General features: G+C 39.9%; 36 protein-coding genes and 2 long non-coding RNA genes across 63 annotated transcripts; 20 read left to right on the top strand and 18 right to left on the bottom strand.

Annotated features, from left to right (window-relative positions):
* Positions 1-10,089: 10,089 nt before the first annotated feature.
* Positions 10,090-54,340, bottom strand: esrrb (estrogen-related receptor beta). The gene is made up of 8 exons (XM_042500874.1): positions 54,275-54,340; positions 50,408-50,476; positions 38,549-38,958; positions 30,996-31,112; positions 24,409-24,519; positions 23,727-23,888; positions 13,832-14,101; positions 10,090-10,640 (listed from the first exon to the last, which is right to left on the bottom strand). The coding sequence occupies exons 1-8, from the start codon at positions 54,322-54,324 to the stop codon at positions 10,396-10,398; spliced, it is 1,434 nt and encodes a 477-aa protein (XP_042356808.1). The 5' UTR covers positions 54,325-54,340; the 3' UTR covers positions 10,090-10,395.
* A 3,895-nt stretch (positions 54,341-58,235) lies between these two features.
* Positions 58,236-128,423, top strand: LOC121954051. The gene is made up of 4 exons (XR_006106536.1): positions 58,236-58,357; positions 59,401-59,555; positions 66,537-66,605; positions 128,311-128,423. It is a non-coding gene; the product is annotated as an uncharacterized LOC121954051 (long non-coding RNA).
* LOC121954050 lies at positions 113,238-131,675 on the bottom strand. Its single transcript, XR_006106535.1, has 4 exons — positions 130,698-131,675; positions 130,472-130,509; positions 130,250-130,380; positions 113,238-113,301 (listed from the first exon to the last, which is right to left on the bottom strand). It is a non-coding gene; the product is annotated as an uncharacterized LOC121954050 (long non-coding RNA).
* A 961-nt stretch (positions 131,676-132,636) lies between these two features.
* Positions 132,637-172,026, bottom strand: LOC121953601 (G patch domain-containing protein 2-like). Of its 8 annotated transcripts, XM_042500775.1 has the most exons (15): positions 171,944-172,019; positions 171,170-171,329; positions 168,504-169,169; positions 161,651-161,712; positions 159,427-159,585; positions 159,233-159,318; positions 159,070-159,134; positions 158,938-158,977; positions 158,738-158,829; positions 153,511-153,590; positions 144,532-145,049; positions 143,756-143,821; positions 142,683-142,878; positions 140,882-141,032; positions 132,637-133,323 (listed from the first exon to the last, which is right to left on the bottom strand). In XM_042500775.1, the coding sequence occupies exons 3-11, from the start codon at positions 169,163-169,165 to the stop codon at positions 144,910-144,912; spliced, it is 1,386 nt and encodes a 461-aa protein (XP_042356709.1). In that variant the 5' UTR covers positions 169,166-169,169; positions 171,170-171,329; positions 171,944-172,019; the 3' UTR covers positions 132,637-133,323; positions 140,882-141,032; positions 142,683-142,878; positions 143,756-143,821; positions 144,532-144,909. The 8 variants fall into 8 exon arrangements, with proteins under 8 accessions (XP_042356709.1, XP_042356705.1, XP_042356708.1 ...); XM_042500771.1 differs by adding an exon at positions 135,929-136,067 and having other exon boundaries at positions 142,683-145,049; XM_042500774.1 differs by having other exon boundaries at positions 143,756-145,049.
* A 23,241-nt stretch (positions 172,027-195,267) lies between these two features.
* Positions 195,268-211,432, bottom strand: LOC121954009 (intraflagellar transport protein 43 homolog A). 2 transcript variants are annotated; one of them, XM_042501312.1, is made up of 10 exons: positions 211,372-211,432; positions 208,858-208,959; positions 208,745-208,756; positions 205,623-205,693; positions 203,020-203,055; positions 202,166-202,212; positions 197,121-197,193; positions 196,266-196,341; positions 196,066-196,128; positions 195,268-195,804 (listed from the first exon to the last, which is right to left on the bottom strand). In XM_042501312.1, the coding sequence occupies exons 1-10, from the start codon at positions 211,414-211,416 to the stop codon at positions 195,694-195,696; spliced, it is 636 nt and encodes a 211-aa protein (XP_042357246.1). In that variant the 5' UTR covers positions 211,417-211,432; the 3' UTR covers positions 195,268-195,693. The 2 variants fall into 2 exon arrangements, with proteins under 2 accessions (XP_042357246.1, XP_042357247.1); XM_042501313.1 differs by lacking the exon at positions 208,745-208,756.
* A 1,935-nt stretch (positions 211,433-213,367) lies between these two features.
* On the top strand, positions 213,368-228,671 carry tgfb3 (transforming growth factor, beta 3). The gene is made up of 7 exons (XM_042500318.1): positions 213,368-214,137; positions 220,125-220,288; positions 221,942-222,071; positions 222,212-222,319; positions 225,028-225,184; positions 226,426-226,579; positions 227,637-228,671. The coding sequence occupies exons 1-7, from the start codon at positions 213,792-213,794 to the stop codon at positions 227,793-227,795; spliced, it is 1,218 nt and encodes a 405-aa protein (XP_042356252.1). The 5' UTR covers positions 213,368-213,791; the 3' UTR covers positions 227,796-228,671.
* On the bottom strand, positions 228,514-288,088 carry ttll5 (tubulin tyrosine ligase-like family, member 5). Of its 3 annotated transcripts, none has more exons than XM_042500315.1 (31): positions 288,048-288,088; positions 287,484-287,634; positions 282,851-282,957; positions 282,657-282,739; positions 281,817-281,923; positions 281,387-281,517; positions 281,175-281,257; positions 278,677-278,746; positions 278,502-278,586; positions 276,468-276,569; positions 276,274-276,365; positions 275,984-276,091; positions 268,015-268,096; positions 267,619-267,680; positions 263,920-264,014; positions 261,413-261,520; positions 261,187-261,278; positions 260,553-260,615; positions 259,742-259,890; positions 259,207-259,462; positions 257,580-257,697; positions 256,985-257,131; positions 256,786-256,877; positions 256,509-256,657; positions 255,661-256,236; positions 254,916-255,103; positions 251,298-251,437; positions 243,824-244,022; positions 238,056-238,264; positions 234,028-234,110; positions 228,514-231,155 (listed from the first exon to the last, which is right to left on the bottom strand). In XM_042500315.1, exons 2-31 carry the CDS (start codon positions 287,540-287,542, stop codon positions 231,103-231,105), a joined length of 3,888 nt encoding a protein of 1,295 aa, XP_042356249.1. In that variant the 5' UTR covers positions 287,543-287,634; positions 288,048-288,088; the 3' UTR covers positions 228,514-231,102. The 3 variants fall into 3 exon arrangements, with proteins under 3 accessions (XP_042356249.1, XP_042356250.1, XP_042356251.1); XM_042500316.1 differs by having other exon boundaries at positions 243,824-244,016; XM_042500317.1 differs by lacking the exon at positions 234,028-234,110.
* A 1,371-nt stretch (positions 288,089-289,459) lies between these two features.
* erg28 (ergosterol biosynthesis 28 homolog) lies at positions 289,460-291,943 on the top strand. Of its 2 annotated transcripts, none has more exons than XM_042501401.1 (5): positions 289,460-289,539; positions 289,780-289,917; positions 291,105-291,195; positions 291,277-291,395; positions 291,502-291,943. In XM_042501401.1, exons 2-5 carry the CDS (start codon positions 289,785-289,787, stop codon positions 291,588-291,590), a joined length of 432 nt encoding a protein of 143 aa, XP_042357335.1. In that variant the 5' UTR covers positions 289,460-289,539; positions 289,780-289,784; the 3' UTR covers positions 291,591-291,943. The 2 variants fall into 2 exon arrangements, with proteins under 2 accessions (XP_042357335.1, XP_042357336.1); XM_042501402.1 differs by having other exon boundaries at positions 289,763-289,917.
* A 4,376-nt stretch (positions 291,944-296,319) lies between these two features.
* Positions 296,320-318,712, bottom strand: flvcr2a (FLVCR heme transporter 2a). 3 transcript variants are annotated; one of them, XM_042501374.1, is made up of 12 exons: positions 318,649-318,712; positions 313,793-314,462; positions 311,220-311,361; positions 308,067-308,207; positions 305,590-305,657; positions 305,140-305,243; positions 302,287-302,397; positions 300,452-300,557; positions 300,249-300,360; positions 299,433-299,500; positions 298,170-298,266; positions 296,320-297,143 (listed from the first exon to the last, which is right to left on the bottom strand). In XM_042501374.1, the coding sequence occupies exons 2-12, from the start codon at positions 314,444-314,446 to the stop codon at positions 297,130-297,132; spliced, it is 1,617 nt and encodes a 538-aa protein (XP_042357308.1). In that variant the 5' UTR covers positions 314,447-314,462; positions 318,649-318,712; the 3' UTR covers positions 296,320-297,129. The 3 variants fall into 3 exon arrangements, with proteins under 3 accessions (XP_042357308.1, XP_042357309.1, XP_042357307.1); XM_042501375.1 differs by lacking the exon at positions 298,170-298,266; XM_042501373.1 differs by lacking the exon at positions 296,320-297,143 and having other exon boundaries at positions 297,497-298,266.
* Positions 318,713-323,027: 4,315 nt separating this feature from the next.
* Positions 323,028-330,152, bottom strand: jdp2a (Jun dimerization protein 2a). Its single transcript, XM_042500959.1, has 4 exons — positions 329,949-330,152; positions 327,107-327,324; positions 326,028-326,132; positions 323,028-325,301 (listed from the first exon to the last, which is right to left on the bottom strand). Exons 1-4 carry the CDS (start codon positions 330,034-330,036, stop codon positions 325,098-325,100), a joined length of 615 nt encoding a protein of 204 aa, XP_042356893.1. The 5' UTR covers positions 330,037-330,152; the 3' UTR covers positions 323,028-325,097.
* A 1,121-nt stretch (positions 330,153-331,273) lies between these two features.
* On the bottom strand, positions 331,274-334,294 carry fosaa (v-fos FBJ murine osteosarcoma viral oncogene homolog Aa). The gene is made up of 4 exons (XM_042500360.1): positions 334,145-334,294; positions 333,293-333,520; positions 332,857-332,964; positions 331,274-332,756 (listed from the first exon to the last, which is right to left on the bottom strand). The coding sequence occupies exons 1-4, from the start codon at positions 334,280-334,282 to the stop codon at positions 332,088-332,090; spliced, it is 1,143 nt and encodes a 380-aa protein (XP_042356294.1). The 5' UTR covers positions 334,283-334,294; the 3' UTR covers positions 331,274-332,087.
* Positions 334,169-346,712, bottom strand: mlh3 (mutL homolog 3 (E. coli)). 4 transcript variants are annotated; one of them, XR_006106504.1, is made up of 15 exons: positions 345,850-346,712; positions 343,301-345,258; positions 343,087-343,188; positions 342,895-342,974; positions 342,357-342,461; positions 342,176-342,260; positions 342,032-342,100; positions 341,816-341,924; positions 339,971-340,124; positions 339,819-339,842; positions 339,637-339,715; positions 339,367-339,518; positions 339,190-339,261; positions 338,246-338,308; positions 334,173-334,245 (listed from the first exon to the last, which is right to left on the bottom strand). XR_006106504.1 is itself a non-coding variant. In XM_042500358.1 (14 exons), exons 1-13 carry the CDS (start codon positions 346,485-346,487, stop codon positions 339,190-339,192), a joined length of 3,627 nt encoding a protein of 1,208 aa, XP_042356292.1. In that variant the 5' UTR covers positions 346,488-346,712; the 3' UTR covers positions 334,169-334,245. The 4 variants fall into 4 exon arrangements, 3 of the variants coding, with proteins under 3 accessions (XP_042356292.1, XP_042356293.1, XP_042356290.1); XM_042500358.1 differs by lacking the exon at positions 338,246-338,308 and having other exon boundaries at positions 334,169-334,245; XM_042500356.1 differs by lacking the exons at positions 334,173-334,245; positions 338,246-338,308 and having other exon boundaries at positions 339,183-339,261.
* LOC121953331 (transmembrane emp24 domain-containing protein 10-like) lies at positions 335,286-338,787 on the top strand. The gene is made up of 5 exons (XM_042500361.1): positions 335,286-335,466; positions 337,195-337,315; positions 337,476-337,549; positions 338,223-338,349; positions 338,665-338,787. Exons 1-5 carry the CDS (start codon positions 335,296-335,298, stop codon positions 338,784-338,786), a joined length of 615 nt encoding a protein of 204 aa, XP_042356295.1. The 5' UTR covers positions 335,286-335,295; the 3' UTR covers position 338,787.
* Positions 346,713-347,608: 896 nt separating the features above from the next.
* acyp1 (acylphosphatase 1, erythrocyte (common) type) lies at positions 347,609-349,059 on the bottom strand. 2 transcript variants are annotated; one of them, XM_042501277.1, is made up of 3 exons: positions 348,947-349,022; positions 348,706-348,793; positions 347,609-348,018 (listed from the first exon to the last, which is right to left on the bottom strand). In XM_042501277.1, the coding sequence occupies exons 2-3, from the start codon at positions 348,784-348,786 to the stop codon at positions 347,803-347,805; spliced, it is 297 nt and encodes a 98-aa protein (XP_042357211.1). In that variant the 5' UTR covers positions 348,787-348,793; positions 348,947-349,022; the 3' UTR covers positions 347,609-347,802. The 2 variants fall into 2 exon arrangements, with proteins under 2 accessions (XP_042357211.1, XP_042357210.1); XM_042501276.1 differs by having other exon boundaries at positions 347,611-348,018; positions 348,991-349,059.
* Positions 349,060-350,080: 1,021 nt separating this feature from the next.
* Positions 350,081-353,412, bottom strand: LOC121953781 (zinc finger protein 239-like). Of its 2 annotated transcripts, XM_042500999.1 has the most exons (3): positions 353,175-353,231; positions 352,606-352,790; positions 350,081-352,350 (listed from the first exon to the last, which is right to left on the bottom strand). In XM_042500999.1, the coding sequence occupies exon 3, from the start codon at positions 352,283-352,285 to the stop codon at positions 351,140-351,142; it is 1,146 nt and encodes a 381-aa protein (XP_042356933.1). In that variant the 5' UTR covers positions 352,286-352,350; positions 352,606-352,790; positions 353,175-353,231; the 3' UTR covers positions 350,081-351,139. The 2 variants fall into 2 exon arrangements, with proteins under 2 accessions (XP_042356933.1, XP_042356932.1); XM_042500998.1 differs by lacking the exon at positions 352,606-352,790 and having other exon boundaries at positions 353,175-353,412.
* Positions 353,413-354,450: 1,038 nt separating this feature from the next.
* LOC121953604 (zinc finger C2HC domain-containing protein 1B-like) lies at positions 354,451-356,466 on the top strand. Its single transcript, XM_042500782.1, has 3 exons — positions 354,451-354,614; positions 355,110-355,341; positions 356,230-356,466. Exons 1-3 carry the CDS (start codon positions 354,451-354,453, stop codon positions 356,314-356,316), a joined length of 483 nt encoding a protein of 160 aa, XP_042356716.1. The 3' UTR covers positions 356,317-356,466.
* A 98-nt stretch (positions 356,467-356,564) lies between these two features.
* LOC121953728 (serine/threonine-protein kinase Nek9) lies at positions 356,565-369,830 on the bottom strand. Its single transcript, XM_042500939.1, is given in 24 exon segments — positions 356,565-358,146; positions 358,245-358,298; positions 358,389-358,493; positions 359,095-359,253; positions 359,767-359,954; positions 360,079-360,138; positions 360,220-360,387; positions 360,541-360,702; positions 360,795-360,903; positions 361,382-361,543; positions 361,670-361,716; positions 361,877-362,077; positions 362,178-362,322; positions 363,401-363,593; positions 363,679-363,729; positions 363,851-363,915; positions 364,551-364,661; positions 364,768-364,899; positions 365,019-365,124; positions 365,233-365,303; positions 365,387-365,442; positions 365,538-365,715; positions 369,419-369,585; positions 369,588-369,830. Coding segments are annotated over 24 exon segments (2,880 nt in total). The 5' UTR covers positions 369,604-369,830; the 3' UTR covers positions 356,565-357,972.
* A 1,267-nt stretch (positions 369,831-371,097) lies between these two features.
* LOC121954109 (CD209 antigen-like protein 2) lies at positions 371,098-375,154 on the top strand. The gene is made up of 6 exons (XM_042501445.1): positions 371,098-371,162; positions 371,281-371,385; positions 371,617-371,880; positions 371,969-372,132; positions 373,295-373,440; positions 373,999-375,154. Exons 1-6 carry the CDS (start codon positions 371,105-371,107, stop codon positions 374,144-374,146), a joined length of 885 nt encoding a protein of 294 aa, XP_042357379.1. The 5' UTR covers positions 371,098-371,104; the 3' UTR covers positions 374,147-375,154.
* A 2,637-nt stretch (positions 375,155-377,791) lies between these two features.
* On the top strand, positions 377,792-379,900 carry LOC121954092 (CD209 antigen-like protein B). The gene is made up of 6 exons (XM_042501421.1): positions 377,792-377,912; positions 378,099-378,188; positions 378,707-378,973; positions 379,066-379,229; positions 379,353-379,489; positions 379,578-379,900. Exons 1-6 carry the CDS (start codon positions 377,792-377,794, stop codon positions 379,729-379,731), a joined length of 933 nt encoding a protein of 310 aa, XP_042357355.1. The 3' UTR covers positions 379,732-379,900.
* A 3,410-nt stretch (positions 379,901-383,310) lies between these two features.
* LOC121953884 (C-type lectin domain family 4 member A-like) lies at positions 383,311-386,938 on the top strand. Its single transcript, XM_042501140.1, has 6 exons — positions 383,311-383,496; positions 383,787-383,882; positions 384,970-385,230; positions 385,328-385,491; positions 385,564-385,694; positions 386,140-386,938. The coding sequence occupies exons 1-6, from the start codon at positions 383,373-383,375 to the stop codon at positions 386,294-386,296; spliced, it is 933 nt and encodes a 310-aa protein (XP_042357074.1). The 5' UTR covers positions 383,311-383,372; the 3' UTR covers positions 386,297-386,938.
* A 549-nt stretch (positions 386,939-387,487) lies between these two features.
* Positions 387,488-391,612, top strand: LOC121953895 (C-type lectin domain family 4 member E-like). Of its 3 annotated transcripts, none has more exons than XM_042501165.1 (6): positions 387,488-387,870; positions 388,242-388,343; positions 389,244-389,501; positions 389,681-389,838; positions 390,585-390,721; positions 390,841-391,612. In XM_042501165.1, exons 1-6 carry the CDS (start codon positions 387,735-387,737, stop codon positions 390,989-390,991), a joined length of 942 nt encoding a protein of 313 aa, XP_042357099.1. In that variant the 5' UTR covers positions 387,488-387,734; the 3' UTR covers positions 390,992-391,612. The 3 variants fall into 3 exon arrangements, with proteins under 3 accessions (XP_042357099.1, XP_042357098.1, XP_042357100.1); XM_042501164.1 differs by having other exon boundaries at positions 388,230-388,343; XM_042501166.1 differs by lacking the exon at positions 388,242-388,343.
* A 907-nt stretch (positions 391,613-392,519) lies between these two features.
* Positions 392,520-396,222, top strand: LOC121953897 (CD209 antigen-like). Its single transcript, XM_042501167.1, has 6 exons — positions 392,520-392,670; positions 393,029-393,145; positions 394,790-395,041; positions 395,140-395,303; positions 395,490-395,626; positions 395,849-396,222. Exons 1-6 carry the CDS (start codon positions 392,553-392,555, stop codon positions 395,997-395,999), a joined length of 939 nt encoding a protein of 312 aa, XP_042357101.1. The 5' UTR covers positions 392,520-392,552; the 3' UTR covers positions 396,000-396,222.
* Positions 396,223-396,310: 88 nt separating this feature from the next.
* Positions 396,311-402,742, bottom strand: ttc8 (tetratricopeptide repeat domain 8). Its single transcript, XM_042501163.1, has 14 exons — positions 402,562-402,742; positions 401,950-402,070; positions 401,783-401,846; positions 401,528-401,687; positions 401,107-401,196; positions 400,976-401,020; positions 400,793-400,878; positions 400,611-400,698; positions 400,391-400,501; positions 400,135-400,274; positions 399,857-400,031; positions 398,830-398,952; positions 397,700-397,783; positions 396,311-397,586 (listed from the first exon to the last, which is right to left on the bottom strand). Exons 1-14 carry the CDS (start codon positions 402,673-402,675, stop codon positions 397,470-397,472), a joined length of 1,518 nt encoding a protein of 505 aa, XP_042357097.1. The 5' UTR covers positions 402,676-402,742; the 3' UTR covers positions 396,311-397,469.
* A 1,014-nt stretch (positions 402,743-403,756) lies between these two features.
* On the top strand, positions 403,757-458,356 carry eml5 (EMAP like 5). The gene is given in 45 exon segments (XM_042500575.1): positions 403,757-404,236; positions 412,570-412,729; positions 416,004-416,102; positions 417,332-417,400; positions 422,145-422,330; positions 422,895-423,030; positions 423,675-423,876; positions 425,910-426,047; positions 426,178-426,434; positions 426,569-426,781; positions 427,566-427,733; positions 429,996-430,102; positions 430,197-430,315; positions 431,351-431,537; positions 431,698-431,803; positions 432,228-432,321; positions 434,986-435,086; positions 435,196-435,389; positions 437,323-437,434; positions 437,621-437,748; positions 441,131-441,272; positions 441,367-441,519; positions 443,515-443,646; positions 443,792-443,829; positions 443,832-443,882; positions 445,150-445,326; positions 446,710-446,911; positions 446,988-447,114; positions 447,379-447,393; positions 448,826-448,834; positions 449,973-450,051; positions 450,356-450,485; positions 450,604-450,702; positions 451,133-451,153; positions 452,226-452,399; positions 452,508-452,716; positions 452,912-453,069; positions 453,960-454,074; positions 454,174-454,362; positions 455,075-455,247; positions 456,398-456,560; positions 456,640-456,743; positions 456,827-456,980; positions 458,063-458,163; positions 458,247-458,356. Coding segments are annotated over 45 exon segments (5,925 nt in total). The 5' UTR covers positions 403,757-404,039; the 3' UTR covers positions 458,284-458,356.
* A 1,620-nt stretch (positions 458,357-459,976) lies between these two features.
* Positions 459,977-461,692, bottom strand: isca2 (iron-sulfur cluster assembly 2). The gene is made up of 4 exons (XM_042501132.1): positions 461,602-461,692; positions 461,211-461,391; positions 460,653-460,768; positions 459,977-460,553 (listed from the first exon to the last, which is right to left on the bottom strand). Exons 1-4 carry the CDS (start codon positions 461,661-461,663, stop codon positions 460,379-460,381), a joined length of 534 nt encoding a protein of 177 aa, XP_042357066.1. The 5' UTR covers positions 461,664-461,692; the 3' UTR covers positions 459,977-460,378.
* Positions 461,693-462,040: 348 nt separating this feature from the next.
* On the top strand, positions 462,041-465,670 carry LOC121953542 (NPC intracellular cholesterol transporter 2-like). The gene is made up of 5 exons (XM_042500709.1): positions 462,041-462,137; positions 462,410-462,513; positions 464,597-464,704; positions 464,800-464,972; positions 465,136-465,670. The coding sequence occupies exons 2-5, from the start codon at positions 462,432-462,434 to the stop codon at positions 465,220-465,222; spliced, it is 450 nt and encodes a 149-aa protein (XP_042356643.1). The 5' UTR covers positions 462,041-462,137; positions 462,410-462,431; the 3' UTR covers positions 465,223-465,670.
* Positions 465,671-467,036: 1,366 nt separating this feature from the next.
* LOC121953265 (gsk3b interacting protein) lies at positions 467,037-471,630 on the bottom strand. Its single transcript, XM_042500255.1, has 3 exons — positions 471,379-471,630; positions 468,324-468,569; positions 467,037-468,242 (listed from the first exon to the last, which is right to left on the bottom strand). Exons 2-3 carry the CDS (start codon positions 468,564-468,566, stop codon positions 468,084-468,086), a joined length of 402 nt encoding a protein of 133 aa, XP_042356189.1. The 5' UTR covers positions 468,567-468,569; positions 471,379-471,630; the 3' UTR covers positions 467,037-468,083.
* Positions 471,631-471,653: 23 nt separating this feature from the next.
* LOC121953264 (autophagy-related protein 2 homolog B-like) lies at positions 471,654-489,828 on the top strand. 4 transcript variants are annotated; one of them, XM_042500252.1, is made up of 43 exons: positions 471,654-471,717; positions 472,336-472,732; positions 472,839-473,001; positions 473,361-473,513; positions 473,606-473,708; positions 473,985-474,147; positions 474,234-474,413; positions 474,542-474,638; positions 474,758-474,922; positions 475,057-475,208; positions 475,779-475,890; positions 476,853-477,096; positions 477,185-477,347; positions 477,483-477,575; positions 477,685-477,873; positions 478,080-478,353; positions 478,448-478,556; positions 478,638-478,839; positions 479,462-479,604; positions 480,343-480,500; positions 480,631-480,806; positions 480,905-481,055; positions 481,142-481,344; positions 483,024-483,104; positions 483,199-483,305; positions 483,389-483,481; positions 483,595-483,665; positions 483,759-483,835; positions 483,930-484,100; positions 484,195-484,327; positions 484,416-484,615; positions 484,702-484,931; positions 485,327-485,444; positions 485,564-485,755; positions 485,835-485,936; positions 486,031-486,109; positions 486,194-486,404; positions 486,493-486,562; positions 486,649-486,731; positions 486,906-487,027; positions 487,444-487,598; positions 488,311-488,460; positions 488,552-489,828. In XM_042500252.1, the coding sequence occupies exons 2-43, from the start codon at positions 472,571-472,573 to the stop codon at positions 488,780-488,782; spliced, it is 6,231 nt and encodes a 2,076-aa protein (XP_042356186.1). In that variant the 5' UTR covers positions 471,654-471,717; positions 472,336-472,570; the 3' UTR covers positions 488,783-489,828. The 4 variants fall into 4 exon arrangements, with proteins under 4 accessions (XP_042356186.1, XP_042356188.1, XP_042356187.1 ...); XM_042500254.1 differs by lacking the exon at positions 471,654-471,717 and adding an exon at positions 471,982-472,046 and having other exon boundaries at positions 475,081-475,208; XM_042500253.1 differs by lacking the exon at positions 471,654-471,717 and adding an exon at positions 471,982-472,046 and having other exon boundaries at positions 480,908-481,055.
* Positions 489,829-490,281: 453 nt separating this feature from the next.
* noxred1 (NADP-dependent oxidoreductase domain containing 1) lies at positions 490,282-493,111 on the top strand. The gene is made up of 6 exons (XM_042500781.1): positions 490,282-490,439; positions 491,384-491,565; positions 492,092-492,272; positions 492,349-492,503; positions 492,661-492,859; positions 492,955-493,111. Exons 1-6 carry the CDS (start codon positions 490,282-490,284, stop codon positions 493,109-493,111), a joined length of 1,032 nt encoding a protein of 343 aa, XP_042356715.1.
* Positions 493,112-493,795: 684 nt separating this feature from the next.
* On the top strand, positions 493,796-498,604 carry tmed8 (transmembrane p24 trafficking protein 8). The gene is made up of 6 exons (XM_042500849.1): positions 493,796-493,932; positions 495,319-495,430; positions 495,570-495,663; positions 496,221-496,314; positions 496,481-496,774; positions 497,273-498,604. Exons 2-6 carry the CDS (start codon positions 495,321-495,323, stop codon positions 497,488-497,490), a joined length of 810 nt encoding a protein of 269 aa, XP_042356783.1. The 5' UTR covers positions 493,796-493,932; positions 495,319-495,320; the 3' UTR covers positions 497,491-498,604.
* A 1,399-nt stretch (positions 498,605-500,003) lies between these two features.
* On the top strand, positions 500,004-505,995 carry zgc:163014 (uncharacterized protein LOC100038766 homolog). The gene is made up of 14 exons (XM_042501194.1): positions 500,004-500,162; positions 500,265-500,435; positions 500,521-500,626; positions 501,798-501,920; positions 502,001-502,114; positions 502,635-502,812; positions 502,885-503,013; positions 503,140-503,327; positions 503,439-503,635; positions 503,723-503,814; positions 503,895-503,949; positions 504,792-504,889; positions 505,449-505,667; positions 505,842-505,995. Exons 1-14 carry the CDS (start codon positions 500,101-500,103, stop codon positions 505,883-505,885), a joined length of 1,776 nt encoding a protein of 591 aa, XP_042357128.1. The 5' UTR covers positions 500,004-500,100; the 3' UTR covers positions 505,886-505,995.
* A 65-nt stretch (positions 505,996-506,060) lies between these two features.
* gstz1 (glutathione S-transferase zeta 1) lies at positions 506,061-509,162 on the bottom strand. Of its 2 annotated transcripts, none has more exons than XM_042501304.1 (9): positions 508,881-509,162; positions 508,504-508,555; positions 507,392-507,459; positions 507,188-507,268; positions 506,974-507,099; positions 506,742-506,817; positions 506,600-506,652; positions 506,472-506,521; positions 506,061-506,254 (listed from the first exon to the last, which is right to left on the bottom strand). In XM_042501304.1, the coding sequence occupies exons 1-9, from the start codon at positions 508,908-508,910 to the stop codon at positions 506,128-506,130; spliced, it is 663 nt and encodes a 220-aa protein (XP_042357238.1). In that variant the 5' UTR covers positions 508,911-509,162; the 3' UTR covers positions 506,061-506,127. The 2 variants fall into 2 exon arrangements, with proteins under 2 accessions (XP_042357238.1, XP_042357239.1); XM_042501305.1 differs by lacking the exon at positions 508,881-509,162 and adding an exon at positions 508,645-508,858.
* Positions 509,163-509,271: 109 nt separating this feature from the next.
* aldh6a1 (aldehyde dehydrogenase 6 family, member A1) lies at positions 509,272-517,217 on the top strand. The gene is made up of 12 exons (XM_042501301.1): positions 509,272-509,434; positions 510,178-510,219; positions 510,326-510,400; positions 510,950-511,111; positions 511,846-511,924; positions 512,414-512,716; positions 514,100-514,221; positions 514,616-514,805; positions 515,307-515,488; positions 515,594-515,773; positions 516,657-516,755; positions 516,844-517,217. Exons 1-12 carry the CDS (start codon positions 509,396-509,398, stop codon positions 516,946-516,948), a joined length of 1,578 nt encoding a protein of 525 aa, XP_042357235.1. The 5' UTR covers positions 509,272-509,395; the 3' UTR covers positions 516,949-517,217.
* Positions 517,218-517,308: 91 nt separating this feature from the next.
* On the bottom strand, positions 517,309-527,700 carry LOC121954001 (basal body-orientation factor 1-like). The gene is made up of 11 exons (XM_042501303.1): positions 527,657-527,700; positions 527,323-527,575; positions 527,183-527,248; positions 524,581-524,724; positions 524,393-524,473; positions 523,888-523,958; positions 522,094-522,238; positions 521,069-521,532; positions 519,584-519,688; positions 518,760-518,828; positions 517,309-518,569 (listed from the first exon to the last, which is right to left on the bottom strand). Exons 1-11 carry the CDS (start codon positions 527,698-527,700, stop codon positions 518,470-518,472), a joined length of 1,542 nt encoding a protein of 513 aa, XP_042357237.1. The 3' UTR covers positions 517,309-518,469.
* Positions 525,849-539,557, top strand: entpd5a (ectonucleoside triphosphate diphosphohydrolase 5a). The gene is made up of 14 exons (XM_042501302.1): positions 525,849-526,068; positions 532,537-533,059; positions 533,419-533,498; positions 533,742-533,885; positions 534,283-534,358; positions 534,870-534,905; positions 535,344-535,432; positions 535,524-535,603; positions 535,687-535,748; positions 535,849-535,950; positions 536,640-536,783; positions 536,898-536,954; positions 537,796-537,911; positions 538,101-539,557. The coding sequence occupies exons 2-14, from the start codon at positions 532,612-532,614 to the stop codon at positions 538,182-538,184; spliced, it is 1,518 nt and encodes a 505-aa protein (XP_042357236.1). The 5' UTR covers positions 525,849-526,068; positions 532,537-532,611; the 3' UTR covers positions 538,185-539,557.
* Positions 539,558-539,978: 421 nt separating this feature from the next.
* On the bottom strand, positions 539,979-549,467 carry coq6 (coenzyme Q6 monooxygenase). The gene is made up of 12 exons (XM_042501182.1): positions 549,116-549,467; positions 548,268-548,402; positions 547,554-547,612; positions 545,413-545,539; positions 544,038-544,168; positions 543,837-543,944; positions 542,563-542,625; positions 542,358-542,465; positions 541,487-541,689; positions 541,158-541,273; positions 540,649-540,815; positions 539,979-540,095 (listed from the first exon to the last, which is right to left on the bottom strand). Exons 1-12 carry the CDS (start codon positions 549,309-549,311, stop codon positions 540,066-540,068), a joined length of 1,443 nt encoding a protein of 480 aa, XP_042357116.1. The 5' UTR covers positions 549,312-549,467; the 3' UTR covers positions 539,979-540,065.
* An 87-nt stretch (positions 549,468-549,554) lies between these two features.
* On the top strand, positions 549,555-559,759 carry fam161b (FAM161 centrosomal protein B). Of its 2 annotated transcripts, none has more exons than XM_042501180.1 (9): positions 549,555-549,746; positions 551,546-551,769; positions 551,850-552,361; positions 554,991-555,301; positions 557,692-557,810; positions 558,616-558,783; positions 558,903-559,002; positions 559,077-559,243; positions 559,490-559,759. In XM_042501180.1, exons 2-9 carry the CDS (start codon positions 551,552-551,554, stop codon positions 559,569-559,571), a joined length of 1,677 nt encoding a protein of 558 aa, XP_042357114.1. In that variant the 5' UTR covers positions 549,555-549,746; positions 551,546-551,551; the 3' UTR covers positions 559,572-559,759. The 2 variants fall into 2 exon arrangements, with proteins under 2 accessions (XP_042357114.1, XP_042357115.1); XM_042501181.1 differs by having other exon boundaries at positions 551,501-551,769.
* Positions 559,760-565,102: 5,343 nt separating this feature from the next.
* ngb (neuroglobin) lies at positions 565,103-567,620 on the top strand. Its single transcript, XM_042500909.1, has 5 exons — positions 565,103-565,447; positions 565,574-565,807; positions 566,247-566,355; positions 566,454-566,573; positions 566,682-567,620. The coding sequence occupies exons 2-5, from the start codon at positions 565,710-565,712 to the stop codon at positions 566,832-566,834; spliced, it is 480 nt and encodes a 159-aa protein (XP_042356843.1). The 5' UTR covers positions 565,103-565,447; positions 565,574-565,709; the 3' UTR covers positions 566,835-567,620.
* Positions 567,621-571,647: the final 4,027 nt, after the last annotated feature.

The following is a 571,647-nucleotide window of genomic DNA, read 5'->3' as shown; positions in this document are numbered from 1 at the left end:
CGCACTTAATTTGCTCGTTTGATATTACACTGTACAGCTGGGCAATGATCATAGCCATATCACTGTAGAGAGTTATTGAGCAAATCATGGCAATTCAAACACGGCCATATGCAGTGTAACTCTGTGCTGCTGGGGCCAAGAGACAAGCTATAGAACACACACACACGCACGGTTTCTTTATTGGGATTTCTAAAATAATCCATCCTCTGACTGTGCTCATTGACAGTGTTAATTCCACTGAAAAGTGCCCTAAAATGCCTGCCGATATGTGAGCTTTTACAGCACAAAGACAATAGGAAGAGTCCTGCAGCTGTACACTGAAGGTATTGATGCCTGTCAGGCATCGACACAGGCAACCTTTGTGTCTGGCATGGACTGACAGTGGGAGAGGCACTTTGGGTGGTTGGATTTTGCACGAGTGACACTACAAAGGGAGACGTCTGGATGCTGAAATGAATAAATTTGTATGATTGTGTGAGATAAAAAAATATCTGAGAGTTTTTGTGTGTGTAAGTAGCGAGGGCTGGAAAGCAGATGTGATTTTAGTTTCTTATGGAGTCAGTATGTGTGTATGTGTGTTTGTGATGGAGTGCAAGGTCAAAGGGACACAGGGGAGAGATGAGGGACGGGGGTGGGGGGAGGGGTGGTGGTGGTGGTGGTGGTGGTGGTAAAATAAGAGGGGGGTTGCTACTGTGCCCAAGGCCATACCCACACAGACGGACACCATATTGAAATTAGCAAATGGACTGCATAGTGTCGCTTGCTGCCCCATTTGCGGTCCCCTCGTCTCCGGGTGATATACAGATGCACCCAGTGATGGGACATCACCGTTTCAAAGGGCCAGCAGGATGGGGTATAGAGGGGGTGGGGGCTGGTTAACCTCCTCCCCGTCCTAAAATGAAATGGGTCGACTCTTATTTATTTACAGCATGTTTTGCACTCATCCCATAACACTGTAAATTACCTGCGTGGTCAAGGCTCCTTTCTCAGGCAAGGAGAGAGGGGAGAGAAAAGGACATAAAACATGTGATCTGTATGATATTTAATTCAGGAATCACATATGATCTGTCAATTTCCATATATCACGCTTTATGAGTCATATTTTAAATACAAAATCACGTTTATGAATATAAATGTGTGAATTACGAGCGGTCATATGTGTTATATGATGTACAATATGTCTATAGGCCCCAGACAGAGTGTCTTGCCAATATTTATGAGATTTCTACAGTATATCTCGTAAGAGGATAAGGGATGGGTGATTTCCGTGCTGGGGTCTTAGGTGGTTGATCACAGATCTATTTCTCACATGGCGCGCATCTCATCATGCTGTTGACTGTTTGACTCCCTCTTCATCTCTTTTTTTAAATGCAAATGGCATGAAAATGGAAGCAAGGATGATCACAATAAAGAAGATGATGCAGCACATTTTATGACCTGATATATGTCACTTAATTTATTGTTTTAAAAAAAGTTTGGTTTGTTTGATACAAGAAAGCTTGACACATAGTTGAACTTAATTATACCGCAAAGCAGGCAGCAATGGAGACAGTAGTGTGTGTGTGTGTGTGTGTGTGTGTGTGGTTGAGTGTGTGCAGAGAGAATTCCATCAGAGGGAACTCTCTCGGGACCAGACCTGGTCTCTAGCTGAAAAAAGGCAGGGGCCTCCTCCATTATGGCAAACAAGTGCATTTGCTTTAAGGCCAGTGGAGATTTCTAACCTTTGCTTGACATGCCGAAAAGGTCAGGCCCATCCTTGGCTTCCCTCCGGAGTTGAGCCTGACCATTTCCTCACTGCTCCTGTGGACCTCAGGAAATCCCGGGATCCACTGTACCAACAAGCTATAGTATAGTGGAGATAGTTAGCAAAGGACTCATGGCGAAATATGTCTTTCTGCCTGAATCACAGCTGGCTGATACACCCGTTTCACTCAAATTAGGGGATTTACATGGGTTTTTTAAACACGGGAAAGTCTGCTAAAATAGGTGATAGACTCCCTAACCATTACCAGTAGATCACTGAACTGTTCTATGCACTGCATGAGTATGTACATTTGTATGTCACATTGGACTTTACGGATGGGTTGGAAAACAGGTTAGTAACAATAGAGAGCAGCATGGAGGCCAGTGAAAATGTTATGATGATTACTTCTTTTTTCTGTGCTACTCAAATGGATCTCTAGGATTTCAGGACATAAGGGGCTTAGCCTGGACCTATTTATAAATCATTCAGGGCTGAAACTTCGAACGCGTAGGCATAACGATGCCACTGCTGTTACTTTTTTAGTTTCTCTCTCAAACTTAGGTCAGAATAGTTTTGAACAAAGTACAAGTGCTGCTTGGATGGAGACAGACAGTATTTTGTGGCTACCAGTCATTACATTGTATACTCACCTGCAAAAGGAGCTACCACTCATGAGTTGGTTTTCCATCGCTGGCGATTGGCTTCAGTCAGAGCTTGAGCTGGCTCCGAGTCTTTTGATCAGGTAGTGAATGCTGATTGTAACATTTCCCATTAAGTAAAAAAAGACAGGTAGTGGGTGTTAGTGGGTTTTTTGTGCAGTGGGAAAGGGGCTTGATTTTAAAGTTCACATGTTCTAAATATTGAGGGGGGTGTGTCCCCTGCACCCCCCCCCCCCCCCGAATCTACACATATGCTTTGGTAACCAAAAATTTGTAGGGAAAAAAAAGGGAAATTAATTGGCTAAAATGACAAATATATAAATATAAGCCATTCTAATATCGTTTCCTAGTTTTTAAAATTCCAAGCAATCCCAGAAAATATCAATCACACCGGTATGCTCAGACAAAGCAAAATGTCTTAATATAATTCAAAACACAAGCGCGACCCTCAGTAATAACAGGGTAATTGTGTTAAACGCCTGTGAAGTGAGCACACACAGCACCCCATGTGAGTTTTTCTCCATTTGATGGACGTATCCATGCTTATCAATGCTCCTTATCTCCCTTCATTATTTCCAAACCAGTGGTTAAATTGGAAAAGCCCATAAGAACGCGTGAATACATGGCAGAGGCAATAAAACAGTAGGGGAGAGGAGCCCCCCACCACATCCCACACCAGTGTTTTCCTTGGGTGGAGGGAGATACATTCAGCAGATAGTTGGAAATATTTCTGCTCCCCCCCAACAGCTTCATATCAGTGAGCAGCACAGATAAAGATACAGTTGGGCAAATAAATCTCAAATGAAGGAAGAAAAGCCTTCACATGCAGTTATCTTGTGTGTGTGTGTGCGAATGTGTCTGTGTGTATGTGTGTGTGCAGTGTGTGTAGACAGTTTATTGCTTGCCCCGCTCTTGCAGCGCTTTGTGTTCCTACAATGGTCAAGTGTTGGGGAACAACTGATTTTAGCTAAAAGCAGTTTTTTCTCTGCTGCACGGAGGGTCTGTGTCATTTTTGTAATGTATGTTTTTAACCCTGTTGCAGATTTTAACATTACAAATCACAAACTTCCAAAGCTTTTATAAACAGGTGTATTATTTTTTTAACTTGTCACTCTTCCATTTTTTTAATACAAAGTTCAGTCTTATTTATTCAGTCAGTTTTAATTTAGTTGTGACACTCATGCCTTCGAAATAAAAAGACATTGCAAACAAAACCAAACTTTACATTCCAGGCTTTTCAAGGGCCTCCATGTGTGATCATACCAACTTTTCCCCCCACTACGACACCCCTGAATACAACACCTGCTTATTTCATTTCCATTTTCTTTGCTCTGATTTTTGTTTGGAGATTGTTATTAGATCAGAAAATGGGTGTTTAAACTGCACTTTAGCCTAAAGGCTCACCTTTTGCTGTATTATTGGGTCTGGTGAAAAAATGTAACTAGAGTAATTTGACAAACTGGGACAAAGGTCCGCTGATGGCCACTGGGTTTTTTAGGACAGCAGCTCAGCCATGCATTAAGTGGTGAGCGGTGCAGGCGTGTAACCTGATAAATGCACTTAAAACAGTAAAGATGGACAATGAGAGGGCGAAATCTCAGATGGCCCCGGCCTGTGTGCCTGCTAGGCACTTTGACAGCCTATTGATCAGCCAGAGTGAGTCTTGGGCAGGGTCAGAGGTGTGAGGATGCATGGCTCAGATACTGCTAGTGGGACAGGTACAGGACAGCAGTAACCAGGATCTATTAGGAAATAGATCTACTCTTACAGAGCCGGTTACGTTGTCCTTTTGTTGAAGATCAGACGTGTTGTTGACTGCTGTCGCTGGCAGTTTCCTCTGTGGATATGGGTGAAATTTCTCCTCCAATATAAAACACAACAACAATATAGCAATCTGTCTGTTGTTTGAAATTGATGTGACGTAACGTTTTCTGTCTGGGACATTGATAGCCCACGGTTGTGAAAATGCCCAGCTCCTGTTATTGAATAGTAATAGGCTTGTCGGCCGGTGCCTCCAATTTCACAAATGGAGCAATAAATACACATAACAGAATCAGTGGAACAATAAGAATGGCCATAAAGGATGGTTGTGCCTCAAAAACAAGGAGGAGAATGTGGCGAGGGGAGGAGAAAGGGAGTTGGGGGGGTCAAAAGAAAATTTGACAAAGGAAAGAGATGAAAAGAGTGTGTATGTGTGTGTGAGAGGGAAACAGAGAGAGAGAGAGAGAGATGGTGGCCCACTCTTCATTTCTGTGCCACAAGCTCTCCTGGGCATTTGCGTGCTCCGTTTTCAACCTAAGTGTAATTTGAGCCCTGGGTTGATACAAAGTGTATGCAGCAGCTCTGTTCAAACCCAATCACTCACCCTGACGTGTAATCCTTTCCCTCACCATCATCAACGTTGCTTTGGGAATAATGAAACACACTTAAGCAATACACAGCAGTCATACAGCTGCGAGCGGGGCCGCATCTTGATGAGATGTCTCGTAACTCTAATGAAAGGTGTTTTGACCTGTCAATGGAGGTAAATGATTGCCTTGCTACTGTATCTGTGGGAAACTTATTGATGGCAATATCTGGTCCAAGCGGATGATTTGCATGAGAAACGAGGAGCACATTGCTTTTAAAAATACAGCACCTGGCAAGCGTGCTCTACATTTTATTTGCGAGGGCCTCCGTTTTCTTTCCTTTCATCCCCAAGTCATCTCGTCTTGCGATGCCATTGTTTCCACGAAGAGGATTATTACAATTAATTGGTTAGCAAGACATTATTTCAAAAAGGGAAATTGGCTCTTATAATTATATAGAGAAGGGAATACTTTAACTCCCTGGAATATCAGCTTCCTGAAATAATGGAGCTGCAGCCCCGCTCTTCCCCCACCTCCATCAGCGTTAGCGTGTCTGTCTGCCTGTTTCCTGTGACGGATCCATTTTCAACAGCTCCTGGTCCTGCAGTGGCTGTGGTTGATGGCTGGATGGATGGTTGGGTGGCCTGCGTGAATCTCTGACTGGTTTGCCTCACTTACTGCCACCCATCTGCGGTCTGCTGGGAGCTCCGGTTTGCTCTTTGTTCTGTCCCATTGCTGAACTCTCAGTCAGTGTGTGTGTGTGTGTGTGTGTGTGTGTGTGTGTGTGAGAGAGAGGGACCAGTAAAATGGTTAAATACACTGAGCAGAGGGTAGGGTTAGAGTAAGGGTTGCTCTTCAGGGTGAATGACTAAGTAGACACAATATAGTGATGGTAAACACAGAAAAGAGCAAATTTGTTCAGTATGTTATTTTTTTTTCTTTGTTTTTACAACTGCTACTAAATTAATTATTGTTTTTTTTTTTACTGTGCTAACGGCTTAGCTCAAGCATAGACTGTATAAAAAATAATGGCTGTGGCTTTAATGACATCTCCCATTAGGTTTGTGGACTTCCGTTTTGAAGCCTCGAGTTTAACATTTTGGCCATCGCCACCTTAGAGCCTGAAGTGACCATATTTGGTCAAGAGGGTGGAGCTGTGAGCTGCGTTTATATGTGTAACTTTAATCTTTAATAAAGTGTAGGCCGGTGATTTATATGAAAATCATTTTATGGGGATTGACTCTGTTTCGGAGCCCGCGTCAGGTGGCCATTAATGGAACTTCAGTTTTAAAAGTGAAGCCAAAATGGGGCGCCCAGTGGCGCACCTGGTGGAGCAGGCGTCCCATGTACAGAGGTTGTGTCCTTGCTACAGCAGCCGCAGGTTCGACTCTGGCCTGTAGCCCTTTGCTGCAAGTCATTCCCTTGCTCTCCGCCTTTCACACTGAGGCTATCCTACCCAAATAAGGCAATAAGCCAAAAAAAAAAAACAACAACAAAAAACCCAAAGAAATCTAAAAACAAAGTGAAGCCAAAACGTCTCAGTTGCCCGCTGTTGGTTGACTGTAGTAAAGGCCATAAAGCCCGCCCCTTGCATGTTTGCAGATGGGCCATAGACCAAACTAAGAAATCAAAGTACAAGTCAAACATATTTTTTTCCATGAATATGGTTTTCTGTTATTTTGTTTTTTTTTTAAAACACTGATGTATGCCCAAGTGTTTGCAGTTGACAGCTGTGTGCGCCAATCGGTGTGCCCATGATCAATGGCTCTGCTCATTATTGGTCGGATGGATGTACAGCAACTCGATACTTGATACTTGATAGCGGCAGAATGAAGCACATAGATAATTTATTTGTTTTTAAGCTTAAGTAACATTATAATTTTCTAATATTTACGTAGCAAGCTAACTCTATGTTCCTGTTGTGTTTGTCAATAAGGGCTTAAGGTGTTGCAGATGTAATTGAAACAAAAACTGGCTGTTGACTTTTTCCCTGCTTCCCGCCATCTCTACTGCCCTAAAATGTCACACAAACGTCACAACTCATCAGCTTGGGTATCATCAGAAATTCCCAATTTCCCCCTCGTAATCACGACTTTGGACAGACGTTCATGTGATCGTATCTTATAAATAGCACATTTCCAAGGAGCACGTGAAGGCAGCAAATGTATCCAAATGACACAAGTGATTCCATGACTTTTCCTCTGCCGCCATCTGAGGCAGGGATTTTTGTTTCTGGTGACATGTTTCGATAGGTACTGGATAGATTGCCAGCACATTTTTTAGGTTACAACATTCATGTTCCCCTCATGATGAATTGTAACAACTTTGTTCTTTCATTTCTTCTGACTTTGGTTTATGACCAATTATATGCAAAACGAACGGCGTTTCCATCAGCCTCAGATGTATTTTGTGCCGATTAGCAAATTTTAGTGTGCAAACATGTAGAATGCCAAACAAATCATTGTATAAGGACACGTTGCGGTAAACATACCTACTAAATGTCAGCATGTTAGCATTGACACTGTGTTAGCATTCTGCCATTAGCAGCATCTTGTTTAAAAGCTGTTACCTTAAACATACTGTTTAAATATGGTTTATAAGGCTTTTCGTCTTAGAAGAGACTTAAGTTTGAACACAAAAGAATCACAGAGTTCAGGTAGTATTTAATTCATTGATCCTTTACCTTTTTGAAAATCAAAACGTAAAAGTTACACAGATATTGGTGATTCAACGATCAGAGATATCAATGTACACCATCGCCAAATGATATATTTCACACCATAAATACTCATAGCACAGAAGCAGGAAATCAGTAACCTGCCCCTGTCTGCAATTTATCATCAAGGGACCAATTCTGACACATTGATGTTCATAAAAACACATACCCGCTTAGTAACCAAAATGGGGGTCACACCCACTGATGGCCAAGTCATGTGGTCAATGTGAAGCATGCTTTAGCTTTACAAACAGGTCTATGAAGAATGAGCGGGAAGAGAAGATCGGTAACTACTTTTACAAATATTTTGGCAGGAGCACTGAGGGAAAGAGACAGTTTTTTTGATAAAAACATGGATGGCTCAGGTTTGTCACAAACATGTATGGATGATAAAGAGCAGAACATGTTGAATCAGAGAAATATTGACAATATGATAATGAGGTAGTAGTCAGCAGGGCGCTGCATACTTTATTTTCAATGGTATTTCGGCAACCTACTGTATTGACGCTGATATATTTACACAATTAGACACAGCTTGTAATGTAAGACATGTTCTCTTTTTCTTAACACAGTGCCATATTGCAAGGTAAAAAGAAAAAAAAAGGGAGATGAGAGGACTCCCATTATTATGATTCTTATGGCTGATCATCTTGGGCCACTACAAAATTCTAGTTGTAAAGATTTTCTGCAAAAGTTTTCATTTATACTGCACTTTTATTGAAACAAGCACAAAAGTGTTCTTTTTTTATCAGTGGAGCAAATCAAATATAGTTCTTCTGCTATACAGGATACATGTTTCTGATTAGAGGGATTTAGAATATGTCACTTAATAGCATAGAAATTCTCCCAAATCTAAGTAAACACATGCTTTTAGCATGGTTCCAGTCAGAATTGGTCCCTGTTGCATTGCACAACAGTAAAATAACTCAAGTTATATTGTCACCCTCTATAGTGGAGCTTGTTAACTGGACAGCGGCTAGTTCAAGTTGGGGTGATTGGGTGCTGGAGTGGGGTAGTCGTCCTCCATCACGTGGCCAATCACGCTGCTGCATAAAAGGCATGCCGGCTGCTGGATCAGTGCTAGCCATTGATATCGAAAGCATGGCGGCAACTCTACCCTACTGCAATGTCAGGGATTCCTTTGATCACAGTATCATATTATTGTGACAGCGCCACAATTTATCACATCACATAAAATCCGTCAGTAGTATAAGCATTCACCTCCGACACGTTCTCTCTCATAAGGAGACGGACGGCAGGGCTCGGCTGGGACTTGACTACAGTATAACTCGCCCCCAGCATTAATGGACATGTAGCTAAACACAGGAAGAAGGGAGCACGAGATCTCTGCCTCCCACCATGGATCACACCTTGTACTGACACACTGTTGGGTTGCTGTTACCCTTAGGAGCATGCTGACACTTTGTTTCTTGCATAGCTATTCACATGTGCACGCGTGGACATCCCTGCCTGCCTCCTGGCCAGTGGGAAGGGTGTTACTCTGCACCGGCCACTGTGTCAACATGAGGTCAAGATGAAGTGTTCCACGTGTCTACTGTACTCCTGGAGGGAGGCCGTGCAAACAACAACCTCCTGCTGGGTTAAAAATAAACCCAGTGTGAAGTGCCACCAGTCCCGCTCTGCACCTGCCATTTACCTCTGTTTGGTCGAAGCTCTATAAATGCGGGCACGGCTATTAAAAGACGAGAGGTGTCTAAAATGGTGAGAGCAGATGCTGGGCACCTTGCTCCCTGTGTGTGGGATGACTCTGCCACGGGCTTAAAGGGGCCCAAAATAGAGCGGTTGACATATGGGCCTCTGATTGTTTGAACAAGGAATCTCCTGGACTTCTGCCACTCGGCATAAATCCTTTGATACTGCCACACCAAACACGCTGATCATCTTTCGCCTAGCCCGAATCAGGTCATCTATTTGCACGCCAAGTGGCAATTTCCACGGGCTTAGACAATGACCAAATTTGGGGTTCAGTGGGTTACATGAGCAGCACCGACACAAACCACTACAAAGAGACGAGTGTGCAGCAGCGGTGCAGTGGCATGTGAGAAACACAGGCATGGTCTTCTAGCAACAGCAGCATTGAAAAGCACATGAAAGATCGGAGGTTGAGCCTGGCTTCCCCACAGCTCCATTTATTGCTGATTTACTACAGAATAAGACGACTGACTAATTGTACCTGCCTATGCTAGTTTGGTTAAACATGGGACCAGCAAGTCTTCCAGTCTGAGACGGATCCACAAAGATCACACTGCTCTGGAGAGGTATATCCAAGGACATTTAAACTGATAAGAGTTCACATTTAGGTAACAATTCTTTTTTCTTTTTTTTTTTCCGAGGAGGAGAACAAGAGAAAATGGCCACCAAGTTCACCAGACTTTGAACTGTACACTCAGTCTTCCATTAATAAATATATACATGTCCTGGTCAAGTCCAGGAGAAAAAAAAAAACACAACTGTGAGATGTGATTCTGTTCATGGTTGCTGACACCTCTGCTGTCTTCAGAACAAATTTAAGGAACTTTAAGTTCTCTGAAAAAAAAAAACAACTCTATCTTGTTATCAAGAACTGGCAAGTACTTATTCTGAAGATGCTGAGGGGCAGAGGGGTCCTTCTTCATATACAGCATGACCACTGACAATTAACAAAAACCAAAAAAATTATTACTGTACATAGTATTTCTTATATATTTTAAATTAATCTGCATCATTTTTATATTTATACTAATAACCAAGTTTTGCATTTTTTTCTTTAGTGTCCCAGGGTTCCAGGAGGAGAGAGGTCCGTCTCTCTCCTGCCTAACACAGTCAGTGAGGGTCTCCTTCTCCTGAGGACCCTCAGCCTTGGTTCAAGTCACTTTCTGTATCGCTAACGCAGCCCTCCGCTGCTGGCCTATCAGCCCCCCTTTTTGATCAGACCTTGGCCTCCAGCATCTCCAGGAAGAGTTTGTGCATGGGCACCTTTCCCTGCACCTTGATGCTGTAAAAGTGCTGCACGGCCTTGGTGGCCGTCTGCCGCAGCAGAGGCAGGGTCATGAGCAGCTTGCCTGCCCGCCGCGGGTCCTCCTGGTGCTGGCTGCTCTCGTAGTCCTGCAGGGCCTCGTGGAGAGCGTCCTGGAGCTTCTGGACTGCCTCCATGTCCTCTATGTGCATGGAGTCTGATAGGATGAGAGAAAAAGAAAGTTTGAGGATTGATGGATTTTCAAATTTGACAAGAGGAGAAAAGTAACTTGTAAGAAATGTAGGTTGCACTTTGAGACACTGGTAATATACCAGGAGTGATGGGAAATGGATTTTTAAAAAACTAAATTAAATCTCATGATTGATCTTTACTGCTCTGTCAGTAGCAGTAAGGTAGGGGAACACATTATCAGTATAACTCACGCCCTGACAAGATAAAGAATAGATCATAAAAGAGAAAAAAACAACATCTGCTTGATTCCATTTATTTATTTATTTCGTCTTTGGTGGACTGGGCGGGATATTCATGCGGCCCTTGACCAGCGAGACTGAAAATCAATGTTATCCTCCGGTAACAATGGCATGAATAGCACCCAATCTCTTCTGAGCGAGTACACATTAAACACCTCACTGTTCCAAAGGACAGATTGTTTACGGACAAAAAAAACAGGGAAAAGAAAGGGGCTCCATTAGAGAATTGGACGCCATAAACAAGCCTGAGATGAATGCAACACTTCCTTTCAATTAATTTCCTTCTTTCTCCCTCAAAGGAGTTTCTGACCATCAGAGTGGAGGCAAAAATAAATACTAAGGGGTTTAATTTCCAGATAGATGCTGCAACAAAACCAGTTTTCTAAATATAGCTGTTAAAAACTGGCAAATTTATAAGTTCTTATAAATGTTTTTATTTAAAAAAAAAAAGAAAAAGGTCTTTTTTTTTATATTGTACAGAAAAAAAACTGTGACTCTCTCAGCTTCAGTCAGCCCGGATCTCTCCCACCTCCTGGCCCGTTTTAGAGCAGTCTACAGTTTCAGTCTGGCTTTTCTCCGGTGTTCTTTGCTCCTATAATGTTTCGCTACACCGCCACCGTTTTTTTTTTTACTGATCCTACTGTACATCATGTTATAGCACTCCCCTCTCATTCTTGCCTTTTCTCTGCCTCTGTTTCTACATCCCAGCCTCTCTCAGGGACAGCTCGGGGTCGCCGTTTCTCTCACTGGTTAACCGTCGTCTGGCACTCCGGTGGCGGCATGTCATTGGCTGCCTGACTCGTCTCACCTTGGCGGTGCATATTTTACCACACGGGACAATAAAAGGCAAAACAGATTTCAGACTTCGCCCCAAATTCATTGACTGGAACAACTGTATTCCCAAGACCTTGAGACATTTCTCACCCTGACGGTTTTCAAATCCACAGTGGTAAAATGAAGTAGGTCGTTTTGTAAAGTGAATGTGGGAGGGGAGGGAGGTGAGAGGGGGGAGGATGGAAGAACAAAAGGCAAAAAAGAAAAAAAAATCTTAGATGAGGATGTGGTGTGACATAATTATCCCTTGTTCTTTTCACAGAGGTTGGATTCACAACCGAATAAGACGCTTTTTTTTTTTTTTTTTTTTTTTTTTTACAAATCAAACTCGTATTTTCCTCTATTTTTCACACCTGCAAACACGTTTTGGCAATAAACCTGATTTGAACCTGCCATAATTGAATGTTTTGCAGCGAGGGGATAAAAAGGAGGAGGAAATAAAAAGAGAGATGGAGACATCTCAACAGATGGGCAGGAAAAGAGGGCAGCAGACAGCGAGCATGCAGCTTGTAGTCCTTGGAGGAGGGGTGGACTTAAAAAAACAACTTTGAAGAAACAATTTCCTCGCAATCCATCAGTGAGCCCACGTCGATCCGATTGATAAACTGCTAATTACAAAATCAATCGCTATGAATTTTCACAGCTGTCAGACAGAGGGGCTCCCGGGAGAGCGATCTCCCCGAGACCTTGTTCTAACATTCCGGACACCCTCCTCCTCCACCTCCTCCTCTTCTTCTCTCCTCTCCCCCCCATCTTTCCTCTTTCCCACACCCCACCTCCCTACCAAAGCTCTGTTGTCTGAAAGCAAAGGCCCACCATCAGCATTTTCATTTTTCAGCCCCGGACAAAACAAGGGAGAGCGGCCCAGTGACCCAGGCGTGCATTGATCAGAGCGGGACAGGTCCTGCCTCCTCAAAAGGAGCCTGTCAATAGCGGCGTGCCATCTTCGCATCGGAACAAACCAGGCCCATCACTCCCTGATACTCATTCCATTCGACTTAACACATTTTATTGACAGCCCCTGTGCTCCTAATGAAATGCTAAATTTATCTCCCGTGGCTGCTGTGCCCTGCAGCTACTGTTATGGAGATAGAAAGAGGGAGGGGGGGAGAACGGTGCGCTGGAGAGAAATAACACAACATGGAAGGTGTTCAATTAAAAAAGCTCCCTCCTCCATCCCTCTTTTCCCGTACACTGCCCTTATCTTCTCTCCATCTCTCCATCTCACGCTCCAAACTAAAGGTTACACCAAGAAACTCCTGAAAAACTAAGAAATGTCATTTCTGAAACTGTGTCAGACGATACCTTACTGTTTCTGGATATTACGCTGGCTAGTGCGCATTATGCAGAGGTCCAGTCAGGAAAAAGTGAAAAATTCTGAATGAGGAACACACTGTTATTTTCATGTAAAGTCCTGATTTAAAAAAACAAAACAAACTAAGAGCACAATTTTAGTGTATTTCTCATATATTGTGTACATATTAATGTGTGCTAAAGGCTTTATTTAATCATTAAAAAGTGAATTTTATTTTTTATTTGCATTTATTGAGGAAAAAAATGCTTTTTTAATATATATATTTCACCTAATGGAATAATGTTTTTACAAAATTAATAGAAAAATTGAGTGGAAATATTAAGATGCTTTTAAAACAAAAATAATTTACATTTTGAAATTAAACAATAGAGGTAATATCAAGCAAACAAATGACTGCTTTGGTACACATTTGTTCCTCTAAAAGTAACTCTAAATTATAAATATTATAAAAAATAATAAAATATATGTTAAAGAGTTCTGGTAAGTTAGAGTAAAAGATACTTCTACTGCCTTAAAATTATTAAGACAAACGGTATGCCATTATTATGAATTATTCTGATATTTAAATTACTTTTCATGACAATATAGGTGTTTTCTAAATTAAATTATTTTATTTATTGAGGTTATTTTCAAATGATCCACATGCTTATTTAAAACACACTATAGTTTTCATGAAAATGCACATCAAATGTGCCTAAATTGAAAATCACGACACTTATTTATATATTATGTTATTTACAATGCGTCAGTGTGCTGGAGACACCCCACCTGAGTTGGCGAGAGCGATGGCCTTGAGGGTGACAAACTCCTCCTTTTCCACTTTGAGCTTCTTGTATTTGCGCACCAGCTGCAGGATGGAGACGTAGAGGTCGAGCAGACCCGTCAGCCGCGAGTGCTCCTCATCCATGATGTAGTCCTCGGCGTACACCAGCTCGTCCTCATACGGCAGCGAGCGGAACACAATACTGAGGATGAGGATCTCCATCCAGGCGCTTTGCAGTAAACTCATCTGGTCTCCCAGAGACAGAGAGGAGAAACCTGGAGGGACAGAGGAGGGAAAAAGTCAGTGTGTATAAATTCATGTATATTTATGCATCTTCCATGATTAAGCCAGAAGTCTTCTCTCATTAGAAAGTTTTAAAAAGTAAAAGAACAGAAGGCACTTTGACTTGATCTGTAAACCAAACACGCCTTGTCAAGCCCCGGCAGCCTGGAGGACATGCCGAGGCACATGTTAGCAAGTGCTGTTTAATTTTAAATGCACAGTGGAAGGTCCTCTTTGAAGCCGGTGTCAGAGCACTTGAGCGGGCTTTACTGTAAGTGAGGACAGTAAATCGGTGCAAAGGTCTGGGATACACAAAGCCATGTGGTTACCCCTTGTATCCTGTCACACCTCTATTGGTGTGAGGGGGGATTAGCACCGAGACACATTCTCATTGGAGGGGTTGAGGACATGACATGCACCGTGTCGCGGGGAGGATGTGACGAGGGGACGCGGCAGAGATACACAAACGTGTGTCAACCAGGAAAACAAACCGACACGTGTGTGGAGATCATGACACCCATGTGTATGCACAGATAATATAGATAAAAAGGATAATTCAAATAAAATATAAGTAGGAAAACAACGCCATCATGCCCATCGGACATATTCAGTAAGTATTTCATGTTTGAAAAGTAGCAGGAGAAAGTAAATACTTAACAAATCCTACCTTTGTTTTTTTTTTTTTTTTTCCAATCTGATTAAAAAAAACCCTTAAGTCTAAACAGGAATGTTCCTAGTTTCTACCCCAATATTCACCATAAACACCTTGATCAAATCAAACAAGAATTAGGACAAAACAAGAAAAGATCAATCTGAAAACACACACACACACACACACACACACACACACACACACACACACACACACACACACAAATTGCAAAACAAAAAAAATCATTTCAGAAAAAAAAGCACACTATCAAAAGCAACATACCTATCTTGTACCCTGGCTTTACTGTGCTGGGTTCCCTCTCTGTTCTACCATCTAATACCACTTCAACATGTTTTTTTTTATTTTAAATGTGCTTAATTTCGATAAATACTTTACATGTTTTTAAGTCCACGCTACAGCTGTTCCATATATTTTTCCCTTTGACTTTTACACAAGGAATTAGCAGTAGTCATCACTGTTTTCTGAACATACAAATTCCTCTCAAATCAAGTAAACTCAAGTATACAGACACACACACACACACACACACACACACAGCTCAGGGGTCACGTGGTTCAAGCTCAGCCTGAAGACCCGCTTAAACCCAGGGCCTCATTCTCCAACAGCTGAGCTGAAATTGGCTCGGGTGCATCAAACCGCTGTGACCCCCCCTTCAACACCTACATATGCTCAGAATAGAACATTAAATAAAACAAACCGATAGATCCCCAAAAATGAGCTGTGAGAAACTCAAACAAATTAAAAAGCGTAAAAAGAGAGAGGAAGAGAGAGTGAGGAGCAGATAACCAGATAGCCATCTCATCCCTTTTCCCTCCGTGCTACCCTTCAGCTGTCAATAAACTGCATGAACCCCCCCTCCACTCTTTCCCCTCCATCTCCCACCTCCCCCTCCTCCTGCACAGCGTGCCTGCAGGCGCCCCATTCTGACAGCATATTAGGCTCTTCAGCTCCGCCCCTGATTAATATGATTGCCTTTACAAGTTTTGCTGTTGCCACGCGACCTGCCGCCGCATGATTAAGAGGCCATAGATTACAGTATTGACCAGGGCGCTCACACCACACTTATTCGCCACATTTTCTCCTAAATATAAATGATCTCACTGGGGTGCAGCCACCAACCCTGATGTTTATCTCCTCCTGCCAGGGTGCCACACACACACACACACACACACATGTGCAGAAGAACAAGCGACATGATGAAGAAATGTGAGAGAGAGTGAAGAAGAAAGAGGACGTAGAGAGAGACGGGCAGAGAGAAAAGAAGAGCCAGGGCGAGTAGTACCTGAGTGTTCAATTTCCCTTATCGTGGTGATGACCACTGCAGGGGAAGAGCTGGAGGATACATTAATTAACAGATTGTGATCAGAATGTGAGGGCCTTCACATTTTGAAGGGGAATCAATAGTCAGTAGAATAGAGTGCTAACAGAAAGGTGCCCGGCTGGACTGGTCAGAGGTCTGAGGAGCCCAAATTAGACCCAACAAAGCAAACTGCCGAAAGCACTCAAAACACTCGGCTATTATCAGCAGAGGCAATAAACCATATTTTGTAAAGCCCTGTGCCATTACACATATCCAGACTGCATCTTAAAATCTTCTGTTGTGTTATTTCCTTGTCTGCATACGTGGCCATTAAGTTGTACAGACTGTGGACTGGCCGGAGGGAAATTGTCATGCAAGCGTGGACGCGGTCTTGATTGCCGCATCAGGTTGGCATCACAATCACAGGCGAGGCTTTGTCTAGCCTTTTAATGCCAAGGAGGACTGAAGCGGAACTAAAGCGCTGCTCCCAATGTGACAGCCCGTGTGAAGGCCTTGTTCAGGGTTTGTTGGAGAGGCTTTAGAGTTGTTCTGATACAGCGGACACCTCTCAGCCATATGCACACATGCAGCCCAGCAGCCTACAATTACCTTTGACGCTAAAAGTCCTTGAATTTAATCCAGTGTTGTGAGATGGAGAGGTGGTGTTTTTCCCCTGCTCCATCCCCTCTCTTCAGGGCCTAAATTATCGCTCCAAATGGGATCTCGTGTCGTTGCCTCGCCTTTTTCCACTCAATTTAATCGAGTAATGAAGTGACTTCCCGACTCCGCAGGTCACACGGCGCTCCGGCCGCCGCACTCTGAAGGTGGCCCGGTTAAGTGCCGTCGGAGTGGGTGATTTCCTCTAATGAAATATCAATATTTACATCTTCATTTCCAGCCCACTGCCTTGGCGGGGTTTGACCAAACATGACACAATATTGACCAAATCAGAGAGGCCTGTCTGCGCGCTTGAAGAGCCTTTTCCACTCCACTGCTGAGAGCACCGGCACATTTATGTGTGGGAGTCTTTGTGGCAGGTATACAGAGATAATAACAATGCAGCGTTTGTCTTTGTTCGCTTTGACTTAAGCACCCTGCTCATATAGCCGCCTCAAAGGGATTTTCTCTTTCAAAATGACCAGATGTGACATATTTTATCCTGCGTGGGCATGACTGAAATTTAGATCAATCTACAAAAAGGAACAAAAATAAATAAAGGTGACAGAGAAACGACACTACAGAGCAGCCCGACTGACCGCTAACTGCATCATCCATAGCTCAAAGGGTGAAAACAAGACCAACAACAGAAGCCAAAACCATCACCTCTCCCTTTATCTCCCCAAAAGCACTCGGCTGTGGGCAGGAGGGGGCAGCCCAAACCCACAGACGGCTGCTTCAAACCCCTCGCAGAGATTAATCAGAGCACCGTTTCATCTGCCAGAGCACAGGACGGTCCAAAATGAAATGCTAGAGATTTCTGTTGAGCTGGAGTTCATATTCTATTAATTTATTATTGTTTCCCTCTCCCCGAGGGCCATTAGCGCGGGTAATAAAAAGAGATGTAATTACGAGGCACGGTGGCCCCCTCCAGCTGCAGCCCCCTCGTAACTCACCCTCAATCAGACAACAGAGCAGACAGAGGGAGGGAGAGAAAAGGAAGGGGAAAAAACGGCACAGGAGAGAGAGGGAGAGAAATGGAGGATGAAAGAGAGGAAAAGATATAAGCCAGAGAGGAGGGAGATAAGAAAGAGAGAAAGAGAGCAGCAGCAGGCAGTGAAAACCGACCGAAGCATGAGGGGGGGAAAGGAAGAGGGAGACAGAAAGAGGAAAGAGAGTAATTCTGGCTGGACAGCAGCTGATCTATCATGGCGAGCTATCAGAAGGACAAGCAGGCCCTGAAGACTTCTGCCCAGCGGCAATCTCACCTCAGCCAAGTCAAGTGCTCTCCGGGCTCCAGTTGGAGTAAAACTGCCCCTAACAGGACCCCAGAGGTTCAGCACGTCTTTTTTTTTTCTAACCTCAAACTGAGCTGAATAATCACGCTGCCATAAGCTTATTCTATATCAAAGCTTTTTATTTTATATGGCAGTTTAAAAAGAAGAGGACAGGGTGAAAATGTATTCACCTCTGATTTGTATAGATTCCTCTGATCTGGCAGAGTGGCACACCGAAGCAGTAATACTCAACTTATGGCCACCGGACCAAATCTGGCCCCTGATAGGATGCTGGGTGGCCCCCTAACCATTTTCTAATGAACAAAAAAAAAATATTGATTCACACTTGGAATTGTTTTTGTGCTTTTAGTTTATACAAAGAGCCAAAATGCATAAAACAGCATCAAAGTAGAGCTTGTTTATCAAAAAAAGTGCCAGAGGAGCCCCACCTCTGCACCCCTTGACAAGAGGTCCTAGCAAAGCCTCTAATGTCCCAGAAACACCCTAAAATCTGAGAAATGTCCTAAAATCCTAGAAATATCTTAAAATTCTGGAAATGTCATTAAGTTCTAGAAATGTGCTAAAATCCTAGAAACGTGCTGAAATCCTAGAAACCTGTATGGGGCTGCTGCGACTGGCCCATGGCACTACGGTGTATAACCAATACGGGAACGAAGGGCAATTTTGCAGCTTCATATTGCTGAGTGTGTGTGCGCCCAGGCTTGTTGTGCGGATCTGTGTGTGCAGCTGCCGACCATGATTCTTCTTGAATTTACATGACAGCGTCAGGAGGACCCAATCAATAGCAGCTTGGTAATAAATTGCTGCGCTTGACATAAATAATTTGACCTGAAGTCCAGCCACATGTACAACACAAACAGCTCAGTTTGCTGCAAGCTTTCCCTGTACGCTGATTTGATGACACACACTGTTCTTATACAGGACAAAATCATGTCAATACAAACTAAATTGACTCGGTGAAAAAGAGGTTGATGAGTGGAAATTAATGTTTTTTTCAGCTCCGGGGTCGACTTTCAGGAGAGTCCGCTATCTGGCTTCTCTCAACATGATAACCAGCCCATTATCTCATTGTAAGTGGCTGGGTAATAGGTGATTTGACCAGTAGCGTGTGAACGTTATGAGGTTGGAGAACGTTAAATACAGTAATCCCCTTGTTTTAATCTGCACCCTATGACCTCCTGACCCTAACAGAGAAGTCTTTAGCCCTCCCCAGGGTCCCACTGCCCAATACTGACGTTACATATCTCTGTTAAGCCCCAAAGACCCGCACGAATCAGGCTTTAATCATTGCCATAATTACACATAATTTATCTCCGCTGCCATCAAGCAACATTGCTTAATGAGGGATGGCGCTCTGCTGACGATCACTTAAAGGCACATCAACATAGGTGATTTCCTACAAAGCATTTTATATAAAATTCAACACAGATTTTATACAGATTCAACTTGGTGACAATATGAACACATAATAGGAAGCTGGATGTACCTGCTCATGTGTCACAGTGACTAAACAAAGCCCTCCCCCACCCTGCCTGGCAGATGTCCCTTTCCTGGCCCTGCATACTCCTGACTGCCTGTCTGCCTCCAATACGCCCCCATCTCAATCTCCCTGCAGCTTTTCCGCCTTCCTCCCGCTCTCCTGCCTGGGTTCAGGCCTCAGCATCCACCTGATTGCTCAATCTATCTTTATCTCCTGTGTTGAAGCCTACGTCAGAGGGTAAATTGAATATACTAAGAGCTGTCTGTTGGTGTCTATATTTAATAAAGTGCACTGATGAGGTGCTGATTTATTGCCGGGCAGTATTCACACTCTATTACAAGGAGATTACGCAGCTTGAGTGGGATCAGGCTGGCAACACAGTAAGTAGATTTCACAATTTAATGGCAAAGAGAAAACAGGAGCCCGGAGGGGGCTGGAGGAGGGTGGGCTGATGGGTGGGTGATTATGGTGGAGGGGTTGAGCTGACACAAACACGACAACATACAAGAGGCGCGATCTCTTTTTTAACATCGCTGCCTCCATGCTAACAACTAACCCGCCAGGCGGTTGTCTGTCAAACGCGGAGCTGATGAGCTGGAATCCAATAAAGCACAGATGATGAATATTCCCAAAACACCAGTAATGAATAGAACAATGCCAACAAGACTGTTTCATTAGATCAATCTGGTCTGAATCTAGTCAGAAAAAAAATGCATGAAGAGGATGTTCATTTTTTGTAAAGCAGAATTAAAAAAAAATGCATATAAGACATGAACATGACGTTTTGAATATCTCACATTCTAGGTGTGGTATGCCAGAGCAAAAACATGTTTTATTGTGCTAGAGCAAAGCAGCAGCAGCAGCAGCAGCAGCACAGAGTCAATGTTTGCTTGGCCCTTTAGCCTTCCGAGAATTCCCAGCTGAAAACACTCAGGCCTGGAAAGATGTGAGCGGGCAAACACCAAACAACGAGTGCCTCTTGTATAAGCAGCATGCATGGCAGTTTTTACATATGAGCACATGACATTCCCACAGCGGGTGGGAAGCAATGTGGGGTGGCATGGGGCCACCGGGGTCACACTGGTATCCCGCCACTCATGAAGAAGGCAGCAATGTCAAGGTGGTAAACAGGTTCTGGTGTGCTGAAGCTGTCAGTATGCATCCCAAAACCTCCGGGACGGAGTGAAATGCAGCTTTAAGGGATGGAAGGGGGCCAGAGGGGTGGACAGTGGACTGCTATGTGTGTCAAAGGTTGTTAGCACCTTAGGAGCAACAAGCCATCTGTCAGCATCCCCCTAACACTGCTCCTAATGACCCTACCCCCCCTCAGGCAACAGCCGTGTTAGACTGTGCTTCATGGTGCTATTTGGAGCCGTGACACTAGTGTCCAAAATCTCTGCGGCGATTATCAATTAATCAAAGGCAGATTCAGAGCGAGGGCAAGGCGGTCTGGCAATGGCAAACCTGTGAAAAGGCTCTTTATATGTGACAGCAGCCTTCAGTATCTACCTCATTAAAGCAAGATAACACCTGATCTGATTAATGTTGTTTTTATTTCATCTGTATTTCGTAGAAAGCACTTTGTGCAAACTGACCTTTCATCGCATGCTAAAAAGAGCCGTGATGACAAAGTTGACATTGGACCCTGTAAGGCAAAGATACCATCTACACTAATGATAGAGCTTTGATATCCTCCAATCACCCTCCAATTAAAACTCAATAGGGCCACTCCACTCCACATTATGCCACTTTTGAAATGCGTTTTCAAATGTTAGCCGAGAATAGGGGAAATTAAAAATCAATTGGGAGAAGGTAAGTGCCAATTTTCGCGACATTTATATTGTTACATTTGGACTTCAGTTATTGGCCCATCTGTCAATGGCCTAATCAATGTGGTCTACTTCATAATGAACTGTTAATCTTTTTAATTCCATTGCCTAAGGCTGCAAAAATCTATCAGAATGCAATCAGCAGTTTTTTTCCCCCCTGTTCTTTTCTTGTCCCGCAGCGGATGGAGGGAGAAATATGGTAGGAAGCGAGCATGGTAGGCAGCCCTGGGGTACCGTTGTTGCATGGAGTGTTAGTGCATGGAGTCTCGCTCAACCAGTGAACCGTCTCTGATCAGGTTCAGCCATGTACAACTCAATTATGCAGCCATTTCATGGCCAGAGGACACCCACTGTCCTAATACAGACACCACCAAAGGGACGGACACAGACCAAGCACTCTGCTGAAGTGGAAGTCTTTATTCTGTCTTTTTAATCTAAAAAGAATATGTGTAATTTTACAATATATATAAAAAAAATCGTCAAATATAAAACAAAAGCACAAATGTAACTCTGGCAGCAGATCAGAGTAATCTACTTAAAGTCTTCCTCTGCCGGTGCTGCACATTGTTTAGCGCATCCATCCAGTTCCAGGTACTCGCTCGCGGCTGGAACAGACTCTCAGGGCTTACTGCGTCAGGTTTTGGGTTAAATCATAATCGACGCAGTTGGAATGACAAGTCCTCTGCAACAATCTGTGCGGCAAATCCCATTAACATTATGAATTTATCCACTGTACAATACGTGTTAGTGTAATCTGATTAACAAAGCTTCAACACTATGACACACAAAATCCCAGATAGTGAACACATACTAACATGATGGTGCACTTCAGAATATAACTTGAAGCCTGTAACACTGACTGCATGTGAAACGTTGTGTTGTGCAGAAAAACCACAAACGCAAGTCATAAACAAAACACACATGTATGGTGGCTGTATAGTGTGTGTAGTAGAAGTGTAGTTAACACTGGCTTCAGGGTACCCAGTGGCCTCAGATGACCTCTAAGATATTCTGTATTTTCTCTAAAGTAAAACGTAAAAAATATGATACACTCTTCTCTCTCTGCATACGTGTGTGTTAGTGCGTTCCATGCTTGCACAGCCCACACTCATCAGCCAGCACAGAGATGTTGTCGTTTTTTGTGCGCATCTGCGACGCTGGTGTAATTTTTGGGTCACAACTATGAGAGTGTGTTATCGGGTCAGTTGTGATCCGGTCCTGACTAAGCTCCTTGTTAAACTCTCAGTGTGCTGACCACGCAGGGCCCGTGGGGAGTGATCCAAACAGTTTAGACGCATAAGGGGCCGGGGCTGAGGCCATGGGCTGGGAGCATATCCATCTCTAATCTCCTTACTATCAGATCTGTACCTGATTAATACCCCTCCTTCTGAGAAGTATGCTAATACCTTTTCAGTACAAAATGCACCTGGACGAGGTCAGCTAGAGTCTACTTCACTTTACTGAAATAAATTTACCTTCTTAATGTATGAATTGGGATTGAAATGTATCTTCTGCTGTAATGTGTGTCTGTGTGCGTGCGTGCATGCGTGAGAGTGAAGCAGTGTGCATGTGTGCGTCAGTGTTGTAGTGATGTCGCACATTTCCTGCATGCTGACAGCTCTGTGCTTGTCCAAGTTATGCTGATGAGAAGAAGAGGTTAGGGAGGTGCCGCTGAGGGACACGTTCATTTAGTTTGTTTCCCCTCCATGCCTACAGCACCGTAATGTTATAGAGTTATGGGGGTCAAGCTCAAGATCAAGGAGAATCTGCCACGGTTGCAAAAAAATAGAAAAAAATAACAGCGGCTAAACAATGTGTTCTCTGTCAAAATCAGGGAAAAACTCTTGAAGGAAGCAAAATCTCTGCTGACGTGAGGTGCTGTATCCTTAATTCAACAGCCTCTTATAACCTAACACCTCGTCTATCAGAACGTCTATGGGCCGAGGAAGAAACATGATTATGCCCATCAATAATTCAATGTGTGTGCGCTTTTGTGCGCTCGCGTGTGCACGTGTGTGTGTGTGTGTGTGTGTGTATGATATGATGTCTTGAGTGGTTGGGCAGGTCCTCAACTTTGTTTTGAATCTCCCTGGTGATTACAACATACAGTGCATTTTGGCACTGGGTCTGTGTCCCCCTCTGTTCGATGCACTGTTTTTAGATGCACTCTATTGATTTGTGTCTTGCACAGCTACTGTATGTCCATTTTGCACCCCCTACGTCCTGCACGCACCCTGAGGCTGTATGAGCTGCTGTCATTAATTATCTACGGGTGTGAGTGCGCATGTTTATTCATTTAGAGTGAGTGTGTGTGTGGAGAGGAAACTGAGAAAAATACAACTGGGGGAAATAAACTGCAGCAAAAATAGTTTGTTGTGTACCTGGGATGTGCTTGGCCCAGCCGATGATGACCACCAGCTCGCGGTCAGCCAGGTCGCACAGCGTGGTCAGAGCCTTGATGTCGCTTTCCGGCATGGTGGGGTCAGGCATGGCATAGATCTTCTCTGGCTCTGCTACCAACAGGTGAGACACTATCTTTGTGACTGAGGATAGAGGAGGAAGGAGGAGGGGGGGAGGATGTCAAAGCAAAGCAGAGGTCAAAGGTCAGATCACTGCAAAGCTCAGCGAGGCATGACGATGCAGCGAGCTGATAAACATTGAGGAAATTGTAACATGTGGTGGACTGGTGGTCTTAGTATCACAGTTCTTTGTTTTGTAATGCAAGCTAATGGATGGAGCTTGAATTTATGTGAGTGAAAAGCACTAAAAGCTCTCATACCTACAGAATGCATGCAAGTGGGAAAATATATGTGTGAAAATGTGAGACACTAGTGTCCTCGAGCGCTCTCTTTAATATCGGTCATCTGCTCACGGACTTAATTCAGCTCTGACCGGAATGATACCTGCCCTATTTTTTCTGACCAATGATCTCTCAACTGCCCAAACAAGGCAGAGACAGGACGAGCATGAGGCTTGTCTGGAAATTTTTACCTGCATGCTGGCCTGGCAGAGGAGGGGCGGCGAAGGAGGGAGACAGTGGGCTAGTGATGGAGCAGTACTCACGAGGCTTTTTGGTGGGAGGGGGGAGCGTCAAGCCCAGGTACGGATTGTTTTCCGTGTCCAACCTCCGCTTGTACTTCTGTCTGCCCCCTCGCACGCGGTCCAGGCGAACTCCTGCGTGGGAAACAACAAGCAGAACATGTTATTTAGAGAGTGTATTTTTGTCTTGAATAGATTTTTAAAGGGTTAGGATTAGGCCAATATGTATATAACCCTAACCCCTAGCTAATGAATATTTTAAATAAAAGGTTATACATAATGAAGACCTGAAGAAATCCTCTATTTATTACACAAGAACAAACATATTCTGTTTTAGATCATGTGTAAAAGCAGGAGTGTAAAGCAACGGTTCCCAACTGGTCCTGCCACTGGGTGCAGATTTCTCCATAGTCATTAGTTCAAGGTCTGCACATATGAGAAATTACAACATATTCAATTTTATTTGACAAAATATAAATAACATGAAGGCTTAAAACAAAACAGAGTAAAACATATTGCAAGAATAAACTGCAATTAGTTAAAACCAGGGGCATATCCATGATTTTAGGACATTTAGGGGCTTAACCTGGACCTCTGTTGGAAAAAAAATACTGATTTTGTTTTCTTTTAATTATTTGGTGTATTTTTTTTTCATGTAAAATTATGGGTAATTTTTAAAACTTTTGGTGATTTCCTTTTTCTCTAAAATGTTTTGGCAATTTTAAAGAAAAGAAAATATGTATTTGAAACCGCAGGCCTGCTGAAAAAACTAATCACTGAAATAACATCATTGATCACAGCCAGAAACTTTTAAAACAGACATTATTGTTGGATTTTAAAATCTCCAAAAGTTCATGAACATATATGGAAAAAACACTTAATGCATCTTCCCCAAGTCAATCAGGGAGACTTAACGAAAAATATTTGCGATCTATTAAGAATAGACCCGCGACCCACTTCTGGACTGCAACCCACCAGTTGGGAAACAATGGTGTAAAAGAACTGCATAGTGGCATGAGAGTGTGTGTCTGCATGGATGAGCTTGCACCCCAGTGTGTGTGTGTGTGTGTGTCTGTGTGTGTCTGTGGATGTGTCAGAGGCACGGCTGCCTTCCCATATGTGGTCCATGCCTGGCTGGTCTACTGTGACACAGCTGAGCCCAGAGCAGGTCTAAACATATGAATATTTAACGTAGGGTCAATGATCTCACAGACTGGCCCTCTAATTATTTAGCTTTTGGGGTGAGGCGGACTGCATACTAATTAGCTGCCAGCTACATGCCTTCTTTGTTTGTGTGTGAGCTCAGGTGTGCAGTATATCCAAGCAAAAAGAAACATAACCAGCCTACAAGCAAAGACACAGACCCACACACACTGTACAAAAACATCCGCTGTCATACCGCAGATAGATAAGTAGGTATTGCTTTCCCATAAAAGACCCTTATTTCACCCCTCTTTCACTGGAGTAGCACTGAGGCCTTATCACCCCCAGCCACACCTAGGGGCCCAGGTTCCACACTGATACTGTAAATGTCAAGCCAGCCTCATCATAACATAAGTTATTTATTATCTCATTATTTGATAAGAATGTTTCCATTTGGATGTCTTTTCTATTCTATTAATTTTCAACATAGTTAAAATATTTCATCTATGCTGTTCTATTTATTTGATACCACCGGGCAGGTATTTGGTTATTTAATGCAAGTGTATGCAAACATTTACATCCTGCATCCGCATATTTGGACCAGTGTGACACTGCAGCCTAAATATCCCTGATATCTTAATCCTGTCAAGAGGGAGAATCCCTTCAATTTATGCATAATGCACCCCCCCCCCAAAACAAATTTAAGAGGAAAGGGTGGAATAGAAAAGGCTCAATGGAATGCTTGCGGTGGAGGAGGAGTTAATTTGTCAGCTGCCAGCGTCCTCTGAGCGAACAACACCCGCAGCCAGAGCACTTCCTTGATGATTTCATCACTTTATAACAGGGAGGACGGTGTCAAACCTGGGCATTGTGTGGCCACTGCAAATGAGCCTAATACAATTTGCCCATCAGCAAGTGCTCTTGGAGGGGATGAGTTTGGATGTGTCCCATACACAGTGAATGGGGGTCGCTCGGGGGATCGGGGGGGGGGGGGGGGGGGGGGGATGAGATGATGTAAGATAGAAGGTGGTCTTCATTTAACAAAGAGGAATTCAACGCAAAATATGCAAAATATCCTCTTGATTTTCAGCACTTGTCTAACATGGCCATTGCACCTTTGCCAACACGCTCAGTGGGAGGTCCAGTAAACTGTATTATCATGTAACTGTAGAATAGAGATTTCTTCTACTTATATAAATTATTTGATTCCCTAGAAACACAAATCTGATTAGGATTGTCTTTCAATTTCCTGACACTGACAACCCACTAACCTAATTACCCCCAATTCCCACTAGAGCCTCATCCTTCCCAGTAAGCACCAGGGAATCATCAGATGGCGACTACCTGTGCTTTTACACACACCATGACAATTTCGTTTTTTATGTCTAACACTTAAAGACAGATTTTTGTTTTTCTGTAAAGACATCAGACACCCTCCACTTGTCGCTTGGGTTTAAAAGTTGCAGCTGAGATGTTGCCGTTACTACTGTAGGGATGGAAAATTCCTCTCATTGTCAAATGTGATGTCACCACTTTCTACGGTTTCTTCCGGCGCTCCCGATGAGCTCGGCCTCTGCCAGTTGGCTGCGCCTCCGCTCTCCATGATCCTCTCTGAGTCATGTGGCTGTGTCAGCCAGTGTAAAGCCAGTGATGAAGGTAGATGGGTGCCTCTTTTAATTAGAACAGTCCTGGCCATAATTAACAGATGCTGACAGGAATTAAAGCTTGGCACTAACCTGTCTCATTTTACTGTCCAACAGGGCCTGATACAGGCAGAGAGGAAGAGGGAGTGATTAAGAGCAGCTAGACGGATTCACTCACTCATGCCGTCGGGCGCTACGGCCGGGACTTTATGGGGGCCTTTGTGAGGTTCATATGTCCCTTTGGTGGCACCCGAAGCTTCTGACTCTGTTGTGCTCTCTCCAAAGTAAACAGTAGGAGTGTTATAAATGTGTGAAGAGAGTCGAGTACTACCTCATCCAAAGTCATCTCACTGTTTTATGGCCCACTACACAGTGCGGGTGAGCTCGGGTATCATCTCTTCAAAGCAGGGTGCAGGGGGAGAGGGCTTTTGGCCAAGGCGGCTGGCATTTGTGCACGGATTAGCGCAGGCCTCAGGGTGGGGGCTGGGGCCAGCTGACCTAGGGCTCTTCTTTCTCTCCAAAAACAATAATAATCCCCTCCCAAGTTCACTCCTACAAAAGGGCCTGTCTTCACTCACTTTGTGTGGCCGGCCATGCTGGTAGGGGCCCTTATTTTGAGTCTCTCACCTGTTCTGGGTGTCTCTCCATGGGGGAAAGTGTCAGGATGTCTGGGATGGTTGGCAATGCCAAGGGGGGCTTAGGCGGACCCTATTTTAGCTGGGAAAATCAGAAGGCCACATGGCAAGGCATGGTGAACCTTGCCTTTCAAGGAAGCCGCCCCGCTAAACTGCCGTCAGCACTATTTCAAAGGGCCCCTGTTGCCAGCTTTGCATGCTTGTAAGTGTGTCGCAGCATTTTTAATCACGAGTGGTGATGAGCGAGGGTAGCGGAAAAATTGTCACGCATTGCCCTCCTCCCCTTCTGCTGACCCCAGGGGCTGCACCCTCGTCACATAGTCCATTTACAGGTTAGCTACAATATCCCCAGTGAGCTCACATCCCTGCATGGACTGCTAATTGAAATGACTAAATGGTATTTAAACTACTCTTTAGATTGCTCTAAATTACAGAATTGTGCTTCTTTATTACTTTAGTAATGCCATTACAGCATTTTGGACGCAGACGGATTCCTTTTACTGGTACGGACAGCCTGGAACACATGTGGACATATACGTGTCTAGTATTTCAGGCACTATACATGTGAGCGTAGTGTGGTTTATGTCCTGTATGTTGTGTATGTGGCTATGATGGGGCTATTGTGGGATGTGGTTGTCCTTTGCATGCCAGCCTGCTGAACAATGAGAGGTGTATTGTATATCAGCGCAGACACACTTTGCTCCTTTGTTCAGCAAATGATCTTGAGTCTCACACATTTTTACAGTACAATAAGACAGGATACTCTCTTCCTTAACAAAGAGCGCACTTACATGGTGAGGACAATGGAACCAAACTCTATTGTATTTGCTCAATGCTGCAGATGTGTAGATAAAATATATGTAACTTTACGGAAACATTGTTTTTCGGCACTAGTGTGTGTGTGTGCATGTGTGTTGAAGGATCTGTGTGCTAGTGAACGATGGAGAGAGGAAGTCAGTGCAGAGAGCAACTGCCACTGAATGATGTCAATGCAATCTCTCAATAGTATCTTGTCTTCTCTTTTGCTCTAAGCTCTGATCCGTTTCCTTCTATTGATCACTTCCTCCTTTATACAGTCGAGGGAAAGTACAGCGACTCAATACAGGGTTTAGGTTGGTCTCCTGGAATCAGACTGCGGATCTTCGAAGACCATTCTCCCAACATCTAATACCACGCTTTGAGATGTAAACGTTATGATTGCAACTCTTGAGTGTGCTCGGTAGATACAGATATGAATTTTACTGCTGAGAACATAAACAAATATATCCACACTTCCTCAGAAGACGTCTAATGCTATTCGTTCTGAGACAGTGATGGATTTAAACTTCTGTCTCATTGGGGGGCAGCAGTGTACTTTGTTGGAGCTGTAAAGTTATAATTAGGTGATTTTCCATTGAGACACAATGTGACCTTTCTGCAGTAATGAAAGTAAGTGGCAACCTCAGTCACATGAGCGGTGGCCATCTCCACACCCAGGGCCTGAGCATGGCGTTGAGCCGACGGCTTCATAGAGCTTACCCCGGACAGAGACCATGTGTCTCTCTTTCCATTTCGTCTTGGTGACACTTTAAAAGTGCCGGGCCTCGAGGAAGAGCTTATGCGAAAAATGCACTTCACATCTCTGTTAGTTTTCAGAAATATGTTCATTTTAATAATAATCATTTTGATTGTGACAGGAATCTGTTATTTCAGAGGGATCTATGACAACACCTGCGCAGGACTTCAATCAGCCTGTGATAATAGCTGCTGTGTGGTGATGACAGCCGCTGTGTAAAAGAGGAGGGTCATTCTTATTCTGGGAATGTGCTGAATACACAGAAGTGTGCAGTATTAGAACCTCGGGCTTAGCCGAAGTCTGCATATTTGAGTTTTACACTCTTTTTACTCTGACCTGACACTGGTCATTCATTTATAGCCACGGCTACATATTTTTGTAGTCTCTTATTCTCCAAGATGATATATTGGCATAAATTTTTCATCAGATAGTAATGCGATTACTCTGTCTTTCTGGCACTGAGGCTTTATCTGGCTGCATGCAGTCCAAGGGATTCTGTTACTGTGTGGAGATCCATACGGGCTATGACTCTGGCTTCAGGTGGCGACCGGATATATATGCATCTATAAATCCTGCTCCACAATGAATAATGGGAGGAATAATAGTGGGTCGTACTCTATATACTGCAGAGTTTGACAGAGAACTTAAAAGTGGAAGTTGAAAGTTGGAATGCAGAATTTTATTCATCAGAGCTTCCATGTAGCAGTATTTTTACCACTGTATAAACACAAGGGACGATCATACTTTGCACAACATAAGTGCTACCTGACCCACGCTCATCAGCACTCGAGGAAAAAACGTTTCCTTACAGAGTCCCTGAGCTACTCCCAGAGGAGGCTTGAATAAATATAATACTGCCACTTCACCCCCAAGCAACATATCTTTCATTATTCATTTGTCTGGCCCTTTTGGAGCAACCAACAAGTGAGAAAGAGACAGAGAGAGGCAGGTGAGATCGCATCCACTGATGCAAAGGGCTGAGGGAGAACGGATAGGTGCCTCCCCCCCGGAAGAGCAGCCAAGCCTCGGGGTCCCAGAGGACTCAGTCAAGGCAGCAGAGGGGGGAGAAACCCAGCCAGACAAATCCATCGGAAGCATGTTTAATTGTCACTGAATTCCCTGCTGGCGTGACTTTAAAAAACCATCCACAGGAAGAGAGCCGAGATGTTCGGAAAACATTTAGTGGATCAATATGCCGAGGAGAGCTGAGACTGTGCCCAGTGTGTGCTCAGGGACCCGGCCTGAGCCTTTCCAGGCGGAATACGGTTACATTTCTATTACTCAGACAGCAGGATCAACCTATTCAGCATATTTCCGTCCCCAGCTCAACTGCACATTATTTACTGCTGTGTAGGTAGGGGAAGGAAAGGAGGCCGGGAACTGGTGCCGAGGCCAGCCAGCTGCATGCGTCTCTCACACTGGGCTGGTAGATGAAACATACTTACCGCTGAGGCAGCGTGGGAAACAATTATCAATGAGTATGTGATCCTAAAATGCTCCAATAGAAGCTCCCTTATCAAAGTAAAGGTGATTTCACTATTTACATGAATGTGAAATGACAGCATAAACCAAAATACGTACAGCATATATATCTGTGGGTGCAAGAATAATAAAAAATGCTCTTACTCTTCTTACCTTCTTTGAGCATCCCCACTTTGAGGCATTTCATGAAGCGACAGGCCTGACATGATTTGCGTCTCCGTTTTGTGATCTCACACTCATTTGTGGCAGGACAGCTGTATTCTATGTTACCTGAGAAGACGAAGAAGAAGAAGACTGGGTTACCAACAAACCAGAGTTGTAAAAGCCTTTGAAACCTGGGCAAAATAGCTTGATTTCACTTAACTTAAAAACATGGAGAGAAGGAAATGAGAAACAAAAAAAGAAATGAACCAAATTAATAAGAAGTAGAAGAAAATTGCCTGAACATAAGTAAAACAAAACAGAACGGAACAAAAAACAACAACAAAGAATGACTTGGAAGAAATGCTTCAAAAAAAATAATACTTCTGTGACATATTTTTAAATATGAAATTATTAAAATTATGCATATAGTTTTTCCCTAGCTTTTTTTTCTTAGACACTTTTCCCTAGCGTTTTAAAAATAATTTTCCAAATCTGCTAATTTTTTTTTGCAATTTGTAAATCATTTTTTACCAAGTTGCTCATTGCCTGAAAGAAATTGCACCAAAGTGCTCAGGGTTCAAACATTTGTGGAAGGCATCTGAAGGCAGCACAGGAAAAGTGATGTCGCTTAAGATTTAAAAACGGTAAGATCCAAAATATTTCAATCTAAAACAAAATGATGGTGGAAATATTTCGGTAGAATACTGGAGTGGGAGCATTACATCAGCCACTAAGAAGAACCCTAGTTATAATTCAGGTCCTGCTACTGATGTAATATACACAAGTATGCACTCTCAGATTTTCTGCATTAAATGATCGTTTGCCATCCAGCCATGGGCCCTTGTTAACCATTCCTACAGAGTCCACTTCTGGCGGCTCAGGTGTTCTCCAGCCAGCACAGGGCCTTCCAGCACTGAGGGCTGCGGCAGGAGAAGGTGGGAGTAAGAGGTAGATGGTGGGGGTGGGGGGTGAAGTTAAAACTACAATAGTCCTTCAGGACCCATCAGTAGACGCCACCCAGGTCCAACACTAAATTGGCCTCATTAATTCTGTGTGTGTCCCCTCCGGGCCCCGGGCGCAGGCCGTGTCCCCCTGCGCTCAGAGGGGCCTGCCACTGCCTCAATAGCAGGCTAGAGAGCCAGACACGCTGCCCCTGACCACTTTACATAATACTCCAGCAGACCCAAACCTGTTGTTACCACTGTAGCCATTGTTGACTATTTACATTGTGTACAGGCAAGAGGCCTTATGCATTATTCAGCTGCAGCGTCTGATTCCAGGACGGAGCAATGAAAAAGAGTTTCATTGCCGCACAATAAAAGAGCCGGTTCTGCTCTACTCTAGCATTAGCAGCAGAAAGGGCAGGAGATGTGAGGCACTGCCTCCGCTTCTTCTGATTCCCTACATTTTACTGTATTCAGGGGTTTTCAATAAAGGGTTTCAATATAATGGTCGCTTCAGACCAGGAATTTGAATTATCCTCGTTTTGAATGGGCTTTCAGTTAAAAGCTTTTGACATTGGGATTTTTCCTAAACTTTTCTTTTAACCTGGGGTTTATCTCTTTGTCTGAGTGGTGAAATAGATTGTTGAGTAATGTAAAAATGTAATTTAATCATAATTACCTCAATATGTCTTCATCCACCAAAATACAACGGGACTCTGTACAACTTTGTGTCTTACCCATCTTGCTTCACACAGACTGTTGTGTGCCTGACTTGTGCTCTCATTGGTTTGCATTGGGCCATCACGGCACTTTATCAATCAGCTAGAAAAACCATTACCCAAAATGCCTTTTTTAAAAGATTATATTTTTGCCATTTTGCCTTCATTGACAAAGAGTGAAAGAAAAGGGTGGATAAGATAGAGGGGACAATGTGCAGCAAAGGGATCAAACCCAGTCTGCTGTAATAAGGACACAGCCTTAGCATGCTCAACCAGGTGAGCTATGGGACACCATGATGTTGTTTATTCACCTAATCTTTGCATTAACCTTAAGATAAAACCCACAGGAGACCTCACTCCATATTTTAACTTAAAATAGAGATTACTATTTAATGTTTTTGTGATTATTGATTGATGAAGATACACTGTTTTTTTTCTTCTTGCACTGCTGCATGGAAGCAACCAGATCTAGACTCTCCTGCAGATTTTCAACCGACTGCTGAGAAATACTCAAATTTACCTTATAACGTGTAAAATATGTACAACAAATTGCTACTAAAACATATTCACATTAAAATGGACTAAGTTATGTCTACCAACCAAAATCTGCTTAGATGGCGTCTCTGTATTCTGATATCAGTGTAGTATTTTGCATCAGTAGAGGCCCAAACAGCTTTACAGGGCAGACTATGAGTTTACATTTACATAAATGTGAGACCAAATATACCAATTATAAGAAAGCATGAATACTGTATTCTGTATACCTTCATACTTGTGTATTATTCAGACTAGTTTGCCTAATTTTCCAAGCTTTAGAAATAAAACCAGTTCATACTTTGCCACTCAGTTCAACCTCTCATTTTCATCAAACCAAAATCATTCATCGTGCAAATGTGCACGCAGGTGACCATATAAGGTATCACAAGCTGAGATGGTTGCAGAGCTCGCCAATTTGTGCACCGCTACATTCAGCAAAATCAAGCCCATCTGGGTGAAACACCAGGTTTTTAGGGAGTCAGGTAAGTAGATAATATGTCAGTAGAATATATTTTCTATTGAAACTATTAAAAAAAACATAAACTGTACAGCAACCCCTTTAACAGATAAAGCATTTTGCTCTATGTTTAAAAAAAAATCCACAAACTCATTCGGATTGCATCCCAACATGCTGTCCCTGCTCCACAGCTCTGACCCTCGCCCCATATTTTCTGTACAGAGAAACAGAGAGCTGTGTAATATTCTGCGGGCGTTCCTCCACTAGCCCTCCAACATCCTTTGACAACTTATGCAATTATGTTAACATTATTGGACAGATCAAGTGGAGGGTCCCAAGATGTTATAAATAATTAGAAATTCCTCCTTATATCTGGGTTAGAAATCATTATGCTAATTCTCTTCATCTCTTTGGGATTGGGGTAAATAAAGGTGTGAGGGAAGCGGCTGATGAGCTCTGATTGTCTTTCCTCTGTCTGTTTTCTCTGTTGTCATAGCAGAAGCAGACCATAATAATGCTATCCATTTCCCATATGCTGGGAGGAGGCAATCAGTGCCATCCTGTGCTGGAATCAATTCATGGAGGTCTTTTTGGTTTGCGTTCCCATTATACACTAACCAATCAGCAATTTGCTGCGATGTTAAGTACTAAATACATAAAAGAAACACTGATTTTGATTGCAAATCTGAAAAATCTTTACTTATCACTTTATCCACTTCATGCTGTTGCAGGTTTGCTTGCACGCCGACACAGTTGACCCTGCGTGTCCCCTGAGGACGCTGTGTTTATGGAGGTATTTTTCTCTCCTTCTCCTCCCCTCCCCTCCCCGTTCTCAGGGGTGGCGGGGACACGTGCACAAACCACACCTGATGGCTAACTAAGAGAGTTAGCCCTTTGATATCACACACTCCAGAAACAAAAACAAACTCACACGCTGCTCCGCTACTGCGTCCACCTGTCCTGTCAAGTCCTCTGTGCATCTGACGATCTGTCAGAGGGGGCTTCTCATAGCTCAATGCAGAGAGAGGGGTGGATTAACTAATTTTTCATCTCTACATTTAGGTTATATATAGGAGAGGGAGTGTTTCAGTATCACTATACATACACTAAGTCCCACTTCAAAACATGCCTAACGCCTCTCAGCTGATCTCTGTGACCTCTCGCTTTGCCTATTGTTTTTATTAATACACACTCATAGTGATAAAAGAAGAAAAATACCCAAAGAAGAATAAGAACTTGTTTTGACTTTTAATGCACCTGCAAAAACTAGACAATAAATTATAATGTCTGATGCTATGAAATGTTTTTTCAGCAACATTTGTGACCACAGTTGTAACAAGCCTTTAATTTAACTTGTGTTCAGTCAATATTTTGGAAAAAAAGTTGCACACTTTAGTTCCCTTGAGTGCAATTTAATAGCACATCCACATGTGACGTTTCAAACTAATGTTTGTTTCAAACTAATGTCTGTGGCTTTCTCTTTGTGCCTTGTCAGTTTGTTGTCTGTGTTTCCCCATTGAGAAGCATTTTTTCTGACTACGTTTGTAAAAGTTTTGAGCTCTGTTCATTCTGTTTTGAGCGTCCCAGCTAAGAGAATTTAGTCTTTTTTAGTAAATTGTGTTACTGGAATTTGGTACATCTTATTACCTTCCTGCCTTGGAACTCCTGGTTATTAAACCATCAAAGTCCTCCTGTTGCCTCCTCCATTGATTCTGTGTTTGTGTCCAAACCTGTTTATCATAAAGTGTGACAGCACTGTTATAATTCTGTAGTTGTCACTTGTCTCAAAACTGTCAACCCGAGGGATGAATCAACTATTTTTACCAGAAGATAACTAAACAGATAGAAGTAAAATAAACTGATTTAAATAAAGTTTTTACATTTAATGGAGCATTACAGTCTCCTGAGCATCAGTTAAACAAGATGTCGCATAAGTGCTGATTTGAATTGTATAATTTTAGTTACATTAGATTAAAACATTGATTTAAAGGGAGTGCACTTATTAAATGTTTTACAATAACCTTGTCATTCAGATATGATGTCTGGAAATCGCGCCTTGTAGAGTAGTAGCAAGGCCAGTTTCACTTTCCGAAATGAAGTATACTGGCGGGAACCCCTTTAACCCGAGGGCTATGCTCGGGTTTATCTGTCTTTAGAGAGGTTATGGTATGGTTACCAATAACATTACAGAGTGAAGGGAGAAGAAAAAGATTTCCCTCCTTCTCCTCTTGATAAGTATCTGTCTCAATCTATTTTATGGCTTTTCAGGACCCATGCCAGGGCACAGAGGGGAAAGTCAGGTCTTGTAAGTAAATTACAGTAAAATGGCAGGTATTTCTCATCAAAATCTAAACTGACTTTTACAGGCTTACTGTCAAGGTCTATTACTTCATATAAAAAAGGGGGGGCACTGAGTTCAGTTGGTTTTCAGTCAATTTTTGCGCTTGGGTTCAAAATGGGAAGAAAACAGGGTTCAATAAGAGATTTATGTTTTTGATTGGTGGGGCACGTGAGGTGCAGGAAAGGCGAGATGATTAGGGAGCAATGAGAATGGGGGTATTTCTGGGATGGATGGAGATCCAGGCTGACATTAATTTGGGGCCTGGACTTGACTAATGTAACTATCTCCACGTAAGAGTTCAAGGGGCTTTTCACTGGATGAATAGGTGACAGAAGATGGATTTTCCATCCGCTTTTGTTGAAAAGGAAAGGGCACTGGCTGAAGAAGGGGAGGCCGGAAAGTGAAACAAAAAGATTAAATTACTTAGTGAATAAAGGCCGAAATTTGTACTCAAAGTCTAAATATTAGTTAGACTATTATTATATTATAAATACAAAACATTCTATATTCATATCTTAAAGAACAACCACAAATTTCCTATCAAGAATTAGCTGCTGTATGACGAGAAAATACACACAAGGTGAGCACAAGGTGATAAAGAAACTGTCATGTACGTGGTTAACATTAACTTAGCATGTTGTTTGCCCTAAGTGCTATAGAACAATGTGATAAAGGCCTGGAAAAGACAGCTCCTTTGTTTTCCTCTCATTAGAGAGGGCCGTCTCACACTCCACCCTTGACTGCCTCGTTATTCCTTTAATTAATCAGTTCTCATCAACGGCACCCTCTCGTTCTTTCAAGGGCTCTACATCCCGCTATTTACTGCCTACATTTTCCTCCAGCAATCCTGCATGCGTTTCTTTCATCATTTCGGAAAAGGCTTTCACCTCCCCCAAAAAGTCCCTGCGTCCTCCTGCCTTCTCTGCCTGGGACCCCTGTCTGATTATTATGCCATTAAGCCTCTCCTCCTCTCCTCTGAAAGAGCAGCAGGGTCCCTCTCCAATCTAAAGAAGTCCTGGGTTTTTTTCCCCTCCTTTCCCTGAAATTACCCGGCGACGCGTGCCTGAGTTTCTAATTGGCATGCCCGTCCCTGGAGACGGCCCCCTCCCTTCTTCCTAATGAAAAGCCTCGGCCTTAATTACACTTTCCAAACGCTGATTGTTATTGACAAAACTCCTGTGGCTCGGACAAACGACGGCAGATTAGCTCCATTACAGGCAGCCCTCCAAGAAGAGAAAGAGAGGGATTTCAAATCGACAATGCAAAGTGAGCGAGGGAAAAAAAGAGGAGCTTTCAATTTTTTTCCATGTACCTTCCTCTTAATTGTTTGGGCCATTGCTCCACTTAAGACGTCTCTTTCTTCCCCGATGCCTTTTCTCTGTTCCATTGTGTTGCCGTCAGTGTACTTTTAGTGAGGGGACAAAAGCCCAGTTATGTTACTTGAGAAAAAATGTTCATCTTTTGTCAATAGACAGGATTGCTGATGGCAGCATGGGTAAACAGGAGGATTTGGCCTAATGCTTTTGTTTGCCTGCAAAAGGTACATAGACTGTCTAAAGCTGATAGGACTGTAGGGTCCAAAATCAACACCTAACAAGCAGACAGACAGCCTGATCTCCATATAATGCCTGCAGTCATTTGTTGATGAAAATTTACTGAGAGCAATGGATAAAACATGCCATTTAGTCCAAATATCAAATTCTTCCACTCTTAATCATCTCATCATACTCAAACCCTTTGGCTTGGTTTTAACTATTTTATCTACTTTTTTCCACTGTATTTATTGCACTGCTAAGCCGGCACAGCTTAGACCTGGGCAGCTGTGCCTGTTGTGCAGATTTTTTTTTTCCAGGCTCAACAATATCTCCGTCTTACTGATTAATCTGGAGCAGAGCCGGAGTTTCACAGTGGGGGGCCTTTCATTGCCTCTCTAATGAGAAGCTGTGATACATCATGCCTTGCAGATAGCCAATCGCACCCTAGTCCCCGCATGCACACACTCATGCACGCAAACACAAAACAGGAGACACATAATAAAGCATGTTCTCTGAGCCCCCCAAGGCATCTGGGCAAACAGCCCCTACACTCCACCAAATCTGACCTCTGAGTGATGATGTCATGGCCGGCATACACCACCAGCCATGACAGATGATGTAATCACCTACATTTGTGATCTGTCCCATGTCAAAATATTCCTCTGGTTTCTGTTTTTTTTTTTTAAAGCCAGTACAATCAGTGTTTTTAAAATGCAGTTATTTGATAATTTGAGTATAAGTTTGCAAGTCTGTCCTGTGGTACTTTGGCACTGTACATTGTAATGTAATCCAAAACAAACATTTTTTTAATGGAGGTTGCTGGTCTCAAGAGGTAGAGAAGACATTTTTCACACTCCAGTGATTTTTTTTACATAGCAAATCGCTTGGACTGAGTATGTTTCAGTGTTTTTGTAAGGCCAAAGGTGTCTTGTATGGAGGGTGTTTTCATGTCAGGTGATGCAGCAACATGGGATGAAGTAACTCGTATTGAGTGTTTGTTAGGAGGGGGAGGTGAGAGGAGAAAAATACCTTGTATTGTCCTTTTAAAAAAGGCTTTGCAGGCCTCACATGAGGCCACCCCATAGTGATACCCCGAGGCTATATCTCCACAGACCAGGCACAGCCTCTTGGGGAGGGAGTTCAACATGTATTCGCACTTTATGGACGAGTCCTCCATGATGGTGCTGGAGCAGTCGTCATATCGCTTGCGGCAGGTGCCGGCCCCGAGCCCACTGGGCGTGAACATAGGTGGAGAGTCCAGGCCGTTTGAGTGGCTGTTCATGGCGCTGACATAGCCACCGCTGGCGTCTGAGTTGCCGCTGGGGCTGTGGTGGCTGACCGTGTCGATGACCGAGGAGGGACTGGACGGCTCCGTCTTGATGTAGGACCCACAACTGGAGGGTAGGTGCCGGTCATCAGCGGCCATTCTATTCAGCAGCCTGAGGGGGAGGGTTGATGGGGAAGGGAGGAGGAGAAGAGATAGATGATTAGCAGAGGTCTTTGGAGAGTAGAAATGAATCTCATCAACCACTGGAGTGACATACATGCCTAAACAGCAAAATAGTCGATAGACATTTGATACAAATTATAATGATTCTCTTGCAATTCATGACAATTATAGCATAAATGCTCTTTTGCTACTTTACAGGAATTGTTGGTACTGTTTGTAAACAGTATCACCAATAAAAGTAAATGCTAACCTCAGATTAACTCTCGTTCAATATATATTAAATAATGTTCCGAACATAGCAAAATAAGAAGAAACATAAATGGGAAATTGCCAAATTTCAGACAGGACACAGTAAAGATGGAAGATGACACATTATGTAGGTTTCATGTGGTCAAATAGTTATACTTCATTAGCCAAAACACAATTAAATGTATTGCATATCGGGTTGCAAAAGTATAACGGTTTCGCATTATACCATGGTATGAAAATAAACTGTCATTACACTATGGACATTTATTTATGGTATTGAATCTCCTATCACCTGTTGTCCTTTTTTCTATTTATTTATTTATTTTTTATTACAAATACTACAAAAATGGTTAAAAAAAAACTTCTTAAAAAAAAGATTTCTTTTGTTTAGGGTCAGGGCAAATAACAATAATAATAACATAAAGTGATACCGTGACTTTTTCTGATACTGCTATCGTACTGTTTTAATCCTAATGGCATATCTACGTTTGTCGTGAGCCTGTTTTTTTCTTTCCAATGTTGTGTTCTTTGTACCACTATGTGTCCTAACCTTCCCTATAAACCAGTGAACCAGAGGGAGGATCCTAAGTGCTTCATTAGCCACACACCACGGCAGCTGAAAAAGCGCTTCAGTGTACAACTACACACAACTACATGCGTGCATGCCCGCACACAACTGCACACAAGCCCAAACAATACAAACACACAGAAAGAAAGTGAAAGAGAGAGACAGGGAGGGATAGAAAGAGCAGAAAGAGAGAGAGAGCACTCAAATAACTTAACACGCAAGTGCACGCACACACACACACACACACACACACACACACACACACACACACACACACACAGAGCACATCAAGTCTGGGGCATCTCCATAGTTTAGAGCACAGAGTGGACCTTGGCTTGTCTCCTTGAGTCAGCAGTCAACCAAAAGGAAACATGATGGCAAGATATTGACTTTTTCACTGTCTGCCTAATAACTGTATTTTGGAGTACATGCAATATGATGCTGTAACGTGTGCAGACTAAAGTGCAGCCTTTTGGCTGTGGCCACAAAATGCACTCTGAAGCCTTCTTTGCCCATATAAATCTATTTCAGTCTCGCTCTATAACCTTTAACTGGAAATTGCACTGGGAGAACAATGGGGGGAAAAACTTAGCCTGGATGTGTTCAACTCATTTTTTCCGTCTGCAAAGAGAGTGAACTAAAGTGGTGGACTGGTGGAGGAGATGGATAGCTCAATGTATTGGGGCTGCCGTGTAGACACAGTGACCTCTTAGGGTCAAGGCGAGGGCGCACACTTACATACACACACACCCCTTTGCATTAGGTACCATGGAAGGGGTGAAAGGTCACCTGCACTTGCCTGCATTAACAAAATTGAGCCTTGCATGGCTTATGCAAATTCAGACACGGGGGCTCCTAGTGAGTGGCAGCTAGACAGCCCGAAGTTGTGCCTTAGCACATTAGTTCCATTAGCATATTGCCAACTAATGGTAATGTTTACATATTTGACATGTGAGTTTACCATCAGCACAGGGAGAATGGGACGTTCTCTGCTGGGCTCTCTCTGGCTGATTGGACGATAGCTGTCTGTCTCAGACTGCTTCAGAGGAAACAGGAAGCGAGAGAGGCCTCCGCTGTGTCCCCTACCGGTCGGCCGGACTGCCTCTTGCTCTCTGAGGCTGATTTAATTGTGAGGGTGGGTGACGGAGGGGTTCAGGCCCAGGGGTCAGTGGGTCAACCTTATTTTCTCACCCTGGCTTCCTGGGCCCGTGGAGATGGGGGTCAGCGTGTCAAATTAAATCTCATTCCCAGGTTTCCCTTCCCACTGTCATGTATATTCATCGGAGCTCCAGGTGCCTACCACTTCTGGAAATTCACAAAAAGGTTAACTGCTAAAATAAATAATAAAAAATGCCCCCTGTTAAAACCGTTGACCTTGTGGAATAAGCCCTTTGCCTGAGCACTCCTGGAATTCTTCTTGCAATATAAAGCCTCCACTGTATAAAACTGATACACAACTACCACTGTGCTAGAGAACATGCTGCCTAATGAACACGTTCTCTTTATTAATTGAAACAATGCAAAAAAATGAAATTTACTGGCAGCATCTGTGGCGTTTATTCAAATGTGCTGTTTTAAAAATGGTCCACTTGTACTCTTAAATGTCCTTGCAGACAGAAATTGAAAAATTGACTCCATTTCATACCTTTCTAAAATAGAACTTGCTGCTCTTGATAATGAATGCAGATTGCATCCCCATAAATTAATGCACGGCTCTGTGTTCATCTGCTTTATGTTCTCTGTTTCAGATGGATATGTGCACCTGTGCGATAGGGCACCTGCACTTGGCTTATTAAAGGCTATATATTAAAACGCGGGAGCACAAGATGGCTCCATTTAGCTTTTATTTCACAAATTCAGAGTAAGCTTAACCCCGGTTCAAAGGCCATCTTCAGGGTGACACTTAGCATAATTGCATAAGTGTCTTAACTGTTTCCCCTCCAGCTCAATGTGGTCATTTATAATAAATGTGCTGGCTAGAATCCCCTTAACTCATTCGGCTATGACACATTATACCACTGCTATGCTTATGTTTTTAACAAGCCTGCATATATTGATTAATGATACTGAGGGAATACTAACCACTTGAACCTGGCGTATTAATCAAATAGTCTAAAATATTTCTATAAATATTCGTAATCTGTAATGGGACAGGTCCAATTTAAATCTATAAATACCATTGTATGGGAAAATGAATTATGAGCATTAAATAGTTTGACAGCAGCAATAGTTGTAATAAATAATTCAATATGTGGGGCAGGTGCTAATTAGCTTGGGTGCTACAGAGGCAGAGCAGACAGGAAAGGGTCTGCTGAACTAACTGAGACTTGATGCTGTAAAATCTATAGTTCTGACTTCCTTCCTTCCTCAAGGTAAGAGCATTTCAAATTCTGCTGCCTGGCTGCCCAAAGGAGCAGCGCTCGTCTAAGATACAGTATCTCTCCCTCTCGCCTTTTCTCTCTCTGTTCCTCCTCCTTTTGTTCCCTTTGTACTGATCAAAATTCATGCTGAGTAGTGGGTTATGGGCCCGCAAACGCACACTGCGCAGTTTGGTTTTAATCTGATTCCACCTGGCCCTCCTAACAGCATTTCAGATCCCTAATATCATTCCACTGGTGCTGCTGTGACCAGGATTAGCTGGCCTAATGATCTGGCAGCTCGTCTCACACTCTCTGTTCCTCCACTTACGAGAGAACCGAGGAGCTCTCACGTCTCCCTCGCCTCAGAGCGAAACTCTGAACGTTGGATGACACTGTCGTGAGAACGCAGAACGTTCAGGATCTAATTGAGCCAATTTGTAAGTATTCCTGCTGAGAGCTTTCTGCTCACTTCAGGAGGACATCCTCCACGGTTCTCTGCACTGTAAAATCCAGTTGATCTTACTTTAAATAATCTCTGAAACCAATTGCCTTGAAAAAAGAAAGTAAATATAACTATTAATCTTAATTTATGTTTACTTTGCATTGTAAAGTTTACTTAAATTTAGCTGAATTTACCTAATTTTGAAGTTGTTGCAACTTAAAGACTGATTTAGTCAAACTTAGCATTTTCAAGTTGCAACAGCTTTACAAAATCTAGTCTATATATATAATATATATACATTTTATTCAAGACAAGTGGTTTCCTAGATCTTTTTAAAAGTAAACATCAACTTGTCAGATCTTACAGTGTGGGTGATTCCAGCTCTCTCTCTGTGTTTCATGTGTAAATCACACAGAACAATCCTGTGCTAGAGACTCAAAGAATGCGTAAATTCTTGATGTCCTTTTTATTCTCAAGGCCAACAGATGCCAAAAACACCATTTTATAACATTTGCTAACCTCATCCCAGAGTGTCACATCCATGCTACCTGATCAGACTGGGCAAGTGGAGGGGACGGGGCGGGTGGTGGAGGTGGGGGTTGACATCTGCAGGCAGGGTGATGGTGATATCAGATGCCCCGGTAGGGGCAGATCTGTCTGGAGAGCCCCAGGCGATGTGGCCTGATAAGCCACTGGCCCCAGAGTCAGCGCTGGTAGGACGAACTCAATTAGCTCCTGACAGACCTCCTCTCAGCCCGGCTCAGCTTCCCCGCCACAGCAAGAGCCCACTGGCAGCTGCCACGCTGACCTCTCCTCCAGGGGCCACTGCCACCTTTTACCGCTCCAACACACAGCCAGGGATTCATTTTTAGGAGAGCGGACACCAGGCTGAAATTCTGCACAGCCCGACTAAAGTCACAGAAAAACGTGAAGTAGTGTGTGTGCCACCAAGGGTGTTCGTTGTGTGTTCTGGCAGGGGAAAATGATGAAAAAATGAAAAAGGACTCAGAGAGGGGTTTGGGGTGGTCCTTGGGGGAAAAAAAGGGGATGGAGATCCCAAAACACACCTCAATGAAATATGGAAGACGCCTCTCTGTCTAACTGGTCCCCATCAGGGGAATAAGGGGCGATGTGCATGTGTGTCTGTACCAATGTTGCATGAGCTTATGTGCTCATAGGTCTGAGTGTGTGTTTGTGTTGCAGACAGAATATGAAAGATTGAAACACAGCAGGGGGGGTTGGGATGAGGTGGGGGGGGTGACGGCTGTGGTTTGGTTGGAGGCAAGCCCGGCACTCCATAGGGACCCATTCTAATCTATAAGGGAGAGGCCCCTAATTTTGGAGTTTCTCATTCATTAGTCCTACTCTGGCAGAGAGAGGAGGGAGCGGATGGGGTTGGACCTGAAGGGAGGGGAGGGGCCTCTTTATTAACAGATATGCCAGACACTCAGGAGAAGCTGACAGAGATTTATGATGTGCAGATCTATCGAGGCAAACAAAAGGGAAGTCGAGGAGACAAAAAAAAAAACAGGAAAAGAGGGGAAGAGAAAGTAAGCGATACATGAGGGGAAGAGAGAGAGGAGATGGAGAGAGAGCGGTGTTTATGGTACCGATGGAGAGCGAGGGCCCTGGATCGATAGTCCGTAGGCTGGGGGCTCGTGCAGGGTTACCACTGGGGGGGACCGTGCTGCTCTGTGGCCTGGGCAATTAAGTTTTTCAGTCTCCAGCAGAGGATTATATTTAGCTGCTCCACAGCGATGTCACTGTAGTCTTTATAAAGCTATGAGCTCACTCCACTACGACAACATGAGCCCCATGCTCCAGCGGCACCACAAGAAAGCGCTGGCCAAGAAGCAGATCACATCTATTGATCCCCCCCTCTTGCTCCTTCCTGTTCTAGAGATGCTGCTGGCAGGAAAGAGAGAGCCTCTTGTGATACAGGCGCTGCTGTTTGTCTGACGTAAACTGTCTGGGCCGCACTGGGCAGATCTGGTTCTTATAAGAGGGCTGAGTTCAGGATGTTGAGAGAAGCAAATGGCTAATGACAGAGCGACCGTCAGTGGGGGATGTGAGGGAGTTGACTCTAAACTTCCCACTGTGGAAAGCAAAGAGTTAACAGTCTGTGCGGACCCGGTGGGGAAGCTCCCTGCAGAAATGGACAGCTCATCACACTATGTAAAAAGAAGTTCAGTGATAAGTCCAGCCTGCCGAGCAGTACATTTGGGATCAAATTTCTAATTCTGTCTTTTCATTAGAAAAGATTAGTTTCCATTACGCCCATTATGTGGCATGGCCATGGTATAATTTAACAACATGCATTTACAATGGCTCGTGATAACTAGAAAAAGTAATTATAGTCCACTACTGGCTAAAAATCACCCTTAGAAACAGCCTCTAATTATCAGTGTTTTGTACATTAAAGACTCCTTCACAGCTGGTGTGGGTAATGACATCAGACACGAGCTGGTGTTGTGTGATACGTTACTGATACACTGACGGCAATATCGCAATACGCTCTCTGGTTATACAGAAGCATACATGGATCCTTCCTTTACAACACATCGCTCAGTTAAGCTCTCTGTCCCTTTATGACTGTTGAACGTTTGAATTATGGAACATATCACAACAAAGATACAACTTCTTGCATCATCTTGTTTGGCTTTTAAAAAAGTTGTCAAACTCATATCTTAGCTTTTTGTAAATTATCTTGACATTTTAGTGAAACTGTGCTTTCTTTTGTTACACGTATGCTGATGTATTGGAAATTAATGTCTTGCAAAATGTTGTTTTATCACAAAATCTCATGCATCTTGATGCCACCATTAACATTTCATTATCATGACAGAATATCATGACTAGTGTTGTCAAATATGTTGATTTATTATCGATAGAAATCAATGAGAACACATGAATGAGTTTCAATTCTCATTTTCCGCAGCAATGATACACCGGTACCAGCTGCACTTTCTTGTTTACTTGTATTGTTTATGTTTACTACTTTTATTTTGCTGCTCTGCTGCTAACCAAGAAAATAAAAGTTGTTATCTTGTTACAGTCTTGTTATATTTATCTTTTAGTCAATAAAAAAATATGCTCTCAATGTAAATGTATCCCCATAGTATCATAAATGGTTCTGTATGTATATATAAGTGAGACATTCCAGTATCACTAATACTAATCATGAGTCACCTTGGCCAGTTGTAAAAAGTGTAATTTTCCTTAATAAACTTGTAAAATATGATAATATAATAAATCAATAAAATCAAAGGAAAAGATTCAAAATAGGGATGCCCTGATCCAAAACTGATATCAGATTTTGGGCTGATACTGCCTCAGATAGCTGGATCAGGTATCAGTGACAATGGTGTTGATGTATTCAAGTAAATTCTATGTCTGTCTATGTCTGATTACACGTGTGTACTGGATTTTCAGTACCACTGAGAAACCAATACAATTTAAAATAACTGTGGTAACCAACAATAATTCAGACTGTTTTACATTAATAAAAACAATATTATTGTGGTAGTGCAAATGTTCGAAAGCCTCTCGTCACATATAAAAAAGCAAGTAAAAAACAGAACAAAATTGTGCCGCAAAAGCCTATATACAACCGAAGTAAAGAGAGGGCGCCACTGTGAGCGAGCGAGAGGAGGCGGGGCTATGGGGGCGCTCCAGCGGTGTGTGTGCTATCTCGCTGTTGGATAGAAGAGAGAGCAAGAAAGTAATATCTATACTATCGATACTTTGAAAATGAGTATTGACACCTTTCAAATATCCAGATGTAACATGCATCAATAAATCAATATTTTTGACAACAGAGATATTTATGTATTAATGTTAAATTTTTTTCACTAAGCTAGGAAAGCAACGTTTAAGTCCAGTTGGATGTTATAAATAAATGATGATCTCAGTCACTTCCACATACAGCTTAATGGATCTGAGCTTGGTATTGGCTGATACCCAAAGACCGGGAATTACAGTTGGTATTGTGACGAATTGGTGTACCCCTAATTCAAAGATTCAATAAGACTAAAATGTCAACACTGTCAAAATAATATAATAAAAAATAAAGAGAATTTGGTAATGTGCCCCAGAATAACTGACCAGGCCAATATTGCATGAGTGAGTCATAAAAAATCTGTTTTATGCTACAAAAGCCTTTTAAAACAAGCTTTTGTTTAACTGCCATAAATTATGTGGAAAGCCAGCTGATATCAACCACAGCACACCTCTCACGTACTCCCAGTAGGGTTCCTTATGTAAAATAAAGAGGGAGGGATTATAAAATATGAATGATGGAAACTAGAGCAAAAGATCCAGACTGGTTAATTTTATCAGAGAGGCGATGGATATCCTGATTATGATGCTTTTTTTTTTTTTTTTGCATGGTGTGAGTATGTGTGTGTGTGCGTGTGTGTGTGTGTGTCATAAACAGAAAGAAATATTATTATAAAGGGTTAAGGCTATTTAACACAGTCCAGTGTAAATCACAGGTTTAGACACAGTGACTGTGCGTACAGGAGGACGGAGGCATAGAGCCATGCATGAAATTACTTCATTAATCTTCTTCTGATAGGCCGTCCTTGTTTAGGGGGGAACTCTACCTGCTTAAAACAAAGAGCCCGCCCTGCCTCCATCATAAATTGTCCTCTTCATAAGAAGAAGAGCCAAATACAAACAGACAAACACACATGCATACACAGGGCCGGCAAAATTAACAGGGCTAAATTAGCAGGTTTATCAGGTGTCCAGGATCATTTAAATGCAACCACATGTGTAAATGTTTGTACAAGTTCACAGTCAGTGAGACATCACGGGGCACGAGTTAAATTAAAATAACATGCATTACACAGCATGATTGAACATGATTTCTCACATTTCGAAACTGTAGTTTGTGGCACATGATTCAAACAGTTCCAAAATGAATTGATGCCGTTCAAAACACCACTGCTATGACTGTCTGCCTCAGCAGCAGACACAGTCATAGCAATAGCCTCTAGCTTTTTACAGGCTCATCTCTACCAGCTGCCACACATTCCCCATAAATAGTGCTGGTAATAAAAAGACGGGTGGGCCTAACTGATTTATACGCTAGTGTCCACCACCACACCATTCAGGAATAATTAAACTTTGGGGATATTTCCTGAATTAATGTCTCCTTCAGGGGGCAATCTAAACATACATTTCAACGTTCTTCCCGTCTGATGTCGGTGGATGTACTGGGAGGGAGGGACTCTCCAAGTGGCAGGTTCAACAACCAGACACTCAATGTGACCATTCGATCGCACTTAGTGCTGTAGGGGTGGTCTCACAAGGAGGCATTTTAATATGTTTTGTGACCAACAGGAAAATACACACATAGGCACACAAGCAAACAGGAATACACAATGAGATGCAAACACTCTTTTACACATAACAAATCTGCCAGATATCGGATGAAATGACCGTGTGAGTGAAGTTGTACACAAGCGGTTTTATGAGACATGAAAGAAACAAAGTTAACCTGTAACGAATAACTTTTTTGTGTAACAGAGTCAAAACCTAGCCTGATTATCAGATTAATGTTATATCAGCAACGTATCAATTATATTTAGTTTTGAAGACCCTGGATCACTTATTTCGAAAAACAGAATTTTACAGCATGTTTTGAGTAACTTGGAAATTGAAATGGAAGGAGTTTTGTTATTTATGTAACATGAGCAATGCTTATTTGACATGGGTCAAAAGAGTCAAATTCGCAGTGGCGGTCCTAGACTCTGGGGGGCCCCAGGCAAAGAAACCAAGAGCACCCCCAAAACACACATACTTAAAACTACATTAAGTCAAAAAATGCATTTTCATGTTCAATCAAATATGTCAATCATTTATATTAAAAAAAAAGAATAACAGAATGCACGCTCGTACACACATATTTGAACATTTAGCTGTAATACGCTTGTTAGAAGGGGCCTCACTTAGGACTTTTTTTTTTTTACCGCAGCCGCAGTGCATTGTAGTGCCTTTATGAGAGGTTTAAGGGATTTTATGAGTGTCATTGCAAACTGTACAAATATGAGAAGCCACTGGGGGCCTCCCAGCATTTTTTGGGGGTGGCCAAACATTTGTCTGGTTTGCTTGTCTTGATGGTGCGCCCCTGCAAACACGTCGATACAAATTCCTGTTCAGCACAGAGAAACTAGGCCTACAGTGGTTGGCTTTTTGCACACTGCCATGTTAATGGCTGGTTATTGGTCACATCTACCTCCCTGGGGCAAATCAGGGATGAGTGATAGTAGTACTCTCTCTCTCTCTAAAAGACACATCCATAACATAGCTACCATAAATGTGTACACTGCATCAGTCTTTTTATTTTCATAGTTTAGCTGTTGATGCCAGGCTGCACAGTTTTCCTCCAAACTATCGACTGCTTGTTTTTAAACATGAGCCTGAAACATTTAAATCACAGCTTTCTAAAGAGCAATGAGAAAATAAAAAGTGCTTGGTTAAAAGCTGTAATGGGTGCAAGGCTCACCCGGACTATGTAGAGGAGACTTGGGTGAAGCTGTCAGTGGGAATCAGAGCTGCTACCGTGACGGACGGTTTCAATATTGATTTCATAAATAAACAAAGCTAACCATCGATCCTAATGTTATTTTGCATTTCAATTACTGCTCCGAAACATAACCTTCAAACAACTGGCCGTTCAATACCAATAGCCTTCACTGATAAACACCCATATAGTTACCCACCTTACATCACATTTTCTCACCAAGTGTGAATTAGTGCACCTAGAATTTTATATAGTGAGGTGGAAAAGCAGCAGCGTTTCTATCTATTGCACCGCTAGAGAGAACTGTTTAATACATGGCAAATACAGAAAACTTCAGCTTAGTGTTTTCAGTTTCATGTTTTCTTGTAATTTACCGTGCCACTGTTTTAATTGTGTTATGAATATCTCCCTTCTTGACTTATTTTCCTCAACTTCTGTGTTCTAGAGTGTATGTGCGTGTGTGTGCGTACATGCATGTGTGTATAAATGAAGAGGAGCCCTTCAGTGTTGGAGCAACAGGAAGAAGTGCTGACGCACCGTGTCAGTGATAGCACTCTGCTGCCACAAGGGCATGAGAGCCCACGTAGGCTAGCATTATCCTTCTAGACTAATGGACCTAGTTATTTTTAAACAGATTCTCACACTGCAGTGAAGGTGTCCAAGGTTACCATGGATGAGAAATCAGAAGGGACGCGTGCGGTGACGGCTGGTGGTTTTCTGTGCGGGTGGATGTTGTGAAATAGCCAAAGAGGCATGATAGCTAATCACTGAGAGGTGTAAAGGCCGAACATCAGATGAGGTCTCAAGAGGTAGCATGATATAAGAACGGCAATATCAAAAGTTGTCTAATTATATCCAAAAATAAAATGTACTTTCTGCAAACTTTCTGTTATGTTTGTGATGTTGGTTGTTATGAAAAGAAAAAAGTTGACTGGTATTTTTACACCGATTTTAATGCAAAATATTAAACAGGGTGCACTGGAATTCAGAAGAAATTACAAGTCTGCATTTTGCATGCTTTTCTTATGCTTATTTTTAATTAATTACCTATGGAATAGAGCACCCAATGGTGGGGTAAAACCACTACAAATGAATGTGTGAATTTGCCAGCCTAAGCACTATCAAGTATGAACCTGAAAACATCTGAAGCTACAGAACAGTGAACATCCAGAGAGTGTCAATATACTCTGCATCCCCATTTGGCCTGGAGAGGGACAACATGCTCCACCCTCCCCCCGCTCAGCTTGAGCTGAGTGACATATTTACAGTGAAAGTAATGATACTAGATACCAGAAATGAGAGGGCTCCAGCGTGGCCAGTGGACTCAGGAATCTCTCTAATGAATTGGACAACAAAGCCCTGTTGGTACAAGGAAGAAGTATTTAGAATCGGGTGACAAACTGAATTTTAAAACATTAGGTTTTCTTTAAAAAACAGCCCTTAAAAGCTCTGGGAGATGAGGAGGGTGGGAGTGGGACAGGTGGGGCTGGCTGGTCAGCTGGGCTGGACGCTGCAGCTACAGAGGCCACCAGCTCCTGGCTCGTAGCGGGGTGGCCATTCTCGGCCAGGAGCCTCTTCTGGTAATGTATTCTGAAACCAAATTACCGTAAGCTGATCCCATCTGGATAGTGTCTGTGCACGGCTGCTTTGGTTACCCACCACTGCCTCTAGCCTGCGATAGCATCTCCATGAAGACAGCAAAAATCTGATTAACCCAATAACAATGAAACACTTGGTCAAAGAGCAAAGAGCTTTTAACTTAAGATACACTAATGCAATTCCCTCGCCTTGTTTTCTGAAACCTAATAAGAATCAAGCAGACGGACTGCTAGAGATGGGTGTTTGCAGGCTCTAATGCAGCAAGCTGGGAATGAAGTCAAATAAATTGAAATCTAATTCATCATTGTGTGCTAACTTCCTTCTGCTTCTCTAAAAAATACATTAAAAAGCTCTTATTTCATGAAGGGAAATTGGATAGCCTTGTTAGTTTATAGCAGTGGCGGTGCCAGGGCTTAAGGAAAGCAAGGGTGTTGATGGAACATTTAGAAGCAGAAAGAAGTCACATCTCAATTCACTGCCGCTCACAGCGCGTGTGTTTTCTAGCGAGCACAGAGGAACTCAAACTGACAATCCTCAGCACTGACAGACTTCTGAGTGGCGTGAACTGCCACAGCAAGATCAACAATAAGCCTGTCAGACTCATACAGCAAATGGCTCAAGTCGAGAGATATTTAGACTCGAACAAGTCGAGCAAAAGTAAATAACAGGTGGAGTCTAACCGGCTGCACGCCAGCGGCAATGTAAGACTTCTGAGGAAATACGTATGTTAGAGAATTAAACTTTCAGGAAAAACGTGTCATCAGAATTCTCAGTGAAAACTTGCACGCGCTCACATTTCTAAATATCGCCAGTGTGCAAAGAGACAAGAGGAGCGTGTCTCTATTCTGAAGGCAAAACTCTGTTTCTATCTAATTCCAAGGCAGTGGCAATGCCCTCAGGTCAATCTATAGAGAGTATACCACAGTGATTCCACCACAGTGCTGTGCTAATTACATGGAGCACATACGTCCCACTAATCCTCTCAGCCAAGCATCACGGACACATCCAGCCCACAGTGAGGGGCTGCAAATACCGCTGTACAATTAGCAGAGAAGAGCCACTGCTGAACCAAAATTAACAGCACACTCAGGCCAATGCTGGAGAGATCCCACAAATAACTAACTGTTGGTGGGGAGACAAGTAATCAGGAACATGGTAATTTACTATCAATATTTCTATACGAGTTACTATGACAGATTTTTGGCTAATGAGTTAGAAAAAAATATATGATAACATCCACATTTTACCACAATTTCTACAGACATCTATAGTAAGTCACTGATGTTATTTATACATCAAACACCTGTTCACAGCTAAGCTTTGAAAGAATAAATTCTATTTTTTCCATTATGCATCCTTATTATTCCAATATTAGGAACACGGGACACAAAAATGTTTCTTGTGTGGGGTGTCATTCAATAATAATCAGCAATTTCTTTTATAATATACAAATATCAAATCAGTGCACAGCATCACCAGATATTTCAATATGAAACTGGGGAAAAAAGAAAACAAATTAAACACACACATTAATTGAAATAATGAAACATATTTTGGATGAACAAATTGAAGGAACTTAATGTTTTGCATTTGATTAATTAATTGTAACGTTTGAGAAATTGCTTTTCTGAATTTTGTCAAATAACCTGAAAAGGGACAAAGTCAAATAAAGTCGACTGAGACTAAAAACATTATGAACAAATCATTTCCAGCATATTTCAAATGCTTTCATGTCTAATAATATTTCTCCTTGTTGCAATGAATAGGAATCAGAATGTGCTTGAAAGTGTATTTAGAGGGAAAAATAATTTGAAAATGAAAAAGCTCAGTGTCTCTTTGCACTTAAGGATATATTCAATTTTAAATGTGGTGGTGTCAAGATCTGCTTCAAAACTAAATGTTCATAATAATAGTTTTGCCTTCTAATTTAGGAAATACTTTCAGGGAATACGACAATGAAAAATTTAAATACACTTGAACATATAATATCTGAGGTGTTAAAGAAATACCCAATCTGTTTCTGCTGTTTGTGTAATTTTGTATTAAGGTGTATCAGAGAGAGAGAGAGAGGTGAACTTGTATAATCAATTTTAGAGGAAAAAAGAGGCAATTAATCTAAGCATGTCTAAAATAATATTTTTTTTCTAGAATGACTGTCTGAATTTGCAGTGATTAAAGCCTAAAGTAAAGAATATCTGTACACATGAGTCCAGTAAAGAAACACACACTTACAACATCCAACTGTCTTACTTTACATTAAATATTTTCTGTTTAGTATTTTTACTGCATGCATTGCTTCAATACCTAATGAACTAAAAAACTAAACTCCTTAATTATGATATCATTAAATAATGTTCAGTACAAGAAAAATTCAATTACAAGAACATTCAATTTTGGGAATTAATAAGAATGCACAATACACACTGGAATGATCTGAACATTTTACAAGATGTAAAATAAAATACAATTGTCTAAAAGCACTGAGTTATTAGGGAAATGTTAAAGGTAATTAAAATATCTTTAAACATCTAAATGGTCTTTCACAAATCAAAACCTTTGCATTTTGTCAGTAATATCTAAAAGGTTTTACATTATATAGAATAAGGATTGATGTAAAAAAAAATATGTATAAATTAAAACAAATCTTTATACAAGCTCGGTGTTTAAATCTGTGTTGATATATTAATAAAACTAAATACATTAAAACTGTTTCCAATAAAAAATAAAACAACAAAAAATATTTTTCACAACTTAAGATTTATTTTGTATCAAATGTAAGTTCCTGATGGATTTACGGAGTTAAAGTGTGGCAGGTGCTGTGAGCTCAGACTGTCCCAGCAGCCAGGAGCTGTTGAGACAGCAGCTTGCCTCGTGTGTGCCGCTGGCTGGGACAGACCTGCCGGCTCACTGAGGTTACAGGGTCCTTTCATTTGTCTTTCTCTGGCTACAAATATTACAGTGTGTAATTTATCCTCTCTGATTCCACGGATTCATGTTAATCTCATCTCCTTAAAATATTATTCTCCCCGGGCGGCCTGATCTAGGAACAAAGCCATCAGAGAGCAACCTCCTAACCCAACTGGACAGGTACCCCAAATTCTTTAGAAAAAAAAAAACACACACTTTGCGGAGGGGCGAGCTAAATCAATCAGCCATGCTCTGAATGAAATTTATAAAGACTGGCAAACATGATGTGCTCACACAATAAATCTACACACTGGTGCACACACACATACACAGTTGCACCTGCCCTGTTGCTCTATACTGTCAACCCTACATGATTTAAGAGCCCTTTAAACAATGAACAACAGAAAGTGCATTTTTAAGAGTTTGAGTAGGTGTGAGAGGAATATATGAAGCGAGAAGCCGGGGAAAGTACATCACTGCTAAAAACAAGAAAAAGTTCAGTGCCTAGACTAGTTCAGGAAACAAAACTAGAGCAGGCACTGTTAAAAGAGCAGAAAAAAAAGAATGACTGTGAAGAAAAAAAAACAAACTGCACCACAACAGAGGGGTTAAAAGTGGAAGAGGGAAAAGAAAGAAACAAGGTGCACCTACTGGTTATGATAGCTGAGAGGGTCTGGAAGACAAAGTTCTGAAATGTCCATCAGTCCAGTTTTAGCATTCCAGGAATGAGAGGAAGAGGAAAGAGAAAACAATTGAGACCCGCTTCTTCCCCAAATGATGGCACAGCACCCTCAGAGACAACGCTGCCGAAAGCCCCCTCCAGCACCGCTCCCCCTAGCCTGCACAGGTATGTTGGACTCGCGTGTGTGTGCGTGAGCATGTGTATTGTGTATGTGTGTGTTTATGTATATGGGGTAGAGAGAGAGAGTGTGTCTGAGTGCATGTAAGTGAAAGTGTGTGTATGTCAGAAAGAGAGAGAGAGAGAGGGAGGGAGAGTGAAGGGGGGAGGGACAGATAGACTGAGAGGTAAAGGGGGGTGAGACAGAGAGAAGCGCAGGCAGCAGCAGGATGAGCGCTAAGATGGAGAGAGCATGAGAGCGCGAGCGAGAGGAATGACTCTTTCCATGGTCGGGATAGGGCTCTTTAAGACTCAAGGGCTTGATGAATATGGAACAGCTGCTGTTGGCTGGCTCCGAGGGGCAGGACTTAAAGCGACAGAGGGGCCGGCAGAGCACCAGGGAGGAGGGATCCAAACGCTCGCTCACTCACACACTCCGCTATGCACAAACACACACACACATGGCTCACACACACACTTAGACAAAACAAGCTATCACATGAACAACAGAGATGCACCAGGAGAGCAGTCAAAGTTTCCGTCTCAGCTGAATGAAAAGACTTGTGAAAGTCTGGATACTCCAAACTCACATTGAAACATATGTGAAGATAATAAATGTTTGTATTAGTGAATGCACCTTTAATTTGTGGATTTTTTTAATTTAAAAAAAAAAAAAAGCTTGATTTATTTATTTCTGTTCTTAACTGTAGAACAGAAGAGGCAACATTTATTGTTTTTAATAGTTAAGTTTATAAAAAGAAACATTTTTATTAACATTTTGAAATTTTCATTTTCTGAATTTGCAAATGTTGTTTCTTTATCATATTTGTATGCTTACATTATGGCCATTGCCATGATATCAAACAAAGCCAAAGTAATACAACTTTACACGACAAGAGAGAACTTTGCCAAGCAGCTGACATTTCCAACATAAAAACTTCCTGTAATCCACTCTATGCATTTTTAAGATATCAAAACGAAGCCTGTACTGTTATATAACACATAATAAAGTCAAATCTGACACCAGCCTAAGCCACGCTATAGAAGCTCCAGCAAGCAGTCGAGTGCATCTGCAGCACTTCACTTTCCAAAAGCAATAGCTTTCAAAGCACTAAGGACAGTAAATGTATTTATTGAGCTGTGTCGCTAGCTCCATTTGCGGGTGTTACATGTGAGGTACCATTGTGAACCTTTCACCGCCTGTGAGAGATGATCTCAAGCTATAACTCATATTCTGGAAGCCCATCAGCTTCTAAAGCAGCGGAAAATCCAGCTCTGTCTTCTCTAACCCCAGCTTTAGAACCGCCTGTGTTTCACTGTTGATCAAGCTCAGTAAGAATGCCGAGAATGCAGATACCATTTCACAGACAGTGAGGGTCTCCATGTTACTGTATCCCCACATTATAAGGACGGAGCTTACCATGGCATCTTATTGAAGAAATGAGCAGTCCGACAATGGCCGACACCTGGCCGAGTCAAGCAGGAAGAAACAGCAGCTTTGCCTACTTCTCAGAAACTCACAAGGTGCCTAACAACGTTCTTAACTAAAAATAAGAGTGAGTGAGGAGGAGTCGAGATCTACCACCAGATTCATGAAAAAAGTGTGTGTTAGGTCGCCCTGCTGCTCTCCGGTTTTTCTCTGCTGAACAGGAACAGTGTAACCCTTGGAGAGGAATCCAGTTCCATTCATCGGCTCACGTTTCTATAATCAATGCAAAAACATCACGCAATCCCTATTGATCATCACAGGCCTATTGATGTGCAGCAAGAGTGCCTCCACAGTGGCACAGATCACACAGCATCTGCTCTCTTTTTGTGACAAAAACAAACGACTAAATAAATGAAAATCCAATTAAGATTGATGCCAAATCAAACACCTGTCAGTTTAATTCCTTAAATAGGAGTAAAATCACTATCAAACACAGTTCTCACACTTCATTTCTACACTGCACAAAATACAGTACAAAGAAGAAAATAAAACAAATGTCTGTGCACCGCACAAGGTACAAACATAACACAGAGTATGTGTATATATTTATTAATTTGAATTGCAAGGATTTAAAACCATAATTTTTAGCTTTTTAATCTAGTTGTGGCATTTCAGTCTACCTCATTTGGAAAAATTAGCAAAACTGTTTCAAGAACAACAGTTTAGCTAAAGAAACTATAACAGATAAAACAGTCAGTTTAAGTTAAATCACTGCACAAATCAAAATTATTCTGGAAATAGCTGATCTAGCATGATTTAAATCAAGAGACTTGGTTACTACTCAACAGAGAATCCAAAGAGAGGGTCCTTTCCCATGACAGACTGCAGTATAATCCTGGTATCTACCCTTTGTGCTGTCTTTCCTATTGATAAACGCCTTTACTTGATAAATCACACTTATGCATATTTTCCTTTGGCCTCCCAAGATTTTCGACTGACACCACACAGACTTTTGTCACGCAGTGTGAGCTATGAAAGCTCTGCTGCTTCTGCTATCGTTGCCTCTTATCGGCTGTTATGAAAGAAAATCACGGCATGTGACAGTTGATTTGACAGGAAGGGATCTGATACAAATAATGAATAGAGGGGCACTATGCAAACACTCGATCACACAAGGCATGACAAAGTTAGTGGAGTATGACAACCAGGAGCAGGGCTGAGCTGATTATCTAACATGTTAATTTTTTAAATTCATATTTTATTGATTTCTATGGCATCAGACTTATCTGCATTTATTCACCCTGTGCAGCTCAAGTGTGCATGTGTATCTGTTTACATGTAATGTATGTATTGGTGGTGCGATAAAATAACTGTAAATTAACTTGTCAAAGACAAGACTTTATAAAAAGGCACATTTGCAAACCAAAGTAAGTTTAAGTGGTCAGATCACCTCAAGCTGAATTAGCAAAATGACAGTGCCTTAATTTTTAATACAGCAGAACTTGATTATTATATCAGATAATGTTTTACAGTTTCTACGGTGTGGTATTTAAAGTTGCACGTGCTGAACTTTACAGAGCAAAATGATAATGGTCTGATAATGTTGCTTTAATCAACTTTGTAACTGACATGCCAATTTTATAGGCTACAAAACGCCATTAATGTCTGGTGATGTAAACAAGTTTAGCTTTTAAGCAACCTCACGTCCTTAAAACTGCACTTTTGCAAATAATTAAAAATAACTCTGCACTGATGGTGATTTGCATTTAACAATTTTACCTCTGGAAATAAACAGACAGCTAGGCCTTGTAAAGTCGCCATATTTAACCTTTTCATGCATACAGTAATGGCCAAATCAATAACGTAATTCAGTCACTATTCCCAGAGGAAAAGGTACAGTGTAGCAGGTCCGCGCGCACTGTCTCAATTAGAGCTAAACCGCGTGCACAATGATGTAATTTACAGCAGCTACAGGTGCATCAAAGCTACATTTAAAATAGCATTAACTCTTAAGATTAAAAAGAACCACACAAAACTGCTAAATGTGCCCTCAGTATGCAACAAGAGATAAAGTTAAGTTGATGGATGTATAGTGTGCCTTACTTGGACAAGTCATGTCACATCCCCGGCTGAGCACAGCGCACAGTAGACGTCTCCAGGTTGTAGTGTTGGTGGTGTGGCTCTGTGTGTCTGAGCGCGCCGTTTAACTATCGCGCACCGCAGCCACACTATCAACTCCTCCTCCGGCGCGCGCCCTGTGGCTAAACCGAACACCTCCACCGGCTGCAGGACCCTGATGAGCGCGAGGTCAAATGTGATTCAAGGAACGAGGAAATGTAACGCGTGTTTGTCTCGTGACTTTCGCCTTTTGTTTTGTGATAAGAACTACCGCAGAATTTTGAGCATTTATTCGACCTTTATTCATTTATTTCACGGCTTCGTGAATTTATGTAAGCATCCCAAGCCGGTAAGGAAACTCACTCAACATAATTTTAAGCAGCTTTAGTGCCTCGTTGTGACTGCACAGCTGTTTGACGTTCATGTCAGAGGCTCCAGTTTGGTTTTTTGAGCCTCTCAATAACCTCCGAAGTGTGGTGGGTGCATTTTCACCCGAGGAAACGGCAGGTGACAGAGAAAAGGTGCAACGCCACGGTAGTCGTTTGGTTTCCACTATTGATGAATAAATAACGGGATAATAGCAGGCGTCTGTTGCAGAGATCAAAGTGTCTGTAGCCTATCACATAACCCAGGTGTTTACAAATCTCACACACCCATGTTTTTTGTAGGGTTTATGTAAATATATGTTGTTTTTTATATGTATTTTTGTGTAGGTGAGACATAATGCAGGTGTGATACAGTGGGTGAGTAATGTGGGACAATGAGTAAAGTGGGGCAGTTAAAAAGTATAATTTTTATTTTAACGTGTACATACTTCAATTGTTAAGAGACTATACTAAGGTCATACGCAAGTGTATGATTAAATTTTTTTTTAGGTTTTTCTGGCTATGACATGACTTCCAGAGGCAAGGCGCACCATATTCAACAACCTTGCATTGCATTCTGCAGCAAGGTTGCATTGAGTTGATTAATGATAGATTATAGGAAAAAAATATATAAAATATTTTTAAATAAGAGCTTTTAAGCTGTTTAGAATAATATCATATGAAAGACTAAGACATTTGGATCATAATTAAAAATAATGCAGACGTTAAATTATCATAAAGTGTCCCACTTCACCAGTATTCACCTTACTAGTGGAATTAAACTTACTACTAGGCCCATAGTACCCCTGTGCATGAGCCCTGGTAGTCCTCTGGCCCTATTTTTGGGATCCCCCGTCAGTCTTATGGCAAAACATCCCATACTTCAGAAACATGAAACAACAGAAACAAGCATTTTCCAAGCAGTACACTTGACCCTTCAACTCCAGGAGCCTTTTTAATTTAAGAAATGTGATGAAAAGATTTGAAATTGTTTTTGTAATTTTTGTTGTATCCTGTCTTCTGAAAGGTTTTTCCTCCACACGTTTCACATTCTCCATCATTGACTGACTGCCTCAGCTGTGGACCAGAGCATGAAGCCAGCTGACAGCAGTAACCGACTCTATCATCTCCACTAGAGGGAGGGCTATCTCACAACAACGCCACCAAGGAGCTGCAGCAGAGGTACCTTTATTTATTTATTTCTCCCGGGGTGATAGTGTAATTCATAAACTGAATAAATGACAGTCAGGACAGTGCCAACAACCAGGAGCACAATGGAGACTCTGCTGCATTTACTTGTGAGCACAAAACCTATCCATTACAAACGTGTAATTATTGTCCTTAATAGATTAATTCATGCTGAAAGATAGAAATGGGTTCCAGGCTATTGATGTAATCATTTCACTGAGGAAATTAAGTGACATTAAAAGAATGATATTGTCACCGTGAAAGTATCATTGATTCTTTTCGAATGCAATTAACTGTATTTGAAAATGGGACCTGCACATTGAGCTGCGCAAGGAGCACTGAGGATCACTTCATTTGTGAGAGATATAAAGACCAAATTATCCCATCAAAGAGAAAATCTATAAATGTAATGGCACAGCGCTTCAGCACTAAGGAATGACAACAGCGGTCCTGTTCAGTTCCCTCTGTTAGGCATATTAACTACCAGCGAGTGGCTCTCAACAACCCACAGAAAGACTATCCACACTGTGAAGAATATCACTAAATTTATGAATTCACATGTGATTTTTCTTTTATTGGCTAACATAAACAATCCTCTTTTAAAAGTAGGAGCCATGAGATGGATGGCTGTAATATGTAATGTCACTGAGCTGTTGCCAGCAGCTTTCATTGCTAATAAATAGAAGAGCGATTTTATGAAGTTGTAGAATCTTTATTTTAGTTTCAGCACTTAAGCCTTTTGCTTAATGTAGTTTAAAGCAGAGCTGAAATGCTTGCGCTGTCAGTTGATTTGTTGATCAACTGAGAAACTTCATTAATAAGCGATTCAACATTAACCAAAAAGGACACCTCGTTTCAGACACCTTAGTGTGACAGTTGGTGGCCTTTCTTTACATTATATTACTCTAAACCTGGGGTTTGGACCATTAGTTGGGCAAAATAAGATATTGAAAGATGTCATTTTGGATGTCGGGAAATTGTGAACATTTTTTCACTATTTTCAAAACACTGACTGATTAATCAAGAAAATAAGTGGCTAATTAATTGATATTAAAATTCATTGTTAGTTGCAGCCCTACCTCAAACAAATCTGCATCAGTGCTGGTTTACGAACAGTAAAGGTGCACTTATGTGTTGTGGACATATTCCTGACATTTAATAAACCAAACAACTAGGGCTCGCAATATATCAATATTATATTGATATCATTTGATACTAGATATTGTCTCAGATTTTGGGTATCCTAAAATTGTTGGGGTTGTCTTATCCCTGTTTTATCCACATTACTGATGATTATTTAACAAAAATCAACAATGAAGATAATTAGTAGTAGCCCTTCTTGTCTCTGCCAGTGCAGCAACGAAAATTTCATCATACACTTAAGTATTGTTATCAACTGATGATCCACACACATTATTAAAACTCCCAGCAATTTGAACTGTGTAACATTTCAATCTAGCAGAGGCGTTGATGCAGATCTCTTAACAAAACATTGCAAAATAAAATTCTTGGGAGCTTTTAACACAGTGTGCAGATCTCTTGTCTGGTTCTTGCCTTAGATTGATTTTTTTTTTTTTGATCCAGCAGCTGTAGAAGTTTTTGGGGTGTACAAACATCCGACGGGGCTTGTTTTGACTGATTATCCCCATCAAATGTATTTTCAAGGGGTTTTCTTGTGGTTTTTTGAACATCACAATCAAATAAATTATGATAATGGAGAACGTCATTCCAGCCGATAAGAGTAAATTTGTCTTGCGTTCTCTCCTGCCTGCTACTGTACTTTAGTGGTTAAACTGAAATGCACTGAGATGGCACTTTTAACCCTTTGAATCCTGAGCAAATTGGCCTGATGTTTTGCAAAAACACCAGGAGGAGCAATGAGCAACTTTAGAAGACATTACCTTAAAATGAGCAAGAAATTAGCAAAACAAATTACAATAAATTTACCTGAAAATAAGCAAAAATAGAAGAGTAAACAAGAAAAACAAGAAAATTACCTGTGAAAAAAGGAGTACTGAAAAATGGGGAAAAATGTATACATGTTTTGTGTTAATTTTTGTTTTTGTGGAACATACTTTTAGATATATAATTATAATAAATAACTATTTTCTTTTAGTTTGCCCCTTTTTTCCTAAACTAACAATCTGTCACCCTTTACCAATTTCTTGCAATGTGGGGGGCATTTCTTGCTCAGTTACTCAATGACAGGCATCTGAACCCAGCACAAGAAAACTAATGTCAATCCAGGTTTCAAAGGGTTAATTGAGAACACACAGGTTCATATTTTTGTTTGTTGCTTTCATCTTTAGTGTCTTTAGTATCTTTAATATCACCATTAGCATAGGGGTATACAGGCATCGTATATTTTTGCTATACCAGTTTTGCATGTTGTTTTGTTGACTTTCCATAGTTCTGTGGTGAGTTTTGATGGATTCAGACAAAAGCATGCTCGAGTGGCGGTCACTGGTCCACACAGCTCCCTAACCCAATTACAGTGTTGGTAATCCAGTGAAGAGAAATTCAGTGAAGAGGCAGAGGCAGGCAGAAAGAGAAAAACATGTAACATATCTGCTCCTGATATGATGTCCAAGCATCAGATGAATCAGGCATCAATCTCCAGCCCTGGTCAAAAATGCTGCATAATTCAAACCCAAACATTTTTCTTTGCTTGATTTAAACCAAATCAGAGGGTCCAAAGCCTCTCTCCCTCCACCTGCTGTCAGCCACCCTCCATCCAACCCTCGCCTAAATTTCATTTAGGAGACATCTCTCTCCCTTTCCCCCTCTCTCTCATGCTCTCTACATCGCTGTCTCTTCTCTCTCTTTGAATTCAGTGCGCTGTGGCCCTTAGATTCACTTGCTTAACAAATATGGACAGGGGGCCTAAGTGGTTTTTGAAATCTTCGAATGGACTTTGGAGTGCCTGTGCTGTGCTGGGTGACAACAGTCTCTCTGTCTCTCTCTCTCTCTTCCCCTCTAACCCATATGTGTGTCTGGTTGTCTGTCTGTTTATGTTTATGTCTGCATGTGTGTGTGTGTGTGTGTGTGTGTGTGTGTGCACGTCTATGGCTTTCCCATGCTCTCCCAGACTCCCTGGCTGGGAGATGGCAGCGCTGGGTGGAGCGGCAGTCTGGAAATGAGATAAGGATGTCTGATTCATAGGATCTGACAGGAAATCTATACTCTGCAATGTTTATAATCCAGCCATTACTACACAGCCAAATGAAAGAACAATAATCCAATCATTTACTCCATATTTACCTGAGGCAGATTCTCGGCTTTAGAGGCAAAGTGCATTGCGCAGTGACGGAGGCTGTAAAGCGGCTGATATGGGCGAGGGCGCGGAGGGCGCTGGAGGCAGTTTCTAGCTCAGAGAGAGGAGGACATCGAGGAGTGCATGGATGGACTGCCCTCATGGATGGTTTACTGAAAGGGCCTACCGGGCACGGGCCCAGGGCCGCTTTGGCCCACACCTTGAAAAGGGGCAAAACCATCAAAGAGAGGCACAAAACAACCGAAAAAAACCACAAAATGATATAAAGAGACACAAAATTACAACAAAGAAAAACAGTAAAATCACTAAACAAGGGGCAAAACAAACACAAACAGACACAACATCACTTCAAGACACACAAATTGACCAAAAAGAAAACAAAAAATTACTTCAAAGAGACACAAAATGACAAAGGAGACACAAAATTACCTTAAACACAAAATTACGTCAAAGAGACACAAAATGACTACAAAAGGGGCAAAACATTTAGGTGGGAGACAACATTATCTCCTAGTGTCTGAAAAAAACCATAAGCAGGGGCAAAACCACCAAAAAGAGACACAAAAAGACCAAAAAAGACAAAATGACTATGAAGAGACCCAAAAGGACAACAAAGAAATCCAAAAGAACAGCAGTGAGACTCAAAATAATTACAAAGGGGCGGAACAAACACAGAGAGATACAAAATTACCACAAACACACACAAAACTACCAAAAGAAGACACAAAATAACTAACAGAAGAAAACAAAAAATTACTTTTAGGAGAAAAAAAATACAACTAAAAATGGGGCAAAATAACCCAAGAAAAAAAACACAAAATTATTTCAGAGAGCCACAACATGACTATAAAAAGGGGCAAAACAACCAAAAGAGGGGCAAAACAACCAAAAGGACACAAAATTACCCCAAAGTGACACAAAATAACTAGAAGCCCCCTTCACGTTTCCAAATAAGATAAACCTCCCCCCCCCCAAAAAAAAAAGATAATGTATGATAAATAATATGATAATGAATAGACACAAATTGACTACAACAAAAAAAGACGCAAAATCATCTTAAAGTCTGCGTGTGTACTTTCAGTCCTGTGTAGGACAGGTGGTGATGCCTTTTACATGTCTGTGCCCAGGGGCCAGTTGTTTTATAATCCACCCATGACTGTCCTCAGGGGACATGTGTGTTTACAGGAGACAGGATGCTTCACCTGTGTGCACCTGGCAGGGTTAAGGCTTACTCATTACTCATCATTAAGACCCCACTGAGTAACTTACAAAAAAGGGAGAATCTAGAGTTTGTGAAATGTGAGGTTAAAGGTTACAGAGATGAGCTCCATTATGAGTGAAAAAAAGAAATTCTGAGCGCACAAGCAGAAGACTTCTACTGTTACAAAGCACTTTAAAGGAGAGGTGTAATTTGGCTCCCTCACACTGATCCTGTGTCATCTATAACAGAGAAGTCCATAGAGGTACCGTCTCTACATAAGCATAGAGGAATTCTCTGGTGGGGGTTGACTTATCATAGAGTCTTTCATGGACAGTATGAGCTGCTCTCCATTGTGTACGAGGGGGGAGGTTTATCTTATTTGGAAAAGTGAAGGGGGCCTGCCCTTATCTGTCAATAAACAGTAATTAGATTTTGTGGCCGATAGCGTCGATTGGTTTCTAATCTAGCTGTCGCCCTAGACGTGTGTAATTAAAATCCTGATTGATAAAGGGGCACAAGCCCGCCCACGCCACCACTTTACCAGACCCTACCCCCGACCCCTTCAAAACACAAACAAGACAGAGATATGAAAGAAGGCCTGGGGAGAAAACTGCACTACTTATTGATCAGCTGTATCTGCCTTCCTATCAGTGCCCTTTTCCCACAATGGAGGGGCTAGTACAAAGGTTTCCAACGTAACACTTCATAGCTAATCTTCATTCGGCAGATTTTATCCTCCCTGAAAAATAAAAACAAAACAATCAACATTTTACACAGGAAATTTTTTTACCTGCACCCACACACACACACACACACACACAAATATTTGCATGCATTCATGTGAAATTCCCTCTCAATAATAGAAAATGAAAACATGCTTACCACTAATGAGGGAAAGCTTGCTATGATTGTAATGCAATCAAGGAAAAACACCCCGTAGGCGATACAGAGATGAAAAAAGGCATGCATTTTATCTGTTTAACTAATGGACCTGTGAACACAAGGTCCAGACAAACACATATACATGCACGCAAGCACACACACACGCACACACACACACACACACACACACACAGACAGGTGAATGTCAAATGTGCATCACGCATTAGACAAACAAGGCAGTACCTTCAAGTCAGAGGACTCCCACAGAGAGTAGCCGTGCTGAAAGATGTTCAAAAACACTGCCTCCAGACTTCACTCTCATCAGGGTCCATGCAGACAGACGAGCCAGGAAGAAAAGGTTACGTGCTGTTTAAGTTCTGGAGAAAAAGGGACAATGAAGAAAGTGAAATGGTGAGAGTGGGACAGAGAAAACACGTCAGGCAAAGAGACATCAAGCAAAGTAAGCTTGTGTGTTTAGCTGCTCCTGCTGGTGAATATCTCACCATGACCCAAACTTCATGACGGTGTGAGAGGCCGATAATCTGTTTTTTTTATAGAGTCAGATTTGGTTGTCTACAGGATTTTTTAAGCTGTGTAAACTGGGAGAGAGTGCCGACTGCAGGCCAGTGACCTTTCCTGTCTGACACTGGTCACCTGCTGTCACGTGCGAGGGCTGACCCACAGCAGTGAATGATGGATACATACTCTGCTTCACCCCCTTTGTGACACATATGCACTGGCAAATACACATTAAATGCACACACACACACACACGCATACACACACACACACACAACCGCCTCTCACTCAACGCCGTGCTCCTAACACATCAAGAACATAATAAATCACAAATTAGAAGTGTGTGTATTTAGACGGGGGTGAACTTTCTTGAAAGCACTGGTCCAGTGCTTAATTTGATTCTTAATGGAAGGCAAAATTTCCAAAGGAAAACTTTCATTGGGCACAAAATGACTTTCCTTAGGTTTCACTTTCTTACACTGTGAGAGAGATTGAGATTGATACATGCTGGCAGTGCAGTGCCAGCCCATGCATGGTGTACCTTATTTAACCGATTTTTGTAATTTCCTGACTAAACAGTGATTAATAAATGATTACCTAAACAAATGGGACATAAATGGAAATAAATATTGCTAACAAAGTTTATTTAACATTTTAAAGCTGCTTGAATTTGTTTTTAACTGGTTAAGAAACAGTTTGAATGTAATAGTGAATGCTCTATATTACCTTCACTAGCAAACAAGGCCATCAACAAGAGGATTGGCTATTTCCTTAAGTCTTCTTGATGCATGTCTCCGGATCTGAACCCTCTCAAAATTAGACAAAACAATGCATGGCACTACAGACCAGAAGAGCCTGTTTTTATATTTTCACAGGCAAAGTTTTGCAGTGAATCGTTCATTAGTCAGTTAAAAAAAGCCAGGGGGAGATTTTTCTTTACATCAATGTATTTTTAATTATATTTTTTTGTTTTGGCAGAGCCAGGATCAGCAAAGAGAAAAAGAAATAAACAACCAAGGAACAACAAAAAAAAACCCCAAAAAAGACAGTGATGGAGCGAGTGCAAAAACACAAGTTAACTTGGTCTGTCATTCAACAGATGGAGAGAATTGCTGCATGTTAAAAGGTTCAAAACCGATGCTGAACTGGACTGCTTCCTCCTACACAGGTATGTAATATGTCTATTTTATCTGTATTATTATGCCACATACTCCATAGTATAGCCTGTCGAAAAAACGACCTAAAACGCCATACTATAGTATGGCGAAAAATGTAAAATATGACATGTCCACACGAGACAAGGCATAGCATAGAATGTTGCAAAACTGGCCAAAAACACCATATTATAGCATGTCGAAAAAACGACCGAACACACCATACGGCGAAAAACGTCAAAATATTGTATATATTGTATATATAGATATACTGTAAGATGTGATTTTACATCAGTATATGAACATACGTTGGTTGCTTAAACAAAGTTTACCATAGTTTACCATAGTCATTTTTCAGTTATTAATCTTACATAGCTACAAATAGACATGTTACCTCATCACTATTAAAGCTGCAAGGAGAAAAAAAGTATCAAAAACAAGTTGCGTCTTTCTGTCACTTGCCTCCAAAACAAATGTACAGGCCAGCAGATTTGTCAAAATCAACACACAATGACAGTTTGTTGTTGTCAGTTTAGCCAAAGGTCTGATACATTATGCCATTACCGTATTAGTTGTTCTACTTAAGTTGGATATCTGAGTTATTTGGATTTGTTAGACATTTTAATGTTCTAAATTCAACCTTGGACTGTAAAAAAAAATAACGAATGTAGCTATTGTGACGTCACCGTCCATGGTTTGTGAGCTGTAGTTTTGAAACCGTGAGTTGGGCATTTTGCCCATTGTCATTTGGATTTTTTGGAGTCAGAAGTGACCATATTTAAATGAGATGGTGGAGCTGTGGAGGAGTTAGGGGAGGCTCTGACTCCTAGACTATATCAGTGCCTTGCAGACTCACTCAAGCGGCTCCACCCTTAAATGTGTAACTTTAAGCCTTGATAAAATATAAGAAAGTGAGTTATATAAAAAATCACTGTCAATACAGTTGTCATGAATGTTAAAATTAGTTTTGGGGCCAGCCTCAAATGGCTATGCAGGGAACTGCAGTTTTTGGCACGTCATTATTGGCTTCATTTTTAAGCCCCGGATTCTGCTGCTTGATTTCAACATGGGTTACATGTCTGTGTTGCATAAAACTGATTTTCCATTTGAGCCTAACTCATACAACAAAGACAAAACACAGAAGCATTTTATAATAAAAGTCTTAGAACATATACTTGGTACACACTGAGCTGTGGTGCTTACAGCAAACTTGTATAATTGTGTATATAAATATCTCACCCTTACCTTTCCATCCAAGTTATTTGTTAAAATACTGCAGGGGGTTAAAAGTAACAGCACAATATTATGTCCTAAAGGTCTTTTGCTTTGTATTTTACTGCCAAAGAGAAAAAGATTACTTTTATGTATAGGCAGTAGGCACCTTAAATGCAAGCCAATATAACAAAAATTTAAGGTCTTGCTTTTTAAAATTGTATTGTAAAACTCCCATAATGTTTAATCCATACCTCTCTGACACAGTCTCAGAAGTGAATAAACATTATAAGCTCTGGAGGGATGCATGATATTGGATTTTCGCTGACCTCTAATATGGCGTCATTTTCATTTAATTCATTTTGGCCGATTAGCGATGCCTACTGATATATGCACATATATTTTTCCTCCTAATTGCAGAAAACATTAAGTCTCTCCTACTACTTCTTTAACTTAGGTAACATGTAAAATATGCCATATTCATTCTCATGCAACTACTTAAAAAAAAAAAAGAATTTCATTCAACTTGAACAGGCTTGGATGATGCTCTTGTTAAGACTAACCCTAACCCAAAACCAGGGAAAAACTGACCTGTCTCAACTAATTAAAGTTGCATAATAAAATGTCATCTTATAGCCTGTCATATGCCAATTTTCATTTTAAAGCCATTTTCTGCCAATAAATCATGCATCTCTAAATAAACTATAAACTGAAGGGTTATTGGATTGAATTATATGCTGTCCTCTGTGTGCTGTGGTTATTTTGTCCCCCTGTATGCTATCTCAGACGAAGTTTTAACATACATTTAAGAAAATTATCTATTATGATATTAATTATATAAAAATGTAAAATATATTTGTTACGATCATAATATTCCATCACCAATTTCAAGTCTTTTATTTTAATGTTTTAACCTAGAAAGAAAGCTCCTGGATATAAAAAACCTTGTCTTGCGTGAATAAATGTGATTGGAGATCATATTCTTCTTAAGAATGTCTCCTCTCCTGATAATAAGACCAGCTCCCCCTGTGGTGCCACAACAGTGGAGTGACCTTGTCACCAGGGTGCCATGTGTCACAGTGGGGGGACCCAGAGGGAGAGGGTGGGGTGAACAGATCATCTCCCTGCATGCCTGGTACCCGTGCCCTACCCTTCCTGCTCCCACCACAGGCCCAGCACCGGAGAGGCCGGTGCAGGGAGAGGAGCAGCTCCAGGCTCTGGAGAACATGACTCCAATTAAGCTGTGGAAGCCCCGCTCACGCTCCACTGCCTCAGCCCAGTTGTCCTGCGCAGGAAGACACACAGTAAAACCAGGGAATGAACTCTGTCAGCGTAGTCAAAATAGTCACTGAGAGATTCTGCTTTACAAACTATTTGCACCAGATAAAGACTGATCTGGTCCATTAAGAGATGGCAGAACAAAACTGAGCATAAAATTATGATCGCTTCAGTTTTGATAACATGCCTAATGGTATAAATTTAAACCTATGACCGCAAGGAAAAAGCAACAACAATGACAGCTTATTTCCTGTTTTGAGAGCCCTGGAGAAAAAATGTGGCGAGTTAAGCACACAGTAATGGATGAGAGCGATTGAGAGGCCTCGTTTTCCCCTGTGATTAAAAATGTATGTTGCCACACGCAGCCTTTGGTGTGGAACTCTCCTGGAAAAGGAGCTGGTTAATATTCAAGCCCATGTCTGGCTAATGTCTTAAAGTGATAAATAGGAGGGGGTTGCTGCCGTTTGATTGTTCTTCACAGGCAGTCTGGGAGCAGCAGCACAGGGGGATTTAAGGTGGAGGAATCCTCTCAAAGCTCCTCATTCATTCACTCTCAGACGCCCCATCATTAATTGGGCCTGTCGACATGACTCCTCTGTACCCAGGGCCACTGGCAGCTACCATGGTGGATGAGCTTTTTAAGACAGTTCAAAAGAGTCCTTGCCTCATGAAAGGCATTCAAATTACATGAAATTGCATTCATGTCAAGCCTTGCAGGCATATTCATACAGTACACTGGCATAATGTCTTGTTTCGTGCCCTGCATATCTGTGTGACTATATAATCGTCCTCTTGGGAGCAAATCGCACTATAAAGAGTATATTTTAGAAACCATTAATACATAATGTTTCATTTTTCAAACAACTGTAACTTATATACAGTAAATACAGCACTGTGTGGTGTCAAGGAAGTGCAATGCAGCGTGTTATAATGTAAATATAGCAATCTTTTCCAATTAAAATTAGCAGCACAATATACCCAAGAGTCACTGACATTACAGGAGATGATATGTGGGTGGAAGCACTCAAATGCGCAGATGTATCTCCACTGTGGACAAAAAAACACTTCTGATCAAATATATAAATGGCTCTTTCACATAGGCTTTGTAACTGTAATGCATAATAGAAGATCTAAATGTGTAGCTGAATTCCAGCACAATATGTGTGTCCCTTTGGCACAGTTTCCACTTTGACAGTTATCTCCCCGCTCTGTGTAAGTATAGCTATGCAGGACAAGGTGAGTCCAGCCTTCAAAACTTTGTGATTTTCTACGGATGTCGAGTTGGAAGGTGATAGCAGAAGGTGGCCAGATTTGGTGCATGATGTCAACCATGTGATACTTTAGTATTTATAACCATTAGGGGCTGTATATATATGTCATGAGGTACGGCTGGCTCTTTTTCAGGGTGGCCATTGGCCTACTTCACTTTCATCCATGTCAGACTGTTTCTTTCACACTGCGGCCAATAACCCCTACCTCAGGAGAGGCATTTTAACTTGTACTTTAAGGGAACCCTAGCGGCTGTCGGTGATCTTCATTAGTTATTACACTTATTTGACCCATTGAAACCTGAGTAAATTGGCTTTTTTTGTTTAAACATGGGAAAAAGGCACTGAGAAAGTTGAGAAGGAATGACCCAAAATTAGCAAAATTACCTGAAAAAGTAAACAACAACAACAAACAAGGAAATGGCTGAAAAAAGTTCTTAAAAATAATAATTATGTAGAATAATTTTAATATATAATTATGATACGTCTAAGTATTTGGACATTTTTCACTAGCTTTAAAAAAAAAAAATCAAATCCACTAATTTCCTGCAATTTGCTTAACATTTCTTGCCAAGTTGTTCAATGCCTTTTTTTCCCCACGTTTTCCAAAGAAAACAAACCAGTTTGTTCATTGTTCAAAGTTTAAATACTTGTGAAGGCATCAACACAAGAAAAGTGATATCAATCCAGGTTTCAAAGGATTAAAAATGTTTCGGCTTTACAGGCAAGGATGAGTGCACAGTTGGGTCCTTGGGTTGTAGTTGTTAAAATATATCTAATACAGAGACTCAGCTACTAAAGGGAGACATTGGTTCCTGACCTGACTTTGTACAATGAACTGTCTAATGGGGGGACGCAGGGGACTTTCCCCTCAATATGTAGAACACGTGCATTTGTAAAAACAAAAAGTAAAAAAGTAATACAGGCCTTTTGTTTTGACCAAATTAAAGATATTTACACAAAATGGTGCATTAAAACTCACCAAAATGCTCAAAATCAAGTGTTTGAATCTCAAAATGTCCAATCGGATGATCCCTCAAAACCATATGTGTCCCCCTCAGTGTTGACACAAAGCCTAAGCTTGAATAAAGCCATCAAATGTTAAGCAGAGACCACATGACTGAGCTGTGATTGAATGCTCTTTCCAAAGACGCCTCACACACAGTTTTCAGTTCAGGCCACCAACGATCCCTGCTGTCCCTCTCAGTCAAACTAGCTCTTGCGTTGTCATTCTATGCATTTTTTCATGCTACTAAAACTATTCGCAGTCTCACTTTTTATCACTCTTTACAGATTTCACAATCTTTTGCAATCATTCAGTATCCTCCCATTATTTTTTCCCCCTCCTCCTCTGCCTGTCGTGGAAGTGGTTTCTGTTATGGCAGTGGGAAGGCTACCCGCAGCGGGAGAGATCCTAATTAACAGCCTATTCATTTGTGTGGAGCGGAGGGCTCCTGCTTTCTGAGCACTTGTTTTATGGTGGCGCTAGGGAGCCCTGTCCAGGGATTTGGAGGGGGATAATTGCCTTTGCCGCAGGCTGCAGTAATCTGGTCGGCTAATTCATTATTTTAATAAGTTAGCTTCTCCTCGGGGGTGTGCTAGCTGCGCTGCGCCTCAAACCTTGGTGGTGCACCTCGTTATTGTGGCGCTCTTTTACACTGCCGCCCGCACGGGGTTAATAACTGTTATTAGCCTCTCTCCTCAGCCTGCAATTTCTCGTTTAACTGGGGCGATTCAAACGAAACCTTTGCGAGCGTCTAATAATCAACCTCTCTGGAACCAGGGGGTAATCCCTATGAAGGGGTCCATATAGAGGAGAGGGGTAATGGATGCAATCGCCTGAGTGCTTCTGCCTCCACTCCTTTCATTATGGCTCCTGATGTTGTTTTTGTTGTTGATGCTGCTGTTGTTTTTACTCAGATCCTCCAAAATCATTTGAGGGGAGCAATATTTGACTTGAGCTGGGGGAATGGATCAGATTTATACATATAAATAAGATGATCACTAGGTTTGCGTAACTAATGGCTTCATTTAGGTCATAATCTTCCATCTCTCTAATGGGCTATGCAGTCAGTGGGATGTGTGCATGTCTCTGTGTAGAGGCAGGTTTAATGACTACAGTGCAGTCAGACATTTTGTGCATTGGCTGATTAAAAATCATGTCATTTCAACAGGAAGGGAATAAAGAGAGGGCTTCATGAATAGAAGTATTTGAAAAATCTAATATTGGAGATGGTGACGGCTCGATGTTTGAAGGAACCTGCAGTCAAAATCCAATTATGAATACAGCACAAAGTGGTTAAATGGTTTTGAATGCACTCATTGGATACATTATTTCACTATGAGACGAAAAGAGATATCCTAATTCACTTTTGAGAGAAAATACAATGTAGAAAAGGCAATCCTATTATGTGTCCCTAGATATCCCTGCTTTGCATTCGCCAATGACAAAGTCTGTCACTGTAACTAAGCAAGAGAAAACATTCAGACTGTCCTTAACAGTGAAGTCATACACAGAGAAACAGTGGAGGCATTTACACTTCAGAAACTGCATTCATTTTAGTAATCTGACGCATCTTCATTCAGATATGTTTAACAATTTATGTATTCGTTCACCACAAACTGAATCTTAATGGAACAGTGTGTAAGATTAAGCAGGATGTAGTGGCATCTAGAGGTGAGGACTTTAGATTGCAACCAGCTGAAACTTCTCCCAGCTAGACTTCCTTAAGTGGTCATTGTTCAGGAGATTTTTATCAGGAGCAGAATTATGCACAGAGGTCTCTTACTCTCCAAAACAAATAGATACGGTGATTTAAATTGGTAAAAACACTTAGAAAAACACTATACTTTTAGTGTAAAGCTGCTTTATTAAGTCTGCTCGTTGTGGAGTGGCTGCCAACTACAGATGCTAATCCAAGAAATGCAAATGGCCCTATCTACAGCCAGTGTTTGGTTTGTCCTTTCTGCACTATTGTAGTAACGAGGACCTACTCCTCATGTAGATATAAACAGCTCATTCTAAGGTAACGAAAATACAACTATTCTGATTTGATTATACACAAAAGAAAACATACTTATTTTATAATATTCCATCTCTGCCAGTATGTCACCCTATATCCTACACACTGGACCTTTAACAACAACCCATAATCCGTCTCCAGTGTTTAGCTTCCTCTGTACACTCAGGAGAGCGCAGACCTCAATCCACATGCTCTGTGCTCTATCCTGTAGACTGACTTGTTTAGCTGTCATCATGCTGTGACCTGCCAGCCACTGTGAAATGAGCTCCTGGATATTAAAGAGGCTATCTCTTCATCTATACTTAACCATAGTGGAGTGACACATCACATGGCCCTGGGTCCTGTAAAGAAGAGGGGGCAATAACATCTAAGGTGGAATATGTTGAAATGAGCAAGGCCATATTTTGAGCTCAGTCATTTGACTAAAAGAACAACATGTCCGCTAATATGCTTCCTCATCATCCTAACAACAAGCTACTAAATGACCTGAAGTATTGCACAATGTTTATCCAAGAATGTGACAGTGTGCAAATGGCCCTACGTGATCGTTTAGCACTTTTATCTGCATCTAAAAGTTAAACCTTCTCATGGGCAAACCCCCTTCTGCATACACTATAGGCCGTTGTGCTCCATAAAGTATGCACATGATAGTAAATGACCTGGTTCACTATTAACTATTATCCACTTAATGTCCTTCCTGGCTTGCCACATGTGGAGCTTTGGCTGAGCGCTGGCCTCTGGGGCTGCCTGGGGCTCGTTCAGGGCCATGGCTTTTCAAAGCCTGCACTGCCATCTGCTAGACCACGAGCCCTGCTCGCCTTACTCGGCTGATGTGGTGTGCAGCAGGGACAGCAGAGGCCCGTGACTGTCCCACACCCAGGTGTTTACCACAACTTCATGCATATGGATTCAGAGATTGCTATAGATCTCTGATAACATATGTGGAAGCTGACACACAACTAATAAATGCTCTGCTATGTGGACAGTATTGCTAAATGCTGTTTGTGCACAGGGAGGAGTTTGCTTATTGATTTTTTTTTCCTCTCATGGATATATCTCATTTGACACTCTTCTGTGTCAGGCAGTATTGATCAATGATATCAGCTGAGGTTTTTTTTTTTTTTTTTTTAAGAACTGCTGGAGTGGCATTGCTCAGCCCAGCAATCCTGCCCACCTTAAAGCCGCTCAGCTTAGCATGACTGGCTTCTAATGAGTGGTCCCTCCTCTCATCACACAATCCCGAGTCCCTCCCTCCCGCATTCATCAATTCTCATTAGGGAAAATCATCATGTGGAATACCAACTTTTGGCCAATATTCATCACTGTCAGCCCTCATCCATAGCGGTGCAATGACAGACGCAGGATCTGGGAGTGCCTAAGTAGCACTGACTTAGCTCTTTTATTCCCTAATCTCACCCTCTGTGCTTGTGGAGCCCGAGCAACTCTCTGCAGTGCACACTCCCTGACAGCAATTACTTTATGCAAAAAGAGTGGAGGAGTTCAGTGAGTGGCGTGAGTGAGAATAAGCCTCCTCTGAACTCTGGCTGTTGGCAGACTGCAGCATTCCAATAGGACCAGCTCACTTCCCATGGGCACTAAAGGGCAGCGAGGAGGGAGGGGAGATGGCAGAGGACAGCTTTGTTGCACTGTGACAGGGATTGCCAATATTTGCATCATTCATATACTGCTGCTGTAAAATTATTACATAATTGCATTGGTTAGTTGTTATTGCGTTCATACTGCGTGGTGCTCCCCCAAAATACAATTGAAACTTTGTAGTAATTAGCATTTGGTGGTGTGAAATTGAGCGTGATTTTGACAGAGCTGGCAGTGCAGCATGCCGAGATGCCACCAAAACATTTCAAAGTATGGCTTGGCCGCATTTAAGCAACTTATTCCCTTCATTCACATTAAGGGTATGGAATGAAGAAGGAAAAAAAATATCAAATGAAGTACTCTATTGCTATCGGAATATATTTTAAGAAATACTTTCCCAGAAAAATTAACATTTGTACTATATATCAATTACACGCCCCATTCCTCTGCATAGAAGTTCTTTAGTTTTAGCAAAAATGCATGTGTTTAGTAAGCACTAACCATACGATTGGTTAAACGAGACTTAGAACAGACTTTCGCTTCTCAGAGACTGAGATTTTTGAAATAAATGGGTGATTAGTGCTGGGCAATATATTGATATCATATCGATTTGGTGATTTGAGACTAGATGTCGTCTAAGATTTTGGATATTGTAATATCAAAAGTGTTACCTTTTCCTGGTTTGGGTGTTTGGTAAAAAAAGAATGTGATATTTTATCACCCAGCCCTACTTTGGATATACTGTAGTTTTGCTGTTGTTAAATATGGACCCTGTTTACTTCATGAATAATATTTGCCATTTTGGGATTTTCCATTCACTGTACAGGAATGCTAGGAAACAAAGTTTTCTTGATACTGGTATCATAAGCTTTTAAAATACCACCCAGCCCTATTTGGGCCCAGCTGAGACAGCATATTAACCCCTGCATACCACAGTTTTTTATTTTTACATTTAAGTTTTTAAATTGAAATAACATTGAGATGTAATGTGTTAATTTGTGAGCTTTAAAGTTACTGCAAGGTGGATGATCACCTTTAGACAGAGTCTGGCTAGCCCAGTTTCAGTTTTTAAGCTAAGCTAAGCCAAGGTAAATGGCTGCCAGCTCTAGCTACGTGTTTGCAGTGCAGAGATGAGAGTGACACTGATCTTCACTCCCTGAACAAAAACAGCAAATAAGTGCAGTTCCCAAAATGGTAAACTATTCCTTTAAATCAAGCCTGCATCTTTCTCATACCCATCTATCCTTTAGGAGCTTATCTACGTCACAGACAGATTGCCTTCGCCAGCAGTGTGTTCCCCCTCCTGTAAAAATAGCTTGTGCGTGTCATTCTCATAACGGCAGCAGGATCAATACATTCATTCCCATTTTAGCTGCTCTGCCCCTTTGCCCACCCACGCCCGAGAATAGGACAGCTTGCAAAACCCAGCCGCCATGTCAGCTAATCACAGACCTATTGCTTCAGTCATTCGTGCCCCATCGTTGGCCCACACCGGCTGCCTGCCCAGCGCAGCTAGAGATTTTACCCAGAGGTCAGTGGGCTGGCCAGCCTGTCTCAGTCCAAACTCCCCTCCTGCCAGGTGGATCAGAGGGAGGCTAGCGGTGCGCTTCACTGCTGAGAAAATTAGATCACACCACCACAATAGGGGGGCTGCCTTTGGAGGACCTTCATTCCAGGCTACAAGATAACGGCGGAAAACCATTTGCATCAACCAAGGGGACATTATAATAAATCAGACACCGTGGTACATTCTCTCAATGCTTAGCACTAACAGGTGTTAATTGACTCTAAATTATTGTCATTTACCAGCAGCTACAGAGCTTAAGAAGGCCTCTGTGCTTTGTTATGAAAGTCTACATTCGTGGGCACTCTCAGCTGTTCCAGAGATACACTACGTTGAATTTAAGCACTTTCTACTAAATTATGGACGTAAAAATGGACGTTCTTCAGCCAATGCTGGGTTCATGTTTGACCACTGTGCCTGGCAACATTGCATAATTTTATTGTTTGAACACTGCATCAGTATTTAATGCAGCGATATTCAACCTCTGTACCTTTGTAAGTTTGCTAAAAATGTCTGTGCAGATGGATAGATATACATCTGACACACACACACACACACACACACACACACACACACACAGACACACACAGACACACACTAGCGGATGAGGATTGCATCGGGGAACCTTGGAGGGCAACATATGATGGCCTGAGGCAGTGTCTCAGTGGTTGAGGCAGGAGTCACTTCCCTAAGGGCTGCCAGTGAAAACATAAACAACATTCCTCCTTTCCAGGGAAGTATTCAAGAAAACTCATTCAATATAAATTTTCACTGTGATGAAACAGATATTGATATTATTTACAGTAATACCGATGAGAGGTAGGATGTGGAGGCATTTCAGGGGATTTAATACATGAAACTTACATTACTTATGTAACTTAAGTTAAATGTCACTAACAAATAAACAAAAACATATGATGCTGATCTTGTAAACATGTCAGTCAAAAAACAAATGGACGAAGATCTTGCTATCAAATCAATATGAATATGTGACTTTGTGTCTTTAACAAGGAAATAAGAGACATATTTGATACCATTCCAAATCAGATACACTAAACATAAAGCCGAAACCAGCAGCAGTTGCTTAACTTAGCCAGGAGTCACGTCCTTACCGTTAAGCAGGATTTATACTGCCATGTTGAACTGATGCACTAGCTTACCTACAAAGTAGGCTCTGCGTAAACACGCACCCTAGCTTGAAGTGCACCCACTGTTGCCTGTTTTGCAACTGTTTCACTATATTTAGTGACTTTTCAGACCCTCTTAGCGACTTTTTTCTAAAAAAAAAAAAAAAGTGGCTAGCAACAAATTTAACTACTTATTCAGACCATCAGGGATAAAAAGAGCGAAATATATGATATTGTTATACATTACCATGCATGCTGCTCAGAGTAATCGCGCAATCCTTCACTATCAATGCGGGTTCTCTCCTCTTGTGCCGTGTAGTTGGTCTGGGACAAGCAGGAGGTAAGGAGGCACTGCTTGCTAGGACAGTTTAGTTGTGAGTATTTAGAGCTCTTGTTTTCTACTCTAAAAGAGAAAGAAAGTGGAAGAAAAGGATGCTTGAGTGCCAGCTCTCATGCTTTTCAAATGTTTCCTTGAGGATTTTTCAATTAACGCTTCCCATTAATGATGATGAGGATATGACATCATCTGGTGACCTTTGGAACTAGTACTAGCTACTTTTATTGGAAAAGAGTTGGCAATGCTGAGTGCACATCCCCAGATAAACAACTAAACATAGCAGCGACACAGATCGCCTCTTTATTTTTTAAAACTTCCCTCTGTGAAAACAAATCTTTCATTTATTTTTATTTCACAGACAAGGAACAATTAATTGTGAAGACAATAAAGCCCCCACAAAATAGCATTTTAATTCTTGTGTGAGATTTATCCTCCTGGCTTCATATGAGTAGAAGAAAGTCTGCTAGCTGCTAGGCTAACGTATGCAGTGTCAAATGTCATAGGCTTATGCTAATAACATCAGCATGCAGACACACCACTGCAAAAGTATAAATGCTCACAGTGGCGTATAGGCCAATTGTGTAGGCAATGGTGTACACTCTGCATAGACCCTGTACACAACTTAATAGCCCCACACACACATACACACCCAAAAAAAAACCCATTGTACACTTGTAAACTTTTTTTATACGTTTTTTTTACCAATACAAAGGAGATATAAAGTGTTAATTGGTGAAAGAACTGCTGGTAGTAAGACTTTATTTTACATTTGGACAGAGTCTGTAGGTGCTACCCCCTGTTTCCAGTCTTTATGCTAAACAATGATAATCTGCAAGCTGTAGGTTCAAACAAGCATGTATCCTAAGATTTATTATTTCTTTAAGTTTTGAACTGATCTATTTCTGCAGTGTCTGCCACCACAACTACGTCCAGTCATAACAACCCACTGGCCTTGTCCAGTAAAATATACTGCTAAGTGCACACACATTCACATAATTTGAAACAGTAATACTTTACACAATCTCATATGCATCTCAGAGAGACCAGTCCGGACACATTCTGTAGATACACACTTACACCTGATCCAAGCCCTTCATCTCTCAGCAATATAGAGCACCTGAACTTTTTCTTGGTGTGATAGATGGATGGCAGAAAATCCCAGAGGGAGTGGTGATTAAACAGGAAGTAGAGAGAGTCACTGAGCAGACAGGAGCTGGCTGACCCCTCCTTCTCAGGCCGCCCACTGATCTGCTGCTACAAAGACTAGAGGAGAGGAGGGAAAGAATGAAAGGGAGCCATAGATTATCAATAAAGTCAATGTGGCATTGTGTTACACATGCCCTCTGACCTAAGCAGGGTCACTAGCTCTGATATCTTTATTGTGACTGGGTTATTTTAGAACACAGTCATGATTTATCTGTATTTGACTCTGATGAGCGCTTACCACTGTTTTTTTTTCATTCAACAATCCCCTGATTAGAGTGATTGAGAATTAATATCCATGCCATATCACCATATACCATATCACATAGTGGCCATCTGATATGTAGGTCATGGGGTGATGTGTTTTTCCCACACACAGAGGGATTTATAAACTGCAAAACAGTTAAAAACATGTCGATTTTTGTTTTTAAGTGCTTGATTTTTGTTTCGTTATCTAACATATTCCATTGTGATGTCTCATTTATATGAAATTGTCACATTGGTATGCAAACTATTTGAAAATGATCCTGCAGTCACTTTATCAAAGCATTATCTCTTCATACCTAATTTGAATTCTGGTCACAGTCAATGAAAAGCTTGTTTCAACATATACGTTATCACCACCACTGCTTCTATACAGTAATGCCGCTGAGCTGAGATCTGTCTTACAGCGGCTACTTTAATTCATCTCCAGCATTCCATGTTTAATTTTTAGCCTTGGCTGCCCACAGGGGACTTTAACCCTTTCTGCTGTCTCATTTTAATCGGATGCTTTTTTGTTAAATGTTTAACTTAAATTGGGAGCCTCATAAATATTCCAAATCACTCGTCCTGTGTTTGATGAGGAAATGAGCCTCGTACCCGCCGTGATTCCCCAGGCAGGCAGGCAGAGAGAGAGGGGGGGGGACCCCTACAACTTAACTCTTGGAAGTAGACCTGTGTGCCGCTCTGACAGCCTACATTAGCAAGCAGCAAATTGTTTTAACAATGTGAGGGCCGCCTTTGTGTCGAGATAATGATGATATCTCTTTTCTGTGGCGCTACATGCTACTGAGGTAATCATAAAGGTCTCTACTGTCATCACTGCCTGAGAGCACCTTTTATGGTCTAAAGGGACAACAGCTTGTGCTGAATATGAATCTGACTGCTCTATCATAGACTTTACATGCAGCATGATGATCCCAGGTGATGTTGTAGCATGTTCTCAGGCTAGTTTTGATATCTGTTGATGTGAATTATATCTATATCATTTTTTAACACCAGTGACAGTAGTGCACGGATGTAGTTAATATCGTAGCTCTCTAGCAAAGTTCAAGCAGGTCCGACCCTTGAGTTAGTCAGATAGGCCAAGGCCTGTTTTAGAGTTTCTCCCTTTTCCTGTCCATCTTTCCCTCCCGTGGCTCTGTGGTCATTAATCTTCCACACAGGTGCTGAGGACTCCTGACCCTCTGCTCTACTTCCTCCATTAGCACCATGACAGCTCCACTGTAAGGTTCATATACCCAGCCGTATTTTCCATCCCTCTTCTCCCAAACCACTTCAACTAGGTCTGAGAGCTAAAATGCACTGCGTCCCCGTCACTCCTCAGAAGTTCAATTACACTTGTTTCAGTGCAGCTTTATCATCCACTCACAGCATTAAGACATTCAAATTTAAAAATTTGTGTTTTTTCCCACACAGTATGCTTGCATCATGAGTGTATGTACAAATGTAATTGTTGAAAGTAGCAGGAAAGGAAAATAGTCAAGTACAGTACAAATAACTCTGAAATTTTAAAACTTGACTAAATGTACTTTATGACACCAATGGTGTAGTAGAATGTACAGTGTGTGTAGTATGTGTTCAGTACATTTTTGAATGTGGTTTTCATGAACACTATTATTCTACAAAGCAAAGTAAATGAAGGAGCTAGCTGTAAAAAAGTCAATCTTTTATTTACTTACTGCAAAAACAACAGGGAGAATAATATTGTTCATACTGTGTACATTTAGTACGAAATATGAAATATGAACTTTCTTTTTTTTTTTTTAAACCACTGTCCCTCTGATTCAGATTAGCAACCAGTCACAGATTGTATCCTATGACAATCACTATCAACGTATTTAAAGTCTTGGCAGTTAAAGAGTGTGGTGTCACTATGACAGATGCAGATTCAGTGATACCAAGATAAACTTTACTTGTTCTGCACACATGCCTGCAACTCATAAATCAGAATATCACTTATCAGCTGTCCATGCACAGGTCCAAACAGTCACGTCACATCAAGGTCAGTGCACTGCAAAATATATTTGTCTCAATTTTCATTTATGAAATGTTTTCATCTTATATCTCAACTGGAAGAGTACTCAGAGAGCGCAGACCTCCACCAAGGCCAATAATCCACTCTTCTATGATATGCAGATATGGCCAAGCACTATATATCACTGGATTTATAAAAACAAAAGAGAGAGAATTATGTCAAACGAGTGCTCCATAACAACCACGTTTGATTGAAGTTTGAGCAACTACATATGTAGGGTAGCCCGGAGGGTTGCTGGTATCATTGAATGTAGTTTGTGATATGGAGTCATCTGATTTCCACAATAGCCGTTTGTCACTACCATGCATGTGATTTTAAGATGCGTGGCATAATCTTAATCATCCTAGGCCAAATGCCCTTGCAATGTTAATAAAAGTCAAAGAATGATTTGTGCATCCACCGCTGTTATTCAAATCTGTCCCAAAATGTAATGGGTTTTTACTTGAGCCGTACTAAACCCTTCCATTTAGTTTAACTTACAGTAAAATACCTGCAACTTTTGCTGCAAATATCTCCCTAAAGGATCGTCAGTTGTTTCACACTGCATAAACATTTTTAAACTAAAGATAATCCAAGACATCATGTTCTTTTCAGCGCAATCTCTCCCTGACAGTGACCATCTCCTTCTCTGCCTCTCCACCTGTCTCTCTATCAGCAGGCAGGGAGACAGTATATTGGAAAGCTGCTGATCTTCTCACATTGAGCCATGATACAAAGTATAAGCCATTGTGTTTAAAATGTTAACTCATGAGCAACATTTTCCATGACAGTGATTTGTGCAAGTGTTACGATAATGTGACAACACCATGAAAAGATTTTTCAGCCCGAGAACAACTTACCAACTCTCCTCGGAGGCTCTTGTTTTCATCAGTGTGCCTCTGGATGCGTCCCAGTCACATTGTGAATCTGTGCCATGTCCTGAGGTCCTGACCTCTTCCTCTGTTGCTGTCTCTCGCACACCGTCTCAGTTTCACAGCAGAGAAAGCCCCCCATACAACAGCTGGACCGGCTCGTACATAAACACACACCCATTTACACATTCTCTCATCACACAGACATAAGCCTACAGCAGCACATGCATGCAGTTGTGTTACATATGAAGTGTCTCTGTGCATCCTCTCACAGGCCACCATACGCCCAGGCCCAAGGCAAAGGAAAACACAAATGTCAGTCAGGATGGGGAAAGGTTACAGGGAAGCCAAGCACTCGATACTGTTAATTTGCTCCCGGGGGGGTCCAAGGAGTCAACCGGCAGAATGATTTGGCTCCACTAACTCGTGAGAACTATCCAAAATATCACTCCTTCGGCAGCCTGCAGCTATCTATGGTAAAGAAATTGGACAAAGAGCCTCTCCATGACATGATATCAGACTGTGCGTGATAATTTACGTAAAACTAGAGGTGTCGCAACTAACCTGTAGTGATTATAATCATGAAATTCAAAATTCAATATAGATATAATGTTAATGATACACATACACATATTATGCAAATGATCCAGGTCCTCTTTAGTTATTTTTCATTTCCTCCCCCAGCGCCATCTGGTTGCCTTTTTGCTCTCCATTAAGTGTATTTGTTCTTTTTTGTGCTTTTGCACTGTGATGAAGAACAGACTCCATCTCCACCTCTCAACACTCATGTTTTGATCGTAATTTGTTTTCCAAAAAAAGAGCCAAAATGCTCAGTTAACAAAGTTAAAGATTAATGTCATGGACATTTTTTTCCTCCAAATTCTCTTTTGAACTTTTATGGCCACGATAGTCAAAGCCCGACTATCTTCAGGACCAAAAGTGTTCATTCCAAAATTTTCATTGCTGATGCTTGAAATGTCTGAGTTTGCAACAGTGTAACATTTCCAGACTCTTTGGTCTTTTCTTTCTTCATCTGTTCTTGATTATATGGTAGCATGTGACAAAGAGCTGTGCAGCATGCTTTTCAGCTGTGTAATAGACAACAGGCCCCTCTGACGACTGTATTTAAAGATAGATGGTGCAATTCTACTATCTCTCACTGTACAAAAATGAATCCAAAATATCCTGAATATGGCTGCTGTCGTCTTGCACTGGTGACATCATTTGGAGTCAGAGTCCATACAACTGTCCGACCAGTGCCATTGATTGCAAGCACATCAACTGGCACACATAGCTGCCAGTCATGACATCACATCCCCTTTGCATAGCATCAAATAACTAGATAAAACTAAATTTATTAGAAAAACAAAAGAGAGGGGTATATGACCTGTACTGCAGCCAGCCATCAGGGGGCGATTAAGATGTTTTTGGCTTCATTTTTTGGGAGCTGTCCTGTCATTCATCTTTATTATATAGTCTTAGTCTATGGTTCCCTCTTGATACACTACACAGTGTCACACTTATAGTTAGAGCTGCAACAATTATTCAATTAATCAATTACGCGGTCAATAATAATAATAATAATAATAATAATAAACAATTTTGGTAATCAATTGATGGTTTTAGTCATTTTTTAGAATGTTTGTTGGTTCCAGTCTCTAAATTGTGAATTTCTTTGTCATGTATAAAAGTAAATGAAAAGTCTTTGGATGTTGGATGATTGGTTGTACAAAAAAAAGCAAATTGAAGATGTCCCTTTGGGTACTGGGGAATTTGAATGAGCATTTTTCACATTTTTTGGGAATCTATTGACTAAATATTCATTGATAAGATTGAAAAAAATCAGTATATTAATTGATAGAATAATTGTCAATTGCAGGCCTACTACTATTAAATATTTCCCTCAGATCTTGACACATTACTTCCTTGGGTTCTCAGCGATAAACACAATAAGAGTGAAGCTGCACTGATGAACGATTGTCGTGAAAATACAAGGGCAGACATAAACAGACAGAGACTTCCAACTTTAGTCAACCTAGATAGCTTTTTTACAAAATGTTACACAATTATAAAGGTTTTGATGTCCTACGTACTGTAAACTTCACATGTTAAATATGTAGACAATGTACTACACAAAAGTTTAAAGGGTATACTGTCAGTCACATGAATACTTCTACAGTCCATGCTGAGTGTCCTTTCCAGGATGCTTGCAGTGTCAATGTGTTATGTGAGGTGTGTGTATATTCCTGGTGGTCCCATCCAGACGGTGTGTCTGACTTTCAACATGTCTCTCCTCCCCATCTCACTGAGGTCACCTCGTTGGTATCGCAAGCGCAGCAGTCACATTGTGCTTCAATGCAGACAGATTGCTTATAATAACCGTTAGAGACCTTTCATTTTTCCCTGTCAGCGATTTGCAGGATAATTTTGGCACCCTTTAAGGATTCAACTCCCTTAATAAGAGGATAAAAATAAACAAGCTAGTTGTTGAAGCACTATATTGGGATGGCATAATCCCATTTACAAGTCTGAACGCACTCTAGCCAATAAAATCAAACCCCTGCAACATTGTTATATGTGGCAATTTTCACCATTTCTAAAAGAAGAAATGACTGAGTGCAAGGCTTTTAGACTGCCAGGATTTACTAAATGGATGAAACGTCACTTTCCAAATTTCATTACCAAAGACCTACAGCGAAAAATGCTCAGTCAATTCATGTACCATAATAAATATTAGATACGTTTATTTTTGGTTCAGCTATTGACCACTTTGGCAACAGATTGCATTATAAATCTATTTAAAATTTACGATATAGCTGTTAAAAAAAACTTTTAAATCCTGGAGTGAGGTGCTGGAGCTTTTACTGTCAGTTCTGTACATCCGCTGTGTCACAACTGATCTGACGACAACCTGACATCACATACCTTTACAGTCTGCTGGTTCACTCTATTTGTTTTGTTCTTCTGTCTTTCATTAAAAGTAGAGCGGAAATATGGTTTGGCTATGAAATGTGGATACTCAAAGACATTAAGCACAGCTAAGAGATTAGGTAAATTAATCAAGTGATGGAAGTTTGATAAGAGAATGGTACAAAAAGGTGATGTATGAAAACAGAATATAAAGTATTGTAAGGTGAGATAGAAAGAGTCTGGCGAATTAATCAACAGAGGCTGAAGGACAGAGGTTGGAGGAGTAAACTAATGTCGGTTCTGCCTTTAGTGAGATGGACATTTAAAAACATAGCCAGAGATCAATACACACAACGCTATCTCTGTTGATAAGATCTATCCATTACTGTCTTCAAAGTTCAACACATTTAATTCTGCTTTCTGATTAAAACAAATCATCCCACAATCAAACATATCTACATCATTTTATTATCAACAGAATATAGACACTACAGTGTCAGTAATTTGCAAAGTTAACCTATAAAACCTTGAGCGGTTCATTTAGGGGCGCCCACACTGTTAAAAAAATGGAAATGTGTGACATTAATTCCAGGCCTCTATTTATCCCATTTCCTATACTCTCTTTATGTATCTAATATTTCTAATTTACCACCGTCCAGGAAAAGTGACACAAGAAGCCATAAATTCCCTTCTAATTCCAAATAATTCCGATTACATGGACGAGTAGTTTTCAATCAGAAAGATAATCTGGATGATAGATGGTGGGATAATTGGCTGTCTCTGCCACGTAAATATTGTGTCGTTCTATTAATCTTGCCGAATGAAGTGTCAAGCTGTCACTCATTCGTCAAACTGAATTAGGAAATATAACGAATAAATAAATGCATGCGGGTGGCAGTGGCTGCGTGTGTGTTTTTGCGTATGTGAGTGTGTGTTAGAGAAAGAGAAAGAGAGAGATAAAATGAGATGAGAGGAGGCAGCTGCAGTGGCCCTGAGTCAAAGTAAGAGACAGGAATGGGAGACTTAGAGAGATGAGTGTGTGTGTTTGTGTTAAAAAGTAAGTGAAGAGGGGAATAGAAGAGTAAACAGAAATGTGATGTATTGACAGAGCATAGAGGAAGAAAAGTATCCTCAGTTTCACTTCCCCTTCAGCGAGTATAAAATCATCTGGAGTATTACACGTCTTAAAACGTTACTGTGTAACAATACACTGTGCTTAATCTTGCCACAGGCGTTTTTATCATGATGGATACCCTTCGAGTTACATTGTCTTTTCTGTCCCAGGTTCCATATCTGTCACATGTCAGAGGCGGCTGAATATTTTACCCGACTATCGGGTGAATAGCTGAGATTATTTTAGCCTCAGAGGAAGAAAGGCCATTTGTTCAAATAAACTCATAAGGATATTCATCAGTGGCGGATCTTCCTATAGGTTACATAGACAACCACTCAGAAAAATTAAAAATCAATTAAACATACGGGAAACTAGGGCTGCACAATTACGGTCGAAATGATAATCACAATTATTCGGATCAATACTGAGATCACAATTATTTATTACGATTATTTTCTGTTTTAAGGGACAACAATGTGTTATGCACTGTCACATTTAATGAACAGAGTACTGCTTTCACTTCCATGTTGTCCTACATATCTGCTAAAATCTTGGCATTTGATGGTTTGATCTCTTTTGAGCCTCTCATTGGAAAGAATGTCCTGCATTTTGCAAGAAATTTGTCATTTTAGAAGATTATGTTTTGTAAAAACTAGGGAAAATTTTCAAGAAAACTACACCAATAATTATCATAGTTATGTATTTTATTATTATTTTACAGAATTTTTATAATATTTAGAACATTTCTTCAGGTCTTAATTTTTACTTTTGTTGTTTTGTTGTTATTTTCTTGTATTTTTTTACAAATTTCTATTTGTTATTTTTTTCTTCTTAAAAATTCTTCTTGAAAATAAAGTAGCTTAGTAGCCCAAGTTTCAAAGTGTTGAATAAGGTTGTTCTTCACCTGAATTCAGTGCATCTCCTAACGAGACGTTTTCGCTGCTGTATTTTTTGTAAATTTTTTACTTTTTACAGTGGTCACCGTACTATGATGTGCTGCAGTGTTGCGGTCTGATGTCTCAGTTGACGCAGGATAAGCACAGAGATTTGATGAGGTGACGTTATACTACAGTTTGTGGTGTTTGTAAGTGGTTTAACGTGAGTTTTGTTGATTTGCAGTGCAGATTCAACCCTCATGTACTTTTTGTATAGGATTTCTTCTCTCCTAAATGCAAAATACTTCCAAACAACAGATTATGATGATTACTAAGTGACAACATTCAGAGAAGTTTTTCAGTTTTTTCAGTTTCCTCACTGCTGCAGGGTAATACATAGCAGACAGCTCTTAAAACGTGGAGGCTGGCTATTAATTTAGGAAGAATTTAGTGGAGAACACATTTTAAATGATAAAGTTGCAGTTGATGATGCTTAATTGTAAAAAATCGTGATTAAATTATGAAGATTTAGAAGACACACGATCCAAAGATAATGGTCGGTATGTAGTAGACCACCTCTAGTCCTGCCAATGCTATTTTGATGTGTATGGTGCAGGACAGGCAGAAGAGAAATGGACATGAAATTTGCACATAAAATATTCTTTTATTATTTATTATGCTGTTAGTTCTATTGTTTATTTGTGCAATAATATAGTTATAAAAGTTAGGGTTTTTTAGTTAATGGGGAGGTTAGCTTGCCTTGGGTACGGAATCTGTTTGGTCTGACACTGATCCTTGCAATGTACTCTGGTAATATGTAATAAATGTTTATGTGATAACTGACTGTAACAGAAAGCCAATTGGGAATTTGCTCCGTTTTATAATTAATATGTAGGAGATCAGTCAAGAGGTGATAAATATCTTATCTACTCTTTAACCTGTAGGACAGGAAGATAAAAAAAAATCAAGCAGTGACATCCTCTTAATTTAATTTATAAAGATCATAATTAACGACCTGCAGGCTGCGGGAGAACCCATTTCAGACTGGAGACAGAAAGGGCCTCAGCCGTAAGAATAAAGATGAAGTTTTCATTGAATTCTGAATTAAATCTCAAATATCAGTAATTTCACAGAAAAGGTCAGCTCTAATGGAGTTCCTCCCTGCTTTTTAATATCTCATATTTCTCTTGAAGTAGTCTACCTGGCGTGACGTGGGGCGCTAATTGTGGCCTGTTAATTAATGAAACCGTCAGGTGTTTGCAAAGGCAAACAAAGAGCCGGGCTCTCCTAAATCATCTGTGCCCTTCGACATGGTTATTATCCGGCGGCAGGTGAACCCTAGCCTTGACGCATGACAGATTAGATCTTCTTAGAAGATGGGCCGTCCATTTATCTGCCTGATAAACTCAGAGCCTCTCTCCATTTTCAATCATCAGAAAGGAAATGAGATTAACAATCTAATGATGCCAGCAACCCCCTGCGCGCGCACACACACACACGCACACACACACACACACAAAACAATACTCATAAGCAAATGTCCATTTATCGTAGCTTTGATTATGAGCACGGGAAAAGGCATCTTCAGTGATGTATGATCAAATTATTATTTATGATATATCAGAAAGCTCTTTTTATTTGATGCGGGGATCCCATTCTCTCAGTTTCAATTCTGCCTGCTCTGCTGTGTCCCTGTTAAATCAAACAGTGCAGCGTGGGTTCACACTGTTCCACAGAGGTCCGGGCTTGTCGTTTCACAGCTCCCATACCTCAGACCTAAATTTACAGCGCGGGGTTTGTGTGCTCCCCTTGTGGGTCAGCCCCTCCCCTGCTGTCCCTGACACGCATAGCAAGCATCCTGGCCCTCGTAAAGCTGACATCTTCACTAAACTATGCTAACAAGGCCGTAGTGATTTGTATATGCACAGCCCGGTGGCACGTGGCATTGGGGGTTGGGGACAACGTAGAGGAAGGCATGTGGGGGGGGATCCACTCATGTGGCGAGGGCAGCTAATCAAAGCGCCGCCACACGCAAAGGTTCCACACAGACAAACATACATGTGCACTAACAAAAACACATATCTGAGAGTTCACATGGTGTAAGGTGACAGAGGAGGCAGACCCAGGGTCCAGGGAGCAGCCGTGGAACATTTCAGCTCTGTGATTCCTTGCAGCGCTGGAGGATTTATAGACCTCAGGCTGAATGGTTGGTGCAGGTGCAGAGCACAGACAACTGCTCTGCGCTGCTGATGCAATATATTACTGAGCAACAAACATCAGCCTGGGTGTCAACACAAACAACTTTGATTATTTAAGGCTGTGTCTTTTAAAGGTGATGAGCTTGAGTGGTGAGGATGGTACAAGCACGTTGGGGGTTTGAATGTTTTTCGCGTTATTTTTGAGAACTGAGCGGTTGATAAATTGAATTCATTTGTTTGATTCACCTCATATTGATCTAGATTAACTAGAAAGGAAATAACTGATATATTCTGAAATATTGTTACAGTCTACCAGCGTTGGTGGTGAGGACCACATAAACTGAGACCAAGTCATGGCCAAGACCAGACCAGTGTGAGTCCCACACTGCAAAGAGTTTTGGGGGGGTCACTTTGAGATGTAAAAGGGTACAGCACAGTTGGCTAACAATATCATTAAAAGTTGATATTTGGTTGTAAATTTAACGTCATGACAATGTCTAACACTGCTGTCACTTTGATGAAGAATACTGAAGATAGACGACCTCAATATATTTTTTATTTTAAGTTGTGTGTTTAAGTAACTGTGTAAACAATGTCTGCAAAATGTTAATATCACGACAAGAAATTCTATCGTTGTTGGACATTTAAAATACCTGATTTTTATTTCAATCAAAGCTTAACGTCTTGCTAACTTATCTAGATGTCATATTTACATCTAGGGCCATCTGGTTTGATTATTAGTTACCCAAGTAGGGAAAAGTAATATGTAACTATTTTATCTACTTCATCAAATTAATGTATTTTATTATATTTTATCATATTTTTATATTTCTCTCCTAACATATTTTTTAAATTGGACAATGAAGCTCAAAAAAAATGTCCAGAAATAAGCAATGCTAAAAGAAGGCATAACTGCACGGCAAAACGATGCAAAGCAACAGAATGAATGTTACATTCCACATCTAAACTTTTAACCGAAAAAGATAAATATTTAGGTGTAACCCCTGTGCAATTATCAACATTTTAATTAGTACCTGTAATTTAATTACATATTATTTCTCATTATCTGTTACAGATTATAATTAGTTTTGTTTTGTAATTTAGTTACCTAACTCCATTAAATGTAACTAGTAAGTTCTTAACAGTGACACTGACTCTGTGCACTATGCATTAGCGCCCACCCCTTCCTCTCTTGATCCACGTCTGTCACTTGAACTAATGATTTTCTTTTTAAGTAAGTTGGCAAAGTTATTCAAAAAGAAAATCACTAGTGGCCTCAGAGACATTCCACAATTTTTACAATAAAAAGTTCAGTCTTTATATTCAGCCAATTTTATTTCAGTTATGGTACCAATTATTTAGAAATTAAAAAAACTGCAGACAAAACTTGAATTTTCATGCCAGGCTTCTTTAAGGACCCCTCCACAGGAGCCCCCCCCCCCCCCCCCAAAAAAAAAAAACCACAAATTAGTTGACAAGTATAAGTCTCTATCTGTCCTCTTTTTGTGTCTATTAATACCTGTAGTTGCAGGCTGGAGGACAGAGACCTGTCCACTGCTCACTTGCTGGTGATTGAAGGCCCTGCGTGCTCTTTTACTGCCCGTCAGGTGAGGCTTATTTGAGGGCATCAATGAGAGCAGCAGCCCAGTCATGACCCAGCTACTACTAATTCGAGAGACTCACAGTTAAAATTATATTGCACTTCATTAAAACACACTTCTTTTTTTAATCTGTGTGAAATGACATTCAGAAGGTGCTTGGTTAATAAGATCATTCTGCTGCAAGATCCTCAACTTTGAAGTGGTGCTGTGTTGTGCGTCAGAGGCAAACCTCAGTTGAGAGGTCTGAATGGCTTTAGGTAATTTTCTCTCTCGCTGCTCTTTTGTGCATATTTTAGAGCAGAACCAATGAGATGCTTTTAGCCACAATGTCTGTCTAAGACCTGAAACTAATGAGAAAATGCTAGCATGCTAACTGGCTAAAGTAAGAACAGATTCAAGCTACTCACCAGTTCTGAGCTCGTTTTTATGTTGTACACATTTTAGTAAATTGTTGGAAGAAATAGAAATTTTTAGCAGCACAACAGCTCATCAGCATGATTTGGTGACTGATGGCCTTTTTAGGTATATGATGACATTCACCTCTATGACATAGAATTTTTAGACATGTGACATTATGACTTTTTATAACATAGTAGCCTATGATTTTTTTTATGACTTACTATACTATGACTTTTTATGTCACTTTTTTGACACAGCCTTCAGATATGGGGCGCCCGGTTGACAGCATACTATATTATATGTATTTTTTTCATGATATTTTAAATGACATACTTTACTGTATTCTTTTTTAGGACAATTTAAACTTCATACTGTGATTTTTGTGATATTTTTTGGGACTCACTCTATCGACTTTTTTAAGATATATCTGAAGACATCATACACTATGACTTTTTTTTGATACTTTTAACGACATACTATAGTATGACTTACATATTTGTGAAAACATACTATACTGTCTTTTATGATTTATTAAATGACACACTATGCTATGAGTTTTTTATGTTATTGTGGTGAACATCCTTTACTATTTATTTTTTCATTATGTTTTGGACAACATTTATTCAACATGCCATATTATGGTGTTGTTGGCCGAGTTGTAACATTCTGTGCAATGGCGTGTCTCGGCATGCTATTTTCTGCTGTTTTCAGCTGTTTTTGGGACATGTAATTTTTTGATATTTTTGCCATACTATAGCCTTGCTTTTTTGGTCATTTTTTCGACGTGCCATATTATGGTGTTTTGGGCGGTTTTTGTACGTTTTAATGCTATGGTGTGTCTCAGCATGCAATTTTAAGCTGTTTTTGAGGTGTTTTTAGCTGTTCTTGGGACGTGTCATTTTTTGACATTTTTGCCATACTATATAGCCTTGCTGTTTACGTCATTTTTTCGACGTGCCATGTCATGGTGTTTTGGGCTGTTTTTGTACGTTTTAATACTATGGCGTGTCTCAGCACGCTATTTTGTGTTGATTTGAGGTGTTTTCAGCTGTTTTTGGGACATGTCATTTTTTGACATTTTTGCCATACTATAGCCTTGCTTTTTTGGTCATTTTTTTGACGTGCCATATTATGTTGTTTTGGGTGGTTTTTGTACATTTTAATGCTATGGTGTGTCTCAGCACGCTATTTTATGTTTTTTATGCTGTTTTGAGGTGTTTTTAGCTTTTCTTGGGACGTGTCATTTTTTGACATTTTTGCCATACTATAGCCCTGCTTGTTGCACATTTTTTCGAGATGCTATATTACAGTGTTTTAGGCCATTATTGCACGTTTTAATGCCATGGTGTGTCTCAGCATGCAATTTTAAGCTGTTTTGAGGTGTTTTTACCTGTTCTTGGGACGTGTCTTTTTTTTGACATTTTTTTGCCATACTATAGCCTTGCTTTTTTGGTCATTTTTTTGAGAAGCTATATCATAGTGTTTTGGGCCGTTTTTGTACATTTTAATGCTTTGGCGTGTCTCAGCACGCTATTTTATGCTGCTTTGAGGTGTGTTTTCAGCTGTTTTTGGGACATGTCATTTTTGACATTTTTGCCATACTATAGCCTTGCCTTGCTGTTTTGGTCATTTTTTTGAGATGCTATATTACAGTGTTTTGGGCCGTTTTTGTACATTTTAATGCTATGGTGTGTCTCAGCATGCAATTTTAAGCTGTTTTGAGGTGTTTTTTCAGCTGTTTTTGGGACATGTCATTTTTGACATTTTTGCCATACTATAGCCTTGCTTTTTTGGTCATTTTTTCGACATGTCATATTATGGTGTTTTAGGTCATTTTTTGCAGGTTTTAATGCCATGGCATGTCTCAGCACGCTATTTTATGCTGCTTTGAGGTGTTTTCAGCTGTTTTTGGGACATGTCATTTTTGACATTTTTGCCATACTATAGCCTTGCTGTTTTGGTCATTTTTTCGACGTGCCATATTATGGTGTTTTGGGCCGTTTTTGCAGGTTTTAATGCTATAGTGTGTCTCAGCACACTATTTTATGCTGTTTTGAGGTGTTTTCAGCTGTTTTTGGGACATGTCATTTTTGACATTTTTGCCATACTATAGCCTTGCTGTTTTGGTCATTTTTTTGAGATGCTATATTACAGCGTTTTGGGCCGTTTTTGTACATTTTAATGCCATGGCGTGTCTCAGCGTGCTATTTTATGCTGTTTTGAGGTGTTTTCAGCTGTTTTTGGGACATGTCATTTTTGACATTTTTGCCATACTATAGCCTTGCTTTTTTGGTCATTTTTTTGAGATGCTATATTACAGTGTTTTGGGCGGTTTTTGTACATTTTAATGCTATGGTGTGTCTCAGCATGCAATTTTAAGCTGTTTTGAAGTGTTTTCAGCTGTTTTTGGGACATGTCATTTTTGACATTTTTTTGCCATACTATAGCCTTGCTTTTTTGGTCATTTTTTCGACGTGCCAAATTATGGTGTTTTGGGTCATTTTTTTGCAGGTTTTAATGCCATGGTGTGTCTCAACCGCTATTTTATGCTGTTTTGAGGTGTTTTCAGCTGTTTTTGTGAAATGTCATTTTTGACATTTTTGCCATACTATAGCCTTGCTGTTTTGGTCATTTTTTTGAGATGCTATATTACAGTGTTTTTGGCCGTTTTTGTACATTTTAATGCTATGGTGTGTCTCAGCATGCAATTTTAAGCTGTTTTGAGGTGTTTTCAGCTGTTTTTGGGACATGTCATTTTTGACATTTTTGCCATACTATAGCCTTGCTGTTTTGGAAATTTTTTTGAGATGCTATATTACAGTGTTTTGGGCTGTTTTTGCAGGTTTTAATGCTATGGTGTGTCTCAGCATGCAATTTTAAGCTGTTTAGAAGTGTTTTCAGCTGTTTTTGGGACATGTCATTTTTGACACATTTTTGCCATACTATAGCCTTGCTTTTTTGGTCATTTTTTCGACATGTCATATTATGGTGTTTTTAGGTCATTTTTGCAGGTTTTAATGCTATGGCTTGTCTCAGCACGCTATTTTATGCTGCTTTGAGGTGTTTTCAGCTGTTTTTGGGACATGTCATTTTTGACATTTTTTGCCATACTATAGCCTTGCTGTTTTGGTCATTTTTTCGACGTGCCATATTATGGTGTTTTGGGCCGTTTTTGCAGGTTTTAATGCTATAGTGTGTCTCAGCACACTATTTTATGCTGTTTTGAGGTGTTTTCAGCTGTTTTTTTGGGACATGTCATTTTTGACATTTTTGCCATACTATAGCCTTGCTGTTTTGGTCATTTTTTCGACATGCCATATTATGGTGTTTTTTGTCATTTTTGTACATTTTAATGCCATGGCGTGTCTTTGCGTGCTATTTTATGCTGTTTTTAAGGTGTTTTCAGCTGTTTTTGTGAAATGTCATTTTTGACATTTTTGCCATACTATAGCCTTGCTGTTTTTTTGGTCATTTTTTTGAGATGCTATATTACAGTGTTTTTGGCCGTTTTTGTACATTTTAATGCTATGGTGTGTCTCAGCATGCAATTTTAAGCTGTTTTGAGGTGTTTTCAGCTGTTTTTGGGACATGTCATTTTTGACATTTTTGCCATACTATAGCCTTGCTGTTTTGGAAATTTTTTTTGAGATGCTATATTACAGTGTTTTGGGCTGTTTTTTGCAGGTTTTAATGCTATGGTGTGTCTCAGCATGCAATTTTAAGCTGTTTAGAAGTGTTTTCAGCTGTTTTTGGGGACATGTCATTTTTGACATTTTTGCCATACTATAGCCTTGCTTTTTTGGTCATTTTTTCGACATGTCATATTATGGTGTTTTAGGTCATTTTTTGCAGGTTTTAATGCTATGGCTTGTCTCAGCACGCTATTTTATGCTGCTTTGAGGTGTTTTCAGCTGTTTTTGGGACATGTCATTTTTGACATTTTTGCCATACTATAGCCTCGCTGTTTTGGTCATTTTTTTTCGACGTGCCATATTTATGGTGTTTTTTGGCCGTTTTTGCAGGTTTTAATGCTATAGTGTGTCTCAGCACACTATTTTATGCTGTTTTGAGGTGTTTTTTCAGCTGTTTTTGGGACATGTCATTTTTGACATTTTTGCCATACTATAGCCTTGCTTTTTTGGTCATTTTTTTGACGTGCCATATTATGGTGTTTTGGGCCGTTTTTGTACATTTTAATGCTTTGGCGTGTCTCAGCGTGCTATTTTATGCTGTTTTGAGGTGTTTTCAGCTGTTTTTGGGACATGTCATTTTTGACAATTTTGCCATACTATAGCCTTGCTGTTTTGGTCATTTTTTTTTAGATGATATATTACAGTGTTTTTTTGGGCGGTTTTTGTACATTTTAATGCTATGGTGTGTCTCAGCACGCTATTTTATGCTGCTTTGAGGTGTTTTCAGCTGTTTTTGGGACATGTCATTTTTGACATTTTTGCCATACTATAGCCTTGCTTTTTTGGTCATTTTTTTGGACATGTCATATGGTGTTTTAGGTCATTTTTGCAGGTTTTAATGCTTTGGCGTGTCTCAGCACGCTATTTTATGCTGCTTTGAGGTGTTTTCAGCTGTTTTTGGGACATGTCATTTTTGACATTTTTGCCATACTATAGCCTTGCTGTTTTGGTCATTTTTTTGAGATGCTATATTACAGCGTTTTTGGCCGTTTTTGTACATTTTAATGCCATGGCGTGTCTCAGCGTGCTATTTTATGCTGTTTTGAGGTGTTTTCAGCTGTTTTTGTGAAATGTCATTTTTTGACATTTTTGCCATACTATAGCCTTGCTTTTTTGGTCATTTTTTTGAGATGCTATATTTACAGTGTTTTTTTTGGCGGTTTTTGTACATTTTAATGCTATGGTGTGTCTCAGCATGCAATTTTAAGCTGTTTTGAAGTGTTTTCAGCTGTTTTTGGGACATGTCATTTTTGACATTTTTTGCCATACTATAGCCTTGCTTTTTTGGTCATTTTTTCGACGTGCCAAATTATGGTGTTTTTGGCCTTTTTTGTACGTTTTAATGCTCTGGTGTGTCTCAGCACGCTATTTTATGCTGCTTTGAGGTGTTTTCAGCTGTTTTTTGGACATGTCATTTTTTGACATTTTTGCCATACTATAGCCTTGCTTTTTTGGTCATTTTTTCGACATGTCATATTTATGGTGTTTTTGGTCATTTTTGCAGGTTTTAATGCCATGGTGTGTCTCAATCGCTATTTTATGCTGTTTTGAGGTGTTTTCAGCTGTTTTTGGGACATGTCATTTTTGACATTTTTGCCATACTATAGCCTTGCTGTTTCGGTCATTTTTTTGACATGCTATATTACAGCGTTTTGGGCCGTTTTTGTACATTTTAATGCCATGGCGTATCTCAGCGTGCTATTTTATGCTGCTTTTGAGGTGTTTTCAGCTGTTTTTGGGAAATGTCATTTTTGACATTTTTGCCATACTATAGCCTTGCTGTTTTGGTCATTTTTTTGAGATGCTATATTACAGTGTTTTTGGCCGTTTTTGTACATTTTAATGCTTTGGCGTGTCTCAGCACGCTATTTTATGCTGCTTTGAGGTGTTTTCAGCTGTTTTTGGGACATGTCATTTTTGACATTTTTGCCATACTATAGCCTTGCTGTTTTGGTCATTTTTTGGACATGTCATATTATGGTGTTTTAGGTCATTTTTGCAGGTTTTAATGCTATGGCGTATCTCAGCGTGCTATTTTATGCTGCTTTGAGGTGTTTTCAGCTGTTTTTGGGACATGTCATTTTTGACATTTTTGCCATACTATATAGCCTTGCTTTTTTGGTCATTTTTTCAACATGCTATATTACAGTGTTTTTGGGCGGTTTTTGTACATTTTAATGCTATGGTGTGTCTCAGCATGCAATTTTAAGCTGTTTTGAAGTGTTTTCAGCTGTTTTTGGGACATGTCATTTTTGACATTTTTTGCCATACTATAGCCTTGCTGTTTTTGGTCATTTTTTTGAGATGCTATATTACAGTGTTTTTTGGCCGTTTTTTGTACATTTTAATGCTATGGTGTGTCTCAGCATGCAATTTTTAAGCTGTTTTGAGGTGTTTTCAGCTGTTTTTGGGACATGTCATTTTTGACATTTTTGCCATACTATAGCCTTGCTGTTTTGGTCATTTTTTTGACATGCTATATTACAGTGTTTTTTTGGCTGTTTTTGCAGGTTTTAATGCTATGGTGTGTCTCAGCATGCAATTTTAAGCTGTTTTGAAGTGTTTTCAGCTGTTTTTGGGACATGTCATTTTTGACATTTTTTGCCATACTATAGCCTTGCTTTTTTGGTCATTTTTTCGACATGTCATATTATGGTGTTTTTTGGTCATTTTTTGCAGGTTTTAATGCTATGGCTTGTCTCAGCACGCTATTTTATGCTGCTTTGAGGTGTTTTCAGCTGTTTTTGGGACATGTCATTTTTGACATTTTTGCCATACTATAGCCTTGCGCTGTTTTGGTCATTTTTTCGACGTGCCATATTATGGTGTTTTTGGGCCGTTTTTGCAGGTTTTAATGCTATAGTGTGTCTCAGCAGCACACTATTTTTATGCTGTTTTGAGGTGTTTTCAGCTGTTTTTGGGACATGTCATTTTTTGACATTTTTGCCATACTATAGCCTTGCTTTTTTGGTCATTTTTTTGACGTGCCATATTATGGTGTTTTGGGCCGTTTTTGTACATTTTAATGCTTTGGCGTGTCTCAGCACGCTATTTTATGCTGTTTTGAGGTGTTTTCAGCTGTTTTTGGGACATGTCATTTTTTGACAATTTTTGCCATACTATAGCCTTGCTGTTTTGGTCATTTTTTTTCGACATGATGATATATTACAGTGTTTTTGGCGGTTTTTGTAAATTTTAAATGCTATGGTGTGTCTCAGCACGCTATTTTATGCTGCTTTTGAGGTGTTTTCAGCTGTTTTTGGGACATGTCATTTTTGACATTTTTTTGCCATACTATAGCCTTGCTTTTTTGGTCATTTTTTTGACATGTCATATTATTATGGTGTTTTTTGGTCATTTTTGCAGGTTTTAATGCTTTGGCGTGTCTCAGCACGCTATTTTATGCTGCTTTGAGGTGTTTTCAGCTGTTTTTGGGACATGTCATTTTTGACATTTTTGCCATACTATAGCCTTGCTGTTTTGGTCATTTTTTTTTTGAGATGCTATATTACAGCGTTTTTTGGGCCGTTTTTTTGTACATTTTTAATGCTATGGCGTGTGTCTCAGCACGCTATTTTATGCTGTTTTGAGGTGTGTTTTCAGCTGTTTTTGGGAAATGTCATTTTTGACATTTTTGCCATACTATAGCCTTGCTTTTTTGGTCATTTTTTTGAGATGCTATATTACAGTGTTTTTGGGCGGTTTTTGTACATTTTAATGCTATGGTGTGTCTCAGCATGCAATTTTAAGCTGTTTTGAAGTGTTTTCAGCTGTTTTTGGGACATGTCATTTTTTGACATTTTTTGCCATACTATAGCCTTGCTTTTTTGGTCATTTTTTCGACATGCCAAATTATGGTGTTTTTGGGCCTTTTTTGTACGTTTTAATGCTCTGGTGTGTCTCAGCACGCTATTTTATGCTGCTTTTTGAGGTGTTTTCAGCTGTTTTTTGGACATGTCATTTTTTGACATTTTTGCCATACTATAGCCTTGCTTTTTTGGTCATTTTTTTCGACATGTCATATTATGGTGTTTTTTGGTCATTTTTGCAGGTTTTAATGCTATGGTGTGTCTCAATCGCTATTTTATGCTGTTTTGAGGTGTTTTCAGCTGTTTTTTTGGACATGTCATTTTTTGACATTTTTGCCATACTATAGCCTTGCTGTTTTTGTCATTTTTTTGAGATGCTATATTACAGCGTTTTGGGCGTTTTTGCACATTTTAAATTTTAACATGGCGTGTCTCTCAGCGTGCTATTTTATGCTGCTTTTGAGTGTTTTCAGCTGTTTTTGTGAAATGTCATTTTTGACATTTTTGCCATACTATAGCCTTGCTTTTTGGTCATTTTTTTGAGATGCTATATTACAGTGTTTTTGGCCGTTTTTTTTGTACATTTTAATGCTTTGGCGTGTCTCAGCACGCTATTTTTATGCTGTTTTGAGGTGTTTTCAGCTGTTTTTGGGACATGTCATTTTTGACATTTTTGCCATACTATAGCCTTGCTTTTTTTGGTCATTTTTTTTGACATGTCATATTATGGTGTTTTTGGTCATTTTTGCAGGTTTTAATGCCATGGCGTATCTCAGCACGCTATTTTATGCTGCTTTTGAGGTGTTTTCAGCTGTTTTTGGGACATGTCATTTTTGACATTTTTGCCATACTATAGCCTTGCTTTTTTGGTCATTTTTTTCAAGATGCTATATTATGGTGTTTTTGGGCCGTTTTTTGTACATTTTAATGCTATGGTGTGTCTCAGCATGCAATTTTAAGCTGTTTTGAAGGTGTTTTCAGCTGTTTTTGGGACATGTCATTTTTTGACATTTTTTGCCATACTATAGCCTTGCTTTTTTGGTCATTTTTTTTTGACATGCTATGCTATATTATGGTGTTTTTTGGCCGTTTTTGCAACATTTTAATGCTATGGTGTGTCTCAGCACGCTATTTTATGCTGTTTTGAGGTGTTTTCAGCTGTTTTTTGGACATGTCATTTTTTGACATTTTTTTTTTGCCATACTATAGCCTTGCTTTTTTGGTCATTTTTTTAATGACATGCATATTATGGTGGTGTTTTTGGTCATTTTTGCAACTTTTTTTTTCGAATGCTATGGTGTGTCTCAGCACGCTATTTTTTATGCTTTTTTTGAGGTGTTTTTCAGCTGTTTTTGGGACATGTCATTTTTTGACATTTTTGCCATACTATAGCCTTGCTTTTTTGGTCATTTTTTTGACATGCTATATTATGGTTTTTTTGGCCGTTTTTGCATTTTAATGCTATGGCGTGTCTCAGCACGCTATTTTATGCTGTTTTGAGGTGTTTTCAGCTGTTTTTGGGACATGTCATTTTTTGACATTTTTGCCATACTATAGCCTTGCTTTTTTTTGGTCATTTTTTTGACATGTGCTATTTATGTGTTTTTTTGGCCATTTTTTTGTACATTTTAATGCTATGGCGTGTCTCAGCACGCTATTTTTATGCTGTTTTGAGGTGTTTTCAGCTGTTTTTGGGACATGTCATTTTTTTGACATTTTTGCCATACTATAGCCTTGCTTTTTTGGTCATTTTTTTGAGACATGCTATTTTTATGTGTTTTTGGCCGTTTTTTGCAAGTTTTAATGCTATGGCGTGTCTCAGCACACTATTTTATGCTGTTTTTTGAGGTGTTTTTCAGCTGTTTTTGGGACATGGGTCATTTTTGACATTTTTGCCATACTATAGCCTTGCTTTTTTGGTCATTTTTTTGACATGCTATATTATGGTGTTTTTGGCCATTTTTGCAAGTTTTAATGCTATGGCGTGTCTCAGCACGCTATTTTATATGCTTTTTTGAGGTGTTTTCAGCTGTTTTTGGGACATGTCATTTTTTGACATTTTTGCCATACTATAGCCTTGCTTTTTGGTCATTTTTTCGACATGCTGCCATATTTATGGTGTTTTTTGGCCGTTTTTTGCAAGTTTTTAATGCTATGGCGTGTCTCAGCACGCTATTTTATGCTGTTTTGAGGTGTTTTTTTCAGCTGTTTTTTGGGACATGTCATTTTTTGACATTTTTGCCATACTATAGCCTTGCTTTTTTGGTCATTTTTTTTGACATGCTATATTATGGTGTTTTTGGCATTTTTGCATTTTAATGCTATGGCGTGTCTCAGCACGCTATTTTATGCTGTTTTTGAGGTGTTTTCAGCTGTTTTTGGGACATGTCATTTTTGACATTTTTGCCATACTATAGCCTTGCTTTTTTGTCACATTTTTTTGTTTTTGGCCGTTTTTGCACATTTTAATGCTATGGCGTGTAGGTGCTATTTTATGCTGTTTTGAGGTGTTTTTCAGCTGTTTTTGGGACATGTCATTTTTTGACATTTTTGCCATACTATAGCCTTGCTGTTTTGGTCATTTTTTTGACATGCTATATTATGTGTTTTTTGGCGTTTTTGCAAGTTTTAATGCTATGGCGCTATATTTTATGCTGTTTTGAGGTGTTTTCAGCTGTTTTTGGGACATGTCATTTTTGACATTTTTGCCATACTATAGCCTTGCTTTTTGGTCATTTTTTTTGACATGTCATATTATGGTGTTTTTGGGCTGTTTTTTTGCAGTTTTAATGCTATGGCGTGTCTCTCAGCACGCTATTTTTTATGCTGTTTTGAGGTGTTTTCAGCTGTTTTTGGGACATGTCATTTTTGACATTTTTGCCATACTATAGCCTTGCTTTTTTGGTCATTTTTTCAAGATGCTATATTATGGTGTTTTTGGCCGGTTTTTGTACATTTTAATGCTATGGCGTGTCTCAGCATGCTATTTTATGCTGTTTTGAGGTGTTTTCAGCTGTTTTTGGGACATGTCATTTTTTGACATTTTTGCCATACTATAGCCTTGCTTTTTTGGTCATTTTTTCGACATGCTATATTATGGTGTTTTTTGTCATTTTTTTGCAGTTTTAATGCTATGGTGTGTCTCAGCACGCTATTTTATGCTGTTTTGAGGTGTTTTCAGCTGTTTTTGGGACATGTCATTTTTTGACATTTTTGCCATACTATAGCCTTGCTTTTTTGGTCATTTTTTTGACATGTGCTATATTATGGTGTTTTTGGGCCGTTTTTGCACATTTTTAATGCTATGGCGTGTCTCAGCACGCTATTTTATGCTGTTTTGAGGTGTTTTCAGCTGTTTTTGGGACATGTCATTTTTGACATTTTTGCCATACTATAGCCTTGCTTTTTTGGTCATTTTTTTTGACATGCTATATTATGTGGTGTTTTGGCCGTTTTTGTACATTTTAATGCTATGGCGTGTCTCAGCACGCTATTTTATGCTGTTTTGAGGTGAGGTTTTTCAGCTGTTTTTGGGACATGTCATTTTTGACATTTTTGCCATACTATAGCCTTGCTTTTTTGGTCATTTTTTTTGACATGCTATATTACAGTGTTTTTGGGCCGTTTTTGCAAGGTTTTAATGCTATGGTGTGTCTCAGCATGCTATTTTTTATGCTGTTTTGAAGTGTTTTCAGCTGTTTTTGGGACATGTCATTTTTGACATTTTTGCCATACTATAGCCTTGCTTTTTTGGTCATTTTTTTTGACATGCTATATTATGGTGTTTTTGGGCCGTTTTTTGCAGGTTTTTATGCTATGGCGTGTCTCAGCACGCTATTTTATGCTGTTTTGAGGTGTTTTCAGCTGTTTTTGGGACATGTCATTTTTGACATTTTTGCCATACTATAGCCTTGCTTTTTTGGTCATTTTTTCGAGATTGCTATATTATGTGTTTTTGGCCGTTTTTGCAAGTTTTAATGCTATGGTGTGTCTCAGCACATATTTTATGCTGTTTTGAGGTGTTTTCAGCTGTTTTTGGGACATGTCATTTTTTGACATTTTTGCCATACTATAGCCTTGCTTTTTTGGTCATTTTTTTGACATGCCTATATTATGGTGTTTTTTTTGGCCGTTTTTGCAAGTTTTAATGCTATGGCGTGTCTCAGCACGCTATTTTATGCTGTTTTGAGGTGTTTTCAGCTGTTTTTGGGACATGTCATTTTTTGACATTTTTGCCATACTATAGCCTTGCTTTTTTGGTCATTTTTTTGACATGCTATATTATGTGTTTTTTGGCCGTTTTTGTAATTTTAATGCTATGGCGTGTCTCAGCACGCTATTTTATGCTGTTTTGAGGTGTTTTCAGCTGTTTTTGGGACATGTCATTTTTTGACATTTTTTGCCATACTATAGCCTTGCTTTTTTGGTCATTTTTTTTTGACATGCTATATTATGGTGTTTTTTTTGGCCGTTTTTGCAAGTTTTTAATGCTATGGCGTGTCTCAGCACGCTATTTTATGCTGTTTTGAGGTGTTTTCAGCTGTTTTTGGGACATGTCATTTTTGACATTTTTGCCATACTATAGCCTTGCTTTTTTGGTCATTTTTTTGACATGCTATATTATGGTGTTTTTTGGGCATTTTTTTGCACATTTTAATGCTATGGCGTGTCTCAGCACGCTATTTTATGCTGTTTTGAGGTGTTTTCAGCTGTTTTTTGGGACATGTCATTTTTTTGACATTTTTGCCATACTATAGCCTTGCTTTTTTGGTCATTTTTTTTCGACATGCTATATTATGGTGTTTTTGGCCGTTTTTGCATTTTTAATGCTATGGCGTGTCTCAGCACGCTATTTTATGCTGTTTTGAGGTGTTTTCAGCTGTTTTTGGGACATGTCATTTTTGACATTTTTGCCATACTATAGCCTTGCTTTTTTGGTCATTTTTTTTTCGACATGCATATTATGGTGTTTTTTGGCCATTTTTTGCAGGTTTTAAATGCTATGGCGTGTCTCAGCACGCTATTTTATGCTGTTTTGAGGTGTTTTTCAGCTGTTTTTGGGACATGTCATTTTTTGACATTTTTGCCATACTATAGCCTTGCTTTTTTGGTCATTTTTTTGACATGCTATATTATGGTTTTTTTTTGTACATTTTTTGCAATTTTAATGCTATGGCGTGTCTCAGCACGCTATTTTATGCTGTTTTGAGGTGTTTCAGCTGTTTTTGGGACATGTCATTTTTGACATTTTTGCCATACTATAGCCTTGCTTTTTTGGTCATTTTTTCGACATGCTATATTGGTGTTTTTTGGCCGTTTTTGCAACATTTTAATGCTATGGCGTGTCTCAGCACGCTATTTTATGCTGTTTTGAGGTGTTTTCAGCTGTTTTTGGGACATGTCATTTTTTGACATTTTTGCCATACTATAGCCTTGCTTTTTTGGTCATTTTTTTGAGATGCTATATTATGGTGTTTTTGGCTGTTTTTGCAGGTTTTAATGCTATGGCGTGTCTCAGCACGCTATTTTATGCTGTTTTGAGGTGTTTTCAGCTGTTTTTGGGACATGTCATTTTTGACATTTTTGCCATACTATAGCCTTGCTTTTTTGGTCATTTTTTTCGACATGCTATATTATGGTGTTTTTGGCCATTTTTGCACGTTTTAATGCTATGGCGTGTCTCAGCACGCTATTTTATGCTGCTTTGAGGTGTTTTCAGCTGTTTTTGGGACATGTCATTTTTGACATTTTTGCCATACTATAGCCTTGCTTTTTTGGTCATTTTTTTCGACATGCTATATTATGGTGTTTTTTTGGCCGCATTTTTGCAGGTTTTAATGCTATGGCGTGTCTCAGCACGCTATTTTATGCTGTTTTGAGGTGTTTTCAGCTGTTTTTGGGACATGTCATTTTTGACATTTTTGCCATACTATAGCCTTGCTTTTTTGGTCATTTTTTCGACATGCTATATTACAGTGTTTTTTGGGCCGTTTTTTGCAAGTTTTAATGCTATGGCGTGTCTCAGCATGCTATTTTATGCTGTTTTGAGGTGTTTTCAGCTGTTTTTGGGACATGTCATTTTTGACATTTTTGCCATACTATAGCCTTGCTTTTTTGGTCATTTTTTCGACATGCTATATTATGGTGTTTTTGGCCGTTTTTTGCATTTTAATGCTATGGCGTGTCTCAGCACGCTATTTTATGCTGTTTTGAGGTGTTTTCAGCTGTTTTTGGGACATGTCATTTTTTGACATTTTTTGCCATACTATAGCCTTGCTTTTTTGGTCATTTTTTTGACATGCCATATTATGGTGTTTTTGGGCCGTTTTTTGCACATTTTAATGCTATGGCGTGTCTCAGCACGCTATTTTATGCTGTTTTGAGGTGTTTTCAGCTGTTTTTGGGACATGTCATTTTTTGACATTTTTGCCATACTATAGCCTTGCTTTTTGGTCATTTTTTTAGATGCTATATTATGTGTTTTTTTGGCCGTTTTTGCACATTTTAATGCTATGGCGTGTCTCAGCACGCTATTTTATGCTGTTTTGAGGTGTTTTCAGCTGTTTTTGGGACATGTCATTTTTGACATTTTTGCCATACTATAGCCTTGCTTTTTTGGTCATTTTTTGGACATGCTCATTTATGGTGTTTTTGGTCATTTTTGCAGGTTTTAATGCTATGGCGTGTCTCAGCACGCTATTTTATGCTGCTTTTTGAGGTGTTTTCAGCTGTTTTTGGGACATGTCATTTTTGACATTTTTGCCATACTATAGCCTTGCTGTTTTGGTCATTTTTTTGAGACATGCTATATTATGGTGTTTTTGGGCCGTTTTTGCACATTTTAATGCTATGGCGTGTCTCAGCACGCTATTTTATGCTGTTTTTTGAGGTGTTTTCAGCTGTTTTTGGACATGTCATTTTTGACATTTTTGCCATACTATAGCCTTGCTTTTTTGGTCATTTTTTTGACATGCTATATTATGGTGTTTTTGGCGTTTTTTGCAACATTTTAATGCTATGGCGTGTCTCAGCATGCAATTTTAAGCTGTTTTGAAGTGTTTTCAGCTGTTTTTGGGACATGTCATTTTTTTGACATTTTTTGCCATACTATAGCCTTGCTTTTTTGGTCATTTTTTCGACATGCTAAATTATGGTGTTTTTTTGGCCTTTTTTGCAACGTTTTAATGCTATGGTGTGTCTCTCAGCACGCTATTTTTATGCTGTTTTGAGGTGTTTTCAGCTGTTTTTTGGACATGTCATTTTTTGACATTTTTGCCATACTATAGCCTTGCTTTTTTGGTCATTTTTTTCGACATGTCTATATTATGGTGTTTTAGGTCATTTTTGCAACATTTTTAATGCTATGGCGTGTGTTCAGCACGCTATTTTATGCTGTTTTGAGGTGTTTTCAGCTGTTTTTGGGACATGTCATTTTTGACATTTTTGCCATACTATAGCCTTGCTTTTTTGGTCATTTTTTTGAGACATGCTATATTATGGTGTTTTTGGCCGTTTTTGCATTTTAATGCTATGGCGTGTCTCAGCACGTGCTATTTTATGCTGTTTTTTGAGGTGTTTTCAGCTGTTTTTTGGAAATGTCATTTTTGACATTTTTGCCATACTATAGCCTTGCTTTTTTGGTCATTTTTTTGACATGCTATATTATGGTGTTTTTGGCCGTTTTTGCAATTTTAATGCTATGGCGTGTCTCAGCACGCTATTTTATGCTGTTTTGAGGTGTTTTCAGCTGTTTTTGGGACATGTCATTTTTTGACATTTTTGCCATACTATAGCCTTGCTTTTTTTGGTCATTTTTTTGACATGCTCATATTATGGTGTTTTTGGTCATTTTTTTGTGCACTTTTAATGCTATGGCGTGTCTCAGCACGCTTTTTTATGCTGTTTTGAGGTGTTTTCAGCTGTTTTTTTTGGGACATGTCATTTTTTGACATTTTTGCCATACTATAGCCTTGCTTTTTTGGTCATTTTTTTGACATGCTATATTATGTTTTTTGGCGGTTTTTTTGCAACATTTTAATGCTATGGTGTGTCTCAGCACGCTATTTTATGCTGTTTTGAGTGTGTTTTCAGCTGTTTTTTTGGACATGTCATTTTTGACATTTTTTGCCATACTATAGCCTTGCTTTTTTGGTCATTTTTTCGACATGCCAAATTATGGTGTTTTTTTGGCCTTTTTGCACGTTTTAAAATGCTATGGTGTGTCTCAGCACGCTATTTTTATGCTGTTTTGAGGTGTTTTCAGCTGTTTTTTTTGGGACATGTCATTTTTTGACATTTTTGCCATACTATAGCCTTGCTTTTTTGGTCATTTTTTTGACATGCTCATATTATGGTGTTTTTTGGGCCGTTTTTGCAACATTTTAATGCTATGGTGTGTCTCAGCACGCTATTTTATGCTGTTTTGAGGTGTTTTCAGCTGTTTTTGGGACATGTCATTTTTGACATTTTTGCCATACTATAGCCTTGCTTTTTTCGGTCATTTTTTCGAGATGCTATTATTACAGCGTTTTGGGCCGTTTTTGCAACATTTTAATGCTATGGCGTGTCTCAGCACGCTATTTTATGCTGTTTTGAGGTGTTTTCAGCTGTTTTTGGGACATGTCATTTTTGACATTTTTGCCATACTATAGCCTTGCTGTTTTGGTCATTTTTTCGACATGCTATATTATGGTGTTTTTTTGTCATTTTTGCAAGTTTTAATGCTATGGCGTGTCTCAGCACGCTATTTTATGCTGTTTTGAGGTGTTTTCAGCTGTTTTTTGGGACATGTCATTTTTTGACATTTTTGCCATACTATAGCCTTGCTTTTTGGGTCATTTTTTTGACATGCTATATTACAGTGTTTTTTTGGCGTTTTTGCAAGTTTTTAATGCTATGGTGTGTCTCAGCAGCATGCTATTTTATGCTGTTTTGAAGTGTTTTCAGCTGTTTTTGGGACATGTCATTTTTTGACATTTTTTGCCATACTATAGCCTTGCTTTTTTGGTCATTTTTTTTTACATGCCAAATTATGGTGTTTTTTGCCTTTTTTTTTTTTGTACGTTTTAATGCTATGGGTGTGTCTCTCAGCACGCTATTTTATGCTGTTTGAGGTGTTTTCAGCTGTTTTTTGGGACATGTCATTTTTTGACATTTTTGCCATACTATAGCCTTGCTTTTTTTGGTCATTTTTTCGACATGTCATATTATGGTGTTTTTGGTCATTTTTTGCAAGTTTTAATGCTATGGCGTGTCTCAGCACGCTATTTTATGCTGTTTTGAGGTGTTTTCAGCTGTTTTTGGGACTATGTCATTTTTGACATTTTTGCCATACTATAGCCTTGCTTTTTTTTCGGTCATTTTTTTTTGAGATGCTATATTACAGGTGTTTTTGGGCCGTTTTTTTGCAAATTTTAATGCTATGGCGTGTCTCAGCACGCTATTTTATGCTGTTTTGAGCCTTGTGTTTTTTCAGCTGTTTTTTGGGAAATGTCATTTTTTTGACATTTTTTTTGCCATACTATAGCCTTGCTTTTTTGGTCATTTTTTTGACATGCTATATTATGGTGTTTTTGGCCGTTTTTGCACATTTTAATGCTATGGCGTGTCTCAGCATGCAATTTTTTATGCTGTTTTGAGGTGTTTTCAGCTGTTTTTGGGACATGTCATTTTTGACATTTTTGCCATACTATAGCCTTGCTTTTTTGGTCATTTTTTTGACATGCTATATTATGGTGTTTTTGGCCGTTTTTTTTGCAAGTTTTTAATGCTATGGCGTGTCTCAGCACACTATTTTATGCTGTTTTGAGGTGTTTTCAGCTGTTTTTGGGACATGTCATTTTTGACATTTTTGCCATACTATAGCCTTGCTTTTTTGGTCATTTTTTTCGACATGCTATATTATGGTGTTTTTTGGCCGTTTTTGCATTTTTAATGCTATGGCGTGTCTCAGCACGCTATTTTATGCTGTTTTGAGGTGTTTTTCAGCTGTTTTTTTTGGACATGTCATTTTTGACATTTTTGCCATACTATAGCCTTGCTTTTTTGTCATTTTTTCGACATGTGCCATATTATGGTGTTTTTTGGGCATTTTTTGCAAGTTTTAATGCTATGGCGTGTCTCAGCACGCTATTTTATGCTGTTTTGAGGTGTTTTTCAGCTGTTTTTGGGACATGTCATTTTTGACATTTTTGCCATACTATAGCCTTGCTTTTTTGGTCATTTTTTTGACATGCTATATTATGGTGTGTTTTTTGGCCGTTTTTGCAATTTTTAATGCTATGGCGTGTCTCAGCACGCTATTTTATGCTGTTTTGAGGTGTTTTCAGCTGTTTTTGGGACATGTCATTTTTGACATTTTTTTGCCATACTATAGCCTTGCTTTTTTGTCATTTTTTTTGCTGACATGCTATATTATGGTGTTTTTTTGCCGTTTTTGCATTTTAATGCTATGGGCGTGTCTCAGCACGCTATTTTATGCTGTTTTGAGGTGTTTTTCAGCTGTTTTTGGGACATGTCATTTTTTGACATTTTTTGCCATACTATAGCCTTGCTTTTTTGGTCATTTTTTGGACATGTCATATTATGGTGTTTTTGGTCATTTTTGCAGGTTTTAAATGCTATGGTGTGTCTCAGCACGCTATTTTATGCTGTTTTGAGGTGTTTTCAGCTGTTTTTGGGACATGTCATTTTTTGACATTTTTGCCATACTATAGCCTTGCTTTTTTTTTGGTCATTTTTTCAACATGCTATATTACAGTGTTTTTGGGCCGTTTTTGCACATTTTAATGCTATGGCGGTCTCAGCACGCTATTTTATATGCTGTTTTGAGGTGTTTTCAGCTGTTTTTGGGACATGTCATTTTTTGACATTTTTGCCATACTATAGCCTTGCTGTTTTGGTCATTTTTTTTTCGACATGCTATATTATGGTGTTTTTGGCATTTTTGCAAGTTTTGCTATAATGCTATGGCGTGTCTCAGCACGCTATTTTATGCTGTTTTGAGGTGTTTTTTCAGCTGTTTTTTGGGACATGTCATTTTTTTTTTGGGCATTTTTTTGCCATACTATAGCCTTGCTGTTTTGGTCATTTTTTCGACATGCCATATTTATGGTTTTTTTGGCATTTTTGCAGGTTTTTTTAATGCCATGGCGTGTGTCTCAGCACGCTATTTTATACTGTTTTGAGGTGTTTTCAGCTTTTTTTTTTGGACATGTCATTTTTTGACATTTTTTTTTGCCATACTATAGCCTTGCTTTTTTGGTCATTTTTTTGACATGCTATATTACAGCGTTTTGGCCGTTTTTTGCACATTTAATGCTATGGCGTGTCTCTCAGCACGCTATTTTATGCTGTTTTGAGGTGTTTTTCAGCTGTTTTTGGGACATGTCATTTTTGACATTTTTTGCCATACTATAGCCTTGCTTTTTTGGTCATTTTTTTGACATGCTAATTATTATGGTGTTTTTGGCCGTTTTTTGCAATTTTAATGCTATGGCGTGTCTCAGCACGCTATTTTATGCTGTTTTGAGGTGTTTTTCAGCTGTTTTTTGGGACATGTCATTTTTGACATTTTTGCCATACTATAGCCTTGCTGTTTTGGTCAAATTTTTTTGACATGCTATATTATGTGTTTTTGGGCTGTTTTTGCAGTTTTAATGCTATGGTGTGTCTCAGCATGCTATTTTAAGCTGTTTTGAGAAGTGTTTTCAGCTGTTTTTTTGGGACATGTCATTTTTGACATTTTTGCCATACTATAGCCTTGCTTTTTTGGTCATTTTTTCGACATGTCATATTATGGTGTTTTTGGGCCATTTTTGCAGGTTTTAAATGCTATGGCTTGTCTCAGCACGCTATTTTATGCTGCTTTGAGGTGTTTTCAGCTGTTTTTGGGACATGTCATTTTTTGACATTTTTGCCATACTATAGCCTTGCCTTGTTTTGGTCATTTTTTCGACATGCCATATTATGGTGTTTTGGGCCGTTTTTGCAGGTTTTAATGCTATAGTGGCGTGTGGTCTCAGCACACTATTTTATGCTGTTTTGAGGTGTTTTCAGCTGTTTTTGGGACATGTCATTTTTGACATTTTTGCCATACTATAGCCTTGCTGTTTTGGAAATTTTTTTTGAGATGCTATATTACAGCGTTTTGGGCCGTTTTTGTACATTTTAAATGCCATGGCGTGTCTCAGCATGCTATTTTTATGGTGTTTTGAGGTGTTTTCAGCTGTTTTTGGGACATGTCATTTTTTGACATTTTTGCCATACTATAGCCTTGCTGTTTTGGTCATTTTTTTGAGATGCTATATTACAGTGTTTTTGGGCTGTTTTTGTACATTTTTAATGCTATGGTGTGTCTCAGCATGCATTTTAAGCTGTTTAGAAGTGTTTTCAGCTGTTTTTGGGACATGTCATTTTTTGAGATTTTTGCCATACTATAGCCTTGCTTTTTTGGTCATTTTTTCGACATGTCATATTATGGTGTTTTAGGTCATTTTTGCAGGTTTTAATGCCATGGCGTGTCTCAGCACGCTATTTTATGCTGCTTTTGAGGTATTTTCAGCTGTTTTTGGGACATGTCATTTTTGACATTTTTGCCATACTATAGCCTTGCTGTTTTGGTCATTTTTTTGAGATGCTATATTACAGTGTTTTGGGCGGTTTTTTGTACATTTTTAATGCCATGGCGTGTCTCAGCACGCTATTTTTATGCTGTTTTGAGGTGTTTTCAGCTGTTTTTTTTGGGGACATGTCATTTTTGACATTTTTTGCCATACTATAGCCTTGCTTTTTTGGTCATTTTTTTTGACGTGCCATATTATGGTGTTTTGGGCCGTTTTTGAACATTTTAATGCTTTGGCGTGTCTCAGCACGCTATTTTATGCTGCTGCTTTGAGGTGTTTTCAGCTGTTTTTGGGACATGTCATTTTTGACATTTTTGCCATACTATAGCCTTGCTGTTTTGGTCATTTTTTTTAGATGATATATTACAGTGTTTTTGGCGTTTTTGTACATTTTAATGCTTTGGCGTGTCTCAGCACGCTATTTTATGCTGCTTTGAGGTGTTTTCAGCTGTTTTTGGGACATGTCATTTTTGACATTTTTGCCATACTATAGCCTTGCTTTTTTGGTCATTTTTTGGACATGTCATATTATGGTGTTTTTGGTCATTTTTGCAGGTTTTAATGCCATGGTGTGTGTCTCAGCACGCTATTTTATACTGATTTGAGGTGTTTTTTCAGCTGTTTTTTTGGGACATGTCATTTTTGACATTTTTGCCATACTATAGCCTTGCTGTTTTGGTCATTTTTTCGACGTGCCATATTATGGTGTTTTTTGTCATTTTTGCAGGTTTTAATGCCATGGTGTGTCTCAGCACGCTATTTTATGCTGCTTTGAGGTGTTTTTACAGCTGTTTTTGGGACATGTCATTTTTTGACATTTTTGCCATACTATAGCCTTGCTTTTTTGGTCATTTTTTTGAGATGCTATATTACAGCGTTTTGGGCCGTTTTTTGTACATTTTAATGCCATGGCGTGTCTTTGCGTGCTATTTTATGCTGTTTTGAGGTGTTTTCAGCTGTTTTTGTGAAATGTCATTTTTGACATTTTTGCCATACTATAGCCTTGCTGTTTTGGTCATTTTTTTGAGATGCTATATTACAGTGTTTTTGGCGGTTTTTGTACATTTTAATGCTATGGTGTGTCTCAGCATGCAATTTTAAGCTGTTTGAGGTGTTTTTCAGCTGTTTTTGGGACATGTCATTTTTGAGATTTTTGCCATACTATAGCCTTGCTTTTTTTGGTCATTTTTTTTGAGATGCTATATTAGGTTCTTTTTTGTCTCTTTGTGTTTTGTGAGTATTTATTCACTCTAGGTCAAAGGCAGGCAGCAACTTGTTTTTCAGCTTTTTTAATATTTTTTGCTCTTTTTTCGCCACTCACCAGCAGGATGAAATGCAAATACCCAAGGATGGTTAAAAAGGGTTTTGCTCGAGGCAGGCTTTATTCTTAGACAAAAAAAAAATCAGATGTGTAAATCAAAAACAACAGTTACCTCACTCCCTTTTACAGGAGCTACATATACAATCTAAAACAAGGTAAAGATAAAAGCAGAAAACACAAACACAGAAAGTCAACAAAACTTGCACACAATGGTCTGCTGTTTTTACTCCTCTTTATCTTGAGGTCCGTTGCGTCATCACTCTCTCCACACTTCGTCTCTCTTATTGGCTGGCCTTGGGGTGGATTTTTTGAGAAGAAACTTCTCCCGGCTGCTTGGAGTGTCATGTTGTTGAAAAACCATCCACTCCTCCAGCATTGGGCGTCATGTTTGGATTGACAAATCCAAAGACCTGCAAAAACAGCCAAAAACACACGGAATAATTCATGTAAAAAAATGACGAAAAAAGCAAGCAAAAATGGCAAAAAAAAAATGACATGTCACAAAAAAACAGCTGAAATTAACTCAAAACAGCTTAGAATTGCATGCTGAGACATGCCAGAGCAGTAACACGGGCAAAAACGGCCCAAAACACCATAATATGGCACGTCGAAAAAATGACCAAAAAAGCAAGGCTATAGTATGGCAAAAATGTCAAAAAATGACATGTGTCCCAAAAACAACTGAAGACATTTCAAAACAGCACAAAATAACATGCTGAAACACGCCATGGAATTAAAACCTGCAAATATGATCAAAAACACCATAATATGGCACGGCACGTCAAAAAAATGACCAAAAAAGCAAGGCTATAGTATGGCAAAAAACGTCAATAAATGACCTGTTCCAAAATCAGCTGAAAACACCTCAAAACAAGATAAAATATAGCGTGCTGAGATACCCCATAGCATTAAAACCTTTGGCAAAAATGGCTAAAAAACACCATAATATGGCACGTCGAAAAAATGACCAAAAAGGCAAGGCTATAGTATGGCAAAAATTTCAAAAAATGACATGTCCCAAAAACCAGCTGAAAAACACTTCAAGTCAGCATAAAAAAGCGTGCCCGCTGAGACACACCATGGCATTAAAACCTGCAAAAACGGCCCAAAACACCGTAATATGGCACGTCGAAAAAATGAGCAAAACAACAAGGCTATAGTATGGCAAAAATGTCAAAAATGACATGTCCCAAAAACAGCTGAAAACACCTCAAAACAGCATTAAAATAGCGTGCTGAGACACACCATAGCATTAAAACCTGCAAAAATGGCCAAAAACGGTGTAATATAGCATGTCGAAAAAAATGACCAAAAAGCAAGGCTATAGGCTATAGTATGGCAAAAATGTCAAAAAATGACATGTCCCAAAAACAGCTGAAAACACCTCAAAACAGCATAAAATACCGTGCTGAGACACACCATAGCATTAAAAACTGCAAAAACGGCCCAAAACACCATAATATGGCACGTCGAAAAAATGACCAAAAAAAGCAAGGCTATAGTATGGCAAAAATGTCAACAAATGACATGTCCAAAAAATAACTGAAGACATTTCAAAACAGCACAAAATAACATGCTGAAACACGCCATGGAATTAAAACCTGCAAAAATGATCAAAAACACCACAATAAGGCACGTCAAAAAAATGACCAAAAAAGCAAGGCTATAGTATGGCAAAAACGTCAATAAATGACCTGTTCCAAAATCAGCTGAAAACACCTCAAAACAAGATAAAATAGCGTGCTGAGACACCCCATAGCATTAAAACCTGCAAAAACGGCCCAAAACACCATAATATAGCATCTCGAAAAAATGACCAAAAAGCAAGGCTATAGTATGGCAAAAATGTCAAAAATGACATGTCCCAAAAACAGCTGAAAACACCTGAAAACAGCATAAAATAACGCGCTGAGACACGCCATGGCATTAAAACCTGCAATTATGGCTAAAAACACCATAATATGGCACGTCGAAAAAATGATCAAAAAAAAGCAAGGCTATAGTATGGCAAAAATGTCAAAAAATGACATGTCCCAAAAACAGCTGAAAACACTTCAAATCAGCATGAAATAGCTTGCTGAGACACCCCCATAGCATTTAAAACGTGCAAAAATGGCCCAAACACTATAATATACCATCTCAAAAAATGACCATAAAAGCAAGGCTATAGTATGGCAAACATGTCAAAAATGACATGTCCCAAAAACAGCTGAAAACACCTCTAAACAGCATAAAATAGCGTTGCTGAGACACACCATAGCATTAAAACTGCAAAAAATGGCTAAAAAACACCATAATATGGCACATCTAAAAAAATGACCAAAAAGCAAGGCTATAGTATGGCAAAAATGTCAAAAAATGACATGTCCCAAAAACAGCTGAAAACACCTCAAAACAGCATAAAAAATAGCGTGCTGAGACACGCCATGGCATTAAAAAACCTGCAAATATGGCCAAAAACACCATAATATGGCATGTCAAAAAAAATGACCAAAAAGCAAGGCTATAGTATGGCAAAAATGTCAAAAAATGACATGTCCCAAAAACAGCTGAAAACACTTCAAAACAGCATAAAATAGCTTGTTGAGACACCCATAGCATTAAAAACGTGCAAAAACGGCTCAAAACACGATAATACAGCATGTCTCGAAAAAATGACCAAAAAAGCAAGGCTATAGTATGGCAAAAATGTCAAAAATGACATGTCCCAAAAACAGCTGAAAACACCTGAAAACAGCATAAAATAGCGTGCTGAGACACGCCATGGCATTAAAACCTGCAAAAATGGCTAAAAACACCATAATATGGCACGTCGAAAAAAAAATGACCAAAAAAAAGCAAGGCTATAGTATGGCAAAAATGTCAACAAATGACATGTCCCAAAACAAGATGAAAACACGTCAAAAAACAGCATAAAATAGCTTGCTGAGACACCCCATAGCATTAAAACATGCAAAAACAGCTCAAAACACGATAATGTAGCATCTCGAAAAAATGACCAAAAAAGCAAGGCTATAGTATGGCAAAAATGTCAAAAAATGACATGTCCCAAAAACAAGCTGAAAACACTTCAAAACAGCATAAAAATAGCATGCTGAGACACCCCATAGCATTAAAACGTGCAAAAACGGCTCAAAACACGATAATATAGCATGTCCGAAAAAATGACCAAAAAAGCAAGGCTATAGTATGGCAAAAATGTCAAAAAATGACATGTCCCAAAAACAGCTGAAAACACCTGAAAACAGCATAAAATAACGCGCTGAGACACGCCATGGCATTAAAACCTGCAAAAAAACGGCTAAAAACACCATAATATGGCATGTCGAAAAAAAATGACCCAAAAAAGCAAGGCTATAGTATGGCAAAAATGTCAAAAAATGACATGTCCCAAAAAAGCTGAAAACACCTCAAAACAGCATGAAAAATAACGTGCTGAGACACGCCATGGCATTAAAACCTGCAAAAATGGCTAAAAACACCAAAAATATAAATAGCATGTCGAAAAAAATGACCAAAAAAGCAAGGCTATAGTATGGCAAAAATGTCAAAAATGACATGTCCCAAAAAACACCTGAAAATACTTCAAATCAGCATAAAATAGCTTGCTGAGACACCCCATAGCATTAAAAACGTGCAAAAAAAACGGCCAAAACACGATAATACAGCATGTCGAAAAAATGACCCAAAAAAGCAAGGCTATAGTATGGCAAAAATGTCAAAAATGACATGTCCCAAAAAAGATGAAAACACTCAAAACAGCATAAAATAGCTTGCTGAGACACCCCATAGCATTAAAACATGCAAAAAAAACAGCTCAAAAACACAACATAATATAGCATGTCGAAAAAATGACCAAAAAGCAAGGCTATAGTATGGCAAAAATTTCAAAAATGACATATCCCAAAAACAGCTGAAAACACCTCAAAACAGCATTAAAATAGCGTGCTGAGACACCCCATAGCATTAAAACCTGCAAAAACGGCCCAAAACACCATAATATGGCATGTTGAAAAAATGACCAAAAAAGCAAGGCTATAGTATGGCAAAAATGTCAAAAAATGACATGTCCCAAAAACAGCTGAAAACACTTCAAAACAGCATAAAATAGCTTGCTGAGACACCCATAGCATTAAAACGTGCAAAAACGGCTCAAAAACACGATAAATATAGCATCCCGAAAAATGACCAAAAAAGCAAGGCTATAGTATGGCAAAAATGTCAAAAATGACATGTCCCAAAAACAGCTGAAAACACCTCAAAACAGCATAAAATAACGCGCTGAGACACGCCATAGCATTAAAACCTGCAATTATGGCTAAAAACACCATAATATGGCACGTCGAAAAAATGACCAAAAAAGCAAGGCTATAGTATGGCAAAAATGTCAAAAAATGACATGTCCCAAAAAAGCTGAAAAACACCTCAAAACAGCATGAAAATATCGTGCTGAGACACGCCATGGCATTAAAACCTGCAAAAATGGCTAAAAACACCATAATATGGCACGTCGAAAAAAATGACCAAAAAAGCAAGGCTATAGTATGGCAAAAATGTCAAAAATGACATATCCCAAAAAAAACACCTGAAAATACTTCAAAACAGCATAAAATAGCTTGCTGAGACACACCATAGCATTAAAACGTGCAAAAACGGCTCAAAACACGATAATACAGCATCTCGAAAAAATGACCAAAAAAGCAAGGCTATAGTATGGCAAAAATGTCAAAAATGACATATCCCAAAAACCAGCTGAAAACACCTCAAAACAGCATAAAATAGCATGCTGAGACACCCCATAGCATTAAAACCTGCAAAAACGGCCCAAAAACATGATAATATAGCATCATCGAAAAAATGACCAAAAAGCAAGGCTATAGTATGGCAAAAATGTCAAAAAATGACATGTCCCAAAAACAGCTGAAAAACACTTCAAATCAGCATAAAATAGCTTGCTGAGACACCCCATAGCATTAAAACGTGCAAAAAACGGCTCAAAACACATAATATAGCATGTCGAAAAAAATGACCAAAAAAAGCAAGGCTATAGTATGGCAAAAATGTCAAAAATGACATGTCCCAAAAACAGCTGAAAATACTTCAAATCAGCATGAAATAGCTTGCTGAGACACGCCATAGCATTAAAAACGTGCAAAAAAACGGCGGCAAAAACCCATAATATAGCATCCCGAAAAAATGACCAAAAAAGCAAGGCTATAGTATGGCAAAAATGTCAAAAATGACATGTCCCAAAACAAGCTGAAAACACCTCAAAACAGCATAAAACATACGTGCTGAGACACGCCATGCATTAAAAACCTGCAATTATGGCTAAAAACACCATAATATGGCACGTCGAAAAAATGACCAAAAAAGCAAGGCTATAGTATGGCAAAAATGTCAAAAAATGACATGTCCCAAAACAGCTGAAAACACCTCAAAACAGCATAAAATAGCTTGCTGAGACACCCCATAGCATTAAAACGTGCAAAAAAACGGCTCAAAAACACGATAATACAGCATCTCGAAAAAATGACCAAAAAAGCAAGGCTATAGTATGGCAAAAATGTCAAAAAATGACATGTCCCAAAAACAGCTGAAAAACACCTCAAAACAGCATAAAATAACACGTGCTGAGACACGCCATGGCATTAAAACCTGCAATTATGGCTAAAAAAACACCATAATATGGCACGTCGAAAAAATGACCAAAAAAGCAAGGCTATAGTATGGCAAAAATGTCAAAAATGACATGTCCCAAAAACAGCTGAAAACACTTCAAATCAGCATAAAATAGCTTGCTGAGACACACCCATAGCATTAAAACATGCAAAAAAAACGGCTCAAAAACACGATAATATATCATGTCGAAAAAAAATGACCAAAAAAGCAAGGCTATAGTATGGCAAAAATGTCAAAAAATGACATGTCCCAAAAACAGCTGAAAACACCTCAAAACAGCATAAAAAAGCGTGCTGAGACACGCCATAGCATTAAAACCTGCAAAAATGGCTAAAAAACACCATAATATGGCACGTCGAAAAAAAATGACCAAAAAAGCAAGGCTATAGTATGGCAAAAATGTCAAAAAATGACATGTCCCAAAACAGCTGAAAACACTTCAAAACAGCATAAAATAGCTTGCGAGACACCCATAGCATTAAAACGTGCAAAAAAACAGGCTCAAAAACACGATAATATAGCATCTCGAAAAAATGACCAAAAAAGCAAGGCTATAGTATGGCAAAAATGTCAAAAAATGACATGTCCCAAAAACAGCTGAAAACACCTCAAAAACAGCATAAAATAGCTGCTGAGACACGCCATAGCATTAAAACGTGCAAAAATGGCCCAAAAAAACATAATATAGCATGTCGAAAAAATGACCAAAAAAGCAAGGCTATAGTATGGCAAAAATGTCAAAAATGACATGTCCCAAAAACAGCTGAAAACACCTCAAAACAGCATAAAATAGCGTGCTGAGACACACCATAGCATTAAAACATGCAAAAAATGGCTAAAAACACCATAAATGTAGCATGTCGAAAAAAATGACCAAAAAAGCAAGGCTATAGTATGGCAAAAATGTCAAAAAATGACATGTCCCAAAAACAGCTGAAAACACCTCAAAACAGCATAAAATAGCGTGCTGAGACACGCCATAGCATTAAAACCTGCAAAAATGGCCAAAAACACATATATATGGCATGTCAAAAAAATGACCAAAAAAGCAAGGCTATAGTATGGCAAAAATGTCAAAAAATGACATGTCCCAAAAACAGCTGAAAACACCTCAAAAAACAGCATAAAATAGCGTGCTTGAGACACCCATAGCATTAAAACGTGCAAAAAAAAGGCTCAAAAACACCATAATATGCATGTCGAAAAAAATGACCAAAAAAGCAAGGCTATAGTATGGCAAAAATGTCAAAAATGACATGTCCCAAAAAACAGCTGAAAACACCTCAAAACAGCATAAAATAACGTGCTGAGACACGCCATGGCATTAAAACCTGCAAAAATGGCTAAAAACACCATAATATGGCACGTCGAAAAAATGACCAAAAAAGCAAGGCTATAGTATGGCAAAAATGTCAAAAAAATGACATGTCCCAAAAAAAAAACAGCTGAAAACACCTCAAATCAGCATAAAATAGCTTGCTGAGACACCCCATAGCATTAAAACATGCAAAAAAGCTGGCAAAAAACACAGATAATGTAGCATGTCGAAAAAATGACCAAAAAAGCAAGGCTATAGTATGGCAAAAATGTCAAAAAAATGACATGTCCCAAAAAAAGCTGAAAAACACTTCAAATCAGCATAAAATAGCATGCTGAGACACCCCATAGCATTAAAACGTGCAAAAACGGCTCAAAAACACGATAATATAGCATCATGTCGAAAAAATGACCAAAAAAGCAAGGCTATAGTATGGCAAAAATCAAAAAATGACATGTCCCAAAAACAGCTGAAAACACCTTCAAACAGCATAAAAAAGCGCTGAGACACGCCATAGCATTAAAACCTGCAAAAAACGGCTAAAAACACCATAATATATAGCATGTCGAAAAAATGACCAAAAAAGCAAGGCTATAGTATGGCAAAAATGTCAAAAAATGACATGTCCCAAAAAAGCTGAAAACACCTCAAAAACAGCATGAAATAGCGTGCTGAGACACGCCATGGCATTAAAACCTGCAAAAATGGCTAAAAAAAACACCATAATATGGCACGTCGAAAAAATGACCAAAAAAGCAAGGCTATAGTATGGCAAAAATGTCAAAAAATGACATGTCCCAAAAACAGCTGAAAACACTCAAAACAGCATAAAATAGCGTGCTGAGACACCCCATAGCATTAAAACGTGCAAAAATGGCTAAAAACACCATAATATAGCATGTCGAAAAAATGACCAAAAAAAGCAAGGCTATAGTATGGCAAAAATGTCAAAAATGACATGTCCCAAAACAAGCTGAAAACACTCAAAACAGCAGTATAAAATAGCTTGCTGAGACACCCCATAGCATTAAAACATGCAAAAACAGCTCAAAAAACACGATAATAGCATCTCGAAAAAATGACCAAAAAAGCAAGGCTATAGTATGGCAAAAATGTCAAAAATGACATGTCCCAAAACAGCTGAAAACACACTCAAAACAGCATAAAATAGCGTGCTGAGACACCCCATAGCATTAAAACCTGCAAAAACGGCCAAAAACACCATAATATGGCAAGTCGAAAAAAATGACCAAAAAAGCAAGGCTATAGTATGGCAAAAATGTCAAAAAATGACATATCCCAAAAACAGCTGAAAACACACTCAAAACAGCATAAAATAGCGTGCTGAGACACCCCATAGCATTAAAACGTGCAAAAAAAACGGCCAAAAACACACATAATATAGCATGGCAATGTCGAAAAAATGACCAAAAAAGCAAGGCTATAGTATGGCAAAAATGTCAAAAATGACATGTCCCAAAAACAGCTGAAAACACCTCAAAACAGCATAAAATAGCGCTGCTGAGACACGCCATAGCATTAAAACGTGCAAAAAACGGCTAAAAACACCATAATATATAGCATCTCGAAAAAATGACCAAAAAAGCAAGGCTATAGTATGGCAAAAATGTCAAAAATGACATGTCCCAAAAACAGCTGAAAACACCTCAAAAAAACAGCATAAAATAGCGTGCTGAGACACGCCATGCATTAAAACCTGCAAAAAAACGGCCAAAAAACCATAATAATATGGCACGTCGAAAAAATGACCAAAAAAGCAAGGCTATAGTATGGCAAAAATGTCAAAAATGACATATCCCAAAAACAGCTGAAAATACTTCAAATCAGTATAAAATAGCTTGCTGAGACACACCATAGCATTAAAACGTGCAAAAACGGCTCAAAAACACGATAATACAGCATCTCGAAAAAATGACCAAAAAAGCAAGGCTATAGTATGGCAAAAATGTCAAAAATGACATATCCCAAAACCAGCTGAAAAACCACCTCAAAACAAGATAAAATAGCATGCTGAGACACCCCATAGCATTAAAACCTGCAAGAACGGCCCAAAACATGATAATATAGCATCTCGAAAAAAATGACCAAAAAGCAAGGCTATAGTATGGCAAAAATGTCAAAAAATGACATGTCCCAAAAACAGCTGAAAACACTTCAAAAAAGCATAAAAAAGCTTGCTGAGACACCCATAGCATTAAAACGTGCAAAAACGGCTCAAAAACACGATAATATAGCATCCCGAAAAAATGACCAAAAAAGCAAGGCTATAGTATGGCAAAAATGTGTCAAAAATGACATGTCCCAAAAACAGCTGAAAATACTTCAAATCAGCATGAAATAGCTTGCTGACACGCCATAGCCATAGCATTAAAATTGCAAAAACGGCTCAAAACACCATAATATAGCATCCCGAAAAAATGACCAAAAAAGCAAGGCTATAGCATGGCAAAAATGTCAACAAATGACATGTCCCAAAACAAGCTGAAAACACCTCAAAACAGCATAAAAATAGCGTGCTGAGACACGCCCATGGCATTAAAACCTGCAATTATGGCTAAAAACACACATAATATGGCACGTCGAAAAAAATGACCAAAAAAGCAAGGCTATAGTATGGCAAAAATGTCAAAAATGACATATCCCAAAAACCAGCTGAAAAACACCTCAAAACAAGATAAAATAGCTTGCTGAGACACCCCATAGCATTAAAACGTGCAAAAAAAAAAGGCTCAAAACACGATAATACAGCATCTCGAAAAAATGACCAAAAAAGCAAGGCTATAGTATGGCAAAAATGTCAAAAATGACATGTCCCAAAAACAGCTGAAAACACCTGAAAACAGCATAAAATAACACGCTGCTGAGACACGCCATGGCATTAAAACCTGCAATTATGGCTAAAAACACCATAAATATGGCACGTCGAAAAAATGACCAAAAAAGCAAGGCTATAGTATGGCAAAAATGTCAAAAATGACATGTCCCAAAAACAAGATGAAAACACGTCAAATCAGCATAAAATAGCTTGCTGAGACACCCCATAGCATTAAAACATGCAAAAACAGCTCAAAACACACGATAATGTAGCATCTCGAAAAAATGACCAAAAAAGCAAGGCTATAGTATGGCAAAAATGTCAAAAAATGACATATCCCAAAAAAGCTGAAAACACCTCAAAACAGCATAAAACAACGTGCTGAGACACGCCATGGCATTAAAACCTGCAATTATGGCTAAAAAAACACCGTAATATGGCACGTCGAAAAAAAAATGACCAAAAAGCAAGGCTATAGTATGGCAAAAATGTCAAAAAATGACATATCCCAAAACCACCTGAAAATACTTCAAAACAGCATAAAATAGCTTGCTGAGACACCCCATAGCATTAAAAACGTGCAAAAACGGCTCAAAAACACGATAATACAGCATCTCGAAAAAATGACCAAAAAAGCAAGGCTATAGTATGGCAAAAAATGTCAAAAATGACATGTCCCAAAAACAGCTGAAAACACCACCTGAAAACAGCATAAAATAACACGCTGAGACACACCCATGGCATTAAAACCTGCATTTATGGCTAAAAAAACACCATAATATGGCACGTCGAAAAAATGACCAAAAAAGCAAGGCTATAGTATGGCAAAAATGTCAACAAATGACATGTCCCAAAAACAGATGAAAACACGTCAAATCAGCATAAAATAGCTTGCTGAGACACACCATAGCATTAAAACCTGCAAAAACGGCCCAAAACACTATGATATACCATCTCGAAAAAATGACGAAAAAAGCAAGGCTATAGTATGGCAAAAATGTCAAAAATGACATGTCCCAAAAACAGCTGAAAACACCTCAAATCAGTATAAAATAGCGTGCTGAGACACGCCATGGCATTAAAACCTGCAAAAAAGACCTAAAAAAACACCATAATATGACATGTCCAAAAAAATGACCAAAAAAGCAAGGCTATAGTATGGCAAAAATGTCAAAAATGACATGTGTCCAAAAAACAGCTGAAAACACCTCAAAACAGCATAAAATAGCGTGCTGAGACACGCCATGGCATTAAAATGTACAAAAAAAGGCCCAAAACACCATAATATGGCACGTCAAAAAAATGACCAAAACAGCAAGGCTATAGTATGGCAAAAATGTCAAAAATGACATGTCCCAAAAACAGCTGAAAACACCTCAAAACAGCTTAAAATTGCATGCTGAGACACACCATAGCATTAAAATGTTCAAAAAACGGCCCAAAACACTGTAATATAGCATATCAAAAAAAAAATGACCAAAAAAAGCAAGGCTATAGTATGGCAAAAATGTCAAAAATGACATGTCCCAAAAACAGCTGAAAACACCTCAAAACAGCATAAAATAGCGTGCTGAGACACACTGTGGCATTAACACCTGCAATTATGGCTAAAAACACCATAATATGGCACGTCAAAAAAATGACCAAAAAAGCAAGGCTATAGTATGGGCAAAAAAATGTCAAAAAATGACATGTCCCAAAAACAGCTGAAAAAACACTTCAAATCAGTATAAAATAGCTTGCTGAGACATGCCATAGCATTAAAACGTGCAAAAATGGCCCAACACATAATATAGCATCTCGAAAAAAATGACCAAAAAAGCAAGGCTATAGTATGGCAAAAATGTCAAAAAAATGACATATCCCAAAAAACCAGCTGCAAAACACCTCAAAACAGCATAAAATAGCTTGCTGAGACACACCATAGCATTAAAACCTGCAAAAAACGGCCCAAAACACCATAATATGGCACGTTGAAAAAATGACCAAAAAAGCGAGGCTATAGTATGGCAAAAATGTCAACAAAGGACATGTCCCAAAAACAGCTGAAAACACCTCAAAACAGCATAAAATAGCGTGCTGAGACACACCATAGCATTAAAACCTGCAAAAAAACGGCCCAAAAAACACCATAATATGGCAAGTTGAAAAAATGACCAAAAAAGCAAGGCTATAGTATGGCAAAAATGTCAAAAAAATGACATATCCCAAAAACAGCTGAAAACACTTCAAATCAGCATAAAATAGCTTGCTGAGACACACCATAGCATTAAAACGTGCAAAAATGGCCCAAAACACTATAATATACCATCTCGAAAAATGACGAAAAAAGCAAGGCTATAGTATGGCAAAAATGTCAACAAAGGACATATCCCAAAACCAGCTGAAAACACTTCAAATCGGCATAAAATAGCTTGCTGAGACACGCCATAGCATTAAAATTTGCAAAAACGGCTCAAAACATGATAATATAGCATCTCGAAAAAATGACCATAAAAGCAAGGCTATAGTATGGCAAAAATGTCAAAAATGACATGTCCCAAAAACAGCTGAAAACACTTCAAATCAGCATAAAGTAGCGCGCTGAGACACACCATGGCATTAAAACCTGCAAAAAACGGCCCAAAACACTGTAATATGGCACGTCGAAAAAATGACCAAAAAAGCAAGGCTATAGTATGGCAAAAATGTCAACAAATGACATATCCCAAAACCAGCTGAAAATACTTCAAATCAGCATGAAATAGCTTGCTGAGACAACCCATATAGCATTAAAACGTGCAAAAACGGCTCAAAACACGATAATATAGCATCTCGAAAAAATGACCAAAAAAGCAAGGCTATAGTATGGCAAAAATGTCAAAAATGACATGTCCCAAAAAAACAGCTGAAAACACCTGAAAACAGCATAAAATAACGCGCTGAGACACGCCATGGCATTATGGCTAAAAACACCATAATATGGCACGTCGAAAAAATGACCAAAAAAGCAAGGCTATAGTATGGCAAAAATGTCAACAAATGACATGTCCCAAAACAAGCTGAAAACACGTCAAATCAGCATAAAATAGCTTGCTGAGACATCCCATAGCATTAAAACATGCAAAAACGGCTCAAAACACGATAATATAGCATCTCGAAAAAATGACCAAAAAGGCAAGGCTATGGTATGGCAAAAATGTCAAAAATGACATGTCCCAAAAGCTGAAAACAGCTGAAAACACCTCAAAACAGCATAAAATAACGCGCTGAGACACGCCATAGCATTAAAACGTGCAAAAATGGCCCAGAACACTATAATATAGCATCTCGAAAAATGACCAAAAAAGCAAGGCTATAGTATGGCAAAAATGTCAACAAATGACATATCCCAAAACCAGCTGAAAACACCTCAAAACAGCATAAAATAGCTTGCTGAGACACACCATAGCATTAAAACCTGCAAAAACGGCCCAAAACACCATAATATGGCACGTTGAAAAAATGACCAAAAAAGCAAGGCTATAGTATGGCAAAAATGTCAACAAAGGACATATCCCCAAAACAGCTGAAAACACCTCAAAACAACATAAAATAGCGCGCTGAGACACGCTATGGCATTAAAACTTGCAATTATGGCCAAAAACACCATAATATGGCATGTCGAAAAATGACAAAAAAAGCAAGGCTATAGTATGGCAAAAATGTCAACAAATGACCTATCCCAAAACCAGCTGAAAATACTTCAAATCAGCATAAAATAGCTTGCTGAGACACGCCATAGCATTAAAAAACGTGCAAAAAATGGCCCAAAACACGATAATATAGCATCTCGAAAAATGACCAAAAAAGCAAGGCTATAGTATGGCAAACATGTCAAAAATGACATGTCCCAAAAACAGCTGAAAACACTTCAAATCAGCATAAAGTAGCGCGCTGAGACACACCATGGCATTAAAACCTGCAAAAACGGCCCAAAACACTGTAATATGGCACGTCGAAAAAATGACCAAAAAAGCAAGGCTATAGTATGGCAAAAATGTCAACAAATGACATGTCCCAAAACCAGCTGAAAATACTTCAAATCAGCATGAAATTAGCTTGCTGAGACACGCCATAGCATTAAAATTTGCAAAAAAACGGCTCAAAACACCATAATATAGCATCCCGAAAAAATGACCAAAAAAGCAAGGCTATAGCATGGCAAAAATGTCAACAAATGACATGTCCCAAAACAAGCTGAAAACACCTCAAAACAGCATAAAACAACGTGCTGAGACACGCCATGGCATTAAAACTTGCAATTATGGCCAAAAACACCATAATATGGCATGTCGAAAAATGACAAAAAAAGCAAGGCTATAGTATGGCAAAAATGTCAACAAATGACCTATCCCAAAACCAGCTGAAAATACTTCAAATCAGCATAAAATAGCTTGCTGAGACACGCCATAGCATTAAAACGTGCAAAAATGGCCCAAAACACGATAATATAGCATCTCGAAAAATGACCAAAAAAGCAAGGCTATAGTATGGCAAACATGTCAAAAATGACATGTCCCAAAAACAGCTGAAAACACTTCAAATCAGCATAAAGTAGCGCGCTGAGACACACCATGGCATTAAAACCTGCAAAAACGGCCCAAAACACTGTAATATGGCACGTCGAAAAAATGACCAAAAAAGCAAGGCTATAGTATGGCAAAAATGTCAACAAATGACATATCCCAAAACCAGCTGAAAATACTTCAAATCAGCATGAAATAGCTTGCTGAGACACGCCATAGCATTAAAATTTGCAAAAACGGCTCAAAACACGATAATATAGCATCCCGAAAAAATGACCAAAAAAGCAAGGCTATAGCATGGCAAAAATGTCAACAAATGACATGTCCCAAAACAAGCTGAAAACACCTCAAAACAGCATAAAACAACGTGCTGAGACACGCCATGGCATTAAAACCTGCAATTATGGCCAAAAACACCATAATATGGCACGTCGAAAAAATGACCAAAATAGCAAGGCTATAGTATGGCAAAAATGTCAACAAATGACATATCCCAAAACCAGCTGAAAACACTTCAAATCAGCATAAAATAGCGTGCTGAGACACCCCATAGCATTAAAACATGCAAAAACGGCTCAAAACATGATCATATAGCATCTCGAAAAAATGACCAAAAAAGCAAGGCTATAGTATGGCAAAAATGTCAAAAATGACATGTCCCAAAAACAGCTTAAAACACCTCAAAACAGCATAAAATAGCACGCTGAGACACACTATAGCATTAAAATGTGCAAAAACGGCCCAAAACACCATAATATGGCACGTCAAAAAATGACCAAAAAAGCAAGGCTATGGTATGGCAAAAATGTCAAAAAATGACACGTCCCAAAAACAGCTGAAAACACGTCAAAATAGCTTAAAATTGCATGGTGAGACACACCATAGCATTGAAACCTGCAAAAACGGCCCAAAACACCATAGCCCGTGTTGCACTCCTGCTATTAACATTTTAGGGTTGTGTTACGTGGGGCTATGGCGCGCATACCCTGACTAATGTGTTTTTGCCCCCCCCTCCCTTTTTGTTTCTGGTTTCCAGGTGGATGTAATCAATGGAGGGATAAAAGGCGGGGAATGGAAAGGCTGAGCTCTTTCTCTTACACACTACCGACTGCAGTTCCCGCAGCAGCAACAGCACTGTCCCAGTGGAGCGGGGCGATGGTCTGATTTTGAGTTTTTGTTTTTTCGTTTGTTTTTTTTGGTTTGGGTTGGAGATCACCAGCAGCCTTGGTTTCGGTGATTGTTTTCTAAGGTCTTTTGTTTAGGGGGGGTGAGCTGCTTCCGATGGGTCACTGCATCATTGGCCCAGCAATTCCCAATTTTATATTTGTTTTGGTTGGGATCTTCAACCCCTCTTTGGTTACGCTTTTTGGTTAAGTTTTATTAATAAACTTGTATTGTTTTTTCCCCCGCGATCCTGGTTGGGCATCCTTCATGTCGGCCGTGCCACAAGCCATTGTTTGTTTGTGTGGCCACAACACTACTGTAGTATGGTGTTTTGGTTGTTTTTCAACATGCTATATTATGTTTTTGGCCGTTTTTTCTACATTCTATACTATGATGTGTCTCGAAATGCTATTTTATGTGGTTTTCAGTTGAGTTGAGAGAGAGGAAGTTGAGTGAAGCAGAAGATGGAGGTAGGGGATGACAGTAGTAAGAGGTGAAAACAGGAATAAGAACAGGGTAAGTAGAAGGGTCAAAAAGTAGGAAGTAAGGGACTGGAATAGGAAAGTCAGGAAAGTGGCAGAGTAGTTGCGTAGGAAGGTCAGGAAGATGTCCCGAGACAGGTGAAACCAGTATCGGCAGATGCGTCTGTCGAAATCAAGGATTATCAGTGAAGAAATGTCAAAGTAAAATCTGAGGTAATTTAGAAACTGTGATGTAATAACATACTTTGTCCATTAAAGAATACTGACATGTTTTAATATTCAAGTGTATGGTATTTTGTTTGTTTGTGTTACAATTGTCTCCTTGTCTCCTGAATTTTCATATACTCAATACAGAATTTTCCCTGCCAAAAATATAGCTGATAATCGGCCTGACTCATATATAAGTCGAGTTTTCGACAGACGTCACTGCTGATACAGAATTTTCCCTTTCAACACCATGTGACCCTTATATCAGCAGATCGGACAGATATATCAGCAGATATTTTATTTTATTTTATATATGCCATAAAATATAATTTAGCTGTACATTCATACAGTTTAGACACTGATTATGATTTTGCAGAGCAAATTAAGGCAAGTACAGTCGAGATGTATCATTTTGGCCGCTTAATCAGGTGAAGTTGTCCCAAAACAGGTAAAACCAGTATCGGCAGATGCGTCTGTCTAAAAATCAAGAAATATCGGCCTGACTCATATATCAGTCGAGTTTTGGCACTCGTCACTGCTGATACTGAATTTTCCCTTTCAACACCATATGACCCTTAAATCAGCAGAGCTGATAGATATATCAGCCTTTATTTTATTTTATTTATGCCATAAAATATCATTTGGCTATAGATTCATGCAGTTTAGACACTGATTGTGATATTGCAGAACAAATTAAGGCAAGTTAAGCATGTAATAACATACTTTGTCCATTAGAGAGTACCAACATGTTTTAATATTCAGGTGTATGGTATTTTGCTTGTTTGTTTGTGACACTATTGTCTCCTTGTCTCCTGAATTTTCATATATTGAATACTGAATTTTCCCTGCCAAGAACGTCACTATTATTATTATTATTGTTATTATTGTTTATCTGCCTGAGTTTTCGACGGACGGCACTGCCGATACTGAATTTTCTGTTTCATATGACCCTTATATGTGTTAGTGACCCCCTAAAGTGTCCAGATCTTCACTAAAAAAATGTTTTAATTAATTCCAACAAACAAAACAATTCTCAAAAATAGTATTTATTTTTACTTTTAAACCTTATAGTCGTTTATATGGATAATTAAAACATTGTGAATTAAGGTATAGTGTACACACCTTTATCTGAAACATTGTATGACTTTTGCCTGGCATGAGAGAGAGATGCATATGCTAGTGACAGCCGACAGTTAGTAGGTATGCTGCAGACCCTGCTGGTTGTAGAGATGCTCCTCCAAACTGTAGCATGACTAGAGTTGAGATAAGGAAATTCAAATGAGACACAAGCAATATGCAGTCAGAGAAAATTAAAATGAAGTGATAACTCAAACATCTTCTTACCAGCCAGTGCAAGATGGGGATGCTGATCCTCCTCTGGACTGTTTTCAGATGCCAAGAAAATAAAAAATAAAAAAATTAAATGCTTTGTCATCTTAAAATCATAAGAAATTTAAGAGAATTCAAATATCAATGTTATACACAGTTATACACATAGCATCAGGTCACAACATGTTAGTATGACATGAAAGCCATAAAACAAAAAAATAAAACAACAATGTAAACGTACTTTTCAGAGTATGTCAGTGACCTGATGAGGCCTCTGTTTGAGATGTTGGAGGAGCCCTGCAGATACACAGATGAATTCTTTATTTTTCTGATTGAAAAAAAATAAATAGAAAATTTTCCACATGTGCACCTGGTAACAAGGGAGTATATTAGAAACTAAGTAAAAGCGAAGCGCGAGTAAAAGAAAAAATCCAACATGTGATTCAACAGTAACTGATAAATGTTTACTCACCATGCAAAGACAGTTTGCTGAAGTCTCTGATACTGCCGAGGTTCGCGCTGTAAACTTTCATTATCCGGTCGGATTCAGGATCTAACACGGCTGTGTGTCAAAGGTCGCCATGTCTGAGCAACAACAACAAACTACGTCAGTTTGTCGGTTTGCAAATCTCCTCCTCTTCTCAGCTACTTCTCTGATCATGTCAGGAAAGAAGGAAATCTTGCAGTCATTCCAGATAATTCCCCTCGTCTCCATATCTTCATCTGGCGGCCGCGAGCACCCTCCCCATCTCTAAAAAACTGTGGAAAGGCATGATGACCGGCCTCGCTGGCTGACCCTTGGCTGACCCTGGTCTGGCATCGGAACAAGGGAGCGATGTGCCTGCTGCAACTCGGTTTCTGACAGGTCAGCGCCGAGTGTCTCGGAAATGATGGATCTCACAAATTCTCTTGTTTTTCGATTTTCAGAGGCTAACCATGCTAGCATTGTTAGCGATGTGTTTCGAGAGTCTCGTTTTGGAGCTTGATGCGGCCATTTTCTAGTCTTGTGGTTGAATTCAGTGTCGGGATGCGTCCAAGCCTCAGCTGACTTCTGATATGTAGCAAACAGTAAAGGTTTACTCGAACTGCCAAGCGGGAAAGTGCGCGATATGGCGGGAGGTTTATCCTAAGCGGTTATCTTGGTCAGAGGTCCCACGTGACTCCCGTACTGTGACTTTTTTGTGATTTTTTTTGGACTGCATACTTTACTTTTACAGTTTTGTTCATTTTTATTGTATGTTTTTGTTTTTTTCATATTTTTGATGACATACTATACTCTCACTTTGATGTGATATTTTGGAAGACATATTATAGTATGACTTTTTGTGTCATATTTTGACCAACATACTTGTTTTTTTACATACTTTTTTTTTTACATTTTTGTTAACATTTTTTAATTGACCCAGATCAGTTATTTTGAGCACGCCCCCACCCGATCCTTTGTTTATGTCAGCTGTCACACAGGTGTTGTGAAAGGAGAGCAGACTTTGCAGCAGATATTCAAGTTTGATTGTAATGCATCTACTCCATTGAGTAGAGACTGATTTTCTTTTTTTATGTTCAGCTTAAGCTGCTACACTTCTTCAAGTGGAATAAATTTGTTTTTCTTTTTGTGTATAGGCTATCTAGTTTTACTAGCGCTGTAATGAGCATAATTGTAAGCAATTTATTTGATGTTACTTGCAATGTCAAAGTTCAGCAGTACAGAAAATTCTACACCAAGTGGATTTGAGAGCAATTTCTAAAGACACATTTTAGTTTGTTTACTGTTAGTTACTGTTAGTTTGTTAAAAAACAAATGCAGGACTAAGTGGATTTGTGATAAGAGCCATATATAAACATTTTCAGTTTGTTTACTTTGTTATTTGGTAAAAAACAAAATTAAAAAAACCCTTAGGATCTGTTTGGATGCAGACATGTTTTCTTGTATTGCATCGTAGAACCATTAAACTGTCAAGCAAACACTGGAATAATTTTAATAACTTAAAGAACCTGTGGTCACTGTGCAGCTGTGTTATCCAGGTTACTGCAAGTATCAGATCAGGACTTGGTATCTGCAAAAACTCAATATCAAATGACTTGGATCGGGATTGGGGGGAAAAAACTTGATCAGGACATCTCTAGTGATCACAGTTGTTTAACTATCTCTACCACAGTATTCATAGTTTTGGCAGAAGATGTTCGGAGGCCATTATGACACACGTAGTGTAGATTCAATGAGTGGCACCCAGTTTAACTTTGTTTGTCCAGCACACATACCCACAATTTTCATGTCAGTCACGAATCAAAACATCATTCATCAGATAACCTTGCACAGATCAAAAGTCATGTCACATCAAGGTCAGCACACTGCAGTAGTAATGTAGTAATGGTAGCTTTGTAAAATATTCGGATCTCTTTTTTTTTGGTTGTTTTTTTATTTTGCTGCAAATATCTAACTGGATTATAATTTTTTCATGGAAGATAAACAACATATTAAAACTTAAGATAGTCTATGTCACATGTTCGTTCAGCTCAATCTCTCTCTGACTGTAAACATCTCACTCTCTCTCTCTGTGTCTCTCTAACGGTGTCTCTGCCCGGGTCAGCAGGTAGTGAGCCAGTAGCAGTGAATGAGAACATGCCTGATCTCCTGCGAGCGATGCTGTCAGCGTGGCCCTGAGTGGGCTGTATGGAGCTTCTGTCAGAGGGTGTCAAATTTCCACGGCCCACACTGTGGCCCTCTGTCCTGCTCGTGGCTGGATCTCAATGGGCTCTTTGATGGGCCACCCGAGGCCTTTCATCGTGCACCTCACCATGGAGCACGGGATCCAGGCGGGGGGGGGGTTGAGACGCACAACACCTGGCAGGTATGCAAAACCACGTGCCTAAGACAAAACAAAAGCCACTCTGTCAAGCGTTTATTGGAAATTAATTTCCTCTCCCTCGTCTTTTTACATTCATAAAATGCAGGATGAACAGAAGAACAGAATGATGTGAGGCAGCACGGGAGAAATGACTGGTTGTATAATGAGGTTTGTTTGTTTGTTTTTTTGATTATAATCGGACACAAGATTCTGATATGGAAAAGCTTTTTTCTTGTGTTTGATAAGATTGGTTTCCATGTAATTATTCAATCAGCGCAGGAGGTGACGATGATGTAATAATGGAATGCTACATGAAAAGAAAAGTATTACGAAGGAGGACAAAAGGGCACGCAAATCAGCATCGGTTTTAAACCACATAAAACTAAGAGTGTACTGTAAATTGGACAGTTGCATCTGTCACAGCTCTTATCTCACTTGGCCCTCTCCAGTTCCCATACACCTGCCCCTGCTTCCCTCTGCCTGCACTGCCCTCCTGCTCCTTCACCCCTGCCCCATGTACAGCAGGCCCATCCCCGGGATCATCCTCTTCCTCTCTTATCTGCAGTTCAAAGCCCGTTGACTGAATTATCTCCGGACGGTAAGAGAGAAAGGAAACAACTGTCGGCAGCCTTCAGTCAGCCGGAGAGAAACTCTTCCCCGACAGCTGCTTGGTTAACTGGTCTTTACTGCCTAATCCCGAAGGTGGAGGGATGGGAGCAGGGAGAGAACGCGCAGTGTAAGGACACATCAGCGTCTGCACACGAAGCTCTGCACAGACAAACGGGTTCAGTGTTTCCTCTCGGAGGGAGCAGTGTCATGAGATAGTGGACGTTGGTAGTAAGAGCGGAAGCCGAGGTCTCAGGTTTGAGTGGCCACAGAGAGCGCTTGACTGAGGTGTTGAGAGGAAAGGTGTGGTGGCCAGGCCCACAGGAGGACGGAGGGTAGCTGTAACTGCTGCACTGAGGGGAAGAAAGAACAAGCGCTGCACTACAGGAAGAGTGTAGCCTACTGAACCCAGAACACCTGTGGTCTCTGATCAAAGGCAATGAGGGTACCGGGCGACTTTAGCCATATTGTATCCCTTATCACAGTCACTCAAGAAACTCTGAGCTGGTAAATAGAAAGTAAATAGTTTACTTTCACCATCATGTCAGTTGTGTCTCCACTGAAGTTTGCAGTCAGCAACTGTGAAAATACAAGTTTTAGAGGTTCACATACAAAATCTCTGGTGTTACAGATTAATTTGTGGATTGTGTTCTCAAATAATCAAGTAGTTGTTTGGTCTTGTACGTTTAAAACTGGAGCTTTTTGGCTTAATTTTCTTCAAAAACAAGGGGGGAAAGGCAATGAGCAACTTCAGAAGAAATGACTGTAAAAAGTACAAGAAAATAACCTAAAAAGACAGAAAAAGTAAAAACAAAGAAAGAATGAGAAAATGACCTAAACAATTGTCAGAATTCTAACTTTAAATATTTAATTATGATAATTATAAAAATATTTCAAATTTCAAAAATCTACTAATTTCCTGCAATTTCCAGAAGAGTTCTTGCTAAATTGCTCATTGCCTTTTCCCCCATGTTTTGTAAAGATAACAAAACAATTCTCTTGAATTTTGAAGGTTTAAATACTTGTGATTCCATCTGAATACAGCAGAAAAGTAATATCAGTCCAAGTTTCAAAGGGTTAAAATGTCAGAAAATGGTGAAAAATGTTTTGTGGCGTAATATCGTAATATTTTTTAACGTCGTTAATTAACTTACTACTAATACTTTGACAAGATATAAGATTTTCTATGCAATAGTTTATTCTTGGGGTTCCCAGGCGATATTTCCATATTTTACTGCAGTAAGGCCACCCCCACCATTCAACACTTGCTAAATATGTTACAAGGCTTACGCACACTGGTTTTGTGCTTCACTAAGGTAGAATGGTCAGTCAACTTGTTCATAAATATTTGGTATTCACTCTCAACAACAGCTTTACAAACTGACGCTAGTGGCTGAAGGGTGACGAGTGTTGTGATACTAAGGTGTTGCTCAGAGGTGGATTGGTAAATAATTAGATATATATTGGCCCTCTGGATCCAGAGACACTTGGATTGTCCTGCTTCAGGTCTTTTAGGAAACATTTATGGACATGCATGCTGCTCTGCTGTACAAACATTACTGTTTTAACTTGATATAACTACAACTTTTTGAACAAATATCAGCGAGTATCAATTATCAATTTTTTTCTGCGTGATTATCATTTTCGGCTCCGCTGTTCCTTTAAGTCCTAACTATTAGCGTTTGGCCTGAAGCATATTCATATGCATTTGAAAACCCTACACATTTACACTGACGACATCAACACGACCAGTCAGCATAAACGTTTTACCGCCATATGGCCCGACCCTTAACTACAGTATGGCCTGTTAGATACAGTTGATTTAAAGAAGCCCAAGTCCTCCACATCCACATAGATCTCCCCCCTGGCCCCCTCGTCTGTCTTGGCTCTCTGGCACACAAGGTCATCCCCTAGCCAGTCACGACACTCCAATTAAGGCGACTGATGGACGCAGCTAATTGGTAGGATTTATAACCTCCTTTTATTATGCTTTATGAGGAAGGCAAGTGGAGGGCATTACCATTTATAGGCCCCAGGCTCCATGCTGGATCACTGTCATCCACTACTGTCCGGCCTGACTACTGAATATCGTAGCAGCCTAAGCAGCTGGAGCTGGGACGTCCAAGCATCCTCTCACCCCGTCTCTCCTTTTGATATAACTTGAGAGAAAAACAATACTGTATGAACTCAAAAGTGATACACTGAGGAAAAAGAAGAGGACTTTAAACACAGGACAGTTGAAACAGAGAGTGAAAGAGCGAGTTAAAGATAGGGTGAGGCATGGAGGGAGGCTCCACGGGGCAGGAAGGCAGGAGAAGGCAGGCAGGGCTCCCATAATGAGTGTGTGGTTATTGATTGTATTGTCAGGGTGGCTGACCAGGGTCCCGTGTGCTATGGGCCCCAGTCCATCTGTGGACAATGCAGTCAGTTACACCTCACTGCTCCGTCTAATAAAGAGCAGGCAGATTGATGTCACCAGTATGGTTGAACTCTACCTAACACTCACCAGCACCAGTCAGCGCAAACACATGAAAGCACACGTTTGCAGCGGGACATTTGGGAAGCAGGGAAATTGTTTTAATTTCCTCTCTTGGCAGACAAAAGTAAAGGGATTGTGGTTTACAGCTGATTATATGCTTAAATATATAATGTAAGGCCACAGATAACAATTATTGTCAATTAACTCTGTGAAACCTGAGCAAATTGGCTTGATTCCTTTCAAAACCACAGGAAGAAAGCAATGAGCAATGCCAGCAGAAACAAGCCAAAAATTAGCAATTTGGCAATAAGTAGAAAAATTGGTTTAAAAAAGAAAGAAAAAAGAAAAGAAAAAAAAACAACAGGAAATGACCTAGAAAAAAAGGTGCTTAAAAACTGTATAATAATTTTAAATATTCCATTATGATAATTATAAATAAAAAAAAGTTTTCCCCCTAGCTTTTTCTTATTTTAACCTAGACATCCCTTGCTGTTTTAAAATCATTTTATCCAATTTGTGGAACACATTTCTCATTTCCTTTTTTCCTATTTTTTGAAAGAAAGTGCACCAATTTGCAAGGGCCTCAAAGCTTTACATGCAAAAGTTTTAAAGGGTTAATTTGCCAAATCATACGCTTTCCTTGCAACCACTTTGTGTAAACAAAAACAGGAAAGCGCAGTCTGCTAAAAGATCTGTATATCTTATATGAACAGTATGCCACACTATCAGTCAAGCACGCTGAGAACAACCGACTCTCTCAATCTGCTAATACATCAGCAATACACACCAGGAATCATTACATGTGACAGTGGTTGGTATTCTCAGCTAACGGATGGACAGCTTATATGGGTCAGAACTCTTATATAAATGATGAAACAACTGCAGTCGTAATGGCGTCTCCTTGTTCTGCTAGTTAAAGGTGCCTCCTTTAAGAGGAAGTCAGCGCCTACACCTGAACATTTGGCTGCACTCGAGCCCCCATTGCCTCCACGTGGCAGCAGCACGAGCGATTACTCCTGCGCAGCCAGCCAAAACACAAAAATCAATAAACAATCTCAACGTTTCTGAGGGCCTTTCGTCTGACTTAATAAATGTCTCAATCCACTGTTATGACTTCATTTTGCTTTAACGTCTTCTTCATGTGCATCTTTTGCTGATCAATTAGAGAATGGAGTGCCCCTTCTGTCACGACACCTGCCCTCCATCCGCTGCTGCTGCCGCCACACACACACACGCACACACACGCACACGCCATGCCGAAGCACAAGGTGAACTGCTATTTTAATCCTTGAAATGAGAAACCTTTTGAAAGCACTCACTTAAATGGCTCATTAGAGGCACTGTCATCCACTGCTTTCAGGTTATTCCACATCTTGTGTTCTTTTGTTTTGTCATTTTATCTTGTCTCAATTTGACGTATGGTTTTTCTCATCTTTAGGCAAAAAATGTTAGATACAACTCCCTAGGAGCAGTGTGGTGCTCGGGCGTAGCCTTGTAATGAGACGTATATGCAGTCTAAGTGTGCAGGAGAGGCACCATTTCCTGGCTGTCAGTGGCGATGCCGACCACAGCATCTTTCTCTTCAAGCTGCTCCTGCTGTCAAAGGCCCTAATCCTGGTGCTGCGGGGATGACAGGTGAGTGGTGCCAGAGCCCATGGTCTGTGACTGGAAGCTCCAGGAGAATTTCACGTGCACCCCTCTCTTGTCTCCCATCGATTCTGCCACTTCCCATTATTGTCAATCAGAGCGGCACAGTCTCCACGGGAGGAGCTGTGCAGCGGGCGATTGCCAAGGCAGCGGGGTTCGGAGAGCAGCAGGCTGCACGCCTGCCAGCTACTCCACCAGCACGGGGGCCACCAGGGGCCCCCTCTCAAGAGGCTGCCTGGGCAGGATGCCACAGCTAAAACTGAAACCTTTTGCTTTACAACGCATAATGCACATGGCTGAGGAGCGCAGAGGGGTGAAACCTCTGGAGCAGCTTTGTGTCGACAAAAGGAGCAGCTGAGGCCCTCGATGCAAACATAGTTTCACAGGGCTGTCAGCGGGAAAGCAATGCTGCTCTCTCAGACGTGACTGCCTTGTTAGAAAAATGACATAATAACAATGACAGGAATAATGGAACACAAGTGAAGCACTGTTCTGCAGGTTAAGGAGGGTTTGGGAGGTGGCTGCTCCATAAGTGAGCTTTCAGTGTGGCCATGTCGCCCGGTGGCTCCTGACCCTGAGTGGGCTGCCGGCGTGGTGCCGTGCAGGCTTTCTGGTCAGGTGAGGCAACCATGCGGCTGCTATAAGCCCTGGAGATTGATGGGAGTGGTGCCCTCCCTCCCTGCGCTGTAAAAGATTATCCGCTCACCCGCTGGAAACAAAGCTGTGATGGAAATTCGTCTCGCATCATCAGCAACAAAATATCTACACGGCGAAGCGGGAGTCTCTCATTTTTCATGGGCTATATATTAAATAAAAAAAGGGCATTAAAGAAAAAGGGAAGGGGGTGGTCTGAGTGATAGCACTAGTTAGTTTTTTTTTTTTAAATGGGCCACTTGAATCAGTGAGATTATACGGTTTTTATTGGCTGTCAGGAAACACAACTTTCTGCGTACTTCACCCGCTGAAGCTCGTAACGCTCTGATTAGAATGCCAGCAGAAATGAAAAGGGATGGTGCTGGTGTAAAGACATGAGAGAGGCAGCAGGACAAGCACAGATGCCCTGGAATCTGCTCTCCCTCAAATACACAAGAGGACCAACACATGCACGCCAATAAAGCACACGGAGCGAATGAACGGGCCGCACACACAGCTTCAGACAGAATTTATACACCAAGTTTCACAGTCAGATCTGGTGTCAGAGCCTGAGCCGTGCCTATTCTGAACCGGATACATGAGACACATCAAGCAGAGTGTTATCTCTCGCTAAGTGAATATTGCATTCAGCTGATATGTGATATTTGAATTTCCCATTAGGGGGGGAATATGTGTCGGAGTGGAAAAGCTCGGCGATGCTTGCTCATTTCAGAGCAGGCAGTGAATGGAAACCTTGCTTCACAGTTGCAGTGTGTCATGGTGTTGATAAGGATGAAGTGATGGAGGGGGACTCCAGAGGGGCTGACTAGTAAGAAAACTGACTGCTGTTACTCACAGGGTCACCTACACAGGAGCTCTCGAGTCAGTTTGAAGACTAACTATCATTTACCAGAAACTCAACCTGATCACTGTGATCTTCTCCAGCAGATTGAAATCGGTCATTATATCGACTCGAGACACTCCAGTCTATTCACGTCTGTCAATTTGTTCAAACTCTGCTTTCAATTTCCCATTGCCCAGAGAGAGTAAGAGGGGGTAACGTCAAACTCCCAAACATGACAGAGCTGGCTCTTTCTGACGAGAGGAAGCCATTGATTTTTCCTCCATTTCACCATCAATCTGGTGGAGAAGAGGTGGCTGTGGGTGCTCAGACAGCTGATGATGTGATTTGTAACTGCTGGACCACCAGTGAGCGCAGAGAATTGCTCCCACTCTCAACACGTGGCAAAGTGACTACTACCATCTTCAGCATTCAGCCGCAAGATTAACAGTGGGGGATCTACTGATAATCCCCATCGGCTGAGGGAGTATTTTCTCTGTCAGCCACACTAACATTTGTATTCACAGGGACCACTGTCAAATCTTGTGGGGCCTGTGTCACTCCATTGTGAAAAGTATTCTACAGCAGCGAGAAACAATTAGTGTTATTATTGGTTAACCTGTTTATTTTTCTCAATTAATAATTTAGTCTATAAAATAGTGAAAAATACCAATCACAGGTAAATTGCTCGTTTCGTCCTACCAAAAGTCAAAAGCCCATAACCAGTTAACAATGGGGCTGTCAAACAATAGATTTTTTAAATTGCAATTAATCACAGAATTACAATAATTAATCACAATTAATCAAAAAATTTTTAATCACGTTTTCAGTTCAATTATTTTGCATGACAAAACAGTTTTGAAGTCCATATTGACATGGTAAAGGGATTCTTACCAGATTGTCTTAATAAGAGATCAAATGTCAACAAAAAATTGCATGGGAATAGTATAAAGTGGGTATGTCTGTGAAGCAGAGACTAATCGGTACCCATAGAACCCATTTTCATTCAGATATCGTGAGGTCAGAGGTTAAGGGACTCCTTTGAAATGACCATGCCATTTCTCCATTGCCAAAATTTAGCCTGACTTTGGAGCGTTGTTTATCCCCCTCCCTGATAAGATAGTATTCTTTTAGTTTCATATGATACCAGTATCATCACTGCAGCTTTAAAGCTCAGCCCAGTACAGCCTCTTAAAGACGGGAATGTCGGCCAGTGATAAAAAAAAAAAAAAAAAAAAAAAAACTTAATTACATTGCCTTTTTGTTTAGTACAAAATAACAAATGTTTGCATATTAACATGCTGAAATAAGATGGCAAACATTGTGAAATATACTTGCTTAAAATTAGCATGTTGGGGTGACCTCTAGCTCACCTGGTAGATTGTGTGCCTCACGTGAGCAAAGTCCTTTGCAGCGGCCCGAGTTCATTTCCAACCTGCAGCCCTTTGCTGACTGTTAACCCCATTCACTCGCTGTCAGTCTCCAGCTATCCTGTATAAAAGCAAAACACCTTGCAAGATTTTTCTAAAAAAAAAAAAAAAGAAACAGCATGTTAGCATTGTTACATTAAACATATTAGCATGCTGACGTTAGCATTGAGCTCAAAGCACCGCTGTGTCTGAGCCTCACAGAGCTGCTAGCATGGACTTAGTCTTGTTTCTTAATAAATTACTTGAAAAAATAGCATAATGTTTAATTTTGTCAATCGACCTTTAGAGAATCAACTATTGTTCCAACACAAATGCATTCAATATCTATGCCAGGGCCATAGCATGTATAAGAAAATGTTTTTTATATTAAAATGAACTTTTAGGCACCCTGTTGCTCCACTAGTTACAATGAATACCATGCACCGTAACCACGACGTTCACAGTTCAATACCAGTCAGTATACGTAATCACCCCATCTCTCCATGTGTTCCCTCTCTATACTGCAATACTGCCAAAGGAAGACAATATGGGCACAGAGTAAGTCAGTAAATATGTACAATCTTAATCTCAAGCCATATCTACACATTTCACATAATAATAATCACTCATTTATTGCACACAAATTCAGTATTGGAAATAAATAGACATTGCAGTTTTTTTCTATGAATACTCATGAAATAGAGGAATGATAATAACATCACATATGACATAAAGGCCTGACATTATATCATCTTTAAAAAAAATCCCATTTATATCAATTTGAAAATGCACAAATGACATATAAATAAATAGAAGTACATCTAAAAAGAGTTTGTCATTCTTAACAGTACATATTCATGTTCATACAGAGTTTATTTAAAAGCAGAGTATCCACCTCATACTGATAATAATTTTGACATAACACCATCATAGAAAACAGCTTCTGCATAAACACTGCACTGCAGGTTTGATTGAATTTTACCATTGTAATGCCTCTTTAACATCTAGTGACACCGTGCAGGCTTTCTAAGGGAGGAGTAATCCTCTTTAGATCATTTGCAAAGCAATTAGGCATGCCTCCACTGCTATTAAATATAAAGATAACAGCCTATGAGATAAGATGCTATTTGTACTACGTATCAAATGTGGATAGCTGCCTAAGAGCCCTGATATCAGGGAGATATATTTAAATCCTTGTAAATGAAATTAAAAAATATGACAGTAAAAAATTAGAGAGACATATCTACTCAACTATCTATCATGAAATTGAATTTATGAATTTAATGTCCTAAGACCTAAATCCTCAATTAATGGTCCTATAATTATGCATCACATCATAAATACTACACATTTTATACAGTGCAATCACTTTAAAATGCATGGCTTCATGGATAATATCAAGTCTGACATTCCATTGAACAAGGCAAATATATAAATACTCTTAGCTGCCAAAAAAACACGAGATAATGTAAAGTATATTGATCATTGCTGGTGCAGCATCGCCTCACTGACAATCACAGGAAACCCCCGACCACACAAGGTTGGATCTCAATGCGAGAAGAGTGCCCGGATCAAACCGGATCACTTTTGAAACCCAAAGTGAGTTGAACTACGGTGACTCGCAACATGCATTTGTCAGCAGGAACCAGAGAGCCTCTTTTGCATGTGTTTCTATCATCACTACACACGACACAGCGAGAACAAACGCCACTGACAAGAAAGGAGCAAAAAAAAAAAAAAAAAAAAAAAGCAATTCCCCACTGACCTGTGACCCCGGGGGAACCAAGGGGCTGCCCTGCATGCATACAGAGGAGGTTCAAACAGAGTTTATGACTGCATTATCTCTCCTCTTCCTCATCACCTCTCCACCCATCAGTGGACACTAGAAGCCACTATGCTGGAGCAGACAGACCAGGCATCACTCATTCACTCGCCTCCTAGGTGCCTTTGTCAGGTGATTGCTGGCGGAAAAAGGAAAACAGATCAATACATCTCCCATGGGTCTGACAGGTAATCTTTACCTGGGATGAAATATGAGTGGTACCAGCCTGCCTGATTCCTTAACTGTAACAGGGCAATTGACTGGCTGCACGGAAGCCATTCCCCCACTTCCTGGCCATTGGAAATACATTTTGGGGCATATGGTCTGGCTGAGATGTCATTATGGTGACTGCTAATTACCAGCGAGGCAGGAAAGGTGTTTCCCCTTCAACTACTGATGGAACTGTATCCGAACTGATGCGTCTTCCTTTCCTGTCAATGCCTTGGCACCAAAACACAGACTGACGGATTGGGCAACGGCGAGAAGCTCTCCTTAAAACACTACACAGTCAATACTTGTCAACACATCCAGGGGCATATGTCTTAAAGAAGCCACCAATGTATTTATCAAATATTTTTTTTCTAATTATGAATGTATTCAGTCTGGATTATATATTACTGGTGAGAAAAGAGCCCGCAGTGCTCCTGGTCAAGCTGCAGCGGTGGTAGCAAGGAGTGGGGGGAGGTGTGTGTGTGTGTGTGTGGGGGGCTCTCTGTCGCAACACTGACTGATTCCCGTGGCAGGATGTCTTGTGTGAGGCATCCATTTAGACGAGTGTGCACACACAGCATTTATAAATGTCATCCCTGGCCAACATGATCACATAAAGCCTTCTCAGACAGATTATTGCAGACATATAACTCACGTTAATTGGCAAATCTCATTCTACTAAATGCGATTCTTCTCTTAAATACGGCTTTAAAGTGTCTGAGAAAGACATGCAGAATGTAGCTGATGATAATGCAGTCCATTTCACACAAAAAAGGTATCTTGTAATCATTGTAGAAAGTGCATACCTGTGCCTTTTGTTGCTGGGAAGATTTCAGAAAAAAAACTCAGTTTCTCTTCACGGCAACATTTTGCTGTAAAAGACACCAGTAGAGATTAGGCATGCGACTGTGTTTTTAAAGATAGTTATCACCTACATTGTTGGGGTCAAGCAGAATGTATTTCACTTGACTCTTATATTAGAATGCATTTTTCTGAAAATACTGCGTGTTTACCAGCTCGGTGAGAAGTGTTGTGTTTGATCTCACTGTATGCTGCCATTGATCTTTTAATGCATCTGATGCCGAGGGAGCCGGGGAAATGTATACCCCAAGGGTAGGTGAAAATACAGTGTACGACTCTCCTCTCCTGTCTCCAAATGCTCCTCCGACTCCTTTCTGCACAGCCCCAAAAGCAACTAATCCACAACTGCTGAAAAACAGGCTGTTCAAACAGATTTGCAGCTGGCCTTGAACTTAAATACATTTGGACGAATTTGAATATGGAAGGTAAGCTTAAGAGAACAGAGGCGGCCCTCCGAGGATGGCGACTACGCTCCCCCTGTGTTGTGCTAATGAGCACCTTTGTACAAACTGTAGCTTTTCAAATCCATGCTAATAGGAGGCCTGTACTTTGTGTGGCTCTCTACCGGTGGTCGCCTCTCTGAACCCTGTAGCAGCATGTGGTTGCTAAACATTCTGATGCTCGCCTGTCTCGGAGCTAGCTACGTGCTTCCTGCACAGCCGCTGGTGTCTGTCGTAAAGTGGAGCAGACTCCCCGCCCCCTCCCGGCCATCCAGCCTCACCTGACTATCCCGCTCCCGCTGACAAACGCTGCGCTACTAGAGTGGACATAATTGTTGGATTGTGTGGTAGCAGGTGGCCTGGAGACTGTGTGTGGAAACAGGAGGAGCCGTTCCAGTCTTGAGTCAAACAAGGAGCCTCTTGAAGCTGCTTTGAGGAGATGGCAGAGTGCTTAACAAGGCTTGATTGCATTAACATTTGTCATGCTTTAATACACTACCTGGAAAGACTGGATCTAGCAGTAACATGCTGATTTGAGAAGTAACGATGTGCTTTGTGTTTTTTTTTTCTTTGTCATGAAGTTTGTGCAGCATTGGCCTTTTCATTCTCTGGCACAATAGTTTTTCCTTTGTCACTTAGGCATCCATGTCCAGCCCCGTTCAGGTCTCCTCACTGTCCCCCAGGAGGAAAGATAAACTCTGTGAACTTGGTGCACTTGGTCCCACATCGTCTGGGGTTGAGGTGTTACTGGCTCCCTGTGCCTCTTCTCTCTGATGATCCTCATGAAATGGGTTGCTAGCTGCAGAGAGAGTAAAAAAAACCCAGATATCATATTCTGGACATGTAACACAACACTGAAGCAAACAGTAAATGATACTCACATAAATCACATTTTCCTCCAATGTTTCAATGGAGAGCCCCTCGAATAAAAATTAAATTTAGTCCACGACTCATGGATCGCTTGCTGTTTTAGGTATATTAAAATAAAACTTTGAAGCAATCCTCTTCTAATAGGTTAAATATTAATGAGGTTTTGGTCAAGTGAGCCAAATCCAATTTGGCCCCATATGACTTGTGGACATGGTTATTAAAAGGCCAATCTGTGCTGCTCCTATGGCTTAACCCACCCCGCCCTCTCCAGTTATGCAGTGTAAGAAGCTGTATGTTTTTAACTCCATTCATCAGACGTTCACATCTCACTGACTACCTTCCTTTTTAAAGATCCTCTTTCTCTTAATCTCGCTCACCTTTATAGCGTTTTGTTTCTGCGAGTGAGGGGAAATATCTGAAAGAGAAAAGGGGCCAATTTTTGCAGAAGACAGAGGAACACTGAAACAATTGTGCTCCCTAACATGCTTGATAAATAAATCTTTCCAATCTCGCCCAAAAAAAGTTAGCGGCGGTCACACAAGACATCTGCGAGGCAGTCCCAGAGCAGAGGACAAGGGAACTAGAAGTGACATTGTGGCTCTGGGCTGTCTCAAAGGATTAGGCATTACAGCATTCACTGGCATGTGCTTTTGCTCCTTCCCATTATATCTGCTTGTGCCTCTTTCCAGATGACTTCTTTCCCAAACTGATCCGGCGGGCAAGATAATTGATTAATATTTCTTGAGGGAATGATGACTAACCGTTGCTGAGTTTCAACCCAAACACTCGGGTTAAACATGGTCAAAGGCTTGGATCAAAATTCAGGGGTTTCCATATTTGACAGATACACAGAAATGGCTGGGAACATTTAGTTTGTGAGTGTGTTAACATGCACTGGGCAAACCAGATACAAGCCTCTATCCAGGTCAAGGTCACAGTCAGGATAAGCTGTTTATACACATTTTTACAGTGGGATCAAAAGAGCAGCTATTTATATGAACTAAACATTTACTAATTTAAGGAAAACTGACATTATTCCAGCTAATCACTGAACCAGTAATCAAGTTCTCATGAGCCTACTGTATGGTGGATGAAGTATTTAAATCCTTTACTTACAGTATGTAAAACTACCAATGCAACAATTTTAAAATCTTCTTTTACAAGGCAAGAATTCTGCAAACAAAATCCTATTTCAGAGACCTGACATTAACTTGCATTCACAATCACAAGTAGACAGCTCTAAATACAAGTGTAAACAACCACCAAGACCAAATGTGATCCGATCACTTGCTACTAACGTGACTGGCAAGCAAGCAACAGAGCAGCTAGTAAAAGTATGGACAAAATAACTGTGTGGAGCATAGAAGTACTCATTCTGCAGAAAAATTCCCCCTGTGACTGATATTTTGAATATATATTGTATTATTATGTTGTTAGTGCTGAGGCGTCAATGCTTAAAGTGATAGTTCTAGATTTTTGAAGTGGGGCTGTATGAGATACTTATGTATAGTCAGTTATATTAGTACATACAGTAGCTGGCGGTTGGCGTGCTCCCAGTTTGTAAAAACACACAGGGTGCACACCCTGTGAACCCTGTGAATTTTAACCACTTTAAAAAAAGGCCTACCTAAAAAATATCAATATCAGTCTAAGTGGATGCTACATTTAGAGTATTTTGACTGCTTTACCTCACCATCACACAGCCTTTTTCTTAGGAACTACATTTCTCATCCACCGCCGGTCAGCTGTTTGGGTCAGAAAGTGCTGACGGCTGTTACGCGACTGACACAAAACTTCACATTGAAAACACTCTCAATACAGTGTCCACTTAGACTAAATACTGTATTTTTATAAATGGTTAAAACACATTTTGATATCCACCCCTCCGTACAGCAGGGCAATACTGAGTTGTGTGGTGCATACCTCGTCTGCTTCTGCAGACTGAGGGCACACCAGCCGCCAGCTACTGTATGTAATACACTGACTATACATAAGTATCTCATACAGCCCTACTTCATGAATCCCAAACTATCCTTTTAAGTAGCATTTTCTTGTTTTTTAACCAACCTACAGTTTCAGTGGGGCTCCTGTCAAAGGATCACAGCATAAATCTGAGAAGCTGTGAAATGACATGGGGTTGTGAAATTACTGATGGGTACTTTTTTCAGACTTTTCCCTAATCTTTGCTTTTTTGTAAAATTTTGTGCCTCAAACAGTTATTAGCATTAAAGCATCAGAGACCTTTTTGAATGAAAATCTAACACTGGTTTTAAATGAGGAGTCACAAGCCAAAAAGCTTGGGAACACTGGTGTAATATTTAACAAGACATTATTTTTTTTATAATATTAGTAAAGTTGCAAAAAATTGAAACACTCAAGTGATGTAAAAGTACCTCAAATTTGAATTTAAGCACAGTACTTAGTGCTTTTCTTTGCACGACTGTAAATAACATAAGCATTCACAAGCAAAAACGAATTTAAATTAAAGTATCTTTGTACATTAACGTGTACAATACAAGTTAATTTAAAAATGATGAATGTGAATAATCAACAGCTTTAATAAAAGGTACTTTAATTTGGCCAGAACACCTACACTCAACTGGTTTTACATCAAGGTCGATAAAGACATTATAACGCAAAGGTTTTCTGTCAATGGGAGAATTACAGTACACGCATTTATTGTGGGTGATAATGGGAGGTTGAATGGAACCATCTTACCATCTTAATAAGCTCTCATGTGATGCTCTCTAAAAACAATCATTACAGGCCTTCCTGGAGCACTCCCCTTCCTCGTGTTTATTAATCAGCTAATTACACATTGACAGTAATGGGCCTGCTGATTCCCACACTTAAACGAACAGGGCTGAATAGCTCTTTAATGATTAGCCTTTGTGTTTCTCTCTCCTGCTCACTCTGCTTCTCTCTCTCTCTCTCTCTCTCTGTCTCACACACACACACACACACACACATACACACACTGTTCTTTTCACAACAGACCAAAATAGGACGTTTAAATCAGACCTCCCGCTGAGAAGGTTTGCGCACAAGTGAGTCAAGAAGCCCCTGACAGACTGAGCCGCTAAAAACAAATCTGTCTCCACAAACAGAAAACAATTAGAGTGGTTACAAAGGCAGCAGGTTCATGGTTACACTATGTCAACTTGTGTGGGTTTCAGTGTTAAGCTCAGCCTCCAGCAACAGCAAGAAACCACCGTGAAAGTTTGGTGGAGCAGCACAGGCAGGTGCAGGTGGGGACGGAGGAGATATGGGAGAGGGAGAGAGAGAAGCAGGGTTTGAAGGCGCGAGCAGGGTGCGGAGTGGAGCCGGAGAGGGCGAAATAGTGCGGTGGGCTGCATTTCTGTCAGCAGAAGTGATGGCTGAGTGGTAGCGTTATTTGTCTTGTGCTGCCATACGGCCCTCGCACCAGCCTGGGCATTAATGAGAGGGGGCCGGACCGCCGGGCAGGAACACGGCGGGCCTCAGACGCAGGTGATCTGTCACGCAGCCGTCTTGCTCGGGCAAGGAGACACATGAAGACAGAGGGGAGAGGATAGGAGGCAGGGCTGACCGAGGGGCTGGCCTCCACATGGGCACCCACATGTGGCACTTTGCAACATAGAGAGATAACGCGCCGACGAGGTTAATCAAACTAACTGCACGTGCTGCCTATTTACTCCAAACCCTTTCTGAAATATAGCACACTGAATAAGTTCAACTTTTGGGTTTATTACCATCATCCCTTTATAGAGATAAAGATGAAGGGCATTATACCATGGGAGACAGCAGGGGAGGAGTAAAATTGCGATAATTAATTAGTCTGTGTGTGAGACCAGCCAAGGCTATTAAAATCCATCAGGATCTTTACACATACTGATTCATCTTTGCCTTACAAATAATTTTCCCAAAATTGTAGAGCGTGAAAAATGTATTCATTTTCATTCTCTGTGATTTTTGATTTACAAATATTTTAGTAAAATATCTATATTTGTATTTGGAAAAAGGCCAAGTAAATGACATTTTCAAGTGGTATTTATGAATCTAGATTGCATTGGTGTGAGTTGAGTTGAGGTGAGGTGTTGGAGATATCAGCTTTAGAGATGTCTGCCTTCTCTCAAATATAATGAAACTAGAAGATACTTGGCTTGTGGTGTTAAAAGCGCGCGCAAAAAAAAAAAAAAAAGAATTTACTGAAAACAAGCCCTGTGGATTATCTTGAGTAACTGGGTCACGATTTCTGGAAAAAGACATTGCTGTTGAGTTTTCAAATATATTTTTTGCTGTTTTGAGCACCACAAACTGATCTCTACAGCCGATATCACCAACACTTAGCAAATCACAACAAAACACTCTAGATTGTTAAATAGCAGTATAAGTAAGAAGAGAAATATGTTGTTTTTTTATTTAGGAGTGTACTGTTCCTTTAAGAGACCACTTCAATCTGTATTTTTTTTTAAAAAAAAAAACAGTAACATATAACAGAAAACTGGCACACTTTGTTCTTTAGGACTTGTTTGGATTGAGTTGGATTGTTGGATTGATGGTGGTAAGAAAAGTAGAAAATGGCCAATTTAAGGCTGAGAAATGGAGTGGTCATCTAATCCAAACAGATAGTTGGATAGATAGAAGTTGTTTTGTGTTGAGGTTTTTTTTTTCACAACCGGCTTCAGCACTTCCTCAACAGTGCTAAAAGGGAAAAGAAAGAAGACAAAGCAACAGCTGGGTACCGCCTCAGTAATTCCCCATGGAGACTTGGAAGACACCTCCAGCCGCAGACCATTTTCACTCCTGATTACAGAGTTTCAAATCAACCACTAACACATACAACAATCCACTTCCTCTGGCCAACTCAAACACAGACTTGGCTGTCGTGTTCACTGAGAGCAACACGCTGTTCGTTCAACTAAATGCGGCAAACAGTCTTTCCATGCAAACAAGATGTTAACCAGAAAACAACTCCACTCGGCGAATCACTGAATCTGATTTTGCCTCTGAACACATTGATGTCAGAGTGGCAACAAACCAAAATTTGTACACAGGGAGTGTGAAAGCTTGTCAGAGTGAATGTGCATCTCCTGGCTCCAGTGGTGAGATTACTGAGGAGAGACATGGTGCAGCAGGCTGCCAAAGTAAAGATTTATACAGAGCAGTTGCAGCTGCAGAAACTGACATTGGACGACATGGGATGCATGATAAATCATGGTGGACAGGGGGCACTAGACTCAAGAAGCAGGAAAACACTCTGAACAGGGCTGAGGGGGGATGTGCCAATCAGGGACTCCTTTTTTCATTTTAGGAAACAGATTGTCTTTTGGTTACTTAATCCAGAACACACAGAGTAAAATATCTAACAGCACATTATCTAACTTGCACAAATTGCGCAGATGACTCTAACAATTTATTTAATTTGAGGAAAAAGAATGCATCGGGTATCATGTATGTTTAAGATGTATTCCCTCTTTTTCACCGTTTACAACAGACTGTGAGTCTGTTAACTGTCGAGAAACTGAGGGATGCCCCTCGTTCCGCATGTTGAATATGAAGGGTCCTTAAGGGCCAGAGGTGAATCCTTTTTTACTTTTATGGGAAGTGGTTCAGCGCTGGGGAGGTGAAGGACAGAGTTGCCGGCCGTTCCATCACTCAGTGCAATAAATGGATGCAATCTGTATCCAAGTAAAGCATTGGCTGTTTTTAAATTCCACCTCTTTTATCCAAATGAATGATGGACCCTGGTACAGTGCACTGTGCGACAATATTAATATACATCAGAAGCCTGCACCCCTCACTAAATCAGGGAACCACCAGCATTTGTTATTTAAATGACAAACAGCAGCTGCAGGAGCAGAGCACGGAGAGGGGACGCAGAAGAAAAGGTGGACAGACCAATTCAGATTTCAATCCGGCAAAGACACAAGGCCCCGAGCCATGGCTCTAATGAAAAAAGGCAGCTCCACTGGGCCAAACAGACACAACGGCTGCTACTCGGGGGCCACCTCCAATTGGGTGAACTCCACATTACATTTCTATTCTTTTGCTTTTAACAGGAAGCTCTAAATGTGACACAGCTAACTGTACACTTCCCTCTACTGTTAACTCCCCAAAAGTTTCACACTCTGTCATTTTTGTGGAATTACAGAAAGACTAAGAGTCTACAGCAGGGATACTCAACTTGCTTTGCCAAGGGGCCACTTTTGCAAAATGACAGGAGATGAGGGGCCAGTTGATACACAAACATTGATAATATTTATCAGTGTATATACAGAGGCAAATCCAGTCACAGCAGCTAAAAATCTAGAAAAAAAGGGAAAAAAAGAAGATGTATTTCTGTTGTTGGAGTTCAATTTTTGGAAAGATTAAATTTAAGAACGTGTACCTTGCTATTGATTTTAAAACAAATGTCTTATAAGGCTATTTTTGAGAGTTTCACATTGAAATAGGTTTTTTTGGGGGGGGTTACTGGTGGGTAGCTTAATTTAATGCAGGATTTTATGTAGGGTATGCATATATAAGCATTGTGCTTCTGCCTTTACCTTTTCAGTCGTTATCACCATACATTATTTACTTTATGTTGTTATCAAAAATGTATATACTTACTGTACATTGTTTTGTCTTTGCTGTATTGTGTGTGATGACTGAATACAAATACTACTACTACTACTACTACTACTACTACTACTACTACTACTAGCACTACAGCCCTGAGGAGGACAGGTGCATGCAGGGACGTCTTGTGGATCTGAGGACATTCGGGGGTCAGCGAGTGTAGGATCTCCCCCTTGACCGCCTGGGAAATTTACCTTTTTTTAAAAAAAAATAAAAAAGCCTTATTTTGATTCATTTAATGCACGGGGGCGCTTTTTTACATTCAGAAAAAAAAATAATAATAATTAACAGTGTGATATAATTTATCTTCATTGTGAATTAAATGGACGGTGGGCCGCCCAGCTCCCTGTCGTAGGCCATATGTTGAGCAGCACTTTCCTATATAGACATGCTAGCTCTGCCAACAAAGCACTGGGAGGCTACATTTGCACAGAGTGGTGTTTTGAGCTGAATGCTAACATCAGTATGCTAGCATGCCCTATGAAGATGCTTGTGGTGATTTTACGCAGATTTAATATATTATGTTCACCATCTTGGTAAAGCGATTCTCAGCTGTTTTTTCTCATGTCCCCACCATTATTTCTTTGGGCCATGGTTTTGAACTATTTGAAATTCCAAGCAGATGGTGGCCCTAAATTTAACTGTTACAGCCAAAATGATTACAGTGAATGTTGAGGGGGGGCAGGAACATCTGCAACAAAATTCATGGCAATTCTTTCAACAGTTATTGAGATATTAGGCCTGTCATGATAGTAAGATTTCAGACTTATCGAGGTCAGCAAAAGTGATGGTGGTCATGTCCATGTACTGTGCAATATTGCCCTTGTGTTCACGTGTGTTGTTTATAAAGGAATGTGATCAAAATTTTTACCAACACAATTTTTACCGACATAGCAGCTCAGTTTTTTTCACAGCACTAAGGCCAAATGAACATAAAAATATCTATGCTAAGAAATGCTTTGGCTTTCTGGTCAGATTAAAAGTTCATTGGTCTTTGATGGGGTGTACTCGCATTATGATGCTGTTATATTATCATTATATTGGTGGCATAAAATGGTCTTAAGACAAAACCACGTCAACCTCCTGTTGGCACTAGAGGAATAGTAGTGGGATCACAAAAGGCAACATGATGGTCTGTACAAAATTCCCTTGCAAACTATTTAATAGTTGTTCAATTTATATTGTGGGGAAAAAAATAAATAAATAATAAATAAACAATGTAAAGAATCATACAAAAATAATCAATTAGAAAGCTTAGGGGGGCACAAAAATTCCGAAAGATCCTGTACTTTTTGTAATTATTTCTTCCTATTTTGCTAGGCACAGTCTGCAAGTGAGGTAGGGTTTTTTTTTTTACAAATGTAGCGACCAGGTGCCAGACCAAAAGTAGTATGCATCCATGAGCAAGCTACGAAAATCACAGGGACAGTGACAAAAAAATGCAAATATAGTGAGGCGAAGAGCTTGCTCAAAAACAAGTGTAAATCTGAGGCTGAATTTCACTTACTGGTGAAACAAACAATAGCCACATTTTTTTCTGCATAGTGTACCTGCAAGACATTTCAGTCTGGGCCAAAGAAGCCATCCTTAACTGCTAAATCACATAGAAACACAAAGCTACACAAGATTTTACACAACAAAAATGATACCCAAAGCTCTTTCTTTTTGATATATAAAATAATCTTAATCTGCAGGTTTATTTATGTTTGTGCCAATATAACATCCTTCATAATAATTTAAGTGAGTGGTGAGGAGGGCAGAGATTCATTCATATGTGCAGAGGTTGATACCTATTGTTGTGACAGACACAGCTTTCCTCCTCCTCCTGATGTTATTCCAGGACTGGTATGCACAGGAGACATTAGTCTGCCTGGTGGGGAAACACAGAGAAACAACAAACATTACTCAAAATATGACGATGTAGCTCCCACCCACACAAAAACACGTAGAAATTTAACAATTTCACAAAAGTCGATAAACGCAAGCACCACAAATTTGCAAATACTGCAGCTTACATTTAGCCTCAGTACGGTGCATATTTTGCCACATCCTAATTTTTCTTCATTAATACGTATTTTCACTGGGAGAATATTCAATGAGGAGAGGTGCTGGGGTGCACAGGGCTGAGTCACTGCAGAGTTCACATAAACAAATTACACCTGCTCTATGCCTCCTGTGTCATATGTCAGGAGCCCTGAAATAGGAAAAGCCCCCCCACCAGCTTAATAGCCCTGACTTCGGAGATGTAAAGTTGGGGTCAAGGTCCGTTCCATCAGTGGGGGGGGGGGGGGGGGGCCGCTGATGTGTGTTTGTGCATGGGAGGAGGGGGACAGCTTGAGTGAAAGAAAGAGGAGTGTGTAAGGGAGCGACGATGAGATATGATAACGTGAAAAAATTGTAAAAATCTTGCACATTCTAAACTGCATCTCAGAGAGGATTTAAAGAACAACGCGGCATGCTGTTTGAAAATGCCAATAAACACAACCTGTAAAAATGAATTCATGACAGATTGCAAAACAACAGAGGAGAGCTCCTTGTTAACCAGCGCAGCTCATCTCAGACTGCAGGCTACATAAAGCTCACAGCCCTAACAGGCACATGCTACAATAAGGCCCCGTCAGGGCAGCCTTTTAACAGGCAGCATGTTCCATGACCTCAACACCCATAAATCACATGACGGGTGCGCAGACTCGGGGTGTCGAGAGCTGTGCGGGGCATGCTTTGAGCGAAGTCTCTATGTTGTATAATCAATAGATATAAAAATAAATGGCCTGACCGTTATTCTCTCCCTGCTACCCCTCTCTAATAAAATCCCAGTAATGCATATTTCATTTACTTTTATACTTATTGATTACCTGTACTCCAGTTAGTAAATCACGCGCCTATCGATCCCTCAATCGTACCTCTGTCGGACAGCACATAACCAGCCATTTGCGCCCCTGATAAAGAGCTCAGGCATTGAACTCCCCACAGTAAATCTTTGCAAACTAACTTTTTAATTCCAAAATCGATCCCCGTTTAAACGTCGCATTATTTCACGAGGCACGCCCGCGGTATTAAAAGTAATACCCTGATGCATTTGGTCTTAATGTGTGGAGGTCCATCCCTCCATCTCTTCACTCATTACACTGAGGCCGAGGCACTCCAGGGGCCCCTGCAGCCTGGAGGGAGGCGAGGGCCCTCCCCTGCTGCTGAGAGCCGAGAGGCAGAGCCGCACCGGGGCCACCAGGAGCCCACTGAGACACTCAGCACAATGCTAATCAAACATGAGAACACCATCAGCTGGCTCATTAACTGAGGCAAAACACCACCATTCATCTCGGAGCAGAACCCAAAGGCTTTTTATAAGAACGTTACGTGGCTCAGTGTAAAACTGAGAGAAAGTGGTAAAAAATGCACAACACTGTTTTTATTATTTAACATCTGTTACTTCATCAGTTTTAACAGCGTGGCAGATGTTGCCCAGTTGTTCTGTCCCTAAATATATAGAAACAGTGATGAGAAAACAAAGATTGACTTAGAGGCAATGAGCAATGAAAAAACAAGCGATATGTGATGAAGACAGCCACTAACAACTCAATTCTATCAAAGACGCAAGGACACTGAGGAAAAAGTCTCCCAGATGGATTTTTCAGGTCATATGAGACACTTTTAAATGCAGCGCAGTCCCTTAGGGTGCAGAGTAAAACAGCACTGACACAGGGTCAATTGTAATTTTGGCGCCCACATCCAAAAGCAAATATATCAATTAAAAATAATAAATCAAAAAAGGAGTGAGGAGCTGCAGTTACAAAATGGCCATCTATTTTCATTAGGGTACACAGCGCTTCAGGTGTGAGCAGGATCTCAAGATTAATAGAGGTATTCAAATGAATCAGAAAGGATTAGGGTCTCCAGGGAACATAATCAATAGCTCCAAATCAATAATCAATAGGCCACTCACACCAATATACTAACTGCTGACACCGAGATCTCACAATTAAAATGAAAACTGGGAAGGGAGTGGCGTAAGACTATGATTTATCTCACAGCGCAAGTGTCATTTAGAAATAAATAAGTCAATGGATAAAAGCTGCGGCCGCCAGGCTCAGGTGGGAGGCGGTTATGCATTTTAACGTGGCCGCCGGCCCCGAGCATTACAGCCAAATCCCACAAAGCACCGCGCCTGTTCACGAGCCCCGATACGAGGATAAACAGCATGCAACCTCATACAGCCTTTATCACTTAACATCAAATCTCTGATTGTCGCCGTCAACTGGCGGCAAACAGGAGATGACAGCTTTTATTAATACAGTATCATTTCAACCTGGCCGCGGTACAAGATTAATGCTTACACTCTGCCCACAGAGAAAACACTTTTCTCTCAAGGGTGTTTGGAAACAAAGAAAAGTCAGATGTATGGGAGCTCGGCGCTAGAAATCGATCTGTGGGTTAAGATGCTTGATAGAAATGAAAATGTAGTGAAGTGAAATCAGGAGTGGACGTTTTTTTAAAGTTTGTTAAGAGCAGGGACGAGCAATTATAGCGTATCTCATTGTCATGCAAAACAATAACTGGTGTTGGTGTTTGCATGTGGAGGAAGTTAAGGGAAGTAAATGGGTGCCATGTGTGCAGAGCTGGGTTGTGAGGACAGAGCAGCCGTCTCACTGGAGAGTGGATTTGAGCAGCTTGGGGAGATGGATTCAGCTCGTGCCGTCCAACGGGACACATCAGAAGCCCCTCTCGTCAATCCCCCCTCTCTCCCTCATTCATTTGGGAGTATGATTTATACTTTTTGAAGTGAAGGGTCTTGAATCCCACTATAAAGGAATTAAGAGGTCTCCCCTGAGTCCGCCATTCAAATGAGAGCATGGCAGGGATATGAGGGCTTTTTAATAGAGAGAAATTAGTATTCACAATGCCTCAAACTGGAATCTGAAGGAACCTTTCAGGTGGAGAAGAAAGGGCCAGTTTAGAAAAGAAAGCCCTAAGAAGTCGGGGGCTTTTCATAGCAGTCGTGTTTTTGCCCCTCATCAAGGAGTGCTGGAGCGCTCTGTGAAATAACCCAAGAGAGAGGGAGGAGAAAGAGTGTGTGTGAAACAAAAATTAAGAATGCACCATAAATAGGCAGAGTGGAAACAATACAATGAGGAGTCCCACAGTCTCGAGGCCAAGGGGGCTAAGCGGCTTCTCAACAGTCCCCCATGCAGATCCAACAGTTCCAGGGATGACTGGGAGCGATCTCATGCTTTGACAAACATCTTTTGGATATACCTTTGTTTTTTTGCAGTCCTAGAAATGCAGGGATTTGAATCTGCATTACAACTATGTCAACACATAGTATTTCTCTATTTGGGAACGCTGACCTTGAAAACTATTGAACTGAAGTATTGCTGCATCCAACTGGAGCCGTCTATTGTCAGTTTAACTCAGACTTCGGACCAGGATTGACAGCAATGCTATTCTTCTGTTTTGTCCCTTTAAAAGCTCACAGTTCATCTCCAAAACACATATTTTTCCTGTAGTGCTGTTTATCAATCGAGATTGTTTTGGTGCGAGTTGCCATGTGTTGGAAATATTGGCAATAGAGATGTCCGCCTTCTTTCAGATATAATTGAACTACATGGTACTGACAGCTGTGGTGCTCAAAGCAACAAAAAATACATTTAAAAACTCAAAAACAATGTCTCTTATCTTGTTCTGAGTAGTTTCATGTATTCACTTTCTACTGAGCTTCAGCTTCATCCAGCCGTACCACTGCAGAGAAGGAAGTGTGCATCTACTCATGGATGAGAGGCTCGTCACAACACAAGACGGAAACATTAATGACATCAACCTCAGCTGAGCTGTAACGGTAGTTAGCTCGTTGGTGCTAGGTCAGCCAGCAGTAGATACATGCTTTCCTCTGTGCTCTGATATTGTTGGCAGTTGTAGTAAAATAAAAAAAAAAATGTTCCTACATGAACCTGCTCACAATAAGGTCTGTAGAGTATGTGGGTCATAATTTCTGGAAAGGGACATTGCTGATGATTTTTTCAAATGTATTTTTTGGCTCTTTGAGCGCCACAAGCTAAGAAACCTCTGGTTCCAATGTATTTGAGAGAGGGTCGATATCTCCCATACTCAGCAATTCACACCAAAACAATCTAGATTGATAAATAACACTACATGTAAGAGGAAAAATATGTATTTTTGTTTTGGGGGTGAACTGTCCATTTGACTAATGATATGACATGCTTATGAAAAGGATTTATAACAGATGACATGTTTTCAAAGCCTGGAACAGAAAATAACACATTACACATCTCTGATCTCTCACTGACCCCATAGATAAGTAACATCACTGTGAAGGAGAGAAATCTGTAGATTTATGTCTGTGAATGACTTTTTGGCAATCAAAAGGACTATATGTCATGCAGAGCACAGGTACAACATGAAATACTGTCTTTTTGGTTTGATAATAATAATTTATTATTATGATATCCATATTTTGCCACCTTAACCAAATTTGCATGCTCAGTTTGTGTCAAAATTTGGGTTTAATAAGGTCAAAAGAAAAAAAATGATGACGATGAATAAAAAAATGGTTGATTTTGCTGTTATTATTTTTAAACATGCAGCATTTGAGTCTGTGAGAGCCCAAGCAATGTGGGTTATGACGGATCTGGACACAGATATTAAAATATGAGTGCATGTGTGTTTATTATATACCACTGTAAGGTACATGCATACTGTATAAAATTAAGATTTAATCCTCTAAAAGTGCATTTGCAACATGAAAGATGTTTGAATTCACTAATTTTGTGGCAAAACAGGGCTATCAATTAACTCCTGTAAAGTGAATCCTCTAAGGCATCGTCTTAATAAAGATTACTCTGGTTAACAGCAACCTATGCTCCGTAACTGATTCTTCTAAATGAGTCAGCCATAGACAGACTTGTCCATCAATATATTGAGTTTTGATGGAAAACACTAAATGTTGTCTCCAATAGGCCCATGAAAAGCTGCTTTATTTAACTAACATGTGGCATCAACTACCTGTTTCTGCAGATTGAGGAGGAACATCTGAGGCGGGAGCTCTCTGACACCATGTCAATAGGACACACTGGAAATGGGCACAAAGGGTTCAACTGGAAATTGAAAGTATCAATAACATTTAGATTTTGCATCTTCAACATAAGGGTGTGAATAAAGTGGGCCAAAGAGATAGCAAAGCTGGGAAAAGTCTTTAAACATACCTGGCATCGGTCTCTTTTTCCAACAGGAGGCAGCCAAAAGCTAAAAGGAGATAAAGTATAATCACTAGATGCAAAATGATGATGGAAATAGGTGCACTTTAATCTATATAATTTTAAAAGAGTGTATCTTACTCTCTCTGGTAAGGATCTTGGGAGAAGTGTCTCAGTCTCTCTACAAACATTGGCATGCTGTTGCCCTGTAAATCATAAATCAAAGATACACAGTGAGAAACAAAGACTATAAAAACAGTATAACCTTTTTCCATCAGAGAGGAAGATGCCAGTTTGCTTTAACCTTGCTGGGAAGCCGCCTCCTGTCCTTCCTGATGCAGCAGGCAGCAGAGCCAGGCACTCGCTTCAGACGAGAATGATACCGATACCCTGCAACAGTAACAAAGTACATGTACCTTCACGTGTTGCAAAATGGTCAAAAAAAGACCATTAATGTAAATAATTTTGGACTAAAGTGCAAAAATCATCATCCACTACCTCTTTTAGAGGGTCGTGCAGGTTGCAGGAAGGTGGGCGGGGGACGGCTGTCCTCGATGGAAAGCTGGGTGTCTGAGTCCCAGCCAGGTAGCAGGCCAGCCACACCTGTCCCGACTCCACAGTCCCCCTCGAAAAACCAGTCGCTCTGCTCGTCATCACCTGCACACAAGGACAGAAAGATGATGCATCTGTTAGCATGTCATTGTATATTTTTTACCAAGTTAGTACCCTTGCAGCTGCCGTTAAAATACTGCAGTCAAAAGCACCACTGCCATAGAATTGCTTTAACCAAAAATAGAGTAGCGTTGCAAGATGTTCAATTTTATCCACAGTACACAGAGAATAATGTTGGAAAAAGGAGGTTAATATTGGAACCTTAAACTCACAATGCAATGGATGCCACTGAGAGGTTACACAACACTTGTATAATGCTCAATAAGCTGTTTGGAGAAATTTTATTTAATATAAACTGAGTTGGTGTATGTTTAGTGGTCTTAAAAACTCCAGTGGAGCTTTGACTGACACTTGAGTTTGTCAATAATGACAGAAATGGCTCCATTGTCAACTGCTGCTGTTAACCACACAAAGTATCCGCATTAATGGTTTGCATATCGTACAAAAAGTTATGAACATGGTTGGGAGTTGTTATGTTACTTTAACTACATAATGTGATGTGACAGTGTGATGTTATTTACGTACGCAACTAAAGCTGCTTTTACACTGCCTGTTATGACCCCTCACAGTTTTGTGTACAAGTATAATTCCAGAAAGGGGGGACAGAGTAGTTTCGCGTCTGAGCCGGAAACAAAGGTAGTAACGGCCCCAAAATGATGTCTGTGTAAAACATAAAGCCAGAAAGACGTGACCACGGGTTGGGCGAGTGTGACATTCTGATAAAGTGTGACGCATGCGACCAACCACAGGAGATTTATAAAGTAGCTGTTGGCTGTTAGTGGCTAATTTCAAGAGGAACAGCAATTATAAATGTCAGCAAAAACTGGAAAAAACTGAGATTCGGGAGCTCTTTATCCTCCAGAGGACGAGATCAGCCACCATAAAACATGACCGGTAAATGATTGTTATTGACACGTTAATGCCATTGTTGTTGTTTAGAAAGCACAGCCAACACTTACGTTTTATGTCAAACTGGAGGCCTCTTTTGATTCCGCAAGACTGCAATGCACTGAATAATCACACACTGGAGTGTAATGATGCAAATGTTTTTTGGATCTGTGTAAAAATTCAAAGAGGCATAAAGAAGGGACCTCGTGGCAGCTCTATAGCACAATCTCTGTGTAGAAAAGGTTTGAGATTGACTCTTGTTTTCACACAGGGCACAAATCCCAGCTCCAAACATTTTTTTTTAAGATAATGCTGGCATGGCCCAACCTTGTCTGCCTCTGACTGGCTTACCTGAAATTCTTAACCCAGCCAGTTTAACTCCTCTTGTCTACACTTAACCCATCCAACTAACAAAGTCAATGAGTACTAGCCAATTAGAGGGAGAATCATGATGTGTCATGCCTTTGCTATCCTAGGAAAAACGCAAATTCACACCCCAACCACATTCCTAACTGGACTTTGTGCCTCTTTATGCTGCGCCACCTGGCTTTTTCCTTTGCTTCCGACACAACGGACAACAGCCTGCGGCACACAGGGCACATGATCACAGCCTCCTCGCTCATGGAGTGAGTTATACACGAATTATAGTGCATCACTTTTTGTAGGAATAAGTACAAACAGTGAATGAGAACAGCCTGAACTACACACAACCAGACAACCAAACAACACCAGTCTCGTCCCCAGACGGCGAGCTCTTCTCAGACCTGTCAGTCAGCAAAGAACACGCAGGAACCATGCCTCTCACAGTCAAGGTGTAGTGACAACTGTTAAATCAGAGGCCGCCTGGCCCCACCACGGCTAATGAGATTAGCAAAGGCTTCAGCGCTCATTAACACGACATGACAACGTCTTATTAGAGTCGCCTGGGTGCCCAGCAACCAGTCCATTGTATCGAAACCTCCCTCTCTAGCCCCAGCATTCCCTCAGAGTCGAGCGGGGTGTCCAAATCTGAAAACTCATCTTCTTCCTCTCCACGATCAAGAGTGCTTCATCTTTTAACTCTAAACACTCAAATTCAAATAACTTTCCAGTGTGAACCACATTAAGTGATGAAGCTGTTAAATAGTTCCCAATTTTTGTGAAAATTATTAATTTTTAATACCTTGTCTTCCCTCATCGTTGGTGAAGAGGCCGGGGTCACTGCTGCACGTGCTGCTGGTTTCCCTGCAACGAAAAAAAGAGAAACATCAAATGTAAACAATCGCTGCTGACCAGCTTCTTTAAGATCAATGACATCTGAGAATGAAGAACTCTGTTTTGATTTGACATCTCAGACCTGATTGGTTTTTTAGGTCAGACGATGTTATAGCATCTGAAAAGTGAACAATGTGAATCAAAAATTTACATGCCTCTGTAATGTCAATATTTAACATGTAACATTCAATAATAAAAATAATAGAGAAGTCCGGAGCTAGAGGTCGACATAAATGGAAATGACACAAAAAGACAGAGCGTGCCGTGTTCTCCCTTGTTGCGATAGCAAACACAAAGGCACGAGGAGAGGCTCTGATCGAAGCCACTGAGTGACATGCACAATCTAATTGAATATCCTCCGCTGTCAGCTCCAATCTAATCTGGCCTGCGCTGTGGAGGATGACAGGAGAGCGAAACACATTCCCCTGCCTGCCCCTCCCTCTGGGTGTGCCCCACACACAGAGCGACCCACAGACGTGCCGCTTCCACACAACAACTGGCCAACATCTGCTATGTGGGCTGCCACTGCCTACTGCCTAGACTGCTCCATCACTGCTCCTCTCCACGCCCCCAGGGCCACCCCGGTTACTCTCCCTCCACACCCTCTGCTACCCCAGACCACCCTGAGTTTTTCTGGCTTTCTCACACCTCAGCCACCTTGAACCAGGACCTCCAGACACTCCAAGGTCACGGAGAGGGGTCGGGGGAGGGGTGGAGGTGGCAAAGATAGAGTGATAAAAAAAAAAGGATTTCCTCTCTGTGAAAGTAAACTGTCACAATGCTGTCATTGCTCAACTGTTACAAGCAAATGAAAAATATTTTTCTATTTTTCTGAATACCAGTTAGCTTAAAGAACAAGTCACATTATTGCACAGGGTGAAACTGGGGTCTTTCAGTCATTCTCATATAATATATACGTGGTACTCTTGTTCACTAATGTGTATTAATCTGCAGATGAAAATAGTCCCCAACAAATGCACTATTTACTCCTGTTTGAGTAACATTTGCTAGGAACTACACTGCCTAGCTGTTTTTGGAAATCCCTTACATTTTATTGTCTTTATTTAAGGCCAGGTAACTTTCAGCAACATTTCTTTATATGTGCCAGAGTTAGCCAGCCAGCTAATGGTCAACTTTTAGTAGGATTAAGGTTACTCCCTAGCATACACTCAAAGACAGGGCTCCTACAGCTAGAGGCAAGTTCAATTAAATACTTTTTAAGATATTTTAAATGCCTCTCAGAATTAAATCAAAGACCAATTTTACAATTAACAAAACTTAAAAAAGTATTACCAATTATTTTGTTTTTATAACATTTTAAGGACTTTTAATAGATTGATTTTAGACATTTTAATACCAATTAAGGCCTTATTTTCACATTAATTAGTTCAATAACATTATAGACTTATTAGTATGTGTGTGTACCTTGCCTGAAAAGACTGGTAAGACTAAATATGACATATTAACAATTTGTTACATGTCAGCAAAAACAGAAACACGAGGTTAGAGGCTTCATATGTCAACGGGATTCTTGTCAACTGGGCATCGATGTAATCTATTAAAGCTGTACTTATGTCCAAACTTTATATTTTGGATTTTGTCATCTCTATTTGCTATAGAGAGGTGGACTGAGGTGTTTTTGTTTTTATTTTATTTTTTTGTTATACTTTTTAAGGATAAAAAGATACTAATGCCAAAAAGCTGATTTCCATTCAAACTACTTTATGAAAGAGGGGTGGCTGACGCTCTTGATTGCCTTGCATTCTGCTTTCTGTTTTCCATCGCTGACCTTGCTTACAGGAGAAAGCTGGAGGGTCAGATATGCGCTGATACCGTGCTTTGCCATATTGCAGAGGCCTGCAAGTGACGGCAGGATCAGAAAAACGTCCATGCAGCGTGCGTGTCTTCCTGGCCAGATGGTCCTGCATCATCTCCCCTCACATCCACAAGAAGCAGATGTGAGAGGGAGCAGGCCTCTCCAGGGAATCTGGAGGATGTCTGGCCACGCCAAGCAGTCCTGGACCATCGCTCCACCCCCCGTCCCAACCCCTCAGCCCTCTCTCCAGACTGACTCCCCAGGCCTCTGCTCAGCTGTACCCCACCTCTGGACACATTGGCTGGCATCTGGAGCACACAACACTCCCAACGTCAGTAGAGGACACAGCCAAAAGCTCTATAAAAACAACCTTTTTGGATTTCATGCTTCAATTCACATCCTTTCTTAGAAATTAGGAGCAAGTGGTGATTAACTCTTTTCAGCAGCATAGAATCTTCGCTTATTTTCTAAGTTAAAAAAAATGTGCTTGCTTCTTATTGGAGAGATTTTGTTAAAAGTTTTAAAAGAATCACAGGTATAAACAATTAATTAGAGACACCCATTAAGTATTTATCCGTATTAAAGGTGTAATGTGATGTCGCTTGGAGCAGCACAGGGCCGATGTGAGACCGTTTCCATTAAGTACTGCCTAATTAATGCCATGAATAATTGAGACCTCCATTTTTCTTGAGACCTAAAGAAACACCTCTTCTTTCTTCAGCAGTGACCTTTGTCAAGAAAAGTTGACAAACATTTCGGGCGAACTTTGGCTCACACACTAAACAGCACTTCCCCCAAGTCATAAGATATTCTATTGTGGATTAGGTGCTACAAAAACAAATAAGTCTTAATTACATAAAATACCATATGTCCATGGTGAAACAAAGGCAAGGGCAAAAACAAAAACTGCACTCCAGTGTTTTAGAAACTTAAGTCCCCACATGGCCCTATTGTCTCTATACAAGCCAACGGGGTGAAGCAAAACACAGTATCCAGATGAGCACTAATCATTAGGATATAATCCTCAGCTCCTGGGAGAGGCAGACCAGTTTGCACAGAGATTACAGGCTAGCCGCCATTTATTGAGCCCGGGCTCATTCTGCAGAGGAATAAAGAAGAGGCAGAGACGGAGGGGGCAAAGCGCTGATAACAATGGATCTGTGGGCTCTTCAAACAAGCGGCCCCAACCCAAATCCATGCCCTCTTCCATGGGTGTCTGATTATAAGGTTATCCCACCATCCCTGAGCTGCAGTAATTGGATTAGTCTCAGAGATTTATGAAAATTAACTTCGGCAAATGCTGCACTGCTTTCCCAAAAACTCCTCATAGAGTTTTCAAAATATAAATTACAGCATGATAAAGCCGAGTGTGAGAAAAGCACGCACAACGGCTTTGTTTTTTTTTTTTCTGGTGGCAAGTCAGAATTACCAGTAGCAGCTCACAGCTGGAGACAGAGACTGAGCCTGAGACGGCGTCTACCCACAGGTGAGGCCTGCTTGCTGGGCCAGCCTGGGTGCCAGGTGGCCTCACTGCCAGCAGGCTGGGCCAGGTCTAATCAAGGATGTGGAGCCCAACTGGAGCTGCCAACATCTGCTCCCCTTGAACTTGGGTGGCTGAAGGCAAAGCTCTGCTCAGCGTATGTAAGAGGAGTGACCTTGAGGAGAGGCACGTTTTTAAGAGACCAGACACTCCATATGAAAAAGGTTAATGGAATGAATGGAGACCAAAGAAATCCAAGTGCTTCAAAAGACATTTCAACAATGGCATCTGTGTCTGACATTAAATGGAGCATACACTCGGAGTATAAATATTGCTGTTGTACCACTGTCAACCCCTCATCACGGCTGCCATTTGTTCGTATCCTTTGCCTCCGCCACAGCTTAACCATTAGATTGTTCAGCCCTCAGTGCAGCGTGGCAGTCTACTGAGCAGCAATCAAGAGCGTTGGCGTTGTGTAAGTGAGAAATGATTGACAGCGTGCCATGGTGTTCCCATTTATTTCTTCTCCGGAGCTGTTTTCTGTCAGAACGGCTATTGATTTTTCCATAAAGTAAGAAAACAAGTACCGTTTAGGGGCTAGGGAGGTCAGCACAAATTAAACCAGAAGATGTAAAGCCTTCTGTCTGTCCCATTTCCGCCGCTTACCTCAAATGTCTTCTTCTCACATGTTTTATATGATCAACAGATAATGAGAGCTGCAAAGGAAATATATTGTGCAGGAGCACTGAGAATGGAAACTCCCAGGCTGAATGTTAAAATGGCAAACAACTGAACTGCACTGCCCACCATTTCTGTCTAATGCCAAAATACTATTCTGCAATCAGAAAGAATATATATATTTTTAAGGTTTTGCAAGGAAAAATCCTTGTTATTCTATGATAATGAGCAGGATAGCACAATTGATTTTAATATTATCTAAATCACAATATGGCCCAATGCAATATCCAAACTGCAGAAGCTCTAATTTTTAAATCTGAGGTAAAATTAGTTACAACATGCCATTATTGATGAAGCCATGTGGTATTACAGAGATGTGCTGGGCAACAAATCATATTTCATATGTAAGAGAACATGCTTGTTTGGTAACAAAAATCTCATCATCATTTTAATGTTTTTTTAGTAACAATGAAATGCAAAACTAAAATCAAAATCATTCCTACTAAAATCCCCCTTTTTTCTTTATTTGGGCTTATCGTGCAGCCTTAATAATGATATATACCGGTAATACTGAAACAATCTGTCAATAAGTCAGTAAATCCATTTACAGAAACTTAATCTGCAACTACGTTAACTATTGACTGATAGTTGGTGTCATTTTTCATGCAGACATGACAAACATTTTCTGATTTCAGCTTCTCAAATATGTGGGGTTTTTTGTAGCCACTGCAGCAGCATGGCTCTCCAAATGGCAATGGTTGTCAGTCAGTCAGTCAGTAGGTTCATCACTTTGAGCCAGATTAAAATATCTTAACAAATATTAAATGGATTGCCTTGACATCTTGTACAGACGTTCATGGTCCCCATAGGATGAATTCTAATAACTCTGGTGAGTCACTGTCCCTTCCTCTTGCACCATCAACTAGGGTTGGGCAATATATAAATATTATAATGCTAATGTGATATGAGACTAGATAATGTCTTAGATTTTGGATATCGTAATTTTGTATGAGTTGTCTTTTCCTGGTTTTAAAGGCTGTATTACAGTAAAGTGATAACTGTAATTTTCTTAACAGTCTCTTCTAGCTGTTTTATTATTTGCCTTTACACACTTAGTCTTTATATCCATGTTACCAATGAATAATCATCAAAAATCTCAGAGTGAGAGCACCAGCAGTCAATCCTTCAATGCTGTTGCCATTTTTGATATTGAATTTCAGTAAAAAAATGTTGTGATATTTGATTTTTTTCCGTATCGAGATAGGTTTGCACCAGACTCAGTGATTTTCGGGGCACCAATTGAATTACATCCATACTAGGGAGTGCTAATTCACATTAAATCAATCCATGACAATTTTTGGTACCAAAGAGCACACCTGGGTAAGAACGCCTAGTTAAAACAGGTAGTGGAGGTACTGCATAGCTCTAAAAAAAGCCAGGAAGTCTTTCAAATTACATGCTTATTCAACATATTTGTCAGACAAGCAGACGCATGTACACACGGAAGCAGACAGACACACCTAGACTTGGCTGAGTGTGATTAAAAAAACACAGGAGCACAATCGATTGCTGACTGTAGCTTGTTCGGAAAATACCTTTTTGGTATTCACCTACAGAAAGTACTGGGGAAAAAAAGGTATCATTGAGTACTGGTAACAAATTAGAGGTACCGGGACTGCTACTGTTAACAGTCGAAAGAGTCACTGCATTTAGTATTATAACACTGGAACCTTTTTATGGGTTACGTAATCCACTTAAGAGTAGAATGACCTTATTGTTGACAGGTGCTACACAAATAAACTTGATTTGCTTTGTACATTTAATATTGGGGTTTTGGACCGACGTTTTGACATTTAAAGACATCAACTTTAGCTCAACAATTTTCTGATGTTCAGAAGACCAAATGATTCATAAATAGATATTGTTCAAATTAATTAATACAGAAAATAAGTGTAACTTGCAGCTCTTCGTATCAGAAAACACTAGGACAAGCTGAAAAAGTAATACAATTGTCAGTCACATTTAGTAATTTTGATTCCACAGTGTGCTGTAATCTTTGCCGCGCTGTAATAATAAAATGCCCCTCTCTGCTGCCAGTTACAGCCACACTTAGTTTTGCTAAATAAAATGCACACAAGAGGCTGCACTCTGGGACACCGGGACAGGCTGAGCTTTAATTACCCAGCCCAAGAAAGGAATTCATTTCAAAACAAATCAATACCACACCAAGTCACTTATTTATTTGTGACAATATTTCTCGAAAGGAAATAATGAGCTGGCGGATGCCCGGAGGCAAAACTATCAAAGATCCCTCCCTGGTGATCATTTTAGCTATAGGAGATGAGGATGAAGAGACTCTATCATTCATTTTTAATGTCAACTCAATACTTTAAAGTGGTGCGGTATGATTGTGATACTTTTTTTTTTGGTTTAGTTGAGGACATGCTGAATATTGACAAGTGGCTCGATGAAGACAGGCAGTATAGATCATTTTAAATGTCGCCTTGTTTAATTGCTCCTGTCTGATAGTAGTTATGCCCATGACTTTTATGTTATGGGTTTAACTGCCTTGGTAACTTTCCATTTAAAGGGTAAAAAGGGCTTTTAGAGTTTTGAGCTCCTTTTTCAGTATGGTTTTAATCCTGACTTTTTAAGCAATGGCACGGTTAACATTTGGATTTTGCGATGTGTAATAACTGTGTAATGAATGAAGGGATAGGTTTGAATCTCACATAAAAATAAAAAGAGGAAGAAAATACAAATTGCCTTCCTTGAATCCAACATTACCCCTCAGACATGTTCTCCTCTGCAGCATCTCGGTGTTCCTTGGCCATCTTTCTCTTCCAGCACTCCTTTCCCATCAGCCTGGCTCCTTCCAACTGTCGGTCTGCTCCCACCCAACCGCCAGACCTCTTCTTCGATCCTGACAGATGCTGCATCTTAGACGGCCTGTGTCTCCGTCTTCTGTCCACACCAGAAACCTTTAACTTCTGCTGCAGCCCAACTGCAACATCTGAGGTCATGCGTTTGACCTTCCTCCGCCTCCTGAGTTGCCGACCTGGATTATTCTCCGTGAAGGAGTCAGACTCTGGCCAGGAGGGTTGCCTAGTCCTGACCGGGCCTCTCATGACAGAACGCCATCGGTTGGTTGAAGTCATGTCGTCAGAGTCACTGCAGTTGGCCACGGAGGCAGTGATGGTTGAGGAGGAGTTGTTCCTATATCCTTTAGTCTCGTCCAAGCTGGACTCAGAGGCCTCAATCCAGCATCGTCTGTGTTCTAGCGGATAGAGGGAAGATTCGCGATAGCGCTTGCGGCCTCTGCGGCGGCGGATCTGCCGGCGCTGGTGCAGGGGACTCAGGACCATTTCCTCCCACAGCTCCCCCAGCTTACTTTGCTCTGAGGTCTGCTCCAGAGCAGACACAAGGTCCTGCACCAGCTCATCCATCATGGTGCTGCAAATCAAAGACACAGCAGAGTAAACTTAAGGGATGACAAGACAAAGAGTTAAACACGATGGATGATGCTTCATCAAAATAAAAGCTTAGTCTACAGCAATGACGGTAAACAAACACTTAACGCGAAGCCAATGCTGAAGGGCCTTAAGACGCAGCTCCTCTGATGACCACTATATTCTAGTGATGTCAGAAATAACTATTTACTGATGAATATTGATTCAAAATATTTGAAACCGTTTCAATACTAATTTCCTGCGGTATCGATACACCAGTACCAGCTGCGGTTTCTCAATATCTCTTATGGTTAATGTTAATGGCTTACGACTATGTTTTTCTTGCATACCCCCAAAGTGAACGAAGAGTTCATAAATGAGGAAAACTCCAGATAAATTAAAGTCATAGGGAACCATATTTAACAACAGCAAAACACTTCTAAAACATCTGTTTACAAACTCGCACACAACTACTGCAGTATAATCCAAGTGTCATTTATCCAGTCGTATGCTCAAGCACATGCATTTTCACTGAAACCTTGCTATTTAAAACACTGCATAAACAGTCATATGCACGGATGAGTCACATGCCAGGGCAAACACATGTGCTTTTACTCTGCTCAGTGGCATGCACATGCAGAGTGGCAACACATGTGGCTACTTGGACATGGAGGTGTTTTGAATGGTTAAGTTCTCGCAAAAATACAGGCGTTAGGGAAGTACTGAGCATACGACTGGATAAATGAGACTTGGATTATTTTGCATGAGTTGTGTGAGAGTTTGTAAACAGATGTTTTGTTATGGTTCATTCGCAGTGGAGACATGGGAGAAAAACAAAATTTTCTTCACAAATTCAACATGACACAAGACGAGTAATTGATAATGAACAATCATTTTGTGGGTAACACGTTATAATGGTTATATGTGCTGGTGAGCAAGCAGTAATAATAGCAGAGGTTGAAAAAGTAAATATATAGGATATGGCATTATATATGATAACATAATATACTGTCTGTCCTTTCTAATGTGATTGCTGTCATTTTAATATTTCTTATGTTGGTCAACAAACAATATTGCAGTAGTTGGTTTTATATTGATTTTGCATCAATGTGATCAACTAAATTTGATTTGTCATAACATTGTATATGCTGGATTAGCCAAAAACTCATGATCATATCTGGTTATTTTAGCCATAAACTGTTTCTTATTTGATTTTCCAGAAAATGTTATTACTATATCTCAACCTTAAGTCTATGATCTCAACATAACATCATACAGCCTCCCTGCTATTGAAAGCTATCTGTAACTGTGGTTATTATCAAAGAAGTGTGTTATCTCGGCTTCTTTCAGAGTGTTTTTCTCAATATGTAACTGTCGAGCACTGATATGAAACGGTACATCTAACAAGGAGCTCTTGACAGTGAAATCTAATCTGACCACTGGAGTTGACACATTCCCTGATATCATCTGAAGCTGTGCGTGTAATCTCTCAGCTAAAAATGGAGCAAGACATGCTAGCATGCATCTCCAATCGCGTTTTGAACGGGTAAAAATATTCCCAGGCTAATGTTTTTTGCTTTAGCTTTGACATCATAACATTGTGGATGCTCATCCACACTGTGAAACTTTCACTGGTTTGATTGCACCGACGTTAAAATGGCATCTTGTTTGATCGTCAGATCACCAGCAGCTACAAAAACACTCACAGCATCTTCACAGTTAGCTGAGAAAGCTGCAACATCAGTGCAGCTAAACAACAGCAGAGGCTGAGCTGCCTGCATGCACTGTGTTACATAACATCCAACACGTGAGCTGAGCACAAGGACAGCCTGAACACACACACACACACACACCATACACACATATCCCCTCTGTTAACTATCAGCGAAACACACCACTGAACAGCGTTTAGCAGCGTTTAGCAGAGTCACCGTGTCATAATAGCAGTTATCACGATGTTGGGTAATAATAGGCAGCAGAGGGTCCATGAGTTTGAGCACTCACCAGTCGCAGCTTGTCTTGTTTTGTTTTCAGCAGCACAGCTGGGATACCAGACGCACTTCCGCCCTGCCGTCCAGCCAATCAGGTGTCTCCGGGTCGCTGACAGCACGCCATACCGCCACAGTGTTCATGCAGATAAGCGCCAAAAACTCAGTCTGCAGTGCTGCAGATAATGCAATTGACTTTACCACCGATCGCATAATTATTTATATAAAAACTGAACAAATTACTGGTGTTAACTATGATTTTAATCAGCTGTGTTATTGCGGTTTTTCTGTAATGTGTCTGTGATAACTAATAGAAATCATGTTGATACTACATTGTAGTGTATTATTACTTTATTCCCTATAATGTGCACTTAAGGGAAAACGAATCTAAAAATGTCCTGTAGGCTAAATTTAAATTATCAGGGTTAGGAGCTAGAATTGTAGAAATACTTGGCTAGTCACAGTACCTCACTCAAACCAACAAATAAAAAAGAAAAACTCTCAAGACTTTGAATTTAGCTCTCTATTGTACATATTTATGTTATAATGGGCTATTTTTTAAAGTATCTGTCATGTTTTTATTGTAACTTTTCTATTCCATGATTATGCGAATTAGTGTTGCAGTATTTTGCCTTAATTTGATTATTCATAACATGTTTATTGTATATTTGATGCATGCTCAAAAAACCCAAGCAAATTAAAGTAAGTGGGGGGAGGTTGTAAAATTTGATGTACTATAGGCCTATGGAATATTTTTTGAACAGTTCAAAGCATTTTTTTTTTTTTTTACCAAAAATAACTTGGTTCAAAACCTAAAAAAGCAGGTTTTTCTCGATCTGAGGTGCAAACCATGAGGACATCAGTGGATGCGTCATGTTCTACCTGTAGGAAAATCAGGATGGAGAGCGCAACAATAGAGGTCAAGTTAGAAGTTGTCAAACAAAAAAAAGAGCATGCAGTCATCTCTTCAAGCAAAAAATACAGTATATTTATGTATTATAACACATTTACTTTAGTTGTGCATTTTGCAACACTCTGTTGGTGACACATCCTTGGTTACTATGATTGTGTACAAAACTGGTGGAAATGCTGCAGGTTTGTTGAACAGTGCCAAGGTTCCAAGAATCCTTGAACACAATCTGTTCAGGAACCAGAGCAACTTTGGTGGAATATGGAATATTTTAGTTGGGTGTCGTTACAATCTTACAGTGATTTTTAAAGGATGAGTTTATGGTGTTGTATTGTATTGCATTATACTGTCAGGTGAAGCACCTAAAATACTCATTACAATATAACAGAGTGCCAGAGGGATGATATTTTTCTGTAGGCCAACCCGGAGGGGCTAACGTTGCCCTGGTTCTCTCGTCAAAAAGCCTTTCCATTGGATTTTGGATCGTTACAGAAAATAAGCTCTGTGGAAAAAAAAGCCTGTTTATTATACTTGTTCAGCAAGACAATCTTCACAAATGAACACTCTTTTCAGGATTTTTAACAGCTAAATGCAATCGCCAGAGGTAAAAAGCTATTATTAGGCTATTAACGAACCACACTATGAGGCTGTAAAGCTGTGTGCGGCTTGATGATGATCTGTAGCCTCAATTAGTCACATGTAAGCAACCGTCTTTTTTGAGACACATAAAAGCTTCAAAGTTTGCGAGTCAGGTATTTACTGACGAATTTTATGTAACGGAACAAAACAAAAAACCCTTTCAAAAAACCCACTGACTTTGAGACGAGGGAACTGGAGGAGCTGAAATACTGACAGATATCTGGATTTTATTACTCATTACTGGGATTACTGGGTTGCATTGCAAGATAATATCAATCCCAGGGTTAGGTGAGTCCTTAAGCAGGACACTGAACCCTAACTGTTCCTGAAGGTCAGGCCATAGCCTTGCACCGTACCTCCACTGCTATCTACAATATGTGTGCATGTGTGTTAAAGGGTGAATTAGAAGCATGTGCAATCAAAGTGTTGCAGTCCATTAACCATTTACCACAGTAATTGCCATATAGTTGAATCAAACCTTCGATGATACTTACTCAGTGTAAATCTGAGTAAGATATACTTCATCTTGATAAATCTAAATGTAACATTTTGTTAATTTCTTCAAACAAAATCCCAAACCATGTTCCATTTGTGATTAGTTGTAGATTACTGTAATTCTATTACTTCTGCACCTTTTAAAACAATAGTGCACTAATAAGTGTTTTATGATGTGTGACAGCTCTCAGTAATGAAGAATTGTCTCTCAAAGCCAGTGTGTTTCTGAATGAAGCCGAAAAAAAAGTCATTTACCACTTCTTTCATCTCTCAGATGAAGGCAGGCCAAATAATAAAAAAAAATAAAAGTCTGTGAAAATGAGTACAAAAGCCATTTAATCTCTCTCATCTTCCTCTTAATAACTGCAAATTTCCCCTTGGGCCCATGGGAGAGGGCCTCTCTGTGCCGCTGCCACCTTATCTGTCGCCTCCATATTTCAGCGTGCTGAGCGGCTCCCTCAGTACCCAGCCCCCGGCCTCCTCTTGCCGGGGCCTGTGGGGAAGCTGGGCTCCTGGGCCCACCATTGTTCTGGCCTGGGAGGAAAGTCCGGAGAGAGCCCTGAAAGCTGGAGAGTGGGAATATAAAAAAAAAAAAACTTGAGCCACTACTTCATTAAGCGACAGCCTTTCACAAGCAAACATATCAGAAACAGTCCCCTTTCAGGCAGTAATTAGCAATTTGGAAACCTTGCCCCCTCAGGATATACAGTTTCAATTTAGTCAGCAGCTTTAGATTCTTAGGCACTTAATATTCATTGTTTCTGCCATCTTCCCAATTTCTCGATGTACATTGTCTAGTCTTTCACTGGTGATAAAGTGTTTTATCTTTCATGTAATTCTTCTTTTCAATGAGCCCTCTGCAAGAGAAGTTAATTTTTATAAATAATTTTCAAAAGGATTTGCAAAGAATGTGAGGGATATGATAGCAAAGTGCTCTTCAGGAAGTGCCAGGCTGAATATCATATGGAGCTTGTGCCTGATTGATTAAGTCAGGCTGTAAATAGTGTCCGTGAAAAGTTCCCGCAACTTACTGGGAAGTTACACTGCAGAGAAAAGTGATGACACAGATCATAAAGTAAAGAATACTTAAGTTTAAATGATTTGATAAAAGGACCCATAATAAGAATGTTTGGCATCTTTTCAGGGGTCTGTGATGTTTTTTGTGTCTCTTGGGGGTCATCTTTGTGGTTGTTTTTGCATCTTTTTGTAGTCATTTTGCATCTCTGTGGTTCTTTTGCATCTCTTTGTTGTCATTTTGCATCTCTGGTCGTTTTGTGTCCCTGTGTGGTCATTTTGTGTCTCCTTGGGGTCATTTTGTATCTCTTTGGTGTTGTTTTGCATCTCTCTGGAGTTATCCACATACAACAAAAATTTCCATGATTTTTACTCATTTCAGGCCTGGAAAATGCGATTGTAAAATTCAATGACTTTTCCAGGCATTTCATGACTGCGGGAACCCTGTACCTTATTTACCTGTATTCCACAATTATAGACTTATAAGTTTTATCATGAATTATTTGCCCATAATTATATTGCCATGGTAAACCCTCTGCATGGATTTAACAGCAAATGTTTGCTAACTGCTTATTAAGCCAAACCACATATCTTACCTCGGGGGGCCAAGACTGACACTTATCTTTGCCACTACAGAGCCTTTGTTTCAAACTGCTACCACCTCCATTCATTTTCAATCAGCATTGTCTAATAGAAATAATTGATTTTTGCCTCTTCTCCACAAATGAAAAACGCTTTTGATTAAACATTTTGTCTCCAAATCTAAATTCCAAGATCCTCATCAACACTTGAGAAAAATAGGCAACTCATTAAAGCAAAAAAAAAAAAAGAAAAAAAGAAGTAGCTAAGACGTGAAAAGAGGAGGCAGGGAATGAAATAATGAATGGAGTCCGAGTGAGCTATCTTTCCCAGGCAGAGCGCCACTAGGGATGCAAACTCTCAGCCACCAGAAATGAGCTACCTATCTGTGAAAAGAGTGACTGCTCCATCCTATTTGATTTGGCCCTCCTATCATCTCTTAAGAAGATGTCAGCCTTGCTTCTTCTATTGCTCTGAGCCTTTATCAACCCGGAGACGATTTCCCTGCAAAAAAAAAAGGGGGGAGGGGGAGACGCATTTCAGTGCCTTTCAGGGAGCAACACTAAAGAATAAGTGTTATGCGATAAAAAGGGGGTTGTTAAATAGATCTGTCTATTTGTATGGTAATAATGATCGCTTAAAGACTCCGGGCTCCGTGACTTGTAGAACAAGGAAACAAATCTGTATTCAGGTATTGTGTTAACACGACTCTCCAAACGACCTTGTGAAACTTTCATACAGTAAAAAATGAGTTGAATTTTCGAGTTTTTTTTTCTTTCCTCTTTGTTTGTATCATTCTTTTCCTCGTCCTTTTAGGGTGGGGGAGCCCCTGCCACTGAGCAAAGCTGCTACTGGAGCGCTTTGCATTTTAAATGACTGTTTTTACTGACAGATTTTAAATAGTAAATTTTGTATTCAACATTACGTTTAGTGTATCAGTAATGAATTCATGACAAAGTGTCAGATAGTTCAATAATGTCTGGATACTTGTGATGTTGTGGGTCTGAATTCTTGACCTTTGCTACAGGTGATACTGGTCCATATGAAAATACTATTGGCAGTTGTGGAAGAAGTACTTCGATCTTTTACCTGAGCAAAATAAGCAATACCAGAACTTAAAATATTGTAATAAAAAAGTGTAAAAAAAAAAAAAAAAAAAAACAAAGCTTGTATTTAAAATTCAGTTTGAGCAGAAAGTGCAAAGGTATTGGCAGCAAAACATACTAAAAGTATCAAAAGTAAAAGTACCCATTATGCACAATGGTCCTTTACAGTATAATACTATTGATTGTTAATATTGTATAGGCTACATGAAGGTAGGGTTCATCTTCTAAGTAAATAATAATCACAGGTGAGACTAAGTAATGGTCTTGCAGGTCACAAATAAGTCTCAAGTCTTGGCACTCAAGTCCCAGGTAAAGACAGGCAAGTCCCAAGTCCCAAACTGTGAGTTTCAAGTCCTAAAGAAGTCATAATGTGCTCTTCACCAAATGCAACGATTTTTAGCCAACAGAGTTATTTTATATTAAATGTAGAAAATCATGAATGCTTTTTAAAATGTGTATTTTTTTTTTTTAAAGAAGTTTGTTGGAAGTTGTTGCGTCTCAGTCTGTAAATTTTCTGTACTGCAATTCCGATTCAGATTTTGTTTACTATTGCATAGTTTGACATAAACAAAATCATCTTTGGTATTACTTTTTTTCAACTGACGCAACTGAGCAGCCAGACTATACATGTGGCATAGAAAGTAACATATTTTTCTCACAGATATAGCAGAAGTAGCAAATGTAAATACTCAAAAGTAAAGTGCAAGCACCTCAAAACTGTACCTTCAGTTGTGGGGTAAAAGTACACATTACAGAACTGAATATTGGCTACTTTTTATGAGAATCCTCTACCCTCAGGCTACAAGGATCTTCAATGAAGACCCTGCCTAATTCTGGAGCCAACCCTGAGATCTCTCATTAGGATTCAAAGGCTCCAGCTCTCTGTCCCCGCGTGAGCTGAGCCATTAACAAAATTATCTGGAAAGCTGGCCCATAAATCTCAGGTGATTTTTTTTGTTGTTGTCAAGCAAATCAAATAGTAAACAGGGGTTTGCTTGTTGTTCTACGCACCTAGAGACCCTCCTGTACAATGTTTCAGAAGCGTCACTGTCATGGGTGGACATGTCAATCTGCCCCACCAAGGTTTGACGTGTCAATTTTGCAGGTGACGGGTTGAAGCTCAGCCTGCTTGGTTGATCCCATATCTGCTCTTTTAATATCCCCAAGGCATGTCTGTAAACAACAACAAACAATTCAGTCAAAAAATGTGTGATTCTGCAAGCACAGCGCCAGAAGGTTAGAAGTTTATGTGACTGAAAAGCCTCCATGTCACACACTCTGACTGCAGACTGTTCCCCGTCCATGAGAGCATGGAGACACAACACTCAGGCAGTTTAAAAAATTAAAACAAATTCCGTGTGGGGTTGCAATAATGTGTGAAAATACTGAAAATATGAAATGTCAGCGTTCATTTTTATGTGAAATTAACAGGACAATCTATTGCAAGATGCAGCCTATTACAAAACAACACTGAAAGTTAGGCAGAAAACCAACGTGCAGAGTAACAGAAATTATTATTAACTGGTGTATATGAGGCATGAGGAAACTTTTTCATCATGGATCTTTACTAGTTATGAAACTACAGGCTAAATTTGAGGGAAACATAAAGATCCATGAATATACATTTCTGAGACAGTATCAGAGCTAATATAATCAAATTTTTGAGAAAGAAGAAAAGAAAAAGAAAAACAGTCAATATTTTATTTAAAGTCACCTTTATGGGTGCTATGCCAAGTCAACTACATACAGTGCATAGTCAAAATGTCCCTGTTACAAATCCAGCTGGGTACCTCTGTTTGATGTCATACTTCTTGTTCTCTCCTCACATTTCTTATTCTACTGTCAGACTATAACATAATAGGGAGATTTCCCCAGAAATACAAAAAAAGTATGCAGCCATTAGAAATATTTTGTCTTTTGTTTAGTTTAAATCAAGCAATCTGTATAATATCTTTCTTATGTATTTCAATGGCTCGTTATGTTTTGGAGGTCCATCAATGCTACAGAAAGGTCAAATATAAGCAGAATCAATAACATGCAGAATTTTTAAGACACATTAGCATTATTTAGGATTTAGAAACAGTTCTAAACCTCTTATTGCTTTTGTGTTCATTCATTGCTCTTCTACTGCTAAATAGAGGAGGAGGATGCAGACAACAAAAAGCTCTCCATGCCCGGTGTGGAAAGCACGAGAGGTAGATTGATTAGCCTGCTTAGTTTGGCTGATTAATCAGTGCCTGTGAGGTGGAAACGAGCACCATTTATGGCTGATTATCTTCCCAGAAGGCAAACTCTTAAGGTACAGTACAATCCACAATGGAAATTTTCAGCCTCCATTTAAACCTGGCACATTCCAGCTCCTTATTTTAGTGATGAAACTGCTGCTCACATTTGGTTTCATGAAGTTTCACATTACTGCTGTAGGAGTGTTGGGCTTAGTGTTTTTCCACTTGAATTTGATAATGGCCAACAAGTCAAAGTAGCTGAAAAAAATATGTCTCTCCATCAATGCATGCATTCAATTTAGCTGCAAAAGTGAACATTTTACCACATGTACTTATTTAGTGGCAGCTAAATAACTTATGGCTATAGGCAGGGACCTTTTGATCACCCAAAGATTTAGGCTGATGTCTATGATTTGAACATGAAATTTAAAATTTTTATTTTTTTCTGATTGTCAGTTTTTAGGAGAAATGATGCTCTCCAGTGTAAAACAAATACCATTAATGCAATGTGGAGGACAAGAATGACTCAAGTGCTCAAATGTAGGGGGAAATCTTATTCTGGCTTTATACACTGAAATATTAATTCTACACTTCTACATAAAGTCACAATAAAACATAAAAACATGCTTTGAATGAACAGTCATTTCAGTCATTTTAAAGGCAAAAATGCCAATTTGCATGCTCTAGCTTCTCAAATATGAGGATTTGTGGCTTTTCTCTGTTTATTGTGATTGTAAAAAGAAAATATTTGAGTTTAAGACTGTTGGTTGACATTTTAAAACATCTCCTTGTGCACTACGAAACTGTGATTATAAATCAAGCAACTTGACACATAGTTCATAAAATAATCAACAGATAAATAAAAAATGAAAACAATCTTTAGATTCAGCCGTAGTGCTAATTAAACGCTCCATAACTTGTTTCACACAGATTGTTCGTAGCTCTTTGACAAGTAAAAACAACTTCCATCTTTTACTAGACTTACTAAACTAACAACTACACGCTTTTCTCCAGTAACAGTGAAAGAAAGACTTCATGCAAAGTGTCTGTGACCTTTTACATTGAAGTGAGCTTGATATTATAGTAATGCTGACACTCCAAATTGGAAAGTGAACACCTATCACCCTGAAGACAGTTGCAATCACCCTTTTAGTCTCATTCAGTTCATTCTCAATGGAGCCAGACCACAGTGTAACACGGGACTTTAACTTTCCTCTCTGTCACTACCACTACCTATGAGGGACAGAAGAAAAGGTTTAGTAACATAAAACCAAATTAAATTGCTGGGTGTTTTAATTTTTGTTCATCTGTGTAAAAGCTGTGTTTTAGTAGTAGCCACAATTTCTCAAAGGTTTCTCTCTAAATAGGAAAGGACATCTCTCTAGTGGTATCAGAGCCCTCGTCTGTGTGGTCAAACCCTTAATGTCCACACCGCACCTCATGCTATTGTCCAGCCATGCAGCCAACGGTTCCATAGTGGCCTTCCCCAGCCTGGTCACCCGTTTCCATTTATCTGCTGGGATAACTATAAAAATCTGTCAGGAGCAGGGTGCTTTTTTTTGTTGTTTTTTTTCCCCTCAGCTCAACCCAGCTGGCAGATTGAGAGCCCCCTGTAATGCACAAGTCTGTTTTTATTATTCTTGCTGGGGGAACACTATTTCATCAAGTGCATGATTCCACAGAAGAGAGGAGATAGCCCCAGCCCGGCTATATTTCTTCCAATCAAACATTCCAAGGGGAAAAAATGAGTGGGTGCCATCAAATCCCAGAATAATGCTGCCAGATTTTATGTAAAAAGAAGGACTGATGGACAAATACAGGAAGGCAAGACAAGTTTAATGACGTGTGTTCAGGAGCTGAGATTGGAAAACTGACAGAGAAAAGCAGCCTCTTTGCTGGAATATAAATTGTTGTGCGCTGTAAAAAGGCTTTTATCTGAAGTGAATATGGGACGAAATACACAGGTCAGGGTTAAGTCATTTTCTCCGGCAAGTTAAGCGAATAATGAAGGCAAGCCCGCACGGAGAGGAGCACTGCTACTGCCAGTTTGTCTTCATTTATTATGCCAAATCTCATGATTTTGGCGTTGGCGCAGTGAGTGCTCTGGCGCGCACCGGTGGACGACATATCGCTTAATTTACACAAGGTAATGAAAGCAGGGAATGGGAGGACAAAACAATTTACCTGCTGACACGGGAAGAAGTGATTTGCGAACATGGGGGGTGAGCGAAAGAGCAGGCAGAGGGCCAGGGCCAAGGGGTGGAAGAGGAGCAGAGATAGGGATGAGGGGAGGAAAAAAGGGAAAGAGGGGGAGGCATGGAAGAATAAAAGACAGGGAGGTGGAGGAAAAAAATAAAAGGATGAGGACGGCTTCAGCCTGTGCTCGTCAGATGAAGATGATGGCTTCGATGAGGCAACCGTAAACTCTCACCCCATCTCTCCCTCCCCCATGGATGCACAAAAATACACGCAATCAGGGGGCGAAATTGACCTCAAATCTGGAGGGTCTGCACTGACAAGGCCCTTGTTTTACTCCTCCTTTCATCCCCAATTGTAATCACTTCTCAGAGAGCCACTTGTGTGGCAGGAATGGGCGGCTTGAACATCACTCTGGAGCCGCAACAGGTATTTTTACCCAAAGACCAAATGTGTGACTGCTGTTTGAATTTTGTTGACCAGCTATCATGTATTATCAATGTATGTTTAAACATTTCTCACAGAGTTAAAGGTCCAGTGTGTAGGATTTAGGGGGGCATACTGGCCTAGATATAGGTATGTTTCCTCAAGTGTATAATAATATGAAAAACAAGAATTGTTGTGTTTTTGTTACGTTCAGGCCAATTCATAGTTTATGTGTCGGTCATCCGCGTGCAACCATTTTTTGTGACTGGACTGTAGGCATGGCAAGCAGACAAACTGCGCAAAACTCATAATTCCAGTCCAGTCAAAAAAACTTAAGTCAAGGCAGCTGCTGCCGCCTCTCTGAAGTGAAGTTAGTTTTGAGTTGATTATTTGACAGACATTCGCATGAGACTTGGAAGAAACATCTTGTGTCACTTTCACCCGGTGTCTGCCGTAGGAAGATGGTAAGCTCACCTCCCCACCCTCCCATTTTCCGCCAGGGGCTGACGTGGACCAACAACTGTACTATGAATAGTGACTGAAACTGTCCGCGGCTGTTCAATGTGAAAAGTACGTCCAAGCCTTTAAAATAATCTGTTTATATCTACATAGGGAGCAGGTCCTCCTCCACAATATCCATCATGTTGCAGTGCCCAGTTTTTGTATCAGCCATCAGAGTCAGCAGCCCCTCTGGGAAAAGCAAAACAGAGTCAGAAAACGCTGATTTTTAAAGTAGAACTGGTTAATTCAGTGCTTATAGGTTTAAATCTTCTGGTCCATTTATTTTGTAACGGAAGAGTCATCTGTGAATAATTCAGCTCTCAATAAATAATAAAGAGAATAAAGAGCACTGAATGAGTCCTAACTGGAAGTTTATGCTTGGCAAATGGGAGATGCTTCAATCCTCACCGCAAGATGCCACTAAATCCTAAAAACTGCTCCTTTACATGTTACATTTTAAAAACGAGGTTAATCAGCCTTGCAAAGACAATATCTACCACCGTAATTTGCTCTGTATTCACATATATTGTAATCAGAGTTGAAGAAGTTACCCAAATTGGGATAACAACACTAATGATCCAGGTCTAAATTAGCGCCATCAACAGCCAATCACTCCATAGTATTGATGGATGCGTTACAAGTGCACAATTGGCCATTCAGCTGATGGCCTTTCACACAAAGAGAAAAGAGTCTGGCCGAGACTCCCTGACAATATGGCTGGAGCAGGACTGTAATTTTCCAATCACTAGCCCTTCAGGCCAGGCCACTCCTTAGGGCAGTAAGATCAGATGAGCTCCGGCATTTTCTTTTGTAAGAGGCCAAACTCTATTTGTCTGCTCACAGGAACAAAAACAATCAGGGAGCCGAGAGAGAACGGCCCTTTGGTCTCTCTGGAGAAGGGCCAAAGACAGAGCTGGAGGAGGAGGAGGGGGATGGAGGTGGTGGTGGGGGGGCAGGGGGGGGACACAGAAAACCGGGCCCCCCCCCCCCCCAAACAAACCCTCCTGCCTGCTGTGGGTGGTTGGTTCTGGTGATGATGAACGGGGACGCGGCTCAGCACCAGGTCCCTGCTGTCAGGGCTCTCCGCAGGACGAGACAGAGAGAGGAAGTGTCACTCTCGGCAGGCCTGCTGGGCCAACCTGGACTCTGCTGAGTCCTGCTGCTCGAGTCTTCACAACAAATCAAACACCATAACACTCACCCCTCCCCGAACACGGCCACACACACACAGTTAGGCCTCCGCCACTGTCTGGAAGAATGTGTTAGAAAACATAACCAGGCTACTGAGCACGCTGCATCTGAATATCTGCTCCTGTCTGTCAAGTGTTTGTTCAGATGTGGACTTATATTTAGGAAGATTGAGCCTTGGAAGAGAAACAAATCCTTGGGCTGCGGTTGTAAGAGGCGAGGGGCTCCCTGCAGCCTCTCCTCTGTCCTCCACCCTCCCCTGGCCACAGCTCTCTCCACAGGCTTATTTCCCCTCACAATGAGAGGTGACAGTGAACAGTGGAACTCGTCAGTGTGAATAACACGCAGTCATGCTTGGTGAGACCCTCTGGTGGAGCGCGACACACACTCTCGCACACACAGGCGCACACACCGAGGCTCAAGGGCCCAGCGGTAGGCATGCTGTCAACCTCGGTGCACTGCCTTCCATTACAGCTTAACTGGGGACAAATTGAGCAATCTGATGGGTTAAATTTGACACGTTTGCCCGTCTGACCCGTGTTTGCTGTACAGTACAATCTCTTTCCATAGCTCCACGGGGGAAAAACAGTGAGTTCTTAATGAATGCAATCAGCATAACGTTCAGTCGGGGATCATAACGAAGGTCAGAGTGACATTTTTCAAGTTTACGAACTCAGCTGAGCTCATATTACCGTGCCATCAGGTCTATGTACTGTTCTCTTAAGTCTTGCCGTGTCCTTCAGTGGCACCTTATAAGAGCAGTCCATAACACAACCAGTGGTCAGGCTTAATTTACCCACTTTCTCTGTCCACTGCCCCATCAGCATATAGTATCACATAACTGCTAATGGGCTAATGGAGGGAGGAGGGAGGGAGCAGGAGCGAGAGGAAGACAGCGGTAGTTAGGGAAATGGAGCTCAGGTTCATCCAAACATTTAATAACTTATCCAATCTGGAGCGTTCACCTCTTACTGGGCTAATTATATCATTTAACTTGCCTGGAAGAAGGGGCCAGCGTGGACACTGCTTCTTACAGTGTCATCACATAATTATGACTTATGCCAGCGCGGCCTAGCAAGCCGGATGAAGTCAGCTCGCCATAAATTTTAATGATCACTTAGACAATACGAACATTCGCAGGAGCTTTGGCTGGGAAATATGGACACGCGGAAAAGCTGAAGTGTGGAAACAGATGGAGAAGAGAGAGGTAAAAGGAGAGGAGAGGCGTGCTACAGGAAGCAGAGGGAGGAGATATTTGTGTGACATGTTCTGGGGAAGGTGAGTTTAGACTGGGCAGACGCTTGACTGTGTGGGATCAGGTTCTGCGGTCGCCGGGCTGCTAAGAGGCCAACGTCAGGCTGTCAGAGGGCTAAACACCCGAGTGTAGTCTGTTTCAATGGAAAAACAGCAGCTGACACTCAACACTTGTGGGCCAACAGCTGACCTCATTCTGCAAGCAAAAGGCACTGGACGGAGGGGAAGAAAGCCTGGCACGTCCAGTGTGGAAAGCTTTATTCCTCTGTGCAGCAGAAGTTTCTAATAACTTTCAAAAGTTGAAAAAAAAAAGAGAAAAGGCCATAATGGTGGGAAAATAGATGGGGCATAATGAAAAGGGCTGAGTGTCTTTTTTTTAATAGCTGTAAAATGGCTAATTAGCGCTCTATGATTGATCATTGTGGGAGCACGCATTGGGAGGTTTGAGTCTCCTGGGCTTTAATAGTTTTCTGGTAAAATAATTTTACATTTCTGGTGTAATTAAGAAATGTTCTGTGACCTCTGTGACCTTTTGCATGTGGAAGTATATTTTTTACAAAGGGCTAATTTTATGTTGTGTCAGTAAATAAGTGATTTATTGTGAGATAGCATTAAACCTAGGTAAACCTATACTGCAGAATAAGAGGTATTGATTTCAAGATGCAGGTAGCATACACAGATATTCTCCACTTATGAAAAAAGGAGAAGCAGGTGAAGCTGATCCGTCTTGCACTTAATATTAATGTCTGTTTTGTGACTATCCCGTTTCAGGAGGACCCAGGTTCTGCGGTCAAGCGATTGAATGACAGAGATTACCTGTTTGGAAAGCCCCACGAGACAGCTGATTCATAATGCATGACACAAAAATGTTTTTGTTTACCCACAGATGTAGCTTTGAGCCGGGTTCCAGTTTCTTGTTTTTTCTTCAGAAACCTGATTCACTGGACTGAAGTGGATTGAGGTGGGAATCATGGGTCAGGAGGTCTCGACTGAGAGTCGACTGCGGCGTCTGGCTCCATAGGTACCTTCTCGACCAGGGGTCGTCCACATCATATTCATCCCATTCAGCTCGTGTTGTCCTAGAGGGGATATAACATGAAAACATAATCTCACACCACAATTTCATTCCTTCAGCAGCATTAGATTAGATTGAAACTTCCCTGCACACTTTCCTGGGGCTGTCAAATGAGCTGTCAGTCATGTGTCAGAGCCAGCCCCTGCTCATCTGCTCTAATACATCACACAGCCTTTTATATGGATCAGTATGAGAGGGACTCTCTACACAAACGCCAGCAGCTCCTCCACTGGGACGCGGGGTGATTGATAACATTTCCCCAGCTCTTCACACTCATGCCCATTTGTATAGTTGGTTGGAGAAGGGCCCCTGGTGTCCACTGACATCTACAGTGCCCATCATCGCCTCGCCGAGAACATGACATCAGCCACGGAAACATAGCAACCCGCTCTGATACATGCCAGGAACGGGCAGCTTTCCATTCATAAAGTACAGTGTGACAGCCGTTGACAGATCACTTGTACTGGATGCTGATATTTGTATTTCCTGAACATTGAAAGCAATACGGGAATCCGTCTCAGGTGCCATTTAGAATTAAAGACCTTAGCTCTTAAATCAACTATTTAACCTTCGTATTATCACAGTTGATAAATGTTTATTGCTCATTAGTATGTCAGTACAGTTTTAATGCTTTAGAAATCCTCAGCTGCTGACTCCAGTCTGAGTGTTGAGATCACTGAGGGGAATCCTGAACCTGTTTTTGTGTACAGTTATATTGGCATATTGGCCGGGCTAATGGCCACTTGGCACATAGACAGCTATCCATCCCAATCTCAGCCTCGCTAATCCAATTGAGGCAACCTGCTTGGCATGAGAGAGACTCATCTGTCTTTACCGTTCATTAATAGGGCTCCTCCTCGAGCTCGGAGCCCATTCACATTCCTTTGGACCGGTCCGAAAGCAACCGGACTGATACATTGGATCTGTGCTTAGGGTTCAGCAGGGAGGGGAGGGCGGATATATAATCACTTCTGAGATACATAATCACTCCTGTGTGGGGTAAAGTATCAGAAAATATGAAACCTCCCTAAGGAATGAGCTACATATTTTCACAGACAGTATAAAAAACACTTGCCTGTGTTTTTTTTTTCAAATCTGTCTCACTCTGTCCTGAGTAAAGAGCCTTCTTGAGATTGTTTTTTTTTTCTTTTCATGGCAGGGTTTTATGTCTCGCGGTGGAATGATAATAATGTTTCTAATCTTGTTACATAGCACACAGAATTGTCTTCTATGTTAATGATGGGCCAACCCCCTCCCTGCTCCACTGAGATGCTTACTTTCAATTTGTGTACTGTCATCTCCCCGCCACGCGCTTGAAATTGATGCACCCTCTTCCTTTTAATTAAATCAAAAAACAGTCGGGGGTCCAGGCAGGTGGGGGACCTGCTCCCATATACAGCCATTGCAAAGACCTGGCTGACTCCAGGATGAATTGGGTTGCTCCTGTTTGTCTTTCTGTGTGGGACTGTGTGTTGTTTGTGCAACTAAGATACTGTATGTATGAATAAAGATATCAGATTTAAAGTAGATGCACAAAAAGGATGTAAATTAAGTTAAATTAACTGATTTTAAAATTTTAATCTAATGGTTTTGTAAAGATTTTTTTTTTTTTGGTTCCACTATATTCTAACTTTCTTCAAATATTGATTTCAGTCAAAAAGCCAGTGGACATTTTCCAGGTTAATAAATTGATAAATAACAATCCTAGGAATCTGTCTCAGGTAGGTTTGCCCTCAAGCAGAGCTGGAGCCAAAGTCTAAGAAATGAGAGCGTAAAATTCCCACACATTAGAAGGCGGATAATTGGATTTCCTGTGTCCTGTACGGTGGGCGGTGTGGTTCCTGCAGCTGTGACATTATCAAGGTAACATAACCTGAAGGCTGCGGTGTAGCAGCACAGGCCCCGCAAGGCCTGTCCTCCAGTTCCACATCACTGCCTGCTTGGCTATTCATCCTGTGGACCCTGCAAATGAAATTATGGGAGGAAGAGCAAAGGACATTCTTTGGGAATTAATCCCATTTATGCCTAAACCCACTTCAGATTTTTATAGTGAGGCCCTCTTTAGATGTAAGGCGCATTTACAATTAGACAAGGCCTTGGGTGGATTGAAAGAAATACTGTGTGTGTTGGTTTGTTTGGGGGCTAATTTGTGGACACAGATAGAAAATAGGAGAGCTCAGAGAAAAAAAATGATGTACTTAAAAAAAATAAAAGTTATTCTCAAAATCAGTTCTCACTGAAACACATGATACAGATGTCATTGGACTCAAGTGTCTCACTGATCCCTTCACTTTAATATTAGAGCATGGATAAACAGCTGGAAAATGCATTAGTTATGAGGAAAAATGAAAAATATAAATATCTTATATACTTCTAACGACTGTCTGAAATAATTATATCTGAATACATGAATCTACAGCAGCCAAAATTAACATGAGTGTTTTGTTTTTTAAATTAATTTCCAGTTAAATGATAGTGGACATGTTTCAGACACTTACTGTGCTTTTTGCACTCAAATCCCATGAAGCAATGACTCAAGCAGACCTGCACATATACAGTCCTCCAGCTTGTTTTCTGTAATGAGGGGAAAAAAACACAAAATTATAAAAAATATCTATAGTGGTTAAAATTACAACTATAATGTTTGAAAATGGTATTGTAGAGCTATACTTACTTTTTTCCCTGTAAATATTATGAAAACCATTAACCTACATTAATCTTACCATAAAGTCAGTATTGAGAAAGCTGTAACTTCTGACAGTGATATTATGGAAATGTATATAAATTTGTAGAGAGACACCAAAGTGGCCTTAAAATGCGTCCAAGAAGTTGGAACAACACAGGCCACCATGTTAAAAAAACATTTAACACAATAAAGTTGCAAAAAGAAAAGAAGAAAAACATTTTTCTTTAAAAAGTGATTTTTCCATCTTACCTGTAATTCAGAGCCTTTACTTGGATTGCATTTTTATTGTAATACTGCTTTGCAACTCTGTTTTAACCGCAGATCCAGAGGTAGCACCTGACATCAATTAGCCTCGTGTGTTTGCTCTCGCGATGCATTGCAGATAAACACTGCCCCCTAGTGACGTCACAGGAATACAACGGTTCAACTGAAATAAATTCCCAACATTGTTTTGGAGAAACTGAAGCCTTCCGTTTAATTTGGGATTTTTAAAACCTCCTTCTTTATTTATTATTTCAAGAGCTGTGGCACTTCATTAGCATGTGCTAATAATGGAGGAAACTTGTATTTTTATTTTTATTTTAAAGATGACTTGTCATTTTCTTTTCAATCATGTTTAACCAAAAGGACTAACATATTGTTGTTCATTTTCACTTTTCAAATGAGTATAAATACCTGTTAATATATAAATATATAAAATATTCCAAGTCTTTGCTATTACAGTAACAATTTTTGAAAATGATATATTATTTTGAATAATCTCTACAACATATTAGTTTACAGTTACTTTTGGATTAGATTATATTTCTCAATTCTGCCTTTATTAAAAAACAAACAAATATATATATATTTTTTTTAACCTGCAGATTAAGCTACACACACACACACGCACACACACACACACACCATAGAAGTATTAGCGTAAGGGCTGGGCTGATTACAGCTCCTTCACTGTCCTCATCAAGACCAGCACAGAGCACAGTCAGAGATGAGAGCCCCCCACACACACATGCACAAACACACACAGCATTTACAATAATCTGTTTTATCCACTACACACATACATACTGTACTTATAAACACACACAAACAAGTGCACAAACACATGTGCACCGTAACAGCCTCCTCAGGCAGCCTCAGAGCTCAGACAGGTCCCTGCCATTATCCCGTCCTCTACCCTAAACACGCAGTTTTAATTTCAAAGCTCTGATTAGCTGATGATTGCATGACAGCCGCCGACCAGGTTCCCTTTTCGCCCGGCTCCCAGACTGCAACTCAATCATGCCCAATTAGTGGGTCCCCAAACACTCTCTCTTATTAGAGGACTCATAATCGACTCATTGTGTCCTGATTTGGCAAATAAATCACTCTGGAGGCTGCTGACTCCCCCACCTTCCCCCCTTTTTTCTCTCCCCCACTACTCTCACCCTGTCTTTCACTGCCCACTCCCCGTCTTTTCCTTGTCCAGGGGTTCAGTGACAACGTTTTCAGGCGTGCTTTTCATTGGAGCTGACAGTTTGAGCAACGCCGGACTCCTTTTTTTTTTTTTTTTTTTTTTTATTCCCCCTGAAGAATGAAGAATAATTTAGCAGCTAAGGCAAGGCAGGCAGCATGCGAGTGTCCTTGTCCTACAAGGTTAAGAATTCATTCCATCTGAGCAAGAAAGGAGTGAATTAAAATAAATGATGGCCAGATATTTATTGCGAGTTTGTAGATGAAGCCAAGTCACTCCAGTGGACCAGCGGGGCCTGGGCTGCCAGTGGCTCAGTGTAGCCGAGTGACCTCCCTACCTCTACCTGACTAACTGGGGAATAACACTCAATGTCACATTACTCCTATCCTGCATTTGATATATTTATTTATATCCCCATATATATTTATATCTATAAATGCATGTGTTGGGGACATCAGGGTAAAACGTCAAATGAGATAGCAAGACGTATATGAAATTATCTGGTTGGGGGGATGCTAAAAATAATTGTAATTTGATTGCAGGAGGAAAATTCTTGAGAAAACTGAGCTTTGGAGACATGGACAAGGAGATCCTGAATGAGACGGGACAGGAAACACGAAGAGACAAATGTCCTTCAGTCTGTACACACAAAACTCAAGGCCACTTTGACACATGGGCAGATTATGAGACAGTGGCATAGATGTGCAAAGGGCCACACCACCTCTTCAACACAGGAGCAAGACACACAGTTTGCGGTGGTTTGCCTCTTTTTTGTTTGTTTGTTTGTTTGTTTTGTGTCTCTTCGTTGTCTTTATACATCTTTGAGTTGTTTTGTATCTCTTTATAGTCATTTTGTGTCTTTTTGAGGTTGTTTTGTATTTTTTGAGGTAATTAATTGTGCATTTTGTCTAATCTTGCATCTCTTTGTTTTTCTTTGAGGTCTTATTGTATCTCTAAAGTAAATCTTTGTATTTTTTGGTTTTGTGTCTCTTTGAGGTCATCATTTCTCTCTGTGTGGTCTCTTTGTGTTTCTTTGAGGTATTTGTAAATTTTAGATAATCTTGTCTCTCTGTAACTCTTTGCGGTCATTTTGTATTTCCATGTGATTGTTGTCTGTCTCCTTGTGGTCTTTTTGTGTCTCTTGGAGGTTATTTATCATTGTTTTGTGTCTCTCTGAGGTCATTATGGGTCTCTTTGAGATAATCTGGTGTGTAATTGGGGTCATTTAAGGGGTCTTTGTGTTTCTTGTGACTCTTTGAGGCAATTCTTTATATGTTTTTGTTTTTTTGAATCTCTTTGAGGTAATTCTGTGTATATTTGAGATTAATTTGCGGGGTTTTTTTGGTGGTTTTGCATGTTTTTGTAATCATTTAGTGTGTATTTGATATTTTAAAAAAACGTGTCTATTTAGATATTTCTTTGTAATTTTTTGGTCATTTTGCACCTCTTCCAAGTCAGTATGTTTTCATTCATGTGACATTTTACAGATGAAGGCCAAGGGGGCCCTTACATTTTGGGTCCCTGGGCTTGTGCCTTCAGTAATCCATCCATTCTCTGACATACAGTAAATATGTTATGGTTAAAGTAAAGGCGCAGCCCACTGATGGATGTTCATTATTACATTTTGAATTCTTTATGAAAATTTCTTAATGCAGCACATCAACAGTTGCTAATGTTCCAAAGATTATAGGGGCCCACAAGCTGAAAGGGCCATTTTTTAGCAGGGCCTTGTGCACTATTCCTTCCCAGAGTTCATAGCAACATACAGTTCCTCAGGACAGATATCCAACATGAGAGCTTTACTGGCTCAGCGGGTGGACCAGCTTGAGCCTGGGGGCTTGTGGAGCACTGAGAGGCCTGTGATGTTGCATGCATGCAAGAAACCAGTGGACTGTGATGTAGTGGACTCAGAGTCAGAGCCAAAGAGTAGCTTTAGCAATGTCCCACTGTGACGGTGAGCTCCCTCTCCAGGCTCAAACAGCTTCTCCTACAGCAGCAGATCCTGTGAAGTAACCTCAGGATGCTGCTTTCCTTTATCCAAACCAAACCAAGCCTTTTCTCTTACATTTACTCCCCTTCCTCCACTCTACTGAGAGCTATGTGTTTGGTGTGTGTGTGTTGAGTGGTCATTAGTCTCTGTTTACAGTGGAGAGAGCCTGGCCAGCTGGCATGTGACGTGTGATGTGCCGCGCTGTGGTCTACCACTGTGAGACCCCCGTAGCAGAGTCGTGGAGGCCTAGCAACCCCCTTCCCCAGGCGGGCCGCAGAGACCGCAGCGAGCCCTCGGCAGATGGAGCCTCCAGCGTTTCTCGTCTCTCCTCTACAAGCAAAAGAAGAGGTGGAGCGAGCGCTGGAGGTGGGACTGGCCCTGGCCCCCATCACAGATGCCAGGAGAAGGCTGAGGCTCTGGCGAGACCCTGCTGGGAGGGTGCTGGGCCGGAACAGGTGCAATCTCAGCCCCTCGGTCCCCTCTGTCAGCACCTCAGTGGTGGAGCCCACGCTCTCTTCCTGTCCTCGCTCCTTCTCATTCACACACTCCAAAGGTGTTGTGGGGCTCCATCCAGCCCCTCCCTCGCCCAGCGACAAATCCAGACACCAAAAATCACGAGCAGACACTCTTGCTGCCTTGTGTCTTCGCCTCAAAAGGACCAAAAAGTTCAAAACAGCAGCAGTGTGTTTGTGACCCTCAGAGGGCAAACAGCAGAATTGTGTTGACTCAGGCGTTTTCCTCTGCTGGCTATGATAAGCTCCTCGGCTGACCTCGCCACTGCCGGGGGGCCAACACAACCATCAGCCCTTGCTTTATCGCCAGTGGCTACAAGACAAAGAGCTCCTGCTGTATACCCGGCTGCGGACAGCATACTGCATGATGGAAAGAGTTTATGACAGAGGGGGCTGTGTGGGGCGAGGCCCAACAGGCCACCTTGACCTGTCCCTGCTCAGAGGACCTTGGTGGACCCCGTCCCATTGCCCCCAGCCCCCCACAAGCGACCTGGCCACTCCGACCGCCACTGAGTTATTATCATAATTTCCCGGAGAGGCATTGCAGGGCCTCCGCGATCAGAGAGGCATCCGTGTTTTACAGAATGTTTTGTGTTTTATTGCCTTTAAGTCACTCATAGGCCAGCAGAGAGGGCCCACAATGATAAGAAAACCAGTCATGTGAAAAATGAAGGACCTCGCGTACAGGACTGAGAGGTGAGGAAGGGAAATAATAAAATACATGACAAATGTGGAGCTGGACTGTATTTCATGTTCAAACCCCTGTCTCGCCTTCCAACCATCGGCCGCACTAAAAACATATGAGGGGAAAGCGGGAAATAATAATAATGAATTCAGCCAATCTCGCTGTTACAAAAAGAACAGAAGCTTTTTTTCTCCACCACCTCATGGTTTACACTTGAAAAAAACTCCCGGCCTCTCATTTCCCCTCCCGGGTCCTTTGACAACATGACGGCCGTAAGATGCCCAGGGGCATTCAAAGCTGCCACTGTCCCAGCCATTTCATGTCCGAGCCCACCTGGGGTAAACAAAAAAGGACTTGGAGCGATAGAATATTAACTAAAGAAGAGAGGGGAAAAATGGCACTGACAAAACTGAAAATACTTTTCAACCCGTCAAACTTTCTGTCTTAAAAAATACCCTCTTTCATTGTCTCTTTTGTGGAGTAATTCCCCCTCCTCTCACACAACCCCCTGCGGGTTTTTAAAGGTGCAAAATAAAACATCTGTTTAATCTAGCTATTTCAAAAGCAAATCCCCTTTTGATCAAAAAATGATATTGATCTGACTGCCTTAGTTGTGTGGCGAGGATCTCTCCTTTATACTTGAAATATCATGGAGTCTTTGTGGCAAATCAATACTGCGGCTGCTTTTTGAGGCTTGTTTCAAAGGGCGCAAGAGCCATTTGAATATGGTTGATATAGTCGAGCTAGTTAGAAATTAATGTGTAAAACATGATCTCGTCCCTGGCTTTAAAAAGGGGGGACGTCTTTATTTTCTTGCCTTTTTAAACAGATAATAATCCTCTCATGACCGCTTCATGGCACCTGACTGATGCAGTGCCGGCTGGGTCAGCGACGGGGAACCTGTGACAGGCACGCAGCCCCTGGTGGAATCAACTGGTCCTAATATTTCTTGAGCTTTAGCTCGTCTGTCCTCACCCCTCACTCTGTGTCTACGGGGCCCCGGCATTGGGCCCCAGCTATCTCCACATCTCCCCATTTTCTTTAATTACACCTCTGCATATTGCTTTTGGGCCATATGGAAGGCAGATATTGAGACCAGATAAGATGTATAAACTTCTGTCAACACCACAGCATATTAGGTAGACCTGGAAGCATATTATCTCTATTCTATCCTTCCAATTAGCGCCCAATATCAAAATACATTAAGACAAGCCTGTCGACGAGGAGCAGGAAAAAACATTACATTAATGGGGCCTTCGTCCGCTTTTTTTTAATTAAACTGTATTACTTCCTTTGCGTTTGTTTGCTTTGCCACAAGATGAAAAGTCATTTCCACCAAGGGACTCACTAAAAGCACAGATAAATGACCCATTTAAACTCAGCAGCCTGAGAGCTACCTGTGCTCAGCTGGTCCATACTGGCCTAAACGTTTTACAGTGGCTCTTCACTAACAAACTGCTGCTTTCAAAATAAGCAGCGCAGATTCACACGAGAAAAATTCTTTTCCTGCATAAACTCTGAGTTTTGGTGTGCTGTGGTATTGCATGCACCCCATCAAATCAAAAGATGTTAAACACTGTGTCATTACTGGAGGATTTTGAATGAAATATCGGATTGCTATGGCACACATTGGTTCAACGTGGATTGTTACAGCAGTAATGGCTCCATTATTTTAATAGAAAAATGTCAAGGAAAAACAAATTACACCCTCAACTTGTGTGAAGCCTGTATCATTTGATCTGATATACACAGCGTTGGCGTGGCCTCAGACTCAGCTCACCTCCCAGTGACACCATGTTCATCTGAAAGCAACCGCCATAACCAAAAAGCTCTCTGAGAACACAACTGTCTTCCTTACTAGAAATAATGTACATATTGTAGCTGTTCTGATGTGATTGAATTCACTGCACCCAGACAGTGAGAGGTCATTCTGAGGATATACTGTACACACGGAGAGACACGGAGAGAATAAAGGAGAAGCGAGCGGCAGGATGAGGGAGTAGAGAGAGGTCACTTTGAGAAGCTTGGATGCAAGCATATGCCAAACAGCGTCTCTGGATCCCTCTCTCTTTCTCTAATCCCCTCTCTGATCCACCGATGCTCGGGCCAATCATTTGAGGCCGGCCACAACCCGTGATCACTGGGCCCTAATCTGAGTCCTCGGCCCGTCCGCAGTCCACCTCAGACAGCACCGGCCGGCTGCCAGCAGAGGAGTGGCAGGCTTAGGCTTCTCCAGAGAGACAGCTAGAGGTTGTCTCTACATGGATGGGCACTTCGCAGCTCGGCGGGGGCGGGAGGAAGGGGCAACATAGCAGCTGCTCGGGGCATATGGGCAGAATTCATTAAGTCTGGCTAAATAAGCCAATTGTGGAGGCGGCAAAAAAGTGTGTGTTTGTATGTCTGATAGAGAAACAAACAGATCACTCACAGGGTTTGAGCTCAAATATTCTCCCACACACAAATATTCCGAGCACAAATATCCCGTGTGATAGCTTCGTCCTAAGGTATTACACTTGATGAAGTTGATTCAAGGCCCACCAAATGAAAAAATCTGGATCTATTTGTGATGGGCAGTGATTGAGCTGTTAGATGCATAGATTATGTGTCCTTGAGGACTTTGCTGTGCATCTCCAAATGTCCTGAGACCGCTCCCTGCCTCAGAAATAAACCTAATCACAATCTGTAAATGTTACAGCTGTTTCTCTAATAGACCTGGCCTGACTTTGGAGGCCTGCATTTATATTCACACACATGAACCAAAGACAAAACTGAATGCTGATACATGCGGCCAGCACACGTTGAAGGCACGGTTTACAAAGCACTTCCTGAAATCAGCTCTGTGAAAATGTGTCAGATGTTAATTTAAATTCAGAGCTGAAAACGTGTGTATCCTGTCCTGTGGCCTGTTTTGTGGGCTCTTTATTAAGTGTTATCACATTGTTGTGAGGATTTTGTTCTTTCACTTAAAGAGTACACACCTGACACCAGCTGCCGTCTTGTTCCCGACTTACATCCATTCTTCTTTATCCAGTAAAAGGTATAATGTATGCTAATCCCCCAGGTGTCAATAGGAACTCTGTTCAATGCTTTTGAGATAATAGTGAAGAAGGGGTTGCTCCTATCGAAGACCTGGAAGATAAAGTCAATGGCACAGTCAATAACAATAAGGTTGTAGGCTTTAATGAGGAATGTTAATTTGAACACAATCAACTGGATTTCAGCTTAGCTGATTATCAACCTTGGACTTGTATGAGGGTGTTGATAATGCTGGCAGTACAAGGAGGGCATTTTTATCTGTGTCAGAAGAGCTTTTCAAACAAAATCAGTTTGCCTTTTGGCTGTTTAAGTTGGAAACTAACAAAAAAACAAGGGTGAAATTCCAAAAAGCTAAACAAAGACAGGGTAAGACAGCACTGCACTGTGCACTCTGCAGTGAAGTTTATTTATAAAATACAAGAAACGCTGTATATACACTCTAGAAATATAAATTCTTGATAACAAACAGTAATTAAAGTTACGATAAGCAAAGTCAGCGGCCCTTCTGTGTAATGGACATTCACCCAGCTCCCACTAGAGCCATTTAGAGTCCCAGTCCAAACCTCCTCCTCATGTTACAGGCAGCGCGGCCGGCTCCTCACTCTCTCCTTGATCCCATTCCATCAGTAGCTCTGAGGACACCTCTGTAAACAAATGATCCCAGTCCCAGCTCACATCATCCTGCAGAGCAAAAGAGAGACAAGAGGAGGAGAGGAGAAGAATTAGAGGCAGAGGGAGACATACCAAGAAAAGAGAGCACGGGGGAACAGAGGGGGCAAAGAGAGGAGAACTGGGGGGAAGGAGAGTGGAGGGTGTTAATGTACACATCATAAATCTTGATTACCTGGGAGACAGAGTGGCAACCTCCCCTGATGCTCTAGAAACAGCTGGACGGGCATTTGCTGGGAGCTCACAAGCTATATTTACTAAAAACTCACTCACCTCTTTCACCTCCTGCTCCGGTGCTAAAACCTTAGTGAGGAGCTTCAAGTCGATCTCTCCATCCTGAAGGAAGATCGTGGAAAAATTCACTTAGCTTGCACAAACAGAGGTGATGTTGGTTGCAAAATGAAACGGACAACCTTGACGAGAAGAGAGTTAGAAATATCAAAGAGATATAAAAATAAATGTACTTGACTTACTAAGGTCTGGAACGCAGAGTAATACTTCAGATCATTGTCCAGATCTCTGTAGGTCATTACCCGATTCACCTGGATGCTGACGGGGCAACAGACAGTCAGAACTGACATCTGATACAGTAACAGATATGTGTTTCAATCACGACAACATGTCACAGAAAATAGCAGCCATCCTGACTGCAGTGCTTTCACACTACATGCATCCAGAGTCTGAGAAGTGGCTTTGCAGAAGTTTGAAGTTTGTGCACAATGAAGCTCCAAGATTTGATGCAAAGACCACAGAGAGCAGGAGATGGTTGCCAAGTGGTAAACGCTTCAAATTGAAACCCAGCTGCTTATCTGTGGGTTGGAATTAAGTGGGGGGGCTCTCAAAGTGGCCGGGGCCTAGCAGTGCATGCCAGTCCTACTTACTGCACATTACACGCTACATTGCCCCCGCAATGAGTTCAATGTGGATATTATCTCGCACAGAGAGCAAGCCCCAGCCTAATAACCTCCACCGCTGTCATAGCCTTGCTACATATTCGACACATGTCGGCGTGTCTCTCACTGCCCTGTAAATCAAAGGGCCCGGTTAGTAGAGACCCTGGTAACAGAGTTGCATAAATCACACCCAACTGTTATTTCTCCATTTCAGCCCAATAAAGCAAGACACTCTGCAATGGCACGAGCGGAGGACAGGTAACCATCAAAGTCACCAGAGCAGGCTACTGATCTAGTGTCCTGTGCACGGACAGAGGTTAACTGTCATACACAGGTTTGGAGACATACTGTGTGTGTGTGTGTGTGTGTGTGTGTGTGTGTGTGTGTGTGTGTGTAAAGATGAACTACTAAAAGTTTAAGGCGTCACAACCATACCTTGGTGGAGCAGCAACTTGCATGGTGAGATCTTCTTCTTGTACTTCTTCAAGGTCTGGAATCACAGGAATATCTAAAAAACAAAAAACAGAGATAACATCAAAAAACTGTTAAAAAAAGAAAAAAATGACTTGAATGTAGAATGTTTATCAAAATAATTACCAAAGTACCCAATTCAGAAAAATAAAAAATAATAACACCTAAAAAAACTCTTTAAAATCTGTAAGAAAACACCATATTTTATAAACTCTCCTTATATTGTTTTCTTTTTGCAAAAGTCTTAATTTGTAAAGTAACGAGTAACTAAAGCTTTTAGATAAATTTAGCAAAGTAGAGTTACAATATTCCCCTCTGAAATTTAGTAGAGTGAAAGTATAAAGTGGGGAAAAAAAGACTCAAGTACAAGAATCTAGAAGTTGTACTTAAATACAGAGCTTGAGTAAATCTACTTAACTACTTTCCACCACTGCTGATTACATTTCAAAAAGTGTTGAAATCTGAGAAAATCTGAGTCTCGTCTAATTTTTGAAAGGTACAGTAAATCCCCTGTGTATGGCTGCTAGAAGTGCACAGATCTGTGAGAATATGTGTATGTGTGACCATGTCTGTGTGGCACTTCCTCCCCTCCCTCTCTCCTGCTACATCCTCATAAGAGCTGCCCTGTCACAATAGCCATGCGGCCATGAATATTCAGGAGGCGAGGCGGCAGCTCTTCCTGCTGTGAGAGGGGCGCTGGCCAGGGGCTCCCCAGAAAGCACCCCCTGCTACCTTAGCATTTGGGCCCTGTCAGCGCCGCCCACCCCCAGGACCCACAGTGGCCGGTAGGCCGACCTCCATGTCCACTCTGCCACTCCGACTGGGGCGGCATCCAGCCATGTGCAAGAGTATTTGCTTGCGGGCCCATCTGTGTGGGGTCGGAAGTCACAGTGCGGCCTGGCAGGGGCTGTGGTGCCAGGAGCCGCCAACCCGCTGCTCAAACAGTAGGAACCCACTTTAATTGGCAAAACGCAACAGGACAGAGGATGGCTCCACTCCCAAGAAGGACAGGGCAAACTTTCACAGCATTTTTTAGATGGACATTTGTTGGAGCAGGGAAATAAAAGAGGCATAATAGGGGAAATAAAAAGATTTGATGGAAAAAGGATAAATAGTTAATAATGAACAAAGAGACTGTTTGAATTGAACTCTAAGACTTCATAATAGGTCCCTTATTGTGTGATGACATTCTAAGGCAGTGGTTCCCAACTGCTGGATCGAGGTCCAAATTTGGGTCGCTGTTTCATTCTGACTGCAAGTGACTCATGAATGTTTCAAGTTTGTAAAAATTACACTTTATATTAAAGTACAGTGAATTTCTGGCACAGAGCTTTTATTTTGAAGTGCCATATTCGGTATATTCTTGTAACATGTTTTATATCTTGGTGTTCTAAGCCGACGTGTCATTTACATTTTGTGGGAAAAAAAGGAAAATGTGGTATTTTATCTAATGTGTGGACTAAGGAGAAATATGGAGCCGTGGCTGGACCAGTTCAGTCGGGAATCGCTGATCTAAAAGTTACAGTACTGCTTAAGAAGAGAGCTTAAAAGAAAAACAAAAATGAGGAAGAATTGTTTCCCAAAAACATTTCATCGTGTCAGCAGGATACATTTTTGATTACAGACAGTTGTCAAAAACTTCTCTGGCTTTCCATCTGCCCTCACAGAAAATGTGTCAACTTTGGGCGTGATGTGGATTTCCTGAACAATGTTTTCTGGGGAAGGTGGTGGGGGGCGGCAGACTGCACATCCTTATTAGCTCTACAGCTGAGTGTTGACAGTGAGAGAGGAGGCAAAGAGAGAGAGGAACAGACAGATAGTGAGAGGAAAAGAGAGAGCTGGACTGCATGAAGAGGGTTGTCAGTAATCTCTAACCACAGTACTGCACCCTGAGGGGAAAGTCAATAGAGGAGCTAAATAGAGGTGAGGAGATAGAAGTGTGCATCTGATGTGAGGAAATATCTCGGCATCTGTGTCACCATTCCTTCAAAATAACTCCTGAAAATAAAACCGCAGTTGAAGAAACATCGATCTCTGATGGAACACTAAATTTCAGTTCTCCAGAAAAGTTACAGACTGTTGAGAATTTTTTTTTTTTTTTAAATTCTGGACACATTTCTCAGAAGACAACTTGGTCAAAACCTAACCTATCAACTTTCAGCGGATAACAAAAGCTCACCCTCTGTTGATAACTTATTTCTTTCTCTTTTTTAATTAAACCAAATTAAAAATGCCATGCTCGTTTAGCCGCTGACAAGATTCATCTGTGTTTCTGATATCCAAATAAATGCGGGCGCGGGTATTTCATATTCATGAGGCCCCGGTGACACTTTGTCCTCTCATTTACAAAGCACAGCGTTCAGCAGAATCCGTCCCCCCTGGACCCCCAATCAAATTTAATGGTCTTAGTGCAATGACATCAAAAAGCCTTGCCGTCCGGCTCTTTGCAAACAGCTTCCTGGGTTGTCTATGTGTCCACACGCACGTCTTTTCATTTCAGCCAGTAATGCACTATTAACACACTCCATGAGAGTTCAATGTGAAGCACAGAGGCATATGTTGTCTATATGCAAAGTCTATTATTAAGTGAAAAAAGGAACAACATTTTTAAATGAGCTTTAAATTCAACCCATTACTGGAGGTCAAGCAGGGCATCAAAGCAGCCGCAAACAAGCCAGTGTTTTCTCCGGACGCAAAGGGCAGCTCCGTCAGGAGGAGCTGTCTGTATTACCTATACTCCCTTGGCTGGACATGTATCAAGGTGGCTTTTGTCTGGCAGCGAGCAGGCCACGCGTATCCTTATTACACGCTCGCGTCCGGCTTCCTCGCTGAAGCATGTAAATATCAAAAGGGGATAATTTGCTGTGAATGTAGACATACTCCCGGCAGGCAAACGCCAGTCAGTGACTTTGGCGAACAGGACGTCTCCCCACATCACTTGGCCTCCTATAATCTACGCAGGGGTCCAGTCAAATGATTACCTAGGCTGCTGCTTCCATTTGAAAAGCTTATGGGACGATATTCAACACATAGCCAGCTAATAGTAAGACATGAAGTAGATGGGTGTTTTGGTGATACTGGTGCTATTTTAAGTGACCAGCAGGAGGCTGTGGGGGCAGCTGATGGGAAGATGGGAGCAGGGGATGGGGCTAGCCCTCTCTCTCTCTCTCTCTGTCTCTCTCTCTGTCTGTGCTTGTAGCCAGTGGACATAAGGGATAAGGGTAGGGGACATAATCAAGATCGCAGGGGCTATCTCACTAACCCTCAGCACTGTAATTTCCAATGCCCCTGCCTCCGGCTCTGTATTAAGAGGTCTCCCTCCACAGAGTAATAATCTTTCCGGCGGCATTAACTGCAAGAGAACCAAACCTCTGCTGGACTCTTCATTCAACTGGCCGTTTGAGCCACTGCATGCTGGACAGTGACAGACAAAATGTGTGTGTGTGTGTGTGTGTGTGTGTGTGTGTGTGTGTGTATGTACATTACATGTAATTGAGACAAACACTATTATAACATTTTTACAGTAACAGAGTTTTATCAATAGATTTGAATTTGAGAGTTTTGTGCTTTTTGAAATGTTCCCATTTTTAACAAAAAAAAAAAACGTAATGAAATATTGCAAAAAATATATTTGAAGTGATAAATAAATATTAGGGCCTCCTTGTTACTTATGAGAGGAGAGGAAATGGTGCATGTAGTTTTTAAGCACTGGGAAGGGATTTATGTTTTTTGATTTGGGTTAAGGGAGCGATATTCAACTTTAAATGGCTGTATTTTGTATTTATTTTAAATACCCTCAGAACCACAAAACCCAAAAGGGGGTTTAAAAATCTCCAAAACTCACACAATTCATCATGGCCAGAAACTGTGAAATATTGTTATAAAAGGCGGAGGGACGTTTATGCATTTTCTTCTTGTCACTCACGGAGGCTCAAGGAAAAGTATCTGTAGCTCTGGGGAGGCTCATGATATATTTAGGAAAAACAAAGTCAGTCCCCACCCACCACTCTACACTGATAAATAAAGTACTGTCCCTTACTGCTTGCTCTATCTCCATATTACAATCATTTCACAAACTTAATCATGGATCACAGTTTTTATGAGAAAATTATTAAGTTAAATATTTGAATTAAACACTAAAAAAGACATTTGACTCAATAGGATTAACTTTTTTTTACATATTGGTAGCTTTGTTTTGAGTTCTATAAATTAATTTTCTAATAATTATTATGTATTGCAACATAGAATTGAAAAACATGATGATTTTGACATGACAGTTTTAAAACAGTTTAGAGTTGTGACCTGTAGTTGACTGTAGATAAAAGGGTTCAAACATTATGCCTTTTGTTTATTTGCTCATAAATTGCAACACTATCTGAGATATGTATAAGTTCTTTAGTGTTGTCAACTGAACATTTCATTCTGCTAACCTATCTTTACTAAAGCAGTTTGACCCTATATCCCCAGCTGACTTGCGCCACAAAATAGAACAATTATTCTCGGCATGGTTTAGCTGAAATCTCCCCCCTCAGTCCTGACACTGTTTGTGGTGCGCAGACTTGGGCCCTCAGGTGACTCACTTACTCCTAGATCTGTATTCAACAGCACCTGCCTGACACGCTGTGTGCACGTGTGTGTGTTTGTGACCAACTGTGTTGTTGTGGGAGGTTAGGGGAACACTGAAATCCTGCCACAGTATTCTCCATCACTTATAGATCTAACCTCATTTAATGAGCATATTCACCTGTCATTTTCATCAAAGGGGCCACGCTGATACGTTGTGACACGCTGGTCAAAAGGAGGAACGCAGAGGCAGAGTTCTAACACGTGAATCCACGCTGGATTCAAGGAGAAATATGGTGTGAGCATCAGTGAAAAGCGATGATCTGACTGCCTGCTTATCTGCTCTGCTTCCAGAGGATGAATGTGCCGGGCGGGGAGGCACTGGAGGGCTCCTCTTTGCCCGTGAGGAGAGACACAGAGTGGGGGGATAGTGAGGGTGCTCTTACCTCCTTCATCATCTGATCCCTGGGGAGTTTGTGGTCGCAGGCGGCGGCTGTAGAAACAGGAAGTGTGAGAGAATGAATTATTTAATGCTTTCAAAATGCAGCCCGACGGTGAGGTCATCATAGGGAGTGAGTGTGTTGGCTCCTGGGCTACTTTGCTTTGATGATGGGCCTGTTTCTTGTCTCGACTTTTTCTCATGGCAGTCAGGACACTTGCTCGGTCTGCTACAGTCTGACTGGACTTCTGAACAGTTGTCAACACTGATGAGACGCTGCTGTGCTGTCTGGGTGACCAGCCTCAGACAAGATCACCTCTAGGATTAAAAAAAAAAAACCCAGCTGGAGCAGCAGACTGAATAAGTATAGCTGAGACAAGACAGTTGTGACAGAAGTACAACATGAGGGATTTTTCTGCAGGGTAACAACTTTACACACAAAGCCTCCATGTTACTACAGTCATTCAGGCACTGGGCTCCAGCTGCGATGATGAGTAAAACACAAGACAACTTCGTCCTCTACCTGTGTCTCCTCATGATGTCTATTCAAGTCACAGAATGATGTGCGGGAGGGTGAGGGGAAAAACTAGAATAACAGGAAAACTTGGCTCCTAACAGCAATAAAAGTGATGACAACTCAGTGACGCTGTTTTTTAATCATGTTAAGTGATTGTTCTTGGAAGTCAAGGATTAGCAACCAAGGACAATCTGAAAGTACGGCACTATTTCCACTTTACTGCAAAGCAAACAAACATTTAAACCAACCTATTTTTTTTTGCACAAAAATGTAACTGGCACTGAAGTCAATCAACAACTGCAGGAGTAAAGTGAAATATGGATTTGGTAGCTGAGTGAACTTACTCTTCCAGGTCTTCAGCTGCAGGTCTTCTTGAAGATCTGTTTAACAGCAGAGAGAACGAATGTTAGATTAAATAACGCCCCTCTTAGATTACATTTTTACTTCTGTCAAAATAACGGTAAGCGCAAAACTCAAAGATGTATACCCTGGCACAGTCCTCAGAGGTATTTTTGATATATCCTATTCATCTGAATCTAATGATAGTAATTCTGCCATATCAGACACAGCGGGGTCTCCAGTAGTTGTGTCTTCTCCTCTCTGTTTTCTCAGCCTCGTCTCCTGCTGGATCATGCAGCTATTTTCAGACTTCTCTCCATTTACACAGCTCAGCTTGAACAGAGCATGCCAGACACCAAAACACTGTGTTTTAACACTTCTCTGACTCAACACAGTATTTTTAGAAACCACTATCTGTTTTAAGAAAGGTAGCAATCACACCGCACATCAAACAAAAACAATATTATTATTACATCGGAAGTTATTACTTCATATCAATCATGATATAACATAAGGCAGGAATCAGGGCAGAGTAAGTTTCATTTAGTAGCCTGAAAATGTGTATACCAGATTTTAATATAATTTTCATGAAGCAAAATGCTTTTGCTAGTTCTCCTGGTTGAGTAGTGCCCCCTACTGGTTTTAAAAGTAACACATCCAGTATAGCAAGTCTTTTTCTTGCTGACATTTTTATCTTTTAGCTGCCAAAACAATCAAGCAGATCTACAGTATTCATTGAAAAGAAATAAAATCATATATTTAAGTAAATATATATAATTACATATGTAAAAAAAATAATACTATAAAAGAAGTTTATATCATAATGTGCCAATGTTGGTATTAAAACTGCATAAGAATGTCAGTGTTCAGTATGAAGCAGTAGAAACATTACTAGAAAGGCAAGCCCCCTGTGAACAAGCATGAAAAATAAATTAAAGCCTCTATATCAAAAGTAGCATCTGAACACCAACTCCTGCCTCTACCTTTAGGTTTTTTTTCTGAGGAGAGTTTGCTGTACTGTTTGCTGTACAAACTGTAAAGCCTTTTAGGCTAACTTGATTCAGGATTTATATATATAATAACTGACTTGACAATCAGAGCAGACAACATTTCAATTCAAGATTCAGTTCAAGAGGAATAAAGCTTGCACAAAAATCCAGATATCAAGCCTTATCGTCGAGTCCCCTTGAGCAAACAGGGAAACCTGAACACCGTTTTACATCAAACATCAACTGTCATTAATCTGGATACATGCAGACTATTAATTTATGTCAATTATGTGTATCAGGGAAAAAAATAATAATTAAGAGGAGGAAACCCAAAAGAAAAGGGAAGACATAAAAACACAATGAGCTAACCAGATCTCAGCCAAAAAAGTTAACTCCTGTTTTGTCTGTCTCATTTATGCTGTCTGACTGAAGTCTCACAGACATGAAGGTACTGCAGTCCACCCAGGCAGGGCAGAGAGGAGCTGAGGGAGCCTACCTGCCTGCCCTTGGACTGTGTCCTGTCTGGGGGGCGGGGGTGGCGACACTTAAGACACATTACAGGCCCCTTGATTAAGACTCATGTAAGGCAAAGCGATAGACATGGTAAAACTGTCTGGAAAAAGTTGTTAGGGATAAAATATATTGTGACAACCTGGTTTCAAAGGTTCATCAATAAACTGACAGATCATTTAGTGTCAATTAGAAGTGATAGATCGACAAATCCCGGGATTTCTGCGCTGGGATTAGTGGGAGGAGGGCGGCGGTGATTGAGCATGAGGGGTGACATTGAAGGGAAAAGTCCTTGCCGGTTCCAGGGGGGACCATTACTTACTTTGTTTCAGAAAGGATCAATGCGCACGCAAACCCCTTTTACACCTCCTGTATTTCAATCGCTTTGAGACTGGGAATCAAGCTGGGTTTCACAAAAGCAGAGAAGCGACACGCTGACCTTCTGTGAGAAGGGAAAGATCTATTGAGTTTGCTGTTTTCCCTGCTTGCACTAACGGTGCAGTAAACTACGCAAATAAGCACAATTGACTCAGTCTGTTCACTTCGATGCATCTCCTATGCTCTCACCTCTACCGAGACTGAAAAAACAGAAGCACAGTGGCAGGTGGAAAAGAAAACAAGAGAGGCAGTTACACACTGCAATAAAAAAAGTATCGTGTTGATTTAGTCATGTACAGTATTCAGATTTAGATTTGTTAGTTGTGGGCGAAAGCTTTTGGCAAACACCTTCCATCTGTTCCAAATATTTCATGAATTCTCCATGTTGTGCTCCCCGTGTAAAGAGCAGACTGCAGTGGTAAGGGGTGATTAAGTGGCTTGAACCCCTGTGATGAAGTGGCTAGCTGACTAACAGTGCCCTCCTGTGGCTGATGCATTAACCATGTCAATTACCGCCTTGCTCACAGATGAAGACGAATGGAGAGTTGCCTGCTCAGACAGGCTCCCTCTAACCTTGTTGATTCACAGCCTGAGTGCCAAATATGCACTGATAAATAAGCTCATTCAACAGCATGAGAGTTCATTAATAACACATAACCCAAGACCACAGCGCACAGTCTCCGCCTTCAGCGTAGCCACAGGAGATGGGGGAAAAAGGTGAAGATACGTACTTGGCAGAACCAGACCCAGAGCTTTCTTCAGCCCAGCCGCCCTGCCGTCGGGCCGGTTTGGGAGGAGGGCCCTGGAAGAGGAGAGGAATTTAATAGCAAAGAGCTTCATTGAATGCGTACTCACTCACATAGAAGATAAATAAAACACATTTGTAGGCATTGTAACTATTATTACGCAGTACTCTTGGAAAATAAAACACAAAAATATGTTTATGTTACATTAATCACCTTAAGGGTCCAGTGTGTAGGATTTAGTGGGATATATTGGCGGAAATGGAATAGACATGTTTTCTTTAGTGTTTAAGCACCTGGAAAAAAATTGATGTTTATATCTCCATAGGCAGCGGGTACTCCTCTTTATAGATTGCCATGTTGCCACAATAGCCTAGAACGGAGAAACCATGCACTTGCTCTAGAGAGTGCCATTTGAGTTTTCCCATCAGCCACCATAGGTAGAAGCCCGACAAGAGTCACAAAAACAGTTTTTTATCTATGGTGAAACTGCGTCATTCAGTGTATACACCAGGTCAAACTACAGGGTCCATTTGTCTTTTTGTCTTATTAGCAGGTGCTGGGCGAGAAGCCGGTCTGCGATGTGCCAAACAGTGCAGGAGAAACACTGATTTGTAACTTGAAACTGCTTTTTTGAAACTGTTTTAATCAGTTTTAATCACCTGGTTCATCTGTTTTGGAAAGGAAGGGATCTGGAATAAACCACCTGAACTAAAAACACTGAAATAATTTCAACTGGGAGAAGTTTTCAAACTTCAATCTTCACCACTAGATGCTGTTCCTTTAAATTTTGTTATAATTAAAGGGCTTACATTAATACATGTTTGACAAAGTGGTGACTATAATGTGTGAGTACAAAATCTGTTTTTAAAGTGGAAATGTGCCAGTGGGTGGCCCTCTTGTCTACAACAGCAGGAAAAGTAGGCCCCTTAACTTTAATTTAAAAGATAATAAAATTCATGTTTAAATGTCCTGCTACAATTCTTGGGACCATTTAAACCAAAGTTAACCTCTAATCATTGATTCCAATATTTAAGTTCTAAGCTACCAAAAAGCTCCTGTGCAGTAAACAACATGCCTGGCAAGTGCAACACAGAGCCATCTACATGCACTCCATTGTTCGGTTTATTATTATAGTTTTCAATACTGTCCATTTCCAGTGCCAGGACATATGGAGCCGAGTGTGGGAACTGCCAGGACCCATAAGTCTGACCCTAAAATAGATTGGTAGGAAAAAAAGACCTTCTCCCTCTCATTCTTTGATTCTGAAAATAGTAAACCGAGTATGCATCTCGATCCTGAGACCGGGACCCTGAGACCAGCACTTGAATGAATGAATTCCTCAGAGTACTCGAGGGTGGGCACTAGACAAATGAATTAGGGAAAAAAAAGGCACAACATTTCTCATTACTAAATTGGGTCTGCAGAGGACAAAGTGCTCGTGAAGAATTTCTTTCGTTTATGATGAAAGAGGAAATAATCTTTCATGGCTGGTTCCTTCACCGAAGCCATTTATAAATCTGAATGTCACCATTAAGCAGGGCAGAGGGAGGGGGAGCCACTCTGCTCCGCTGTATATTACCATTAATCGAGAGAGCCCAGGCTGAACAAGCTCCCTTAACTTTGTGTAATTACTAACTGTCTCTATATTAAGAACAAAGGGAATTACAATAATGACAACTGAGTCATTTTAAGCAACATCTAAAAAATCCCTTCAAGTGATGTGAAATTCCTCTGATGTCTAATGTTTGGTATTCCTGACAATGAAGAATTTTCATGAGAGACAAGATAGTGAGGTCAAGTGTCTTTGAGTGCGATAAATTCATCCTGTGACAGTTATTTCACTCTGCAAAAATGGAGAGGACCATAAGTGTCCTGAGAAACAAAACAAATCTGCGCCTCAAACTCTCCATGACCAAATATGAACCTCACAGTCGTAGTAAAATAGTTATGGCTGTTAAGGCAATTAGCTCAGCTCTCGTAGTTTTCTAATTTAGGATCCTCTGATGGTCTCTAGGGCAAGGGACTTGTGGTGGCCAAACCCTCTGAGCCCATAAAAGCAAATGAGTCTTTGTTTAAAAGGATGTCAGGAATGCGACCAATCAGTTGGGTATTTTCGGCAGAAGAGGCCAGGGTTGATAAACGAAGACTGCAAATAAACCCATCCAGTCGCACGACACTCTGGAAAAATGTATTGCATGTGCACAGCAGGTCAGAGAGGGCGCGAGAATATTGGTTCATACATTGGGGAAGTTGGCCTGATTTGGGAAGATTAGCCTAAAGCAAAAGCATCGCTGGAATGTTTTGCTTTGGGAATGTTGGCTGGTTTACAGTTTGCCAATCCAGGATACGTGACTGATTCCAGAAATGCCAGCGATAGTGGAGTGAAATTATTTGCTTTGTTTCAACTGTCACTTCTGATTTAACTTCTCTCATATATTTTTTTGCCCTATATGTAGTCTAAATTTGGCAACACAGGCGCCAACATGTTTTAAGAGAAAGACGTCACCAAGAAAACTTTATGACAACATTTCTGCTAGGGCTTAAAGTGATTCATGTAACATCAAGCAGTATATGAAGAGGATTTTGGAAAATTTATGGGAGAGTCATCGGGGACTTTAGTGATGTAATCTGCTTGTTTTTCAATTAGACAATTTACTAGAGAACAATTACACAGCTTCTAAAGTTTAAAAAGGGGGGTTAGAGCTTGTGTGAAGTAACACTTCAAAACACTTCAAGCAAGCAAATCAGATCCAGTACACACAGGACAATAAATGAAGAGCAGCACTTTTGGAATAGTGACTGCTTTAAAAACCTGTTGTCATAGGAAAATGGCAACTCAAATGTCTCTGCATAAATGAACACCCCATTAAAACTTTATACCATGTGTGTCAAGCTGGTGTTACTGTGTGTGGCGTAATATGAGAGGTGGTGAATCTCAACAGGCCTGGATATCAAATCCAACCAGCTGAACTGAAGCAAACAATTATGGTAACTCATAGCAGACCAGAGTTTACACAATAAAAACTACTGTAAATGGTATAAAGTTGATGTCTGGAGCATTAGCAGCAGAAGCCATGCAAAGTCACCGCTTTTTTCATGCTACCTACCTCGTCATCCTCCTGTGATTCATGTGAGATAAAACCAAAATGCATATCAATGAAGATTATTGTGAGGTGAAATTATAACATGCAACTAACCATCGATTATACCGTTCACTTACTTCTGCCATCGAAGCCGATGTGGAGGACTTCCTCACGTAACGAGAATCTTCAAATGAGGATTGGTCTGCTGCAAGGCGAGCTCTTCGTCCAGACTTTGCAACCTGGGAAATGTGCAAAATTTTAAAATGGAAAAAGATTTTGATATCATAATGCCAGAAACTGGCACTCTAAACGATTACCAACAACTATGTGGTTTCACTTTACTTCAACTGCGCCATCTAATGAGCCAACCAAATGTTGTCTGGATAGACTTCAGAATACAATAGATCAGGTTATACCATCTTCATAAACCAATCAAGTTTGATGCTTTGTGCACCTTTGCTTCTTAATTTTTGTGCAACTTCCAATGCTGTGAAGTCACCTAGTGCGATGTGGCAATTTTTTGTGTAGATATGATAGAAGTATTATTTGACAAGCGAACATCATTTGTGTGATATTCCTGGAAAAATTGAGCGATTGCTCTACTGAAGGACCACCATGGCACTTTCAGGGTACTATCTGAATACTGTTGCATAATTTTAATGTGCTTTTACCCAACAACATAACATATAAAATATACACAACTTTTGCTGAAATTAATACCATAGTAATTCGAAGAAATTCTGGGAAGACCGCTGCAATTTGTAGTCAATTGTTTTCTCAAGTGCTGTAGATTAAAATTTGAATACCACGTAAGGACTAGGAGTGAAATATACCAACTCATTCAGAAATAACCATTGCAGTAAGTGGCACCTATGTGCCTGTTGATGCTGACTTGGGATCAGTAGGGTGTTTGATGTTGGTCATGGAGAGAAAATGAATAGGAAAGTTTAATTTAAAGATCTAAGGACAATAGACAGTACCGCAGATTAGAGGAACAGCTAACAAGGCAGGACAAGATGGATTAAGTGCATTAATCCTTATCAGTGATCATGCTAATGTATACCTCTACCATAAAGGGAAACCACGCCAATTTTTAAAATTCATACATGTTATTTCTATTGTCTAAGACAGTCCAAAAATATCAGTTAAAATGAAAAACTCCAAAAACTAGAGCACCAAAATTCAAATTTGTGAATAAATTTGTGATAGCCCATGTTCAAAAATATTAACTGAACTTCTCTAAGTCATGGAAATAACACAATGGAATTCTTAATTTGGTGGTGTTCCCCTTTGAAAGTGTGATTTTTCTACTGGAGGTGTTAAATGTAGATGAAATAGAAGTTGAGCATTCATCCTGAATTGTAGCACTGTCTCAATATTATACTTATGGAAACAATACTGAAGCAGTGTTTCTCTGTTTTCTTTTCATTCACATTGTTAAAGAGATCAGAAAGAGTTGTGAAATTACAAATACCATTGCAACTGTAAATGGAGTTGGGTGTACTGCAAATATTTTAAAGTGAGGATTTTGTTTTCATCAAAAATATTTTAGCACAAAAAAAAACTTAAAAAAAAACCCTAAGCACCCCGAGCACAGCAACAAACTGGATGATAAATGAACCTCCCAAACAACGGCATCCTATCTAGCTGCAACAAGTATTTCCAGCACTGGGTCAGAGCAGGACAGAGTCTCAAAGATAATTGCTTTTTATGGATAAGACTGCAGTAGCAGCTGTACCAATGAACCAGTGGTGGAATGAAACTAAGTACATTTACTCAAGTACTTATCTACAACTATGAGGTACTTGTACTTTCCTTGAGTATTTTCTTTTTATGCCCCTCGTATTTTTACCTCACTACATCTCACATATTTCAGAAATCTCACGGAAATATTGTACTTTTTGCTTCATTACATTTATCTGACATATCTAGTTAAGTTTAAAAATTAAGATTTTTAAATCAGAGTAAAGTGCAAAATAGCTTATGTACAAGTACAGTTAAAACAATTTATCACTTAACTAATTATCCGATTGACATAAAAGTATTACACATATACACGGGCAGACAGACCGATCAATCGATATGATTTTTCTACATTATGTATTTATAGTGTACTCTTCATACTTAAATTACATTTTCCTGATTATACTTACCTAGTTTTTCTTAAGTAGGAGTATTTTCACAGTTTGTTATAACTACTTTTACAAAGTAAAAGAATACTTCCACCGCCACTGAAATTAAGGTATAGGCAGCCTACAGTGTATATGCACGTTTCGTGGAAGTTTTCCACTGAATAATTGCAAACCACCAACTTTGCACAGCATCTGCAAAACATTGAGCTGTGCAAATTTTGGCTAGCAGGGCTAACCTCGATGTTAGCTAATATTATAGCCTCACAGGCGAACCTTACTGCTGCTGTTGCTCAGACGTGGTCTGTCAAATTGTCTCATAGCTGGTAACAGATCAGTTAGAGTTTTATATAATTTATTGAGAGGCTAATACCGATGTTTGCGTTAGCTCAATAGCTAAGTAGCTAGCCTAGTTGCACCGTTTCAGCATGCTCTCCACTCCGATATACAGCACACAAGCTTCACCTTACGTCTGCCAACATTTCCTTACTGCATTCTCTGCAAATCAAACGAGTCACTCACACTTTTTATCGCCCCAGCCTCTCCGAGCTGAAAGTTGTCCTCCATTTCTCTTCTTCTTGTTACCAGTGTGGTAACAGCGTCTTCCTGGTTTTCAAAGCGTCACGTAGCAACGCTCTCCATGGTAGCCAATCAGGTGGACGGTTCGCGTCCCAGTCAGTCGCCGTGAAGTGGAGTAAGTAAGGAAGTACACAAACACAGAAAGTAGACTAAATTCAGTCTTCTCCACCGCGGGATAAGTAGGAGGGGTTTCTCCTAAAACAGGACACCAGTTTAGATATGTTTCAGGTGTTGTCAGAGGACTAGTTGCGAGAGATTGGATTATGAGAGATTGGCCCCTTAGCACAGACATGTAAAAGACCCCCACACCTTTCCTACAAGGCAGCAAGACACACAGACTTTGAGGTTATTCTGTGTCCCTATGGAGTCATTGTGCATGTATGTTGATTTGTGTCTTTGTGGTTGAATGTCTTTTTCTAGTTGTTTGGGTCTCTTCAAGGTAATTTTGTGTCTAATTGAGATAATTTTGTTTTTGTTTTTTCAGGGATGGGTTTTGGCTGTTTTGTGTTGTTTGTAGGCATCTGTGTCTTTATGTTATTGTTTTGTTTCTTTTTGAAGTCACTTGGGTCTCTGAGGAATTTCTGTGTCTGTTTTGGTTGTTTTGTAGACATTTTGTGTGGTTGTTTTGCATCTTTTTGTCATTTTGAGATAGCTTTGTGTCTATGTTAGTTAATTTTGTTTCTTATTGTGATGCTTTGTGATGGTTTGTAGTCATTTTGTGTCTCCTTGTGGTTGTTTTGTGTCCCCTTGTGTTTGTTTTGTGTTGCTTTGTAGTTGTATTGTGTTTATTTGTGGTTGTTTTGCCAATTTTTGTGGTTAACTTTTGTCTCTTTGCAGTTCCTTTGCATCTCTTTGTAGTAATTTTGAGTCCCTTTCTGTCCGGTAAGGTGTTACTTTGAGTGACATTTTGCAGACCAGGGCCCCCAGTGACACCTTAAGCCCAGAAGATCTGTTCAGTTATCCATCTACAATTATGTAGCCAAAATGCAATTCTCAGTGACAGTATTAGGCATACTGCTAAAGACATAAGGTAAAGACAAAGATATCTGACTAAATTATGTTTGGCGTGACTACATTTAAGAATCAAGTGACAGTTTACTTGGATCAGTAAAAACAAGAGAGAAAAGGGATCATTGAAAAAGAAAAAAATATGGGAGGGATAGTAGAACAATGACATCATCTAAACAATCAGAGTCAGTGTTTGCCTTTTACCAAACAATCAGCATATTTCCCACAACTCCCACGCCTTTGCAATTTTTTCTCCCTCAACCTCAATAAACCAGAGCCCCATCACATTATCTCCTGTCCTGCAGTGGCTTGTTTCAGTCAAAATGGGACCTGAAGTCTGCTCTTATGTCCGCTAGATGTCGCTGTTATGCACGTTTTATGTTTCTGGGGAGTGAGCAGCTGAACGGTAGCAGCATCCAGCGGATCAGAGCAGCTGGCTGGGCTCCCTGTGCACCTCCAAGATCTCCTATGTTAGCTTTGGCCTTCCATCTGCATTTGAGTTTCCTCCAGAACTTTATTTTGGATGTGGTCAATATTACCCAAGGACTGAATAAAGTCCACTCGCTGACCCCAGAGTGCTGCTAAGAGTCCTTAATTGATAGAGATTTATGAGCACAAAGCAACACATTGATTAACTATCGTCTTATTCGAAAAATACAAATGAAATTGGTCATCCTCGTGCACAGAGAGGATAGAAAACAAACATATCCCATCGAAAAATCTGTGTTTCCTTTTTCGGGAGCTCTTGCGTAATCTCACATTGCCCAATATAACGCACATTTTCGAAAGTTTGAGAACATAACATCTAAAGTCTCATTAGGTGCGTTTCAGAATAGAACAGATCTAATTGTCCGGACAGAGGCTATAACTCGCTGCCCCTCCCTCGAAAACGTCACATCTTGTGACTATAAAGCATGAGTGAGCGTAGAGAGCGTTTGAGTGTGTTTGAGGCCGGACTGCAGCGAGCGAGCAGAGAGGCGCACTGACTCCACAAGCACAAGTGGATGGAAAGAGCCCAATGCAATGGAGAAACTGAGCCGCGGTGCAGAGATCGGTGCCCTATAAACTCAGGACGAAGAGAAGCGGTGCTTGCATGAGATAAGGGGGAATGAAGAGTAGAATAAAGAGTTTTAATGAAGAGTTGAGATTCTCCAAAATGGCACGGATTTGCTCCCATGCAAATGCGCATTTTGCAAAGATGACATAGCACTTGAGAAAATGGGATTCCTCCAGGAACAGAACTCACTCACGACTTGAATGAAAAGAGAAAAGGGATTCTATGCAAATCGGAATTTAGTTTATTTTTTCTTCTTTTACTTGACAAGCCTCGGTTGTGAGTGAACGCAGAGTGAAATATGAATCTGGGAAAGGCAATTTTGTTTTTCCTCCTCTCAAACTGTGTAACAATGACTTTGTCGCTATCCACTTGCACCACTGTGGACATCGACCACATAAAGAAAAAGCGAGTAGAGGCGGTGCGGGGACAGATTCTCAGTAAACTCCGGCTGACCAGTCCGCCTCAAACAACAGGTCCAAGTCAAGTACCGTTTCAGGTCCTGGCCCTTTATAACAGCACCAAGGAGCTCATTGAGGAGCTGGGGAGAGACAGACAGCAGAGTTGTGGACAGGATAACACGGAGACTGAGTACTATGCCAAAGAAATTTACAAGTTCAACATGATCAATGGTCCGCCAGAAAACAGTAAGTCTTTGATCGTGATTCTTTTTTGCAACTTCTCATCCAATAAACGCTTGTGTTAGATGTGGGTGATTGAAAAAATATAGGGTGGAGTAATTATTTGTTATTGCCACGATTTTTTTTTTTTGTTTTGCCAGTGCGCCAACATTTTTTAGGTGATCCAAAAGTATCACTTGTGCAAACACCCATAAGACTAAAAACAAAAATTCATCTGACTTCGATATAACATTATTAAAGGTGAGTTAACAATGTAAAAATCAGGGATCAGATTTTTCCAGCTGGCGTTTGGTCCACTCGTGTCTGTGCAGCCTTTACGCACAGACGCGCCTGTGAGCAGTGGAGCGGCGCGCAAAGGAGAGGGCAAAGTAAACAGTCTAATTGGAATGAGCACCATTCCTCATACATACCTCACACCAAAGCCATGGGAACTCCAGCCTAAGTCTGACACATTCCTAAGCGGGGAAAATTCTCAGGCAGTTAAGTCTAGTATTTATTGCCAACTCCAATACCTCATTTCCATTTTCTGGCTGTGAGTTTCCCAATATTTTTCATCCAGTGTTACGACTCTTTCACTTCTATTTCCCCCACTATTTCTTTCTAGTAGCAAGGAGCTGAGCTCTGTGTTATGATCTAATTCCCTTGTTCATCCATATTGGTATTTCCTGTATAAACTATGGTCCATTGATTGTTCCAGAAACCAGAAACAGAAGCTCGCTGAGCAGCCGATTCTCCAGAGAAAGTCGCTTTTTAAGTAGAAGAGTTGGCTTTGTGCCTGTTCATGGTCAGAGGCCGGTTAGTGCATTTTGAAATCAACAGGTGTTTATGCTGTGCTGTGACACTAAGCAGAGCCTCTGCCGCTTCCAGCATAAGTCCTGAATCAAATCCATTTCACAGGTCCCACAAAGTGCTTCTGACACTCAAAATACACAACTCAGGGTTTATCCACTGGTCAGGGGTAGCCAGAGCTCCCAAAACAAACAGAGGTCTAAGGAGTGGGATCAGTGATGGCCAGGTGCCCGGGACACATCACGCTGCTCTCATACTGTAGGCCATACTGTAGGTGATAATACAAGACGTGAACTTGACTTGACTACTGGCAGCACTTTCCACTCCGAATCCAAGAGGAGTATTAGGAAATTAGCCAAGGTGCCAACATACATTAATTAGCACTTTCCTCTCCTTTTCCATTCTGTAATTTTAAAGAGAAAGTGTATAGGAACATAACGTCTGTCACCTTGATAATTTTGCAGCGTAGTTCATTTTCATTCCTGCTGGATATAATGAGTTTTACATTCACTGTTTTTTGGAAGGTGGGAGTGTTTGGGAATAAGGTCAAGTTTTGCTTTTTTCATGCCCAGTTAAAAAGTTAAACAGAAACTTTTCTGTCATACTTTCATGCGCCACTTACTCCAGACTACTTTTCCTCGCCACAACTACTACTAATGCAAATCAAGGTATTTGCCATAGATGAAGCATAATTAAGACTGGGCAGCAATAGATCTTCCATTTCTGGTGCAACAGAAGGCCAGTGTGACTCATTATATCATTGCAAACCAAATACTGACATAACTGAACTGAGCATTGACCTTTGGCACAATAACATTCTGCGAATCCACTGACTCTTGAATTAGAAAGACCGTGCCTTGCACGCTGAAGCATGCAGTTTCAGTGAAATTTCAAGCCAATCATTGACTCAGTGTTGGGTCAGTAAAAAATGAGATCTAGCGCTGAGGACAGCAGGGTATCTGATATATGGGATAGTAGAAAGATGATGTCATCTGAATAAACAGAGACAGAGGTCTTTGGCCTGTTCCCAAAGAAACAGCATCTCTCTCCCCCCACAACTCCCACGCCTTTACCATTTTTGCTTCCTCATCCTTAATCAAGTGGAAAAAAAGTTGTTTTTCAGCTTCAGAGCAGAGCTGCATCACATTATCTCATCTGCTGCAGTGGGACATAGAGAAATAGGACTCTTCTCTGATACACAAGAAGCTTTTTTAAGTGTCATGGGTTAGTAAAACCATGGCAGCATAATGCAAACATATTTCAGATAGTGCTATTTTACTAGATAATAGAGCCAATGTACTCCATTTCCAAAGAAATTTCTGTTGTCCTCAATGAGACCGAGACACCTCAGCAGCTGGCTAGCACCTGCTGCCTTATGCTTCCTATTTCCTTTGTTTACCTCAACAAAGCTCTGGAGAGACTGACATCACGGACAATCCTTGGGGCAAAAGGGCAAAGAGAGGTGATCCCTGAGAGGGTTTTTTTTCTTCCATCAGAATGCCTCTGTGTCATGAGAGGATCCCAGACACTGAAGGGTGAGCGTGTGTCAGGGTGCCAGGCGTGGTCGATAGCGTCTGGGCGAGGCACTTTATGTGGAGCTTTACAACAGAGCTATTCAAACGTCTGTCCCTCAGGCCTTCCTGCACAACTTCACCACTAAATCCCTCATTTAAAGCCCATTTATTTTCAGATTCACAGAGTGATAATATGAGCATGAAATCAACAGCCTTATTTTGTTACCAGGGCTTTTATATGTGCCATTTGAAAGCATGTTAATGAGAATGTTTTGCAGTGACTAAATTATCTAACTATAATCTGATCTTAGAACAGTTTGGGGTTTTAAGGACCTATATTATGCCCATGTTCAGGTTCCTACTTGTATTCTTGGTTTCTACTAGAACATGTTTACATCCTTTAATGTTAGAAAAAAAACAGACTGTTTCTCTCATACTGTCTGCCTGAATATACCTGTATTCGCCCTCTGAAACAGTCTGTGTTAGTGCCTGTCTCTTTAAACCCCCACCTACTGAAAAAGTCCATTCTGCTCTGATTGGTCAGTGTTTCATCAGTGTCTCCCTCATCCACGCCAAGGCTGAGTCACACTCTTTGACCCCATGGAAGCTTGGAGTACGATACATGCGCAATGTAACTAGAGCTGTGATGTTGGAGGGTTACAGTAGAGGGTGCTAGAAATAAAGGGATGATGTCTGCTCAGGTGCTTTTCAGGCTATTTTTAGACTCCTTAGGGGCGATCAGCCCGAAAAAACGTTTAGGTAGACTGAAATTGATAGTGTATACAATAGAGTATTTGCATACAGAAAATGTTTGTGTATGGTCTTTGACTTGGACGTTTGTGTTTTATGATAGTGCGACAGCTATTGAGCCTTTGGGCAACTGCAGACCAGATTTCACTGTGCGTGTGCGGTACCCCAATTGTGTGATGTCATTTGAAAAATCAAATACAACATGCTCACTCACAATGTAACTTGTTGAAAGTGGGTGCTGAATCCTCAATATGGATATCAAAGCAGTCAAAATAGGACGTTTCGGGCCAGACAGGTCTGGCCCGAAACGTCCTATTTTGACATCCATGTGGTGATAATAAAAGACGCTATAATTGGAGTGCTGTCCTATTTTGACTGCTGTGACGTAATGTGAAAGCACTACCTCTCCTATTTCCACCCTCCTTGATCCACGCCAGGCCTCAAGGAAGAGTGCTGTGCTTTTAAGACAATTTTCGTAATAGCAAAACAGTTATATTGAAATTTCCACAGTCCATCACACAATGCCATTAGGCCCAGGAATACTTTTTCCCCATTAACTTGCATCGGGAAAGAGTCTTTGATAAATCAGTGAAAACATTTTTTTGAGCGTTGCAACTCCGAAAAATGACTCGCTTTACTATCAAGATGTAATCCATTTGTTCGGATAACATAAAAGAGCGACAAGATTAAATCATTTTATCCCCTTTCATGTTAGCAGATTGCTAATCCGGAAGTCGGCTACTCAGCCGGTGGAAGTTGGCCACTGAGCTTGGTCTGGCAAGTCTCCGGTGGGCCTGCTCTAGGGGCCCAATAATGCAGAAGCAGAGTTGATCATCCTGGTAATTATATACCGTGGAAATAACACCAATGCTGTGTCCAGGTCTTTTAATACATCTGTGATAAGCATTCTGGGCATATCTGCACAGTCATTGCAGGTGGGGGAATGACTGTAATGGCACCATAGCACCACCACCATCTTTACCATACTCTTTTTCTTATTGGGACTGTTTCTCTGTAATTGCATTGCTAGGCAACAGCTTGGGTCCATGTTTACTTCCTGTCAGCTGATGTCATTCACATACATTGCAAAAAAATCCAGCAGGTAGTACAAAGGAACCCACTTAGATTGTTTATGTTTCAAGTTTTGTCGATGTAGTGTAATTGTGACATCACAACTTCACAGAAATCCTGACAGTTCATTTAGGGGACAGTTTCAGAATACAGACTGTGTGCATTTCTCTGTGGATTGAGTGTTTTGATACATTCATAGTATTTAGATATATATATGTAACACCTGTACCCGCCTTTAAAAGACATGGAAAGCTGAGTTGTTACTATATGGGACCTTTAACTAGTTACGTAGTTGTATCAGTAGATCTAGTTTGTTTACCTGCATCATGTTTAGAGCTTACCTGCATAAGTCTTTGCTAAATCAAAGAGTTTACAGGTGAAACTCATGTCAGCTTCCTGACACTTTGAGAGCTACCATCTAAAAATTGTGGGGGTCAGAAAGTTGGTGTATGTATTGCATTTTAATTATGCAAGCAATCCCCTCCACTTACCAACATGGAACAAATTACCTTTCAGACCCTTGGCAAAAATAAGCCATAATGTGAAATCCACCTAAAACCATTGCAATGGGAAAAATGAGGTCATCCAAAAGGAAACCAAAGACTTGATTAGAATTTCAAATCTCCCCTTCGAAGTGGGGCTTTCCACCTTCTGTGGGGGAGGCAGAGGGGTGAGGGAGAGAGACGGAGCAGTGAGTGAGGGGAGGAAAAGGCTACTGAGGTTTCCTCCTTATAGATTGTGTGGAAACACTGGACAGATATCTGGCTGGGGATGAATGCTGAAAAGGTCACCTATAAATAGGGAAAGTTGAAAAAAAAACTTTGTGGAAATATCAGATAATGACTGGGAGGACACTGAAATAGGATTATGGGTCAAATGAAGTACAGATACTTGGAGATGTGCGAGTTCCTTTTGCATGACACAGAAACGATTGAACTTCTGAGTTTCCATTTGAAACAGCTTGGAGGTGCAAATCAGCTAAAGGTGCAATGCCCCTTTCAACCACCAGCAAATCTGAGGCTTGGTAATAAAGTTAAAGCTTGGGGTAATAAATTAGCCATGGCTTGGCTGTAAATGACTGTTTCCATTTGGCCCATAAAAAGTTTGCTATGCGCTTGTTTTGCTCAACACTGCATGTGCTTGGCCTGTTAAAATGATAAACTGTTCAATGGTATTATGGTATAAGAAGAGGAAACAGGAAGCTTTTTACATAGAATGACAATGTGCCAATTTACTTAGCTGATTCCACCAAAGGTCAATGTGCAATCACATGCACACACCTTGTATACAACAAGCTGTCAAGCATGTACTCACTATCATGATGGAGTCCTCAATGGCTTCTCAGGTATTGTTCTGCTCCAGCACGTGAGCCCACATGTTCCCGGCCAAACCTCCTGGTTCCAGGGAATACTTGGCTCCTGGCCAAGCCCCTTGGAGCACCTGTTGGGCTGAAGAGCTAGTGGGAGGAGGAGGAGGAGTACGCTGCCGTCCCACTGCAGCCTGCTCCACCACCACCACATGGGACATTTGGTTTTCATTTCATGACTTCAACTTGTTGCTAACTCGGACCGCACAAAGTATAAGCAGATGGTTCGCGGTAATGGCCCACGTCTCTCTGGAATTGAGTAGAAATAGTTAAAAAAAATAAAAGCTTTGTTTTCATCTGCAATGTGTAGAAGGGAATCCTCTGCAACAAGCTTATCAATAATAATCAGAGGGTGGAAAATTAGCATTGATAACATGTATACAGTGAGGTAACAGATGGATAAAAGGGATTCTGATGAAAAAAACAATGAGCACTCTGATCTGATCTTTTTTTAGATAGACATTTAATACTATCTGACGCAGCATTTCCACTTTTGCCTGCAGATGACCTCCCCTACTGCCCTAAGGGTATCACCTCCAAGGTATTCCGCTTCAACGTCTCCACCATGGAGAAGAACTCCACCAACTTGTTCCGGGCCGAGTTCAGAGCCCTGCGGATCCCCAACGCCGGTGCCAAGAGAAACGAACAGAGGATTGAGCTCTACCAGGTGGGTGTGTGTGTGTGTGTGAGAGAGAGAGATCTGACTGTTCATTTCCACTGTTAGCAGAGCACAGGAGGGTAATGTGCTCTACTGCGTAGGTCAGTGAGAAAGATGAAAACATTTATATTAGGGTGTCCCACCTCCCTCCCTCCTCTTTTCATGCGCTGATCATTATTCCATGTGCTTACAGTCAAATGGATTCTACGTTAGGACAAATTTAAGAGCTTGCACAGCCATCTTTAAGAAACCTGAGATCACCATTCAACAGTTTCTTCTTTCTTAGCTGTCAATCTCAAAGAAGTTGTCCATCTTTGTTGGGTAAGGTGTTGTGCTCTTGTTAAAATCTCAAGTTGATAAAATCTTCTCTAAGATCACAGTCGTGACACAAAGGGAAGTGACTACTTTTTGCAATCAACAAATCCTCCAGAGAGCAACAAGTAATTTAGCATTGTTTGGTGAATTGCAGGTGAATTTTCCCTGTTTCTGTCAGGGTGTCGTTGCGTTTTACCTGCTTGTTAGATCGCCATTCAACATCTTGCAATTTGTCCTTAGAATGCTCTGTAAATGTTATTTTTAATTGTTTTATTTTTTTTTAAATTGATAGTCAAACTTAACTTTATTCTATTTATATATTCCTTTATTCCAATGAACCTCTTGGCATATTTTTATTTATTTTTATTACTAATCTAATTTGTCTGAATCTGAATCTGACTGGGGGGTTTATAGATCTGCACCTGCATTTGCGTGTTTATGAGCTTTTTTATGTGTGTTAAAGCACAGATCTGTTAGATGTCTGTGTGTGGGGGGTGGCAAGGATGGATTTTTTTTTTTTTTCGGTTTCCTCATTAATCTCCCGTGAGAGACTAGGAGTAATGATCAGGTTCCAACATTTCCTGCCAGGGAGACAAGCGTCTCCGGACTGCATACCGCCTCTGAGGCAACGCTCTGGCCAGAGCTGAATACAGACTGTCAGGCCCTCAGATTGTTTCCAGGGGCCTAGGAGGAGATAGAGGCAGGGTCACCCACCGGGGGAGTAAATGGAGCTGCTCGCTCGCCCCCACACTTTTCAGGCTGGAGTTGATTGGCAGAGGGCTGACGCTGGCCCCTCATTCCCACAGGAAGACAGATTAGATGCTGACAATGTTCAGGAACCTGGTTATCCATAGCAGTGCTGTGGGGCTCGGCGCTCGTACCAGCCACCCAAACACACACATTTCTCACTGCGGATAAACACCTTTGTTCGGAGAAGTGTTGATGGAGATAGGAATGTCTGAACCACACGGTTGCAGTTTCCTCAGTTTTGTCAATTTGGGGCCTCGGACATGAATGCCCGCAGAGATACCTATGTTTTTTTCTGAACTGTGTGACACTGTGGCCCAGCTTAAGTCAAAGTTTGAACTGCTGACGTGAAGGACAGCCAGGTTCTCATTGGCAGGAGGGTAACACGCAGGCATTAACTTGCAAAATGGGGATATCAACACAGGGAGTCACTTTTTCCATGAAGAGTAGACATTTGGCCCAAGGCATCCTGGAGAGTCTGGCTCAGAGAGACAGCTCTGGTTCTGTGTGTGTGTGTGAGAGAGAGAGAGAGAAAGAGTGTGTGTGTAAGAAAGAAAGAGAGTTTATGCAGCTGGGTCACATTTTCATCTTTCCTCACAGATCCTCCAGAAAGACGACCCCAAAGCCAAACAGCGCTACATTGGGGGCAAGAACGTCCTGACCAAGGGGACGCCAGAGTGGGTTTCCTTTGATGTGACAGAGACAGTGAGAGAGTGGTTGATGTACCGACGTGAGTTGGACACCTCAGATTTTCCTTGCACCTTCTTACATATCCTGCCAAATAGCACTGGTTCATTCAAAATGAAGCATAACTGCCTCAGGGGAAAATGTCAGCTCCTTACGTCCCTCTGCTCTCGTTTCGCTCCTCAGAGACAAATCTGGGCCTGGAGATCAGCGTGCACTGCCCCTGCCACACTTTCAGGCCAAATGGTGACATTATCGAGAACGCCAATGAGGTGTTAGAGGTCAAGTTCAAAGGTGAGACTGTGTTAAACCCTTTGAGACCAGGAGAGACATGACTTTTCTTGTGTTGCTTTCAGATGCCTTTCACAAGTATTTAAACCTTTGAGCAAATTGTTGCGATTTCTTTCAAAAACATGAAAAAAAGCAATGAGCAACACGGTAAGAAATGTTCCACAAGTGGTAAGAAATTAATATATTTAGGACATTTTTTTTTTTTAAAAAAAAAAGGTAGGGCAAATTGTTAACGGAAAAAAAGCTAGGGAAAACCCGTATTTATTATTATACACATTTACAATTGTGTTATAGAATTGTTATCATTATTATAGGTCATTTCCCTGTTGTTTTATTTAAAAAAAAAATATTTTTCTTTTTTTAAAAACCAAGTTCTTGCTGATTTTTTGGGTCATCTTTCATTGTTCATTGCCTTCTTCCCATGTTTTTTTAAAAAAGGAAAACAAGCCAGTTTGTGCCGGTTTCAAAAGGCTAATACCTCAGAGGTGTTTCATTGTTTTTACTAAAGCTTGTTGAATTTAAGGTATTTTGAAGGTGTCGAGAATGATATTGTCAAAGTTTCAAATTGGCAATCAGCCAAACACATTTATTCAAACCTATGTGAGGAATATTGTAATTGGAGGAGAAGTAAGGAAAGGGATTTTCTTTCTGTTTGTTCCTCAGTTTAAGGCACAAACTACATAATATGAAGTTAAAAGAACAGTTTACCAGACATTTTGGGACATATACTTACTTGTTTTCTTGCCAATAAACAGACATGAGACTGGAGTCTGTCTTCTCATCTAACTTGCAGTAAGAAAGCAAATCGTAAAAAAAAAAACGTATTTCCCAAAATGTCAAATTGTTACTTCAGATGTCTTGCATGTTTCTTTCCTACATTCATCAGATTTCTGCTTTCATCATGTTTTGTAAAATTAGGAAACAATACTGTCTTCACGTATTCTACTCTGATTAATTTCTTCCCATCTCAGTCTCAGGCTCGCGTGTTGTGCAGGTTTTGAGGCGTTTTTTTGGGGGGGGGCGGGTGGGGGGGGGGGGAGGGGGGTCTATGGCCAGACTGTGGTCGCTAAGTCTGTATTTGGTCTGGATTTTTCTTTGTTTTTGATCTCTCACAGTGAAAAGATGTTCTGCCAGTTTGTAGTCACGATCAAAAGCCAGATAACATTTAAGTCTGTTTGATTTGTTTGATTTGTCTAATGTTCCATATAGGAGAGATAGGATCTTGTGTTTGTTGAAAAAGTTTTGTTTGATTCTGATTAGCGCTATTGAGGCCGTGCCTGTTTTAGGATGATTTGCATCAGTGGCTCTTCTGTTCATGTTTAATGTAGTCCAAAAAAAAAGACTTCTAAAAGTCTAAAAAGTCTTTATTCAGGGCTGCTATAGGATGCCCCAACCGGTGCTGCCATGTTGGCAGAGTGAACTCTCTACTTGACTTTTAGCAAATGCAGAGCATTTGTATAAAGTACAAAGTTTATATTGTAGATTAAACTCTATTTTGCAGATTTTTTTTTCTTAATAGCTCCAACAACTCAACAGGCCTTTTGCTTCATTGCATACTCGGGGTGGGAATTATTGCAACATTTTAGTCGCCACATAACACAATTGCGATTTTAAACATTAAGCAATATGCTGAATATTGTGATGATATTATATATTGCAATACATTTTGATTCATGACATTTTTTCAAATGTAAATTATGTCAACAAAAGAAAAAAACTGTTGATATCTGTTTTATTTAAAAATTAAATTTGGGAGATAAAGTTTCACGTTTCATTAATTCTCATTGCAGCGAAATGTAACTTGTGGACTGAAAAGGCAATAGATCAAGTAAGCTACTAAATGTTTAATTTGTATTTGAGTTATTAATTTGAAAAGTTTTAGAATAAAAGAAAAACGTTCTTTGGGGTCCATGTATTGATACAATATTGCCACATAAAATATCGCGCTATATTGCTGTATTGATGACACACACATACCTTTTGCGTACTGCCAAATTAAAGACACCAGAGCTGCTGATTTAGTCTGTTATTGTGCACAGTCTATTCAAATGCAGTGTTTCCTCAGATGAAAGAGAATCTCTTTATGATACAATAACACTCACAATACTCTTTTTGTCAGACCAGTCTAAAAAAAAGTACCTTTTGATCCAGTCATCAACATGTTCCTCAAACCTACTGAGGTCTTTTTGGTAAGATAATGGGTTTCCTCTCAAAGAGGAAGAGAGAGACACAGAGCATGGGAATACAATTGATCTGGTATCTCACTTAGCACTGGGGCCCCCGGGCCCTCGGCCCTGGGAACACTCCCGACTGGCTTGGCCACAAGGAATGTGCTGCCACGGCGCTCAGACGCTTGGCCCCGAATTAAAGAGGGGCGTACATATCCAACAGCAGCATCTCTCCTGAGATATCCACTGCTTTAGCTATCAGGGGCAGATTGGATGAGCAGACGCAGGCCCAGGGGGGAGAACGGAGGAAAGAAGGAAGTTAGGGAACAGCATTGAATAAGGATGAAAAGTGAGCCAAAACTGAGAGAAACCCTTCCTGGATATTACAGTATCCTTCTGTAAAAGTTACAGTTGACGACACTGATTAGAGTTAAAGTTGTGGTTCCTCTGAAGTCAGCTCTTGAAGACATCTTTACAGTTCTCAGAGAGTCTCCTGTATTTCTGTGCAGTTTTCCCTCCAGACTAACTGACTGTCTCCTGCAGGTATGGAAGCGGACTATGATGATCTGAGCCGTGTGAAAAAGCAAAAGGAGCAGCTCTACCCCCACCTCATCCTCATGATGCTCCCTCCCCACAGGCTGGATGCCCATACCTCCTCCCGCAGGCGCAAGCGGGCACTTGACACCAATTACTGCTTCAAGTAAGGCACATTTCCTCACCCTGGAAAATGTAATGCACTGCTTTGACTATTGTCTTTAACTGTAATATAATTTGCCTGGCTGCACCTGCACTGTAAGTTTTGGTGATTTAAACACTGAGATAGTTAAACTATTGCAAAATATATTGCAAATATTTTTCCATGACTTTTTTTAGGGCTATAGGTGACTCAGAATTATTGCCAGTTGAATCAGATTTGACTGTTCAATATGAATATTCAATAATTCATTTTGTTTTACAACAAAGTTTCGAAGGTTAGAAGGAGCTTAGCAGATGGTTCAGTATGACAGTGGCATTCACAGCATAGTAAACCAGCTAACAGCGCAAACAACAGATAGCAAATGCGCAACAATATTTTTTGTTGACACTAAACATCAACAAAAGCCAGAGTGTAATGCATTAACTTGCTGCGAGCTGGAAATTCAATACTTCTTCACCTTACAGTGTGGTCTCTCTCTCCTTCTGTGCCGCTGCCTGCATGTCCGCAGCTGCCGAGAGTAGCATGAAAGTCACAAGCACTCACAGACAGCCCAGGCACAGGCAGCCCTAGACTTTTCAAGGACCCATTATTGTAATTTTTCTGGCTTGCCTGGCATTTTTGAAGGGAGAGAAGTAAAGCAGGGATAAAAGTTACCGCTACAGAAAATACATTTGCAGCTATGTTACAACACACAGGCATTATCCATGGAATTTTTTTGACTAATTCCATGACTTTTCCAGGCCTGGAAAATGTGATTGTGAAATTGCATGATTTTTCCAGGTTTTCCATGACTGTGGGAATCCTGTACTACTGTCTTGCAGAGATATGAGGAGGGGTTGTATTGTCAAGCAATACACAAGCCGAGACAACTTGAAATGAAAATATCAGCTGTCACGTCTCAGAAAGATGGCAGGAAAGAGGAGTACGTGGGCACAGAAAAAGTTTGTTAATCACCTAGACGAGCATGACAGAGGTATTAGCCAATACAAGTCGGGATCTGTCCCAGTGCCACCTCCTCTTACACCACGTCTCCTTGGCCCTGGATTTCCTCTGACAGGCAGCACCAGAGACACCTGGGCTGACTCCAAGAGGGAAAATAAGGGCACACCTAAGAGTGGAATTTCTGATCTTCACTCTCATCTCTGGCTGTGAGCCCACAGGCAGGAAAATGTATACAACTCTTAAAATTGCTTGTTACCCATGAAATGGAGTGAGTGTAATCCTCTGTCCTCTCCTGTCTGCAGCAATTATGAGGAGAACTGCTGTGTGCGACCACTATATATTAATTTCCGGCAAGATTTGGGCTGGAGGTGGATCCATCAGCCTGAAGGGTACTACGCTAACTTCTGCTCTGGTCCCTGTCCTTACCTACGCAGTGCAGACACCACCCACAGCTCGGTGAGACAAAGTGCCACAACACATTAAAGGGACAGTTTGAAGGTTTTGAAGTGAAGTTCTATGGAGGATTTGTCCATAGTCAGCGTATGACACACAGTAGATGGCGGTCAGCTCGCCCCCCAGTTTGGAGAATCAGAAGGGAGTACAGCCACAGAAGCTAATCAATGTACTGCTGTGGATAACATATTTTAGTCACCTAAGTCAATATCAGTTAAACCCTTTGAAACTGGGGTGGACATCAGTTATTCTTGTACTTCATCCAGACGCCTTTCACAAGTATTTAAACCTTTGAAACCTGAGCAAAAAGTTTGAATTTTCTTAAAAACACATGGGAAAAGGCAATAAGCCACTTGCAAGAAATTTGTAAAAGGTAACAACAAAACAAAATTATTCAAAAATGTCTTGAAATTGTATTAATGATTATTAGAAATATAGATTTAAAATTTGATACAGAATATATAAGATGTTTTACTTTTAAGCACTTTTTTCCAGGTAATTTCCTGTTGGGTTTTTTGGCTAATTTTCAGGTCATTTCCTTTTAAGGTTTCACTAATTTGTTGCTAATTTGAGGGGAATTTATTGTTAAGTTACTCATTGCCTTCCTGCCTTCATGAATATATTCACAGCTTTAACCTACAGTCAGACAGTCATTTCTGGGGGGAATTGATATTAATAATAATAATGCATTATTTATTTTATTATATATTTTGTAACATAAGTTTACATATACAATTTTTTATAATTTTAAATATAATTTCTTGGACATTTTTCCCTATTTTTTGGATAATTTTTAATAATCATCCCCTCTTATTTTTTTTTTTTTTTAATTTAATTTGTAGGACATTTCTTGCAAAGCTGGTCAGTGACTTTTCCCCAATGTTTTAGAAAGAGATCAAACCAAACTACTTATATTTCAAAGGGTAAATCAGCTTGTGAAAGGCATCTGAACACAGCCCAAGAAAACTGATGTTGATCCAGGTTTCAAAGGGTTAAAGTTGTAAATCTGTGGGAAAAGACGATTGCTGATTTCTATCTCCTTCTGCTCTGTCTTCCACAGCTGCTGAGCCTGTATAACACCTTGAACCCCGAAGCATCCGCCTCCCCATGCTGTGTTCCTCAGGACCTGGAGCCCCTCACCATCCTTTACTACGTGGGTCGCTCCCCTAAAGTCGAGCAACTCTCCAATATGGTCGTAAAGTCCTGCAAGTGCAGCTAAACTCAAGGGCGAGAGACGTGGGGACGTGACGGCTCCCAGCACTACTCAGGAGCGGGTATGAGGGGTTAGAGGGGGTACGGTACACTTTGCCCTCCACGAGTACCTCCAACCCCTGCTTCAGCCTAACCCGAGCTCTCTCTCTCAAAAAAGACGCAGTCCACCACTCTGCTCACAATCATTGGCAGCATTTACCAAGAAGACTTGTCAAACACCACTTCACTAACGGCACTCAAACCCATCAGACCTCTTCAGCAATCTCCTTTGACATCAGTGTTTCTCATATTTTGTTTTCTTTCATATTCCAGCGTTTTGAACAGCATGTACCTCAGTGTTACATAACAGGAGGAACAGAACAATAATTGTCTTTCAATGATCGCTGCATTCCTACGGACATTAAATGATTGCAGTCGAAAAAGAGAAAATGACTGAGAATGCAGACTGAACTCATAATGGGAAAACGTCAAAGAGGGTGAAACTAAAATGTTTGTTGAGAGCAAACACATCCCTCGGCTCTGACGCACAGGACACCTTCAAATGTCCGAGCTGGAAACCGATGCTGTGCACGCCACAGTTCCCTACACTGTTTGTTTAGGATTAAAATGCTGTTGAATTAAAAATGACCGTAGGAAGAAAAAAAAAGAAAAAAATGCTGGAAACCAACCTTTATTTCAAAGTAGTATTTCCATGGTTATGTTTACCTCTGTAATACAACAGGATGGTGATTCCAGGGATTGTTTTGTTTTAAAGTGAAGCCTTTCTGTTGTATGAGACGACGTATGTCACTAAGTGAACACTTAACTAGATCACGAACTGTAAATGTTTTTTCTTATTACTCTTGGAAACACCTTTTTTTTTAATTAAAAATGGACAGTTGGATAGAATTGTTCTAATTTCATTATTGCTGGAGTTTTTCTGTTTGCGTTAAGTATTTTAGAGCACTTTATTTTTAAGGGTGATAGAGTGCTACAGGGATGAGTCCTTAAACCTGGATATGAGTTAGCATTTTAGCACTCCCAGTTCCCTCATCTAGGGTCGATGGGTTTTTTGAATGGTTTTTTGATTAGATGTCTGAAGTAAGGTCTGTGGTTAACACAAGCTTGAGACTTTCAAGATTTGTTCGAAAACATAAATATGTCACCCCACTTGTGCATTTTTAAGCTTTTACGTGTCTTAAAAAAGACAGTTGCAAGCAAGTGGCTAAATGAGACTGCAGAACATTATCACATTGAACCGCGCCTATCACAGCTTTACAGCCTCGTTTATAGCCTAAAGCTGTTTGTTTACACCCTCTGAATAATATGAATGAATGAATCATACAATTGGTGTTCATTTGTGAAGATTAGCTTGGTGGACAACAAAATGTGTAGGTATCACACTTTAGTTTGCTACAGACCTTATTTTCTGTGATAATCCAAAATCCAATGGAAAAATCCAACCGTCTTTTTGTCAAGAGAACCAGGGTACTCCTAACTTCTGCGTTGGCCTACAGAAAAACATCATCCCTGCAGCACTCTATAGGGTAAATTTTGATGGCCAAAGTAAAGAAATCAAAGTCCAGCCAGTTACAACTTCCAGTGTACAGTATGTGTGGTGAACAAATACATTTCCTTACATGATCAGCATGTTTTAATGTTTTCTAGATATTCATTTCAATGTTGTTGGATACAGACTGCCTGGACGATTCGTAAAATATTACATTTCCATGCATGTGTGTGTTGTAAACAATCAGCGACAAAACAGATTAAATGATCAAACTGTAAACAACTTTGTATCGCCACAAGAGAATTGGATTCCACTGTTGGATTTTTGTAACACAGCATGCACTGGCATAGTTAAGTAGCAGTAAATCCACAACATTAACATCAATCACTACAGAAAAAACATTAAAACCAGTTCTGCTGTACTGCACTGAAAACTACAATCTGTGCAAAATCCCTCTGATGATAATCATCAATTGATATGATAAAAACATGCATGACATTCAAGTATTTTTTGACAAAGTCATCATAAACATATGCTAAATCTATGGATATATAACAGAGATATTTTTATTCTATTAACACGCCCTGAGTAAACTCGCTATATGGTCCCAAGGAACAGAATATCCACATGGATATTGGTCAGCTGGTGCAGCATTAACCTTCATTGTAGGCGAGGCTGTGCATAACCATAATTCCTCTTTGTGTTATGGTTTGAGCTACACAAACCAGGGTTGGAAATCAGCACTATCCACCAGCCAAATGCAGGTGAATTATGCAAGTGAATGCTGGATTTGCCTCCACTCACCAGCCCAAAATGCTATGGAACTCTATTGAGTGGCATGCAAATTTCTGGATCCACCAGCCATAGTGGCACATGGACAAAACAGTTAATTTCCAACCCTGCAGAAATGGCCAAAAAAACCTTTTGGTGGATAATTTACAGTAAATAAATACTGATGCAATAGCAATAATTTACTTATTAAACCACAAATATTAAATTTGGTCCATTCAAGGAAACAACACCAACATCTCCACAGTTTACAACTAATCACACTGTATTCTTGATATAAAGCTTCCCAGTAACAGTGTTGCATCATCCTTGTAAGCAGGGAACAAGGCAGCAACCAATCATATTAAAGCTCCTTTTATAAAGCCTACAAGCAAAGGATGCCATACTTTTAACACATCCTTAGGCAATGACCAGAGAGTATGATTTGGCAACAACTTGGCTTCCAACAGGGATCAAGAGTTGGAGTGTTAAATGCCAGAAGCCACTCCCAAAAGGCAGCAAGATGAGAAGCTGCTCAGGTAATCAAACCCCCATCTCACCTGTTTGTATAACTTTCTAAGAAGAAAAAAATGCGGCGCACATTCTACTGTAAAGAATAAAAGGTTGAATTTTATAGTTAAAATGCCACCGGGGCATTGAAGAACCATCTGCTGAAGGCTATCTGTCAGTGAAATCTTTCTGTGGCATCAGTAGCATGAAGAGAATGAGGGCGGACAACTGTTGGGATGTGTGAGTGCAGCCAAGTGGGGCGAGGGGGAGAGGAGGGGAAGGAGCTGAAAAGGCCAACTGATGTTGAGCTGAGCAAACAAAATCCCAACCTGCGTCAAAGCTGGGCATTCCTGGCCTCTCAGACTACCCTCTCGCATGTCTGCGGCTGTATCAGAAGGAAATTAATAGGACCCTGTTCGATGTCTGGCATGCTTTCATCTGTTGCTGTTGTCCTTTCCCAGAATACACCTCTGTGAGGATGTAGTTACATGCAGAGACACCTGTCAGGCCGGCAGAGGGGCAGGGCGTGCCTCTGGTCGCTTTCATGTCATCTGTGACCAGGTTCCTGGCCCTGGAGCAGCTTGCGGTACACAGAGAGACCTGGGAAGCAACGATGAAAGTTAAATTAATTTAAAATAAGAGGGAGAAGGGCAGCTCAAGGTTTTCCCCACATCAACAATGTGCGCACAAACAGAAATGCTGTCCTTCAAAAGAGAAGGGGGGGGGGGGGGGGGGGGGGGCTAGTAGCGGCCCTACAGCAATAGAGAATAGAGAATTTTGACTTTTCTTAAAGAAATTCTCAAACAAATCAATAGATTATATCAGTTGGTGATTCATTTAAAAGCTGACAATTATTTAATTAATCATAGCTCTAAGTGATATTGAGGCATTCATGCAAATATATCGTGATATTTGATTTTTTTTCCATATTGCCCAGCCCTAAATAAAACACTCATTGTGAATGTTATGTTGCTCTTTTTAAATTTCTGTTCAAGGTTACCAGCAGATCTGCTTGGTCATCTCAGTGCTTTGCCTTTTGTCTGGCTGTCCCCTCTCTCTCTCAGCCCCGCTCGCTCCTCGTCCTATCGGCTGGCTCACAGCCAGGCATCCAGTAGAAAAGGCATACCAAGTACAGTTAGAGCTGCCGTGTTTGTGCTCCCAAACACTATTCCCTTTCATTCCCTCTCTGCACACTCTGTTTATTTTGGTGCTCTTTTACACTGTGGGGCCTGACGAAGCTGGAAAACGAAAACATCTCGTCGACTTCCAATCCGATGACATGACCGCTGGAAGCAGCTTCCTCCAGATCAGCAAAAGAAAGATAAAGGGACAATATTGTCTCACTCCAAATCACACTTGGAGCTAATGATGTCAATAGTTTGCTCAACAGTAAATCAACCCACAAAAAAATGAACAGAATAACAGATGAATAGGTTATCTACTATAATTACTCAACAGTTTTGATCTTTGTGGATCGGTGATGGCTATGAATTAAACATCCAATAACTCACATAATAAATCTGAAAAGGGGATGACAGCCAACAAATACCTTCCTCTGACAACATGGCACCACAAAACTCTTATTTTGATAGAGGGAGGCCTAAGCTATTCGTCCTGACATGATTAGACGCCCATTAAAATGGCACAAGTGCAGCATTCATTTCCTTCTCAAACTAAAAGCTATAAATCTCCTCAGTCACCAGCTGTGGAGCCCTGAGAACTTCAAGAGAGCTTCAAGGAAAACATTGTAAAACATGTGGTCAATATAATCTAGGTTTGTAAGCTTTGATAGGTCCTCATCGAAACGCGCCCTTCATCTCGTGTCAAAAATGAACACAAGAAGTAGGGAAGGAAAAAGAGGGGAATAGCGGTGAGTGAGCAGGAAAAGTTTTCAGGGGATAAAGGGAGAGTTGTATGAGCAAAGAGAGGAAGAGATTAAGAGAGCGCACAAGAGAGAGATAAAGGGAGAGTGTGATTAATGACGGCTGACAGCTGATCATAGAGAATGCTCTCCATTTGGACTCGCTCTAACTCCCTGTCAGAGTCAATCAGTGGAGCTCAGTCATCTCGCTACAAAGGTACACTGGGCAGGCAGAAAGACCTGACGCACTCCTAAGCTCTACAAAGGCCGTCCCCCCACTGTCAACGCCCCCCCCCCCCTCCCTCTGAAACACCACACTGAGTCTCTGTTCAACTCCCAGTCCCATTCTAAATGCATGGTTAAACCTGCCTTACTAACTGGTTTTAGTACTGGGATTTTTTTTCCGCTTTGGTTCAGACATTTTTTTCAAGTCAAGAGTGGAGCACCCCCCCCCCCCCCCCCTCCCCTTGCGCCCTGAACGACGGAAAAAATGCATTCATGAAATTCAGAAGCTTCTCCCAACGGATCCAGTTACAGTAATTGATGAGTTTATAAGATGTTTGTTAACTTAAGCCAGCCTTCATAGTTTGGGGGAAAAGAGGGAGAATATAAAGAAATGTTCTGGTCACAGACACACGCACTCATTTTAGGCGGGGGAGGGGGCTGGGTGGTGTGCAGCTACTGTGTTTTTCCGACGCTGATTTCTGCTTGACGTGACACTCACGTGATGTGATGAATGGTATGATCTGCTAATGCTAATGTGTAGTAGGTCTACGGAAAAAAAGGCTCCTGATCAGGCAAACAGATGTGTGCATCGGCAGCAAACTGCTTAATATCACCGTTACTGCAGTAAGCTCAACACTTCACTCGGGGATGGAAAGAGTTGTGGAAATAGGGCAGCATGACAGGGGCACACGTGAGTGCATGCACCCGCAATTGCAGTGTATTACTCATAATAAACTTTGCAAAGGCTGAGCTATATTTTTCATTCTCTTAGTGTGATTTCTGGGGTACAACTGGACGGCTCTTTTGGCGGAGAGACAGTAATTACAACTGTGTAGGAATGACCAACAGATGGGAATGCCCGAACTGTTCCCATCACTGGATCTCATTTCAAAAGAAAGATGTCATCGCTGTTATGTCTCTTTATCCTTCAGCAGAAATCCGACCTCTAGTCCTGGACACAGATATTGTGATCAAATAGCAAATTACAGCGCTGGAGAGTGTTTATCTGGCTGCTTCAACTGTACTTGGCATAAGAAGGTTGTGACACCAGTCATCATAATAAAATAACCAATAAAACCTCACTTGTACAAGATTATGATTAAAGTTTGTACACTGTTTATCATTATGACAATGTAGTTATCTTCATTGGTTTGCAAAATACATTTACACATCCTGCACACCACCACGCGAGCAGGAGCAGGCTAAAAATATCCTGTGGTGTTTATCAGTCCTCCATGGGGAATGTCCACTATGCCTGGCTGTAATCACGGACACTGGCATAGAGAGGGTATAACCCCCGCCTCCCACTGCTCGAGGACTACAGCACCAACAGGCCAAGTTACAGCGTGGTACTAAGCGTGTGTAGAAGTGTAGCATCAGACCCACCTGTTTTACCACAGATGGCTTTGTAGACCGCATGTTGGCCGCTGGACACACTTCCACTGGCTGAACTCTCTGCGGAGGTTTGCCTGTTGATCAAGATAAGTGTCACTGATAACCACCATTCACAGTTTTTCACCTCTTTTTTTGTATTTTGGTCATTTAATTATAACAAGTTTGGCTTCCATTTCTATGCCTCATAGTGCTACATTCAATAGTGAAAAACTATTTCCTTGGAGGTGGAGCTTCTACAACCATAGTTGTGCACAGGTGTGTCGTAGACTGAGATTGGTTGCGTTTGCTTGCTTTGCAATTGTTGTAGACTGAAAGCTCAGAATAAAGGGGAACATTTCTTACGTGTGCATAAATCTTTTCTACAAGTTCAGACAAACTATATCGGCAAAGGAATTCTTATCTCCACAGTTAGGGTACAAGCTTTTGATTTATTGATTTGATTTATATTTAAGGCTGCACAATTAATACAAATTTTGCCTAAACTGAAATATGGCAAAGTGCAATATCCAAATCACAGGAGCTGCATGTTTTTGATGAAGGTAAAATGTGTCACAACATAGCCATTACACAACTAAATCTCAAAAATGATCCATTATGAAGCTTAATTTTCACTGTGGACATCTGACGATGGTTTTTAGGGAAGGTTTTACTTTCAGTGTCCTTTGTATTTTCACATTTATGTATGTCACTGTTTCTTATGGCTGACTCTATGTGATTGTTTTATTCTGTGTCTTGTTTTACCTGGCTGCAAAATAAATTTCCCTTAGGGGACAATAAAGTTGAAAGCTGAAAGTTGAAATAAATGTAAGCATTGTGGTGGTACAGAGATGCCCTAGCCTAAAAATCCAATCTCAGACGTAAGTGAACATGCTTGTGTGGTATAGACATTGGCAAGAATTGCATCATCATCATTTTTGCCTTTTTTGAGTGAAAATAAAACTCAAAAATGACCATTCCAACTAAAATTGCATCGCATATTGCATTGCCAATATCTTGCAATGTGACTTTTTTCGCACTGACATTTACATAAATGAATAGCTGAAAACCGTTTTTGTCAACTTGTGATTGTTTAAGCTTCTGGTGAATCATCTTCCGACAACAAAAAAGTGGAGTCAGTTTCAAATACTGTGTGTGTGTGTGCAGTCAGTGGAGGCTAGTGGGGGTTAAGTGTTTGCTGAGTGCCTCTCGTGAGCCATTGTGACAAGAAGGGGGCAAATTCCTGCTGCTTGTCCGGGGTGATGTGATTTTCACAAGATTATTATTGTGGTGATTACTGACTATGAGGACCTGCGGGCACTGGCTTCAGACACAGAAGGCATAGTCTCTCTGAATAGTCAGTACAGTAGTGTATACTTATCTCACCAGGCTTCATAGAGGAGACTGCAGATCATAGACAGGGAATTACATAGCCCTATTCACATAATCATACAGCAAATACAGTGTTTTCAGAGAGTAAACCATTATGAGAGCTGGTGAAGCGTGGAGCAGGAGCAGACACGTCTGTAACCTTATACATTAAATCTGTTAAGCATTTTTTAGGGGGAACAATAAATAAAGCTTAGCTGGCATTAACCTCTCGCCCCATAACAGCAGCTTGCCAAAGGAGCATTAACAAGGTAATGAGGGTACACACTGCCTCCTTGTAAGGGGCTGCACAGTTGTTCTTTCATACCATTACACAACCACAAATAGAACGGGCCCACTTTAAGCGTGGCATACCTCGACAGGAAGCAACCCCTTTCATATTGAAAGGTGGGGGGAAAAAAACCTGACCTCTGGGTTCTTCACATCACTTTCTTTGTCAACAGTCCTCACTCTGTCACTTCAAGAATCAGGCAGCAGCCAGAGACAAAATCTGAACTTGCAGTTTACATGCATGGATGAAATATAAGCCTAAAGTTGAACATTTCACACCACTCTCAGTAAGCTGAATGTAAACATAGCTGATTTTTTTGAGCGTACAGGTAATGTTATTCAGATTGACCAAAGGGGATAAAGTTTAACCATAAACACACTTTTGGCAGCTTCTGTGTGTGTACAGTATCCCGTGAAAATAACTACTGTTGTGGCTGATTAATAGGGAGTGAAAGCAGCAGCGAGGCTGACATTAATGGTGCTGCTGTAATTGTCACCCTATTAGTAATGCCACACGACAGCCCGGGTTTCCGTAGTTACAGCTGCGTCTCGCCAAACCATGCAAACAAAATACCAAACAGGCTCATTTATTTGTGTTACAAATTGCTCCTTTCAAAGCCTTCACTGAAGTCATACCACTTTGAGTCCTTGCAGCCCCTCAAGTTGGCAGCTGTGGTATGTTGATAGACCAGAAAGAGCCCTGCCCTGCTGAGTAGATACCAACACGAGGCACATTTGCTTCGAGCAAGTGTACCGCATGTTAGCTCGGCTTAAAAATCAAAGCCACTCTTTGCCAAGGTCTATTCAGCATCTTTTAATCTTCAATTAAAACTGAATGCTGACGAGTCACTCAGTCCAAGTCAGCAGATCCGGTCAAAGCTGACTGGGTAGCACTCTTGTCGGATTTTGTCTCCAAACAGAGGAAATCGTTTGGCTGCATCGACAGAAATCTTTACTTCCTTTCCTAAACAACACCAAAATGTCATTCTGATAAATAGACTCAGCTAACAACTGTCAGTGATCATCAGTGGTGTATTACTCATGGGTGAACCACGCGAGGCCAGAGCTGGTAAATTTGTATCAAACACAACAGTTTTACAATGCAACAGCTGGCTACAGGAAGGTGTTTGGAGGGCTGGATAACCTTGAACTGTTTGATCATACCCAGCACAGTGATTCTATTATGAGTTGGAGGAGCTCAGGCCTACACTGGGATGCATTTCAGATGTGCCTCAATAACAGAGGTATTGAGTTGCCCCTAAAATGAGCCCTGGAAATAAAGGGAAGCAACTTATTATCCCCCCATTTTCTGCAAACAATCATCTCCTTTCTCCTGGACGGGGTTCACTTTTCTCTGTCATTCTTTCTTTTCCCCTCGCTTTATTCTTTCTTTTCATTGTTTCCATCGGTGCATTTTTTGGTCCTGAAGCTTCCGTTTTTCCCACACTCTCCCCTGTCACACTGGTCGACCACAAAAATGCAGGACAGAGGAGAGTGCGAGGGGGCTCTGGAATTCCACATGCAGAGGGTAAACACGGCAACTGCCAGGAAGACACACACACACAGGAGCAAACACAGCACCTACCCGGCTGCCCTAACCTATTCTACAACCCCAGTGCTGCACCCCTGCCCTCTTAACTCTTCAGTCGCTGGCTACAGTTTGTTCAGCCGAGTAGGACGACTGAATGTAACACGTCAGCAGAGCAAGGGCTTCGCTCAGTGCTACCTGCTACTCTCAACTCAACTTTACTTCTGTCAGCAGGACTGAAACACTATAGACTTCACTCTCTTAGGCAGTGTGAAGAGCCCTTCACCACTGCAACAGCGTGCTTTAAACAAACAATCAGCCCAGGTCACAACGGTTTGCTGTTGTTGTGTAATTTGGCCAGATGTTGCAGTAATAAAGTCATAAAGCAAGTGAGGGAAATAGCTGGCAGTTCAGCCCTGTTTCACTCCTTTCCTTTTATTTTCCCTTCTGTGCTCTTCAGCTTATCTCCAAAACCAAACAGGAATTAAATGGCGCTCGGAGCCCGGGGCCCTTCCACTGAACCACGCTCTGTTTACGGTTCAGGCAGAAATCAGGCCTGTGATGAGGTTGTTTACTGTACAGGCAGATACACCCTGCGGCCAAAAGACTAGGAGCACTCCACTGCACACATATTCTCACTCTCGTTAGCATTAGCCGTGTCCTCTTGAACTCACCGATCCCATGCAGTTTGTCTTACTCCACAACTAGCGGCCAACCAATGCCATCTGCACTGCAATCGCTTAATGTGCCATAAATTACATAGTTAAACTCTCAGCTATACTGGATTTAAGCAGCATCAAGAGTTTGAAAGAAGTAAATCAAGAGTAAATGCACTTAGTGAGAAGGCTGGTCTTACTTGATGAGGCGCTTTGTTGCTGTTTTTCTGACCTGTCCCTCTCTGGAGCTGCTGGGCGGCTTTGGGGCGAGAGCAGGACTAACACAGGTTTGGATGTGGCTGTGGGCATGACTGTGATTAGGCCGAACATGAAAACTGGATGGAGGGCAGCTGGATGAGTTTGTGGGAGCCTGGGCGTGTGGAGTACTTGTCTGGTCTGGAAAGTGAGCCTAAGAAACAAGGAAGACAACTGTTATTTAAGGCCAGTATCATTGAGACATTAAAATACTTACTGACACTTTTAAACACAAAAATATTGTTGGCATACAACAGAATTATTTATGGCAACTTTTAGTGACCAGCAGCAGTATAGAACAAGATAGAAAACAAGATAATAAATCATGAAAAGGTATTGCACAACAAGTCTGATAGCATATATAATTAAATGTTTTATTATCGCTTTGCAATACTAATCTTGATTGTACTTTAACCTCAATGGACAGGCAGTATAAAGACTACAAGAGCAGCTATTAACAATGACTTCTTACTGATCAAACATTAGGAATCACAATGGGACAAAGCATTGCATACAACAGCTAACTTCCTGCTCATGTGTCTTTGCTGCCAGATTTATTTACATGTAACAATGAAACACCTCTGGGTATCAGACATCTGTTAAATAACATTTAATCATACATTAAAGAGAAACTTCAGATGTTACGTGTTGTACAAAGATTAAGTAAACGGCAGCAGTGGAATTATGGAGGTTGTTGGTGGAATTGTGCATAGTGGTCAATTTTTTTGAGACCGTGATGAGCACATTTTAATCTTGTTTGGGTATAGTTCACTTACAACTTTGCAGAACTGCTCTGTTATAGACAAAACTCAAAATGGAGGTCAAACTGATTGTTTGTAGCTGACCCATGTACATTACTTGGACTCATCCTAACTAACTCAACTTAGAGGATAAAAAAAACTTGTTGATAATTGAAGAGTCATAGGCCAGAAGATTATTTACTGAGATGCCATAAACGGCCATTACAGAAAAAAAAGTCTACGATAGCAGCACTCTCAAAGTACTTTTCTTTGTCCCTTAAAGATTGTCTTAATAAGCCTGTTTACAACAAACTCTACATAGATATCTGTTAAACATGTTGACATTATAGGTAAGATACAAAAGATTGAGGAGCTGTCGCTTGTGTTGTTCCACAGGGATCAATACTAGGACCATTACACCTTCCAAAATATATGGAAATAATATGAAATCTGCGACTGATTGTAAACTGATCTCTATGCTGATGATAGGTTCAATACTTTGAAATTTCTGTGGTCATTAAACGTCAAAAATTAGGTTTTAGTTACAGTTTTAGTTTCATCTTAATGTATTATTGTCCTTCCAATTAAGTCATGAACTGTTTAACATTGGTTAAATGACCGCTGTGTGCAACTGCTCTGGCTACTCATTCAGGAAGATAGTCTTTGAGTTGTTGATGGGATTAGGGCACCAAGAGCTGATTAGAATTGTATTGTATCAAATTTTATTATTATATAGCCTGTGCTGGGTTTCCTGAGTCCTATTCACTTTTGTTGCCATTCACACCTCTTGAATAGCTCAGCCCACAACCCATTGTTTAAACCATGCCCTTGATTCTATAATATTGAAACCTTGTTCCAAATGCTGTTTGCTAGACAGAATTCTACAGCCTTGCTGTGAATATCTGTCTCCACTGCACAGTGAATAAAACTAATCCAAGCCAGCCACAAACTTGGACCTGAAAGATTTTTCTTAAATACCAGCTGACTTTCATTACATCTGTGTAAGACTGAATCTACTGTATTCTAGTCACCATAAATGGTAAACCTGCTCATAACAAACTTCTTAAAGTCAACTATGCTGAGTCTTAATAAAAGGTCTGATGATTTAATCCAGGATTTAAATACATTTAACTTAGATTACTATAATCTAAAAAGCAATATTAAGGGCATGTAAATTTTATATTTTATATTTTATATTTTATATTTGTATCTTCTATTTTATCTGTTTTCTTTTTCTATATTTATGTTGCACCAACCCACCAGAACAAATTCCTCCTATTGTGTTAACTATACCTGGCAATAAATCTTTTTCTGATTCTGATTCTGATTCTGAAAAAAAATGTTCTTTTAACAGCAATGGGCCATTTTAGACAAAAAAATAAAAATCCTCAAAATGTTTAATTTTCTATATTCTTAAAGGTATGTTATTCAGGAATTATCTGTTACTGTTTGAAAAGTGGAGGCAAAAGTCAACCCCAGATTGACTGTCATTTGGCGTTTTGCCTTGCTATATTTGCATTTTTGGGGGCGCTGTGCCTCTTGTCTGCATACTGCTTAAATCTTGAGTCCTGTTGTGAGGGTACACACCCATTAATGTCCTGAACATCCCTAAGATAGAAAAATAAGAAGAAATTAAGAAAATACAGGCAGAGGACAGAGTCTCTGAAAATAAATAAACCTCCTAACACTTGTAGTGGGTCATAACTGATGACTGAGAGGGATTACATTTTCATGAGTCTACTCATATATATTTTAGGAAAATCCTGCATAGTATATATTTAACAAGGTTAAGTATTTTGCAGCAGGGCAGGTGTTTTAAATAAAAACAGGGAACCTTATTGGCTTATGAGAAAGGCATAGGTATGGGATCATATATAATCAGGATTAAGTCAAAATTCATAGATATGGTTGTTTTGAATCAGGATATTCTCGCTGTATAGGTACAAAGATTTTGACCCTACTCTGTCCTTATAAATATGTGTCCTGGTCCATGTATTGTGCATATTTTGACAGCATTTACCAGCATGTATGTGGTAAATAAAAAATGAAATCAAACCCACTTTTCAAAAGAGAAGGAAATGCAGTCACATTTGGGATGCGTTAGTCATGGGAAGAAAATACAGTTTCTAGTCATTTCTGAAATATCAAAGTGCTTGACGTGAATTAGTGCAGATATTAATGAAATGCCATCCAGTATCAAAACAAGAACATTTTTTTGCAGATGGCTGGACTAAAAAGCAAATTCTTCACATTATTTATTTGTTAGTACAAGATCTCTTCAAAGGGTTGGGAAGGGGGGAAAATACCATTTTCTTTCTGACATAATATTTTAGAGCCACATTTCACTCTGTCCTTGCAGTGCCGGGGAATTCTTTGCATACATTCCTTCCACGTCTCATGTCTTTGCTATTTTCTCTGCAGCTTTATACGGCTATCTAACAAGCTAATAGTTTTCCAGCGTCACTGTGTAGCCGCTCAAAAGGGGCCGGCAGTGTGACAGGGAATATCTGATGTAATTTGTGTGTTGATAAATGAGAAGCTGAGTTTCCAGGTTGCGAGGCCTATGGCCGCAATTCAGTTTGAGCGGGACCAGGAAGGGCACCTTTCTTTGGCTGCCAGGTGGCTCCGAGCCAAGCCTGTGGAGGAGCCGCGCAGTCTGCACCCACTAACTGGAACGTGGACTGGAGCGCCGGAACGGCCCCCTGTCTCTTTAGTCTTCTCACAGGAGCACACATTCATACACGAGCGCTCACACTAGATGAAGTACTTCCTTTTTGTGTCTTTAGTTAATTCAAAATGATCAATACATTTTTACATAAGGCTAGAAAAGTCAAAAAGTTGAGTTTAGGGATGTGAAGTGCAATAGTATCAAGGGGCCAGTGCCCCCCTCTCATGCCACTACAGGGTAGTCAATCACTGACTAATCCCTGAACCAATCAAAGATACTGCCGGGGTCAGACTGGCAGAGAGACCCATGTGGGCGAAACAAACAGGGAGGGATGGCAAGTATTTTAGGGAGGGTTGTCGGATTTGATGGTGAGACATCATACCCACAGTCAGCCTTCCTATGACCTCAGTTTGTGAGTGCTGAACAACAGGATGGCTCGGTTGAAAAAGTTCACATGCAGGAGTATGATGCGACCATAGACTGTATAAATGATGGATCTAGCTAGCGTGGCGTCATCCACTGGACTGTGGACTGCCGTTTTAAAGCCTCCAGTTTGGCATTTTGGCTGTCGCCATCTTGTTTTTTGGAGATGTCACCATAGTTTGACAAGAGGTTAGAGCTGTGGAGGAACAAAAGGTGGATCTGACTCACAGACTGTAGCGACGCCTTGCGACGCCTTGCAGACAGTCAGCCCTGCCCTTTAATATGCATAACTTTGGTTCTTCATAAAATGTAAACAGGGGAGTTTTTAAAAAAATTCACTCATGTACAGTTGTCATAAATGTTGAATTAGCTCTAGAGACCAAAACAGTTTTGTACCAGGCTGTAAGCATGTTTATTTCTATTAAGTCAGACATTTTAACATGTGGGTCTATGGGGATTTGACATGCTACTGGAGCTAGCCCCAAGTGGCCAGTCAATGAGCTGCACTTCCGCATTGGCTTCATTTTTCAGCCTCAGAGGTTGCTGCTTGTATGGGACATATATTCAATAAAGGAAACTTGGTCAACTGTGTTCAGACAGTAAGATGAAATAAAAAGGGGAATGGAACAGAGGAAAGGCATGGGATCACTTTCATAAAGTGCCTTGCGTAAGGCCTCAAGACCAAGCCAAGAGAAATATCACCTCAATTGCATTAATTAAGGCCCAACCAAGATGATGAAAAAACAATGACGTGGGAGCAACTGCATTACTCAGGACTTAATCGGAAAAAAGCGGGTGCATCCAATCATTCCACCCCGAGAGCTGTCCCATGGCACTCTCCTGTCTCCATTTCTCTCTATCCAGAGATGGACTCAAAATCCTCTGGAAAATGAATACACTCTTCCTGTTAAGGTCCTCTTTCAAAGCAATTGTACTGAAAAATGGGGGGCCTATCTTTTTTCTATAAACATTAAAATTTTTCTGCCCAAAATGACCGAGTCCTCTCTAGCGTTCTAATCTCCCCCTAAAAACAGCCAAATCACATCTGTTACGGCTAGTCAGGCATGACTAAAAGGTTTTTTGTCGCTACATTACTACTGCTGAGAAAATCATATCCCTGAATTTTATTTGTGTTGTAATGGGACTCAAAATGGGGCTCAAATCTGATATGAATTGTAAAGACTTCAAACTCATAATGGACTCTGCACCGGGGCCTCTCTGGTGCCCTCGTGGGCAGCATTCCTTGATTACTCACCTTCCAATATAAACCAAGCGGAGTCACTCAGCCAAAAAATGTAATCTTGGGGTAAGGAGTCATGTTTGGCTCTCCAGGAATGAGCTTCTGTTGAGGAGGATATTCCCACCGAACACCATTTTGTTAAGTGGTTTGGAAAGAGATTCTCAGAATAGCTTTGTAAATGCTAACATGAAAGCTTCCCCCTTGATGTGGGTGTATTTTGCACTATTTTGGACGGCACTGTGCTTAGGTTAGGGAATATTCTGTACAGACACAAATATGAGGGTTTTCCTGAGTTACAGCTCAATAGCTCCCATACACGTTGTTCAGTTTTCATCCATGTGGCGTTGATATTAAAGTAAGGCATCAAAGGAAAACAAAAGAAGCTGAGCAATGCATTTCGCAACTCTTTTGCTAAATCCTAATTTAAAAAACCAAAAGTTCTGGGTGTTTAAAAGGAACATTAAGGGAACAAATGGAAATAATTATATACAAATTCAAAGGTACTAAACACTCAGGGCAGTAGAGAGCAAGGGCCAAGGTTTAAGTGTTACTTGAGGGCAAAATTTGGCCATTACCAGCTCCCTGAGCTCAGTGGACAGAACATTTGTGTGGAGATGCCCCAAAATCTCTTACAATGTATACCTGGTGTCTGCAGTGGCTCTGTTCCAGAAATTGTTGAGACTGAAGTCTTTGCTGTTGCAGTTTCTGGATAGCAAACTGAAGCTGGTAGCTTCCCTGTGTGGGCTGGTAGCGCTGCAGGGGGTTCACTCCTGTCACCAAGCTATAGGCACTCTGCATCTGCCCATCCCAAAGACCCTCATCGTCCTTCGGTGGCCTGTGGCTTGGAGAGCAGAAATGAAAAGGTCAGTGAAAAGTTAAAACCATCAAATCAACTGAAAATACAGACCAACTTTCATTTCTAAATCACACAAACTTGTGTTTGAGGTCAATGTGACCTCAGCTTAATGTTACTTATTTACACTCCAATAGAAATCGAACATCTTTGGGCACCACAACACCAAGCTGAGCGACTGCAGTTGAGCCTCTGTCGCCCTAGTTTTGCAGTGTGTCCTGCACAGTTGGCACTAGTCAGCCATCAAGTTCTTTAGCAGACACAGTTTGTAATTCTTTGTGTTTCTGTCCGCGAGTGTACAGGACATTTGTTTTCTTTTAACACTATGATGATAATGTACAAACTGGCTGACTACCATTTGTTGGTTTTCCAGTTTACGTTTCTAAATGACGTATACAGAATACCGGCATATAAAATTATTTCCTCTCATGCAGGTGCAGAACGCACATGTAAGCTGCCATTGGCTGTTGCAATGTGTTAAAGAGCAATTTTTGGCCCAAACACAGGCAACATGAGGCAATGCAACAGTTGGACTTTGTCACCACCAGTTCTTTGATGTTAGTTCTTTGTGTTTCTGGCCTTTAAGTTTTCATCTCATGTTGAAAACCCCCATGATTCACCATGAAAAAAAGCATAATTCTTTAAAGAATTATTGGATTAATATGCTAATTTGCCTTCTTGAGGAGACTTAGATGAGAAGATCAATACCACTTGAATGTTTGTCTGTTCAGGAGGCTGGAGGTACTGTCTCCTTTGGAAAGAGCCAAGCTGTTTCCCTGTTTCTCGTATCTATGCTAAGCTAAGATAACCTGCAGCTTCATTTTGAGATATTTTCATCAAGGTCTGGGAAGAAAGAAAATGAGTTATTCCCAAATTCTTAAATTACTGCTGTATATTTCTGTGAAACTGAGACATTTCCACTATAGCCCCAAAACATTCTTTGTTATTGATCCAATGGTAGATTTCACTTCCTTCATGGTTATTTCCTCAACTGTAGTTGTAATTCTGGTCTTAATCATAACTTATATCCAAATCTTCAAAGGTGGAGGTCCCTGAAGTGAAATCTTATCCAATGGAGCTAAAGACCTGACTTAATAGCTAATAATTCTACGCAAAACTGCAAGATGGTACAAGCTTCAGTGGCTTAATAGTCGGCCATAATACTGTAGCACGGCCTTTGCTTCCATCTTTTACTTGCAAGTTATTGTACCAGCCAACCAAGGCAAAGATGTGGCAGAAAGTAAAAAAGACAAGATGGGTGGCTGCTGGGCCCACAGAAGCCTCAAGTCAAAGTGTGCGAATCAGAGTCAAAGTAGAGGGCAAGCCTGTGGCAAACACAGGCTGAACTAAAAACCTTTCCTTTTTGCCTCAGTGCTCCCCGAGCTTCACGTTCCATTCACATCACAAAGCCACAACCTGGAAAGCAAACCTTTTGACGAGCTGCACGAGTTTGTAACTGGATTATCTGTCATTAGAGCTAAGCCTGTTTCAGCCTCTTTTTTTTCGTCTTTTGGCCCCTGTTAAAGCAATGAGGTGATCCTCCCCTTCAGACACGCTTAAATTGAGTCTACATTGAGTCTGGTGTGCCTCTGTATATGTACCACCTTAGCCAAAAATAATGCCATAAAGAGCAATATTGGGAGCTGTGAGGAAAAATATGAAAGGGAAAAAAAGAGATACAAGTACAGTTGAAGAAATGGGATCCCTGGGGGACACAATCACAAAAAATTCTTGGAAATTCCTCCCATTACATGCAATAACATTTGTCCATTGGTCTGGAGTAAGAGGAAACACTGTAGACTTAAAATCACAATAGCTGCTATATTTTTAGAGCCAAACTATGATAAGCTCTAAATTTAGAATTCAATTAATCTTGAACAACAATACACACTGTGGGATAATAATCTTGCGTCGCTCAAGTGAAAACATATTCCTGCCCTGTGTGGCCAAACAAAGACACAAGGGGTCTTAAACTCATGTGAACATGCTATCCACCCATGCATTTCTCAGTACACATAATGGCACATATATTGCAAAAACAACTGCTGTGACCGCGGGCCAATTCAATTTTTTTTAGCTTCTGGAAACAAAGGCTTGTCTGTGAAGCTTGCAAGGCCAGAGATCCTACAACGCCAGGAGACAAAACAAGAACTCGTTCTTTGTTTACAGCAGTCATTTCCTTTAGCTTGGCTGCAGTTTGCACACTGGACCACAGGGACCTTAAGTGCTACCATTTTATTAGCAAATGCTCTAAAACTTACTGTTTCTCCGGTCAGGAGCATGTGCTTTCCATGGCTACAATGTCACAGTAGGACCCCAAGGAGACATCTTTTCAGACAGTGCTTGTCAACACAACACCACGCAAAAACATACTACAGATCACTAGGAATTTAAAACCAGCAATGATGGGACATGCAGCAGAGAAGAACACTTTAACATCTGAGTTTCTCATCACCAGAACAGCACACGTGTGGAGCTCCAACAACGCGGGACCTCCCTCCCTGCTGGACTACTGCTCATTGGTGTCAGCTTACTTCCCGCTGCGCTCGCCATCCTTTAATATGCTGATATGACTTACAGTAGAACAACACAGCAGTACAAGTTGAGCACATGTGCGGCATCAATCTAACTCAGTGTTAATGTGGGAAAGTGGACGGCCTGAGATGACATCATGCCACAGTATCTCCAAGCCCTGCCTGGTCAGTGTAAACATCAGCCGCCTCTCAAGAGTGTCAGGGTATTTCCAGCTATTACTCAGTTGTTTGTTTACCCTGTTTTATTGCATCGACATGACACTCAGTAGAAATGTCCTTAAAATCACCCTAAAAAAGGAGTAGTATCTGGGGATTTGTTGTGGGAGCAGTCAAGACAAGGATGCTGTTGCTTTACAGGGTTCCTACAGCTTAAGGCAAGATTTAAGACTTTTTGAGGTGTTTTTAATGCCACTTAGAATTAAATTAAAGATCAATTATACAATAAACAAAATTGCAGGAAAAAAAACATGAACTGACATAAATTATTCAGGGTTACCCCAATGATTACTGTCACATTACGTATGACCTTTTTGGTCAAGGTAAAAAGCCAAATCATCTACTTTAAATGTTGAAAAAAATGTTAAAACTTCCTTCTTCTATCTTGGGATGTGTGACATTAATGCAAAAAGCATTCTGTAAATTATATAAGAAATAGATTTTTCCAATTATTTTTGAAATTTTATGATGCACCATTTGAAAAAAATGATTCTATCATCCTACTTCCCATGTCTTAGCATTTTGAAGACTTTTGAAAGATTGATTTAAGACATTTTAATGCCAAATAAAGCCTTACTGTTAGATTAATGGATTCAATGCCTTTTAAGACTTTTAATAGGCTCCAGCAATATCTGATGTTATTTATGCTTCATTACTATCTTGGTGTAGGTCTCTCCCTTGTGAGTGAGAACGTGTTGTGCAGTTCGGTTTGAGCCACTTTGTTTATTTCCCATTTGTGAACACCAGATTTTTTTTTTCAGTGTACACACAGAACAAGCAGCTGGGATACAGTGAGTGGATATTTGTTGTATTTAACATAAAATGTATTGGATTGGAATGGTTGACTGCACCTTTAAAACATTTATCAAGTTCATTGGTGAGCACAGTTTAAAACTAGCTGGTAGTCACTAAGATACTTAGGAAACTTAGTGATGGTTGGTGCTTCTCAGTCCTGATGCATTAGCAACCTGAATGTCACACATTTGACAACACTGCAAAACAGGTGTCATACTCTTACTAATACCACACACTGTGGGAATGTACTGCTGTAAAGGTGTATGTATCTGCTGAATGACCTAAATCCATTCACTTCAATTTCACTCTCTCTTACCTTAAGGGCTCTCCCTTCTGTTACCACATCTGGCTCCAATCAATGTGAATAAAAACTTATTTTTTAAAATCAAGGGCAGAGAGACATAAAACCAATTTTGTGGGGACTTTGTCCTCCATCAAAGAAGTTTTAAATTTTCACCAGAGCTTTTCTGATTAGTTGGGTTGTTGGTTCAGCAAATGGGCTGTCATAAAACCCTTTGGAATGGTATGTACTTTCAAAATTCGACCAAGTCAAACATCAATCCAACAAAGTATTGAACAGAACTAAAAATATCTTGCATAAGCAGTGTTGTGGTATTTCTCAGTTCTAGCTTCGCTGGAGTGAACGTAACACAGCAGAGGTAATACATTTTGTGGTCATTTGTATGAAGGGGAGGCAATTTTTGTGGGCAGGGTGCTAACGCAACTAAAGACACTTTGACTGTTAATATGACTAATACAAGTGTAGAGAACCAGTCATGACCTGCTACTGACTTAATACAAGACAAACCTCATCACAAACTCAAACCAAAACTGTAGTAGCAAACCAAACCATGCAAAACTAAGATGCTACTTGGAAAAATTACCAAATCATTACAATGATAAGGATAACTTCTCTGTCATAAAATGTGCAGAAGTAACAAAACACCACAAACTGATTGTTGTTTTTGAGACTGACTCCTTGAGTGTAGTCTGACTGTCTGACTGTTTGAAACTGCTCACATCATTTCACAAGTGCATTGAATAGAAATCATTATAAACGTTTCAGGAGGTCCAACACCGGAAACAATCCCTCAGCCCACTGTGGACGTATGAAGACGTGCCGTACGGTTCAAAGCCCTCCGGTTGTCAGCACACTGGAGTGAGGCAGCAGCTCTCAGAGTGCTGATGAAGCATACCTGGTAGATCCTGGCAGCGGCACTTCAAAGAGCCAGGCTACTCTTTGAAAACCCATCATACTTCACCCCTGTGGTTGCTTAAAGAGCCAGTGTGCTTAACAGTTTCAGTATGTTTGGCACAAACTGTCGGGCCGGGGGGGGGGGGGGGGGGGACACAGGAAATTCTGTGTTATAAGAAACAGCGCCGAGGTGAAATCAAGGCAATTTATCCTAATATCTTATTAAAGACATTTCACTGCTATAAGAGGTGAACGCCAAACCAAGGGGCTGGGAGCACTGGGGCACAAGAGAGCTTTTTGTGTTGCAAGCCAGTGACAAATGCAAAGATAAAGAAGGCTGTGTATTTTCTGGAGAGATGTCGAATAAGCTTTCTAATCAGAAAAGCTACTGTGTATTCCTCCTATAAATTGTTAATCTGATATGTGAAAAGCTGAAATGTAAATCTGTACAAAAATGTATTTTGTGATGAATGATGTGCCAAAACAAACCATAGAGGCTGAGATATTTGAAGGAAAATGACTAAATTCAGAAATGAATGATCCAATCAAAGCATTAGAGGTTTAAATTTATATGGGAGATCAAAAGGTGACTTCTGTTTCCCCAGTATCATATATAAAAGCTACGTGAGGCTATCCGCAAAATTATAAATTCTATTAAATTGCTCCTCTCAGTTTGTGGAAATAAAAACATTTTAAAAAGGGAAAAGAAGGCCAGACATTCCTGGAATTCCCTGACAGCTCGATACATAAGGAAGGGCAGGACTGGAAAAACAGAGCCCAAGATCAAGGCCAAGCTGTCTGAGACATTGTCACTCACATATCAGGACAAAAATAAAACTGGAGCGAGCATTGAATGCTTAGTTACCCCTCAGTGAATTTAACCTTCAAATAGCCGTGTTATCATCCTGGCAGGGTACCAAAGAGCATGACCATGTGATCATATTCTGTCCCGTTTCCTTCCTTCTCTCCTCAGGGCAATGTGAGAGGAGTGAGATATGGGGTGAGGAGGCATGGTGTTGGGGGGGGGTTGTCAATAGTTGCAGAGTCTGGAGCAGACAGACTACGTGGGTGTTGACACTGCCCCCCTCACCACCGCCTCCGCCCCGCCAACGCAATGTTTCATGCTGCCAGCATGCTTCACACACTGCCGGCACTCAGCAGCCAATTCTAGTGTTACTTAGCTCCACAAAGCACTATTAAAACGAATGCAAAATGCCCATTTCCAAGGCATGTATTGAACTAGCCTGCCCAGAGGAGCGTTGGCACTCAGCAATCCTTTTCCAAAGACCAACAATCTTCAATCTAAAAATTCGTCAGAGACCATTAAAAAAGCATTTAGATTCTATTGAGTGTGACCAAATACACTACCACAATCTAAGTGTCTACAGTAAAGACCTGTGTTAAGTTGATTACACAGAAAATCCTCAGGACATTCATTTGGCCAACGTGTATAATACTTGATAGGTGAACTGCCTCAATCTCAAAAGTAAATAAAAAAAGCAACTCAACTGTAGTTTTTGGACTCTTTCCACCTTATAACAGACTCTGAAAAACAATGACTCTTAATACTAACTACAACGTCTGTGTTGGTGTACATCAGTGCAGCATTTCAGACTCAAGGCTCTCAGAGGAGATATATGCTGTTTTCCTTGGCAGTGAACCCCATTGAGACTGTGGTGCACTATTCCTTCTCTGCTGCCTTGGGGGAGGGCGGATAAATAGTGCACTTGAGCACAATGGTGAAATCTGACCATAAGGGGCACTGGAGTACTTATATGGGCCCAGAGGTGTGGTGTGTGCTAAATGCAAAAGTGGGATCAAAGGGAGGGACCTGTAACAATTTCCACACAAAAATAAAGTCAAACTTATTTAAACAATATTTTTCATAGAATGCTGATGATACTGCTTTATGAAAAATTTGATTCACAGTAGTACAGTTCATGAGTAAAATCACATTTGTTTGTTGTTTTTGATTAGCTGTATCTAAACAAGTTCTCCATCCACACACACGGATACCCAAACGGTGTTCTGCTGAATTAGTAGTACACAAACTGTGGGGAGCATAGGACCACTACAGGTGGGGCGTTTATTACCAGGGGAAACAATGTAGAGTCAAAAAAAGTTGAATGAATATGATTTATGTAGGAAAAATAAACAAGACTGCTGATGCTATCATGCTTTACTAAAAATTCAACATGGATCCTTTTTTAAAACCCATTGGAATCATCTTTATCTAAGATAGCATGAGGACGAGGAATGTTGAGGCACTCAAAACTAAGTGAGCAGCCCAGCGTGATGAATAAAAGTAAATGTGAAAACACTGAATTTTTAATGACTTTCTAAAGAAGACACTTTCTTCAATAAGGATTAGTCACACAATTTCCAACACCCACTCTGTGCATCCTTAGGTGTACTGCAGAAAAAAGTATTTTTAAAATGCAATTTTCACCCCGAGTTATGCATTAAAGATTTTTTTTTACACCCCCAAAATTTTCCGTGCATATGTCACATTTTTGGACTCACCCTGTGCTGCTACATAGTTCTGTTCCAGTGTGGACAGCTTTCACTGGCCCTTGGGTTGTAGCAGCAGCATGCCGCACTTTAGGGTTCAGTGTGGCGCTCTCTCTGCCCAGCATCCTGTTTGCCAGGTTCAGGTTGGTCAACTGTGGGCAGAGGGGAAAACTTAAACAGATGGTTGAATTCAAACCAATTTCAGCTCATTTTTTTACGTTTACTATATCAGCTATACATGGGTATTCACTGACTAAATCAATGGCAAATACAGTCACTAAAACCAAACTTCCCATTACAACTTTCAGCATCTACAGCAAAATAACTGTTTGATGAATAAGCACTCATATTGTGCTCCTCCCTTCACTGACCACTTCATTCTCTTGTCTCTGGGGGCAGACATGTGAAATGTACATACAGCACATGGCACAGCTAGTCTCCACTCAGCACTAAATCCAGGTGGTCCCACTTCTCCACCACCCCCAACCCCGTCTCCGTCTCTGACAGAATCAGCTATCATCAAAATCAAACTCTGTTTACAACCACATCAGGACGACTGTAACAACTGCACCTCTGTGCTGCTCTGTGCTACCCTGGGAATAATGTCCGGTGGAAGCTAATGGGAGAATAAATTATACAGCTGTGGCGTTTTATTTACTTTATTTTCTCCTGTGCACTAAATAGTCCAATGGGAAAATTGTAAAGCTGCCAAGGCTTGTACAGCATGAAATATGTGTCAGCGTGGTGTTACACAGCCTTGGCTCTAAGATACTTATTAAGGTAGGCTGGGCATTTTCTTTCAAACTGATTTAAATGGACTCAATGAAAACACACGTGGGTGCCAATATTGCTGGGCTTTTGGATGAAATGTCATAAATAATGCAAAGAGATAAGACAAGCGTATCTTCCATGTGTGGCATAATGTAACAAATAATAATAATTCTTTGTTACAATGCTCAAGTATGTTTTAGGAGTATCTATACTTCTCTTGAGTTTTTATATTTCTGTCAACTTTCACCTTTACTCCACTATATTTCCTGAATAAAATATGTACTTTTGCTCTCCTGTTTCCCCTAAGCATTGTATATACTAATTACAAAATAGGGAAGGACGGGAGGACAGATGAATGAAGGAGTGGGAACAAAGGGAAACTAGATTTTGTTCTTTAAATCCATTAAGTTAAAAAGAAGGCCTTGTTTTTGTGTAGTGTAATGTGTAATGTTGGCTCAATTTTGAGGTTGGTATATGTTGTGAAAAAATAAACTTCATTCTCCTCAGAATTTCTTGCCGCTTTCTTTTTCATTGACAGCATTTACTTGTACTTTTACTTTTAATACTTCAGTACATTTAATGTTGACATTACTTTTGATACTAAAGTACAGGAAATATCAGATACTTTAAGACTTAAATTCAAGTAACTTCTGATAGGAGATTTTAACTTGAACCAAAGCCAAATATCTTTTACTCAAGTTTGGCTTTCAGGTACCTCCTCCACCACTGTCTACCATCACAAATAGCTCTTTAACAAATAATTTCTAGTGGAGTAGGAACTACAATATTTCCTACTGAAGGGTAATGTAATGGAGTAAAAGTATAAAGTTGCATGAAATTAGAATACAAAAGCAAAAGTGCCTCAAATTGTACTTGAGTACATTATGTGGGTAAATTTACTAAGTTACATTCCAGCACTGGTCAGCAGAGGGATGCACAGTAACTGAAATTACAATAATGGGATCAATGGACCAAGAAAAGCAGCATTTATTTAGCCCACAAATTTAATAATTTAATCATTATAAAGCCTCTAAAACATAATCATCTGAATATGATGATATTCAGGCATTTTGTTATGTTCCTCAAGTTTAACAGCGAAACAGCGAAAACTAAATGTGGACAGCGAAAACTAAATGTTTTTGTGCTCTTGATCACAAAAAACTCAATTCTCAGTAACTTTTTAAATAAACTATTAATAAATGCATAACAAAGAATGTATTAATCTAAATAAAGCAACAAAAAAAGCTTAGTAAAGGTTTAACAGTTGCATAATAGATAGGTTATTTAAATTCAATACATGATTACTATTATAAACAATTCATAACTCATAAGGCTTTTCATAAAAGTTTCATATAAGTGCTTATACATGTCTTATAATCTAACAATAGACATGATTGTAATGATATTGTTAAGACTTATTGTTGTCTTATTAATACATAATAATGTTAATAAGGATTTTATAAGGCCTACAAGATGCTTATTACATATTATCTAATGCTTATTATAAGGAGCGTAATTTAAGGCGCTACCAAATTTTCCCTCACGTAAGTGAATAGAAAAACTACGAAAATACTGGTGAATCAAGAAATTAGTGGGTACAAACAAAATAAGAACAAACTGTGGATTAGAACAAAAATAAGGAAAAATTTGTTCATTTTTCACATCCCGCTTGAGGCCCAATATTTCAAGAGCGTCTTATAATAATGCACTGGACATGAACATACACACATGCTGGAAGGATTCGTATCCACGCACCACAGCGTAGGAGTATATTCATTTCATTAAAGGTGACTATGCCTGGCTTTACTCAGTTTTAGTTTGTTTTGTGTACATGTGGTTGAGCATGAGAGTGAGTAATTACTTAAACCTTAAAGGTCAGCTAGTGCAACAGGGTGTTGTTCGTGTTTACAACGTTCTCCATTGAGTCCACGAGTGATTTAATGACTTCAAATCTGAGCCCTAAGAAAAACACAAAATGCACTCTGAGCCTTTAAGTGCAAAACACTGGACTATTTTACTCTGCAAAATAAACTGCTGCCATGCCCAGGATTAACTACTCATAAGAAATACAGCAAACACCTTTCAGATAGACAGAATAATGTACAGTCAGAAGGAAGCTGTAAAATCTGCAGTCTGTGTGGTCTGGTGCCATCACAAAAAACCTTGACAGAAAAAATCCAGTGAGGCAGAGGAGGTGAAAGAGGAGGAGAAAGGAAAGGTTGAGGGGCTCCCCACGACGCCGAATGACAAACCTCTGGGGAATATAGGAGAAAGTGGTGATGGAGCCAACGGAGCTGCCGCCTCTCTGCTCGGTGCCAATTTGCTACATTCCTCTATTTATAAGCATCAATTACCACAAAAAAGTGGCTGCTTGTTAAGTATCAACAGAAATCACTCCCCCATGGTGCATCTGATAATGAGACCTCACACAGAGCGGAGGCTCGATGCGGCTCACCACTGTTTAGGCCAGCCAGCTTCAAACCCCGGTTCCAGACCCACCCCCGCACCAACCCCAGCCCACAGACTGCAGGCGAGCTGAGGACTGAGGGAGGAAGGTGCACGGTGCGAGGCAGCAGACCCTCCGGCTCCAACGGGTCTGCTGAACGAATGAGCAGCGAGATGCCGCCAATCAGCATGGGGTCAGAGCCAGGTTTACGCATCAACAAAGAGAAATATCAGAGACCTCACAGTGAGAGACTACTGCAGTGGGGCCCAGATTCTTCTTCCTTACATGAAACAGATCAGTTTACAGTTGCTTAACAACTCAACATAACTTGCTAGCACAATGGAGCTTCCTGCTCCAGGTGGGCGTAGCTGCTGGCTCAGTGGGCTGTGGAGGTAAGAACATAATGAACTCACGTGCTGTGTCAGCAGGTTGATGTGACTGGAGCTGGCATAGTGGCGAGCAACCTGCTTGTCAGCCAGCTTTTGCAGGGCTGAGATGAAGGCCTGCTGGTTAGACTGGGCCTGGGAAGACAGGGAGTTTAGCTCCTTCAGTGTCCCAGCTGAGTTTGACTTCAGCTTACTGGAACTGCTCCTCTTGATCACTGACACACAGAATAACAAAAGACAACTGTAGGAACACGAAACTGAATTTGATAAACAACAGCATGCCGAATAGAGAGTTTCAGCATTCCCAAACCTTTTTACGAATACATTTCCATAACTTTTCCAAAATATTTCACCCCATGTCTATGACTTTATTCAAGTAGTTCCCAGTGACTATTCACATATCTTATGTCCTAAAATCTCAGTGTGAAACCCTTCGTTAACCTGCTACATGACAGCTTTTTGGCATTTACCAGTTTCTCCCCTGATGTGACAGCATGTTCGTTTCCCCCCCAAAATGGGCACAGCCTTCACAATGATGTGGTGCTTGTCTGTTCTATGTGTATAGACTCTAGTGACGTTTCAACGGCCATGCAGTGCAGCACTAGATTTTAAATATTAGGAACATATTTTAAAAGATAGCCAAAACAACGTATATTAAAAACTTTTCCAAAACATTCTGTTCACTCCAAACCATTTCCAGGCTTAGAAAAAGTTTTTTCAAATTCCATAATTTTTTCAGGAATTTCATGAGCGTGGGAACCCTGGAGTTTACCTTGGCCTGCAGAGGTGGGTCTGGAGAGCTTCTGGCTATAGATGTGCGTGGCACTCGGGATGGAAGAGGCGGCTCCAGAGCTGGGCGTTGATGAGGTAAAGGACTGAATCCTTCTGAGCACCTGGGTTGGCTGCCCAGTACAGACTGTGTTGTAGCCAGTGGAAACAGCTGTCCACATTGCTCTCGGCGGCTGCGTGACCACCAGGGCAGGAGTGTACGCAGGAGGGTCAGATAGAGTCTCAGAATGGCAGAACTGAGACTTTGCCAAGGACTGTGCATAGGACGGTGGCTGAGGAGGTGGCGGTGGTGGCGGACAATGGAGAGGCAGGGACGTTGGGGCAGAGGAGCAGTGCTGCGGATGAATATGTGAGCATTCTAAAGTGACAGGAAAGCTGGAGCAGTGCTGAGAGGCCTGGACCTCTGGCTGGATTTTACCAGCTCTAAATGCTGCGTGTTGGTCATCAGTGCGGACAGAAGGCTGACTCTCCGTGGCCTTCATGTCTGGGTCACTGCTGACTTTCCCTGTGGAGAGCGAGGACTCTGAAGCGCTGGAATCCTTTTTGGCCACAGGCAGAGCTGTTCAAAGCAAGAAAGAAGCCAGAGCTTCCTTTATCATTGGTTAGCCATTCCTCAGCTCTGACACACATTTGTTTTCCCCCCGATGAGCGCTAATCGTTTGAAGCTGACCTTTTCTTTACCCCTGATGACTCAACCTTTTTTTCCCTTTACTTTTTTTGGGTTTACAAATCTAAATAATTCCTGTTTACTGTGCTTGAAAGATAAAATATTAAACATAAAACAGACCTTCTGAAAAAAAATGTGGAAAAAAACACACAGGAGGAACTCACTTTTGGAATTCTCACAGTTGCTTGAATCTCCTGAGGCGTTTACTTCATGAACGTCTTTCTTAACGCTCCTGACTTTTGTTCCGAGGAAGACGGTGGCTGATTTATTTTTCTGTGTGTAGAATGTCAGTACTTCCTCCAGATCGTTTTCACTGTTGAAAGAAAAGAAGATAAATGTGTATAGCAGATTGAGATCACTCTTCAGTCAGTAGCATATATAAGGGGAACAGTAGGGAGCCAAGCACTGAACAATAGTCAGTGGACTTGCCAATTCACTAACCTCGCTGCAGTGATGTACTCCTCAAACACACTCGGGTTTACACAATGATCCTCTTTGCTGCTCTCCTGTTTTTTCACCATATGTTCAGTCTCCTGAGAAGATAGGAAAGTATCAGGCGGCAGGTTTACTCAATGTGCATAATGTTATCCATGTTTGCATCATGTCTCAGACATGCGATTCAGTGGTGAAGTCTGGGCACCTTATTGTAACAGTGGATAAACTCTCCTAGCTGGTGGGACAGGATGCGTCTGCGGTCTTGGAGTGGAAGCTGGCGACTGGGCAAGACCACCTTAATGTCTTGTTGAAGGTTACTGGCGGCTCTTCTCAGGAAGCGAATCACCAGCTCCTGTGCAGACAAAAACAAAACATTGAGGAGAAATATTTTATTATCACTTCCCTGAATCGCTGACTCATCCAGCTGCACCTCTTCAAGCTGCCTGTGTTTTCGCCGCCTTTCAAAACACTGAGAGCTTTGAATGTAACAGCCTAGAAACTAAGACTTGAATTTACATTGATTTTCCCAAAAGGTTTGAGGCCACTGATGATGATGATGATGTATGCCATAACAATGCAGACTTTCCAATCAGGCTCACTCTTATACAGACCACGTTTTCCTTAGATGTGGCCACAAAATGCCTCGTACACATTTCAGCTACAGCCAGGGTACATATGAGTAACAGAATAATACTAATTAGAGGAAATCTGGCATACATATACATACAAGGGGAAACAATGCCCCAGGGTATTCCACCCATGTCCATTTATTGGGAAAAGTAGATTTAAAATGGTTGTACCATTTGGTCGTTGTCCTTGTCTGGCCAAGCTGGGATGGTGTTGGCCCTGCTTTCTGCCAACAGTCTTTGCTGCACTCGCTGCAGGTATGAGGAAAAGGCCATCCGGGCCTGCACTTTACTGGAGAGGAGAGAGAGGAAAATCAAGAATTGCATAGGTAAGGCACTGGAAAGACAGATCAACAGTTCATAATTAACATTTTTCACTAAGTCCTCTGCTTGTGGCATTGGAATATGTGATACATCTGTTACAACACAAAAAACAAGCAGTTATTCTCATTCACACGCTCATTAGCTGACATGTCATCCAGAAAAGAAAAAAAGAGAGAGAGAGAGCAACGATGAAGGTATGTATTGCTTTCAGCCAAAAGTTGTTGAAACACAGAGTATCTTGTCCTTCAATGGTATCAGAAAAATAAACTGGATGAACCTAGAAAAAGAACTGTCAGAACACTGTAGTAAAAAAAAAAAAAAGTGTTTTGGAAAAATCTGTCAAACACAAACAATGATATGCTGTACTATAATTTCCCTGCTTCATGCGCACTCCTGGCAAGCACTGAGGAATTTCTACAAACTCAGACTTGTTTTTGTAATTCCACCTCAAATTATAATTTCAGGCACACTTTTAAAATCAACATCAGACCACAGCTTTTGTTGCACCTGGGAATATCAGTATGTAAAGTGTGTCATATGACAGTATATAGAAATATGATATCCTTATTTGTACTGAAGAATACATAAAAAGTGAGGATGTTTTTATACTCTGAAAACTGTAATGTTGATATCATTTTGACACAACTCCCTTCAATCCTCACTCAGTTAAAATTCAATCTGTAGCTACCAGAGAATAGGTTAGTATTTATGGAAAAAAAGGTAACAATATTTAGCTTTCTTGAACAACAATTATGAACCTTAGCACTTAAAGTTCAAAGTATCTCAGTTGTCCCTTACAGGGAAGTTGGTTTGCAACACACCAATACTGATGGACAACAACAACAGGACACAGTGACACACCACAGTGGGTTTCAGTGGGAGATTCTACAGCATTCAGGTCAAAAATAATACAGTAAACATTGAAAGTAATCAGTGCAAATGAGCCGTCTGCGAGAAGTAGGCACTTTTGACAGAAAGCTGCAGAGCTCCAGGCTTTACCGTACATTGTGCTGGGTCTAAAAGTTTGTTTTCACTCCCTCCCGCAGCACCTGTTTCTCTTATCTGTCGATCAGCGTGGACTGGATCGACAATTTTTTATTATTCGCCCTATGACTGAAACTCCTCAAACTGCTACTGAGGAACCTTCCACCTCATTGTGGTAGCACTTTAGACTCTCTGGCACAAAAAAAACATGAAATTACATTAGTTGACCCAAAATTTAGAAAGCAAGTCACAGACAGTAGATCCACCCGTGGTGAGCAAAGAAACATATTGATGCAGGTAGTAGTACATAAAAGTAATGCTCAAACAAACTGATCAAAACAGAACATCTGTATGGAGGTCTTTAATTTCTTGTTATCCTCTTTGATAGGTGTATTAGTGCACTTCATATTTCTCCCTATTAAATAGGGAAGGATTGAGAAGAAAATAAAGTGAGGGAGACAGATGAGAGGAGCGGCCCAGAACACAGACTGACCTGAGGTCCCACCCCTGCTGAAGGATGTTGAGCAGGTTGACTCTGGGCCTGGCATTGTGCGTGGCTGCCTCTGAGCTGGACAGAGCCTCACCGTGGCAGCACTCCAATGGTGTGGCCACTTGTTTTCTTTGCTCTGCTCCCAACGCCCTGTGTGAGACTGGCTCGAGAGCTTGTTTCACCTCCTCTCTTTCCTCCTGGGCACACTCCTCTCCCTCCTGACTGCTGGTCTCCATCGGGGAGGCCTTGGATTCCTTCCCTGAGGTATGCAGCGTTGCAAAGGGAAGACAAATGTTCGTTGCATCACCGGCATTTTGGATAAAATAAACGCATGCACTCAAAATAGGGTTTCTATTGTTGCTGCAAAGAAATGAAGTCATTTATAGTCATATTTGGCCAACCTTACCGTGACACAGGGGAGTTATTTATTGGAAACAAACATGCATTAGCGTGTGTTGTTGTCCTACTTAGCTGCACTCGCCTCAGTTATAGAAAAAAAAGCTGTTTCCTGAATTGCGGCAGAACACATCAGACCTACCCAATTTCTTCTTCCTTTCAGCAGAGCGATGAGTCAGGTGGCGTTGTCTCCTCTTACGTGCCTCCAGAGACAGCAGCTTCCTCTCGTACTGGACAACGTGACAGCCATGGACAGCGTCCACCTGCAGCTGCACATTCCCGTTCACATTCCTGAGAGACAGCACATGACGTGTCAACACAATGGTAATAACAACAACTGTAATGATTTATATGTGTATCAACAACAATTACAAAGCAGAGCAAAAGTTATAAATTTCAACTTTAACTGGAGCCAGCTCTCAAAAAGATTAGTGTGTAGCTTGTCCAGAAGTTGATGTGAGAGACAGCGATGGTCCAAAGGAGAAAGGATAAATGGCAAATAATAACAGCAACTGAGGTCTTATAGCAACAAACGTTCCCTTAATCTGGCTACCTAACGAATACGGAAAAATCATAAATGGGCTTAGTTGGGGGCCAAATCGGCCAGACAACATTGAGCAATAGTCAAAGCTGCGGTTTAAAACTTGAAAGCCCATACTGATTCAAATGACATAAATGCATGCTGTATTACAATAACAAAAATGTGGTTCAACAAAAAAAAAAGGCACAGTTCATCTATAATCGTCTTTCCCCTCCTGCCCCCAAATCGACGCCACAATGCCACATAGACATCGGGCGCGCTGGAAAAGTTGACTGTACAACGTCTCTTCAGCTGTTCAGCTCTCACCTATCCAATCGAGAGACCAAACAAACGCCACGTTAGAATCCAAACGTTTCCACAAACTGATGGAGAGATTTATTCCCCAATTCCCGACCACAATGGAAATGCTTACCTTCCATGGAAAAGTCTGTTTGCCAGCATGTAGTTCATTGATGTCTTGGACTCCAGATATCCACTGAGAGGAGAAGATAATAAGCAAATCATAATAATCATAAAGGCAGGATCCCCGATGAGCCTCGGCCTCTTTATTTGCGGCAAATGTGTTAAAAACAAGGCTGCTGTGATATAGCTACTCTGGAAGCAGCCGCTGTTGAATGCACCAGTAATTCCCCAGACCGCCCAATAATATGCTTTTAAATATGCCACAAAATCCCTGCTGCTAAGAGAGCCATGGATCTAATCAAGCAACAAATCCTCGTATAACAATATGAATTGGAAGCACAAAAACAGACTTCCTCTCTAATAGGGGTCGCCGTTTCAACATAAAGTCGCTGTCCGACATAAGCCTTTGTTGGAACATAATACACAGAGTTCAACAAATACTGACTGTTGCTACACCTTAGTCTGCTGGTTCAATTAGTGACAGGCGAGAGGAGTCGTACGGTCTGGCTATAGGCTCTGATTGCATTACTTTAGCCTAAGTGCCCCTACTTATTTGAAGACAGTATTAATAATGAGTCCCATTACAGAGAAACACCCCTTTGAGATTACATGTGATATGTAGGTTCCTTCTTGGCTCAGCTTACCTGTAGAGCTCCCATGTTTCTGCAGTGGGGAAGATCCTGACAAAGCCTCCACGTCTCTCGTACTCTTCCTTTATCCTCCTCAGCACTTTGATCTATTGGCGAAAGAGAACAAAAGATGAATTTGAAACCGTTTTAAAGAGTTACTGTACTTTCAGATTCCAATAATGTCTTAATTCACAAAATCACACACATCATGTCACAAACAATGCCATTGTTAAGGCCCTACCTCCTCAGCAGTCAAGCTCAGAGTGCTGTCTCCCTGACCTTGTTTAGGTCCTGGCTTGTCTTTCGATCCTTCTGTTTCTGAGTTACTGGCTGATGTGGGCCTCTGTCGCTACAGGGGAGAAGAGTAGAGACAGTATCACTCTCAACTAACGCCAACCATGTATTGTCATTTCTCTTTTCAGCAAAGCCATGTGCAAATGTTTGTGAGTTATTTCTTAGGAATTTAAAGGGAAACTTCACTCTATGGAACCTGTACTCTATTTCCCCATGGTTTTGTGTCTAAGTGAGTTATATAGACAACAATGTGACAACAAATTGGCCCAGTATTGCTACAGCTGCAGTGGTGAAAAGACTGCAAAGTACAGTAATCCTCAAGTGCAACTGTGCAACTCCTATTTATGTCCACTTAGTGTTTTTTTTGCCACTGACAGGCTCAGATTGTTATAACTGTCTGACAACATTAGAGAAAGGATCCCTACTGAGAAATGAAACATTTTTCCTACGGTTTGCTGATCCCGTCTGTTTTGTTAGTGTGTGTAACCAAATCTTGCTTAAGGATAAGTCAGCATCTAAAATCTAAGAGACTTTTCCCCATTTTCAAAATCAGCTAAATATTCAGCCATGACATAAAAATGTTTTAGATAACAATAAGCTACGCTTTCTGTACTTTAACACAACAAACTCTTTCCAGCACTCCTCTCCAACTCTCACTAACATTTCCACTGTTGTTTTTCCTACAACAAGTCACCTCTTGCGAGATTTCAGAACAAGATTTCTCCTTGAGCAAGACTTGGTCACAATAACAAACAGACTAGCGTAAGGTAATAAAAAAGTTTTTATTTCTCTGCAGGGTCTTTCCTGTAACGTTTTAAAACACTTATAATAACTTTCTGAGCCTGTCAGTGGTTAAAACAAGCACTTTTAGTGAACAAAAACCACTTTTGCTGCTGCGGCTTGAGCTGTCTCTCTCAATACGGGACCAATTTCAAAAATTGTTGTTTCCATAAATCACTTAAACACAAAAACATGGGAAAATAGGGCCCAGGTTGAAAAATACCAATTTACCTTAAGTATGCTTAAGGTTGTATAGTAGTTACAATCCTTCCATTTTTAGTAAAGACGCTGTCTGTTACTGACTACCTACTGAAACGTGAAACACAATTCTCATTTATGAATGGAAAATGTGCAGACTGAAGCTTGAGCAACAAAATTAAAAAAAAATACCCTGTCTCCTTTTCTCCCTGTCACATAAACGAAGCATTTTTGTTATGCGCTGGCATTCCTGGCTGCCTCCCCCACTGCATGCACTACCAGGCTGTGATTGACAACTTTGGCATGCAGGTTGGAGCCCGGGCCAGACAGAGGGGCACAACCCCACAGAATCGCATACAGAATTTGTCATCTAAATAGCAGGGGGATTACATTTAATTTGTCTGACGCGACTGGGGGGATACAAAGGCAGCCAAAAAGTGACAAGGCCTAATCCTTCAGAAAAAGACTCATCTGTTGCCCCTCATCAGAGTAAAGGGAGAGTGAAGGTTTTCTGAAGGTCCCTGGCGTTGTACAACAGCCTCTGTGGTTTAGTGTCAGGCTTGTTTTTTTTATGTATGAGTGACTCTGTACAACAAAGTTTTGGGTCAAGTGGTGCATTGCAGCATTCAAAGCACTTTCTTACTGAGGCCACTTTGCTAATGTAATGAGAACTCCAATAAATACAGCATTTAGAATCGATCTGTCTGCCACTATGAAATATAGTAAAGCCGCATAATCAAATAAGCAAAAAGCAGCAAGCAATTTCTTACCGGTAATGTAACAGGCATCAGGGAATTGCAAAGGAACAAGGCAAAGAAGATTAATATGTCTGAGTCTGAAGGAAACTCACTATTCTGCTGTGTGCAGTGGCTGTCAGTGCAGAAAGAGGTTTCTAAGAGGCAATGGGTGAAGACAGTAAGTGTTGGGTGAGTGTCAGCATTACTGCTTTATGAGGCCGCATACAGGTGGCATGCATGCTCCATCGACATGCAACAATGAAACCTTGTTACTGTACGTCTAAACAGGCCTTTTACACAATATAAGGTGGAGCAGAAATCTGTCTGATTTAGTAATCTCCCTCCAGCAGATCCTGCGCCAAATCTGGGTGCAGTAGTCGAGTGGAGGGAGCCAAGTGCATTAGCTGTTGTGGCATCATTAAGCAACAAGGGCCTAGAGAGAGCATTAGTCACTTGATTAGAAATGATAAAACAATAAGCCACAGAGTGTAGCACTTGCACACTGATGTCACTCAAACAGCGTAATTGCATTAGCAGTTGTTTTGCATTACAGTGAATTTTCCATGAGGGTAGGAGAAGAGCTCAATGGCAGTGGCAGGAATGTAGTGTAAGCTACAGAGAGATGAGGACAAGAATGGGAATGTTTCACAAGGAAGGGTGAATGAGTGCAACACTTGGCTTGGCTCTTTGCTCTGTGTGTGTGTGTGTGTGTGTGTGTGTGAGAGAGAGCATCCAGTACCTGTGGTCTTTGGGCTGCTGGGTGCTTGAGGCCAGGGTCCAGGGTGACTCGGTCAGAGCGTGGTTGTCTCGACAGGGGGTCCTGACACACAAAGCCTGCAGGGACACAGAAGAGCCATAAAGGGGGTATATCAATGACATCAGATCTTAAACATGTTACTCATTCCCATGACCTTCATATATTGCATCAGATCCTCAATGTTAGAGCAAGAAAATCAAAGTGGAGCTAAGGACACAAAGGCAATAAATTACATGTAAATCAATAATATCTTTAACAATGTCATACTCTTCCAAAGACATTTTATGTGCTTTCAGAAAAAGGAAGGCATGTTTTGATACAGTAACACACCACAGCCCCCTGAAGTAAATCACTGACCTTGCTTAACCCTTTGAAACCTGGACTGGTGTCACTTTTTTGTGCTGCATTCAAAACCTTTGAACCCTGAGCAAATTAGTTTGATTTCTTTCTTTTATTCTGGAAACTGCAAGATATTAGTGGAAAAAAATATTTATTTCAATTATTTTAATTGAATTATTCTATTTTTTAGGTGTTCAGGTCATTTCTTTGTTTGGGTTTTGTTTTGTTTTTTTACTATTTTTTGTTTGGTTACTTGGCTTGAGGGGATTATTTGGGAGTAGGAGGGTGTTATTTGTACAGTTCATTTGTTAGCTTTTAGGCCAGTAGATTTGGTCTATTATAGACACTGACAAAGCAACACATTACATAAAATAAGCAAAGCAGAAACCTCAGATGAGTTGAACTACTGTGTTTAACTATATATCTTTAAATGTTACAGTTACAGCTGAAAATGACAACAGAAACAAACAAGTTTGCTGATTTCACATATCTCTTGTCTACCACATTATGGGATTGTGTGATGTCACAGTGATTTGGTCTGTATCTTGTCTCTGAAAAGTTTTCAGGCAACCAGCAGAGACAAGGTTTATAGCGCGTACCCCCCAGAAAACTGTCACTTTTAAACTTTGGATTTTGTGTATGTTATTTAAAAAAAAAAATCATAGGTGAGTTTTCGAGGTTTCTTGTAGGAGGATTTTGTTACTGCCGGACAGAGCTACACTAGCTGTTTCCCCTTTGTTTTCAGCCTTTATGACTGGCTTCAGCCTCATCTACATTTGACAAACATGAGAGTGGTCTGCAACAGAAAGCAAATATACATATTTCCCAAAATGTGGAAATATTCCTTTAACTTTTAGGCCAGGAAGAGAAGACATTCTTTCTTATAGTGACTCTCTACTTTGGATTCATACAGCTCCACACATTTGCATTTTAGTGGTAGTTGATAAGGGTGGAGAAAAATGTTTGCAATTCACATTCCCCACTAAGATGTTCCCACCCAGTCAATAAGATGTTAATCTATGATCTTCTGTTTATTAATTCCCACACTGCCTCAAAGCTAACTGGTGGTAAAAGTGAAATGTTAAAGAAATGTGTTTATGTTGCATCTTGCACTCACGCTTGAATTGAATTAAGGCTATTGACAGCTTGGGGCCCGAGGCTATTTGTACTACCTCATCCAAGCCGTCAGGTAAGAATCAGGCCCCTGCCATGCTCTTGCCTAAACACAGCAATTATTACAAACATGGGCGACACAGAGCTGACAGCTTCACACAGGCGGAAAATGAATGCTAATGGAATGCTGTCATTATTTACAGGTCTGGGATGCAGCCCAAGTGTTATCAGCCAACAGCGACTTAGTTTGTTTGGTACATAATAGATGTGCTATGTTTTACATGCCACTGCTCATTTTCCCCAGACCCGCAGTAACGTCTCAGTCCAAAGATAACTGGCAATTTATGATTCTACTCTTTCATTTAATGAGCCGGAGGGGAGGGTTTCAAGCCACAGCATGGCCTAGGCTAAGATGCACACGCAAATGTGCACACACGCACACATGCAACAGCCATTCCTTTAATATCATTAGACTGAGACCACAGACAGACTTAATGGTTCAGTGCCAGTTTAGATGGACGCCTGCTAATCAGTGGGCTCCATGTATCCTGTGAAGGGTAATGAGGATAAATCAAAGGATTAAGTGGAGTTAAAAAATCAAGACATGTGAAAGGCTGATTAGTTTAGATCTCTTTTTATTGCATGTGTACTTTTTACTCTCATCTGCAAGAATACAGACAAGTGTCAGACGTCTCTTTGTGGCTAAGGTATCAGATTCTTCTTGGTTCAAACTTGCATATCATAAAATAATATAAGCTCTTCTTCTGTACGATAATTCAATAATTAATAGAGGAGACATAACAGAGACACAACTTATTCCTTGTTGCAAACACTGCTGTATAAACAGTGTTTATCTCTGCCTTGGGCCAGGCATTTTTTGTGTCTTCATGCAACAGATCACTTTAGTTTGACATGTCGGATCCAGTTTCTCAAGAAAGCTTAATGACTACATAACAGCTAAGGCCTCTGTTGACAATTTTGTCCGCAAGTCATTTAATGTTAATTAATGACGGCTGCGGTTTATTCTCTCAACACTGAAGCCGTGCAGCTATTTTCGTCCATTTGCTTTGCACAGACTCAACGAGTATAATAAAGGAAAACACTAGGCATCAAACAATAGACAACTGTCTCCACCTGCTTAAAACTTGCTGGTTACAAGTGAAGCCAACTGGCATTCCAAGACAGAAGAAAGGACTGAAGCACACTGAGCAATTTACAGCATATTATAGTACAAAGAGACTAATCAACACCGCTGTGTCTTCATCATCTAGCACATACCTTTGGGGTGAGATTAGTGCAGAAAAGACAGCATTTTTACTGTCCTTTTCAATTTGGATAAGCTTCTCCAAAATTAAGATTTTTATCCTGAATATAGAATGTTGCAATAAAAAATCTCTGAATTGTACATTGTAGGTTTGGGTGGTATCTGCTTTTTCATACCTTCCTTACATTTCACTGGGGTATACCATATTTGTGTTGCTGCTGCAGATACTGACACATCAGTGGGCTGAACGGGGATGATGTGTTGAATAAAATCATGTGGCTAATAAAGTGCTTTTGTGGTTGAAAGAAGTCATTTTAAGATTAAGTTATATGTGGCAATACTCCCAACCAGGGGCAGAGGCTTTTTTTTCGTCCTGTAATGTTATCCCCACTACTCACTGTCACCATCTTTCTCAACTCAGCTGCCTTTTCCACTGGTAGAGACTGACCTCTGGTGGTGCGTGCTGTGCACTATAATACATAATCTTAATACAGCATGCCCGTATCAGTTTATTAGACAGAGCAGCATCTGTATATTTTTACAGTATAGATTTCAAAATACTGTACTGTAATATCTTGATTCACTCCAAATGTTCCATCATAATTGGGCAATTGGATTTTTTGTTGGAGGATTATTACAAATGTATGCATTCTTAGTAATACAAATCTGCAATCCTAATATTCTTTTTCTATGAGTTTAAATTATCACAGATGTTGTGTTTTCTCCTCTCTTATGTGTGTGGTGGTTAATAACATAACTTAACCTTTGGAAATGTTATTAGATTTTCTACTTGTTTGATGTAATTTATTTCAACAGCATATAATTTATTTTTGTAATGGATTTAAAAATCAAGCTTTAAGCAGTGTATTTATGTGACCTAAAATGTCTATGAAGTGCAATTACTTGTGTAAAACCTTGGAATCAAATGCCAGTTGTAGTTAGTCATTGTTTCAGCATGTACTCACCCACAAGTGAAAACATGTCTGCAATCATGCTGGCCTTTATCTTCAGATCCAAGGGCGCATCACTGTAAATAAGTCGATTTAAAAAAAAAAAAAAGGGAAACAAACAAAAAAATTGCAACACATAAAAAGAGCAGAGAAAAAAGAGTCAAATGTCATAAGAAGATACAGATCTGTTGCGTGACCTTAACTAAACTGACTAAACTCTTTAGGAGATTTTAGCCTGAGGGTATGCTGTGTGAGTGCCATTTCCTTCAATGTGGCATTCTATTAATATCTTTTTTTGTTTCATAATCAGAGAAAAAACCTTGTTTGAGTTGGTAAAAGTAACAGTTTCTGTAAGAGATTCTCCTGAAACAACAAAGTGAAGAATCAAGTGATTACGACAGGGTCACTCACCAGGCAAGGGAGGGAGAGAGGTTCACCTCTAACAACCAGGGTTTGAGATTTGAGTCAATGAGCACGTCAAAACCGTACAGTTCTACAAAAGGGAAACACAAAATGAATCAAAAGGCATTTACCACAGACTGGGAGGCAGAATTAGAAACCTCTGAGATCTGCTCACTGTAAATAAAAGATGAAGGCTATCAAAGTCACTCGAGTTTTATCATGGCTCCATAATGTGGCGTTTGGCAACACGGCCCATGCCTTTCTGCTACTGATTACACGCATGTTATATCCCCAATCACTCAAGAGAGAAACGTTCACCAAAGCCTGCTACTGAGGGATTGGCTCAATTACATTAACTAAGTACATACACATTTCATCTGTCATGGAGTCGCTTACGTAAGACGGTAGATCAAATACATGCTGGGGCTGTGAATATTTTCATACATACAGTCAATAATTTTCTCATGACTGGGAAGGTTAAGCAGTCTACATGTTGTCACTACATATTAACGAGAAGGATGCCGCTCTAATGGGTACCAGAAAAAGCTTCACCCCTGTCACAAAGTTAGTGTCATAAAAATATGAACTCCAAAAGTACAAAGCTGGAAATGTGACGGCAAGTCCCAAGTGGCAGAAACCTGGGGAATTAGAAAGCTTGAGGCTATATATTGTATATATTTCACTCCAATAATAGTCTAGCACTGAGTGACACGATAAAAGCTTTGTACAAAGTGGCCAGGAAATTCCCTGTGTAAAAATTCATCCATCCTATCCTCATTTTCGCTGTAGTTTCACAGACTGATATATGGCTCACTGCGAAAGAGTTGGCCTGTGTACCCTTTGAAAGCCCTTGCACTGCTCTGGGGAGTGTCACCCTGTAAGCCAACGACCCGCTGGCCCCAGCAGCAGCGTGCAGGGAAACCACAGTATTTTACAGGGATAGGGCAAAACCCAGCCATAGAGCCAGAGGAAAAATCCTTCTAATGGCACTTCAAAGAATAGACTTTGTTGAGAATAGGCCAGGGGGGTTGGAGGTTTCAAAGCTGCCATATCCACACTGTTTGTTCTAGCATCTCAGGTCAATGCCAGTGTTAAGCATACAAAAGGCAGCGTGACAGCGAGCAATGGCTTTCTGTTGCACTTGGTAGAATAATGTCAGGCTGGGCAATTCTAGTTTAATAGGAGGTGTTACATTTGTTTGACTACATATTACTTATTGCAATTATCTCCACCCTGGCCATACAAAATGTTGAGGCAATGCCATGGTTTTTCAGTTAAAGGAGCACTGATTTTACACTGCAATATAAGTTTGCTCAACGGGAGGAGTTCTGCAAAACGGGGGCACGGAGTTGGAAAGACATGGGGATGTACCAGACAGTGAGACTCTAACGAAAGATGCTATCAGATTGCACAGTAGGAAATTTAAGATCCAGGGTTTTTCCAGGCTGCTTCCATTTTGACCATTCTTCTTTTTTAATCTGTCTCTTGTGAGTCCCCAAACTTTATGGAAATGGAATACTAAATCACTGCTGTGCTCTTTGAGGATTTGATCAAATAATTGTATGTTTTCTCTCTACTTATGTTTTCTTGATCTGCATTAAAGGTCCAGCGTGCAGGATTTAGGGGGATATTTTGGCAAAAATGTTATTTAATATTAATAACTATGTTTTCTCTTGTATAAAATCACCTGAAAGTATGAGCTCTTTACATCTGCTTAGGGAGCAGGTCCTTGTCCGTGGAGATCACCATGTTGAATCAACATGTTTCTACAGTAGCCCAGAATGGATAAACCAAACACTGGTTCTAGATAAGGGCATTTGTGTTTTTGCACCGTAGTTAGCAGTCCCTCTGCATCAAGAGCATTGGAATAACAATGATTTTTAAGCCGAAACAGCTTTATTCAGTGTTTTTTACATGTTTTAATCACCTGATCTGTTTGTTTTGGAGAGGAAGAGACCTCTGTGGATAATTTTGCTCCCAGTAAAAGCCTCCCCGAACAATAAACGATGAAGGAATTCTAACCCAGAGAAGTTTTAGATGGTTGCAATCTGCAATCCTCACCAATAGATGCCACTAATTTACTCTAAATACACACACTGCTCCTTTAAATACACACACTGCTCCTTTTAAGACAAGTTGAAGAAAATGCATACTGAATTTTTTTCATTGGACTCTATTACAAGGGTCAGTAGGTCAAAATATGGTAGCATTCTGAGGTCCACACCGGAGTAACTGTAAACTGTATTTGATGAAACCTTTGCCATACATCCCTGAGCCAAGATCAGCAACTGAAGCGGCCACTGCCATCTTTAACTTCTTTAACTTCTGACGACGGACGGGACCCCCACTGCTAAAAAGTACTTGCTTCAGCAGAGCACTGAGATTCCTTTTTCCACTTGCCGGCTTATCCCATTCTAGCCACTTCTGTATAAAAACGTACACATAAAATATTAAGCATTAGACTTGGGGAACAGAGCACTGGAATAAATGGGTTTGAGCCTGCAGTGCCTCACCAGTGGCACCACAACAACAGGGGAAAATGGGGAGGTTTTACACCACCTCACCAGCCCCCGACAAGCAGGCTCCATGTGCCGCTCATTTTCCCCCAATTAGGAGCAGACGCCGCTCTCCTGCACTATGAGCCTGCCGAGCCGCTCGCTGCAAGACACGTTTGTTCTATGGCTCAACCACTGCCGGGGGGAGTGCTGTTAAATGTGCCCGCAGAGAGCCCACAACAAGCATCACAGACAAGGAGAGGAGAGGCAGCGAACATCCACATCACACCCATTAAAGAGGGCGGGAAAGAAAAAATGTGACAGAGTGAAGGGATGATGAAGAGCATTTTTTGTTTATTATTGGATGGGCGCTGCTGGAAACTTCACCACAAGAGACAAACGCCCAAAAACAATAATCTCCCCACCCTGGCCATGCAGCCGGTTGGCCCACGACAATAACAGCAACATAAACTATTTCCTTCATGTGTTTTCTTCATAGGCGAGGACAATTGGATTACTCTTGCATCATTCTGAGATAAATTATTGCCCCTGAAGTGTTTCACTGCTGTTCCAGGGAGCAGTTTGGAGCCATGAAAACACTTTGAGGACAACAAATTTAAGTAACAGTTAACACTCTATAGCCTTATTACGATAGCGGGACCAAGTCCATGAATCATTCTTTAAAAGATTTTGAATTACACAGCAGCAACTCTGTCATCATAGGCGTACCAACACTATGCTGCAGCAAAGTGTGGGAGTATCTGACAAATGTAAAACAGGGAGAGTGGTTCACAGACGGGGGATCCAACCACACTCAGCACTTAATGAGGGACGTTCAGTGGAACACAGGACCAGTAAGTGGAATGTTTTGTGTGTAATAAAATAGGCCTTTGGCTTGGCTAATCAGATCTTAGTCAAAACATCTCGTAATCAGCATCCCTCAGCAAAAAGCCTGTCCATTAATCACACGGCAGCGGTAAGGAGCTGCATGGGTGGCATTTTCTCCCCAAAGACGAACACACTCTCACACACACACACTTCTTACTGATGTAAAACGAAAAATCTGTTGTTTTTATTTCTTCCCACATGAGACATTAAAGAGCTATAAAAAGGTTTTGTTACAGTATGCCAATTTAGATACGGATGTGCAATTTGAGCAAAGAGAAGAAATCCCATTTGAAAACTATAAACATAGTATTAAAGCCATTAATAGACATTAAAATGGCAGGGGACAATTTGCAGTAAATTAAGATTATAATGTGCTTTATGATCTTGCATGGCTCCCTTCCAGAGAAGCAAGAGACCGTGTAAAAACTCTAAACAATGGTTGCTTTTATCGGCACATTCACTGCCCTAACACGCATGTATTTGCTGCCATGCATTCTGATGCTTTACCTGTTTACAATTACAGTGCTGGGTGCACTGTAGGTTGCAGGAAAGTAGTGCAAGGGAGTTAAAGCTGATAACGGCTGACTGAACATGCCTCTTTGGTGGTTTGGACGGGTTTTTATTAAAGAGACAAGAAAAAGCCAACAAAGATACGACTCTGGACTCCCTGAAGCTTAGACAGACCTGGGTGTTTGTAAAACTCATGCTTTACACTGGTTCCTACATGTCTCTGTATTCATGCTGTCCATACATACCCACACATGCAACATGACCACACTGGGAGGAACAGATCAACAGAGAGAGGACGAGGGTGGTCCTCTTGGAACCGTCAGTGTCTGTCTTTGGAAACTTAATCCTGTAGACAGACTATGAATGCTGTAATTAACTTGCTTGGGGCCATAAGAAGACAACAAAATTACACTCAATTCAATAGTCAACTGATACAGCTGAAGTCAAGTAATGGGCATGTTCACAGCAGACCACAGTGTATTATGTATCTAAGGAATAGGTGTAGAGCCTAATTGCTTTTGTGCCGCACAATGACATCGCTGTGGTATCTATGTCTATACAGGTGTATATAGGCTTATCTAGGGCTGCACAATGTACAACATAAAAAAATGACACTGCTGCAGTTTCATCAGTGTTTCGTTTCATGTTCTCACTTTTCTTTTGAGATCTTTACATTTATACACTATTCTGTACTATAAAGAATAGCGGTGGGACAAAATATAAATTCTGAAATATGTCATATTCCTCTTCCGATATTGATACACTGGTGTCAAATATTAGGGGTAAACTATTAAAATTGCAATATGTCCTACTGCAATTTCCAAATAGCATGTTTGTCAAGGATAAAATGTGTGTCAAAATTCCATTTTAAATTAAATACTGTCATGTTGCGGAGATGTCCTGGCCTGCACATCATATTCTGCAGATTTAAGAACACATCTTTGCTTGGCACAGATCCCTCTAAATAACACCATAATCATCTTAATGTTTTTCAATTAAAATGAGAAACATGAAGTAAAAATTATGATTCTCTCTTATATTGCAAATCATTTTGCAATTGCAGTCTCAGTAAAAATAATAACAGTTCCCGTAGATATTTTTTTCATAATTGCTCAGCCTTACCTAGTATTGATATGTTTATTATAATGTGCAAGCGCTCTTAACAGATTCCAGCTATTAATATATCTTACCAGAGTCACTTCTCCATGACTCCACATGTTGACACTTGGTTGACATAAATGAATGGGGTAAAGTGAACAGAAGTTAACTAATTTGTGGTGAAGAAGAAACTCAAAGAAGGAGAATGGCGGTCAGTGCGGACAGCAGAGGAAACAAATCAGAGAGAAACTGTAATCTTTTAAGTGAAAGGTCTGGGCCCACTTCACAAACAGAATTGAAACAGACTACATGACTTGTACAAAATGTCTCATGAAAGTAAAGTACAGAGGAACACAATAAACATGCACAGCTATCTGAGTCGTCATTATTGTGATCTTGTTGTGGCAGTGACAGTGTTATATCATGAGTGATTCCGTGATTCCCACTCCTAATACAGAAGTAATATCAGATATTTTTTTGATGCAGAAGAGCTCTGTTTAAATATACAAATTAATGTAAATGCAGGTATTGTGCAATGCAGTGTGTCAATTCACATGTTATGACTGAACATACCATGAAGCATTTTTGCAATTAGGACATGGGGATGTGTTTAAAAATATATTCCTGTGCTACAAGCATGACTGAATGAATGAGTGTAAGAGCAAACTTGTTTTTCCATCACACCAAAAATATGTGTCATCTGGTTGTTTATTGATGTCTATCACATGTGTATGAGAGCCAGTTTGAGGCTTGGTAAGCCACATTTCCATGTAAATACCTGCATGGTCAACATTCACACCCTGGGCTAATGTGGTTTTTCAACCTAGCAGTTATGCTCAGGGTGCAGATAGCATCTTTATGCAGGCGACTGTCTGATGGTGTGAGACCACGCTGCTACGTGCCCCGCACAGCCCAAACAACCACCAATCGGGGGGCTATTATGTCTACAGAAGCCTGTCACAACTGCAAAACCCTTTATTTTTCTAACATGTAAGAGGTGAAAGAGAGTGTGAGCGGGAGAGGGAGAATCATAAACAAACAAAGCAAGAGAAAAGGAAAAAGAGACAGCGGTGCTGAGGGAGGCTTGGCCAGTGTGCTCGCTTTCAAATTCCCAAATCTCAAAGAGACTGCCAGACACAGAGAGAGCGCAGACAATTAGTGCCAACACTAACATGGGTAATGGCTCCAAAATGGAGTTCACACGAGCCCGCTGCTAGGCAGGAGCAGCCAAGAAAACAGTCAGCCTAAATCAGGCAGACCTGAATGGCAACAGAGAGAAGGAAGCTAATTCCTCCTTCAGTCAATAGGCCCTCCACGACCAGCAGCCAGTCAGAGGGCAGCAACAGGCAGGAAGGCTCCACACTGAGGAATGACTGTCTGCAACCTCAGCTCGGCTCAGTGGAGAAATAGTATAGAGGAACTGCTGGACAATGAATATGAAACTGAAAGGAAATGTGAGGGGTGGGGTTGTGTGTACGACTAAGTATGTGTGAGTGTATCTGCACTGTGAGCAACATAAAGGGAATTCTTGTGAGGCTGCAGCTCTTGTGAGACTTATTTTGTTATCCTGAAAAACTTGTTTTACTATTAATGCCCTTCAACTTCAAAATACCCACTAATGGTAAAATCAGTGCAGGTCTAAAGGGGTTAAAGGGCCAGTTTACCCCAAAATCAAAAATACTTATTTTAACTCTTAGCTGTTGTGTTATTTATAGATCTAAACCTTTTTTTGGTGTGAGCTGCGGAGTGTTGGAGATATCGGCTGTAGACACGTCTGTTTTCTTTCAAATATAATGAAACTAGATGCCACTCAACTTGTGGTGCTCAAGTGCCACAAAAATACATTTGAAAAACTCAACAGCAATATCTCTTTCCAAAAATCATGATCACTTATTCAAGATAATGCACAGACCCTGATGTGAGCAGTTCATGTAGGAACTGGGGCTGGGTGGTATGGCCTTGAAATAATATCACAATATTTTTGGGCCATATCACAGTACACAGTATATATCACAATATTTTAAAAAGCTCCCCAAAAGCTTCATGAATGCTGGACTGGGCAACAAAATCAAATGTCACGATATGGCAAAATACATTAATATTGATACTTTTATGGGAATATTTTAGGGATGACTATTTGTATTTGGACAAAATATTAACACAATGAGATTATTGAGTATTATCAGTAGTACAGTAGAAGTAGAACAGTCTGATACGTTTAGAAAATTACATCCCTTTACTGTACTGCAGCCTTTAAAATCAGGAAAAGACGAGGAAGGAAAAAAGATGTTTCATATCATGATATGACAATATACAAAATCTCAGATGGTATGTGGTCTCATATCACGGTAACGTTATTTTCTGTGTATATTGCCCAGCCCTAGTAGGAACTATTTTCTCTCCACCGAGCTACACCCACCAAACATATCATCACTCAGAAGGAAGCGTGCATCTACTGCTCCCTCAACTAGCACCACTGAGCTAGCTAACGTCACAGCTCAGTCAAGAAGGATGCCATTAATGTTGACATCTTGCGCTGTCAAAAGCAAGAGCCTCTCATCCATGAGTGGATGCATGCTTTCCTCTGCGCAGTGATATAGTTGGCAGGTGTAGCTCAGTAGAAAGAAAAAGTTCCTCAGTGAAACTGCTTACAACAAGGTCTGTGGATTATCTTGAGTAGCCGCATCATGGTTTCTGGAAAGAGACATTGCTGTTGAGTTTTTCAAATGTATTTTTTGGGTGCTTTGACCATCACAATTCAAGTGCCATCTAGTACTATTATATTGCAGAGACAGCAGACATCTTTACGGCATATATCTCCAACTCTTGGCAACTCACACCAAAATGATCTAGATTGATAAACAGCAGTACAAGTAAGAGGGGAAATGTGTATTTTTGATTTAGGGCTGAACTCCCCTTTACACTTGACCAGATTGCTTTACTTACTGTATGGTCAAGATGTTTCAGGAAGAATATTAAAAGATTACCAAAGCAGTTTGTCTTGTGCGGAACAAACATCTTGCAGGCGGTGGCTATCTGTAGTTCAGCACTCAGTACAGCTTTGACGATGAGGTCCTCCACCTGTCTCATCAGCACTGGAACAGGCAAAAATTAGAAGATGACTGAGTTTTGGTTAACTGATAAACACTCTTTGTTTGAAGCTAAAGGGGAAAAAATGAGCAGGGGTTCAGAAATGCAACTCTGTTATCTTAAAAACACAAAAGGAAAAGATGAAAAGGGTAAAAAAAAAAGGGAAGAAAATGAAGTTTTGACTCACATGTGGTGTCCTTCCCCTCCTGCTTCAAATACCTCAACACTGCACTCATACTCCACTTGTTCCCATAATCCTCAACTTCAGGGTCATCGCAACTGAAAATGAAGAAATGCACTTCAAACGCTGGAGTTCTAACAAATGGACGAATCAATCAAGCTTCCCATAACAGCTCCACGTTCACTGATGAAAAAGGTTACCTGACATAATCGCTGCTCTTTTTGTTCAAACTGTAGTTAGTGAGATGCATGAACGTGTTTTTAATGTTCTTTGAAGTCCGGTCATATTTCACTGTGGCAAATCTGCAAGCAGACAGCATTTATTTGTGCAAGAAAGAAAAAAAAAACATCTGTCATGCAACAATTTCAATACATATCTTTCTGCTATAATGTCCACATTCATAAGGCTGACACTTGACTGAAGGATAGGGGCACTTTGGAGAGAGATTAGCTTCTGGCAGTGTTTGAGAGGAGTGGATGCCACATGTGCAATAATGAGAATTCCTTGGCACACACCGTGTACCTGAATACCAACACAACCCAAAGGAATGTCAAGAGATAAAAGTGGGATTCAGAATTTGGCCATGATTTATTGCTGGCAGTTGATAATCACGGCAGCAAACAAGAGGGCAGTGGCACTCAGCACGTACCTCTATCAGACCAAAATGAAGAGCCAGTTGTTCTATAAATCATCTACTCTCTCCTGACCTACCTGAGCCTCACAATGGCCTGTTCTTCAATTAATAAATGATTCTTGCTCTGAATAAGAACATCCAATAAATATAGCGCAATTACCCAAAGACATCATAAGATATGATCTTTAAACAATGACACAATCAGCAACATTTGATGTGCACATCCTCCAACTGGAACAATAGAGTGCTTTGTTTCAAAGTCACCACAGCGTACACCACACAGCTGCTGGTCTGAAGAGTTAAGGCTGCCCTCTTCTGGGCACTGACGGAGCACCTGTGGATGGGCCATGAACCTGGCAGAGTCTCCAACACTATGAATTTTTCAAACTGGTGAATGCATATCTTAATACTGAACTTACCTTTTTAAAGTAAAAGACTTTTACATAACAACAAACTTCTGTTACATTCAAGCGCTTGCCAAATGAGCTCACACAATGCTGATTAAGCCTATCATCGCCAGGGAGGGCTCTCTGTATCTCACAGTATACCGGAGTTGTGGTGTCTTTTGCAGCTTTCCCATACTGGTGCACCAGAGGTGATGTGTTTTACGTCAAAGCCCAAGGCAACAGAGCAGCAGCTAGAAGTATGGCAGAAAATCCTAAAAACCCTTACACACAAAACTGACATCAAAGAACTAGTGGTGACAAAGGCACACTGTTGCATTGCCTCACATCATGTGTCTCGGCCTTAAAATTGCACTAGAACGCATTGCGAAACACTACATCCTTAGGGCTACTAGCACATACTTTCTGCGCCAGTGTGAGAGGTAATACCTCTAAAACCAGCACACGGCGGTAGCCTGTATGCATCATCCAAAAAGGTAAAGCAGAAGACAGACACAACGCATTCAAGATGCTAGACAGCCTATTAGCACATTAACAACACAACCTAATGTTAGAAGAACAAATGATGTTTACCGTGTGCCAGTAAACATTAACAAAAACAATTATGAACTGTTTCTGCTTTAAAGATCAGTGGTTAATAAAAAAAAATGTAACTACATGCTGAACAATAAGCCTGAACAGCAGGAAAAAGTGGACAAGGGCCGACTAGTGCCCTACTAACAGTGTGGGACACAATGATCAATGCATCAACAGATGCTCATGACCAGCCCAAAATCATGTGTCAGGGCCCTAAGGAACATCCAAACAAAGTTTCTGGAGTGGATGCTCCAGATAAAAAACAGAAACTTGGCATTCAGAGACAGGATTGAAGTTAAAGTCAAAAAAAGAGTTGAAAAGAGCACTCCTGAGGGCGGGGAGATGCAGCGAGCTAACTTGCAGATATACATTATAAGCCTGCGTCAACTGTGTTCGTGCGACTACTCTCATTGCCAGAAAGGGGAGGGAAAGGGGAAATTTTACACTCCAATTTTAAAAGTTACATTATGGACCTTTATGTGTTATTTACATCTTCTCTCTCTCTCAAGGCAACAACTGTAAAAGTATTTGTTGTAATTGTTTTGCCCCGTAGATCAGCCATCACCATAGTATCAGGTAATCATGTCACAAACAATGCAAAAACCTCACATACAACTCACCTCGCCAGGCCCTCCTCATACACGTAGATGAGGACCGGATCATACGATGTCACCAACACATACAACCGCACGTCAAACTTGAACTCTGTGAACAAAAAAAGATTCAGAATTCCAAAAACAATCTTTTACAAATTAAAATGTGTCTGTAGAAATTAAGTGGCAAAGAACGACTCACCATCTATCAGTAGTGGGTTATTAATATAGCGAGACACCAAGATGTTCTCATCCATTGAAATCTGATTTGGCTGCATGTGATAAACAGAAACTAATGTAAGACGATCTAATCAACAATGAAGATAATGAAAGCAGCAGATTATAATTATCTGAACATGCTCAAAGTGTCTTGCTGTGGTGGGTATGGAGGGAAAATGTCATCAGTTGATCAGGTAACATAATGATATTGCAGATTATTGACTACAGTGATGGAAATAGATGGAATTTTCAATGGGACAATGTTACAAATACACACTACATTTCTCAATAGCAGAGTATAAATAGCATTTCCATGGCAAATGCACTGTTTTTTTTAATGTCTCACAGCCCTCCATACTGTATATTCATTCACATACAACAGCATTAAACACTAAATTCCAACTAGATGATGTGACACTGCTGTTAACCATTAACATCAAAGAATCATCACATCCAGAAAAGTTGGAGACGGCAACGACACTGGCCATAGCGGGTCAACATTCAATAACAGCCTATAAAAACACAATCTGGTGGTGGGAGATGGGTCATTTATGAGGTTGAAATGTGTTGCAGGTGGCGAAGTTGAGAAGAGATGGGACGGAGGAGGAGGAGGGGAGGCGGGGTAACCTCAGCGCTGGCTACAGTTCAGAGAGAACCTGAAGCAAAAAAAAAAAAATGAACGTATTTCTTTCTTCTCTCCAAATATCGCTCTGACATTCTTTCCACTGTTTCATAAAAATGCCTGAGAAGAAGAAGGATCGTGCATATGTTTTCCAAGAGTGAGAACCTTGTTGAGCTCCTCTCAAAAAGGCCGGGGCCTTGGAAGAGTGTGATTTACTCCACAAAGCTTATTAATGTCTGAAACACTGGTTGATACTTATTTCAAAGACAGCTGTATCTGCACACCCCTCCGCACACACAAATAACATCTGGCCAATGGACTGTTTCAGTTCACACAGTATTTTTAAAGTCAGTATGCTTTCGGTTAACTCCCACTAGGTTTGTCATCAATCTGAATTTGTGTTAAAATTTTTCACACAAATAGAAATGCTGCTGGTAACGGTAAGTAATATTTGGTCAGCTCAGTTGTTTGTCGTCTGTGCTGACCTGAGCTAACCATCTGTTGGCTTTGGCTTCAATATGACTGATGAGTGGCATCTTCTCACACACTCTCAGCAAGAAAGAAAATCAGCATATATACCCGGATGTCAAACCACTTTAACAAACTGCTTCATACAGATCTCAAACACAAAAATAGTGTCAGAACTTGGTTTAAACCTTCATTAATGTCCTGTGTGCAGTGACAGAGTGTGCTGCTGTAATCCCTCATATTCAGTGCTGTTTATACACTGTTTTTTTTTTTTACAAAAAGCATATTAAAAAACATATTTTTAAGTGATTGGCTGTTTCCCTGTTCAATTTCCCTTAGTAACTTAACAAAACAAAAACTTAGAATGACCTTCAGAGTAATTTCTCAAGAAAACAAGAAAAACTTGAGAAAAGTCAGGAATAAAATAAACAACATATATTTTGATTAAGATATTAGAAGGTCCTGTTACCTGGTGGTTTTTCAGGATCTTTCGGTTCCGGGATAAAAAGTTACTGTCACTTATTTTTTCATTGTTATTCGTTGAAAGTTGTAGTTCGTTACGTTATAAAGAAAAACTTTTTCATATTTGTTGACATTGTTGCTATGTTCACATGGCACTAAATAAGAAAGATAATCTGTGAGATAAATCATATTCATCTGCCTGCACTATTGCCTTGTAGCACTTCTAGTGGCCTTCCTTCATGTGAAGGAAAACGACCAATCAGAGCTGAGAATTCTCTATTGCAGCTGTCAATCATGCTCGTGAAGTCCCCTCGAAACTGTTGAACTATGTAGCACTGATAAAATACGAATTGAGATTCTGCACCTGCAAATGTTTTCACAAACATATTTTAGTGTACTGTTTAGCTGTAAAACGAGAAAGTTTGGGACCCGGTCGAGCAGAATAAAACACTCCCAACAGCCGGATCACAGATCGTCTCATGAATATAGTGACCATTTCAACAAGCATGACAAAAAGTTATTTTCATAAAAGTTACCAATTTTAGCTTTAAGTCAGTTTTCAAGAAAAAATGCCAAACACGCTCAAAATCCAGTAACTCAGATGTTAGGATTTGTTGCTATACGCTGTTTTACATGATAGTAAAATGAATATCTTAGAGTTTCAGACTGTTGGTCGCGCACAAAAAAAAAAAATTGGGCTCCAGAAAATAATAATGTTTATATTTTACTAACTTTTGATGTTTGAGAAAATTATGGGTGGGTTAATTGATAGTGAAAATAATTAGTTGCCATCTGTCCATTCTACTTTAATCTCTTCTTCATCTCTTTAAATCCTTTAAACCCAGAAATTCAGAGAGGAAGAAAACTATTTACAGTCACAAGCCAAAAATGCCTTCTAGAATGATAACTCCTGCTGGCAAATCACTCACATTGCTGACCAAGTAGATGCCTCGCCCTCTTGAAGATGCTACTGGTTTAATAATCCAGGGGCCCTTGTCCTTGGCAAAACAATCTGAGATTGAGGAAAGACAGAAAAGTAATAGCATAGTGTGTCATGTATATGTTTAGAATGGGCAATGATTGTAATGTATCCTAAAGAGAAGTCTAATTTGATAAACAATTAAGTTGAGAGATGTCTTACTGCAGAATTCCTGGTACTCGGAGGGCAGCACAAAGGTTTGAGGAACAATATTGAAGTTCTTGAAGCCGTGAGTCTGCTGCATTCGCTGGATGTTTTTATACAGACGGTCTTTGCGTGTCAGTTCATATGACCTGGAAATGAGCAGAGCCTCCAGTTTTTAAAAATCCTCCAGCACTCCGCTTCACAGCTCAGACACTGACAGAACCAAAATATACGCAATACATAACAGCAATAGATCGCCCTCTGCCTGACAGTGTGATTCATTTCATGTTTCAGAGAGGCACCGGTCCAAACTAAATGCGCTTTGCAGTGGAAGCCAACGAACACATCGCCTGAACTGAACGGGCTTAGAATGGCTCAGGGGTGATATTTATAACACACAAAACAGTGGCAACACACTCTTATGTTAGAGCGCTCTATCATACTGTACCTGGGAAAGTGGTTGACCTTCTGAAAGTCTTGAAGGCTGCGTAGTATGTAAGGCTTGAGGTGAGATCCTGTCCACATGAGGTTAAAGTCATTGCTGTTTGGGTGAACCTATAAAAACAGACAGAATGATTAACGCTGATTGGCAAGATGGATCAAATCATTTAGATTCAGTGCACACAAAGTAAATTTGTAAGAGTTTCTAGCCACCAGCGGCAGTATTATATCCTGACATCCATCACATATGACAGCTTGGTTAAATCTCAAAAGCAGATCAGACACACAACCTAAAGAAACACAGTCGGTCCTCCAGAAATTATCACAAAAGTAAAGCCAACTTGCAGATTTTCATCGCCCTGATATTATTTTATCTGTTTTGTTTTGTTTTATTCCAACAATTCGTTAGGAGGCAGAATCCACATGGCTGCTCGGCGTCTCGGGGAGAGCCAGATGTTTGCAATAAAGCCTTATTAAAGTTTGGCTCTGTCGCGGCTGTGGTAGACACTCGTCTGCCTTTGATGATGGGTTAGCGGGAGTCAAGAAGCATTGAAATGAAATAAAAAGGGAATTAATTGTAACTGCTTGGAAAGAGCCATAATGGGGATTGTGTGCCCTCGTGAAACAGGATTAATGCTCTTGAGGTCATATAGTTTTTTTTTCCATGCGTGCATTCCTGAGCTTTGACATCGGCATTATCAGTCAAAGGAAATAAAAACAGTCCCGCTATCCCTTATCCTACACAGCAGAGAGGTACATAAATAACATGTGCGGCTAAAAACAATGCTTTTTTTTGCAAGATCTGGGCTAATCTTTTAAATTTGCATGATTTACTGGAGAACATTACCTCATGGAATCCGTGATTGGTGAGTATTCCTCGTACCAGGCGGCTCTCTGTGCGCACAATCTTGAAGGCCATATTATATCTCTCTAGGGATGACAAAATATTCTTTATGTCAAACTTATTAAAGGCTCCACATTTTAATTATAGCATCATTACTTTTCTCAGTCATTCTGCAGCTTTATCAAATTGCAATGTACCTCCAGTCGAGCAGATGTTCCCATCTTTTGTAACAGCTGCTTCAGGGAAAAACAAGAGAACCGGGATGGTCTTGCTGAGGCCACTCCAGGCAATGCAGGGATGGTCTCTAGTGGACAATAAAATGATTTAATACACTTAAAGTTAGAGGTGGATTTTATAAATGTCCACAAAGTTTGGGAGCCAAAGAAGAGTCAAAAAGCAAATATAATGGCAATTCCCAAACAGCTGGAATGCTATATAAACAGGGTGGTATCTGATTCTTAAATGTAATACTTTTTAAGATCTTTCGTGAACTTTCATAAAGAAAAGCTTGACTCATTTTGACAAAAAGAACTTGAAAGGTGAATAAATTAGATTATATCAAATGTTTGTGGCAATTAGGACCTCACAAATTCAAATTTAAGACTTGTATGACTTTTTAATATTTTAAAACTGAATTGAAGACACTTTAAGACACCCTGGTAAAACATAAATTAAATCAGAAAGCAATTACCTGGAAATGCTTTTTGACATATATGTATCTATCTAAAAACTTTGTAGGGTTGTTTTGAACAGGAAAATTTTTGACATACATATATTGTTGTTTTCTGCTGCACTGCAGGAATAACAGTATTTCGTCTTTTTTATGGTCACAGATATGAAAAATGATAAACTGCACTTGAATCTGGAGTTCTTTAGTTGAAAACAGTCTAAAGACTTTTAATGATTGACTTGACACAGTTTATTATTCTTTTGTAAATATACACTCACCCTTCAAAAATTGGGACCGTGGCATGCTTACTACTGTGCAACATCCAGTTTTCTTTTAACAACATTCAGTCAACGTTTGAGAAGTAAGGACACTAGTTGCCAAAGATCTGAAAGTGGAATGAATTTCTCAAGATACACAAGCATGCCCCCTGAAATCTTCAAGATTTAAAGACTGTCTGCGTGAAAGAATGGGCCAAAATCCCACACAAGAGCTTCTCCAAGTATTAAATAATTTTCAGTTAGTGTTCAAAACTTTTTTCCTGTGTCATCCCACGCATATTTTTTATAGACTGACATTAGATTGAAATGTTATGATTTCTTTATCAGAGTTTTTCAGTATGTTGTTGTGTTTATACCAGTGTCTTGTCTACATTTCATGTTAATAGCTGCATGAGAAAAATGTGTAATGGGGAGAAAAACTGATGTGTTGAATGTACTTATGTTTCTCACTGTATATCATATAACATTCTCAAATTAATGCATTCTGTTTTCGTGTAAGTTTTACACAGTGTAGCAACTTTTTCAGAATTGTAATCTGGACAAATAAATATTTCACACAGAGAAAAATGTTCCTGAACAAAATCATGTAGCGATACTCTGGTGTTCTGTCCTAGATGATGTAAACTAACCTATATGGGTAGTTTACCTGATGCTGGAGGGATGTATCCTGACATGGTGTTTATTTCACTCAGGCAGATAGACACGGAACCACACATGTTTTCGGGAGGTGCTGGGCAATAACAAACCCATGTACTGTACTGACAAACACCCCTGTAAAACTGCAGACTATCTGATAGTGCCAGACACAGCCCGCTTATCGGGGGCTAAAAATACGATAAGGTAGCATGATGATGGAGTAGAACTCAATCAGGCATGGCCGCTCTTGATAAGGAGGAGAGGCATGTAAACAATTGCTGTCCCTAGCTTAAGTATCTACGTATTTCAAACAAAGCAGCAGATATCTTTTCCACTCTGGTGGCTTTGCTGCACACCCTTAAACAAGGTGTTCGGATCATATTTAAGACTATTGTTTATTTTAAACATATACCACATTTATGACTTTATACACACACGATATAAACGTCCTACACAAGAAGCTAAATTGTGACCTTCAAAGTAATAATTCAGAAAAATGTGACTATTTGAAGGTCAGGTGTGTAAAATTTAGGGGGATTTAGTTGCATCTATTGGTGAGGACTGCAGATTGCAACCAGCTGAAACTTCTCCCAGATAAAAAAGGTTTTATCCAGGAGCCGAACTAACTGCAGAGGTCTCTTCCTCTCTAAAACAAACCAATGCCATCATTTAAACCAGTAAAAACACTAAATAAGACAGTTCATGTTAAAAATCAGTGTTTTACTTACACTGCTTGTCATGGAGAGGCTGCTAACTACAGTGGCTGGCACAAAAACATAAATGTCCGTCCTTGGCTACTATAAAAACCTGGCGCCGAAACATGCCAATCTCCCTGATGAGGACCTGCTCTGTATGTAAATACAAAGTGCTCAAGGTAACATAAATAACTATTCTTATTTTCAAGTGATTATACACCAAAGAAAACATACTTACCAATATATCCCCCTAAATCCTACACTCTGGACCTTTAAGTTGTAAACATTTGGTTAAATACGTAACACCACCCATGCACTTACATGTGTTTGTCTTTGTGCATGTTGTGTTTCGCGTGGAGGTGCCTGTAATGCAAAACTTTGTTGTCCTTTGCATTATTTAGGATTGGCTGTCATAATTATCTCTTACATTAGGTCCACTAATATCAACTGCCCCAAAACAATGAGTAATAACATGCTAGTCAGAGTTGAGAAGAAGATTTAAAACAGGACAAAATTAAATGTGAAGGCGATACTTGTTTGGTAAAAAAGTTAAAATCAGTCAGCATGTGCTGAAAATTATACATTTCCAAAACATATAATCAAAGTGTTTTACTATAGTTATGTAAAGGTAACCTTTTTTTATGAACTCACTGCTCTGGTAGCATCTGATCTCCAAGCACACAGCACTGGTCACCTGGAGGTTAAACCCTAATACTAAGCAATCCAAACTAATTCAGGTGATGGAAATTTGCCTAAAAGCAGCCACAGTGGCTCTCAGTATGCTATGACTAAGCGAAGCTTAAGAGGGAATTAGTTGGCAGAGACCAGATAACATAGACCAACTGTTGCAGCCATGATCTAGAGTGAGATGCTTTTTTCTGTCATTCAGTTAATCTCTCATCAATTATGCAAAAAGAAAGCTACCTGAGGGCGTCATTTTCTCTAAATGTATCTTGGCATTAATTAATAAACAGGGCTCAGGATACCCTCTGTAATCCTGTAAAGACTACATTATACAACAATCAATACGCTATAGCAAGTGGCAAGCTGGTGCAACCAAAAAAAATTTTTTTAAATCTTTTAGTTACCATGGTGTCACATGAATACTGTCTCCAGAGGGAGTTATTGAGGCGAGGTATTACAGGAGGATCAGTAGGCTAAGAACCTAACTGACACTGAAGGCAACATGCGTAACTCAGACAGCCACGTCCACAAGCTACAGGGACAGTGAGCATTATCATCTCCTTCGTTTGCTATAAAAGCAACTCAAACATATCAGGGGATGTCTTGAAAGAGAAAATACTCCCACTAATGTGTGTGTGATTAAAGAAAAAAATGAAACAACATATAAAGCACAAAAATGAACACTCCTTTTTAGGAAGTCATTGGTGTGTTCTCATGAAGAAGTTTGCAAAGACCTATTTTTTAAAGGTTAAATCAACACTGAGGTGACTCTGAGGTGATTTTGCATTTGGATGTGCAACAACATCCCTTTCAAAGATTTTTGGGGGGAGTTTTTCCTGATCTGAATCAAGGACCTAAGTCCTAAGTTGCACTCCCCTCTGGCAGGAGTCTGCGTACCATCAAAGACCAAAACCTCACACCAGAAAAACTGCTTCTTCCCTACTGCAGTGGACCTTATTAACATGACCCTCGCCATAGACACTGTCTGTATGTGTTACATTGCCACATATCTTTGACTATTTTTACACATTGCATATATTTGCCCCACTGTGACCTTTTACACATCCCCTGCTGAATATTTTTTACACAAAACTGTACAGCTTATTCTGAAACACCTACATTGTACATATTTATTATGCTATAGTACTTTTTTAAAAGTATCTTGGCATTTTTATTTTTACTTTATTTTATTTCTCTCTTCTATACTGAAGTTCTTGAGTGCCTTGTTTTTATTCCTTTTAACATTTATTGTGTGTTTAATGTATACACCAAATTCCTTGTATGTAAAAACATATTTGCTAAAAATTATTTTTCTGATTCTGATATATCACACAGACTGAAGTATGTGTAAAGGGACATGGGAAAGAAAAAAATGATAATGATGATGATGATAGAGAAAATATCTGTATGTTTTACAAATGTTTTTATTACATCTCTGTGTGGACTGCCTAATTGTCACATTCACTGAGCGCTTTTGTGACATGGTGCAAAAAATGAAACTGATGGTGGAAAAAAATGATGAATTTTTTACAACATCTACTTTTTGACACCATCTATTATTTTCCTCTGTCTTTTTCCACCATCCTTTTTTTCTCCTACATGTCCCTTTAGGGGCTCCGTAGTTAACCCCTCAAAAGGGTAAATGATATTGGGCTTAATAAAAGTGACTTAACTACGAGAAAACATAAACATGACAAGAGAAAAATAGCTCAACTTCAAGATTAAGGGGCGATTATTAAATCAATGCCACTGAGTGGAAGGTGAGGCTTTTTCCTTCTTTAAGCTCCAACAAATCGCTTCTGGTGCAGACTGCACCACAGTCAGTATTATGTGATCCTAGAGCAGGCAGATTATTATGAACACTTACTCTTGCTCGTCCTCTGAGGAGGATTCAGAGTCCCCCTTATCTCTGACCACAGCTGGCATCTTCACAGTAAGAGGGGACGAGCTGCCCGAAGGAATCTTCCTGGGATCAAGTGTTTCGGTTTTACCATGGCACCTAACGCTACCACCTCCAACTGCAAAAACATGATGAACAGCTCAGCTCGGTTCACATAAACGTCAGTCCATTCATGCACAATATTATATTAATAGCAACGTTACAAAGGCTCGCTAACAAAGACTGTACGGTTCCGAAACAGTGCTGCATATTTAACACACACTCAGCCTGCTTTGTAGCGCTACCTGTAACGTTAGAGGTGGTAAAATGATCTTTGTATCACCGTTACAGAGGACAGAAGACGTTTAACACTGACACAAAGCCAAACAAGCGTTAGCTAAAGGAGACTTGTCGTTACAGACATGTTTCTAGAGGTACGGGAAGCTAACAAGGTAAAGTCTGCTAAGTTTAAAACCGCCTAAGTAACGTTTTTACAATGCCACACAAGTACAAAGCAACATAAACTTGTCTTTATCTCTGAGAGGCTGCTACCTGCTAGCTAGTTGGTATCAGCAGGGCCAGTTGATCATCGCGGTTAATCTTCCTGGTAACTACAACAACTGAGTAGCAACTGAGGAGGGCGCATGCGCATCCAGAGGCGGGACATGCGGCGGACAAAAACAGAACCCATGCCCTCTGGGTAAAATGGTAAGGGATTGTTCTCTATTTATCAGAGCAGGGGGTTGCTGAAGTTTGACCTTTACCGTTTTTTTTTTCTTTTTTGACACTTTCCAAAGCTACAGTTATTTATCCTTGAGCCTCCCTGAGTGACTCCCTTCACCATAAATTGGTTGTTAAATTTCAATATCATTTGATGTTTGAAGGTTAACAGTTGAAGACAAAATCCTGGGGCACATTCAGTCTCAAAATGGTGTGCAACCAGTACCTTAAAAATACAGATACAATGACTAAATTATAATAATAATCATAATAATAACAATAATAAATTACATCTCTTTAGATACTGTGTGCAACGTTTTGCTATGGTTTCTGTATGGAACGATATGTTTCCTCAAAACAGTGTGAACTGGGTCACGATAAGAGTATGAATAATATGATGTTAATTCCACTACAGAAGAGACTTAACGATCACTAAAATTAGGTGGGTAAAAAAAGTAGATATCGATATCAACGAGAAAGCCTTGGTTTCGAAGCCATGTTTTCTTGAAAAACTGACAGTAAAATAATTGCTAAATACAGTCATTTAAAGTAGTATGCCCATTCCCTTCGCAAAGATAGGAAAAAAAGGCCCTCCCCAGTGCGTAAAAAATTATTTGACATACCTTACCCTTTTGCACCACCCATTCCCCTCTCATAAATAACGAACAGTACCTAATTTCCTCAAATAGCATACCGTGCAGGATCAAATATGCTATGTGTTTCTGTGTTTTTCGAGTGCATATAGTGCTTAAATATATGTGAAATTTAGTTATTGAAAACATTGAGTTGAAAAAGTACAAGTTAAATCCAAACTGTTACTATTGATACATGAATGGCACCAGCATTACATTTTTATTCATTCATCATTATTATTATTATTATTATTGTTGTTGTTGTTGTTGTTGTTGTTGTTGTTCCAATGACACCTCCGGGGCTCCGTACATTCCTCTTCCTTCACTTGAACAGATATAACGAAAACATAAGTCACAGGACGGAATTCTCTCGCTCCACATCTACTCTTTGTTTGAACGCAGCCTAGCATACAGTCTACAGGTGACCGGTTTGCTTGACTTCTATTGGTTAGCGAAGAAAGTAGGCGGAACCGAAACGCTCATTTGGGCCAATCATATGAATGGTACGATTGAATGGAGCCATCTCTTCAGCTCTGTGATTGGCCAACATCACAGTCCAAGATTGAAAGACTTTACCATTGTAAACGTAACACCATAGTCAGTTGGCTTGAGTCCCAGTTAATTATTTTGTATCCAGTCCTCTCCTCACTTTGAAGAAAATGTTCAGATGGTAGTTTTATAGAGGCTGTCAGGTAAATATCGCAGAATTTATGTTATCATTCATCATAATATGCTCGTTAATTGTACTAACTAGGTTACAGCAGCGTTAGCTTGGTATGTCATGTTAGTTATTGCATAGGATCTCTTTCTAGCTGCAGGATGATCTGTCAGAAATCATTGAGCATTATTCTGTCTGTGATATGAGCAGCCAGCTGCACGTGCACTGGCCTCCTGCTGACACAGTTTCTCTGACAGGTGCGTCTCTCACACAGAAAACATGAGTCGCTTTCTGAACGTCCTGCGGAGCTGGCTGGTGATGGTGTCCGTCATCGCGATGGGAAACACCGTGCAGAGTTTCAGAGATCACAGCTTTCTGTCAGAGAAGCTCTACACAGGCACGCCAGAGTTTGGTGAGAAAGCTAAGTTTGTCTGACAAAACTTAATGGACATTTACAGCCTCACACCACCACCATATTTTTCAGTAATCTTGCTTAATTGGTGATGTGATTTCCCAATAAATAGTATGTAAAATAACATTGAATAGAAAAATCTATGTGGAATTTGTATCAGATGCTAAGTCAACATTTAAGATATCGGGATTACCAAAATAGTCAGATATGCAGTGGTGGAGGAAGTATTCAGAGCCTTTACTTAAGTAAATGTACTACTACCACACAGTGAAAATACTTTGTTTCTAGTAAAAGTCCTGCATTGAAAACATTACGCAAGTAAAAGTATGTAAGTTAATTCAGGAAATTATTGAGGTATTAAATGTAAGTATTTAATGAGGTATTAAATTAAGGTAGCTTGTTAATTTGTCTGTTTTAATTCATCTATTTTAGTTTTTTTAGACTCTTAATGTATTCTTTTATTCTTTCTCAATCATGTTTAATTCTATTATTATTACTATTATTTCTGTGTTTACTGCTAATATTCTTTGAATTGTATTTGCTCTTATCGGTGGGGGCTGTTGTTATTTTTGTTTTGTAGTTGTTTCTCACTTGTTTATTTCTACTTTAAATTTTGTCTGGTCGTAGTTCAGCATTATGGTTTGGCTCTTATAAGTTATCTCCCTTCTTGCCTTATTTGTCCAAGCAAACTCTTATTTTAAAAAGGTGCAAAATAAATAGTTATTATTTTTTATTATTATTTACATCCATTTAATAACTTAAAATAATTGAGGAAGGAAAAGGAAAAGTAAGTCCTCATATTTAAAAAGCTAGAACCATGAAATATTTTTACATAAAAAAATAAATATTCATCAAAATAGTCCTGCTAATTTTCCTTTAAGTTGACTGATCATCTCGGCTGTACTTGTATATCTTCATATGGGTTGTGTACAATAATTTGTAAAGTAACCACTTGCTAAAGTTATCAAAAAATTGTAGTGGAGTAAAAAATAGAATATTTGTAGTGTGGTGAAGTAGAAATATAATGTGGCATGAAATTAAAAAACACAAGTAAATATACCTAAAATTTGTAAAAGCTGGTTGTAAATTAAATGAGGCAGACTAAGATGAATGATTAACTACATCATGATTTGTTTCCCATTTGTCTAACTCCATCATTCCTGATTTTAACTTTCTCCTTTCGTCAGTGAACGGTCTCCAAGCTCGAACATTTGGTATTTGGACGTTGCTGTCGTCGATCATTCGCTGTTCCTGCGCCATTGATATCCAGAACAGAACGTAAGACAGCTTCTCACTTCCTGCACCTTGTTTCTGTCATCAACCTTCAAACTGTGTGTTCTCACTGTGTGTCTCCTGCAGGCTGTATCACATCACCTTATGGACGTTCGTGCTGGCGTTGGGTCACTTCCTGTCTGAAGCCTTCATCTATAAAACAGCTCCCCTCACTATCGGGGTCATGGCTCCTCTCATTGTGGCAAGTGAGTGTTGACCGTACTGCTGATGTGTACATTATCCCTTCAATTATTAGATGTTTTTAAGGTATTAAAACATCTTTACAAATATCCTCTTCGTGTGTTTTTCCAGGTTTCTCCATCATAGGGATGCTGATTGGATTCCAGTGTATCCCAGAGACACAAGAGGAAGTCGGAGCGCGACAGAAGAAGCGAAACTGAATCCCGGCTGTTAGATTTTCCTCCCACCTCCACAGTGACATCAGACACTATAGTGGGCCAGTGTGCTGCTTCTTGCCTTGAAGAACATGAGACCTGGTTGTACATTCATTTCTAACACTTTCTACAGACAATATACATCTTCATCTGTATTTGATGTTTGTTTTTTTTAATCTGAGATTTTACACTAACAGTGCAATCAAAAATGCAATGAGGTCATGTTACACTATAGTGATTGATATTTGTCAGTTTATAATGAATTATTTTAAGTGATCAATATGTGGAGGTTTACCTGAGTTAAGCCTCACAAGATATTTAAAAAACATGGGAAAAAGGCAATCAGCAGCTTGGCATGAAATGTCCCGCAAATTGCAAAAAAAAATAGTAAAAGGTGACAAGAAAATGAGCCCAAAACTATGTTTTTAAAAAGGAGAATCATTATAAAATAACTAGGAAAACATATCAACAAAATGATATTTGTAATTACCATAATTATACATTTAAAATTAGGTAACAGAAATATATACATTTATTAGTAATATATTTTAACAAGTTTTTCAGGTGTTTTTTTTGTTTTTTCCTTCCTTTCTTATTTTATGCTAATTTCAGTTCATTATTATTGTTTTATTGTAACTTGTTTTGCATTTTTTTTTGGTCATTTCTTGTAACGTTGCTTATTGTCTTCTTTCCATGTTTTTGACCGAAGGTTTCAAAGAGTTAATGTTTTAGAATGACATTCATCTATATGTCTTTGCTCATTAACGAATCCAGCGTAGATTTCTTTGAGAAGAGCTTTATTTCTCTGATTTTTTAAAAATCATGATCTACCAAAGAACTTGGACGACTAAACAGTCTAAAACTATGCTCTTCATTACAAAGTCTCATAAACACGACTATCAACAAATATTTTTGATGTTTGTTTTGTGCTGTGAAATGTTTGTACACCTTTTGAATTTATGCAAAATTCTTGTCCTAGAAAACCTTTTAAAAATGACATGATTAGATTTTTGATGTTTTCTACTAAATTAATAAATGAATTATATGTATTTACACAGTACAGATGGAGAATACTTGAGACGTGTCGTTTCTAAAAGTGAAATTCTTATTTGCATTATTTTCCACTAACACAGTAATACTTCAGCCACAAAATGATCATTTGTACATCAATCAATCTGCCTTTGTGAACGAAGAATTTAAAAACAAAATTATGGATGAATTGATGTAAAGGGGACCATCTAAAACTAATGTGAAAAAAATGTTGTAATAATATAATTTTATGAGAAATGAACTGTGTTCATAACCAGGGTAATTAAGCATGTAACACTTTAACATCACTTTTAAATGATGTGGAAAAATCTGTTGGATTAATTGAACCTTTACTAATCCACTCTAAAGTGTGTGTTCATAATCATGGTAACAGTTCATAACACTTTAAAATTCCTTTTAAAGAATGTGAAAACTTAATTTTTAAGAGGAATCAACTTAGAAATGTGTGTTCATAAATGTGGTTATTAAATATTTAATTACCATAATTGTGAACACAAGTTTTTCAGTTAATAACCCATACAAGTTCATTTATTCAAACCAAGTTTTTCACATTATCTATGTTAAATTCCATTATATATTTAATTACCATATTTATAAACACATGTTTTTAAGTTAATTACTGGTTTTATTAATAAGGATAAACTAGTAATCAGTTATGTGTCTGGTATATTTGGGAGTCCATCAGCCACAATGACAGGTAGCTAAAACAGTTAATTTCCAACCCTGCAATATAATCAAAGTCCTGTTTATCCAGTTGTATGCTCAGTACTTCTCACACACATACATTTTTGCTAAAACCTTACTATTTAAAACTAAAATAAGAATGAGTAATATCTTGCCGTCTTTAAAGCCAGAATCTAATATTACGGTTTTAACTTAAAGTTAATGTTTTCCTATTTAAATACTGAGGTTTTAAAATCCTGTCTGAGAGTTTGTTAGCATGTTTTAACGCAGTTATAGTGACAATGTCCCATACTTTAGCCGCTGCTGGCTGCTGGCTGCTAACTGGTTTTTGTTGTTTTGTACTCTGAAAACAGTTTCCAGTCCTAAATAAAAGTTTCTATCATAATTTTTTAATTTACTCACCATCGTCCAGAGTGCTCCCATACATTTTAACACAAAGATATTAAAACAAATACAGCCATACTGAGCTCCTCCAAAACGGTTTCCCGCCTTCGTCTTCAATCAGCAACACCTGTGTTTACCGGTGTGAACTTAAATCCAGCAGCCTGCATTAGCCAGCGCCCCCAGTGGTCTGGCGTGATATTACATTTAGACATAAATCAAACATATGGCCCCTGCATTAGTTTTGCTGTTGTTAATTCAATTTATTTGAATTTATTCAGTTGAACGTGGTCAACAATCAGTTAATATGTTTGCTGTTCAAGGTTACTCGAAATACGTACTGATATTCTACTCTCATTTTAACCCTTTGAAACCTGGAAGGGCACCCCTTTCCCTTTGCTGCTTTCAGGCGCCTTTTTCAAGTATTTAAATCTTTGAACCCTGGGCAAATAGGTGAAATTTCTGTTAAGAATATGAAAAAAGGCTGATGGGATTTTTTAAATAAAAAAATAAAATAAAATAAAACTAGGTAAAAATGTATAGGGAAAATAAATTAGGGAATAGATATATTTATAATTGTGATGATTTGATCAAAACTATGTTATAGAATTATTATACATTTTAAGCACTTTTTCTAGATCATGTCCTTGCTTTGTTTTATTATATTTTTTTTAGTTTTTTGTTTTTGTTTGTTTTTTTATTACTAATTTTCAAGTAATATTACTAATTTCTTGTTCATGTTTTAGTCATTTCTGCTTTCCTTGCATTCTTCTTGTGTTTTTGAAAGAAATCAAGTCACTTTGCTCAGGTTTCAAAGGGTTAAGGGTTAAGTATCTCTTTAATTTCATATTTGGGTTGAAGCTAGAGGTTTTTTGCTGTTGTGTGTGACTTTTAAGCTCTGGATTTTCTGGATTTAGATAGGGGATGCATATATAATGTGTACACTGCTTAGTCAGGGTTTTTTTAGGTAAAACATTTAATAATAATAATAATAATAATAATAGTATTTTGGAAAGTGTCTTTTGAGCACCTTTCAAGGTACTCAAAAGACACTTTACAAAAGCTTTAAAAAAAGAGATCAATAAATAAATTCTAATGTCCTTATTATATCCAAAAATACATACAGTGACACTTTTTTCTTGACGCTATCTAATTAGATATAGATATATTTGTTTTTCACTTTGATGTATTTTCTTAGTGTCATAGAATGTATCTGGTCAAAAGAGAAAGAAAAAAACTCTAAGGATGTAACATTTTTCACAGCACTGTAAAATGTCCTAAAAATACCACTGAGAGGATATCTATCTCTCACAATCACATAACATTCATTATAAAGTAGAAAAATCACGTAAAACATGTTAGTGACAAACGGCATGCACTACATTTCTTAACAAATTTACAAACTAAGTCGTTTTTTACACATAAAAACATTTCTTGTGCAAAGTGACAATTGCAGTAGCTCGATTTGCCTTCTGTTGTGTTTTTGTGCTGTGCTGAAATCCTTCACACTCCAGACGCTGTCGCATGGTGATCAGGATCATCATCACCAAATGTCTTGTAGAGATCACTTACAGTAAAATGAGGAAAACTGACCTTCCAAAGTGTACTCAGATGCACAGCATCGATCATATTTATAATCAGCAGTATGCAGAAGTGATACTTCCCTGTGATCCTGAAAGGCCGGCAGAGATGATACGCTGAGCTGCTGACTGCCACAACAGGAAAACACAACACAGTTTGTCATCCAGGGTTCCCACACACAGTCATGAAACTCCTGGAGAAGTTATGAAATTTACAAAACTGTTTTCCAGGCCTGGAAATGGTTTGGAATTGACAGAAAGTTTAGGAAAAAAATTTAAATATACATTGTTTTATGTCAAATGTTAGACAAATTTTGTTCCTTGTATTACTAATTTTAAATCTAGTGGCCTATTTAGATGCACATGGACCAGACCGGCTTCATGTCATTGCCAATGTTGGGCCCCAGATTTAAAGGAAACATGCTGTCACATTTCAGAGAAATGCCTAAAAGCTGTTGTGTATCAGGTTAAAAAATGGGTGTGACTTTGACGTTTTGTGAAGTATGTGTACGTACTGGTCTGTTATGTTGGTCTATACTGCTAGTTGATGGTGGAAATGTCAAACCAGCAAATAAAGTTTGTAAGCACTGGTAGTTTGCTCATCTGCAAATGCCTGGAAGTGCATATTTAATCAATAATGTGGGGCAATAGAGTTTTACCTATTTTAATGCTTAAAAACCTGGATCAACATCACTTTTCTTGTGCTGAATTCAGATGCATTTTACAAGTATTTGAACCCTCAGCAAACTGGTTTGATTTCTTTCAAAAACAAATGGGAAAAGACATGAGCAACTGGGCGAGAAATGTCCCGCAAATTGCAAAAAAACAAAAAGTTGTTTTCAAAACTTTCTTTCAAAAAAGCTTGGGACAGAGAGAGTCCAGAGAACTTCATGCATTATTATCGTAATTAAAAATTTAAATTTTAAAAATAATAGTAACTTTTTTAAAATTTGTAATTCTATATTTAAAATTATTTTACTTAATTATTACAATTTCTTGTGTGTGTGTGTGTCTGTGTGTGTGTGTGTTTGTTTGTTTGTTTGCTTGTTTATTTGGTTGGCTGATTGTTGTTTTCTCTGTAATTTTTACGTAATTTTCTGGTGCTTTTAACTAATTTCTTGCTATTTTCTTTGTTATTTCTTCTTAAGTTGCTCATTGCCTTTCTACCATATTTTTGGGAAAAAAAGAATGAAGCCATTTTGCCCAGGTTTCAAAGGGTTAACCTACTTAAATAAAATCACCGAAATGGGGTAAAGCGTAATAGAAAAGTCTTAAAATTCACTAGTAAAAAGTTGCAGGAAGCCTGGTCATCTGTGTCTTATCATTAAAATGAATGCCTTCAGTGACGTAAAGACTGAGTTCAGTTACACACAATATTGGTCCAATATAGGAAACGCGCACAGTTTAAAATTTGCTCATTTGATGGATGGGGGGGGGGTGAAGAGGTGTAAAACCCATTTAGGGTCCAAGTGCGTTCCCTTTGTGCATGATCGGACTTGTGCTCAGTTTGTGATGAACTTAGCTGCACTTGGGATATTAGTGTGAATCTCTCGTGGTAGGTGCTGAGCGTGGCGTCCACACAGTCACAGTACATCAGATGTACCGCAGGTCTGCTGGTTTTGAAAGCCTCACAGGGGGCTGCTCAGCGTGAGTCACCCTGCGTGTGCTCACTCTTCACAGCAGCCTTTTTTTTGTGTCTCTGTGGCGGTGTGTGTGTGTGTGTGTGTTTTGGCATGTTGATAGTGTCAGTGTTTATATTTTGATCTGTACACTGTGTCACTGAGAGAGTCCGTCCTCCTCATAACTTCCTCTCCTTCAGGACTTCAGGGGAAGAGACGGCTCCTTCTACATCAGCTGTCGCTTTCTGTAAAGCATGAGGACATGCAATTACAATCACATCGTCAAACATGACGCAGAGTCGTTTTTTCATCAGAAGACACAAATTCTCAACTCATCATGACCTCCAGAAAGGAAACACAACATGGGCATGTCATATTAACATAACCAAAATTATTCTGTGCATTAGTTCGATATTAAACATATTAAAACCTCTCGCATCAAATCAATATAATCCAGAAATTATGTAATCATTTAAACCTATTGGTTAGTATTGTCAGTTAATCCCAACTATCCAATGATCATTTTAAAATTTAATTAAAAAGTTAATTTGATTAAAGCCACAAAAAAAGCAGATGACAAAAAACAAAAGTGCTGGGAATCTGTTTTACCTAAAGGTCCAGTGTGTAGGATTTAGTGGCATCTAGTGGTAAGTTTGCAGAACTGAAACTTAACTGGTAACCAGCATGTAGGATAACTAAGGCGGCTGATACGAAAACGTAAATGTTTGGTTTATCCATTCTGGGCAGACCCACTTTGCATATAGATATAAATGAGAAAAACACACAGAAATCCTTATTTTTTGGTGATTGTAAACAAATGAAAACATAGTTATAATACTATATACCAAAATCCTACACAGAGGACCTTTATTTATTATTCTTTAATAGTTTTATGGGAAGTTGAAATCTTTCGATAAACTGTTTTATTGCACAGTAACAGACATGAACCTGTTTGATCTGACTTTGAAATGGAGCAGAATGTACTGCATTTGCACCTCAAGTAATACTCAAACTATATATTTGATTATTCATTGATCACTGAAACTGAAAGATGTTTTTTTGTGACAGTTTTTTCAATGTTCTGGAGATTTCAGTGGCATTTTAACCGTGAAAACAAGATTTGTTGGCCTTACTCTTGTCCATTGTGTGTTTACATTTGTGTTTGTGTGTGTGTGTGTGTGTGTGTGTGTGTGTGTGTGTGTGTGTGTGTGTGTGTGTGTGTAGAGCATCATATTACTGCCATTGCAGCTTCAGAGAGTGTGTGTCCCTACCTTGGCAGGTGTGTTTGGTTTTTAGTGTGGGTTTATGCCAGTGGGCGCTGCACGCTGTGGCCCCGTAATCCTGTGCTGATGACACGGAGCCTGTAGGCTGGAACAATAGCTTTGGTGTCACACTTCTGAGGGGCCCAGAGGGGCCATCTCGTCCTCCATCCCACACCACCACCACCACCACCAGCAGACTGGCCCCAACTAAACCCTGCACACCCAACTAATACCACCTGATACCTCCACTCAAGCCCACTTAGTGATGAGAACATGAATCTTGCGGTAGATCATGCTAAATATGATGTAACTCTGATAAACATTCATAAAAGGATTTGTTTGGCAATATTTATTTTGATATATCTTAACTTAATCCACTATTAAGGCTTATAATGCCTGTATCATTGTTTTTCTCACTGCTGGTCTTCTCACTTCTAACTATTCAACTGAACTGGCTCATGTTGGGCTATTCAATATATATCAGAATTATTGTTGTTGTTGTTGTTGTTATTGTTAGCATGCAAGAGATTTCCATTTTATCTGCATTCGTACTGTTAGAATTGGAATATTAGAAAAAGAGAAAGGGTGAGGGAAAAGGGTCCCAAACTTGTCTTAAACAAGGTAACGAGCGAGAAGCGTAAGACGCACAATGCAAGATTTTGTTAAAAATTGTTAAAAATTTTAAGGTGACCGTAACCACTGAAAGCCACTGGGTTTTATTTTCTGTTGGACTAAATTTGAATCTGTGATACGTGAAATACAACCAAACTATTGACCAAAAAAACTCTTTGTTTCTGATGACCTTAATAAATTAAACCTGCATTCTATTCATTAATAGCAGATTGTGAAGTGTCATTATCACAGTGTTACAGTGATTTATTAACTGATTATTACACATTACTGACCTGTTTGACAGCTGTCAGCCACACCCATGTGATAGAACAATAAAGCATGTCTTCAAATTCAAACAGAATGAGGTTTTTATAGCAGCAGATGGTAAACATGCAGTTAGAGCCGTCAGACAAAGCAGAACTGTGAGTGAAATGAACTGTGAATAGAGGATGTTTTTAGAGAGTATACAGTGAAAGTTTTCAGCAGTGTAACCACATACATTCACTCGTGTGCATGCTTGCAGCAGTGAACTGCAGTTTGAGGACTGCGGAGAAGGCATGCATTCACCCCAGAGCCAGGGCGGCATCTGACACATTCCTTCTCCACAGGGATGTGAGGAACCCACCTCTGACTTCATGTAGCATAAACACATGTACTTACACTCACTGTCTGCACCTCGTTCTGTTGAAGGTTGGCCTTCTGCCGTCGGAGATCTGACTTAATGAATCCTGTGATGAACACGGAGGAGAGGAAAAGTTTAGCTTATGGAAGTTATGGTCGTGGTGGATTTTCAGAATAAATTAGAGCTGGACTCTGTATTATGTCAGTGAGGAAACTGCAAAATGTGGAGAATTATGTTCACTTGATAAAACAGGGACAGCAAAAAGGACATCACAGTACGGAGTCGTCTGATATTGATTTTTCAGGACCAATACTGATATGATTATTAGTAGTTTATTAGACCTATAACTGATATTTGTTTGTTTTTTTTGTGTGTGTGTATTTTTTGCACTGACCTGCATGGTGAAGAAGTGAAGTAATTTATTAACCTAGTACTTTTTTAATTTTACATGAGTAGTTCTCAAATGGTGATTTTCACTTTTACTACTTTACTATTGTTTTGTGGGAGTAATTGTATTTTTTATTTTAGTATAGATTTTCAATACTATCCCCACCACTTAATGAGTTAAGATAAAGCTTTTCAATAAGATTAAGTTTTTTAATTCAGCTGTGCCTTTGATAACTGGGAATTCTTCATTTGGCCACTAGGGGACAACCTTATCCTAATAAAAAAAAAGATGTGCTGTTTCTGTGGAATTGTGGGATTATAAACACTTGTTTGACTTCCTTGTAATACATCCATGGTTTTAACAGTAATGCTCTACTTCTAAAACACACACTTCACTGTTGTTTGGTCTTGTGAGCCCTGTTTCAGGAGAGGTTTGCTGAGGACTGAGATAAAGATAAATATTTTACCTGTCAGCACAGCTCCTATAAGCAGGAAGATACACAGGAAGATGTTTCCCGCAAGAGTGCCCCATCTATCAATAATCTTCCCCTGGGAGATGGTGAAAATGATTCCAAAGATCTGAAACGAGATTCAAATGTTGAAAACGTTGTTAAAAATGTTGAACCTTTTGTATTCTGTCTTAAATGTTCACCGTGCAAACGCCACTGACCTGAGCTGAGCAGTTAAGAAGCCCAGATGAGGTTCCCTCTGATTCCGGAAAGGTGAGCTCAACTGCAAACTCAAAGCCCAGAGGCAGATATCCTGTCATGAAGAAGCTGCAGACAGACAGACAGACAGACAGACAAAGAGAGAGACAGACAGACAGACAGACAGGCAGACAAAGAGAGAGAAAGACAGGCAGGCAGACAGACAGACAAACAGACAAACACACAAACAGACAAACAGACAGACAGGCAGATGGTAGAGGTCAAATAAAAAGCTAAAACAACACTGTTCTTCAGTAGTTTTTCATCGCAACCGTGTTATAGAAAAAACACAAAATAGGGAAAGTGTGCATTGCTGTATAACACATCCTGTCTGGGTTTCAGGAACAAAAAGCAGACAAAGGCATTACTATGGAAACCAGTTATGGGCTTAATCAGCTTACCATAAAAAGCAATAATTGTAAGGACAAAGCACGTGGACTGGGGGGGATCGGCAGAGCTTTAATATTACTTTGACAAAGCAGTTCTCGTGCCAGATGAGAGAAATGCAAAGACACATGAACTACAACAGCACCAGAATATTTAGGGCATTACTAACAAAATGTTAAGAGCTGTTCAGACCTGTGGGCATCAAATGTGATAGACTTGGTTCACCATAAACTCAGGCTTAAAATTTAGTCTAAAAGCTGTGCCATCAGACAAGTCAAAGCAAACCTTCTCTTCAGTCATCATTTAAGGCTTAAATGTCCATGTCGGGGTTTCCAGGGTTCACAGAGCATAACAGCATCAATGGATTGATATAAAATGGACATGTTTTGGGAGGAGGCAATGTTAAAATTGATACTCTTTTACTTGTGATTATCTTTGAGTCAGCAGATGTAAATATGACATCAGAAAGACCTTTGACTCTTGCATCAAACAGATGTTAAATTTTAGGTTTGAAAGAAAATCAGGTAATGTCCGACAAGTTTAGAGCTTGTTCTCATACATGATGACAAAATTCCGTCATAACAAAGTCACGATGACATTGTTATGAGACGTTTACAAGATGTTGGTGTTCGGTCACTTAAGGACACAATTTAAGACGGACAAAAAGTCAGCATCAACCATCGTCACTATTCTGTGTCAAACTGACGAATGCATAAGACATTACCATAACCGTATACTATAACTAAAGATGGACAACACGACAGCCACCCAAAACGTGAAGCCAAAACTCCATGTCAACAAATGGGACATGGGCAAAACTATAAACTAAAATTACATGCCAAATCAATTCTTCTCAAAGATGTTTTTTTGTCATTTTAAGTACTTATCTTATTGTTCAATAGTTTGTTTTTCTTATAAGTTGGTTTTCATGAGTGATTTGATGATATCAAAAAGGGGTTTTGACGTCACAGTTGACAGCTGTGTGTGTGCCTGTCGGTGTGCTCACTATCAGCAGCACTGCTCAAGAATGGTTGGACAGGTGTTTAGGCAGGAACTCGATACCGCAGACAGCGCAAGATGATTCGGGACAGTCTATAGTTAATTTTAAAAATGTTGGTTACCCAGTGTCACAACCTACAGTCCACCAAATATGAAGAACACTGGTGGCCGGCCAAGTGATTACATCATAGACACAAAGTCTTAATGATAACAAAATAAAGTCCAAAGTTTCACATTAACAAGTTGGCATAACAAATCTCAGATTTATGTCTCAAGATTTCATGCCCTGCTGAAACCCTTTTTATTATCTCTTCTGAAAAAATCACTGACTATGGTTAATTTTTTATTACTTTACACTCTGGCTGTGATTGTTTATGGCATCTGCAGCTACTTCTATGTAATGGTTACCTACCCTAAAACTCCAGCTGTGATAAACACCAACCACAGGTGCCCCAGGTTGAGGGTGAAGGTGTAGACCAGCATGCCAATCAGAGAGAGGAGATACACGGCCAAGGTGGTTTGTCTGAGGAGAGAAGAGAGGAATATTTATCTCACAAATTAAAAATACAAACCATACAGCAATACGTTAAATGAACACATAGAACATTATGACTGTGAGGAGATTATTTTCATTGAAGACTCACGAATCACAGTAGAAATCCCATATAATCCTACTCAACATTTACAGTAATGTGTAAGAATCTGAATCTCGTGACAAGACTCGTGTTTGCTACACGCCTGCCAAATCTGATCAGACAAAAGAAGTCCTACGTCATAATTTAACAACAAGATTTCTGGTATGTATACATTTGTACAAGCCATTTCATCAGTAAGAGGGGAAATATTTCCGACTATCCTTCATCTATATTCTGATAACTCTATACTTAAAGGAATACCATATCCTCCATATGATCATTTCTGTCATTTACTCACGTTGTGTTACCTTGAATTAGGGATGAAAACTCACATTTTTCTCACATGCCTCCGGGGTGAACAAAGATCCAAATACTAGAAAAATTCTTGATGAACTGAAGTCATAGGTGATAGCTTTTAACCCTTTGAAATCTGAGCAAATTGGCTTTTTTTCTTTCAAAAACATGAGAAGAATGGAAGGAGCAATTTAAGAGGTAGTCACCTGTAAAAGTGAACAAAACTACCTAAAAAAAGGGCACAAAAAAATGAAAGTAAAAAACAAACACGGAAATATGTGGGAAAAAATGCACTTAAAGATAACAATTATTCTGCAACATTATTTTAAATATATAATGATCATAGACAATGATCATTATTTTCTGGACCTTTTCCCAAGTTTTTTTTTTTTTTTTAAAGTTTTCTAAATTCACTAATTTCTTGAAATTTGCAAAACATTTCTTGCAGAGTTGCTTATTGCCTTTTTACCCATGTTTTCTAAAGATGTCAAATCAATTTGCTCAGGGTTTAGAAGTTAAATACCTGTGAAAGCACTCTGAATGCAGCACAAGAAAAGTGATGTCAATCCAGGTTTCAAATGGTTAACAACAGAAAAACTATATCTGAACATAAGTTTACAAACTGTCACACAACTCGTGCAGTATAATCCCAAATGTCAGTTTCCAAACATATGCATTCTTGCTAAAACCTTCAGCTTAAACAGTCTTACAAACGGAGTTACACACTGTCGCTGGTAATACAGAAGTGTTTTGGTGAAAATGCATGTGTTTGGGAAGTACTGGGCCTGAAACTACATAAATGAGACTTAAATTATGCTGTAGAAGTTGTGTGTGTGTTTGTAAAACAATATGCTGTTGTTAAATGTCATTTCCTATGGCTTTAACTCTTCAAGCATTATTCAAAAGTTTTTGGATTCTCCGTTCACTGTGGAGGCTTGCGAGAAAAACAGTTTCTTCCTGAATTCAGTGTAAGATGGGGTGAGAAACTGATAAATAATCATTTGGGGAGGTGAGTTATACACCCAAATTTAGCGTTTGGTTTTGGGGTTTTTTTTGCATTAATAATAAAACAATCTGCTTTCATAGATTTGTCAACACCTGTGTGGGTTGGTGGTTATTTGATGCCTTTATACACATTTTATATTACATTTGAAAGAACACCTGTCAACACATCATTCAGTCTGCAAGAAATATATCACAAAGAGCAAAACGCAACGCAAAACGTCTGTACAACCAGTAATGGGAAAGCATAACAGGCCAGCAGCCTCCACATTAACATGCATCATTTCGTGCATCTCATCCGTTAAACGTATATAATGCATTATGACACATTTAACCAGGACGCTGCTTACAAATGTCCTCAGATACTACCGCTGCATGATATAAAAACTATTTAATAGTTTTATTTGTAATGTTTTGTGTCAGATCCAGCATCTTTTCCCGATGGATGTCTCACTTTAAATGAAATTCCTCACTTTATAATCCGTCCTCAGCATAAACAATATTCTTAAGTCACTGAAGACCCCTGATCATAACTCAGGCCATCTGCATAAACAGGCTTACTCCGATGAAGCTGTCTCTTGTACAACCACGCGGAAAATACGGCTGCAAAACATTTTTGTTAATATAACGTAGTCCTTCGACTCTCTCCCACATTGGACAATAGGCGTGAGAGGGTCGACGTAAATCTGGGCCTGACTGCTTGGACAGCGAAGCATCCCAATGGCATGTAAGGAATCTGAGGGCCTAGGATTTTTTCCAGTCATAATAGTTTTCATGCCAGGTCACTGAAAGCCGTGTACCAAACAACTACTACTTCGAAAACAGCTTTGAAAAAGTGAAAAGTACTGACAAGCTTGATGCTGACAAAACAACAGCATCAATAATATCAATAATCAGATACAATTTGTTTATATTCACTTAAATGATTGAATTGTTAGTATTTTCCATGTTTAATGTGGTGGCCTGAGATGTGACCTGCAGGAGCAGCAGAGTATAGCCTGTCAGCTCAGATCAGCAGAGAGGGACATCAGAAATAAAATGCTGGATTCTCATTCGTGCCCACTTTAAACAAAAGTGGGCACGAATCCACTTGGACATCTCCCAGTGAATGGTTGATGTAAGAGACGTCCATGCAAGGAGGCCGTGTGTAAAAGTAGATTGGTAATTTGTTTTCCAAATTGTTGAACCTTATGGACTAATTTACTGAAAGGAAATAAAAACAAATCATTTTAATGTCCATTAAGGTTAGTAGATATATAGAAACCCATGAGGAAAGTCTGTTCATTTTGTCCATCAAACTGTACTAAAAACAGTGTTTCATATAAATATCTTACTTGTATGTTTTGGTCTTGTCCAACCAAATGCCACATATGAGTGACCCCGCCATGCCAGCGATGACAATAGTAAGACCAATTCTCCCAGCATTCACCTCTTCACCCTGAGAGGAAAATCATTGACATTTCTGGTTTTACAGACCATACAGGGCATCTGTGACATTGTACACCCTTCAGTTATCTTGTCCTGGAAGCTCTGAGCCATAACAATCAGACTCCCAGACCTCAGTTATCTATGTCAGGGTCATCTGAACAGTTTAACAGTTATCAGCGTCACAGAAAACAAATGTCTACATGCTGGTCGGCCACTATTGACACCAAGTACATGGCAGGAAAGAATGGTTAAAGAGCAAAGAATGGAAGAAAACAGAGAACAAAGACAGAAACACTAGTTGGAAATGAAGTGCATAAGGATGTAGTATATTTTCATGCAGACACACTGAGACTTACGGGATAATGGTCAATGATCATCCGATTCAACAGTGTGGAAATAGAATAGAAGCAACCAACGTTCAGCCCTGCAGACAACAAACAGAAATCAGGGTTTATTTTGAGAGGACCTGTAGGGAATGAAGACAGTACAGATGGGTCCTCATGTTTGCCCCTAAAAACACTGCTGACAGCTTCACACATTAAGTTCATTATAGCCTTCAGACTTGTCACTTCTTGGCTAATAGTTTGAGTTTAACAGAGCACAAGGACACAAAATGTCCTTAAATGAAGGATAAACATTTAACAGTAACGCATTTTAGTATGCTTCTGACAATCATTAACACTGTCTTCATTCAATAGTGACCTTTGAGCAAAAAGCGTAACACCTCAGAAGACCTTTAAATCAATTCTATATAAAGGCAGTGCGCTGGAAGTCAGTGTGTCACATCGTCATATCTGCAAACCAGCTGATAAAGACTGAGTTCAACAAATTTGACTGTGGCAGCTTCGACTACAGACATCTATTTTGAGGCGTTTTCAACTTTGTTACCTTTCACCTCGATATCGCAACGAAATAATTGCATGAGTGTGTGATAAAAGTACGATGCTGGAGTCTGGGATGACCTGCATGTTACGATAATGTCATCAACACACCATCATGACACATGTGAAGACACAGATCTGCTATCTTTATGATATCATTTTATGTGACCTTCCTGTGAACCTGCGGCATGCTGAAATTACACAGAACAAAGACGGGAACACAACACTTTTATTTTCGCTTCTATTTTTTACAACATCCAAACCTGAGTATGTGATAAAAGTAAAATGTTGGAGTCTGGGAAGACCTGCATATCGCAATGATGTCATCAAGACACCATAATGACACAGAAGCATGTGAAGACAGATCTGACCCCCTCTCTGATATCTTTATGATAGAATTTAAAGTGACCTTCATAAAAACCCGTAGCATGCTTAAATTACACTGAATAAAAATTCGAATGCGACACTTTTGTTTTTTTCTCCCGTTGTTCGCAGGTTTAAGTTAAAGATCTATGACCTTTATATGCATAGAAAATACTTATTTCTCTCACATTCTGGTTGAATATTTGTTGAAAACCATGTTACTAAGTGCTTCTACTTGACCGTGACCAAAGATGCATTTCTGCATTCATTAGTTCTGTGAAATACTAATGAATTTCTATTTCAAGATAAAACTGCACATTTTAGAGCGGCCTTTAATTGTTAGCTAAACCTGTGAAGACAAAAGAGTTGCATTTGAATTATTGTTCAGTGTAGCATTTTTAGGAAGTAAGGTCATGTATGGGGATGTAATTTATTTATAAGAGCAGGAGGGTGGCCAGGTTGTGACTATATATATATATATATAGTATATCATGACACTCCCCAGAGTGACAAACATCTTTACATGAGCCTCCCTAAGTGACTGGGAGAAAATGCATGACCCTCCCTTCACCATAAATAGCCATGATAATGGTAAATTGTGTGATTTTGAAGAATTCTGTGAAAAACATGCTTTTCAAACCCACTTGAGGTTTTGGGGCTTATGAGGGTATTTAAAATAAATATAATTTAAAGTTGATTGTCACGCCCTAAACCAAATCAATTAACATAACTCCCTCCCCAGTGCTTAAGAAATATTTCAAGCGCCTCCCCCATTTTGCACCACCCTCTTTCCTCTCATTGATTATGAACAGTCCCAAAGGAACTTTGATGTGAGTGAATCAACTTACAATAGTTCTGATATTTTATTAATTACTTATAATAATCAAGGGAAAAGGTCAAAAATGTTCTAATACTAGACTCTGAAATGTGAGGTTTTCCTGGTTTTCTTTGTTAAAACCTTTGAAACCTGAAACCTCAAAAACATGGACATAAATGACCTAAAAATAAGCAAAAAATGTAATAAAAAGTTGGGCCTACAAGAAAAAATATTGCGAAAAGGACATAAATAAAACATAGTAATAAAATAATTTTTTTTTTCCAGTATCATAATTATAAATGCAGATTTCTAATTATTATAAATATATTTGTCCCAATATGTTTCTTATTACTTTTTATTGGGATCTTCTATGTCTCTTATTTTCAGGTCATTTTCTTCTCACCATTTATGAATTTGTTGCAAGTTGCAGTTTATTTTTTCCCAAGTGTCTATTTTGCTTTTTTTTCTCATGTTTTTAAAGAAATCAAGGTGTAAATGCTTGTGAAAGGCATCTGAACGCAGCACAAGAAAAATGACGTTGATCCAAGTTTCAAAGGGTTAATATCATTGTGACTTAAGTATCTTTGCTTGTTAGACAAAACCCACAATTTAAACACATTCTCTTTCATAACTTAACTTAAAAAAAAAAAAGAATTACATGACATAAACAATTCAATGAATTAGTGGCAGTTTTGGATAAACATCAGTGGGGGATCAATAATAGCAAAGTGCAAATGAATACACAAATTTCAGGGGACAGAAAGGGACCCACCGTAGCTGACCACCAGGAGCATGAAGGGCTTGTTGCGCAGCAGCCTCAAGATGGAAGCTGTGTACGAGTACTCCTCGGGGGGGATGCTCCTGGCCTGAGCCTGGGCCTGGCTAGGAGGGATCTCTGGTTTCTCCTGAAAAACTGGAAGACAAACACAATACTTTGGGAGGTCACTGTTTTTTTTCCATTAAGCTTGTAGTGTTAGTGCATCATCTGTTCTGTGAACAGTCAATGGAGTCACTGACGGGGGTAAAAAAAAAAAAAAAACTATGTGACGCTGGAGGTCAAACATCTGAGTGACACACCTGTAGTCAATGAGCCAACAGGATGAGTCAGTTTTTCTTCACCTCAATTTCATTAGCTTTTAATTCATTTTTGCCTCTGTAAACCCATTTGTACCTTTTGAAAAGTGCTAAATAAAAAGTTATTATAAACCCAGGAGAGAAAAAGTTTTTTGTTTGTTTGCAGGGACAGATAAAAAAGGATCGACTAATGCCACATACTACATACTAATTCGTAATACTTGGCCCTTGGCTTTTACATGTGATCTGATGTAATAAATATTGTTACCACACCCTTGATACACAAACTCAGAAGCATATTATAGTGGTCATAAATCCATTTGCAGCAAATTAAGTGATTATAATGTTAAGTAATACATCAATATACACTGGAATCCTCTTACAGTGATCACATCCACGTGGGTCATATCGATCACTATAAATGGATTGTAACCAAAATTTTCGCTCTTTTTCTTCATTACTAATCCAGAATACCACCTAATTAACATTTGTATATTTTATCAGGATACATGAACATTAAGTAGGCCCCACCACCTCTCCTACATCAGAGCAAGACACACAGACTTTGTGGTTTTGCCTCTTCTTTTTTGTTGATTTTCATCCTTTGGTCCTTTGGTGGTTTTGTGTCTCTTTGAGATCATTTGGGGATTTTTTGGCCAATTTGTGTCTCTTTGCAGTTTTTTTGCATCTCTTGCATGACATTCTGCATATAAAGGCCAGGGGGCTCCTGACACTTCAGGCTTGTTTAGTAATGTATTCATGAGCCCAATAAGGTTATTACGTTACCGGACATTATTAATCCATTTGACGGCATCAACCACAGGCGCTTTCCCAATGCTAATTTTTTTCTGACTCCATTGCTCACAGACTGTTTCTCGTTGTTGAGAAACAGGTCATTTTTGGCAGTTTGTCATAAGCTTTTTTAATGAGAGAAAATGACTTTCTTTTTCATGTCGACAAGAAAAATATGTCCTTATCTATCCTATTATATTTCCTAAATATATTATTGTGTTGAATTGTGGGGGTTGACCTTTTAAATAACCTCAGTAGTCTTATGACAAAAACTAGCCATTCGCATTATTAATGACACTGGTTACTATGATAACACTGATGCACTGTTTTTAAAATCATAAATCATGAAATTTAATTATTTGGTATATAATAAAATAATAGTCAGAGCAAGAACAGAGTCACTCCCAGTCAGTGTGAAAAAGTTTTTTTGAGTACAGGAGAGCAATAGCTAAAAAAGACATTAAAAGGAGATGTACTCCTATTATTGAGGTTAGATTGTGGAACAATGGCAATATACATTTAAAAATGTATAAATCATTTTTGGTTATAAAAAGATTTTCAGGGCTATTTTAGATACGTACAAGTCTGAAAGATTTTTTTTAATTATTATTCTTGGAAGGTCGTGTAAATTGTTAAGAATGTAAAACAGGCATATATACGTTTCTGCCTCGGCCTTCAGTCACTACTTAATACATATTACACTATTGTTTTAGTTTATACTGTTTGCATTATTTCCGCATATTGTATTATGTGTTATAACTGATTAAAGAGACTACAAAACTAAACTAAACTAAAAGATAGAATAACCATGATTTAATGTTTTTCTTCCATATGATGTCAAATATGAAAAGACCCCAAATGATCACTGTAGGCCAGGTACTTGACTACTTTAAGCAAATTACTAAAACAGTATTTATATAGTAAGCTTTTTGAACCATATAAGCAGCTAATCACTATAAAAATGATTACTATCAGCAGTTTCCACTGTTATGGTGGTTATTATTGAAATCACGTGTTTTTACAGTTAACACAATAACTATTACATTATGGGCTTCATTATTTTTATGGTCAGTGGATATTTTCAATATGTTTACATTTCCAGTGCCTCTGAATGCAGAAATAATACATGTTTTGGTGGTATATAGCCCATATGCCCTACTTTTTTGGTCAAGGCTGATCGGAAAGATCACCAGAGATTTCTTACATACATGTTTTCAAATCAATCCAAAAAAGTCATCTCATTTTGCCAAATAGAATTTTTGTGTTGGGTACAAAATTAAACTTAATATCCCTATCCCTTGTCCCTCTCAGGACAGAATGGACAGGTAAAAAAAGACAAGTTACCCTGTAACCCTGTTTGGTGGCATCACAAGGCCAGTCAAGATAGTGTCAGAACAAAAAGCAAAGATCCCTTTTTTTTTCTCTGACTCTGAGTTTTACTCCTTCATGGAGGTGAAAGGAGGATTTAAGAGAGCTGACCAGGGAAGATGACTTCATAAAACACTTCCATGACTCCCTGAGCTCCTGCATGTATTTCACATGGTGTCTGAACACATCTCATCAAAAGGTGAACAATTACAGCAATTACTGCAGCTGCTCATCCAGTGGACTGCGATGCTGTTGAGTTTTCAGTAGAAAGCACATCTCAGGGAGACTCAGCTTTCCAGCAGTGCTGCCTGAGGAGCCCAACAACCAGATAAGAGGCTCAACTGTATACAAATGAATGAAATCGTGTGTTAAACTATGAGCCTTAAAGTTGCAAAAATCCTAATGGACAATCGCTTGTGTTCCCATCTAAAAATACAATGCCAACTAAAAAATGTCATCGGCATTGCTGTGAGACAAAAGAGTTGAGTTAACAGCTTTGTCACAGTCCCTACCGCCTGAAAGCACAAACTGTCAAACACATGACTCTCTGCTTTTTAAATTTTCACGTCCATGACTGTGGGAGTTATATGACTTTGAAAGGGACTTGCAGTGAGCTGCTGCATGAGTGAGCAAAGAGCCCTGACAGCCCTCACCCACCCTACGAGCCTGTGGATGTGAATAGTCATCTTACCAATGACCACGAGGATGAAGATGAAGGTAGCCACTCCTGCGCTGATGTAGAACATGACTCTGATGTGGTGCGCCAGCTCATCCATATCGTCCACATTCGGCACCAGGATGGGTGGGAGCAGGAACCCAATGGCGATACCCATCTGTAGGTGAGAGGCACAAAATTAAAAAAAGACTGACGGCTATGCAAGCACAGCTGCAGTCACCACACATCATCAACATGGGAAAGCTTCATTATGCAAGAGGGAAAAGGTTGAATAAGGAATCACATGAGAAGTTTACAAAAAAGGTTAAGTAGCTTATGTGTATGCCTTCAAAAATTGATAGAGCAACAGTTCACGTCTGCATGACATTTCACTGCTTGACATTTGTGTAAGTGATGATGACCCAATATTATAGGAAAAAGGTGTTGCACACTCTGGCTCCATGTGCAATTGAATAAAGATCCAGAGTGTCTTTTAGACACCTTTTTTCTTAATTTCAAGTGTATTTCCAGCGATCAACACCTCACTCTAACCTTTGGTGTGCGTTATTTTTCTATATTAAACCCCAGATTCTAAACACATCAATAATACATGCTAAATTAACATATATAATGTCGACATTCAAAAAATATGTGAAAGGTGGTTGTTTAAGGATTGTTTAACATGCTAGGAAATACACAACCAGAAGTTAAGTAAGCTTAGCACAAAGACTGTAACACAAAGGGAAACTGTTTGCCTGGCTCTGTCTAAATGTAACAGAACCCACCTCCAACATGTATTCATTGTGTTGTTTGTTTTATCCTAACATTTATACAGTTGAATTTAAGACATTTTAGGACTTTTGAAGGACCTGCTGACACCTTATCTAGTGGATCTTGAACAAACGGTGGGAGGGGTAACTCAACTTTCAAAATTTGAATACCACATGAGTAGAGCCCACTTCCTTTACAGCATTACAGAGGAGACAGCAGCCAAAGTCCCTCCACTCTGGGGGAGAGGCAAGAGAAGTGCAAAAAGTGGTATGAAATGCTTCTTAAGGAGGAACAAACCTGTGAATAGTGTTTGCAGCATGCAAGCGCAGAAATACATCAGACCCCCTAAGCCTTCCGGAAATGTTAGAGCCACCATGATTTCTAGATGTGCACCTGCTACAGTACGGCATATAGACACACTTTTAGCTTCACTACTTGAATAATTATTAATGTAACTTGTGGTCATTTTTGCTTAAGATCTACACAACATTGTAACTGGAGAGCCATTGCAAAGAAAAGACATTGCACCTGTAAGGTTTGTGCATTTTGGATTAGTAGAGCAAGTCTTGTCAAAAATTCAAACCTATTCTCTATTGGAGCAAATTAAGGATCTCTTCTGAAGTTCTTTTTGGCACATAAACTGTTGGTCTGTTTGATCTGTCTGTTTTACGGAAATCCTACCTACTTTTTCTTAATGTGAACTATTTCTAAATGTCCAAGGGGAAATATGAACTACTTCAGCCTGAAAACTTGGAAGCATCAGGTTTAGGGCCTGGAGCCAAAGGAATAAAGTCGTGGAGAGCAAGTAAACATCAACAACAATGTGTCTTTTTATCTCCAGCGGCAGGGAGCGGGACTTAAGTACAAAACAAGAACATGTGTGACAATGGCCGGTATGCAGTGTTTGGTCCAACGCAGGTGAGAGAGGACACACTTCAATTGAAGAGTAAACAGTTAAAGTTCAAGGTTCAGGAGCATCAGAGGGGTCAGACGTCTTTTGATAGTCTACGTTTACATATAGGGTTAAAGATCATGGTGCGATCACAAGGCATCCATATATAGCCCTATACATGAGAATTGTTCTTCCTCTGCAGTCACTGTTTTTATTGGCGCATACAGAAAGAATAATTTAGAGCTAAACTGAATTATGAAGCCAGATTCTTCCTTTTGGAAATGACTCAAAATTATGTCATATGTGTGTCGTTCTACAGCAAAAAGCTCTACATGTATCATCTGTGTTTCTTGCAGGGTGGTAGAGACATGAACCAAGTTCAGGTTTTCCTCAGACGACGAGTAAGTTTAACAAATTTTTTAGTGTTTTTAGAGTGAGAGTGACAGTAAAAACGACCACAAACACAGTCCCCAGCAGCCCTCTCTAACTTACCAGTACAGTTAATTTAACCAAAGCCTCGGAGCTTGTTCAAATGCAGGATGAGGTTATCTGGCAACTTCATGTACTGCCAAGGTGCATGGAGAATGGAAAGAAGTTTAAAGAGGTCAAAACTCAAGCAAAAAAAACTACAACTTTATTCCAAGACCATCACATTTTTCTTGCAATAAAGTTGTTCTATATACTACAAGTGTTGCTGGAGTTTTAACCTCTTTAGATTGTTTAGAAGCAGACAATTCATGCAGTCTGGAAGTGCTGGAAGCCGCAAACCACTGATAACACGTACCTGCCCACCTCTTTGACACATTGCCAATCAGATTGCTAAAGACAACAGAGCTCTCTTTAACTCCTCTGCGGCATACATACTTAACACCAATATGAAAAGTTTATGTCACCACGCTTACACTGCCAAAGATGGTTTCAGCCCGAAAGGCAAACAAAGACACACCTGGTTTCCCAGAACGCCGATGGAACAGGCGGTGGAGACTTCCTGCTGCCCAAACCACAGGGACGCGAGCCTAGAGGGTATGCCCAGGATAAAAACAGTGCCCACCGAACACACAAACTGGCCAACGAAGGTCAAGGTAAACATGTTGGGGTCAGCCGTGCCGGTCTTGATCCAGGCACCAATGCAGTTGAAGGCTGCGCCCACCATCAAGACGTCCCTGAGGCCCCGTTTGTCAAGCAGCCACATGACAGGCAGGATGAGGGGGATGTAGGTGAGGAAGTAGATCATGGAGAGCCAGTCGATGGCCAGGGTGCCGATGTTGTAGAAGCGCATGAAGATGTCGCTGATGATGCTGTACTGTAGCCACATGAAGGCGTTGCTCATGGAATAAAGGCTGAAGATGGACAGCATGACCCATCGCCGCTTGTACAACTTGGTCTCCATCAGTGGGATGAGCTGCGCGGTGTCCAGGGCCGAGGGCTCTGAGGTGTCACTGCCTTCACCCAGAGGTAGGTGCCTGTATTCCCCCAAACTGGTTACCTCTTTCCTTGTTGGAAGCCAGTCATTGCCTCCAGCCTTGCTATGGTCCTCCATCCACTCCTGAGGTAACTCATCCTCATGCTGCTCCCAGTCAAACTCTCTTCCACCAGGCATCTGTAGCGCTTAATAACTGGAGGGAAAAGCAAATATTTCTCTTTGTGTTTGCACTCTCAGGACAAGTTGGCAGTTTACCTGACTCGCCCCTCCCACCCAGCAGGTATTTGCTGATCCTCAAAAAGCGGTCTAACAACTTAAGTAGAGATCACTGCTTACTAGTTCTTCTAATTAAGCAGAGGTGGATCTGGAGTGCAGTTTAAATATAATGAGTGACGTTGGAAAGCTGAGATCACGGCCAACAGTTACATACTTGACTTGACACTAAACTTCAGTAACTCTTTAGTCCAGTCATGAGTTATACTTCTCATTTTAAACTCCTCCTTCCAGCTTATGTCATAGTATCAACTGGCACCAAGTGTGAATATACGGCACGACGGTTGAAGAGAGCAACCTGATTTAACTGAAACGTTAGGCACATGACACACACATAAATCCATGTGTATGGAGGAGCAAAGTCCGTGGAGGGTGATGCTCAACTTGATAACTCTGCAAATTCATCAGAAAACAGGCAGTCTGACTAAATTTAAAGACTGAAAAAAGTTAATTTTTGCTACTGAAGCATTAAACTACTACAGGTGCGGACTGAAGTGACATGACTTGGACTTGAGTCAAATTGGAGTCACAAACTTGACTTTAGACATCTCAAAATCAAACAAAAAACTTACAAGTCAACTTGGACTTTAACACCAATGACTTAAACATGAGCCTTTTGACTTAAAAATACTTGACACCTTCCCCCAAGTCCAAAGATTGAAAAGTATGTTATTTAAGAAGTGTGCCACATATCAATTGATTTCCCTTCATTTTGTCAATCAACTAACTGTTAACACTACTCACTCACAGCAAGTCGACACAGATGATCCACTTTGTTTGAACCAATCACCAGCATCCAGCCAAGATGCAGGAGAGCCATGAGGAACTAAAGTAACGTTACTGAAGAAAATGATACCAAAAAGAATCTCTTTCATGTACAAAAACAAAAAAAACTAATTGCACAGTGCAAAATGTGTTGATTAAAGATCACTGACAGAGGCGCATCAACTTCCAACTTCGTTCGACATTTGAAAATGCACAAAGAGCGGTAAGTTGAAGTTAATACTAACATATCAAGCTAATGCTTAGCTAATGTTATTACTCTGTTGTCAAAGTGGTGTTACAATGATTGAACAGCACATATGACTTATTGGGGACTAAAAGTTCAGGACTTGGAACATGACTTGCGACTTTTCAGTCTTGACTTGGGTCTTGAATGCAAAGACTTAAGACTAGCCTGTGTAGGTGCAGCACTTGCAGTCTTAGGCAAATAAATGAAAATTTAGATCTAAATCTGAAGCGAAGCACATATATCACCCTATCTCATCAATAAATGACAATACGCTACTTAACTTTGACAGTAGATTCTCAGTCTGTAGGAATGCCTCTTGAATTACTACACTATAAAATAAGTTCAAACACGCCTGTGGTCAAACTCAAGATAAGCATATCCCACTGTTTGAAGACTGGTTGTTCAAGTAGAGTGTTTGCAGTTCATAAACTGCATTAATCAATGCTGAATCATTTGATATTACACCATATGTCTTGACAACTGCCAGACTGGCAGGTCTGAAGACGGATGGTTTAGAAAGCTGGTTACACACACAGTGCAGTCAGAAAGACCTTCACATTTTTGTCATGCTGCCTTTGTAATCAGTGCACAGTGAGTGTGTACTCAAAAACACTGGATTTTTAACACTGCCAGGCGTGTCCCGCAGCCATTATGAGCCACAGCAATGAAAGTAACACCTCTGTCCTATGTCGCTGTGATGAGATGAAATGATAAGAGGAAGTCAGCGGGTGCAGAGAGGTCAGGGAGGACATTGGTGCTGAGTAATTCAGTGATTTTTAGGGGTGGGAATTGATTAGACTGATGCTTATCAGTCTGATTCTTTATTGATTCCTGATCAATTTTCTCTGTGGAAAAAGGCTTTTACAGGCTTTCACTGTCGTTGCAACAGTTTTATTTCTTCTGAGTCCAAACACCATGTAGGCATGCATGTGACTCAGGTGAGCAAAAGCTCCACTGTTCATGTGCCACTGAGCCATGTAGTTGACAAGAATTCAAATATAACTGTGAAAAAATACAGGCATATATGTCATTGTTAGGGATAAGGTCCAGGACTTATTTCCATTGTAATCCCTGATGTTCCTCCCTTATACTTGAAATGATCATTTTTCAGACATTACAAGCTGCTGTTTTCATCTTTCTGGATGAAATGAGGCCACGCTGTGGGCCTTCTTGTTGCAAGTTTCCAGCACAGCCGCATGAGTTTGACGTCATTGTTTTCCCATGTGCAGCTGTCAGGAAAAACATGCCAACATCAATAAAAGGAACTGATAAGAGTTGAGGCTTTAAATTATTCATAAATAAGGGCGGGTGGCTTTGAGTGACAGGCTGTCTGCCGATCGTGTCCTCGGCTTTGTTAGTCAGATCCGTCCCTCGCTCCTCCACAGCGCCAGCCTCTCACCCAAATATGGCCACTTCTGGTTTAAAGAAAAACAACAAGATGGCGATGGCTGAAATGCTGAATTTGAGGCTTCAAAACAGGAGTCTATAAACCAATTGGTCACATTACTGTAGCTACAGTATGTCCATTATTTTTACAGGCTATTATGTGCAACTTGTGTGAGAGTTTGCAAATGGATGTTCTAATATAGTTTTGCTGTTGTTAAATGTACACCTCAATAAATCAATATGTTAGCCATATGTGCCATTTTGCAAGTTTACAAGTTGATGGTAACAGCTTGATTCTTTAATGAAGAAGAAGCTGGGAGATTAATTAATGACGGAAATAACTGCCAGTTGCAGCACTAATTAGCACTCAGTGTCACTGACTTTTATGTGCGTCATTGTGTAATCAATTTTATTAATAAGATATGCTTGTTAGTTGGTTAAATTGAGCTCTGACAGTGCTTTTAGGTATCAGAACATTGTAACAAAACTAGGGAACATTAAAGGTCCCACAATGTAAAAAATAAATAAATAAAATATTATTACTATATTTTTATTATAATAAATTATGCAGCAGGTATAGATACTTTATAAATACCATGAAAGGATCAAAATGCTCAAACCACAGAAAACAGCACATTTCTATTCACATTTCTAACACAGTCTCTATTTCTAAAGTGTGCCTTTGAATAAGCCACCAGGACTTTGTACGTATAGGCTACTATATAAAGTCACCTGCTGATATAGTGCCTTTCGGTCATTTCCCGGGTGCAATAACAATTTAGAGACATGAGAGCACAGATGTGGTTAGACCAGGAAACACTGACCAATCAAAACAGGCTTGGCTTTTTGGGGAGGGGAGGCTTAAAGAGACAGGCGCTGAAACAGGGCGTTTCAGAGAAAGAGTAAATACAGCTATATTCAGGCAGACAGTCTGAGAAAAATAATGTGTTTTTTGAACATTGAAGCATGCTCTAGTTGGAACCGAAATGCAAGTTTGAACCTGAAAATGAGGATAATATGGGCCCTTTAATTTAAGTTTTGGCCATATTTAGATTGAACAATAAAATAATTCAAAAATAATACTTTTAAAGTAGCTTATGTAGTATTTAATGGCCAATTAAATATCAGAGCAACACTGGGAATTGGATGGCAGCACAGTAGTGTCCCTGCTGTGTTTAGCCTCCAGCTACACCACCTCTGCCCACACAGAGCAAATCTATGAATGGAAGGAGTGCAGGGAAGTAAAGGAGAAACAAAACAAATACTCTCACGACATTTAAACTGCAACCCCAAAACGCACTTCATGTTCACTGTTCCCTGGCGTCTTTAAGGAAACAGCCTGGCTCTTCCATAGCCTACTAAATCTTGAAACAGTATCTGTCTTTATATATCTAGTGGAGGGCACAGTAGCCTTGTTGCTTAGCCGACATTACCCACGTTGTTGAAATTCGCCTTATTCCATAAAAACAGCGCAATAAAACGCTAAACCACCGCATATAAACCGATAGTAACAATCCCAGGCTCATATCTAAATCACTTTCGGCATTTGTGCTATAAACTGCTTCACGGTATTACTCCACTTCCTCAAAGTGACGAGATATGAACACAAGAGCTGTAAATATACTAAAAAAAGCAACTAGTATCATGACACCCTGACCTTTTCGCCCGAAAACAAACATTTTTTTAAGGAACCGTCAGTTTACTATACCTGGAGCACGGCAGCATGACACAACGTTACAAATACACCACCCTGACTTACTGTGCTGTAAAACTACGAGCTGCAGATGGCGAAAGTGTGCACGTCACCTCCCATTTGGTTGCCACCCTCTATACAAAAAAGTTTTATGACTGAGGATACTTCGCCCAAATGCAACAAAAATATCTGCATTTAGCTTTTAAAAAAATACTAATTTTTCTCGTGTTTGATGGGTAAATTCTAGGCATGATCCAGAGGCGGAGCAAGGGGGGGGGGGAAACTCCTGTGGCTCCAGTGCAAAGTCAAAAAGCACTGAATCTTGCAGGTTTTCAAAATACCTTCAACTTTCTTATTCAAATTACACACACACACACACACACACGCACACACACATATATATATATATATATATATATATATATATATATACCTTTCAAAGACATTTCAAAATATATTGGATTTGTTTTGAAAATATGAGAAAAAAAAAAACATAATGAGTAACTTGGGGTCCAGCAAGAAACTTGGCATGAAATTGGTAAAAGGTTACCAAAGAGATGATTGCAAAATTAGTTATAGTGGTGATTATTTATTTAACTTTTCACTCATTTCTTGCAAATGGTGTTTGGCTTATTTTCAGATCATTTTTCTTGAAACTTTTTGTTGGTTTTGTGTGTAGCTGCCATGCAGCTATATTCTGCTCAAGTGCAGACAGTTCGTGTGATGATGTAATTTTTGAGGATTTGCATTTTGCTCAAAAAAATTTGTTTTGGTGCTGTCACTTCCTTTGTGCTATTTGCTCGCTGGCCCCATACATTTGATTTAAATATACAGAATATGTTTATTTATGTTGGAGGGAGGGTCATGCATTTCCCCCCGTCACTCAGGGAATCTCAGGAAAAATTAGTTGTGGCTCCAGGAAGGGACAAGATAGAGGAAAAAAATCAAAAAGAAAAAAAAAACAAAGACACATCCCAGCCACCCCCCCTTTTATGATAAATAAAGTATAGTCCCTAAAGCAATGTCATATTATTGAGTAAATGTTTCTCTATGGCCAAAAATTCAATTCAGAGTACTGAAGACAGCATGTACTCAGCATCGTTGGGGTTCTCAAAGTTTTTGGCTTGTGACTCCTAACAGAAAATCAATATGCAGTTTGCACTTCTTTTCAAATGTCTGTAAGTTATTAGTTAATTAAGCATTGATGCATCAGTATTAAAATCCAGTAATGTAATTATGATAAATATATCAGTCAGAGGGGCTATTTTCCTGTGGAGCATTTTACTTTTGATGCTTTAAGAACATTTCTACGTTAACACTTCTGTACTTTTACTTCCGTAAAAAATTGTAATGGATTGGATTTTTGTATGGCTATTTTTACTGGAGTAAAAGACCTGAGTACTTGTAGGCTGAACATGAAGACGGTACAATGCTTCAACAGTCCACTCAAAACACGCCTACCAATAAGAAAAATAAGCTTTGTCAAGGTAAGCAAGTGCTGTGAATATGCAGATAAGCTACAACTGTTGGCACACACACACACACACAAAAACACACACTTAAGTGGCCACCATATAGGCAATGAAGTTTAAGTGTTCACTCTAAATCTGAACAAACTGCAGAGGTTGTTTATGAAGACCAAAGATCTACAGGGAGATTTTTCAGAGACTACCGGAGGTCAAAATGAACATGGTGTGTGGTGCAATGGCATTTAAGTTAGAGCTGAATATAACAAGTAAATAAGGATTGTGGACAGTAAATTAGGTAGCCTATCACTCACACTTTAGTCCAGGATCATTAGTGGCACTTTTTTTCACACTATACTCCAAGGATGTTTTCAGAGAATCTGTTTGGTACTGATTCCATGGAAATGAATAATCAGTTTATGAGGGTTATCCAAGGTATGATAATATTTGGGATGTCATATCACAGAACTTGTTCTTAGTATCTGTACTTTGGGTAAAGATGCACTGGTTGGCCCCTCAAGGCCATTATAAAGCATTGCTGCAGAACTTTTGTAATTTAATTTTCTACATGCCAAATGTTAGGGTGTGTCTTTGCTGATTTTTTATTTTTTCTTGTTTTTATGGTTCACTTATAGCATATATCAATATACTTTTTAGTCCTCCCTTGTAGTAACTTCATTTTGTGTTCTTTTTGTGTTATATATTGTTTGTTTTGGAGTTGTATATTTTTATTTCGTAGTCTTTGCTCTGTGTTGTCTGTCTGTAACTTAGCCAGGGAAACTTTTGATGAGATTTTTAATCTCAAGAGGTTTTTTTCTTGTTAACCCTTCAAAACCTGGATCGACATCCCTTTTTTGTGCTGCATTCAGACACCAACAAGTATATAAAACTTCGAAATCTGACCAAATTGGGTGGCAAAAGGCAATAAGCATCTTTGCAAGAACTGTTCCTCAAATTGTAAGAACCCAAATTGAAGATTTTAAATACATTTGAAGAATCTAGGAGGAAATGTCTAAAACACTATATTTATAATTATCGTAATATTTTTATAATTATTTTTACAGTATTAACATCACTCTAAAGCACTTTTTATTTTTTCCATTTTCTTTATTTTTCATAGTTTTTTTTCTAATCTTCAGATAATTTTCTTTTTTCTTTTGCAAATGTTTAAGTTATTTATTCTGTAGTTGCCATTGCCTTTTATCTATGTTTTTAGGACATCTAGCCAATTTGCTAAGGTTTCAAAGGGTTGACTAAAGTAAAATCGAAAAAAAAAAAAGATTTGAATTGAATTAATGGCCAAGACAGATATAGTGGTTGTTTTTTATGTTGTTGTTACTGGACATAGGTGGAGGGACTGGGGTGAAGTGGGCCCCAACAGCGACTTTTTGCCCCAAGCCAACCAAAGACGTTAATGCAGCCCTGAGTTTATAGGTCTAATTTAGCCTAACTAAATATGACAATCAAATGTTTTTTTCAGACTAGAGCGACTCTCTCATTGTGGAATAAAAGATCAGCTCACCTGATTCCCAAAAACTCCAATAGAGCAGGCGGTGGAAACCTCATCCGCGCCGAACCAGACCGACGCCAGGCGGGCGGGCATCCCGAGGATGAAGACCTGTGCTAAGGAACTTAAAAACTGTCCGACCATGGTCACCGCGAACAGGTTGGGTTTGGCACTGGCCACCTTGACCCACGTCCCGGCGCAGTTGAGCATGTTGGCCAGCAGCGCAGTGAGCCGCAGTCCCTTCTTGTCCAGGAGCCAGGTGACCGGGAAGATGAAGGGGATGTAGGTGAGCATGAAGATCATGGATAGCCAGTCGATGGCGAAGGCTTCCACCTTGTAGAACTTGATCATGATGTTGCTGATGATCCCGTACTGGATCCATTGGTACGCGTTGCTCAGGGAGTACGCGCTGAACAGGAACACGATCACCCAGCGCCTCTTGTACAGATGCGTGGTGCCCGCAGAGCCGCTGTCACCGTTTGGGATGCTGCTGCATTCAATGTGCTCCGCGGCATCTGGACCCCTTGTCCCCAAATGTGGACCATTATCCGTTGCATCCTGTGCGCTCCTGTCCTCCTGTACACGCGCCTCCTCTCCCATTTTCTGATTCAGTTAAAACAAGAGCACTTGGAATAAAGTTAAGTCTTCACCACAGCAGTAGCCTTTATCTGAATATCTTTACAAACAGAAAAAAGTCCCAGTGTAGCCTGCAAATGAAATTACAGAAGCGACACCGAAAGAAATGTCAGTTATCACTTTGGTTCCAGGTGACAAAAGTAGAAAACTTCAGACTTCATTCAAAAGGACTGACCTGCTCTCCACCAAGTTCATTTGGGCTTTTACTTGAGCTGTCTGAGAAATCCTCTTTATTGCACACACTTGGTAGCCTTCGAGCTGACTCGACTTTTACTCCACCCAGCTGCTGAGATAAGAAACGACAGTGACTGAGACTGGGACACATCTATCAGTTAGTCCGCATACAGGACAGACAAAAACCTGGAGAAAAACAAACAAACAACATGTAGACTCATGGTTGTACTTTAGTTTGTTCTTATTTTTGCCTGTTGCAACGTAGTCTCCTGATGCAACATTACAGGTTATCAGTAAGTCACAACAGTATTTTATTCACTTGTATTATAACAATTTATTATAAAGTTGCTATTACTTCTTTATCTAGATTTTTTTTTTTTTTTTGCTGCTGCCTCAGTCATACCTTGTTAATCTGCATGTTAAATCCCCCCAGGGTAAGAACAATGACTTCTTTGTCACTAACTTTGTGTTGGCTGTTAGTTATGCCGTTCTTATATACTTATAGCCTATTCTTTTCCATAATAGATCAAATGAGGATTAAATGTCAAATATTTAATCAAGAAAATGTGATTACCTTACACGTCTGGCCCCTCATTTAATTTAAAAACAGAAAGTCATGACAGTAGAAAAATGTACAAATGAAGAGACATATGTCCATTTAACCAGGTTTTTCCATTGTTATAATTTATGAGTAATTACCCACAGAAACAAATCTTTCCCTCTTCAGGATCACCTGTAATGCCTGACTCAGACTTCTATCTTTAAATAATTTTTTTTGCAATTCTATTGCTAAGGTTCTGGAAAAAAAATGTGTGATTTATAAATGGTTTGTAAGGCAGGGGGTAACTCCACTTGCATCCTAAATAGCTCCCACTCAAGTGTGGTGTGATGGTGTCAGTAATGCTACATGGGAGAGGAAATCTATGGGAAAATGCACGTGTAATGACAGTTAGTAGACTTACTGAATGTGGAATCAGGCTGTTCATTATCTGTTCTGTAAATGGATTTATGTTTTCAGAGTGTACTTGTACTTTTTATGTACAGGTTATTACGTTCAGTGGCAATAAGGTTGTGCTGTTCCTGGCCATCAGATGGCACCATTTACTGGAAAGTTTGTTCATGAAAATTTCACCCAATACATAACACAAGACTGACATGTTTTAAATTTCACAGGACTAAAAAAAAATCCAGTTTAAAAAAAAAAAACAACTAAACATTTATTTTGTAAGGAAATACAAAATGGGATTTCATGATAGCTTATATGCTTATATAACATCATATACAAAAGTATACAAAAACATAATTGGTAGTAACAATATGGTAACAGAAAATAAAGTACAATGTAAACAGTCCATATACATATATATCGATATATATATGTGCATACATGACGCCTGCGCCAAAACATAGGAAAAAAGAATAAGGGTCAATCACTCTGCCACAAAATGTATGAAAGAGCAAAAATGAGCATGGAGATGATGTAGTAGAAAAGCCTCTGAGTGTGGGTGTGATTACTTCTTTAGAAAAATAGAGAATTCATTATTGTTTTACTGGGCAGTAAATTGAACTTTATTCATCTATTAAACCTATCTAATGTCCCTATTACTCCCAGAATGCATTTTAACAAAAGAAAGGCAATCAAAGAAATGTATAGCCTGGTCACGTAAACCTGTTGTTTTAGGTTATATCAGTGCTGCCTCACATGGGAATGGTAACTGAAACGCTGTTTTAACAACAGTTATACGTAACTGTAAAAAAGTTATATGAAATATACAGCTGTTTAACCAAATTTGGGTCAGTTTTAGCTTGGACTCTGAAGTCTGGTGTGTAGGATTCAGGAGGATACACTGGCAGAAATGAAATAAAATATAGGCATTTTTACACCAGCAGCAGCCCCTTCTGAGTCATGGGTGTCTGAAAAAAAGCGTATTTTTCAAAGTGACATTGCTTTATTCTGTGTTTTTTATGGTCTCAGTCAACGGGTCTGTTAATTTTTGTTAAACAGTATAAAAGAAGAATTTATTTGTGACGTAAAACTGCTTCATTCAGGTTTTCATCACCTGGAAGAGACCTCTGAAGTAATTCTGCTCCTTGTAAAAAAAACTCCTGAACGATGAACACTGAAAGAATTCAAACCGGGAGAAGTTTCAGCTGGTTTCAGTCTGCAATCCTCACTGCTGGATGTCACTACATCCTCCTAAATCTTACACACTGCTCCTTTCAATCAGCAAATAAATATGGTCATTTGTAAAATGCCAAATTAATTGCTGAAATCAGTGAGTTGATATTAACCACTGATGTTTTCAATAAGGGAATAATTCTATTTTAGCTTCTGGGAATATGTTGAAACGGTGGCTACAGCTAAGAACAGATCTAGTGTAAATCCACCATAAAACAACAAACTACATGTATGCAATGTGAAGCAATGTGCCAATAGATGATGTGTTTTTTTTAGTTTACCTTCATACTGATAGTGGCTGGAGCTCTGATGACCACCAGGACATACAGATGGGAAAGAAAGAGGGACAGACAAAAAGAAGTTTGTTTTAACTGCCGAAACAGTGTCCAATATTATTGGATCCACATTTTGTGGACTTGGCTGGATCTCCTCCATGACCGAGGCCCAGAGCTAAGTGCTGTAAGTTGGCTGCTTCTTCTCAGCTGTAAACTGCAGAAAGTCGTCACACCTTCACTTGGCCTCCAGCAGCCTCCAGCTGCTGCAGCAGGGGGTTCACCTCGCTCTCTGGGGTTTTGACGCTGTCCGTCCTGACAATACACGTGGGGCGATGCCGATTCAGCATGAGGATCAGTTGCTGTCGTTCGACCTTCAGCTCCTCAATCTGGGCTTTAAGGTCCGAGTTTAACATCTCTAGTCTCTCTGATTCCTGTGAGAGAGAGGAGAGAAAAGGAGGTAATAATGGGGAGAAGACGCTCCAGAAGATGCTCCACCTGTACACTCCCTCCCAAAACCTTCGCTCTTCTGATGCCAACCTCCTCTCCATCCCTCTCAGGTCCATGCGCCGGACATGGGGGGCTAGAGCCTTCTCTGTTGCTGCCCCCACCCTCTGGATCTCACTCCCCAAACCTCTAAGAGACTGCACTGACCTCAGCACTTTCAAATCCCACTTAAAGACCCACCTTTTTAAATCTGCTTTTAATGTTTGATTCATCCACATTTCGTGCTTGTCTGTCTTGCTTTTTACTGATCCTGTTTTTATTTATTCTGTATGTTTTACTGACTTTAATTGACTTTGTTTTTGTCTCTGTTAGACTGCAACTCTGTTTGAGTATGTAATGTACGTAAAAATATGTGTGTCACAATGTACAACACAATATATATATGTAAACAGAAAAATAAGGACAGGAAATACGTACAATCTGTGCATCATCTGTTAAATATGCATGCCAGAGTAGCATAGGTAAGAATAACTTAGTTTACTGAGAAGAATATTGCAAAGTCGAATAAATGCACCAACTATTGTACAGTTATTGTTCAGTTAAAACAGTGCTGCGCAGAATTATATGCAGAAGCTGTTGTGTTTGGAAATGTTTTTGAAACAAGTTTGTGTGTTTTGGAATAATGGAGAAGTGACTACCTCAGTGTGTCTCACCTTTTGTAGATAATCTGTTCTCTCTTTCTTTTTGTTTCGACATCGAGCTGCAGCCACTTTGTTTTTCTCTCGCCTTCGTTTCCTCCTCTCTTCCTCTTCATCTCGCTAAACAACAAAAGGTATGAGGTTAAGATGTGAAAGATGTGGACATTGGGAGACTCTGGCTTTCAGTACAAAATGATGACAAAATTATCAAAAAAAGTATCATCTCACCTTCTTTATATTACTTATGGTGCAAGATTAATCAGCCCATTCATTAAAAAAAGCCATTTAATTTACAGTACACAACATTGATGATTTAACATTAAACCATGATGTATATGAATTTGCCAGTGATTATTATTTTAATGGCTTAGTACTGCATGCACCATCAAAAGGTATATTTATACATGGCACTTTAAACTGCCCTCCAAGTTACTGTAGGCCCAGTTTAATAGGCGACTCAGTTATATACGATATATGAAGCAGAGGCTCCCTGCTCTGACTCTTTTTCGGCCAAGGGGTCCTTGGTCTGAAAAATGCTGAAAACCCCTGATTTAACATGAATTTAATGAAGTTTGGTAACAAATACTGTGAACGCCTTTAATTCTAGAAGTGATACTGTTTTTAACTTTTACAAGATATAGCTTAGCCAATACATGTAGCCTTTATGCAGTTTTTACCTATAAATGCTAATGGTAAAGTTTTCATATTACTGTTTTAAAATGTATACTTTTACTTTTTTCCTGGACACAGGTTCTTAAAAAAGATATTTGACAACAGTACCATAATGCACAATGTCCACTAGGTGGACCTGTTGATTAAGATATGACACAAAGCTGTAATAACAAGGGTGCTTTCACTTCAGTTAAACCTGTTTAAGACACAGTAGGCACAATTTGCACATAGTTAGGCTAGAATCTGTATAATACATTTGAAACACTATTTGTTTTGTTGCATATGTTCGTTTCACTGTGGTTAAATCTCATAAATGTCCAAAAGTCAGTTTAGAAAAAGCATGCAAACTTGAGAGTAAAAACTCATAATGTGCTGTTTATATTTACACAATCTAGCTATCGGCTCTTCATTGTTTCCTATACCTCTGTTTTGATCACCAGGGGCCTCTTCCCCAGACTGTCCAAGAAGTGCAGAGGTGACAGCATTGTACCGAACTCCTGGAAGTCACCGAATTTGAGCTTGTCAGTCAGCGTGGTGGCCGAGATCCCAGCCAGTGGGCCCAGGCTGGGCAGGGAGCCCGCTGTCACAGAGGGATCTGGGATTTGTCCTGGCATCGCGTCAGACTCGGTCGTGACCACAGCTAGGAGGCAGAGGGAGAAAATGGAAGGCACACTCAGACGGCAACTAAACCAGATCAATGAGAAACACATAAAGCTCTGTCTGCTCGGCTTGTTGTAGTACATACTGGGACATACTTTATGGTATGAAGGTTGAATACAATAACAAATAAGCAGCGAACAGAAGTGTAAGTGCTGTATCTGACCTACAGTCAGTTTCAGGGCTTCATTTGCCTGAGGTGCACTGCTTCTTTCCTGCAGCTTTACTGTGATGAATTGCTGGTCTACTATAGGAGCTGGACGCTAAGGCTGCTCTCATTATGCCTTTTTAATATTTTGCTTCTTTTTCTGGAATGAATATGCAACCATATGCAGAGATCTTGGCAGGAATTTACCATACTCAGTCCCCAGATGCCAAGAGACAGATGAACAACAGTGCACAGACTCAGACAAATTCCCCTTTATTTCAAGGAGAGCTACAGCCAGCCACTGCCAAGAAATACCCGTTAGCTGTGGTTTCCTCCTCGTGAGACTTAATGTCAGGGAAGTGAAATGTGGATGCCAAAATTCTGCATAATGTGGTCAAGTATGAACCCAAATTTAACTTTTGTTTGGTTTAGCCACATGAAAAATGAAAGTTGACACCGGTTGCTTATATTTTGCACAGAATAGATGTTTTGTCAACTACTGGCAAATGTCTTGATTTGAAAAATGCTGCACATGAACATTTTAAAAATATCCAAAGACAATGAGAGAGGTGTGTGAGAGCAAAGCCAGCCAAAAGATACAGGAAATTACTACAACAGCTCAGCGGATTTCCAAATCACATGATGCAGCCAAAAAATACTACGGTCAATTACTCAGAGACCTTTAGCCCACAATACAGGAGTAAACAATATCTGATATAGATGTCACTGTAGAAAACAGCTTGTTATCATCTGTGAAGACATCTATTTTAAAGTTCATGTATGGCAATTATGCACTTGTAGTTATGCAAAGAACATGAGAAGTACACGTGGTAATAACTTTCAATTTTCACACTTCCCCAAATTGCAGGTCAAAAAGATAAAGTGGAACTGTGCAGGCAATGCTTTTAGGTCATAATAGTCTTAAAAAATGGTGAACTATAAAGTGGAGGTAATTTATCGTAACATGCTTTGGGACCTGCAGATACTCTGTTTACATTGTCATGAGAGCACAGACAAATGTACCTTTTTAACTGTAGTGTAATATCTTATACATATCTGTAATTCTTTAGCAACAAAGGTTAAGGTATCCTTATGATAAATGTGTTTATGTCATGTCCAACCACTTAAGTATCCAGATCAGAAGAACATTTTTCACATAAATAGATATATAATAAGATACAGTTGCTTTTTGCCAAATGGTATGGTACCATATCTGCAGTGGTGGGATGTGACTAAGTACATTTATTGAAGTACTGTAATTAGAAGCAAATTTGAGGTACCTTTACCTGAGTATTATAAACTCATGCTACTTTCTGCTGCTATCCCACTACACTTTAGAGAGAGCTCTTGTGCTTTTTAATCCACTACAATTACTTAATAACCTAAGTTACTAGTTACTTTACAAATTACGATTTTTGCACACAAACAAAACGAAAATAAACAAGTGCAACTGAAACATTATGTCAGCTTGTTAGAAAATGAATGGGCAATCATTTCATCATGTCCTTTTTCGTGCAAAAACACTTTATGATTCCCAAATACAATGACTTGCTGCTTCTCCTTTGTAATAAATTAAGACTAATTTAAATGATTTTTTCCCCTGTATTGAGTATTTGTACTTTTAATACTTTAAAACATTTACCTAATTACACTTACATCCTTTAGGGGTATTTTTAAAGTGTGGTATTGGTACTTTTACTCAATACTTCCCCCCTTCCACTGCATATGAGAATATTATGGTTCCCCGTGGAGACATAATTAAAACAGCTATTAAAACCTCTCTCATAATGGTAACTTTGTTATACCCTTAGGAACAAGAGAACCAATTAACTTACACTGATTAGACTGCATTATAATTATTTGTTTTGCACTTTTGCATGAGAAAGCCCCGGGTTAGTTTATGAACACGAGGTTTCAGTAGTTTGAAATGTGTGCAGTCATCTCTACATTGTGTTACAGCATGCATACTGAAGCCATTGGTCAACTTGAAAGCGGAAGTTTTTCTTCAGTGCGGCATTTATCTTACGTAACTTTGTCTTCCCATCAGAGAGCTGCAGTGATAAAACGTTTCAGCTTTTCTTCCTTCAGAGCGCATTTCGCTTCAAAGACAACCCCCACGTTAAGAATCAACGCATAACACTAATGTAAAGGATATACAGCACTATATAAGAACATTTTGTTCTGAATTGTGCACGCCGTGGTCCCATGTAAGAGGAGCATGCAAACAAAAGAAAAGGATCTTTCTGTAGCATGCTCAGTTAGATGTCAGGTCTACTTTGAACACCACGAAAACACGTCAAACTCGGAGATTGCATTGAATAACACCCGAATAACCCGAAACATCACAGAGCTGCTCGCTGCCTGTTCACAAACGGTGCTCGTTATGACCTATGCGTGGCGCGCCAATAAACCTATTTACTATGTAAGAATTATTCACTCGTGAAGTTTTGTATACCGACCTGACTTTGATCCCAGGTGCAACAAATGTCCTTTCTTCTGGTCAGCCGAGGGTCGAGAGTAAATTTTAAAAAGTGGAAATCGTTGCATCAGCCCGACTTTAAACGTGATCCCAATCTGGGAGGATTTGGGAATGCGGAAATTAGGCTATGCCAGCCAAACGTAAGCAGGGATGTAAAAAAGTACATAGTGGGGGCAGAAGTGGGGAAGTCGCACCGCTCCTCCCATCAAGAAACACTGCACACTGCAACGGGAGAATACGGCTCACATGGAGGCCTGCACTGGAAAAACAGTAAAACACTCATCTGCAGTCAAAGCAAATACACAGGCAAAAAATACAAAACCTAAATCATTTTTTTTTACAATGTCTTATGGAAGACTGAAGTCATGTCAGAGTAATTTAATTATTCCATTGCAAAAAACATTTTTCCCGTAACTCCTGGCACACTATCTGCATACTGTAAGATCCTTTGTAGCAAGGGTTTTGTTTCAATATTTAGGGTACATGTACGAAATTAAGGGGTTTGAATGCTCTCCCTCAGAACATTTGAGCATCAAACACTTAATTTTCTGCATTCTGCTGTGTTTTTATGCATCAATTTGTACCTTCCCTTACATCAAATTATGGTGCAAATGTCCTTAATTTTGTTAAAATAAAGTCCTTTGCAACTAGGGTTACAACAGTATTAGATTTTCACAGTGCAATAACTGTTTCAGGAAATATTGCTGTTTTACAGAATAAAAGTGTTACAGAATAATTATTATCATCATTCAAAATGACCCTTAAAGGAATGGAAACAGAGAGGTTAGATTTGGTTGAACAAATGTTTTATCACAATAATTCAGATTTGAATCCTTTTTTTTTTTTTCTTTTTCTTTTGAATATAACTTAAATCAAAAATTGGGGAGATTTTCCATCCAGTTGTTGTTGTTACTGTTGTTTTTTAAATAAGCAAATGTACACGGTATAATAATCGTCAACTTTTATATCACGGTATACTTTAAAACCAGTATATTGTTGCAACCCTATTTACAACAAATGCACATTTGAAAAATTGATGGGGCATGTCCCCTGTGTCCGTCCCTGAAATCTACAACTGTGCTTTGTAGAATTATAACCTCATGATATAAATTTATGGGTTTAATATGTATATTAAAGGAAAGAATCTGACAGTACAGCCGCACACTTTATTAAAAGCTCACAGTATTTTTAATGCACAACGTTTGGATGTTACAGATCTTCTTTAGGTATTTTTGATGAGATTTTAAAAATGCCTGACGAAGATCTCTGTTAGATCAAAATATTGCACTATTAAAATTACGGGTGTTTAATACAGCGTGCAGATCTCCTGTCTCATTCTTGCCTTAGTTTGATGTTTTGATCCCGCACCTGTAAATGTTTTTTTGGATGTGTGCACCCAGATTTAACATCCAAGCTGACCTATTTAATGTGTCCATCTTGATTAAGAAATGGATTTCTTAGAGACAGATTGTAAACACCAAAAACCACTCTGAATGTAGATTTATTGTAATTATTCAGCAGCATAGATAAGCAATCAATGCTCATTTTTACTCTTTTTTTTTTTTATAATTTAACAAATAAGTCTGAAAGGTAAAAAAATAAATCATAAGTTACATCTTGATAAGATATATAGTATATAGCACTGGATGTTTTCATGGAAAACTTTCAATGAGGTCAAACCACAGTTGATGACATTGAGGTACGCAGGTACTTAACATGGATGAATATGTAAATACAACATTTACAGCAATCAATACACTATTGACACCAAAACACAAAACCATACTGATACATTAAATTCCACATTACATCTTAGATCTAGTAACAGATCAGATATATATAGATACGCTTTGTAAATTATTTGGAATTTCTCAGCATGCGTTTGAAAATCAAAACTTACTTCAGTCCCTCCTGTAAAAGCAAAAGCCATGCTTTTGGCTACATCGCTCTGTGGGCTATATCTGGAAAAAAAAAGTATATATGTTTGCTTAGTCACACACAAGACATTTCATGAATGTACTCCTTGAAGTGTTACAGCAGTTGTTCATATCATTTCAAAGTCAAGAACCTGCAAACAGAAAGAGAAACAGAGAGGTCACAGATCATTTCCCTCTGTACATTATAAGGCCAGGAGAGTCGGAGAGTTGAGGATATCGACAGATTCAGCTTTGCCCCCTCCGCCTTTATGGCCGTCTAGTTCTTCTGTGAGAGAGTCCAGCTCGGGGCACGCAAACGTGAACACAGACAGGTAGCTGCTGCAGGTGGGGGTGGAGGTCACCACAGGAGTGCTGAGAGGCTCCAGGTCGCTGGAGACAGACTTGTACAGGGTCTCCCAGTCCGAGACCCCGAGAGAGCTGCTCAGATCTATGTCTGGCACTGATCGAGCCGTCTCCATGGGGGTTTTCTCCTCTAAACTGGGTAACATATTTTCCAGTAGCCCCTCCTTAATGTCCAGGGAGGGCTCAAGATCGCAGATGTTGATTTCAGCACTGGCGCACAGCAAGATATTGGAGTTCCCAGAGATGGCTGTGGACGGATCACTTGGGATGTCCATGTCTTGGAGCGAAGGAGCTTCCTGGATGCCATCCTCTGGAAGTCTGTCCTCGTCTGGACTGGGCGGTAGCTCTGGGGACCCCGTGGGCTCCTGGAAAATAGACTCCAACTCTTCTGTCATCTGGCACACTGGTTTGTGTGTGGCAAGGATGAATTCAAGCCGTTCTTTCTCTTTGATGAGGTTGGCTATTTCCGTCTCCAGGGCTGCTTTTTCCTCCTCCAGCTTGTCTGTCTCCTTCAGATAGATCGACATCCAGAATCATCCACATTGGAGAGACAACACACAACCAGTGGGTGCAAATGACAGCTGAGTAAATGCATCTCTGTTTACTTACAGTTTGCAGCGTATCTGTCAGTTCCCTCCGTCTGTTGCGACACTTTGCTGCAGCCATTTTATTCCTCTCCCTCCTCACCCTCTTTTTCTCCTCCTCCTCTGGAGACAGCTGGGTTGCGAAAGAAATAATTCAGTTATTACCTTGAAGAATCCAGCCATTTCATCCTCTAATCCGCTACATCGGATGCCAATTCGCCCCCTGAAGAATGGCAAAAGCATGTTTCGCTGCAATGCGTCTAAAAATAGACCATTGTTGCAGACTTGCTGTGACCTGAATATAAATTGACTGCCTAAGGAAGGCACACAGCCAGCACACGGCACCAGAGGAGCATGCACAATAGCACTGTTGCACACAAGGAATTCAGATTGGCATATGTAAATGTACACTATTGACTGTTCTGTCCAATAGCAGGTAGACTTCGTCTGAGCTAACCTACCTGCTCTGTTTTCCCCTTTCTGACAGCATTTTTGCCCTTATTCCCGCCCACTTTGGGTGTTGCCTGGTGAGAGCTTTGTGGTTCATTGGCTTGCTTGCTACCAAGAGACGGGGAGACAGATGTAATAATCGTAGGCTGGACCATCCACTGGAAATCTGGGGTAGAGGAAATTGCAGTGACTGTTGGAACAAATGGAGTGTCTTCGGTGCTCATGTCTTTGCAGAGCTCCTGAAACAAAGGAATATAATGGACAATGAGGACTACAATAGAGATTATTTTTTAAATATGTATTACTGTTTAGATCAAGTGCCTTTTATTGTGATGACAATCATCAGTTAACCTACAAACCATATGTTCAGAGTCTAAAACAGAGGGTATCCTGCATGTGCTTATTGTCTTGAAATATACCCAACCAGAAATAGCCTTCTTCAGATCAATATTTGACTTTATCATTGTTTCTGACGTCAACACTGACGCAGAGATGCTGTGGAGTCTCCTGAATGGATTTATTTTTCTCAATGAGCCGCTGCATCGACACGCTTACATTTGGTCCCAGGACGTCGGAATCATAACAACCCGAACAACACTGCTATTCTGTCACATTTCCACCCGCACTGATCTCTGGTCACAGTACATATCAAACGTATCAAAAAAAAAATATGCAAAAAAATTAAACGCACTCGGTTAATTAAAATCTCATCAATCAGTTCCACCTCCCCCTCCCCCCACCACGAAGATAACAAGCATTCAATCTGAATATCAAATATAATAAAAATGGATGTTTAATCTGCTTGTAAACTGAGCGCCTCCTGGGCTGCATATTGAATGTATGATCAACAAAGCCATTCATACCTTTGCTTTGCTCTCTGAGGAGGAAGCTGGAGAGCTCGCCTCTTCTGGCGTCTTCTGGCAGAGTGTCCCGACAGGAGACTCTGTCCGGCAGGTGGGAGAGACTGAATCCATGTCAGGCGTCAGGTTGTTATGATACATCGCGAGGAGACAAAAAAAATCCACAAGTCCTGATCAATGACAAATATGACTCTGGCCTTCCGCTGGGCAGCGCGGCTCGGGTCTCTTCTCCAGGTATATACCTGGTAACTGGACGACTAGAATGCAAGCCCCTCCTTTTATGCTCTGCTAGAATTTTATGAATGAACGAAGACTGTACCATCCGCGGAGGGGGAGGGGGGGCAGACTGACAGCCACAAAGGCCTGCATTTCGGGGTAAAAAGTATCATTTTAACATTTTACCTCTTGCATGCGTACTTCATTAATGATATGTTCCAATATTTCTTAGATCTGGGAATAATCTCGCCCACGCGGGAAGGCTAAATGGCAGTCTCCACTCCCATTCACAAATATCGGCCTCATATAAATGCTATGTGGGGTGAGAAACGTGAGCCTATTTATAAATACAGATACGTGATCATTTCCTGGGCGATGAAAACTTGATGTTCTGGTGCATTCATTTAATCAAGGGTAAAGACACTTCAAGTGTCGGCTGCACAAAAGCCGAACAACATCCACTTATTTTGTGAAATATATATATACCCATATATATATATATATATATATATAGGCGCATTTGATTGCAAGGTCGACGCATTTTGCAGGACCATTTTAAATATATAGTAGGCTATATCGACTATTGTTTAGGCTACATGTTTTCTTCGATTATAGATTACCTTCATTTTCATGAGACATACCAATACACTCTTTCAACTTAACCGTCTGGCAGAGCTCTGGGTGAGCTGAGCGCTGTGGGGCAGCCTCTTCCAAAGATAAGAATCGAGCACTGCTAGCAGACATAATGAAATGATGCTGAATTGTTTACTTGGGGAGGAGGTGGTGAAGGAGAGGTTGGACATGTGGGGGCGGAGGAGACACGTGACACGACCCGGAACTTGAGGGAGGGGAGCGAGGGAGGGGGCGGAGGCTGCATGTGACAGGAGCATCATTTTCATCACCATCCTTCACTCTCATTACAATAAAGGTTTGGCAGCATGTATAAACTTTTCCTGCTGATAGCAGTCCTTTTGGACCCGGTGTTTTCTATTATTTTCTACCTGCCAGTCAACTCTTTTAAATGTCTACAAGATGACATCCGCAAAAATGTGCTGGTCTCAGGCGAGTACGAAGTCAGCGAATATCCAAACACCAGAACCAATCTGGAGGTAAGTGAAGGTGTCGCACTGCAGGTGGAACATATGGCAAACTTTTTAAGACTGTTTGTCTCAGCGGCTCCTTGGACCAGGCACAGATCTTTGTATGGACAACTTTGTATGTTCTTTGTGTATCCATATCAAAATGAAAGATTTAAGATTTTATTGCAATTAGGGGGAAGGGGGGTCATCTGGAAATGGACATGTAAAAGGTAGAGGGGGTTTTGAAAATGTCAATGTGTCATTTCATTGTAAGGAGGTACTGTACTGTGCAAAAGTCACCCATAGATTTATTGTTTTAGTAAAGTTGCAATGAGGATCTCGCTCTCTCTCTCTCTATCTATCTCTCTCCATCTCTCCATATATATGTGTGTGTGTGTGTATATATATGTATATATATGTGTGTGTGTGTGTGTGTATATATATATATAGTTTAGTTTAGTTTAGTTTAGTTTAGTTTAGTTTAGTTTAGTTTAGAAGTCTTGAATGTCCCCGAGGGGCAATTTGGTTTACATGAGGAGTCTGCACAGCCAAACACACATCATTATATACGTATATATATATATACACACACGCATATAGGAGGAGAGAGCACATTAGTCTCGTTTTAGCTGCTCTTCACTGGCTTCCTGTAACTTTTAGAATTGATTTTAAGGTCCTCCTCCTGACATACAAAGCCCTTACTGAGTAAGGACCAACTTACATAACATAACTACCTCTCTTGCTCCTTGCCTTTACGAGCACTGCGATCATCTGCAGGTGGTTTATTAGAGGTTCCCCAAAACAGCCGAAGGAAAACTGGGGTTGCAGCATTTGTCAGTTATGCCCCAAAGCTCTGGAACGCACTGCCTATAGATATCAGAGAAGCCACCTCGCTTAATATTTTTTAAAGAAAACTAAAAACTTATCTCTTCACTTTAGCCTTTAACTAACTCTGACTCAGCTGCTTTGCATTCTGCTTTGAACCTGCGTACTTCTGCACATCTTTAAAATGCTGTATTTACCTTGATTTTATGCATTTCATATACTCTATTTTTATGATTAATTAATTAACAATGTCAGTGGGTTTTATTTTTTTTTTATTTTATTTTCCATTTTATTTTATGCATTCTGTGCGCTTAATTTTTATTCTTATTTTATCTTACTTTTACTAGTATTATCACATGGATTTTATCCATTTGAAGATACATTCAATGTATTCTATTCTGATTTTATTTTATTTTTCCATGTAGGTTTTATTATGTCTTTTTCTCTTTTATGTGTTTTTGATGTGTAACACTTAAATAATATTCTGGTATACCAGAAGATTAGTATTGTAAATCTATTATTGTCTGCCCAAGAGAGTTAAAGATATGCTGAGTGTAAAGGGAGGTCACACTACATACTTGCACCTTTAGCCTGTAGCAGTTGTTTTTTCCTGAAATATTTGCATTTTTAATACTGTATATATAATTATTGCATGTTGTGGTTGTATTTTAGTAAAGAAACTGCTGAGAAATAAATATTTTTCACTATTATAACCTTGCTAAAATAAAGTTTAAGGTGCTTAAGACTTTTGCACAGTACTGTACTTTAAGATCAGGACACAAAAATATACATTTCTTGTCTAGTCTCATATCAGGATATCAACATAATATTGGTTTATCATTCAGCTTCACTCTGAAGGTATAAGTAGGCCCAGTGACACTCTGAGAATTTAAGATTGTGCTAGACAAACCCCTCTGCTACCTCTTTCCTCAGATTACCGATTCTTTGGGCGACATGTTGTACAGCAAGAAGAATGCCACGAAAGGGAGATTTTCATTCATAACGCAAAATCACGACAAGTTTGAAGTTTGCTTCAGCAGCAGTTCTCAAATGGGTAGGTGAGGTTTTGAAATTTATAAATTTGAAAAAAAAAAAAAACATTATAACAAATTATTGGTGGTTGACCATGAAGGGCAAAGATGCAAGGGGTGATGCAAGTGATGTTAATTATTTTCTGTCAAATACCATTATCTGCTTTTAATGCTTTTCATTAGGCAGTGGCCTGGTCCCAGACCAAGACGTCACACTGAACATGAAGCATGGCGTGGAAGCAAAGAGCTCCGAAGAGGTGATGCTCCACACTAATGTTAAATCACATATCATGGGTACCATGAGCAGGGTTATTTTCATAGACGAAGTTTCCAAACTTTTCAAGAACCAAAAGTAAAGTTTTGGTTGTTGTTTTTTTTTTGCTCCACTTTTCTGGTGATTCAAACTCCTCTCAAAATAATTTCAGCTAGCTGGCATACATGGAAAGTAAGACGGAGCGCAGGGAGAAAATGTGCATGATGGTAAACAAAATGCTGTCACACATGGACACATATTAAAGCCACAATGAACAAAACTCCCCGCGTACAGCCGATGTGATCGTCAGTTGCTGGTTGGTAGCAGGAACATATAAAGTCGAAAACAGTGTCAGTCAGTGTGCGGTGGTCTACTTTGTTGGCCACATATTAAAGCTACGTTAAGTTGACAGCTACAGAAAACTAATTTGGAAGTGGAAGGTGGCAAGATTACTGTAACAATATCATTACTCACAAAATTCCATGGCTTTTCCAAAACTTTAAATGATTTGACTAATTCGATGACTTTTCAGGTCTGGAAAATGTGATTGTGAATTTTCCTGACTTTTCCGGGTTTTCTGTGACTGTAGGAAACCTGTATTAATCCACGCTACTGTTGATATTTCAATGTATGATGAGGTTTGATGACAATTACAACTCGTGCTTCCTCTTTGTTAGAGTAAAAAACTGGAGACACTGACCCCACTTGAGGCGAAGTTAAAACACTTGGAGCGCCTCTCACAGTCCATCGCAGATGACTTCATCTACGTGAAGGAACGCGGGAAAGAGATGCAACAAACAAATAGTAAATTTATAAAGCAATATGTGAAGTGGATATGTAAATCACAATTTGGGAAGAAAGCTGCTGCTGCGTTGCTCTCTATGGATTTACATTTTAATTTCTGGCCACATCCCTATGTGTGATGTCAGCTACAGCAGATGGAAATCACCTGCTGTCTTGGATGAGGCCAAATAAGAACAAGCTTGAGGGTTTGACCTGAGTTGCAGCAGTTTTCTCCTCTGTGTAGCTGTGTAGTTGATTAGCTATGTCTATCAAGTTAATGTAAGTGTAAATAAAAGGTTCTGACAGTATTTAACTGATACTTCCTGTCTTAAACAGAGTCCACCAACATGCGCGTGCTGCTCTTCAGCATCATCTCCATCTGCTGTTTTCTTGGACTGGCCACGTGGCAGATTTTCTATTTGAGACGATTCTTCAAGACCAAGAAGTTGATTGAGTGAATTTTTTTTTAAAGGATACTGAGGGACTCCAAGTTTTGGGACACTAGTTTGGTTGTTACAATGTGCCTTTTGCTGTGTTTCTGATAATTCACATTTTATCAATGTCTATTTGAAGGGTTCATTTTCAAATCTGTTTTCATTTATTTTTCCAAATGTTTTTTATGGTGCATTCAGTGGGAAATCAATCTGGTGTTAGTTCATTTATTCTAAGAACTCCGCCTGTATTTTAGTATTTCTTCTGTACTTACAAACTGAATTCATTTTTGACATGTCTTTTTTATATAAATAACAAAGTTTTCCTATGAATTTACAGGTGCTTTAGTATAAAATACCATGTGCAGCTAAAGGGCTTTAAGGAGAATTTGACAATCTGAGCCACATTTAAAATAAAGTTCACACCCACTTATCTATTTCCATATAGTTCCCACGCTTTATACATCCTTCTCAGCTTTTGGAGGTTGGGTTTCTGTATCTCCTGCAGAGGACAAGAATGCTTAGTCACCACCACATTGCTGTGCTGTAAAATGCCTTAAATAGTACATTTAGTGCAAAGTTCAGATGTGCTATTTCATTCTAGTACCTTCTCGTCCGTGTCCAAATGGAGGGTGTCTACTAAGGGAGCGATAGATGGACGGCCATGGGCACACTGGAAGGGCAGCTGGCAGGAGGACAAGGACGCCACCAAGCTGTGGCATTCTTCTTTGCTCAGGGTGTCATTGAATTTGATGGCACCTGTTTAACGCATACATGTATTGCATTATATGTAGATTTCGGTGTGACAGCGTAATTTGTTGAATCATAAATGCACAAAAAATACATAGAGAGATGAGGAGAGGTAATTTAATCTAACCATGGCATGCTAGGGAGGCGAGCACCTTCAGCACAGTGAGAGGCAGAGTTCCTCTCACTCTGCCAGTTGAACGGAGAAACTGAGACAAAGAATAAAAAATTATACGTTAACCTCTATTGAGTTACAAAATAGTTTCCCTTTATAAAAAGATTATGGAGCGGGACAGAGATTTTCAAGCTTACCTCAATCTGCTCTCGTAGATACTCCTGATGTATGATTATAAACAAAAAAAGTAAAATGATAAACTTAATGTGATAGAATTTTAAAACGATCATTTGACTAAAAATGAGTCATACAATATAAGGTCTTGACAATAAGGTTTCAGAAGTCTTACCTCAACAATAGGCTTGATAATAGATTGTCTCCCCCGCCTGAGCTCATTACTTTCCTTTTCCGTGAAGCACAGTGGGACCTTCCCTATAAAAACATGTGGATCGGCTGAGAACTTCACTTCCAGGCCCAGACTCCGCAAATGTGCCTGACAAGACCTGTAAGAGGAAAGGCACACTATACATTAACAAAACAGAAAACACTGCTCAACAACAATGCCAGTGTAATAATGTTCATAAATAAACATGTGTTACACAGGTATTAAAAAAAAGTTTGTCAGCTGAAGTCAGTAATTTTAAGAATTCAGTATAGACAAGGAATTAAAGAATAAGTTTAAGAGCTGTTGAAGCTGCGTGTTGCAGTTTGACAAAAAAAAAACAATAGCACACAGCAATTGTAAAAGTAGAGCATTCGGCGGCAGTTACAGTCATCGCCTCTTTGTACAAAAGGGCAAAGTGTTCGCTCAAGACTCCTTCCACTGTCCGAAAACTGATGGGATTTCCATCCATCAGATGTCCATTTAAAAGAAAAACACAGTGAACAAAATCTTTGTATTTAACTGAGGCATTTAATGGTGTACACTACACTTTTAATACAGGCTACCACACCACCAAAGTGCTGACTCTACTAAATGATGGCAAACGAGCCAAAGTGCTACCCAATAGCTCTGCGTTTAGACAGGAGTGCAATGAGGCTGCGTCACTGCATCCCCCCTTTATGTCATCTTTATTGCTATCATCCTTCACCTCGGTGCCAAAATCTGCTGCTGGGTGCCTCTGTTGTTGTATAGAGCAGCCAGTAAGCTCTAAAACCACAACAAGTTTAAGGCCAACTGCAGGGTAAGTAAATACATCAAGCCATGACAACAGGGGTGGGAATCTCTAGTCAACCCCCAATTTGACTTCAATTCAAAGGGCGATGATGAGATTCTAAAACAATTATCGATGCATCTTTGACTTGTTTTTCATACATGATTTACTTTTTCTCAGTGTGACTACTTGCTATTATAAAACATATCTTATTAAGAATATGCATAAACTGGAAGGTCACATTTGCTAACATATTCCTCAGCATTGCATAGATTGCTGACAGGTGCAACACCAAAACTCAAGTAGACTAGCTTACAACATAAACACAAAGCACATGTCTACATCTATTGTGTCAGGAATGTACAGTTTGATTTTCCAAAACTATTACAGGCAGAAATTTCCATTTATTGACTGTTCTGCATCAAGATATCATCTTTCAAGAGAGAACTGTGATGCATATAAGAATAAAAAATTTTGATGCCCACCCCTAAATGACAATGTCGTCACACCAAAGTTAAAAACACCTGTGTATCCAAATCACATTCACCAAAGAATACAAGTCAAAGGTCCTGCTGCCATTACCCAACTCACTACTCAACATACCTTCTTAAAAAGTTCTTTTTTTTTTAAAACGTAGACCATTTTCCTTCAATTGTCTGCATTCTATCCTGAAAACATCAGACTTAGCACATATATCTTACCATGATATGTGCGAAGCTAGGCAAGGGCAATCATTTATGAAAATCATGACCTGCAGTTTCAAATGAAACTTTCAACATCTATATGGTGCTGAATTTTAGACAACATATAGCAGGAGAAGGCCTACATGAAATGTATATGCCCGACACAGCACCAACTCTAGCAGGCGGCATACTGAGAGTGACACTCACATGTTTAGTTAGTGCTGGATAGAATTTCTTTAACCATATTTACTGAACAAATTCATATTCTCAAACTAAGTAGTATCTGCCTTTGGCAAGTGTACTGGTTTTGCAGGTATTCTCATTCGCTTGATGTACTGCACATATTGTTAAACGCACCTGAGCAGCCTTAGCTCTTCTTCTGTAACAGTGATCTCAAGCGGTGGCAAAATGGTCGATGAGCACAGACGTCTCTCCCCTGGTGCATCTGGGTCGTCCTCATAAGAATCTATGACAGGACAAACAGTTATGACAAAAAGAGCATTACTAATTTATCATCTCATTCTCAATATCAATACTGTGTATTGTGTGTATTTGTTTTGTTTTTTTTTTCACCTGCTACCAGATTTTCAAGTCGAACTCTCTCGTGTGCAGCGTGTTGATCTACCAGCACCAGAAGGTTTCCTGGGGTTTCAAAATAAAATGCATGAGATGCCGATAAAAGAACAAATGACCAAACTGTGAAGTTCCTGTCTGTACCTTCAGTTTCAGTCAGTGCTGCTGGCTCTTCATCTCTTGTATTGATAAGACATGCAAGAAACTTCTTATCCACTTGATGAATAACCTATAAGATAATTAAATAGCAGTTATTTCATAACATCATCAAATGGCCGAAGCATTATGAAGAAATTTTTGTTTTTGTCAGAGCAAAGGAGGTTGCCTTCATTGTGTGAATCATGGCCTTGGAGAAACGGTAGGGAAACAGGATGTTGTGGATCTTGACAGCAAGTCCATCGGCTTGCCCGCTTGATATGTCCACAGCAACCTGTTGGCACAGGACAATTCACAATGAATTAGGGATGCACGATAATATTGGCACATCATGGGTGTTTGCAGATACTAATGGCTTTAAAATCAAATGTCAGCACCGGTCTGAAATTAATATTTCTGATATGACAGGCTTATATGATGACGCTTTAATTATGGCACATTAATTAGCTCAAATAGGTCAAATTTGCCCTGGTCCAAAAGCATCATCCGCATCATTGAGCAAAATAAGTTATAGACTATCAGCATATCAGATAGCCAAAAAAATCCCAAATCATGTGTCCCTATAATGCATGAATAGTAACAGCATCAAAATACCACTTAAATTTTAATTTGTTTTAAGACACTAAAATTTACAGATAAAACGAGTAGAAAAAATGAATACATCTTTGCTAAATCCTTCCAAAGTAAACACGCAAGCTTTTGTTTACCGCAGGAGGTCGAACAAACACTGGATTATTCCATTTTGAGTACAGTGATGAAAGTGAGTTGGAGCTCTCAGCATCAGCATCTGTCAAGACAAACAAAATGATACATGAACACAAACAAGCTGATGTTCATTTTGTGTATTTTCTGAGCGTTAGGGGCCCTACAGTCTACAGTCTGATCTGTCTGTGGGGTACCTCTGTCATCAAGCCCTGAACTAATCACTCTTTCTGTCCTGGATTTTGGTAGGAAGGGCAACACTAGATCCACCTGAAATGGGTAACATCTGTTTTCCATCCCTACAGTTTAAGAAACAGGAACAACTGTGACAGTTAGTTAATGTTGAGCACTACTTCTAGTTACTTTTATGTCAACAAAAATTGCTGATAAGCACAGAAAAAAAATACTCACCCATTTCAGAGATGACACTAACTGCCATATTGGTGACATCAGATGTACAGCGCACTTGTGCTTTTTCAGTAGGTGGGTCTTCATATCGGCTGAGCCCAGTCACTTTGTTGACGTAAACCGTCTTTCCCACAGATGTATCGTAGTGATGAAGCCAGTCATCTGATGCTGTATCCTCTTCCGTCTCAGCCGGCTGAGGATTTGCACTGCAGCCTGGGACCGGCTCAGGATTCAGTGCAGTGTCACAGTGATTCTCATTGTTAGTGCTGTCCTGGGTGACATCAGTAGCACTGCTGAGACAGCTTTTGTCCTGTGAGGTAGTCCCAAACAGGTGTGGTAACACTTTTAAATTGTCTGTCCTGTGTTGTTTCAAATGGCAGAGTTTAGCTGCCAAAGATGTTTTGCCTTTATTATGCCCTGAGATTGGTTTTGTCTTGGCGAGAGCTGAGAGGGTCGGTGGGCTTCGGAGGCTGCTCCTTGTTTCTTCTTTTACTACTTCTGTAACTCCACAATTTTGCTGATCTTTCTGGCAAACAAACAAATTCTGGGAATTGAAAACAAAGCTATCTGTCTGAGGAGGTCTAGTTTTATTCTCTTGAGGTTGTAATTTAAATTCATCAGATTTACCATACACTCTTCTAAACTTCTCAAGAGATCCAGGCTCCTTACATAAAGACAACTTTTGACAAGTTGCAATTCTGGGAATCTTAAAGGGAATAATAGCAGTGGGGTCTTTGCGTGGTTTCTGACAAAGTCTGTCCTGCACCGCATCCAGTGAGATTTTGCGTTTTGATGCAAACAATCTTTCTTCACATTTCTGTACTAAAATCTGCTGCTGAGATACTGACTTGTTGGTTAGTGACTGGTCCTGACTTAGCAGATTTTCATGAATAAATGGATCGGACACACTGATCTTTCTGTTACCTACTAAAGTATGTTCAGGTCCTGCTGTACTCTGGCAGTCAGGTAATATTCGCTCAATACTGTTAAAATCAGGGTGAATTTCTTTAGTTATGCCATCTAGTAGAGTCACGCTGCTGGTTGAGGTAGCACTGTTTATTGGTATCTCTTCTTCTTTTGAGAGTTTGTCACTTTGTAATTGTCTGACTGAACTTGACATGTGTAAAGTTTGAGGGCCCTCCCCTGCTTCACTGTATGTTGGCTCCTCTTCTTCAGTAACATAATTATCAGATGTAGGCTCATATCTATAGTCTTCATTAATGCTTTCTCCACTTTTTATCTTTTCTAGCTCATGCACATTTATGTCTGTCTTCATTTGTTGTTTTGTCTCTTCTTTGCACTCCATCTGACCAGTCTCCTGGCTAACGCTGTCCTCACACAAGCAGTCATCTTTGCGCTTACGATGAACAGGATGAGATGCCAGTTTCATTCCAATACTGCAATCTAGTGTGGAAGCACTGCCAGTGGCCTGGCCACTGTCACCAATGTTGTGCCCTTCTTGGTCTGTATTGTGTGTGCCAAACAATTCGGGATGTACATAGTCCAAGTCATCTTGAGAAAGCACAGAAACCAAGTTCTCCCTGCTCAGGAAAGCTTTCACTGCCTCTTCTATACATAGCAAAACACCATCCCAATCTTTGAACTCTATTAGAGTTTTGGCAGGCTCGAGACATATGTCATACTCTGTGTAAGAGCATTTAATATTGATGATGTACACTCCATGCAGCTCTTGGCTTCGTTTGTGCTTTGGACTCCTGATGGCAGACTGCCCATCTGGACTGTCATTTTTTTGAAGTGTACTGCTCAGTCTGCGTAGGAGAAAGTTCAGGAGCTTGTGTATGCGTGTTTTCAGCAGCAGTCTGTCATTTACATACAGGAACTGTAAGCTGTTGTTGTAGTGGCCTTCTCTGCCAATGTAACCGATCACTTCAAACTGTCCACGTGTGAAGCTGATTTCTCCAAGTTTCTGTGCACGCCCGAGGCTGTGAATCTGAACAAACCTGTGGCAGCGGTGGAAGAAGACATATTCAGATCCCTTACTTTAGTAAAAGTACAATACCACCTTGTAAAAATAAAAGTCCTGCATTAAAAATGCTACTTAAGTAAAAGTAAGTATAATCTGAAAATATACTTTAAGTATTAAAAGTAATATTACACAGTGTAGAAAAATAATTTTTTTAAAAAAAAACCCAACTAAATCATAGTTTAAAAAAACACTCAAATCTCAAAATTATTTAAAAATATAAAACACCCCAAAAAATGGCAAAAAAAACTTCAAAGGTTTATCAAAATAGTTGTCATTAGTTGTTCGTTTTCCGTATGCCAATTGATCAATAAACTCTTAATTGCAGCTCTGCTTGTATAAAACGGTAATCTAATTTATTACAAAACATATTATATAAACTATACTTATAATTGTAGTGAAGTAAAAAGTACATTTCCCTCTGAAATGTATTGGGATAAACGTATAAGTATCATGTGTATAATACGTATAAGTGTCATGAAAGGAAAAAACTCAAGTTATGTACAAGTGCCTGACATTTGTACTGAAGTACTTGAGTAAATGTACTTAGTTACATTCATCCACTGACCTGTGGTATGTGTTTCTAGCTTTAGGGAGCTGCACCATCATGGCTCCTGTGCAGTCATTCTTCAGGGTGAAAGACACAGAGGGATGCATCAGAGAAATAGCCTCCACTCTGTGTCTGATCCTCTCTCCCTCCAGGACAGCATCCATCCTCTTCCTCCGGACAGGCATGTTGTGGAGGAAGTTACAGATGACAACAGATGTGCCCGCAGAGGGTCGCGCAGTCTCTGCTTCAAATACATCCATGTCCTTGCCATCCTTGAAGATTTTAACATGTGTTTTCACAGATGTTCTCGTCCGAGATGAGATTTCAACTAGTGTGGCTAGAGAAACTATACTTGCCAGGGCTTCTCCTCTGAAACCATACCACCGGAGGTTGTCCAGGTCTTCAACAGAGCTGCATTTGCTTGTGTAGTATCTGTTTCCCACGCACCCCATGTCCTCAGAGTTCATCCCAGCGCCGTTGTCGATCACCTGAACTTTGAACGCCTCCATGTCCATCCTGACTCCCACACAGGTCGCCTCGGCATCGATGCTGTTTAAGATCAGCTCCTCTAAGCACTGCTGAAGTGATGGGATAGCGACACCGGAGCGAAGTTTCCCCTGGACCTCTTGAGGCAAACGCTTTATCATTGCGTTCATTAAATCCGGTTCTTTTTGTATGTTAAGTCTCCCAAATATCCTGACTTCACGGTCAGATAGTTGACCGTTACTAGCTAACGTCCGCTAGTATTAGCTTAGCGTTAGCTCTTGCCATTGGGTCCATCGACGGTGACATTATGACCGCGAAACATTTAAAAAAGCTAGTTAATTTAGATAATTAAAATAAACTATCGAAATACGTGGTAAAAATGAACCTCAGGCGCTGTTTACAGTCAACGTGTAACAACAAGAGATGACCGTAGCGACTAACAGTCGAAGCTAACAGCGCCATCTTCGGGTGTGAAGGACCTGCAGGCTTAACCGTCTTCTTCTTTTGTTCGTTAGTAAACTTGTAGCCAGCTGTTATTTTCATACCGCCACCTACTGTACGGAGAGTGCTGCCTCATGTGTTTATTAATTCAGACCATAGACTATATACATATATATATATGTGTGTGTGTGTGTGTGTGTGTGTGTGTGTGTGTGTGTGTGTGTGTGTGAGATTCAGACTATGACACAGGAGTAGTTTTGTATTTTATTAATTGTCTTCTCAAGCTAAAATGTGTTTGTTGAAAGCTGGATCGACATTTGTTATGCTGCGTTCAGATACTTTAACAAATATTTATACCTTGGGACCCTGAGAAAATTGGTTGATTTTCCTGGGGAAAAGGCAATGAGCAACTTGGCAAGAAATGTTCTGCAAATTGCAAAAAGATTGTGGCACAAAAATAAGGAGAAAAAAAAGGTCCTAAAAAAGTTTTTCAGAGCCCATTTTCCCCAAATTTTGCCAATCTGGGACCGTTGGGAGAGCTAAGGCCTATAAAATTTAAATTGAAAAAAAAATGTAAACATATATTTACAATGTCACTTGTTTACACTTTAAAAATATAGAATTGTTATATTAATTACTGATATATGGAATGTGGCTGTCTTCCAAGTCTTCATTTTCAGTCTTTTCCAAAGGAGGACAGCAGCATCTCTATTGACATTTAATTATTCATCAGCGTGATATCTGCTGGACTCTGGTTTGTTTGCAAATGTCCACCTCAAACAGATTAAGTTGTTAGGGCGCCTCATCAAAAATTGTCTTTAATTCAAACAATGCGAAGTCATCTGAAAGGAATTTACCATTTATTAATGTAATTCCATATATTATATATATTGTAGTTGTAAGGACACATAAAATAACTACATCTTTTCAATTCATTACTTGAGTTGCATTACAACCAGATACTATAATACAAATACAACAAATAATAGATAAATAAAACATCTGTGTCGAAGTTAATATTACAGGCACAATCTATGTGTTATCTTACTTTACAATGTTAAAAGATGAGTGATCGAGGCTATCAATTGTTTTCTCATTCGTGAACTCTGCCTTGATTATGCTTGACTTGGGGCTCCCGGTGGATTTCAGCCATTCTTGCATTTCTTTCACCTTGCTGTGTGGACCTTGAAGCTGCCCCTGGACAGTTCCTGCACCTGTGTTTTGCACCCATCCCACCAGACCAAGCTTCTTCCCTTCTGCCTGGAAAATAAAACACTGTAAGTTAAAGGGTAGCAGAGGAAAGATACTAATGGGGAATGTGGCTGTGATAGTACACTGGGAAGGAAAAGTTAGATACATTGTACAGGATGAGTCATAAAAATAATAATTCAGAGCTTGAAATAGTGATATGTCATTAGAATCCTTTCATGCTATGTGTTTCATTTAAAATTTTAGAGAAATAAACTGTTTGCACTAACTAACCAGCAAGCATGACAACGGTGAAAAAAGTCTTTTTCAATTCCAAAAGTTTGTTTTCAATGTTTAAACATTTAAAGCACAGTATATAATATCAAATACCTAATTTATGATGGAGGGAGGGTCATGCATTTTAGGAAGGATCAGTGACAAATATTTGTATCTCCGGGGAGGGTAAAAACAAAACAGAACTAAATGAAATCACACCCATGACACCCCCTCCTCTGATTCATAAAGAACAGTCCCTTATATCTGTTTGTAAATTTCCAACTCAAGTAAAGGAAGTCTTTAAGTCTTCTCACGAGGTTTATAATACACCTCACGGCTTTCGTCAGCTTTTATCATCATTCCTCATATTTAAACTCCATCCGCAAGGCCTTGGATGCCTTGGAAAGCTCCAGAAAAATACATACGATTTCTACTGCTCATGTTTAGGCAAACTTTATATCACTGTCAAACAAACAGACTCACTTGAGTGTATTTCCGAAAAAATACACCTTGCACTCGGCCAAAAACTTCATAATCCACTGAAATTAGGTCTTCGTTGGACATAGTGGACCTGGAAAAGGACAAATGAGACAGTGTGGGTGCTGTGCTGTGAATGTGGGGGACCCATCATGCAGCGCAGGGGCTACGTTGCAGCTACTACAAGCTATGCTAATACCATTTATTAATGTTTAAAGTGTTCCAGCTAAATAAATAACACATTTACTTTCGTATTAACGCTCTATGATAGCTCACTGTCTGCCTTTTCACCTGGATATCGTCAAAAAGCCGATGAATATCCAGCTCCACACGATCACTCGCGTTTGAAACATACGGGGATCCGCTTCCGGAAGTGATGTTCAGTGGACCAATCAGAGAACACCCGAGATATTCGGTTTCTAGGCAACGAGTGTAAACGTTGGAGAAAAGGAGTCGCATCAGTTATTTTGGCAATCATCGAGTGGCTTAATTTATTGATAAATAGTTTAGCTAAATTCAACGTTAATTCAGACGACATTCACAAGGTCAGTAAATGCTTAAAAATCTAGATTTGTTTTGTTTTTTTTTGGGGGGGGGAGTATTAATTATAAGTCGATGGCAGCTTGTTCTATATTTTTTCTTACAATGGCCTCTATCATTAGGCCAGCAAATGTTATACAAGACATGCATAGGCGGAGCTATTTCATTTTTTGTGTGATGCACACATTGTGATGGATAATTTAACAGGCATCATATTTAGTATGCTCACTCTCAGCTTTTGTAATTAACCCTTTGAAACCTGGGAAGATCGGCCTGTTTCTTTTCAAGAACATAAGAAGGTAATGAGTAACTTGTGAAGAAATGACCCAAGATATTGGCAAGAAATTAAAATGACCTCCACATTTTCTTTTTTTTTAAATAGAAGAGTAAAAAACATAAACAAATAAGGAAATAACCCGAAAAAGTGTTTAAGATTAAAAGAAAAACAATATAGTTTTTTTCCCTACAAGATCATTTCAGATACATACTTTCTGTAAATTTTCTTGTACTTTTCTCTCTCGTGCACACTCTCTCTTTCTTTTCCTTTGCAGGTCATTTTTCTTGTCACCTTTTCCTAATTTCTTGTAATTTACGAGACATTTCTTGCAAAATTGCTCATTGCCTTTTTTCCCTTTTTCAAAATAAACCAATTTGCTTGAGCTTCAAAGGTTTAAATGCTTGTAAAAGGCATCCGAATGCAACACAAGAAGACTGATGTCGATCCAGGTTTCAAAGGGTTAAAAACCTGAATCAGCAAAGTAACTATAGCTCTCAAGTAAATGTAGTGTAAAATGCACTAAATTAGAACCATACAGAATGTAAAAGGAAAGTAATTAAGGAATACTTTAAAATGGATATTTATTTATTTTCACTGGATTTGTGTAAATTACAAAAATCTTGGCCAACACCAATGTGTATATAAATACAGTCATTGAGTACATGTAGTCACATTCCATCATTGCATATATGCTTGTTCAATATGAGGCAGCTGCACTTATTTCACTACCAAACGGCAGGTAGCCTGTGAGCTGCAACATTAAACACATCATGCATGGTATAACCTTAAACTCTAATAGAAACTATTCTTTGTCATGACTAGTTTATATTTTTTGTCACCCATGTCCCATTTGGCACTGATCATCACTTGTCAAACTGCTGTTTATGTAGTTCAACATTCATTACATACATTACTGCCCATTTGTTTACAACACCATGAAATGCATCATCTACAGCGTGTGTTTCTCTCACCTTTAACGCCCAAAACAAAACAAAAATATATCAAGTTCATGCAATCAAAGAAAATATATATAAATATATGAAATCAAATGGCATAATGCAGACAAAAACACTAGTTGGCAGGATGACAGTGAAAGTGAGACGGCTACTACAGAGACAGTTTCACAATCCACTGATATAATTGAAAGTGTATAAAAAATTGTACAAAAATAAATAAAAAATATTGGTTTAACATGTCAAACATTTGTAGGAACTATGAGCTCCACTGTGCAAAAAAAAAAAAAGATTTTTGAAGGATTTGAGATAGTAGGATTGTTTCAAAGAAATACTGTTGCTAAACATGCAAGTAATGCAGTAACATAAGGAAGAAAACTAAAGTTAGTTCAACATAACTTTACGACATTACTGATAAAGTACTTTTTCATTACACTTGGACATTATGACCTCTTTTTAATGCTAGATTGTATACATTTAATTACAAAGATATAACAATAGCAGAAGTGGATTCAGTGTGCTAGCATGTCTCCACAAGGATCCTGTGTGTATTGTTCCTCAGGTGTTTTTAAAGTGCTGCAGTTGTGTAGCTCCTCACATCTGAGTTCTTGTGTTCTGACAATGGACCACCAGACCTGAATCGTCTCCCACATATTTTGCAAACACAAGGCTACGTGCTTGCGTGCTTTCTTTTATGCCTCGCCAACTGAGCTGCATCAAAGTAGCTTTTTCCGCAGATCTGACAAATGAACGGCTTCTCACCAGTGTGTGCTCTTCTCATGTGGACTAACAAGCGACTGTTATATCTGAAATCTTTCCCACATGTTTGGCAGGAATATGGATTCTCACCCGTGTGGATTCTTATATGAGCCTTCAGTTCTGATTTCCGAATGAATCTTTTCCCGCAGGTGTTGCAAGGGTATGGCTTCTCACCTGTGTGGATTCTCGTGTGAGCTATCAAGCTGCAGTTGAGTCTGAACGCCTTCCCACAGGTTTTGCACAAATGTGGCTTTTCACCTGTGTGGATTGTCATGTGACTTTTCAATTCTGATGTCCGACTGAATGTTTTCCCACAGGTGCTGCAGAAATATGGCTTCTCACCAGTGTGCATTCTCATGTGGAGTGCTAAGTCACTGCTAAACCTGAAGTCTTTGCCGCATGTTTTGCAAAAATACGGCTTCTCACCTGTGTGTGTTCTCATGTGGTCTATCAAGGTACTGCCGCGTCTGAAATCTTTCCCGCATGTTTTGCACGAATACGGCTTCTCACCCGTGTGGATTCTCAAGTGTATTTTCAACTTTGACTTACACTTAAAGGCTTTCCCACATGTGTCACATTTTAAAGGCTTTTTACCTGTGTCGGTATTACACTGAATTTTGGACACGGTAGAGTTGTATTGATTGTTACTGTGGCTTCCACTTTCGTGGTGTCTTTGTTTTGGTTTTGGCTCTGCGTTTGTAGCTGATCCAGAGTCTCCGTGCTCTTTTCTTTTCTGATCTCCACTCTCAGCTTCATTAGCGTTGTGAGAGAGCAGCTGGTTGTCATCGTTTGGCTCTGGTACCACAAAGCTTATAACTGGCAGGTAGACTACATACTCTTTCTCTGCTGCACTTTTAGTGTCATCAGAGTTGAAGTTCAAAGTCTGATCTTCACTGTGATCATTTTCCTCATAAGTGGGACTTGATTTGAAGTCATCAGTCTCCTGCTTCAGTACAAGCTGCTCTCCCTCCTGACTGGTGCAGACCTCCTCCTGTTCCTCTTTAATCTGTGGAGGCTCTCGGTCCTCTTGGTCCAGACTGGAGATCCTCTCTTGCATACAGAGCTGCTGGTCAGCAAGAACCTCCTCCTCCTCCTCCTTACAGACAGGTTGCTGAGGGAGTTCTGGATGGTAAAGAAACACACATCTGAGCAAATAAATACAAGTTTTTACAGTACTGTGAAAAAGTCTTAGGTCACCATAGATATGTCATTTTAAAGAGTTGCAGCGAGTATATATCTCTCTCTATATTTCTCAATCTCAAGATGCAAAGAATACAGAGAACATGTACAATATATAAACACCAAAAAAAGTCAGGAAGAAAATGTTTATCCAGACTGAAGTCAATATCTAGTGTCTACACGTAACGCCTCCTGAACCTGCTTCAGCATTTCCCACAGCTGGTCTTTAGATTTGGGCTATTTTTAATCCTTCCTCTGTCCAGGCAATGCCTCACTGCTTCTATAATCTTCAGATCTGCAGTCTGTCAGGGTTTTTTATCAGCAGTTTTTTCCTCCAAATGTGATTTCACTGCATTAGCAGTGTGGTTGGGATCATCATCATGCTGAAAAGTAAACCCATTTCCAATCAGACGTTATCCTGAAGGAATGGCATGATGTATTAAAAACAAAGACACCAAACATGGATTCATACAAGCATAACAAAAGTTAACTCAAACAGTCAATATTGAGCTTTGGACATACATTGAATGCAAGCCGGTGTAAATATACTATAAGATTACTATTGTAAATCTCATATTGTCTGCTCAAGAGAGTTCAAAATATGTTGTTGAAGTTGTTTTATTCTTGCGTTTTCGGTACTGCTTACTTAGATAACAAAGTTTACGGTGGCCTGAGACTTTTGCATAGTACTGTATTTACACCATTGCGATCCTATATGAGTCATACTGTTCTGCTAGTTTAATAAAGAGCATCAAAGTTTTACACACCCATGTCGTGTGACTTTATTTCGTTTTTCTCAGCGGTATCCAACAGTCTGCGCTGACGATCGATCTCTTCTTGGTACTCGTCGATAGTATTTTTGAAAATTCCGAATATTTCTTTAGCAGCAGCAGTACCTAATCGCTCGTTGACAAACTTTCTAAAATACTGACGTGAAGACATTGTTGCGTAATTGAGAATGAAACAATTATCTGCGCTCCGACTACAAAACCTCCAGCTAAACACACCCAGAGCCACCGCTACTGTCGCCTGTGTTGTTTACTTCCGGTGCATGTCACGCTGTCAGGTTCCGGCCGTACACTGTATACTCTATGGTTCCGCACATTAAAAGTGGCACTGCTGTAGAGCTTGAAAATATTTTTGTATTGAATAACTGTTTTACTCGGATAGGACAACCCAAATTTGTTCTCCTAAATAAAAATCAACACATTGACATTCATTATTCATTTAAGTTGTTTTATTTTCAATACAAAGCATTATAAAGTGAGACATAGAGTGGTAGAGTGCATTCATTTTTACAATTTCTGTTCTGTAAGGCTGTCATTTCCTGCTTTCATGATGCTCATGTATGGTTCCCAGAGCTGAAATGAGTCTTTCTGCTTGCCTTTAGAAATGTAAGTTTGCCTTGGCAGACCTATACACTCTGGGAGCTCCTTTATCTGCATGCTCAGTGTTGGTGCGCCCACACTCTTCCAGCATTATACAATAACTCTCCTGGCTTGGAGAAGTCCAAAGTCTACAAGTTGAGTCTTTTTTAATGTTTGTATAGTCTGCTTAATATTACTGTATTTTCTGCTTGTTTCTTTTTTTCTGGAAATTACACAGAAAAAACCCTCAGCAGCTGGTGTGGAGGCCTCAGGTGTCTTACACAAAGGTCTACAGAACAACAGCACAACCTAGAAGACGGCAGATGAAGTCATGAGCACATACACAAAAAGAAGACACAGTCCTCAGGGGAGGCACAACATTACAAAAAAGGGGCAAGGCAATGTCTATACTCAAGCACAGGATGGTGTTGTACCTGGTAGGAGAGCAGATGGAGTGGACCGACCATTTCCAAACAAGCCTGTTGGCCACAGAAGGACTCTCAACCCTGAGAGACAAGATGCACTTGATCTGTATGATTTCGAAAAAATCACTATAACAAAACAACCACAAGGCCCTCTGCCACCACAAGAACATGATTCAAATGGCATTAGAGAGACTGCTGGATTCCAGCGTCCAAGAAAAGACTCACACAGACAGCCCAGAGGAGAACTGCAGATGGCCAAAGCAATTCATGAAAAAGAGCTGATACTACAGGAGAAGCTGTGGAGTGTTGAGGAAAAAATAAGACAAAAAATCCAGAGAGACACAGCTGCAGGCGATGACCAAAGACATGAGGGGCAGAGGATCAACAGGGGACACGCTCAGATAAAAACCAGACTGTCTGAGCAGCAGAAGAGAGAAGCAGAGAAAAGCAGAGAGATGGTGTTGCAAGAGAGAAGACAGGAGGATGTGAAACAGCTTAGGATGATGCCTGATCAGAGGAACGAGGACAGGAGGAGGAATACACATGAGACAGAGAGGGCCAGGTGGAGAGGGAGGGAAGTGGACTTTTCACAGTCACAGAGAAATGAGCAAGAAGCAAATGGAGAGCTTCACAAATCTAGATGGGAAAATGTAGAAGGGCACACAAGAGAAAAAGAAAGGGCTAAAAAAGATAACAGCATTTGTGGACAGACAGGTGTGAAGTCACAGGATGGAACCATGAAAGCAAAAGAAAGAGAACAAAACACAACAGACGACGAACGAGACACAGTTCAAAAGAACCAGCAGAAAACTTCTCAAAAAGCTGCATCGGAAAATCACAGAGATGCAGGAAGGAAACCGTGTGGAGGACAACAGCGTCCACCTGTTTCTCGTCCTTCTCATTCCAACAGAGAGGAGCAGGAGGAGCTCAGACAGGACGGTGACAGAGACGCCGGCCTCCAGCTGCTTCCTTGCAGAGTCTGCAACAGAAAGTTTTCCAGCGAAAGATTACAGAAGCATGTCCAAATCTGTAAAAAGGTGAAACAGTCCCATCGTACAGTCTTCAACTCCTACGTTCACAGGACCAAAGGATCCGCCATAGAGGAGTTCTGGAAAACACACAGCAGGCCCAAGAGTCCAGAGGTAGGCCAGGTACATTTTGTACTCTTTTAAAGGGCCATTACGCCAATTTTACACACAGAGGTTTATTTATTTTAAAGGTACATAGTGGAGTTTCTGACCACTTCTATCATCACGGAGTGTTGTTTTTTAAGATTTGGTGCCACATAACCAAAAAAAAAAAAACCTGTTTCCCTGTCATGGAAGGGCGGGGAGGTTACCATGCAAGGGTCAAACACTCGCCACTCCAGGGACACTCTTGCTGTGAGGCCACAGAGATAACCACTACACCACCATACCTGTGATAATCATTTGTCCAAATAATTCAGTTTGGCATTAGCTTTAAAGTGATCATTTGGGGACGTTTAATACATAAGAAACAAGGAAATTTATCAAGGAAATACAATTTTAATGATGTTGTTTTAATTCTCATAATAATGAGCAGCACATTTCTACATTTAACATCCCTGTTAGTAACACACAAGACTGATACCAGCTGCCGCAGAGGACACACATATCAGCAGACTGAGGATTAAAACATGAAAACATTACATATAACTCTCATTTTATTTTTATATTTATTATCCAACACCTGCAATATGATCCATGTTTTTTTCCATCCAAAATCAAACCTAGAGATAAAATTAAGACAAAATACCACCAGAGAATGACTTTTTTTATCTGGGTCACCCAAAAGGTTCTCCACCTGATGCAGGACTCTGCTAGTTTAGAGAAGTCTAATTAAGATATTATTGGTTGCATTATAGTAATTGTGGGATTAATTTTTTTGTGCTTGAGTCACACTATGGAGTTAAAAGTCAGTATCTCTGATATGCTGTAAATTTAATGTTAAATTAATTATTTTAAGTTAAAATGTAACGGTTTTGATGTATTTGATGTCTTTTTATTCAGGTTTTAAAGAAAAAGAACCAAAGACAAAATCGAGAGGCAAATGCAAAGAACCTGCGCGAGGGTCGACTCCAAGTAAGCCGACCATAACTGACCCTGGACCATCTGAACAAGAAGACAGTCGCACATCATCGTCTCATAGTCTGTACTCTGAATTATTTGACTTGAAACCTTGTAAAAATGTTACTACATATCTTTTGTCTTCAATGTTTGAATCTTTTCCCTATTAACTAAACAGAACTAAGACCGTTTCATCCCTTTGCACTTTAAATAGTGCATGTTAATGTGAACAAGAAAGAGCTACAGTGTACTGTAACCACGACTGTGGGAAACATTGATTGTATATGCATGAAAAAAACAGCGGTTTTATTTATGGCTTTTACACAAAGCATAAAGCAACAGTGAGACTGTGAGATGCGTGTTTATACAACAGTTACAAGTTAATAATATTTGGTTAGATGTTGAAAAAAATAAACCATATTTTAAAATGCTGTCAACACACTGTATGAAAAATTGAGCTAAGGCACAGCATTGTCATATTTGCACTAAGTTTTGGTTTCAATAGCTTTCCAAGGCACTCTGGCTATATTTAACAATGCATTTTACTGCATGAAAACACTGCCAGTGTTATACTGCAGACACTGACAGTACACAACTATGACACACTTGCACACATGTACTGTATATGTTAACTCGCACAATAAACCTAAGCAATGAACAAAAACGGCATAACAAAACAACATATAAGAAAGTACCTAAGACAGATAAAATGGTTAAAAAATGCAATACGAAAACAGCATTATAGCCGCAAGAGCAGCTTTACCATAAATGCTTAAAAGAAAACTGTTTAAGTGTCCATTCATGTCACATAGTAGATAGACCTGAATGTGCTGCCCCATCAAGAGTTCAAGAGTTGAAGAAGGCAGTGAGAAAAAGTAACTAAAAGTAGCTGTTAAAAAAGAATCAGTAGTTTCGTGTTTCACACAAATACTTTCATATGACAATAAGACATGCACATTTTTCAAAAGCATATATTTAGAATAATTTTAATATGTTTGTAATAGCTAACGAGACTGATAAATATGGAAAACGGATATTTTGTATTTGGCACTTTTAATAATATCAAATGATATTAAAATAATTAAAAATAAAGTGATATGTTAAAAAAAAGTTATGCTTGCATTCTGGAAGATGGCAGCAACATGAGTTGTGATCAATCAACAACATCCTGGCAGCCCATCTCTCAATATCTGACAAGAGGAAAGCTTAATCTTTGGATGCATTTGCAAACGATTTCCTATTTGCACAAGATTGTCTTGTTATTTGCAATATGTAAGGCACTAAGGACTGATGCCTCAATGCTGACACCACTTAAAGTCAACAATACCACCAAAACATGGACCTAACATTCACATTGCAGAGTAACACTACGATGACTGTCTCTCATGGGTGTCAAGGTCCGATGCTTCATGTTGAATCCAGCCAACATTTCAGTCTGTGGAGAAACTACATCACTGCACCCAGGTGAACACACGTGTGCATGTGAGAGTGTGGTGTTATACAGTATTATGTAACAGAATGTAATCATGCAACTTAGCGCTCTGTCAAACATGTATACTGAACGTAACCACTATGAATGAGCACGAGGCTGCACCCTCTACTGCACGTCTGACAGCCTTGTTTCATTTAATATGTGCTTTGAGGTTTGACACTTCTCCCATCATCAGAAAATCTGCAGGTAAAGTCTCACACACTGGCCCCTGCGGGCCTGTTTGTGAATCCGCCTCCTCTTTCGCCTCCATCCCCGGGCATTCGGGCATCAGAGGGACGGTTTCCGTTATTGTCACATCCTGCTTCCCGTAGCGTTGAACGATTGATTGCCGCCCAGAGCCTTTGATTTTCCTTCTGCTGCTCAGTGACCTGGAGGCGGCAGGAAGACATGCTGTCACTCACACACAAGGATCGATATCAGCACTAAGGCGGCTTTTTCAGGCAGCTTTTGGGGAACAACGTCTCACCTGCTTTTCGAGCATCTGGATCCGCATCTCTTGACGAGCGACTGTCTCTCGCAGCTGCAAAAGAGACTCTTTGGTCAAATACTGTGGCAATGGGAAGAACTGATTAGATCATGATTTGCAGTGCTGAGTGTGCAGATCTGGTACCTGTGTGATCTCGCTACTTGCTTTGCAGCATGCGCCCGATTCCCCTTTTCTGCAGCCGTCAGCCTGCTCCAGTCCATTGACTTTATCACAGCCCATTCGTTTAGTCTGAGAAAAACAGTGGGCATAGATGTGTTTTAAATCACAGTATTACAGTTTAGCATAGGCTGTTACAGTTAAGTAAAACTAGGTGTGATAAAAATATTTAAGTTAACCGAAACAAAAATAAAAACTACACTTGAAATAAAAATATGCAGGAAATGTCTTCAGTTTTAGTCTTTGAATTTTGTCAGATTTGTCAACAAAAGCATGAGGAGGCAGCAGTGTATCTGTTAAGAGACCGGAGTACCTACATGACTGTGATTTTACTGCCTCAAAAAAGTGTTGTGTTTACATGATACTTATTCTGAACTTCTTAAATTTTGCCTGATGCCTCCCCCACTTTAACATATAAAACTAAAATTAATACTGAAAATAATAAAACTTAATATTTTTTAACAATATAAACTAAACTGAAATAAATACACTCACTGTGGAAACTAACTGAAACTAAAGTGAATTATAAATAAAAATAAAAACTAATGAAAAATACCAAACTTTAATAAATCTGGAATTTTCAGCTATACTGTAGAATTCTAAAAGTTGTTTTTTTTTCAGAGTACATAACTCATGTCTCGATACTCGCAAAGGACAGGCATGGTGGCATTACCGATAGGTCTTTCTTGGTGCTGACAGCTGCTGCAGCAGCAGCCAGCTCTTTCAGCTCCTCATAAGGCAGAGTGACGCTTTGGGAGAAAGAGGAGAGCTGGTCAGGAGTGGATCCCTCTGAGTCATCTGGCATCGGGATGAACTCTGCGTTTTCAAGCTCCTGTTGGATGAGAACTTCCCTGAATTAGAACACTAGGATCTAAACTCAGACTGCAGTCAAATCAGATCTTTATGAAAAATGTTTGTTTACATGAAAAATGTAAACAAAGGGCTAAAGTCAAGAGGAAGTGAGGTCGAAACAAACTTGTTCTATACGGTACGGCTGCTATTTTTCTGCTATTGAGCTCTTTAGCAGAAACGTGTTCTGTTGGTTTGTATTATTGTTCACTGCCGCGCAGTAAATATGCTTTGTTCTTTCAAAATTAGATTGTGTTGTCAGTGTGCTAACTGGCTAACTAGCGTCATGGCAGTTTTCCTGTTTAGACTGCTGAAACTCGTCTTACGTGCTGGTTGGAAGTCAGTTTGGTGTGTTCCTGCACAGCTTTTTGGCCGAGACATGGTGACGTGAGACGACACAGCAGGGGACTTTTGTCGCTGCTAGTTTTTTGATACCAGTCTGGTGTGTCTTGGCTTTAAGGCTTCCTTATTCCTTGGTGCTTTCATGAAAACAAACCTTTCTAAGCCAGAGAGGGCAGGAGCTGTCCCCAGTCTGATTTGCCAGTGACATCATCGGGGTCTCCATGAAGCACTCCTCTGTATTATCCTCCATTGTACCACCAAGACCCCTGAAACGACACTCTGTCTCTGAACCAGGGTCCATGTCCAGATCAACTGTGGACGTAGATGCCTCCTGGCCCAGCCCTGTGTACACATACATATATATTAACACACACACAGGCAGTGTAGACTTGCGGTGCAATTGCAGACTTGTACTTAGAGCAAAGAAAATCAATACACATATTGGTGACCATAGAAAAGGATTTACCACTACCGACTGACAGTCCACTGCTGTTAGAGCGAATAGTCTTGGAGTTGAGCACTTTCTCTGCAAAGGACAAAATATATTAGACGACTGTTTTGTTTTTGCACCAGTCCATCGTGCATGAGTCTGCTTGTGATTACTAACCCATTATGATAATGGTGTGCCAGCCACGGCAAGACAGGTCCGGTACATGGTGGAGGGAACCAAAGATAGGTCTTGGCATGGCAGGGCATACTTCTGAACCAAATCCCTTATCAGCCGGCATCCCAAGTCGCCCGTTTCCTGCATTTCCCCATGCGAAGATCTGATTATCTGCAAGAAAGAAAACCAGGTGATGGCATATCCTCAGAACCAAAAGTTTGGAACTTCTGGATAGATATAAAAAAGCCAAAAACCTTAACATAAAATCAACAAAACATGAATATTATTGCCATAGATGCACCACAGGACAGTACATGTTCTTACCCTCAGTGGCTGCAATGGTGAAGCCGTCGCCACAAGACACTTTGGTCACGGTCTTCCCTCCAAACGGTCCGACAAGGAGCTGGACTCCCTGGTGTTTTTTGAAGTCCTTCACACCCAGCTGTCCGTACTTGTTGCAACCAAAGGTGATGAGGCGACCGCGCACTGAAAAGCCAGAAATCATATAAAATTGATGTTTCTTTGAAATTGAGATAATTTTCACTTTTAAGAGAAATATCAGCCTCTTTTCACGGTACCATCAATGGCAGCTGTGTGGGTCTTCCCTGGAGCTATGGTCTGAATCTTGAACCATGACAGCTGCTTTACCAAGGTCAGTGTGGTGATGTATGGGATCCCCTGGTTACCCTGGTGTAGTGGATAAAAAAAAAAAACAGTGCTGCATACCCTAAATTCTCTATTGATAGAGTCTCAAAAGCTGCAGGTCAATCTGCATTCTTTCATGTTTTTCAAATGGAAAGTCCTATAAAGACGTTTTTAAAAAGCAATGACGTAGGTTTCAGCGCTGCCCTACCCCCTATATATATATATATGTATGTGCTGTGGAAACAAACTAAAACTAAACTGAATTATGACTTCCAGAATCGAACTAACATGGTGTCCACAGCAGTACATAGGTTTATAAAGCAACAACATCGTGCCGAAACCTACATCATGTCACGTGGGAAAAGTTCGTTGAAGGGCTTGGGAAAGTAACATTTTGAGGCTAAGATTTGAGGCTAGAATTTTCCTATTTGAATGCATCAGGAAAACCACTGAAAGGCTACAAAATGATGTAAAGAGGCTTAAATAATAATGAAGCTGCACTTTGAGTATATGCCAGTACCTCTCCAGGGTGGTTTTTGAGACCAGAGATTCCCTGGTTCAGACCAAGCTTGTTGAATTCATTGTTTCCACACGCCAGGACTTTGCCAGTTTCTGTTATAAAGAAGGTTCCATCGCTGGCACATGACACTGCAGAGATGGTGGCACCTTTAGGGATTTCCACCTGTGTAATCCAGAAAACAGACAGATCTTCTGAAATAAACAGCTTCAAATACTTCCTGGCTCCTGCAAAGTTTTAGCCTCACAACAGACAGTCAAGAATATGCCAGAGCAGGAAACAAAAACGTACTTGCATCGGAGAACTGAAGTCATCCTCACATTCCAGTCCGAGACGCCCTGCAGCAGAAAAAAATAGAGCAATTTCTACTGAGAACGCTCAGTGAGATTGCATAAAAAGTGCCACCATCTCCACCTGCTGGCTACACTTATAACAGCAAAAACAACCTGACAGGCTTAAATCAGCTCAGAACCACAGTGAAGCAGCAGCTCTATGTACCGTACTCTCCACAGCCCCAGGAGTAGATGTCCCCATGCTGAGTCAGGACCACCACATGGTTATCTCCACAAGAAACCTGACGGACAGGCCGCTCCTCAAAAAACTCCAAGAGCACTGGCTCCAAAATCTCACTGCCAAGCTCCCCCTCCACTCCAATGCAGCCGTAATAGTCTGACCCAAACATGTACATCTGGTCCTCATCTGCAAAACGACAGCAGCACAGGTTTGAGAAATTGTGTCTTTCCAAAGAAAGGTTTGCTTTCAGGTACCTGTTTTTTCGCAGGAAGCTTTCCTCACTCACCGGTGATACAGGCCGTGAAGTCAGCCCCACATGCCACCTGTCTGATTGCCTTTCCTTGTAGCTTCTCCACCCTCTTTGGCTGCCGGTACGAAGCCTGGTCTCCGTGTCCCAGCTGGCCCACCATCTTCCCCCCACCTTGGACATTCTGAGGATAAGTTTGAGAAAAGCTCCATGAGGAGAAGCGCTACAGCAACTGGATCCATTTTTTCTCTCTCATACCCCTTATTCACCAACATGGGACAGGTTCCATTCCAGTTCCCGCACCGAATTTTGAACAATTCAGAGTCTTTCGACGGAAAAATAAATTGTTTGGAAACCTGCAAAGTTTGCTCACAGCAGGAACCAAAAAATAACATGTTTTCCTCAACCTACAGTGTGAACCATGAGATCAGTGGGTGTGTCATATTCCACAGCTTAGAAAGAGACGATGGAGTCTAACATGTAATTGTCTTCTACTTCTTCATATCATTAACAGTTGGTCTACGCTTGTTTTCTGGATAAAAACAAATATCTGTGATAACAGGACAAGAGCTTGTAGTGAATCTGATTCACCATATTGCTACGACTGGTTACTTAGGTTGTGCATCGTGCAACACCCTCCACTGACGTCACATCTTTGAATACAACTAGAGCCAGACAGATATGTCCATCAGCCAATTCCATCCACCAATACTGGCCTGTCACAGATATATTTCTATCTGCTTAAACGTTGTCAGATATGCACAATATGAAAAGTTTATTTTTAACAGAACATAACATCAGGAAAAGGTGCTTAGAGTTATTTAGAATGATCAAACTCACAATGAAGGCCACTGTGTGAGTGCACTGATCTCATTTTTGACAATAAAGTTTATTGTCAAACTTTAAAATATTTTATTGTCAATAGTTTATTGTCAAACTATAAAACATCCTGCTGCCATTACATTATCTCTGTCATTTGATAACCATATCTGTGGGATAATTGCATTGCAACACTGCATATATAAATAATATCAGGCGATATATATCAACGTCGGAATTTTTTTAGTCCCCAATATCGGTATTAGCCCAAAAAATCCACTATTAGTCAGGCTCTAATTACAATAATTTAGCTCAAAAGTGGTGGAAACGAGGACTGGTTCACTACAAAGCACCAAGGTTCAAATAAACCTGAACAGAACAGGTTCAAGAACCAGAGCTCATTGGGTGGAAAAAGGGTACCAGACTGATGGATTAATACTCACTGCCCAGGTATACAGCTCCTTTTCCACTGTCACCACTGCAAAGTGACTCTCCCCGGCACACACGTGTTGGGCACTGCTGCCTCCTTTAAACGAGTCAATTTTCTGGGGGGTAAACTTCCCTCCCCCCCAGAAGTAAACCTCCCTCGAGCGTGTGGTCACCACAGCAACAGGGGTGTCAGTTACTGTACTCAACCTGCGGTGCAGCCACGACAACAAATCAGTTATTTACTACAAACCGTCTTAAGGGACCATATATGAAACAAGTGTAAACAACTTACTTTGGTTTTTTCATTGCTGAATTCAGCAGGGCAACTCGCTCTTCAAGCTCCCTAACAGAGAGTGAAGTTGTCACTGGGTTGTCAGGGGTGTTTTGACTTTGTTACAACAGAATCTAGAATATTTTCTGGTTAAAGAATCAACAAAAACACTCTTGTTTTATAACCAACTTACTGTCTGCAGCAGGAGATGAATGGCTGGTCCAGAATCTGGTCAGCTGTAGGCCTCTTTGCAGGATCCTGCAACACAAACAGATCACAAGTTTGCAGGACGGCTTTTTACTGAGCACAGAGGATCATTTCTGGCATCAATCCATTTGTTTCATGACTATCTGACACAAAACTCTTTTCCAGACACTTTAATCTAATGTTTTCAAGACCTGTTCCAAGATCATTTTTGATCAAATTTAAGACTGACTTTTGAACAAATTATCATCAAATAATTTTCTTGTTCAAGCATTGGAATTAAGTATAAAAGTAAAAAGTAATCAGCCAACTCTGTGCGGTCCCGTAAAGAGGGAGGTTGTATGTAAAGATATTGTTATTGAAGTAAGTTTGGTTAAACTACATTTTGCCAACACATAAGTGTAAGTAAAAAGTAAAAAGATAGTATTCGGTTCAGTAGAAGGTTTTAAGATTTGTAACATCAGAAATGTGAACTTTCACGCAGAGGAACTTGACTCATTTTAACCAAAATAAATTTGAAGATGGATAACTTAAATTAAATGTTTGTAGCAATTAAGACCTTACAAATTCAAATTTAAGACTATTCAATGACTTCTAAGGCCTAATATTCATGAAGTTGAATCCAAGACAATTGAAGTTTTTTAAGGACATGCAGACACGTTGCTACTCTAAATCCTTCCCTCACTTACTTGATCAAGGCACTCGTACACCAGTTTGATCAATGCAGCTGAATAAACATCCGAGTTCACGTCCATAGTCCAGTTGCCTTGGACTATTTTCACACAGAGGTTCAAAGGGTTCTGATGGACACAAGCAGCAAAATTAATTAACCCTGGTGGAAAAAATTTAATTTTCTTATTAATGCAAGGCAGTGAAAAAAACTTTCTAGCTTGTAAACAAACCTACCGTTGCATCAAATGTTCTTGTAAGAGCCAAAACTTCAAAAAGTACACAGCCCATGGCCCAGATGTCAGATTTGAAGTTGTACTTTGCCCCCTGGCACAATTCAGGTGACATGTAATACGGAGTTCCCACACACTGGATTTACAGAAGAAGAAAAAAAACAGATTTTTAATTTTTTTTTTTTTTTACGCTTACTAAATCACAGCCACTCTAGTTAAAGATGCTCGCATAAAAAAAACTAAATTACGACATACGGTCTCTGCCATTGAAAACTCGGAGTCTAGCTTCTTTGCAAGGCCATAGTCCCCAAGCTTAATGAGGTCCGTCTTGGTCAGGAAAATGTTGAGAGTTTTGATATCTCTGCAAGAAAAAGTAATGATTCCATTACCAAAAAAAAATGTTAGAAATAAAATAAAATAGTCTCTGCAGATGCCATTCATAAGGGCATGAAAAATGCTGAAAATTTACCTGTGTAAGATCCCCGCTTTGTGAATGTGGGACACTGCTGAGGCAATTTGGTACAGGTACCATATGACCACCTAAAGAAACATGTTAGCAGTGACAATATAATACAGAATAATCTGTTAGTGTGAAATAAAGCCCTGCACTGTCGCACCCATACCTCTTCACTGAAAAGTTTTCCATTCTGGTGGTTGATCTTATCGTACAGATTCCCTCCTGTGATGAGAAGGCTGTTTAGCATTCTGTCACGCACAAACAACATTTTAACTAACCTCGATTACATCTTCAGAGCGGACGTGCCATTCACCTACCGTTACAATACTCCAACTCGATCAGCAAGGTATTTTTATCCATGAAGTGATTGAAGTAGGCGATGATGTTGTTGTGCTCCAGGATGGAGAGGATGCTTATTTCGTTCATGACATCTCTGCGCTCCTTTTCTGAGAGCGAGTTCAGGTCCACCTCCTTCCATACCACCAGAGAGTTGTCCTGAGGAAGTCAGAGGGGACACGTCATTAAATAACACAACTGAGAGCCTAAATTATCCAAGCATCTAGATGTGTCCCTCTAGATGAGTACTGGCTGGTTTATTTTTCTCTGCAGTCCCTTTTTAAAAAAAAAAAAAAAAAAAAAAAAGTAACACACATTATTCTGAACATTAAAAAAAAAGTAATAATACATAAAATACTATGCACAATCAATTAATCGGTTGTTAAGAACTGAATTAAACATGTGATTCAGTACTGAAGGCATCTAACACTATGATACTAAAGGCTATTCAGTGCTGTCAAAGTATATGCAATATGTTGCTGTGAGCTTTGACTGGGGGGAAAATACCATTTGGTATTCTTCAAAATAAGCAAAACTTTTATGTTTTTCATGTCTGAAAAGGAGTAGGAAGAAATAAATGCTTGTCTATTCCCACCCTCTCTCGTTACAGCTTATAGAACAGACAACATTCTCTTTATGGGTGGGGAAAAACGATAAAGCATACTATCGCAATATTTTGCATGACAATAGTGTAGTGATAAACAGATGCAAGTATCTACTTTTTTGATTATATATTTTTTAAAATTATATTATGCAAATATAAATTAAACATACATACATTTTGCTGTAATAAAAACAATTGATGCGAGATATACAGACTGAAAATTGTATCTTAATAGATAAAACAGATGTTGACAAAGATTTCCTTTGAGGGACATATTTTGTGATCGTGATATCATGGGGCCTTCGGTTATTCCCATCCCTGCTTCTCAGGTTTACAGCAACAAACTTTTATGTATGGTAGTGGGTTCAGAAAACATTTTTTTGAAGGACAGGGTGGCATAAAGGATCTGCAAACTCAGACACGCACCAAAGTGGACTGCAGGACAAAGGAGCGAGGCATGGGAAAGTCATTTATCTAGTTCTCACTCAGGAATTTCTCACAGGGGTATGTTAACAGAGGAACAGCGAGCAATTCAGTTAGCAAGACACATCCTGCACAGTTGAACATAATAATGCACTTCGAAAGCAACACGTAGCACTATTAATAAGGCATTTCTGATATAGTCAATCAGTGCATTTTCACGTTAAGCGTTGGTGCTCATAATTTATGACGAAATCCTCATGCCGGTGCAAGGGGTTGTGGGGCCTTGTAAACTTGCAAAATACATGTTTGCCTTTGCCCTGTTGTAACAGTGATGCAGTGGTGAAATACAACAAAGTATTAATACTTTGTTACAGTACTTAAGATGTTTTTGGGGGGATAATCTGTACTCCACTTGAGTTTTTATATTTCTGTCAAATTTAACTTTTACTCCGTTTCGTTTCTTCAATAAAATGTATACTTTTTCTAGAATACAATTCCCCTAAACATTTTAGTTACCAGCTACAAAATAGGAAAGAAGGTGGAGGGATGGACAGAGGGAGGGATGGACGAATAAAGGAATGGGAGGTGGAGAAAAAAAAATTTTTCTTCAAGTGTAATGTAAGCTCTATTTTTAAGGTGGTGTATGTTAAAAAGCAATAAACTTCATAATTCTTAAAATTCTGACCACTTCCTTTTTTATTGTCAGCATTTATTTGTACTTTTACTTTCAATACTCAAGTAAATTTAATATCATGAAATTATTTTTGATGCTTAAGTACAGTAACTATCAGATACTTTGAGACTTTTATTCAAGTAATATTGTAATAGGTGAAGAAAAAAAACACACAGTCTGCACAGTAGATTATGCTTCCATAAATCTTTAATATAATTACCACTGTGTATTTTCTTCTCTTGTATTATCTCTTTTCCATTACCTTGTGTATTTGTCATCTGGATATGAGGGCTCTTTTGAACTTTTTGTAATATTCTAACAGGTGACTTAAACCTCTATCAAAGTCATTTCCTGGTTAGATATCTATACTTTTATTCAAGTTTGCCTTTCAGGTATTTCGTCCACCACAGCAGTGAAGGTAAATTTAAGTAGCACATTAGCTTTACTGAAGGTAAGTGACTGATGCACGGCATATTGCAATTGCCTTTTACAGTTTTTCTCCATTGTATACACACAAAAGATGAAACTATGCACATTATTCTGATAACTTGGCATTCCTGTATCATCAACAGGACTCAAAACTTCTAAACTCTAAGCACAAATTCAGTGTTTTCACTCAAAATAGGGCTCTGAATCACATTTTTGCAAAACTCCAAGCACAAATTGCATCATTTAGCACACTTTGTTCACCTGGACAACACTGGCCTTCAAAACGCCAAACTCCTATTACCAAATGGTCTCACTCACATCTCAGTACGCAGAACAGCCATGTTTCAGAGCACTTAAGAGGCCTCAGGTGACCTCTACTGTGTTGGGTAGAAATGGAGCAGCATGGAGAACAGATAAGAAGGCATACAATTCTCATTTGTCTGTATTACAGCAAAGAGTAAATATTTGCTCTGTTACTTTTTTGTATTTGTGCACCAACTTCATCCCCAGAAAGACAGCCATTTCATTTTATGAAATAGCCTTTCTCATTTTACTTAAAGTGTCAGTTCAGTAACATATTTTCGCCAAAACCAGTAACATTCCTGTATTCTCACAACTCTAAAAGTTACAGCATGACTCTGAGAGCTGGGCTGAGTTTAGCCTTACTGGAGCTCATTGGATAGACAAATGTGCATTGCATCTTTTGCTGATACAATGACTGTGTCAATGCAATATTTATATGACCTACTCAGAGTATTGTATTACATTACAGCAGCACTCTTTATACTATATGTACCAAAAATACAGCCTATTTGGGGGACACAAAGAAGGAAAAAAAGGAAACAACTGCTTTATTTCTACACTTTTCTTTTTTTTATATATCTGAATATGTAGCATGGCCTCACAAAGGCAAAACACATATAAACATGATTTTGATGGTGTTTTTTTACATCTCTGACATGCTTGTGACATATGAAGCTTCTAGGGCCCTCAGGACATCTGGGGCCCCAAAAGTGAGAACAACACATGGTGAAGCAGAGTTTTGTTATCATACAGCACAAACCTTTAATAACCTCCCAGATGATGTTAGACAAGCCCAGACTCTGATTACTTTTAAGACAAAGCTAAAAACATCCCTGTTTACACCACCTACTCCACCTGGTAATATCTGCAAACTTATTTTAAAACTGGATTTAGGACCATTTCAAATAATGTTTTTATCTTTGAACCTCTTGTATGCACTTCTGCAGCTTTTAATGGTGATTTTTATTTATTCTTTCTCCTCTCTCTCCTTTATATATCTAATCTCTTTACTATTTTGTTGAAAATCTGTATCTTTTATTATGTTTTATATTTTATGCTCTGTAAAGCGCTCTGAATTGACCTGTTGAAGGAAATGTGCTATACAAATAAAGCTGCCTTGCCTTTTTTTAAAAAATTTTTTTTATTGATCACGCCAGTATTAAATTGGTGCTATGTGCGTGATATTCATATGAGAGCTGTGAGGACTGTTTTGGTGGAAAGAATCAGTTTTGAGAGCAGATAACATAGTTATGAGTGGTGTGCTTCATTTTGCAGGAGATTTGTGGAGTTTTGACCAAATGGTTAACCCTTTTCCGTTTGGTATATAAAGATATTGAGCCATAGTTTCAGGAAATGTGTTCAAACCAAAGAGGGGGGGGTGGGGGGGCTTTTACCATACTAAACGGTGCTGGGACAGATATCCAACTTACCTCTGTTCGTCTGTACAGAGTTGCTTCACCAAACGCCCCCCTCCCGAGGATCCGGATAGGAATGTAATGCAGCTTCTCCTCTTCGCCATTAAACGTGCCCGAGGCTGTTCGCTCACTGACCACAGACCCGCCGCCCAAATCTGAATTCAGCGAGTCGAAATGTCTTCATATTCCCCCAGTGACATTTCTGTTTAGGGACTTGTTAGCCAATGATGGAAATAACCCGAACAGGCCTAACGTCAACTAATACTGAAAGACTCCTAAAAAACCGTACACACGTCTAACATATTACCCGCGCCGGCTAACAAAGAGACCTGTCAAAGTACTCAAGTTATCAGATACCTCGAAGCAACTCAAAGTACGGAAAATACAACGTAGCAAAATACGTGCAAATATAGTAGTTGCACTAGCGTCAAGCATGACACAACAAAAATAAGGACGTCAGGACAACTTTTTCAAGTTTCAGAATAAAAGGCGTATCCGCGAGCGTGTTGTCGTGTGTTTTACTATGAAACGCAACAGAGCGCGTTTCCGGTGTTGGCGCGCGTCTGTTTGGGTGAGATTGATTTGGCTAACACTTAGCAGGAAGAAAGTGCAGCACCCGCAATAAAGTCCTGATCTGTCATGGAAATGTGACCATTAAGTCTGCATGACAAACACACATATTTAAAATCAGCTGGATCGACTAAAGAGGTATCATCACGTCGAAAACACCTCCATCCTCTCCCCACGCTACAACCCGGAAACCATCAAATTAAACGGTCTGCTTGGCAAGAAGTTTTTAAAAATTTTTAAACATATGTTTAAATCTTTTACCCTCATTGTCTGATTTTAACGACAAGTAGCACGCGCAAATAAAGAATGGTATTGACAGAGCTGTCCAAACATACAATTTTAGTTCACAATTTATTTTCATACCACATAAATAAATACATTTGAAATAAATATATATATATATAATATATATAAATAAATGGGGCCAATGAAATTATATATATATATATATATATATATATATATATAATTTTTTTTTTTTTTTTTTAAACTAAATGTATGTTACCACTTGTACCAGATTATAGTTTAGAGCTAATTAACTACAGCAGTCCCTTGGCAAGTAAGAACAAATACAAACACACAGCACAATGGCATGATAATACAAAGTTGTTTAAGAGGAGAGAAGGAGAAAAGACACACACAAGACAAATAATACACACAATAGCACATGTAATATAAAGTGCTAAATATAAAGTGATAAAAAGAAGAAGACACAAGAGAGGCAATATAAACATAAAACTACATCAAAAACACATCACTTACAAAACAGGATAAAATACTACATACAATAGTACATCTCTCTCCTCTCTCTCTCTCTATATATATATATATTCATAGATATATTAGTAATTTGCATAAGCTTCCACATTCAAGTTCATTCATCTTGTAATGAAGAATAACATCTATTTTATATTTCATGGTATTTTGTCATGCCTTCAAGAATGTCGTTATTGCAAGAACGCCCTGAAATATTGTGATATTGTTTAGGGCCATATTGTCCACCCCTAATGCACACTCAGCCACACACAGACAGTTTTGCAATATTGACAGAGCATCCACCTCACACAGATAAAACTGACACGCTGAGGGGATTTCTGAGTAAAAACCCAAATACCAGACAGATATCCAGACATGATTTCAAACGATGACTGCAGCACTGATGGAAAATCATCACACACAGGAAACAGTGGTGGGCTTGCATTGTTTTTATCTGTCCTCATTATGATTTTAGAGAAAAAAGACTGCATTTTTTCTGTTGTTCACCTCCAGCTCATACCAAAATATTTGTTCACTGTCTATGTGTGCAGTCAGAGTTGGGTCCAGAAGTCTTCCACTGCATCAACTGGTTATCGGCTGTTTAGGACTGCTGAACACTATTCTGATGTTAACTGCTGTTGTTATTGGGATTTACTGTGAGTACAACTGATCAAAGGAAGGTGTTGCATATCTATATTTTACTTATTTATAATCAGTCTGGGTTACACTATACTAAACAATTCATTAAATCAACTATGGACATATTTACCACGCTTAGTTATCTAAATTACCCTTTCAATGCTTTAAATTGGTACACACAAAACGCACAAGTTTGTAAATTTATAAGATGAATAAAAAAGTGTCCCTTTTATCCCTGCAAATCATAGGTGGCACAGTCCGTGAGGAAGCCTCTCCACAACAAATAACAGCACAAGCACTCTTTGCAGAGGTGAAGCAACTTCAGATAATGCAGACTGAAGTGACTAAAGCTCAAGAAGAGGCCCAGCAAGCGTTAGAGAAAGAGCTCAGGAGCCATCACCAACTAAAACTGCAGTTGGAGAAGAACAAAACTGTCAGTGACAGCTTTCAACAGCAGCTTGAAAAACTACATGTGGAGAAAGCAACACTGAAGTCGAGCACATCTGATATTCGTGAGAGGCTATTGTGTTATTTTTTTACATTTTGGAATCAAACATTTTCTTCTTGTTGAGACTTTAACTAAATTTCTTCTTTTAACAGGGGAAAGTTGCGGGCGATGCCAGTCGGGGTGGCTTTTATTTAACACTTCATGCTACTTCCATTCTATAGCAGCATCTAATCCCTTAAAGAACTGGCATGACAGCAGGGCGGACTGCATCAGGCGTGGGGCCGATCTGGCTGTGATTGATAGCTTGGAGGAGCAGGTGAGTCCAGTATGATGTAGACAGAAACACAAGATGAACAAGTGAGGAGAATTATTCTGGATGTTTTCATGTAGCGCTCCCATTAGATACTGTAGTGCAAATGTTTTCAAACTGAGACAGTAAAGGTGCATAGTATTAATGGTGGCTCACTTCCACATAACAGAGCTTTATGAGTGTGCATGCACAATATCAGAGATCTAGAACTGGTTCACCTCAACATATCAGCCACTTTAACATCCATGCCTTGGTGAGATATTTTCGAACCCCCACAATAACCTCCAAATTCGATAGTAGTAAAACAAATTTGTGCTGGAGGGAATGCCACCAGATAGGGGACCACACACACATATTTTGGGATTGCCCAAAGTTAGAAAATTATTGGGAAGGGATACGGAAAGAATTCTCTATATTGAACACTAATTTACCTCTGACCCCACAATTTTATATCATTGGAGCACTCCCCAAGGGGAGATGGGAAAAAAGAAACTGTATTTATTACATGTTCTAATATTAATAGCCAGGAAGATGATAACTCTCTTATGGCTAAAACTGCTTCCTCCTACTGTACCTCAATGGCAAGAAAGAGTGAAGAAGGTATATTTAATGGAGAAGATAACTGCACACCTTCATCTTAAGATGGACATTTTCAGAACAAGATGGGCTTCCATAAGTAAATACTTAAATCTGTCAATGTGAAACACTGTCAAACTGTGCTATCTCAGGAGAACTGTCTGTGTGTTTTGTGTGGTTTATGCAGAGATTTATTAGAGACAATCCAGTGGGCTTGAGTTGTTTGCCGAACTGTTAATGGTTCAATTGTTCTGTTTATAGCATATCTCTGGAATTGCTTTGTTTCTTCATGTATGTGTGGCAAGGGAGGATCTGATGTGAACTGAAATGTGTGTACAAATACATGTGAAGACTAATAAATATTTGGTTAAAAAAAAAACCATTCATGCCTTAGCTGACATATAACATTGCTATGAAAATGTGTGAGCTGTAGATTATTTGAGGTTGGTATGCAAAAGCTAATGTTTTGGGTTTTTTTTGGTTTTTTTTAGACACTCCCTTCAGCATCTCATCAGTTGCTATCTAGGCTTACACTGCTAATATATATGGTAAAATAACAAATTATGATGTTGTTTGAACTCTGTTTATTTAGATAAATCTTTTCGAGTACCTACCTAAACTGGATAAAAGCATTCGACCATGGTGGAGTAAGCCAGGGGGCATTTGGTTTGGCCTTTCGGATATTCATACAGAGCGCACTTGGGTGTGGATAAATAATGTGACTCTACACGATGGAGGGTAAGAGCTTTAAGACTTACTATGCACGTTACATTGCTGTTGTGTTAAATGAATCATTTACATGATACACTCCTTCATGCCAAACAGCGTCTGGGAAACATTGATGTGTAACCTGAAACTATTTTATGAAGTGTTTGTACTAGTTTTTCGGCCCGTTTGTTCTGAGGACGAAGATACCTCTGTGTTTAATTCAGCTTCTGGTAAAAACCTCCCGAACAATGAACACTGAAGGAATACTAATTGGGAGAAGTTTCAGCTGTTTGCAATCTGCAGTCCTCACTACTATATGCTTATAGTCCCCCCTACACTGAGCCTGTAAAGGAGATTCTCAAATGTATGTAATTAGATTAGTTTTGGTGTATTAAGGTGGACAAAATAAATTCTTCATTGGTGACATATTAATGGCTGCAACCTCGACTTGCTGACTGACTCAAATCCTTTCGTCTGATAACTATCAACATTTGATGCAAAATAATAATGGTACAAAGATGTCTATGAAGATAAAAAGATAGCTGTACATGATTAGTATTATTAAGTATAACTTGGGCATTGCTTTAGGTACTGGATACAAGGGGAGCCCAACAACTACGGACAAGCAGGTGAAGACTGTGCAGCAATTATGAACATTAACAACCCAAGGGAAACATGGTTTGATGCAAACTGCCAAGGTAAAAAACAATGGTTGTGTGAAATGGCCCCCAACTAGCTGTGGAGAGCATGGTGATCCCAATCCAGGCTGAGTTTTTAATCTACTCAAATAAGCTGCCTCCATACTGTCAAACAAGCTTGTATGTCAACATGTGAGAAGACCCAGTTATTTTCAATATCAGGATTAACTGTAAGCAAACATGTTCCCAACAGATCCTGCAGCTCATCTCTCTGGTATAGTTTCAGAGACCTCATCAATGACATTACTAATCTTACAGTTATGCATGGTTTAGTAGTGATGCTCTCGACTAACATATCAGTGCCTTCAAATTTATTTTCAGTTGTCATAACTTTTTGCTTTGCTGAAGCTCTTTTAAAGTTGTTTTGCTTTTAGTAATGATGGAAAAAAGCACTGAGATCTTTTACTCAAGTATAAAAACACTCTATTAAAAGTAAAAATCATGTGTTCAAAATGTTACTCAAGCAAAGGTAAAGAAGTAACAGCATTAAAATGTAGATAAAATATAAAAGTGTAAAAGTACTCATTATGCAGAATAACCCTACTCAGAGTGATATGTACATTAAATCTGATTTGTTTATGTAAGCAGCATTTTAATGTGACTGTAGGGCTACTTGTTACTGCTGAATATACTGCTTTTAGTTTGATTTATAAGAATGCATCATACTTTTTAAACTAATCAAATGTTTTAGCTGTTAGATCTAATTTAAATTGTAACTAACACTGCCAGATTAATGTAGAGCATTAAAAAGTACACTATGTCCCTCCTGTAGTGTTGCCAACAAGTCAAAACTTGTGAAATTGAAATTGGTGCAATACCAGCAAACCTAATGTCATTCCCATCAGCCTCAGCTAAACTTTGAATTTTGTACTAATAGGTATATGCTGCATGTTTACATACTAAACTTGGTTGTAAATTGTTAATATTACACCTGTTACACAGCTCCATGTTAGCACTGTAACTGCATGCAAGTTTGTATGCCGATGTTAGCATGTAGCTCAAAGCACGAAGCTGCAAGCGTCACTGTAGACTCTTATTATGACGTAACCTTGACATACAGTGCATGTAAAAAAGGGAGCTCTGGTTCCTAAATGTGTTCTCTCTGAGTGTAAATAAAGGTTGAATGAATTAATTCAATTTTAATATGTGCTCATTTGAAACACTTACACTAATTCTACAATTGTTGTGATAATTAAAAGTAATTTCTTTTTTAGAAATTAAAAATCTTTTTCAAAGCAACACTTAGATGTGTGAGCAGCAGGGGGTGCAAATAAGCAATTTTTGCCATCAATACTTGATAACATTGGTTAATGTTATTATTTGTCACCCCAGCTGATCATGTAAAATGTCCCAGAACTCACAGGGTCACAACTCAACTTCCAGTGGAACAAAGCATCACATTGCCCTCCTCTACTCACTAAAAGCAGAGCTGTTTTTAATTTATATAAGTCATTAAGTTTTTACATGGATATTGCATTAGCACCTTATCCCACATGCACTGTGTCCTCTCCTGGTCTCAGATGATGTCCAGCTGGTCTGGTCTGTTCCCTGCCACCTAGTCCTTGAATGAGCATATGAATGAGTGTGTCATTTATAGGGGTCGGCGATATGGCCCTACAATAACATCATAATATTTCAGGGTATTTTTTCAATAAAGATGTTCATAATGACATTACAAAATACTTCCTTATCGATTGCAAGAATATATCATTGCAAAGGAATGTTATAGTTGTTTATGTCCACATAAATGTATTGGTTTGCCTGTCATGTAAGCTTGCATTATTGAAGGTTTAAGACTAATTTACCTGACAACACTGCTGCCTTTGGGCACGTGGCAAGAGAGGAGACGGAGAGAGGCACTGTGCTCCTGCCAAAGAAGCTGCTGACTGAGATTACTCTGAGCAGTAAGTCGCTGAAATGATCTAATGTGCAGGCCTGCATATAAAAAAATAGAGGATGCACGGGCCTAACGACACCACATTATTCCACATTACTGAAGATGCTCCCATTTTTGGAACTAAACATTATGTCAACATGTCATTATTACTTAATGACTTTTTCTTATCATATTAAAAAAATGATACCAATATTATACGATATGTGACACCTCTGTTATCTTTATATATGCCTACTGATGTTTTTTTTGGTATGTGTGACCCTTATGATATCCGTATGTGGATTGTATGGTGACTGTGTATGCTAAAATGCCTGCGTGATATGCTCCAAACCCAATTTCCTCACGGGGACAACAAAAGTATATCTCTATCTATCCCCACATGGGCGCCACACTAGAACCCACTAAAGCAAATTCTGGGAATCTGGCTTCATTTATTGTTCCATTTGTCTGAAGTGTCACGTTTAATAAAAATAGAGCTTTACATTCTGAACATACTGGCTTTTTAGTAGTAGATGCTTGGAGGGCCAAAACAGGAACAGGGCTGACCCGAATGCTTTGAAGCTTTAATTGTTGCCATGGTAGTCAAAAACAGTATTCAAAAGCCCCCAAAATCCAAAGTAGCGCATAAATTCAGAAGCAGTTATCTGACATTATAAATTATGTATTCACATTAATTGTTTTTTATTCCCAGACAAGGACATTTAAACTTGATGATAGTTTTGTGAGTTGAAAACACCAAGCATCTTGAATACTTAAAAAATTTGCCAAGATGACCTCTAAAAGTTGAGTGCCTGATATGCTGAAGGTAAAAAGGTAGACTATGTCACTAAAACTACAACAAGCTTAGCAAATCACCTGAAAATTGTAACTGTTAAGCCATCACACAGACAAAGGTTGATTACAGTTGGATCCTCTTTTCCCAACATCTGACTGGATCTGTTGTAACTTTATTGTGCTGATGGTTGCTGTTGTTAATCAGACTAACTGGGATTAACTAACAAAAAGTTTCATTTCCCTCTTCAATGGAATATCATTTGCAATACATCAGAAAGCTGAAAAAACACCTTCCAAGAACAACAACAAAAAGATCTTGCGCAAAATTCACAACTTTCAGCATGCTTCAGACAAATTTTCATTCAATGCAGACCAAGATTATTACATACAGTTTATGGAAACATTTGTTTCCAAAAACTTTAATTTTATTCAATATTATGTTGTGTGTTTTTTAAATTATTTACAATTTCTATTTCTTTTTAGCTTGTGGTTTTAATTTGTGAAAAGTATTTTGCTGAACGAAACATGTAAGTATCATAAACTTTTGTTTTCCACAGAACTTTTTTTGTAATAACTCTCAAATCGGCTTACAAAAAACCTGTCATTCCCGCAGTACTTCACTGTGAGGGCTGAGCATGGTAGCATGCTCACATTAACCTTTAGCTCAAGCACAGCACCTTAGTAGAACCCCACATTGTTGTTATTATGGCTGTATGATGTTCTTAATAGATTTTTGTGGGAAACAGATGGAAAAGACTGAGCTACTGCAACACCACATCTGTGCAACACATCCTCACAGTTCTGAAGAAGATACACACACACACACACACACACACACACAATTTTCCTGTTAATGCAGCCCATCCCTGTAATTTCCCCGCAAAACTTAAACTTTTAAAAAAACATCTGCAATGCACTGAGGTGGGGGTGGATACACAGTCACACACACTCCTCTTCTTAATGTATAAAAGCAGAAGGAAAACAGATCACTGAGCAGAGTTGTAGCGCTGCAATGGACAATCCACAAAGAAGGACCGGTGAAGGGCAGAAAATATCATTCATACCCAAGTTTTCTCAAGTTTTCCTCAACCCTATTGGAAATCTTTGCTCTTGCTATGAAATGTTTGGACGAGGTACCACTTTAAAATCTTTGACAGTGACAGTGACACATTTCTGACTTATTCTCTACTTTTCCCTCATTGACTTCTTTTTTTCCAAGCTTTACTACCAAGCCTAAATGATTGAAGTCATATTCATCATAGTCATTACCTATGATACTCTTCACTTCTATATAATCGTTATGATTTACAAATTCACAGGTGGAGATGGATCTAACCGACTGGTTTTAGTCTGTCTGGGTCTGCTGAACGTTGCTCTGCTGATAGCTGCTGTTGTTATTGGGACTTATTGTGAGTATTACAACAAACAAAAGTTTCATTTACATCTTTTGTGGAATTTCACTTGCAGCACATCAGATCACTGAGCAGAAACTTTACTGAATAAAGACATTGAGAAAAAAATCTACATTTATCTCAAAATGCTTTAGAAATTGTTTCAGTGAAGGTACATTCAATGCAAAACATGATAACTATATGGAAACATATGTGAAAATGTTCATATGGATGTAAATATTTGGTATTCTTTTTATGGTTTTTAATCATTTGGACCTCTTATTTTTAGCTTGTAAATCCTGTCCACATTTTCAATAGAAATTCATCGGGAAATTCTATATTTAAAATGTAAATGTCCACATGTTTGCATATTTTTCCCTAATAAAAAGATTAATTCCACATACATCTTAAACTATCCTTTTTAGTTCTATTTTGTTAACTTCATTAATTATGGCATACATCCTCATAGTCCACTATAATACAAAAACATCAGTTTTGACACTGTTCTCACTCTCTCTGTTTCTGCATCTCGTCAGGTGCCAAAGTCAAAGAGGGTTCCCTCCAGGTTTCTCACTCAGCAGCAACAGAGCTCATCAATAAGCTGAATATTCTCCGTGGCAACCACAGTGATGTGATCAAAGCCGAAAAGGAAACCAAGGATGCATTAGAGAGAGCACTCAAAAATCATGTACAAATAAAGGAGAAGATTGAGCAGCTGAAGACCATCAATGACAATTATCAGAAACAAACTGAGGCACTGCTAACACAGAAGACAATTTTGCTGTCCAATATGTCAGCTTTTGGTGAGAAAAACCTATATTATATCCTTTTATTTCATTTGTTATTGCTGAAAAAAACATCTAAAGTGACCACACATCTCTTGTTTCTACTAAAGAAAACTGTGGCAGGTGCCTCTCTGGATGGGTTCCTCTCAACTCATCCTGCTATTTCTTTTCTTACTCTGAGTCCTCTGTTGTCAAAAAGAACTGGCCGGATAGCAGAGCAGACTGTATCCATCGTGGAGCTGACCTGATTGTGATCGATAGCCAGGAGGAGCAGGTGGGTTGAATGTTAAAAAAACATATAATAATAAATAACGAAATTAATAGAAATAAATATTTATACATTTGGATTTTACTTTTGAGTCCTTAAAAATGTCAATTTCATTGTGTGCTTATACAGATATTTGTGAGTCACACCATTGAATATATGAAAACTAGCAGTCGTTTTTGGGAAAATGCATTCTGGCTTGGATTCACTGACAGAAACACAGAAGGGACATGGCGCTGGATTAATAATGTCACCGAGGTGGAACAGAGGTGAGTGGTGAAGTATTGCACTCTTAATGGCATAGCAATTATGGATTATTATTGAGAACTTTTATGATTGCTGATTTAATTTTCAAAGGTACTGGATGGATGGAGAGCCAAACGATGATGGACACAGGGGAGAAGACTGTGGTATGGCAGTTTCTAGCTCTGTGAATCCCTGGAAGACACGTAATGATGGCAATTGTGAAAGGTCAAAAATACACTGGATATGTGAAATGACATCTAGATAGAATCAGGAAGTTCTGCTAAAGAGCAAAATACAAGTGGTTTTTTTTTGGGGGGGGTGGGGTGCTATTTCTATTTCTTTTTTTGTTTGTTTGACAATAAAAACTGATCTCATGTTTCTGTAATTCTTCAAAACATTCAATAATTCTAACTGTATCCAACTGTAGAATAAAATGCAGCTTAAAGATTACTAAGTTTACCCTTTATTTATGATACAGCAACACACGGTTGGTCCATCACTTTGGTTCAGACTAAAATATCTCAACTACTACTGCATGCATGCCATTAAATTTTGTATAGACAGGAATGTTCAGCTCAGATTGCACTGTAATTACTTCCATGATGATTTCAAATGTTACTTAATGAAGAGCAATGCTTAAGATCATTGATTGGTCCAAACAGCAATTGTTGTAAGTTTTAAGTCATATCTATCATAGTTAAATATTTTATGAAACTACATTTAAATATTTAGAAAAACAAATCATCTACCATTAGTCTAAAGATCTTAACTCCAGAAGTGGTAGAGTTGTGTTAAGTACAGAGAGTTACAAGGTTTATAACAAGAGAGAGTAGCCATTTTTAAAATAGTTTCAAAGACAAAATCATTATATATCCATAAAAACACATGGGAATCATCTTGTCCAGTGCACTCATATTAGTTTTTAAATGCAGCTGCAGCACCAACATTCCTGAAGCAGTAGTTTAGACTGAAGGCAGTCAGAAAGCCAGGAATCTAGCTTCGAACGTATATTCATTGCATAACATAAATTAATCTGTATCATAAATTAGCATCATAGCTACCATGTTGTATGACATTATAGCCTGTTTTATTGTGGGATAGGTTATAAGCAGGGTTATGAGGCGAATATCAATTCTGTATGCTTCATGCTCGAGTACAGATGTTGGGTCTATAATTTGTAGAAAAAGAAAAAAATGTAGTAGGTGCTTGAGCAAGACATGGATCAAAAGTAGAGGGCACAGAGGCTGCTGATGCAAATGGCCCAGAATTTGGTGCTACACCCCTGGCTAGGTCTGTATATCTTCAGAGGAAGGTCAAGTCTTTTTTTTTTTTTTTTTTTGGGGGTTTTTTTTTTTTCGGCCAAATTATTCCCAGAAGTACACTGTTTGTTTGCTATGGAGTGAGACCTCTTGTCCTTTATGATACTCTTTGGAACAGGGAGTTGCAGACATGCAGGCAGCAGCACAGAGGATGAGAGAGGAGAGGCCTTCTGCTCAATAATGGTGAATTTACAGCTCACAGTAACTTAATATGACACAGTCTCTGGCTTTTGCTATCTAGTGTCCGTAAAAAAAACATTTATGACTCGTTAGCGCCATTACCGTGTTTACTATATTACATCAATGTCATCCTGCTGAGCCTGTTAAAACTTTAAAAGGAAAACAAAAAGAATTGGTGAATATTCGTATTTAAAAGCCAAATTTGACTCCACTGTCATAATTCTGAGTCAGATACAGCCCTTGACTCTTTTGAATATTTTTTTTTGGCGACAGTACTTTTTTGTTTGGTTGACCTAATTCTCAGACCACAATTGAAATTATAAAAGTGCACTTATTAGAGTGCAGATTGCCACACTCGAACTGATCATGGCCACTCTAGCCATTCTGTTCCTGCAGTTCTGGTGCAGCACATTTCTAAGGAATCCAGAAGCTAAAAAAATATGCACCTCATCTATTTGTGACAGGGCTGCAGTGCATTGCAAAGAGCAGATTGAATTCTCCTGCTAAGAGGCACTATATGTCAAATATAAATACATATGATTACGATTCTTAGCTTAGCTGTCTCTGTAGGTTACAGCACAACTACACCATAAAGAGTGAAGCCAAGCAACAGTAAACACAATACAATAAAGACAGACCACAAATTAAACAGTTTAACCGCATAGCCTAAGTTCTACTTGGGTAAAAGCACAAATATCAAGGAAAATGGCAAAATCAACAAAATCTCCAAGTCTACAAAATAGGGCTGCCAAAACACTGCTTCTGAAATGCTCCTGTGGTGGTATGACACCGTGCAGAGAACAAACAAAACTGGCGGTTAAGGACTTTCATCGATCTTCCCTTAGGGAAGGAAATGAGGTATAGCACATATGTATGGAGGGACACTGTGTTTACAGAGCAGTTTCATTTCCCCTCATTCACTTCCCCTCAGTCCCTGATGTTGCATAACAGCATATGTCACTTGGACAGCAGAGGGAAGGGCGACAGATACACCAGCCCTTGTTCACTTTCAGCCCATCTATCATGGATTGACCACCAGTTGCAAGATTTTACTTTTTACAAATCATCAGTAGTATCAATATCTGCAGACTCCTCTTTGTGAGCTAAAGGTGTCTTCTGCAGATAACTGCAACACACCAGTAGATTGCAAAACAGTATGTTTTCCCTGCATTTACAGATAATGTTGGGGATACAGGAATCACATAATCTGAATAGTACAATAATATACGTAAATATTAACTGCAGTTAGTTATATGACAGTTTTCGATAAAATAAAATAAAATCTGCTATAAATTAAATTTTCTTAAGAAACAATCTGATAAAAGACGAGTGATTCCATACACATGTAAGCCTACCTATACGGCCCTAAACTGAAACTGAAAAGCACCTCATAGAATAAATGTATTTCATTTTACTTTTATTTATTCACCAATTTATTAATCTTCTCCTTCTGTGGTTTAACCGGTCCTATGGACATTACTGCAACCTCACCATGGATGTATTTTTTTGCATCAATGCATAATTGCAATACAATTTGGGGATATTCAACCCTGTAGTGACCATCACTTTACTTGCTCCCTTTGCCCTTCGAAGGTCGATCTCAACAAGTTTACTTCAGTACTTACACTAAGTGGGGTTTTTTAAAAGATCATTTTTTGGGCTTCTAGCCTTTAATGGATAGGACAGCTCAAGCTTGAAAGTGTGAGAGAGAGGGGATGACATGCAGCAGAAAGCTGAGGCTGGAATCGAATCTGCAGCCATTGCAGCAAGGATATGGCCTCTGTGCATGCAACTGATCTACTGGGCACCCCACACTAATGACATAATAGAGTTTAATTCATCTCATATTGTGCCATATTTAAGTGAACTATAATGTTTTGGGTGTAAAACTAATATACAGATGCTACGATTCAAAAGAGGCCAAACTTTTCGTTGGATGTAAGTTTTTGAGTTATGAAAAAGGCCAGCATGTAGCCCGCATCAGACATTGTGGGTTGTTGTTTTTAGCTGAGCCGATTTCTGGAAAACTTGCAGCCCCTACCAGGAGCCCCTACTAGGAGTGAGGAGTCATTAATCAATAAAACAGGATTTTCAACATTTTTTATAAATGCATTGATGATGCTTGCAAGGTTACACCTGGTGGATGTAACTGAGCTTGCCTTGCATTATTTCTCAAGGTGTAAAATAATCATATACAGTGTATATGGAACCACTCGAGGAAACCACTTATTATGTCCAAGGTATAAAAAACAAGAATATCACTTCTCCTTTTTCGATTCAGAGCGTGTTCACTGGAATTTAAGTTTCAAAAATTCCCTGTAGCTTTAAATGTCGACACAAGGTAATTTCCACACAAATCATCTCTCGCATGCCCTCTCATTGCACTGATCTCAGCTAGACAGTAAGAATGGCGAAGAGAGGAATCTCTGGCTGTAATTTTGATGGTGGATTTAGCTCACTGATTTATGAAGAGTCCTTAGATGATGAGGCGCATCCCTCTAACTTCAACTCTAACCAAGACAGGCAACCAGGTATAGTAATTCAAAGATATCATTTAAACAATGCAGTTAGACAAAAAGATTTTTGATGCTGTTTGATCCTTTAACAGTTGTATCAGGCTCTAAAATCGTGCTGATAAAATAAGTGAGTTTTGAGTAAGTGAGTGAGAGTTGGTGCTGAGTGAATGGTGTGCTCTAATACCTTTTTTTCAATCATAAATAAAACCAATATAATGAAGTATATGTCAACATTGTCTTTTTTTCATAGTTTGTTTGACACAAATTCTGGCTTTATGATATCAATTCTTTATCTATCTGTCTAGTGTTGACACCTCGGAGAAACTGCAGACTGGCTGAAGTAAGTCTAGCACTACTAGCTGCTGTTCTTCTACTGATTGACATCGGCCTGGGGGTCCACTGTAAGTCAACGTTACATTCTTTGGAATTATTGATTACAGCCACAGCTGAAGTTTTTTTCATTATCACATACAGTAATGTGCTGAATATTTTCTCAATTCATAGATTAAATACAATTTAATTAAAGATTAAATTAAAGAATGTAACATCATTTCTAATGTCAAATCACAATAGTTGCAAAATATTTTTTTATCAATTGACCAATCGATTCATTTACTAATTCACTAATAGGTCTAAGTATTGTTTAAATTAAAATATGCTACCAGTACCAATAGCAGGTCTCTTGAACTGATACAAATACCAACAGAGTTCTTCATTTGTACATTTTTTTACAACATCATTCGATCCATGTCATGTGATTGGAAGAATTCAGTTGCATCAAATGCCACTAAAACCATGTAGTATAAAAATACCTGCAGGATTTGCTGGGAGCAAAACCACACACATAGCCAATATTTTCTAGCTCTTGGTTCAAAAAGGATCGAATGAGGGTTTAATTTGACTAAAGAACTTTTGATACTACTTGTTACTGGGTTATTTCAGTCAATACCTTGAAGGTATCAAGTACCAAAACTCAGTCCTATCCACTAATCATTGCGGGCTTTAGCCCATTGTAACATTTTCAGATCACCCATTTTGCCCAACCAAAAGAACTGTGCCCAGATGTTCATTCTACAAAGCCAAAAAACAGTTGTATTAGTTTTATGTCAATTAACAAACAGATAAATTATCGAACCACTTCATGCCGTTGTGAACAGGAATAGTAAAAAATGTTTTTGTTCTCATGTCAAACCTGTGTATTAGATAATCTCCTGTAATTAGCCCAAACAAATTTAAAAATGTGTAATTATAAACTCTATCACTGTAGTGAGTGGATTATCTCAATAGAGCGTCATTATGAAAGGTCACTGATATTAAATACCACTGTCTTGTTTTTTCTTCCCTTGTGATTTTGCTTATTATATTTGCTTGACATTTAGACCGCATCATGATTAGATATAAAGAAGTGTTAGCAATGAGAAAGAAAGGTGAAGAGGAAGAGAGAGAATACTTTGCCTCACTAACACTGTTCGTCCTCAACACTTACAGACAACAAACTCACAGATACCTACCTCAAACTTAATGAGACAGAACACATCAGCAACGAGTTGGCCCAACTCGAGGGTACTTACAAGACTGCAGTTGAATCCACGAAGGGAGCCAAGAAGCAGCTGGACAGTGAGATAGGTCGTCAGACACCAACCAACTGGGAGCTTGAACACCAGACAAGAAGAAGCAAAAACTATGAAGAGCAGGTTGTGAAATTGACTAAGGACAGTGCAGCACTGAGACGCGACATAACAATGATGAGTGAGACCTGTTTTACAATTACAGTATATATGATAACAATGTTAAAAGCATTATGGGGTATTTTTGTTGTGGTTTTCACTGTTACTTTCTTTAACAGGTGATGGCTGCAAACACTGTGCACCAGGGTGGATTTTGATGAACTCAGTGTGTTACTACTTCCCCTTCTCTGACCGTGATGGATTGAAATCATGGCAAACAGCCAGACAGTACTGCCAGATGTATGGAGGTGACCTTGCAGTTATAGACAGCAAGGAAAAAGAGGTAAAATAAACATAATTTATATTTCATTTCAATCCTGTACATATTAAATTTTAACTCTTTTTTTTTTGTTAGAATGCAACTGTTAACCACTTAATAAATAACAAACACAACTTCGGTAATGACATGGGATTCTGGATTGGACTGAAATATTTCCCCACCGAAGGGACTTGGAAATGGCTGGAAGAAACAGTACTCGTTGAAGGGTAAGGGATAAACATGTTACATGCTGTTATATCTTTAGGAAATTCTCAGCATAACATCTCACTGCTGGATCCATTTCTGATAAATCTGGTCAGACGTCATGAAGTGAATGTTCCCAAGATTTTAATTTTAAAATGATGGTATCCAGCTCACAATCAGATGGAGCAAGACAGGATTGTGTGCATTTTCCCTAACCACAGGCGCTGTTAACTGCACAATAATGTAACTTTGACAAAAATAAAAGGTGACACTGTGCACAGAAATTAATTAAATAGGCCAAAAAGGGGGTCTCTGACAGATCATTGAAATCACTGTTTTAAAAATGGCAGCCTTATTCCCATCTCTTTTCCATTATAATAAATGATTTAAAGGACAAAAAGATGCATGTTGTGGACTGCAAGAAGGCACATACTGTCTCTCCATAAAGTAACCTTTCATTTGCTGCAGGTACTGGAATGATGGAGAACCAAATAGTAACAAAGATGACCAGAAGTACTGCGCAGTTGTGAATGCCAGAGAAAACTTCTTCAAGGGTTGGGATGATGTTATGTGTACAATAAAGCAAAAATGGATTTGTGAAAAAGCACTGACCTCTACGGGTTAACGCTTAATATTTACTGCATTTGCTTACAAGCTCAGCTGTTTGCAGAAAGAGTTAAAGTCAGCTCAGAGACTTTTAGACATCTTATGAAATTTCTGTAATGAAAAACATAATCTTAGCCAAATGAGACCTTTGATTATGTATATGCATGTATATGCATATACTATTATACATATCTCTGTCAGCAGAATGTAATAAACTTGTAGCACTTTACTTAAGTACCCCTACTACGCATTTATAAGCAGTAAACCTTCCATAAATGGCTTATAACATAATATAATGTAGTTGTACGCAGCTGAAACAACATTTTAAGGGCGACTTCAAGTAAAAGGTAAAAAAAAAATTTAAGGTCAGTACCCTCAAGTAAATACTATTTGCAAATTATAGGAAAATTGTTGTTAATCGTAAGAGGCATATTGCTAGCATAACATTATGTACAAAAATAGTTGCTGTATACCAAGATGGCTCTGAAAAATTCTATATGATTCTCACTTTGTTGATAAAACTTCACTTAACTTCTGTACTGTATGATAGTCTTTTTTGTGATTTTCCACATCTGACAATTAAACCAACTTTTGAGCATTTTGATAACTTCTGTGCTGATGGATAACACTGCAGTGCAAATAAGATGGATTTCTGATCTAACCAAATGCTAAGAATTTGTTTTCTTTGACCCTAGAAATAGGAGATCTGTTGGTAGCACTTTAGAAAGCCACACTGTGAGTTTTACAACTTATGACTTTATTGATGGTTAATAAGTCATTAATGAATTCTTTATGAATTTGTGTTATGGTAAAAGAGTTTTAATGTTTTTATTGGACCACCAAGTCTGCATTTATGAGAGTAAGTTTATGATTTAAAAAGCTGCAAAGACTGAGCAGATTATGTTATAACATATTATTGCCTTGTAAAGATTTAATAAATTATTTATTGGCCAACTGTTAACTAAAACATAAATCCACGGCCAGTTGTAAAACGTCAGCAAAGGAATTACAGAAGAATAGGGAAGCACAGTGCAATCATATAAGGAATGAAAATCCATTTCAACTGTCAGAATCATGACTCACTTTCTCATGAATATGAGAATGTGCAACTAAAGCATTGTTTTAGACAGAATGGATGAGTTATAATGTCCAGTAATGCAAAACTGCATATGGGCTTACAAGCATGTGATATTTTACATATTGGAATGTAAAAATGAGCTGTATTACATTTGCTGACATTTACAATTTACTATACCATACTTTAAACACTATTTAAATCAGAGATTAAGCCATACAGCCATCCTTATGACTGATATTTTACCAACCATAACCCATACATACACACAAAGGCATTAGCATCTAGAGCAGGGTCTAAAACACACACATACACACACACACACACACACACACACACGCCTTATCACTGGTATACGCAGCAGACAAACAGGTCAATAGGCATGACTTGCACCAGTATAATGGAGAACTCAGGGTCGCAGTCAGAACCAGGAGACAAGATGTCGTTCGAACACAATACTTCTCAAGACTTCTACAGAGATGGGCATTCAAGCTCTCATCGCCAAACATTTGGACAAGGTACAACTAACATAACTTAACTAAATTAACAACGACAAAAAGTTCTGACCTACAGTTTCTAACTAATATGCCCTGCTTCTTTACACTCTTTTCTCTTTCAAACGGACTCAGTGTAACCTTAGTTCATTCTGTGGCTTAGATTTGAAATGTATGCAAATTAACATAGTTAAATATAACCTTTATAAATATCCTACGATTTTACATCTCCAAATGTTTTAGTTTTAACTCTGTAATAGATTTTTCTGTAAACATTTAGAAAGAAAAGAATCACTATGATATTGCTCTTTATTTTAGTGGGGAGGTTATAACTTAAGATAAAACATACTATTAAGATTTTAACTCAGAGGAACTTTATCAAGGTCTGCTTACAGAGAGAGGTGGATCTGCATTTCCACACCAGCGACTGGTTATACTCAGTCTGAGCATGCTGAATGCTGTTCTACTGATTGCTGCTGTGGTCATTGGGATTTACTGTGAGTATGAGAATTCACGGAAAACTGATGATTTACATACTCTTGTGTACAGTTCCTCCTCTGTAGAATTTAAATGAGATAACTGAGACATCAAAATATGGTTGTGCAAAACTGGATTCACAATTGCAGAAACTATTGGCATTCCTAATTGATTTTCTCAATATAACTATCTTGCAGGAATGCACTGATATATCAGCCGAACATTTGTATCAGCTGCTATTGACAGTCATCATCTATTTTCAAATAAGACGACATTGACTGAATGCAGTGGCCAATGTTTATCTGTTGTGTCACATTAATTTTACACTGGCTAACCATTATGCTTATTACTTGCTGTTAGACTTGGGCAGCAGTAACTAGCAGCTACTGATTCGGAGAAGCTACTAATCACGTGTATGTGTGTATTGTTTTCACATTTGGTTTCGGTAAGCAGACGTTAAACTCTGCATCTCACATCTTGGATAACAAGATAAATAGACTGAGCTGCAACAAGGAAGATATGCTTATTTTTTTAACGACAAACATTCATCTAACTAAGAAGTAGGCTAGGAGGTCAGGGTGGTCTTTTTCTTTTTCTCATTAAAGCAACATTTTGCAACTTTTGGTTGATTGTCTAATCTTATTCCCGGGTCGTCAAATACCGATGTTTTTAGGTCTATATAATTTGTCAGTTCTTTGACTGATATTTTGGTCTATAAAATGCCACAAGATAATTTTTTTTAAAAATTACCATCATTAGTTCGCAGAGCTCAAAGTGAGAGCTTGTAGCAGTCAGAACCACAGTGGTGGCTCAACCAAATGACCGACATTACTTCTCTAGTGCTGCTAGCGTGGGAAAATATAAAAACAACCTTGACTTTACACACCACTTTTGTTATTATGAGTTTTTTTTTGCCTCAGGTGCTCAAGGCTATTACCTTCAGGCCCCTAATTCAGCTGCCACGCCCCTCATCATTGAAATGAACCATCTCCGCAACCACAGTGATGTCATCAGAGCGAAACTGGAGGCCCAGGCAGCATTATCAAGAGAGCGCGCCAGCCATGCAAAACTAAAGCTGCAAGTGAAGCACAGGATGACTCTCACCGACAGCCTTCAGGGGCGGATTGAGGCACTAAACACAGACAAGAAGAACCTGCAGTCTAATAAAACTACTTTAGGTAAAACAAACTTCCAGCCGGTGTTGTGGGCAAACGGTCCTGTACATTTAATGGTTAAAATGGTCAAACCTGCTCCCTCAAGGGTACATGTTTTATGTATTATGTAATATGAATTTTTAAACTATATTCATAAACAGCTTATTACAAGAAATGTTTGTCTCAATCTCCTGCCTGAACAGAGGAATCATGTGGCAGATGCCTTGAAGGATGGCATCTTCTCAAATCATCCTGCTATTATTATTCTCATCATGTGTCCAAAAAGAACTGGCCGGACAGCAGAGCAAACTGTATTAGCCAAGGGGGCGACCTACTTGTGATCGATAACTTTGAGGAGCAGGTGGGTTTCCAACTCTGAAATAGAAAAAAAAAGTGCTAGCTTCATGGGAATCATAAGTTCTGTGTATTATTTTCTCTCTCTCTCTCTATTCCTGGTTAAAGTCCCATGTGTTTCATTATGAATGACTCTGCTTGGTATATGGGAAAAATGTTTCACCCCATCGCTAAGTGTAAGAAGAAAGGCTGTTTGATTGTGGCAAAAATTTTGACTGATACTAAAAACAGGATTATTGAGGTGTTCTTAATTATATTCTATACTGACAAAAAATGTAAGCATTTTACAACTTTGGTGAATTACATTCAACAGAAATATCCTCAATAAAACACTTGCTGCAGGGGCAGCAGCAAAATGTGTTTTAGCCACATAAAAATATGACCACCTATATGCTAAATTTAAACATAGCAACAAATTTGCAAAGTTGGCAACACTGTTTTCAACTTGCACTGAAACTTCTTTTTGGACTTTAGCGGAGGGGCCTGAGCACATCTGCTGAGAAGGGGTGCCCTTGATTTACAAAATAAAAGACAAAACAAGAGCAACATTGGTGGCTTGTCATGCAGCACAAAATCATTTTATCTCAAATATCTTGTTTTTAAATTTAAGGAGGCCAAAATCGTAATTGGAAAAAAATGCAATTAAAAAATTACAATGAGGAAAAATGGTATCAGGGTCATTATGAACTGTTCATATTTGACTATAAAGTTAAAATGTGCCATTAAGGTATCAACTCCTGTGTTTGCTTTCAGCAACTCATGATTAACAACTTTCCAAAAGTGAGAACCAGTGGTATGTGGTGGGAGAACGGATTCTGGATCGGCCTCACTGATGTAGCGACAGCGGGAACATGGGTCTGGATTAACAATGTGACCGAGGTGGAAACAGCGTAAGCGTCTCACATTGTTAACATTCACTATTCATTTCAATGATTTTGTGGCAAAAAGATCATGACAAACAAATACAGAGAAATTAAATTCTACTCTGAATGATTTTGATTTCCTCAAGGTACTGGAAAACTGGACAGCCTAGCCGTAGTGGAATTCAGAGTGGGAACTGTGCGGCTTTTTATTCTTATGCTGATAACAGGCAGACGTTGTACAATGGCAACTGCGCTGACCATCTATTTAACTGGATATGTGAGATGAAGCCAAGATAAACATGAAACCTCTCAACAGGAAATCACAAAAACTCAACAAATATTTTGTGTGTGAGCAAAATCTTTTAAAAATGCAAACTGCAGCTTGATTAGCATTGTATTAGCATGTGTGTGATTATTTGAGTGATTATGTGAGTTTACACCAGGTCACCTGGAATTGCACTGAGCTTTTAAGACATTTTTTCTATTTTTCCCATTGACTTACATGGTGAAAGAGCTATCTAGAAATCAGTGGATTTTTAAGTATCAAGTAGAAGTTGAAGTATCAACTTCGCAAAATGACTCGTTTCACTGTCGGGATTTGATTCATTCAGTTTGATAATATTTGGAAAGTCTAAAAGAGCCACGTCCTTGCCTTATAGTGCTGAAGCAGTGTCAATCATCCAGATAATTTTATACACACTCGTTGGATTTTTATAGCATCATGTGCCACTGAGCAACTTTCATAGGCATGAACAGAGCCCCACCTCCAACGCTGCATCCACCTCTCTTTATACATCCATGGTTTACACCATAGACGAGGACCACGCCACTTGCATTGCTTCGTGGCAACTTTTGCAAAATGACAGGAGGCCAGGGTCCAATTTCAGAAGCCCCATACATGTTTCTAGGATTTAAGTAGATTTTTTAAGATTTCAGCACATTTCTTTGATTTTAATAAATTTTTTAGGATTTTTCTAGGATTTTTTGAAAGTAGAAGGTAGATTTGTGGGTCATTTTTTAAACAAAGCTTAATAAAATGAAATTACATTTGTCCTTGATCCTGTAACAACTTTTAGGCGGTTTCTAGGATTTTAATACATTTCAAGGATTTTAGGATATTTCTAAGATTTTAGGATATTTCTAAGATTTCACGAAATTTCTAGGATTTTAGGACATTTCAATGGCTTTAGGTTATTAGGGGCTAAGCTAGGACCACTGTCAGGGGATGTGGAGATCCTCTACTGGCACATTTTGATAAACAAGCTCTATTTTGATGCTGTTTTATACACTCTGGCACCTTATGTGTACTAAAAGTACAAAAACAATCGCACTTTGGCGCTGGTTTCATTTTTCTGGTTTTTTAGTTGCCCTGCAGCAGAGAATGTCTTTTTTCCCTGTTATGTTTTAGCATAAAATGGCTATTAAAGGTGAAAAAAAAATCCAAAAATCTCTACAACACTGCTCACTACACATATATACTCATAGCACCATTTCATTTACTTGTTGATAACGCTGTTAGTCTATAACCACAAACGAAAAATCAATCTGATGAAGCACAAAATGTACAGTTGTATGTGAAAGAAATGTCTGCCATGTAATGATTGTAAATCATACAAAATAAACTGTGACACCTAAAAAAAAATCTCCTAAAGCTTGATTGTTTTAATAAATTAGAAATCCTTTAGTGATCGCAAAAAGACACTGCTCTTCAAATGACCTGCACCCCCTGTAAATATTTAACAGATGAACTTGATTTTCTGTTTGTAATGTTACACACAGAGCTACACTCAGGGCAATGTCCTAACAAATAATCTCTCTCAGACAATCACGTCAGACTGGTCTCATCTTCACAGTCAACATGGAGGACGGAGAAAATTCAGGTGGCACTTTTGACGGTCCATATAACAAACTTACTTATCAAGATGACATCAGTGGAGATGAGCATTCTCTCTTCTCAAACCAAGAGAAGCAACAAGGTATAGTCAACGAGAAGTGAATAAATAACTGCTGCGCACATCAATAACAATCTGTTGATGTATAATCTCTTCTTTAATACTGCTACCAGATTCAAATATAGGACTGTAAATACACAACTGTGGTTATTTCTACTAAATTATGACAATGTGTTCTGGTTCTGCAAAAAGAATTTAAATAAATACATATTATCAGCTTACAGTATACAGATAGCAGACAACATAAAATAAAAAACATTAAGTATCTAATTTTTTCCCTTCACCTTTGTCAATTGTCTGCATTATATGGATATATATTATATGGATAATATCGTAACTGTGTTGTGATTATCTGCTAATAATCAACCACTTCTCTATGTAGTGTCCATGTCCATGATGAGACCTGAATTCAGTTTGAATCATTACAAACTGCTCACAGTAAGCCTGGCAGTCCTCGCTGTCATTCTACTAGTGGTTGACATTGGCCTGGGAGTCTATTGTAAGTTACTGTTGTTAACCCCCTCTTATTGTGAAAATATTGTGGTGTTAGTGACATCTCATTCACAATTTACCAGTAGTGGAAGAGGTATTCAGATCTTAGATTTAAGTAAAAGTAGAAAATAGTGTAAAAATACTCTGTTAGAAGTTTTTATCTAACTTTATTTAGACTTGAAAATCATTAAGGGGGAGCCCTGAGCAGATATAGATAATGAAATGCAAGACTAACAAATAATGAAAACTAAACTAAAATAGACATGGCATTTCTATAGCACCCCAATGTTTAATTTATCATGGTTTTGACACATTTTACCCATATCAGAAAAAATGCACCATTAGGATGTGGCACATTATAATTCCAAATATCCTAAGTAATTAATTAGCCAGATAAGCTAATGCCCTGTGTGTAGGTATATTTATTTATTTCATGGCTATTTTTATTTATTCCCTGCTCATATTTATTTATTGATGTATTTATCTCGCCTATTTAATATTGACTACAATGGCATTCCATTTTGCAGTTGGAAAAGGTGGAGCAAATTTTAATAAGGCTACTCTGTAGACTCTTGCTGTGTAGCTCAGCTCATATTATACATTGACTTATATTTTGTATTATTTATCTCATTCATCAAAGAAACGATTTGATTAACTAAAGCTGTACAGTTTAAACTATATTATAGTAAAAAGTACAATATTTGCATCCAGAATGTAGTGTTGTAGACGTAAGCCTACACCCAACCAAGTAAACTGCAAGTACTTCAAAATTGTAAATGTAGGCTAACTACATTATTTAGCGTTAATTACCTTTCACCAGTGCCACTCACCATACTAATGTTTCAGGCTTCGGGTCAAAGGCTGAAAGTATAGTTTAAATAACAAATAACAAAAGAGGAACAGCAATTAAAAGTTTGATATTTCACTCACTCACCGCTCATGCTCGTGTTTTTCAGCAGCAGCGGTTGGCTGTTGCTGTGAAGATGCTCTGGTAAATCCACTGTTAGTTAGCTAACCGTTAGCTGCGAAACAGATGTTAGCAACAAGCTAACATTAGTGAAAATAATGTAGTATTTAGCTACAAAAGAGATAGTTAGCTGGATATTTCCTGCATAGGTTGATGAACCAAAACAAAATAAAGCTACAAGCTGAATGTTGGACTTATATTCATTAAATGGACACAAAACACAATTCCTAATTAATGCTAATGCTACTTAATGTGTGCCAATGGTTGGGTAGCTCTCCCCAAGGATTTAATCATTACAAAAGTAAATGCAGGTTTATAATAATAATAATAATATTATTATTATTATTATTATTATTATTATTATTATTATTATTATTATTATTATTATTATTATTATTATTTAAACAAAAAAATAATATAAATAAAAGTAAGACCTATGGAAGTTTAATAAAGGCTTTAGCACTTGTAATGCTAATATTTAAATTTTATTTTTTACTGCTCCTACTCCTGTGCTAATGTTTGACTTGATTTGTATCCTACTGTATGTAATTGTAAAAAAAAAAAAAAAAAGTATGTAACTGCAAAATCAACTGTTATAAATGTTGTGCTTTGATAATAATGGAGGGGAAAAAACTTAAAGTGAGACTACATAGCTTGAGTAACACTACATCTGACCACTTGCAGATAACACACTTACTGGCGGGCAGCATGCAGTGATGGACATCAGCAAAGAGGTGGCCAAACTGCAGGCTGCTTACAGCACTGCACTCCAAAGCAGGGATGAAGCCAAGAAACACTTGGCAAGAGAGATCAGTGAGCAGCAACTTACCAAGTGGGAGCTTGAACATGAGAATAGAAGAAGCAAAGCCTATGAAAAGCAGGCTGACAAACTTCAAGTGGAAATTGCAACACTGAAATCCCATATCCCAATGATTAGTGAGAGCTCTTTCTTCCAATTGATTGTGTTATCAAGCTATAAATTCAAAATTATTGTGACTAAATTAACAACATGTTTTCATTTTCTTTGTCAACAGAGGAAGGCTGCAGACACTGTCTGCCAGGATGGACTTTCATAAACTCACTGTGTTACTACTTCGCTTTCTCTGAAGATATTTCACGCAGATCATGGCAGGAAGCCAGACAGTTCTGCACAAAACAGGGAGGCGACTTGGCAGTGATAGACAGCAGAGAGAAACACGTAAGACTCAACATTTTGTGTCCACGTTGATATTTATGTACAAAATCTGCAATCTGCTATTTTCGTAATTCTTTCATAGCACTTAATATTTTATGTCTGATCAGTATAAGATGTCGATGTTACATAGAATCCACTAAGATAAATAGTTGTACTGTACATGTTTGTGTACATTTCTGGTGTTGGCAGCTGTCAATAAGCAACTTGATCAATAACTATCATGACCCTGGGAGACCCGTAAGCCAAACTGGCCTCTGGATCGGACTGAGAGATGTGGAAGAGGAAGGGACTTGGAGATGGCTGGATGGAACAAGACTGGCGGAGGGGTAACAGCTACATATGTGACATACTAAGAATACAACAGATAACGCATTGAATACAAATATTATGATTGTAGGAATTGTTGTGATAGCACATTCACATACTTCAAGCTGTGGCTATCATCCATAATACAACTCTTCAAAATTAAGGAGTAATTAATAATTATTATAAATATAAAGTGGCAAAGCTGTTATTTTAAAAGCTCAATAACCTATAATTTGTTTTAGGTACTGGAATGATGGAGAGCCCAATAACATCGGTAATGAAGACTGTGCAGCTGCATACCCCAGGGACAACCCCTTTAAGTCTTGGAATGATGCTCCATGCAATTATGAACTGAAATGGATTTGCCAAATGGCACCAAGGTCTGCTGGTTAATGGGATTGTTTTAAAAAACACATTTAGTTTTCAACTGAATATAGAATTAACTCCATCCTAGAGACTTCTACACATCTTCAGTATCTTTTTATTGTCATGTCAGCATTTGTTGTGACGACAAAACGGCAGGGAAGGTCAAAATACAAAATATACATCTGATTTATGAAATTAACTATAAAATGTAAGTTCACAATATCACTGTAATAAATATTTTTTCCCTTTACTTTGTACATATGAATTACTACTATTCACATCTGTACACTGGGTTAACAGTTTATCAGGAAAACACCCACCTTCACATAAACTGCGCATTCCTACAAGTCATATGTTGTGTGACAAAGTAGTATATGGAGCATTAGTTAGCACTCAGTTGTTAATCTTGCAAATGAAACAAATACAGTACTGTGCAAAAGTCTTAGCCCACATTAAACTTTCTTACTTTAGTAATGTTATAATGATAATGCTTATTTATTTCTCAGTAGCCACTCTACTAAAATACAACCAGAAAATACAGGAAAAATGTATACAGTAATAAAAACGCAAATATTTCAGAATTAAACAACTTCAACAGGCTAAAGTTGCAAGTACTGTATTAAGTGTGACCCCCTTTCCTCTAAGCATGTATGGGACTATCTTGGGCAGACAATATGAATATTATAAGACTAGTCTTCTGGTGTATTTACATATGGTTGCATTCAAGACATGTCCAAAGCTCAGTACTGATTGTTTTAGCTACCTTTTACTGTTGTTGAAGCCAACGATTCCATAATTTACACTTAATATTGGCTTCAGTCTGACAAAGCCATTTTGTCCTGTACACATTTTCTGTATTCTTTGTTTGTATCTTTATAAATGAGGAGACTGATATAATATGGTGGCCTTAGACTTTTGTCAACACTGTATTTCTAATTACACAGACAAGACTATAAAAACCATTAAGTGCTTATCACTGTAGATAAGCATTTTGGTTCTGGTAAGTCCCAAACAGCTGTCATGTTTGCCTTTTCACATCCTGCTTTTGCAATGATTTACTAGGAATGGTCTAAAAAGCAAAGAAGCACAAGTAACTGGGGACTCTGTAAGTAAATAGCTTGTGGATCAGAGGGCTCAAAGGAGAATGGCCAGAAAAGTGCAAATTAACAGACATGCTATAGTGAGGCCAGTCACATCCATATCCATTCAATGCTGGTGTGCATAATCTTATATGAAAATGCATCCTATCTTCAACAAGATTCAACAACACTGGTGTACTTAATAAACTGGCAATATAGTGTCTACATAGCATTTGATAAATAAACATAAAACAAAAATTAATGTCCATTTGTTAATTTCCAAGTCTGACTAATGTGTCATTTGTAGTAACTTTTTGTTCTGAAGCCTGATGCCAACAACTACAGCACAATAACTCTTATCCTTGACACCTATATCATTCAAACCACACCTTGATTCCTAAGCATGCTGGCCAGACGGTCACAGCATTGCAAAGTGCTGCCGAAGTTGCTTAAGAAGCTGCTGAGTGTCAACGTGCTCTGGAAAGGAGTCCTCAGACTTTTGAGCAGCAGTGTAGCTGCTCTGAAGATCTCCAATCTGGAAACAGACAAAAACATCACCTTGTCAGACACTATCATGGACATTATACATTGAATCTTTAACTACTGTGCTCTTAAGATGTTCAGATGAATTAAATAGTGATAAATCACCTTTTCAGAGAGAATGGAGAAATTGAAGTGTGGCTCATACATGTGAGGGGCCAGGGATGCAGCAGTCTGCAGGAAGGCTTTGGACTGGATCACAAATGGGACAACCATCAACATTGTTGATATCAAAATATTATGTATGAAAATTATATTTTAAAAGAGCTCTTGATTTTCAAGTTAATTCTTTTAATATTCTGACATAAAAATTCTCTCTACCAGCACCACCACCTCTACACCAGCTGACACCATTTACATCAGTCATTCCCAAGTTTTTCCTTAAGGGAATAATTTTCCATCATTGAGTAAACTTACAACTAAGTGACATGTTTTATGCATATTCCATATTAGATGCCCAAAAGCTTTGGTGACCCCTAGTGGGGGTCTTGACCCCCACTAGGGGTCACCAAAGCTTTTGAGAAGAAGTGGTTCACCTCATTCCGATAGATAGAAGAAAACTGGACAGCTCACATCATTGTGTCATCTTGTTAGCTCGGTGGCAGTTTAAGTTAAGCTTTAAGATTATAGCTGTTAGCGATTTATTGAAAAATCTATATCAGCAGCCTTTTTGGTATAATGCAGTGTTGCATTTAGACTTTTAAGGCAAATAACTATTTAAACAACAGATACTTTTTATGTGGTTTGACATCACATGACACATGACACAATATTAGTTCTGCTGATAGCTTCCATTCAAACTATCATTATCCAAAAACAGGTGATGGCTGGCACCCAGCTGCATGTGAGGAAAGTACACAGTCTGTGCTACTGTGGGATAACCACAGTCTCATACAATATGTCCTATAATATCTTGGTTTTTATCACTATAATAATGCTAAACTCATTTATATCCAGCTCTTGGTTGGTCTAATTGGTGGCTTATATCTTGTTGGATTTATGGTGTGCAAGTGTAACCCTCAAATGATTACTTTTTAAAGCATCAGTTCTGTACAGAGTGTATTTAAGAGATATTCTTAAAACAGTCTACACTAAAGTTTAACAACAACAATGACAGATTAATAGTTCTTAATTAACGGGTTATGTTACATAATAATAGAGAGACAAAAAAGACACCAATGACATATCATATTTAAACAGTGGAACAAAAGCCATATGACACAAAGATATGTCTTTACCTGTTCGATACGACCTTTGCGCAGCTCCAGCACAGCCAGGTTGTTGTAGGCTTCAGCATGGTCATTATTAAAAGCCAAAGCCAGTTTAAAACACTGGTAGGCTAGCGTCAAGTCCCCAATGCCCTGAAAACACAGAACACATGTCTGTACCAAGTTCTATTTGTTTAATGTATTTTAAGTGTAAACCATATATAGAGGGGGTATTATTAAAGAGATAGTTCAAATTTTATGTATGAGGAACTTATCCATAGTCAGTGTATTACCTACATTAGATGGCAGTCCGTACATCCCCAGTTTAGAGAAGCAGGCAGGAGTACCAGCATAGATGCTAAGCAATGTTATGCTGTGGTTACCTTAAAAAATCAATATCATTTCAAGTGTATGCTATATTTAGAATATTTTTACTGCTTAACCGTACTGTAAAACAGCCCTCTTCTACAGGGAAGTTTAGTGGTTATATCCATCTATGCTCTCCTCAAAGCCACCAAACTCCTTTGACATAAACAATAATTTTATTTGAAAACACGGGGGCTGCCAGTCTACTGCTCCCTAGATCAGTTGCTTAGTTTGTGTTATTGTGTGATGTTGGTGAATCCGAACTTAACCTTAAAAACACCAAATCACACAATATCACAAAAAACCTAACCCATCAAGCGGCAGTAGATCAGCAACCTCTGTATGTGCAAGGTAAAATTGCTGTTTTCAAGGTTCCTACAGGGTTGTCTGACAGCAAGGAAAAGTGGTAAATGTATTTCTAAAGCTGACACTTACATACAAACTTATATTTGATAGATTTTTTTAGTGGCTAATACATTTTTCTTGCTGCCCTTTCAATAGCAGTAGATTGATTAGCCTCTGTGGCAGTACATCTGCCTGCTTCTCCAAACTAGGGAGGTGCTGACCGACATCTGTTGTAGGGTATACAATGACTGTGGATAAGTACCTCATACAGCCCTTCTTCAAAAAATCCAAACTATCCCTTCATATCATCAGACACTGGGATATTTTCGGGGGATTGTTAACTCACCACAGCCACGTGTCCTATGTTGTACCACACATCAGCCTGCTCTTCATCATTGGCCACCAGGGCCAGAGCCCTCTCAAATGAGGACAGAGTCATGTCGTATTGCTGAGCGTAAAAGCAGCACAAGCCCAGGTTGTTGTACAGCTGGCAGTTATACACTCCCATCTGGAGTAGCCGTCTAGCAAAGGGCGAAACTTATTGAATCACAGATGGGCTATAATTTCTTATTATACATACTGTAATAATATGTCACATAAATTATGCATGGAATTTTATCTGACCTGTAGAAGCGCAGTGCGATCTCCGGTTGATCAGTGTAGAAGTGATTGCTGCCTATACAGGCGATAGCCTCCACATGAGTGTTGTCCTGCTTCAGGACATCTTTGTAATACTCTGTGGCTGATGAGATATTGTTCATCTCCTGTGACAATATCACAGTAAACACAGCAAACACGGTTACCTATTTCATCTTGGCAGTTGTTTCTGAAACAAGAATCAAGCGGACTCTATAGTAAGCATCGTGCCGATATACCGTACCTCATGTATGCGAGCGATTCCTGTTAGAAGAGTAACCTCACCAGGAAAGTGGTCCAGACCTTGCTTGAAAAGGTTGAGTGCCGTTATTGGTTGATCAAGGCGCTGATACACCTATAGTAAAATATACACAAGGGTTTTTAATTTATTAGCAAACATTTGGCTCATAGACAGAACATTTTGTGTGTGATTTGTATGTGATGTAATGCTATGATGTCATTACCTTTGCAAGGTAGAGATATGTATCCACCACCTCTTGGTGGTTGAGAGCCGATCTAAACTGTTTTTCTGCCTCTCGATATAAGCCAAGCCTGCAAAGGTCAAATATTACATAGAAAACAAACTTGCAACTTTATTCAATTTTAGAAAATGTTTAGCTACAATGATCTAGATATCCTGAGTTACCTGTAGTAACATTTCCCCAGCTGAACTTTCCACCACCAGTCTTTGAACTGAGCATGTTCAGTAGCTTGAGCAGCCAAATCTAAAGCCTGGAAAAGAAACACAATTATTGTGTTGCATGGATAATAGTCATCGATATTTCAATGCAATACAAATTTTCTCTGTAGCAATTTATTGAACACCTACATTTTTTACATCATTTTCGTGATGGAAGATGTACTCAAACAGTGTCTGAGAAAAGAAACGATGGTTACTTAACATGCAAAAAAAAAACAATGATCTTGATTAATTTTTGCAAGTTACAGTCTCAGACTTACCCTGGATAAATTAGGCTTTTGGGAATACTTGGCCAAATTTAGTCTCGACAGGTTTATAAATGGTCCCTCTGGATTGGTTAACATTGAAGCCTGGAGAAAAAAAAATGCCATGCTAAATGTTTCAAGCTCATTTTCAAAGTCAGTACAGCAAAATAAAACACAACTAAAAATAAAGAGGCGCACTAAAAGATAAAAGTTATTGGTCTTACAATATCAGCATAAAATAGTTTATTATAAAATATTATAAAGATAAGTGGAATATTTTTTTAAGAGACAAATAATACCAATTATGCTAGCCCAAATTCACTGGGTAGATTCTGTGTTTCAAATAAATGAGCTCTTGTGGGAAAAACATATTTGTGTTTCACATGGAGTCTCTTTGTTGTTGCAGATTGACATTATTTCAGACATTTTAACTCACTGTTCCCAGACGGATAAATCTGCCAGAAGCACTAGTTACAGGACGAGCAGTGCTTGCAGTGCGTGGGGTCTTTATGGCCTGCTCCATCGTTCCAGGGCGCCCTGACTGTGTGCTGGGTCTCACAAATCCTGTGATAGGACGTCCTGATTGTGTCATAGGCCTTGAATTCAGAAAAGAAACTCAGTTCAGGTGTCTCAGGTGTAGTCAACAGTAAAATTTCATCGCATTACACAACCGTTTTCTGACAGACAGTACCTGACAGCCGCTGAGGGACCTCCGCCCTGACTTGTTCCAGGGAGTCTCAGTGATGTTCCAGGTCCTGGCAGAAAGACAAGTCTTCTCAGGCAAATTGACCCATTGAGGAAATGTATTAAATTATTCACTTTCTTAACGTTAAGACACTGAGAAGGGTTTGCACTCACGCGCAACTTGAGCAATAGAGCTCTCATCCAGCATCATCTCAGCAATCCCCTCCTGGTCAACCTCAACTTCATCTATGTATACCATCTCTGTCAGAGCACGGGTTTTCAAGCTCCATGCAGCCTGTGAAACACACAATGTTTCAAACACACAGGTGACCTCGGATGTAACCGTAAACATGTTATAGTTAGGATCTATGCTGAGCTTCCACATGACAAAAAGGATGAGAAAAGATGGCAAAGGGGAGCAAGGTTACCTCTGAGATAGGTAAAGAGGAGTCCTTGAGGTAGCATGCAGTGAGTTAGAGACAGAAAAACAAAGTTGAGGACAGATGTTACTATATGGGGGAAATTAGAAAATGGATGGAAAACATAGTGCAGTGAAAAAAATGAAATGTGGAAAAGAAATGCAGCATAGTGACTAAGATATGATCTGGCGACAGTTAAAATAAATACTGATTCAAACACATGCCAGTATATAAAACGTTACCCAAATTAATTTATGATAAATTACAAGGATTTGACCAAACGGGATTATACTTGCAAACAAGCAGGCTTTCCTTAATGGATAATCGCTAGCATGCTATGCTAGCCCGGCTAACTACACCACGGTACCTGGTCGTACGGGTTGTCCTGTAATATTTTTGTGCAAATATCTGAACATTGTTGAAGCTTTCGTCTCCTGAAATAGCTCCACGCCAGGAACAAAGGGTCCATTGTCACCTCCATAGCTTTGGTGGGGAAAAGTAAGTGTAAAGGTCGGCTATCAAGCTGTTTAGCAAAACTGGGATGATGGCGAGAATGAAGCTTCCTCTGTCGCACGGCAACGGTGGAGGAGGGCGGGGCTTCACTTCCGTTTCCCCTAGTGCACTAGAATCTTAAAGGGCTCTGGTTTCCTCTAAAACAATAAAAAATAAAATCCAATGAAATAATAATATATCAGTGAAATGAATGAATGAATGAATGATATTTTAGTTTAAAAATACAATGAAAATGGTACACACAGGGGCTATAGAGCACTTGAATCGTTGTATCATAATTAAAAAATAGAAATTACAAAATAGTGCATGTATGGCATAGCACCTGATGAAAAATTCCAAATGGGGTGATTCAGAAAACTTAGACTTGGATGCATATAAATTTAACAAATAAAATAAGTAAGCTAACAATTAGTTGTATTTTATGGTGCTTAATTTATAAATATCATAATGTGAATAACATTCTGTAGCTTCTACTGTACTCTTTTAGAGTGCTGTTGTTCAGGCTATTACCAGTCATAAAGCAAGTCTTTTTCTTTAAAAAAAAAAACAAACAAAAAAAAACTTTATTTTATTTATTTGGGACATCTACGAATCTTGAAATGTAAGAACTGTTGGAATGTTATGGAGATAGATTTATCATAGTGTGTGAACACATTGACAATACATGTGTCAAAACACCCTCCACAAATATAAGATCCGTAAACTAAAAAAAAAAAGAATATTTTGCTACTACTTGCTACATGTTTTTTCTCTTGTCATTTATTTGAAATTGTTTCAGATATGTTACAAAAATATTTTTTAATATTTTAAAGCGAATAATATAGCCTACCTGTAGCATGTGCTGTATAATTTGAAAAATTGTTTAAAAAAAAAAAAACGAAAAAAAAAAACGTTCATAGCCATGACGGAGTCGTCCTTCCCTCGAGGATGAGTGAAAGGATCTGATTGGACGACAGGTTGGTCCGTCATTTTTGTGGGCGGTGCTTACGGAATAACAGTGCAGCTCCATCTTTGTAGGATTTGACAGGAGCTTTGACCTGTGTCGAAGAGGAGCGCGAGCCTCGGGCTGAACAAGTACATCCTCACCATGACTACAGCAGCTTAGAGACCTGTTTCTCACACAGAGACAGAGGGCTCTCATCTCAACGGACAGCGAGACGATATATTCACATGACCCTCAAAAATGCCCAATTTCAGTGCTCTCTGTGGACCGGTGGAAATCCAACGGAACTAATGGGACATGCGGGCTTAAAATAAATCCTTTTTGGTGAATGACACTGTATCAGAAAACCTACGTGATAGCGACAGAGAGACACACACGGAAGTGCGGACATGGCTGACAGAACTGCTCCCAACTGCCACCTGAGACTGGAGTGGGTGTACGGATACCGGGGACATCAGTGCCGCAACAACCTGTACTACACCGCCGCCAAGGAAATAGTCTATTTTGTCGCCGGTGTGGGAGTTGTGTACAACACCCGGGAGCACAAGCAGAAATTTTACCTAGGGCACAACGATGACATAATCAGGTAAATAACACACAGTTTGTTTCAGCACCTCGGACAACAATTGACCCACAGCAGAAAATGAATTGATACTGTAGTGTTGTTACTGTAGGTGCTGGTGTCACCTTGTGTAATGTAATATGATATATTTTTTGAGCTCCATAGGAGGCACACACCTACTGAAAAGCATCCCAGGAGTTTGTAAGGGGCTTCGGTGTCATCCAGCAGGGCAGATGCTTTTTGCCAGCCCTCCAGATTGAAGGGTCTCGCACTACTTAAGATTACACAGCTGCCACTCCTCTTGTATATGCACAGCTGCTCTAACATTAGTGGCAATCATCAAACCTAAATGAATTATTTGATCTATAAAATATGAAGAAATGCCACTTAAAATGCTTCCTGTGCTCAAGATTATGTTTTTAGATATAATCAGTTTATAAAGATATCACACCAAGAAAAGCAGCAAACGGAGAATTAAATAGATGTCATTTTTTTGTCAATATATGACTTACCCCTTTGAAACCTGGGCAAACTGGTTTCATTTCTTTCAGAAACACAAGGACAAGCCAAAAATTGTATTAAAAAAAGTTGCAAGAAAATTACCAGAAAATAGCCTATACAAAAGAGTAAAAAATAAAAAAAAATAAAAAAGTTTAGAAAATGAACAAAAGAATTGTTTATTTATTTTATAATATTTTTGTAACATAACATTCAAATACAAAAATATTATAATTATAAACATAGTTTTCTGGACACCGTTCACTATTTTTTTGAATAATTTTCTAATAATCCCCCTCTTTTTTAAAAGTAATTTTAGGGTCATTTTCTTGTCACCTTTATTGCCAGGTTTGTCATTGTCTTTTCCCCATGTTTTTACACCAATCAAACCAATTCCAGGTTCCAAAGCGTTAAATGATTAATTGATTATCAAAATAGTTGACCATTCATTTGCTGCAGATTGCTTTAACAATGATTTGTGAACATTTCTTTCTTTTTCTTTCTTTTTTTATTGGAAGAACAATACAAGGCATATAAATCATAGAGCAAACAATAATTCTTCCATTTTTCCCTCATCGTTTTCTCTGATTATTCAATTATTATTCTGAGACCATACTACAATTACACTGCTGCCATTCTTTTAGCTGCAGAACTGCAAGATTATTAAGCTACTTTAGAATTAAACATCAAACCTATTTCATCTATAAGATAGGGGGAAACGCCAATTGCAGTGTTTCCTGAGCTTAAGGTAATGACTTAAAATGTTGTTTTTTCATCTGAGATATTTAATTTAAAAAAATACACCAAGAAAAGCGGTAAATCCAGTCATCAGAGAATGTCATTTTTTTTTAAAATAAACAAACGACTCAAAAGATTTAAAGAAACAATTTCTTTTTATTTACATATTTAAAAACACAAAATAACAATACAAAAACTAGACAAGACAATATCCCCTTCCCTCTTCCCACCACGTCCCAGCCCTATTACAGATCTACCTTGCCAACCATGTCAGCAAGGTCAAATACACAAAACTAAATAAGGCATAACAAAACATAACATGAGAGATATTACATAGATAAATATCCACAGGGCGTACCATTACAGTTACGGCAGTGAGTCTACAACAAGTCAGTCAATAAATTGCAGACATAGCGAGTCCATACGGTCTCTATAGGGTTGCCATATCTTGATAAACTGATCATATCTGCTTATCGTAATATACGTTGTTTTCTCCAGAGGTACATTTATTCATTTCTGAGCACCATTTTGACATAGTTAAAGGGCAATCTGGCTTCCAAGTTAGAGCTATACATTTTCTTGCAACAGCAACATTGTTGTTTCTGAAATTTAGAGCAGTAGGTTTAACAAGTAAACATAACTCTGGCTCTATTGGAAAGGAGAACTGACTTAAATGATTAATTGATTATCAAAATAGTTGACTATTCATTTTCTGCAGATTGCTTAAACAATGAATCATGAACAGATTAGATTTTTTTGTAATGGGAGAACAAAGGCATACAAATAACAGAGCAATCAAGAATTCTTCCATTTTTTCCACAATGTTTTCTCCTCTTACCCTCTCACCTCCAAAAGAGAGACCATCGCAGAAATAAAGGCAATAACTGAAATCACAATAACGGCAACAATCAAAACAAGACTTATGGGTAGCAGTGACACCAAAATGTATTAATACACTACACATAAGATAAGGAAATAATGAACAAATAATTAGATGAAAATGAAACAAAAGAGAGAGAAACAAACAAGGGGGCTCAGTTGTCACAACCAGACAAGAAGGTCAGAGAATCAATATAAGTCAGGAGAGGATAAGGATAATTAAAGGAAAATCTAAATTTCTCCGGTCTAATGGGCATGACTGGCACAGCTGGTTTGGTCTCTATCTGGCAGAAGACATGTTTCAACATATTTTAAAAGCTTTGATAAAACAGCTGCATGTCCTTTTCTCTCCAGCACAAGAGGAGCCATGCATGTAGATTTTGGGAGCTACGCAGAGGAAATATCACCCTGAATATTTAGAGCATGTGCGTTTGCCCAACATTAAAGACCATAAATTGATGCAGAAAAGGCACAGATTGGTGCAACAAAATCACCAGACTGTAGGAAATGATGTGTTTGATGCTCAAACCCAAACCCATCATATGCCCTCCTCTACCTTCCCATGTAAAAAGAAAACCTACACCCTTGTGGGGAGCAATAATACTGATGTGCAATTCTGAAAACTGCACTTAGCTGTCCTTGAAAGCATCCTTGGAGTTGAAAGCTTTCTGTGGGTTGTGGTAACTCAAACAAACCTTGAATCATTTTCTCTTTGATAAAACACCGCAAAGTCACCCGTGTTGCATCACTCGCATTAGTGATCCTGCCTTATTCCAACTGTTTTCTCAGCACGCAAAACAACAACAACATGTGTCCAACGCTCCAGTGCTTGTGTTGACGTGTGTGTGGGTTGGCCTGGAGATGACTAGCGTTATATACTGTGTCGGTAGTCAGCTGGACTCCTGCTCCATTATTGATGAGACAATAGGGATACTAACCCTCGGCTGCCCCGTGGGTGAAGTGCCTGAGTTCAAACACTTAGCTGGAGGAGTCACTGGCTGCATTTGCAACAGTAATGAATATGCTAATATAAGAAATAGCCATCAAATTGGCCATCTGTACATTTGTTCTCACTGTTGTACGCATATTTGTGAGGATTCAGTCCAATCAGGCTTCTTATTGAGTCCTCAGGTCTTTTTTTCTGCAGCTGGGCCGTTAAATAGATACAAAGCTTTGGCAATATGAACACATTTACTGAACAATTTCTACACAGATCTCTTGAGCTGCCTGTTATTGTTGACACAGACCAGTTAATAGTCATTTGACATGCAGATCTCAGAGGAGTGCTTGTGAAGCTCTCATAAACACTTCCTTTGACTTAGACTGGCACGACCAGGAGCAGTCCTCAGCAGATTCAGTGCTGAATAACTGTCTGACTGCTCTCACGTTGCACTAACTCATGTGGAATAGATACAGCCCCCTCAGATAGCACCGTCTCTCTCTCTGTTTCCCTCTTTGTTGCTCTTGTTTTCCGTTTTCTCATTCTATTTTGGTTGTTTGTGAGCTACATATTAAGTGGTGTTTTACTTCATCAATTAATTGCTGGCCTTGTTTCCCCCATTTGGTTTTATCTTGCTTTGCAGCCTCTTTTAACTGGTCGGATGTAGAGGAGCTAATAAGCAGGTTTTCACAAAGGCTCAGCTGTCCATGACAGTGCAACAAGGGTACAAGATAGTCTGGCCTTCCCTCGCTGGTCAGGTACTTAAATTAGATTCACAGGTTATTGGGCAATAACATAAAAGACTAGGGATGTTAAAGTGCTGTAGTTAAAACACAATTCCCCCTCGAGTCATGTTAGTAAAATGAGCAGCATAAACTGTTATTTGCAGTCTTTTTCTCACATCTTTCTGTAGTGTTCCCAGCAGCTCAGATATGTATTCAAGTCTAAAACTCAAAGAACTGGAGGCTACTGCGAAAAAACCTGCAGGAGTCAGTACCACAAAGCTTAATCTCTCCCTTTTAGCAATCATGTTGACATGCAGGACATGCACACGCTCACCTGAACAATGCACACAAATGCATTTGAAAAATAGACATAACATGCACACTAAAAATAAGCAGAATCCTGGGATGACTAAAGTGTGTAATCACATTGAGTTCTCATGACTGTTGCAAAACAGCACGTGCAATCCAGTTTAGGTAATGAAGGGTGGAGGGTACATAACATATTTATTCATATTTTGAATCAGTAAGAATGTTCATTTCTGCACCAAAATCAAATGCTTATTGGCATCAGCATCTAAAAATGTCAAAAGACTGCATCAACACTAGCTTTGTTGTCTGCTGTCATTCAAAATCTTGGCTTATTCATGTTCTTTGTCATGATAGAGCACAAGAGTTAATGAGAGGGTGTTATGGACGAAGGAATAAAAGGCCATCTCATGTTACAATATCTTGTTAACATTATGATGGACCACAGCCAGAGTTATGGATTATAGATGCCAGACTGGTCTTGTTTCAGTGAGCCTTGGAGAGACGCAGTGAATTCATTTCCATTAATATCGCTGGAGAATTTTTATTGAGCTCCTAAAAAAATTACTTTTCCCTGTTAGAATTAGCAGCATGGTGCATGCAATAAAACGTGTCAGGTTTGCAGAGAAGAGTCTTGCACCTCTATTCTGTGAACTGTGTGAGCAAATGTGAACTAACTCTGCATATTAATGTGTGAGCTTAAAGTCAAAAGTACAAAAACAGACACCCATGTTATATTAAGTGAGAGTGTTTTTATAAACATGCAATATTTTAGTTTCTAACAACATTATTATTACACAAATTAAAACTCTGCATGTGAAATAAATGACATAAGTGTGTTGTCAGGCAATTAGTATTGACAGCAGCCATGATAGATAATAGATATGATTTAGGCATTCCTGTATCTATCTTTTTTTTGTTTTTTAATGTAGAATTATTCACCGTTGAGGTTTGTGCTATATATTTTCTAAAACACTGTCTTCTGTGAGCTTTTCTGTGGATTTTAGTCTCAGTAGAATGTCAGTCACCACCCTATTCAATAATTTATGACTGCATCAAACCATGCTCATAAATTTGAATTACCATAACCGAAAAGAACAAAAAGGTCAAATAAAATGAGATCTGGTGAGAAGATTGTAGCAAAAAGGCATCATCTCAATAACCTTTACTGCTGGTGACAATGTTGTCTACTTCCTCTTGCTTCGTACCTTTTACACATATTTTTAGGTGCTCTGTGCAGAGTGTCAGTGAGATGCCGAGGTCTTAGGTCTCATCATCACTGTGAGTAGCTGTCTAGCCTCTAAAGAGCACATCTGTCCGCCCCAATTAGGATCCTCCAGAGTTCAGTACAGTTACTTAGCACAGTGCCATGATTCAGCATTGTTGTCGCTGAGATTAAAGAAGTCTCATTTAAGTTGTGAAGTTATGAATGTTTTACACAGATGAGGCAGAAGCGGATTCACATGCTCAGATATCGTTGTCCTCACTTTAGCCTCACCAGGAAACAGCCCAGGTGTCAATGATGCCAAACTTTAAAGCGACAGTTCATCCCCAAATCAAAGTTACATTTTTTTTCTCTTACCTGTAGTGCTATTTATCAATCTAGATTGATCTGGTGTGACTTGCAGGGTGATGGAGATATCGGCCAAAGAGATGTCTGCTTTCTCTTGAATATAGCGGAGCTACCTGCAAATAATCAAAAGGTCAAATAAGTAGGACTGAAGCAATTAGTATCCATTCACAGTTGATTAACAATTATTGTTGCAGCCCTTCTAGTATGTTTAATACATTTTGTCAAAATATCCCTGATGATATTTAGTCTGGTATCAGGTCTTTATTATATTTATTAGGGCTACAACCAATGGTCACTTTAATTTTTGATCATTTAATTTTTGATCTTTTAATTACATTTTTTAAGAGATTGATTAATCATTATCAATTTAGTCATAAAATTATGAGAAAATGGTTGTACATGTTCCCAGAGCAACCAAAACCCAAAGATATTAAATATGCAGCGATATAAAACAGACAAAAGCACCAAATTCATTTTTTTGAGAAGCAGCAATTCTTTATTTCCCCCTAATAAATGACTTTACAAATTATTTCATTATTAAATCAATTATTTTTTTAAATCAAAGTATTAGAGGACTAAAACATTTCTGACACTCAGTTTATAATCTGTGGCAGAACTTTTTTCTCCTGGTTACCATCATGTCACGTTAAGCCAGAATCCAGCCTGAGGTTTTTCTCCTTCTCTCCTTCTTCTTCTCTGTCCGTTAGCAGAGCAGAGCGCCACGACACTTGTTTATCTGATTCCAGATTTTGTGCAGCGTGCGTGCGCTGTATGGGAAGGTGTTTTAGATGGGAGTTTGATGGGCATCTAGATTAAAAACTCTCTGTGGAATCCTGGGAAATATCCCGTACTGTATAGACCTTTAGAAATGTGCTAATCCTCTGCCTCTTTTTAATCCACTGTAGGCAAAATCAGACAATGGAAACTACTGCGTAGGAAAAGTAGTCTCAGAAGCTCACCACATCATGAAGGTCTTTCATTATTCCTGTCCATATTTAATAAAAAGAAAAAAGATTGTTGGAGAAGTGAAAAATGCTCGTGCTGGAGCGGGTAAAGGTATGAATGTGCTTATCTATTTAGCTTAGTTGACCCTCGTTTCCTCCTGCTGCATCTCTGCGTCATCACCATGACAAGAAATCATCTTCTCAGGCTATTTATTTGCCTGGTATCTATATGAAAACAGGTTTAATTGCTGCAGTATTTAGCTAGTTTTGTACTACAGGACTCGGCAGATGGAAGACAGCCGCATCAAACAGCCGTAGCCTATATCAAACAAGAGAACTGCGGTGAGGCACTGCAGGCTAAGTCATTAGTGATGGCATTTAGCAAGCTCTTCAGCTGACAGAAATGTAAATGAAACAGCAATCTTGTTGTTGTTGGCTCCAAGACCGCACTGGATTTCCCATGCTGTAACATGGACATGGCACAAAGCTGGTAGGATATAAGACATAACTGCAGTGAAAGTCCGGCTGAGTGTCAGCGCTTCCTGCAAGTACTTTTGGCCTCAGATTGACTCCATAGCTGTTGGACACATTTTATTCTACAGCGTTTCATGTTGTACCAGACGGATTTGTTGCGCACTACCTGCTCGTGCCAAAGCAGTTTTCTCAGCTGTGTCTGTCTGCATCTCAAAGTGTTCCAATCATTTTTTCCCTCTCTTCCTCTGAATGCTATTTATAGCCGCTTTGCTCTGATTATATAATTCATAAAAAGTAAGATGTGGAAATTGTGCCAGGTTGGAGAGAGGTTCAACAGAGAAGGTGGGGAAGCGGAGGTGATCAGAGAGAGAACAAGAAGAGAGAGGGTTGAGGGAGGACAAAGATCCGGCCTGTCACATCTCGCCCACCAGCTTTCAGAGACGTCACACCGCCAAAGCTTTGTCAAGTCCGTGGTGACGTTTCGAATGCAGATGAGGTGTCTTGAGTCAGACAGAAAGATTCAGCCTGAGAACCTAAGAGGACAGAGAAAAAGAGGTGTATGGAAACTGTGAGAAAGTAAAAGTGTAAGAGGGCCTTGTTTGTCACAAGCTGCTTGGACTCGGCAGGTCGAGGCTGCCCGGCCTGTGAAGCCTCATCCAGCCGGCTGCCTGAATACAAGCCAGGATTAGAAATTCTGGAGAGCAGTTGGCAAAACAGGCAGCTTGATTGTAATGGAGGGAGCTCCGTCGCAGCATGAAATATATAGGCCAGGACAAGGCAAGAGGAAGAATTGCCCAGTGAATCACTCAGGCCTGCCTGGAACGTGACTGGCGGCCGCTGAAAGGCTGGGCGGAGCAGGGGGAGGGGGTGGATGATGTAACAGTGTTACAAACATATGCCTGGTGATGCGAGGAAACCCCACATGAATTAGAAAAGGTGAAATGGGCAGAGAATAGTTCAAAGGATGCTGAAAAAAGGCACAAAAATAGAGAAAAATGGAATTTGCAGATTCACCAATAGTGCTTTTTATACTCTGTGAACACCCTGTAGGCATGCATGAAGCCAGGCTGTGTATTTGAGCATGACTGAGTTAATTGGACCATGTCACCTCATCAAGCTGCCCCTCTGCTTCAGACCCATCACAGACTTAATGTGCTCATCTCATCCCAGTGGTTTCCGCCGGGAGGATGAATCCCTCGTCTGCTCCCGGCACACATACATAAGCACGCAAATGGCAACGCTAACCAGATGTTTTCTCTCCCCTCTCTCTCTCTGTACAGTTTAGCTCTGCATCCGGAGCGTGTGTTGGTGGCCACAGGACAGGTGGGCAAGGAGCCTTACATCTGTGTATGGGACTCCTACACAGTGCAGACTGTGTCCATCCTCAAGGATGTGCACACACATGGCATCGCCTGCCTGGCCTTCGACTTGGAGGGACAGGTATAACACAATAATCTTCAAATGATGAGAATCCACTGAGGCTTGGGTGGTATCTAATTTTTCACTCAGCTGTGGAATGGCGAATGGTTGAGGTATATATGATGGTATAAGTGTGTGGTGCATTTTCAGCATGACGTGCGTGGTTTTCAGCAAAAATAGACAGTGAAAATGGCCTTTTGATAATTATATTGACTCTATACCACATTGTACTACAGTTTCAATGACTTTATCTTACACAGACAAGATGAAATAAAAATTTATCTGTTTGACTCAACTTTTCCCGATTCTATTTCAAAATAAAAGCCCAACGTTTCTGCCGACAGAATTCCTTCAGTTGTTGACACAAGGCATTTTACCATGAAACAAAGCAGGACCATGTTGCTGACAATGCAGGAGCTTGCACAGCTTCTGAAATGAGTGAAGTATGTGCTGTTAATTGTAGAAATACAATATTCATAACAGTAGGCAGCTCTGCAGCAGTGATGCAGCAATAAATGCTGCCAGTGTGAACACACACTGCTCATGCATGCAGTATGAAGTTAATAGAAAGTTGAAGGTCTGTATTAAATCCTACCGTTTGGATTTCTAAATACCCAGGTATACTGTAATACCCTGACAAGTGCCCATGCCTAGAATCGGGCACAGAATCATCCAGGGAATTGACTGTTCCCTAGCATTGTTTGAATTGCAGCTCTTTTTATTATTATTTCTTCCACAGGGCACTAGTTTCTGCTCTGTAGAAAAGAACACAGACAGACAGACTGAAAGTGTCAACAGAAGTGTTCATTTTAAGAGGCACAGCAGCAGCAATCAAAACTCCACTCAAGAGCTGCAGGCTGGCTTTTGCAGCCCGCCTGCTGGGCTGAGTTTTTGAATGACACATCTGTGATTACTCCAGCAGTATTGACTGGACAGCTACACCCAGACAGGCTTTACTTGGTAGATTTTACAGGAAAACAGTCAGTCGCAGTGATTGATGCTTTGCATCGGACTTTGACAGGACCTGGTTGCGTTAGGTGAAAAAAGCTTTAGCACATAAGGAGCCTTTAAATACTCATGGGAGAAAATAAGCATCTGGACCATGCAACATATTCACATTGTGTGGAACTTGCTTTGAGCCTTTTCATGTTGTCTTCCCAGCCAACTCCCTGTAGACTTGCCACCAGTTAATATTTACACACCGCAACCTCCACCCAATGTTGATTTTGACTATAAAAATCAATACAGTGAAAAAACATCTCCAGGTTTTTATCCTTGCACGTTTCTCTCTTCTTCCCATAGGAGCTCTCACAGCAGAGTTATACCTCCTGTGTTTTGCAGTAAGAGACAGGGAGATGACCCCGTGCTATTTTCCTGCTTGGGTAGAGAGCTTGGGGATTTAGATAGAATGTGACAGTGTTTAAAGCCAGAGGAGGCTCCATCGCTTCTCAGTTTAGCGGCTCTATTTACTCTCCATCTCTTCTCTTCCTGGATTAGAGGAAGTCGAAGCTGAACTCAGGACAATCCAGAGGAATATCCTGTGTCATTACCCTGTCCATGTATTACAGCAATATCAAAATATACCCTGACGTTTGAGATGTCGCTTCTAGGTATTTCAATATGAGCTGCAGTTGTGATGACTGGTAAGAGGAGTGTAATTCATGACCTTTGTTTTATTTTATTTATGTTGTTTTGAGTGTTTTAGCCAGTTGTCTACATGTCACATCATGTTTTGGTTGAGGTTACATGTGGTTGCTCATGTTCTGATTAAAAACGTTCCGGTACACGTGATTGCACACAATCATTAAACTCTCATTAACCCTCAGAAAGAAAACGTAAAAAAAGCCCTTTTATCTAAGCTGTCATATTTCATAAACGCCAACTTTCAAAATTGCAGTATATTAGCTAAACAATAAGTCCACAATCATGCTAGCAACTTTCTAAAGCTTTACTGAGGCACTTGGGGCTGAATGCTAACTTCACCATGCTAACATGCTGGTGTTTAGCAGGTTTAAAGTGTACCAGCACTGTAGTGTAGCATGTTAGCATGCTAACACTTGCTAATTAGCACTCCACACACAGGGTAACTGAAGCTAATTGAATGTGATTAGTTTTTGAAGATATTTGTTCATAAACTAAAGTACTGGGCCAAGGCCTGGACAGTGACCCAACACACCAAACTCTGACATTCTTGAGACCCCCCAGCATCAGTTTTAGATGCTTAGGGAGAGCATGTCAATTTATGGCAGCCCTACTACGATTTGGCAAAATTTTGACCTGGTTGTAGTGCTAGAGCAGGGTTTCCAAAACCTCTACTCGAGTGCATGTTTTAAAGCTTTCCCTGATCCAACACAGCTGATTCAAATGATCAACTCGTTATGAACTCCTGAATCTGCTTACTGACAAGCCGCTCATTTAAATCCACTGTGTTGCACCAGGGAGAGATCTTAAACACACCAGACAAGGTGGTACTCGAGGAGGGCTTTGGAGTTGCCACAGAGTTCACCAAAGTTATCACAGATCCCCCTTAAAGGAACATGGATGTTACCACCAAATTTCATGGCACCTTTCAAATCATTGTTGAAATATTATGCTAAAGAAAAATCAGGGCATCACCAAAGTCACTAGGATTTATCATCTGGGGACCATGAATGTCTGTAAAAAAGAAATTCAAGGCAATTCCTCCAAAAGTTGTTGAGATATTTCAGTCTGGACTAAAGTGGGGGACCAACTGACAGTCCGACATCCCTTGAGCCTCACCACTAGTGTGGCTAAAAAAATTGCTAGAGCTTTTTAAGTACGGATGGACTTTTCAACACCCTCATCAACATGGTTTCACAAGGTTTCGTCATGCGGGGCCTCTTTGCTCATCATTAAAATACACACCTCTCTAAAAAACAAGGTAAAATAGTGCAAATGCCTCAGCAGAGACTTGTATTCATAGCCAAACATTGATTCAGCAATGGATCAAAGAGGACATCCTCTATCATGTAAAGCAAGCTGCAGAGTGAAGAAGGGTTTCCATAAGAGCTGCTCTCTTCTGCTCCACTGCTGCTGCTGCCTACTCACTCAGTCAGCTATAGGAGGCTCCTCCAGCAAAAGCACTCAAATGTGCTCACTGGAAGTGCCAGGGGCTGGACAACTGTTCTGTTCTGCTCTGAAGCCGTTATTAGCCCTTTCATTGAGGCCTGCCATGCCACAGTGGAGGTAGCATAGTTTGCTTTGCGGTGATTAGTGCAACAGAGCAGAGTCAGTTCAATCTGTGATGTCTTTTTTCTTTTTGCTCTCTTCGCAGTGTCTGGTGTCTGTGGGTTTGGACTCTAAAAACACAATCTGTGTGTGGGACTGGAGGAGAGGGAAGGTTTTGGCAGCCGCTCCTGGTCATACAGACAGGGTAAACACTTTCTTCCTCCCCTGACTCTGTCACAAGCTCAGTATCGACCGCCTCAATTAGCTTTAAACGCGGGATGGAGCGCCTGCCCAAAGGGGACATAAACAAGTTAGGCCTGATTGATTGTGAGCGTTCCAGAGCCCATCTGAAAGGGTGCACAGCTAATGAAAAGGAATTTTAAAAAGATGAAATACAGGCAGCTGTTGTTTTCTAATGCAGCCCACACACACATTATAACGCAGTCTGTGCGAAGACACACATGCACACACACACACATTTCTCATTCAGTTTCCTTTGTTGTGCTTATATTTTTGTCCTCTTTCTACCCTAAGCCTTTTGTTAAAAATCTGATCAGTAGAAGTCCAGAATAGGGGTTAGTATGACCACTGATTTCCTGAATCATTGCAATTTTGTTTTTGATTCGATGCAGTATCCATTCAATGAAGGATATTTCAGCTACAATACCAAATTTGCTTGAATATGAAAAAGATTACCAGAGAATTAACACATGTAAATTTTTCAAGGAATTTGTATATTTAAAGAAACTACAGATAAAGTACACATCAGATCTTATCAAGACTATGGTCTTTAATAATTCAGCTTCAGGGACTGTTAAATACTGACAAGATAAACAGGGTTAAAGCTTTCCATATCCGTGGTTAAAGGCATGTCATTAAAGATTCCTCTTAGATTTTATAAATGAATGTCAGATAACTGAAATGAAGATTGATTAGATTTCTTTTTTTCTGTAACATAATTTTGAACATATAATTAAGAGATATATAACAATATAGTTTTTTGGACATATTCACCCATTTTTTGATAATATGTAATAAGCTACCATACGTAATATTTAATGAACCTCCAGCTGATTTTCATATCATTTCCATGTAAACTTTTGCTCAGTTTTTGCAGTTTGTGGTACATTTCTTGCTAGGTTACTCATTATATTTTTCCCAGTGTTTTTTAAAGAAATCACACTAATTTTCTCAGGTTTCAGAGGTTTAAATGCTTGTGAAAGGCATCTGAATGCAGCTTAAAAAAAAAACTAATGTCGATCTAGGTGTTAACGGGTTAACCCAACCCTCGTCCACAATTCCGGTTATATTTGAATAAGATTAACTAGATGAACGTTACTTTAAATAGATACATGAAGGATCAAAATCCTGCATAATAATATACATAATGTGACAATGTATCAATATTCATTGCATTGTGTTTTTTCCTTACAGATATTTGACATATCGTGGGATTTGTACCAGCCGAGCAAGCTTGTAAGCTGTGGTGTCAAACATATCAAGGTACAGCAACTTCCTGGTCATTTAACACCCTGTAGATTACAGTCGGCTCTTGAGAGTTGCAGTTCTTGTGCCTCATTTACATAATATTTGAAAACAGATTATACATTTTGAGGAAGTCTGAAGAATCCGCTGGCTCCGTGCCCCCTTCTCCCCAGCCTGCTCTGCTTTATCACCACGACCATATCAAAGTCTTAAAATAGATGTATGCAAATTCACTTTATTCCAGAGTCCATGGTTATTAGGCACTTAACATAAGTAGGACAGGCAGTGACTCACAGTCTCTTCCCTCAAATTTGTAGTAATCTGCACTGCAGGGAGGAAAAATGTTGGCTTTTTATTATGAGGAACCATGACTCTGCTACTCAGCTCCCCTTCCCAGCTCTCCTCATTCAGCTTTTAAAAACACTCTGCCGTACAAACTGCAGCTGTGCTTGCGTCCCTTCTCAGGCTATCTCTATCACTTCTTTTTCACAGAAGAGTGGCGTTCATAAATATTTAATGAGTTCATGCAGGGTGTCTTCCTCAAGCCTTCCCTTGGGATGTATAGTAGTGTTCCTTGAGCGGCATGGCCATTAGGAAATAACAAGGAGTCCAGAGCCACAGAGGAAGCTTACTTCCAAACACCAGGAGGAGAGTGAATCATTCTCAGAAAGGAAATGTGACCACTAGCCCTGCAAGGCTAAACATTGCAGTACTTGATGCATTCAGAAGGTTTAGCCTACTGTACGTATTCCCCAGTGGTGTAACATGTCACTGATGACTCCCTCCTCTCAATCCAGCTTGGACCTGCCTCCTCTCGTAGTAATTCCCCCCTGAACTCTTCCCCCACCGCTGTGGCATAGAAACCCCCTCCGGCTCCACCCAACCCCCCCAGTCCACGCTCAATCCTCCAGTCTTTCCCCTCCTCCTCTACCTCTTTTTCCCTCCCTCCTGGTTTCCTGATGCCAAGGCAATCCAGCAATTGTCCTGCATAATTCCCCAGCCTTCACCCTGCGGACCATGTGACATCTGCTCCCCGGCCCTGTGCTCGCTCAGCGATTATAGCACTCAGAGCATCCAGGAGATTTAGTCCCAGTAATCCACTCACTTGTGGGCTGAGGAAAACACAACCTCCTGTGACGAGGACAGAGGCTGCTGGCGATGCTCTCCGCCTCGTGCAGCTCCTCCTAGCTAATTATACAGTCATTTGTGTTTTGATTTGTTCAGGACAACTCAGACCTCACTTTGGCTCTCCTCAAGCCATCCACACACAGAAACACCGCACCTACCAATCATCTGCCTGCTGCCTTAATAGTTGTTGATGAAAAGCTGCTTAAGGGACCGTGCCACTGGTTTTGCATGTTGTAGCCCAGTGGCTCCCAACAGTTTTGGCCCGTGACCCCTTAAAACGAAGCATTATCTACTCATCACCAGCTGCACTCATTTCTTTTTTTCTGGTGGCCTAAAGATCAAGTGACTCAAAAAAGGGAAACATTAGAGAAAACATAAAAACAATAAACTAAATTTTTCTGGTTCCTATCCTCTTGATTTTCGCGAGACTCCTCAGATGTATATTGTGACCCCTTAAGGAGGTTCCCGCCCTCAGTTTCGAAACAAGCAGCAACCTCCAGGGATGAAAAATGAAGCCCACGCTGAAGTGCCAAAAACTGTAGTTCCTCAAATGGCCACTTGAGGCTGGTTCCAAACGTGAGTCAATCCCCATAGACCTCCATGTTAAAATCAGGCCCCCGGGAAGTGTTCTGAGTTTTAAAAATAATTTTTTGTAATGGCCAAATTGTACAGTAACTGTAACTGTGTAATGGCCGTCAGGTGATGTCCTGTGGCCCAAAAAGACTTTTCCCCATTGACTTACATTGTGAAAGAGACATATGTAAATTAGTGGACACATTTTTTTTGAGCATCACAACCCCCATGAATTGACCTGTTTCACTATCGGGATTTGATCCATGTGGTCCAGTAACATTTGGAAAGTCTACATGAGCCACATGATTGAATCATTTTATCCTCATTCCAGTTAGCAGAGAGCTAAACTGTAAATGACCAGCTCAGCCGGTGGAAGACTACACAGTGCAGAGCTGATCATTTGGGTAGTTTTATACGCGGCAGTTAAACATGTTTGGCTTCATTAGCCACTGAGCAACATTCAAAGAAATACATGGGGCCCAACGCTGTATCCAGGTCTCTTTATGCATCCATGGATAAATGCCCAATTTAACAAAAGACATAAACATGCTTACAGCTTAGTACAAAAAATAGATTTGGTCTCTAGAGCTGATATCAACATTTATGACAACTGTCTGGGAGTGAATTTGTACATAAGTCACCTGTTTATATCTTATGAAGGCTTTAAGTTATGTGTATTTAAGGGCGTAGCCGCTTTGGGGGACAAACTGAGGTGCCACCCTAGGCTCTTAATCAGATCCACTCCTCGATCGTTTACAGCTCAATCCACTCATCTGAATATGGTCACTGCTGACTCTAGAAATCTAAGATACTAATGGCCAAAATGCCAAATTGGTGACATCACGGTAGCAACATCAATTATTTTTATATAGACTATGGTTGGAAGCCACTGATGTAGTTCCTAAGATATAAGTAAGATATTTAAATGTTGCATTTATTTGATACTGTGCATAGTCCTTTACATAAAAGATTCAGTTAAACCAAAAGACATCAAGTTTGCATGCATTTCTGTCCATTTTATATTATCATTAAGAGTTCTTGCAGTGCTTAAACTACATTATCCTTACACATAAATGCACTGACAAAATCATAATATTGGCTTTATGTTTACTGTGATGGATGGACTCTACCAATATCTTTTCATATACACGAATGAACGAACACTAATGGCTATATCCAAAACTCTAAACTATATGCAGGGTATTCAAAGTACAAGCGTGGCCCTTTCAGTTAGCTTTAAAGAGTGTGTGTCTTCAAACATTTGCATGTATTTGTAGATCACACCAGCTGCCACAGAGGTGAGCTCGAGTTTGACACCATGTGGATGAATGACAGCAGCTTTGAGAAAATCAGCTCCCAGCAATGCTGACAGCCAGTCATCTAGTTCTGCTTTCAGCAAGCTGCCAAAGAGTTGACCCCTGTTAACCAAGCGTTTAGTGCTCTGACACCATTCAGGGTCACCATAGTCTGACAGGGGGGATATTATGAGTGAGATGAAAGAGGTGAGGGGTGATGCGGTAGCTGATGAGTTACCATCCTCTCTGCATTAACTGCACTGAAAAGGTTTTCCTTGGAGTGATGGTGGAGGTAACTGAGCTAATGAAATAACACTAAGCCTGGGTTAAGAGGAGACGCTCCTGATATATCAGGAGGTTCTCTGGAGGATGTTTAAGAAATAAAACGTGTTGTTCACAGAAAGCAATACTGTTAACCAAGTCTTGATTTCCATACAAAGCTGTTTCATTTTTTTAGCACATTTTTACCTCTCTACCTTCCTCTCCCTCTGTGCCTTTCTCTCCACTCCTGGCCTCAACGTAAACCCCCTCAGCATCCTGTCCTCTCTTAGTAATGCAGCAGTGAAGGGATTAGCCGGCGCCCGTGTCTTGCTGCCTTATCAGTTGCGGGCAGGGAGGGCTGTGCAGTCACGCCGCATCCATCCCTGCTGCCTTCGCAACAGGCTGGGCCACAAACCCCCTACCCCACCCCCACACAACCCACCCTCTAGTCTTAGCCAACCCTTCCACATACTTGACACACTTAAAGCTGCATATACACTCTCCCAGATTACTCACACACCTATGATCTTTACTACTTAACCTTCAGCCCGACCCCTCACCTAAGCTCACGCACATGCAGAAATACTCAGAGCTCAGTTAGGAGCTCAGATTTAGGAAAGACCTGTTGAGATGCGTACAAGCTTCAGATGTTTGATTGCAAAGAGGCAGTGATGCCTCTCCCCGATAATCGATCCCTCCTGTTAGCACACTGCATATCAGTCAGGAGGATAGTTGTTAGTGAGGGTGTGACAGGCTGTCACTGTCAGGGAGCTTATTTGTTCTTTGTGTGACTGTCTATCAAGCCACAGTGCTTGTCGTCAAAAGCACCACCTACAGTTTCTGTCTTTTCTAAGCAGAATCATCCGAGGTTGTTGTACTTTAAAACATTTCTTCAGTGAGCTACATTTCAGGTATTGCAGAGGAGAATTCTTTTAGTTGGACCAGAAAACAGGCTGTAATTCTGTCATTGTCCTGCTGCTTGAGTGTGTGTCTGTTTCACGCGCCCCCGACCGTGTCTCAGCATTTGAGATGCCCTCCTCAAGCTTCCACCCTGTGATCTCATCTCCTTGCAGACAGAGCGTCTCTCTTACACTCTCTCCTCCCTTCGTTTGATGGATTTAGCCCTCAGACGAGGCCGTGCCCGTGCATCCCAATGACCTTGTTCATAAATAATGAGCCTGCGTGTATGCGTGCATGTGTCTGTGTCTGTGCATGCTGATCAGGTGGTTACAGCACTGACCCCCAGCAAGAGTTCCCACTATCACATGAAGAAGAGGAGGTGGGGGAGTGTTTGAATTTGACTTTGCTTTCTCTCAAGGTCTGTGTGTGTGTGTGTTTAATGGAGTTGCTCTGTGTGTGTGGCTGTTGAAGCATAAATGACTTAATGGTTTTCACTCTGTTGTACCCAAATGTTCCATAATTGTCCATTTGGCTTTTTCAGGACAGGATTACAGGGGGGATTATTAGCCACCATACTCTTTCACTCTTTCTGTTTGTGTTTGCAGTTTTGGAGCTTATGCGGTAATGCTCTCACACCCAAGCGCGGTGTTTTTGGCAAAACTGGGGATCTCCAAACCATCCTCTGTCTTGCCTGCGCCAAGGATGAGATCACATATTCAGGTGCCTTGAATGGCGACATCTACGTGTGGAAAGGGATCAACTTGATGAGGACGGTGCAAGGAGCTCATGGGGTGAGTTTGTAAAAATCAATGTGATTTGTGCGCCATTTCGGCTGATTTTGACACCGCCTGCACCAGATACAAAAGACTCACAATAAATCTCGTAAACTTAAACTAGGGTGGATGCCATGCATGCTGGCTTCATTTGATTCTGCTCAGTAGAAAAGGATCAGCCTTTTGCTCCACAGGATTAAATGATATCTATGGGATCAACAGCTGGGTGAGGGGATGGGTGGATGGGGGAGGGGATAATAACTACAGTACATGTTCACTGCTTTTTGTACCACCAAATGTCTCACGGAGGGTTTAACAAGGTGCCTCCTTGTGTGTACACAGACTCTTGGCCAAAAGAGGTCATCACGGAGCTTTCCAGTAATAAATACACATATATATGACACCTCCTGTTACCTAGTTCTGTGATATCCTGAGGCCACAGTAGCAGGTTTGTAATTTTAAAAGCCCTGTTAAACGAATGCCTGGCTGAGCAGCAGTACTATGCGGTCTGTAGCAGGGGCTGGTTCTGTCATTGCTCATTTATTGTGCAGATCCTCACTGACAGCCTGTCATTTCCTCCAGTCAGGGATTTTCAGCATGAATGTCTGCGAAGAGGGCTTTGCTACCGGGGGCCGAGATGGCTGCGTCCGGCTGTGGGATCTCAACTTCAAACCAATTACTGTCATTGATCTCAGGGAAACAGACCAAGGATATAAAGGTGATGTCAAACTGCCTCTGTTTTTCTTTAATCTGAGGATAGAAAGGTTGCCGGCCAGGTCTCCTGAGGCACTGGAAGAATTATATAATTCTACAACAACAAAAAACTCCCCTTATGCCATTTATATTCTCTTTACTAACATTTTCTTTCTTGTTTCTCTTGTATTTATAATCTTGGACCTAACAGTAGCTAGAGGTGAAAATAGTCGAGGTGGGTAATAAATGCAGAGCGGGTTGAAAACCATGTCAGTCTGTTTGTAGCAGTCCCCACATTGTTCGGCTGTTCCTCTTGTTGTCAGTAAGTCCAAGCTCTGTTGGAGTTTTAAGCCGTATACAGTTGTCATGCCCACATATGTATACAGCACATGCTTCCTCCATCTTCTTCTCACTGTATTACCCAGAGTCGGTCGGCAGATCAGCTTGACAACATGTGCCGTCATTGTATTTTCCTGTTAAATTCTTCATCCTGGATGGCCTGCAGATGGCTATTTGTATCTCCTGTCTTTAGTATCCCTGTTGTGTCTCTTATAATGACTGTATAAGCGTTGGCAAATGTCTGTCTGCTTTCATGTTGGTGTGCTTTTTCCAACATTTTTCTGATTATTTTGAGTGTATATGTATGTTTTGTTTTTTTTTTTTTGATAGGGCTGTCTGTGCGCAGCGTGTGCTGGCGGGGAGATCACATCCTGGTGGGCACGCAAGACAGTGAGATCTTCGAGGTGGTGGTCCACGACCGCAACAAGCCTTTCCTCATCATGCAGGGTCACTGTGAAGGCGAGCTGTGGGCTCTAGCTGTCCACCCCACCAAGCCTCTGGCCATGACAGGAAGTGATGATCGCTCAGTCAGGTGAAGCTCCTGTCATGTTATGATGATGTTCAAGTAACTTATTTTGGTGACTGTAGACAACGCTTCAAATTTGGATGTTGCTGCAAAAAAGCAACATATTGTAAAACATGGATTTTTCACACACATCTTCAACCTGGCAGCACAGTTGTGGCGCTGAGTAATTGCCAGAAAAGTGTTTTTACAGAGCACCATGATGTCATAGTGAAGCTGACCTTTGACCTTTTGGAAACAAATGCCATCATTTTATCTTTAGACATTTGGGTATTTTTTTCTCATATTTAGCATATGAATTCTTGCGTTTTGGCCAAAAATGTGTTTTATGAGGTCGCTGTGACCTTTGACCACCAAAATCTTATCCGTTCATCCATGAGTCCAATTAGACGTTTGTGCTAAATTTAAAGGAATTTCTTCCAGGCGTTCTTGAGATATTTTATTCACAAGAATGTGACTGAAAACTCCAAAACATAATGCCTCCAACCACAGTTGTCACTAGTGTGGAGGCATAAAAATGCATACAGAACATGTGCCCCCCTCAAAATAAGTAAATAAATAAATTAAATAAATAAAAATACAGCAGGGAAAGACTAAATGCAGCAAACTCAAATAATATAGTTTTCACATCCAATTTCACTGCCCTGCTGATAACTTTGGTATGATAAATAACACTGAAAAAATGGCATGGGAGTTCTAAATATAAGATAGAGAGACCAAAAAGAGAACTCTTAAATTCTGGAGAGTCTACCCTAATTCTCTAATCACATTTGCTCTGAGAGTTCTCATGGAACTCTAGCTACTCTTCTATGTATGTCAGAGAGGATCACCAAATCTTCCAGAATTTGTCGGTAAAACCTTGCAGTGTGTGCTTAAGATATACGTGATCCACTCCTTATGAGACTGACAATGTGCATTTTTCCGTTTCAGTAGGATGGGATGAACAGCGAACAAGATACCAAGAAATCACACTGGAATTCACTAAAAGAGTAGTCAAAAAAGACAGATAATAGAGCAGGGGTTTGTAGTCACCTCAAGGAGGTCCTTATCTGAAAGGGTCGTAGACAGTAATTTTAATTTAAGGAACATTTATTTTAATTTGGAAAGGTATCACACTTTCTTTGATAGTTTCCTGTGGCCCTCCTAACCCAGGACTGTTGAACCAATTCACAAATCTTTTTGTTAATTTTTGTGTCCAGAATTTCTTTGGCTGGGTCTGAAATCGTGGTTCGATGCATTGGAGCCATCCTTATTATAACCGCTCCCTGACTATATAAAACCTGGTCTACTAACATTAAAGCGCACAGAATTAATATCATTTTGTCCACTTTCTGTATGTAAGTGGTGAGTTCGCCACATCCCATGAGCTGTCTTAGCTCTTTCAGTCTAAAGAATACATGAATAAATAGGTCTTTTAAAATGCCAAAATCACATAAACATAAAAAAATAGCTGTCACAAATGTGCCTTTCACTCTTTCAGACAGAATCGGCTTCCCGGCCTGCCAGTAGTCACTGCTCACTGCTGTGACTGTGTACTTTGTGGTAACATTAGCTGTTGTTAGCTGCTGTGCCAGAGGGTATAACCATGAAACAGCACTTGTTCTTCAGCTTGGGTGTGTGTCTGTGCCATTATAGAGGGTGTGTGCTACTGAGTTAGCTGCTATGAGAGTCTGTTGCTTTGCAGGGGCTAGTTCTTCTGCTCAGCACCTCAGAGGACACGCTCTCAGGGTCTTAGTGTAGAGAATACTGCTTATTTTTTCACGATTTTGAAACCTAATTTTATGTACTTGCTGATGTCTTAATTATTCAATTTTGGCTGGATCGTTGATAACACATTTTTCTGTGGTGTGAACACATATTTGCTTTTGCTTTACCAGGACTTTAACTAAAACTACAAAAATGAAGCAGTTGTAACTGTCAGTATGCGACCAAAAACCTAATGCATAGCATGACAGACACCACAAACATCACCGCAATGGTTGTTTAGGTCTTTGTTATCTCATCACTGCCTCTTCATCTGTCCAACTTCTCTGTGTCTAAAGGATATGGAGCCTTATAGATCATGCACTGATAGCTCGCTGTAACATGGAGGAGCCTATCCGCTGTGCAGCCGTGAGCACTGATGGCATTCACCTGGCGCTGGGAATGAAGGATGGCTCCTTCACAGTGCTCAGAGTCAGGTGGGTACACAATTCAAAGGCCAAATGGGAAATTTTGATCCTCTGTGAATGGCTACTGTGATGAAAAGCTTCATCATTTTGTGTCCATTTTAGCTCCTCATTCAAGCAACATTTCTTTGCTTCCCTCCAGAGATATGACAGAAGTGGTCCACATCAAGGACAGGAAGGAAGCCATCCATGAGTTGAAATATTCCCCTGATGGGGCCCATTTGGCTGTTGGCTCTAATGATAATTCAGTGGACATCTATGGTGTGGTGCAGAGGTACAAAAAAGTGGGCGAGTGCATCGGCTCCAACAGCTTCATCACACACATGGACTGGTCCACGGACAGCAAGTACCTGCAGACCAATGACGGCAGCGGAAGAAGGCTCTTCTACAGGATGCCAAGTAAGTTCCCGTGTTACAGCTGTTGTAATCTTTTCTCTAAGATACTGTCAATCAAAAAAGCCAAAAAAAAGTTGCTTTAATGTGATGCTGTCAAAGAGCTTCTTTGTGAGATAAAATGTTTGTCTTCTGTTGAGGTGGGAAGGAGGTGACCAACAGGGAGGAGCTGAAGCTGGTACAGTGGGCTTCATGGACGTGTGTGTTGGGCCTTGAGGTTAATGGAATATGGCCCAAATACTCAGATATCAATGACATTAACTCCGTGGACGCCAACTTTAACAATCAAGTCTTAGTAACAGCTGACGACTATGGACTAGTAAAACTTTTACGATATCCATGTATAAAAAAAGGTAAAAAAAAACTTAATTGTTTATAGGGATAGTTTGGATTATTTGAAGTGGGGTTATACAAGGTACTTATTTAATGTCAGTGTATTACAGACAGTAGATGTCAGTTGGCAGGCCCCCATTTTGGAGAAGCAGGCTGAAGTGCTGACACACAAGCAAAGCAGTGTACTGCTGTAGAGGGGGACAGCCGCAAAACGCATTTTAGTCAAAATCAACACCAGACAAAAACAGCAATTTTATTTCAGACAGCATGGTAGCGACTCGTCTACCGCTGCTTGATTGGTTAGTTAGTGCTATTAGTATGACTTTGGTGTTTTAAAGGCTTTGTTCTGATTTGCAAAATCACAAAATAACACAAACTAATCGACTGAGGCAATGGCAGATCAGCAGCTCCCGTGTTGTGTGAGGTAAAGTGACTGTTTTTGTTAAGGAAGTCTGGTGGCTTTTAAGAGATGAAAGATGGATGTAACGGCTTTAGCCGTCCGATAAGGTAAATCATTGAAAATAGTCTAATCATATTGTACACTTGAACGGATGTTGATACGTTTTGCTGCTGCACCCATCCACAGCAGTACATTATTTAGCTTCCATGGCAGTACTCCAGGCTACTTTTCCAAACTAGGAGCGTGCCGACTGCCAAGTACTGTTGGTTATACACTGTGGATAATTACCTCACATAACCCCACTTCAAAAAATCCAAACTCCCTTTTATTTCCATGAGACTTAAGTGCAGAAATTCTAATTTTTATTATTACCATGTTAATGATGTGTCTCCTCTTGATTTTAGGTGCAAAATTTAAAAAGTATTTAGGTCATTCAGCCCACATAACCAATGCCAGATGGTCACATGACTACCAGTGGGTCATAACTATTGGTGGTGCTGATCACTCAGTGTTCCAGTGGAAGTTTGTTCCTGAAAGAAAGTCTAAAGAAGCTGTGCATATAGCACCTCAAGGTAAGATGAGGCCCCTGTCACTATTTAACCATAATGTGGGAATATGCTTTGCCAAGAAAAAAAAAGATTTACATTTTAGCTTTTAAGCAATCCAATCAAGAATATTACAGTGTCACTTTTTAATGTAGCTTTGTGTGGAGACCAGTGACTTGCATTATTGATATTACTTATTTCACAAAATCACTGGTTCCTGCCAACAAGACATTATCTGATTAGGCTGAGTAATGGAAATTTGTGAAAAAGTGTCTACTCAGTCTTCCACCCAAATATTGCAGAGTGTACGACAAAATGTATATAAAGAGTTTTGGTTTTTTACCAGTAAAACACACTAGAAAAAATGTGCATAGCAATGCTGCTAAAGCTTACTTAATTACATCTTTAATACAGGAAAACAAAAAAGAAATTGACAAGTTTAACCACAGACTGTATATCACAGTCTATGACTATATATACGGTCTATGAGTTTAACATACAAGACAACCAAGTTAGCGGTTTCCTTTTGTTTCCAGTCTTTTTTCTTAGCTGGGCTAATATCTCTCGACTAGCACTAATACTTAAAGGAATTGTTTAGCATATTGGAAAATAGGCTTAGTCATACTCCTACGCTTACATTTTTTTGTACACTGATACAGAAGTTAGCATTGCCCTGGTTTCCTCTGCTACGTCTTTTAGACGCAGTAGAGTTTAACCGTTAGCTAGCTGGGGCTCTGTTACGTTAGCATAGCTAAAGATTAGCATACCCATGGATGTATTATAGGGAAGTCGTACCATACGGTACCACCGGAAGTCACACCCATAATTCAGGCAAGGCATCACAGGGGCTAGGAATAAGGTGGATCGTAGTTTTTCCATTGAAATTTGGGTTATTGCAGAAAATAAGCATAAACATTTCTAATACAGTTTTTTTTCAACAAAATAATCTATACAAATGAATTTGAAGAATTTTTGAAGACTCAATGCAGTACCTAGTAGTAAAAAGCGATGTTAGCAGTAAAAAGTGGCACACCTATTACACCACAGTCCCTTACATTGCAGCCACACATAAAAGCTTCAAAATTCACAAGGGAGGTATTTACAGGCACATATTCTGTTGTAGAACAAAACTTCATAATCTCTTAAGCTTTTGTTTACAACAGACCTTATTTCAGGCATCTAATGATGAAGTGCTCATACTCATTTCTGGATTTTAGGACTTTTTTTTGGTAAGTTTATATCTCATTTATGTCTTGTTAAATTTCAATTTTAACACTTGAGTTTTTGTACAGATTAAACAAATGAGATATAGCATGATAATTGGTGAGCTTTACAGATGCTAGTTGGTGGATTTTGCTACCGTTGAACAGAGCCAGGTTAGTTTCCCCCCTTGGTTTCCAGTCCTTATGCTATGCTCCGCTAAACAGCTGCAGCTGCAGCTACACATTTAAATCAAAGGCATGACAGATTCTTATATAACTCTATGCAAGAAAGTGAATAAGTGTGTTTCCCAAAATGTAAAACAATTTCTTTGATGCACAGACATGAGAATGGTAGTCATCTTGTCATCTACCTCTTGGCCTAAAATATCTAGTGTCTTTCTGAGAGTAAGACTACTTCCACAGTAATTGTAGAAATTTGAACCCTTTTAAATAAATAATATGTCACAGTAGGTTTCTGAGTGACATATTAGGGGTTGTATGACTGTAACTGCCTGTTACATAATGTGCACCCCTTCTGCTCCCACCGGATTCCTGAACTTGATGTGCTAACCACCAGAGAGGAATGTACTAGATTGTTCCCTTTCCGTCCTTTTTGCTCATGAACTACCATTTCCATAAAGCAAAGAAAAAGCCATCACATTAATTAAGACAAATCCAATAAAAGTGAACGAAGCTTGGAAAGTATAATTGCATTGTCATTCCCAAGTCATATTTTTCCAGTGACAGAGCGCAGCTGTGCTTTCTGAAATTAAAGCACATACTAACCGCTTTTCCTTTTAATTTTCCTAATGGATCTTGTGAGTAGCCGCCCGTAGCTGCCAGTTCTGCTTATTGCCTTGTCTTGGCACGGCTTCACTGTGCTGCATCAGCATTTTTATACATTTGTCTTGAGCGATGTCACTGTGAAGCACGACTGCCTGATAAATAGGAGATGTCACTGGATTATTGCATGATTGACCCTCACTTCTACTGAAAAAGGATACAGTGTTTTTCACTGTGTGTGCAGTTGGATATCTGTCTGATTTAAAGGCAGGAAGGTGTGATGCAACCTTGTTTCTGCACTCAGAGACCTTGGCAGACTCTAACAGTGAAGAATCAGACTCTGATCAGTCAGACGTACCTGAGATGGACTCAGAAATCGAGCAGGAGACGCAGCTCACCTATAGACGACAGGTTGGTGATTATATCAGAGATGTTCCTCTTTTGAACATCTCACAGTAGAAATCATATCAACAGAGAGAGAACACACTTTTCTACATGTGTCCAGGTTTATAAAGAAGATCTACCTCAGCTCAAAGAGCAGTGCAAAGAGAAGCATCGAGCGACAGCCATGAAGAAGAGAGAACGACCACCGGGAAGCGGAGTGAAGCTGCACTTCATTCATGGGTGAGTTTACGCTGTAGTTGTGTTGTAGTAAAGACCACCTACACAGAGACCAAGACGTGACCAAAACCAGACCAGTGTGAGTCTCACACTGCAGGATTAACTCACGATAAAATGTGGAGCATCCAAACCGTTGGCACTCCTCAACCTGATCTGAATGATTCACATTCCTACAAAAATGGCCACAGAAAACAAATGAAGATTTCTCCTCGTTCACCTCTTTAATTGCCACATTATAATTGTGTGAATGTTTAAGTGTAGCATGAGAAATGGGATAGTCCTTAAAAGTAACTAAAAGTTAAATCAGAAATGAGTCAAAGTTGCATTTGAAGCATGAAGTTATACATCCCTTTATAGTTATGATGCACAGGCAGTTCACAGCTGTGTCTGGAGCAGCTACATGACCTGTCCAGCATGCCTGTACGAGCTCTGTACCCCTTCACTCCTTGGTTCAGAAGCTGAAGCCCTGAAGAAAATGCGAAGTTAGTCTGCCATGCTATGAAGGGCTGAAAAGTGTTTTAAAGAGGCAGTAAAGGTTAATGTGGGTTACATCTCATTACTTATTCACATCTTGATATATAATGAATTGTAAAATGGATTATTGCTATATTTGGCCTCATATTAATTCACTACAATGTTATGTTGTAGCAGTGCTCAAATAACCATTACGCTGGTGAGTTTTTCTTGTACTGGTGGTGGGCTCAGTGTTTAGGGGCATGTCGTGTAGGCTTCAGATGGAATGTGACTATAAATTTAGTAATATTTAGTAATATCCCTGCAGTTGTGGTACTAGTCCTCTTTGTCTGAGATCCAGACAAGACCAAGTAAAAATGCAGTTTTTTCCAAGATGAGAAAGAGACCTTCAAATCAGACTGATCTTGTGACCCAGAGTGAACTCAAGTGCTACAAGCTCTGTGGTATCATAAAAGATACACTTTAAAAAACCTGGTATTGTTTAATGAATTGCATGTCAAAAAGCTTTTGAGATTGAAGACATCTCACTTTGTAATTAAGCCCTCTACTTTTGTTTGTTTGCAGTTACAGGGGCTATGATTGCAGAAGCAACCTGTTCTACACTCAGACCGGGGAGATAGTCTACCATGTAGCTGCCATTGGGGTTGTGTACAACAGACAGCAGAATACCCAACGTTTCTACATGGGCCATGATGATGACATCCTCTGTTTGGCTATCCACCCTCTGAAGGACTTTGTAGCAACAGGCCAGGTACCTGCCAACATATTTAACACAAAATATTAAACTTTTTTTTTTAGTTTATGGCTCCTCAGAGTTAAGATTCTTTTCCATATGAGACTCAAACTGGTCTCATTGAATGGATTGAACAAAGTAGATTGCTTACACAATTTGGATGTTCTTGTCTTTCCAGGTCGGCAGAGATTCCTCCATCCACATATGGGATACAGAAACATTAAAACCCATGTCTGTGTTGAAGGGTTTCCACCAGCTTGGAGTGTGCGCTCTGGACTTCTCTGGTAACTCAGTGCGGTTTTCTCCTCCTATCCAGACAGATTTGACATAACATACTTTTAATTTTCACAAAATCCTCCAGACTGCTTTCACAGGGGAACAAAAACCTTCTTTCACACATAAAAGAAACGGGAAAATTCACAAGACACCTGCTTTACAAGCAACGGTACAAAAAAAAACCCCTATATCTGCTGTCTTTTAGTCTCGGCAGTCTGGCGGCATCAAGGTACAGCTGTTCATCTCACTTCCCTTAATTGGCCCCAGATAGGCAGGACGGTGATCTGTATGTCAGTGTCAGTGAATCACCTGCTGTAGATCAAACCCGCCGGGCTGCTTTCATGTTTCTAACAAGAGCCAAACTTCACTGAACCAAGGCAAGAGCCGGCTCTGTCTGTGCTGTACTGAACACTTCTGTTTTTCCCTCCACAGCGGACGGCAAACGGCTGGCCTCGGTGGGCCTGGACGACAATCACACCATTGTGCTGTGGGACTGGAGGAAAGGGGAGAAGCTGTCTGCCATGCGGTCAGTAGTTATATGAGGGTGTAAACATCGCCTTTCAGCTCGCAGTTTTTGCTGTCCCCACATCCAAAAGGCTTTGACAAACCTTCCTATTAATTGCAAAGATTGTTTGAGCGATTTTAATTTAAATATGGACATTTATGGATGAGGGTTAAATTGCAGCCGCTTTTGCCGTGCAGAGCTGACAGCGTGATAGACGGAGGAGAGGAAAGAATGAGAATTACCTTTTGAGATTACGAGGCGGCTCCACTGCAACACTTAACCCTGACAGAGTGTGAATGGTTGGAGTAGGAGTTTGCTCCAGGGCCCCATCTGCAGATTCATAATTAAAGAGAGTTACTTTAATCTTCCATGAGCTTCATACTGGTGAGCTTGGGCACTTTTTATACCAGAATTTTTGTTTTGACAAGGACACATGTAAAGAAATAAATACAGAAAAGTTGATCTTTTAGAAATGTAACATGTTTTGAAGTACAAAAAAAACCCTCCACATTGTAAGAGCACATCAGAAACAAAAGAGGACTCACTTTAGCAGTGACCAAGGTGACAAAATCCTGACACATTGATATCCTATTCCTCTGGATACATAGACTCCATTTTTATGCACAAAATATTCAGTTCTGTTTCGTTGTTTCAAAAAAGACTTTGTATTGAGCTGTTTACATGGCTAACGAAAATGAATATTCACTAAAATTTCAGATTACACAAAAATTTCAGATTACATACTCCAATTTACATGACCTAACATGTCATTTATCACATCAAAACGTAAAAGCATTGGCTGACCTCTTCGACCATGCAAACACAACCTGTTTCTTTTACTCCTTCAACCTTCTTGAAAGCTCGGCTTTGGGATATTTAGCATATCCAAAAATCTGTTGATATCCAAGTCTTTCATGATGTTTAAAGTAGATAGATTCCAAACATAAATGTGGGTGTGTCTTTTGGGCATGCATCTTTACCACAACCTGGCAAACTGTTGGTGAATTTGTTTGTGTACAACACATCCATTATATAGTACAGAGCTGTCTGTAAACAGAAATGCCATTTGTTCAAACTGCAATAAAAAACCCAGTTGGGACGCGTATTCCAAATCCGAATGTGCCATATACATGTCTAAAGAATGCCTCTAAAACCTAAATAGTAATGGCAAATCCCACGTCTTCATCTGAAAATGCTTCATCTGGAGTATCCAAAAAGGAATATGTTGTTTACATGGAACAGTAAATTTAAGTGCTTAAATGCAAGTGTTTAACTGTGAACATAGGATGTAAATGCACGTACATCTGATGCAAGTGGATTACTTTACCATACCTGCATTATGAATTTTTGTAAAGCATGAGTTAATTTGTTCAGGACATGTGCAATTTCATGGTGGGTAAAATTATATAACCTGTAAACCAGCAGGAACCAGAAGTATCTAACTGGAAAACATCCGCATCCCAAAATATATTTGCCTTTGCTTTGTTGCTTGTCCTACTTGATGTTCATATTTAGTATCTACTCCATTGAAATTCCCCCTGGCTACTCTGGAGCGGTGCTTTGCGGGTTGCTCTCCTGCGAGTTGTGTGCCAGGCTCCCACTGAAGCTCAGGGACAGCTTGGAGCTGCACTAATCTCCTTTGCAGACCCTGGTGGGCAGTGCAGTGAGGCGGGCAGAGGGAAATGGGGCCTGACAGAGCCTAGCTTGTGCACCACCACTGTCTAGTCTTCAGATGGGAGAGGGGGAATGGGTGTTAGAGGGAGAGGAGCACAAAGGGCAACGATTAGAGAACTTAAAGTGTCAGATACAGTCTATCGCATTAGACAAGACCAGCGACTGAGCCTCAGTGTTTATTTTGTGCAATCAGGGGGCAAAAAAAGGAGCAGTTACAGAAAGTTTATTTCTCTCTCGAGTATGTTTGTGGTGCTTATTAAGGAGTGATCCTTAAAGATCTGACCTAAATAGGTGAGGTCCTATTTATTTTTCCCAGTTATACTGTTTACATGAGCTGCATCAAATTCAGAATATTGTCATATTCAGATTAATACTGAAATATATGTGTCCATGTAAACATAGTCATTTTGTTTTTAGGTACAATACAGAAAAGACAGCTCTCTAATAGCAAGACAATATAAAACAGGAAACGTCCACAGACAGTAAAAATTATACACAATCACACACCACACTAGAAGAAAATGAAAAGCAAAAAAATGAAAATACATGATCCTCTGAGTTCAGTCCTGTCCAAAGAATATTTTTATTCCATGCTTTTTTAATTTACTTTTTCAGCGTTAATGCACTCTTCACACTAGCATGTGGTCCGGATTTATTGTTTCTATTCAGAAACATTTTGATGCCCCAAGTCTTTGCAACTTAGTTTGGTCCAAAACACACAGAAATAGAGAGAGGCAGTCTGCGTTTCTGTTGCGTGATTAAAAAGCCTCAGTGCCCTCGGCCCTTGAATCATTGCTCACAGCTACTGTGGATTCACTCTTTAAATTTCAAGTTTCAAGTTTGTTATGTCATTCTAACCATAAGAAATTAGATTAAACGTTTCTTTCAAGAACAAGGCGTGAGAATAGATCGAGCATAAAAACATCTTAAGTGCTTGGATTCATCAAAATAAATTACAGATTAAATGTTTTTTCCTCAAGCGTATTTTGTGATGCAAAACTTGTTTTTCAGGGGAAGCAAGGACAAGATATTCGTTGTCAAAATAAATCCCTACCTACCTGACAAGCTCATCACAGCTGGTGTGAAACATATGAAGTTTTGGCATAAGGCTGGTAAGACCCCTGGGGTTTTTTGTTGACTCACAGAGATTCTTAACAAGCAGAACTCTGAGCTGAGCTGTGACACATCTCACTGTGAGCTGACTGTCTGTTTCTCTTTCAGGTGGTGGTCTAATTGGGCGCAAGGGGAACATGGGGAAGACGGAGACTATGATGTGTGCTGTGTACGGCTGGTCGGAGGAGATGGTGTTTTCAGGCACATGCACAGGGGATATTTGCATCTGGAGGGACATGTTCCTGATGAAGACTGTCAAGGCACATGACGGCCCTGTTTTCAGTGTGCACGCTCTAGAAAAGGTACCACAGGAAAAAAAAAAAAAAGGATTTTTAACTCGCCAGGTTATTTAATGTTTTAAAATATCTTAATTCCTGAATCATTATTCATCACATTAAGCTGCATGGTTATGTAAAGACCTATTTTTACGAGCTTTTTAAAAACATTATTTTAGGTTTAACATAATTCTGTTGAATGAGAGTAAAATCAATGATGGACAATAGATTACAGGGATAATTGTCACAGGTGCAATCAATGAAGTGAGTGTTCACACACTCAGGTCAACTCAGCACTCAACAAAGCAGCAGTGTGCTCAAGAACAGCAAATTCATCACACAATCAGCAACATCAGACACAGGTCACACAAATATCAATAAATAGATAAGAATATACAACATTTGTACAAGGTACATGAATCCTTAGTATAGGTTTAGATGCTTCACTGAAGCTGATCACCTGTGATGAGAACAGAGATGACTAGGGAGCGTAAGGGATCGGGGGGGGGCACTTTTACATCACAATCCATTTTTTTAACAGATATGGAACGTAGTTCAGCTCTTCATTTAGGCCTGGGCTGGTAGTGGCCCTTAACTGGAGGATCCAAAAAGTGTCTCTGTTTTTAAAACTGTAACAAAGAGAAACTTTTTGGATCTTCAAGTTAAGGGCCACTACCAGCCCAGCCCCCACTTAATTGATTGCACCTGAAATAATTATCCAGTGCTACTCAGATTGCGTGGCACCTGACATCAGTCTTGGTATATCTGTGCACTGCCACTTGTTTTTGCATGCCCTGATGAAGACTGTTAGTTGAAAAGGCTTTTTAACTTCTGCAAAACAGTGCACCTTGGAATTCTTTGGTTTGACTTATTTACAAAAGAAAGAACAAGTCTAAGCTCTCCCTCTTTTTTTTGGTTGTGTTGTTCTTGAATCCAAATAATAACTGTTTTTGAGACCTACACATGAAGTAGCACTCCTCAGACAAACCTTTTTTCATTTCCTGTTGAACATTATTGGACAAAGCTTGTCCGAAGTTGCTTTAAAATTTTTGATAACCTATTGTTTTGTAGAAATTGACCGATGAACTTTAAAAGGGAATGCCAAAGCACATAAATAGACCTAACTCCCTAGTGAACTCCTCATGCAACTTGCAGGACATGTCCAAACAAATACATGAAACATACCCTGAAAGTCTAATTTAAATCAACGTCTAGGGGGCACTAGAATTGTGAAAAATGGATGTGGTAAAACAAATCACAAAATACATCAGAAATTGTTTGTCCAATCATTCCAAAACTCAGGAGACACATTTCATAACAATGTTGAACCACCTGTGTAAAATTATTTTGAAAGCCCTCAGTAGGAGGGTGCCATCTACCCAGATTTATTTTGTTTAGTTTTGTTTTTTCCAGTTTGGTCTGCTATTAATTAGTACAAACTGGTTATTTTTGCATATTGAGTAATTTAAAAAAAAATACAAGCCGTCACCACAAGTTGCAAGCATGCACAAGGACCTGGTGCAAAACTTGGACATATTCAATGACAATTTGTCTAAACATCCCCAAACTTGGATATTTTTAGTTAAGCTATTGAGACATGTCCCCAAAATGTTTTCACAGATTAACAACAGGGGTGTGGCCCACAATAGAGCGTGGCCCAACGCAGATTTGGTTGTGAATAGATGAGCGTCTGTTGGACCATCCTAAACTCTGATAATTATTTTTAATGCAGGTGTTATAAACTGTTAACAGTCTTCAAATTTTGCAGCTTTCAACTTTTAACGGTCGGTGTTAGCTTGAACTATGGATGTGTGGTTTGCGACTGTATTTCCCTGTCTGAATCCCTTTTTGTCTTGGCGTCTCTTTTTTTGTGGGTTATATGTAATACTGAATTTAATCTGACATGTTCAACTATCAGGGTATTATTTCAGCTTCAAATGTGTGTGTATTGTCCTTACAGGGATTTGTGACTGGAGGAAAGGATGGTATAGTCGCTCTGTGGGACGACACCTTCGAAAGATGCCTCAAGACCTACGCCATCAAGCGAGCAGTACTCGCTCCAGGCTCTAAAGGTAAAAAAGGTTCTCACTTGTCCTTGTTCCACTGTCCTTGGATCAGTCTTCCAAGGCCCAGAGATGCAGAACAACCATTGAATGCAAATCCATTTAAAACATTCAATGCTTTTAGCTGAGATGAGGATTGCATTCTGGTTCAAGCGAAGGTCTCTGACTTTATGCTATAATTCGTTGACTCTGCAGGGCTGCTCTTGGAGGACAACCCCTCCATACGTGCCATATCTCTGGGTCATGGCCACATCCTGGTGGGGACCAAGAACGGAGAGATCTTGGAGGTAGACAAGAGTGGTCCCATCACTCTGCTGGTCCAGGTAAAATAAAAATAACCCCAAAACCTGCCACAGCTCAACTCTGTTAGATTTACCCTGAGCTTCACAATCCCACACAGCCAAGGTATTCATGAGGAAGGTAGCGGTAGTTTTTCTGCAGTGTGATGAGCTGGAAGTCAGTGAGGAGGCTTTCTCCAAGTAAGTAAAGATTTGAAAGTGTGAAGATGCACTGAACTGTAATTTTTATTGTGTTGTAATGCAGTGGCAGGACTGTTGTGAAACTTGCCTTGGTGTTGTGTTCAAAGGTACTCTAAAGATTACATTCAACTTAAATGGGTGAATTCACAAAGAATAGATTGTGGCTGCTGATAGAACAATGAATTCTACAGTACATGAAACTGCTATCTGCCCCACATGTGTGTCATAGTCGAGGGGAAAGTTAGATTACTACCTAGGGTCCCAGTGGGAGGGAAAATTGAAAATTTGATTTTGTTTGCAATTTCTTTTAAATTAGTGACATAATTAAATTAGTTTGGTTGTAAGACTGAACTTGTTTCGTAAAAAAATAGTGGAAGCTCTCTGAGGAGTCCAACAGTTTAGTTTATTTCCGTGGGAGTGGACTGGCAGGTGAATGTATCAGGTAAGTTGCAGAAACACTTAGAGCAGGGCTCGTGGTCACGGAGGAAGCAGAGTTGGCGTCAGGCAGGCAGGCAGCGGAGCAGATGAATCTAGTAGGAGCAGACAGCAGGCTCGAGGACAAGTGGGGAATCAACATACCATCAGAACAATAAATACCATCTGCACTCACACAGAGGAGATGTTTCGATCGGCAGTAGGCTCTGAAGACAGGCCAGAGAATGGCGATCTCTTTCGATGGAGCCGAAGCAGTAGAACACCGCACAGCCACAGGCAGACAAAAACCAGGAAGTGCACAGGCAAAACTTGTGGTCGTAGACAGAAGGCTGTTAGGTTTACTGGGGCAGAGACGAGGGGAGGTGGTCAGAGGCGAGCTAAGTCAAAACCAGGAAAAACGTCCGAGAGTGTGCTGGAAGGTCAGGCATGGAATTGACTGTGCTGAAAGAAAACTGAAATTTTCAGACGGCAAGCTTTAGGTCCTCACCAGTGAGGTGCAGACGTGTGCTTGGCATGATGATTCCGTCTCCTGGCTTCATCACTGCTGCCATGACCACTTGAAAGTCAGTCTGGTGCTAGGCGTGCTCTCCTTAATGTACTTCAGTGCCACCAACTCTCTGAAGACACTAATAATTTCATTGCAGCTGCATGCAGCTGTTAGCGCTGATCTTTATGAACTGGACTGTTTTTGCAGTAAGGCTCATTTGCACATAAAGGCACCAGTTTTGCATCAAAGGTATGTATATTACTTAATTTAAATACATGCAAATAGCACAGGAGCACCAAGACACTTGTTGCAAGGCAGCACAGTGAGGTTTGCGTTTCATCTTTTTGCGGGAGAACTACACAGATTCTTTTTGTCTAATTTTTGCAGGTTTAGTTGCCACAAAAGCTATACAATACTAAATTTCAAAAGTTGGAGCATCCTTCAATGCACCAACAACAAGGTGACAAAATAATCATATGGCCTTAAAGCTGTGAAAGTTTAAACTTAACAAATACATGTTCTGCTTTGTAAAACAGTCAGTAGTAACAAAGTCATGTCCATTCTGTGTTTGAAAGGCTAAAACACACAGAGCTACCAGCTTTGCCCTTCAGTATGATTATAACACATCTACTGTATATTTTACACAGCAACTCAGAATCACCGAGGAGCTGGCTGTGAACACGGATGAGTTATTGCTGCTTAATGGGAGATTGTTAATTTAGTTAAGTGGTCCTGCAGCGTCTTTCGGCTCCTCCAATTGTCAGCAGACAGAGCCAGTGCTATTGATTGCCCTTTTCGAATTCTCTCTGATGGATGGAATCAATTAATGAGAGAACCAAAGGTTGTCCTCAGTTAGCTGTTGTACGTAACAGGCTAATTATGTGTGTATATGTGCGAATATCATAGAGAATTATAATATGGGTGGTACATGCAGTTAATCTGATCATTTCAGATCAATGCTGGCGTCAGAGATTAGGGAACACATAAAGACTGTTGCTGATCAGTTATGACCAAATCATTCTTTAATTGTTTTCTGGGACTTTGAGATCTGTACAGCTGCAAAAAAACTTGGAGTACCAAGAAAATGTAGCTTTACTTTCAGACCTAATTCAACAGTGATCGCACATTGAGGTACATAGTCATATTTACTTATTTAAGCGGTCAAAAGAAAAATGGAGTAAGCAGACAGTGACACTTGTTGTCATGTAACTGAAATCCAACGGAGGCCAATATCTGTACAATGATTACAATAATAACATATGTAATTAAATAAAGGAAATTAAAGGAAAATAGGGGGGTCATTACTGCAAAATGAATCCCAACAGAGTGATTCAGGACAGAAGGGTCTTAAATCTCTCACATTTGCAATAATAACCCACTCGCTGTCTACTATCCAGCTTATTACATGGCTGCTTAAACAGAAACTCAATAATTTATGTAGAATATTGATTTAAAAATGATTTTAGTCTTTGCCAGAGGCAATTTGTTTTCAGCTTGTCCGTCCGTACATCCCATTCCTGTGACAGCAGTATCTCAAGAACGCCACGAGGGAATTTCTTGATTTCGTTGCTATGAAAAGCATCTATGATCAGAATTGCATCCATAGCTATGTTCAGCTGTTCATAGCAGCAGTCTGCTCTTCAGAAATAACAGAATGCAGTAACTGACCAGTCACATATGAATATTAACCAATTGGAACATTGGAAAATGAGCAAATGAGCACACTGGCAAATATTCAGTAGGTACTTTAAAGTACCCATCTTTATTTTTTAGCAAACCTTATAACATTATTGGTTAACTTGTATATGTTTAAGATTTTTAAAGTGGTTGTACAAACTATTCTCTTCCAAAACAGAAAGAAAACAGCCCTTTTGTTTTGCCTAGTAGCTATACATAGCTATCCCCAGTTAGCTTAGAGTATCTTCTAAGTTCTTTGCAGTTAATTTCCCCAATAGCAGAAATGCCAGACAGTGGAACAACTAAAAAAACAACATGCAGTGTGTGTTTTTCTGTTGTTGGTAGTTTCAAGGCTCTGAGGAACAAAGAAGGCAATCCAGTTGTTGTTGTGACAGCAGCATCAACAGTAAAAACACTTGGAAATGCTAGGGGTTTTCCCTTCCCTTTTTAAATTATGTATTAGACCCGTAAGTAAATTTAGGGGAAAAGCATCTGTACACAAGGATAAGCGGAAAAAAACAAAACAAAAGCCAATTCATTCATTTGCTTCTGTTTGTCGTTCCTTCATTACCTAAACGTTAGTCGACTACCAACAAATGGAATAATTACTATTGTCTGTGTGTGCAGGGTCACATGGAAGGTGAAGTATGGGGCCTGGCCACTCATCCTCATCTCCCTCTCTGTGCCACTGTCAGCGATGACAAAACCCTGCGCATATGGGACCTCTCACCTAGCCACTGCATGCTGGCTGTACGCAAGCTCAGAAAAGGTGAGTCACTGCTCAAACACTAACAGATGAGTGTATTTTCTGACAGGAAGTGCATCGGCCCCCAGGGCTTTAACAAACACATTGTCCTCCACAGGCGGCCGTTGCTGCTGCTTCTCCCCTGATGGCAAAGCTTTGGCGGTGGGCCTGAATGACGGCAGCTTCCTCATTGTGAACGCAGACACCCTGGAGGACCTGGTGTCCTTCCACCACCGCAAGGACATCATCTCCGATATCAGATTCTCTCCAGGTCTGTTGCGCACCTCCGCATTTCTTCACCCTGACAAAACTCCCCCTGAAATTCTGTCTGAGCAGTAAACAGGCGTCTTAAATCTGCGTGCCCTTCAAAGCATCTTAGTGTCTGTTGGATGCTGTGCAGCAGGTATATATATTTCCCTCACACTGTGAGTGGGGGAGATATTGCTGCAGGCATGACCCAAATTAATGGCTTTCTGTAATAAGGCCAGACAGAGAGGCAGCAAAAGAGGAATGAGAAACAGTGGGGGCGGACAACGTGAGAGCAAGAAACTAAACTCTCTTTCGCCTGGATGCTTAACCTTCGTCCTCAATGCAAGGGATCCTATTCTTCAACCCAACACCCATTTTTCTCTGAGAGTGCACATCTCAGTAGAAATCACTCTATAAAGCAGTTGGGGTCATCTCTTACCAGGGTCCTAAGCTCCCAAGGGCCTAGTCTAGTCATGTGTTGATTTTTTAGCATGTGTCTCACTACTAAGAGATTATTAAGGGCTATGTTTGCAGTTCATATAGCAAAAAAAACCCCAAAAAAAACAAAACAAAGGAGGTGAACACTTCAAATGCAGTTGGAATAGTGGAAAATCTGTTCAGCAGCTGTGGAGATATCAACGTCGAAAGTCAAAAAATTGCCTTGACCACAAATTTTAGGACGTTGGTTTCAAAGAGTATAACATCAGCAGGTTATAAGCTGCATGTGGGTGATTTCAACATACTGATCCAGTGACACACATATTGAACACAAGCAATGCAAAAAATATTGCTGAGAACATAAAATTCTTTAAAGGTCTCCCTAATGTGTCATTTTAGGAGTATGTGTCATATTAAGAGGATATTGAGCTGGGAAACATAAAACACTGGGAACATAAATACATAAATACATAACATAAAATTCATTTCACTATGGTTAAAATAGGTGTACTATGGAATCTATTACAAAAAATGATAGGAAAGGCTTCCCAAGTGGGTCATTGGTAACACACAAAAAAGTAGTGGCACCATTGAACACAGAACAGTGAGAAAATGTAATATGCTTATTATTAGCTTTTCAAGCTTTGTGCTCTGGTGCTCTCTTAGGAAAGGCAACCAACATGTTGGCTACCATTAAGCCACCCGAACATTAAAATCATTCTTATATAATAATAGACAAACCTTACTACCAAACACAAACCAGGAGGAGAATGCATGACTCTTGACAAGAGGGACAGAGATACATCTTTTTATAGTTTTCCCAAGAACAAAACATGATTGTCTTAGAAAAATATGCTGCTTGTCAGCTGAGCAGCTTTTGACTTCACAATATAGAATGAAACACAAAAAGATTTTGTGTCAGTAGAGCACATGATTTTATCTGACTTGTTTTCCAGTCACAGAGTGTATAGTAATCAATATTTGAAATTATTAACTAATGTTGTCATACAAGTATAATTTTACGTTAACATGACAATCTTGTTTAGTAATATTTTACCATGTTTATCATCTTAGTTTATTGTGAGTAACATTTGCTAACCAAAATATTGGAAAAATTAAATGTATGACTTAAAAAAGGTACTAGATGGAGAATTATATGAGCTGTTTATACACACGCTGTGTGTATAATTGCAAGGCAATCACAAAACCAGAGTACAAGAAGAAAAAACAAACACCTTCACACTTCCCCCATGACAGTTTTATTTTAATTTACAAAAAAATGGCATGGACTACATATGCCGGCGTTACTTTTTTAGTTAGAAACGGTATTGATCCTTATGGAAATAATTTAATATAGCAGCTGCATTCACAATCAAACACAGCGGCAGGGGAAACATAGAACATACACATCTGCATATCATATTGTAAAAAACTACATGTAATGTATAAAGATAAAAAAATCACAGTATGTAATGTGGTTAGTGTGTAATGTATAAATATATAAATATATGTATATACATCTAAACAATAAACTGTATTGTTACGTTAATACTGTATTATCTCTCTTTTGTTTGTACAGGTGTTGGGAAGTACCTTGCAGTAGCATCAGGAGACACCTTTGTGGATATTTACAATGTAATGAGCAGCAAACGGGTCGGGGTGTGCAAAGGATGTCTGAACTACATTACCCATCTGGACTGGGACAAGAGAGGTAAACATGTTTCCTAAAATACTATCGTCTCAGTTAATTCCCTGCAAATGACTTCTATAGAACCAATTATGGATTCAAAATGTTTAAAAAGAAAAAAGAAAAAGAAAACTAAACCCCGTGGCTCTCTGGGCTCTTTTATTCACAGGAAAACTACTCCAAGTCAACACAGGTGCTAAAGAGCAGTTTTTTTCTTTGAGGCTCCTCGGGGCAAGAGGCAGACCATCCCGGCCACAGAGGTGAGCAAACGGAGAACACACAGGAGTGGCCCCAGTTGTGGTTACGCTGTTGGCCCACATTTTTCCTTCGGGATCAGAGGAGGCTCGAGGAAGGGCAGTGAAGCATTAGCACGGCCCACTTTTCAGCAGTATCATTCTAATTCTGGCAGTGGAAGTGGGATAGTGTTGAGGGTCCCCGAAATACAGCGTGACATTCAGACACCTTGCACGTCGCACAGTGGAGGGAAGGGAAGCATTAAGAAAATAAAGGTCAGAGATGATAGATGCTGCTAGGTCACGTCTCACTAGAGGGATGTCCTCTCTTACCTTTGCTCGTTCGTCTCACCTCGTCATGATGCATTCATTTTCCTCTCTCCCTTCCACGCATTTCACTCTTCTCTCGTACATTTGATCACAGGATCACTATTGTCAGGGTAACACAGTCTGCTGGCCTGTCTGCTTCTGCTCTTCCTTCTGTCCTCATGATTGGCCCTGAGAGTGATCAAAGGATCTTGCAGCAGTCTTTTAAGTTTTCTTGTTGTTGATTCCTTTTATAAGCTGCTTAACCCTTGAAACCTGAGCAAACTGTTTTGATTTCTTTCTAAAACATAAAGGAAAGGTAGTGAGCAGCTTGGCAAGAAATGTCCCACAAATTGCAAGAAATTAATAAAAGGTGACGAGAAAAAGACCGTGAAAATTTGTATATTTTTTAAAAGGGGAAATGAGAAAAGAAAAAAAAAAATATATATATATATATATATATATATATATATATATATATATATATATATATATATATATATATATGAAAAATGTCGGATGTCCAAATTTTTGTTAGAGAAAAAATATATATATATTTTTTTTTTTCAGTTTTTAGCACTTTTTAGGGGATCAGATATTGGGTTTTTTTTTTTTTTTTTTTTTTTTTTTTTAACTGGCTTCTTTTGGGCCATATCTTGTTATCTTAAGTTGTTCATTGCCTCATTTCCAATTTGTTTACATTTCAAAGGGTTAAACGAATAGTATGAGATTTTGCTGTAGCTTCGTCTTCCAATAAAAACAAGGAGAGAGCATATCCAGTGTTGTCTCTCTTTATTGGCCGCCTGTAGATGCCTGTAGAGGCTCTTCATAATGAAGCTCCTGAGTACATTGCTGTACTTTTATGTTCTGCTTTATTGCTCTTTTGTTTGTTAATATCCTGTCTGTTTGATAGTTAATGTTTTATTGTGAAGTAACTTTTAAAAGTGTTACATAAAATCATCTCTATTTATTTACATGCTTGTCTCAGGTGGAGAAGATCGACTGGAGCACGTGGACGTGTGTCCTGGGGACGTCTGTTGAGGGCATCTGGCCTTTGATCAACGAGGTCACCGAGGTGACTGCAGCCTGCCTTAGTAATGACAGGAAGGTGCTAGCAACAGGAGATGACTTGGGATATGTCAAGCTCTTCAGATACCCTGTCAAGGTAAGACACTAAGGGTGTCACTGACTGAGAATTTACACAGTCGAATCTGTTTGGTCAAGTCTTGCCTTTTACCGAGTGATCGTCAAATTTTTTGTTGTTGTCATAGTGGCTGTTTGAACATACCATAGTTCCTAGGTCGCTTACTCTGCAAGGTGTCACGGTTTTGACTTGTGTTCCAGCTCCATTGCGTAAAATCCAAATACTCATGTGAAACAGGGAGAAACATTTACAAGGTTTATTTTGGAATGCAGAAAAATGTCAAAAACTTATTTTGATCCACACCTACGCACGACATCATCCTATCCTCATTTGTCATGCACGCAAAACTGTCTTACGGTACCATAGCTGTGGTACACAACTTAGCCCGCATTCTAACAGAAACATTAGAATAAGTAATACAAATATAAACATGTTCACTACCTAAATAAAATCAGAACCCATATTATATGTCACATACCACAACCATTTTATATCATAAGTATAAAATATGTGATTAAGTGGCTCTTACAGTTGTTGTTCATCCTCATCCTCTATATATAGACTCTATATATCTATAGTCTATAAGAGAATCCTGCGTAGTATATATATTTAAGATTTTGGCCTGTATATCCTCCGAAAAATAGCAAGAACAACCTTATTTCTGGGCCAAGACACATGTGACTGTCATTGTTGTTGTCTCAGAAGCATAGACAGCTCTGTTTGTTGTGTGTAGGGGGTGTATGCTCAGAAAGACGGAAGCTGCTGGCTTTTTGTGGCTGAAAATAGAACTTTTAGCCCAATTTTAATTTCCCCTCATTGTAGCAGTCAGAAGGGAAATGACAGGGAAGTGAATGGACAGTCAGCGAGAGAGAGAGAGAGAGAGAAATGCAAGTTGCACACAGCTGTTTCTAAGCACCTCCTGCTGTTAATTTTGAAGAATCATTAGTAAAATGAAAATACTAGTTTACTTTAGTACTCTGTTAGTGCTATGTTCTTATATGAATGCTTTGTTTAATTAATATATTTTTTGGTTTTGAAACAGCCTAATGCCTTGTGTTGTTCTCATTTAGCCGACGTATATCATGATTTATTGGGAGATTTTAAACAAATCTGTGTAAAATCAGACATTCAAGATCCCCATTTAGCCCGAATGGAACGATCCTTTGTTGCACATTTTCACGACTATGTTGATTGGACTGTGACATCGGCAGTCAAATCAAGCCCCTGAGATCGAATCGTTGAATAGCTGACTATTCAGGGTCACCCCTAAAAGACACATTGCATAATTCTTCGTGTTATCTTGCTTGAACGCTTCCTGACTTAAGGCTTCAGTTTATGCAAATGTTATGATAATTTCTGTGTTAATGTCACAAGTGTTAAGTAAATGTTGTCCCTCTCCCCCAGGGGAAGTATGCAAAGTTCAAACGCTATGTGGCCCACAGCACGCATGTTACCAATGTGCGATGGACCCATGACGACAGCCTCTTGGTGACGGTCGGTGGGGGTGACACGTGCCTCATGATCTGGGCCCATGAGCCCGAGGGCCACCGGGAGTTCAAACAGTGTGACAGCGAGGAATCGGACATCGAGAGTGAAGATGACGGAGGTGAGAGATGAGCTTCCTTTGAGGTTTTTAATCACTGAATGTTTCTGACGCTAAATTGCCCCTGTCTTGTCACCAGGTTATGACAGTGATGTGACGAGGGAGAACGAGATCAACTACACCATCAAGGCCTTATCCACCAACATGCGACCCATGGCGGGTGTAAAGCCTCACTTGCAGCTGAAAGAGCCTTCTGTGGACGAAAGGTATCCGTCATTGAAGCTATGATGAAGCTTTGCACATGCTCAGAAAGGATGCTTCTGAGCAGTCAGAAAATAACTGCCTGACACAGAGCACAAACACAAGCCAAACCTGCCTTCTTCAGTCAAAATATCTTTTCCTTTCCTGCGTTCAAATTCCAACCCTGTCCCTGCCCTTTTGAAATAACTCAGCCTTTTCTGCTCTTCTTCTTTCCTTTAATGGCTGTCCATCTGTCATTACCCCGCTTCGTTCTTTCATTCTACTTGAAGACAAGGAGTGGTCAGGTAAGCTCTTTTGTTCCAGCCCAATCCCCAGAAAAAAAATATACAAGCACAGATGTGTTACATTTGTGCATCATTTTGTAGTGGTTACGTTGAAACCTCATGTTTCTCAACAACTCTGTGGCGAAGGAGCGGTTAGGTTTAAGCACAAAACTACTGTTACTGCTACTACTGCTATGGTTAGGAAAAGATAATGTTTTGACTTAAAACATCAACGTTTGGAGGCACACAAACCGCTAGAAAAGCAGGGACGGGTCATTTAAAAAAAAAACACCCAGGTTTGGTGCTAAAAATGCTGTTGGAAAATAATGCGATGTGCTGCTAAAAACACACAGGTTTGGTGCCACAAAGGCTGGTAGAAATGCAGCAATGGTTCCCCAAAAGAAAAGCAGTTTTGTTGTTTAAGGGTTTTGAACAGTGGACTGCAGTAGTCTGCAGCTCAGCAAGTGAAAAACACCCAGGTTCATTGCTAAAAACGCAGCTGAAAATCTGTGATGTGCTGCTAAAAACACCCAGGTTTGATGCCACAAACACTGCTGGGGAATGACATAATGTGCGGCTAAAATTATCAAGGTTTGGTGCCACAAACACAGGTGAAATATGTGTGGTTTCCAGAAAACTATAATACGAATGTTTGGGGTTTTTTGGGCCACTGGGCAGTGTGTTCATATATATTTATGTTAGATTTTAGCAGAAAGAAGATAAACGCGTATGTGACTTAATCAGAGTGTATTTCACTTCTTGCAGTTTATAAAAAATGCCTTGATGTTTGTGAAATGCAGCTGTAAAGTTACCTCATTACAAATCTAGCAATTCTAGTTTTTCACTCCTCAGTGTTTGATGCTCTTTTGGGTGTTAATTGACTTGCTAATGAGCTGCTGTTCTGACTGGCAGGACAAATTGGGCTAACAGCTAAATTAGAGCCTGAATTTAATTTACTTTAATGTCCATTTTAGTAGTCAGCAGAACAAAATCTAAATGGGTTTTACAAGAAGTGTTTTTTAATAGTCAGTGACTCTGGGGAAATGATTAAAATGGATTAACTTCACACAGACCAGAAGGAATACTAGAAAATTATCTTAAAATATCCTGTTTCAGAGTCTTTTTAAGGAATAATTGTTTATATGTGTGGTTGTAAACACATTTTCTATCATTATATCCCATTTTTAAGTGTCATAGACTTTGGGTGCTTCAGACTTTGTTGATTCCCAGATTAGTCATTTGATAATGATGAAAACGTCCACGCAGCATCGTCTGGGCCTGCAGTTGTCATGGAAATGGACTTTAGTTGTCATGGTTACACAATGGCGCTGACTCCTGTATTTTATGTCCTGTGTGTTTCATGTGTATGTGTTTGTGTCCACCGGGCAGCAGTGAACGCTGTGAGAAGCCTTTTTCTAATCTTTACTTTATCTTTGTTACTGCTGCCATGAAGGGGGTCAAGGTAAGCTGCTTATTTTATTACTTTATTGAATTTAAACACACATACACACACAGGTTTTGATCTCATGTAGATACTGTATTTGCATTTTAAAGCTTGGAAAGGCAGAGATCTGGAAAAGGCAAACAGTGGCAAAATTGGAAAATACACCCTGCAGCTCTCTCCTCTCTGTCCTAAGCCCCTCCCACCAGCCAACCTTATTTCATATGACATTCACAAAGTAACCAAGTGTTTCCCATACACTAATTTATTTAATCCGATTTCATTGTAAAGTTGCACGCAGCTCATTTGCTCAACCCCTCCTTGCCCCACTTTCTACATTTATCAGACCTCAAATGAGTCAAGAATAAGTTAGCTAGCCATCCACCGTCCCCTTTGCCTCACTTCCTGCTGCTGTGGACTCCTTCCCCATGAGGAGAGCAGGCAGCAGCTCAGGAGATGGACCATCAGTCGGTGGCTGTAGTGGTACAAATTTGGCCATTGCAAACCTCCCAGGTCTGGGTGTCACTGCGGGCTGGAGGCCAGCGGCAGTGTCAGGTCTAACCTGTGTAACAGCAGCAACAGAAAGTTTGCTCATCAGACATGAAGTTTGGGCTGTCCTGTCTCAACTTCCCTGTCAGCCACAGCTGTGAACCTTTAGCTACAATTAGCAGAAGGTTTCACTATAAGCAACACCTCCTCACCAACAGGAGGCGGCTGTGGTAGTAGAGCGGACGCCTTGTTCAAACCTCATCTTTTCATTTCTCCGCTTGTGATACAAACTCTCTGTACACGTGTCATACAAGAAGCCTTGACATTGCATTCAAAAAATTCATCCCATTTCAAGAACTGAAGCTCTTTTCCCTACAGAAAACCTACATACTTCGTTCAATCTGTTAGTCTCATTTACAAGTGAGACGTGAGAATACAATAGAATAAAATATAAGCATTTTATATTAAAAAAAAATATGTAGATGAAGAAGATATGAGAATAAAATGTCACTTAATTGTTTGCACATATCAGCAGATGTTCATGGGATATATTTGCATAATAGTCAGAATAGTAAACAATGTGATATTATCATTATTGTCATCATCATTATCATCATCAGCATGACAATTGGCTCTGTGGCAGCCTTCTTATCTCAGCTGTGTGTTTCAGGCCTCCTGTCAGCAGAGCGCTGCCTCTTCCTGAGAAGCTGCAGACCAATAATGTTGGCAAAAAGAAGAGACCCATCGAGGTAAGAAGGACCTCACATCATTACCAACACACAGAAAACTAATAGATACAGACGATTATGTAAACAGAAGGAGTCTTGTCTCTGTCAGAGCAGCAAAAGACTCAAAATGCTGGTTTCTAATGTGATTAGATCTGAAGACTCTGCGTACTTGTACTCTGTCCAGACAGCCTCTGTGGGGACTCTGATGATGCTGTAATCGAATAATGACGTGCTCCTTCAGCCGGTAGCGAGCACCGAAACATCTTAGTTGTCATGGCATTGACCTTTCTGACTTTCTGCCGGCCTTTTTCTGACTCTCCCACAGGACCTGGTGTTGGAGCTGGTGTTTGGTTACCGTGGCAATGACTGCCGCAATAACGTGCACTACCTGAACGAGGGGGCGGACATCATCTACCACACGGCCTCAGTTGGCATTGTGCTCAACTTGACGACCTGTGAGTAGACGCAGTGATAGTGGCACTATTCACCAAAGCAAACATAACATACATGTATTACATTTTGTGTGTGTGTGTGTGTGTGTGTGTGTGTGTGTGTGTGTGTGTTTTCTTATAGCCTGCCAAAGTTTCTACATTGAACACAGTGACGACATTCTGTGCCTGACAATCAATCAACATCCCAAATTCCCCAACGTGGTGGCAACTGGCCAAGTAGGTATGTTTGTGAGAAGTTGACCTCCTGTGTCACCAGCCGCCTCATTTTTCTTCCCTGTATCCTGTGTTGTGCGCTGTGCAGAGGGATTATTATTGTACATGACAGACGGCCATCCCCCTCCTACAGGCTTATCTGTACTGTTGAGCAATATTACCTTTTTTTTTTTTTGCCTGCATGAGTAGTGGTGGGGTTGTCATGCATGTTGCACTTCTCACAGAAAGACACACATAAACAGAATTGACATAGGATTTGTAATAGCAAAATTCCCTTAATATAATACATTGTATACATATAACTTAGATTTATACATCATTTTCTGCAAATATTTTGAAAGTAGGAGCTTTGTCCATAGCAGGAACCACTTTTGCTCAGAAAGTCACAAAAATTAACAAACTGTTTTGTCAATAAATCTGATTTTTCTTCCTTTCAGGTGATACTGGTGACATGTCAGGTAAGGACATTTTAAAATGGTCTTCATGTAAAACGGGGAACATGGTGTTATTCTCTATAGAAAATCTGTATCTGCCATCTAGTGGCGTTTTGATTCATGGTCTTTCCCTCAGGTTAAGTTGATTTTTTTCTATGAATCATGTTTGGAAGTGTTTTTCTTTTTTGTAAATCACTACATTGTCTAAAATTAGACTTGAAAAAGCCACGACAGCATGTCGATAGGCCAAGCAAAAGCAAAGTCAAACTTTTAGGTTTTGGAACAAATGACAAACCATTGAGCCAACAAATAATCCAACTCCAAACCCAGATTTACTCTCTTTTGTAATTTTTATTAATTTATTTATTTTTGGCACTGTGTCGACAATTTTTGTAACTTCCTCTTGGATGTGTACCTCTGGCAGCTGATCATTACCTGATTATAAAGTCCCAACTTCACCTGCATGCAGCAAATAAGAAGAAAATAAGAAAATAATGCGGATAAATACACCACTACATAGTTCTAGTGTTTTTACAGGGCTCGGGTGGTATCTATTTTTTCATGCCTTCGTACCTTTCTGAGATTAAACCTTGGTATGTGGTATATGATGGTTTTGGTGTGCAGTGCTACTGTGTGTGACACTGCCCTAATCCTACCACAAGTGTTTTCAACAGCTCAAAAAATGACAAAATCAGTTTATGCTTCATAATATAAAACATTTATTTCCAACATCTGATTGTCCAGAACATTTGAACAAAACATAAGCTTTGCAATGCCGACAACTGATGTGACATCACTGGTTTAAAGCAATTTTCAAACAGACTGATCAGTAAAAGCTCGGGCTCCTGTCATGCTTTTTGCAATTAGTAGGGGGAAAAAATAGTGGAAAACAGTGTCCCTAAAGAAAATCTCTGGTCAGGGCCACAGGACAAACGAAGGGCAGATGCTTAAAAGACTGAGTATCAACACACCTCAAGTTGTAGGGTTTGTTAAAAATAAGTAAATCAGGTTTACACGTGAAACGAGCTGGACACAAAGAGGAAAGAAGTGCAATAATATTACTTCGGGGAATAATTGTCTTGTCCTTCTGCCTCAGCCACGTCTCCATCCATCCATGTGTGGGACGCCATGACCAAGCAGACGCTGTCGGTGCTACGTTGTTTCCACTCCGGTGGGGTTTGCTCCGTCAGCTTTAGTGCCACAGGAAAACTCCTGCTGTCTGTGGGCCTGGACCCTGAACACACCGTGACCATCTGGAAGTGGCAGGAAGGTAAAACAAAAGTAATCTTCCCTAAAAGTTTGACCTCATTCTGCAGATTAGAAATTCCCACCACAGCTGAGCGATCACGCTTTCTTTGCACTCCACTTTGTTTTTCAGGTGCCAAAGTGGCCAGCCGGGTGGGTCACACCCAGAGGATCTTTGTGGCTGAATTTCGGCCGGACTCTGACACACACTTTGTGTCCGTGGGAATCAAACATGTGCGTTTCTGGACGTTAGCTGGTCGAGCTTTGCTCAGCAAAAAAGGTGTGCTGAGCTCCATCGAGGATGCCCGCATGCAGACCATGCTGTCTGTAGCATTTGGAGCTGTAAGTTACTTCCAACCAATATACATATGATAATGTTTTTACCAAACATTACATTTGACCTCATAATTTTACTCTGCTAATATTCAAATGTATCTGATCTCAAACATTCTGCTTAAATGTGCTGTGAATTGTTTTTGCATTGCTGGCTGTGCAATTTTAGGCCACTAGATTAGTGCAGATTTGTTTTCTTTTCAGAATAACTTGACATTTACAGGTACCATAAGTGGGGATGTGTGTGTGTGGAAGGAACACATTCTAGTAAGAATTGTGGCCAAAGCTCATACGGGCCCCGTGTTCACCATGTACACCACACTGAGAGACGGCCTCATTGTCACCGGGGGCAAGGAAAGACCGTGAGTGCTGCTCTGTTACATTAATACACTGTTTAACATATCAGTGCGCTCACACTGTGTGGCAGGTTTCGATGGTCTTAATGTGGAAAACATCTCTTTGTTTTTATGATTTTTTTTTTTTTTGCATTAATCTTGTCAATATTTGTAATTATTTTGTACTTATCTTGGAGGTGTAGACTCTAGTCATGTGACTTGGACTCAAGTCAGATCTAAGTCACAAATTTGATGACTTTTGACATGAGAAAATCAAAAGACTCGTAACTTCACTTGGACTTGAGCCTTTTCATTTGAAAATACTTGATACATTCTGCCAAGTCCAAAGATTTAGTTCCCGAACAAAAAAATGCGTGGTCAACAAAAAAACAAATCGCAATTTGCAAAATGAGTGGGTCGAAAATTTCAGTCGAGGCACGTACACCAACATCTGAAGTCACACAAAGAACAGTGAGTCAAAACTAATATCAAGATAGCTAGCATGGTGCTGCTTTGCTAACATTGGCTTAACACCTAAGTAACGTTTTAAAAACTTGTTTTAACAAATAAATGCACATTTTAAAAGGCATTTATGTTTTTTGTAAATTTAATATTGGTGTAACTTTTACTGAAGAACACATTATGAGATGTTTACTACTTGGAAGTTAAGGTTTAGGACTTGGGACTTGACTGAGGACTTCCCTGTCTTGACTCAGGACTTGTGTTGGGACTTGAGTGCAAAGACTTGAGACTCAATTTGGACTTTCAAAACAATGACTGGGTCCTACCTTTGACTTATCTAGATGAATGTAATATCAATAATCATAAATACATATGAGGAGGAAATGCAAACATGTCATTTAAACTTTGAATTTCATCAGCAGAGAGATGAAATACACGCATGTTTTCTTCCACAGGTCCAAGGAGGGAGGTGCTCTGAAGCTCTGGGACCAGGAGCTGAAACGCTGCAGAGCGTTCAGATTGGAAACTGGACAGATCATAGACTGTGTTCGCTCTGTGTGCAGAGGAAAGGTGCGATACAGATAAAAAATTTCACTCAGTAAAATGAGCTCAGTGTAAACTTCATTGTGAGCATTTTGACACATTTTGCTGTTTTTGTGTGTGTGTCAGGGGAAAATCCTTGTGGGGACCAGGAATGCAGAGATCATTGAAGTAGGAGAAAAAAACGCAGCGTGCAACATCTTGGTGAACGGACACATGGACGGACCTATCTGGGGTTTGGGCACCCATCCCTCCAGGGACGTGTTCCTGTCCGCGGCAGAGGATGGCACTGTCCGTCTGTGGGACATCCCAGAAAAGGTCAGCCATGTTACCTCCATCCCAGAACCATCTCAGCTCTTCTCGGTGCTTCTACCACTCTATCAAGATGTGGCTTTTATAAAGGGAATTTAACCCTTTGAAACCTGGATCGACATCAGTTTTATTGTGGTGAATTCAGACGCCCCTCACAAGCATTTAGACTTCTGAAATGTGAGCATTTTGGTTTGATTTCTTTCAAAAACACGTGGGAAAAGGCAAGAGAGATAATTTGTCAAGAAATGTTCTGCCAAACGCAAGAAATCTGTAAAAGGAAAAAAAAAAATTTAAAAAAAGAGTCAGAGAGATAAATAAATAGTTATCAGAAAAGTAGGGAAAATGTCTGAAAAACTATTGTACAAATTCTTATAAATATATTAAATATAAAATAATATATCTTTTATTTATTATTATTATTTACATTTTTGCACTTGTTTTCAGGTCGGTTTTTTTTTTGTTTTGTTTTGTTTTGTTTTTTAATTTTTTCTTTCTATTTTTCAGTTAATTTTCCAAGTAAATTTTCTTGTAACTTTGTAGTCATTTCATGCTAGTTTTTGGTTCATTTCATGTTAAATTATTCATTGCCTTTTTCTGTTTTTGAATGAAATCAAGCTAATTTGCTCAGGTTTCAAAGAATTAAGGTGGTTTTCGGGGTTCACAAAATTCTCTTAATAATGAGTATGTGCTGATCTTGCATGGCCTTGTGGGGAAACAGAAGATGCTGAATAAAGTGAACCTGGGCCACCCGGCACGCACCATCAGCTACAGTCCCGAAGGAGACATGGTGGCCATCGGCATGAAGAACGGAGAGTTCATCATCCTGCTGGTTGCCTCGCTCAAAATCTGGGGCAAGAAAAGAGACCGGCGCTCTCCTATCCAGGATATTAGGTAAAGATAGAAGAGCATCATACTTTAAACAAGGAACAGCGGTGTTCATCTGTACAGTATGGAGGAAAGTTGGTTTATTAAGCCAAAATTTGCCTTTTATGAAATATCTGACAGCCATGTCTACGTCTTTTCTCAACTATATGACAGATTTTCTGTAAGTATTTAGGAAAGTGGTTATTTTGTTTTACCTTCTAGACTTTTCTGTTAATATTTCTACTCTCTAGACTTTCAGGTTTAGTCTTTACTGTCAGGATCTGTTTGAAACTCAAGTTGGTCCTCCAGGGAAGCTGCAGACAAAGCATGTTTGGGCCCATAAATCAGCCCATAAATCAGCCCATTATCAGCCCATATTATGGTACAATATGTGGTTTTCCAAACAGGCTCGCAAGGGACCAGGAGCTGAAACACTGCAGAGCACAGAAACGAAGAAGAAATTAAATACAGTCAGAGGGCAGAGTACACCACCACACCACACACTTTTTTAAGGACAATCCTGCATATTTTACCTTTTAAGTTGTTTTACATGTTCATATTTAGATTGAATGATCAATATTTGTCGCTGGAGACTTATTGTTAATTATTTGAAGCTTCTAAGCTTCATTTATAACATTGACATTTAGATTATAAATCAACATCAACAACCCGTTCAGTTACTCCAGTGTTGTAAAGACAAAAATTCCAAATTTATTGAAAAAAAGATAAATGTGAAAATTTCCAAAATTCTTAAAATGTTTTTATCAAATGAAATATTCTGCTTCAATACATTTTTGTTGGCATTTAGCCTTTCAAAAACAACACGTTTGCTCTCCCATAGGCAGGCCTGTATTAAAAAGATGGTTTAGCAGCAATTTAACAGACAAAGCTCATGGGTTATTTCAAGAAATGTGATTTAATGAAAAATAAGACTAACTCGTTTGATCAGCTTATTCCCTTTAATTTAAATGAAGATGTTTAATGTATTTAAGGGTGATGACCTCATAAAATATGACAGAAATTCAAAGCTTCATTCAAAAATAACAGAAACAATGTAAGATTGAATGCAAAAAATGACATTCAGTACAGCCCCAGAAAAATGGTCAAAGCTCCTCTTTACACTACAGAGTAAATCTGACTGAGTACTTGTCTTTTGTACCACGCCATGTTCTTACAGGTTCAGTCCAAATTCTCGTTACCTGGCCGTAGGCTCTACTGAAAGTGCAGTCGACTTCTACGACCTGACACTCGGCCCGCAGTTGAACCGCATCAACTGCTGCAGGGACATCCCCAGCTTCGTGATGCAGATGGACTTCTCTGCTGACAGCGCTTATGTTCAGGTATGCGCTGTGCGAGGGCATGTTTGTCTCAGATGCCAGCTGGCTGTTGGATCCCTAACCTTCTAATGTCTTGAAACAGATATCCACGGGTGCTTATAAACGACTCGTGTACGAGGTGCCCTCTGGGAAACAGGTCACAGAGCAGTCCCATATTGACAGAATCACCTGGGCCACCTGGACAAGGTGAGAGTCACAGTATATGAAGACTGATGCGCGCTGGAAAGATAACGGCCACAAATTTAATTGCTCTCTGTCTCTGTGTGCAGTGTCCTTGGGGACGAGGTCATAGGGATCTGGTCCCGCAACACTGACAAAGCAGACGTCACCTGTGCCTGCGTGTCCCACTCAGGCCTTAACATTGTCACAGGCGATGACTTTGGAATGGTGAAGCTTTTTGACTTTCCATGTCCAGAGAAGTTTGTAAGTATGACTGCTAGGATTGGTTATTAGTACAGTTTGTATTTGGCCAGTGATGACAGTTATTTACTCTGTTGCCATTTGTCTGATGGTTATTGAAATATTTCTCTGCACTTTTGTGAGCTGAAATCATAAAGCCACTATGTGTTGACTTCAACACCCCCCAGTGGTGGTTTAATAATAGACAACAGCCTATGTTTAAAACAACAAATCTACTGCACTAATTTTCACTAGGATTGTCTAATATTTCTACCAAACACATGCCATCCCCGTAAATAAAAAGAATGTAAATTCGCTTTAACTTATTACTTTTAATGTACTCGGCACATTCTCCAACCTGTGGCCATTATTCAGTACTTCTCAATTACAATTCAGCTGGGAACTCTCTCCTCACATATTTAACCATTTATTATAACAAATGGAAATACTACAGTCATTCACAGGGAGCACAATACAAACGAGCCCCCCATGGGTGTACTAGAGTGGGCCCAAAGCAAGACATTGAATACCATTTGAGAAATTTCGGGACTCTGAGCCAGAAAGATGGAGAAAAAGCTTTGCCAGCAGCAGCAGTGAGTGTGGCAGTATTGATGTAGCAGGGATCAGTGAGGAGGGAGTCATATTTAAAGGGGTAGTTTGAGATGTTTAGAGGGGGTTGGGTTAAGGTCCTTACTCATAGTCAGTGTGTTCCAAACAGTACATGTTGGTGCGCACGTTCCCAGTTTGGAGAAGCAGGCTGGAGTCCGACACGGAAGTTAAGCAATGTACTGCTGTGGACAGGGTCAGCAACATTTTAGCCACATGACAGTTTACAGCTATGACCTCTGTGTCCTAAACTAACGTGGCGCTCGCTTCATTTGTGTGCTAAAAAATGAAATGATGGGCTTTCACACGTGATAACGACATGATGACTTATGTGGCTTTATATCATCTGCTAATGGAAACTGTCCCGTGCTGCAACTGTGATAAACTGTAAATGTGTTTGTGTTTCTCTGTGACATTACATAAACACCTAATAACAACTTGACGGATAAATCTGCCTGTGAAAATGCCACCTGGATGACGTGTATGTGATGTGTTTGCAGGCCAAACACAAACGCTTTCTGGGCCATTCTGCTCACTTGACTAATGTTCGCTTCACAAATGGAGATCGCTTTGTCGTTAGTGCTGGTGGAGATGACAGAAGGTACGATGAAGGCAAATTACACAGTTTAAAAACTATATGACAATGAAATACTAAGTGCATCCTCTCCTTTATGTCCTCTGTAGCCTGTTTGTGTGGAGGTGTGTCCATGCCCCTCACTGAGGATCACATCCTGCCTCAGAGAGTCTCCCAGCGTGGCTCTCCAGAGAAACGATTCTGCATTTAAAATGAAGAGGAGGAGCAGGAGGAGGAGGAGGAGGTGGTGGAGTAGCAGGTAGTGGTGGAAGTGGACAGACCTGGCAGCTTGTAAATGAGTCAAAGTGGTGAACTGACTTACTGCCTCAAAACTAGGTGCATGCATATGTGAACGGCGCATTTTCATCATCAGTCCTGATTGTGAACACAGGCGGAGGGCGTACAGCCCTGCTCTCAAAACACTGCATCATTCTTGAGAAAAAAAAGGTAAAAGAAAAAACATCTCTAAAACAGTATGTGCATATCATGTCGGTGATGGATTTTTTTTTTTTTTTTTTTTTTTAAGAACGAGCGTTATCTGTGTCCCAAATGGCAGTTTTGCCACTTGGTCGGCCTATGAAATTGTGTAACTGACAATGCCATTTTTTAAGAACATGTAGCAAACTGAATTAGCCTTAATCTCCGAGTGTTGAACTAATGAGGGTTTGGATTCTTTTTGTATTATGTTGGTTTTACTTTTTGGATCATGTAGTCATTTGTTCGATTTTTACTGGTGATTCCAAATCCTGTGGCCTTCCTCCTGAATGTAACATCCACTGTTATGTTCTGGATGTCAGCATGCCAAAGCATACTATGCACTGTACACCTGACCTGGTCACTGTGTTACCCCGACGGTTAATTTATGGTTTGTTTATGTGGTCGTGTCGTCGACTGGTTGACCTCAAACCTCCCTCGGCAGTGTTCCCCCTCATGACATGTTAAACGTGTGCATACTCGTTTGAGGACTTGTTTGTGGTTAGTGGGTGTGCATGGCTTACTGGAAGACAATCTGTCCGAACCAAATTCCTCAGAAAACAAAACGAAAAAAAAAAGATCAGCTGTAAATTGATGTTTCAATACACGGTTGCAATTCTCTCTCACTTTTCAGTGTGCTGCTATGACGTATTACTGTCGCATTTTCATGAATATGAAATGGTGTGACTTTTTCCAACAGTAAGTTCATGTTTTGTGTAATCAGATATATTGCTTAAATGGAATGTTTTATCAGAGAAAATATGAAAAGTGCAAAACATTTTGCTCCTTGTATTAAGACTAACTATACAAAAAAAGTTGTTGCTGCATATTTTGATTTTCATTATACCAGTGTAAATATCATTTGTACATATTCTTTTTGTATATTTTTTGTGAGATGTTTCTTAAATTCCACTTTAATAAAAAAAGGCAACCATGAACTTAAACTTTGAGTGGCAAGTGTTCACTGACAGCAATTACAACATAAATTTAGACCGGTGATCCTCAACCTTTTTTGTGTCAATATATGATCAGAATAGTCACTCTTACTCATACGGAGCTCACTTCTACAGTGAATTAAATTGTGAAAATAAACAATTCCCCATTCTTTTAGGGAAACCCTGGAGCTTCAAGGACCTCTGACTGAAAACTGCTGATCTCAACCAATGAATGATGTTTAAGTGATTGTTTCGACAAATCAAAGAGTGCCTGAACTAACTTTTTATCAATTATCAGTAAATAGAAACATTTCCTGGCTGCCCTTTCACCATACTAATTCAATAAGAAAGTACATCATGTGAGTGAAGTTAACTTTATAACACACACATCATATTGCATATTGTTAATTCAAAAAAACTGAAGATATAAATATTTGAAATTCATTTAATTTATTTTGGATGAAACAAATATATTTTAGCTCTCTGCAATCATAGATTTGGCCTATTTACATATTTTACACACAAAGGTAAATCTCAGCACTGCATACTCAAAACACCTCAAGTGAGCCTTTGTCTGGTTTGAATACATGCGAATTACAGGTCAATACTGTGAACTCAGCTGTCAACGAGCATTTACTGTCATTATATGCTGATAAAACAATGCTTAATCGATATCTCTGCCTTTCATTCAGTTCAAGTAGTCTCACATCTACAAAACCAGTAGTTAGAATGGAGTATATTGTGAAGTGTCTATAATGCTTTGTTGCATTTTGTAAAAGTGTATCTAACAAACTGATAAGGTTATTGAATAGTATTGATGAAGGGAAACAGGGTCATAACTTGACAGAAAAGGAGCTGCCGCAGGAGCAGCCATGATCGGCTTGAGGGTTCTTGAGCACGAGGAAGGTGGCGCGGATCAGCTCCTGGCTGAAGTCCACAGTGGCTCCTTTCACAAACTCCAAGCTGTCCTGATCCACAATAACGCCCACTCCTCCCTGCTCAAACACTCTGGAAGCAGAGCCGAGCGGATGCAGGAAGAACAGAGTTGACTGGATTAATAGACAATAAGGAAACAATAACTTGATCACTAGATGAGTGGCAGTTCACCTGTCATCCTCGTTCCTGTTGCTGTCAACAGAAAACTTGTACTGGAAGCCGGAGCAGCCTCCTCCCTCCACGTGTATCCTCAGATACTCGCCCTTCTCCATGATTTCCCCTAGTCTCTGGATTAAAGGGAGGGACATGAGCATGATGAATAAGGCGCACACTTCAGTGATTCAGAATCCAATGACAATGTTTGTGTCTCCAAAGTCAAATATCTCAGATGTAGGCCTTGAAGAACTCATTCCCCTATACCTACTACACCCCACACAATAACAACACTGATGTGATATAATGGAGTTACATTTCTCATGTAGCTCCTTCACTGTCAACACTGGCTAAGATGCGGTATTAATTTCATTTTTCAGATTTCACACAGATGGAAAACCATCCCCAAAATATTTTTGACAAACATCTCTGTTACTGACGCTACTCCATGTGTAGTTTTTGTCCACCCTCGCTTTCCGTACATGTCTCAAAACTGTAAATTATCTTTTAATTTGCATTTAAAAACTGCATTTGATGCAAAGTCATGTTAATCATGTTAATCGAGCGTCTGCTGACCTTGACACATGACTCAGTGAGTTGTACTTTATCTTCAGATGGCTCTGACACAGCTGGTTTCTCCTGGGACAAGCCGCTGCTAAAGCGCTGAGGCCCCGCTGTGTAAAGGGCTGGCTGGGGTTTTTGGAGAAGTCGATGTAGCTGTGGGCTCACGTTGATGTTGTTCAGAAGAGAAGATGCCCTGAAAAATATTGATGTTACCTTTAAGATCAGATCTCATGTCAACAAGAAGACATGCAACGTTGCGAGCCCTGGTGCTAGCTAACTGTGGCTTTAAAGGCTAGCTTGCTAACTACCTGGCAAATATTCAACAAACAGCTTTTTCTCCACCCACAAAAATGTTGTTTACAGGTTGCAATTCTCAACAATGTCTACGATTTCTACAAATTACCTAGCAAGGCTCAATACTTTAGACTTTGACGCAGATATCATTGCTGCTCTCACGAATGACATCTTCCATAACAAATGTTGTTAAATCCCACCTCCAACCGTTGACTACAGGCAGATCGTGCATTTATTGGCTAAAATGCTTGTCTATCAAATACATACGCCCATTTTTGTACAATGCGACCATTTGATTCGTCAATTTACCTGCCGATCGCAACGTATTCAGGTCTAGATTATGGAGTTCTTTAATGCATTAGTTTTGCCTTTCAGGCACAGCTCTTAAAATAAATGCCACAAATCTACAAGATAAAACGACTAAATGTTTATATTGCGATTTGAAAGACGGATTATTTGGGTCTTGGATCGGTTTTGGTTCTAATCTTCCAGTTATAGCGCACTTTACGTTGAGGGGATTTCCTGACAGTCCAAATTGTGGGCGACAATAACACCGTTTTCTAATAAATAGGCGTTGTTTGGATCGCGTGATACAGGGAAATAAAAGGTGCTAAGCGGCTGCTGCTTTCACTCTGTTAGCGCCTGGTAAGTACACTTTACTCAGTCTCGGTTTCGTACATTTTTTTCGTGTACTCTGTTAATAAGTAGACTCGGACTGTTTGCGTTTTTTAAACACATTTCCAGCTACTCAAAGAGTGTTTGTCTCTTTTTGTAAAACTTTAATCACTGCTCCTCTCGGACGTTTGAGGAAACGAGGAGTCATATGATTGAAGGCTTTCTGCTGACCGCTCGAAGTGGTCTGCTTATCGTCCAAGTTTCCTTTTTCTGTTGCGTAATGTCTCATTCCTTGTTTTTAGGGTCATAAAGAAGGGAAGAAAAATGGATGTCCACACTGGTTTCATTGTTTTGATCTGCTTGATGGGATTCACCTGTGCCGTCCCGGTGAAATTTCTTGACTGCGGTAAGTTTCACTCGACCGTATTCGTGAGAAGATTTAACTCTTTTATAAAATGTTAAAGTTTGACTCGTCGTTGACTTTGGGTAGGCCACTCCTTCAGCAACGGAATAATCTCATTGTTTAACGTACCCCGTTTACACTCACAATACATTCTCAATTATGTTGCGATACTAATATACAAATACAAAAAAGAAAACCAACAGCACTGTTTATATTGTAACGTGAATTTCTGAACGTCATTTGAAGTCCCCCATTTTGGGGCCCTCCTATCTCTACAACAGTGGTCTGGAAATGTCTTTTTTTCTGACATTTACCTTTTAACTAATGAGTGACGTTTATTTCAAATACGTTATTTGATTATTCAGTCAAATAAAATTGTTAAAAATTCAAGTGTTGCCTTGAGTTGAATTGAGTATTCAGATTTGTGTGCTGTTAAAATGCATAACAGTAATCATAATGTTCTTTTTATTTCTACAAATCAACCGAGATAAGTTTAATGATGGTGTCAACCAAGTTAAGGATATGAAACTGTATAGTCTACTGAACAGTGCACTTTGGTTCCTCTACAGTGCACAAGAAAGCATTTTGACTAGTCACAGTAGGAAAAGCACAGGTGCAAATAATAACATTAATGATGGCTGAATTCACTTAAGCTGCCTTAATTTCACGTTCCTGGTTTTGTGCATGCTGGCTCAGTGTCAGTCTGGAATATTTGAACAGAGCAGTTTTTCTGCTACGCCTGCTTTTAAGTTGGTACTTGAGTAGGGTTGCGCGATAAAACGATAACGATATTAATCGCAACATAACTTTGCCTCGATTGAAATATGAGACATAATCAATAGAATGTCGATATAATGCATTCCAGCCATGTTTTTACAGACAACACGAACAGCCAATGATAATAATAGCAGCGATGTGGGGAACCAAATATCTACAGACTACTTTTGTGTTCAGGTTCAATCAGACTTTAGAGGGAATTATCTAAGTAAAAAAAAAAGGGGGGGGCAACGCCCCGTGTTTCATCCAGCTGCAGCACTGAGCTGATGTACACTTTACTCAATCTCGGTTTCTTACATTACAAACATTACATCTGCCAGGGGCAGATGTAATGTTTTTGGGGCCAGGGGCCACAGGCACATTACCTTATTTCCACCCTTTGTCCAACTGGGAATGTCGGCAGGCTGTTGGCAGCTGCAGGAGAAGAAGGCCTTCTCAAAAGTTGTTTTTTTTTTTTTTTTCCTGAGTAAGATTATTAATAGCAGACTTTTCACAGAAGTTTAAGTCAGAGTCCTGCAGTCAGGAGAGGTATTATCAGCACAATGTGCTTAAATTTACCCAAAGTTTGTTTAAGATGAAGCTTTTAATTTCTATATAATGCTGGAAAGTTTAATAAATAATAATAAAATGTTTATTACACCCCAACACACCATGGTAAAATGAAACTGTCTGAACTATGAGGGCAAAAAATAAACCACGAAAAAGAAAAATAATTGTTCTTTAATCGTAGTCAAAGTAAATGTTCATTTAATCCTGATACTGATTTAGGTATGAGGTTTCAGACCTTTTGTTGTGAGGAAATTTTAGTAACTGGACCGCCAGTTGGTGATGCCTGTTCTGCAGTATATTTGTCATGTTCAGTGTTTGACAGAAAATAAATATTTAAACCTAAATTAACCTTATATCTTCATATCTCACTTAGGAGTAAAAGGGAACTTTTAAGCTTGAAAGAAACAGTGATTTGATGTATATCACAATATATATCGATATCGACTGATATGAAAAAAAATATCGTGATAAGACTTTTTTTTCCCATATCTCCCAGCCCTAGTCTTGAGACAGATTTGAAAGAGATCAAAATTAAAGCATTTTTTATTTATTAAGTGATTTAGTGAAGTAATCCACCTAGATCACGTGTTCTTCTAGCAATTTTATTTCCTTTTTCCACTGTATTAAGAGAAGTATCTGTCAATGTTTACCTATAATACTGGTTGTAAATGGTTGTAACTTGTAACAATAGCAGCCCTAAAGATCCCTCATTTAAATGTAACCAGGTCACATTTTTACATAACCTGCAATGATCTTCCAGGTTCCTCTTCTGGTAAAGTGGACATGGTGGACATCAACCCTTGTCCTAGTCAGCCATGCCAGCTACACAAAGGACAGTCCTACAGTGTCAATGTGACATTCAGCAGTGGTAAGGGGGCTTTATCTTTTAAGGAATACGAATCAGAACATAAACGCATCTGATATGTTTAAACTCTGATCTCACGGTCATGTTATGTGTTGCAGCTGTGGAGAGCCAGACGAGCACCGCAGTGGTTCATGGTGTTATCGCTGGAGTTCCCGTCCCCTTCCCCATTCCCATCGAAGATGGCTGCAAGTCTGGAATCAAATGTCCCATCCAGAAGCAGCAGAAGTATAACTATGTAACCGCACTTCCTGTGAAGACTCAGTATCCTGCAGTAAGTTGCATTTGCAAAACTCCTCTTTAAAGCTGATTTGTTTCATTGTAATCATTAAAAAAACTGACCTTTTGCCCTTTTTTGCATTTCACTTACTCATTTTTTTTTTGTGTAAGCAATGCAAAACACACTTTGCTGACTGACCGCTCTTCTGCATTTCTAGATAAAGTTGGTTGTGGAATGGGAACTGGAAGACGACCACAAAGAAGATCTGTTCTGCGTCAAGTTCCCAGTTCAGATTGTGAGTTAATCTCACAACAGTACTTCTCCACAAGTGTTTGTTTTTTAAAAGGGATTCAGCTTTGAGTAAAAACCTGAAGAATGTAAATGATTCTAGTTAAGATCTCATTTTATTCATTCATCAAATTGATTTTTAAGATGTATGTCTTCTCTAGTTTGCAAGACTTTGCTGCACTCACACATCTTAAATCCCGCTGATATAAATTACCCAAATGCTGTGACCTTCTAATAGTTAATTTTAAGTGATGCGGAAGTGAAATGATGTGTGTGATCCTGAATCACATTCCACTGCAGTGCAAATGTCTTGTCTTGCTGGCTGCTGTGTAGTCAGAGAAGGTACATACAGTACTACTTCCTCAATAAAACTGTTATATTTCTTACTGACCTTGTACTACTAGATGTATGGAATTAAAATTTTGTAAATTAATATGAAAATAAATTCTAATCAAGAAATCTAATTTGTATCAAAGTTGCATTATGTGAATCTGATAGGAACAAAACTGGTTCCAGACCCCCACTAGTAACCCTTTTCCACCAACATGAAACGGTTCCTGCTCCTAATTTTCAACAATTAAGATCATTTTCTCAAAACAAAGTGGGTTGAAACCCAAAAAGTTGCTTCCCTGCTGGAACCAAGAAATGGCAGGTTTTCCTTGACTTGAAGTGCGAACCGTGACGACATCAGTGGGCATGGCATATTGTACAGTTTGGAAAGAGGATGAAGAAGGCAATGTTAGAGAAGTTCAGAAATCAGTTGTTACATTAATAGGCGGTCCGTGCTTCTTGTTTTTGTTTGGATAAAAACACATTTTGAAAGATGGAGCAAAAGTTTGTGGGTCATCAACTCGATCTGCAATATTGCTACTTCTGTTAACTCCCATTGTCACTGTGCAATGCCCATTTGTGCAACCGTGATTACAATGGTTCTGATCAAAGGTGGAAACGGGCTGGTTCGCTAGAAAGCACCAAGAGTCCTGAGCTGAAACTGTTCAAGACCCAGAGCTAATTTTCTGAAAAAAAGTCTCAGGGGTCACAAGGCCCCACTTGATTTAAGATAAATAAATACAAACACACACACACACACCTCTAGGCATTATTTTCATTTGTGAAAATAAAAACTGAAAATTGTTAAAAGTTATTATTCAAACTATAAACTTAAATCTCACAAGATAAGGGCACAAAGAAAACCTGAACACAAGCTAAATTAAGAGCCTTCACTCTTCGCTAAACAACCTCATCCTGCATTATTTAAGACAGTAAATGAGCTAATAGAAGAGAAAACAGGTCTACTTGTATGATGTGATGTTAAAAAAAAAAAAAAAAAGGATCTGTTTAACACATCTTTGATGCAAAATTTTCAGGAAATCTAAATTCATCCAAATCACTCATTTTATGCAAAATGTCTGCAGTTATTGCTATAACTATTTGGGGTAATTGTACAGCTTATCAGTTGCTCTGTGCTCTTATTGTTATACATAAAATATAATATGAAATATCCATAAAATGTCATTTAGTCCGGGGCAATCAGTTTACTCAATGATATAAAAAGGGTTCCTGTAAGAAAAAGGTTGGACAATTATGTGCAAAATGGCCATCACGGCAGTTTTCAACTTCTCCATTACTTGTAGATACACTTATCGCCCGCAAACGTAAATCGATTTTCCCCGAATCAGCACTTGACACTTGAAGTGAGAAGCTGAACTGTGGTGAGGAAACCAACTTTTCTTGTTACAAAGCAAGTTTGCCTTCCTACTGCTCAGCCTGAGCTTGTGGACTGTCAGACATCTGTAGGTTGCTGTTTATAAGGTTAAAAATGAAGACGAATGCAATTCTGAGAATTTATTGGTCTGAGCAAAGGCCAGCAGCAAGGAATGACAATATGAATGCAAATGAAAACATTCTCTTAAAATAGATTTCATAACACTGAAGCTGGATCATAACCAGGTCACATGTACAATAAACCAAGCTTTTAAAGAAGCCCCAGAGGTCGTCGTTAAATCTAAACAAAAGCTATACATTCTAACAAAATAGACCTACAATATTGAATATCACAACAAAAAATATACATTATACCTCCACTGACAGCTTCTTTACCTTACAGCAAAAGCTCGAAATGCAAGCTTGAGTCGCAATATAGCATGGAGGAAAAAAAAGTAATATCCAAAAACACAGCTAACTTGACAGCTTTACAAATTTCAACAGCTTTTCAGTTGTTTCTGACCTCATTAACTACCTGAAATGTCTGCCCCACAAAATACCTTTTGTCTCTTGTAATACAAAATAAGTAAAACATAAGTCAATGAGTTATTTGTACTTTTTTAACCAAAAGTCAGTCATTAAGGCAGTATATATGAGTTGAAAGAATAAAACTTTGGCTCTTTCACTTAGACACCTGCTGAATAAGAGCTTGTTGGGTATATTTGAGCAGATATCAGGTCACAGCTTTAGTGCAAGCAGGGCAAAGAGGGCGAACTGGATCAATAATTCTATATCTCGCTGCCTCTTAGATCATTTTGATCGGTACAAAAAGGTGCAGAGGTCTCAAACGATGTGCACAGTCACAAATTTGTATCAAGTGGAAGCTGAGAGATCTTTCCACAGTAAAGTCAACAACGCAATGTTGCAACACGCCCCGTACAGCCAATCCCAAGCAGTCACTACAGTTATAACATGAAGTCATTCGATGATATGAGAGTCGGAACAAAGCAGAGTTGATAGGGCAGGGTGCCCCTTATTGTAGTGGAAGCTTGGCAGGTGGACATCACATAATAGGTTATAATATTTGACCAGACTTGGTTTTGTTGGCTCATATTCAAATACAGCCACATCATCGACCTCCATTCCACTTGTAATGCAGCATCTTGGTCCTTTTTACTGTCCGTTTTGCTTCAGCCTCTCCAGCCGCTGGAGCAAAGCATTCCCAAAGGCTTCTCTGTAACCTGGACTCAGCGTGTCCAGAAGCGAGTAAACAGTCTCGTGATACTGGGTGCTCAAATCCTCGTCCACTTGATCGAAGGCGTAGCCCACCACCTGTTTGGTAGAGCGATTAACTGTAAAATATTCAAACAACAAGAACAAGAAATGAACGTCTATATTTGGAGAGCATCTTACCCTCAGTCCGGCCTCTGTGAGCTCCAGACAATACCGGTTTCCCTCCCTTGTTTCCACGTTGATGTACGCCACATCTGAGGCGCTGCTGAGACTTGATGACACGTGCATTTCAGCGACGGCGAAGAGTACGTCATTGACCACTGCTTCTGCTTCTAACCTCATGTCCTTGACATCACCGAGCACAACACAGTCCTCATCAAATGAAGAGACGATGGATTCCTCGGGCTGGCAGTCTATCTCCATCCCCTGTAACAGAACAACAACGTTACTATGTGATTCGACCATCTAGAGCCAGTGTTTAGTTTGTCTGCTCTGGGCTACTGTAGAAACATGGTGCTGCAACATGGCTGACACCGTGCACAAGGACCCGCTCTCCATATAGATATAATCCGCTCATTCTAAGTTAACAAAAACACGACAATTCTTATTTTAAGGTGATTATACACTAAATAACACACACTGGACCTTTAAGCAGCATTACAGCATTAACAGGGTTGTGATTCAGCTCTCGTTCCCTAAAGGCCCATTCTCGAAATAAAAAAAAGATGCATCTGACTGTTCTGTGACCTTTTCTAAGTGCAAAGTGGACTATGTTTAAAATGAGCATCCTTTCTGAGTAGTTTGTTTGAGGAAAGTTTAAAATAATTTAGTTCTTTGGAGAACTGAAGTAGCATGTTGGATGCACGTTCATATTTAATTTAATTCTTGAACTAAAAATAGCTGAACCAGAACGATCACATTACACGAGTGTTTAACAGATAAGTGGGTACTTTAGGGAAATGAAAACTTTCAGACTCTTTCATCTTCCAAAATTGTTTTTGTTGGTCCCTTCTCAGTTTCCACGAAATACATCAGAGCACTGAATCAAAAAAACAGTCCAATGCGTTCTCAGAGACATCGACTGATGTTGTCTCCGGTGCTTTCCAATGCTGAGTTGGCTCATTTTGTTTTCGTTTCATCTTACAAATGTTTGAAGCAATGACGAACGTAAGGCCGCCCACACTGCTGTGGTAAGGTGAATGCAGTTGCCATTTATAACCCCAGTCATATGGTACAGTGCTGTGCACATGCTAGGTTTTGGTGTTAAAGGCTGCTAAATGGTGACTAATCAATGACGACCCATGTATTTAATAAAAATAAACTCAAAGTAACACCTGTTCCATTTCTACATGTCCACTATCTATCCTCCTTAGCACTGGTGCATTTTGGTTAAACAAGCTGAATCTTGTTTAGCCTCATGTCAAGGACCATCACGTTTTGCATTTCTGCATGAGTTTTTTGTCTGCATGACAGCTGTAATCTGTTGCTTTGCGTCTGGCGGCGTCATCATTCATTCAGTTGGCTGGATGCCTTTATGGGCAATGAGCCCGTGCTAATACCATTGATTGTGAAACACGCAGCAGTCTTTACTTAACCTGTTCCCTCTACCTTTTTAAAATCTATGACATGTTGATTTTAGAGGTAAAACACAGTGATCTGTCATTTTTGTGGAAGGAGAACATATTATTAGGGTTTGTTCCTTTGATATTCTATATTAAATGAACACAAAGTGCTAGTAAAGCAGATTTGTAGTGAAGGAAATGTTTTAGAACCTCCACTTAAGTACAAATAACAATACCACGATGAAAGAAATATTGACTACAAGCAAAAGCACTGCATTAAATTGTTACTTAAAGGTCCAGTGTATAGGATTGAGGGGGCTATATTGGTAGAAATGGAAAATAATATTCACAATTATGTTTTTTTAGAGTATAATCGTTGTTTTTACAGTAGACAAACTAAATGCTGGCTCTAGATGGGGCCACTTACGTTTTTGCGTCAGCCACTCTTGTCATCCTATATGCTTGGCTCTTGGGAAAAAATTTCATTTGGTTGCAGTCTCCAGTCTCACCACTATGTGCCATTTAATCCTACACACTGGACCTTTGAGTTACTCATGCTCAGCGATAAGCTTTTAATTACTTTGAGCATGAGCAAGATGAAAAAACTGAGCCTACTCAGCAATGGGAAGCAACAGAGACAATACTGGTCTTCATCTCTGGGAGCACATTTGACTATATGGTGATATGATGTTAAAGAAAACACACCAGTGCATTTAAAAGGCATCTTTTTTCTTTAAAAATCACCAAACTTGTGCCATTTATCGTAGCCAGAAACTGTAAAAACAAAGTATTGTTGAACTGAAAAAACATAATCAAATCTAAGCTTAAAATAGTGACGTTTCATCAAAAATTAGGGATGCGAGGTATTTGATTTTTTACCGATATCCAATATGCTTAAATATAACAACTGCTTTGGCCAATAACCTATACTGATATTGATATATCAATTTTTCCCCACATAAATTCAGTGATCATCAAGTCTCTTCTGAGTTAACATCATATTACGCATACTCTTATTGTGATAGTCCACCAGCAGATGGAGACATAAAATACAATGCTTTTCTGTGTATAATATTTATTTATTGTACAAAATAAGAAAAACAATCAACTGCGTTTTGTGATATTGCAGGAATCAGAAGACTGTCTGATTCTGACATTTGATTTTAAAGCCAATATCTGCCAATACCGATGACGTGCCAATATTATGGTGCGTCACTATATTCTATGTCTCATTCATAATTTGGTCAAAAATGAAGTTTGCACGTGTTGTTTTAAGAGGAACTTTAGTGATAGATAGATAGATAGATAGATAGATAGATAAATAAACATATTGTTCTTTTATGGTGGAGGGAGGCTCAGGAGCCACCCCTGCCACCCACGTCCTATCATAAATAAACAATCTCTTCCTGATACACACATCGCAGTTAATATTGACTCTGTGTGTTTTATTTCATGCAAATGCTAGAATACAGCTACTTCATATATTTAGCTAGACATATGTACTAAAGCTAGATGGCTAACATTCACTACACCTGTAGGGTAAACTCTGAGTAAAACTAAACCCCTGCATTTATGCTATTTTATACAGTCTATGACCTGCACTGGTAGACGGCAGAAAAACCACTGACCGCTCTATGGGCCACATTTAACCAAACTGCGTTTATTTTTCTCACCTCCTCGCGGGTTGTGTTCTTCCGGCTCGTGGAAGCTTCCAGCCCACTCGCGAGCTCTCCGTGGAGTCGGTTCAGTGAAATCACCTAACGTCAGATAGGAAACTGTTGAGCCTCAAATTAGAGGATGACCGGAGAGTTAAGTCACATCAACGCACGCCCTGTTTCCACTCTATCTGCTTAGTGTCTAAAATAACGACCTAAAAGAAATCTTGACCCAGTGAGCGTCCCGTGGTCCACACGGTTCCGCCATGTTATGACGTCACAGTCTAATCCCACCCGAGTGTGTCGGCTCAGTTGGTGCGGAGTCATGAAAGTGTTTGTAAACAACTCACACACAAGGTAACTTAACCGCCGCACTATTATCTTCAACCCTGCTCACCTGCTTAGACGTGTTGGCATATAGCGCTGGTGTTAATATGTTTCGTGTCTGTCGTGAGTGTACGTCTCTTGTGTGAGGGTGGATAAGTTCAGAAATGTTTGATTTTGGGGGTTAGCTAGCCACCTAGCACCGCTACTAGCCTGACGTTAGCTGGCTATGCTAAAGTTGCCTCACTCTGCAGACAGGGGCTAGCTAACGTCGTTAGCTTTGCTAGCCGGCTAGTTAGCTAAATGACATGCCTTTGTCTAGCTAGCTCTCGTCTCTTGGGCACCATGACAGCTCTATTTAAGTAAGTTAAGCTAATGGTTGCTATTGACTAGCAAGTCTATGACATGCTAACAGTTATTTCGCAAGTGCGTTTGGCTTGTTTACTACCTGCTTGTGACACTAACGTTATCTGGACACAGTGTGTTGCCCTGTATTATAATGCTACTCTGGAGCAATTTAAAACTGTCTCTGCCTCTGACATATTATTAATGAAGCTCGTTGTTTTCAGCTGTTTTGTAAACATTTTGTGTAAAGTCTCGTGGCAAGTGTCAAATTACAAAAAGGGGCACCATCTGTGTGTGTTTCTGTAGGCGCAGCAAACTGGAGTCGGACCAATTCCCGCACAGTGTCAACACATCCTCCAAAGTGTCCCTAATCTTGGGATGTGAAGGGTGTTTGAGCTCACGATTCCTCCATGTCTTTAAGTCGACAGGATGACACCACTGTAACACCAGTGATTAATTCATAGAAGTCTGAGTAGCATTCTGGTTGCAGAGCCTCAAGATCCCTTTCATTACTTGTGTACTGTTCACCTATTGAGTTAAGATGCCTTGGCCATTTTCGGAGTCCATCAAGAAGCGGGCTTGCAGATACCTGCTGCATCGGTACCTTGGCAACTTTCTGCAGGAGAAGCTGAGCTTGGATCAGCTCAGTTTAGACCTCTACCAAGGAACTGGATCACTTGCACAAGTGCCACTGGATAAATGGGTATGTGAAGAGTTATGGCAAGAAGCACAGTAGATTATTTTAATTGATTCAAACACAAAATCTGCATGAACTAAGAGAAGCTTCAACATTATGTCTTGTTCCTCAGTCACTCAATGAGCTCCTGGAGACAGCAGATGCCCCTTTTGAGGTCATTGCAGGGTTCATCCAGACAATTTCTCTAACTGTACCATGGGCAGCCCTACTGCATGAAAACTGTGCCCTAGAGGTCAAAGGTTTGGAGATGGTGCTAAGACCAAGACCAAGAGTTGGTAAGTAGAGAATGCATTGTGCCCCACTACAACACAATTTTTGAAAAAGATTTTAGATAGAAACATCTTGTTTTGTTACATGGTATCAGAACAACAGATTTTACTGAAAAGTCAGTGTACCCGAATAACCTGTTTATGAGGCTTAATCCTGTTGTGATCATATTTGGGATATGGTGTTTACACGAGCACTGTATACATCTCAATTTCTTTCAGATTACTCCAGTTAACATTTTTTGGGTTTCCCATAAATGGGATATGGTGTTTACATGCTCAAACACATTAACAGGATACTCCAAAAACCAGATCATAAACAGGCTATCATGTCTGTGTAAACACACTCACTTTGGATGTTCTTCTAGCATCTGGTTCTGAGCCCATGTACTGGTCCAGTTTCATGACGAGCAGCATGCAACTTGCCAAAGAATGTCTCAGCCAGAAGCTCACTGACGATATGGGAGAGAGCTTTCAGCCTTTTGAGGGATTAGAGAAGTTTGCGGAAACAATAGAGACGGGTATGTTATGTCTACTCTGTTCCATAACATTCAAATGAGTTTACCGGCCTTGTATTGTGCAAAGTAATTTCTTATATTTTCCTATCTTGCAGTTTTGAGAAGAGTCAAAGTGACTTTTTTGGATACTGTTCTCAGAGTTGAACACATTCCAGAAAATTCTAAAACTGGAATTGCCCTCGAGATTCGAATCCAAAAGTAAGTGAAAAGAAAACTATTCTAAATATTTTTCAGCATCATAATATAGTCAAAAGTCTTTGATCATTATCAATTTCCTATCCTAACTCTAATCAGTCTTAAAGCGAGAGACATAAATAAGGAAAAGGGGAAGAAATACTGTTGAATATCTTTACAAATTTAGTCATGGATAGTAAAAATGATCGCAGCTACATGTATGGAAGACTTCTGTAATATTTAGTCCATGTGATGCATTAGTTTTCATGTCGAGCCTCTTGTGTTCTGTGTTGCTTTCAGGATTGTTTACTGCGATGAAACAGGCGAGGAGAGTTCAAGTGTGAATGTGCATCAGCCAACCACATTTGCACATAAAAACCTGCAGATGGAAGGCATAACTGTATTTTGGGATGAGTTCTCAGATGTGTCCCGTGCCGGTTGTAAATCCTCACCCACTCCAGCGGTTGGTGTAGCGGCTATTGTTTAAAATTTGGCATAAAAGTGTGTGTATGCATCAGTCTTTTTAAAAATATATCTCTTATCTTGCAGGATACTGAGCCAAAGCTTTCCCCGAGCTGGAATCCCAAAATAATATGTGAGCCTCATCCGCAGTTTACAGAGCCAGTATCCTCTACTACACCCTTTGAACCTCTGCAGGTTGGGAGCCTCGGTGGTAAAATTGAGTTGTCCCTCACTCTGAAGAACAACTTTGCTATGCCTGGAGCAAAGGTAAACTGAGTATTTCCTATTAACAGAATATTATGAGAAACTTTCTGATTAAGACGTTACGATTGATGTCATGAATTAGGGGTTAATTGCTACTACTGACCAGGGTGTTGTACATGCTTTGCTTTCAGCTGGAGGTTGTTGGACATATTGATACACTTATTATTCTGCTGTCCCCGCGACAAGTTCATCTTCTTCTGGACTTGTGTGGAGCTTTCTCTGGTGGAGGTGAGCACCCCTCAGTTCATAAATGATAGGTAACATTAGGTTTAAACAATGTAATAATGTCACCAAATGAGTTACTAAGGAGTAGAGTGAAAAGAGTATTTCTTATTCTGTGTGTGAAGGTGGGCAGGAATGGGCTAAGGATAGAAAGAGCCGACCAATACAGCAAGAGGATGAGTATCGCCTCCATATGGAGCTGAACCGCTGTCTGAAGAAGGATACCACCGTGCCAGGAGCGGACCCCGACCTCTTTGAGAGCCAGACCACCAGAACCGTGTCTAGTCGAGGTTGGACTGAAACGCAATCCCCTAACCCCTGATTTTTCATCAATCATGGTTTCATTTAACTTATGATATGTCTTCTTTCTTTGTCCTTTCTTTTATTTATTTATTTTATTTAAACCAATCTGCGGATGGTGTAGATGATGTGTTCTTCTCCATGGCAGACATGGACATGTCTCACAGCTTGTCGTCCCTTCCTCCGCTGGGTGAACCTCCCACTGTTGACTTGGATTTGTCCCTCAATAGCAACTACTCAGCCTCACCAGGAGAATCTCCCTCTGGAACTGCAACAGTAAGTCTTCGCCGCTTAGACTGCAGGCATAAAGACACATTAAAAGTTAATGTAGTTGAGCATTAAAGTCTCTGTGGTCTTCTTACACTGTTACAGTGATACTGAGTTCAGGTTCGCTATAGGGTGCTATGTGGCTCTCCAGCCATTTTTTAATTCACACTGAAAGTAAATTGACTCACAGTGGGATTATATTTTTATGTATTTTAAATGGAAATCAGTTGCCAGAGTGCACGAACAGCATCACAATAGAGCTTGTTTATCAAAAAATGTGCCAGAGGAGCATTCGCACACCCAGAAAGAGGTCCATGCTAAACCCTAAATTTTCTTGTTTCCTAGAAACTGGCCCCTAGACTCCTGTCATTTTGAAAAAGAGTCCAACGGGCTAAGCAAATTGAGTATCCCTGCGCTATTAAATACTTAAATCTTAGCAAGTTGCAGTGCAGTGTAATCAAATATCTATACTGACAAAATCAGAAAGTATGTAAATGATGTGATTTTTGTTTGTGTTGTAAGTTTCTTCCAAACGAACTGCTGTCGTCTGGCATCATATCTGTGTATCTGTGTTTGTAGGCTCTGTGGGATGATTACATGGATGTACCACAACAAAGAGAGAAGCAGACTACTGAAACTCCCGTCCAGTCACGGGATTCACAACTCCCTCAGAAATTATTGAGACAGACTTGTAAGTATTAAAATATATTGATATACTTGAGATACCAACTTTTCCCTGAGAGTTTCCAAGTGGCTTTATTGTTGGTGCTGCTGTCGCAAAAGAAACCGGATCACTTTCTGTTTTCCTCAGCACGTAGCAACTACCAACAATACAGGACACAATGCATTTTGTTGTCCATGGTTACTTTGGTTGTTTCACTGCTATTTCTTCTAGTGAGAAAAACTCACACTGATTTTTGGTAATTGTGGACAGTTACCAGGGGAAACAAAACGCTGTCCTCTTCCTGTTTTGTTTGTGCAGTGGTTAATGCACTTCTTTTGTGCCATAAATGGAGCCTTCTTTTTCTAAAAAGAATGCACTGTGAAAGCGAGGCTTATAGGGAACAAATCTAACACTGACTGTGTCATTTTTCTATAGCCATTAAATTGCGCAATCGACATTTACTGCAAAATGATAAGTTAAATGTATATTATGCAGGATTGTCAGTTAGTGTTTGTAAAAATGCTCACAAGCAGAAGTGAAAGTAAAAACCAATCCCAATTCACTTGTTTGGTATTTCCCCTGCAACTTACAGTCTGGCACCTGGTCACTATCTTTTTATAGGGCGGCGACCTCACCTGAGTGCTGTGGAGAAACATGTCCATAAAAGTCTCGAACACAGAAAACAAAAAAAATACAAGCAGAGTCTCAGGAAAATACACTGCCACACACTTGTAGTGGGCCATAAGTGATGATTTAGAGGGATTACTTCTTTTTTAGTATACATTTTTAGCAAAACCCTGCATGATGTATCCTTTAAAGCAAAAAACTTGGCAATTTCCACTTTAAACCATTAAATACTATTCCCTCTGTACTTAAGAGAGGGAAAGGAATATGCACTTTTTCATTCCAAGCAAAGATAACGTGAGCATAACTCACTGATTAGATCTCTGTCTGTGGTTGAGTAAACAAAGTGTCTGTATGTGTTTCAGCTCATCCATCCAAAACCCACGGTGATGAGTCAAGGCCAGAACTGGTGTTAAGGTTAACACTGAGTAGCCTGGCTGTGTCAGTCCTCCACATCGACCCGCTCCCACCACCAGACGCTGCTCCCAGTCCCCTCGGCCCCATGGCTGCACACTTCTTCAGCATGGTGGGCCCGGGCCAGCTCGCCCCCGCTGCCTTCCTTCAGTCTCGGACTGTGTTTAATCAGGCTTGCCCCCATGATCATCTCAGGTGCACCTTTATTTTTTACTAATTCCTTTTGTAGAGAGTTATACTTGATTTGTCATTTAAGTGTTTTATATCTGTCTGTTATTTGCAGGTTTGTGGGTCAGGGCCTCAAGATCAACTACGAGCACTGTCAGGGATCCAGCCTGCGGACTTTCAGCACTGATGTCTCCCTTAACCAGATGGAGTTTCTGGAGTGTCTCTTCCCCTCTGAGGCCGTCATTGGCGGCTCCCAAAGAGGCATTCAGTACACTGAGGTTAGAGTTTCAAGCCTGAGCTAAGCACTTTCTGCACTGCACTGAGCTTTGGTTGGTTTATCACATTCAATACGCCTGAAAGTTGCAGCTGGCATGACATGAGTGTTTCTCACTAGTTTCTCTGTCGCATCTCAGCTCCTGACATTTGACACCGCCGCCAGTGCTGATGCGCCGCTTACCACCTGCCTTCACCTGCTTTACAAACAGGCTGAGCGCAGAGGCCCTCAGGTAACGGCATTTATTAGTAATATATGAAACCACAGCACTAACACTCAAACACATGATCTGCATCACTGTCAGGCCTCTGCTCAGTCAGCCTTTTTGGTTCTCCGTGCAGGGCGGCCAGGTTCGTCTGAGCACCATTCCCAGAAAAGCTGAGATCCAGGTGGAGCTGGGCCCCGTGCGCTCTGAGCTGGACATCAGCATCGTAGACCGTCTCAACTCCTTACTGCAACCTCAGAAGCTGGCCACCACAGAGCTGATGGCCTCCCACATGTACACATCCTATAATAAACACGTCAGCTTGGTAAGGGCGTCTCAAGAATGATATATAGAGTATCAGAAATATGAATATGTCAGATATAATGATATGATTAGTATAGCCTAGAAAATTATTGACATCTAATCATGCACATTGACTCTTGAACTTAGATTGAAAGGTTAAATAGCTGCATATATGTTGGTTCTACGGCATATAATATAATTCTTTGTCTCTTTAAACTCATTTCTCAGCACAAGGCCTTTACAGAGGTTTTCCTCGATGACAGCCATACTCCCACCAACTGTCATGTATCGCTGACGGTCAATGCCCCACTGCTGGGCCTTGCAGTCCGCTTTCCCATCCCTGACCTACGCTCAGATCAGGAGAGGGGCCCTTGGTTCAAGAAGTCGCTGCAGAAGGAAGTACTCTACCTGGAGCTGGAAGACCTGGAAATGAAAACAGAGTTCATGGGTGGCAGCTCTCCTGACCAAACCAAAATGGAGCTCACTTTCAGGGAGCTTATAGGTATGTGGTGGAAAGTTAAAAAAAATTACATGAAGATTGTTTTATCAGAGAAATTGCTCTTAAACTGCTTTTTTTTTTTTTTTGCTTTGCATAGGGAAGTTTCAGGAGGAGCCGGATCAACCAGCTGCCCGGTTCCTCAGGGTGTCCCACACTATGGACGGGGACATGACAACATCTGAAAGTGTAAAATTTGATTGGCCGAGGTAAGTTTCTCTAAACAAATGCACACGGATCTGTCCATTCAGGGACACCTCTCAGTGAAATTATTAAATCTCTCTGTGCAGGGTTGTGCTGAAGATGAACCCCACTGCAGTCCACTCTATCCTTGAGCGGGTAACGGCTGAAGATGACGAGGGGGCTGAGGACCATTCCCTTGAAGAGGAGGAGGAGGAAGGGGCTGCCCATTCACTGAAGGATGTGTGTGACTTTGGGAAACCAGAGCCATCACCCTTTTCGTCACGAAGGGTTATGTATGAGAATGAAGAGGTAGGTCACGGCCAGTTTAAATGTTAATGTACAGCTAACTGCTGTTTATAATATTACATTTCTTAGGGTTTAAGTACTTTTTTTTTGCTTTTTAAACATTAATTAAATGCACTGGAACCTAAAGCAACGGCTAAATGTGTTGGCTTAGAAATTATCCAGCTGTATGAAAAAAACCTGATTGATTTATAAGTCTGCTCTCTTTATACAACCTGTTAATCTTGAAATTTACTCAATTTGGAACATTATAAAGACTATCAATGTTGTGTTATCATGCACAGATATGCCTGGTATTAGGAAAGAAAGATCAACAAGCCTTCAATGAAAATATAAAATGTTGCAGCACACATATTACCTTATATTTAAAAAAGTCCCTTTAAGATTTGCTTAACTGAAGATTTGTTTGGTTCTGACGATGGCGTTGCTCCAGAGCAGGTGATTTTGTGGATAAATTTGCATTTAGGAGTGGCAATGCCCTCTGGTTAATGTGCTATTATATGGCAGATGCATCATTTTGCAAACAGCAACATGAGCACTGATTTGCATACCTAACCTGTTGATAGCAGGTGTTGAGAAGCCTAAGTTTAGAAAATCTTTCTTCTTCTTTTTTTTTTTTTAACTCTAGATGGTCATCCCCGGCGATGTTGCTGAGATGACAGAGTTCCAGGAAAAAACCATGAACAACTCTCGCTTCATCCTGGAGTTGTGTTTCCCCAATGTGCAGTTAGTGCTCCCCACCAAGGCATTTTATGAAAAACTACACAACAGGTACAGAATGATACAAAATGACATGAAGTTTGTTAAAATTTGAGTCATACAGTTGGACAGTAAAGCAGTTAATTTGTTTTGTTGTTTTTCAAATGTATTAATGTGTTTTTTAGTAGCTGTAAATCAACAGATAATCAGTTGTTTTCGTGTTTGAATAGATTTTTATTTCTGTCCTGACTGGTCTTTTTGACAGCCAGCTATTATGTTGAGTAGAGTGCACTGTCAAAATAAGTCATAAATTCTGTCATACCCATAGAAATAGGAATGCACAATATTGGATTTTTGCTAATATCCAAGATGCCAATATTTTCCTAACTTGTTTGGCCAAATGTCATTACTGATTTCTTGCATATTTCCTGTAGACTTCCCAGCAATGGAATTAATATATTTTAATGTCCACTCTTATCATAATGACCCACTGGGGTATGCAGACATAAAATGCAGACATAAAACATTTTCAAACAAAACTTAAAAAAAAAAAAAAGTGAAAATTCAGCTTTGATGATGCTCTCTCCTGAGTTTGTCTTCACAGTAACTACAGCCAGGGCAAATGTGACCTATTTCAACTAATTAAAGTCGCATGATTAAAGCATCATCCTATCATCGTGTCATATGGGCAGAAATCTGCATTGCGGGCGAATGTGCCGATATAATTGTGCATCCCTACATGGAAGATATGATAAGATTCTTAAACCCGGTCTGTTCCATGCATGAAATGTATTTTTTTTAATATTATAGGATAAACAATGACCTTCTACTGTGGGAACCCACTGCTCCGTCTCCAGTGGAGACAGTGGAAAGCATGCCATACGGAGTTGGACTCTCCGTCGCCAGTCAGCTGATCAACACTTACTCCAAAGACAGCTTTAGCCAGTTCCGCTCTACTGGTCCAGAAGGTAAGACGACACTGAATATTTTCCATAAATTTGCATTTTGTCAGACTCCTAGAATTTAAGTAGAAATGAGTAATTGTTAAACACCCATCAGCTCGTCTCTGCATAGACACACTTTGTGTTGTGCTTTCAGAGGAGACCAGCGGCTCAGAGGAGGAGACCATGCACTATTACTCTCCTGCATCTGACCTGGGCCTCAGGTCCCGCAAGAAAAAAAAGCCCAAAGTCCAGAGCAAGACCTCCCAGAGCCTGTTCTCTGTCATCCTCAGTGTCAATCACGGCCTGGTGTCTCTTCAAACTAATGCTAAGGTAAACTCACATCCGTTCTGATATCACTGAATGTCCGTAGAGTTTTATTCTCACGTTTTCTATGGATAGTGCGATTGAGTTTTCCTTCTTTCTACCAGAAGGAGGATAAAACTGTACTGAAAAACAAACATGGCGAGTTCTGGCTGGAGGTGAAAAATGCCGTACTGTTCAGTGTGACGCAGTACGAAGGCTATAAAGACCAACACTACGTCTGTTTCCACACAAGTAATGTTTGCATGTATCATCAAGGTAAACCAACTGCACATGTTCACTACAATATTACTTGTTGTGTGTATGTGATATTTGGTGATAATGTGACCTGAAAATCTCTTCAGGACTTGTGGATGGAGGCCCCTCCGGCTCAGACGTCAAGTTGCCATGTAGGACACATCCCCACTGGTTAGAGCCGACCATCTACCAGTCTGAGACATCTCCTGAGAGATCCTCAACGCCCTCAGAGGGTATTGGTCTGGAGGCCCGGAGCATGGTGTCTGTCGCTGTCAAAATCTCATCACAGAATGCAGAACGCAATGTCAAGGTAGGTTTGTCAAATCACTGACAGGTAAAAGGCCAAACTGGAGACAGCTTTTGTTCACCGTGGTATAGATTCTGCATCTGTAGATCTTTGTAGAGATTGTTACATTTGAATAATTGTTAAAGGCCTCAAGATGTGATGTTATCCACAAGAAAAAAAAGGCAAAGCTTACAGACAAGTCAGGAAAAATAACAGAATTTTGTGTAGCAGAACTTTTGTTAAATATCCCCTCTAGACAAGTTTTAAAGTTTTAAAAAATGTTCTGCTATGATTAATATTTTTAACATGGTTTTCCAACATTAAAAGAAAAAAATACAAACAAACAAAAACCAAACTGTAAGCAGATCTGCTTCTCCCTCATTGAGAAACTCTAAATCTGGCCTCTGTCCCACCCACCAACACTGCTTGCGCAAGGTTTTGCATTCACTGAGTGCCTTCCCCACCACTGCCACAACACTAAAACGAAGCGAGGAAATAGGTCTGGCTATGTGATAATTGCGCAAGGGTGGCCTATAAAAGAGCAGTGCACGTCTAGTAGACAGAAACCATCCATGCTTGCAGAAAAATGTATTCTGTCAAGCTGAGATTTTTATTTTTCGTGTAAGAAATCCCCTCTCCACTGAAGTTTTCACGTCTCTGCGGGTGTTGTGTCAAAGTATGTTTCCTAATCAATATGCTGCCTTGTTTTAGACAGTGATTGGCTTTCGTACCAGTGCTGCACCTAATCCAGCTCGCCCAGTGTACGTTTGGATCTCAGATTTTCAGATTTTAAGGATGTGCAAAGACCCCCCCCCCCTTCAGTCAAGGAATGTGAAAACACCTCTCCTGTGATAAACTTTGCACAGTTACGAGTCACAATAGTCTTGGTCAGTCAGTTTAGACAACATAAACATAAGAAATATTCACTTTTTGAATAGAGGGGATCTTTAAGGACTCTGTTATCCAATAAAGAACTTGAAACCCCAAGATATGGAATGTTATCTTGTGTTTACAAGATAGACACAGGGGATGAAGACAGTTTTTGTCCTATAGATGGGGCTATTTTCAAAGTGAATAGTTTTTCTTGATCTTTGCACCCAAACCAAACTGTGACCTTGTCCTGTAAGGGCATGGTAAACACTCGTGTTTTCTCAGTGCTGCACATTGAGTTTTCAGGCCTATGCCATGTAGTTAAATAATGGGTGGCTAAGTCAGCATTTTAATGCAGAAAAATGTTATTTATTGCATTATTCCCCAAAGCATTCCTTATTCAACAACACATACGACTCCTTTCAATATATCTCTGTTATACCCAAAACAGTCCTAAAACTATTCTCCTAAATAGCTATAGGCCCCCAAAATACCAATTTCCTTTTTTTGATGAGTTTGCAGAGCTGATTTTAATTATTGTTACTGACTTTGTAATCTTTACTGGTGACTTTAATATTCATGTCAACAACCCAAATGATAGGAATGTGATATTAGACTTAAGAGTAAATTGAAATTTAATTGACATTGCTATTTTTTCAGCTCTTTGGGACATACTTTGGGCTGCGATGAACTTTGACTTGATTAATCTATAAAGCACTTTGGGTTGCCTTTGGGTATGAGGTGTGCTATATAAATACATTTGCCTTGCCTATATTAGTCATCTTGCCTCTTAGTTTCTGCTCACTGTGCTGATGTGTGCCTTTTTTATTTAGGAATTTCTGGTTGCAATTGGAGTTAGAGGAGCCACACTCCAGCACAGAGTGGTCCCTCCCAGTCTGGGCTGGTATGACCAGGTAGGCAAAAAGGAAGCTACCCAAAAATTCCCATAATCCCATAATCCCATAAAATTACACATTTTTAATCTTAATGCGTATTTTTGTTCAATAGATTGTTGACTTTCTGAATGTTTCCGATGAGCCCGTGTTGGGTTATGCCCCTCCTACGTCTGTCACCACCTTACATTTACACCTGTGGAGCTGCTCTCTAGACTACAGGTAAAATAATCTTAAAACCTCACACTAAACAATGAGTTATTTGTTATCTGTGTGTATATTTTAATTCATTTTTATCTTGACAGGCCCATTTACCTGCCTCTCAGATCACTGCTGGTTGTTGAGACTTTCAGCATCTCCAGCAGCGTCTCTTTAGACCACTCTTCCTCAACACTCAGGTATGTAACGAGTTTCGCTGATACTAAGTCACCTAAGATACTAAGATACTAAGTGAATTGTAACTGAGTAATAGAAAAAAATGTCTTTGCTAAATATGATATGTTGCGCACAGGATAATTTTGGATGAAGCGGCTCTGTTCCTCTCAGACAAGAGTAATGCCGTCTCTGTCAATCTAGCACGTGGTGAGTTGATTTAAGTGACAACGATGTTAAATAACTGCTTTATAATGTTTAAAGGCAGCTTTGACTGATGTTTTCTGCTGGTTTTTTTCACAGACTATGTCCAAGTGGTAGACATGGGGACACTGGAGTTGAGGATTACAGCGGTCAAACCTGGACTGGATGGAAAGTTGGTAAGAGTAGTCTGTCTCTAAAGGGCGTTTATGTTTTAAACATTTTCTCTTGAAACAAGTTTGAAAAACAGTTCCACTGTGTCTTGGGTGACAGTCAGAGCCCAGATTTGAGCTGCGCTGTTCCAGTGACGTGATTCACATCAGAACGTGTTCGGACTCCTGCGCCGCCCTCATGAACCTTATTCAGTATGTAGCCAGCTATGGAGACTTGCTGCCCCCTGCAGAACCAGAGACCAAGAACAGCAGCACTGCACAAAGAGCCAAGGTCAGCAGTGACAGCAACATGAGCCAGTATTGCTCAGCCACATTAAACATCTACTGGTCATACATGCTTAGTTTGAGTGCATTTTTTTGAACAGGCGGAGTTTCCGAGCCGGCCCACATCTCAGACACCTTTGCTCGCTGAGACTGAGCAGCAGATGTTGCAGGATCTGATGAGTGAAGCTATGGAGGAGACTGACGGGCAGCATGCACCCGGACTACAGCAGAACGGTGAAGACTTTTTCTGGTAAAGATTAAACTTTTAGCTCCATAAATGATAAAAACTTACCTAGATTTATTCTTTTTCACACATCTGTAGGTGCACACGAGGAGCGAAATCAAGACCACAGCCCGCCTCGCTCAGACCTGTTCTTGTTCCCAGATGAGAGCGGCAATTTCAACCAAGATTCAAGTCCCACTTACCCCATGCTTCACTCTCCCCTCATCACTCCTGTGCCTCATCTGGCGCAAGAGACGGACGACTTTTGTATTCTGGAGACTCCAGGTTCCAGAGGAGAGGTCAGGATGTGCTCGTTCACACAGTTTTGGCCGCTTGAGAGAATGAAAATCTGTGTTGGCTCACTGTAAAGTGATTTGTGTTTCAGGATATCGATCAGGAGCCAGTGGTAAAGCAGCTTACGTCAGATCCTGTGGAAATCAAAGATGATTACTTCAGTCAGCCTCTAGAGGGGAGCGACTCCAGCCGTGGAGCCATGAACTTTCCCATCCCAGAGGTGCGCTACCTCATCAAGGAGATCTCTGTCATCTGGCACCTCTATGGTGGGAAAGACTTTGGGATGGCCACTTTTACAGCGTCTCCTGCTAGAAGCCGGGGGTGAGCAATTAGCTGCGTAACATTTTTTAACTGTGAACTGTGATTTTTAAAGGATTACTTAGATTTTTCTTATCATTATTACCACATCTCTATTTCATTTGACTTTAATCTTTATTTATTTATTTTTGTTCATTTTTTTCCCATTTTATTATTATTATCATTATTATTATTATTATTATCACTTCTAGCAGACTGGTATTCACTATTTTGTTTATCTATTTTATTAAGTCTTCATTTTACTTAAGTTTTATGATCACTATTCCTATATCTTTATCTCTACATGTATAGACGTTTTGCTTTGCCTTTCTTCTTTAAACACAGAACTACTGATTCATGTATTCCCTGAAAATTTAAACAAACAAAAAAAAAAATGTATCCTTCTCTCCATTTTGCAGCTCTACACCCCACAGCTCCCCTTCTCAAACTCCTGTCAGACAGGCCAAAACGTCGGGACGGGCAGCGGGTGGAAGAGGAAGGAACCCGGACGTCCTGATGGAGATCCAGCTCAGCAAGGTACAGTTCCTATTCACCTGGAATTAATGTTTTTGTTAATGTTTCTCTCATACTGATCACATGAATACCATGGGACATTTCTTTAGCATTGACCAGCTTTTCTTTGACCATTTATCAAGGTGAGATTTCAGCATGAGGTGTACCCACAGGCCCAGGTGGCTTCTGGGCCAACGATGGATCAGCCAGTCTCCCGGCAGGTGTTTGTTGTGCAGGACTTGGAAATTCGTGACAGGCTGGCAACCTCACAGATGAACAAGTTCCTCTACTTGTATTCTAGCAAAGAAATGCCCAGAAAAGCGCACTCTAACATGGTGAGGAGGGCAACACACTCGACATTAACCCAGTCAAGTCTCCGCCTTGTGTAACCTCTTCATGTGTCTTTGGTTTCAGTTGACAGTTAAGGCACTGCACATGTGTCCTGAATCAGGCCAGGCTCCCCAGGAGTGCTGCTTGCGTGTTTCCTTGATGCCTCTCCGCCTCAATATCGATCAGGTAAAAGACTGTGATACAGATGATTGTACTGAATACACGTATAAGAATCCTCAGTAAATGTTTTTACATGACAGGTTTTTTTTTTTGTTTGAAGGACGCACTGTTCTTCTTGAAGGACTTCTTTGCCAGCCTTGCCACTGAAGTTGAGTTTTTCTCTCCCCCTGCTCAAGAAGGTAAAATTCATTACTCTCATGAACTCAAACATAATTTAATACAACCCTCACTTGCTCCTAATGAGATAATATTTTGTTCTGCAGCTGTCTGTGTTTCCACAAAAAAAGCAGCTGCCCCGGAGATCTCCTGCAGCTTCTCCAAGCACGCCGGCAGCAGCCAGGACCCGGCCCCGATCATCTCAGTGCCTGCTCAGAGACGCTTGAGCCACAATGGTTTTTCCACATCTGGCAGAGAGGAAGTGATTGATAATGAAGCCTCTGCTCCTCCCTTCACAGACCAACCCATCTTCTTTAGGTCAGTTTTAAATAACCTAAAAAATGACCCCCCTGTCCTTAGAAGAAATCACTGAAATTTTTTGTCTGACATTTTCTTTTCCTTACAGGGAGTTTCGATTTACCTCTGAGGTTCCCATTCGCTTGGATTACCACGGGAAACATGTTGCAATGGAGCAGGTACATGTTCTAAGAGGGCTTTGTATATTATTTCCACATTATTTCATGTTTGCTTTGCGAATAATGTTATGACTTCTCTGTTTCAGGGAACTTTTGCAGGAATCATTATCGGGTTGACACAGCTTAATTGTTCAGAGCTGAAACTGAGGCGCTTGTGCTACAGACAAGGGTATGTTTATCTCAGTTAATATATATCATCAGACTGTTACTGTTGCTGTCACTTGTTGATTGACATCTTGGATTCAGCAAGTAATAGAGCAAAATTCTTCTGCGCAGCATAATATGTGTTATATCCTGGAACTACTAATCTTTCCAAAGTAATAATACTTGTTTGTATTTTTAGATTATTGGGTGTGGATAAGCTGTTTTCCTATGCAATAAATGAATGGCTAAATGACATCAAGAAGAACCAGCTTCCAGGGCTGCTGGGTGGTGTGGGCCCAATTCACTCTCTGGTGCAACTAGGTGAGTACAAACACATGTTCTGAACTCAGTCACAGGCTTTTTGGTGTCATCAAATGAACTTACATTTCATAATGTGCATAAATGGTTGATATAAATAAAGAAAACAAGCTGTAAAATGAGCTAGAATATCTAACTTAACTTTGTAGTTCTCATTTCTTATTTATCTTTAATCGCTGTATTATATAATCAAAGTTTATTAATATTATTATTTATTCTATAAGCCATAACTGGACTAGATTTTTCCCTATATTTATGTTTCTTTAAGCATAGAACCAACTTTTAATCAGTGGCTACATGTAATTCATGGGTTCATTAAAGAAGTGCTGTGAAAGTGGTTCACAGTGTGTGAGCATGCTGATTCAGGTGTGTTTCTCAGGTAAAGTAGTCCTTGTTCTTAAAATATGTGTTCTGTTCAGTTCAGGGATTCAGGGACTTGGTCTGGCTCCCGATTGAGCAGTACAGGAAAGATGGTCGGATTGTCCGTGGGTTTCAGCGTGGCACTGCCTCCTTTGGGACCTCCACAGCCATGGCTGCTCTGGAGCTCACCAACAGGATGGTGCGGACCATCCAGGTAAACTCTTCACTGTAACTAAAAAGAAATCTATTCATAAGGGATGGGCATTTTAAGTAATTTCCGATTTCGATTACTTGCATTAAGTTGTTATTGAATTCTCAAGTACTCACAAGAAATAAAAAAAACATGAGGATAGGGTCTGAAATGAACACTCAAGTGAAAATGTGGGTCGGGTTTGGGTTAGCTTTCCTTTCTGCGCTGCACAGACTGGACAGATTAACTATGATATGAAAGTTAAAGGTTACATAGCTTGTACTGCATATTCATTTATTTTATTTTGTTTATTTCCAAACACCTGATCACCATTCTGCCTATAACATTCGATTGAGGGATGTCTGACTGAAACAGTGGCTGTTATCTGCAGCTGCGCAGATCTACTATTTTTGGTATTTTGATCTGATATTAATAGATAGCTGTAACATCACTGCGTCCCATCCAAAACAATGCAGACTTTTAATTTAAAACTGGGCAATTTATGTTTAGGATAATACATGTTTTTTCTTTTTTACAAAGCAAAAAAAAAAAAAAAAACCTACGTATTGTAACATAACAGCAAATTTATTTTCTATAGCTGGTGACGTTACTTAGCTCTAAAGCTAAAAGTTTTACTAACTTTCAAATGGAGCACTTATGCCTCGTACCCCTATTATTCACTGCTTGTGCCTTCTTGAGGCGTCAGGTAAATCTGTTGTTGTGTGTCACTTTGTAGGCCGCAGCTGAGACGGCGTATGATATGGTGTCTCCGGTGCCCGATGAGAGAGACACAAAGAGAATAAAACGTTTCTCCCATTATGGACTGGCGCATCAGCCCGTTGACCTGAGAGAAGGTGTAGCTAAAGCCTACACTGTTGTAAAAGAGGTAAACGAACCTAAAGCTAAAGATGTTCACTTCATTGACATTAATGGAAAGAAACTATTTTTAATGAGGATTGTGGCGTTTCCATCCACAGGGCATTACGGACACAGCACTTACCATCTATGACACAGCCACTCGGGAGCACGAGCAACGCGGGATGACGGGCGCAGTGGGTGGAGTTCTCCGCCAGCTGCCACCAGCTGTGGTCAAGCCACTCATTATGGCCACTGAAGCCACCTCCAACGTCTTGGGTGGGATGAGGAACCAGATTCACCCTGATGCACGCCAGGAGGAGTCTCAGAAATGGAGGCAGGGCGAGGAGTAATTCTTGTTGCCATACGGTTCCTGAGACTTTGCAGAACAGCGAAAAAAATGTGTTGGAAACTTTCTTCAGAGCATTTTTTGAAGCAGGACATCTCAGATGTGCACATACAAGCTCTGGTGTATATGTAATGAAGTTCATCTCGTGGCAATATGAGCTACTGTGATTCAGCTTGTGTCAGCTTACCAGTTCCCTCACAGTGCCTTCATGGTTATCAGCATTGCCCAACTGTTTGTTTAATCAAAAGGGATGAAGAGTGACAGATTTATGAGCCACATATTGTCTTTATGTGGATTATGTTCTGCTATAGGATAGACAACAGCATTATAAATATAAAATCATAACAATAAAGAAGTAGGCTGTGGTCTCATGAGGCGCAACATTTGCTTCATTCTCAAGCAGCTCTGTTTACAGGTTGTATGTGGTTATCTTACTTGTCAATAAACACTAATATTATAGTTGTATTGACCCTTAATTTATATAACATGTACTGTATGTATGTGGGCCTTGTTATTTACTGTAAATATTCCTAATGTGTTACATTTCATGCGAATATAAGAGAACAAGTATAGAAACTGAATGTGTTGCAGTTCTGTTATCAGCACCTTTAAGTGACTCTGAGGGTTACTTGCTCTAATGAATGACAGATAGTAAGATAACCCAGATTTGTTATGAAGTTCACAATTTTATTTTGAGCTGTGATCAATGTTGTGTAATTTTCCCAAGAGCTGCTGCTCTGAAAAGCTGCTTTGAAAATTTTAAATGTTTTACCGTGTCAGTCTGCCGCTCACATTTTCAAATGGTTGACAACAAACTTGTACAAGAAACAGTATCCACTCAAAATCGTAAAGTCTTAATATCCTGCGCAATTGATTTTTTTTAAGTGTATGTTTGGATCTTGATATTTGGTGTGATATGTTGTGTTGCAGACATTTGGTTTGCCGATTTTCTTGTTTATGTGGACAGGATAATATTTCGTGTACATAAGTGTACAGTTGAATTTGTATTAAAAGCATGAAAGGGAAATAAAAAAATATAATCTATCAGGGTAAAGTGTGGATGGATATGATTTTTACCTTTGATAACTGAGTTGTAGTCATAAAAATAGTGATATATTATATCACTATATATTCATAAAGGCATTCATTCATTACATCTTGTTTTTTTAGTATGTGTTTTTTATATGATTAATAGTAGTACAGGTTTATCCACAACCTAAAATCGGACACTAGATATTTTTAAAAAAACTTTTTCAGATTGGCAAGGATGTATTTTGTAATTTTGATTTTGTTTAATATATTAAATAATTGTTTTTTAAATCACAGCATTTTAACTTTTGCTGTTTATGCCGCAAAGAATTTTATTTTGAAAAATGACAGCCGTTGAATCGGAAGTTGTCCTTTTACCATGGAAACAGGAGGAGGAGGCAAACTTTTACAATGTTTTTAAGCTTGTCATTGTTGATTTTTGGCTAATTTTACCTCTGTCGAGACTTTGGGGCGATGGCGGACGTCTCTGCTGATCTGAGCGGTTTTTCTTTTGAGTCTGGACTAACTGAGGATGAAAAAGAGTTACTTTACCTTCGTGCACGCTCAGCTGGATTGACGTTTTGCGGGTGCGCGCACGCAGTATTCCTGTGTAAATTGGTCCACTCACTGAGGTAATTCATCTGGCTGTGAAGGCTAAATAAAGTGTTTGTGACACACAGGAAGACTTTTAGAATAACTTTAAGCGTACGTTATTGTCATTGTTAGGCATAACTAGTTAAGCCCAACTTAGTTAATTCATTACAAAATAAATGTAAGCTTATTGTGAAATGTTAGGGGCTTTACTCTATTTATGAGAGTAGCAGGGTGGCTTGGAAAGGACTTTGTTTCTGTTTTTCATGTCTTGAGCCTCCATGAGTGACTGGGAGAAATGAGTGACTGTCCCTCCACCATAAATAACCATACTTCACAGTTTCTGACTATGATTAATGTCCTAATTTTGGAGATTTATAGGGATCACATGCCTTGTTTGTGTTGGCATCTGGGGATTGAAATATATGCTAAAAATACAACTATTTAAAGTTGAATGTCCCTCTACTAAGCGTATTAAAAAACCATAACTCCCTCCCCAGTGCCTAAAAAAAATATTTGAAGTGCCTCCCCCTTTTTGCACCACCCCCTCCCCTCTCATAAATAACAAAAGTCCCTTATAGTTACTGAGAAAAACTATGTAATAAAATCACAGTTTTTATTTGAAATGGTTGGTCATTAGGGGCTTAGTCCAGATATATTATTTTTGGGTAAAAGCCTATATGTAGAATATAACATTTAGTCTGTTGCTTCGCATCTTTTCATAGTAGAGTAATGCTTTTTGGCGTAACCTATTCAGGGTTTTTTTTAGCTTTGTTTCCCACTTTAAAAACATTTGTTAGAGATGTAATCAAAAGCAATCAAATGTAATAAGTTACATTACTTGGATAACATTACAAATAAAGTTACATTATTACATTTTACAGGGTAGCTAATGATCTGTAACTGACTGCATTTCAAAAGTTACCTTCCCAATACTGTATTTGTCCTGATGAAGTCATTCTGATTGATGCATGTTTATATTTAGATGTTTCATCAAAAGTCACACTGAAAACAGAGACTCGGGGGCATCAGGAGGAGACAGTGACCTCTGCGTTGGGATACTCGGGATGGGTCACCTGGGGAAACAGTTGCTCCTCTCCCTCGCAGAGAAGTCAGGCATCAAACCATCACATATTAAGATCTCCAGTAGAAGACCAGAATCTGCAGGTACACTGAAAAAACAAGACACTTTGAAGTCCCAATTAAAGTTGTTGTGATGCAGGGAAACTCACTAAATCAGCTAGTGTGTGGATTATCAAATTAATTATGAAATCAGAAGTGAAAAGGCCTGTGTTGTCAGATGATAATAATCCCAATGAAACAAAAAGTAAGAGTTGACAATATCATAAATATAAAAAATTAATAGCAAATTTACATTTTTAACCTTCTTGGATCTTTGTCAGGTCAAAATGACCAAAATGATTATTTTGACCTGACAAAGATTCATTAAAGTTGTGTGGCATGGAATAACTGTGCAGGCATTACATTTTTCCTCATGCACACTTTTTTTGAAAGCCTTGCACCTACTTGAAGTGTGTATAACTACCCTCTCTCAAGAAGTTAAATATAAAACATGAGTTGATTTAATTGATTTAATAAAATGCACCATGAGCTTATTTTTTGAATACTGAAAATGGCACTTATATACTCAAAGTCTTGTCCTTATGTTTCCCGTGTTGCTTCCGTGTTTCAGCTAAATTCCTCCAGACAGGATTTGAATGTTTCTTTGACAATCGCAGACTGGCAGCATGGGCAGACGTCCTGTTCCTCTGCTGTCTGCCCTCTCACCTCCCAAAGGTCTGCGCCGATCTCCACTCTCACCTGCCAAAGCGTTGCCTTGTGTACAGCTTCACCTCTGGTGTACCCATCACCAGGTACTCACACACTCACACGCATACAGCATTATTAATATTCAGTCACTAAATTCACTCTTTTGATGTTTAATTTCAGATTGGCACAGCTTCTTGGACACGACTTCATTCTTAAACCACAGTATGACTTTGTAGCTTGTGACCGGGCAGATTCGTGGCTGTCCTGCACTCACCTGACTGCAGCTTTGACGAATCCTTTGCTGATTGAGGCATCAAGTCCTCTTGCAATGAGCGGTATGTCATGTTTCAGTGTTGCAGACTTCAATTTCTGTCTTGCATTTGAAATTCTCATGTTATATATGATGGATGAGAAAGCAATTGAAATTCACTTGACATTTTCATTAATAAAGTTGTATTCCTGACTGAGCTGACTTGTAATTCCTGTATTTAGGTGGCATTTCTCTGGGTCGAAACTGGGTGTGTGCAGTGTTGTACAGCCTGCTAAATATCTGCACCTCCACCAGTATGGGATCCAGTGATGCTCTCTCTCTTATTAACAGCATCCTTAAAGAAAACAGGCCGCACACTGTGGACTTAAATGCTCACAGTTTCATCAGTGCATCATATGCCTCTTGCCTTCTTTCAGAGGAGTGAGTGCAACACTGTATTACCCAAATACAGATATATTTCTGCCATGTCTAACCTATTTTTGCCAGTCACGTATATTTTTTTTCCTCCCACAAAGGCCTTTTCCCTGGATTTCTCTCACTGATGCCCAGACCAAGGAGACACCACTGCTGTGCTTTCTGTCAAACACCAAACCTCTGCAAGAGAGCATCTCTGCAGCGTACAAATCACTGCTGGAGACACCAGCAAAACTGGACGGTTACTCTCTATTTTAAAACTTAACTGGATATTTTTTAAAAATATCCACCACAGACTGTAATTCCTCTATGTTGCACGTTTTGTTTTGAAAATGATTCTGTAATATAAACAGCATTTTAATAAATAGGCCCCAGCATTATGCTTTGTGATATCTGCAGATATTGTGTTTTTAATACTTTTGTTTTCCATACATCATCTGTTTGGTATTTAGCACTATTCAGGCATGATTTATTAAGGTGACCAATTTATATATTTTCTGGACATTGTGGTGGTTATTGTAATCCTGAAATGTCGAAGAAATGTAGTAAAACAATATATTTTCCAGTGTTCAAAATGCAGCAACATATGACTGTAAGTGTCACAGAAATTGTAATACAGCATTAAATTATCAACAGCTAACTGAACAGTTAAAATAGACATTATAATTTAATAATCATAAATCTAATTAAAAATTGCAAATGAAATAACCTATTAATAAATAGGCCTGTTTCAATTTAAAAGAGATTTACAGATACAATATAAAACAGCCAAATGAATACGTGATATAAAAATACAGCACATTCATGAAATATATATAAATAACCGGTAAACTCGGGAATAATGTTTTTTTTTTTTTTAAGTTATTGTAGCTCGAGCTGAAGACTCGTTGATTTTCGTCAACGCTCGAGAAAACACGGAAGTGTCAAAATTCGGGTCTGTTTTTTCCTGTCAGGCAGCAGCAGCTCCGTGGAGACATCCGTCATATGATTGCAGTGATATGGAGGCGCATTTCCTGATGGCCTGAGTTAGACCAAAGAAAATTCGTCTCGAGTCATCAGATTATCAACGTTACATCGTGGTAAGATCATTTTTTCGGGTGTTCCCGCAGCTTCTTCAGCTGCACTTTCTCTTCGGGCTAGGTATCATCAGCTAACATGAGCTAACCTGTTAGCCTCCCAGCTAATGACGCGACGCTGAAGTTCGCTTTTGATTGAGTAACTCAGCGCTTTACTTTTTGCGCCTCTTATTGTTGAGACAGCATGGTAGATATGTAAGGCTGTGTGAAATTTGAAACTGTGTTTTAAATAATACTTTGCCTTTTCGGAATATTTTTAATCCAGATTTGACTTTGACCTGTCTAGGTGTAATTATATATATATGGACCTGTTCTAATGTGGTCTACTTTTGAGAAGGAAAGCAGTGAAATCTTTCCTTTTTGCATTTTCATTTTCACAAATAAAATGAGGGTTTAACAAATCTAAAACTGTGTTCTTAATAATATTTAGTCTTTCTGGGACAATCTAGTCCAGATTTGACCTGTCTGGGTATAGTTTTTTTGTTTGTTTGTTTGTTTTTTCTTTTTCTTTTTTCTTTTTTTTTTAAAGCACAGTTAAATCTTTTTTTTTTTTGCATGTTCACAAATGGAGTAAAGGTTTCATAACTCTGAAACTGAGTTTCTGAATAATTTTTGGTCTCTCTAAGATAATCTAGTCAGGGTTTGACCTGTTTTAATGGAGCGTTTTTTGATCTAGTCTTATTTGGATAACAAATGAATAACAAAGCATGGAAATCTTTTTTTTTTCATTTTCACAAATAGAATAAAGGTTCCACAAATTTGAAACAGTGTTCCAATAATATTGATGTTCTCTGGGGTAATCTAGTCCAGATTTGACCTGTCCAGGTATAGTGGGTTTTGATCTGGACCTGGTCTAATGTGATTAGTGTGGAAAAAAGCAGGGAAATCTTCCACTTTTGCGTTTTCACATAAAGAGAAAAGATTACAGTCATGTGAAACTGGTTTTCAGACAGCCTCGGGGCTTTCCCGTGAATGTCTAACCTGCTTTCACAAGAGTAAGAGATGCAAAAATCCCGGATATATCAATAAACGATGGAAATTAGATTTCCTTTAACTTCCCACCTAACTGCTGAATCGGAAACTACGATTCGGAAGCGAACTTCAGTGGCGTGCTAATGACAGTTTTTGAGGATGAAGCAAAGTGGTAAAGGCTCAAACATATATAACGTTACACATTTCGCTTTTGTGGCTTTGGCTGTTGATTCGCCAGTTTGCACTGAGGTTAACATGGTCTCTAAGTGTCAAAAAGCAGTTTTTTTTAGTTAGTTTTTCCAGGCAGCAGGAGGTTAGCTCCAGTGCTGTCATCTCTCCCTCCCTCCCCGTGCCTTGAAGGGGAGGGCTTTCGTGTCTCCAGCCACGCAGACAGAGGTGTTTGTCTTGTCTTTACAGCCATGGAGAGATTAGAGGCCACATCAGAGCTCCAGTCGCGGCTGTCCTCCCTCTCCTTCTCGTCTTTTCCCGGAATAACATCCAACCAGTGCGACGACAGACCGCTGGACAGGTAGCCTGTTGCTGCAGAAAGTGCTGCTTATACAGCTGCTGTAAGGAAATGCATTGCCAGTTCTTCTTCTTGCATCCTAATTTAATCTCTGCTGAAATATTGTGATGTCTCTTTTGCTGCTGTCCTGTCTGCTCATCAGACTCCAGAATACAAACCTTTCACAGAGCTGTGTCCAGTCTTCAAAGCGGGCCGATATGGATCAGACCAAGGAGGATTCAGGGCAACATTGTGAGGTATTTGATATTTAATCTTTCTTTTGAAAAAAACATGACTACAAGGCAATTAGCAAAGAAATTAGTAAAGAGTACACGTAGATTAGCTGAAAATTAGCTAAATAAGTAAATAAAATAAAATAAAAACATGAAAAACAACAATAAGGAAATTATCTAAAACAGCTTAAAATTGTAATAATTTTGAAAAATACTTTAAAATGTATTATTACAATGATAATAATAAATATAGCTCCCTGTACATTCTTCCCTAGTGTTTTTAAAAATAATTTCCCAAATCTACTAGTTACTTGCAATTTGTGGGACTTTTTTTTTTTGTTTTTGCCAAATTACTCCTTGCATTTTTGCCATCTTTTTAAAAGAATCAAACCATTTGCTTAGGGATAAAAGTATGAAATAGTTTTAAAAGGTGTCTGATTGCAGCTCAAAAAAAGTGATGTTGATTCAAGTTTCAGAAGGTGAAGTGTGTCAGAGGTGCTGTCAGCGAGTGTTAATAAAGTGTATGTAATATAATGTCATTTCTTGGCTATAATTACATATTTGTGTGTTTGCATTTTGAGGGTAACGACGAGGCCCCAGCAGAGCCGGCCCTGGGGGAAGGAGGTGAGGAGAACAACAGCGCTGCGAGCTGTCAGCCCTCCGCTGAGATGAAAGGTGAGGACCTGCAGAGTATGCCATCATGATTGGATTCACAAGTTTCATAAAGCTGTTCACAGAAGCTCTAAATACGTAAATCTATAGTGTCTTTACGGCTTGATAAATAGATTTCAGCTGTTTTGCTCTTTATCGACATATTGCCATTTTTTCCTCCTGATGGCAGCCCAGATGCCGCCCCTGAAACCCCCAACAACATGGACATCTGCTGCTCTGAAGGAGCTCAAGGCGAAACTTCGAACGGAGGACGACAGCATGGTGACAGTGTACAGAGGCGACATCATGACGGTTCACGTGCCCACTGTCCCCGAGGCCAAGAAAGTGTGCTGGGAGTTTGCCACAGACGGTTATGACATTGGCTTCGGCATATATTTTGACTGGACTCCCGTCACAAGCCGGTCCATCACTGTGCACATCAGCGAGTCAAGTGATGACGAAGAGGAGGAGGAGGAGCTGGAAGGTCAGTTAGCAGTTTCAGTTCAGAATTATAAGCACTTTAAATAGAGAAACCCAGTGATGAGTCCTAAAATCCAGAAAACAGTTTGAGACTGGTCTCTATGGGTTTTTGGTTAGAAGCGTGATTTAAGGTCTTTGGTCAACACAAGCTCAAGAGACTTTCATGTTTTGTTCTGCGACATAAAATCTGTCTGAAAATACTGCATTTACAAACTATGAAGCCTTTATGTGTCTTTAAAGAGGCAGTTGTGGCTAAATGAGACAACAGAACATCATCACATTGAACCGTGTTGAACGCGGCTTTACCAACCCCTCAGGAAGTGCGTCAGGCTCTGATGCAGATTTTACATAGTGGCCAAAAGTGGAATTACACCATCCGGGTTGGTCAAGTGATGCCCACTGGCCCAGATAGACTTTCATCCCCGTTTACTTAAATCGGGAAAGAGACGTCTGTAAATGTGTAAAAATGTTGACTTTGTGCTTTATGTGATTCCTGTTGCAGGGCCCGTCAGTAACGGAGACGTGGAGAAGGGCTCCAAAACTCAAACCAACTCAAACTTGGCTGAAATCCTACCCGTGTACCGCCAGGACAGTCACTTATCCGTCCAGGGTGGGAGCCACGATTTTCCAGGTGAAGGCACTTACCTCCTGAAGTTTGATAACTCCTACTCACTATGGCGAAATAAAACTCTTTACTACAGAGTTTATTATAGTGCCTGAGATGCCAGTTTATGAATGTAAAATTTACAGGAAAAATACTACTCTTATGAACTATTTTTGATTCCATACTTGGAAAAAAAAAGATGAAGTTATAATATAAAAGGGTAAATATTAGCATATCTATTTTTTATCACTTTATCAGCTTGTGTTGCCACACTTTATGATCAGATAGTTTTGATTGCAACATTTGCTCCAGTGTCTTGCAGATAGCTATTTGAAGAAGCCTTGCATATGTGCCATGTTCCTGTGTATGCACTGTGCTATTTGGTCAAGTGCCCGTCATAAAACGTATATTATCTCCAGCCGTAACATTTCTATGGTAGCAGTGATCAGGGAACACCTGCACAGAACATATATTTCACCCGGCCAGGTGCTTAATCAGCAGTGCTCTAAAGAAATTGAGTTTTTCGTTGTTTGTTTGTATGCGGACACATTTTCTGATTATGTTGCTTGGTTGTTGTTGCGTGTATTTATCTCTCTGCTTTGTATCGTAACTTATTATTATTATTTTTTTAATCTGTGTTAAATTTGATCATGTGACAGAATAATTATGTTATGCAAATTCTGTACACAGAGCTGTCTGCTGTCATCGTGGTGTGTCGGTAAAAGATTTAAGAATTGAATGTACTGAAGCAAGCAGTTTTTCCAGAGTGTGCTTTTTATGACACAATTAAAAGCCATCCCTTATCACATAAAGCTCTTATTATGTAATATAGATTAAATATTTACATTTGCCTCGCCTCTCCACCCTTTAATTTACTGTTTCGGAGGCAGGGAGCAGTTGTAAAATTTCATCTAAATGTGTTTTGTGCACAGGTCTATGTATGTGGAGGTCAGCGTGTTTGTTTTTGAATGTCCTCGTGTGTTGGACATACTTTGGATTTATGTTTCATCCTGTTTTTAAAATCGATGCTTCTACCACACTCACTCGTGTGCATGCTCCCAAAGATGTCACAGATTTGGCTGCTAATGCTGTATACAATGTAAAGCAAACAGGTTTACAAATGTAAACCTGTTGAAAGCCCCTCATGTTTGCTGTACTGTACCTTTACTGTAAGGTCTGATGACATTTGTTCCTGAAATTTATATTCCACAATAAAGAGAAGATTATCTATTTTTGTGATTCATTTTTGGATAAAAACATGATTAGTAGATGGTTTAGAAATTTCAGAGCACGCAAACGTTACAAGGTGACACTTCAGAGATGTCATTTAGACAGCTGGTGTGTGTGGTCGCTCAACTAAATCTGTCCCGAGACGCCGTCATTTCATAACAGACTCACTGCGGATCCAGGATTAGAAAGCGCTGCAGGATGGTCCCCTGTGTTTCCATTAAATTGTGGCATTAGGGGATTGATGTAATTGTTACAGAAGTGTTGATGAAACCAGGTTTTATTTTCAGCTCTCCCTGAGGGCCTGTCAGACTCCAGAGTTGAATGTAGTGTCCCTCATTTTTTACTGGATTATCAAAAACCAGTAGGAACTTTCTTAATCGTTCTTACACGTTGATTTGATTATTTTATAAGCAATAACTTAGAACTAAATGTTCTGACAAGAACTTTTTAGTTATATTTTTTCCCATATTTTCTCAGTTGTGAAATATTAATAACCATGCAGTCATGAATGACGGCGTTTTCAGTGTATTGTCCACCCCCATTACGTGCTGCACATGAGGGAGGCAGAAAAATAACATTAACCAACATCACCCTTACCATCACCTGGAAAGCTGAAGTGTGAAAGGGGGAGAGAGAGGGGAAGACATGCAGCAAAGGGCTGAGACTGGAATCAAACCCACAGCTGTTGCAGCGAGGACAAGGCCTCCGCACATGGGGCACCTGCTCTACCAACTGAGTCACTGGGTGCCCCATATATAAAGCTTTCATACTATTTATTTAACCTCTAATCATTTGTTTAAAAAAGCAAAAGGTTTTTAAATGTTAATTATTTTAATTATTGTTATTATTATTATTATTATATGCAGAAAAATGTATATATATATATATATAAATATATATATATATATATACTGTATGTTATAAATAAGTTTTTCTCGCGGGGGAGAGCACCCTTAAGCTCTCGTAATGCATTGTTTGGTTTTGTGAAGCACTTTGTAACTTTGGTTTAGAAAAGCACTTTACAAATAAAGTTTATTAATTATTTATTATTAATATGCTAGTAGTAGTAGTATTAATATTATTATGTGAACGGGGGGTTTGGGGGTCCTCCGCCAGAAAATATTGAGTATCAAACACTTCATTTTCTGCATTCAGATGAATTTCTATACACCAGTTTGTGCCTTCTCTGCATGAATTTACAGTGTAAATGTATTTAATTCTGTCAAAACAGAAGTCCTCTCCTACCTTTTCTTTTGTTTTTATCTGGAGGGACAAATTCACCTTCTGAACATTGAGGGGCTCGTGTCCCCTGCGCCCCCCTGATATCCACGCCCCTGTTTCCTCATAATTAACCAACGCGTCGCTCTCAGCTGTGCGTTTTCTCAACGGCCTCGCGCTCGAATCAGCCAATCAGAGCTCCCGGAGCTCCAGGGTCCTCCAAAGTGTTAATAGCTGCTTTGAACGCCAAACTTTTTGATGAGGCGACCTCAAACAACATGGGGAAGCTGAATTTCTATGTCCTCTGGTCCCTGCGTGACGCTCCTCGACAGTTCATCAGGTAGGCCTTATTTTGTATACATATATATATATTTTTTTATTTTATTATTTTTATTTTTTTTGTTTTTAAAACGACAGTTCAAACATGTTTCACTCTCCGCAGCAAATCCAACCGAAGTTGCTTTCAGGTCCACATCCCGCTGCCTCTCCCCAAACAGCTGGTCATCTTCGGCCTCGGAGAATGGAAATGCAGCGAGGCCACAATATCAGTGGATGTTCTGCTCAGTGCAGAAGTACCAGCTCAGAAAATTGGGACTCTGACAGCTCAAGCAAGGTATGTGGAGGACAGGTGTTAGCTTATTTCACACACATAAAAAAAAAAAAAGAGTGTTAACTGGTAAAATCGACTTTGAGCCCAGGTGCCTGACCTGGGAGGGAGACTGGAGAGAAGACATTGTCTCAGTAGCAGCAGAAAGAGGCAGGAGAGGAGTTTATGGCAAGATTGTGCTCACAGTGTGTGGACAGGTAGGAGGAATTTTCTTAACTTCTCTCAGCTAATGTTCAGCATAAGAAAACAACTCTATATATATACCAGACAGGGCCGGCTCTAACCCTAACCTGCACCTCCGCACCCAATAACGACACATCACGTGCTCACACATAATTTAGGAACATGTCACTGTTTATTTATTTGTAATGTTAATATATATATTTTTTTCTAGACAGAAAACACTAACTGAGGGCACCAGTGGGCATAGAAAATTATTATTTTATTATTATTTTCCCTCGAGGCCAAGGGGGACTGGCGGCGTGGCAGCGCAGATGGCGCCCTAGGCGACCGCCTATATCGCCTATGCCAAGAGCCGGCCCTGATACCAGATAGTGATATATTAATATTGTTTAGTGTTGAGGAAGCTACAAATCACTTCACTCTGGAAAAAAGTTGAACTACACCAAAGCCCTCAATAGAGCTAAAGAGCTACTTACTGTAAAAAAAAAAAAAAAAAAAAAAAAAGCTCCCTAGGGTTTTACAAAGCAAAAGTTCTTCCCATGCTGACACTTTCTTTGCACTTTTTAATTAATTTATTTTATCAGCAACTATTAAAATAAAACGCCGATACAGATAATAGGCAAAATGCCAAATATCAGCCCCAACAATTGGTCAGGCCAACAATCTGTCGACCCCTAATGTGCATTTGATATTAAATAATAACAAAATATAATACAAAAAAAATATACAAGATATATAATAATACAAGAGGTCTTACGTGTCAGTAAATAAATGGCAGCAGAGAGCCACAGTGCAGCAAATAGCAATAATCAATACCTCTGTTTAACTGTGGTCAAAGGGACTTCAGTGTTTATTGATTATATGTTATTTTGCTTTATTTTATCTTTGTATTTTTTATATTATATCCTTTTTAGCACTCAAATCACTTTTTTTCATTTTACTCTTGAGCTGCTGTAACATGTGAATTTCCCTGATGTGAGATTGATAAAGGTGCTGTAATCAATATGCATTGCAGATATAAATGTTGTTGAATTAACAGCAAGCTACTGCAAAATGGAGCTAAACTATAGTTCACTTCTCCCCAGCGCTGGTTATAGTTCAGTTTTTCAGATTTAGAAGGCCTGCTGCATGAGGTTCTTGGGTCATATTGTCACTGTTTTGTCTAAAACAAACGCTTGTGTCCAGCCGCAGGATAAAGACAGTGTCTTCAGCAGTACTCCTCTGGTTCCAAGGAAATTTCAGTTCCCAGAGCAGCACAATGTCGCTGATCTCTCCTGCACGTTAAACCAAAGTGTTGCAAATGAAACGGTGAGATGAGTAGGGTTAAAAAGTGTTTAGCAGTTGTCTGCACTTGTGTTGCAGCATTTCATCATTGTCCTGTGTTACAGATAACTTCCAACTCCTCACACTTGGGTGACAGTGTTTTCTGTGGCGAGATACAAGTTAATAAAATTGACACCAGTGAGTCGACGACAGGAAATAAACCTCCATTCTGGCCTACGGTAAGACTTATGCTCAACAATATACAGGGTTCCCATGGTCATGGAAAACCTGGAAAAGTCATGGAATTTCACAATCACAATTTACAGGTCTGGAAAAGAAAAATGAGTGGAAGTTTTGGAAAAGTCATGTTTTTTTTTTGTTTAAGGAAATTGTCATTAATCTTCCGTGAATAACCTTCCACATAATGGAATGACGACAAATTTATTTTCTGTAGCTGCTGATGGGACGTAGCTCTAATATGTGTCGATGCGTGATGTTTTGTTTACGTATGTTTTGTCATTGCTTTTATTCCATCTGTCTCTCTTAATGCATGCCAGCTAGCTGAAATGATCTTTGAATAGATTTTCAGTCTGATATGTTTGAAAAATGCCAGGCATGTAGGTCAAGATGTCATCATGGGTCCTTGAAAAGTCATGGGAAAATTTTGAAATGTTGTCCATGAAAATATGTGGGAACCCTTAACATATTCATATCTGCATGTAAAGTAAGTGACTTATTCTGTAATATACAACAACAAAGGATAAGACACCCAGGCGGACACTTATTAGTAGGAGAGGCCGTCTGACATGGAGCTCTGAGGACATGGACAGTCTCGCAGACGACATGGAACAATCTTCAACTCCCAAGAAAATGAGGCTGTCCAGGATGAACAGCAAAGAGGAAATGAGTGTGCAGATAAAGACCGAGACCAGAGAAGGTCAGAAAACTAACAACCGCTGTGGTCACATTTGCATGCACAAAAAGGGTTTTGACGGAGATTGCGATTTAGTTTCAGCATGTCCATCAAAGCGCTGGAGCCATACGATGTGTCTGAGTGACCCCGACACAGCCGTCCTCATCGGAGGAGAGATGGCGGATCAACACTACTGCGAGGACTCCCTGTGGAAGCTAGAGCTAGGTCAGTGGGTATTTCACGTTGCAACCAATCGTGAACAGGAAGCCCTAAAATATATGTTTAATGAGCACATTTACGCTGTGAAAATTAGTTTTTCCACATTAAGTTTACTTCTCGATCTCTTTCCAGACAATGACTTCTGGTTCCCCATGAACTCCTCTGCGTCTGGACCCGTACCGCCCTGCGCCCGAGGACACTCTGCGACCTATGACCCAGACTCTAAGTCGGTTTTTGTGTACGGCGGCCTGAGGGAGGGTCAACGCTACAGCGAACTGTACATCCTGAATACTGTGACCTGGAAGTGGAAGCTTGTCAATGTGGGTTTGTTGCAAGTTCCAAATGTGTTGGAGTCCTTGATTTCTCATGTTCAAGCAGAGATATAGGAAATGCTTTCTTTTGCTTTGTTTTTGTGGATTTATACCCTTTAGGCGAAAGGCAATGTTCCAAATTTGGCATATCACTCTGCAGCCTTTTATAAGAAAGAGCTTTTTGTGTTTGGTGGAGTTCAGCCGAGCCATTCCTCTGTGGATAAATCCTGCAGTAATACTCTGTACATCTTTAACCCCGAGTTTGAACTCTGGTACCAGCCGATTGTGGAGGGTGACAGACCTCTGCCACGGTTTGGGTCAGTTCTTCTTTTTGAAGTTATTACAGTGACTGTTTTTTATTTCCTTTTAAATATTAATCCCATGCTTTTGTTGATATGAAACAGACACTCAGCCACACTGATGTCACAGAAACTGATCATATTTGGGGGACGGAAGACCGCTACCTACCTCAATGATCTCCATGTTCTAGATCTGGGTATGATGAAGATTCAGTGGCTGCACAGGGCGAACATTTTGTGTCCAGGCCTAAGCTGATTTTTTTTTTTTCTGCTGAAGGATTCATGGAGTACACAGCTGTGAAGTGTGGGAACATGCCACCGCTGCCTCGAGGGTGAGTACTGGACTAATCAACCTTGAGAAATCAATCAATGTAGCCATCTGTTTTTATATTTTTGGTGTTTTTGACAGACGAAGCTGCATCTGAATTTAATGAGATTAAACACAAAATGTCATCTCTAGGGAAACAATAAGACCATCATATTTTAGATTGTTGTTTAGCTCAATATGAAATAACTAAGTGATTTAAAGGTTCAGTGTGTAGGATTTAGGGGCATATACTGGCAGAAGTGGAATATAATATATCTTTTTGTGTAAAGTCACATTAAAATAAAAATGGTTGTGTTTTATAACCTCAAAATGAGCAGTTTATATCTTTTAAAGGAAGTCAAACCTGACACACCAAACACTGGCTCCAGACAGTGACTCTGCCACAACCATGTCGGAAAACAAACAATTTTTTTTACCATTAAACTTCTTTATTTGTGTTCATTAGTGTTTTGGGTTTAAATCACAGGGCTTATTTGTTTTGGAGAGGAAGGGGACAGCTGGGAATAATTTGGTTTACAGTAAAAACCTGAATGTGTGGAGCAGAAAGATGGCGAGCACACATTACATTACAGTGTGGGGGAAACACTGATGTGTAACATGAAACCACTTTATTCAGTGATTGTACAGATTTAATCGCCACGATTTGGCTCATGGTAAAAACTTCCTGAATGATTAACACTGAAAGAATCTTAACCAGGAGAAGTCTCAGATGGTTGTAATCTGCAATCTGCTAGATGCTACTAAATTCCCCAAAATCTTACACACTGTTCCTTTAAATATTATGTAGAAACCAGCTTTAGAGCGCTCATGGTTCATGTGAAAACGTCCTTGCCTGTACGTTGACAGGTTTCATGCAGCAATACCAGTTTCAGACAACAGGATTTTAGTCAGTGGAGGCTGCAGTGCAATTGGAGCCCTGCAGGATGCACATATTTTCAACACTGGTGAGTACATCATTTGCGCCACCTAAATCTGATTATATACAGTAAATGCAATAAGACTATATCAGTGTGACCCATTGTTGTCCATAATAGTTGAATAAGTGTATCAGACATGGCAATCCACTTGAGTCACTCTGTTCTAGAGCTGCAACAACTAATTGATGGAAAGAAAATGAATCTGCAACCATTTCAAGCGAATTAAATTCAAATTCTATTCAAGCAAAAATGTCAAGCCATTGGTAGTTCCAGCTTCTTAATAAGAAAATGTTCAGCTTTTTGTCGTCATTTATGAAGGTAAATAAAAAATCTGTAGGTTTTGGACTGTTGGTTAGACAAAAGAGGCAAATTGCAGATGCTTTTTTTGGGCTCTGGAAAATTGTCATGAGCATTTTTCACAGATTTCTTACATGTTTTAAACATTGATTAATTAAATTGTAAAAAATAATTATCACATTAGTAATTAGTAATTAATGAAAGTAATCGTTAGTTGCAGCCCTACTCTAACATTTTACAAATCAGCTGCTCTGTTCAGTGAATTCTGCCTGCTTTGATTTCTCCTCAGACACCAACATGTGGAGCTCATTGTTATCTCCTCTGCTTTGCTCTAAACCTCGTGCGGGACACAGCATGATAAACTTAAGCTGCTCCATCCCAGCCGATGCAGAGAAGCATGACCAGGGGGAAAAAGTCAGTGTCTGCTGCACATTGCTGGTGTTTGGTGGATCAGACTGCTCTGGTACCTTCTACAATGACACAGTCAAGTGCACAGTGGAGATTCCTGGTAACAAATAATGCAAAGAAATTCATTCAGGACAATTTTTAAATCATAATTAAACAATGGCGGATACTGTGATCTGTTATGTAATTTTTTTCATGATGTATTCTGCAGCCTCTTTGTAGTCACTTTCTTTCATTCTTCTATCTTTTTAACACCCTCCGTACTTTCTCCAAACAGGAAATATGCTGCCAGCTGAGCGTGAGGTTTTGCACTTTGCATAACAAATCTCTGATCTGCATGCTTAACACATTACTTTATGTCCCTGACCTTGTCCCCACATATCTGTATGTGAGGTAGAAGTGCTGGACTAGGTCAAATGGTTGATATCAAAATGCCAATAAATATTTTTAACTCAAACGTTTTCTTGTTATTTAAAGAAACAACATTAAATTGGGATTATTGTCAAAGCATTTTTATTTAATGTACAAAGCTGCTTGGCTGTCTCTGAGGCTGCTGAGTTGTTTTATGCACGCAGATCAGCAGGTGTGTCTGGCTGGCAAGACGGGCTGCTCACTTTGAAAGCTTCAATTTCCAATAAGGTTTGATTTAGCCTTTTGATAGTTGGGTACTGCCCGACGTCCACTTTGAACCTGTAAAGATGAAACACACACAGGGGTCATGCTTCTGTCTATAGGGTGTTAAAAGCTCAGCAGGTGGATTGCATGTAAACGAAGAGGATTAAAGGCATGCCGTAACTCAATCAAATAAAAAATACCATGACATTCATGTTGATTTCTTCTTCAGGGTTACTGAGTATTTATATGGTATTTATGTTGCATATTTTTAATGAAATGTCTGATTACATACCTCTCTGCATTGTAGACTTGTGGGACCAGACAGATGTCTGCCATGGATATCTGGAAAGGTAGGCAATGATTTAGATTAAAAAGTCTTTGCTGTGTATCACACTGTCATGTTTTTAATATGCCTCTTACCTCATCACCTACGCAATATTTCCCTGCTGTTTGCTTCAGAATGGGCTCTAAAGCTGGAAGAGAAAGATGCACATAAATCAAAGGACGCCAAGTGAAATTTTTTTAAAACTATGTATTATTGAAAAGAAAGGCCTCCGCCCACCTTGAAAGCCACGATCAATGAAATGCTGAGCCCACTGCATCTTTTCTGCTCCAATCTTCTGAATCACGTACAAATTCTGAAACATCCACAAATTGATTAACATTGTGGAGCTACATGTGTCTTGCCTCCATTTTTGGGACCTGTCACACCTGATTTTTTGCAACCTGTGATACCTGTTTGAACTGTGTGCTTCAGTTTGACGCCGTAACCATTTCAACTGTGCTGTTCTCACCTGCAGAGGCTGAATCCCTGAGGCAATGACATCGCTTATCATCCGAACCTGGGCACGTTTCTTCGGGTCTGCCGGGAGAAGCCGAGGCCCCGGCCTGGTCTCATCGATGTACTGGATCACTGCCAGCTGTGTGGGCAAGTAACCATTTTTATTAGTATTCAAGTTCTTTCACTAAACTGGCTTTTTAGCATGGGTGAAGAGTTTTAGGACTCACTGACTGAGAAAGGGTGATGCCATCAATTTCAACTGCAGGCACTTGTTGCATGGGGTTCAGTGCCTTGTACTGTTCAGTAAGCTTGAGCACATAGAGAACTTAAGTGAGACTAATTACAGGATTTACATTGACTGTCGCATGCTGGTTGTCTTGTACGGTATGGTATTTCTGCATTGATATTGATCCTGTTAATCTATACTGTACCTGCTGACCTCCATCTTTGATTAGATTGACAGGAACCTGGTCATATTCGATACCTTTGAGCGCAAAAGCTGGTGCACAAAAAGTAAATGATCAAACTGTGGACATCAAAATGCTTTAAACACAACCCCAATTTCAAAAAAGTTGTGCCACTGTGTAAAACATAAATAAAAAGAGAATGCAATAATTTGCAAATTCCTTTCAGCCTATATTCAATTGAATACACCACAAAGATATTTAATACTGATCAACTTTGTTTTTGATAAATAAACACTTGCAGGCATCTGAATTTGATGCCTGCAACACAGAAAAAAACCCAATTTGTGACAGGGGCAACAAAAGACTGAGAAAGCTGTGAAAGGTTCAAGAAACACCTGTTTGAAACATTACACAGGTAAACAGGTTAACTGATAACAGATTAAAGTCTCCTGATTTGGTATAAAAGGGGCATCCTCAAAAGGCTCAGTTGATCGCAAGCAAGGATGGCCACTTTGTTATAAAAACAAAAACCAAAAACAGTGTGGGCAAATAGTCCAACAGTTTTAGAACGTTTCTCAATACAAAGTTGCAACAAATTTAGAGATGACATCAAAAGAGTCAGAAAATTTGGCGAATCTCTGCACATAAAGGGGAAGGCTGAAAACCAACACTGAATGCCCATGACCTTTATCCCCTCAGGTGGCACTGGATTAAAAACCAACAGTATTATATGCAGGATAATACTACATGGGCTTGGGAACACTTCAGCAGTTGCAGGCATTAAATTCAGAAGGAGTACATGTGTGCAAAAAACAATTCAGTTTATCAGTTTAAACACTGACTATCTTGTCTTTTTACTGCATTCAGTTCAGTTGTATTTGTCTCAAGGTAATTTCTGTTGCAGCAAGAGTAAAAAATGTAGGAAAAACATATAAAAGCACAAACAATATGATACAGAAACATACAACAATAACAGACATTAATCTGTACACAGAGTTATTTGGACCTGTGCACATTCAAGCAAATAAGAGTCCTCCAAAACTCCATAGGGCCTGTAATAATTTTGTGTTCATTGAAAACACAATGTCCCAACTTTTTTGGAGTCAGGGTTAGTGAAATGCAGTGGCATGACTTACCAATGCGGACCCTCCAGGAGCAGGAACTTCTGAAGTATCCATGAAGGACAGGCTACATAGAAAAACAAAACAGAGCATGTTCAGTCCATTTGAAAACATCACATTTTCCTTCTGCATAGTTAAGTTTTCTTGTGTCTTCACCTTGGTCTGGGTTGCCATAGCTTTTTTTGCTTTTAACTCAGCTAGACTGAATCAACTACTACAGACAGTTTTTCTACAGTTTAACAGTCTCATCATCTTCCATCAGCCAATAGGATGTGCCCCTAAAATCCCTCCTACCTACTCTTTGGTCAGTGACTAAGCAACATCTGGCCTTCATCTGGTTCACATTAGGTGCACAGACACTTTGCAAACAGCTAACAATGTTATAGCAGTACCTTGGCGAAGCAAACTAAGGACACGCGCATTGTTGTAGCTGTTAACCCGTTTAAATTTGAGTTGAGCTGTGCTGCTTGCTCAGAGATACGTCGGTTATATCGTGCATTTCACAGCAAAGTCTCTCTTTATATCTCCGTTGACTATTTAGTGTTATGGGGACCGTTGAGCACAGCAATCTCTGCATAAAGCTAGCTCTTCTGACATATAGCAGATTGCATAACTTCCGTGGAAGACTGCCTTAGTCTGTTATCCAATGATTAGCCGAGTTCAACAGCGAAGGCGGGACTATCCAAAACCTCCTCTAGCGATTACATAGAATGTGCCCACATTTAACCAATCAGGCTGCGTTTATCGTGGGAGTGCGAACATATAGCCAATAGCAAGCCTCAGATTTACTCAGAGCCCGCCCACAGGTAATACATCTCCGTTCGGGAGAAAAGTGGATTTTGTCTTCTGCTGGCGACCGTCCTAACTGCTGTGTGGTACATATCAAGTACACGGTAACATTTCCACCATGGCGACGACAGCATTAAGATCAGTGCTAAAGGCAAAGGTAAGGTTTAAAAGTTTCCCAGCTCTCCTCTGTTGTAAATGGCGCAGGCAGGGTTGACAGCTCACATTGTTTACAAAGTCCAGTGTGTCATGTGCTGCAGGATTTATTTCCGGGCTGCTCCACACAATGTTTTATTCTTCACGTTTCTTATCTTCACAGGATATTATATGTTACTGACACCTTTTGATAAGGCTCCACCCTTTATGAGTTGATTTAGTGTGAAACAAGTGACACATTTCAGTCATTCTGTGTTCAAATTGTACCTTAAAACAATAAGAAAACTTCTCACTCCACTGGCTGGACGTGGTCACCTTCATGCCTTTACATGACTCTGTAGTTGCTGATTAATCTGGCAGGCCTTCAAGCTGTAACTGGAAACTGCTGGTTTTATGTATGTAGAGACAATGCAGTTTAACATACAGAGTATGAGACTGTATAAAAAATGTGTAGCTATTTTTCAACTTTTGTTCCATTGACCTGTAGCATTTTCCTACAGTACATTTACCACAACACATGTACAACAATACACAAATTACAGTACATTTACCACAATACACATATTGCAGTACACATACCACAATATACATGCTAAACTACTCATATCATTATAAACTAATACACTTACACTATCAGCACAATCAGCCGTGAGTGTGTACAGCTCTGGTGTTGTATTAGCCAGCACTTGACCTTTGTTGTAAATGATTTTAAGTCTCATTTCAGATTCCCTGCTATGTTTCTTTCAGGTCCCATTCAAAGTTAGCCGCATGTGCTACTCCTCCTCAGTGGTGAGTGTAAAACAGTTTTATTGTCCGTTAATTACACTCAAATGATATGCATGAACGATTAACGCGATGACTAAATGCAGATGTGGCATTGCATCTCTCCACACAGCCCACTACCAAGCTGTTCATCGATGGGAAGTTTGTTGAATCCAAGACGTCAGAATGGCTGGATATTCACAACCCTGTAAGTATGTCGACAGTGTACTTTTTCTTAAGCGACATCCAAGCATGTAGTTGGGTTAGGAATATCCTGATGTAGCTTGAGGGCTTCTTGATGCTTCGCTGTTGTTTGGCAGCTCTGGTTCAAAGCAGTTCATTATATTGAGTTGCTTAACCTGTTACATGTTACATAATAGATTTGTCTGTGCTTGGTGGAAATGTATATTTGGCTTAACAATCCACGCATGTTCACAGTGTCTTTTCAATTAATTACAAATAACTGATTGTCAGTGAGAAATATTACTGAAACCACAGCTGCACTCAGATAATAAGTCATAACCCTACAGTTATAAATGATTTCTTAAAGATTGAATGTGGAAATCCTGTTGTTTGTATCTGATAAACTCTTACCTACAGATTTATGAAAGCCCACACATCTCAGTTAAATATCTGCTAGGATTCACCTGTTGCATAACCTGTAGTACCCTCAAACAGCCCCTGCTGATTGAACCAAACTAAGCATATTAATGTAAATGGACTTATCCTGATACCTACTTTTTTATCTCCTCTAAAGGCTACCAACGAGGTGATCGCCCGTGTACCCAAAGCCACCCAGGAGGAGATGTTGGCTGCTGTGGACTCGTGCTCCAGAGCCTTCCACTCCTGGTCTGAGACCTCCATCTTGGCTCGGCAGCAGGTCTTTCTGCGCTATCAGCAGCTTATCAAGGACAACATTGTAAGTCAAAGGGTTAGAGAGAGTGTAAGGTGCAACTGAAAAACACAAGGTTACTATTAACCACTGTTCAGCTTGTTGTTATTAAGTTGAACAATGATATCATTTGCAAATCAGTTTTTAAACCCAGGGTTACTACAGTCATGGAAATTCTGTATAAATGGTAGAGTAGCACAATCTCATTTTCCAGGCCTGGAAAAGTCATGGAATTAGTAAAAATTGTCCAGAGTTTTGGAAAAAGTCATGGAATTTTGTTGAGTGTTACGAAATGGTTGCAGTAATCTTCTGTGGTTTACCTTCCACGTTATGCAACATGATGGCAAATGTATTTTACCATCATGTTCTTTTCTCCATTTTCTCTAGTTGGCTACTGTAAGTTTAATTTGTATTTGTGATATTGAAAATGGATGACATAAAAAATTGATATCTGGCGTCTGTGTATTGATACAATACTGCCATGCAAATGACCAGTAATCTAACTGGACTGAAGTTTGTGTTTTGTAACTTATGCACTGTGCAGGTTATTAATTCAATAAGAAAAAAAAAATCATATTTTTATGTACCTAAGACTTATTTCCTTTTTGTTGTTGTACTACGTTGGTATTGAATATTACTTTTTTTCTTGTATAGAAGTTTAAAGTGTGATAGCCATATGTGATATTAAAAATCTTGTTCAAATTATATTAAATGTAAAACTGAGAGCAATTGACTGACATGAGGTTCGTCTTGTTTTTCAGAAAGAACTCGCCAAGTCCATCACATTGGAACAGGGCAAGACCCTTGCAGATGCAGAGGGGGATGTGTTCAGAGGATTGCGTAAGTTTATCTCTTTGACACGTGCACACACACACACACACTTACAAAGGGCAGCAAATAGGTAAACGTTTGGATGTTATGTAGGAGTTCACCTTGTGGTTACAGGAATAGTTAATGAGTTATGCTAAACCAGAACAAAGTGCAGCTTTCTTCATGAACCCTTTAAATGATTGCCACGTATTGTTATTTTAATTTTCACCTATATTTCTGTACTGATGTAAAAACATTAGAATTGGCTCTATTTTTCCACTGTGATCATTCGCAGAGATTATTATTCTTTTAAAAGTTTGGGACATCTTATCTTTGAATAATTAATTATTGTTATTTGTGTTAGGGACAAAATCTTATAAAGTGAAGAAGAAGCAGCGCTGACTATTTTTGGAGACTTTATAGACCTTTCACTAATACTATTATAGCATAACACATCTACAAAAAACTGAGCAAATTAAACTGCACGTTGCATGCTCTGTTTCTTCCTTGTCTTTGCAGAGGTTGTGGAGCACGCGTGCAGCATCACCTCCCTGATGCTGGGTGAAACCCTGCCCTCCATCACCAAGGACATGGACACCTACACCTACCGCCTCCCCCTTGGAGTGTGCGCCGGCATCGCCCCCTTCAACTTCCCCGCCATGATTCCTCTGTGGATGTTCCCCATGGGCATGGTGTGTGGCAACACCTACCTGCTGAAGCCGTCAGAGCGGGTGCCCGGCTGCACCATGCTGCTGGCCAAGATGCTGCAGGACGCCGGTGCTCCAGACGGGACGCTCAACATCATCCACGGCCAACACGCTGGTGAGTTGTTTTTTTTGTTACCTTTATCTGGGCATTGTCAGAACATACTTTCTAAAGTTAATCTGTAGTTTAGATACAGGGCAGCATTTGTGATGAAATTGTATTATTTAGGGCAGATGAACAAGGAGAAATTCACAAAGATATCTAGTCAGACAAATTGTTTTTTTTTTTTTGTTGTTGTTTTTTTAAACAATTTTTTGCTTTTGTTGTGTCGCCTTTGCTCCTCTGACATTTAGCCGATCAGCTCATTGATACATATCGCCATCAACTAAGAAACATCTTTATTTTGATATTCTCATGGCACATCTGTGTCTTCATTTCCATCCAAGCACACTGTAACAGCAGACAATGAGGATATTGACTGATATTGTCACATATTGATCGCAGGCCCCTTTATTTGAACTAAATCGAAATCATATTGTGGCAGACTTTGTGATGCCAGCAAATAATGTATTTTTGCCCTTAGAATCGCTACAATATTGTATTCTGATAAACTTGTGATGTACACCCGTAATTTTTGTTGTTTACCAGTTCCCTTATATGTGACAAAAAAGATTATTTTTCTTAACAAAAATACATCAGTTTTTTTTCAATTTTCGAACGTTCTAGCAGAGCTTAAATGATTAGTCGATTAATCCATTAAGGTGTAATAAATTGCATATTTCAATCTCTAGTGTGAGAATTGCTGCTTTGCTTAGTCTTTCATAATTTCAAAATTAATATCTGGGTTTTGGACTTTTTGTTGGACGAAACAAGACATTTAATTGTGTCATTTCAGCTCTGAGAAATTGTGTAGTACTTTTTTTTTAGATTTAAAAAACAAAGTGCTTTGACAGTTAATCGATAAAATAATGCTAATAAAATCTAGCTTTTCTTTGGTATATTGGTGCTTGACTGAAGTGATGAGGCTTATCACAAATTGTAAAAGCACAATGTTTTTATGTTAAAATGACTCACTTATTAATGGAAATACAAATTATATAATAGCGTGGATTTATATAGCACCTTTCACAAGACCTAAGGATGCCTTACACAGTAGAGTAAACAACATACAAAGACAATCATATTCAAAATACAAAGCTGAAAAGCTAAAAGTTGCGTGTTTAATGAGGTGACAGTTACGTGAGGTTGTAGGCCTTTAAGTTGTATTAATTGTGTGAACGAGCAAACTCATTTTAGCATTTTTAACCTGTTCTTAGCAAATGTTCTCTATCCTTACTTTATAACTGCCTAATATCTATAAAAACAATTGCTAAATGTTCTTTTTTATCATTATCTGTCATGCAGAGAATGTGACATAGTATTTGAAATATCAGTTGTTATTATGATTAATCAAAGAATGGCTGAGTTGATGAAGTTTCTGTAACTGTCTTTCTGCCACAGCTGTGAACTTCATCTGTGACCATCCGGCCATCAGAGCAATCAGCTTTGTTGGCTCAAATCAAGCTGGGGAGTACATTTATGAGAGAGGCTCTAAAAATGGCAAGAGGGTCCAGTCAAACATGGTGAGTGTCAAATGACAATCCAACTCAAATGTTAATGTCTGAAACTTACTGCAGATGTCCAGAAGGTGGAAGCATTGGCCAAGAGATTCAAGAGTTCCCTGTCGTATTTTTGGTCGCTCCTCCTCACTGCCAGCTGTACAGATTAGAGAAGGTGCACAGCAGATTGCAGCTGTGCATCCCTGCTAAAGTTCTAAATGCTCCATTTATTTGTTTTTATTCTGTGTTCATCAATCCTCTCTGCTACAATGACTAAAGTGCGGGACAGATTTACTATATAAAGCTTGTAGGTTGTTTGTGTGTAACTCCCTGATATCATGTTCTCACTTGTGACTAACCAGCTGGTGTTGTGTGGAGATCAAACAGCAGAAGGCTAACCACTTCTCTTGTACCGCAGGGAGCCAAGAACCATGGTGTGGTGATGCCTGATGCCAACAAAGAGAACACACTGAACCAGCTTGTGGGGGCCGCGTTCGGGGCAGCGGGACAGCGTTGCATGGCTCTCTCCACAGCCATCTTGGTGGGCGAGGCACGGAGCTGGCTGCCGGAGCTGGTGGAGCGCTCCAAGGCTCTGCGCGTTAACGCAGGTACCGCGCCCCATCACCCCGCCCTTCACCTCTGTCTCTCCTGAGCCCCTATTCCCCTGAGGGCCTTTGGTTAAGTCATGCCGTGGCCACCCACGCCGCCCAAACCACACCTCTCGCCTTTTGCCCTGTTGTAACTTCACATCGGAGTCAGCTGGGAGCGAGGGCTCGTTGAGTCAGCCCTGTTGCAAATTTGTGGCCAGATCTGCGGCCCAGGCCTAAATGGCGGTTCAGAGCATCAAGTCCTTTTGAGAGAGGAAGTTGATGTGGAGTCAAATAGAGAATGATTATCCCTGTTTTAAGTGATCTAAACTCTCATTTTTGTAGCGCACAGGAAACCCGTAAGTATCCATTTTTGAGGGAGTGCCTCAGGGTGCCCCTCTCGTGGCTTCTGCATGTTTGCGGCCAAAGACACATTTGAATGTCAGTGCCCGTAATGTGCTCACATCATGCGAGTGCCATAGTATGTAACCTTATAGCTGGTTGTTTTTGGGGCCCTGCTAGGAGACCAGCCTGGTGCAGATGTGGGGCCTCTGATCTCTCCGCAGGCCAAGGAGAGAGTCTGCAGTCTGGTGCAGAGCGGTGTGGACGAGGGAGCTAAGGTGCTCCTGGATGGCCGAAATGTCAAGGTCAAGGGTTACGAGAACGGCAACTTTGTGGGTCCCACCATCATCGGCGGTGTCACAGTACGTTGGTTGAATTTCTTTCTGTGCAAGCATCTATTTGCATCTGAACACCTCAAAGAATCACAAAAACGAAACCGCGAGTAAAAACATTTTGTGCTGTCCCAGCCTGACATGAAGTGCTACACTGAAGAGATCTTCGGGCCTGTGCTGGTTGTTCTCGAGGCAGAGACTCTGGATGACGCCATCAATTTGGTCAACAGGAACCCCTATGGCAACGGGACAGCTATCTTCACCACAAATGGCGCCACTGCACGCAAATACACTCACGAGGTGGATGTGGGCCAGGTGAGTGGCTGCAGCCTCCAAATGCGTTCCTCTGTTTTGGGAGAAAGGAGACATTCACATCCCTCTGTCATGTCTGTGCAGCATCTCAAGCAGGGAGCACATCGCATTTCTGTTTGAAAACCTTTGCAAGCATTAAAAAAACAATTATTTTCCATGTCAAGTATAGCCTTGTTTGTCTTTAACCTAATAAACACACATTCGGTAACCCCCTTCTCTCCACTTCCCCACCAGTTGAAGCTACAAATAGCTTCAGCAAATATGTGCCCGTTAAAAAAAAAACAGGAGGAACATAGAAACATTTTTCCAGGTAGTTTTCGATGAGGGGAATCTTAAATTAGACTCAAAAGGGATTCCTAGCGTCCTGTTCAACGTTTAAGCGTAAATATGGCCAGCCTTTACCCTGTTTGTTTGCCTGTGGAGCCTTAGTTATGTCCTGTGTTTGCTGTTCACATGTCGGGGAATGCTGTGCAGGCCATGTGCTGTTCTCCTCTCCAAACCTCGATGCAACAAACACTCTACTTTTCCTTTTTTTTTTCCCCTCCCTGCACCTTCGCCAAAAGGCCCTCGTGTGTCCAAACCTATTCCTGCTGTTTCAAACATTCTAAACCAACAATACCATGCCCCTACTGCCTTCATAACAAAATGTTTTATTTAGTTTTTCTTCCCTGTCATAAGAACATGCTGTGCTTTCAAAACTGCATACATAAGCCACGGGTTTAGCTTTATTTAGTGTGATCATGTAAGCTTGTTTTTTAAACAGCATGGATATACCACATCTCTCATCAGCCGCATCTTACTCATCATAGCAATTTAGGATTCTGGGGAATTGTTTTACAAAGTTTACACTTATGGGAATGAAAGGGAAAATACGTGTTTTCTGCAGGTTGGAGTCAATGTTCCCATCCCGGTTCCACTGCCTATGTTCTCCTTCACTGGATCGAGAGGATCCTTCAGAGGGGACATGAACTTCTACGGAAAACAAGTATGAAACGCTTCCTGTTGTTACAGTAATAAGACACGCACAGATGTAGCAGTCTGAGTTAAAATGTGTTTTTATTTTTCCTCTCCAGGGAATCCAGTTCTACACACAGATCAAAACTGTAACCTCACAATGGAAAGCTGAAGACGCCACCTTGCAGAGTCCTGCAGTTACCATGCCGACCATGGGACGCTAAATACTCCAGGTGCTGCTGTTCAATCCCATAAACCAGAAGACACTCTTCTTCCACATAGAAGACACCGATAGGTTCAATGTGAATAGTTCATTAACACAAGTTATTAAATACACCCCCCTTATATACTTATATATATATTAGATGTATTTATATATAAATACAATGTAAATGTAAACCACTGTGGCCAAGATTTTAACAAAAGGTCTGGACAGCTGAGGCAATGTTATTGGATCAATGTCATTTCCTCAAATACAACACCAGTTTTGAAACTGTTGTGTGCTTACTTGCACTGTAGCGGGTCTGATCCAGTGATTGCTAAGCAGAGGTGGGACCACATCATTGTTTTGCAAGTCAAAAGAAAGTGTCAAATCTTTGCACTCAGGTCCTGTGTCAAGTCCCAAGTCTTAAACTTTGAGTTTCTAGTCCTAAACAAGTCATAATACATCCCTCACCTACGCTATGCTAGATTGCCAGATGCCAGGCTTGACCCAATGCATTATGGGGTACATTATGGGAAAGCTGCTTAGCCTTGTAGCAAATTTTTCCGTTTGGCCACTTGTGGTATTGCATCCCCCCCAAAAAATCCCCTGCCACTCAAAAATTTATCCAATAGGCCACCACTGTAAAACTGTTGACAGGTCACCAACTGCAAACTAGGTCAATTTTGACTCCTTCTATTCTGAATTTTTGAGCCATGGTGGTTTTATATTTGTAAAACTCTCCTCAAGCTGAGAAAGTCTATGAGGCGAGTGTAAACACGGAGACGTAGCCAGCAGGAGAAACACTGCTGCACATGTTCATGCAGAAGTAAACCCCGGGGCTAGAGAGCTTTTGGCGTATGCCCGAGATGAGCAACTCTATTGGAATGAATAGGCGCCATCTTTGGTCCAGTGTCTAAGTATTATTAAAGTCAATGGCTTCCACTAACAGAAACAACTCCTTGTAATGAAGTCTTTAACAACACTGCTTTTTTCATGCAAGATAACAAAGCCTCTTTAAGATATGTGATCAAACCGGATCTCTTGTTAGAAAGTTACAGTGGTGACAAAGCAGAGGCAATTTAAAGTTAGTTTCTAAAAACAGCAGAGTATGTTGATGTGAAGACGAAATCACCGACCTTAATATACCAAGTATTTTTAAGTCAAAAGGCTCAAGTTCAAGTGAGGACACAAGTCATTGTCCAAGTTGAGTTGCAAGTATTTTTATGATTTTGTTGAGTCACAAAATTTTAGTCTATGCCTCAAGTTGCTTGGAGATCTTGTATATTATCTGGTGCAGATTTTGGTATCAGCGTTGGTTTTGCGGGGACAGATCCTTTAAAAGTGGTTGCGAGAGAATTCACACAGACTCGAAGTATGAAAGAGTATTCACAAGCCATATATACATGCATGGTGAGATATTTATGAGCACAAACAAACATCTTGCATTCTACCATGCACATGATTGACACCCTGTGGTTAGCGTACAAAGCAGAGGCAAACAATTCAGAGTGTGATGTGCAATGCAGAGGCCACACAGAGGTCATGTGGTGTGGATATCCGGCCGGCTGGTTGGGTTCGAGGGCAGAAAGGGCTCAGGCGCCTGGGTGATGAAGGTCGCCAGGGAGAGCTCCTCTCTAATTCTGGAAGACAGTCATCATTATGCAGCGTTAAAATGCAACTGTCTGATAAATCAAACGTAGACACTCATGTTCTCACAGCCAATGCTTTTTCAGCTAAACATGGAATGTGGGACCAATAAATCTGCACAGGGTTCATAATTGCAAGGATGAGATATGACTTTTATTCCCGTGCATTCCTTCAGTGTCTTACCCGGCAGCATCGCTGTCAATAAGGCTCTTCTCAGAGGAGGCGGACATAGCCAGATGTTGGCTCTCTTTCCTATCAGGAAAATGCAGAGTTGCAGTTACATACATAGTGAAAAGCCATGTTTAGCACACTGGTGTCTATTCACTCAGGCCTGCAGCCTGTTGTGGAAACAGGGTTACTCTGGGTCAACACGATGCACATGGATTCGCATGCTGCTAACTGAGTCGCCAAATGTTCTGTGTTATTCTGCCGGACTAGGTGCCAGACCACTGTTAACATGAATATATATCTCCTCTTGCCTGCCATACCCCCATACATTCAGATCCCCTGCACACTGCTCTCTGAAAATCATGTTACCAGCTGCGCTCTGACCACAAGCGTTCAAAGAAACAAAATAAACTGCTGGTGCACGTGAAGAGGGGCCAATAGGCTGAGAGCAAATCGACGTGACCAGATGTTTGTTTCCAAGCACACGACTCTGTGGCTGGGCCTATTTTTACTATTGTGCCCAGACTCTTTCTTCATTCTTTTTAAGCAGCTGGATGGAAAAGAAAATTGGTCGAAGCCTAACTGATGTTTTATGGTATCCTCTTCTGCTCAGAAAATGGCTGTTTAAAACATTAAAAAGAGGGAGGAGTCACCAGAAGTTCAGCCTGAATTGGTGTCACTGCACTTTGTTCTTCATGAGGTAATTGATTCACTACTTTCAGTCAGTTTTCAGGGATTACAACTGGATTGTGGAGTATTATTTAGGATGAGTGATACACAAGCAATAAACAAGTGTTTTGCTAGGACAAAAAAATGCAGTTATTAGGGGTTTTCATTACCTTTCCCTCCGTCCATTCATCTTAGCAAAGAGAAGCCTGAGTACTTGTTCCTTCTGCTCCCAAGTGAGATCTGAGATTTCAACTTTGCTGTCTGGTTGATGAGTCCTTTAACAGGCAGATAAAATAAAATGAATGTTAACTACTAGTATTGTACACACTCGTTTTCATATAATGGCTGTGTTAAAGGTCTAGTCTGTATGGATTTAGTGGCATATAACCATAGATTTATAATAATACCTGGATTCTGGATGACAAGATGGCACCTATACATTGCAGTGGAGTTGCTCGCATGTTGCATATGCCAAAATGTTTTCTAGCTTCTGGGTTTACTCGTGCGGTATGCGGCCCACTGAATATGGACAATAGAGTTTCTCCCACTGTCCCCGTCTGTGAGTTTCATCCGGCTCATAGACTTTACATTTGGGATGACATCATGGTTTTTTTTAAATAGCTTTTCTCAGCTTGAGGAAAGTCTCTAAGTCTCTAAAACATAAGGCAAGTAAGATTTAAGACTGAAAGACTTTTATGCTGCCACTTGAAATGATAGTAAAGACCAACTTTAAAATCAACAAAAATGAAGAAAAGAAAACATCAACTGACATCAGCCACAAATGTTTAGGAATAAATATTCACACTAACATTAACAATGACTTCTTGGTCATGTAAATGTAAGAGGCATTCTGCAAATTATTATTAAAAGACATATTACCAACAATTGTTTGATTTTACAGTGGAATACCAGAAAAAACTTAAACAAAATCCCTTTTCTCATGTCTTAGCATTTTTTAAGACTTTTGAAAGATTAATTTAAAACATTTTAATATCAATGAATGCCTTATTTTTAAGACTTTTAAAAGATACACGGGAACCGTGTTGACTGTATTCGCATTTAGAGGTGCACCGTCAGCAGTTTCACAGATGTGTGTTTTACAACGATGGACTTAGGGAAAAATGTTTTTCGGACTGCGGCGGATTTTCTTGCTGCAATACCACGACTGGTCAGAGGCGGCTGCCTTTGTCTAACAATAAGGCTGCACAAGTGAAACTTCGCCCCCGATGCCAAGCATGTTGGAGGACTATGGTGATTGACGTGAAAACATGAAAGGCCCGATCGAGAGCTTGTGTTCAAATCATCTGTTTTGAACTACTGTAAAGCAAAATGGCAGACTCAAAGGAAGGGTACCAGCTCCGTATGTACATACAAACGGCTCATTCTAAGGAAACAAAAAAACAACACTTTTTATGTTCAAGTGATTATAAACAAATGAAAACATAATTAATATCATGTACTATTTCTGCTAATAGCTGCCCCTAAATCTAAATCCTACGCACTGGACCTTTAAGATGAACTATATGGTGTATTGTGGTTAGATGACCACTAAATGAGCTGCAGTTGACTTGGCGCTGATAAACATGACGAATTAAAAATATCACAAAGACAAACACAGTTGTGTAAGTCATGGGAATGATGGGAAGTGGACCTACCACCTTGCAGCTGCCTCCATGTCTGAATAGACAGAGTTGGTACTGTGGGGGCTTTTATGAAATGTGCGGATGGGTGGGAACTTGAGTTTTCCTGCTGTGGCTTCTCTCAGCCTCCAGTGATAAGCCTGCAGCGCCTCCTTCTTGTATTGCACCCTGCTGGCCGAGATCTCCTGCTTCACCTGAGCCAGAGCCTCGTGGAAGAACTGCTCCAGCTCTGTGCGCTGCTCTACAATGGTGCTCGCCAGCCTCTTGACGTGTCTCAGTTCCCTCTCCCGCATGGAGAGCACTTTCTGCAGCTTGTCCAGCTCTACCTGGCTGGCCTGGACGCTGACCAGGGTCCTCTCCTCCTCTTTCTTCTCTTCTTGCTGCTCCAGGGATGCTACCTTAGCCCTCAGTTTAGAAAGCTCCTTTTTTTGGGCCTCAATCTGAGCTGCGTTTTTCTTCACCATCAGCTCAAACGTGTTCTGGGTGAGCAGACAGAAGAGCAAAGTTGTTAAAAGACAACACCAATCTAAATTTAGAAAATCCTTTCATTTTTTTGTGCCAATACTGTAAGGCTGAAACAGATAATGGTTTGTGTGCTAGCCTGCGCTGCTGAGTGAGTGGCCAGAGCTTCAACATGGTGGATTTACCTCCTTCATTTACTGTCATCATCAGGGGTAAGATTAATGTGCCCAATATTTATTTGCCTTAAAGAATCCCTGCCAGAAACCTGCGAAAGAGAAGCCACTGGATTTGAACCCATACACCAGTGGAAACTAACCACAACCACTGACCACTGAGAGGCTGGGTAGTAGTCAGGAGGTGAGGGGGGTTGGAGGAGGACCACAAGTAAAATACACAGGGTCAGCACAAGTAAACAACACAAGGGAAAAACCACCTGAAATATATTCTGCACAGGTCTGACAAGTGGTTCCTCACTGAAATGATTGAAAATGACTTTATGGAGATGAATGGTCTCTATCCAAGAACTGACGGTGCCTAATAGTAACACTGCTGTTTGCTGTCCTACGGTTCAAACATACCTTGTCCAGTGCCAGAGAGGCATTTTCCTTGACCAGTGAATCTGTCAATATCTGCAGGTCCTCTGCTGCCTTTATGTGATATTTCAGCGCTTCGTTGAGACGGACGTTCTCCTTGAACACAGAGCGAGAGGCATCGTCCAACTGCCTAAATGGTTAAGAGGACAAAGCAAAAGAGCCTGTGACAAATTTGTCTCTGATGATGAACATATCTGTCTGATCTTAAACTCATGCCAGAGCATCCAGTAGCTCACCTGGTAGAGCGGGCGCCCCATGTACAAAAGCTGTGTCCTTGCTGCAGCGGCCATGGGTTTGACTCCAACCCACTGCCCTGCTGCATGTCACCCCCTCTCTTTCCCCCTTTCATGCTATACCTAACTTCTGTTCTACCAAATTAAGAAATTAAGAAATCCCCCCAAATTAAAAAAAAAAATCATGCAACACAGAATTTGTACCCATTTAAAGGGAGACTGCAATATTTTTTTAGGTTTTTATATCATTCTGTAGCTTTCCAGTTGTGTTCCTGTTGTATTCAAATCCAAAAGTTTTTCACACATGGTCTGACGAAGGTTTCTGCATGATGATGTTGCGATATACAAACCCGCGTACTGCTGTGGAAGCCACTTTAGTTCGATTCTGAAAGTCACGTTAACAAAAACTAAACGATTCAGACATCGGTAGACCAGCAACTCCCATGTGCGGTGAGGTAAAATGATTGTTTCTGTCAATGGACTGTGGGGGGAAAGGCTGTCTGACAACAAAGTAAAGCAGTTAAAATTATCAAAATATGCATATGAACCGATACTGATGTTTTTTAGGTCCTTTTTTTTAGACGGCTAAAATTGGTTTTGCTGCTGATCCCGTCCACAGCCACCAGACTCCTTTTACAGAAACAGTAACTTTACCCCATGAACACAAAAAGTTGCAATCCGTGCCTTTAATAGACTAGTTTGTGCAACTTTCAAGGTCAAACTGACATAGCGTCCACAGCGGTAGGCTTCTTCAAACTTGGAACGTGCAGACCAACATCTAACTGCAGGAAACACTGACACTGACTTGTGGATCCATTGATGGGTTTATACAGTAAAAATGCAGTACCATGATTTATTGAATCTTAATGTTACTGCACCTGGTTAAATAAAGGTTTAATAATAAAATAACACCATCCTCCACCTACAAGCTATGATGATGGACCCTCCCTTTAAGATTTATTTGAACCTGAATGGTGAGTTCCAGGTAGAATAAAACAAATTATTGCCGAATTATTTTAAGGGCATTCATCGGTCATGGTATGTGAAAAGACTGAGGTCTGATCATGTAGAGCATATCAAAGATTTTTGCTCACAGTTTCTTGGTTTTTACTCATAAAATAACTAGGTCAGTGTGCTTGGCTTCAAAATTAAGTCAATTACTTAGACTAAGACCAAACTGGCAGGACCACACCAGTATCAATGTTGATGTTTTATGAGCTGTAAAAAATAACTAAACATAGCAGAGGGGAAATATACATCTTATGGCCTCAAAAGTAATAAACTATGGGCTTCCCCACATGCATTACACTCTCCTCGTTCTGGGGCGGCCAGAGATGTGATCATTGGCTTCGGTGATGTACACTATCTGAACATGACCAACCAGTGTGGTCGAGAAAATTACGTTAGTTCTAGTTATATATATATATATATTTATATACATAGACGCTTATGTGAGTAAATTATTTTTTCTTTGCGTTCTGAGGACATCAAAGTGCAGTTTACAGAATAAAATTAGATTGTGAATGGACAGTGGAAACACACTCACACAATGGCCTCATTGTGGGCCCTCTCCACCACGTGGGCTATCGTTTTCTCAGCCTCCTTCTCAAGGCGTTCCTGCGAGGAAATTTACAAAACTCACTTGATGTTTCACAGTTATCTTCCAGGGGCCATGTTTTCCACAACTATCTAACTGGTTGGCTAATATTTTTTTAAGTATGGCTGTGCAATATGGCTAAAAATGTTATCATAATAAAAATGTACATTTCAGTTAATATCGATAACTATTGTGCTAAAACTACAAGATCATTATTTTTTCTACTTTAAACTGTGGTTTAAACTATGATTTGTAGTCAGAATGTGACAATTGTTACTCAAATGGCAAAACATTTTACAAATCAGAGGTCGATTCAAAACAATTATAATAAAAAAACTGTCAATTAATAAAGCGATAAATAGACAAAGACATCACAGTTATGGTCAGCAGCATGTCCGAGTCTTTGTGCAGAATTTAAAACATTTTGTGAGTGTTTTAGCTGTCTCGACAGTACCTTTTCTTTGAGGAAATTGTACTCCATTTGGTTTAAGTTTTCTCGGTGCACCTTGTCGGCAACAGCCATGTTTTCTCTAATCTACAAAACAAAAAAAGTAATGGTTATATAAAGCATTAACATCCTGACAAAAAGAGCAAACACTCTTGATAGGAAACACTTAATAGTGTGTTTTTTCTTTCTCTCACATCACTGAGTTCCTGCTCCATCTGGGCTTTTGTCTTCTGAAACTCCTCAATTTTTCTCATCCCATCCTGGATCATGTTGAAATCTCTGGACTTCTTTCTGAACAGTTCCTTCATCTCACTGATTTGAATTGTGTAATCATCAACCTGTTGAAACCAATCACATCAGATACACAGAGTAAAAAATATGCTTCTTATTAAATGCATTAATTCACTGTAAGAATGCATCTGTATACTAGAGATTTTGCAAAGTTCCCATAAGTGCAACTTGTCTCAGTTAGGGAAGAAATTTTTCATACCAAAGTTCACACAGGCCATACTCTTTTGCAAACCAACTTAAGCACAGATCAGTCAGCCTAAATACCTCAAGATGCTACTGTGGAAAAGCCAGTCTGAGCAAAAATGTGACAAAATGACCAAAGTCATGAGAGACTAGCAAAACACGCACCCACAAACATGTACATGACGACTAAATGAGAGGTTATCAACCGTCTGATTACAACTTTAGGCCTAATCGTTATCCTTCACATAACTCTGTGTATGTTCATCCACATCAAATCAATGCACCAATCTTTATGCAAGGTGGTTTGCATCATATGCAGTTTTCACTCTGGGTGAAATGGTCAACTCCCCAAAGAATATCAGAGGGTGTGAACGACGGGAGAAGCTGCCTTAGTAAGACATGAGCTCCCCTGAAAACAGCCATCCATTTTCTGTAACTGCTTATCCTGATCAGGGTCAAGGGGAGGCTGGAGGCTATCCCAGCTGATATTTGGCGAGAGGCGGGGTACGCCCTGGACAGGTCACCAGACTGACACAGGGCTGACAAACAAAACCATTCAAGCTCATATTCACACCTATAAACAACTGAAGTCATCAATTGACCTCATAAAGAAAGATATATATACCTGGCAGGACCTTTGTTTACAACAATAAGATTCACAATGAGCCCTCTCTTTTAGCACTCACAATATAAAAGTGAGGTCCCTAAAGTGCCCTGTTGACACAGTTTCTAGTGAAAACTGGCGAGTGTTGCTTGCGTCTGACTTTTTATAATGGTATGTAGTATGTGGAGAAATCTTTATGGAATTATTATTTTGCTAACTGAATTTGACAGCACTTAGATAAGAATCATTATATCTCCTCCTAGACAACCCCTTATAATTTCCTATTCTTTTCGAGTCACGTAAATGCGTCACCACACCTGGCGTCTCAGGACCCGCTCATTAAAGGCAGGTGTGCTTAATTCCTCGGCTGTGGAAGACGCCAAGATACAGTCTTCAGCCGCTGTGTGTTTGCTTTATTCCTAGTTTATTGTTTGCTGATTTTTTAAAATTTCCCCATTGATTTGAATTTTTATCTTAGGTTTTTTTTTGTATTTTAATATCATTTTGAGGCTGCAGTCGCACAAGAGTTACTTCACTCAGCAACTTCCGTCCTTCAAATCAATCAACGCTGAACACCACCTAAAGCACCGAGGATCATCAAACAGTGAGTACAATATCTACCATGGCGTCTGTGGCGCCTATTTATAATTAATTTAGAAGCCGCAGTAATCACTTTCAGTATTGTTTTGGAGAAAAATAAGTACAACTCTGATTCCTGCCTCTTAAATGTGAATGCTTTCTGGTTTCTTTACCACTTTATGACAGTAAACTGGATATATTTGGGCTGAGGACAAAAAAAGTCACTTGAGGGCATCATTTTTTCTTTTTTTCTTTTTTTTCACTTTTTTGACAATTTATAGACCAAACAACTAACTAATCTATTATTTAAGAATTAAATATTTAATCAACAGTGAAAATAATAAGATTTTATCACCCCACAGTGAGAGAGGCCTTTGAGCATTATGCCTTTAAGTCACATGTTAAGAGCTGACCACATGACAGTATCCTTTTCCCCTAACTGGACATATATGACAGTTCTATGTCTAAAATAGGGATGTTTCAAGTTGGTCCAGACCATGCCTCTTTTTTTCTTTCCCAGAAGCTTAATGGACTCCATTTTACCAGCATGAGCAAGAGCAAGAGCTGGAAGATGAAAAACAGCTGCTAGCAAACGAGGCAAAAGCTTTTTTTGTACTTTTTTTTGTTTGTTTGTAGTAAAGCCACTTGAATTTTGTCATGTCAGTATGATAGCTCGATCTCAACTGCAAGCAGCAGAGGTCAGTGAGGATAAAAGGGACAAATTGAGCTTGCTTGGCGTATGTTATGTAACTTCACTGGTATTTTAGTGTAAAGATCTGTGAGGTATGGTTAACACATCAAGACCAGCAGTGTGACTGCCTTTTCCCAAGCAAGCACTTTTAATTTTTCTGTGGCTACTGACATAGATTAAAATAGCATTAGACCATGTAACTTGGAATGTGAGGGTTTGTTTTTTTGTTTTATGGTCGCTTTGTTTGGTTGTTGTTTTCTTACATAATAAATGTCGACATAATTACACACAAGACAGCTGTTAAGACACAGTGCAGCACATTTTTTAAGCTGCGCACAGTAAATCTAAGTTTTCTACTATGAACAGGCGAGCTTGAGTATGTTTTGTCGGCCAAATAAAGCTCAAGTTGCATTTCTTCTCTTGTGGCTGTGTCTTAAAATGAACTCACCAGTTTGTTTTGCTCCTCACGTGCGCGTGCATCTTGAGTTTTGAGGCTTTTCTGCAGCATATTGATCTGTGAAAACACGTTTGTTGAGTTAATCATTCCTTCTGTTCATTTACAAACTAAATAGTTTTCTTTTTAACGACCTTTTCCTCCTTAGTTGCATCTTGTCTCTTCAGAAAGCCCGTTATATCGATAGAGTCCTTCTCCGCGCGGTACAGGTGGTTGGTGAGCTCTTCATTTACGCGTGCCAATTTGCGGCAACCCTCGCGGTACTGCGCGAGCGATTGGTCGGTGACCTGCACCCTCAGCTCCCACAGGGCAGCGTTGGCCTTGGCTTTCTCAATGTCAGACTCTCTGTCCGCCTTTGACTCCTGTTTGCCTTCTTTCTTTCCTTTCCTGTGATAAAATGCAACGTAGTTAGCGTACAGTTACGGTTTGTGCGTCAGTGAAGAGTACACAAATGAACGGTCATCTCACCCGGCTTTCGCCTTCTTTACTTTGGTGATTTTCTTCTTCGGCATCACTGCTACTGTTACCGGCAACAAATCTGAAGAAAACGACCTCAAAGAGAGGAAGTTGGACGCTAATTAGACGTACAGTAGTACCAAGCTCCTGTGCCCCTGAGTGTTTGTTTGTGTTGCCATGGGGACTCTGACTGAGGAAAAGATCAAATTTCTCTGTTACAGGACTTTTGGTAACCTATATAGGGCCTGTCAACCTACTGTATATTTAATGCACAAAACCTTATTTAGGCCTATGCTTGTCTGCTAGATATTTGTTGTATGCAAATTTCTAATGTTGCATTTGATGGCCTAAGATATATGTCTGAATTACATTTTAATGTCTGTGAAAGTACAACTTACCCATTTAGCCATGCATTTCTTTAGAAAATTAAATTTCGTTCAGTTTATGACACAGTTCAAGAGGCAACAAATGGATGGAGAAAGTGAAAGAAAGAGAGGCAGTGGGGGAGACCGGGGGTTGGTTGGTACACAGTTATTTTCTGGTCCTTTTAAGGTCACAGAAACAAAAATTTGGCCAAAAAATGTTTTCTTTCTTCTAATACAATAAGACCATCCTGATAATGTGAGATTAACATTATTTTTCTTCCCCTGTATCAGTCTGGAGTCGCTGCCACTCCAAACACTTTCAGTGGGTGACAGATAATAGCGTTAGCCTACACAAATACAGGCCTTTGCACACTGAGAAGCCTAGGCATTTTTGCGTCCAAAGTTGCTGCACGTCTGAAAATAAATATGACTTGAACCAATCACTGTGGGAAATTGTAAGATACAGATGTCTGTTCTGCTCAACAGCCTCTGGACTGACACGCTGTTTGTCACTTCTCTTGTAATTATGGTCCTCTCACTCTGGACTCTATCAAACAGGATCTGTTTGCACATGATCTCCTCCCACGCGATGACATGAAATACATTTGGCTCCTGTCAGCAGTATTGTCCAGGTTGTCCTGAAAAGAACTATGTGTTACCCGCTGCCTTCCCCCACAGCTGCTTTTTGTTGGAGTTATGGGAAAACCACAAAGATAAACGTAAATGCAGTTGGCTTACATCTTCGAAGACACTCATCCAAAAGAAACAATGTAAAGTCAGCGCAGGTCATAATTACAGCTCAAAACCACTAAAATCTCTCCAATATCTTGTTCAGCTTTCTGCAGGAACGTGAGAGTGTCCAGTGTAGATTATTCATCAAACAAAAAAGTCAATATCACTAAAGTGTTGGGTGTAGCTACTGTAAATTGAACCATATAGGGTCGCTTGGTGCTCTGGCATCATCAACAGAGTTTGAAGACTAAATTTAAAGGTAATTACTATGACAGTGAGGAGAGAAAACTGAAATAACCCTGAGCTTTTCAAAGCTGTCATTATCATTGGAATTGTAATGACAAGGTTTAGGTCTCTTCAATGGACTTCTTGGGGTAGGACACCCACAAACATGGCATTCCTGAGGGTAACATTGCAGCATATTAATGATATATTGCAGAGTGTAGATTACAAAGCTGGGGTCTCCTCTCATGCTTTATGGTTTCAGTTAACTTGAAACAAAATACCAAAATGTCCCTTAAAACATTGTTTGTAATGTGCTGTGTCATGCTTTAGAGGAGCACTTTACATGCAGATTATACAGTAGCAGTGCACATTTGGACGACATCCGAACATGATTTGGCAACATATGGACTTTCCATTAGATTTGTTTAGTTTATTGTAAGTTATTTCTAGACTTAAGCTACAGTTGGTCACTTCTACAAAAATATCTTTGTGGCATATTTGCTGAAACTGTCACTTTATTCTGAAAGTTGTACATGAAATAGATAGTCTTTAAAAAAAAAAAAAAAATCAAGTCCCATGTCCTCCTCCTACTACTGCTTATCATGGAATTTGCTAGAATCGCCCACGGTTCACCAAAAACAACCCATCAGTCGAGGAGTCTCTAACGCAGCTGCTGGTCATGCTTGTGAAGGCGAAAATGCACGTACAACAGTTTGTATGATATTAATTAGTGCCCCAAGAATGACGTTACACCCTTTACTTAAAATTATGTAATTAACATAAAATTACAGTAGTTAGAGTTCGGCAAATAAAATTACTTTGTGGGTTGAGGAATATAAACATGTTTGGGCATCTTTAGGTTTAGCACCTCACATTTAGATGTGTAAGTCCACTAACAAACAGCAGTATTTGATGAGTTGAAAAAACAAAGATTTCATTAAACTCATTCATTTTATTCAGAGGGTAGTTCCTATTGCATCACATTATGATGGTATTGTAAAAGTAGGTGTGTGTTTAAAACTACAACATGATTCATGTATCACACAGCCTGAGGTGGATTGCAGCTGTCCACACACACTCCACATTATCCAAATTCATTGCTCCATTAACCACAGGATGTGTCTGGACTTTAGCAGCAAGAAAATATACAACAATGATTTCAAAATCAAAACAATCCTGACAAAACATTTTCACGCACAGTTTATTAGTCACATTATCACACTGTTAACATGCAACCAAGACATCTATGGGCACAAGTCAGTGAGAGGTCCTGCACATGTACGCTTTGATAGGGGCGAACGACCATTCTGGTGAGCCGCAGGATTGAAAAAAGTAGCCACAGTATTTAGAAAAAAGGAAGGAGGAAAGAAAGTCCAATATTTTTAGTCCAAATTACAGTGTTGGAACAGTGCTTTGCACAGTCGAGTGTCCTGGGAGTGGAATGGCATGATGGGTGAATACTAGTGCCAAGCCCCACCCTCCCCACATTGTCCTCTGCATGGACTTCCTGCACTCTCTCGTGCCCATCCGAAGGACCTCTGCCCTCCCCTTACCCTCCTGACTGGGCTGGCCGGCAGCTCAGTTTCTGCCTCAGTCGCCTGCTGCCTGAGGTGAAACAGTCTCGTATGAGCACGTGTTAAGTCAGAGCTGGGGCAGGGTCGGTTCCCTGAGGATGCCTCAGTTGCTTGACTACCAGCGCCTCCTGTTTCAGATGTCTGTCCACTTTCTGTTGATACAAAGTGGGTGAAAAATATCACAGCCCTGGTACAATTCTCAGTTCATGTGAGGTCTCTGAGACGCCGCTGCTGCACTGCTGTGGGATATCCTTGATGCCTCTGCACCCTGCACTAAAACCAGTAACTCTGAACATTACACCAGAAAGCATTAGCTAGCTGATACACTACAGCATGGCTTATGATGCAGTGCCAACCACCCACCTAAAGCAGAGAAACAGCCACTCATGCTTTTCATGCATTCTCTCGTGAAACGTGCCTTACTGCCCAAATATTTTTCCCTTGGAAAGCCTGTGGTTAACACAAGGATGAGTAGGAGTGAGATGATTGCTAACATTCTTTTAACTTCTATGCCAGCTGGAGTGCAGGTCACATTTGCATTTTTTAAGGTTGGTGAAAGGGCTGCAGCAGATTTAATGTGGTGATTACTGTAGGATCATGAAGAGGAGGTTGAGAGGATTTCTTTTTAAAAACACAGGCATGAGTCATTCCAGCTACTGAACGTGATTTAGTGGATGTAGTAATACCTAATCAAACACAGCCAGAATCCATCCTACAATGAAACATGGTGAGTCACATTTTCAGTCTGAAGTAGTTTGTTTAATTTATTGTCTTCCCCACACAGCTCCAACACATTTTAGATAAAACAAAACTTAACAGTGTTAAGGTTAACCTTAAAATGAATGCAAAGATTAGAAAAGTGTTACACTATGAAATCTGACAAGTTGATTTTACTTAAAAAATCTAGAAAACAGACTGCCTTGAAAAATGTAAGTTAATTTAACTATAGGGTTTAACTTATGTTTACATTATATCTAATTAAGTTTATTTGATATTTAATTATTTTTACTTAATTTTGTGAGGTTGTTGCAACTTAAAAATGACAAGTTTAATTAAATCAAGCAATTTAAGTAAACCTAATTTACTGTACTGTATATCTGTATTCTGCTGGTTGCAAACAATTCATGTTACATGTATATATTATATATATATATATATACAGAACTTGCAGATCTCCAAACTTCATCATTGGTAAATGAAATCCTCTTTGTGACTAAACTAGTTTACTGAAGTTGCTTAGAAAGAAAGGTAATTTCACCTGTCATTTTTAAGTTGCAACAACTGACAAAAAATGAAGTAAACTCAGCAGTTACTTATAACGTAAACACAAGTCAAGATTAAAACTAATTTACTTTCCTTTTTCACGGCAATCCGTTTTCAATATTTAGGTAAGCTCAACTTGTCAGATTTCACAGTATATGTTGCAAAAATTAAAAACTAATCTGTAACTGTCAAATACATTTTTTTCATTCAGGTAGTAGCCAAATCTGAGCACTTGTGAAAGTCCAAAGAGTTGCAGCGGGAAGGAATTTCTGAGGCAAGCTCCTATGTAAGTCTTAAATGCGCCCATAAAAAGTATTTTAAGACCATTTCTTTTGGGCTTTTTGTGTGTGAGCCACTCATTTTGACTCGTTTATAAATCCCTTTCTCCTTTCTTTAGGGGATTTTCTGGCTCCAGAGTAACTAGTAAAGATGAGGAGGGGAAAAACATAACCTAAAATAATCCTCCTCTCAAAAAAAAAGAAAAAAAAGAAAGAAAACGAAAAAAAGAGAAATGCTGCTGGTAGGCAGGTAGTCTCCGGCTCAGCTCACAGGAGGGGGGACTGCTGTTGGAGCTGGGATGGACCGCCACAGGATTGGTGGATGGTTGCACTCGGTGTGGCCCCATGCCAAGCCCTTATGTCTTTATATACTGTAAACGGATGACCGGACAGTCCTGAGTGTGCATCGCATCCACTCTGCGTCTCTCCATCTCCACTGCGCTCTCTCTCTGCAGGGCCCCTGTCAATCTTTGACTCCAGCATCCACCACTTCTTCTCCTCAGCTGTCTCTTCTCCCCGGCTGTGAAACAATGGCCACGCCGAGCATGCTCCTCACTTTCTCCGTGTGGCTCTTGGCTGGGAGCCTCTTAACGGAGGCGACATACTACCGGCACCACCGCTACGTCCCCCACTTCTACCGTTACCGGGAGCACTCTGCCAACACGGAAAACCTCCTCCCCGAAGTCTCCAACCCACATCCTGAAGTCCCGGAGCCGGGTGTTCCGACCTACCCTCAGATCCCCGAAGTGTTCCACCCGGCACCCGAGGTCATCCACACCCTGCCCGAGGCTATCCACCCGGTGCCCGAAGTCGTGCATCCTGCACCTGAGCCGTACCAGCTTCCTGAGGTTTACCAGCCTGATGTGCCTGAAGCCTCCTCCCCCGTCAACGCGAGCCGGGTTTTCTACGGGATCATGTTTGACGCTGGGAGCACAGGCAGCAGGATCCACATCTATAAGTTCATCCAAAAAGACCCCGGTGAGTGCACCACTTTCTCCCTCGCTCTAAACCAAGAGAAGAGCTGTGCACATGCTGCTGGCTCCCACTGTGTCTGCTTGCTGTTAGGTCATTCGCTGTGTGGTGTGAGGGCAAACATGAGTGAATGGACATTACTGCTTCTAAAAGTAGCTGAAGTGGACTTTTAATTTGCCTGTCTGACTCAACTGTGGAGGACGCAGACCTCTAAAATTGCATCAGGATGTAGGTGAAGTGCAACAGTCTAAATAACTTGAGATATAAAAGAAAAAAAGCTGTGCAATTACACATGCTTGAGTTTGTGCTTTATCCCATAAATATCACTGTGGTTTATGGTCTGTTCGCTGACTTTTTTTTTTTAGTTGAGCTGCCAGTTCTGGACAATGAAATGTACCATGCGGTAAAGCCTGGACTGTCTGCTTATAAGGACAACCCTGAGGAGGTATGTATGTGTTTACACCGTCACTTATTATTAATTATCAGGTAAATTAGGGAGTTGTCTGCAAACCACTGGGATTTTCTTTGGGTTGGGTTCATGTGATGTAAACACTGTGTAATTACAAAAAAATGCCTCCAGCTGATGCTGTCACTGCTGCCCACTCCTGTCTGCTACCTTTGATTTACACATTTTTAAAGACAAAAGAAAACTTCCTGATTGTGAAGTGACACCACATATCTTCCGCAGGGTGGCAACACCATTCGTCAGCTTCTGAAGATTGCAAAGAAGACCGTGCCAGAGGAGGACTGGAAAAGGACCCCGGTGGTCCTGAAGGCCACAGCGGGTCTGCGCCTGCTGCCTGAAGACAAGGCCAGTGCTCTTCTGAAGGAGGTGAGGCACGTTTTCTCTCTGCCCTCAGACAGTTTGGCACAAACACTACCCGTCCCGCCAGGGAGCGGGATGAGAAACCACTAAGTGCTTACAAGTGTCACTGAAAAAAAACGGTTGCAAGTCTGCCCATTTGGTGGCTACCATGTTGCAAAAAACAGCTGTTGTGGGGTTGTGTGGAGTAACCATATTTGTCATTTAAAGTATTAAATCCAGGCTACTGTTCCAGCCATGCCTGTGGTTGAGTTATCTGTCACTCTGAAACAGAACCAGAGCCTGAATAGACATTATCTTGACAACAGCAGAAACTTTTAGGGTGTGTAGTGCAGTATCATTGTGTTGTTTTAACAACATATCCAGCAGATAAATATACTGAAATATTGATACATTTCTTCCACAGGTGAGAGAGGTGTTTAATGAGTCCCCTTTCTTTGTGCCAAACAACAGTGTTTCCATCATGAATGGACAAAATGAAGGTATGTTATCTTTTGATGCCCTTTAACCTGTTTGCACAATATAAAATACACAAAACAAGATTTTTATTAGTTTTATTTTTGACAGATTTATTGTCTGACCAGGTGCTTTAAGTGCCTCATTTACTGAGGATACATCACACAATGTTGCGCTCATAATTCGTTTTACAAGAGGTCTGTTACCACCTCGCTGAGACAAATAAATAAGCCAGTGTGGAACCCACGCCCAATAATTTCTTACCATCCTCCACATCACTCATTAAGACACCCTCACTATGTTACGTTTCATCACACACTGTGTGTCATTCATTATCCTCACTTTATGAGTGCAATAACTTGACATCTGAGACAAATGTAATTACCTGGGCTGGTCTGCAATCACACGTTAGTTACATCAACTCTGCTATTTAAATATCAGTTTAATAAAGTCATCTTCAGTTCAGAGTTGGCACTCAAATGGAAAAAGTTGTAATTTTTACTAATAGAGACATTTTGCCCTCATGTGCTGTTTTAGGAGTCCTCGCCTGGGTCACAGTGAACTTCCTAACAGGTAAGACATTGCTTGTGTTTTGCTATGGTGGTGTTAGTGGTCAGGAGGCTCATATCTGAGGCTCCAGTGTACACAGAAGCCCGGCAGTGAAAGACTCTTGTCTCCTGTCTGAGGTTATGAGTTTGAATCACTGGCCCCAAACAGCTTGCAAAAACAAGCAATATTTCCTCACGTTTTTTTTTTTTTTTTGGGGGGCATCATCGAATGTATTTTAGACAACAACCATACAGTACGCTTTAAATCAAAAAAGTATTTTCCCTCATGTTGGGGACAGACATGAGCTGTAGGCATGCATCATTCTGACAGTAGAGGTTATAAAAAGAAGAAACTTGTACTGAAACTGGTAATAAAGCCACAAGATTACACAGTAGTCTCTGTTTTGTTGTGCTGTGATGGATTGCACCTTCTCCTGTTTAACACTGAGCTTATTTTCCATAGGTCACCTGTATTCCAACACCAAGAGGACAGTTGGCATCTTGGATTTGGGTGGCGGATCCACACAGATCACATTCCTTCCCAAGTCAAAGGTGAATGAAATGTTTTATAGGGAAAACAAGTCTTGTTTTGAAAATGTTCTTACCCAAAATATACCACTAAACATTTGTGTTTATCCAACAGAAAACGATTCAGTCTGCTCCCGCGACTTACATTGCCAACTTTAACCTCTTCGACCATACGTACCAACTCTACACACACAGGTAAATAGCAGAAAAGGCCTCTGTAGAGTAAGACATGCATATCTATCCAAAACTAACCATAATTGTATGTCACCTTCACATAGCTACCTTGGAAATGGACTGTATGCGGCCCGACTGGCAACTCTTGGCGCACTAGGAGCCGATGGTAAGCATCTAGTGCCTTTTCATCACCTCTCTTTTTGCATTCTTTTGTAAATGCACTCATAGGAAGATGACAAACTGTTCCTTTGTTTTTGTTTTCCCAGGTCTAGATTGGAAAGTCTTCACAAGTTCCTGCCTCCCGAAAAAGTTCAGAGAAGAAGTTACTTTTGGAGGAACCACCTACAAAGTTAGCGGGATTCCTGACGGTAAGATAAAAGCATGCTGAGGTTTTGATTGCCTTCCCAGCTCCTTGGATGCAGCGATTTGTGCATTCCTTTCTCAACTCTGGAACACAATAGAGTACAGTACAATACGGTCTCTCATGAGAACATTCTCCTGCTGGAGTTTCTGTAACCTTGGCGCCAAATGCATGTTTTGTCATCCTCTCTCGCTCTGCGTCTTCCCTCTTGAACAATTATACTGCAGTCAACCTTGTATTTAAACGAAAAGAAAACTGTCAGTTAACTTCACAAATAAGGCAGTCACTCCCATACCACAGTCAAGTAGCCAAAAGATGCAGGGCTTGTCCCTGAGTTGTTATTTTTTTTTGTGTAACGAGCGGCTTGATCTGGACCGCTCACAATTATGTGGTAAAAATAGACAGCCCAACAGGGCCGCGCTAACTGCCGCTCTTGTCAGCACATGGTTTTGCCGGCACAACTGAGCCAACCATACCCATGGGGCTGTGTGAAACTTGTCCTTCTGGGGCTTCCCTTGTATATAATAGGATGAGCCCCCAGCTCCAACCTCTGGCTGACCTCAAACTCCAGACTCTTACAACTGCATTCCAACCATCGCTGCCTCCAAGCGCCTTTAACTCATTGTTTACTCCACCATTTTTAATATAAAGTAATTCTTCGACAAATCTTAATTTACCTGTTCTCTCTCTCTCTAGGCTATGCAGGGTATAAGCTGTGCTACTATGAGGTCATGAAGGTAATCAAAGGAATCGTGCACCAGCCTTACGAAGTGAAGGGCAGCAGCATCTTCTACGCTTTCTCCTACTACTTCGACAGAGCTGTGGAGTCTGGCCTCATCGGTGAGTGGGCACACGCCAAAGAGTCACCTTCCAGTCCAGTGCCATAATCTTTCATGCTAATTATCATGTTTTGCACAAAACAGGTAACCAAATTGCATGTTTTTTTCTGCACAGATGGCAGTCGGGGTGGCGCGATTGAAGTCAGGGATTTTAAGAAGAGAGCCAAGGAAGGTAAGAGTGACATGTTATCTTCTCTAGGGCTGCATACACCAACCATTTTACAAGTTATTTATATCAGTAGTCTAACCACTGAAACTTCATGCAACACGCACTGTGCTCTAAACAGCAAAGACACTAAAACTTGTTTGTGCCCAAACATGGCACACTTGACAAATAATGATTTATTACAAGTAAAATGTAACCAATTATTTCCTAAAAATGTGTTTTGAAAGTGGATTACAAGACAACTGTAGTATATGATAGAGTAAATATATGTTGAAATCACAATAAAACATTTTTTTAACCACCATGCTTATCAGCTCAAGCGTGTGATACTTACAGTGTCCATGTACAACCAGATTTATAGCAAGTAGGAATGAGCTGATGTGTTATGTAAGGCTGTTTGTGTTGTGAGAACACTGTCACATGGTCTCGAGGAACAAGTCTGGCTCAGGCTGAGCTGGCAGCTGAGCTGAAGCTGTCTGTCCGGCCCAGGCAGGAGGGCACCTGACAGCCACACACCACCTTGGGGCTGACACATACTGAAACACACAAACTTGTGTACCAGGCTGTTTAACGCTGCCACCCACCCGCAGCCTTGTGCTGACCCTCAGCCATTCTCCTCGCACCTCCCTGTTTATTCAGCCAAACAAAACAGAGAGGTCATCTTTTAATCATGTGGCACCAGGGTTAGAAAAGGTGTTTTTTTTGTTGTTGTTTTTTTTTGTTAAAACATGGGACATGACTATAATATGATACAGCACAGTGTGTCCATGTAATGCCTTTTTTGTCAGTGGTATGTGAAATCTGTATTATTGTCATGTCTGAAATCTGTGGCTTTTTGTGTTTGCAGTGTGCAACAAAATGACCAAGTACCGTGCTATTAGCCCCTTCCTCTGCATGGATATGACATATATCACCTGTCTGCTAAAGGAGGGCTTTGGCTTCAAGGACAGCACTGTGCTACAGGTGAGCAAATCAGGGCCTACTATGAACAGAGATTAAACAAATTAATTAATTAAATGCTACATGATCGAAATCTTCAGATTCTGTCTGTACAGCATTTCACAAAGCTTAAATATTGTCAAAAGTAATAGTAAATGCAGTAAACTGTTTCTGTGTGCGTTTTAATGATCACCCTGTCACTCTGTTCAACAGTTAGCCAAGAAGGTGAACAATGTAGAGACAAGCTGGGCCCTCGGGGCGACCTTTGACTACTTCAGAAACCTCAACATCCACTAAGGACAGCTTGCTGTCACTGCAGCCAGCACTGAGAGGGACAGTCTGTCACTGTGGGGCTTCCCGTCCTCCGTCCACCCTCGATCAGCCCGTCCCCCTCGCAGACACACCCGGTCCCACCATGCTTCCTCATCCACCACAAGCCTTCCTCCTCTTTTCCTTCAACCTCAGCACCCTGCGAACACTCCAAGAACTGTTGAAAAAAAAAAAAGAAATCACTATATTTTTATAAGGCCAGCTATTTCTACTGTATGTTGAGCTCATGACTGGTGGGCTGACTTTATTTTTGTAAAACGTTTACATGTTTGATTCCTTATGGGTGTCTGATCTGAAATGTCTTTCTTACCTACCTGTTCTCAGTGTGTAGCGGGTAGTTTAGAAGCAACCAGTCATGGTATTTGGTGCTTACTGTGGTCCTGGTGTGCACTGTACACTACAGTGGAGTTTATCTACAGCCTAGTTGCTGGAAATACAACCATAGTTGTATTTCTAAATGCTTGTTAATCGTCTTTTCATGCTAGCAGTAAATTATTTTACAGAATTAATTTGCCCCCAGCCGTCATTGGAAACAGCAGTTGAAAACCACACAGCTTATCTCTTCAACTTTGCACATAACACTTTAATTGCAGATATTGTAGCTAAGACAGTTGCTTCAAGAGTTGTACATATTCGAGTAGTGCTCCATTCACCATGACTGAGGGGGGCAAAAAGAGCGCTGTGGAGATACTAACAGACTTGTGTTGTATAGCTGTAAATGTATGAGGTTATTACCTATACTTTTAAACTGCAGCCATTATTGTTATGTCTACTGCAGAAAAAGACCTTATCAAGCATGACTAAATTGCAGAGGCCCTAGGTCTGAGCTCAGTTTTAGACCAGCAACAGAGACCTCTCATCACGGGTAGATAGATGCATCCAACAACATAATTTACAGGCATTAAATACAGCAAAAAATGCAAACAGAAATTATGTAAAAAGCTGACTAAAAGCTCATCTCCTTCGTTTATTGCTGGTTGCTCAAAAACTTTTGTGATATTGAATTCTGTTTTTGAATTCATTTCTCTTGTGAACTGTACAAATATTTAAATAACTTTATCTAATGTAGAGCATTTTAACTATCCTCATCCAATATTAACTCTGTGTAACTGCTCTTTAAACCGTGCCTTGCTGTCTTTTCAGTATTCAACATGTTCAATAACTACTGCTGTATATACATAATGTAAACTTTTATTAGTGAAATCTTTTGACAAGAACTGCTTTTGACGTTGCAAAAACTTTATGCTGCACAATTGCTCAGAAATGCCTGTATGTTCATCAGTAAGAATAGTCTGATGACTGACTATATGTAAATTGATGTTTTTATTAAATCCAGTGAAATAAATATATGCTATACATGTATGTTTTAATAAAACATGAAAACTTTACTTTGTTTTGCTTTTTTTTTTGATATCATGATATGAAATTATAGTATAATTCTATATGGTGTACAAGTACATTGTAGTCTCCTATGTGTTTACAAGTTTAATTTTTAAAAAAAACATGTAAACACTGGATTTATGACATTATTTAAATACAGTTTGCATACTGTTCCCTATATCAGTTGATGAAGTGCTTTACATCATATATGTGAAAGGTTCTTGGTCTATGAACCGGTGCTTCAAACTGGAGGAAAATTCAAACATATAAAAACAACAATCTTAGTTTTTGACATGTTAGGGTATGCTTTGAACAGTTACAATGTCATGTTTTTGATGTGGATTCATTTTGCAACATAACACACACAAGGACAAAAAACCCAAAGGGGGAAAATATATATTTATTATTTTACATTCACAACTTTTACAGTCTTTGAAGATCCACCAATGACCTTGCACAACGGATGCATCACTTGCTCGCAAATGCCATGATCTGCTCCTGCAAAGGCAAAAAGACATCAACTCGGTAACCTTTAAATTACGCTTACTAGAAGCCTGTAACGAGTGCGTGGCACTTCAGACCTCTATACAAGACCTGTAAACCAGTGAACTCACACATTTAATATGGAAAAAAAATGTCACGTTTAACTTTTGTGCCTCCATACTGAACTGCATTTACAACCAGCTCCAGTTGTGTTGGTCTGAATCACTTAGTAGGAATAAAGCCATTTCGCATGAGTGGTCGGTAATAAAAGGGGTGTGAAAACACAAGCCAACACCGCTGTCCGCTGCCCCAGAGCCAGCCCTGCACCCCACCCACACACTTTTGGTAACACTAAATTTGGGGCTAAACTTAGATGCCATAGTAGTAGGTTCAGAACCCTGGAAATTATAGACACCGCTAAAGTAAAGCTCCGTGTAATCAGAAAAGAGGGTGGAGGGTGGGGTCAGGGTGGAGGCGGAGCTTACGGTTGACAGGTGGTTGATATTATCTGAGTGATGGCCAGGTTCTCTGGGAGGATATGTTTGGCGGTAGAAGAGAGGGAGCTTACTTTAAGCGCTGGGAGCATGTTGGTGGCCTGCAGACCGAAGGTGCGTAGGAGGACAACAGGAGCGGCGTTAGTGGAGTAAAGGCGCTTCATGAGGTCGATGGCGGCCATCATGGGCAGATTGTGTCGCTGGCGTTCAGTTTCATATTCTAACAGGTGCTGCATTGCTCCTGCACAAACAAACAAAGACTAAATGAGGACATTAAGCTTGTGTAGGTCTGTCACGTTTTCTACATTAAGTCACTGGCGCTATTTTGACCTCAGAACATTTAACAGTGGAAAAAATAAACAATATCTCATAACAGGATTTAATTTTTTATGAAAAGCATCTTACATATAGTTCCTGGCAGAAGGGACAGAAAAAAACATCAAATAAATGTTGCCGGAAAAGCTGATGCTTTTTATAATTCAGATCAACAGAGTGCGTTTGAGTTGGGGATATGGAAAAGAGCTTAGGGGAAACCACTGTGCTATAGTTGCAGCGCTCCTGTCTGTTTGGAGCTCTCACTGACCCAGGTCCTTCCCGTCAAAGGCTGCCTGGCTCAGGAGCTGTGTGAGGCAAGCCACATCCCCGAAGCCCAGGTTGGCTCCCTGACCCGCCAGAGGATGGACACGATGGGCCGCGTCCCTGCAAAGATATAACATAACCCTCTCTGTCCATATGCATTCCATTCACAGTATGCTATTTTATGCCCAGCGCAAGATCAAAACCATTCACTTTCATATGAAGTACTACATCAGTTCAAAAAGCCTGGTTGACAAGCTAATTTTTAAGACTTTTTCAATTGGTTACTTCACTTACAAAATGTCCAGGCCATTGCTTTCACTATGACTCTCTTACCCAATGAGAGCTACCCGGTGCCGGACATATTCTGATGCATGACCGACGCCCAGAGGAAACATGACCCTGGTCTTTGGGCCGATCCCCGCCACACTTGGTGGAAGCTGTCGAGGTGAGCCTGCAGACGGCATGATGGCCGCCAGGGCGCCGCGGAACAAAGAGCCAGCCGTCTCAATCATCTCTGACTGGTTCTCATTACTCCACTATTTGTGCACACACAGACAGGCGAGAAGACAGAGACATATTCGCAGGGAATGAAAAATGACCAGAAGAGAGAGAAAACAGACATTATCCCTTTGAGTGGACAAAGAAATTAGCTGACATAGGAGCAAAGCTGAACTCCAGGCCAGCGAAAGTGCTCTTTTTTCCCCTCCCTAACTAACTGGTTTGGCAGGGCTTCGGGAGCTGGGCTAATTAAAAGAAGATGCCGGCCAGGCTATGCAGTTGAATTAGCTCTGTTTGAAAAACATTCCATGCAGTAATGGTCGACATTGGGAGACCACAGGTTTAATTAGCAAACCAGGCCTGAAACCAAACGTGACTCAACCGTGGTGACCCCGTCCATCAGCAGGCTCAGTAAAAATAGCCAGCTTGGGAAAAAGGAGTTTCTCCAAACTTATAAAAAAAAAGAATGGATAGGTATCTCATTCTCTTTGTGAAATATTAGTATTGTTTAAAGTTTGGGCAAAACAATGACAGCATTGTTTGAACGAGACACAAAAAAAGAGCTTAACACATAAGTGTGACTATGGAAAACCCTTCCACAAACAGTACATTGCACACAAATAGAGAAATGTTGCGACATCTTTCTGACAGATGTGAAATCTGACTATGAATACATCAGCAGTTTAAGGATTAGAGTAACACTTACAAAGGCAGAGTTGATGGCATCAACAAAGCTCTCCTCATCCAGCTCCAGCAGCTCCTCCGCCAGCCGATGGCTGGTTGACCACACCAGAGAGCTCTCTGTGTCCGACAGCTACAGTGACGAGAGCATTGATGTAAAAGCATTATTGAATAGTCGCACAGATCCTTTGCGAGAAAAAATGCTGCATTAAATAATGCAGATACATTACCGGTAACATTGCAATGGGTCCTGTTGGGAGGAACCTCTGCCATGCGACATTGTTCTCTGTGGGCTGACAGCAAATCAATCAAATTAAATTAAATATTATACTCTAGTACTGCGGCATCATATGGCATACATTTTAATTACACATATTGCACATAAAAACAATACATTATAAAGGGTACTTCTGGGTGGGTGTGTTGTTGTCAGATGTGACATTAAAATTACTATCATAATAAAAAAACTCTACACAGTAGATTCACACAGTAACAGCCGATGATACTTGTTTAAATATCTGAGTGTACAAATTAAGAGTACAATATGCTGGCAGTGATGCACAGAACACATGGAAATATCAAGAATTACACTGAATGTATGTGTTGAGTGCAGAACAAAGACACGGACACAGACTGTGAGATTTTAGCAATCTTAAAAGTTTAGTGCAAGGATCATGGATCTGAATAAACTTGGATATGACATTAAGTTTGATGTGCGCAGACTATGCAATGATATCATATGCTGAATCTTAGGCTACGACCTACGTCCATCGACGTCAATACGCATGAACAGAGGGTCGCCGGCGTGCGTCATCTATCTACGCCGCTGTAGCGAGAAAAATGTAAAACCAATCGAGCCATCACTGTAGCGTTGTTTATGTGTGTCTGGAAAAATGTAGAGAAGAGGAGGAGGAAGAGGATGCGGACGCGGTCATGGCTGTGGGGAAAAAGGCCAACTCGGCACGCCAGTGTTGCAACGAGAGCTCGAGGTAAGTATTAGCATCTATTAGCATTTAGCGGCATCAGCATTTCTGTTGGCTGGTTAGTAAACGAAGGTCGTAACAGCTGTCGACCGCGAGAATCTGATCCCAAATAGATGACACTGTCAGATATTTATTCTATGCTGTCGTTGACAAACGGCCGTCCTTGCACCTGTTTCACTGTGCGAAGTAGGACCAGCGTTTTATGTTTTAAGCCTCCTGCAGACTTGAGATTTTTGCAACAAAATATCGCGATGTTTCTGCCACGATGGTCATCTTTCATCTGAGACAGTTTAAAATGGCACAGTGTGTATGGGGCTTAACTCAAGTAACAAATGTGATCATTTTAGATTCAACTTGGAGTTACAGTTAGTGAATAGGTCATTGTGATTCATCTAAGACTCAAAACTCAAATGTTAGGACTTGTCAGTCTTGACTTTTGACATGAGTGTAAAGACTTAAGACTTATTTGTGACTTTAAAAACAATGATTTAATCCCACCTCTGGTTGATTGTGAAATTTACCTCTGATAGGTGCAGCACAGCAACCACAGCAGATTGGTCATAATTCCACTTGACTGTTGGTATCCCCAATGCCCGCCTCACCATTGAGTTTGGTCCGTCTGCACCGATCTGAAAAACAAATGAGGAAAAGGAAAACAGTCAAAGACAAAAAGACAACAACAGACGAATAACTACAGTTTACAAGGATGGAATCAAACTAACCAACAGCTTGGTCTGCACAGTCTCTCCGCTGGCCAACATGACCTTGACCCATGGGATGGAGTCTACTGATTGGTGGGGCATGGGCCACGTGAACTTCACCACCTTGGACCTGTATTTAACTTGCACGTTATCTGACAAACAACAAAGACATTAAACTTGTGACTATAAAAGCAAGAGAAAAGAGAATAACAGCGGTTCCTAAAATAAAACTGCAACTGGTGTGACTCTCACAACAAAGGGATCAATACTTGTCCATCTGTGCATGTATCATTACACTAAATGCTTTGGGACTTTTTCCGCCAAAACGAGAGGATGGTTTCCCTGAAGCCAGAGCATGGAACATCTATAAAACACCTCATAAAACACCACTGGTTTTCCTCCCTGGCATATGGTAGCTGAAAACGTTTACATTTGACAATCTTCTTAATGGTCTTGGCCTGCCACATCGCACTAACTAATAGTGTTTATCTACAAGAACACCACGCCACACTTTGCACACGCTGCCAGCTTGTCAGATTTTGCACTGACACGTCCCCCTCTTCCTAAAATATCAGCAGCTGGACATCCAGAACATGAAAGGATCCTGAGCTTGCTGGCTCACGCCGACTTGGAGCGGGAACCCATCCACTGAACGGCTACTGGTTCCCTGAACATGAATGTCAAATATGGGTTTGGAGCGATTGGAGAGCAGGGTTACATTGAAACCAGCTGGCGTGGAGCGCACTTTTCATGTACGGCATCTTGAGCATAACAACACCACGGCTAAAATGAGAGGGGAGAGGGAGACAGAGAGAGAGAGAGAGAGAGAGAGAGAGAGAGAGAGAGATGCGGACAAATGGGAGGCACATGAGGCAAAAAACGTGCTGCAACCACACATCCGTTGTTTGGTGCAAAATGTTGAAAACTGTTTATAAATATGCCACTTTAACTGTCAAGCACATAGCAGGAGCGGAGTTTTATTTGTGAACCTCACAAAAGTTGGTCTAATGTCAATAGAGCACTATACTCTGTCAGCGCTTTAGCGTCTTAAGAGGTGGTGGAGCTTGGGAGCACATGGCTGCTTTAAATAGGTCACTGGACCACTTCACGTGTCCTTACAGGGTGCCGGGGGCCGGCAGTTCCCAAAATGTGAGGTTTTGATTGAAATTGCAGGAAAAACACGAGCGGCTCCAAGGGCTTGACTTGTCTTTTAAAAACAGTCACCGGGAGAGAGTACAAATAAACAAAACCTGGGGACAGGATGGAATAAATGTGGTGGCATTAGCTGCCAGACTCAGCGTCCATTAGGAAGATGGAACAGGAATGAAGAGGTCTCTCAGAGCACTGCTGCTTACTGTGTGGGGCTTCATGTTTTCGCCATAAAAGCTGTGCTTACCGGACAGGCTGTCCAGCTGTTTAGTGAGCGCAGCCACAACGATATCGTTCTCCACGATGTATGCCATCTCGTCCTGCAGGTTCTCCTTATCGAATGTGATCAGGGCATCCGAGCAGGCATCCCAAACCTAAATGAGAGACTCATTATGCCTGCGGTCCACAAGTCTATCCTTAAATGCATCCCCTCTCCCTATATATAGCCGGGCAGAGAAATGGCGCTTCATTGAGCTGAACACATCAAAGTTGTTAGCTGCTGTCGGAGGTTGGCACAGCCTTCCATACATCAAACCCGGAGCCATGAGGGTCACCAACACTCCTGTGGCGGCTCGGCTGACTTCAGCTTAATGGAGTTCTCTGAGGTGAATGACATGTTGTGATGTGGATTTTTCGCAAACATTTTCTTGGAAACACAAATAACAAATGACATGTTTGTGAACATAAAGAGTGAGTCAATATTTATCCGCAACCAAAAAGTGGCAGAATGAGGTATAGTTCTAGGTTACTGTAATTCCAACCCTGAAAGTACTGTTTGAGTTAAACATGAGGGGGTGAAAAGTGTTTGTACAAGGTTAATCCTCTCCTGGGTTGCAACTATGGTGACAAACCCCATCATTCTGCAGTAATATGCTGTTGCACTACTTTTTTCCAACGTGCCATAAAGTAGGGGGATATACCCTACAGAAAACCACTAATGGCAGTGGGTTTGCAACTTGTGATAAGTGGTTGGGAGGAAAGATTTACTGAGACCAGCCCAAAAATTGTTTTGGTTTTGTTTAATGTGTAGTGAAATGATGCAGCGTTGGGGTAGAATCAGCTACTACATACTTGCAGATTTAAACAATACACTTCCTTGCAACTTTATAGAGAAAAATGTGGGCAAAAAGACGCCTTGCTTTCCGTTTCAAATCCAAACCCTCAATGCTTAATGGACATTTAAGGTGAAAGAGCATTTTACTGCACGGAAAGAATGTTATTTAGAGCTGACCTGCAGTACATAGTTTCCAGTGCTGAGATGTATATGATTGAGATTCAATCAGCAAACAAGCCAAAACAGTGGTAGCAGAGTGAAGGTATAATGGGAGAGGTACACTACCATAATCACTGTAAGGCACTGCATGATGACATCTTAGGCCCAGAGAGAAACCCTGCGGTCGGGTGTTTGGTACACACCGACCACATCTTACAAGAAGGACTGAGCCTGCACCCACAGCCGTAAAGCGAGTTCTACTCTGCAGCAAACAACCACTCTCCTAATCTTTCATCTTCTTCCCGTTGTTCACATGAATCTTCATAATTATAAGATGTGGGAAACGGGTACCAATTTGAAAACGTCAAAATGATTTACTCCTCATAAAAAACATGGCTTTAATAAATAAAACTTGCACGGTCAAAGAGCCATCCAGTGCTTTGAAAATGCCAGGAGATGTCCTTTTTTAAATATACCTTGTGATCTTCGGCCATTCCTTGTACCACACAACCTACTGAAAATGCGCATATTGCACAAAGGAATGAACAAAATGTATGTTACACGAAACCCTTGTTTGCCATTTTTATGTGAACAATTACATAGCATATACATGATTATATGATGCGGCATTGTGTTGCTTGTTCATTAATCTGAATGACTGAGTAGAGGCTGAGCGGTACAGCTTTTTCTCTCCACAAATTGTATGGTGCCGTGATGGATGGATGACAGAAATACATACCGTAGCTCTGTAAATTAGAATGTCTGGAGAACATATGAAGGAAAATCTCCAGTTACAGAAGGATGAAATGCTCTGCACTGCTGCATGCTCCACTTATTTTTGTTTGTCTTGAAATCATACTTTTCAGAACTTCTGACGCAGCAGTAAGACGACAGGCACTGTGTCCTTGTGTCACACCAAAAAAGCTAATTTTGTTTTTAAAGATTTTTTGGGGGGCTTTTATTGCCTTTATTAGGTAGGACAGATGTAGCGTGAAAGGAAGAGAGAGAGAGGGGATGATATGCAGCAAAGGGCTGAGGCCGGACTTGAACCTGCGGCCGCTGTGGCAGGGTTACAGCTTCTGTACATGGGGCGCCTGCTCTACCAACTGAGCCACCGGGCACTTCCCCACAAAAAAAAGCAATTTGATGTAATAGAGAACTGAGAATCAACATACCTGCATCCTTTTATAGGGCTTGCACCTCATCTTTGTGATGTGTTCCCATGCTCCAATACCTGTGTGTACACAACAAAATTTAAAACATTTGCAATATTAGTTTTACTTTTCAAACAGGATGGTGTGTTAATCTAGAAGAAGAAAAGCAGCTCTGTCCTTTATGTTGTCTAAATGATACCGAAAATGCATTCCATTTTATTCCCTACTGTCCTTTTCATAGTGAACTGCGCAATGCTTTATTCAATTAAATAAAAATAGATAAAAATGCACAGGTGTGGACTGATGGCCATTTTCAGCCCATAGAATTAATATTTTTACAGTTCAGTCATTTGTATTTGATCCCAGTGCTAAGATAGCAGATTTATGACATGTAACATTACATGCTCCAAAGACAAGTCTATTAAGCCAGGCTAAAGTTACAGTGGGACAAATAAGGTCAGATATGATCCTGGTTAAGCCCAGGTGACTGGACACTGTCTGATCCCTTGCTTACTTTGTGGGAGCCATTTATGTGACTAGCACCACAAGCTGCTCACAGGAAGTGAGCTAATCGCTACAGAAATAACTTTTTTACAGTCTGTTGTGACACTGCTCTTTTTAAATGTACAAAGCCTTTCAAAAGGATCACAGCAAATTATATATATATAATATAAATACAGTATAAAACCCATTTGACATTGATGTTTTTGTGTATCGGGTTGTATAATAGTGTACCACTGAGGAGGGTGGCAGAGCCTGGACTGATGGAGCTGACTCTGGTGCTGTAGGTCTCTGGGACCTTGTCCATCACTTTCTTGTTGCCCGCTTCAAGCAGGAGAATCTTCTTACCCACCAAATTAGGATCCATGCCTGTGAAAATATAAGGTAAATATTGTATAAAAATAGCAGCACAGACAGGTTTAAGTCTTTGCAGGTGTTTCTGTTAGGGATGGGAGGAAAAAAATTGACACAGCATAGTATTGCGATATTTGTGTGTGGCAATATCGTATATAATATATAATATAATTACACGGATTCCAAGTATTGATTTTTAATTATATAAATGATCAATATTACAAATACAAAGAAAACTTTTGGTACCTTACTAAAATAAATCAATTGCTTTTTCAGTCAGCTAGATACATTTTGCTGCAATAAAAAGTATTGAATTTCTTCCTTATAAGGTTTATAAATTTAACAATAAAATAAAAAATGACTTAAATGAGATGAAAAAACTGAAAAATGTATCTTATTAGATGAAACAAATGTGGACAATGTTTTCCCAAAAAAAATTGCAGCCGAAAAAAGGTAATAAACAATATTGTATTGTGACTTATGTATGGTGAAAACATTGCATCGTGGGGCCTCTGGTCATGGCCCTAATTTCTGGTATCATAAAATTGTACTCTACATGTTTTTTCCCCCCATTGCATAACATCTTAAGTTTTTATATTTTATTCATTAGAGTAATCAACACAAACTCAAGGTCCTGATAACACTGTGTTTTTTTTTTTTATTTAAATTTTCTGGTTCATAATAGCTGAAGTCATACATCAAAATGTGGTAGGTGGGGCATCACTCACCTAGGGAACATGCCATTGCAGATCCAACCATTCCTCCCCCGGATATAATAACATCATAAACCTCATTCTTGCCATCCTCATGTTCTGTACTCACTAATCCTCGGCTGGTGATTTTTATAGCAGATAAATGCTTTTCTGCAATAAAACACCGGCCAAGTCCGTTTAAGGCCAGCGTCGCCCTTGTGAGCTTGTGCATGATTCTGTCTTCACATGGAACAAGCCCCGCGTTTAACAGTAGTCCAACTCTCTGGAGTTTATACTCTCTTATGACAATCAGACGGACGTTTCCCCTTGAATGTGTCCTAATAACAGCCGCCGTGTCCCTTCTGTAATCCAGCCATGTTGTGTTGACAAGCGCTCCATAGGAAGTACTTCCGGGTTTCTGGTCCAATCACAGAGCACGTCTGTCGCTGGTGAGAGTTGCTGCGTCTGTCCACAAACAGTGCTAATGCTACCGAAACCGAGGACTTCAACTAAAATATACTTCGTTTCAGGTGTTACACGCTGTCAGCCTTTTTCTACAACAGACCTCGTTAGCTTACCGAGCTAAGCTGTCCTGTCAGCGGAGACATACGAGTTTGGAAGACGCTTCGACATCGAGAAACACTTCCTAAAAGTCGACTTCTACCAGGTTGGCGGCTCATTTTTTACTTTCATATTTTATTTTTTGCTTTTTAAGTAGCAGCAAAAGAGATAAAGCGGGTTTTTATACAAGTATAACAGTAAAAGCGTGTAGAAACTTAGTTACAGCTGAATATATGTCCGTAAATCGACATTACACACTGTTGAAAGCAGCTCAGATAGCTGGTAGTCATGGTAACCCGTTTACACACATTGAAGGTGGACTTGTCAGCAAGTTTTAGGCTATGTGTGTACGTTGTTTTTGTAAGCTTTGAAGGGGAACACCACTTAAACGAAGAATTTCAGTATGTTATTTCCACAGTCTAAGGAAGTTCAATCAGTGTTTGTGAACGTGAGCTACTCTCTCTCTCAAAGCCAGAAACACAGGTCTCAAACTTTTGATGTCATGCAGTGTGAAGCTGCTCCATAGACAATGAATAGGAGCACAATTTTACGGACCCACCAACGTTTATTTCATGTTTTATACCTAAATGTGTTTTATTTTATGTAGGGTTGCAACAGTATGAAACTTTCGCCATAAAATAAACGTCTTGGAAAATATCACACTAGTTGCATTGGAGCCAATGCAGGAATAGTTGCATTGATACCAATTGTTCATGTTTGCTAATAATTTTGGACTTCCTTTTATATAAGGTACAAGGTAGATTTATTGTAATTTGTTAACTCACACACACATATATATGTATATACACAATTTCCTAGAGCCCAGGGGGAAGGTCTTCAAATAGCTTTTTCTGTCCAAACCAGCGATCTGAAACTCAGCTAAGAAAAAAATCCAATCCTTGCTAGTTGAGCATAGCAAAAACAAACAATTTTTTTATAGATACATTATTTTCTACTTATTTTATTTAAAAAAAAAAAACAGTTTATGGTTTGGTGTACAAACTGGAAGAAAATGGTTCATCACAGTTGGTTCACAGCATGGTGTCATATTAAAACTACATGTAAGGTTAGGTTTTTAACCTGTTACCCAAATCAAAAGTTTATCAATTTAAAATCAAGAAAATAAACAATTTGTAACCAATAAACCAAGAAATAATCACATTTGAGAATCTGGAACCAGAGATATCTTGGCATATTTGCCTATGAAAATTTCATAAATGAACAATCAATTTTCAGAAGGTTTGCCAATAATTTTTTTGTCCACCAGCCATTGAATAAATTGACTTAGCATTTCTGCTGTATTTGAGATAATGGCTGGGATATTACCACCAGCAGCCAGCGAAATGCTGGTAAAATAGAGTACAAGTGGCTGCTAGATTTGCTTTACTCACGAAATAAAAACCAATGGCGGGCTATTGGTAGATTTTGGAAACCACCAGCCAGAGTGGCAGGCAAAATAGTTAATTTTCAGCCCTCAGTTCAGCTGTTCAATTTAACAGATCAAATACAGTAACTGAACAATATAAGCTTTGTGAGTAATGTGAGTCCATTTACTCTCACTTTAAACAGCAACAACACAGGCTCAGGACAAACTCACCCTCAGTGAGCAGGAAGAGTACAACAAAGCACTCTAACTCCATCTCCCAGAATCCCCTTCTGTCAGTGCTAAACTCTGTCTCTGGTGAATGTCTCTATAACGTCTCTATAATGTGGGTCACCACAATGTGAAGTTATCTGTCATTGTGTGTGTGTGTGTGTGTGTGTGTGTGTGTGTGTGTGTGTGTGTGTTCTGATAATAAACAAACAGATGAATAGATTAAACATTCCAACACTAACTCAAGCAAATTTTTTTGTTAACAGGAAGAAAACACTTTCCACAGCTTTATTGTCTGTGTCATTATTCAGAGAAACATGCCGGAGCTGGAGACCTTGCTGGAGGATGGCCTCAAATCAGAGTTAATGCTCCGGCAGCATCTAAAAGCCCTGGGTGAGACTCTCAGGCAGCAGCTGCATGAGATGGAGAAGAGACAAAAAGAGGAGCTTGAGAGGAGGATTAATCAGAACTCTCTACTGTCAGCAAATGTAGACCGAGAGTCTGGTGATAGAAATGAACTGAAACATCAGCCTAAGTAGGTGTACCTACATTTCTTTCATGTTTTGTCACATTAATAGTACATTCATCTTGAAGATCTCTCCTGTTTTTTTCCAGACATGTTGGATTGAGGAGACCCACCTCTACATCTGCCCTGACCTCAGACAAAGAGACTTTGCATCCCAGACAGTCAGAGAGGCCCAAGTCAGCATGGCTATCTTCAAACCAAAAGAATTGTTCAGTCATGGCTTCGCTTACATCTTCCAGGACTCAACCATGTGAGCGATTAGGTTTTACTAAAACAACAGAGATGAGCAAAGAGGAAGAGGCTGAGGCTGAGTGTGAGAAGAAGTTCTGTGCTCTTCCAGTCCCCAGCCATGTCGTTCAGCCCCTTTATCAGGAGATGATGGAGCTGAGAGAGAAGGAGAGGAAGCAGGGCCATGAGCAGAGGAGGGACTTCTTGCTCTCCATTCAAAGACCTTTCAGCTTCCAGGAGAGAGAGAGGGAGAAAAGGGAGAAGCTGATAGCAATGTTAAACCAAGTCTCACATGATCAGAAAAACAGGGCTGCTACTGTTCGGAAACATCGTTACAAAGAGGCGAAAGACTCGTCAGATTCTGAGGCAAAAGGTGAGTATCCTTTTCTGATGAAATGATGCTGGCTAGTGTTTCACGTAATAGTAGGAACTGATGTAAGAGTGTGAAGAGATAAGATTCTTTGTAGCAAAACTTTATGCAGCACTTTACAGACTGCCATCTGAACAGCGTATAGGTCACTGGTTTCCAACATTTTTGCCTTGCCACCCTTTTATAAGACTTAAGCAACCTCTGTCAAAGTGTGCTTAAGTCAACTGGTTGTGACCAGTTCGTCCAGAGTTTCCTGCTCAGACTGATAGAGATTTATGCCTTCGCGCCAGTGAGAGCCAAGGCTGGAGGCATCATGTTATTGTGTTGTCCATCCCATTCTTGACATCCACTTGGACCCAGGGATGGACTGATTGGATTTTGGGGGTCAAAGGTGAAGGTCACTGTGACCTTGTCTGTTTCATTCTTATGAACATGTCTTAGGAATATCTTGAAGGAATTTCTTAAACTCATGGATGATCTAATTAGATTTTGTTGGTCAGTTAAAGGTCACTGTGAACTTGCATCTAATTTATTATCATAAATGTGATGACTCAAGAACACCTTGAGGGACTTTTTAAAAATTTAGCACAAACGTTCACTTGGACTCAGCAATCAAAGGATACAGGTCAAGATAAATACGATCTTGCACCCATCTTATTCCTGTGAACACGATATCTCAAGAACACTTAAGGGTATTTCTTTAAATTTGACACAAATGTCCATCTAGATTTAAAATGAACTGATTTAAATTTCGTGGTCAAAGGTCAAGGGCACTGTGACCATGCACCAGTCTCATTCCTGTGACCACAGTATCTCAAGAACCCCTCCAGGAAATTTCTTAAAATTTGGCACAAACGTTCACTTGGACTCAAGAATGAACTAATTAGAATTTAGCAATTGAATGTCAAAGGTCAAGGTTACCGCGACCTCACAAAACATGTTTTTGGCCAAAACTCAAGCATTCAGACACCAATTATGACAAAATTTCACACGACTGTCTAATACGATATAATGATAAAATGATGACATTTTATATCCAAAAGGTCAAAGGTCAACTTCACTTTGACATCATAAAATTCTGCAAAAACACTTTTCTGGCCATTACTCAACATCAGATCTCAGAGAGAATAGAAGACATTTGGACGAATACTAAATTGATGACACTAATTTTGTATGCCCAACTTGGAACTGTGCTGGCTGTATAGATCAAATGTGCTACTGTTTACATAAACATGGATGTAAACTGCAAGAGTAACTTGACTGTTGTGGAAAGGCATACAACAGCATGGCGGCATTTCTAGTTTGATGTTTTAATTGGTACAACTCTTGTATATCTAGCTCATGCTTGCTGTTACTTTTTTTTAAAATGCTCTTATTTTGAGAACATGGGTTTATTATTTCGTTATCTAAAGAAAACAAGCTTTGCTATCTCGAGTTAACAAGGTAATCAAACAAAAGGTTTTTCATCTTATTACTTGTGTTGTTTGTAAAAGATCAGGAGAGACATGCCAGAATGAACAGATGGATCTTGACAGCTGTAGCACCTGATTCAAGCTAAAATGTCAGATCAAGGAGTACCCATTATTGATCAAGCATCAGACTGAACTTCAGTCAATGTAAGAGGGAAAAATTTAGATCCGTCCTCATCAGTGAACCTAGCCCTAGCTGGCTAGCTAGCCCAGCTGCAACTTCCTAAGCTTTGTTTGAGCATCTACTGACTTACGCAGAGAGATGGGAGTCAGTGGGACTGGAGAAAACGAAAGTCATTTTCTCATGAAAAAAATATCTCGTTGTCTTGAGATACTGGCCTTTTGTTTTCTCAAGAATTTGAAAATAAATGAGCCTGTTACTACAAGAAAATAGACATTGTCTTGAGATATTTAAATCATTAACTTGTGATCTCAAGGCATCATTGGCATTAAAAGAATAATTGCAAACGTGGTTGTTCTCGGCTTGCATATATTTCACAAAAAAGTAAAAAGTTTAAGAAAAGTCAAATTAACATAATTTATGTATCAGAACTATTTTCTTCCTCTTCTCTCCCAACTTGTTAATTGTCTCCAAATTCTTCAGATGTATTATCTATGGGCCCTTTTGGTGTCCTGCCATGCCTGGAAGCACTTTTATTGTCAGGAGATACAGGATATGTAATGATCCAAAAAGTTAAGTACACAGTAGCTCATGTGCTGTCGCAGCCTGTAGAAATACATGCTTTACTGCACAAGACTTCCTGATAAACAATAGACATCTAAAAAATACGTATAATTTCACTTGTTCCTGAAATTCATAGTTAAAGTTTAAATGATGTTGTGATGACACAAAGGAGTGCCTGACAGTTTACATTTCCATTTTTAAATCATAGTGCGCCTTACTGATGCCTAAAACTTAAGGAAACAATGGAGATGTACCTGATAGATTTAGACCAGTTACATTTTGGCTTCTCATCAGCCCATACACAAACCAAAGCAGTGTTTTGTTCTGTAAGTGTAACTAAATGTATTGAAAATAATGATAATGTTAAACACGTAATTTAAAACATGTCATATTGGATACATTAATTAAGTTCATTTGATCCATTTTCTTCAGTGACATTACTTCATCCTCTGCATAACCTTATTGTAATTGTGTGCAGACCAGGAGCTTTGCAGACAGGTCCCCTCTTCTTCAACGGTGCAACATGAGAATCCCACTGTGTCAGGCAGCCCAAAACTTCGCACTGCTGAGCGTACCAGGAAAGAAAAGCTGGGCTTCCTGGATGAGAGACCCAGTTTCAAGCCAAAAATCATCCATCAGGTTCCTGATTTCAGCAGGCTGCACAAAGCTTTGCAGACTGAGGCGCTGAGAAAAATACAGAGTAAAGATGTGATCAAATGTCAGCCCTTCTGTCTGAGGACAGCAGCTCTTCCTGCAAGACGAAGAAGGATGAGCCCTGAAAACTCACAGGTAAACCTTTACTTTACTACTCACCCCTGTGTACTATGATAATATGTTAATATCATTTCATTAGTTTTTAGTTACTTTAATTTATCATTCACTTCAGTGCCGTTTGTTTTTAGTTACTTCTCAGAAAATTAACTATTTTTTCTGAAAAAAAAAAACATTTCTCTCGAAGGAGTTACATAAAAAGACATTGAGGACTCCAAAGCACCAGGCCCAGATGGCTTCACATTTTAGTTTTGCATTACTCTGTTTGATGCATGGCTTAAGATACATCCACCCACCACTTTGTTAAGTCAACATGCTTCTCTCTTTTCTAATGCTAGTAGGGAAACGTAAGCCTTCCTTTAAGCCCCTTTTGAGACCATCCCCACTGGCAAGACGCTTTTGCCCACATGACTCTCATCCAGCCCCGGAGTCTGAAAACGTTCTATTAATGTAAGGCTAAATCAGTTTTTATGCCTTACATTAATGCACACTGTAGGTTAATTTATTTCAACTGAAGATATTTACACTTCAACTTCTGCACAATTGTACAATCCCTCCATCTCGCCTTTTGTACATACATTTTGCGTTGTTTACATTCTATTGTTCATTTTATATTTTTGTATTGCTTCTATATTTTTTATCTTATGTCTTATTCTATTTATATGTATTATTTTAATTCCACCTTTATGTTAATTATTTTACACCACAACACAAAGTCAAATTCCAAGTATATGTAAATGTACTTGGCAATAAAACCCGATTCTGATTCTAGATGACAAATCGTGCTGATAACCTAAATTCTTGCACATTTAAAAAGGTCCATATCCCTGATCACTATAATTGCACCAAATGTGCAATACCTGGCCATGTAAGATCAGATGTTTCCCCTTCAGTTTTGCCAACTTTACAAACACTTATACCTTGTATTCCTGTGGTCCCTCAACACTCAGAAGTGTTTATTTCATAAAATGTGATAAAGGACTTTGACCTGTTCACGGCTGACTCTCTGTGTGTTTGGGAGTAACTTGTTTGATGGTAAAAGATTTATGGTAGGGTTAAGTTCTTGTGTTATTTTTTGACGCCGCTCAGACCAGTCCCCTCAGTTGTGGAACTGTAAAACTATGCAGAATATTTATCTTCAGAGAAGGAACAGTCCCCTCCCTTCAAGAGTTGTATTTCAAACTTTCCTCACCTCATAATTTATCGAGTTTAACGCAAACCTCATTTTTACAGCGCCTGATATACAACCGGGAATATATCGCTTCATTTCAAGGAGGAATATCTCTTTTTAAGAAATTCAACATGAATTTCACAAGACCAACCCTGTATATGTTCACAGAAATTAGTCTGGGTGGAAGGTTCACACGAGGGCATTACAGAGTTGAAATAATTATAACAGTAATTAAATAAGAATAACAGTAATTTACACTAATCCAAAGTGGCAGAGGGCAGAGAGAACTTTGTGATCAGTGAAAATTCATCCCTACTTCCTGTTATATTTTCTGTCTCTCCCCAAAATTATGCAATTATCAGAGATCTGTTTTATGAAGCATGTCAGACATTTTTGTGCAAATTCCTCTGATTTAACTAATACTTTATACATATATATATATATATATAACATATATTTATCCTTGTTGCTGAAGGTGTGGCATATAAAGAAGCTACTGGAGATAGTAGTCACAGATTGACATTTTATTCATGGTTTATAAATGGATGACTACAGAAATGTACAGATTTATTCTGTGTGCTTTCTATGAGTGATCTCATAGACGTTAAGGTCAAACTGTGTCCTAAAGCTTCTCAATTAATCCTTTTCATGTTCAATTTTATATGGGAAGGCTGATGTTTTTTTCGATTGCTCTCACAGAAATCATTGACATAAACAAAAAAACACAAAATTACATTTTAGAAAGCATGAAATAAATTAATCTATGATTTTTAAGCATATTATTTAGGAATTACAATGTTTTTTTTTCCTATCCAATTGTTTCATATATTAACAGGCAGTATTGGTCTTATGTACTTCTTAATTGATTAAAAATAATTATTTTTTATTTGACTTTTTTGAGAGAAATGAATAATGAGTTTTTTTTCCACAAATTGATAAACTAGCTTTGCCACTCCGAGTCATGCTGTGCTGCATCATCTCACAGAAAAGCTTTTTTAGGCATCATGACTCACTGCACTGATTTATCATGTCTATATAAAAGGCTGTCATGCATACATACATCTGGCTTATATCAGTTTATGTACTGATGTAAACTTTGCTGATGTTTTTACTGCACCCTTTTGGGGTTTATTCTCAAGTTAATTATACGTTTTAAAAGGTGATGCAATATGTGGCCAAACGGTATATTTGTTTTGATTTCAGCTAAGAAAAACTATTTTTTTCTCCTTACTTACAGGTACAAACAATAAGTAATCTCAGTAGAAGCAAGTCACTTGGGGCCTTAACATCACTGTCTGCAGATACAATTCCCACATACATCACAGATGCTGCGAGGAAGCGCTGCACGGCCATCAGGTGACTTGTTTTATTTTTGCATGACTTTGGAACATCAGACAGTAGAATTTTTCCCCCTTTATAGTTTCTATTCACTCAATATCTAAATGAATATTTTACCCACTAATTAATACTTTGTAAATCAATTACTCACCCACTGTAACCTTGAATTTGTGAAGAATTTTTTTTTCTCACAAGTCTCAATGGTGAACGAAGAATCCCAAAATAGAGGAATTTTTGAATGAATTAAAGTAAAGAGAGGGCTGATTTTAACAACAACAAAACTATATCAAAACATCCATGTACAAACTTGCACACAAACTTAAGTATAATCCAAGTCTCATTTATCCACTTGTATGCTCAGTACTTTCCAAACACATGCATTCTTGTTTATATGATTTGGAAAAGCGCATAGATTTGAACTTTGCGTTCAAACACACATGCTTGCCAAGAAGTGCTACTTATCCGTGTATGAGACTGTTTTAAATAGTTCAGTTCCAAATTGTAAGGATGTAATAATATGCATGTGAATAGGAAGTGCTGAGCATACGACTGGATAAATAAGACTTGGATTTAACTGCACTAGTCGTGTTAGTGCGTAAATGGATGTTTTTATATCATTTTACTATTAATCATTGTCCCCTTTTACTTAAATTCATCAAGACTGTTAGCAGTTTTTGGATTCTTTGCTTACCTTTGAGGCATGTGCTAAAGACAAAGTTTTCTTTGCAAATTCAAGGTAACACGGGTAAGTAAGTGATATACAAATGATAGGCAAAGTCTTCTTTTAATTCCTCTGACATGCAGAGTATGTTTTCCTTTACAGAAAGTCTATAGAGATGAGAGATAGCAAGAATCAAGAGACTGCTGACTGGTTGAGGAAGTATCAAATGAGGTCCCAGGCCATGAAGAAGACAGTCACGCTCCATGCGAGGTTGCTGGACCCACACAGCAGCTTGAAAGAAGTGTATAATGACAAAGTACAGCACCATCGGTGAGTAGTGGTCAAGTGAAGCCGTTCATTCTCCAATTTTGCAACCTTTGCAACTCACATCACAACAACCACACACGCCTGCCGCAGTAGCTCAAACTATAATCTTCTTTTACATGAAGGGAGGCTGACCAACAAAGGATGAGAGAGTACATGAGAGAGTTACGGGGTATGAAAGCACGAGTTAATGAGCGCCCTTATTTGTTTCAACAGGTGAAACAGGTGAGTAGCACAATATGATGAGATTACATCACATTGTTAATAAGATAACTGAGTTTTTTTTTTATTACTGTTAGAAAAATGCGAAGGCTCATGCAGAACAGATATACAAGAACAAGCTGAAGAAAGCCGGCTTGCAGGAGCAGTTTGTTGAAGAAAATGGAGAAGCAGTTGGAGGTACATCAACAGAGTCTGAGGAGGATAAAGACGAGAACCGCAGCGCCGAAAATGAGATTCCCAGCAGGTATGCGGAGTGAGAATTTTTAGCTAGTTCAGTTCATCCGCTATGTAATACCACTGTGTCCGGTAAAATTATGAATAGCACTGGAGCTGCAGAGCCAAGGACTTCATGTGGTTTGGTCATCTTACATTACATAATTTTCTGAGCTTGCCATGCAGTCTTTAGTGAAGAAAGACAAATACTGTTGCCAAGTAAAAGTTCGATGTAATTACAATTTAGCCATTTTCTAACCCAACATGTCTGATTTAGGGAAGAAAATGTAGACGACAGGGAGAAAATTGAAGATGTGGAAGGGAAGAGCGTGAAGTCCAAAGGGGAAGAAATGCCATGATCAAAAAGGTTCAGGCGGCACAGAGTTTTTTATGGCCTCTCCGCTAGAAAACAACGCTGTCCTCAAAAATGATTCATGTCACAGCTAACTATCCGCACAGAGCATTTGATAGTTTAAGATGTGCAATTACGAATTATGAAATGACAAAACATCTGGACTTTACAATCACAAATGTTAGGGATTGCAAATGGAAGAAAATACACGTTTTTAAAATTATACATGCTTATAAGTCATTTATATTAATGAATATTGTATTTGTATATTCTTTCAGTGTATATATATATATATATAAATATATGTATAAATATATTTTTTAAAAAATATATACATATACACGATCAAAAAGACATGTCAAGAAGATCATAAAAGTGAAAATTAAAAAAGCTAGTCTTTGTTTTATGACAATAATTTTGCTAAGAATGATGAACTCTGTAATTTAGAAGATGATGAACGCTTGGTTACCAGAATAAATAGTTCAAAAACAAAATGGGAACACCAGTTGAGACCACCGTGTGTGTAACATTAGTTTGTGTTTTACCCCCTCTAAATCAAGAATCCTCTGATAGCTATAAAAAATTATTGTACTTTTACTGTGAGAAATGATATCTGTTTTTGCTCTTGGTTGAACTTTCTTCAGTTCAGTTTAAAACATGGAATAAATGTATATACTTTAATTGGACAGGTCCCATGAGGACACCAAGCGTCTGACATGGGATGGTTGGGTTAAAGTTCCCAGTTATTTCCACAGCCACACTGCCACCTAAACAAACAGCCCTCACTGTGTGTCTGCATTCACAGAGACCAGTTCAGTGGTTACTCCAAACCTATAGACCCACTTCAAATATGCTTTTACACCGGCCTCCACTGTGAGCTTGTGCTTTGACAGCTGACTGCCAGGGATTTTAGGAATAATTTTTACTAACAAACCACACGGGAATGTCTGAATGTGTATATAATTAGAATTAAAATGTAGTCAAGGCAGTACCAGTACTGCATGGTTACTTTATGTAGGCCACTGTGTCATGCATTAAGGCTGCTATAAGCAAAGTTGACATAAGTTCAGAACACAACATCATTAAAAATTATATAATTCGTCTTAAGGTAACACTTTTGAATGCTTATTATGAAATTTTGTTTTAAAGAGCCCAATATGTTACATAAAATAAAAGCAAAATTTTGTGCTGCCAAAAACAGTTGACTGTAACAGTATTCACCATGACTGTCTGGGTATTGAAATAAGCATAATTTAAATGCTGCATAATTAAAAAAATAATTGAAGTAGAAAAGTTTGTTTCCACATAGTACTTAAAGGGGAACTTTGGTATTGCTGAACGTGGGTCCTTTTTCCTGTGATTTTGTGATCATGTGATCAATGGAGATAATAGATTGTAAAGATAATGGATGTATCCATCATGATGTCATCCTTTGGTTTCGTCTATCGGCCATAGCCATCATGTTTTTTATGGAGCCAGAAGTGACCATATCTGGGTGAGAGGCTAGTACTGCAAAAGGGTTGAGCGGTTCATGCGACTGAGAAGCCTAAGACACTTTTCGGCAGACAGCCTGTCACTCAAATGAGCCCGCCCTTAATTTTGTAGAACTTTTAGCCTTAATAAAATGTAAATTGGTGAGTCGTATAAAAATTCCCTCCAGTACAGTTGTCATGAATTTTGAAATTAGCTACAGAGACCCAAACTGTTTTTTTATACCAGGCTGTAAACATGTTTATTTCTGCCATCAAATTTTACCATGGGGGTCTATGGGGATTTGCTTGCTTCTGGAGCCAGTTTGGCCATAAAAGAACTGCAGCTTTTGGCTTAGTTTTTCAACCCCCGGGGTTGCTGCGTGATGGATACACCATTTTTTGACACTGTAGTGACAAAACAGGGTAAGTCAGTTTATATCAGTTTTAAAAGTGCTTGTTTTTGCCACTTACAGGCTCAGGTTATTATTATAAGTGTTTGACAATCTTTTGTTGGTTGGTTTGTTATTGTGACCAAGTGTTGCTCAAGGTTAGGGCTCATTTTAATATCTTGCAGGAGGTGACTTGCTGCAAGAAAATTTCTGAGAGTTGGAAAGAGAAGTGCAATAACGAGTTTGTTTTGTCTGAGTACAAAAAGCACATCTTGATGTTATCTTAAAGATTTTCGATGTGGTGGTTGAATAAGTAGCTGTGAGATTTCAGAACGAGATTTCTGCTGGAGTGAGTCTCGATTAGACACACTACCAAACAAACCAGATTGGCAATAGGTAAAGTCAAACGTTTAATTTCTTTGTAAGGTCTTTTCTGTGATGTTGTCAGACACTTAAAATAAAAACCTGAGCCTGTCAGTGGCAAAAACAAGCACTTTTAGGGCTTTTAGTGGAATTACATGCAGCCTATTTTGCCACTGTGGCTGAAGTGGTCTCTCGCAATGCTGGACCAATTAAAAAAATTGTTGTCTTCATTAACCACGTAGACAATAAAACATGGGGTCCAGATTAAAAAATATGTACCTTTCTCTTTAAAGATGTAATAAATAATCCCAGAGTCCCTTACTTGAGATCTCAAACATCACATGATCAAGCTTCTAGGGCTCCATCCTGTCAGGTTGTCATGGGAACAGTTTATCCCTCCCCACTCTGCTGTGTTGTCCCTCAGGAGATTGCTGCGCACCTCTGAATCCCCTTTTGCACAGCTGAAAACAAAACCAATCTCCCCCATCCTGTTAAACAATATCCGAGTGCGACGCCTGCTGTGACATCTATTTAAACAAACTGTAGCGCCTCCGATGTGTGTGTGTGTATGTGTGTGAAAGCCAAGCGAGGCAACAAACACATCTCATTTAGATTAATGAGAGGCTGAGCGCTTGGCCACCGAATGTTATGATCACGCTGTTTGAGGAGTGGCTCTACTTAGCAGATGAACAATATAATTTCACCAAGGTGGTGCGTTCAGGTCTTTTATTATTCCAGCCGCTGTAAGATATAAAAATTCCCACACATTTAATTCTGTAAATGCAGGGGTTGCAAATGAAGGCAGCTGAGGACACACCCGAGAATAGATGATACAGGCCTCAAATGAACCTCACTGTCACAATGTCAGCCATGTCCTTGCCTCACATTTTACTTGTCTGCTTTTTCCCCTGCCGTGTACCAACTCTCCTAACATTTCGGATTTTGCCACTCCCACCTGCCCTTATGTAACCCCTGTGTTCCATTCCCCATCACCTGACCTCCCCTGCCCACCTGTTCCCTCTTTCCCATCACCCCAGTAGCTTATATGGTGGCCCACTGTCATTCATTACCTTGCCAGATTAACTATTGTGCTTTCTCATTCTGCCATTTTCTCTGCCTGTCTGAGTTTAGCCTGTTATGACCCCCCGGCTTACCTTCTGCTCTCTAGACCATCACCTATTGGATACATTTGCCTCACGTTCCCTGCCCACCTATTTTTTTTAGATTTTTGCCTAGTTTTGACCTTGTGTAAACTTGAACATTTTATTTTACGGGCCTGTTCTCAGAGTTGTACCTTTGAGCTCAGAGCTGGGCTGCGTTCAATCCCAACAAAACATAGCAAAACATTTATTTAAACAGAACACTCTTATGTACTGTGCAGGTGCACTAGTGTTTAATTTAGTTTAGTTAAAAACGTGTTTACTTTGCCAAAGCAAGTGTGAAATGTAAACAAAACGTGCAAGTACAGATTTACTCGACATTTATTTAATGTACACATTACTGCTGATTAGGTAACTTCTCTGACACACCCACCTAATGGGAGAAGACATTTCTCAAAGTCTGTTGCACACTGTTTGACACCATTTCAAGGAGACGTGTCATTCAATTCGGGAACAGTAGCAAAACGGTGCAAAACATTTTGAGACTGAATTTGCCCCTGTTTTTATTGAGACTGTACACTCAGCTGCAGTAAAATACCAGTAAAATCCCTACATGAAATACCGGACCTTCATTCGGCGCCATGACAACCCCCTCAGGTTATTATTATTATTATAGTTATTGTATCTATTACTAACTTACAAAAGCTAATGAGAAATAAACACAGATAAAGAACTTATGTATCAAACAAAAATAATAACCAACCAACAATAAAAGAATAGTATATCCCAGAGGAAAGGACAAATCAAAATAAGATCTGTTTTGTCCAGTTTATGTCTTCAAGACATAACTGAGCTGAAGTTAATATTATTATGAGACTTTGACTCTTTTCTCATACTTCTTAAATTCTGCTCCTGAGAAAACACTTTCCACTTGTCTTGGTCCGATTCTCATTTAAAATCTTAAAATGCTGAAATAAACTGCTCTGGAGATATCAGTACAATCCAAGAGAAGATATGATTGGTTCATAAATTAGCTGCACAATTTCAGAGTTTTGTCTCAATGATCATATTTAAGTCTCAACTCTGTATTTTATCCATTCTCAGTCTTGTCTCACCTCTGAGAAGCCTGTGAGCACAGCAAAAGAACTCCTGCTTATATATTCTGCTCTTTATTTCTCCTTTGGGTAGTTTAGCAAAAAACATCAGAATTTAGTGATCTTCAAATAAGAGGATAATTTATTTATGATGAGACAACAAAAGAGAAGACATAAAAGACAGTTTTAATCTGCAGAATTTGCCTCTGGGTGGTCTTAGAGTTTTGCGTCTGAATTCAGGCTCGTTTTTATAAAGACTTAACATTCAGCCTCTGTAAAACATCACTAATTTTACTGCTTGAAATACTTCTGCTGTGTTTTCTGGTTATTTTGATGTTCATCTGAATTTCTTGTTAAAAAAAAGGAAAAAGTCTGGAGAGTCCAGAAGTTCGAAGAAGTGTGATGAAGGTGCTCTTTTACAGGGAACACAAGAGTTCAAAAAAGAAGACAGAATCAAGGCACTCCTCTGGCAAGAAGTTAAAACACCTTCAATCAGATGGCTATGTCAAAGTGAAATACTAAAAACACAGACAAAGCTGTTACATGTTGAGATGAATCAGCTCTTTCAGGGTGTAGCTTTAAGCACAGATGCTGCATGCAGGGGTCGTGTTCATCAGGTTCACGAGAATAGCCCATATGTACACCCCCTTTTGTGGTATTCACGACCTCAAAAGTTGATATTTTCTGAGAGTTCAGAGTTCGCAACTTTGTGCACACGACTTCCCATGTTGTAAAAATGAGCTTGTGAGTTCCATTTGAATGCAACAACAGTTTCACCTTTAGTAAATGCAAGGTGATTGCAAGTGACAAATACAAAGTATGACTACAAAATGGCTTTACAAGCTGTCTAGAAGGAAGAAAAAATATGTACAGATAACACAGAAAAGAAAAAAAGACATTACTAAAAGAAAGTATAACAATATACAACCATTTTTGGCAACAGCATCAAACTCCAATCATCAGAGCTACTACAAAAAGGACAGTTTCTTGTTTATCTGAATTTGCTTGATTTTAAAGTGAAAGTGCAAAGGCCGGATGTTTTGCTGTTTGTTGTGGATGTTAAGCGTGCAGATTCATGTACATGTACTGTAGTATAGTCTCTGTGTGTTTTAGTCCTCGGTTCACCTGCAGGAGGAGCTGTGGCTCGCTGCAGCGTCTCTGGAGCAGCAGAGAGAGATCCCTCTTTTTCTCCTTCAGTGGCATGAATAATATCCCCAGTGCTGGAGAGAGAGCATATCAAGAGGCAAACGGGAAGGGTAGAGAGATAGCAGCCAGTGTGACAGATAAGAGCGTGGCACAACTTGTCTCCCTGACTGCACCGTGGGGCTGGGGAAAGAGAGAGCAAGTGCACCAGAGTGTCAGGCAAGGCTGCTGCCTGCACACACACAAACACACACAAACACACACAGACCCCTCAGCCCGGCTGCACCAGAAGAAGTTCACAGAGAAGACTGACCTCAAGAAGGTACAGTATGTTTGTGCATCTTTAGCCTAGGACTCATATTTCCTGCAGCCGTGTCCCCCTGTTTATATCTGACACATTACAAATCAGCTGTGCTACACTCACTTGATGCTCCACTTTGTTTTCCAGGTGGGTTGGTGGACGTTTCGTCTGTGGATTTACTTGAATATTATGGCTTTCTTCAAATTGAGCCCTCTTGTCCTGTAGAGGAGTTGTGTGTTTCCCCTCCAGAAGAACTTGCCTCGTGTTTACAGCCTGAGGGAGGATGGAGAAGCTGTCGGGGAAAGACAAGGAGCTGATACGAGGCAGCTGGGAGAGCCTGGGCAAGAACAAAGTTCCTCATGGTGTCATCATGTTTTCCAGGTAATGTTTGACACAAATGATGCAAAAGGAATTAGACAGTAAAGTGACTTGCAACGGACGAAAACATTGTTATTCTGTGCATTTAACATTGATTCTAAAAAGTAATAGTATCTTGTTATTTTTGAGTGTTTATTTTTATAGCTGTGGTGTTAAGAATCTGTAGATGTGAATATGTAACACAGGTGCAGAGAGAGAATCAAGCTAGATCCTTCGCTGCACTCTTTACTCATGCAGGCACCGGAAGCTTGACTTGTTGCTTGGCGACAGCCTGCAATAATCCACAATTTACTTTGGAGACAGCTGCCGCTAAATCAGAGCGACAAGCAGGAGAGATTTGTAGATGTATGATTTACAGATTGATTTTGTGTCTGTGTGGATGTTTGGCAACCCTTGCCGAGTGTATACACCTATAGAATAGTGTGGTATTTGTCTGTGGTAGACTGTTTGAGCTGGACCCTGCGCTCCTCACTCTTTTCCACTACGCTACAAACTGTGACTCCACACAAGACTGCCTCTCCAGCCCTGAGTTCCTGGAACATGTCACCAAGGTGAGCGTCATTCACCGCAGCCACCACTACAAGTATACAGGTTGCACTTGTGTACAGTTTTAAACACTGTTTGCATGTATCTGTGTACATGATTGCAGGTAATGCTCGTGATCGATGCAGCAGTCAGCCACTTGGATGACCTTCACTCCTTGGAGGACTTTCTGCTCAACCTCGGGAGGAAGCATCAGGCAGTGGGAGTCAACACACAGTCATTCGCTGTAGGACCAACATTTCATTGTACAACTCTCAAAGAAGCAAGTTCACAAGGGAATGAGCTGTGAAAAAAAGTGTTTTTTTTTCTGTGTGTTTGTGTTGGACTTCTTCAGGTGGTGGGTGAGTCCCTTCTCTACATGCTGCAGTGCAGTCTGGGCCAAGCCTACACGGCGCCGCTGCGTCAAGCCTGGCTCAACATGTACAGCATCGTGGTAGCAGCCATGAGCAGAGGATGGGCCAAGAACGGGGAGGACAAGGCGGACTGAGGCGCACAGCGGGAGCTGCTGAGCAGTTGCTGTCAAATCACTCAACATGGTTGCCATGGAATGAGGTTGTGTAACTTGCAGCGTTGTGGCTTTGGCTGTACATTTGCTCAGTGAGTGGGATTGCATAGCGTAGCGAATGTATGGTGTGGTTACACTTTACTATTGGATCGACCAATCGCAGGGTTTGTTTTCTTTGCTGTGGATGTTTAGCTACCAGACAATGCTGCTGTACAGCTTTGAGGATCTGAGCCAGGCTGCTTTGGTTCTTCTAAGTCTGGACCTGTAATCTGAGTGCCTCGCACTGAGAAAAAAAGCAACAGCTGTTGAGTCTCTTTGTATATAATGGCTTTGATATATCTACTCAAATAACAGTGACTGTAGTGGTCTTTGTGATGTATCTTAAAAGAGTTGCACAATTGTGAAACATTATATTTAGGCATCACACTCTACTCAAACTGTGATGGTTACTGTGGCCAGTCTGGCAGCTCTCTATCTAACTGGGACACAGATACAAAACATGGTAAAAGTTTTGGGACAAAGCAATGTGATTTCACAGAAGAAAATCCTTTCACCTTAATCATAATCATTGCTGTGTTTTCTATTGATATTACATTACTTTTGTGTGTGACTTTATCATCTTACATTTAAATTATTGATAAATTATATTCAGTAGATACTGACAGGAACTGTTAAACTCTCTGATAGCGTTCTTCAGAGATCTGACTGTTAAGGCGTCCATGTGCACTTTACTCAACATGGCGTGTGATGCTCTCCTCAGTAGAGGTTGTGATTATTTTAATAGGCTTCAGCTGACTGTTAAGCTATTACTAATAGACTGTTATGTTGTAATGAGAGTAAAGGGCATCTTTGAGGAGAATTTTGTTCTTTGGTTATCTGTTTCAAGTCATTATTAGTGTAAAGTAGGTTTTTTGTACTGTGGTCGCTTATCTCAGTTGGGGCTGGGCAATCTATCGGTATTATATCGATATCGTGATATGAGACTAGACATCGACTTAGATTTTGGATATCGTAATATCGTAAGCTTTGTCTTTTCCTGGTTTGAAAGACTGCATTACCTTAAAGTGATGTAATTTTCTGAACTCAACAGACTGTTCTAGTTGTTCTATTATTTGCCTTTTCCCACCTAGTCATCATTTCCACATTACTGAGATTTATTTATCTAAACTTTCATTGTGTAAATATGTTGTGAAAGCACCAATAGTCGTCACTAAAATACCAATATTGAGGTATTTGCTAGAAAACATTGTGATATCTATATTTTCTCCATATCGCCCACCCCTAATGTAGTTATGTAATCTAATATTACCTCAGCTTTAGAGGTGAAGATAAGCAGAGTTTATCTCCAACACTTGAGTTTCCTATGCAGGTGAAGCTGAAAGTGAATATTTATTTTGGATTATAAAACAAAGACAAACTTAATTTAAGATTTTTCCTTTTATATTAACACAGAACATATATTACATAGATACTGTGTGCTGTCACTGTCCATTATGTGTGTTATTATTGCTGCCATAATACTGTGTGTATCCTTTTCAGCTGTTATTGACATTCATGATCATGATGCCAAGTAACTTAGCAACAGTGCGCCAAGTATTAGATAATAACACCATACAACTGTAAATCCAAGCTGCTGATATGTGGTTATTATTGCTTTAGTCTAAGTTTACATTTATAAAGTTTATTTTTATATTATGAAATATATGTGTCGTTAAAGAGCATTAATTTTTTGTCAGATGTGATGTACAGAATATCCTCCAGATATAATATTACCGTGTGTAAACCCAGACAGGCAAATTTGTTGCTTTTAATTGGGTTTTATTTAATCAAAATATAGAAATACTTCTAAATGTGTAGTCCTTACATACAATTATAAAAGCAGAGTTTTCTAATGAACTACTTTGTCCTAGCATAGTCTGTACTCTCCTGCCCCCAGGTGTAGTGTTTATTAACGGACTGTATGTGGTGTATATATAGTGGTTCTTTTCTTAGCATAAGTATGCAGCCCTATGCAGGTTGTTCTCCATGTCTGTTTTCAATTATCTGACATTAGGTCTTTTTTAGCAGGCATGACTGATAACTGGCATGTTATCTTACTAACATCCAACTCTGTACATACTGAGCGTGTCACTGTCTACCTCATCATTATCAGCTGCTATTGAACACGACTTCACCTAGTTATCCTTCAACCAAAAACGCACTGTATTATTATTACAATTAATGCAAGCACATACTCTTTGTAAACTGGATTCCATCTTTTTAAAAAAAACATGTTGTGTGCCCACTTGAGACTAATGTGATCTGTGGATATTTTACTGCCGAACGAGGTCAGTGTGTTTTCCTCCTGCTCTCAGATTGCTTGTCACAGACTGATGATAGTTGCAACACAGTGGTCAGCGTTTGAAATCAATCACATGATGCCTGATTTCCTTCCCACTGACAGCCCATCCCCTAGTGTTACATAAGATCCAAAGCTCAGAATGGCTCATCGCCTATGGCTACAGAGATGAGGGCGACTTCAGGCACATCAGCCCACTTACTCATGCAACTGCACAATGTCACATCAACATTGTTTACAGAATTTCACTAGAATTTAACATTCTGTTGTTTGCAATGTTTTTATTTTCCTCCGTCTTATAGATGTTTGCATGTGTTCCCGCTTAAATATCAGTTTGCGTGTGTCCTATAGATGAAGCCATAGTGATGAGAGAAGTGGAGAAGGGAGGGTCATTGTAATCTGAATACGCAAGGCTTATTTCTTGCATATATACAATTTGCTTGTATCATTGTAAAAGTCACATCCATGAGCTGGCTGTCTGTTCTGTTGTTGGAGCAGTGGCTGACATGGCCTTAATTTGTCTCTCTGCGCACCCAACAGTACCCTCACTCTCTCTGTCCCACTGAGAGTCTGCTGTATTTATGCTGGCTCCATGCCCCGTGTCTCGCTTCAGCCCGCAGAACAGCACTGAGCCAGAGTCGTCTAGTCACCGGGCTTCATGGAGACTGACCCGACCTCCTCTCAGGTCACCAACCAGTTGTTAGATTGCAACAAAATTCAGTAAACTCCTGACTTAAGTACGTGCTTATTTCCCTTCTGGTAATTCATTAATCAGTCCCTATACAGTCTTACCTTGTAGTGTACGAAGATTAGCTCTGAAGGCTGTCGTCGTCTGGAGAGGAGTCTGTGAGAAAAAGACAACCGGCATTATTTTTAGAAAGTCTGCAATGTGTTTCGGAATGAAGGGATATTGAACGTTGTCATGGCAACTGTTAAGTGATGGTCCATAGTCGTATGTGTGTGTGAGTGTGTGTGTGAGTGCATTTGTTTTGGATGAAGGAGGAAAGCAAGGCATTGCTCAGTCACTCACATATCCTAAATCATACAGTGGAGAGGAGTGAGGAGTTAACAGTGACTATGTGTGCACGCTTAGGCTAATAAGCTTCGCTCTGATAGCTGCTGGAGTCTGCAACACAAGCCTGCCAAGCAACAAGCACATCCCTGGGGATGAGCTGTCTGTCACTGCCAACTTGAAGTACAACCAGTTTTCAGCAATACTATAACCCATCTCAATATTTTGTCTGTGGCTCAGACCTATTGGTTCCTACTGGAAATGTATATTTTTTAAAACCAGTCACTAATATGGTGCTCCAAGGATGATGTTTTTCTGTTGGCCAACCCGAAAGCTAACGTCACCCTGGTTTCCTCATGTAAAAGCCTATGACATTTTTCAATTGTTTCTGATCTTCTGTTTCTGAATGAGCCCCGATCGCATCTAATCCATTTTATTCTTCTGCGAACGGACATTAGCCAGAAGAAGGCTTGGTAGAGGAACAACTCTCGATCCAAGGCGGGTCAGCCTCACCCTGATGCCGGCTCTCCTCCCTCTCTTCGTCCGCCGCTTTTCTTTCGGTTCTCCCCTCTGATCTGACTGGCAGCTCGGCGTATGCCGTTTGTGTAGGTCCTCTCGCGGTCTGCTGCATTCAGTTCAAGACCCACACAACTTTTCCTGATGTTGATGAGTGCTTCTTTATCGTAGGAAAGTCATGCTTCAGCAGAAGGGGCCATGGAGTTGGAAAAAAAAAGGAAAATATAGCAAAAGTAGAAATAATTTGAGAAGCTACTGGCTGCTGCATCTGCATGTGCTGCCGTCGTCATCCCTGTGATCCTCCGTGTTGTTTGCTCGTGTCTTCACCTGAGTTCTTCCCCATGACCCTGGTTGGTCTCAGTTTAGTTTTTTTTATTCGTGCTTCATTTGGGCTTTCTGTTTATAGATATCTACTCATTCTTTTGGACATTTTCTCAGCATGAAAGCTTGCTTTTTGTTGTATACCTAGCTGCTTGCTTTGTTCTGCTTTTGGGTCCTCATACTCAACTCTCGCGTAACATATATAGTGTCATCACAAAAGGCTCTCTAATTTTCCTAAATAGCTAGGCACTGTAGTTTTTAGCAAATGTTACTTATACCAGAGTAAATAGTAAATTTCTTCAGGATTATTTTCAGCTGCTGTTTAAATTACATTTGCTGTGTTACAAGTAGGCCCACAGGAAGGCAGCTGAGCCCTGCTTCCAATATTTCAAGAAAATCCCCCGCAGCCGAAAAAACATTTTCCTCATAGACCACCATTGTAAAAGAGATATCTGTAAAACTTTTGATAGGACACCTTGAACTTTAAACAAGGTCAATTATGAATCATTCTATTGTGAATTGTTGATCCATGTGGGTTTCATGTTTGTAAAACTGTGCTCGAGCTGAGAAAAGAAATTTAAAAATCTGTAATGCCATCACAATGACCT

The sequence above is a fragment of the Plectropomus leopardus genome, chromosome 14 (genome assembly GCF_008729295.1).
Source record: "Plectropomus leopardus isolate mb chromosome 14, YSFRI_Pleo_2.0, whole genome shotgun sequence".
In the NCBI taxonomy this organism is placed as follows: Eukaryota; Metazoa; Chordata; class Actinopteri; order Perciformes; family Serranidae; genus Plectropomus; species Plectropomus leopardus.
This window is presented reverse-complemented; position numbering and strand designations above follow the sequence as displayed.

Coding starts and splice junctions, on each gene's coding strand:
- tmed8 (XM_042500849.1), top strand. CDS start 495,321: ATGGAGAGATTAGAGGCCACATCAGAGCTCCAGTCGCGGCTGTCCTCC. Junction 495,431..495,569: donor GACGACAGACCGCTGGACAG/GTAGCCTGTTGC, acceptor TCTGCTCATCAG/ACTCCAGAATACAAACCTTT. Junction 495,664..496,220: donor ATTCAGGGCAACATTGTGAG/GTATTTGATATT, acceptor TTGCATTTTGAG/GGTAACGACGAGGCCCCAGC.
- noxred1 (XM_042500781.1), top strand. CDS start 490,282: ATGGCGGACGTCTCTGCTGATCTGAGCGGTTTTTCTTTTGAGTCTGGA. Junction 490,440..491,383: donor AAATTGGTCCACTCACTGAG/GTAATTCATCTG, acceptor GTTTATATTTAG/ATGTTTCATCAAAAGTCACA. Junction 491,566..492,091: donor TAGAAGACCAGAATCTGCAG/GTACACTGAAAA, acceptor TCCGTGTTTCAG/CTAAATTCCTCCAGACAGGA.
- ttc8 (XM_042501163.1), bottom strand. CDS start 402,675: ATGGAGGTGACAATGGACCCTTTGTTCCTGGCGTGGAGCTATTTCAGG. Junction 400,879..400,975: donor ACGAAAATGATGTAAAAAAT/GTAGGTGTTCAA, acceptor TTTCTTTTCCAG/GCTTTAGATTTGGCTGCTCA. Junction 400,275..400,390: donor GAATCGCTCGCATACATGAG/GTACGGTATATC, acceptor ATATTGTCACAG/GAGATGAACAATATCTCATC.
- fosaa (XM_042500360.1), bottom strand. CDS start 334,282: ATGTATCATAACAACCTGACGCCTGACATGGATTCAGTCTCTCCCACC. Junction 333,521..334,144: donor CCTCAGAGAGCAAAGCAAAG/GTATGAATGGCT, acceptor CCTTTGTTTCAG/GAGCTCTGCAAAGACATGAG. Junction 332,757..332,856: donor TGACAGATACGCTGCAAACT/GTAAGTAAACAG, acceptor ATCTATCTGAAG/GAGACAGACAAGCTGGAGGA.
- entpd5a (XM_042501302.1), top strand. CDS start 532,612: ATGGCCACGCCGAGCATGCTCCTCACTTTCTCCGTGTGGCTCTTGGCT. Junction 535,604..535,686: donor TACCAACTCTACACACACAG/GTAAATAGCAGA, acceptor ACCTTCACATAG/CTACCTTGGAAATGGACTGT. Junction 535,749..535,848: donor TGGCGCACTAGGAGCCGATG/GTAAGCATCTAG, acceptor TTGTTTTCCCAG/GTCTAGATTGGAAAGTCTTC.
- esrrb (XM_042500874.1), bottom strand. CDS start 54,324: ATGGACATTTCAGAACTTTGTCTTCCAGACCCTCTCAGCTATCATAAC. Junction 23,889..24,408: donor CCCTCCCACCAAAAAGCCTC/GTGAGTACTGCT, acceptor CTCTATCCTCAG/TCACAAAGATAGTGTCTCAC. Junction 14,102..23,726: donor CTGGGCCAAGCACATCCCAG/GTACACAACAAA, acceptor CTGTCCCTCCAG/GTTTCTCCTCTCTGTCTCTG.
- LOC121954109 (XM_042501445.1), top strand. CDS start 371,105: ATGATTTCAAACGATGACTGCAGCACTGATGGAAAATCATCACACACA. Junction 372,133..373,294: donor TTGATAGCTTGGAGGAGCAG/GTGAGTCCAGTA, acceptor CTGTTTATTTAG/ATAAATCTTTTCGAGTACCT. Junction 373,441..373,998: donor GTGACTCTACACGATGGAGG/GTAAGAGCTTTA, acceptor GCATTGCTTTAG/GTACTGGATACAAGGGGAGC.
- ngb (XM_042500909.1), top strand. CDS start 565,710: ATGGAGAAGCTGTCGGGGAAAGACAAGGAGCTGATACGAGGCAGCTGG. Junction 565,808..566,246: donor GGTGTCATCATGTTTTCCAG/GTAATGTTTGAC, acceptor TGTCTGTGGTAG/ACTGTTTGAGCTGGACCCTG. Junction 566,574..566,681: donor TCAACACACAGTCATTCGCT/GTAGGACCAACA, acceptor GGACTTCTTCAG/GTGGTGGGTGAGTCCCTTCT.
- aldh6a1 (XM_042501301.1), top strand. CDS start 509,396: ATGGCGACGACAGCATTAAGATCAGTGCTAAAGGCAAAG. Junction 509,435..510,177: donor GATCAGTGCTAAAGGCAAAG/GTAAGGTTTAAA, acceptor TGTTTCTTTCAG/GTCCCATTCAAAGTTAGCCG. Junction 516,756..516,843: donor TGAACTTCTACGGAAAACAA/GTATGAAACGCT, acceptor TTTCCTCTCCAG/GGAATCCAGTTCTACACACA.
- jdp2a (XM_042500959.1), bottom strand. CDS start 330,036: ATGCAACGATTTCCACTTTTTAAAATTTACTCTCGACCCTCGGCTGAC. Junction 327,325..329,948: donor GCACCTGGGATCAAAGTCAG/GTCGGTATACAA, acceptor TCTGCCTCCTAG/CTGTGGTCACGACCGAGTCT. Junction 326,133..327,106: donor CCCTGGTGATCAAAACAGAG/GTATAGGAAACA, acceptor TTTGTTGTTTAG/CGAGATGAAGAGGAAGAGAG.
- LOC121953604 (XM_042500782.1), top strand. CDS start 354,451: ATGGCCAAAGCAATTCATGAAAAAGAGCTGATACTACAGGAGAAGCTG. Junction 354,615..355,109: donor GCTCAGATAAAAACCAGACT/GTCTGAGCAGCA, acceptor TCATTCCAACAG/AGAGGAGCAGGAGGAGCTCA. Junction 355,342..356,229: donor GCAGGCCCAAGAGTCCAGAG/GTAGGCCAGGTA, acceptor CTTTTTATTCAG/GTTTTAAAGAAAAAGAACCA.
- flvcr2a (XM_042501373.1), bottom strand. CDS start 314,446: ATGCCTGGTGGAAGAGAGTTTGACTGGGAGCAGCATGAGGATGAGTTA. Junction 300,361..300,451: donor TTCTTAACTGCTCAGCTCAG/GTCAGTGGCGTT, acceptor ATCTCGTTTCAG/ATCTTTGGAATCATTTTCAC. Junction 299,501..300,248: donor TATAGGAGCTGTGCTGACAG/GTAAAATATTTA, acceptor TGTTCATCACAG/GATTCATTAAGTCAGATCTC.
- LOC121953895 (XM_042501164.1), top strand. CDS start 387,735: ATGACTTGCACCAGTATAATGGAGAACTCAGGGTCGCAGTCAGAACCA. Junction 388,344..389,243: donor TGTGGTCATTGGGATTTACT/GTGAGTATGAGA, acceptor TTTTTGCCTCAG/GTGCTCAAGGCTATTACCTT. Junction 389,839..390,584: donor TCGATAACTTTGAGGAGCAG/GTGGGTTTCCAA, acceptor GTTTGCTTTCAG/CAACTCATGATTAACAACTT.
- LOC121953781 (XM_042500998.1), bottom strand. CDS start 353,349: ATGTCTTCACGTCAGTATTTTAGAAAGTTTGTCAACGAGCGATTAGGT. Junction 352,351..353,174: donor AATAAAGTCACACGACATGG/GTGTGTAAAACT, acceptor TTTACCATCCAG/AACTCCCTCAGCAACCTGTC.
- LOC121953897 (XM_042501167.1), top strand. CDS start 392,553: ATGGAGGACGGAGAAAATTCAGGTGGCACTTTTGACGGTCCATATAAC. Junction 392,671..393,028: donor AAACCAAGAGAAGCAACAAG/GTATAGTCAACG, acceptor TTCTCTATGTAG/TGTCCATGTCCATGATGAGA. Junction 395,304..395,489: donor TAGACAGCAGAGAGAAACAC/GTAAGACTCAAC, acceptor TGGTGTTGGCAG/CTGTCAATAAGCAACTTGAT.
- LOC121953542 (XM_042500709.1), top strand. CDS start 462,432: ATGGATGTCCACACTGGTTTCATTGTTTTGATCTGCTTGATGGGATTC. Junction 462,514..464,596: donor GGTGAAATTTCTTGACTGCG/GTAAGTTTCACT, acceptor ATGATCTTCCAG/GTTCCTCTTCTGGTAAAGTG. Junction 464,705..464,799: donor CAATGTGACATTCAGCAGTG/GTAAGGGGGCTT, acceptor TATGTGTTGCAG/CTGTGGAGAGCCAGACGAGC.
- tgfb3 (XM_042500318.1), top strand. CDS start 213,792: ATGAATCTGGGAAAGGCAATTTTGTTTTTCCTCCTCTCAAACTGTGTA. Junction 214,138..220,124: donor CAATGGTCCGCCAGAAAACA/GTAAGTCTTTGA, acceptor TTTTGCCTGCAG/ATGACCTCCCCTACTGCCCT. Junction 222,320..225,027: donor GTTAGAGGTCAAGTTCAAAG/GTGAGACTGTGT, acceptor TGTCTCCTGCAG/GTATGGAAGCGGACTATGAT.
- gstz1 (XM_042501304.1), bottom strand. CDS start 508,910: ATGCGCGTGTCCTTAGTTTGCTTCGCCAAG. Junction 506,653..506,741: donor CATTGATCGTGGCTTTCAAG/GTGGGCGGAGGC, acceptor TTTCTCTTCCAG/CTTTAGAGCCCATTCTGAAG. Junction 506,255..506,471: donor CAAGTCTACAATGCAGAGAG/GTATGTAATCAG, acceptor TCATCTTTACAG/GTTCAAAGTGGACGTCGGGC.
- ttll5 (XM_042500315.1), bottom strand. CDS start 287,542: ATGCCAGCTGTGGTCAGAGATAAGGGGGACTCTGAATCCTCCTCAGAG. Junction 282,958..287,483: donor TCCTCAGAGGACGAGCAAGA/GTAAGTGTTCAT, acceptor ATTGTCCACTAG/AGACCATCCCTGCATTGCCT. Junction 256,878..256,984: donor TTATCCACTGTTACAATAAG/GTGCCCAGACTT, acceptor CTATCTTCTCAG/GAGACTGAACATATGGTGAA.
- LOC121953331 (XM_042500361.1), top strand. CDS start 335,296: ATGTATAAACTTTTCCTGCTGATAGCAGTCCTTTTGGACCCGGTGTTT. Junction 337,316..337,475: donor CAGCAGCAGTTCTCAAATGG/GTAGGTGAGGTT, acceptor GCTTTTCATTAG/GCAGTGGCCTGGTCCCAGAC. Junction 337,550..338,222: donor AAGCAAAGAGCTCCGAAGAG/GTGATGCTCCAC, acceptor CCTCTTTGTTAG/AGTAAAAAACTGGAGACACT.
- acyp1 (XM_042501276.1), bottom strand. CDS start 349,052: ATGTTTCAAACGCGAGTGATCGTGTGGAGCTGGATATTCATCGGCTTT. Junction 348,794..348,990: donor GGCTTTTTGACGATATCCAG/GTGAAAAGGCAG, acceptor GTCCTTTTCCAG/GTCCACTATGTCCAACGAAG. Junction 348,019..348,705: donor TTTTTCGGAAATACACTCAA/GTGAGTCTGTTT, acceptor TTTATTTTCCAG/GCAGAAGGGAAGAAGCTTGG.
- LOC121953264 (XM_042500252.1), top strand. CDS start 472,571: ATGCCTTGGCCATTTTCGGAGTCCATCAAGAAGCGGGCTTGCAGATAC. Junction 472,733..472,838: donor AAGTGCCACTGGATAAATGG/GTATGTGAAGAG, acceptor CTTGTTCCTCAG/TCACTCAATGAGCTCCTGGA. Junction 478,840..479,461: donor TTATGTATGAGAATGAAGAG/GTAGGTCACGGC, acceptor TTTTAACTCTAG/ATGGTCATCCCCGGCGATGT.
- fam161b (XM_042501180.1), top strand. CDS start 551,552: ATGCCGGAGCTGGAGACCTTGCTGGAGGATGGCCTCAAATCAGAGTTA. Junction 551,770..551,849: donor GAACTGAAACATCAGCCTAA/GTAGGTGTACCT, acceptor GTTTTTTTCCAG/ACATGTTGGATTGAGGAGAC. Junction 557,811..558,615: donor AAGCGCTGCACGGCCATCAG/GTGACTTGTTTT, acceptor TTTCCTTTACAG/AAAGTCTATAGAGATGAGAG.
- erg28 (XM_042501401.1), top strand. CDS start 289,785: ATGAGTCGCTTTCTGAACGTCCTGCGGAGCTGGCTGGTGATGGTGTCC. Junction 289,918..291,104: donor CACAGGCACGCCAGAGTTTG/GTGAGAAAGCTA, acceptor TCCTTTCGTCAG/TGAACGGTCTCCAAGCTCGA. Junction 291,196..291,276: donor ATTGATATCCAGAACAGAAC/GTAAGACAGCTT, acceptor TGTCTCCTGCAG/GCTGTATCACATCACCTTAT.
- LOC121954001 (XM_042501303.1), bottom strand. CDS start 527,700: ATGCCGAAGAAGAAAATCACCAAAGTAAAGAAGGCGAAAGCCGG. Junction 527,249..527,322: donor ATGCAACTAAGGAGGAAAAG/GTCGTTAAAAAG, acceptor GTGTTTTCACAG/ATCAATATGCTGCAGAAAAG. Junction 522,239..523,887: donor GCCCACAATGAGGCCATTGT/GTGAGTGTGTTT, acceptor TTAACCATTTAG/GCAGTTGGACGATGCCTCTC.
- mlh3 (XM_042500358.1), bottom strand. CDS start 346,487: ATGAACGCAATGATAAAGCGTTTGCCTCAAGAGGTCCAGGGGAAACTT. Junction 339,716..339,818: donor ATCTACGAGAGCAGATTGAG/GTAAGCTTGAAA, acceptor TCTTTGTCTCAG/TTTCTCCGTTCAACTGGCAG. Junction 339,519..339,636: donor CGCCTCCCTAGCATGCCATG/GTTAGATTAAAT, acceptor TGCGTTAAACAG/GTGCCATCAAATTCAATGAC.
- zgc:163014 (XM_042501194.1), top strand. CDS start 500,101: ATGGGGAAGCTGAATTTCTATGTCCTCTGGTCCCTGCGTGACGCTCCT. Junction 503,328..503,438: donor GGAAGTGGAAGCTTGTCAAT/GTGGGTTTGTTG, acceptor TATACCCTTTAG/GCGAAAGGCAATGTTCCAAA. Junction 503,950..504,791: donor ATGCCACCGCTGCCTCGAGG/GTGAGTACTGGA, acceptor GTACGTTGACAG/GTTTCATGCAGCAATACCAG.
- coq6 (XM_042501182.1), bottom strand. CDS start 549,311: ATGCACAAGCTCACAAGGGCGACGCTGGCCTTAAACGGACTTGGCCGG. Junction 548,403..549,115: donor TGCAATGGCATGTTCCCTAG/GTGAGTGATGCC, acceptor ATATTTTCACAG/GCATGGATCCTAATTTGGTG. Junction 543,945..544,037: donor CTGTGCAGACCAAGCTGTTG/GTTAGTTTGATT, acceptor TTTGTTTTTCAG/ATCGGTGCAGACGGACCAAA.
- LOC121953601 (XM_042500771.1), bottom strand. CDS start 169,165: ATGATGGATGAGCTGGTGCAGGACCTTGTGTCTGCTCTGGAGCAGACC. Junction 161,713..168,503: donor GAGGAGAACATGTCTGAGGG/GTAATGTTGGAT, acceptor TTTTCGTTGCAG/GGAAACCAGCAGCACGTGCA. Junction 159,319..159,426: donor TGCACGACCCTCTAAAAGAG/GTAGTGGATGAT, acceptor TTACTGTTGCAG/GGTATCGGTATCATTCTCGT.
- LOC121953884 (XM_042501140.1), top strand. CDS start 383,373: ATGGCGAAGAGAGGAATCTCTGGCTGTAATTTTGATGGTGGATTTAGC. Junction 383,497..383,786: donor TAACCAAGACAGGCAACCAG/GTATAGTAATTC, acceptor CTATCTGTCTAG/TGTTGACACCTCGGAGAAAC. Junction 385,231..385,327: donor ACGCGACATAACAATGATGA/GTGAGACCTGTT, acceptor TTTCTTTAACAG/GTGATGGCTGCAAACACTGT.
- LOC121953265 (XM_042500255.1), bottom strand. CDS start 468,566: ATGGAGATAGACTGCCAGCCCGAGGAATCCATCGTCTCTTCATTTGAT. Junction 468,243..468,323: donor TCACAGAGGCCGGACTGAGG/GTAAGATGCTCT, acceptor TCTACCAAACAG/GTGGTGGGCTACGCCTTCGA.
- LOC121954092 (XM_042501421.1), top strand. CDS start 377,792: ATGGACAATCCACAAAGAAGGACCGGTGAAGGGCAGAAAATATCATTC. Junction 378,189..378,706: donor TGTTGTTATTGGGACTTATT/GTGAGTATTACA, acceptor GCATCTCGTCAG/GTGCCAAAGTCAAAGAGGGT. Junction 378,974..379,065: donor GTCCAATATGTCAGCTTTTG/GTGAGAAAAACC, acceptor TTTCTACTAAAG/AAAACTGTGGCAGGTGCCTC.
- LOC121954009 (XM_042501312.1), bottom strand. CDS start 211,416: ATGGAGGACAACTTTCAGCTCGGAGAGGCTGGGGCGATAAAAAGT. Junction 197,194..202,165: donor GGGATCAGATGATGAAGGAG/GTAAGAGCACCC, acceptor TTTGTTTTTTAG/ATATTCCTGTGATTCCAGAC. Junction 195,805..196,065: donor CGGAGCAGGAGGTGAAAGAG/GTGAGTGAGTTT, acceptor TTTGCTCTGCAG/GATGATGTGAGCTGGGACTG.
- isca2 (XM_042501132.1), bottom strand. CDS start 461,663: ATGTCATTCGTGAGAGCAGCAATGATATCTGCGTCAAAGTCTAAAGTA. Junction 460,769..461,210: donor TCACTGAGTCATGTGTCAAG/GTCAGCAGACGC, acceptor CCTTTAATCCAG/AGACTAGGGGAAATCATGGA. Junction 460,554..460,652: donor AACAGGAACGAGGATGACAG/GTGAACTGCCAC, acceptor CTCTGCTTCCAG/AGTGTTTGAGCAGGGAGGAG.